Here is a 576,716-nt window from a genome sequence, read left to right as displayed (position 1 = left end):
TACATGGCTCTGAAACTGGTCAGCTCAACCCCTGTGCTATTTCTGTTAATCTATCGCCCACCAAAGCCCTCCTCTGACTTCTTCACAGAACTCTGTGAGATACTCACCTTGGCCAGTTCTGCATGTCCAGCTTTGGTCATGCTAGGGGATTTTAACATCCATGTTGATGCTATCTGTTCACTGACAACTGAATTTGAGTCTCTGTTGGGCTGCTTTAGCTTGACACAACATGTTGATTTTCCCACACACTCACATGGCCACACATTGGATTTAATTTGTTCTTCTGGTCTATCTGTTACCTCTGTCTCTGGCTCTATTGTTGGTGTCTCTGACCACAAGCTTGTTGAAGCATCTGGTAACATCTCTGTTTCACGCCAGTGCAGTAAATCTACCGTCTCCTTCCGTAATATCAAAGCTATCGAACCTCAGTCTTTTTCCGTCCTTCTTCAGTCTTCTGCACTTTCTTCTATTTCCCGGCTGTCCTGTCCCGATGACATTCTGACTCTCTTTAATGACACTGTTTCTGGTGTACTAGACCAATTGGCTCCCTTAAAGACTAGACAGGTCCCTGCTGGTCGCTCCTCCCCTTGGTTCACTCCTGAACTCCGTGCTTTAAAAACCACTGGTAGGCGTCTGGAGCGCCGCTTCAAGAATTCTGGTCTTACTGTGCACTTAATGGCATATGCTGACCACATGATTTCTTATAATACTGCTTTAAAATCTGCCCGTTCTGCACACATTTCATCTCTTATTAATAATTCTGGTAACAAGCCCAAAACACTTTTCGCTACTGTTAGTAAACTCATTCAGCCACAAACAATCAAGAACTTTAACACTGCTGAGCAATGTGAAGTTTTCCATAGATTTTTAATGACAAGATTGCTAAAATCTACCATCAGCTCCTCTCATCTCCTTCTTCACCTGAAAATTGTTTCCATTTGAGCCCAGCTCATAAACCCCTGGCTAATTTCTCTCCCATTGATCCAGAGCTTATATCAGAGCTTATAGTCAATTCCAATGCTTGTACCTGTCTACTCGATGCTGCTCCTACCCCACTTCTTAAAAAATATTCCGCCATTATATCCAGCCCCATTTCCCATCTCGTTAATATGTCTCTTGCCTCAGGTTATGTCCCCATAGGCCTTAAAACATCTGCCATCACACCCATTCTCAAAAAACCTGGTCTGAACACAGACAACCTTGATAATTTCCGACCTATTTCTAACCTCCCCTTTTTAGCTAAGCTGTTAGAAAGGGTGGTGGCCATTCAGTTAGAGTCATTCCTGATGGACAATAATCTTTTTGAGCCTTTTCAGTCTGGCTTCCGCACAAAACACAGTACTGAGACAGCCCTTTTGCGGGTTTTAAACGATATCCTACTCGCTACTGATTCTGGTGCACTCAGTATCCTTCTTCTCTTAGATTTGAGTGCAGCATTCGACACTGTTAATCACAGCATACTCATCTCTCGTCTCTCAGCTATTGGCATAACTGACACAGCACTTTCCTGGTTCATCTCTTACTTTACCAATAGATCTCACTTTGTTGCTCATTCATCATATACATGCTGCCACTTGGTCAGATCATCCACAGCCATGGTCTTAAATATCATTGTTATGCAGACGACACTCAAATATACGTGAGCACCAAAAATACCTCCACTCTGCCCCCCTCTGCCCTTATTTGCTGCGTTCAGGATCTGAGACACTGGTTGCACGCCAACTTTTTGAAACTCAACACAGAAAAAACTGAAGTCCTGCTCACTGGCCCCAAGTACACTCTTTCAAAAATCTCTGATATCACACTTAACTTTGATGGTGTGGCTGTAAAAACCTCTCCAGTTGTTCGCAATTTAGGTGTACTTCTTGACTCCTACCTGTCCTTCAAACCTCATATTAAGGCCCTAACCAAAACATCCTTCTTCCATCAACGTAATATTGCTCGCCTTCGTCCCCTGCTTTCTGTTAAGGATGCTGAAATTCTGGTCCATGCTTTCATTTCCTCCCGTTTCCTCTGCTGCTCGGGTCCTCTCTTATTCTAAAAAATCAGCTCATATCACCCCTGTTCTTCATCAGCTCCACTGGTTACCTGTCTCGCTCCGTATTCAGTTTAAAGTTCTCCTGCTCACATACAAAGCTCTGCATGGTCTGGCGCCAACCTACCTTTCTGAACTTTTACACTCCTACTGTCCTACTAGATCACTGAGGTCCTCTGAGAGCGGTCTTTTGTCAGTACCAAAATTTAAACTGGTTACTGCTGGTGGTAGATCATTCAGCGTGATGGCACCCAAGCTCTGGAATTCATTACCACAAAGTCTTCGTCTCTGCTCTTCATTTTCTGCCTTTAAAACCCAGCTAAAGACCTATCTCTTCTCTCAGTGCTTCTGCACTCTGCAGGCATAAGTGTATTCCTCTATATTTTTATTTTTATTATTATAATTATTATCTTTTTTTTTTTTTTCCCTCCCCCTTCTCTCCCCCTCCTCTTTGTGTAAAGTGACCTTGGGTATTAGAAAGGCGCTATATAAATATAACTTATTATTATTATTATTATTAAAAGCCAGAACTGAGAGGCTAAGGAGGAGGTTTTACCTTCAGGTCATTTGGACATTAAACACTTAATGCACATGGACCATTCTGCTCTAAACACAGACACACATTAGATGTGTCTACAGTTTTTGAACATAGAGATATCCTCCTGTTCATTGGAGTGTGAATGTCCAGAAGCTTTTTCCAAATATTATGAGTGTCTTTCTATCGCTCACTCATCATGTTTACCTTTCCTTCAAGCCATGGACCAATCACAGCACATTTCCCCAGGCCCTGTCTGGTCAGTCCCCATTATGAAGGAAAATGAGAGAAGAGTAAGAGAGGGAGAGGGAGATCTCAGCAAGGCGAGGCTGTCCATTACTTTAGTTTCTGTGCTACAGCAACATTTTTTCCTGATCAAAAACATCACTAATCGAGGGTTAATTGACCAGACAAAATAGAAAAATATTTGGATTCATACTGCAATTTAACTTGCAATTAAATCCATATACAAAGGTCGACTTTGTATTTCGGAGCCTACCCGAAATCATTGGGTGTAAGGCAGGAATACACTTTGGAGGGGTCACCAGTCCTTCACAGGGCAACACACAGACACACACGCACCTACAGGGTTTTGTTGGACTGTGGGAGGAAAACGGAGCATGTGGAGGAAACCCATGCAGACACAGGAAGTACACACCAAACTCCACACAGACAGTCACCCGGAGCGGGACTTGAACACACAACATCCAGGTCCCTAGAGCTGTGAGACTGCGACACCATGCCAACCCACCATCAAATCAAATTTGTTGTCACAAAGTATTCATTCATTCATTATCTGTAAGCGCTTATCCAGTTCAGGGTCACGGTGGGTCCAGAGCCTACCTGGAATCATTGGGCGCAAGGCGGGAATACACCCTGGAGGGGGCACCAGTCCTTCACAGGGCAACACACACACACTCACATATTCACACCTACGGACACTTTTGAGTAGCCAATCCACCTACCAACGTGTGTTTTTGGACCGTGGGAGGAAACCAGAGCACCTGGAGGAAACGCACGCGGACACGGGGAGAACACACCAAACTCCTCACAGACAGTCGCCCAGAGCGGGAATCGAACCCACAACCCCCAGGTCCCTGGAGCTGTGTGACGGCGACACTACCTGCTGTAGAAAAACTCCCTCGAGGCTGGAGGAAGAAACCTTGTGAGGAACCAAGACTCACAAGTGGGACCCATCCTCCTCTGATTAAACTACTGATAGAGTTCTAAATCAAGTGTCATTATGCTACTGTATAATAATAATAATTATTAGAAAACAGTAAAAAGAAGCAGTTAGTTTGGTTGAGTGCAGTAGAAAAGCACATGTGAATATTTTCATTAGTGTAGTGACAGATCTGACTGTAACAGACTGGGAGGAGTGAAACCAGAAGGAACACACACATTAGAGCATCCTCAGACAATGACATCCATCCCTCCACCATCCTCAACAAGAGAAATTGTGAGCACATCATCCGGGTTTACCCTGATTCCCCATGTCCATGAGTTCCTGAAACGACAACCTTAAACTAGAAGAAGAGGTTAGTTGCCAAAAGCTAAATTGAACAAGTGGGTTTTGAGCCTAGACTTAAACATAGTGACTGTGTCTGCATCCCGGACATTAGCTGAGAAGATTGTTCCAGAGCTGAGGGGCTTTGTAGGAGAATGCATTTCCTCCCGCTGAAGTCTTATTAATTCTGGGTACCAGTAAGAGGCCGGTGCCCTGAGATCTGAGTAATCTTTTTGGTTCATAGTGCGTGATGAGGTCTCGCAGGTATTCAGGGGCAAGACCATGTAGGGCTTTCTATGTTTGTAAAAGAATTTCGTAATCAATAAGGATTTTAATTGAAAGCCATAAGACTGGGCTGATATGATCAAATTTTCTCATTTTAGTGAGGACCATGGCTGTAGTATTATGAATTAGCTGGAGGTTACTTAGCTTAGATGTGAGGTTTGGGATGATGCCACGTGCCTCCTCGCTCTTTCTCACACTTTCCCATAGCCTTTGCTGACCTAACTGTTCTAACATCCTCTCTGCTGCTGTTGAAATATGACCAACAACAGTGGTCAGCAACCTTCCTTTTCAACCAAGAAATCAAGATCATCATAAGCAGGGATAAGGCATCTCTTAACTTAGCGATGTTACAAAGATGTCGGGAAGCTTTTTTTATAATGTGACCTATATGCTGATCAAATGATAGATCTGAGTCCATTACATCACCCAGATTTTTAGGCGATGAGCTAGGAGGAACAGGGATGTCAGCAAAATTTTGTATCAAGTCTGATATCTTATTCGTAGCACGTTTTGGAACTAAAAGGAGAACCTCGGTTTTGTCTCTGTTTAGTAGAAAACCATCTAGGTCATGAAAACAATTTCTCTCTCAGTTAAGGACACCCCTTCTCTCTCTGTCAATTCTTGGCTATTTCAACAGACATATTGCTGTGACAGTTGCCAGTTTTTCTCTAGATGTGATGTTTGGGATGATGCCATGTTCCTCCTCTCTCTTTCTCACACTTTCCCATAGCCTTTGCTGACCTAACTGTTCTAACATCCTCTCTGCTGCTGTTGAACTATGACCAACAACAGTGGTCAGCAATCTTCCTTTTCAAACAAGAAATCATATAAAGATCATATATATATATATATATATATATATATATATATATATATATATATATAAGATCATCATAGATATATATAGATTATATATAGATATATAAGATCATCATTTAAACAATATTTCTGTGATGGCATCACCCCTCACAATAAAATAAATATGCATGAATAAAAAAGTGTGAAAGTTTTTGAATTTCTCCATTAACTCTCAGGGTCTAATGAAACAAAGCTTTCATAACATGATTCCCTGTCTTACTTTAGCTTAGCATAGACCTACAATTATATTATGTTACAACCAAATTATTGTAGTACCGCGGTGTCCTTCCAGATCAATAAATGTTTCTCATCTGTTTGTGAAATATAATATCTTGTTTGGGTCCAAGACCACTTTGTTAGGTGTTAGGTGTCTGCTGTCAGCTAGTTAAGTAGCTAATTGTAGCTACTTTAGCTAAAAGTAGCTAAACTGGGATCAATGCAGCTGAAAACCCTCTTATGAGTCTTATTAACAGCTAATCTGAAGGTAAAATAGATTGTGTCACTAAATACGATCTAACTCTACTTTAAGTTTAACTAGTAATTAAAGTGGATTTCCAGGGACTAATTAGGCATCAGCTCTGAAAATGAGATGAGGCTTACAGGGAGTTGTTTCACCAACCGATGGATACAGCAACTCTGTCTCCGTTTAAGCTGGGTATTCAGGCCTTGGCCCTGTCTGACACCACCGTGGATACAGCTTAGGATGGTGCTGTTAAAGAGGGGTTCCCTCCAGGATGAGCAGGCCTCTTCCAGCGTTCTTCGGAGCAGGGTGACGTAATTGGGATTCCTTGTCCAGGCAGACTGATGATGTCGCTGTTCTGGATGGGAGCTCCCTGAAGCGGGAATTCTTGAGATGCTTCATTGAGATGCATCACCTTCTCTGATCAGCCACTGGTAAAACGCTTTACTGAGTAATAAATGGGAAAAAAAAGAAAAACAAAACAAAAAAAACAATGAGTTGCAACTGACACTGACAGAGTTATTTATAAAAAGGCTTAAATATCTGACGCTCGATCCTAGACCTGATCAGAGTGTCCTCTGTCCAGTTGTCAGATGGGCCCGTGTTTTAAGTGTGTCTTTTAGCGTCTTTCCTCAGAGCAAGCAGGAGTCAGCACTCTTTTCTTTCTCCAAGTGAGTTGGAGTCAGCGCCAGTGTTGGAGATTAATTCTAGATCTTGTTCTTGCTCCTTTGCCTTCTTCTGATATTTCATTTCTGGTCTTTTCTGCCTTCTAATTGACCCATTGACACTGCTGACTCTCTGGCGCACAGATTTTTGTGTCGCATGCACTTCTGCCCACTTGGTTGGGGGCTGTTCTCTGATTGGCAGCTGAACCTGGAGGACACATGTGACCGTCGTGTGGTCTGGGTCTCGAGTTCCACATGAATTAAATTTAACTTTGCTTAGGATGATAGTAGTGGATAAAGCCTCTTTTGAGAAAAGAGATAGATAGAGAGAGAGAGAGAGAGAGAGAGAGAGAGAGAGAGAGAGAGAGAGAGAGAGAGAGAGAGGGGCATGGAACAATGAATGAGTTTGTGACATATGATTTCCCAAATGTCTACTTGGAGGCACTGTTGGTCCATGCTGTTTCTTCTGGGGTTAAGTTATGAGTTTTCGATTTAAAATTCCACATTCAACAAAAGACTCCATACCATCGAGTGTCGTATCATTTTGACTGTCTCATAAAGTTCTGTTGACTGAGGTAGGTGCTTGCTGGAGGTTTATCAGTAGGAAAGAATTTTAATATATAATTTCCAATAGTTTTCTTTAAAGGAGACTTGAGAGGGTCAACTTATTCCCCTTTCAGCTATCTGCTGATCTTTTTCCTAGATTAGGTCTGACAGTTAGGGTGACAAATGGCTTTGGGGATGTCCTGGGCTTCATTATGTGACGATTTTACGAGATAGTTATAAGAACCTCATGGCTGATTTAAAAAAAGCTATCTGATGGCCTATGATCACCAGTGATGGTCATAAGCCGTGTGTATAGACCTTTTAGTGTACGTTTTTTTCGTGTTCGTCACAGGGTTAAACGAGAAAGGGGTTTATATGGCCTTCTGGTCTTCAAAACAGACTGTGTGTGTGTGTGGGGTGGTTTTATGGCCGTCATTACGGCCCAAGCTGAGGAACATAGGATACCTCATGATTAGGAAAGTGGAGGGCAGGAGGAGAATTTTAGATTTCTTAATTAAATGATTTGAATAATCCATAATCTTGGGGGTGATTAGCATACCTGATCTACCTTCACTACAACACCCCAAGTGTGCGAGTGTCCCATTCTGTTCTTAACACTCCCACCCCTTGAACACTTGGAACCTTGTGCCCCTTTCACTTACCCTTCAACAACCTCATCAAACCGGACACTTCCAGCAAGGCCTTAGGGCTTAGAGCAAGAATTGGGACTGGGGAACCGTGAATTTTACAGAATGAATTTTCATAAAAATCCTGGAAAGGAAATCCTAAAGTGAAATTAATAAATTGAAATAATATCCACTGAATAATAAATGTAATTCTTTTTAAGTGAATATAGGTTTTACAAAGGTGGGTCGGAGCATGAGCAGTTGCAGCTAAACTGTCATACGAGCCAGCTGTTTTAAAATCCCGATGTGGACCAGAATGAGAGGTTTAGATTTGACATAAATTATTGAGTTCTGTTGTATTTAAAAATATATACAACAGTGCACAAATGTCAGATACCACCATTTCATTCATTTTCATGTTTACAAGTAAAAAAAAGATCATTTAAATAAAAGTTTTTTTTGGTTTTTTTTTTTTTTCAGATTTGAAGAGTTCTGATTTGTCATTTAATATTCATGCCTGTGGGGCTTTACTATCATACAAGCTCTATCAAATGATACTGCTGAAAACTTACCAGGCAGATGTTCAATACTGGTTCACGTTCCCTTTGGTTCAGTGTTAGTGCCCATAGAGATGTATCCTCCTTATATCTGTTGTCTACAAGGTGGAAGAAGATGATATTTTAAGTGCACCAAATACAGAATAACACTCTCTCTGTTTACTGTAGATCAGAAATGTTTACCTCAGATCTCATGAAGACTGGAGCTATATATGCCTGCTGCGGACGTATACGCACATTTAAAACTTTTAATGTATAATGTAGAAATCACATGAACTAGTGAATTAACAGCGCCAGTACAGCCTTAATCACCAGGGTGGCCAGTGTGGACTTACAATTGTTAATGCTTAAAGGTGAAGTAGGACTGTAAATCTACTTGGAGCGTAGTGGGTCTGGGAGGCCAGACTTCACTGTTGAGCCTTCAGGAGGTGTTATGCATTGACGAGGTGCCTACCTGATGACCCCTGTGAAGAGCTAGTGATGCAGTGGGTCGTTTGGGTACTCATATGATGGGCTAAATGAGTAACTGTAAATGTTAAGTGTAGTATATATATTTATATATATATATATATATATATATATATATATATATATATATATATATATATATATAATGATGAGCTCTCGCCCCTTGCTGCCGTTGTATGCTTAGCTGAACCTATGTGCGCTTTTAGGTCCTTTACACCTTTATTTGCTACACATGGGAGAATATGGGAATTTCTTTTTTAATTCTTCTGAGAACTTACATTTACGTTTCGGTATAGCTGCTCGAGATGAGGGTAGGTACACGAGCTTTGCCTGACGTAAACAAGGACTATTTACGTGCAGACTGACCAATTAAATGTTTACAGAGAAGGTTATCGACCAATAACGGTAGCTCTACAGTCAGACCGTGCAATCCAAAGATTTTAGGCTACTTCACCACTCCCCCTTCTCACTCAAGTGAACCAAATGGAGTAGGGGAGGGCGGGACTAGTTTGTGAATGAAACGTTTCTAGAAATTCTATGTAAGCTCTAGAAAAACAAAATCCCGCACGTTAGCGAAATTCCGCCCGCACATATTTTTAAGTCTAAAAAAGAGGACATGTCCGGGTAAAAGCCCAGTAAACAGGGAACGTCCCTGGACATTCAAAATAGGTCTAAAAGTAGTCTGTCCGTCAAGGACATATTTTAAACGTCAATGGACGTCCAAAATCCATCTTAATAAGTTAGTTAAGTGGTGACCAATCGGTAACGTCAGTGGACGTCCAAAACGCGTTTTATACAAGTAATGTATTTCGGGACCAGTTAATAACGTCAATGGACATCCAAAATACGTCTAATAGTCGTCTTTTCACTGTCTGTGTTCGTGTCTTTTCAACTTTCATTTTCAACCTTAAGAGAACGTTGATTAGACGGCAGTCATTATGTTATTTCAACGTTGAATCATCGGCTAATTGTTTACTGGGAGAGGACGTCTGGTCACCCTAATTTTATATATATATATATATATATATATATATATATATATATATATATATATATATATATATATATATATATATATATATATATATTTATTTATTTATTTATATATATATATATATATATATTTATATATATATATGGCGATTGCTCTAAGACTGCAAGGGAAGTTCAGCTTCCCCTAATATGTCAAAAAATAAGTGATCAAATATATACTGTTGTGTGTACATGTCATTGAATAAATATGCACTACAACGCACTCAACTTTTGTTCAGAATCAGCTTCTTATCACTGGTAAAGACGTGGCTTTCTTCTCAATCATTCGCGCAGATTCACAGTGATTTAAACAGTTCAATAGCGAAGCAGCGAAGTGCAGCGAAACGAGACGAGCCATTGGATAAATGCTGGGCTTTGTCCCGCCCATCGGACGCTCAGCGTCTCTGGGGGTCTATGGGGCAGTGGGCTGGCCTCGGCTGGCCCGGATACTCAGCTTCTGCATGATGATTGGATGATCTGTCTGAGGCTGAATCCCTTTTTGATTGACAGCGAAATGAGCGAATCAGCGATCCTTTGGTTTAAAGATCCGTGGGAGAATTACATTTTCATTCTGTTCTGAGTTGAACCAGACTTTCTTAAACCTATCAGCGGCATTTTCTTTGTTAAAAACGACTAGTGACAAATCGAGCTTCTATTTCTGGTGGGTTTTTTTGTGTAGCTGCTTGTGTTTGGAGACTGACTTCTATCACTCATAGATCAATCATATCTCAGTTTCTGTCCAGCGGGTGCAGCTGAGCCCCTCCACTGTCACAAAGCACTCACAGTCGGACACACTTCACATGGGCCAAGGCCGTTTAAGCAGCCTAGCTCTGCTGGCCATTGAGAGGACACTAGTCAAGTCCCTGGAAAAGACGCCTTGTTGGTACTGCAGGGTCACAGATCATTTTCTTGAAAAGGAACTGAGGGTAGAATTTATGTATAAATAAACCGACACATTTTACGATGTAGGCCGAAATTGAGCTTCCCCTCCTTGAAAGACCAGCATCCGCTACTGATATATATATATATATATATATATATATATATATATATATATATATATATATATATATATATATATATATATATGCACAGTGGAACCTCTACATGCGAACTTGATCCATTCCGTGACCCGGTTCGTAAGTGGAAAAGTTCGTTTCTCGAGTCAATTTTCCCCATTTAAAATAATGGAAAAGCAGTTAATGCGTTCAAGCCCATCCTTAAACTCAACCTTTTTGCACTGATATATGTTTACAAAACTCTCAAATTAGTAAAAAAAATACATGTAGCATTACTAAAAATAAAAAAGAAATACAGTGGTAACAGTAATAAAAAATAAATAAAAGTTTTAAGTGGTTACACATCGCTACCTTACAGACGTGACGACTGGCTGGAGGAATAACACAGGCACTGGCTGTATGACGGGAGGTGGGGGTGGGTGGAAATAACGGAGAGTAGGCGGGTGAATGTGGGGAGACAAAGTGTAGATACGGCTTAACTTAGCACGGATTTCGATGTCTGCTATTTACACTAATGCTAAAATGCTAAACTTAAAAGCTCACTCAAGTCTGGGCGCGCTGGGAGACTCGCCTATTGGGGTCAGTGGCCTTTTCCAGCCGCCTTGGCAGAGCCTCGGGTTCGTTTCTAGAGTCATTGTTGGTTGGTGGAGGCAAAAAATATTCAAATGCCCGGTTCATATCTTGGAAAGTTCGTTAGAATAGGCGTTCGTTGGTAGAGGTTCCACTATATATATATATATATATATATATATATATATATTGCGACACTCTAGACGGTGGCGAGGGACCACAGGAGATATGGCACTCAACATAACGTTTTACGGGTTAACAACAAAAGACTGGGCTTCCCAGCTCGTCCTCCCCATCTTGAGGACAGCGGGGTGGGGTTCCAGGGCAGCGCGATGGTCCGCGGTGGCTTGTTCCGGGCGACGAAACCTATCTGCTGCAGAGAAGAGAAACAAAAAAAAAAAAAAAAAAGAGAGGGAGAGAGAGAGAAAGAAAATATTACACGGTTCAGCACAACTCAGTGTGAAGTGTCGGTCAGTAGCCAGTACGTTGCTGCTTTTTAAACAGTTTAAAAAGTTTAAAAATGTTCACCACATTGATATAGAATATTATATTATAGCATATTATTAATATATTAAAATATATTATAAACACACCTGCAAAACAAAACTAAACTAAAATAAACAGTATTCAGATGTGTTTACAAAAAGATACTACACTCACAGATGAACAAGTTGTTAGTCTCAGTGGCAGACTGGAAATAAACAAGCTGGCTTTTATTTAAGCAGAAATACATAGGTACCTCTCCGTGCATATAGCCTATTAGTAGCCAGATTGGATGTTGTTAAACTGTACTCAGAAGAAGCAGTCAAAACAGAATTTCAAGTATTACACTGCAAAAATTCCATGTAAAAAAATAAGAAAAATAAACACAAATCAAGAAAATATTTACATGAATCAAGTAAAATTATCTGCCAATATAGTGAGTAAATGTATCTTTTTAAGATTTCTTAAAATAAGAAAAAATATGTTTCATTGTTACTTATCTTATAATCTAGAAAAAAGTAAAAATGTTATTGATTTGAGGCATTATGGCTAGATTTAAGTAACATTGTAATCATTGGATTCCATCTCATAATAATGATTCAAAATTCACCAAAACTAGCCTAATAATCTTACTTTCAAAAAACCTAATTTGGTAAAAATGTACTTTAAATTAGAAACATTGAGAATACTTTAAACCTTAAAATGGAAAATATTGTAATAAAATAAAAATATCTTTAACATTTTCTTAAATTAAAACTATAATGCTTAAAATTATACACCATTTCTTACATTCTTCTTGAAATGAGAAACAAATTGTGAAATTAAATTATAATAATGAACAGCTATAATATCAGAATATGCATAGCACTTGCTTACAAAACAAATCAATTGCATTGTAAAAACCAAGCAACCAACGGGCACTAGACCAGTGTGTACAACATATTCATTATGCTTTTTTTTTTGTTATTCAGGGTGTAACAATGAGTAATGTAAAAATAAGATAAATGTGCATTGTTTAGAAGGGTTTTATTATTATTATGAAATATAACGCAGTTGTTTTGTTTAATTACCAATGACAACCAACACCCCTCTCCATCATAATATGTTTCGAATATAGTGAGAATGTCAAATAATCTCAATATTGTGAATCAAACTGAATTATATGCTATTATTACACCCCTACTGTAACAATACTGCAACACAGCAACTGCTGAATGGCCAGTGGAATTTCCCTACTCTCCAATGAATTTTTTCCACTCAGATAAGGCTTTTTTGTAGGATGAAGTTGCATCTCGATCATGAATGGCATCCTGTAGGAATTCTGTCTGAAGTACTGAGAGGAGTGTTGCAATGCACTTTGGATTGGTCAGATGAAATGTGTAGTAGAATGCCAGAAGGTAGAGCACACTGTTCTATGTTCTCTTTTGGAAAGGTTGAAGGTGAAGAACTAATGGCCAGCATGCAGTTGCTATCACAAACCATCAAAACAGGACAGAAGATAGGTCTTCTCTGAAGATAGGTGTGGGCTGTAACATAAAAAGAAATATTAGAGTTAGTAACAATTCAACTGAAATTTACTTTCAAAATTTGTAATGGAGAAAAGTTTAAAATCAAACTTAATTTAATGGTCAAATAATTTTAGTTAGACAATGTAGTGTATTAATCTGTCAAGAACGTGGAGTCGGACTGACGGAGACGGACGCACACGCAAATATCACAGACGTTTATTTAAACAAAATAACAAAACAAACCCAAACAGACTTGAGGGTAAACACAAAGCGAGGAACAGATGAGGCAGACTCAGGCACAGGGACGTGGACAGAAACAGGAACCAGGACAGGGACATACACGGGAACCAAGACAACTGGGGGGTGCCCAGGACTGGCAAAATCTGTGGGGAAGTCTGAGGTTCCAGCCTGGGCACAGTTCTAGGAATGGGCCTGGAAGTCCGCTGATGAAGCCGCTTTAATCTGGAGCATGTGCGGCGGATGCCGCCTTTGCTGGAGCAGGTGTGGCTGAGGAAGCCGCCTTCTCAGGGACAGGAACGGCTTGGGTGGCCGCCTTCGCTGGGACAGGAGCAGCAAGGGACACCGCTTTCTCTGGAGCATGTACAGCGGATGCCGCCTTCTCTGGAGCATGTGCGGCGGATGCCGCCTTCGCTGGAGCAGGTGCGGCCTGGGTGGCCGCATTCTCTGGGACAAGAGCGGCCGTGGGAGCCGCATTCTCGGGGACTGGAGCGGCCGAGGGAGCCACCTTCTCAGGGACAGGAGCGGCCGTGGAAGCCGCCTTCTCTGGGACAAGAGCGGCCGTGGGAGCCGCATTCTCTGGGACTGAAGCGGCCGTGGAAGCCGCCTTCTCGGGGACAGGAGCGGCCGTAGAAGCCGCCTTCGCGGTGACTGGAGCAGCTGGGTTCTCTGCCCTCACGAGGACAGGACCGCTCCTGTTGGTGGCCTCAAAAACTTTTTAAAAACCCTAGCGCGTCTTCAGGTCTGAAATTAATTGAGGGTTATATCTGTCAAGGATGCGGCCACGTTCTTCCAGGACCTATCATAAGAAATGGGAAAAAATTCATACACAAAGATTTAATAAAATAAGTACAAATTTAAGCAAGGAACATAGCTAAAATAAATACTTGCATGGTCTAATTCTTTGAAACAGGGGTATGCTTGCAGTATGTTAGCTGGCCTGTCCTTGTCTCTCAAAGTGTCAGAGTTGATGAAGGCTTGACAGACATCAAACTCAAGATCTAGCAGCTGAGAAACTGCTTCCTTATTAGATTTTGGTGTTTTATACAATTCTTGTAGGGTGCGATAATGTCTCGCTTGGCTTTGCTGACTGTCAGTGTTAGAATGGCCTTCCAGTTCTTCAGTATGAATACGTTCTCCACTCTGCTCAACAGCTTCTGCTTTTTAATAAACATAAGACTCTGTATAACACAGCAACTCATCTACCTTATACAAATAGCCAATTAGATCATTTTCTGCTCAAAACCAGATTTTGTTCATTAAATACCCAATACTTCATTTCAATATTCAAACAAAACATTCTCTACATACACAAACTCTATCAAAACATGGCAAATATGCCTCAGTATTGAGTAATTTTTTCAAAACACTGGCACATTTTCTGTCCAAGAGGAACATAGTTAATCACAGCAAAACAACGGTCATAATTCTAAAAGTTGATGGCATTCCAGAAACAGCTTTACTTTCCATGTTTCAGTTCTATCAGCAAACAATAGGTGTTATGACATCTACTAAATTTTTTGCTTTAGGGTTAAATGTGTGCATTTATGGTAACATGCTATCTAGAGGTGAATGCATTATATTTACTGTATGGTAGACAACAAAGTGTTCATAACAGACTTGGTGCAGTAAAAGTATTTATAAATGTACACTCTCAGACAAAAAAGGTAATGTACAGGTACATCATTGTCATTTAAGGTATAAACAGTGTGAATGTACCTTTAAAGGTACAACAGCGGTTTCAGAGTTCAGTTGGGTTCCCTAAAGGTGCATTACATTTTCTTCTCCAGAAGAAGAGGTGAATATATGTAACATTTTATTATAGAACTGTGTAAAATAATAATAATAAAAAAAAAACAAATTTAAGAACAACTGAAATAAACACAATTTTAAAATCTACAATTATAATACAGTGTGATACAATTATGTTCCCTAACAGTTTTTCTGAGAGTGTAGGGTCATGACATCAAACACAGTTATATATATAAAAAAAATAAACACTTTTTCTGTGTAGAGAGATTAGTCTCAAAATACTTTACAAATGCGTAAATGTTAATCCACAAATCAAAAACAAGTCACAAATATATTTGACTGTTCACAAATGAATACATCACACTGTGTCTCAGTCTGCAATTTGTACAAATACAGTTACATTCATAAATACATGTTTTTGGTTTTCATAGATATATCAAAATTTTATGCAAAAATTGTTTAAATTTGTTTAAATTTACATTGCAAATATTTATACAGTTGAAGTATCAAATTTAAAATTTATTTGTAAAATGTAGAATCTGTGTTTGTGGATCAAGTCACTCACATGTTTTTCGTGACGTGCATTTGTCAATTTCCTCTCGCGGGTTTTGGATTTTGAGACTTTCCTCTTGCATTTCACCTGATACAAATACAAATGCAGCCTGATCCACAAATGTGGCCAGCAGGCGAACAAGCCACCGCTGACCACATTTCTGGCCATATAAGTTGCATAATAAGTTTTTGCTAAAAAAATGCATTATGCTATTATTTTTTCATTGTATCATTGGCATAAATTGGTCATAAAATGACAATAATATTGTTTATCACAATTATTTCTGAGACAATATATCAACCATAAGAAAATTGCTATCGTGACAGGCCTAGTCTTGAAATCAAGTCACGTGTTTGTCTTGTGTCTGGTGTTTCACTTGGTCTCTTTTTTTTTTCTTTCGCTTCCCCTCTTCCTTTCTGTATTTTTGTTTTCTTTTTAGCTACAACATAGTTATCTTTGGAGGCATTGATGGTTTTTCCCACAAGGTAAGCTAACATCGGGACTAATTGTGCATCATTTTATAGTTATTAAATTCCTTCATTCATACTTATCTCTAAAAATATTTTATTACAATTGCAAATATTTGCTCATCAGATGTATCAAAATTAAAATGGCTAGTATGAAAATTTTTGTAAATACAATTTGTAATTTGAAAATACAAAAATATGGTATGTTCTAATGAACACTGCATTTTAGGCATTTGGTAGACTCACTTAATCTGACCTTAACTCCCCTATTTTGAAAAGAAGAGTTCTGCTAATTTCCTGCATCACAGATTCAAACTGTATATTTTGCAAGTGGGAGGTTGTGTATTCAAGTGTGCATGCTGGGTTATTTGGGTCAGTCAAAATGAAAATTTGAATTGAACAGCCAATTGGAATGTAACTGATGGAACAAAACAGGCCACAATGATGCTATTGTTATTTCAAATGAGGGCAAGACTGGGCATTTAACAAATGTCATTTCCAAGGGCGAGGAATATAAATGCAATTTGTGGAGTAAATACATTTCTAAGAACTTTAGAATGCATGAAAAGACACAAAACAGTACCATTGCAGCAGTGGTACAATGCAAAACAGTGGGAAAAAACAGTAGAAGAGAAACATTCCCCCTAAGATATCCCCAGTAACAGCAACCTAAAAAAAAAATTGTTCATTAACTAATTTCTCCATCTGTTCAGTTAGAACCACCTTCAAATACAAGCTCTTATAGTTTTTGCTGAAAACTATAATTTTTTATTTATAATTATTTATCTATCCAGCAAAATACTCTATATTATTATTTACGAACTGGATTCCAAAAAAGTTGGGACACTAAACAAATTGTGAATAAGAACTGAATGCAATGATGTGGAGGTGCCAACATCTAATATTTTATTCAGAATAGAACACAAATCACAGATCAATAGTTTAAACTGAGAGAATGTATCATTTTAAGGGAAAAATATGTTGTTTCAAAAAAGTTGGGACAAGGCCATTTTTTACCACTTTGTGGCATCCCCCCCTTCTTCTTACAACACTCAACAGACGTCTGGGCACAGAGGAGACCAGTTTCTTAAGTTTAGAAATAGGAATGCTCTCCCATTCATGTCTAATACAGTCCTCTAACTGTTCAATCGTCTTGGGCCTTCTTTGTCGCACCTTCCTCTTTATGATGCGCCAAATGTTCTCTATAGGTGAAAGATCTGGACTGCAGGCTGCCATTTCAGTACCCGGATCCTTCTCCTACGTAGCCATGATGTTGTGATTGCTACAGAATGTGGTCTGGCATTATCTTGTTGAAAAATGCAGGGTTTTCCCTGAAAGAGATGACATCTAGATGGGAGCATATGTTGTTCTAGAACCTGAACATAGTTCTCTGCATTAATGGTGCCTTTCCAGACATGCAAGCTGCCCATGCCACAAGCACTCATGCAACCCCATACCATCAGTGATGTAGGCTTCTGAACGGAGAGTTGATAACAACTTGGGTTATCCTTGTCCTCTCTGGTCCGGATGACATGGCATCCCAGTGTTCCATAAAGAACTTCAAATCGTCACTCATCTGACCACAGAACAGTCTTCCATTTTGCCACACTCCATTTTAAAATACCCCTGGCCCAGTGCAAACGTCTGAGCTTGTGGAGCTTGCTTAGAAATGGCTTCCTCTTTGCACTGTAGAGTTTCAGCTGGCAACGGCAGATGGCACTGTGGATTGTGTTCTCTGACAATGCTTTCTGGAAGTATTCCTGAGCCCATTCTGTTATTTCCTTGACAGTGGCATTCCTGTTTGAGGTGCAGTGACGTTTAAGGGCCCAGAGATCACGAACATCCAGTAGAGTTTTAAGGCCTTGACCCTTACGCACAGCAATTGTTCCAGATTCTCTGAATCTTTTGATGATGTCATGCACGGTTGATGATGATAACTTAATAAATGAACAATTTTTTTTTAGGTTGCTGTTACTGGGGATATCTTAGGGGGAATGTTTCTCTTCTACTGCATGGGCAGCTTGCATGTCTGGAAAGGCACCATTAATGCAGAGAACTATGTTCAGGTTCTAGAACAACATATGCTCCCATCTAGACGTCATCTCTTTCAGGGAAAACCCTGCATTTTTCAACAAGATAATGCCAGACCACATTCTGCAGCAATCACAACATCATGGCTACGTAGGAGAAGGATCCGGGTACTGAAACGGCCAGCCTGCAGTCCAGATCTTTCACCTATAGAGAACATTTGGCACATCATAAAGAGGAAGGTGTGACAAAGAAGGCCCAAGACAATTGAACTTCATGAATTTCCCCTGGGGATCAATAAAGTATCTATCTATCTATCTGAACAGTTAGAGGGCTGTATTAGACATGAATGGGAGAGCATTCCTATTTCTAAACTTGAGAAACTGGTCTCCTCTGTCCCCAGACGTCTGAGTGTTGTAAGAAAAAGGGGGGATGCTACACAGTGGTAAAAAGTGGCCTTGTCCCAACTTTTTTGAAAAATTTGTTGACACCATGAAATTTTGAAACAACATATTTTCCCTTAAAATGATACATTCTCTCAGTTTAAACTTTTGATCTGTGATTTGTGTTCTGTTCTGAATAAAATATTAGATGTTGGCACCTCCACATCATTGCATTCAGTTTTTATTCACAATTTGTTTAGTGTCCCAACTTTTTTGGAATCCGGTTTGTAAATATAATAACAGCAAATTACTGTGAAACTTAAAAAGCTATTAGTAAATTATTGAAATACAGTGGAACCTCTACCTACGAACATGATCTGTTCCGTGACCCGGTTTGTAAGTGGAACAGTTCGTTTCTCGGGTCAATTTACCCCATTTAAAATAATGGAAAAGCAAGTAATGTGTTCCAGCACACCCCGGAAATCACCCTTTTTGCACTGATATATGTTTACAAAACTCTCAAATTACTAAAAAAACATACATGTAGCATTATTAAAAATAAAAAAGAAATAAAGTTTTAAATGGTTACACATCGCTACCTTGAAGACGTGACGACTGGCTGGAGGAGTAACACAGGCACTGGCTGTATGATGGGAAGTGGGGGGTGGGTGGAATAACCAAGAGTAGGCGGGTGAATGTGGGGAGACGAAGTGTAGATACGGCTTAACTTAGCACGAATTTCGATGTCTGGGCGCGCTTGGAGACTCTCCGATTGGGGTCAGTGGCCATTTACAGCCGCCGGCTCGGTGGAGCCTCGTGTTCGTTTCTAGAGTCATGGTTCATTGGTGGAGGCAAAAAATATTCAAATGCCCGGTTCGTATCTTGGAAAGTTCGTTAGTATAGGCGTTCGTTAGTAGAGGTTCCACTGTATAATGATAATATGACATTAAACATACTAAGCCAGTCAGGATGAGCTTAATGTGTACCTCCTGTTCCTTGTGAAAGAGGTCCCATATGGTCTTTCTTCTAAGAAAATGTTCAGATCCAGGTAAAAGATCACGTATATCTTCAGGAAACAGGGTTGGTAACAGGGCTTCACTGATGTTTGAAGCTATTAATAAGTAAGTTAGTACGTAAGTAATGCCCTAAAATTTCTGGGACTTGTACCCCAACCAAAAATTTATTTTAAAACAGATCTTTCACAGCAGGACTCCCATATTATAACTGTCCAATACCACAGGCAATTCAAGTTTCATAGTAAGATAATTAAATTAAAATCACTAATAACCTTGAGTCCCACATGAAGTACACATTTAGTTATTTTAAAATTTAGTTTCAGTTTTTAACAATCACAAGAATTCATAGGAAAATATTCTATGTAAATATATTAGCAAAACTCAAACGCATCAAACCGCAGATCCAGATTTTAACTAATGTCACCTTGTTGACATGGTCAGGGACAAAGAAGTTACTTTAAGTTATAAAAGCCAAAAAACAAAGCTGCCATTATATAGCTGAAGATGACAGCAATTGTAGACAATTTGCTGACTTACTTTCAGATTCACATGCATCAGGCATACAGACATAAAACTGCCATTTTATAGTTTCCATTTCAGTAGTCCACAAGATAACAGGATAGCCCAAGTCATAAAATCTAATCTAAAAAACTGAGGAGACAACAAAAAACACACATCTGTATCATCCCTTTGTGAACTTAATGGAGAGTCCAAATTTTATGTCTAAAAAGGCTGTCACAGTATTAAGCTATATATGGTTTTTCATTTTTTCTTTATTTTTAACTAACACATACGATGTCTTAAACAACACTGACTAGTCTCGGTGACCTTAATGTTTGAGCAGATTGAGAGAAGGGCAACTTCTCCATTTGCAGAACTTGTTAGAAATATTACCTTTGCAAGTACAGTATTAAATTATAAAACCGCATTAGTTGCACTCCAAATGTGACTTTAACTTCCTGAATTCGTCTGGATTAAGTAAACATTTATATCAATTCCTTTAACTGTGAAACCTTGAACATTTCCTACTCTAGGGAATAAAAATGATTACTAATTTTAATTACTTATTAGGGGAAAGCTTATAGTATACAAAAGTTAGTATACATTTTAGTGTTAAATAATTTAAAATCCATTGAATATCATGCAAAAAATATATATATATATATTTTGTTAAATGTTTTGTATTAGCACTTTAAGGGTATGGGGTTGAAGCCCAGTCCAGATTTGTCCTCTTTTCTGCTCTGTATTAATTATTTCATAGCAAATTATATAAACTCTGTTAATTAAGAAACAAAATAAATAGAAAATGTCAAAACGTTTTTTTTTTTATTATTATAAGACATGACTAAAAACAAATATCATTTGAAAGGGTAATGATTTTAGCAAAATATAAGACAAACCTCCACTTTCAAATATGAAAATGAACAGTCATTAATCACTCATTAGAAGATAAAATAACAAGATAAAATAACAGCACTTAGTATAGCATGGACTACTGAGCTAATAAGCTAGCTATGTTCAGCTAGGCTAGCATGACAGTTAGCTGAATTGGTTTAATCAAACCAAGTTGCCGATTTGAAAATAAAAAGTATAGTTAAACATTACTTAAACTAGTAAAATAAATGTAGACATTTAATTTGTTACTTCATCTGGTTTATCATATCCAGTTTATACAGAGCTAAAATGTATTTTAGCTCTGGGCTTTGGGCTGAGGTATTCCAAGCTCTTCTTAATGAACTTTCCCACTCAGACGAAGAAGGGCGATTCCACTCGATGGATCAGTAGGGTCCAACATGTGCTGTTAACATAGTAAAATACCGAAAATCTTTTCTATTGCCAAAGTTCAAAAGTGAAGACTATGATAAGAATAGATATTATATAGATATTAAGAATAGAACGCTATATATAAAATGAGATTTCAACTGAAAGTGACTTACCACCACCACCTTTCTCAGTAATGTAACCTTCCACTAATGTATTTGTGGCTTTCCGCTCTGTGGTTGAAAATAAAATAAAAATGATTTGTCTGTGTGTTATTTGTTGTCTTTTTGTGGCAATAACATTAACAGCATTGCTGAACCACATAAACACTGTGCATAGCTGTAGCCCGAATGTTCATGTATATTTGCAGTATGGTTGTACTGAGGAATACAGAGTGTACAACTCGTTTTATTATCATATCAAACCGAGCCATTCTTCACACATTCTCAGTCGCAAATGCATCAGGTCGGTTGGTGTCCAAGGGTCTGATAAAGCCACAGAGGACAATGCAGGCCCATGTGCATCTACAACTTTCCGAATTTAACTGAGAGAGAGAGATTTAGAGAATTTTTATATACCTAGCATTCAGTCAGTGTTGTAAGACAGTGGACCAGCAGCATCAGGTCATGCAGTGTGTAATACTGACTGTGTGAATAATGATGAAAATAGCCGAGGTCCCTCAGCTTCAGCCCCCCCGTGATGATAACCCATATCCCTCTATTCCTGGAGCCCAAATCACAACCCAGACTCAACCAGACACTGCTCCAGTCTACACAAGTAGGTTCACAGCCATGTTTATTTGTATAGCACAGCATTAATTCTATGTAACCCTTTTACCAGTACCTTTCAGCTTACAGTTCTTATTAGCTTTATTTAAAAAAAAAAAAAAAAACTTTGACCAACTTTGTATTAGACTGCAGACTGTATCCCAAATTCGGGATTGTCTTCACACAGTGTCATTAAATAACTTATATAGCAAAATAGTAAGTTTGCTATGTGTTTAATAGAAACTCTTCTATTAATAATCACTATTAGCTACATATTTAATGTAATGTTAATTTAATGTAAGGGTACATAAGCCACAGATTTAGAATGCCTGTAGTGCACTATATAGGCCGTAGTTCAGCTTTCAGTCACTTTGTTTATGACAGAGCTATACATAGCACATGTAAGAAAAACATGTGTAATACCAGAATTATGATAGACACAACAGAACATTTTTCATGAGTAATGAGAAATAGATCATTAAGAAAAGCATTTTCCACTGTAAAACTACATTCGGAGCTAAGACATTTCACTCCTAAGAATCGGTTCTTGGACTAGTCAGTATCGACTCTACCAATTTGTTTTTTGTATGTTGCAGGGCAAGTATAATATTGTTCTGAGACCAGGTGCTAGGCCCTTCCCTCTTTCCACCCCTAGATGCATATCTCTCCCTCTCTTACCAAATGTCAAAGAATAATTGAACCATGTGGAGTGACAAGGGTTTATTTCAAAAGTGGAAGAGCCAGCTGAATGGTTTGCCTATGGTGGATGTGCCAATAAAATGTGGAAAGTGAGAATATGCACATAACTAAATAAATCTGTCATGAGATAGAGGCACCTGCTTTCTTCTGTAGCACATACCTTAGGACAGTTGGCAGGAGCCAAAGTGTTTTCCAAGGTAGATTGCAAATATGGGTTCTGGCTGATCCCTGTCTCCAAAGGATCTTCATTACTGACCACATTCATAACACCGTTTGGACAGTATTGCTAAAACCGCTTATGATTCGGAAACTCCTCCGCTCCAGAGCACTTTCAGAAATGTATGAAAGAAATTTTACAAGGTCTGGAGGATGTTTTGTGTCAGGTGAATGACAAACTTATATGGGGAACCACTCAACAGCAACATGATGAGAGGTTACGCACAGCATTTTTATAGCTTCAGAAGGTGAATGTGAATTTTCTTAGATCAAAATGAAGTTCTTAGGCCAGATTATCGGGGCATCTGGAGGTGAGTACAGATCCTGAGAAAGTGAAAGCTATACTGGCCATGAGAGAACCTATAATGACAGTGAAGTGAGAGGTGCCGTCCTACTCCAGAAGCAACCAGATCAGGTGTGAAAGCCGATAGCATATACCTTGTGAGCACTTACTAGTACAGAGCAGAGACATGCTCAAATAGAAAAAGAGGCATTGGCTTTCGCATGGGCCTGTGAGAAGTTTACAGAGTTTCTTATAGGGAAACATTTCCATTTTGAAACAGATCACAAGCCTTTGGTCCCCATTTTGGGCTCAAAAGACACTGGACACAATTCTGCCACGTATACAATGTCTCAGAATGAGAATATTGCAACCATAGACATTCTACAAGAGGAAGAAATTAACCTCTATGTTGATACTGCCATAGCAAGCCTGCTGGCTCTGGAGTTTAGGCTCAGGGAGATCCAAACACAACAGGACAATGACCCTGTACTGTGCCTGGTCAAGACGTATTGTGCAGAATGCTGGCCAGACAAATTCTCTGCTGATCCACCCATATCTGTCATTCTCAGGGGAACTCACTCTACAAGGTGGGTTACTGCTAAAAGGGCTGAGAATAGTAATTCCCACTTCAAGCTCCCATGCTGAATAAGATTCATGAAGGACATCTGGGCAATACGAAATGTGATGTATCAGTGATGTGGCTAGAGCTTAACAAACAATTGCAAAGCCTCATATAGAACTGTGAGATGTGCTTGAGACAGAACATACTTCAAAGAACCAATGCTAGGTGCAGATCTTTTCCCACAAGGGGACTCTGACAAACTCATTATACTTGACTAATTCTCTAGATTGTTTGAAGCTGCCAAAATGTCATCTTCTACTTCAGAAACAACAATTCAGCACTTCAAGTCTATCTTCACCCGTCATGGTATTCCAGAAGTTGTGCATTCGGATAACGAGCTTCAGTTCCCGTCCGCCATTTTGCATGGGCTTTAGACATGTTTCAACCAGTCCTCACTTCCATCCATCTCAACCCAGGTACACATGTATGGATTAGGGATGCTGTGGTACGAGGGACAGTGGTGTCTGCTGCAGATACACCCACATATTACTTTGTAGAGACACCTGGAGGTAATCTATAGAGAAAAAAGGCTCCATCTTTCTCCAACCCATGTGACTCCTGAGACATCAACTGATTTGTCTGAGGGTTTGGGTGAAGCCAGCAATACTCCTGACTCGGTGAGGACACCTCACTTTTCTGATTTATGCGACATACAACTCCAGTCAAGCAAAGCACCAGAACTCCGGTATCCGGCCTGAGAGAGAGATGGTTCCCAGGTAAGCTGAAGGACTTTGTTTGCACTTAAGTTGCTGAGTGAGTAATGTGGCAGAATAATCAATACTATCAGCAGAAGGGATGGGCAGTCTATCACACCCTTCTTTAAGTAAAAAAAAAGTTTGACATTATGTTCCTGTTGTGCTTGTTTATTGCTGCAGTGCCCTTATGGAAAAGAAGGTGGGAAACATTTTCTCATGGACGGGGGGGATGTAGTATCAGGCATTACACAAGTGAGACCCTTTGTAATGTCACAAGGAGTCTGGAGGAGTGAACAATAAATAAATTCCCTCTTTCTAAATAAGCGCACATTTTACAGATGATTAGTACTTACTTATACCATTATTATAGCATGATATGCAGTGTAGCCTTTGTAAAATCATGTTTGATCATATTTATCCCCCCTTCTTTTCTCGTTCGTTTTCATAATTTTTAAACAAGACTTATTAATGTTAGCTGATGCTTACTATTGTCATGTATTTACAATCCCCCCCACCTACTCTTAAATGTATATAAACCTAGTCAAATGGGTATGATAGGGTGGGTGGTTTGTAAGAACGTTATGTTTACTGCATTCTATTCTCTTGAAAAATCTATAAATTAAGCATTAAAATAAACAAGTCCCTTGAAACCAACAGGCTTTTAACAACAACTGGCTGGATTTGTTCACATGTTGATCGAAGAGCTGCAACACCACAACCCTGACAGGAAAGGCAGACTGGGTGTAACCACAGAAATTGTGTTTAGTACAGCAACTTCCACTTACATTCAAATTTTTCCCATTAAACTAGATATTACAAATATTCATTATCAATAAAACAAATAGAGGTTGTAAAGATGATGATGATGAAGTCATATTATATTGTGTATTATCAGGACTTGAAATAATCCTAAATCAGGAACATTTTTCACCCTAAATAAATCTTTTTAAAAAACCTAATTTCTGTACTTTCATTTTATGTATTTATATATGATATTATTTTACAACAGTTTGGAGGACGCTGGAGTTATCCAAAGATTTAAACGGATTTAAAATATTGCTCAGATTTTTCTTGTTTGTGGGAATTATTACTGCAGCCTTTCACACTGTACAATCACATTATTTCACCAGTAAAACGAAACAAATTAAAACAGCAGGTTCAGAGTTGACTTATTACAGAACAGCCATGGCCACAGAAAATCTTCAAAATAGTGGTGAAAACAAAGTTTTTGCTGGTTTTACACTGTCAAAGGCTGATTTAATCAAAATTATATTGAAATTGAAACTGTTTACACCAAATTGGCTCCAAATTAATCCGGTTTCACTGGATGCACATTTAAGGCTTCTCTAAGTAATATACATTTACCCTTCAGAAGTTCAGCCTTGAATTTGAAGTTGGTTTACATATTCTCTACATTTATTCCAAACCTTCCTTTCCTCTATGTGGGTTTTTGACAGCTCCACATCCTGTCAGACCCATGGTTTTACATATGTTTAGAAAAATCCTCTTTGTTCCTTTATGCTTCTCTTTCTTATGCCAGTGGATTTTCGTTTATCTAATCTGCGCATAAATAAACTTAATGGGTGTGTGGAATAGTTCTATGGAATGGTGAGCAAGTATTTGCATTTTAAGCTCCACCCATCCTGTGATGCTCAGTGTTCCTCCAGCTCTTCAGCCCTGCTACTACTCTAGAGACTACAACTTACCAAAGAGCCTCTACTGACTGCTGTGAGTCCTGCATTCATAAATGTTACCATATGTTGCCATAAGTTAGAATATGTAAACCTATTTTTACTATTCTTATACTGAAAATAAATAAACATATGCTGATTAACCCATAACTATCCTACAGGAAAATGAGCAGGAATTCCCTGTCTACCAGCCAGGAACTGCAAAAAGGAGAATACCTGATCTCCAACAATGGAAATTTCAAAGCCATCATGCAGGTATGACTAGAAACCTTTCTGAATAGGAAAAGGTTCACAGAATGAGAAAACTTTGTTAACAATGTTTATAAATGGATCTAGCAAAATATAATTTTACATAATTGTATTTCTTTTTGTCCATTTTTGTGAAGATTTGACGTGATGTTTTTGAAGATTTAAATGAGAGATGATTATTCAAATGATGACAAATGACAAAATTTAAGAAAGTATATATTATCAGACAGCAATAACATTAAGGGTTTTTTTTAACTCTTACAATCATTACATGAGCTATATATGGAATCAGAAATCATATCAAAAACTGAAATCCTCTCCTTTAGTTCTCCATTTCTTCTCAAAATTAATTTAATAGCAGACATTTGGGGTTCCACACAGAAGTATATTTTTAAAGAACCATAAACAAAAGGCATTTCCTCACAGAGAAGAACAAATAAACCTGGTATAACTGACTAAGAAGGTTCTGTGAGTATTCAGGGTTCTACATAGAACTATTGCCTTAAAGAAACCGTCCTTGAAGGCTGCAAAGGCACAGTTTGTGTGGGTCTTCCTCTTTCCTTCTTCAGGTGTCATTTAATCAAGTCATGGTTAAAGGTTCATGCTTGCAGGGCTTGGTAGAAGTTTACATAAAGGCAGTAGAATTGTTTCAAGAATAACAATGTGCAGTAGAGATTTGTTCAACTGTATGAATTTACATGGCCAAATTTGAAGGATTATTACTTGGAATAATTTACTTCTTACTGCTTGGAACAAACTAATAACTTCATTAGGCCTATTTGTTGTCAAAGAAAAAATTAAAGTACAAAAATATGTGGTTTTAACAAATCATAATATTAACTATGCTTCTTATTCACTGAGCCTTTCAGATCTATGAGACACACTGAAATTAAGGAAATAACTTCCTAGGAAAATAGCCACACAAGCAATTTCCCTACACAGTCTAATGCATGCTATTAAAATACAGTCTAATACATGGTGCCATTACAAAAAAAAATCTACAGTAAAATTTGTTCATCTTCAGGATCTGTCTGTAAACAAGTCTCAGTGTGACTTTCAGATTTGAGACACTGACAATAAAGATATTGTCCTAGGAATTAAGCCAAACGTGTAGTTATTCCATGATATGGAAGTTATGTTCATATGTTCCCATCTAGTGGCTACAGAATGCAATTACTGCTATAAAGTTATTATTATATAGGTACATATATCTCACCACAAGCATCATATTTTTTAAAACCTGTTTTATAAACCTAAACATCGCCTTATACCAGATCAATCACACATGTCTCACTGCATAGCCTATGATAGCCACTCCTAATCCAATCCACTCCACAGCTAATACCAGAAATAACTAAAAACCTAAAAAAAACCACAACAAAAAGGCAAGTACATATAAACAGTCAATAGTGCTAATAATGCAGTAAATGAACAGATGTTGACTCACCATTAGAAAAGATGGAGATGATGAGAGTCCCAGCTGAACTTCCTCAGGACCTTATATCTTCTCAATAATTTGTATTTGAAAAGATCTCGTACGAACGCTAGCTGCACCAGCTGTGCCTCTGGATAAATAGCGTAAACTACAAGACCGTACTGAAACGCTTGTCACAGACTCCGTTTTTTTTTCAGACCATTTAAAATGTATATGAAATGCAATATTAAATTAATTTTAAAATTGCTAGGTTTATATATGTGAATGTGTAAATATTTAAGATAAATATATAAAATAATTAATTCAGATTTAGTGCAATTTCTGCTGTTCACACAGCCACATCTGTATCACATGTAAGAAACATTGGATTTGGGCCACTTTTACCTGCTGTGTGAACAATCTCCAAGTTTATTTATTTTTTGGGGGGGATAATAATAAATGCCCAATGCGTGAAAAATTACCTTGAATGAGGTGTTAAATAAATCTTAGGGTATGAGGATTATAAGTCATTTACATGGGCTGAGGCTTCTGTTCATATCAGAGCCCAATTTCTAGGTTTTATTTTACTTATATGTGGTAATTGATAAGTAATCATACACAGGATAAGATGTAAAATATCCTATGGAAATCCATTAGAGCTTCACATAGGTCCCACCCCACTCTCTTCCTACCTGCAGCTAAACATTCCTGGAATATTTGGCTATTTAAATCTTAAACCAAACCAATGGGGTTGCTGTGGCCATTTATGATCCGATCAGCAACCAGCTACCCCTAACACTGCAGCTTACTCACTGGGCCCAGCCCTTGTTTACCCAACTCAGCCACTGAATCGCTAGCTGTCATTAGGTATACACCTCCCCTCGTCAGTGTTTTGCTGAATTAAGCCCATGACACCTCTGGAAGGCTAAACAATGAGGTCTGGCATCCCAGAAACACCCCCATCCAAGCCAGCTTTACAGTCCTACCTTACCGTTAGCATCAACAACCGTGAATCCACACTGGTCTCCCTGGTGACTAAGGCTGTACCTAGCCCCACTAGCACCGTTCATGCATGCTCAGTGCCACCAGTTCCATGTGAATACCACCGGCAGCCACAATAACATAACACAGCACCCGACTCATCTTTCTTGTCCTCCTTGTAACTGGAACATATTTACAGTATGTTTCCCCAAATACTCTGTGATATCCTTATCCACAACCACTGACTAGACCTTTCAACTGTTTCTGATAAGTCCTTCACAGTTGCCCTTAGTTTTTGGCACCTCATGTCTCATTTCACTGTGTACTTAGTATATAGTTGAAATGACAATAAAGAATCTTGAACTTGAACTAACAGACACCGCAGTTTCAGCTTCCCTGGCAAACATAATCAGTGCTATTAATAGCCCTCACCAGTGCTCTGTATCATTTAGTGCTGCACTGTAACATCTATCTAAACTCTTCACTGGTCTCTCCAGTACAGACAGAATCAGGTCTCTTTCAATTACAAAATTTTCCTGCACAAGTTTTCCTTTAACTATCGATGAACTTTAAGACTTGCTTGGTTTACCTTTCAGCCTAAGCTCACATAAGGTTTTTATCTAACATCCCCAGCATCTACCGTGTGCAAGACACAAGTGGTCAGGGTCATCACATCATGTATGTCCTAACTGGGGAGAGCCATCATGCAACCTCTCTCTGCCTACAACCCACTTAGACACCCTAATAATGCCCTACATTGTCACTACAAACACTAGTGGTGAAAGGGTGCATCCAGCCATTATACCCATTTCCAATCACTGCCATGACATAAATTCTCCTATAATAAACAAAACAAAATTGAATATCATCAAAATAAGCTTTGACCAGCTTTGTGGTCTTTTCTTGGACCTGGAAAAATTCAAAGGTTTTCTACATAAGATTATGAGGCACTGAGTCAAGTGCATTAGCTAAGCCTAAGAATATATTGAATATAAATATATAAATATAGTGAATTATGTTTCATAGGAAGATTGTAGACAGACAATGAGGGCTTGTTAGTTCCAAGATAATCTCAGGAATTCAGTGATGCCAGGTTTATACATCATACAAGTAGTATAAACAGAGACATATTCTACAATAAATGAAAAAAAAAAAATATATATATATATAGCTAATATCAAGTTATAAATCACATACATTTCCTATAATAAATAGAAATCTGAACACTGCTTAACCTACTTACCCTGTTTAACACTTATTATATTATTTGAACACATGAATAACCGTCATATGTGCTTTTATATTTCTGCATTTTATTTTTAGGCCCATGGTTTCACTGAGGCAGATTCCTTGTTAAGTTGGCTTAATGTTTAGATAAATTACACCGCTCCAGTGGAAGGACTACAGTTCCAGTTTTATATGGCACCTTTATCTTATACAATATGAAATTTATGAAGTGGAGAATGTGAAAAATGCAAGACTGTAAGCACCGGTGGTTTAAAGGTCTTACTGTATGTGTCTCTGTTGTTTAGGATGATGGGAACTTTGTGCTTTACACCTGGAAACCAGTCTGGGCATCCAACACTTGTGGAAAACCTGGAACTCGACTGGTGATGCAGGCAGACGGAAACCTGGTCATTTATAACGACACTGAAAATCCTTTATGGGCCAGTGACACCTGGCAAAACAAAGCTGCATCAGATATGCGTCTGACCCTCAAAGACGATGGCAGTCTGGTCATTACTGAAGGCACAAGAGTGCTGCGGTCTCTTAAGTAATAAACTTCCTTAACTACAGTCTCCTAACAATCTCTTGATACACACATTAACTTTGCTGAGCTACTAATGTGGAAATGTTTAAGAGACTGTGACTGCTGTTAACATGCATGCTTATATATCTGTACAGCAGAAAGAGCCAAATTAAGATTATAACCTAATTGACACCTCAAACCAATGCTTGTCTTTTTTGTGGAAGAAAAGAGAGAGTAATGAACACACACACACACACACACACACACACACACACACAAAACCTGGTTAACACCAATAGATTTGATTATTCTGATTAATTGATATTCACTAAAACAATGTAGATTTTTTTTGTTAAATTGTTTTGCATCACTAGCTTCATTAGCTCATGTATTTGTTCATTGATTTTATACAGAACAGAAAACAGTTTGATTATTTCTCTCTTTATTATCTGTTAGTGTGAGTATACAGAGTTCAGAAAAAATTAAGCTTCTTTCTCTCTCCCTCTCTCTGTCTGTCTCTCTCTCTGTACACACATGCACACACATTCTCTCCCTCTACTGCCAGAAATCTCCAGTTATGACATTCATGCACATGTAGACAGCAAGTGATTATAGTGATTACAGTGATTATAAGATAAATACAGGAGCTTTCTCTCCAAGAGGACTCCAACAGAACCATTCTAGATAATTTTTGGAAGAATACTTTAGATATTTGCAGTGAATTTAGGTCAGCTCATGCTTCTGTAGTGCGTCAGAAAAAAACAAAGACAAAACTTTACTGTAGGTCTTCATTCAAAAGGCTACTGTTGGAATTATATGGTTATTTTGAATAAGCAGATTGCTTTACTGCCAAAGAATATACATATCATGCTTGCTTGCTTAGGAAAAGTCAATTATTATATCAAAAGGACATGTTCCCAGTCACAAGGTGAAAATAGGAAACTCCCGAAGGGCACTGTTTGACTATAGAGATTATGTCCAAACGGTTGGCTAAAATATAAAACAGGAATAACGTACTGAGTAGAAAATATGCTGACATCATTAACTAAAATATTGAAAATTACAGCTTATCAATAGAGGAAGTCGAGGGAGGATATATGTGTGTGTGTGTGTGTAACAACTGCCTGTCAGATCTCACTCGCACTGCGCTGTGAAGTGACATCTCCAGAGATCTCTGTCCATTAAAGGTTTGAAGAGTGCACCCACTGTCTCCAGTCTTTCTTCCATGCATCAAAAAGAATACGCTGTGACAGTACATAACACCTGTATAAGGTTTTTAAGATACATGACCTAAGCATAAACATCTATAAAGAGATAGTCCAATAAGTTCTCATAAAAGCTGCTTTAGTCAATTTCACTGAAAAATATACACATAAAATTTCATACAAAAATAATACAAAAAGCAAAAGTGCAGTATATTTATCTAACCATTAATCATTGTCTCCCAGTAGTACATTAAAGCCTCAGTAACTGAGCTGAACCTCACTCTGCTGAGTCATGTCTGTGTCTGCTGTATAATGCTGCATAACCCTCAAAGTCACCACTGATACAGAGTCAACCAACGAAAACAGTAGATTTACAGAGTCCCTTCAGAGTAATGTCGATAACTGTGTGTGTGTTTAGAGTTAGAGTGTAGTGTAATTGTGTAAAGTGCGTGTGCATCTGCAGATTTAATTGAGTAAGGTTTCTGTTGTATGTGTTTATAGTGTATTTAGTATTGGTGTAGTGTGTCATTGTGTAGTGTTTGTATGTGAGTGTGTCTGTGTGTAATCACTTTGTATTCTACTGTGTTTGGGCATTGTATGTGTGTGTGTGTGTGTGTGTGTGTGATGGATTTTTATGTAATGCTACTTGTTAGGGTAAAATCTTTGGAAAAAGCTTCTGGATCTACACCAATGAACCAAAACATTAAGACTGTTGCATTATTTAAGGTGGAATTGGAAATTGTGCTAAAGGTGTTTTCACACTCGTAGTTCATTTGCTCTGGTTCGAGTCGGTTAAATTGTTCATAATCTCTTTTCCTCTGGAATTTTTCCTTGGTTTGGTTTGTTTTTGCACAGGGAACAATGCAAGTTCACTAAAACGTATCACTGCAAACCACGTGAGAATGGTCTCACAGACTGCTCAGACCTAACGGAAGTGGGAGTAAGTAAGTAAACATAGAAGAAGGCCCTGTGTTCTGGAATAGTACAGTTTTCTGTTCTGTTTCTCCAATTAGTGACTAAACATTAACCAGTTCTCAGTTTACCTGCTCTGCTGTGTCCAATACACAAATCAGCCCTGGCTGTTTAGCACCAACCTGTGGTGTACAGCTGTTATTAAGATCGGATGACATTCTCACCGGAAACTAACCACTCCAGAATTCGTTTAAGATTGAATCAAAACAACCTCTTCTTGAGGTTCCCAGTAGGTTTTTTGGGCTGCATCCAAGTACATTTATTTATATAGATGAAAGTGTGGACATCAGTTTGATATATGACACTGAATTACATTAGTGTCAAAGTTCACTAGTGTTATAGGTGAGTCCAATCTGCAGATCTGTTATCAGACATCCTTAAGATGTCTAAGTAACTAGCATCAGCGGCATGGAAAGAATTTTAACTATAAATCAAATATGTATAAGAGCTGTAGCGAAATGTAAAGAATGCTGCTCTGGTTTATAATTTGTCCAGAAATCTCAGCTGACCTGTGAAATGTAACACTGCATATGAATACCATGTCTATGAGAATCTATAAACACATTCATAACATGCTGAAGCACATCTATAAGATATTATAGATTTGGTGATAAAAAAATATAAAAATTCACTGCACATTATACTTATGTTTATTCTGCAGTACAGTATTGTAGACAACGCATTAATTCTTATAACATTATGCGTTATGTAGCGTTTGTCACGCATAAGAATCATGTTTAATACATTAAGCCTTAGGAGTCTAGGCCTATTTTGGCCGTTTTTGTATACTTTGGATTTCACCTTAATATCCTGCATCAAATAACCTTTTCATGCCCATGTTTGGTATCTTTATTTTCAGAACAACCTCATCTTTATGATCTGACAGTTATTTTTTCTCTTTGGCCCACTTTTTCAGCATATTTAACCCCAAAGCTGGCAAAACATAAAAACGATTATGTAAAATTATGTTTATTTTAATATAAATTATTACAAACATGCTAAATGTAGTAAATGGAAAAACAAATTAGATTGTATATATAATCATGTAGATATAAAACAGAGATATAATACATTACATATAAATATTTACTTTATAAAGTATTATAGCAATAGTTAGGGAGGAACTTAGTTTGGCAATAGTTGTGGGAGGAAACCGGAGCACCCAGAGGAAACCCACGCGGACACGGGGAGAACACACCAACTCCTCACAGACACTCACCCGGAGCAGGAATCAAACCTACAACCTCCAGGTCTCTGTAAAAAACTGCCGAGTGCGCAGAGCGAGTAAAATATCCACAACAACATGAAGTCCAGGGTATTAAAGCGGGGAATGGCAGCCTCTCACCGCGCATCCATGAGGCTCCCGTTAGCTGGCTGTTACCGGCCTGCGCCAGCCACGTCTCGGAACGCGGAGTAAGTCCGCTAAAAGCGCCGAAGAGGCTTCCCCGAAGCGCACAAGGATTCCAGGCGACTCGGGTCTAGAACAAGACCGGAGCGTCACCGCAGCGCGGCGCATCTTCAAGTCGGAGAAAACAGCGGCCGTCACCTGGAGTTGTCGCCGACCACACGCCTCAACTGAGGGGATTCGGTATTCAGATGCACATTGATCAGAGCATTTTATTAAATACTGCGTATTAGTCGCATGTGTATGTGGCCCACATCTAAAAATAAAAGACAATACTGGTAACTCTCTGAAAAAACGATGTAAAAATGTTAAATAAATAGAATCATTATTTTAACTTGTTAAAGCCAGTAGTTATAGGTAAGCTCTGTATTGAAATATTTTAGAATATTGATGTAATGACAGAAATGATTATGATAAATAGGGTTAATAAGGAGAAAGTGCCGTGATGAAAGGAGGAAATTGTTATTTAAGATTTTGAAGACAACAGCTTTAAAATGAATGAACTCGAATGAATGAGAAAACGGAAGGTGGCAGAAGCGAACCGCTGTAAAAACAGAAGAAGACGATGAAGATTCGCGCTCTTTTCTGTGACCGCGGCGCGCGAGCAGCTCTCATCGGTCTCAGAGAACAACTTCATCCCGTGATTATTTCAATTTAACCTTATATTCTTGGATACTGACGTGTCCCAAGACACGTCATCACACTCTAAATCCTCCAAACATATTTTTGACATGTGTTTAACCTGTGAGAGCGAAAACCTGTCGGGCAGCCAACCAACCAATTTTTTGACAGGAAAAATTCTCCCACTAGCCCCTTCTGCCCCCAGGCGGCCAAAATTTTAACCATGTCAACAGGAGGAAATGACATTATTTCCCTGTATGTTATCCTGTCGGACCCCCTTTTACCATACCAAGCCATCATTAAACAATCAATATGTTTCCCCACTAAGTTTCCTTATACTTAAGAAAATATTATCTAAACTCTTATATGTGTAAGTGTTAAAGTTACAGGGTGCGTTTTTTTTTTGTTTTTTTTTTACAATGTGTTTAGAAAGTTCAGCCTGCAAGGAAGGGAAAAAATTAAGAGTCCAAGCAACCTGTAAAAAAGAAGAGTCCACGACAACCTGTAAAGAAAATAATAATGTGTTCTGGATCTTCAAGAGCTTCAGACAGCTCTCCGGTGACACCTGTCGTTCGCAGAGTGTCCAGCTGGCACTTGTTGCTAATTAGATGCTTGCTTCTGTGTCTGGTGCTCCTCTGGTGGCAGTGCTGGCTTGCACTGAGACAGGTGGTACCATGAGCTGCCTTTACCCTTGAGTCGTACCGCGTGGCTGGTTCTCTCTGTCACCCAAAATGGGCCTGTCCAGCGAGGCTCTGACCACTTTCACTTAATGGCTCTCAGATACACCCATGGGGCCACGGCCACCTCGGGAGGTATCTCATGCTCCTTGTCTCCTCCTTTGTTTCTCCGTACCTGCACAGATAGTTCCTCACACACTGATTTTAGTTTCAAAAACAGTTGACGATACTCATCTGTGTTTGTCCCAGGCGAGCCCACATCAGGACTCAGTCTTGTTTTTGGGCCTGGAAATGCTACGCCTCTGACCAGTTCAAATGGGGAGAAGCCTGTGCTTCTATTAATAGAACTCCGAATACTGATCAGGGCAATTGGGAAGACATCAAGCCAATTTCATGCCCGTGGTCAGTGTAATCTTAGCTAATTTAGATTTCAAATTTTGATTCATCCTCTCCACCTGACCTTGTGAGGCAGGATGATACACCCAACCATAGCTATGGCGCAGCCCCAACGACTGCTCCACCCACTGCAGTGTTTTGCTCGTGAAATGACTCCCGTTATCTGAGAAAAGTTTCCTAGGAAACCCGTGGTTCGGAATCCAACAATTAATCAGAAACTTACAGACTGATTTTGCATCTTCCCTCAGAGTGGGGACTGCCTCTACCCACCCCGAGAATCGATCTACAATGGCCAGGAGATATCTATATCTCCTAATGGGGTCAATCATATCTGTGTAATCCATTTGAATCTCATGTCCATGAGAATCTGGTAATGGAAACCTTCCTGGAGCTAGTTTAAATGCTTTTGCTACGTTCTGACATGCTGACATGTATGGGTGCCACCATTGTTTTAGATTTTCCAGTGTTTTGTTGTTTTCCTACATGTGCCACTTCTAATGCTGAAATTACTGCTAGCAGTTCTGCGTTCCCCCTTTTTCTGAAACAGTACACCATTAATCACAGTGTCTCAGAAACATCCATGTAAAAAGGTAGTGAATAGTCAGGTCTGGCTAAGTCAACTGCAGCAGATAAGGCTTGTTTAACATCTATAAACGCCTGTTCAGACTCCACCGTCCAATTGAGCTTACCAGACAAATTTCTCATCCCTAGAGATTTCACCATGTCCCTAAGAGGTTGTGTATGTTCGACAAAATCAAGAATCTATTATCTGCTGTAACCAGTCAGTCCTAAAAATGCTAACATGTCTTTCACAGTCTCTGGTTTTGTGTTTATATTGGGGAATCCAAATTGGTTGTGTAATATTCATACAAAAAGAGAAAGGTGTTTGATTAGTGTATCGTACATCATCTGGTCCTGTGGACCACAAGTTGTCAGGTAGTGATGCTAATAATGCCTCCGTCTGTGGATGATCAGAGTCCTCACAACCATGGTGTCTAGGCAGCTGGGTCCGGACCCAATCCGTGGCCTCATTTGCTCTTTTTACCATAGGGCCCAACTGCTTGGCCTCATGCCTCGAATGGAGAGCTAGTGAAATGTGTGGTGCCGCCGTGTCAGACAGTTTGTACCAATTACGTTGTTGTGGTGTTAGTGAGACAGGAGATGCCACCCCTTCAGGACCCACATAAATCTCTGTGGTATCAACCGACCACTGTGTGCCCTCTAATTCTGTTTGAAAAGCTTCATAGTAAGTTAAATCTCCCCCTACATCATAGAACAGGGTGACATGGAATGGGTTGGGCGGAGGGACGTAGGGTGCCATGGCTGTAATCCAAGGCGACCACTGTTGGAACAAATCAATTAGTGGTGGTGACGGGTCCGTCTGTCCAGTCACTAAACCCCAGTAAATGTCTACCGACTCATCCTGCTGAGGTCTCATCAGGTACATACCATCAGTGTACCCCACCACCGCCACAGTTTTGTGTCCGTCCAACCACGTAAGTGTAATCCCATCTGGTTGGCATAAAATAGTGACTCCCATTTTCATCAACAAGTCTCTACCACAAATGTTCAAGGGTGCTTATGGTGCAATTAAAAATGAATGTGACACAGTCTGTGTACCAGTGCTGACTGGCAAATGTTTTGTTTTTGGCAGTGATGTAGGTTTCCCCGAGAAGCCCCTTACTTGCACAATGTGTTCGCTCATCAGATGTGCGGGTAATACTGTGTTGATGGCTGACCATGTGGCTCCCGTGTCTACCAGAAAAGGGATTTTGGAGGCCCCCACGGTTAATGACAGCATGGGTTCTGCCCTGGCCCTGCTGTCCTGGTGCTCCTCTGGGCCCCGTCAATGTCCACCCCACGGCTCCATGCTGTAATGGCCAGCAGGAAGATGTGATGGCTCCGGTTTTGGTGCCGCCTGTGGGTGTAGTACCTGGTGTGGATAGCTGGTGTCAGTAAAGAGTGGTGCCCTCCATTGTGCTGCCCAGTGGTCCAAGGCTCCACATCTTAGGCATGCCCCGGTTTGGCGGCGGACCCTGCCCCTCCACCTACCATTACCCTGCCCCCTGAGTAGGGCTGGGAAATGTATGGGAAATATGGAGTTGGTCCATAATTATACGGTGGGTTTTGTGGTGGCCCTGATTGGGTCGGCATGTATGTGTTAGTGTTCATAGTTGTGTATGGAATTGAAATTGACTCGTGGCTTTCGCAATTGAAATGGATCTTCTGTGTGTGCGTTTGTGTGTGTGACTCTGTGGGATGCCTGCTCACAATCAGAGCCCCTCCTTTCGGTGTCCATCTGTAAACTTACTGTGCCCGAGTCTACACTGAAGACAGGCAGGATGGTGTCAGCTGGTGGGACGTGGCCTAAGTTGTATGGCGGAGGCGGGGCTGTAGGCCCCTCCCCCTTGTGTTTTGTATACTCACTTTCCACTTCCGCGTTCTCGGCAGTAGGTGAAGCTGCCGTCTGCTGTGACGGACCTGGTGTTTTCAATGTAACAAGCTGTGGAGTCATGCTTAGAAATGCAATTGTGATAGCTGTAAGCTCCGCTATGTCCTTCTTAGCTGTGTTCAAGCTTTTCTTTGCCTTAGCTCTTTTGAAAAGGCTAGCCCTACTAACCTCTGCTTCAGCCTGACTTAATATTTGCTCCTTTTCTCTCTTCAACTGATTAATGCAGGTTATCAAAGATACAGTGTCCCCTGTCTGTGTTTTAACCCAGTCATCAAATCTCTTGAGCACACTTTTGTGCACAAATTTTTTTTCAAATTTATTACTCCATTTTTCACTCCCTCAGTGATCATTTCAATTTGCTGAACTAACGGTTTCCATTCCCAATTCCCCACGCCATAAATGGCGTTTAATTCATTATGCAAATCTCTAGTAGTAGCCATGTTGTCTGTAAGGAGCTGATTAAAAAAAAATTTGATCTCACCTGAATGGGTCTTCGTTCTAGTCCACTCTTTAATTGCAAATCAATTAACACCTCTAGGTTTTATCACAATTCAGAGTGAATCAAAACAGTTTCCCAGGGTCTCCCCCACACAGCGCCCACGCAACACTTAGCGCTTTCTGGCTCAGTTTATATAAAAAAGAAAAGAAAAGTTTTAAAGTCAAGTTTTCAAGCTCAGCCAAGAAAAGCAGAACCACCTCAGCCCTGTGAAGAATTTCACTGGTGTATAAAAACATAGGCGTGTCTTCAGACACAGTATTGAATTAGAAGCAAGCCAAGCCTAATGTACATTAATTATCAAACCGACCCACGAACCGAAAAAGCTCTTTAGTCAGACGCAAATAACACACCAATATATGAAATAGAATTTGTAATAAACAGAAAAAACCAAAGACTATAGTTTAGATAACCGAACACACTTATCAGTCAACAAGCCACAAACGTACCTATTATGTGGAGTATCCGTTTCCAACCGAACAAAACAAACATCATCAGCACACCACCAATAAGCAGTCAAATTACAAGATATATTATAAAAAGTGAAAACAAAATTTTGAGAACTACTAAAATAGCAAGCAAGTTACAAAATATGTTATGATGAACGAAAAGTTCAAACCGAGGCAGAAAATACATTTTTAACACAAACTACCACAGTCAAAAAAAAAAAAAAAATGCAAACTGAACCGGAAAAATAAGAATCTTAGGACAATAAGCAGTAAACAAAATACCAAATATATTTTTATCCACTACAAGTCTAAATTAACCCCAATAACAAAGTAACCAGATTCAAAATTAGAGCAAGTGTTCAAGTAACAATTTTCCCTTTAATTCCCATGTTTAAACCTTACAGTTTCCCCAATGTACCCTATTAATTCCTCAGCTTTACACCTTGCTCTCCTTTCTCCTATTCTCAACCTCTAAAAACGTCTTTCTGGAGCACATTGTCTATATTTTCTTAATGTATAGTCTCCAAGAAAGCTCATTTATTTTTACTTTATATATTTTTACTTTAAAAACGTCTTCCGTTCAGGCTCATTGTCATAAATAAACAAACCCCTCATTTTATTGAGGTTCATATTCTTTAAATAACTGTCCTTGAACGAAGCTCATAATTTTTACCATTACAAATTTCTTTCCCTATTAATTTCTAAATCTCTCATTCTTTATCACATTTCCCCTTTTTCTTTAAACACACTCTCTCTCTGACACTCTCTAGGCAGAGGTGTCCTTTCCCCCCTTTTCTCTAAACACACCCACAAAAAATTCATGGCTCTTTACAGCACATGGAGAAACTAGTTATCCCCACACACACTCAAAGGCAACCGCAAAAGAAAGGGGGTTGATCAGTCCCCCACTTTCTCCTTTTTCTCCCCAAAAAATTCTTTCAGCTGACACACACACATAGTTACAGACTAAGGGACAAAGTTATAAGATGGGAAAAGGGAGGGGGTGAGACACACACTCAGCTGACAAATACACATACACAGCAAGACACTCCTCTATCGCCCTCTAGCGAGCAGAAACGTACACAACAGTCATGCTAAAAGCCTCTAAGAATGCCACAGCCTCTTAAAACAGATAAAACACAAAATACACAATCAAGTATCATTAAAATACATAACAAACCCCTGGTGGGAACAGCATCCATCAAATTGCGGGAACAACATCCGCTTGCGGGAACAACATCCGCTTCTGATTACACAATAAATTTTCATTTAAATACACAATAACCCCTGGTGGGAACAGCATCCACCTTTATAAAATCTGCGGGAACAGCGTCCGCATATGATTATACTTCAGGGGAGACCACACCCACGGACGGCCATTCCGACCGGGCAATTAATTCGGTACCTCGTCAGGTTCCGAATGGAGCACGCCACCTCTCATTCTCAAAGATGGGAACCAACATCCATCTATTATATTTTAAATTCAATAATTAATTTTTTTAAACAAGCAACCCCAAATGTATAAACTGATAAAAAATTATAAAAACATATTTAAAATAAATTGATTTGCTCAATTCCCAACTCCTGACCGCCGTCGGGTCTCCGCACCACTCCAATTTAAAAAGTCCAATATGCATAATTTGAATAAAACAGGGTCTGCACACCCACCTCAGTATGTTGCGGCCGCGAGTGGAACGGAGTCCGAAGTCGTCCACCGTCTGGACCTCCCGCACGTCCCACAAATGTTCTTTGGACCGTTCTCAAAGTATTTAAAATTTACCAACTCATGAGAAAATAACAAAAAGGTCCAAAATACACCCTCCCTCTTCGGGGGAGGCGTGTCCGTTACGAGAGAGTCGCAGACACCAGTCGAGTGAAGTTCAAAGCAAATCAAAGTATTTATTTAACAATACTGGATCCAGGAGAACTAACACATTGAGAACAGTGTGATACCCCTCCCAAGTGAAGCTTTGACCTCACATGATCTGACTCCAACAGTTATACCCCAGATGACGTATAGCCTGGTGGTGAGGCGTTTCTGGCTGATTAGCGTATATTAATATGCATAATTTCACGTGTTAGTACTCAGCTCTTCACGTGCAATATTCAGGTGCCTGTTGTGACCCTGAAGACATTCTTTATCTGGCCAGGCTGACAATGGGCCTCTCTTCCCAGTCCTCTTTTCCCAAGAGACTAAAATTTAGGGAGTCAGAAATACACTTCAAGGCCACAAACAGAAGCTACAGATCAGCGCCTCCGTGACCAACACTATGATGTCAGTGTGTTACATATATTTTGTGTCACACAGAACCGCATACCTCAGTATAAGAAATAAAACTGCTTAAACACATTAAGGTACTAGCTAAGTAGGTTAAAATACATTCCCAATCTCAGTGCTGGTATTTGGTGTAATGTAATGTTTTAAATATATAATTCCGCATACACTAATCCTTCGTTAGGAAGTAGCAGTGATTTTGGGCTAGTGATTAATGGGTTGAAGGAGGTTATATTGAAAACGATAGAAGGCTATTTACTGAGAGAAAAAAAAATAAAAGCATGTGAAGTAGTTTATTTTTGCAGCTGTGAAGTTAGTTAAATGTTTCAAAATTAATTATGAACATGAACTAATTCATTTTCTTAATGTAATTATGTAAAGATGGACTGCAGTAAGAAAACTAGTGGGGCAGTGAATAATGCAGGTGGGCAGGGAGAAAAGCAGGTAGGAGGTTAATTTAAATTATTTAAATGAGATCTTTAGCATCGGTTGTAGCATAATCGTTTGTAAAACCGTTTGTACTATAACCTGATAATCTTTTACATTTGAAGTTCTGTAGTTAATGAATCTGCATGCATAAGCAGTTTACAGTTTTTCATTGAATATTTTTAAAGAAAATATTTTGAAGAGAACAGAACATGTACATAATCTCTATATGTTTAATTATAGAGCTGGAATTCAACAAGGAGTACAACCGAGGTGACTACATTTGAGTGTTCTTTCACTACACAGCACGTCCTGAAGATCCCTGTTGTCCAGGCTGCCAGAGATGAGGATATGGCTGATATTTCCATTATTGTTGAGGGCAATGAGATATTAACAAAGTGTGACAACACAGCAGAGGCTTGCAAACTGTGTATTGAACTGATGTGTGTCATGAATAAGTGTCAAATGTGTACTTACACACATTTGAGGAAACTCAAACTGTTTTAAAGTACATTTCTGGCTTTTTTTTTTTTTTTTACTTTTCCAAACCTACTGGTGAATTTTAAGCGATTTGTTATATGGCCTTAGCATAGTATATTTTTAAAGAAAAGTCTGAATTTAAATGGCAGTTCTTAGGGTGTAAAAACAATTGTTTTTTTTTTTAAAACAGTATTTGAATGTTAATTGGATTTAGAAAATCATGACACTGCCAATTTCAAATTTCAATGCCAGTTACAAGTGTATTTTCTATTTATTGATTTTATGTTCTATTTGTATACATTGAAATTGCTGTATGTTTCCATTGTTTCAAGGTTGTATGAAAAGCACACTTACTAATATTACATTGTCAGATATGTTGTCATTGTGGTGGTACCCTCAATTGTACATATTTGTACATTTAATTAGGGAACATGATTATATTTTAATTGTAGATTTTAAAATGTGTTGATTTCATACACCCTGTTTCATCTCCAGGACTTTTATTAGGTTTTTTGTTATATGACATTTATATAATGAAATACTACAAACATGTATGTCTCCCTCCGGAGAGGAGAACGCAATGTACCTTTAAGGAACAAAACTGGACTTTTAAACACTTGTACCTTTAGTGACCAATAATGTACCTTTTTTCTTTTTTTCTGAGAGTGTAAGTTATTTAATAAAGCAGTAATTTCACCATGAACCTGATTTTCTGAGGAAAGTGAGGGTGGTGTGTGTGTGTGTGTGTGACCAATAATGAGCCAGATCTGGGCCGAGTCTGGCACTAATGACGTGCTTTTGGCTCAAACTTTGCCGGACTAGGGCCGAGTCATTTGAGCCGCACCTCAGCCACAACACTTGGTCAAGTCTGTGCCAAGAGTTTCCCACACTCGGGCCAAAACTATCAGCCCACTCTACAGCCGAGACAGGGCCAAGTGTTTTTGTTCTGGCGTGCGTGATTTGGCCCGAGTGTTGGCAGAAACAATTTTGCTAGCTGGGATGTGGAGCTTAAAATCTGCACTTTCGACAGAAATTTACCCCAGCATTCAGCCATTTTTATTCAGTGACGATCCAGCCAGGCCAGCAGTTCTCTGTGAAGGGAATCCCCCGACTGACGTCACACCGTCTAAGGCCAAGAGTGACTGACTCCTCCTGGAAGGAATTCCCTCCCTAACGAGCCTACCTTCAGTGACACGGGGAGGACAGGAAGCCAAGACCTGGAGAACGGAGATTGAATCTGCTGGACCCATCGGCTTGGTTATAACAGCGACAAGAGTGAGCAAGCATAAATTACTCCTTTTCAGAAGCTGATGCCTAATTAAGTCTCTTGATAAATTTATACATTAATTAAATCTCATTTAGCAACACATTAGTCACAAGCCTTATTGCCTAGCCTATCTTTAAATTCGAATCGGTTTCACCTGCATTGATGCCGTGAGATTTTGAGATAATGCTATGTTAATTAAATATTCTCTTTTCTCTTAATAAAATATTTCCATTATTTGAAATAACAGTGTGTGGAGTTTGTTCATTAAGAGTCTGAAAATCCTGAAGAACTCACGTAGCGATGACAGTATTCACTCTCCAATTACTTGTTAAGGATTTTGTCATTTAAGTCAATCATAATAATAATTATTATCATTAGTTAAATCACTATTAACTATAATGAGTTTGAATAAGGTCAAGCCGCTAAAATTATAATCAATAGCAAACGTATTTGGGGAAAATATTCAATTGTATTTTATTAATTGATTTTATTTCTATGAAGTCCATATTGTTTGTTTTAAACAAGTTCAATTACATTCATTGTTTAGACTTTTGAGCCTTGAAAGAATATCTGTTCATAAGCTTTCTGTCATTAAACAAATATCTTCAGTGAGAATTTAATGAATGAAGGTATTAATATTGCACTTTGACCAACTAAACATTGCATTCTTTCAAAGTCTAGTCTACTACTGGTGCTTAATGAGATGGTGATCTGTAGAATATATGCACAGGGTGGATACTGTGGTGAGTTAATTCCATGTGAAAGTGGCTCATAAACATAATCCCAGTGTGTGGAGCTTGGAGCGAAGGAGTCATCCACAGTACATTCTGAAGGCTCAGAGGCGTGTCTAGAGCTGTCTGCAGCACCCTCTAGCAGCCAGAAGGACATGGTTATTTACATGCTTGTAAAACTTGGCTTAAAGTCCTGTGGCACTGAAAGTGCTGAAACACACCCATGATTTTTTAACTTTACATTTAAAGGTTTAATCTGTCATTTTTTCCACTGATGTTATGAAGTGGCTATGACAGGAATATATATATATATATCATATGATCATAGTGTAAAAAGGGCCCTAGTCTGCCTTTGTTGTTGAATGCACTTGATTTGGTGACATTTCTCACTTAAGTAATAATCAACAGCTTTAAAATACAATAATAATATAGGGCGGCACAGTGGCGCAGCAGTCACACAGTTCCAGGGACCTGGAGGTTGCTGGTCCAAGTCCTGCTCCAGGTGACTGTCTGTGAAGAGTGTGTTCTCCCCGTGTCTGCATGGGTTTCCTCTGGGTGCTCCAGTTTCCTCCCACGGTCCAAAAACACACTTTGGCAGGTGGATTGGAGACTCAAAATGTGTCCATAGGTGTGAGTGAATGTGTGAGCATGTGACGCCCTAGGAAGGAAGTCTTCCCAAGGGATTAATAAAGTTCTGTCTAATCTAACAATTAAATGAGCTTAAAAAGGTTGAAATAACAGATTTAGACTCCAAATTACGGTTAAACAGACTTGAACTTAGGCATACTTTCAACCTCAGAGTAAATATTTGTAAATATAAATCTACAAAATTTCTTTTAATGTAACACTAATTTCCATTAGAACAAATCTACAATTTCCTTTTGCATTAATTATTATCTTACTTAAAAACTTTTATCATATATCAAATCATATACTAAATCAGACCTTTAGGAGAATATGATCTGGGCGACAAGACAGACGACTTTATTGGCTGAGGTGGGGTCAAGGAAGCAGAGCCATCAGTAACATTCAAACTGTCCAGAGCAACTTCATCACCTGCAACATTCATTTATAAATTCACCTACATTCACTTTATTGATTTATTCACCTACATTCACTCAATAAATTCATTATCACAGATTATTTTAAACAGCAGAATAAATTATATATCAACAATACTAGACACTGAATACACATTCAAAAATTAATTGAATGTATCAAGTGCAAACTTAAAGAAGCAGTCAGTAACTTTTACCATCAAGTAGTTTTAAACAATATTTATAAAATTAGGTATTTATTATTTCTACTATTTTTTCTGTAAAGTGCAGCTTTTTTTTTACAGAAATAAAGAATCATACTTCTTCATGGTCCACGAGCAAAGCAGTATACCACCCCCCCTTATAGTTACTCTTATAGTTGTCAGTATAAAAGTTTTATAACATGAGTAAGAATCATTGGAGAAAATGAATAATTTATCAATAAATTATCTGGCAAAGGAATATAGGACCTTTCAGTGCAGTAGTGATGGCGTTAAACAGAACATTCTCCACATTCCTGAAGAATGCTCTCTTCCACTTCTGCCCCCACCTTCACCAATATCTTCTGTTTCTCTCCGAACTATTTCTCCAGCTTGGGCCAAGCATTTTGAAAAGCAGCCTGTGATGGACAAATGCAGATGAGTAATGGTTAATAATAACTAATGATTGATTCATCTTGACTCTGTTCTTATTGCATTATGTAGGCCTTAGTGAGTTTGTGTGTCCTGAACGAACATTGTGTTGTGTTACTGTGACCCTGGACATAGCGGAGACTGTGGGAAAGGGCTGAAAAGAGCAATTCTGAGGGAGTAGGGGAGACAAAATAGAGTGGAAGAAGGGAGTCAACAAACTGAAAGACACCCCTCACCTGCAACTTTTTTTTCCCCTGACAGTAATAAACTAGGATCTACCAATAAGGGAATGTTTGGGTTGATGTATTAACGCATGATGCTGTACGTGACTGGGGTCATATATATACTGTATGTTTTTGTTCAATAAATGAGAGATAAGAGAGAATATTTGACTGCGAGTCTTATTCCTCTGTTCTCTCTAAAGAATTCTTTGAGCATTGATCTTCCTTCCTGGTTATACTTAGAGATTAATTTTAGATATTGCCATAACAATTTGGGGGCTTGTCCGGGATATCTTCTGTGTTTTGTGTCTTCCGAGGGGAGGAAAAAGGCGGATTGAAAAAGCAAGTCCAGCCATCCACCAAAAGCCTCCAGAGTGGGGAGGTGACTCCGTTTCGGGTCCACCGGCACCGCTGATATTGAACTTGGAACGGGACACCAGGATGGAACACCAATTGAACCGCGGTAAGGTGTTGATAATTTTATGTTTCCAGAGCTGACGAGCTCCTAGGGCAGGACATTCTATTGAGTAAGATGCCTTTAGAAAGAGAGGAACATACAGGTGACGTCAGGTTTGTTTCTATAGGAGAAAAAAAGAGCAGTTTCTATGAGAGAAACAGAAAAAAAAAAGTTTTATCAACCTGGGGTTGGTATAATAAAAAACGGGGTTTTTCTTACAACTTCAATTAATTAATTAGTTAATTTTATCAACTTGGGATTTTTGTTTAAATACAAGTATGGGGTCTTGTTACAGCAAAACAGCACGGACGCAGATTCTTGAAAAGAAGTAGGTTAAAAAGGGGTTTCCGATGGGAGGAAACCTCAGTGCTAAACAATTAGAATGGTTAAGAGAAAATTATTACGGAATTTAGAAACAAAAAAAACAATGAATATAAAAGAAAAAAACTGATGTGTCTCTTATGTTTGCTTTACTTCTCCATGTGCTCCAGTTCCTGCTCTGGCTCTGAACCGGCTTCCTCCGAATGCGCCTCCTGAGTATGGTCATCATCCGAAGATTGACTGGGACCTGGACACGTGTCCTCAACTGATTTCACCTGCACCACCTCCACCACCACCTGCACCTATGTCCATTGTAGCGCAGTTGACAGCACAGCCAGTGCTACTGACGCAGCTGCAGCAGCCAACGCTGAACACATAGCCACAACAACAGTTGAAGCATGCAGACGGGGCTATCGGGGAGACAGTTAAGACCCGAGAGACAACACAGTTTCTTCGACTACATTTCCAAAGATGACTACAACAGACACTGAAAAAGGAAAGGAACCACACTGTTGAGCATGAAGCGCCGTGATAAAGTTCTACATGAACAAGTCTACATGAACTTTGGGAAGTGCTGGCAGTTCGAATGGGAGACTTGGTGTTGCTTGGTCATGTGGAAATGCATTGCTTATGTGGAGAACTTTGCCGCACACTGTTGTGAAAAATAATTTTATTACTTTGTATTAGTGGACAAATATCCTTAAATGATGATTAGTTAAAATTAGAAAGTATAATTACATATTCATTGTATGAAACCTTGTATTCATATGAATGATTAACCGGTATTTTGACCATGCATTTAAACAGTTTAGAATCTGCACACTAACTGACATGCTGACTCAGTGTTTACACCTTTCTAATTTCTTAGATCTTTAACAGATCTGCACTTAGGCTTGTAGTATAAATTCCAAGTGTTAGTTAGGACAGTTGAACTTTAGGGCATCTCAGTGACCTTAAGTTCATTAGTGACCCCTCTGAATCTTGGTGACAGAAAAGGAATGTGGGTAATAAAACCTACAGAGTCAGAAGGGCATGATGAGTGTTTTGGGGTCATAGGTGCATGTGAAACTTGCACGCAGAAACCTGAGTACTAACATGTCTAATTATGCATATTAATATATGTTAATCAGCCAGAAACGCCTTGCCAGCAGGGTATACGTCATTTGGGGTATAAAAACTTTGGAGTCAGATGGGAAGGTCAGAACTCTGCGTGGAAGGGCACTAGGTTGCGTTTCTTATGTATTAGTTCTCCTGGTACCAGTATTAAAATAAATACTTTGATTTGCTTCGAACTTCACTTGACTGGTCTTTGTGAAACTTCCGGAACGAGCACGCCTCCCTCAGGAGAGAGGGTGTATTTTGGATCTTTTGGAGATCTTCTAAATTTTAATTACTTTGGGAACGGTCCAAAAAGAACATTTAATTCTTCAATTGGTGACCCCGGACGTTCGGAAGTGTGAGAACAAGACCGACTTCGGACTCCTTTCCACTCGCGGCCGCAATTTATTGAGGTGGGTGAGCAGACCCTGTTTTATTCAAATTCTGCATATTGGAATTTCTAAATCAGAGTGGTGCGGAGGTCTGAAGGCGGTCTGGAGTGAGGTAATGAGCAAATCAATTTATTTTAAATATGTTTTTATAATTTTTTATTGGTTTATATATTTGGGGTTGCTTGGTTATGGTTTAGATGGATGTTGTGCCCATCATGGTATTTAAAATGGTATTTAAAAATGGAATAGATGGATGATTGGTTCCCATCTTGAGACAGAGTGGTGGCGTCCTCAGCTCGGAACCTGACGAGGTTTCGTGTTAATTGCCTGGTCTAGGGGTAGGCCGTGAGAGTTCGTCTCCTCAGAAGTATATTCATATGCGGCGAAATAATTTAAATAAAAGAGCGGAAGTTGTTCCCGCCACAGTTTGTAGTGTATTTTAATGCAACCTGATTGTGTATTAGTGTGTTCTATGTTCTAAGAGGCTGTGTTGTTTTTTGGGGCTGTTTGCATGACTGTTGTGTACGTCTCTGCTCGCTGGAGGGCGATAGAGGAGTGTCTTGCTGTGTATGTGTATGTGTGTGTGTCAGCTGAAAGATTTTTTTTGGGAGAAAAAGGAGAAAGTGGGGGACTGATCAACCCCATTTTCTTCTGCGGTTGCCATTGAGAGTGTGTTTGGGGAGAAATACTCTTTTGATGTGCCGTAAAGAGCCATAAATTTGTTGTGGGTGTGTTTAGAAAAAAGGGGTAATGTGATAAAAGAATGAGAAATTTATAAATTAATAGGGAAAGAAATTTGTAATGGTATAAATTATGAGCTTCGTTCAAGGAAAGTTATTTAAAGAATATGAAAGATGTCATATCTATGACAATGAGCCTGAACGGAAGACGTTTTAAAGTAAAATATATAAAGTTAATTAAATGAGCTTTCTTGGAGACTATACATTAAGAAAATATAGACAATGAGCTCCAGAAAGACGTTTTTAGAGGTTGAGAATAGGAGAAAGGTGAGCAAGGTGATTAATGAATATGGGGATTAAAGGGAAAATTGTTAATTGAACACTTGCTCTAATTTTGAATGTGGTTTCTTTGATATTGTTAATTTAGATTTGTGGTAGATAAAATATATTTGGTATTTTGTTTACTGCTTATTGTCTTACGAATATTATTTTTCCGGTTTAGTTAGTATTTTTTAACTATGGTAATTAGTCTAAAAAAATTTATTTTCTGCCACGGTTTCAATTTTTCGTTCATCATAACATATTTTGTAACTTGCTTGCTAAATTCAGTAGTTTATAAATTTTGTTTTGCTTGATAGAATATATCTTGTGATTGCACTGTGGCTTGTTCACTGTTGAGTGTGTCTGGAAATTTGTTTTCGTACCTTAAAAATAGTCTTTTGTTTAATTATGTGTTGTGAGCTCACTGTCCTGTCTTCCTAGCTTTTTTGTTGAGTACAAATTTTATTTTATATATTGGCGTGTTATTTGCTTTTGACTAATAAGCTTTTTCGGTCCGTGGGTCGGTTTCATACTTAATGTAAATTAGGCTTGACTTGCTTTTAAATTCAATGCTGTGTTTGAAGACGAACTTATGTTTTCTATCCACCTGTGAAATTCTTCACAGGGTTGAGGAGGTTCTGCTTTTATTGGCTGAGTTTGTAAACTTGACTGTAAAACTTTGGACTTTTTCTTTTATATAAACTAAGGCGGACTGTGCTGAGAGCAGCGGCGGCTGCGTGGGCGATTTGCGTGGGTGTTGGGAAACTGTTTTGGTTCACTCTGAATTGCAATGAAACCTAGCGGTGATAATTGATTTGCAATTAAAGGGTGAACTAGAACGAAGACCATTTCAGGTAAGGTCCAATTTTTTAATCAGCTTCTTACAGACACTATGGCTACTCCTAGAGACTTGCATAATGAATTAAACGCCATTTACGGCGTGGGGAATTGGGAATGGAAACCGTTTGTGCAACAAATTAACATAATAACTGAGGGATTAAAACTGGGACAAATACATTTGAAAAAGCGGGATGTTGTGCACAAAAGTGTGCTACAGAGATTTGAAATATGGGCCAAATTACACACGGGGGAAAAAACTTCTTTAATCACCGGTATTAATCAGTTAAAAAGAGAGTTGGAGGAAATATTATGTCAGGCTGAAGCAGAGGTTAGTAAGGCTAGCCTTTTCCAGAGACCTAAGGCAAACGCAAGTTTAAATATAGCCAAAACGGACATTGCGGAGCTTCAAATTTTTAAAATGGCGTTCCTCAGTCTCATTCCGCAGCTCGTGGTATTGAAAACACCAGGTCCGTCACCTTCGAGCGCTCTATCACTCACTGCCGAGATGCCGGAAGTGGAAATCGCCTATACGAACCACAAGGGGGAGGAGCCTACAGCTCCTACAGCTCCGCCTCCCCCATATAACATAGGTCACGTCACACCAGTTGATAATGTCCCACCAGTTGATAATATCCTCCCTGTTTTCAGTGTTGATTCCGGCAAAGTGAGTGTACAGACAGACACAAGAGGTCGGGATTTTGCTTGTGAGCAGCCAGCTCAAAGTGACAAACACACAAACGCACACACTGACGACCCATTCCAATTGCGAAAGCCACATGAGTCAATTTTAAATACACATACGGATATTAATACCGACCGTTATGACATTATTGATGACACGGGAAAGCATGTAGAACAGGATAATCTGCGCCTTGTCGATAAACAAACACTAACAACATCATTTAAGAACTCGATGCCACGTAAAAATAAACAAAACATCAGGATTAAAGCAGATTTAGAGGGCCATGTCACAACGGCTGACTATGATCAGGATGACGGACTTATAGCAGATGATGAGGACAGTGTGAATGGACGACGTGGTGGTAGACGGATTTCTGATTTGAACAAAACATTGCGTGCCATGGAAAAACTCATATTAGAAGAACAGAGACAATTGGACTTAAAACAACAGTCTTTAGAATGCGACATGCAAACTTCAGACAAAACGGACGTTTTGAGACGAAGCACCAGACCCCGACACCCGCCTGAGAGGTATATGTCTGACACTAACGTTGACACTTTGCTTCCATTAGTGGCCACTAGTACTGGAACATATAAATATGTACCATTATCATTAACTGATGACTTTGGTCGATCAGCTTCCGCCTTTCTGTAGTGGAGCGGCTGCTTGGATTAGAAAGCTGGACACTCTGACAGGTGGCGTGACTTTAGCACTTGGGGATTTTAGAAATATTATTAAAAGATCAACTACTTCCATGGAAGCAGCTGAAATAGAGAAACAGGCTCAGACATTTACTAAACCTAACTATGATCTTTTCTATATGAACAATCATAAGGAAAAATTAGATAATAAAGACAAGGAGATATTTAAGTTACAAAGAGACCTACTAACTGTTATACTAGCAGAAGCCAGGAAATATATAAATGATAATAAAAAGCAAACAAAGTCTGACACCATGATGCCTATGACTGCACTGCCACATATGCAATCACCACAAATATTTATGAACAAAAACAAATACATGCTTACTCAATCTGGGCCACCACAAAACCCACCATATAATTACATATTTCTAATATCAGCCCTACTCATGGGGCAGGGGGCGGGGTAATGGTAGGTGGAGGGGCAGGGTCCACCACCAGACCGGGGCGTGTCTAAGATGTGGAGCTTTGGACCACTGGGTAGCACAATGTGAGACACCACAACCATAGGCGGCACCAAAACCGGAGCCATCACATCTTCCTGAGGCCAATACAGCATGGAGCCGTGGGGTGGACATTGACGGGGCCAGGAGGAGCACCAGGACAGCAGGGCCAGGGCAGAACCCATGCTGTCATTAACTGTGGGGGCCTCCGAAATTGTTTTTCTGGTAGACACGGGAGCCACATGGTCAGCCATCAATAAAGTATTACCTGCACATCTGATGAGCCAACAAACTGTGCAAGTAAGGGGCTTCTCGGGGACATCTACATCACTGCCAAAAACAAGACATTTGCCAGTCAGTACTGGTACACAGACTGTGTCACATTCATTTTTAATTGCACCACAAGCACCCTTGAACATTTGTGGTAGAGACTTGTTGATGAAAATGGGAGTTACTATTTTATGCCAACCAGATGGGATCACATTTACGTGGTTGGACGGACTCAAAACTGTGGCAGTGGTGGGGTACACTGACGGTATGTACCTGATGAGACCTCAACAGGATGAGTCAATAGACATTTCCTGGGCTTTAGTGACTGGACAGACGGACCCGTCACCACGACTCATTGCCTTGTTCCACCACTGGTCGACTTGGATTACAGCCATGGCACCCTACGTTCCTCCGCCCGACACATTCCATGTCACCCTGTTCTATGATGTAGGGGGAGATTTAACTTATTATGAATATTTTCAAACAGAATTAGAGGGTAGACAGTGGTCGGTTGACACCACAGGGATTTGTGTGGGTCCTGAAAGGGGTGGCATCTCCTGTTTCACTAACACCACAACAACATTGTTGGTACAAACTGTTTGACACGGCGGCATCACACATTTCACTAGCTATCCATCAGAGACAAGAGGCCAAGCAGTTGGGCCCTATGGTAAAAAGAGCAAATGAGGCCACGGATTGGGTCTGGACCCAGCTGCCTGGTGTCATGTTTTCAAAGTCAGCACAGACATATCCTATCACTGATAATTCACCCATCTTAGTCACATTGCACCATCAATTGCTGCCTAGACACCATGGTTGTGAGGACTGTGATTATCTACAGATGGAGGTATTATTAGCATCACTACCTGACATATTGTGGTCAACAGGACCAGATGATGTATGATAGACTAATCAGACACTTGTCTATTTTTGTATGAATATTACACAACCAATTTGGATTGCCCAATATAAACATAAAACTAGAGACTGTGTAAGAACATGTTAGCATTTTTAGAACTGACTGGTTACAGCAGACAATACATTACTTACTTTGTCGGACGAACATAACCTTTTAGGGACATGGTGAAATCTATAGGGATGAGAAATTTGTCTGGTAAGCTGAATTGGACGGTGGAGTCTGAACAGGTGTTTATAGATGTTAAAGAAGCCTTATCCGTTGCAGTTGACTTAGCCAGACCTGATTATTAATTACCTTTTTACATGGATGTTTCTGAAACAGACACTGTGATTAATGGTGTACTGTTTCAGAAAAAGGGGGAAGGTAGAGCAGTACTAATGTATTTAAGTGTCCCATTGGACCATATAGAGAGGAGACAACCACAGTGCACAAGACATGTAGCAGGACTGACTAAATTAGTTCAGAAAACAGCACATTTGGTAGCAGGATATCCATTGCGCATAGCGTACATAAACTCACAGATGTTCACACTCACTCCATTGAGACAGAGACGCATTCACAAAGCATTGACTGCACCCAACATCACCTACACACACGAAGGAGTTAATATGGCAGATGGGATGTTGGAAGGTCCACCACATGAATGCGAGGAACAGGTGGAAAGGCAAGGAAAAGTAAGACCAGACTTACAAGCCACACCCATTCCAGGGTCATGGAATTTATGGACGGATGGGTGTGGGTACAGGGCAGATACAGGTGAAGTCAGAGCAGGATACGCAGTAGTTCAGGAAGCGAAGGGGGAAACACATGAGTTTCAGACAGTTATTGCAGACGAAGTGAAACAAAACCCATCGGCGCAGAAGGCAGAACTGCTAGCAGTAATTTCAGCATTAGAAGTGGCACATATAGGAAAACAACAAAACACTGGAAAATCTAAAACAATGGTGGCACCCACACATGTCAGCATTAGTAGTTGATTACATCACTAAATGTCAGATTTGTAACACTCAGAACATAACAAAAGCATTTAAACTAGCTCCAGGAAGGTTTCCATTGTCAGATTCTCATGGATATGAGATTCAAATGGATTACACAGATATGATTGACCCCATTAGGAGATATAGATATCTCCTGGTCGTAGTAGATAGATTCTCGGGGTGGGTAGAGGCATTCCCCACTCTGAGGGAAGATATAAAATCAGTCTGTAAGTTTCTGATTAATTGTTGGATTACGAACCATGAGTTTCCTAGAAAATTTTTTTTTTTTTTTTAATATTTTTTCAGATAGCGGGAGTCATTTTACGAGTAAAACACTGCAGTGGGTGGAGCAGTCGTTGGGGCTGCGCCATAGCTATGGTTGTGTGTATCATCCTGCCTCACATGGTCAGGTGGAGAGGATGAATCAAAATTTGAAATCTAAATTAGCAAAGATCAAACTGGCCACGGGCATGAATTGGCTTGATGCCCTTCCAATTGTTTTAATTAGTGTCCGTAGTTAAGTGAACAGAAATACAGGGTTAAATCCTTTTGAATTAGGGAGGGGCATCCCTTTTCCAGGCCCCTCCAGCGCGCTTGCGTCCCCCCAGAAACTACCTCAAGCAGAGTACCGACAGCTATATGAAGAACTAAAAGCTGTTTTTAAAGATTTCTCTATACAGGTGCAGGAAAGGAGAGAAGGAGAAGAAACGGAGGAGAAGGATCCAGAAGTGACAGTCTCACCCTGGGTCCTCCTGAAGGTCATCAAGCGGAAGTGGTATGAACCTCGCTGGACAGGACCCTACCAGGTGACAGAGAGAACCAGTTGTGCAGTCCGGCTGGAGGGTAAAGGCTTATAGTGGTACCACCTCACACAGTGCAGAGCCGCACCGACACCTAACATCAAACATTCACTGAAGGAAAACAACACCTCAGAAGAGGCTGATCAAGCAGCCTCAACCAACATAGGGGCAGAATAATCCCCTGAGGCAGGGGCACGACAAGGAAAGTCTATCCTTGCCCCCAGCGCAGATCCCTACCAACGGATGAAGAATACACTTTAACACATACACATATAGGGCTCATTGTAATCTCTTAGTCCAGAGAGTGAGTGGTAGGACAGAGGTGTCCACTCCTAACAGGAGTGGTGTAATTGCCCGCTACCACCACAATCTGCCATCACGCTCTACCTAAGTCACTCGCCAACCCGGGGGTGACCTAGGCAGACCAATTTAACATTAATTGCTTACCATTTATCTAAATGTATTGACCTGTCAGTTGGACAGGTCAAAAGGGGGAATTGTTGTGAAAAATAATTTTATTACTTTGTATTAGTGGACAAATATCCTTAAATGATGATTAGTTAAAATTAGAAAGTATAATTACATATTCATTGTATGAAACCTTGTATTCATATGAATGATTAACCGGTATTTTGACCATGCATTTAAACAGTTTAGAATCTGCACACTAACTGACATGCTGACTCAGTGTTTACACCTTTCTAATTTCTTAGATCTTTAACAGATCTGCACTTAGGCTTGTAGTATAAATTCCAAGTGTTAGTTAGGACAGTTGAACTTTAGGGCATCTCAGTGACTTTAAGTCCATTAGTGACCCCTCTGAATCTTGGTGACAGAAAAGGAATGTGGGTAATAAAACCTACAGAGTCAGAAGGGCATGATGAGTGTTTTGGGGTCATAGGTGCATGTGAAACTTGCACGCAGAAACCTGAGTACTAACATGTCTAATTATGCATATTAATATATGTTAATCAGCCAGAAACGCCTTGCCAGCAGGGTATTCGTCATTTGGGGTATAAAAACTTTGGAGTCAGATGGGAAGGTCAGAACTCTGCGTGGAAGGGCACTAGGTTGCGTTTCTTATGTATTAGTTCTCCTGGTACCAGTATTAAAATAAATACTTTGATTTGCTTCGAACTTCACTTGACTGGTCTTTGTGAAACTTCCGGAACGGGCACGCCTCCCTCAGGAGAGAGGGTGTATTTTGGATCTTTTGGAGATCTTCTAAATTTTAATTACTTTAGGAACGGTCCAAAAAGAACATTTAATTCTTCAACACACAGAAAAGACTGATCAGCAAGAAGAAGGAAGAGTGTAAACAAGCAGAGGCTCAGCTGGCTCTGTGGAAAAAAGTAGCTGGTAAAGATCCACGAAGGGGTTTTCACCATGGTCATGGACATGGGCGAGGACAAGGAACAGCAAGACGAAACTCAGGTTGTTTCTCCTGTGGACTGCATGACCACTTCATAAGAAACTGAACCTGACAACAATGGAGGCAGCAGACCGAGATGAGGGGATCGGGACAGAGGAGCCAGAGGGGAATGGAGCATCTGGACAAGACAATGAGCAGATAAGTGAACAATTTTTATTATTAACACAAACTGATTCTTATGTTGTCATGCTTAGAATAAAGATGACAGTAGCAAGGATAGAATTTAGCTTTTAGTAGATTCATGAGCAACCACTTTTGAGCTTCATGTTTTTCAATTAGACCTCAGCATAAGGGGTGATATAAACTATGTCTTTCTTTGATTATCACCCCTCACACCTACTCGTCTAGCCCATCTGCCTCTTCCTCCAACCATCACCCTTACCACACCTACACCTCCCCTCACTCCTAATTGACTATCACCCCTCACACCTACTCGTCTAGCCCATCTGCTTCTTCCTCCGACCATCACCCTTACCACACCTACACTTCCCCTCACTCCTAATTGACCATCACCCCTCACACCTACCCGTCTAGCCATCTCCCCCTTCCTTCACACTTACCCCACCTCTCACTCCTCTCCCGATTATTATATTCTTCATCCCCCTCATTCTATGTACCCCTCCTCTCACTCCTCGTCTTCCTCCTGCTCCTCCCCCCAAATCTCAAAGTATATATGAACCTCCTAAAATGTATTTGGGCAGACTGAGATCATCCTGCTGTACTCATACATGGTCCTGTGTATGTGTAAATAAACTCCAGTCAACACCGAACTCCAGTCTCCTGACTCTTCAATGCCGAATTTCTAACAGTTGGTGCCGTGACCCGGATGGCATACTGAATCCTTCTTGGTGAGTAACGCCATCACGAACTAAAGATAAATTCTGGCAGAACCTTCTCCTATGCAGACTAGGTTATAAGGAATAAGAGTCAGTAAAATTATCCTGAAATTATAACTGTGCTGTTACTGTTATCCCCTCAGGTGAGGGAAGACTGGTATTTTATAAGTATTTAGATTTTCTGATCAAAAGAGGCCTGTTTGTGTTTGTTGAAACACTGGCGTGTCACTGGTAGAAACCTAGCGTTTTGTGGCTGTTTTATATTCTTTGATCAAGAGAGGCCTGTTTGTGTTTGTTGAAACACTGGCGTGTCACTGGTAGAAACCTAGCGTTTTGTGGCTGTTTTATATTCTTTGATCAAGAAAGATCTGTTTGTGTTTGTTGAAACACTGGCGTGTCACTGGTAGAAACCTAGCGTTTTGTGGCTGTTTTATATTCTTTGATCAAGAAAGATCTGTTTGTGTTTGAAAAAAAAAACAGTACTTAAAGTTACTATTAGCTGTTAAGGGAAACTTTTTGTTTAATTTGCTTGTTTGCTTGTTTTGTTGTGTTACCTCACCATGGCTTCAAATGACCAAAATGTTCAAGTGTGTAAAACAACCTGGAAACCTACTAACTATAAAAACAGCACACTAGTCAAGGGTGGAACTGAAATGCCTCAATGGACAGAGCCAGATTTTGAAAGGGTTATTGACAACATTGTAAAAAAACACATCAATGAGCAAAAGAGAACTCAGTACTTTTCATCTAAAGGTTTTTCCTCTGATACTGAATGTGCTTTTGAAGAATGTAAATCAGCCTTAGGCTATGGCATTAAACATGGTTCATTTAAAGAGTGTCTCTATGTAATTCAGCGGTACTGGAAGTCAAAGCTAAAATGCATGGAAAGTAAACTAGAAGAAGCTGAGAGGAAAGTTTTAGATCTTACTGATGAAGGTAAAAAGCATAAAATAGCTGCTATGAATGCCCAAAGAACGTGCAAAAACTTCAGCAGTCACTGACTGAGGTTGAACAGCTACATGCTAACTGCAAACCTGTAAAACGTCAATGTCGACCCCCACCTGTAGCTCCTCCTCCGGGTCAGCCATGTTATACAGAGGATGAAGAACCTCCACTGTTGGCAGGACTGTATCCAGATTTAGATAAAATCCACTGTGATGGATCAGAACTCTCATTCTCTAATGAGAATTCTGATCAAACTAGTGGTAAAGCAACGTTTACAAGACAAGTTCAGATGAGACCTGTTACCATAATATCTTCTGAGGTCCTTAATAAAGGAGGTGAAATAAAGGAAACTAGAGTACAAATTGGGTACATTCCATTAGATGCCGTAACACTTAACAGATTGTCCAAAGAATTCAAGCACCCGAGGGAAATTGGACTCGACTTCATTGATCTCATTGAAAAAAAGAGAAGCCTATATTCATTACATCCTAATGATGCTGTGGCTATAGCTAGCCAAGTTTTGAACCTAACTGATAGTAGACAGCTTACTAGTAAGGTTTTGGATGGTTTGGGTGACAGTGGACAAGATATTGATAGAGGATGGAAAGTCTTCAGGGAATGGATCAGTCTTAAATGTCGAAAGACCACTGACTGGGGGCAGATAACTGGTTGCAGACAAAGGAAAGGAGAATCAGCTGCCGAATACTGTGAACGGTTTGAAAGAATTTTTTTGCGCCACTGTGGAATTGAGAATTATAACAGTGAAAACATTGATGATACTACTGATGGTCCTCATTTTACACAGCTTGTTGAATCTTTGCGACCAGATATTAGACAAGCCCTGATAACTTCTGTCCCAAACTGGCGTAATGTTAAATGGGGTAAAATTAAAACTGAACTTGACAGGCTGGATCTTGATTTAGAATTAGGCCATGTGACAGCCTCCATACATGTGCTAACAGATAACAGTTCCAATTCAGGTTCCAACCAGAAGTTCCCTAGCCATAAGATAGAGTGCCACTATTGTCATAAAAATGGTCATTTTGCACGAGATTGCCGTAAGAAGCAAGCAGATAATCGTAAAAGATACACAAAAGTGAGGGACGATATGGTGGGTTCATCTTCTGAGGAGTTGTCACAGGGGAAAATGGAACAGGGAATAGGAAAACCCTTGCAGGGTATTTCACAAGACCAGTTGTCTATGCTTATCAAAGCAGTGCAAGGCGTCTCACAGGGGTCAACAACTCCATCTGCTCCGTCTTTAAACTAATTTGCCCAGCCGCTTCTGCCCATCTGTGTGCTATCAGTAAAATCATTGAGAACCGTCTTTTTGTTGATATTCAAATCAAGGAACATGATTATTCATTTCTTGTAGACACAGGGGCTCAAGTTACCACCCTTTCAGAAACAGTATGTTTATCTTTAGGAGTGTCTTTAACAGACAGACACATTACAGCTGAGGGGCTGGGTAATGCCGGTATTTCTTTAACTCTATCCGAAATCATAGATGTTAATCTAGGACCTAAAACAGTTTCTTGGCAATTTTGGGTTGGTAAAGTTGAAAATATACTTGGGATGGATTTTCTGAGAAAACTGAACTGCTCATTGTCTATTAATGCTGACGCTTGCGTTTGGAACATTGCTTCTTTAAAACAAACTGATTTGAATGATCACAGCATTTGGTCACATGATAAAGATGACTGTGGTCTTCTAGATTTGGAACCAGTTGTTCTTACAGGTCATCAACCACCTTGCACCAGGCAATATCCTATTAATAAAGAAGCCTTGATGGGTATAATGCCTATCATAGACCAACTTGAGAAAAGAGGTATCTTGGTCAAAACACATAGCGTATCCAACAGAATGAAGAAACACATAGGAAAGATGTGAGGTCACTTCTAGATTTTCTAGCTAACAAAGGACACAAGGCCAGTCGTGACAAAGCCCAGTTATGCTGTTCTGGTGTGCAATATTTGGGACAATGGGTTACTCAAGGCTCTAGAGGAATCTTGCCTGCTAGAAGTTCCACAATTAATGCAATGCCATTGCCAACTACAGTACACAATTTGCGAGCTTTCTTAGGCTTATGTAACTACTGTAGACCTTGGATAGATTCTTATGCTGCAATTTCACAACCACTATACAATCTGCTTAAAGGTAACCCTGGTCAACATGACCCTGTTGTTCACACAGATGATACCACTTCTGCTTTCGTAAAGCTAAAATCAGCTTTGACATCTGCACCAGCTCTTGGCCTTTGTGATCCAAACAAGCCTTTCACTATCTTTGTACATGAAGACTGTGGTTTTATGACATCCTGTCTGACCCAGGAACATGGGGGTATGCAGCGTCCAGTAGCCTATCATTCCACTAAATTAGATGCCGTAGCATGTGGAATGGGTCCATGTCTGAGAGCAGTACAAGCTACATATCTTGCACTGTTAGCATTTGCACCACGGACGCTAGAACAAACTGTTGCAGTCAAATGTCCACATTCTGTTTCAGCACTGCTCAATAATGGCCGTGTACTATCAGTGACAGCCTCCAGATGGGGTAACTGGCTTGCAGTGTTGACAGCTCCAAATGTTCTGATTCAGAGTGCACCTATGAACAACCCTTCCTCCTTTATGATGTCTTCACTGACTGATGCTAACAACGAAGGGAATGATCATGATTGTGTTGAGCTATCTGAACCTCATCCTGTTTTTAAAGATGTTCCTCTTGATAATCCCAATTTGATTCTTTTAACTGACGGTTCCTCAACACACACTGATGGTCAGCGAAGATCTGGTTGGGCAGTAACTAACAGCTTTCAGACTTTAGCTAGTGGTAGTCTCCCTCCATCTTATTCAGCCCAACAAGCTGAGTTAGTAGCTTTAACTGAGGCATGTAAACTTGCATCAGGCAAGAGTGCTAACATCTACACAGATTCTCGCTATGCATTTGGGGTGGCTCATGACTTTGGACACTTGTGGAGTCATAGGGGCTTTCTGACAGCTGCAGGTACCCCAGTTAAAAATGCTGATTTAGTACATGATCTGTTAGATGCAGTTAAACTACCCACGGATCTAGCAATTATCAAAGTCAAAGCACACACTGGAACCTTTTCTTTTGAAGCCCAAGGCAACAAAACTGCAGATGAAGCGGCTAAAAGGGCAAGCTTGTTACCTCCAGCAAGTATTGCTTCACTCACCAACACAGAATGTCAAAGCAATTGACATTCTTCAATGCCGAATTTCTAACAGGGGTGTCTGGCCAAAGTTACAGATGTAGTAACAGAGTCTTTGGGATGCTCCGTGCAGAGAGAGAGAAAAAAAATGCATTTTTGTTTTCTAAGTCTTGCCCAATAAATCTCCTGGGCAGGGATTCAGGGATTTAGGGATTTAATGTGTAAATTGAGTATTTAATATATACTGAGTCTATATGGGCATCAAGGTCTGTGTGGAGGATACAGTGGTGTATGCCATGGTAAAGCAGGCACGTGGCTTGCTGTTATACATATGAGTGGAAGCTGGGAAAGCTTGGCTTTATCAGCAGATTTACTGTCCACTGTTAAGTCTAAATTTCTGCAATCCACTGACCTCCTTACAGACTGGGTCGATGTCCTGTCAATAGAGGACCTTCATCGCACTGTGCACATGCATGAAGGGCCTGATGAAGATATTTTGATAAATGAGTTTGATGGGTTTTAAGTGAAAAGCTAAAGCTTGTTTATCTCTAGTGAGGAAAATTGTCACTCCGTGGCTCAGATCATCCTGTCACCCTCACAAAAGCAATTGTTTAAACTGTTTGTTCAAAAGAGAAGTATATTTTTGCATTCTGAGCCTCATATATCTAAACTTCTTGAGGATGGGTGGAGAGAACTGGGTCCATGGCAGTGCAAGTGAACCTCCTTGAATGATTGGCATGATCATGGAGGAGGTGTGAAAAAAAAGGGTGAAAAATTCTGAAGTGTTCTAATACACAACTGTGGTTTCTGTTTTCTCTATTGACATGAACACACACACACAAACCAGAGCTGTGTATGGGTTTCAGTTCCTCCTGAGGATCTGGCTGCAGTCCCAGAGTGCTTATATGCAAATATAAATGATGATGATATGCGCCCAACCTGTAGTAGTTAATCCTAAAAGGGACTATCAACCAAAAAAGCCGCTCAAGCGCGTCACTATTGAGGGCATCACATAGTCCAATAGTCCACAGTGTCCAATTCGCTCGTCTCTGCTGGTGTGATTGTTCTCCACCCATTCAGCAGTTCATACTCTAATTTGTTTGTATCTCTCTAGTCTTGTAGTGGAGGAAGGCCCAGGTATGCTGAACCTTTTTAAGACTCTGGATCTAGAACAAGAAATGAAAAATTTTAAGATTCAGACTTTGATTTTCTTTCATCAAAACCTCACATTCCATAGCAGTGAGCTGCACACACACACACACACGCACACACATAGCATGTTTGATGGCCAGAAGGCCAAGCAGAACACTTTTCACTGTCTCTGAGACTGACACAGAAGGGTCCACAATGACACTGAGTGGTTTTCTTCAAGCTTTATGATGACAAGAAACGCCATTAGACCCAAAGATAACGAAACAGAACCCTGGGAACCCTGGGAGTCATAAAACTGACCATGTGAGGAGACTTTCGGCCTCGACCTTATCACAAAATCGCCATATGGCCCCACAGTTGGACTCTTCGACCAGAGGTCAATCCAGCCGGAACAGCATGGACCAACAGTGCCCCCAATTGGACATTTGCGAAATCATATGCCACCAGGAACATTCTCCCTCTCTCTCTCTCCCTCTCGCCAGCTCTCTCTCTCTCTCTCTCTCTCCCAAAGAGAATTGTCTTGGACACGTATGCTTTCCTGGACCCAGTTATGTATTATGTATTATTATATTTTTATTCTGTTTTTTATTATTATGTATTATGTATTATTATATTGTTTATCATGTATTATTTGCAGGTGAAGGTATACTGTCATGAATTGATTTAATGTGAACTGTATGTAATTTTTATTTCTCTGGAAACTGGAGACAGTCACATGTATTTATAGCCAATCAGAGAACGGCTACCTCCCAAGTGGGCATAACGGCACCTCATAGAAGAACAGGAGTCGCTCTGAAATTCGTTCTCTTGCATTTTGCTTTTTTTTGCTTCGCGCTTGTTTTTTTTCGAATCCCTATTTTTCCTCTCTGAAGCTAACGGAGCCGACTCTCATATTTGACTCTGAAAGAGACCAATCTTCATGCGAACGAACAAGCCCAAGACTCATTGGCCCAGTCAGCATTGCTTAAAACAGTGATTGAGTCAGATACTTGTAGGACTAGCTCCGTCAGGTGAACCCTATTTTTGGCCAGAATAAGGGCCACCGCTGAGATTAGTTGATAGCTAGTATATTAACATTATACTCTGACTTCAAGACGTCACTTCTGAAAATTCGAGAGAACAGAGAGCTTTCCTTTCAACACCCCCTCATTTCGGTGACTCTCCAGCCAGGCCAGCAGTTCTCTCTGAAGGGAGTCCCCAACTGACGTCACACCGTCCAAGGATGCCGAAAGTGGCCTACTCACCCTGGAGGGGATCTCCTCCATAGCAAGCCTACCTTCAGCGGGGAGGACAGAACAGCCAAGAACCGGAGAACTGAGATTAAATCTGTTGGACCCATCGGCTTGGTTATAACAGCGTCACGTAAGCTGAAAGATCTCATTTTCAGGAACTGATTTCTAATGAAATCTCTTGATAAATTTACATATTAATTAAATTTCATTTAGCAACATATATTAGTCACAAGTCATATAGCCTAGCCAATTATTAAAATCATAAGGGTTTCCTCTGCGTTGATCCCGTTGAGATTTTGATAATTATGCTATGTTTATCAACATTATTATTCCTTTTAATAAAGTATTCCTTGATTTGAAATAATACTGTGTATGGAGTCTATTCATAAAAGTCTGAAAATCCTGAAACTCACTCCCTAGCATGAACAGCATCCTAATTTCTGATAAATTATTAGTATTGTTGTTATCTAAATTCAGTAATAATAATAATAATAATAATGATTTATAATCGATAATCACCATTAAGCAGAAGTAATTCTAATACTGTTACCACACTACAGTCTCATAGTTACTGGCCCCAGCGGACCGTTCCCATAGCAATGCAATACGCCCAAAACCTTAGGTCCAACCATCTCTCTCACAGCACGGAAATCACTGGATAAAACGCAACATCCTCTGACAAAATTATGGAATTCCTACTTAGCTATGCTCACAGATTATACGTCTTAGCAAATAAACAAATCATATATAAGACACAGAATAATTGTTGTTGATGAGTATTACAAAAATCAAACAATGAAAACAATGTAATCACCTTGTAGTTACATCATCACATGCTCTTCTAAAAAAAAAAAAAAAAAATAAAAAAAAAATAAAAAAAAAAAGCAACCAACCAACAAACAAAAGCTGTACAAGTCATGAAATCCAATTTAATGTGCAGTTAAAATGATGAGGTTGCAGCTGGACTTGGCTAAATGAAAAGAAACATGACCCAAAGTATGGAGTTGTCAACTAAAATCAATCAATCAAATTTTAGCACTTTTCACAACAGAAAGTCATCACAAAGCAGCTTTACAGAGATTGAACTCCAAGCCTCCTGAGCAACCCAAGGACAACCGTGTCAAAGAGAAAAATTCCCTCAGCACCGGAAGGAACCTTGAGAAGAAACAAGACAAACCCATCCTCCTCTGTTCAACACTAGAGAACACAAATAACAGACAGCAATCAAAATAAACTGATAGAGATAGTAAATTATAGGTAATGTGAAGGTAAATATCAGCATCTCAAATTTTTGTTAGTACAGTTTAACAAAATGGGAATGTTATGAGAGGTTAATATGGGCAGAATATGATATGTACCAATCATTACCACATCTGTCAGTGCTCAGGTGTACACAGAGATTTTTGACACTCAATCAGAAAATATGTTTGGTGATAAAATCATTTTTCAGTATGATAAACTTTTCAAAAAGCAACAGCCTTTCTTCAGGTATAGCATGTCAGCTCATAGCTGGCTCTCAATCCAGCGAGTGGAAATATATGGTGGAACTTAAGACAGGTCCATGATAAGCCTCTGTTTTTGTTGGTGATTCAACACATATTTTCCTCTGCTTTACATGCAAAAGTAAGTGTTGCTGTCACACAGGGTTCTGGGATTGTTGGTTCAGTCCCCAGGTCACTGACTGTGTGTAGTTTGATGCATTAAGGTCTTCCACAAGGCCAAAATGTTCAGCTCTTAAAAACAATTGTTGGTTTCACATTGTGATTTGTTTATATGCTGCAAAGCAAAAAGAAACTGTGCGAACCTCCCTTATATGAGGTGAATCCATACTATTGTTCCCCCTGCACAGAATTTACTGTAATAGATGCTGATATCAAACAAGATTACATAGTGCAGAATATTTTTTAAGACCATTTAATACTTAATTGTACATTTATTATTAGTATGCAAATCTCTGTTAAAACATTTAAGCATTTTAGAGTATGAAAAAACAAAATTCAAACTTCATAACATAAGCCATCAAACTTTATATAAAAATTGATGAGAGAGAGAGACTTTTCATTTCTTTCAATCACCTCCAGTGTTGCTAAGGATCCCAAACTTGGCTTTCATCTGCAAATATTATTCTTATATTATTCTATTCTTTTTTCTCTGTTAAACATATGATACAGAGTGATCTGTCTGAGCTGAAAGAGGAAGAATGTTATATATTGTTTATGTTTTATTAGGTTACAAGGTACCTTCCTTGTTTAATGAGTAAAAGTAAACTCATTTATCAAACATAAACTCAGATAGAGATTGATCAGAGGAGCTCATTTCAATGTCTAGCGGCTGTCTAGTGTCACATTGAATTTGACTATAAAATATGTTCTGTTTTATTAGTCAAAGCAGACTAAAGCAATGTTTGTTCATTTTCTATTAACATCATTAGATTAAAACCTTTAAGAGGATTTATCACAGAGAGCTTTGAAATCATTATTCATTAGAGCAGATAAAGAAAAACAGATGGAAATGAAATGTGTGGTTTGTCCAATATTATGAACTGTTTACCTATCATATGCACCAATCAGAAATAACGTTATGACCAACTCCTTGTTTCTACACTGATGGTCCATTCTCTCAGCTCCACTGAACACTGCTGTATCACTCATACCAGCACAACAGATATTAAGCCTGTGTCCAAAATAGCTTCCTATTTATATTTTAGGGCACTATTGAGTACGTCAGCCATTTTTCTCTGAGTTTCTTGATTGTACAGACTCAAACACACATATAACATTTTGAAAAGTATCTATCATTACTACTTGCACTCTCAGAAAAAAAAAGCAATGGTAGAGGTACATTATTTGTCACTAAAAATGCAAACAGAGTAAATGTTCCTTTAAAGGTACAATAGGGGTCCAAAGGATTGGCTGCTCAAAAGCGTCTGTATATGTGAGTGTGTGAGTTAGTGTGTGTGTGTGTGTGGCCTTGTGAAGTACTGGTGGCCCCTCAAGGGTGCGTACCCTCCATGAACCAGTGATTCTGGGAATGCTCTGGACCCAGTGCGACCCTTAACTGAATATGCGGTTACAGACAATAAATGAAAATAATTAATTAATTAATCTTTAGCTACGTCACATTTGTAAACAGTGTCTTCTCTCTTTCTCTCTCTCTCTCTTTTTTTCATTCTGGATGTTTGTAAAACTGCTTTGCCATACCATTAGTTTGTAAGTAGTGTTTTACAAATAAATTTGACTTCACTTCTAGTTTCTCTTCTCTTTATTCACACCTCTAAAGTTCTGTCTTAAAAATTGGTTTATATTTTCTTCAAGTGAACCCAAAACCCATGCTGTTCTGTTGAGATTGGGTCATTTGTGTGATACACAAATATTGATTGTGTTTATATCCTTTCCTCTGGGTTTTACTACATGCTAGCTTGGGAAATATATAGCTTGGAAAAATAATAGAAAGCTATTGGTTTATTGCCTTAAGTCAAATACAGCCACACAAAATCAAATCTAGAGGGTATGACAGATTTTTAGGGCCACGGCGTTGAAAAAAAAAAACAAGATTCAGAGAATAAAGTCAGAATTCGGAGAATATTCTCGGAATAACAGCTCAAATATTCTGAGAATTCTGACTTTATTCTCTGAATCTTTTTTTTTTTTCCAACGCCGTGGCCCTAAAAATCTGTCGTAAGAGGGCATGAATACACAAGAGAAAAATATTCAAATTATCCCATATATAGGTGCAAATGTAAAAACACTCGAGCACAGAAACAAATACCGCATGTGTATTTATAATAATCACACACTCAGAATGTCTGTATTCATTCTCAAAAGTGTTTTTCTTCTCAATTTGATAATACTTCAGCAACTTGAGATATAACATGGTATAACAAGGGCTCTTGGCTGAGTGACAGTAGGGCAGCAGCTGGATCCTACAGACCTGGCAAAGATGATGGATAAAGAGTTACATAAAGGGAAAAAGGAAAAAGCCATGTATTTGCACTGCTTACACACACACATTTAAAAATGATGGTTCTACAAGGGTTATTTATCAAAGGATATTTTTTATTATATAATTTTTTTTAGCGGCGGTGGCATATCGAATGAATTTAGTGTCAAAAATTTTATGAAATCAAAAATAAATCTGCAAGCAAAAATCCTAGAATCAAGAGCAGAAAGTATATATTGTGAATGAAAAAGAGGAAAAATACATCAAAACTATATTTTTAAATGATGCTTTTTAAATTTAAATTACCCTTTTACTCTGCAGTTATTTGATACTGATTTTTGTTTGTATTTTGCCAGTCTTTGCTTTCATATTTTTTTTTCATAGTTTTCTTTTGCTTCTGGCTTCTGCCTCATTTTATTTTGCTTCTGAGTTCTGAGACAATTTCACTTGTGGGAGGATCTTAGAGGAAGGTGTTCACCTTGAATCTCCATTGGTCACTGATGGGAGCTCTGAAATCATCTCTGGGACCTAGCCACTCCCTCCCCGCTAGCTTTCATGCCTTTTCAAACATTATTCAGGGCAGGGAACCTCCAGTGGCTGCCAGAGGTCACCTTGGCTCGCTCTGGGGCCCTGGGCTTTGGGACACTGGAAATTCAAATAACCCCAGCACCATCCACACTGGGAGAAAGAGGCAGGTGGGCTGACTTGCAAACTGAATAAGATACAGTGCCGTATAAAATGACTAGGGTTCTCAATCATGGTGAATAAAGAAAAAAAAATTCTAGCACTATAGAGAAAACTAGTTCCACTGATTAAGTATCAGCAGAGAACCAAGGAAAATCAAAGATTTTCCAAAAGATGAGCTTATCAGTCTTCCTGAAGGCTGGAGTAGTGTTCCCACTTTTTCCCTCTGGCCTGGAGTGGAAGGTAGATTTTTGGGTGTGTCTGAATGGGTGATGTGATACTGCTGAGGTTTTATTTATTTATTTTTCAATTCACCATGAATGAGGAGACTAGAGCGCTGAGCTAAGCTTCTATTTAAGAAACTGAATCTGAATGTTGGCGGCACGAAAGAAGTGTCCACGTGTGTGTGTCTGTGTTGCCCTGTGAAGGACTAGCGCCCCCTCCAGGGTGTATTCCCGCCTTGCGCCCAATGATTCCAGGTAGGCTCTGGACCCCCCGCGACCCTAAATTGGATAAGCGGTTACAGATAATGGATGGATGGATGAATGGGTGATGTGATACTGCTGAGGTTTTATTTATTTATTTTTCAATTCACCATGAATGAGGAGACTAGAGCGCTGAGCTAAGCTTCTATTTAAGAAACTGAATCTGAATGTTGGCGGCACGAAAGAAGTGTCCACGTGTGTGTGTCTGTGTTTCCCTGTGAAGGACCGGCGCCCCCTCCAGGGTGTATTCCTGCCTTGCACTCAATGATTCCAGGTTGGCTAAGGACCCACTGCGACCCTGAAATGGATAAGCGGTTACAGATAATGAATGAATCTGGATGTTGTGTTCATTTTTCAAATTAAAAAAATATATATATATATATTTCTACCAGGTTGGGGAACCCCCAGTGGCTGCTAGAGATCACCACAGCACCACTCCAGGATGCCAGAGGTTGCCTCAGCTCGCTCAGGGGATCGTGAGCTTCGGGGAACCAACTAGGGTTCTCAGTGATGGTGAATAAAATCATCAGTCTGACCCTACTCTTCCTCCAGGGGATTGGTGCAGTGTTCTCTATGAACAATTCATACTGCTTGAGGTCATACTCCCCAAACAAGAGAATCACTCAGACAAAGAAGCAAATTGTCTTTCATCCCAGTGTAATAAGATACCGTTTCCTATCAAATGACAAAGGTTCTCTAACTGATGGTGAAGAAAAAAAAAATCAGCTATTTAAGAAAATTCTATCATAATAGATAAAACTATTTCCACAGATTAAGTATCAGCAGAGAACACAGACTCCTTTTTTCAGCCATTTTCCTACAGCTGTGTTTGACCTATGGCCGAGTTGACCTATGGCAGTGTTTCTCAATCTTATTCCTAACAGCACTATAGTTTTAAGTGTTCCTTAATTCAACTTTCCTGAACTATCTCACCAAATGTTTATCAGTCAATCAATAAATAAACTGATGTCACAAAGCAGCTTTACAGAATTGGTATCAGAACATTGTTATTTATTAAATACTATGCAACAATTACCATAAAATCAAATAGAGCCTTAGAGAGTCTGAAATTAAAAGAATTACAAATTATATATTACACAAAAAAGCTTGCCTTGCGCCCAATGATTCCAGGTAGGCTCTGGACCCACCGCGACCCTGAATTGGATAAGCGGTTACAGATAATGAATGAATGAACAAAAAAGCTTTAAAACATATTGGTATAATAATAAATGTGCTCATTATTTTAAGTTATTCAGTACACTTGGGTCATAATAAAGAAATCTTATTTATGCAATTTAACATAGAAAGTGTCTCAGAAATTTATTCTCAATTTAAGGTTGGGGGGGACTAAAAAAAATTATAGCGACATTTAAGGTGGAACAGAGCATGGCATCATTTAATGTGGAATGGGCAGCGAGTGTGTAATTCTGGCTACATAAAGAAAATTCTTTTACATAAAGAAAGTTAAAGTGATGCGTTAATGCTCACACTATACAGTTATTTAAAATTATTTTAACACAAAATAGGCTAATTCTGAATTTTATTACTACTGTGAAAGGAGGTTAAGACTGACCAGAGTTTCAAAGCTATAAAACCCAAGTAATACACAGTTTATATTTAAAGTGCTGCTTAATTAACACAATAGAAAAATAAACTGTAATTATTTATCTGTAAAGTTTCCTTCATAAGACATTTGCCCAAGATTTGGTCAGCAATTCTAATATGTAAGGCATTTTGTATATTAAAATTTAATGTAATTTAGTTTTCTACTAGTTTTGTCCTCTTCCCAATCTCTATGACGAGTTGGCTACCTATTTGCCAGTTTTTTATTCTGATTTTCTGTTCCACCTTAAATTATGCAGTAGTTGCATTCTGTTGCTGTTAGATGGAAAAATAAGAACTTATTTTCCATACCGTGGAAAAAATATGTTTGGTTTTTTCTGTGGATATTATCTCTATATTTTTAAAATGTCTCAAAAATCTGCAAGTCTCACTGAAAATACAATATAACAGACTATTAATATCCTGAAGATGTAAAAACTTTACAATGGAGTTTTTATATAATAGTCCTATAAACATAGCATTGGACATAATAGAATATGGAGAAACTGCATTTGGCTTAATTCATTGGACATTATCTCTAGATTTTCAAAATGTCTCAAAAATCTGACAGGCTCCTGAATATGAAGAAAATTTACAGTGGAATTTTTATATAATTGCCTGTTATCAAACTAAAAAAAATGCTGATATAGAACTATTTGCAAATAGAACTATTTAAAAGTTTGGCATAGACCTAACTGTGTTCAAGCTTTTAACTTATCTGTAGTAAACAGTTATTATTATGCATTTTATATGTCTACAATGATTAAAGGATTTGCAAATGATTTAGAAAAATTACAGAAAACTTAATTATATTAAAATTTAATATACAAAATGCCTTAAATATTAGGGCTGGGCAAATGTCTTACACACATATAATTACATTTCATATTTCTATATAAATATATGTTAATTAAGATGCACTTTAATTATGAACTGTGTATTACTTGGGTTTTATAGAATCAATCAGTTTTCAATCAGTTCAGAATGGTCATGTTGAAGGTGGAGTTTGTGGTGATGTTCACATTAGTACTGTTAGAAATGTAGTAACATAGTGGTGTTACCAAAGTTTTTACATACATCAATATCACTGCTGGGTTGAGATTGTTCCTCCAATCAACAACATCTGGACAGAGGCAGCTGTGTGATCAGAAACTGATTCTAGAGGACAAGAAGAAGGCAATCAAATTTCACACATCAAGTGATGAGCTATAGTCTCTGTACACCAGAAAAGTGGAGTTAAAGAAGGGTTTCTCATATAAAGTGTTGGCAATGTATACTGTGTCAAAACTGTACTGAGAGTTCTTTTACAAACATTAACATGTTTTTTTCAGAGTTCCTTGCTTTACTGGAAGAAGAGTCTGAAACATCTTCAAGGTTTGTTGCACTATAAAATCACAATAACTGACATTTCTCTAAATATACATGCAGACACTATCAAGACTATGATGATAAATAAACGCAAGTGGACACAGACAGTAAGTTAACTAAGGAACAAGGCAAGGCATTGTGATCTGAAATGCTGGTGTGTAGATTCACATTACATTACATTACTATTATTATTTTTCTTATGATTATGATTCACAGTCAAGCCAACATTACTCGTGTGTATAGTCATAAACTATCAAAAGAACACAAAAAGAGCTACCAGGTTGTGTACTTGCTAAATTCTTCAGTAATGTCATTTGCATTGCCCTTTAAATGTATGCTGTGCATTACAACCTTACCCCAAGCGAGTAATGTAGTCATGAATAAAAAAGGAATAAGAAGACACAGACACCCCTTGCACACTGACTACTTGTAGGTCAAAAACTGCAATATAACTTTGAGAAACCTTTGTGTTTTAACTGCCCCGAATGGCTTGGGTAGACTGGAACAATGCTTTATATGAACTGATAAATGCTTGAAGAAATACTTAATAAACCTGTTTGTTTACTTGCAGGTGGAGCATACAGAGACCCTCTAAAAAGTTTGGATTTTTGACTTCATTTAAACTTGATGATGATTATGAAGATAATAATAAACATTTTTAAATTCATTAAGCTTGCACTGATGTTTGCCTTAGTATGTCATTATAATAGCAGTTGAGTTTTATCATTATAATAGTCCACCACTACAATAGAACCACTGCGGTGCACAAAATATGTTATAGTGTATACATTCTACTAACTTGCTACGAGTGAATAAGAAAGAACAAGACAACTGGAACTATAAACCTTCAAAGAACATAAAATTTTCAGTGTAAACAATGTTGAGGTAACATTCAGGGGAAAGATGTTCTGGAAACTTTAAAGGAAAATTGTCTTTTTTCACTTTCAGGGAACATTTCCAAAGCAGACTTAAGAAAAACTTAGTATGTTAGAAAAAACTGGACAAATTCACCTTGACAGAACATTCCAGTGCAATGCTCCCAACAACCAAAATGGAATATTATGGGAACATTCAAAGAACATAATATAACAACATTCTAAGGACATTCCAAGACAGCATTCCTAGAATGTTAAATTATTTGTAATGTTCTCGGAATGTTTTTGTAACTTAAAAAAATATTCTTTACCTGGGCATTCCATTAGCAAATAGGTTTAGAGATGAAATAATATTTCAGGGTGATAAAATAAGAAAATCAAATAAATCTTCTCCATCCTTTGCACATCCTGAGGTCTTATAACTTGATTTCTCATTTTTTTCCAAACACATTCACTGTTGTTGAGGACTGGGTTTTGGGACAATCAGTCCACTGTTCTAAAACAAACCCCAGTAACTTCTCTGTTTGATCTGCAACTGTTCTTATATTATTCTAGTCTTTTTTTGTTTTTTAAGGCCTAAGATACACTGTGAGCTCTCTGAGCTGAGAGAGGAAGAGTGTTATTCATTTTAATTTTACACTGCTGTCTCAGATTAAATTGTATTAAAATGTAATATAGTAAAATGTCCTTGTGTAATGAAAAAATGTAAATACATTTATCAAACATAAACTCAGGTAGAAATTCATCAGATGAACTCTGTTTGTCTAGTGTCCCATTGAATGTGACTATAGAATGTTCTGTTTTATTAGTCAAAGAAGAGTAAAGAAAAGTTTGTTCATTTCCTATTAATACTATTATATTAAAACATTTAAGAGTATTTATGACACAGAGAGCTGTCACACTATTATTTATTAGGGCAGATAAAGAAATATATATGGAAATGTGTGGTCTGTACAATATCAAAAACTGTTTAATTACGTACCTACCATATGCACCAAACAACAATAACGTTATAACCAACACTGTTTCTACACTGACTGTCCTTTCTCTCAGCTCCACTGACCACTGCGGTGTCACTTAATACCAGCACACTATTGAGTATGTCAGCAATTTTTCTTTGAGTTGTCGAATTGTATAGATTCAAACACACAAGCAAAATCAGAAAAATTAATAATTTTCTGTCTATATATTTAAATATGAACTATGATTTTTAATAGGTTTAAAAACATTTATAGCTTATTTAAACATTAAAATTAAAGAAATGTTAGTGTGGACATCTATGTCACATATGTAAACACAGCTCTGTTCATCTGTGTCAGTCAAGGCTTGAGACTCCCTACATAGTTCACCTCACAGATAATAAATCTAAAATAGTGCACTGTCTGAGTCAACAGGGAAACATGTACCCTACATCTGACTTACAGCACAGTACATGAGTGCAGAAACTGTTATTTTGTGACCTGCGCTCGGCTGTACAGAGAGACATTTGGGATTTGGCCCTTAGCTTCACGCAAAGTGGAAAAATCTCTCACAGATCACTCTTGTTTTCAGACAAGGAAAACTACTTTAATTGTAATGATGAATAAAAAATAAATGAATTAAGATTGCAAAATGAATTAAGATTGAAAGAGCAAGACCCTGCAAAATGTAGTCAGTGATGTCGCAAAACTCAGGCTTTGAAAATCACAATGATGGCAGCGCTAAACTTGTGTGTGGGTTCTTAGTTGATGTTTTTTAGATTTAACACGGCATCTGCACACCAGTTCTCACACATAAGTAGTGCTTTTCCATTCCTTGCTGCAGGTCCACCTCTCACTGGACTTTTTTGTTGACCATCAATATAGGAAGCATTTAAACTTCTTCAAGCCACAAGCTTTACAAGCTGCCATTGTAAGTCGAATTATCACAAATATGGTTGCTGTTCTATCTTGGAGATTTTACAAATGGCTAGTTTGTGCTGGAGTTTGCATTTTGTGGTGACTGACAAATCTCTCTGACCATCCAGCTCTCTGCATGGTTTTTCCATCCTGTTTAGTCCCTACTGAGCTGCTTGAAACTGCACGTAAGGTTCCAGGGACCAGATTTACCCAGCAGAAAAGCCAACCTGAGTACCATGTACTGGAAAAGTGCCATAAATAGTGCCTCATATAGCACAATACTAATGAGGGATTAGGGAGCCATTTTGTTCACAGCCATGTCATCACCACCATGTCAGTGTCACTGCAGTACTGAGAATGAGGCACCACTCAAAACATGCCTGCTCTGCAGTTCTCCTGATCATTGAAGAACAAAGTGCAAGGGGGCAAAAAACTTAAAATACTCACAGACAGTGACCTGAGGTAATGCTCAAACTTGACAGCAACACTACGTAGTGCCCCGCCATACTGCCCTCATATATATCATTTATATAAAACATCATTTATATAAAAGCATTAATTCCCCACATGACTGAGGCTCTATTGTCTCTTCTCCCTCTCTCTTTGTGTGTTTATGTGTTAATTATGTTACATCTGAACATTTTCAGCACTTACTGTGTCCACATTTACTTTTTTTAACATTTATTTTTTTTATTCAAGAGACTCTCTTTCAAAAATGTAATTTTGTTTTGTATTAATTTTGTAATTTTTATTTTTTATTTTTAAGCTGCTTTGTTACACCTTTAGTTTTGCTTTTCAAATAAACTGGACTTGACTTTCAGTTTCTCTGGTAAATCTGTAGTCACACCTTATTCCAAGTGCATCTCAAACCCATGCAGTCCAAGTTTGGGTCTTTCTTCTTTGTGTCACATACAAATATTTATTCAAGTTTAATTCCTGTCCTCTCTGTGGCCTTTTTGACAGCCCCACATATTTTCAGACCTTTTCTAATGGGTCAAGCTTTTGGTGAGATGCTCTTGTGTGGTTGTTATTGGTTCAACATTTTCCTGTTCGCTTTCATTTCACTCTTTCTTTGTGTAAGTGGTTGTATAATATCTAATCTGCTCAGGAATAACACATATTTAATAACTGTGTGGCCTGTTGGGAAAAGTGAGCAGGTATTTGCATATCATGCTCTGCCAGTCCTGTGCTACTCAATGCTTGTCCAGCGCTATAAATTATCCCGAGTTCTGTAGAGGCTTCAGCACTGGTGTTAATCAAGAACATACAACATCCCACAGAGAATCTTCTGACTGCTGTGAGTACTGCATTCATAAACTATATGTATGTGTGTGTGCTGTAGAAAAATTAGCTGTTTGTTCAGTAGAAAACATAAACCTGTTTTTATGTTGAAAATAAACAAATATGTGTTAATGGCATTGACATTTAACATTTAACCCATAAATATCAGGCAGGAAAATGAGCAGGAATTCCCTGTCCACCAATCAGGAGCTACACAGAGGAGACTACCTGATCTCCAATGACGGAAACTTCAAAGCCATCTTTCAGGTACCAGACACATTCTAAAGCCTTAATAATTAAAAAAAAGATTTTTCCCCAGAAAGGCAATTTCATAAAAGGGGAAAACCTAGATCATGATAATTATAATAGTTTCATATTAGGTCACCTTGTTATATTTAAGTGTGGTTGTTTTTAAGATTTGACACATTGTAAACAAGGATTTTCAAAGTACCTCAAATAATATGGAGCAGAAAGTTTTCTTCAGACATTGAATATTGAGTTTTTAATTGTTATGATCAACTCTACTTTTCAGCTGAAGTGATTAAAGGGAACTTCTATAATTGTGGGCAATTCTAAACTAAATATCTTTAAGGTGGAAAAGTGTGTTTGAGGGGGGAAAAATCTGTTGTTTATACATTTCTGAAGTTTAACTGTCTGTAAGTTTTGAGTCACTGTTTGATTTACAACAGAAACTCATTTCTAGCTCGAGTTGATTAGTTTTGTAGCATTTTCTGTAATGCAGTTAGCTGTCTCTCGAATTTGGAGACATTTCCACCTTAAGTTATCAGAAACAGCAAAAATTAGTCTAAGAGAGAGCGAGAGAAAGCCTAGCATACTGGTCAGAGACTGACAGTTTGTCTTTTCACTAATTTACACTCATTTCCTGCATGCAAACAGATAGCACATGTTGAGGAAATGTGTTTTCTGGAACTGAATTTTCTAAAAAGTGGTTTTTGATTACAGTTGTGAACTAGGACTTTAACTTTGTTCACAACTTTAATTTGCCAGCTCTCCAGTCTGTTTGCATGCTCAAAACCAGTCTAATGTGTCTTGGTCCATCTCTCTCTCTCTCTCTCTCTGCTCATGGCAGAGGTATCTGGATATTTTTGACAACAGAGAGAGCTCCAAGCTTTGAAAAGCATGAACCAAGATGAAGATATTACTAAATTCTTGCTCCATAAGTGGGTAATATAGACTTAGTTTTGCTGTTTCTGATTATTTATTATGGAAATGTCTCCAAACTCATGTGACAGCCCTCTGCATTACTGAAAGTACTACAAAACTAAACAACTCGAGTTACAAATGAGTTTTTGTGGTCATTCAAACAGTGAATAAACACTTCCAGACAAGTTCAACTTCAGCCACATACAAACAGTCTTTTTTGTTTATGGTTAATAGAATTGATACAAATTTTTAATGATTGTACAAATTTCCAATAAATTAACCTTGCATTGGTCTTTTTTTAAATGACTTTGTGTTTGTTTCTCTTGTCTAGGATGATGGAAACTTTGTGGTTTACACCTGGAAACCAGTCTGGGCATCCAACACTGATGGAAAACCTGGAACCAGGCTGGTGATGCAGGCAGATGGAAACCTGGTCATATATGATGTCAGTGGGCATCCTTTTTGGGCCAGTAACAGCTATCAGAACAGCAACGGGCAGGATTTTCGTCTGACCCTCAGCAATGATGGTAGTCTGGTCATTAATAAATCTGGCGCAGTGCTGTGGTCCTCCAAAAAATAATCTACAAAAGAAATCTATTAAAAAAAACTACACTCTAATACTTCACTTCTTCAAACATTCATTTAAACAGCTGAGCTACTGCTGTAGAAGTGTTTAAGAGAGTGTGACTGCTATTACCATGTGCTTCTATATATCTGATTAAGATTAAAACCTGAGAAAAACCTCATGCCAAGGCTTGTCTCTTTTGATCTCTCTCTCTCTCTCTCTCTCTCTCTCTCTCTCTCTCTCTCTCTTTCTCATATATACATATATATATATATATATATATATATATATATATATATATATATATATATATATATATATATATATATATATATATGTGTGTGTGTGTGTGTGTGTGTGTGTGTACAAACTTTCTCTCCCATGCACAAGATAATAGAACCAATCTAGATCATTTTGGCAAGAATACTGTAGATGTTTACATTGAAGCAAGTTCAGCTCATGCTTCTGTAGTGCATCATAAAAAACAAAGACAAAACTTTACTGTATGTCTTCATTCATAAGGCCTGCATAACACCTGCATAGAGCTTTTTGATCTAAGTCTCCATAAACATCTCTAAAGACATATTAAAGCAAGTTCTCATTAGTCAGGTTCACTAATGGGTTGCAATAACGTCTGCTTCCCTGTAGATGTTTCTGTTAGTTTTCATTCAGTTTATAGATTCTGCACCTCTGTTTTTATATTAAAAATGGTATCCTTTTGCTGTCTTTCTCGCTTACTGACCCCAACACCTACTTTCTTCTTCCTTCTCTCTCTCTCTCTCTCTCTCTCTCTTTCCTGCTCACTCTTGCGCAGAGCACAGAAAGTACATGGTGCGAGAACAGGAGCCTCCCCCATCGTGGCCTGCTCATTTTGAGTGGAATTGCATTTGACAAACAAAAACATTGCATACTGAATTTTTATTTGGAAAAATTAAGTTGTTATTGTATGGTTTTCTCACAAGTTTTAAAAATAATTCCAACATTAAAACTTCAGCAGCCTATCATTAAGACAGCAGGCACATAATATTCTCACTGGACTCATTGCACAAACAAAAACAGAACAGTATTCCCCAGTATAAGTAGAGCATTATTATATTATAATTTATAGTAAATATATTTATATGAAATATTCTTTAAAATATTTTATGTCACAAGGTATCAAACAATTATAGTACCGGTATTTGGATTAAAGTTGTTCAAACAATACCCAACACTACTGGGAAAGCTCCACAGAGTAATGCTTTATCTCCTGCATGTGATGCACAGCCCAACCTAAAGTATGCAGAATATTTCCAGCTGTGAGAACATGCCTGACACACACATGAAAAAAATCCTGCTGTGCACTGCGTGTGAAAGAAAATATCTAGATCTAATAAATTGGATCTAATAAACTAATAAATCCCTCTGATTGTCTCAAAAACTACTTCAACCCTGTTTTAGTTGCTGAACGTCAGGTCTGTGAACCTGAATGGAGTTACAGGCGCATCGTATCTTGTGATCCACTGTCTTTCATATCTGCGATGCCATTAATGCAGAGTTACACATGGCTATCCCCAAGGATTTCTACAAAGCATTGTACTTGTAGCATCTGAACCTATTTTTGAAGAGTTCAAGCAAATCTTCTGACTCTGTTTCATCAAAATAGTTCCATTCTACTTTAGATAAATATGTTTCAAACAAGGATATTAGAAGATCTCCATTGATTGATATTCTCTTTACACCATACAGAACTGATTCTATATTTGTACTGTATTCCCAGTTATTGACTGCTCTCATGCCCAGTGCAACCCTGATGGATGACTTCTCACCTGCTTTGAGACCAGGTATCTGCCCTCCATTCCTGGCATCTGCTACACTCTGCACCTCCGCTCCACTCTACATTTAGAACTTTGTATCTGTGGCCTTTTTCATCCCAATGCACAACCACTTGTTTTTATGATGGCGCTGATTCAGCAAAGGCCTCTACTAAATACTTCCATTCACACAGACTCTAAGGCTGCTTCTACCTGCTGTTGTAAATTTAAACACTGTTGGTTATAATTTATTTGACCAGAGGAGGATGCGTTCCCATTGTGAGTCTAAGTTCCTTCAATGGTTTCTTCCTCCAGTTTCGAGGGACTGTTTCCTTGCTACTATCGCCTTTGGCTTGCTCCCCTGGGGTAATTAATTTAGATTTTTGTTATAATTCTCAACATCTGTTAAACTGCTTTGTATCACAATCAGGTTGCAAATACAAATACATTTCACTTGACTAGTAGACTTTATCTTGCTAATTTTATAACACTGGATTAAACAGGATTTTGGAAGAGCTTGAATTATTTGTATATTTTTGAAATTGTGGTGGCCCTGGACTGGTGGAATTGGGCCACTATTTTGTGTATTTTGGTGTTACTATGGGGCTTTAAAAGGGAATCTACAATTGTGGGGAAACACAGCTCTAAGCTCCCCGTCTTTTAAGGCGGAATGGGTTGAGGGGAAAATAAAAACCGTTGCTTGTATGTGGCTGAAATTAAACTTGTCTGTAAGTTTTAATTCACTGTTTGAATTACCACATAAACTTATTTGCAACTCTGCTGCAAATTTTTAAGTTAAGTCCCGGCTGTTAAGTTTTGTAACACTTTCGGTAATGCAGTTAATCATCTCCCAAGTTTGGAGAAACTTCCACTTTAAGTGATCTGAACACAGAAGGCCGGGAATAGGACAATCCTCAATAGATAGAATAGAATGAGGAAGAGGTGTGCCTATTTTGAATGACGTTATGATATCATGCTACCGTATTATATACATGGGTGGAGCACGAGCATCACTCCTGTCAGCCAGCCCAGAGGCTGGTGTAGTATAATAGAGCTTCTGAGGTATATGCAGAGGGGGGCGTATCCCATAGTGAGACACCTCACTCATGCTATCAGAGAACTGGGGTTACATTAGTAACCTAATGTTTGTTCCGTATTTTGGAGGTCACACTTTTGTGGTGATAGACAGAAACACACAGCTCTCTCTCAGCCATAGGGGCATATAATAAGAATAACATAGTTATTCTTGTAGCACAGAGTCCTAAATAAGCAATTCATTCTATGACATTTTAAGTGGACATCTCATAATATAGACACTTTACTTCAGATCTAATTGTAGTTAATGAACAATTTAAAATAATAGTTGTTTTAAACTGGTAATACAGTATTTGCAAATTACATGGACCGATTCTGCTTTGCCATTGTTCAAAAAGGCTTCTGACAGGCACTGAGAGTCCTGATGGCAGTTGGCTTAATGTACATAAAATATAGAAATTCTGGAAGTTATAATAAGTCGTGACAGTAATTATAATGTGGCTATGATAATTTTACTTCCCCATCCCAGAACACCCCCACTTTTGAAAAGCTCGATACACCACTGACCAGTACACATATGTACTGAGACCCTCTTTTGGTTGTCACCAGTTTGCCAATTAGGTCCATACCAAGCAGTTCAAAAGGCTCTGCTACCTTGAATAACAGATTGAAGGATTTCACTTCAAATAGTGTGTGAATTCTCATCGTTGGTTGTTAACAGAAACATACAAAAGTCTGTAAGCACTTATCCAAATCAGGGTCATGGTGAAGATGTGAGCAAGTTGTTGTTAGGGCTTCAGTTAGTTCATCTTCAGTTAGGGCTTAAGCCACTTTCTGATATTCTGACAACTCAGAAGCTGCATAGAGATGTATATTTTGAAAATGTTAGAACAGTTTGACTTTCTGTTGTGAAAAGCTCTATATAAATAATATTTGATTGATTGATCGATTGATTAATTCAACAATATATAAATAGCAAAGTTTTTATCTTTGCCCACCATGCAAAATTTCAACAATACTTGCACAGAAGGACCTGAACTAACAAACCATAATTACCTTAATGGGAGTATTTTCCACCACATATTTTGTTATGATTGGCCTGGTACACCAAACATTCTGACACCTGTATAACACATTTGTATATATTTTATAAAATTATATTAACATCCACTTATATTTTTACTATATGCAGTACTGGGCTAAAGTTGTCATGAAAAGAGTGCAAATCTATCATTTTCCATTTTTTCATTATTAATTTGTCTACCTTTTATTTGGTAAACTTTCTATTAATTTCTTTCAAACAGTTCCAAACCTTGAACTTCCAAAAAAGCTCTCGTTATATTCCCCTTAAAACAGACACTAGCATTTATACAACAACTACACAAACACATCTTCGCATTTGCATGTAAAATGTCTACTAAGTTTCAACTGAGATTAGATAGAAAATGAATATCAATTGAATATATTAATTTTCACATGTCACTCAATTTAAATATTTAATATAAAACATTACAATATACTATACCAATACCAAGTAAATGCAGTGGGCTACCTTTGATCAAATCAAATGCGTAAGATGATTGCTCCTGACAGGGGATGCCTCTCACAGCAGGGTGCTGAATTTTGCACAACAATGCATAGGTGAAACTAAAATTTCTGAGAACTCAACGTAGCACTTGTAAGTCATTTTTAAAAGTTGAATGGATTCATAAGGAACTTTTATAGTGTACTGGTGTGTTTGGGGAAGTTTAACCGATTACTAGACGATATTAAAACATCAGTATCATCACATCAGTAAAACATCAGTATATATGTTAACTTTTCTGCTTCACGTTTCCTGATAATGTGTAATGATGTTTCTAAAGCTGATTTATGGTAATGCTAGTTTGTAAAAAGTGTTATATAAATAAATTGTACTTCACTTTATGTTTCTCTGCTAAAATTTTAGTCACACCTTCAATGTTCAGTCTTTAAAAATGGGTTAATATTTTCTACAAGTTAATCCAAAACCCATGCTGTACTGTTGAGTTTGGATCCAGTTCTTCTGTAATATACAAAAGTTGGATTGTGTTTATTTCCATTCCTCTGGGTGGGCTTTTTTTGACAGACCCACGTTCTTTTTTTATATATGGAGATTAATGGTCTTTTTTTCTGGTGTTGGGCTCTTGCTTTGTTGTTATATGTTCCACTTTTTTCTTTTTCCTAGTGTCACTTTTCCTTTCATTCTTTCCTACCTTGTGTGCGTGGTTTATATAATCGGCTCATGATTAAACTAGTATCTGATGACTGTGTAGACTGTTATGACAAGTGAGCAGGTATTTGCATATTAAGTTCCACACATGTTAAGTTACTTAATGCTTATCCAGCTCTATAATTATCCACTAACTGCTGTAGAGGCTTTAGGACTGCTATTAATCCAGAAACTACGACATGTCTCACAGAGCATCTATTGACTGCTGTGAGTGCTGCATTTTTAAACTCTCTGTGTGTATGTGAGGGAAAATTGGCTGTTGCTCTTTAGAAAATTTGAATCAGTTTTTATGAAGAAAATAAATAATATTAATGACGTTTAACCCATATATCCTGCAGGAAAAGTAAGAAGTAAGAATTAGAATTCCCTGTATATAAACAGCTAGCTAATATCACCAACCATTCCTATTTTATTAAGGTTTATCCATATAAATGGCCCACCCTGTATGTATATATATATATATATATATATATATATATATATATATTTTTTTTTTTTCAGCAGAAACTGCTAAATAAAGATTAAAACCTGAGAATAATGCCAACAGATTATAAGTTTTCCATTGAATAAAAACAAGAAAGACCATTGAATACAGAGAAAAAAGATAACGGGAAGGTTCATTCCAACTTAAGTACAATATATTCTACACCTTCTGTGAATTATTTATGACCCCCTGATTTAACACCGTAGGTGACAGGTCAGTTTGTTTGCCTCCTTCCGGGGGAAGTCTTTGCATATCCTCTCAGCTTCTACTCCCCAACCCCATACCCCCAACACATAGGGTTTGCATATGGTATTTAAATTGATGCAGGTGGTTTTCTATGGCTAAATGCTTCAAAATGGTACAGTGTGTGTAAATCGGTCTCTTTTTAGAGATTCAACAGTTACACCAACCGTTAGTTCTAGTGCTAGTGAAACCAATTTGGTTGTTGCACCAAGGAACAAACTGTATGGCAAAGAATTTTGTAGCAGGCCTTGTGAGTACTTTAGGGATGTTAAAATTAATCTATTTTATTCTCTGGCTTATGACGTTTGTGGGATGGGCAGAAGAGAATCATCGCCTTCCAGCGATGTCTGTTAAAAGAAACACAAAGTCCACATAAAGCACACACGACGTCAAGACACACAAGCAATCATGTTTGAGGATTTTCTTCCAGCAGACCATCCTGACACCAATGCGCCTATCTCGTATGGAAATTATTGACTACTGGACCTTGAATATGCCAACCGACACGGTCGTGGATTTGTGAATTACAGCTATGGTGAATCGGTTGCGGTCAACACAGTATGAGACAAACAATTTGCAGGATCATTCCGTTTCTTCCTTGGCGAAAATAAATACATTTTTTTATTAGCACTAGATCAAACGGTTGGTGTAACTAAAATCTCTTAAAAGGGTCTGATTTACACACGCTGTAGACATTTTAAAGCGTGTAGCCATAGAAAACAACCAGTGTCAATTTTAATACCACATGCAAACCCAATATGTTCGGGGTGTGGTTTTGGGGTGGGGTGGAGGACATGCCTGGACTTCCTGTCAATCAAATCCTGTCAATCAAACTGACCTGTCACTTAGGGTCATAAATCAGGGGTCATAAATTAAGGGTCAGAAATCACTCACAGAAGGTGTTTGACAGAAAATGTAGGATATATACTACTAGCACCTGCTTTATTATTATTATCATACTTCATTATTATTCACTTCTACTGAATATATTCTTATGTTAAAAGTCATGTTTCGTATCTCTTGACTGCCAGGGCGGTACTTACTGGGTGGATGTTCCTCATACGTGTGCACTCTAGACCAAAAATATATACCAAGTTAGTCACATGTTACATCACCTAAACTTTATCGACCTGTGACTCATTGCAAACGGACTCTTTTCTCATCTCACATCAGCCAATATCAGCTCAGTAACACGTCATCTTAGCTTCAATTTTCACAGTCCTCCATGAGGTGTTACATTCTATCCTGTGTGTTGTGGCTTAGCATCAGATTTTTTAGTTCGCCAGCAGGATAGTTACATTTATGTAAGTAGTTCCTTTAAGCTTGCTGAAGAAAACACTGCTACTGTGATTATCACCTACAGTTTTTTACTCTGTATTCAGCTCATACACTCTAATGTGAAACTCGTGTTTCACATGAGTATATTTTTTGTTTACTTGGAGTTTACTCAGTGTTTGGGTTTAATATCACTCTATGATAAAGCTCACCCCTCATCAAAGTGCGATGGACAGAGATGTTCTTTATGAGTAGAGTCAGGCGAGGGATCTGTAGCACTGTAAGGATGACTACATGGAACACAGGATGTTGATTTTGTATCCCTTTCACCTTTATTTATACAGCTTTATTTATAACTATTTACATTAGCACTCCATTATAACATGAAATTAACAAAACAAAAGTCTATGAGCATAGAGAAAAGAAAAAACAATGACTGCTAAGTTGGTCATTGAGTTGCTGTTTCACGGTCTCATGATATGGACTATCAGTGTTCCCTCCCCCTGGAATATATAATTTCTAACACCGGTAAAAGCAATAATGTAATACCTAGGCTTTATAAACAATGAATAATCAATATTCACAATATGCAGTTCTAACGGTGACATGATTAACACTCTTCCAAAACTTGTTTCCAAAACATTATTTATTTGCTAATACGCTTTTTTTCCATTCAGGTTCTAATTTCCTTTCCTTCTAATGGCAGATGGACTCAACCAGTTAAGTAAAACTCTTAACTGTCTGAGACTAATACTCTTTTCCCTCTCACATTAAGTATAATGGTCTCCTTAATGCCAGAGCAACCTCTACCCAAACTTTGTATAAAGGACAGTGGCCATCCTTTATGTGCTGTTGCACAGAGCATTAAGAGGACCTGCTCTCATGCTCAGTGGTCTCTGTGCTTTCATTCCTACAAATGTTATTGGATGCTGGATGCTCTTTTGAGCCATCTGACCTTGAGTGGGGGCGTGTCCCTGGTATCACTTAAGTTAATTATGGCCTTCTTGAAGGGTGCAAGGAGGCTCAGACCTCATAGGATTTGTCCTTTCCCTTAGTATTTGCCTTTAGTACACAAGTACATACATGGTAACTTATTAAAACCTCTGGATAGGGTTGGTATCAAGTGGTTGTCTCTGAAGACTGTGTTCTTTTTGGGTGTGGCCACTACAGAGTGTGTTTGTGAGCTCTAAAGCATTTTCTGTCATCTCTGAATGTCTGTGGGACAATGAGGACTGTATGATGCGTCAATTGTCTTGAAACCAAATCTGTATTTTTTTCTAAGGTGTTTAGACCTGAACATGTAAATCAGTCCATCATTCTGGCAGCTTACACTGACCAGTTGGACCCCAGGTGTATTCTTTTGTGGCCGGTCTGGGCACTGAAGCATTATGTGCTGGCTACAGCATCAATACGCAAGACAATACGCAAGCCAATTTTTTTTATCTTATTATCACAAAGTGTTTTTTTCCCCTGCTGTTCATTTACTGTGTAGTGTAGTTTGTAGACAGTCCCTAAGCTCTTGCAGAGATGGCGGCAGCCCATAGAAAACAACATATTTTGTGGTTTTCAAAGGGCAAACATTTCTGACATAGTTGTAGGTGCTTGTCTTCAAACAGTACTTTGCAAGTATTAACCCATTTGTGTTCACTGTTTGAGAGCTATTGAAGAGAGTAATCTGAATATGAATACAACTTTACTGGTGTCAAAAATGTTTACTACAGACATTTATTCATTTTCTGTAACCGCTTATCCAGTTCAAGGGTCATGGTGATTCCAGAGCCTACATGGAATCATTGGGTGCAAAGCAGGAACATACCCTGGAGGGGGCACCAGCCCTTCACAGGGCAACACACATTCACTCACACCTACCGGACACTTTTTGAGTCACCAATCCACCTACCAACGTGTGTTGGTCTACAAAGCATTGTACTTGTAGCATCTGAACCTATTTTTGAAGAGTTCAAGCAAATCTTCTGACTCTGTTTCATCAAAATAGTTCCATTCTACTTTAGATAAATATGTTTCAAACAAGGATATTAGAAGATCTCCATTGATTGATATTCTCTTTACACCATACAGAACTGATTCTATATTTGTACTGTATTCCCAGTTATTGACTGCTCTCATGCCCAGTGCAACCCTGATGGATGACTTCTCACCTGCTTTGAGACCAGGTATCTGCCCTCCCTTCCTGGCATCTGCTACACTCTGCACCTCCGCTCCACTCTACATTTAGAACTTTGTATCTGTGGCCTTTTTCATCCCAATGCACAACCACTTGTTTTTATGATGGCGCTGATTCAGCAAAGGCCTCTACTAAATACTTCCATTCACACAGACTCTAAGGCTGCTTCTACCTGCTGTTGTAAATTTAAACACTGTTGGTTATAATTTATTTGACCAGAGGAGGATGCGTTCCCATTGTGAGTCTAAGTTCCTTCAATGGTTTCTTCCTCCAGTTTCGAGGGACTGTTTCCTTGCTACTATCGCCTTTGGCTTGCTCCCCTGGGGTAATTAATTTAGATTTTTGTTATAATTCTCAACATCTGTTAAACTGCTTTGTATCACAATCAGGTTGCAAATACAAATACATTTCACTTGACTAGTAGACTTTATCTTGCTAATTTTATAACACTGGATTAAACAGGATTTTGGAAGAGCTTGAATTATTTGTATATTTTTGAAATTGTGGTGGCCCTGGACTGGTGGAATTGGGCCACTATTTTGTGTATTTTGGTGTTACTATGGGGCTTTAAAAGGGAATCTACAATTGTGGGGAAACACAGCTCTAAGCTCCCCGTCTTTTAAGGCGGAATGGGTTGAGGGGAAAATAAAAACCGTTGCTTGTATGTGGCTGAAATTAAACTTGTCTGTAAGTTTTAATTCACTGTTTGAATTACCACATAAACTTATTTGCAACTCTGCTGCAAATTTTTAAGTTAAGTCCCGGCTGTTAAGTTTTGTAACACTTTCGGTAATGCAGTTAATCATCTCCCAAGTTTGGAGAAACTTCCACTTTAAGTGATCTGAACACAGAAGGCCGGGAATAGGACAATCCTCAATAGATAGAATAGAATGAGGAAGAGGTGTGCCTATTTTGAATGACGTTATGATATCATGCTACCGTATTATATACATGGGTGGAGCACGAGCATCACTCCTGTCAGCCAGCCCAGAGGCTGGTGTAGTATAATAGAGCTTCTGAGGTATATGCAGAGGGGGGCGTATCCCATAGTGAGACACCTCACTCATGCTATCAGAGAACTGGGGTTACATTAGTAACCTAATGTTTGTTCCGTATTTTGGAGGTCACACTTTTGTGGTGATAGACAGAAACACACAGCTCTCTCTCAGCCATAGGGGCATATAATAAGAATAACATAGTTATTCTTGTAGCACAGAGTCCTAAATAAGCAATTCATTCTATGACATTTTAAGTGGACATCTCATAATATAGACACTTTACTTCAGATCTAATTGTAGTTAATGAACAATTTAAAATAATAGTTGTTTTAAACTGGTAATACAGTATTTGCAAATTACATGGACCGATTCTGCTTTGCCATTGTTCAAAAAGGCTTCTGACAGGCACTGAGAGTCCTGATGGCAGTTGGCTTAATGTACATAAAATATAGAAATTCTGGAAGTTATAATAAGTCGTGACAGTAATTATAATGTGGCTATGATAATTTTACTTCCCCATCCCAGAACACCCCCACTTTTGAAAAGCTCGATACACCACTGACCAGTACACATATGTACTGAGACCCTCTTTTGGTTGTCACCAGTTTGCCAATTAGGTCCATACCAAGCAGTTCAAAAGGCTCTGCTACCTTGAATAACAGATTGAAGGATTTCACTTCAAATAGTGTGTGAATTCTCATCGTTGGTTGTTAACAGAAACATACAAAAGTCTGTAAGCACTTATCCAAATCAGGGTCATGGTGAAGATGTGAGCAAGTTGTTGTTAGGGCTTCAGTTAGTTCATCTTCAGTTAGGGCTTAAGCCACTTTCTGATATTCTGACAACTCAGAAGCTGCATAGAGATGTATATTTTGAAAATGATAGAACAGTTTGACTTTCTGTTGTGAAAAGCTCTATATAAATAATATTTGATTGATTGATCGATTGATTAATTCAACAATATATAAATAGCAAAGTTTTTATCTTTGCCCACCATGCAAAATTTCAACAATACTTGCACAGAAGGACCTGAACTAACAAACCATAATTACCTTAATGGGAGTATTTTCCACCACATATTTTGTTATGATTGGCCTGGTACACCAAACATTCTGACACCTGTATAACACATTTGTATATATTTTATAAAATTATATTAACATCCACTTATATTTTTACTATATGCAGTACTGGGCTAAAGTTGTCATGAAAAGAGTGCAAATCTATCATTTTCCATTTTTTCATTATTAATTTGTCTACCTTTTATTTGGTAAACTTTCTATTAATTTCTTTCAAACAGTTCCAAACCTTGAACTTCCAAAAAAGCTCTCGTTATATTCCCCTTAAAACAGACACTAGCATTTATACAACAACTACACAAACACATCTTCGCATTTGCATGTAAAATGTCTACTAAGTTTCAACTGAGATTAGATAGAAAATGAATATCAATTGAATATATTAATTTTCACATGTCACTCAATTTAAATATTTAATATAAAACATTACAATATACTATACCAATACCAAGTAAATGCAGTGGGCTACCTTTGATCAAATCAAATGCGTAAGATGATTGCTCCTGACAGGGGATGCCTCTCACAGCAGGGTGCTGAATTTTGCACAACAATGCATAGGTGAAACTAAAATTTCTGAGAACTCAACGTAGCACTTGTAAGTCATTTTTAAAAGTTGAATGGATTCATAAGGAACTTTTATAGTGTACTGGTGTGTTTGGGGAAGTTTAACCGATTACTAGACGATATTAAAACATCAGTATCATCACATCAGTAAAACATCAGTATATATGTTAACTTTTCTGCTTCACGTTTCCTGATAATGTGTAATGATGTTTCTAAAGCTGATTTATGGTAATGCTAGTTTGTAAAAAGTGTTATATAAATAAATTGTACTTCACTTTATGTTTCTCTGCTAAAATTTTAGTCACACCTTCAATGTTCAGTCTTTAAAAATGGGTTAATATTTTCTACAAGTTAATCCAAAACCCATGCTGTACTGTTGAGTTTGGATCCAGTTCTTCTGTAATATACAAAAGTTGGATTGTGTTTATTTCCATTCCTCTGGGTGGGCTTTTTTTGACAGACCCACGTTCTTTTTTTATATATGGAGATTAATGGTCTTTTTTTCTGGTGTTGGGCTCTTGCTTTGTTGTTATATGTTCCACTTTTTTCTTTTTCCTAGTGTCACTTTTCCTTTCATTCTTTCCTACCTTGTGTGCGTGGTTTATATAATCGGCTCATGATTAAACTAGTATCTGATGACTGTGTAGACTGTTATGACAAGTGAGCAGGTATTTGCATATTAAGTTCCACACATGTTAAGTTACTTAATGCTTATCCAGCTCTATAATTATCCACTAACTGCTGTAGAGGCTTTAGGACTGCTATTAATCCAGAAACTACGACATGTCTCACAGAGCATCTATTGACTGCTGTGAGTGCTGCATTTTTAAACTCTCTGTGTGTATGTGAGGGAAAATTGGCTGTTGCTCTTTAGAAAATTTGAATCAGTTTTTATGAAGAAAATAAATAATATTAATGACGTTTAACCCATATATCCTGCAGGAAAAGTAAGAAGTAAGAATTAGAATTCCCTGTATATAAACAGCTAGCTAATATCACCAACCATTCCTATTTTATTAAGGTTTATCCATATAAATGGCCCACCCTGTATGTATATATATATATATATATATATATATATATATTTTTTTTTTTTTTTTTTTCAGCAGAAACTGCTAAATAAAGATTAAAACCTGAGAATAATGCCAACAGATTATAAGTTTTCCATTGAATAAAAACAAGAAAGACCATTGAATACAGAGAAAAAAGATAACGGGAAGGTTCATTCCAACTTAAGTACAATATATTCTACACCTTCTGTGAATTATTTATGACCCCCTGATTTAACACCGTAGGTGACAGGTCAGTTTGTTTGCCTCCTTCCGGGGGAAGTCTTTGCATATCCTCTCAGCTTCTACTCCCCAACCCCATACCCCCAACACATAGGGTTTGCATATGGTATTTAAATTGATGCAGGTGGTTTTCTATGGCTAAATGCTTCAAAATGGTACAGTGTGTGTAAATCGGTCTCTTTTTAGAGATTCAACAGTTACACCAACCGTTAGTTCTAGTGCTAGTGAAACCAATTTGGTTGTTGCACCAAGGAACAAACTGTATGGCAAAGAATTTTGTAGCAGGCCTTGTGAGTACTTTAGGGATGTTAAAATTAATCTATTTTATTCTCTGGCTTATGACGTTTGTGGGATGGGCAGAAGAGAATCATCGCCTTCCAGCGATGTCTGTTAAAAGAAACACAAAGTCCACATAAAGCACACACGACGTCAAGACACACAAGCAATCATGTTTGAGGATTTTCTTCCAGCAGACCATCCTGACACCAATGCGCCTATCTCGTATGGAAATTATTGACTACTGGACCTTGAATATGCCAACCGACACGGTCGTGGATTTGTGAATTACAGCTATGGTGAATCGGTTGCGGTCAACACAGTATGAGACAAACAATTTGCAGGATCATTCCGTTTCTTCCTTGGCGAAAATAAATACATTTTTTTATTAGCACTAGATCAAACGGTTGGTGTAACTAAAATCTCTTAAAAGGGTCTGATTTACACACGCTGTAGACATTTTAAAGCGTGTAGCCATAGAAAACAACCAGTGTCAATTTTAATACCACATGCAAACCCAATATGTTCGGGGTGTGGTTTTGGGGTGGGGTGGAGGACATGCCTGGACTTCCTGTCAATCAAATCCTGTCAATCAAACTGACCTGTCACTTAGGGTCATAAATCAGGGGTCATAAATTAAGGGTCAGAAATCACTCACAGAAGGTGTTTGACAGAAAATGTAGGATATATACTACTAGCACCTGCTTTATTATTATTATCATACTTCATTATTATTCACTTCTACTGAATATATTCTTATGTTAAAAGTCATGTTTCGTATCTCTTGACTGCCAGGGCGGTACTTACTGGGTGGATGTTCCTCATACGTGTGCACTCTAGACCAAAAATATATACCAAGTTAGTCACATGTTACATCACCTAAACTTTATCGACCTGTGACTCATTGCAAACGGACTCTTTTCTCATCTCACATCAGCCAATATCAGCTCAGTAACACGTCATCTTAGCTTCAATTTTCACAGTCCTCCATGAGGTGTTACATTCTATCCTGTGTGTTGTGGCTTAGCATCAGATTTTTTAGTTCGCCAGCAGGATAGTTACATTTATGTAAGTAGTTCCTTTAAGCTTGCTGAAGAAAACACTGCTACTGTGATTATCACCTACAGTTTTTTACTCTGTATTCAGCTCATACACTCTAATGTGAAACTCGTGTTTCACATGAGTATATTTTTTGTTTACTTGGAGTTTACTCAGTGTTTGGGTTTAATATCACTCTATGATAAAGCTCACCCCTCATCAAAGTGCGATGGACAGAGATGTTCTTTATGAGTAGAGTCAGGCGAGGGATCTGTAGCACTGTAAGGATGACTACATGGAACACAGGATGTTGATTTTGTATCCCTTTCACCTTTATTTATACAGCTTTATTTATAACTATTTACATTAGCACTCCATTATAACATGAAATTAACAAAACAAAAGTCTATGAGCATAGAGAAAAGAAAAAACAATGACTGCTAAGTTGGTCATTGAGTTGCTGTTTCACGGTCTCATGATATGGACTATCAGTGTTCCCTCCCCCTGGAATATATAATTTCTAACACCGGTAAAAGCAATAATGTAATACCTAGGCTTTATAAACAATGAATAATCAATATTCACAATATGCAGTTCTAACGGTGACATGATTAACACTCTTCCAAAACTTGTTTCCAAAACATTATTTATTTGCTAATACGCTTTTTTTCCATTCAGGTTCTAATTTCCTTTCCTTCTAATGGCAGATGGACTCAACCAGTTAAGTAAAACTCTTAACTGTCTGAGACTAATACTCTTTTCCCTCTCACATTAAGTATAATGGTCTCCTTAATGCCAGAGCAACCTCTACCCAAACTTTGTATAAAGGATAGTGGCCATCCTTTATGTGCTGTTGCACAGAGCATTAAGAGGACCTGCTCTCATGCTCAGTGGTCTCTGTGCTTTCATTCCTACAAATGTTATTGGATGCTGGATGCTCTTTTGAGCCATCTGACCTTGAGTGGGGGCGTGTCCCTGGTATCACTTAAGTTAATTATGGCCTTCTTGAAGGGTGCAAGGAGGCTCAGACCTCATAGGATTTGTCCTTTCCCTTAGTATTTGCCTTTAGTACACAAGTACATACATGGTAACTTATTAAAACCTCTGGATAGGGTTGGTATCAAGTGGTTGTCTCTGAAGACTGTGTTCTTTTTGGGTGTGGCCACTACAGAGTGTGTTTGTGAGCTCTAAAGCATTTTCTGTCATCTCTGAATGTCTGTGGGACAATGAGGACTGTATGATGCGTCAATTGTCTTGAAACCAAATCTGTATTTTTTTCTAAGGTGTTTAGACCTGAACATGTAAATCAGTCCATCATTCTGGCAGCTTACACTGACCAGTTGGACCCCAGGTGTATTCTTTTGTGGCCGGTCTGGGCACTGAAGCATTATGTGCTGGTTACAGCATCAATACGCAAGACAATACGCAAGCCAATTTTTTTTATCTTATTATCACAAAGTGTTTTTTTCCCCTGCTGTTCATTTACTGTGTAGTGTAGTTTGTAGACAGTCCCTAAGCTCTTGCAGAGATGGCGGCAGCCCATAGAAAACAACATATTTTGTGGTTTTCAAAGGGCAAACATTTCTGACATAGTTGTAGGTGCTTGTCTTCAAACAGTACTTTGCAAGTATTAACCCATTTGTGTTCACTGTTTGAGAGCTATTGAAGAGAGTAATCTGAATATGAATACAACTTTACTGGTGTCAAAAATGCTTACTACAGACATTTATTCATTTTCTGTAACCGCTTATCCAGTTCAAGGGTCATGGTGATTCCAGAGCCTACATGGAATCATTGGGTGCAAAGCAGGAACATACCCTGGAGGGGGCACCAGCCCTTCACAGGGCAACACACATTCACTCACACCTACCGGACACTTTTTGAGTCACCAATCCACCTACCAACGTGTGTTGGTACATGGGTACATGAGCTTTGCCTGACGTAAACAAGGACTACTGACGTGCAGACTGACCAATTAAATGTTTACAAAGAAGGTTATCGACCAATAACGATAGATCTACAGTCAGACAGTCCAATCCGAAGATTGTAGGCTACTTCACCACGCCCCCTTCTCACTCAAGTGAACCAAACGGAGTAGGGGAGGGCGGGACTAGTTTGTGAATGAAACGCTTCTCGAAATTCTATGTAAGCTCTACAAAAACAAAATTCCAGACGTTTTTGAATTCTGCCCAGACTTTTTTTTAAGTCGAAAAAAGAGGACATGTCCGGGTAAAAGAGGACGTCTGGTCACCCTAATAATATATTAACGATAAAGACCCAAATGAAGAGACTTTATTGCGTTATACTGCAGAAAAACAGACTGGACAACGAGTTGCGAGCGTGTCTTGTTGTAGGCCTGTCTTGTAGTGGGCGTGCCTTGTAGTATTGCGTGATGCAATATGATACTGTTGGGGGTTGTTTTTTTGTGGTGGCACTGAGAGCAGCAGGTCAATGATGAAAAACTGGAAACTACAGTTCTGCTTTCAGATAGAATTAATGTTAGCACCGTGTCCTGGAGAAATTGCATTTCAAACTCCCTCAACATATCACAAATACATTTTTTTATCAAAGTAATTCTTTATACATAATAATTACATTAGATAAATTCATATAAATTAAGAAAAAAAAATATTATATTATTTATTATATATTTATTATAGAGATTAATACTAGGACTAAGCTTTAACAAGTGAGTTCTAGGGGTAATTGCCTCATAGAAGCAAATATTTTTGACTAGGTACAGATTAAGCAAAGCTACAAGAAACTGTTGCCTTTACCAGAAAAAAATGGAATATTCATCTATAGGTAGTTGTGAGCAACTATTAACTCATTAAATATATCTGTAAAATATACAGCAATATCGTCAAGAAATAACATTAACTTCAATTCAGTCTGCCCTAATTACTGCCGTGTTTAATGCATTAACCTTTTAAATGATTTTTTCAGCAGCCGTATGTTACATTCATCAATAATCAGGTTTCCTCTTCTAGCATAATGATATTTTAGCTAGTACATCAGTGGCTTTTTTAATTTTGATAATTATTGAAACAGGCATTCAATTAAGTATTTTTCCTTATTTTTGTCTTGAAATGACACTCGCCATAAGGAAACTCAATACACCTTCTCCCTGCATACACAATGTGTGTTGGGTTGCCAACTTTCTGAAATGAGGCCAGGGGATCAGTATGCACTTGTGAATCCTTTTCAACTGTAGTCATTCAGATAAAAAAAAAATGTTATGACATTTATTACACAACTGCCATAAGGACTGTCAGTGCCTGTCAGTAGTGATGGGTCTAAATTGTTTAAAAATATATAATTATATATATTAAATATAAATATATATATATATAATACATTTCCACTGAAGAGTTAGAAAACACCCAGGTGTTTGTTAGGTGATGATCTCATGCTATGTGAATGTGAAAAACAAAACATAATTAGTGAGAATGAAATAGGAGCATGGGAAAGAGTCAGCTGATGTTGGGAAATGACTTAAAAAAAAACATGAACTTTGAAGAACCCAACAGAAACAGAAGTCCTTATATGTACATGGGGAATAGGGTGCTTTCTGGATATAATGGAATTCAACTTAGCCTATGAAATGTATAAAAAATGAGGGGTAATATTCATATAATCCCTGAAAACTATAAAAATGTGAGTGCCATGAATACTTTTTGAATTTTTTCCTAGACCTAAGCAAGGCTATACATTAACCTGCTTAAATAAAGAATGAAACATGTTCTCTAACCTGAAACCTGTAAAGTTTTTACAGAAGAATGTTATTTTTAATAAGGAATAGACAAATGTACATTTAGGACAGCCCGACCTAAAACAGGTCTACTGATGTCCATGACATTAACTATTATTAGAGTGTAAGACAAATATGAGTCCTAAATAAGCAATTAATTCTATGACATTTTGACTGGACATTCGATAATGTAATGTTTTTTAGGGGTCCAAGCACTGCAAGTGCTGGAGCCCTATTGTTTTTGTTCTGTTTTTTCCGCTTTTTTTTTTTTCTTCTTTTTCTCCGATGAAACGCGATGGGCAGCCCAAACCGTAGGTCCTACAGACTTGTCGTTTGGTTAACTGGTAGTAAACCCTCCCGCTACTCAGGCGCAAAAAATCAGCCCGATCAGCCTGATGGTGGCGCTATAGCGACGCGGAACGCGTCGCTCCCTATATCTCCTACCCCGTGTGGCGTAGAAATGAAATTCTTTTTTTCCCAGATTCCTCAGGTCAGACCCTACAAAAATGCCTCAAGAACCCATAAGCTCCGCCTACTTAGATTTTGAGCTAATTTGCATAATATGCAAAATCGCACAAATTTTTGAGCGCGAACTAGTCTCTGGAAATGTACCCAATATGGACATATGTGGTATCAGCAGAATCCTAAGAACCTGAACTTTAATAATTATCCAAAAAAAGTTGGAATTTCATCACTGCTTGGCTTCCAGACTCCGCCCAAATACAGGGGTACAGCTCGTGTTCCAAAAATCAGACAAATACAGCTATAACTCGCAAACGCTTTCTCCAAATGTTACGATACTTCACATGCTTGATCCCTATAAGGGCCGGAAGACATGAGTACTTGGTTGTGCAACTGCAAGCCTAGGGGGCGCTATAACAGCAAAGAATTTGTTACGCTTCACAGGATTGTCCCATTGGCATGCCGCTTGGTATGCATGTAGTGTGTGATGAGCTGACACAGATTATATGACGATGATGTCATATTCAAAAAAACATGTCCGCCATCGGCCAATCAAATTTCAGCAGCTGTTTCATGACCTTAACAAGGTCCTATCATCATGACACTTGCATGGTATGTCCATGGCCCCACTTCCTGAGCACATAAAATGTTTCATAACGATAGCCACTAGGGGGCGCAATTAAATTTATCAACATGCAAATATGGAATATCTCAGCGAAATATAAACATATTAACAAGCAGTTTGCTTTGTTTCATACTCTGCAAATTTCCTTACAACTTTGTAATTACAACTATTGTCAAAAAATGCATACTTTATCCACAATAGTCAGGTATGTGAAAATAGAGCTTTTCGCACTCCTCCCTGGAAATTTGTCTTATCAATAAACAACTGGTATTTTTGAAGTCTGTATAGCCTGTAGGTAAATAATTATCAAAAAAATCTAGAACTTTTGACACGCTGTTGTGGCAGTTATTTAACAAATATGCATGGGCGGGCCTCGATGCACTCTTTGAGCTATAACTACAACAAACTTCACCCAAATCAAACACAACTTGGTACACATATGTACGTCATTACTCTGAAGTAGTGTGCCAAATGTGACCACATTGCACAGAAAGGGGGCGCTACAATTAGACAGCAACTGGTTGCACAGGTTATTAATTGATTACACCACCACCTAGAGATGCAGTACCAGCAAGATGAGATAGATATATTCTGAACATCATGGAAAAGGACCTTGTGCATTTTCATAACATATGCCTAAAGCATTTTTGAGTTACAGCTGTTTTTTATGTGATGTTTCAACGGCAAGCTGTACATCTCTATTTAAGCAGAGGCTGCAATCACACAGTAATGAAAGTTCCACATTTTTTTGATAATTACTAAAGTTCAGGTTCTTACGATTCTCATGATACCACATATGTCTATATTGGGTTTTGATCCAAGGACTAGTTCTTGATCAAATATATGTCCGTTATATCTCATTTATACCCACACCTGCAGACTAGCTATGCAGATTCCCCCCTCAGCCCCTCCCTCTCCTTCTCACACACAGACTGTCACCTCTCCCACTCCCCTCCCCCCTGCCAGTCAGAGAGGGCCAGAGGACAGAGACAATTGAAAACATATCTAAACAAATCAACAATAACATCATGATTGGTTCCTTATTTTTGTTTCAGTGTCCAAGTTTTCAGCTCCACTGTCCGAAGGAGCACTTTACAGAAAGGGGTGCACCTCTTGCTCTGCATACTTTCATTGCTCCCTTTCACATGTTCTTCAATGGTCAGGACACACACACAGCAGATATGCTGCAAATGTATGACCTACTGTCTCTGCCTATTTTATCTATAATGTGGACCAACAGAGTATGTGTGTGTAACTGTGTAGGCAGTGAGTGGAAACAGGTTTTAAAATTATCCAGCAGCACTGTTCTGTCTGATCCACTCATGAGAGCACAATAAACACTGACATAGCATCACAATGTCAATATCACTACAGTGCTGAGAATGTATGAGCAACTGTGTCTGAATTTATGTCTATAAGTTTGACCAATAACATATATGTATCTCAGTGTGGACAGTGAGTTGACACAGGTGTTAAAATGTCTAGCAGCACTGCTGTGTCTTATCCACTCATAAGAGCGCTACACACACTGACCTATCACCACAATGTCAGTGTCACTGCAGTGCTGAGAATTATCCACCACCCATATTAAATATACTTTGTGGATGTCCTGAACATTGGGTCAGAATCCAGGGTGAAATTCCAGAGTCAGTTCTGTGCTCTGTGCTGTCTCTGTAACCCAAGCCCCATGTTCACCTGCCTGCAGAACAGAAATTCACCCACTCATCTACTACCCCTTCTTCTCACAATCCAGAGCACCAAGGATCACATTTTAAAGCACTACAAAATCTATATTAAAGTGTGGCTCCTGTATCAGGAAATGTCATATGCTACGCTCCTGCTCTGCAAAGACTGCTCGCTTTCACCCTGCTCTTCAATGGTCTGGACACCCATACCTCCATACAGCAGGTATGACTCAGGTGTTGGCATTTTAAATCCCTCAGCATCACTGCTGGACAGAGAATAGTCCACAACCAAACACTGCCAGCATAGATTGTCTTCTGTCCACTGATAACAGACTCGAGTAGCCACTCCACATCATATCTGCTGTTTGGGGCTCCTGAACATTAGGGTGAGAAACCAGAGTGCAACTCCAGAGTGACTTCTGTGCTCTATACTGTGTCTGTCATCCGCTACTCATCCATCTCACGCTACACTTCCAAAGAGATGCCAGAACAGCATGGAACACCTTACAAACACTACACAAACTTCCCCAAAAGCCCCTACTATCTCAGGACAGCTCATATGAATAAAACACCTTACAAACACTACACAAACTTCCCCAAAAGCCCCTACTATCTCAGGACAGCTCATATGCTAGCACATTGTTCTCCTACCAGCGAATACCAGCTTGGACCCCGGGAATTGTCGCTTGCGGCTATATTTTTTTTGTTGTTGTTGTTTTTACTCTGAGACCAGTAAGATGCTTTCACTTCAGATCTTATTGTACGTAATGAACAATTTAAAATAATACTGTTATTTTAAACTGGTAATAAAGTATAATTATTGCCCTGTGAAGGACATTGTTAGTGTAGCAGTCACACACTTCCAGGGACCTAGAGGTTGTGGGTTCAAGTCCTGCTGTGAGGAGTTTGGTGTGAACAATTCTCATAGAACAATCCTTTGACATAAGACTTTTTTCTTTTAACATTAGTCTATCCTTTACATAAGGTTAACCAAATTTGTGGGAAAGTTCCCTGTTAGCTGGGTAAGGAACTTGACCTTTTGAGACATGCTTGGGCATGATGTTGAAGAATATAAATGTCAAGATGTTTTATTAAATCTGGGGTGTGTTCTTGACCACAAAAATCTTAGGAATGTGCTGTTTTGCTAAAATGGAAAGGTTAACGATGAGTGGGGTTGTACCTTTTGGGCTACGGTGGCTATTGTGTTTTATATTCTGTGACTAGATTGCAGAATCAAGGTGATTACCACCAGAATTAATGTATTAATATCATGCAATATATCAAAATCTCAACCTATATTTAACAAATATATTTTAATAAATTAATCCTCATTATTAGTATATAAAGTGAAAGTATGAATATACAATGTTGCTGTAGGCCTATGTGTGTCAACATAAGAATTATTGTTGCGCAATCCACTGTTGTGCAACTATAGGCCGGGAGGTTGTCTAATTCTCTTGTACACTTACTTATTGCTCTGCAGACAATTCTGCTCAGTACAGATGGTACATTTACATTTACATTTATGCATTTGGCAGACGCTTTTATCCAAAGCGACTTACAAAAGAGGATTTAACATTCGAACTACAGCACAAATTATGCAAAATACCTTACATTAAGTGCAGTATGCCAGGAAGTAATAAGTGCATTAAAGAAAGACTTTCAGTGCAAAAGATACTCTCGGAAGAGCTGGGTTTTCAATGATTTCTTGAATGCAGAGAGGGTTTCTGTTGCTCTGATAGTGCTTGGAAGCTCGTTCCACGAGCGTGGTACCAGAGATGAGAATAGCCTCGACTGACCTGTACGGGGGGTTGGTCGTGTTAGTTGGCGCTCCTTTGAGGAACGGAGAGGGCGGGCGCTAACGTATGGTTTTAAGAGTCTATTGAAGTAGATGGGAGCAGAACCAGTGAATACTCTGAAGGTCATAATTAGTGATTTAAATTTGATGCGAGCAGCTAAGGGTAGCTCAACTAATAGGGGCGTGACATGTGCTCTTTTTGGTTGGTTGAAGACCAGGCGTGCTGCCGCATTCGGGATCATCTGTAGCGGTCTCACAGCACAGGCCGGAAGACCTGGCAGGAGGGCGTTGCAATAGTCTAGACGGGAGATTACTAACGTCTGAACGAGGAGCTGTGTTGTATGTTGAGTTAGGTATGGCCTAATCTTCCTCCAATCGAATGGAGTCAGTAAGCCACGGGTGGGGCTGCATGGGTCTTGCGGGTCTGGTAGTCAGAGGGCACAGCCGATCTAAGCAGAAGCTCAGTGTTGTGCAGAGTGACTCTGTGGCGTCATTGACCTCAAGAGATGAGAAGGTGCTGGGGGGTGGGAGAGCAGAAGTCACAAGGGCAGAGAAGTGGGTGGGAGATAGGTTGCGGAGATTGCGCCGGAAGGGGACAGAGGGAGCGGACACAGTGGGTTGCTGAGGGAGACGTGCATTGAGTTGAATAAAGTAATGGTCCGAGAGATGTAGAGGAGTAACATTTACAGAGTTGGCGGGTGCTGCATTGCAGGTGCTTGGTTATGTCACTAGGCATTTGGGCCAAGCCACAGGCAGTCTGGTTCACTGTCGTCGTCAGATATGGCTTGCCCAGTCCACACTCCTAGAAGCCTTTAGAGCAACTATTCAAGACCTGTCACTGGTGTCTGGCTATGTCTTTGAGCCGGCAGTGAAGGAGGCCATGTATTGTTGCTCAGACAAAGATGAAACCCAAGTTGAGCATAGGAGACCCATTTGCCATTTTCTGCGTTCTCTGCTTTTCAAAAGTACTGTGTCCCCCATACAGAGCCCCGAAGTGTTCATAGACATCAGGGCTATGATGATGTTGAGTGACCAACCATACGACAGTGGATCTGAAAGATGCTTACTTTCAGGTGCCCTTTGCTACAGAGCACAAGAGGTTCCTGCACTTTGCTTTTCAGGGTGCAATCTATCAGTTCAGGGTCCTTCCGTTCGGCCTTTCCTTGGCCCCAAGAACATTCACACGCTGTATGCAGGCAGTTTTCTCACCCCTGAGGCCCAGAGGTTAAAAATATTGCCTTACCTGGATGACTGGCAAGTGTGTGTCCCATCCAAGGACCAAGCCCTCAGGGATACGCATGCCCTGTTGTACCATGATCAGGATCTCGGCCTGAAGATCAATGTTCAAAAAAAGTCGACTGTATCCTGCTCTGACAACTGGCTTTATAGGTGTAGTTCTAGATTCCAGAAAGATGAGGGCATCGCTTCCTGCAGAGAGAGCTCTAGATGTCCTGCGTTTTCGATTAGGGCACAGGATTACATTTCTTTCCCTACTATGCATTCAAGGGATGTTAACAGCAGCAAAATAAATGGAGTTTCCTAGTACTATCGGGACTCCATGTCCTAGTACGTTCAGAGCTTTGGGAATGAGCTCATCCCTAGTTTCTATCTCTGAGGGTGTCACATATGCCAGGAATGTCCAATGTTACAATAGATGCTCTTTCTCACAAAGCTGTGGACCCAGGACAATGGCATCTTCACTCAGAAGTGGTCTTGACCATCTTGAGGATGTTCAGAAAGGCACAGGTGGACCTGTTTGCCTCAGAAGACATGACTCTTTGTCGCCTGTGGTTTGCAGAACTGAAGAAGAGCAGCCCGCTAGACCAGGATGCCTTCGCTCACTGCTGGCCGAAGACCGTTACATGTGTTCCCACTATTTCCACTAATACTAGCCCTCTTAGACAGAGTTCCGAGGGAGCATTACAGGGTCCTGTTAGTAGCTCCTCGATGGGCATATTGATCCTGGTTTTCATTATTGAGGTCTCTGGTTCAAAGGCGCCCTTGGGAACTTCCCCAAAAAAGTTCTTCTATCTCATTTGGGAGGCTAAATATAGCACCCCGAACCAGAGACTTTGCAGCTGTGGCTGTGGCCTCTGCTCTGGGCCACTGCCGGAGCTACTCAGGTGATCGCAAGCTGTTCAGTCCACAATCCTGAATACTTGAGCTCTGTCCACTAGAGTGTTATATATTAGGAGGTAGAAGGATTTTGAGCTGTGGTGCAGGGAACAATGGATTTCTTTATTCAGTCACTCTTGGAAGCAGGGAAGTCCCTCTTCACAATTAAGGTTTGTGTGTCAGCCTTGACCAGTTTCATGCCCCCATTTTGGGGTGACGCCTTGATTTCTCATAAACTACTTGTGGCCTTTATGCAGAGAACAAGGAGATCGTTTCCACCTCAAACCCCTCAAACCCTCTCTGTGGCCTGCCTTTCAAGCCCTTGAGTAAAGCCACCCTGAAGTGGGCATCCTTGAAAACAGCGTTCTTTCTCGCAGTGACTACTGCTAAGTGTGTTTGCGAGCTACATGCCTTGTCTGTCATTCCACATTGTCTTCAGTGGGGGATGGATAATTCGTCTGTCACCTTACAGCTTAATCCAACTTTCTGGCCCAAAGTATTGTCTCCTGAGTTTCTTAATCAGTCAATTGACTTACTGGCCTATACAAAGAAAAAAAAAGCTTTCCATCATTATGTGGCTATCACAAAGACCATTTGGCACACTGATCAGCTGATTGTGTGCTTTGCTGAGTCTAATCTGGAGGTTTTATTATCCAAAAAGAGATTTTCTCATTGGGTCATGGGGACATTATTCGTCTGACATAACAGAGAGTTAATGCTCCTGCACCTCTCAGCACAGCATCTCACTCTGTCAGACATGTAGCAGCATCCTGGGCTGCCTTGAAAGGGATTTTCTTAGCAGATATTTGTGCAGCGGCTACATGGTCTTCTTCCTGCACCTTTTCTAAGTTCTATTAAGTTAATGTAGCAGAGTGTTTAAGATTGGCACCTGCTGTTCTGTCAACCACACGTAAGGCAGCTAGCCACTCCTCATGACTCTGTGGGATTTGTCATCCACTATGTAGCTCCGCCCCTGGCAGGCAGGAGATACAAACACATAATGCTAGTTACGCATTTAACTGTGGTTATGTGAGTAGTTGATGACCGCCAGGGTTCCTGGTCATTCATCATGTATGGAAGGTGATCAGGTCCTGGAGTGAATTCAGACACTCTGCATGTGTTGAAATGCTATTCACATCATGCGTCAGGTCACCTAAGAATGATTGGTATTCAAATTCTCAGTCTGCACTTGGCACAGCAGGGATCATTCAATATGGAGCTGCACCTCTGGTGGTCATATACTACTCACGTAACCACAGTTACATGCGTAACTAGCATTTTGATGGACAGATCTAGCAGCCAATGGAGATACTAGTTAAAAAAACTGTTTTTTTTTCAGCTTTTTATTGATCATTTTGATAAAAGCTGCTATGAACAGATTATTGCCCACATTTAACACATGTAAATAAAAAGTGAAAACTACTAAAAATTGACATACATGTTTTTAAGTGACAAGACACAGTAAATTCACCAGTGTTAAATCAACTTACTTTTACTTTTAGTGTATTCATTTAACACTCTCAGTGTTAGGTTAACACTAATAGTGTTGATTTAACACTGGAAAATTTGCTGTGTATGCTAATGAGGTGATTCACACTCCTACATGACAATGAGCAGGAATTTCTTGTCCACCAATCAGAAGCTGCACAGAGGAGACTACCTGGTGTCCATCAATGAACATTTTAGAGCCATCTTCAAGGTACGATTGTAAACATTTCTGAATAAATCCTCGTTTCTCCAGAACAGCAATTTCACAAACAACTTTTTTTTTGTGGTTTATAGCTGGTTTACAGTCTGGGCATCCAAAACCTATGGAAAATCAGGCACTAGGCTGATAATGCAGGGTGATTGAAACCTGGTTTAAGACAATGCTGACCATATTATATGGGCCACTGACAGCAGCGAATGGTTTGAGACTCCCAGCATAGTGTACATCGCAGATAATAATACTAAAAATACTGTACCCAGGGCATTAATTCAACTGGGAAATGTGAATCTTATAGCTGACTTCTAACACAATACATGAGTGCAGAAACTATTATTTTATGAAATACACTGTGCTCTATGGAGGGTGTAGGGAGACATTTGGGATTCATCTTCAGCTTCACTGCAATGTGGAAACAACCCTTACTAATCACTCACTTTCAGAGAAGGCAAACTTTATTAAACTTGAAACTAAATGAAAGAAACAATTTATGCAGATATTCATGATAAAACATTATCCTGTTCTTCTTTCATAATACAGGGACAGCAGGATCAGATTACTTACCCTGTAAATGTAGGGAAATAATGAAACAAAAGATAATATGTCTCCTGTCTGCAATCTCTTACACCCTAAAAATTAAGAAAAACTTGAATGTAAAAGATCTGTATATGATGAAGAATAGAGTGAAAGGGGGCAAGAAATATATGCGGAGCATCTGATTGCCAACACTCTGTAATTGTAGAACAACAAAGTACTCCTGTGGAGAGTAAATATATGATATATGCTCCATATTCAAAAACATTAACTTCCCCATAATGACTTTATCGCTCCATTGTGTGCATGCGTGCGTGTGTGTGTGTGTGTGTGTGTTCGTTTTAGCTGTTTGTAAAGCTGATTTGTGGTAATATTAGTTTGTAAAAAACTGTTATACCAAGTGTGTAAATATTGTATATATCATTTGGCTTTTTTTTTTTTTTTGTATTTGGTTGTTGTGTTTTGGTTGTGCTCTCACAATATACATTTAAATTGGAGATTCGCCTGCCTTTCAAGCCTCTTTACATCTCTACAACCTCTCAAACCCTCTCACGTAACCTTTTGAACACTCCTCCCCACATTATCACACACATGTAAAGTTCAGTCTTAAAAATGGGTTTATATTTTCTACAAGTGAATCCAAAACCCATGCTGTCCTGTTGAGATTGGTCCAATTCTACTTTGTGTGATACACAAATGTTGACTGTGTTTATATCCTTTCTTCTAGATGGGCTCTTACACAGTTGTAATATTTTTCACTTTTTTCTTTTTTCTTTTTTCTATTGTCCTCTTTCCTTTCACTATTTCCTTCCTTGTGGACGTGGTCTGTTTATCTGATCTACTCAAGAATAAACCTGTATTTGATAACTTTTTAAACTATTATGACAAGTGAGCAGGTATTTGCATATTAAGGTCCACCCATCTTAAGTTACACAATGCTTATCCAGCTCTATAAATTATCCACCAACTGCTGTAGAGGCTTTAGCACTGCTATTAATCCAGAACCTACGACATCCCACAGAGCATCTACTGACTGCTGTGAGTGCTGCATTTTTAAACTCTGTGTGTGTGTGTGTGTGTATGTGAGGGAAAATTGGCTGTTTGTTCTTTAGGAAATTTGAATCAGTTTTTATGAAGGAAATAAATTATATTAATGACATGGTTAACCCATATATATCCTGCAGGAAAATGAGTAAGAATTCCTTGTCTACCAGTCAGGAACTGCACAAAGGAGAATGCCTTATCTCCAACAATGGAAACTTCAAAGCCATCTTTCAGGTACCAGACATATTCTGAGACCTTTCATAATAAATCTTTGCATCTCCAGAACAGTAATTTCACAGGAGAAAGAGAAAGCCTAGTTAATGTTAATTATAAAATAATCTAGTTACATTTCTGTTGGTGGGGTTGTTCTGAGGGTTTGACACTGTGTAAATGATGGAGATATAAGAGATATGAAGTTTTGTTCAACATTGACCCTTCTACATTAACTCTGATTTTTGGCTGAATTGTTTAATAGCAGGTGTTCTTTTGGTTCCACATAGAACCTTTTTAAAGTGCCATAAACAAAGGTTTTGCCTCATGGGGAGAGTAAACCCAGTTTAAATGGATTCATTCATATGAGTGTTCAGGGTTCTTCACAGAACCATTACTTTGAAGAAATTACCTTTTAAGATTACAGATCAATGGTTTATGTTATGTTTCTCTACCCTTTATCAGGAGTCTATTAGTGGGTCATGGTTAAAGTTTCATATTTTACAAATTTGGTAGAGATCTATAGAAGTTTAGAATTGGTCCACACTTTTATTAGATCTTTATGTAATAGCATTCAGCTCATATGCATTCATATCAATTTAAAGGATATTTGGTTTTTGATTCTTTTGTTTAGGATGACTCAAACTTTGTGGTTTACACCTGGAAACCAATCTGGGCATCCAACACTGATGGAAAACCTGGAAACAGGCTGGTGATGCAGGGGGACGGAAACCTGGTCATTTACGACAACAGTGGGCATCCCTTATGGGCCAGTAACAGCTGCAATAACAGCACCGGGCAAGACCTCCGTCTGACCCTCAACAATGATGGCAAACTGGTCATTAATAAGGCTGCCACAGTGCTGTGGTCTTCCTAAAAAACCTCCTTAGCTACACCCTAATACTCTCACTTCATACAAATGAATTTAGCTGAGCTATAAATGTTTATGGGAGTGTAACTGCTCAAATGCTCATATATGTTTAGCAGAAACTGCCTAATAAAGATTAAAACCTGAGAATAACTTCAAACCAAGGCTTGTTTCTTTTGTGAAATAAAAGAGAGAATAATGAAAGGCACTCAAGACAATAACCTGAAAAATGCCAACAGATTTTAAATTTTCTAATTGATACTTACTTAAACAATAGTCTAGCCGAATTTTTAAATGTTACTTATGAAGTGATATAATAAAGGATTTCACAGCTACAGGTTTAATACTACTTTAAATGCATACTTTCTTGGTATCAGAAAGTATCTACTACACCATTTACGTTGGAGATCCGTTATAAAGATTAATAGTCAAAATGAGTTCTATGTGTCTTTTTAGCTGAATTTTCTTCGTGAATTTTGGTGTATAATTTTTCAATATACACAAATTTCTCTCTTATTCATCTCTTTCCCTCCCTCTCTCTTTTCCCTTTTTTGACTCTCTCTCTTTCCCTCAACTGCTAGAAATCTCAATTTATGGTGTTGTAATGCAAATATAGACAGCAATACAAGTGTGTGATTAAAAGATAAATACAGGAAATTCCTCTCCCATGCACACGAGAACCAAGGCTAACAGAACCATTGTAGATCATTTTGGGAAGAGTACTGTAGGCAAAACTTTACTTTAGGTCTTCATTGATAAAGCTGCATTACACAAGCATAGGCCTTTAAGCATAGCTTGATGTCTATGCCCAATTGTATTTATTTGCAAGCATAGAAAATACCTCAAACTGGGTGAATGTTTTTTTTTAAAAAAGTGGTAAAATATTAATAATGAAACTCTCATATTTGAGCCCTAATAATAGCAATAAACACACAGAAAATAGGGACCTATTAAAAAAGTAATAATCATAAATGGTGTGAACCACCAAAATATTTTTACAATACCACAAAATGTGATCCCCATCCTTGTGAGGACATATGGTCCTTATAAATATATAAAAACACACAACCCCCCCCAACACACACGTGTACAGAGAGCTTTTGGAGAATTTCTACTGGCCCATCCATCATGAAATTCTCATACAATATGAAGAACAGCTTTTTGTGTTTAACTGATGTAACAAATTAAAAAGCCACAAAAATAGAGATATTTTTCATTGTTTTCATCGGACAAAAATTATGTACTGGGATGACTGAAAATATGGCACAAGCAGCATTTAGAATATATCTACATATCTTCATAAATAGACTGGAATAGTATAGCACAGCATTTTAAATGATCATCCTTTTCTCCATGGAAATGTCATAAATAATTATTCATTCATTCATCCATGTAATAACAGTCCAATTATTGACATATTAATTTAGTGCACTTTAAACAAATATAAGTGTATCGTTTTTTAATGTTTTACTCTATTGCACAAGTATAGATACAAATACATTATATCAACTTCATTATTTTTATTTAATCCATATAATTTAATTTAATTTTTTTTTATTTGATTGCTTTTATTAGTTTCATGAGAACACCTATCTGTTTATTGACTGAAATCAGGTACTTCAGCTGCTGGAGTTTAACATTTTTTTTTTTTTTTTTTTTTTTTTTTTTACAGTATGAGTGTGAACTCAAGGTCATTTGTTTGTGAGTGCTACTGGCCAAAGGGCTCCTGTTTGATTGACAGTAAGGTGGCAGCTGGATCCTACAGTCCTGGCAAAGATAGATGAATTTTGAAAAAGAAAACATATACCATAACGATTGAATAGTCAAGATCCACTCATTCTGGTTGACACTTGCCTATAGCATTAAATATGGTCCTGCCACAGCCCTGCAGGCTACCGCTCAACCAAGAGCTCATCAACCATATTTTTGCATTGCTTACACACATACACTTCACATAACGTGTGCCCTGGACTGAACTGTGCTAAACCATGTGTTGTGGAGAAAATAAATACAAGTGTTAAGAATTGAAATCTAACAGAGCATTTGCAAACAGAAAGTAGTTTATTAACCTTAAGGTGGTCAACACACAATAGCACAGAGCACTATGTGAATGTGGATAAAAAAGATGTTTTCACAGAGAGTTTATAAAGGTAGTTTATACGTCATAGGCATAAGATAATCACTCTAAGTTTCTGCAAGCTTAGTTTCCTTAGAGACATCCCAGGTTGATATACAAGATGAAGGACAGAATGTTTTGTTCTTATAAAGCACTAACCTCGAACTGACCTGATATACACTTTTTCTGAGTTCTGTTGATGATTAGAAATGAATATACAGACAAAACAAGCAGACAGGGTCTTTAACAGAGACAGATAAAAATTTCCATTACACCATGGATTTTGGTTTTGGTTTTCACTGGAGTTTTCTTACATGTGTAATTATCTAGTAATTATCTTGTGCAATTATATGTAATAATGTAGTAATTGTTATTTCAAGTTATTACTTGTAATTATGTAGTGTCAAGACACAAATTTGTAATAACAAAACTGAAGCTGACGTATGTATACTTAAATAAACTGTACTACTGTACTATTGAATAAAAGAAAAAAATCACTATTCTGTTAAGTAATGTTGTTCTTTGGGTAAGTTGTATTTGTGGGAGAGGAAAAAAATCTACAGGTTTGCAACTCCTGAAGAGTAATCTGTGACTTTATATTTATTGATACACATGTGTGACTATTTTCTACAAGTACAAATTTCACTGTAACAGGTGCTCAGGGGTTTTGCACCATATATACCTCCATAGTAAAATTAGCATTAGGACGGAAGTGACGTGTTCCTACCAATATCCAGCAATTATTGAATTGTTCCCTCCAATAATTTGATCCCCTCCAAAAGAAATAAAAAACGATCTGTCAACATCGCATTAACCTATAGGTGAGGAAAGCATTAAAGCACATTCTCTACTCAAGTCCTACCTCCCAGTATTACATATGGCCAGTGTGATTGGCTGTGCCTTTCCCTGCTGTCACGTGAGACTCTGTAGCTACGTTTTTAGCAGCTTTTTAGCAGCTTGTTAGCTGGAAGGAAACTGGAAGGAAAGCTCTAGTCATATGCAAGCCCATATATCTAGCCCAAATCTGTCTAAAATTTTATTTATTATTTTTAGAAAAATTATAAAATTTAAATTTTATATATTATTTTATACCTTTTGTACCAATGGTACTGATACTGGTATTATCAGTATATTAATAATACTGTATTTTTTAAATAATAATTTCAGATGCCATTCAAGAACATTTAATAGCAACACAACACTAAAATGATTAAATTTGATTTGTACCTTTTTCTGTTCTTTCCTCTTCTGTGCTCTCTTCTCCAATCCTCATTGTCATTTTGTCTTTTCATTGCCTTAAGAGTTCTGTTTAAAAGTTGGACAGTCATCTCCATCTGCTTCCCATATTGTTACTTGAGCTCAAGTATGCATACAGTTTTGACTGTTTGCTTTTTCTGTTCTGTCATTCTTCTGTCATGACTTTTCCCGATGCTTTTTTTTCAAACTGATGGCTTTACTGCCTTGCCATGCAGCTTCCTTTAAATTTCAGTTTTTATAAAGAACTATTTACAGTATTAGACCCTTTTTCCTTTTATGTATTTGGCTCTCTTCCTTTTCTTCCCCAGTACCTGCTGAGTAGATATCTGCACTGAAGAGAGCAAGAGAGCATCCGTGTTGATGGCTTGAATTGATGGCAGCAGATTTTGTTCCATTGCATGTAAGCTTGGATCCTCATCTGGTTTATCAGAGATTTCTGCTCCAACCTGTTTTGTAGCTTATTCTTTATGAGGGTTTTTTGGAAAAAATTACCTTTCAACAGCAGCACTGCTAAATGGTAAAGCAGGAAGGGACAAGGCAAAGCTGCCCAGCTTTTCAAAATCTTTGTCTTCTGCAGCATCTGTGTGAACTGCAATTTCTATCCAGAAATTCTCAATTTCACTGTCTGCTTAGTTTTTCCAGTCTAGCGTATGCAAGATTCTCCCCTGTTGCTCTGCTTTTCCTATGTCTCCTTTTGAGAGAAAAGAAGGGAAGATCATCTAGCTTTGGCATATTTGTATGCAGAACACTGCTTGGCGAGAAAGATTAAACAGTCTCTATTTGTTTCATATTATCTGGAAGTCTCTTTTTCATCTCCTTTGCCAACTCTAGCATGTAGTCTCTGCATCTGGTCATGTACAGTGTGATGGAATTTGTTTATTGAAATGATTCATAATGAATAGAGATATTTTTTTGTCAGCAATGACCACGCATGCTTGTGTAACTGAAATTGTTTTATTCCTTATTCTCTGTGTGAAACAGCAGACTTATGTGTGTGTGTTTCAAAAAAGCATATCGACACCTTCCATTCAGTCAACTCCTTTTGTCTCCAGACCAGAGAGGGGAGACAACCCAGACCAACAAAACGTCTGGAAAGGTGTTAGAAATACAAAAGAGAGTAAAAACAAATGGTAAAACACTTGGAGTCATACTGGGAGCAGGATACACTGAAAGGTGATTGAAATGTAAAAGAGCAAACAGATGGTAACTTCAAAAGGAGTTCCAGGTATAAGAGACGCTAGTTGAGAAACGGTCAGACAGAGAGGTAACAGTGTTGCGCGCAGCATTCTCTCTCCGTTAATAAATTGTTCTTTTACTTGAAGCCGACTCAGAGACTCAGCTTTCTTATTTCTGTCATAATTTTCCACCACAATTTGGCATAGTCGGCAGGATGAGCAACGGATTGTGGCAGAGAGAGTAGCAGTGAACACGGACCGAGGACACTCTCCGGCAGAGACTGGAACCAAAGGCAGGGAAGAAAAAAATAGTACCCTGGGGGTACGTGTGACTGATCATCTCTCCGCTAACAATCCAAGCATCATCTACAAACATTGATGGTGAGTGACAGACTAATTATTTGAGAATAATTAAAGTTTAATATCTTTCCCTCCACCTACCTTTAAGCACTCCATTCTGAATAAAGTGTAGTTACATAACAGTGTATGTAGTGTGTGTACTGCTCAACGGTGCAGTAGTGAAAGAGTAGCCTGCTTATAGCGAGGCCTCAATTGATAGACGTATCTTTAGAGCAATAGGTCCAGACCGTGGGAAGGAGTGCTAGTGTTAGGTACAGGTTACCAAAAGTGAATAAGTAGATAAAGGGAGGTGAGACATTGTTGTTGGGGCTAAATTTCTCTGAGTCACTAAATCAAGTAAGAGAACAAGATGGGATCCCAGTTCACAAAAAAAAAAAAATGATATTTTAACCCAAAGATTCACACTGCGGCTCTTTTAGTCAGATGAGGCAGGATTCGGGCACTGATAGTGTAACATATATCCCATTTTGGATAAAATATTTCAGATTCCCGACTACTGGGAACCTCAGTGTGAAATATTAAAATAAGTTCTAGGACAGGGTGAGACAACCACCCATGAGGTGCCCACGGGCGGTGATTAAACACTGTGTAAAAGAAAAGAAAATAGTACCTGTGGGGTGCCCACAAGCAGTGATTAAACTTTGTGTAAAAGGAAAAAAAGTGAGGGGGCAAAACTAAACCAATGTCTCAGTGTGTCCCTTTTCCAGCCAATCCTGACATCGATGCCTCCCCGCCGAAAAGAACCGCACCAGAGAACAACCAAGCCGCAGCAGCATCGGAGCAAGTGGCAGTACAACCACCTCCACCCACTGGAGCACCAGGCCTCAGTGGACCCGCATCCAGCACTCGGCCCCTATGTCAATCTGCAGCGGAAAATCGAAGTAGTGGACAGAGAGCAGTGGGGAGCCAGCTTTCACTCTCCACACGTCTCCACCCGAACCCGAACAAAGACTTCAGGTGGAACTGAAGAGGGAGAACGATTCCAGAACCCAAGCAGCTCCTTCCCCATGGTAGAGGTGGCTGGCCCAGAAGAACCCCTGTTAGTTCATTGATACTGAACTGAAAAGGACATGATAGAAGTTACCTCTGATCTGTCTGACCCCCTACAAGTAGGAGGACAGAAGTTCAGAGAGGAATTTGAGGATTTTTGCAAATCATGTCGCCCGACTGAGAACGAGATAAGGCAAAAAAAAAGAAAGACGAAAAAAAAAAAGAAAAGCGGGCAGACAGTTTGGGTCAAGTTGATGATGGTAAAAGCAAGTTGACGACGGAAAACGGCAAGTTGACGATGGTACAAGCAAGTTGCGACCCTCCTCACCAACGTTTCACGTGAAGGAGGCAGAGGAAGAGGACAAGGGAGGGGTCGAGGGCAAAGCAGAGGAAGAGGATTTGCAGGCAATGGGCCAGCTTTCCAGCCAAACACGTTTCAGAGAGATATATGGGTGAATCGATGCTACAATTGTGGCAAACAGGGTCATTTTGTCAGAGACTGCCCGGAGCAATATGCTCAGGAGGAAGAAAAGCCAGAAACAGCACACTGCGAGAAGTGATGGGTGGCGGAGGCAGGACGCGGTGAGATGGGACCCACTGACACAGCGAAAAGGGAAGTCTCTCTTCTTCTCCTTATTTTTCATTTGTGCAACAACTCACAACATGCCAATTGAGTATGCCTGAAATAACCTTTACAGTAGAAGGTATTAATAGCACAAACTCTTCCAAATGTGATATATTGATTTCTCAGTTATCACATGTTCTAAAACATGTTAAATCAGATCTTATACTAAGCAAATTGGTTGGCTCAAATCAATAATGACTCAATTCATATCAATAACCGGTAACCATTATTCAAACTGGAGATAAAATTAATCTAATTGTCAATATTAATTTTAAAATCTCAAGTATTTAGAATAAAACTCAATCAAACCATCACCAAACTCAACAAATTCGATGATAATTAATGAAGTTGAAATTTGAAATAAAACCCCCTTTATTTATTCTTTTTTTATTATTAGTTTCAATAACATTATCTGATCTGCAGATTTATAGCAATTATCTAGTCAGGCAGTTAACTTTTTTAAAGTTTTGAGTTCATGGAAATCCTAATAACTATTGTTTTTGGTAATAAATTTATCACTAAGAAATTTCAGCTTGTCCTACTGAGTAGCCCGCCCCACTCTGATAGAAAATCCAAAGTTTTACATTTATATCAACTTTATTAGATACGAATATGTGTAAAACCCCATGAAACCTGACATGGCATGGGATAATTATAAACTCATGTATATGCACACAGTTTGCACAGCCCCGGTCACCGCCACAAAACTTCCTGTAACAGATCAAGAGAAACCCACCCTGCAGGCTATTCAATCCACTGCCACTGGAGCAGAGCGAGCTCAGTGGTCCAAAACAGGGTGCATTAAGCAAAATAATGTATAGGTACACACTGCAACGAACAGACCATGTCTCCCAAAAACATACATGAAAGGGTTAATTGCTATTGCTCATGGGAGATGTCACATGAGCAAAAGGAGGGAATAATGGATATGATAGCTAGACATTGGTATGCACCAGGACTCTCTACAAAATTTTAGTTCAGTAGTTTGTGCCTCACGTGTGCACAAAACACACACAGGCACACACAACCCCTGTCGCAACCACCTGTAGGTCACCTCCCAGCAACAGAGCCATTCCAACATTGGCAGATTGATTTTGTGGAGCTGCCACCAGCAGAAGGGAAGTGGTTTCTCCTGGTCTGTGTATGCATGTTCAGTAAATGGGTTAAGTGCCTCCCTCCGGTCCTCTGGCAAACAGAACCAGACCACAGAAAATAACTGGTCTTAGTGCCTTTGAGATTAGGTCCACCTCCACTTGATAATCAGTTGCTTGACCCACTCTCTCACAGCGTATTGCGTCTCGAGACATTTCTGCCCGTATCTAAGTAGGTGAAAGGAGTGCTGCCGCAACCAGCCGACCAGCCCTTCCACAAGCACAAGCTGATACGGGACCTCCGCAGACGAAGGTGGAAACAACCCAAGTGGACTGGACCACACCAGGTGCTCCTAGTGACCCACACGGCCGTGAAAGTGAAAGGACGAGGGATGTGGGTACACCATACTCACTGCAAGAAGGCTCCAACCTCACCTGAAGAAACAACAACTTGTTTGTGATAATATTGTGCAACCCCAAAGGACTAGTAATGATGGCAATAGGACTGGGCTGTCTGCTGGCCATCATAGGGACACTGTGTGTTTTAACCACTAAACATTACTTTAGTGGCTCTGATGAGGTGTACTTCAGACATCCAGGGAAGAATGTTTTTGGCAGGTGTAAAAAATACTTTTTATGATTGTGAACAAAACTTGGCTCAATGGTGTTCATAAGAATGCTGATGCTTTTCTTAGAGGGAAGTGAGGACAACCAGAAGCTGATGTTCAGCTTAGAATAACTGACACCAGGGTTTTCCCAATTTGTTTCAGACGCTTCAACAGAAAAAAAAAACACTGACACAGATTCGGAAATGCAAAATGAGTGCATTGAATTGGAGGGTGGGGATGAAAACTGTACCAGACTAAACGGTAATCAGACTAGTAGCTGGCAAAGGGGTTTAGAGCCTAGTCAATGCAACAGCACAGTGAATCTGGTAAAAGATTCTGGGGGATTAACCACTTTTATATGGGCCAGACCCATTTGGATACCTGATTGGTATTGGTATTGTGGCCATAGATTATTGTTATATCTGCCCAAGTTGCAGTGGGGTCACTGCGCTTTAGTACATCTGAATGCACACATAACACTGTATTCTATACACCCCCGCCTCCGCACCCGACGTGACTCATTACATGACTTAATTGTGCTATATGAACACAAACTAACTACTGAAGGTGAACGATTTGCTGAAATATTATTCCCAGTGTATGGAGTGGGAGTCTTATGCAGGGATCTTAACAGGGTCTACTATAAGCTGGCTACATTCGTGAACCAAACCATTAAAGGAATAGAAGGAGTAAGATCTGAACTAAACAGCATTAAGGTTATTGACAACACAGGACCGTATGGCACTCAATTTACTCTTGGCAAAGGAAGGAGGAGTCTGTAGCATGATTGGTGAACATTGTTGTATTTATATTCCTCCTAACAATGCCCTGGAAGGTAACATCAGCACAGTTCTGTGCCAAATGCATACTGTGGCTGCTCAACTCAGGGATGAAGAGCAGGGGATTAATTCATGGCCTTGGGTTTGGGGCTCTATGTTCGCTAGTTTACGTAGTATTTTCTTCATGATTTTGCCTATTCTCATACTGCTGGTGTTTTTGCTTTGCTGTGGACCATCACTGTGTAATTGTATTGTCAAAACTTTGTCTCATCATGTTCAAGCGAGATACCAGCTCCTGCAGATCACAAAAGGACTCTAAATCTGATGAAGCAGATAAAGACCTGGGGCTGGAACATTTGTTTGATGAAGATAATCTGTAAAAATGATTAAGAATCAAAGGGGGGAAATGTGATGGAATTTGTTTATTGAAATGATTCATAATCAATAGAGATATTTTTAATCAGCAATGACCACGCATGCTTGTGTAACTGAAATTGTTTTATTCTTTATTCTCTGTGTGAAACAGCAGACTTATGTGTGTGTGTTTCAAATAACAGCATATCGACACCTTCCGTTCAATCAACTCCTGTTGTCTCCAGACCAGAGAGGGGAGACAACCCAGACCAACTAAACGTCTGGAAAGGTGTTAGAAATACAATAGAGAGTTAAAACAAATGGTAAAACACTTGGAGTCATACTGGGAACATACATTGAAATGTGATTGAAATGTAAAAGAGCAAACAGATGGTAACTTCAAAAGGAGTTCCAGATATAAGAGACGCTAGTTGAGAAACGGTCTGGCAGAGAGGTAACAGTGTTGCGCGCATTCTCTCTCCGTTAATAAATTGTTCTTTTACTTGAAGCCGACTCAGAGACTCGTTTTTCTTATTTCTGTCATAATCTTCCACCACAACAGTCTGGTCACTTATTCCTGCTGATTCATGCAAAGCAAGACAGAACTGTACCCCAAAGCCTACAGCATCTATGGGCAAAAGATGATCATCATAATTCCATGATGTCATGCCAGCTCTTGAATGTTTCCGGTAAACCTATATGCTCAATGTCAGGCTCGCGGGGGCGGACTGAAAGAGACGGACGCACACGCTAATAACACAGACTTTTATTTAAACAAAATATAACTAAACAGACAGACTTGGATAATGCAAAAACAACAACAGAAAACGGAGGTGGAAAGCAAAACCGAAACGAGGAACAGAAGAGAAAAACAAGCAAACGTGGAGCAAGGAACAGACGAGACAAACGGACTAGGGAGCAACACGACAATGGTGGAGATTAAGTCGGTGAAACAGCGGAGACAGACAGACTAGACTGAGTAACATGACATAGGAAACGAATGACCGACAAACAGGAAGTGACACATGGGAACTTAAATACATATCACAGACAAAGGACACCTGGAAAAGATAATGAGAGGGCCGGAGTACAAATGAGACTGACAAGGTCACTGACAAGGAGGAGGAACAAAGGCAGGACAAGGGCAGAGACACGAACAATAACAAACAGAGCCATGTGCTAAGAGAGCACATAGCGGGTAACAACAGACAAGACAGGACAAGGGCGTGACACTCAAGAGATTGCTAGAATGTTATGAGTTCTCCTAGAAGTTTTGCAGGATTGCCTGTGTCAAGCTGAAATATTGACCCCTTCCCTCAATCATCCCAACCCCTTCCCCTCTCTTCCAGGTCCTCCTGCCGCCATGCCTCCTGCTCCACCCCGGACTGCTTCCGCAGATACTACATTCACCCTCTCCACTGTTCCTCCAGCTGTGACACCGCATATTCAACCCACCTCTCGTCTCACCTTCATTATGGCAACGCATTATCTATGGTGCAGATGTTGCTCTCCCCTCCTTGTTGCTCCCATCTTCCACCCCTTCTGCTCTCTGCACCATAGATGCCAGTGATGTTTCCTTCACTTTACGGCCCTCCGAACCACGAGTTTCCCAATCCCTCCCAAAGAAAATTTGCTCTTGCCTTCTCCATCTACCGTGACATCTTGTGCTCCGTCTTCCCTTCTCATCGCCAGGAGTTGAATGATTACCTGGCTATAATTCTGGATCTGGCTGTTCACTTCGTTGGAACCGGGTTTTATGACTACCACAGCCTTTTCTCAGCTTAGGCCGCTGGGGTGAGTACTGGGGTGCCTTGGACCTGGAACTCTATTGTCGCGTTTTCGCAGGTCGGACTGGATTCTTGTGTGACGTGTGCTCGCGACAACTGTGGACGACCCGTTTATTTCCTGGATGGTCAAATGGTCTGCAACAATTTGAATTCTGCTGGGTGTTTTGCTTCTTCCTGCAAGCTAGTCCATGTGTGCTCTCACTGTGTCCAAGCCCATTCCCACTCCTCCTGCCCCCAGCGACCTCCTAAATTTGGCAGTAGCTGACTTCTTCGGTTTCTCTCTACCTCAGTTAACCCCTTTAATGTGCCCGCCTTAGCCTCTGATCTAGCCATGCATGTCGATTCCACTTTTGTCTGTTACCTCCTGGATGGTCTACTTTTTGGTTTTTCTGGGCCTTGTAACACTGCCTACTTCCTCCTTCACCTGCCGAAACCTTCTCTCCGCTTTGTCTGAACCTGACGTTGTTTAATCCCTTCTGGCTAAAGAAGTTTCTGATGGTTTCATGATCAGGCCTTTCTCTTCTCAACGTACAGGATCAACCCCATCGGCATCGCTACCCGCAAATATTCAGGCAAGAAGCGGATCATCATCGACCTTTCAGCTCCACATGGCGCCTCCGAACCTTCTATAAACCTTCTATAACCATCTCATTCCCAGTTCTTTTTTTTTTAAGTATATTTTTTATTCAAGAGAAGACAAAAAAGGATACAATTATATACATATAATATCTTCAATTGGATTTTTTCCCTTTTTTCCTCCCTTCTCTTTTTCCTTCCTTTTTTAAACAAACAAACCCCACCTACCCATAATATCCATATACTGCCAAAAAAAAAAAAAGCATAGATAGCCAAGTTGAATAGATAAACCATACAATAATTTAAAATATATATACACACACATATACATATAAAATAATAATAATAAATAAATAAATAGATTGAAAACCATAATAATGATAATAGTGATGCTAGGAAAAATTAGTGTCCACAAAGTATTAAAGCTGAAAGTAACAATAATAATAATAATAATAATAATAATAATAATAATAATAATAATAACAACAACAACAATAATAATGACAGACAACGGGGGCAAAAACATATTCAAGTATGTCAATAATTAGACAAAATCAAATATATATCTCAGGGCTCCATAGGCTTATGGAAGGGTCTTGAGATTTTTAAAGTACTCAATCAGAGAGTCCCACCTCCTGTGAAATTGTCTTGTTGAGCATCTAGTAAAGTATTTAATTTTCTCTAATTTCAAGAAAATCGTTAATTCAGTGAGCCAGACAGACACTTTGGGTGGAACAGGGGATTTCCAATGTAAAACTATATTTCTACGGGCTATCAAAGATGCAAAGGAAAGTGTTCATCTTGTCAGTGGGTAGCATGTGCTCGTCAGTCAACACTCTCATTCCCAGTTCTGAGTTCTCCCTCCACTATGCAACTGTGGACCATGCCAACACCTTAATCAAACTTGCTGGTCGTGGCACCTGGCTCACTATAGCTGACATTGTTTCTGCCTTCAAGATTCTGCCTCTCCACCCAGATTTTGGCATCTTTTGAGAATCTGCTGGAACAATAAATATCACTTTGCTGTCCGTCTTACATTTGACTGCAAAAGCAGTCCAAAAATATTCTATACCATCGCAGAAGCCCTCTGTTGGATTCTGCTCAATGTACAAAAACTGCCTTTCGTTCTCCACCTTCTCGATCATTTTCTCATTATTGATCCCCCTTCTTCACCTCTAGCTCGAGGCCTCACTGCCCTATCCAGCACCTTTCACCGTCTCGAGATTCCTCTCTCCAGGGAAAAGACTGCGGGCCCTTCAACCTCTCTTGAGTTTCTCGGCATCACTTTAAATTCTGTCTCATTCCAAGCTTCCCTTCCCGGGGATAAACTCGACCATATCACCCATGCTCTCTCTACATGCTGCCCTATCTGTACAAAACAGCAACTCCTCTCTCTTTTGGGCCACCTCAACTATGCCATTCGAATCATCCCTCAGGGACGCTAATTTATCTCCCATCTCCTTCATCTTGGCTCTTCAGTCTGCTCACTGCACCATTCAGTCACCTTAGACGACTCTTGCCTCTCTGAGCTGAAATTCTGGCTCACCCTTCTTCGCCACTGGAATGGCATCTCCTTTTTTTACAATGATACTATTTCCAACCCCTTGGATGACTAGCTTTTTACAGACGCTGCTCCTTTGATCGGCTTTGGTGGTTACTACGGAGGCGCTTGGTTCGCTTCTCCTTGGCCCGCACAATTCATCAGCTTCGCTGCCAAAAACAACAACTCTCCTTCTCTTTGGGAACTTTACCCCATTGTCATTGCAGCACTTGTTTGGGGCCATGAGTGGACAAGAAACACAATTCTAGTTCACTCAGACAATTCCGCAACTGTTCAAATAATCAACAAAAGCCATTCCACATCCCTATCACTCATGCCTTTCATACGTCGCCTCACCTGGCACTCCATACTCCACCAATTCATTTGTAAGGCAGTTCATATTCCAGGCCATTCAAATGCAATAGCTGACTCACTTTCTCATTTTCATTTTCAGAAATTCAGAACCTTAGCACCTCAAGCGGAACATCAACCCACACCAGTGCCACCATTTTCGGAAACCATACACTACCTAACTCCCATCTGCAACAACTGATATCTCAAGCCCAGGAAACAATACTTTCAGCTATCTCATCACAAACACTCTCCACCTACTGGTCAGGATGGAAACTCTTCCAGAATTTCCATACCATGCCTAACATCGTCTTTCCTTCTGACAACCTCTCCATAACTGCAGTCTTCCTTACCTCAGCTAACACTCAACACTCCATCCGTTCCTCCACCTTAAGAGTATATTTAGCGGCAATAAACTTCTTTACCAAACTTATAACCAGTACACCTCACTCTTCCTCCAGTCACCCTCAGATTACCCTTCTCCTCAAAGGAATCCGAAAAGCTGAACCCCATCTTCCATCTCAGGGATCACTAATCACTTCAGATATTCTATTACGCTGCCTGACCACGCTCCGCTCAGGATGCTACTCCCCTACTATCACCCCTACACTCGAAGCCATGATTCTCCTAGCTTTCTTCAGCTTTCTGAGAATTTCAGAATTCATGACTCTCTCAGTCACATCCAATTCATATATTTACCCCCTCATATCTGATCTCACCATCCTCGACTCTAATACATTAATATTTAACATCAAATGCAGCAAAACTGATCAACTCTGCAAAACTACCGACCTACATCTTTTTAAATTAAATTCTCCACTCAGTCCCTATGAACCCCTCATACGGTACATCAATCTTAGAAATTCCCAGAATGCCCAACCATCAGAACCACTCTTCATCACAGAATCCAGGTCCGCCGTATCAAGACACTGGTTCCATAGTCATCTCCGTCACATTCTCTTCCTCAGCGGTTACTCTCCACACTATTTCTCAGGCCATGCATTCAGAATTGACGCAGTTTCTAGTGCTTCCCGTCAGGGACTACCAGATCACACTATTCAACTCCTTGGGCGCTGGTCCTCTCAAGCATACCACAGCTACATCCTTTCCCAAATAAATGATTTTAGACTAGCACATGAGAAACTTGCTTCTCTCTGAACTGGAGCTTTTGGGGTCCGGCTTCATTCTCCAATACCAGAAGCCACCCAGAACTTCAGCCCAAGTCCTTCTGAGTTCCCCTTCCTTGCCCTGCTTACATCAGGCGTGGTCCTCACCTCGCAAAATGGAATTATGAAATAACTAAGTTTGGGAGAGGGACCATGCCCAGACTTTTCCTCTTCACTATTACGTACCCTATAAAAACCACTCCACTCTCGTCACCTTCTCGTGACAAAATTCGCACCCCACCCACACCCCTACTCCTCCTATTTCACCAATGAATTTGTCAGGCAAGGGGGGTCCGGCTTCACTCTCCACTAGCAGAAGCCGCCCAGAACTCCAGCCCAAGTCCTTCTGAGTTCCCCTTCCTTGCCCTGCTTACATCAGGCGTGGTCCTCACCTCGCAAAATTCTTTCTTGAAAATTAATGTCAAATGTTGTAGCCTTTGAGAAAGGAGCAGCACTCCTTTTGTGTTTTTCTGTGGCAGCATGGGCTACTGGGTCTTATTCCACATTTGCAATATTTGCAAAATGCCTTTTTACAAAAACTTCACATTCTCAGGACATTGTCATCACTAATGACGTTATCAACCGTACCTCCCACTTTCTCTTTCCCCTCCCACCCTCCCTTTCTCAGCTGTTGCCTAATGAATATTTCACATCTGCATCAGTACACACAAGACAATTAATTTTCGTGTTGTTATATTTATTCTGAAAGCTTCTTGGCAGCTGCAGTAAATTTTGGAAGTAGCCCAAAAACCTGCATCCCGCGATCATAAAATTTTCAGCTGCATTTTCAAAATATCGTGGGTGTAATATATGGGTGTCAAAATCGAATGAGGATGGCAGCAAACAAGAAGAAGAAGGTGGAAATAAAGAGCCAACTTTCAAAGAAACTTGTAAGTCACTTAATGAAATGAGTCCATCATTCATTCATTCATTATCTGTAACTGCTTATCCAGTTCAGGGTCGCAGTGGGTCCAGAGCCTACCAGGAATCATTGGTCACAAGGCAGGAATACACCCTGGAGGGGGCACCAGTCCTTCACAGGGCAACACACACACTCACACATTCACACCTACGGACACTTTTGAGTCACCAATCCACCTACCAATGTGTGTTTTGGACTGTGGGAGGAAACCGGAGCACACAGAGGAAACCCACGCGGAGAGAACACACCAAACTCCTTACAGACAGACACCCGGAGCCTGACTCAAACTACCTGCTGCTCCACCGTGCCGCCCTGAGTCCATCATAATAACGTTAATGGCAAATATAAATATCATGTTTTGGAAATTAACTACACCACAAACTGCCACTTGTCAGATCTCTTACAGTCTACCATATATAATATATAATTCATGAATTATATTACAAATTGTTATTGAGAATAGTTTAAAAGCACATAGAATAGCACATGTAGTAGATTCGTAGGTCCCCACCAATGTCAAGATCAAATCTACGCCCTTGATCTAGTGCATGAGTTCTCCTGGAGGTTCTGGTATTGGTTTTCATCAGCATTCCCAAATGCTGGTTCTTGGGCCTGTATCCACATGGGGGGCACCAGAGACCTGTGTAGGTGCAACAGGTTCTCTCTATATATATTTATTTATATTTATTAGGGGTAGACAAAATGGCCCTAAAATAATATCATGAGTTTTCTTTGCGGTATGAAAAAAACACTAATAAATACTTTTATTAATTTCCAGAAAACACTATTGCAACAAGATAAATAACATTAATTAATTCATTCATTATCCAGTTCCGTATCCACCACTTATCCAGTTCGGGGTTACAGTGGGTCCAGAGCCCACACCCTGGAGGAGGTGGCAGTCCTTCACAGGGCAACATACACACACACGCACACGCACACACACACACACACACACACACACGTACACTTTGAGTAGCCAGTCCACATACCAAAGTGTGTTTTTGGACTGTGGAAGGAAACCGGAGCACCCAGAGGAAACCCATATGGACACGGGGTCACAGACAGTCACCCGGAGTGGGACTTTAACCCACAACCTTGGGGGAAATTCTTTGAACGCAGGGCAAACTTCCACCGTACCGTAAAGTTTGAGGGTCATATCTCCTTGACCTTTGGGCCTAAGGTCACAAAATTTTAGAAGCAAGGTCAGGAGGTCGCCACATGCAACATACTTGAACCTTGTTTCATACGTGCTTAGGGGAAAAAAATTCACCAACGTGGTACTATATTACTGAGTTGCTCTTTGACCATATCTCCTTGATCTCTTGGCCTAGGATCACCTAATTTAAATATGTTGTTTGCGAGTGTAAGACCATTGTGTGAGGCTATTTTGGTGACTCTCCGACCTTCCTGATCGAACGTACTCCGACATATAAGCTCTGGGTCAATGGTCAACCTATTTGGTCAGAACTCCTTGACCGTAGGGTCTGCGGTCACCTGGACAACGTATGTCACTCGTGATGCTGGGCTGAACCGCATTTTCAAATTCCGGCTTCCTGCGATTTTGCGTTCCGTCGCTCTGTCCGAATGTTCACTTTTTCCAAACAGATGCTCTTGCATCTTGGGTGCAAGGCGGGAATACACCCTGGAGGGGGTGCCAATCCTTCACAGAGCAACGCACACACACATTCACTCACACCCTCACACCTACGGACACTTTTGAGTCGCCAATCCACCTACCAACATATGTTTTTTGGAGTGTGGGAAACCGGAGCACTCAGAGGAAACCCATGCGGACACAGGGAGAACACACCAAACTCCTCACAGACAGTCACCCGGAGCGGGACTCACACAGCTCCAGGGACTCGAACCCACAACCTCCAGGTCCCTGGAGCTGTGTGACTGCAACACTACCTGCTGCACCACTGTGCTGCCCCAGTATTATTTACTGTACTCAAATGCACGTTAACACATAACTGCTAGTTCTAGGCGGTATGCTAAAAAGTGTTACAAACTGCTGTGGACTCTGGCTCTCGATCATTTTCCCACCTGTTTTAAGCACAGTTACTTTACGAGGCGGATCAGATTTGTGTCACACTCACGTCCCGTTTAGTCTGTTTTCCTTCCTCCGCACATGGCTTTGTTTTGTTTATGTTCATGCCCCGCCTTTGTTCCGCCTCCTCGTCTTTTCCCTTGTTATCCGTTTCAGCTGTTTCTCGTTTGTTATTGTATTTAAGCCCTCTCGTCTCACTTCCTCTTGTCGTTCATTGTACCTTGTTCCATGTTTCGTTCGCGGTGTACATTGTTACTTGTTTCGTGTTCATAGTTCTATAGATTGCTCTTTGTATGTTCGCCGTGTTCTTCGTGTCTCTTGCTCGTCTCTCGTGTTCGTTTCTCCTGCTCGTTCCTCTTGTTTCGTCTCACGCCCGTTTCATGCTCGTTTCCTGTTCTAGTTCGTTTGTGTTTGTTATTGTCAATAAAGTCTGTGTTCTTAGCGTTTGCGTCCGCCCTCCGTCTGTCCGCACCCCTCATCCCTCAGCAACCCTAACAGAATGAACGACCCTAAAAAGGACGCAGCTAGCACGGACTACTTTTTCGAAGAGACGTTCAGGAATGTCCAGGAGTCGCTAGCGGTAAGGGTGGGGGATCAACCTGCTGCCCTGCCGTCCTTTATGGGAGTTCCCTCCGAGTTTGAGGGGACTTCAAACGTTGAGGGTTTCCTGCTCCAGTGCCACCTGTATTTTAACTACCTGACTGTCCCTGCACCACATGAATTCGTTAAGGTAATGTTCATGAGATCCCTTCTTAAAGGGATAGCACTGCAGTGGGCTGATCGTGTGCTGGGAGAGAGAACCCTGCACATTACAGTGGAGAGTTTCAGCGAACTATTGAGAGCCAGATTCTCCCGACCAACTCTCGAGGACATCTCCGCAGGTCCCTCTGCTCCCGAGGACCGCCCCCTCAAGTCCGGGGAGATTTTTGGGGGGGGGTTAAGGGTAGGGGCTGTTAGCCTTCAGCCTCAGGTCGACAGAGGAGAGGCTAACAGGGGCGCACTTCTAGGGGATCTCGTGAGTGCGCCCGTTAAACCCCCTAAACCCTTTAAAGCTCCAGCGCGAGCCCGGCGAGCAGCACAAACTCCCCTCAGCGTGAACGCGGCGCAGCCAGCCGCTCCCCTCAGCGTGAACGCGGCGCAGCCAGCCGCTCCCCTCTTCGTGAAAGCGGCGCAGCCAGCCGCTCCCCTCTTCGTGAACCCACTGTCTTCGTAAGGGCACGTGGACGTCCGTGGACGACGTCCGTGGACGACGTCGCAGATTCATCTGCTTCCGTGGACGACGTCGCAGATTCATCTGCTTCCGTGGACGACGTCGCAGATTCATCTGCCTCCGTGGACGTCGTCGCACGTTCTCCAGTCTCCGTGGACGACGTCACAGATTCATCCGCCTCCGTGGACGTCGTCGCACGTTCTCCAATCTCCGTGGACGACGTCGCAGATTCATTCGCCTCCGTGGACGTCGTCGCACGTTCTCCAATCTCCGTGGACGTCGTCGCACTGTCTCCAGCCTCCGTGGACGACGTCGCAGATTCATCTGCCTCCGTGGACGTCGTCGCACTTTCTCCAGTCTCCGTGGACGACGTCGCAGATTCATCTGCCTCCGTGGACGTCGTCGCACGTGCTCCAGTCTCCGTGGACGACGTCGCAGATTCATCTGCCTCCATGGACGTCGTCGCACTGTCTCCAGCCTCCGTGGACGACGTCGCAGATTCATCTGCCTCCGTGGACATCGTCGCACTGTCTCCAGTCTCCGTGGACGACGTCGCAGATTCATCTGCCTTCGTGGACGTCGTTGCAGGTCTCCCTGCCTCAGTGGACGTCACGGCAAGCTCCCCTGTCTCCTTGGACGTCGTCGCAGGTCCCTCTGTCTCCTTGGACGTCGTCGCAGGTCCCCCTGTCTCCTTGGAAGTCGTCGTAGGTCCCCCTGCTTCCGTGGACGACGTCGCAGGTTCCCCTGCTTCCGTGGACGACGTTGCAGGTTCCCCTGCCTCCGTGGACGTCGTCGCAGGTTCCCCTGCCTCCGTGGACGTCGCTGCAGGGCCTCCTGTCTCCGTGATGGCGGCACCCGCCGCTTCTGTCTTCGTAAAGGCGGCTCCCTCAGCCGCTCCTGTCTCCGTGATGGCGGCACCCGCCGCTCCTGTCCCCGTGACTGTGGCTACGGCCGCTCCTGTCCATGTCCGTAGGTCGGCCCGAAGGACTTCGGGGCCGATCCCCAGAACTGTGCCCAGGCTGGTTCCTCAGACTGCCCCACAGACATTAGCCAGTCCTGGGCACCCACCTGTTATATTGGTTCCCCTGTCCGTCCCTGTCTTGGTTCCTGTTTCTGTCCTTGTTCCAGTGCCTGTGTCTGTCTTTGTCTCTGTCCCTGTCCCGGTCACTGTGTTTGTGTCAGTCCCTATGAATGTCTTGGTCCCTGTTCCCCTGTCAAGTCATGTCCAGTCCCCTGTTAGTCCTTTCCAGTCCCTGTTTCAACCCTCTGTCTTGTCTCACGTCCAGTTCCCGTATCCGTCCAATGTCCAGTCACCTGTCTTGTCTCCGGTCCAGTTTCCCTTTCAATCTCCTGTCCAGTCTCCAGTCCCGTCTCCGTTTCAGTCTAGTGTTGTGTCACCTGTCCTGTCTTCTGTCCAGTCACGTACCCCTGTCCAGTCTAGCGTTCCTATCCTGTCCAGTGTCTTGTCACCAGTCTCTGCTCCCGTCCAATCCCAGCACCAAGTCCTGTCACCTGTCCCGTCTTCTGTCCAGTCCCTGTTTCCATCCAGTGTCATGTCCAATGTCAAAAACCCTGTTAAGTCACATTTGTCCACTCCTGTCCAGTCCCATGTAAACACTCCCGTTCTGTGTCGTCCTTTCTAGTCCCAGGTCCCATCCCCTGTGAATTCAGTCTTCTGTTTTGCCCAAATTCTAGTTTCTTGTTTTCCTTGCCCTCTCTTGGGCCAGCTCCTGGGGGGTTTAGGAGTACGCGCCCCGGGAGTTGCGCGTTCATGGGGGGGGGCATCTGTCACACTCACGTCCCGTTTAGTCTGTTTTCCTTCCTCCGCACATGGCTTGGTTTTGTTTATGTTCATGCCCCGCCTTTGTTCCGCCTCCTCGTCTTTTCCCTTGTTACCCGTTTCAGCTGTTTCTCGTTTGTTATTGTATTTAAGCCCTCTCGTCTCACTTCCTCTTGTCGTTCATTGTACCTTGTTCCATGTTTCGTTCGCGGTGTAAATTGTTACTTGTTTCGTGTTCATAATTCTATAGATTGCTCTTTGTATGTTCGCCGTGTTCTTCGTGTCTCTTGCTCGTCTCTCGTGTTCGTTTCTCCTGCTCGTTCCTCTTGTTTCGTCTCACGCCCATTTCATGCTCGTTTCCTGTTCTAGTTCGTTTGTGTTTGTTATTGTCAATAAAGTCTGTGTTCTTAGCGTTTGCGTCCGCCCTCCGTCTGTCCGCACCCCTCATCCCTCAGCAACCCTAACTATTTGCTGCAAGATAATCAGTGTTTTACCTCACCATTAGTGGTTTTAATGTTATGGTCAGTCAGGTTATAATGTACTAGCTGCAAAATAAATAAACCCTTGCTTTGTTGCTCACTCGCTTACACACACATAACACACAATATTCATCATCTGTGACTTCTTCCTCCACTACGTCTCTTGATATATCTCTGGGGTAAATCATGAATTTCCTTGAAAACATAATAACTAATAACAGCATTTTTAATTGCCAGGCTTTATATTGTATGATATTGTATGTTATTTTATATTATACATTTTGGTCTTAACAGAAGAGTCAAAAGGAAGAGTCTACCCAGCATGACTGGGCACAAGGCACGAACGCACAAGGCGGCAGTACCTCAAAGGGCAACATACTCTCACACATTCACGCTCACACCTATTGACACTTTTTGAATTGCCAATCCACCTACACATCTCACATGTTTTTAGACTGTGGGAGGAAACCATAACACCTGGGAGCTGTATGGTAAAAACTACTGCGATACTACCTGCTGCGCCACCATGCCGTCCCACCTTTACATATTACATTAGCCAAATTTGTGGGAAAGTTCCCTGTTAGCTGGGTAAATAACTTGACCTTTGGAGACATGCTTGGGCATGATGTCGAAGTATATAAATGTCAAGATGTTTAATTAAATCTGGGGTGTGTTCTTGATCACAACAACCTTAGGAATGTGCTGTTTTGCTGAAGTGGAAAAGTTAACAATGTGTGGGGCTGTGTCATTGTAATTTTTGGGCTATCTTGGGTATTTCTGCACAGAGCTCACTCTCATCTGGAAAAGGGGAGAGGCGCTGTGAGGGTGATGTTCTTTGACTTCTCCAGTGCCTTCAACACCATCCATCAGCGAGAGAAGCTGATGGAGATGGTGGTGGGTACACATCTGGTTGCCTGGATCACCAACTACACTGTCAGAAATGTTGTCACTGTGGTAATTATACCTTTAATTAGGGAATATAATTGTACCTTATTCTATTATAATTGTAGATTATAAAACTGTGTTGATTTCATGTGCCCCGTTCCATCTCCGGAACTATGTGGCACATAGTAGCCAGTGTCCTCTTCTGTGCAGTAGTATGTTGGGGAAGCAGCAATAAGAAGAGGGATCCTGGGCGACTGGACACATTGATGAGGAAAGCTGGTTCTGTGCTGGGAACAGAGGTGGAATCCCTAATATCAGTGGCAGAGAGAAGGGCCCTCAGTAAACTGCTGATCATCATGGACAATGTTGACCACCCTCTGCACAGGGACTTTCCCAGTCCTGCTCCACGGACAGATTCAAGAAGTCTTTTGTCCCTCAGGCCATATTTAATTTTATACCCAGTTCAGAATTCTACATTCAGTTCTGTATTCAATATTTGTTGCCAGTATCTTATATTTACATATATTCAGTATATAGTTCTATATTTCTATTTTTGTTATCTTAGTTTTATATCTTACTCTTGCATGTGGAACAGCTACTGGATGCCTTGAATTTCCCTCTGTCACCAATAAAGTATCTATACGTAACAAATCAAAATAGTCTAACTAATTATTAACAAATATTGTTTCATAAATGAATCCTCATTATTAAAAAAAAGAAAAAAAAACAGGCAAAAATAGAAAACGTTCATTTGGTGCCCACAATCACAGTTCTCAGGGCTGCCACAGTGCAACCCGCAAGATAGCCGAATTTGACAAGATCCAGTTCACCACAAAACAGCCGCATTATTTTCTCCATCCATAACAGAGTCATCATGGATTGTATTCCCAATAAACCTAGCTTAGTACGTCTGATTTGGGATCATATACATTTGAGACACAGTGTTTCACATCACGTTGTAATGTTTAGAGGAATGCTAGGGGTGTGTGTGTGTATATATCAACACATTAAACTTCATAACTATAGTTAGGGTGACCAGACATCCTCTTTTACCCGGACATGTCCTCTTTTTTAGACTTTCACAAACGTCTGGGATTTTGTTTTTCTAGAGCTTACATAGAATTTCGAGAAGCGTTTTGTTCACAAACTAGTCCCGCCCTCCCCTACTCTGATTGGTTCACTTGAGTGAGAAGGGGGCGTGGTGAAGTAGCCTAAAATATTCGGATTGGACGGTCTGAATGTAGAGCTACTGTTATTGGTCGATAACCTTCTCTGTAAACATTTAATTGGCCCTCTTTTTCACATTCTCAGACCTGGTCACCCTACTATAGTAGAATCAGGTACAGCTCATGTACTGTATATAGTTTTTAAAAATACCAGAAACCACAGTTTGACGATTTCTCTCTTTATTATCTGTTAGTGTATTAGAGTATACAGAGCTCAGAAAACATTAAGCTTCTCTTTTGCTTTCTCGCCAGAAATTAATCTCCAGTTATGACATTCATGCACATATAGACAGCAATATAAGTGTGTGATTATAAGATAAATACAGGAACTTTATCTCCAAGAGGACTAAAGCTAACAGAACCATTCTAGATAATTTTGGAAGAATACTCTAGATATTTACAGTGAATATAGCTCAGCTCATGCTTCTGTAGTGCGTCAGAAAAACCAAAGACAAAACTTTACTGTAGGTCTTCATTCATAAGGCTACATAACACCTGTATAAGGCTTTTAAGATACATGACCTAAGCATAAACATCGATAAAGTCATAGCCCAATAAGTTCTCAAAAGCTGCTTTAGTCAGTTTCACCCCAGAATGAAAGTTAGTACAAGTTCAGTGTGTTATGGAGCCATCATTTCTGAAAGACCTCAGGGCAGAAATGATTTGGTTGAAGATTGAAAATCCTCCTTTTTCTGAGAATAGATCCTAATCCAAATGGTAAATGAGTCAGAAAATGCAGAGAATTTCACCATTCAATTCACAGCATAATGCCCAGGGGACAGACAGACACAAACACATATATAAACACATGCACACACACACAAGAAAAATATACACATAAAATTTCATACAAAAATAATACAATAAGCAAAAGTGCAGTATATTTACCTAACCATTAAAACATCATCTCCCAGTAGTACATTAAAGCTTCAGTAACTGAGCTGAACCTCACTCTGCTGAGTCACATCTGTGTCTGCTGTATAATGCTGCATAACCCTCATAGTCACCACTGACAGAGTCAACCTACAAAAACAGTAGATTTATAGAGTCCCTTCACAGTAATGTCAATAACTGTGTGTGTGTGTGTGTGTGTTTAGCGTGTAGTGTATTTGTGTAAAGTGTGTGCGCAAGTGCACATTTGTGTAGTGTTTCTGTTGTATGTATTTTGTTTATAGTGTATATAGTGTTATGTACGTGTGTGTACTGTGTTTGTATTGGTGTGTGTGTGTGTGTGTGTGTGTGTGCGATGCATTTTTTTGTAATGCCATTTGTTAGGTTTAAATCTTTGGAAAAAGCTCCTGGATCTACACAAATGAACCAAAACTTTAAGACGGTTGCATTGTTTTTAAGGTGGAACTGGAAATTGTGCTAAAGGTTTTCACACCTGAAGTTTTTAGCTCTGGTTCGAGACAGTTAAGTTGTTCATAATATTGGAGAATTTTCCCACGGGTTAGTTTGTTTTTGCACAGGAAGCAATGCAAGTTCACCAAAATGTGTCACTGCAAACCACGTGAAAATGGTCTCACAGACTGCTCAGACCTAACGGAAGCGGGAGCAAAAGCAAAAATAGAAGAAGGCCCTATGTTCTGGAGTAGTACAGTTTTCGTTCTGTTTCTAAAATTAGTGACTAATAATTAACCAGTTCTCAGTTTACCTGCTCTGTTTACCTGCTATGACCAATACACAAATTAGCCCTGGCTAGGGGAGACGTTTAGCCCAGACAGCTGATATCTGGATAGAATCAGGGTTGATCATGTTCTCGCCTTTATTAATTAACCACTCCAGAATTTGTTTAAGCTACGTACGGTATGGTGGTTTTGGTCTGTATTCAAATGCGATTACTTATCCAGACGCCTGTGTGGACATCAGTTTGATATGTGACACTGATTTACACATCACATCAGACAGGCAATCTTAATGTTTTGGTTCATCAGGGTAAAAGACTGCTCAGTTACACCAGGGTTTGTTTTTACAAATAAGCTGGAAGAGTTTGAATTATGAAGTGACATAATTCCTGTAACTTGTGGCACAGTGATTGCATCTAAACAGAACAAATATACAATATATCATAATACATCAAATTCAAAAAAGAAACTAGTTCAAAGTTGCGTAGTATTATAGGTGAGTTCAATCTGCAGATCTGTTATCAAACATCCTTAAGATGTGTAAGTAGCTAGCATCAGCGGCATGGGAAGAATACGGATTTGAACTATAAATCAAATATATTTAAAAATAAAATAGATATGAGCTGTAGCGAAATGTAAAGAATGCTGCTCTGGTTTATAATTTGTCCAGAAATCTCAGCTGACCTATGAAATGTAACACTGCATATGAATACCATGTCTATGAGAATCTATAAACACATTCATAACATGCTGAAGCACATCTATAAGATATTATAGATGTGGTGATAAAAAAATATGAAAATTTACTGCACATTATACTTATGTTTGTTCTGTAGTAGTATTGTAAACAACGCATTAATGCTTATAATGTAATGTCATGTAGTGTTCATAACACATAGTAATCATGTATAATGCATTTTTGTAAACAGTTTTAGCTGTGTTTGAATGCATTATAACATTTTATGAAAGTGTCAAATTGTTTGTTTAATCTAGATGCTAATAATGCCATAAAAACCAATGTGATCAATACTGTTAGTGATCAATAAGCTTATACTCATTTCTAACAGTTCCACAGAGAAAAGGCTAATACTGCGGAATGCTACTCTAAGCTTTGCCAGGCTAAAGTCACTCAGCAGTGAAGAACAACAGTTCAGCTTTGTAACAAGGGTCCCACTTTGCAACAACTGTGTAACTACACATTAACAACACCTGTAATGACAATGTAATTACTGACAGATTACAGTAGTACAGTTTTCATGAATACATTTTTCTCCAATACACATGTCTTGTTAGGCACTGTATATTAGCTTCAGTTTTTTTTCCTTCTTTTTTTTATATTCAAAATCTCAGTTTAGTAGCTATGAAGAGACGTGTGCAATTACATGTAATCATGTAGTATCGAAGCAAATGTGTAATTACATAACTGAAGCTGATACATGTATATTTAAATAAGCTGTACTACTGTACCATTGAGTACCTCAACAGTAATTTCATTTAATATGTAAATACACAGTGATTACAGACACATTATAAAGTAGACCAAGAACAGCGCCCCCTGACTATTATAGTTAAAAATGTCACTGTTCTGTTCAGTAGTGTTTCAACTCCCTCTGTTTTTCCAGGACACGGATTCAGCCTCATTCCAAACCAAGGCTTCTGGCCAAAACAAAGGTGAGTCTTAAAGACAGTCCCAGAGTGAGTCTTAAAATGAGTCCTAAAGCAAGTCCTGGAGCGAGTGTTAATCGAGTCTTTAAGCGTGTCCTAAAGCTAGTCCCAGAGCGAGTGTTAAAGGCAGCCTCAGGGTGACTCTTAAAGCGAGTCGTAAAGCAAGTCCTAAAAATAATCAGAGTGAGTCTTTAAGCAAGTTTTAAAGCAAGCTCTGAACGTGGCTGACTGAGTACTAAAGATAGTCTTTAAGCACATCATCGGAAAGGCGGTTTGGTCATAATTTGCCTGAGAGAAGGTTGTGGAACCAAGTTCCAGGAGGGTCTGGTTGATCCTCTGCATTTTCAGGGAGGAGGAACTGGGAGGACGTTACAGAGGTTGGGCTTCCCAGAGATCCGCTGAGGTTATCTGAGCCTGGGGAGTCCGGTTGCCAGGTACACTGAGGTCTGTATCCAGTGCTTGGGTTCTCTTGGAGGTCCTGGTGTTGGTTTTCGTCAGCAACACCTGGTGGCTGGTTTTGAGGCCTGTATCCGGGAGTGGGGCTCTGGAGGCCTGTGTAAGTCACCTGGGTCTGGGCAGAGTCTTCAGAGCCACTGGAGGAGCCAGATGTATCTGAGGTGTTGTTACAGTCATCGCTGACCAACTGGTTGTAATACCTGAGGAGGGCAGGATCGTCCGAGTCTGTGTCCACTTCCACGTTTTCATCATTCTCTACTTCCTCCTCCTCTGGCACAGAAAAGATCTTACCCGAATCCCATTCCGGACTCTCCACGATGTGCACCAAGCTGTGTGGGGGTGGCTTCACATCCAGAGGAGCCTTGACACACACACACACACACACACACACCAAATCCAGTTAAACTGGACTAATTCATCTCTAAAGTCAGTTTAAAAAGACTAATTCAGCAGTATATCCAGAAGAACAGGGCCCATTGTAATCTATATTCAGGTATACAACAACAATTCTGTTCTAAATCCAATTAAGCAGGTCAAATACAGCTCTTAATGTAGTTAAAATGACCGGTTCAGCCCTATGTCCATTTAAACAGGACTAAATAAGCTCTGAATCCAGTTAAACAGGACAAATCTATCATAAATTAATCAGTTTTGTTGAATCAGACAAATGATAAGCTACTGATACTTTAATCATATTTCTACTCCTGCGTTGTAATGTTTAAAATGACAGCTCCTGTTACCAGAAAAGACATGATGGCCAAAATCACCAAAAGTGAAGGAAAGAAAGCATGAGAAAAATAAACAATAATAAAGGTTTTACTGGAGGAGCTGTCCAGTCTCCTGCAAGTTTGGGTCCAGGAATCTCAGGGTAGAATGCCTTCTTCACCCTAAAATAAACAAAATTATTATTATTATTATTATTATATATTATAATAATTATAATTATTAACAATTATTATCAGCACTATTACCATTACTACCATTATTTCTGCTGGATAAAACACATCATAAAAAGTGAAATATCTTGAAACTTAATTTAGTAAACATATCTAATATTCCTCATGAGATTATAGTAAGAATATTAACAGATTATACAAAATATTTCTAGACTATTTTACCTGTTCTAAGTGTTTTTTATATAAAAAGAAAGTGTCTGTGGAAAGTTCTGTTTCATGCCTCCTGACCACCAGAGGCAGCAAAGTGTATGGGTCCACCTCCTCTGCCAGTATCACGGATCAAGACAAGTGTCACGTGAGCAGAGCTAGTGCCTAACGAATGCAGCCTCTCTTAGCACACTATTACTCTCAATCTCCCTTCTCTCCATGTGAGTGCTTAAATTTGTGAGTTCTGTTGCCCATCTTAGCGCGCCTCATTCACCATGGCTTGTAAATTGTGCTTAACCCCGCTCCAGCCGTACACTGGCCACAGTCAATACCCATCTTGCTGAGGCCTGGTGCATCTCCTCAAGGCTCTTATTGAGTCATTCTGACAATAACTCCTTCCAACAAGTGTTTCACAATCCTCCATCTAATGGATGCTTTCTTTCTCAGCACCACTGCCCCAGCTCACCACTGAGGTGCTTTGATATGGCATCAATGGATTTCTTCAGCAGTGCACTGCCCCCTGTGGTTCTCCCATACACTAACCAGATAAGCCTTCAGTTGTGGGCCTAGCCCCTAAAACCACAGATCTCCAAGCAGAATGTGGCCTAGGTTTGAAATTCACCATCAGGAATGTGAGAGCCCCATCCATATGTCAATGGTTGACAAAGGAGGGACTTATAGAAGGAGGAGTGCAGTAAGTCAAATGAAGGAATGTGTAATTCACGAGATTTCGAATAACTCCAAAAGAGACTTGTCACTTTATTTTTTTTGTTTGTTTTGTTCAGTAAGAAGTTCCAGGTTTGTATAAATTAAAATGTTAAGAATAGAGTAGAAGTTGGAAGCTAAAAACCATGTAGGTTTGTAAATATCCTCATCTACAAATCGGTTGCACTGCAGAAAATTTTTTGTGAACACCTGGCTATTAAATGCCAATAGGTGACAGCTTTTCTCCAATTAGTACACTACTCCTGGTGAGTTGCCAAGGTACTGTCCCCTCCCTGTGGTACTGAAATTCCTCCTTCAGCTACTGGAAAAGGCAAAATCCTTATTCAGAGTGAAAGTCTGTGTGGCTTCTATTTCTGGCACACATGATGGAGTGTATGAATCATACTTGGGCTCTCACGGGCTTTCTCAAGGGCACACGTCATCTCTGGCCATTTAGGAACTCACACAGCCCGCAGAAGAATCTGCACCAGGTATTTGTTTACTAGTGCAGAGCACCATGCTAATGCATGTCGGCTGAACTCAAGTGGGTAAGAAGGATGGCCTTCTTACTTGCCTTTGTCACTGAGAAAGATGTTAACGAATTATCAACACATGTGCCAGCTCTGACTGCTTAAGGTGCAAACCCAATTTCTCTGGTGTCACCTTGTGGCCTGTTCCAGCATTTTGTCTAAAGTTTGCCTTTATTAACCAGTCTCTGGAAGAGTCTGTGTACACTGATTTTTCAGAAGCATTCTTCAGCATTCTCCTGATTCTACATAGTCAGCATGACTTCAGTGGCCTTTAACTCCTCTGTTCTATCAGCATCATTCAGCCTTGACAATGTACTTCTGTACTCCGGACTTTGCCCGCAGACGTCATCCATAGGCTTCGCCACCTCAGACGGTCAGGAGGCATGACACAGAACACTAGTTATGAATGAAACTATGGCTCTATTGATGCTGGATGACTGCCAGAATGCCGTCACACAGATAATGTGTGTTGACTAGCAGAGTGTGCACGCCCACTCTTATATGGTGGGTAGTGTCACACGTAAGCTTGTTTGTATAGTTTCTCTGTCCAAGGTACAAGCAGAGGAGGTGGATGCATAGTGTTCACTCCCTCTGGAGGTCATCCAATAATCATACAACCACAAACATGCACAACATTTTGATCCAAAAAATCCTCATGTTTAAATCAAGGTTCTCAGAGGAAATTACCTACAATTAGTCAAAATTTAATAATCTACAAAACCTTTTCAATAATCCTCATTTCTCACATCAATCTCATAATAGTAAACATAAGATGAACTGAAAAGATTGAATATAATTTAACATAAGATTATCTTACAGTATAACTAGTAAAATGTATTAATAAAACAATACTGTATATATTTTAGAGCATAGATAAAGAGAGAAGGGATACCATTCTCTTTTTGTGAAACAGAAAACACTGATGATAATGAGGCAGAAAGACATCAACCCCAACGCCACCAAGATTTCAACCAATAGATCACCTACAAAAATAAGCACACATTACACATAAATACATTCAAATAACTTGGTAAAATCACCAGATGACAGGGTTAATGTTTGGAATGCAGTCTAAGTTTATCGTTATTGAAGAAACAGGCCTGGACAAACCTTTCTGTCCAAATTTGGCATTTTTCATTTCTTGACAAAATCTCAAAACACTAGCAGCTGAGGTAACATTCCAGAGTGACAGAAATGTCTGGTTCTAGTGACTTACTATGTAGCAGATAAGATATTTTTCTGGAAGTGATGATTTATTCACAACAGCTTTGTACATATATTTATATATGTATTTGTACTGTATCCCACAAAAGCATTGTTTGAGTCATTTAATCATTTACATCAATTAAAACAATTCGGTCCATTATGAAATCACACATTTCATAACATTCATTCATTCATTGTCTGTAACCGCTTATCCAGATCAGGGTCACGGTGGGTCCGGAGCCTACCCGGAATCCAGTCCAGTCCTTCGCAGGGTGACACACAGTCACATTCACTCACACACTCATCTATGGACACTTTTGAGTCGCCAATCCACCTACCAACATGTGTTTTTGGACCGTGGGAGGACACCGGAGCACATTTCATAACAATTCAATCCAATCAGTTGTATTATTTATTTATTCACTATTTATTTAAACTGCATGAATATATATTAAAATGCATGAATATACAGATGTGACCTCAGGAATGGTTTATACAGTAGTGGACCATAGACAAAAATATATTTCTTTTTAATTTACATAAGAAACTAACTAAGAAAATGATTTTGGCAAAAATGAACAAGCAATACTATACCAAATATTAACATAACCAATTATACAATTCTAGAATTATTGCTATTCAAATGGGGAATGACCAGCATCAACCTCATAAAAGATTGTTATATCTCATGCTGTATTATACTGACTCCTACTGGCCTAGATGTGTAAGAAAATCTGTATTAAACATGGCTGCTCCAATACAGGCTGACACAACAGGGCATTAACTGAGTCATTCAGGGAGCACAGAGCCACTAGGTTCTTCATCATTTGTTTGTGCAACTACATAGAAAACATTTAGACTTATGATATGTCCTGCTGGCAAAAATGACTGACTGTGCATTTAAAATTGAGTGATCATGTCTCTTACTGTCAGACGACACCTTAATGGCCACAGTGTCTCCGCCCCCTTCTCCAGCAGAAGTGTACCCCTTCACAGTGAATTTATAGAAACCCAAATTCAGACCTTTCACTGTGTACGAGTTCAGCTCTGGATCAGGAACTTTACCTGAGGACAGATCAGACATATTAGTGAGAAGTTTGATATACATTACGTAAAACAGAGATTATAAGATCCAGAGATTGACCTAAGGGCTGTAGAGACTCCTGAGACTGATCTATAACCTACAAGGTTTAGAGACTTCTATAATCTATGAGCCTGAGAGACCGACCTATGACTTAAAAGCTCTAGAAAGTGACATATGAACTATGAGCTCTAGAGACTGACCTATTAGCTCCAGATGTGAACCGTTGACCAAGTAGATGATGTAGCCCTTGATGAATCCTCTCTGGTTGGCAATGGTCTCAGGTTTCCATGTCAAAAGCACATCCTTACCTGACTGCTTGGCGGAAAGGGACTTGACAGAACGAACAGGAACTGCAGAAATACATATGAAGTCAATCTTAAGTGTAATTTTTTTTTTGTTTTTCCGAAAGTCTCCTGTTGATTTGAGACATTTTCTTTTGCTTTGTAGGGCTTTTTAATTATTTCAATTTAATTGTTTTTGTCATTTGGATTTAATTTTTTAATTCAATGTATTATTTGCACTGAATGTATATCAAGCTCTAAAATACTTTAAAGCAGTGTTTCTCAAACCTGCCCTGCATATTGCTTTTCTTTCTCCCAAGACACTTGAACCAACTCGTCAATTGACTCGCAAGTAATTAACACTAAAATATGCAGGGAACCAGGAGAAAAACAGGGAGAAACATTGCTTTAAATTATAGTTTATTTTGCACACATCAACACATTAATCTCCACTAGTTAGCTGTTAACTGAGTGAATGGCTAGACTTCCTTTCTCTCCTAAAATACACAGGAAGGCACATCACATTTAGCTCAGGTAAACTTTTAAAGATGTCTTACCTAGTTCCTCTCCGTAAACACGATGTCTCTGTATCAGGACTGTGGCTTCATCATTCAGAGCAAACACAGAGAGTGTGTACTGCACTCCCACCTCCAGAGAACCTACACACACACACGTTATTATACTATGTGGTTAACAAAAAAATTAAATGTATGAAACTTTGAATGTTAAAGTTCAAACATAAAATATATTAAAATGACAGCATTACAAATATCTCTAGCTGTTTTTATCCATCTATACAAAAAATGCAGATAGTGGAACCTAAAACCCTCTTTTAAAGACCCATATTCTACAGTTTTTGTTTTGATTTAAATAAAGGACACTACCATGGTGGGGAAACACTGTACTCTTTGGTTTGTTTACATTCAGAAGCTCCTAGTTGTTTAAGGAGAAAGAGCATGTTTGAGAGAGAAAAAAAGGCTTGTTTGTACGAATTTGGAGACATTTCCAACTTAAGTGACACAAAACAACAAAAATAAGTCAATATTACCAACATATGGAGGAGGAATTAAGAAATATCCTTATTTTGGTTCATAGTTTCAACGTTTTGTAAATACGCAAATGGTGAGGAAACATTTTATAAAACTGTGTGGTTTTTATTTTTAATTCATGAATGTCACATTTAAATTTTTGCTTTTGCATTGTGGCTGTGGACTGAATGGGAGGTGCTAGAATGCTGTAGGTTGAATGGGCAAGGTTACAGTGCTGTAGGATGGATGGGAGGAGCTAGACTAAAAATTCAGTCCAGACCCCGTCCTCTCACCTGACTGGATGGTGGCACTTGTGTTTGCCTCTGGAATCTTCAGCCATTGAACAGTGCAGTTGTCCACGCAGCCAGTAGGAACCCACTCAACAACATAGCCGAGGCTAGCATTGGTCCAGGGTTGCCAGGTCAGTTCTAAATCCCCACCGTTGCCTAACAGCCGCGATTTGATCTGAGAGTCTGCAGGAGTAAATATAAACTGTACACACTGACAGACCACCAAAAATTCCCTGCTGCTGGTGAGCTTCTATAAAGAAGTCATTCAAAGCAATAAAATGTATCAAACTTTTGTTATGAATTATGATCATTTATTACTAGCACAATAAATTTACTTATTGACTTCATGAAGCAGAAACTGGATCATTAAGAAATAGCCTCCCCATGTTTCATACACGCTTAGAAAAGAGTCTCAGATACATTTGTGTCACTACATTTGTATAAAAATGTAAACAATCAGTGGAGAGACTGACAGATTGTTCCTGTAGTAATAACAACCATATTATCAACCTCTTATTGAAAGGGGATTTTACCTGCTTGGAATTCTGGAACAGGCATGGCAGTGAGACGGGAACGACCAGCTAGGTTACGTGCAGCCACAGCAACAATCACATCATCAATGCTATTGCCAAAAGTGATAGGAAAATGGAATGTAGTCGGCAGGACAGGCAGAATCTTCCAATCATCCTCCACTCTGTCCCTCTGATGAACTTCATACATCGTCAAAGCACCATGAGTGTCACTGGGAGAGAGCTGCTGGTGAAAGTGAGAGAGAAAGAAACTATGATTTCTGAATGCAACATCGCTGAGACATAAATATAAAAATTATGAGGTAACATGACAAAGTAAATCTTACAAAATGATAACAAAAGAAAAATGTAGTTATTTTAAACATTTTTACTTTAGACCAAACACTACAATCATTTTCATTGTTTAAAAAAAAGCCAAATGAAACGATTTCATTGGCTATATTTTTGGTGGATACCTGACAGAAAATTATTATTATAAATGTATTTTCATACTTTCCACAGAATCTGCCCAGATTTCTCACTGTCCCTCCAAACCCAAACATCTGGAGATTCAGGACCTAAACCAATGCAAATATTATTACACATTTTATACACATTATTATATTGTGTCCAGTAATAAAGTAATTTGAAATTCAAAATTTTCATAAACTAGCCACTATTTAACATCAAAAAAGTATTTGACCCAAAGAAATCTATGTGACGGACAGGTATACATTCTGATTTAATTGAATTTGAATTACAATATTGCATTAATTGTTTAGAAATTACAGTAATTGACATTGTACATTTTCATAAGATCAAATTGTATCTGAAAAACTAACAATTGTAAATAAAAAGGAATATTATTTATATGTAGATTAAAAATTGTTTATAGACTTGAGCTATACTTTCTGCACAGATAAGAGATATTTAAAGTGCGTGTGATGTGTAAAACAGACAAACTAACAGTCTATTTTGGTGCGAAATTGGTAGGGGGCGCTCCAATCGCCCCATTTCCAAAATCGAAGCCGAGAACCACATCGAATGTACAAAGAATATTCCTGATCAGGCCTTAGTCCATCTAACATGATGGTGGACAATCCCACTCCCTCGTAGGAACGCTATAAACACAAACACACACACGCATATACACATTATAACCCTCTTCTAAAGGAGAAATTTTTTGGCTCATATTTGGTAGTAAATATGACTCGTAGCACTTCTAATGTAAAAGGAGTATAAAGTAATGACTTACACTACTAGGCGGCCCCCCAGTGGTGAAGTTAACCTCACATTTCATGTCCAAAGATTTATACTCTGGGACAGTCCAGATCCAATTAATGTTAGAAGTCCATGCCTTAGGATCCGCAGAAAAATTCACTGGAGCAAACAAACGCACTACACACACACACACACACACACACACACACATCAATATATACATTGTGCTTTGTACATATACACTAAACAAATATCAATATTACAGGTATTGAGGGTTTTTGAACATTTGCTTTATAAGGTAATATATCTGTAATTAAATATTAATATCAATTATACAGGGTTATATGAGTGTGTGTGTTTATATGAGTGTGTCAAACTATAGAATAATAGTTTATATTATTATTAATAGCTCTCTATGTGACATTTACCGCGATTAATGATGTGGGCGAAGTCATGAAGCTGGACTTTTCCCAGAGCATTTTCAGCAATCAAAGTCCAGTTGTTTTCCCAGCGTTCGAAATGGCAGACTTTCTCGTCTTTTTCTCTTTTGGCCTCACGACAGGGTCTAAATAACACATAAACACAACCACTGCATGTGGGGGACCATTCCATGTAACATAAACTGGTTCATTCAGAGACCAAAATGTACTATGTATACTATGTGTGTGTGTGTGTTTGCCTACGTCTGTGTGTTACCTGCCGTTGACTGTGTAGCGTGTAAGTAAAGATTTCTTAATGAATCCAGTGTCTCGCCCTTTTCTCCAGTGGCACACAGCTCCCTGCAGATCTCTTGTTTCACACACCAAATTTTCATCTCCTGGTGGGTCTGAAACACACAGATATACACACACAGCATATAAAAACACACATCCATACATATCTTCAACATACATTCTCCTTTATTTTTATTAGAAAAATCTAGGTATAAGTTAAAAGGATAAAATTATGACTTCTTCAGTCTTCCAGGTGTTTCTTGCTAACGCTATTAAAAACATTCCTAAAAAAGGTTTTAGATGTAGGACAAATACAAATATTTCTCTTTTAAAACAACCTTCTGTAGGCATCCCTGAATCACTTATTTTAAGGTGTATCCACTGTAAAAACATCATTAATGATGAAAAAAGTTGGGGATTTGACAGATCATCACTGTTCCACTCACAGCCCACGAAAACCACAGCTCCACTGATGACAGCGTAGGAGGAGGTACATATGATGTTGGTTCCAGTTGCTCTGGACTGGGGCAGGTTTGTTGCTGTGGCAATGAAGGTCCGGCTGTCCAGCGCGGTCACTTCCAGTTTCTTATTCTGTGTCTCAATGCTCCCAAATAGCTCTTTTCCCATGATACAGCAGAAGGACACATTACTGCCTACTGGGACCACTTTGTCCTGGGGGAACATCTGGGCCTTATCCCGAACATCAGAACCTGAAAAAGAACATTTGTCATCACTGTTTAGCTCCTTATGTTAACAAAATTTGCAAGCGGCACAAAGTTATGAGCCTCAGTCATGACACAATCTGGGTGTGACCTCAATTTTGCTTTGTGTGTTTCTTTTTTTGTTTGTTGCAGACTGTGGGTCTGTGATTGATCACATAACTGTGCTCTACAGTTTTAAAAAAAAGACGGTCAAAAACCACCTGACCAGACGTTCTAGGCTCTCGCCTAACACCTGGGACCTAGACGAACAAAAGTTTAGACCACGGTTTAGAAACTTAAAATTTAAGTAGAGCCAATTTTCTTCTATTCCAAAAAATAATCAAACCACTTTGGAAGCCACAACATTTCATGTCCATTCAACTGATGTAACATTTTAACAAATTGGCTAAAAATGTCTCAGTATATATTAATAGACTAGTATAGGCAAAAAGAACACAGTTACAATTAGGTCTTAAAATTAGGGGGAGTACATTTATATTTAGACTAATCCATAGCTCATTAATCATAAACACACAACTCATTTAAATAAAACTTGTTTAAAGAGTTTTATTTGTTATTTTTTTCATTTAGACATTGAAATTAACGAAAGATAACTGAGGAAACCTTATCCATTTACCGGCTTCACTTTTGTAAACAGAGGTCAACTGTATCAGTCAGTACAGAGGAGCTCAGGCTATGTTCCAAATATAGCTCCCTTCTCGCTACACAGTGCCCTTCACAGATTATGAAACTAAGACTACCACAGCAACTGCTCTAATTGTTTTATAGGAAGACATGAAGTGTACAGCTGAATATAAATGGCTTAAATATCAGTATACAATACATTAAATTATTTTGGTGCAGAGACAGTTATTGTATGACCTGAGACTTGAGATCCAGCCTGTTTTGCAGCACTACTTTGTTCAAATTAAAGCCAAAACTGAGAACAAATGTATTTAAAATAAAGAATAAATTATATACTCCAAGAATGTTAAACACGCCGGTCCAGCATTTAGGACCATTTATTGTTATAAGGGAGTTGTTTGTGTTTAAGGGAGTTAGTTAGTTGTGTTCAATATTTGTATTTGGCATTTAAATGTGAATCTGATGTTGTGTAGGTACCTGGTACAGTCTGCAGGGGGCTCCACTCGCTGACAGACTTGTCAACTCGAGCTCGAATCTGAACTGAGTGAGAAGTGCACTGCAGGGGAATCTTGGATTTCCAGGTCCAACCAAACTGCCCTGACACAGGATCAGCCTCAGGGCTAACTGTCTCCTGCACGTACACACACACACACACACACACACACACACACACAAAGTTAAACTAATTAAACCAACCAAACTCCCCTCAAATAAGGCCAATCACACACACAGTAAAACCAGGTCCAATCAAACTGTCAAATAAGTCAGTGAGATACTGAGTATGGTGAGTAGACAGGAGTGTGTGGTGCTTGATTTTCTGGAGCTGGAAAGACAGCTGTGCTTCTCTGGGTGTGTTCAGTTTAACTGCACTGTTTGTTTTGACTGCAGATCCTGAGAACCTCTCATAAAGAAATAAACCCTTATAAATCCAGCTTTATACACCTCAAACACGCCCTGAAACTGAACTGCCCTGAACACTCCTCTTCCTAACCTCTGTTGTTAGCTGTTCCTAAAGCAAAACCACTCACACTCATAAAAAGTGCAGAAAGACACACACACACACATTTTCTATTTCCTTACATTCAGCACAATATTTTTCAAATCCGTGCGGAAGATTTCAATGTCAAAAAGAGTTGAGTCGCTCATCCACGTCACAGAAAGTGTCTGAGATGAAAAATCCTGTGTCACTGATACATTCCGGGGAACAGAGGGACCTACACACACACAAACAAATTAATATATACACTTAGTCAACAAACAGCATACACTCTACATACACAATATATTGTGAGACAGCCATTATACTAACACCAAGTAGCCGTATCTGAGATTCTGTCCTGAATCTTTAAAACATGATTACCCCATGTTGTAGGGGAACCTGCTCCATGGAGCATAAACTGGTTCATTCAGTGTGAATGTAATCTGCACTTTATAATAAAAAAGTACAAAATAATCATTTCCATGAAAACTATTTGCTACTTTTTAGTGTTAAATATGACTAACTGTATCTTTGTATAATTGTATTTTTTAATCACTCTTCTCTGTGTGTGTGTGTGTGTGTGTACTCACCTCTGTGTGTAAGTGTGTATGTTATTTGAAGAGTTAGTAGTAGCAGTGCTTTAGTCAGCTGCATGATGAAAACTGTCAGCATGCAATCCTGTAAAACACAAACATTATTATTATTTGCAACGCCAACAATCTACCAGAAAGAGCAGTGTACTCTGGAGAGTTGGAGCGCCATCAAACACCTCTGGATGAGCTAAAATACAGGATGGAGGGAGGGAGGGGGAGAGATAGAGAGAGAGATAGAGAGAGAGAGATAGAGAGAGAGATACTCTTATGAATTCCGTCAGCTGCTGCTGGTTTAAGAAGATGTAGTTCATTTGAGAGAACTGACACGAATCTAAGAACGGCTTATTTATCTCCTTTATTTATTTGGGCAGTTCAGTGGCGTAACAGAGAGTGTCACTGTCACACAGCTCCAGGGTGCAGGGGTTATGGATACAAATGCCTCTGGACCCAATACTACCCTGAACAGAATGAAGTGGTTACAGAAAATGAATGAATTAATAAACAATTAGTATCCCTTTAGAAGAAGACTACACATTTAAAAGTTTATTGTTTACAATCTATTTATTAATGGTTATTAACGAGCTTGCAGTTTGCCAAATAATGAGCCTACATCCATCTACACCGGTAAACCTCAGATCTCTGGATACTTACCTTATTTTGTCTTCTCTGTCAGTCATCATTACCTCTGTCAGCTTACTCACCAAGATTATTCAATTAACCACATATAGAATGTCTTTTAAACACCGATGATAAGGTGATGTTTACCTTAACATGTGAAATCAATTCATTCACATTCTAAAGTTACAGATATTGCTTTACCTCGATTTAACATCTTTGTGTTAAAAATGATTAATGATGTTTAAGGTGTTAACAACCTAATTAATAATCACGTAATAAACAAATTTTTAAAGGATTAATAAATCTTTATAGGTTTAGTCTTTAATTTAGAGTGGCACAAAATATTTCTTTGTTTTCTATATAGACCACAGTCCTGGGAAAATGTATGCATGCTCCTGAAAGGTAAAAGGGGAAAAAGAAATCAGACCCGACCAAATTACTGCACGAATAAAAGAACAGTACAGACACTATTGGGAAACTCAAACTAAATCACAGAGTAAAATGCAATGTTATCTGGCCCTAAAGCGGCAGTACACTGTGGCACAGTACCTCAGCACAGTGACTGACCGAGACCTGAGAACCACCCTGACCAGGTACAGACTCAGTCAGCACGGTCTGGCCATAGAGACGGGCAGACAGAGACAGACCTGGCTGCCTCAGGAGCAGAGACTCTGCCAGCAGTGCGGCTTCAGTCGACCCGAGACAGAGCTGCACTTCCTCACAGAATGCCCAAAGTACACTGAGATCCGCAAAGAGTTCTACATTAAATTTAGTAAAATACACCCGTGCTTCAAAGCCCTGACCCCCACAGACAGACTCCCGTATCTCCTGGGAGAACAGAGAGAGAGCTGCACTCTCGCAGCCCGATACGTCCTCGCCTGCCATCGCAAAAGGGACAGTGAGTGACCCTGTCAAACACCCAAACACACACACACACACACACACACCATATATAACCTTTTCCCCCAGTTCCAGTCACTGTGGTGAATGTTGCCGGGTGTTTCCAAGTTCTAAAAAGTTACCCCCTGTATTTATTTAATTCAACATTTTATTGTTTAATTCAATGTTTATGTTCTTCTTAAATTTTAAATTGTAACCCAGGCTTTGACAATACAAATGTAACTAACTTGTCATGTCAATAAAGCACCTTGAATTGAAATTGAATTGAAAGGAAAATGTGCTGGAGAGTGCAGAAAAACAAACTGATTTACAATTCACACAGACATGAGAAACAGAAAGAGATAGAACACTGAGAAAGATAGAACAGAGAGAGAGAGAGAGAGAGAGAAACAGACAGAAAAGAGAGAGAGAGAGAGAAAGAGAAACAGACAGAAAAGAGAGAGAGAGAGAGAGAGAGAGAGAGAGAGAGAGAGAGAGAGAGAGAAACTGCAACCAAACTCCAGTGTTTTTTTCCCCTCTGGAAATGTTTTGCCAGACATACTGCATTTTCCAGTAAATGAAGGAGTGTTTTTACTTTCTCTCTCCCTCTCCATTCTCTCACTGACACCCACTCACCCTTGTTTCTCTCTCATCTCTCTTTCAAACTATCAGTTTTTACTGTTGTTCTGATAGAACAACAAACAAGTTCACACATGTTCATGAGGACAACTGTACACCTGAGACAGAGAAAGAATGAGACTTACAGAAACACCAACAAACACAGAGGGTAGCTGACAGAACTCACAAGAACACATATTGAGAAACAGCTTTAGTCTGTTAATCCTAGGTTAGTCTAAAAACTTAGTCAACTGACTAGAAATCCACCAAATTCCACCAACAGAAGAATAGACAGGATGAAATTCCAATAACAGAGTTCTTTGACTGTTCATGGTCCTATATAAAGCCTGGGTCATTACTGAAAGACCCTTGGAGAACCATCGCCTTAAAAACAAGAGCAAAGAGAAACTAGGAAAGCCTAGTTTAGCCGGACCGCCATTAGCCATTAGCCATTGTCACAGAGATGTTTATGGCATTTCAAAAACAGGAAAGCCCATAATACATACCCTTGTCATTGGAAGGTCTGGAGACGATTTTGTGCTTTATATCAATGTCTTTGTTTACAATAATAACAAACTACAAAAATAGTCTATCTTATCATGTGCCGACAGTGTATGTACATTGAGATGGCATTAAAGCAACGTGTCTACCAGAAAGCAATAAGATAACATTTAAGTTTTTGAACATTTCTTAAACCAAGCACCTTACACACTGAACACTAACGTTCATTCTGTCTTTCTGCTCCGGGGCCTAACCTCAGTGACACCTTCCAGCTGTGACATCACATGCACACTAGAGATGGGCGATATGGCCCTAAAATAATATCATGATATTTCAGGGCGTTTTTTACGATAACGATATTCTTGGAAAAATAATTTCCAGAACACATTTGCAAGAAGATAAATGATATATTATTATTAATTAGATTCAATTCAATTTATTTTTTATAATTTAATAATTTAATATAATATAATATATATATATATAATATATAATAATAATTTAATATAATATAATTTTGTAATTTAATTTAATTATTATATATAAATAGTTTTGTACAAATCTAACAATTTCAAATATTCAGAAGGAACAACAAATAAATGTGTAAGCATTTACTTATTTTGTAAACAACAAATCACAAAGAATCACAAAGATTCTGACATTGTATAAAACATATTATAGAATATGTATATTTTATATCCAAACCACCTCCACATGACTGAAATAACTAGGCTTTTGGAGCAAATTCTTTGAACGCAGGGCAAATTTCCACCGTCGTTGCTGTGCTTAAATGATTCACATAATGCCATGTTACGTGTAACTGCATGACGGCATTATGCAAACAAGTCAGAATATCATTATAATCACGATCATTGGAAAAAGTTTTGCGATATTACTGAGTACGATACAATGTGGTACAGCCCTAATGCACACCCTGTGTATGAGAATGTCACACCTAAAAATCCACCAATACGAGAACACATTGTCTAAAGATCCACCAACAGGAGAACACATGAACCTATTAGTCTTAAAATGTAATAGGGGAAAAATGTATCTAACTGGCACTGCCTCAGTTAGCTGGCTGATTAAGTTTGAAAGGCTAACACATTGCGAAACACTGGATGGATGAACAGCAGTTGAATACTGGATGATTAACAGATTGCAGAAAATTGGACAGTTAGCTGACCAATGACTGTGAACGACTGATAACTGACATTATAAACTGTCAACAGTCAAAATGATTACTTACCATTTATGTACAAATGACTGCTGGACATTTTGACTAGTATCGAGATCAGACTACACAAATTTAGGCAGATTTTGACACCACTTTGTTGTATATGACAAATTTCTGGCATCTGACAAATATGAGCGACGGGAGCAAGGAATGAGCCGTGTAGTGTGACATAATCAAAGAACAGAGGTGTGGCATCTGGGATGCCCAAAGACACCTCTTCTCCTTTACAGACCCTAGTCGCTAGCTACATCCATGTACATTTTTAGACATTTTCTTCTCAGAACACAGAACCACCTTCATCACAAATAGCGCTTATTTTTATTCATCCCTGATATTAAATTGCTGCTGTCTGCAGTCTCTAGTGTGGAAGATAGAAGTTCATGTTCCTGCACTACTTCTGTTCAACATAAACAATGTCTGTCCAACTACTGACCAATCACAGTCATTGTGGTCTGCGTCAAACGCAATGCGTAGTTACATTTCTGGAGAGGTGCGCATCAAGTGTATGTTCAGTGCAGAAGTATAAATTGAGCATTACAAACTCACACAAGAACATGAACGATGACAGATCTGTGTCAAATGTGTAATGTTGCCAGGCCCCTGATCAAACTACAGCATGAATTTATGGCTCTATTACTACAAAATCTGACATAGCGAACGTTATTAAAGACAAAAATATTGTGTAGTCTGATCCAGGCATAACTTACCACTGAACAGTTTATAGACAAACTAACCACTGAACATTGGACATCGAACAGACCACTGGATATTGGACAGCTAACAGGCCACTGGACGGTTAACTAACCAAACACAGTAAAAACAGAGGCATTGCTCCACTACAAACCACAGCAGGGTTCTTAAAAACATAGCTAAATTTACTCTAGAATGTCTCTCTCCCTCCCTTCCTCTCTCCTTTCTCCTCCCTCTCTCTCTTTCTGCTCCACAATAAAATCAGCTTAGTGAGTCAACACCAAAAGAACTCGGGCACAACTGGAACATGGGGCTAATTAATCAAACAGGATCCCCCTCTCCGGACATGACTCAGCACACACTGCTGGAATCACCATTCAGACAACTTAAAGAACACACTCTCAACAGGAAATAGATATGTGTGGGAAGTGTGGGGTGAGAGAGTTAGAAGACACCTGTCATCTATTACACTTCAAAACTCAAACCAGACAGTTTTCAGCTTCAGAAAACACCAATAACTAAGTATATTTTACCATGTCCAGTCTTTGCCTTTTTTCTAGCTCTGTTTCAATATGTTTACTGTCCATTGAATATATATCTACCTATCTATCTCTATCCATCAATCCAATCATCTGAAGCTCTGCAGCCAACCCTACTCAGTTCAGTCCTAGATGATGGTTGCATTTTTTCTAATAGCTTTGTATATTCTTCTTTAGTGTCTATCTCATTTTCTTAGTGCAGGCTTTACTCCAGCTCTTGATTTCAGTGGCAGGATGGAAACTACTATAGATTTCTTCAGATTCAAAGTGAGAGTGGAGCTGGATTTAATGTATCTGTTTATCAGGGAGAGGGCTGGTGAGACTCCAGAGGAGTATATGAAGAAGCAGGATCTTCTCTCAATTTAGCCAGATAACTAACCAAAATCAATCCTTTCTAATAAAAAGAGAACTGAGGGACATTCCAGTGGGACAGTTCTCAACTTTGATCTTAAGTTAGCTGTTTAAGTGAGAAATGCTGTTTTGTAGAACAGTGCCCAGGTCTTGCATGTTTGTTATGGATCACATAACTTTGTTTATCTTTTAATCCATTTTTAACTCTGGTCTTGGATCTTCCGCTGACCACTGATGTGAGAGGCCTTAAAACAAATCAATGTCCAACCACAAAGTTAACACTGGCAGTTGACCAACGTTCATCATTAACCTCCTCCAGTCACTGGCTTGGTAAACAGTACGCTGAAGCTAACGAAGCCTTCTCTCAGTATTAACACTAGGATGAAAACACATACATTTGAAGGTTTTTGGGCCTTAAAGCTGAACTGTAAAACATGACTTGTGTTTTAAAGGGTAAAAACTGTTTGACATATACTTCCTATTTACAAAGGCATTTGTTTATGAAAAATCACTCTTCTAAAACGCAGAGGCAATAGAAAGTAACTGTTGCGCCATTAAAGGCAAAAATCCATTTTTTAAAAATTCCTCACAATTTGCTCGCTCTAGAGTATGGTATGTCTACATGCTCAAAACCAATTAAATATCTTTATGAAGCCTCAAACAAAAATAAAATGAATATATAAATAAACAAAAGGGAAAGTGCTAACAACATGAAAGTAAACACAGAGCTACAAAAGTGGTAAAAAACTAAACAACTTGAGTTATAATTGAGCTTCTGTGGTAATTCAAACCGAGAATAAAACCTTACAGACAAGTTATATTTCAGCCACATACAAACAAAAGTTGGTTCCACCTTAAAAAAAACTCTGAATAAACAAACCAGAGAACAGTGTTTCCCCACAATTGTAGGCGCTGCTTTTAAGCTGGTAAATCTGAATAAGAAACACAGGTGTGAGAAAATAACTGGAGCATGATTTAAAGCAAAGGTCTCAAACCACCCTGGCCTGCGGGCCACATCCATCCCATAAGGCCAAGTCATATGGCCCTCAAGCTTTCAAAATGTAGGTTTAAATCTGGCCCAGATCTCAACTGCTATTGCACAACTAAACAAACATGACTGTGCACTATGTAAGAGGAGAGGGATCTCACTATGTGCACTATGTAAGAGGATTGAGGAGTCACCCATCTTCGCAAAGATCAGCGAGGTGTCTCAGTTTTAAGCAGCTCAAATCAGAAGGATTCAGCTCCAATTCACTTGACGAGTGTACAGAAACGTCCGGCAATGCTCAACTTGCTACATGATTTAGAAGAATAAAAGACTGATCTGAGGCAACTGAAGGACCACTGTCTTTGTGCCCCGGCAGTGTTCATTTTGTTAAATATGACAAAATATTAGTTGACAACCTATTTTTCAAAATCAATACTAGATGACATCTAAATTGAAATAATCTTCTGAAGACGAGGACTATGACCAAATGCTCTGCAGTTTTTGTCAACAAATAAAAATAAAACTATGAAAACTGACACCACTAACTGATATGATAATGACGAGTTATTTCTGATTTGAAAACAGCCACTTACATTTTTTTTTTTTTTGGCACCAGGCTTTCGTAAACACATTAGTCCATTTTTAGTGAACAAACAGATTGGAGAGCTAGAAAAGTTTATTACTTGTTTTGGGGTTGTTGTTGTTTTTTTTTTTTTTTTTTTTGGGGTTAAATTTTTGTTTCTCTTAAATTTTTCTTTTTAACGTTTTAATTTTAGCCCAAAACTTTCATTTCCCTTCTGTGCAGCACTAATTTTCACCCCAAATCATGGAGACATCTGTGAACAGGATCAGTGTTGGAAACTGCTTCTTTTTACTGTATGAGTGTTCTGGGCTCAATGCCAATGTACTTTACCCAGCACACACACACACACACACACATACACACACACACACACACACAGTCTCTCATTATGCCCAACAGTGAAATGAAAGCCTCCCTCTGCAGAACCCTGTAATCTCTAGAGCTATGAAAAGAAACATAAGGTAAACACCAACAGAAGACAGGCAGGGTGTAGAGTCCTGAGCTGAACTTTAAAAATGCATCCTTCATTCAACACTCAAGTCGATAATAATAATAACAAACAAGAGCCTGAGTCTGACAGGCAAAAAATTCTATTCTTACCCTGTTTATAAAGACTGAAATAGTCATTTACATTTTATTTTTACTGCATAAAGCATCTATTTTTTTTAAATAATCCACTTCTTGCTTCAAATCTCCACCAGTCATTAGTAGCAAATCAGCACTACAAATATATTGAATAACGTATTTAAAATTGATTTGAGATTCATTTAGAATTCCACAGTAAAACAGTCAATTAGAGTGTGTAGGGAGATTCGGGACACTGCCAGCTAAATGCCTAAACACTTCCGGAGACTTGTGACATGACATCAGCGTTGTGAGGGTCAGAACCTAAATCTTCTCTCAGAGTCCAGAACAATAGAAGTGTTCATAAGAGTTTAGGAACCAATCCAAAAATGTCACTCAGTCTTACACACATTCTTACGGTGAAGTATAACCAGTTCAATTTCTCAAGTACATGTATCGTACCAAGTAAAATATTACTAATATTTCCAAACATTATGAGTACTTTCTAATCTGTTCCACTTACTTTCTTATTACAGAGCTCATAATTCCCATCTCATCTAAGTCTCTGTTGTTTTGTAACCGGATCACACCAATGATTTTAGCCTTAGATTTTTTTATTTTAGACCAAAATATTGATCCAGAAACAGAAGAACAGAGAGTGTCACCTTGCAGTTCCAGTATTTCCTGAAAAGATCCACTTTATCAATACTTTTACTGCAGTCATATTTTTACTACAGTTAAAACATATTGTGTTGTTCATGCAAAGTAGCAAAGGCACAGTCCTATGTCAGGTTTTGGACAAATTATTTTAGGAAACACCTGTGCTTACTGTAGTATGTAATATATAAGTCTTTATTAAAGAGTTCATTTTCAGTGTCACTGTATTTGACAGTGATTTCCTGTTGAGTTGCTTTCAGTGGAAAAATGTTTGTCCAGTCCTTTATGTTCTGTACTGCTCTCTAAAGTGCTTCCTGGAACCCACGCCATACACATAACAGTCATGGCCAAACAACATTCTCTCAACTGAGTAGGATGTGTAAACACAGAAAACACACACACACACACATCATAGGACTGCAACAGTAAAATCAGCCATCACCTAATAGCATAATTTCAGTCTCAAAATAAAATGTGAGCCATTACAACTGCTCCAATTCTACAGAGCTCAGATTCAGCTCAGACATCATTTTATTGCATTTAAAGCAAGTTTTCTGAGGTTATTAAATAAGATTTTAATAACTATTCAACGTACATTTCTGAAAAACAAACATACATATACACAGTACTGTGCAGATGTCCTAGGCATCTAAGATAATTTATATATTTAAACTAATGCCTTCTCAGTAAGCGTGGGGCTTTTAAAAAGTTATATATAATCACAGTAAATACAAAATAATAATAATAATAATATAAAACAAATATGATACATTTTTTTCTATAAAGTAGTAGGTGTGAGTGAGTTTGAAGAGCAATGTTTTGTTCAGATTCTGCTTGATTGCATGAATTTGTTAAATCAACAACACACATTAAAATCGTTATTTATTAACCGCTAAAATTAGGTATTGGACGATAAAAAGTTAAACCAACACGTTCACACACAGAATATCACACTTACTGGAATAATGTTATTTGGTTTTATTCTAAAAAATTACATTCTATTTGGGTTTTAATTGTGATTTGTTTGTTTTTACACACACACACACATATATATATATATATATATATATATATATATATATATATATATATATATATATATATTTATATTTATATTTTATATTTTTTTCCCAGTACTCATAGGTGTTCAATACCCATTCAATACCCATCAATTACCCAACCTTGTTGAGACAGAAAGGATTTATCTCTCCACTTTTCTTTATCACAATGGATAATATGTAGAGGGGTTTACTGCCTGCCAGATCAGTGTAAATTGATTGAACACTTGGAAATGGTCAAAACAAGTAAACATCACCTGAGCACAGATATTACCTGTGGCAATCACCAGCTTAGTTAGTGGCAGTATTTAGTTATTTACATGTAAAAAATATCATTAGGCTTTTCAGCTTGTTCCTATATTCATAAGTCAAACCTTTCTTGATATGCACTGTGGAAATTGATAATTCTTCATAAATGTCAAGAAGCCAATTTAATGAACAGTGATATCATCAATTTTTAATATCTAATATTGCCCCATGGTACATATTCAGGGTTCATTCTGTTCTCAATCTTTCCTCGGTGCTCATATAATATTCATAAACATGCCTAAGTTTCTTCAGTACTCATTTTTCTTCAGAAAACAATGAAATATTCCGTTAGAAAACTTACACAGGAGACATTACAGATGGGGCTATAACTCATTATACAAATAAATGTATTAAGGTTATAATAACAAAAAGTATTGTTTTTAAAGTGTTTTAAAATATTTCAGTATAAATATATTATTCCTTAACATAGCATAAACACACAATCAGCACAGCAGCACATATAACCCTAAATATGACTTAACTACGGTTAACTACTCAACATTTCAAAGCAGATACTCAGTATTTGATCAAATCCCAGATTAAATGCTGAAGTTATTTCGGTAAACTTTTCGTAAATTAAGAATGTAAAAGATCAGGTATGAACACAGTATCAAACCAATTAAACCACAAAAGCAGGTTCAATATTCTGTAATGAAATGTAGTTACTATTAGTTTGTTGTTTCTAAGGCCTTCCACACAAACACGACTTTTTTTATATCGTAGATTACTTAAGCTATTTATTTCACTTTTTAAGAAAATATTAACAGCTTAATTCTATGGGATGCTTTGACAGTAACTTGTATTTTCATACAAAAATCACTCGCTGAAAATAACTACGTGTTGTGTTCTTTTCTCCTCCCGTTTCAGACAAGCCCCGCCCCCGCCGTGCAGCAATTGGCTCACGGTTTCTGTTCAGCGCGCTGTCCGTCACTCGGAGTGCAGCTTACTTAAAGTGAATGTTGACAGTGGCCAATCCCCTGCCCTCAAAGGCGGGCCGTGCCGGATAACGGGCGGGAGAAAAACTACGCAGAGAAAAAGAAGCTGTAATCGCGGATAAAATACTGAAACGTTTACCTATAACGGCGTTGTTCCAGCTCTTCGTATATCCACAGAACCGTTTAAGAGCCCCTTACAGTCCCAGACAGCGCCGATTTAAAGCGCTGAATTCACATTACTGCGTCATTAATGTCGCTAAAACCGTTTAACAACGAAGAGAGAGCCTCAGCGCGTACACGAGTCCCAGATTTCCCAGAATCCATAAAGGACAAGGGAGGGGATGGAGGGGCGGGATTTTCTAAACGTGACGTCATACCTCTCGGTAACCTGATGTTGCGTCTTCTTCCACGATAATGACAAAACGGGGCACACTCCGACTTTGTTTTAATTTTTTTTTGTATTCTCGGATCATAGTATCATTTTATTAAAAAAAAGAAAAATCAGCTGTTGTGTTGACATATTTTCACAAAAATTAGATCCACCAAATGTGTATTTTGACATTTTTATGTTTTAAGTGAAGCGTTATAAAGATACATAAATAAGTAGACACACAATACATTTCAAATTTTAAATGTATTTTTACTGTATCTTTAAATAAACGAAAAAAAAAACGATTTTTCATGATGCATTTGGTATTGAATTGTAATTATTTTTAAAATACTTGCATTGTGGGGATCTGATTCTAAATCTAATTTTATGAATAAGATATTGTGACTGTGTAATAAAATATAATGTCAAAACTTTCTATAATATAGATAATTTTTCATTTTTTGTCAACATCCATGTTTACTTTAGAGGTGGGCGATACCAGGAGTTTATATAGGGCCAGTATCGACGATATTGAAAAGCACACTTGGTTCATCCTATGACACACCCCCCACCCCCACCCACAGACGTGTCCTCTTTTTCACCATCTCAGATCTGGTCACCCTAGTTATGAGGCGGTGGCAGTTGTCAAGGTGTACAATTTAGTTGGTGTTGGTGTGTTCTCCCCGTGTCCACGTGGGTTTCCTCCGGTTGCTCCGGTTTCCTCCCACAGTCCAAAAACACACGTTGGTAGGTGGATTGGCGACTCAAAAGTGTCCGTAGGTGTGAGTGAATGTGTGTGTGTCTGTGTTGCCCTGTGAAGGACTGGCGCCCCCTCCAGGGTGTATTCCCGCCTTGCGCCCAATGATTCTAGGTAGGCTCTGGACCCACCGTGACCCTGAATTGGATAAGCGGTTACAGATAATGAATGAATGAATGTTATGTTAACAGAGCAACAAGCAAACATTTTTGTATCTATGCAAATATTTATAAGTTGAAAAATTAACAATTTCAGAGTTATTTAACATTAAGGAGTACTTAGATTTATTCTACATTACACTTGGTTACGTAGCGATCAAGCCAACCAATCAGAAATTACCTTTGTCATTTGACGTTTCTTATTGGCTGAAACAGATGTACATTGTAATGGCTGTCAGAGACATCGCGCGCAGGACAGGAGAGCAAGATATGTAGGTTGTAGTGTGCGTTCAAGAAACCTTGCCTATGGTGTTATTTTTGTGCCACAATTCTGCACGCGAGCACGCGGATATTTCGAACGAGCAAGAAGGTTTCTGCGCGCGCGTGGATATTTTTGAGTGAACAAGAAGGTTTCTGCGCAGAAACCTTCTTGCTCACTCAAAAATATCCGCGCGCGCAGAATTGTGGCAAAAAATATATATAAATAATAAAAAACTTTAGCAGAAGAGAAAAAAGCTAGAGAATCGATCTTTTTCCATGAATATTGATCTGTACCAATACCAGCGTTGCTATCGATATTATCGATATTTGGATCGATCCACCCACCTCTAGTTTACTTCATTCCAAAAGTTAGTAGAAATGATACAACTATATATATGTTCAATACTTTTACTATTTTCACCAGTCCTTTTTTTATTTTAAAAATTATTTTATGTGTGGTTTTTTCCTACGTTGTTTTTCAGTACATCATCATTAGAGAGATTTTATACCTTGTATATACATATAAATAAAGCTCATTGAAGTAGCGCTGTAGGAATACATCCTGGAACATATTTCATTGATGATATTTCCACTAATTGATATTATCTATATCCTAAAAGAGTTGCATTAGAAACAGATTCTGTTATTGTAACATATTTTCTGTTGCTTTTCCAATTTTTTCTTATTTCTGTAGATCTCATTCATTCATGATCTTTATCTGCTTCTCCATTTCAGCGTCACAGTGGGTCCGGAGCCTATCACTTGGCGCAAGGCGGGAACAGGGCGACACACACTCACACATTCACACATAGAGACACTATTGAGTCACAAATCCACCTATCAACAAGTGACTGTGGAAGCTTGTAGACCGGCAATATATGGCCTGGTTTGTAAGGACTTTGCAGCAGACATGTTCTTTTTAAAGACATTTAAAGAAACATACCTAAATCTACCTAAATTTACTATAGCATGTCATCTACCTGAAACAACCCAATGTCTGACACAGTACTTATATAAGCCAGAAAGTATTCTTCATTTTTAGACTATTTTGTGCATTATACCTTCTTAGTGATGAAGAAAAGTTTATCAACGGCTTTATCAGAAAAATTCAAATCATTTTTACCTTTAGCATCATGAGATTTACTGCAGTTTTTGCACACAATTATACTATTTCACCAGTAAAAGGAAGTGAATGAAAATAAAATGTTTTGAGTTGACTACAGAAAGGCTCATAGGTGCTCAGGGCTGAAACCAATCGAGGAGAGTCAACTCTGTGGGCCCATCCTTCCTCAGTGTGGCTCAGGGCTTGATCTTCAAAATCGAATCTTCAAACTCCATCTAATTGCTCTGGCAGAGCAATTTTATTACACGGCTCTAAGCTCTGCCTTCTTCCCTGGTGAGAAAATCTGGAGGTACAAAGCCAATGATGAGATTTTACTGAGATCATTATTTTGTTTTGATAATATATTTTTTTAATTCTTCAGAATAATAAAAAAAAAGATGCACACGAAAGGCCCTTTGCTTAGATTAGAACTGAGCTCCTTTGCCATCAATGAGCTGATTTTATTTCCCAGTAGAATCTATATCTGGTTGTAAGATTTAGGCTACAAAATTTGTTGAGTGTTCTTTTTAATTTTGAAGCAGATATAAGTAATGTTTTTTTTACAGGAACTTTACAGCTTTTGGTCATATAGGTTATAAACTGAAAATTTACACTGATTTACATTTAACTTTATATCAGAAACTCTAGCGAATTTAAGTCTTACATTTAAAGCCTTAGCAATTTCATTTACAATTTCTAGACAGACAGCAGTGTCATCTGCCAGTTGTGATATTTTTAACTTATTTTCATTAGCTTTTATTCTGAAATGACTTTGATTTACCATCTTACTGGCGGGAGACACAGCGGCACAGCAGATAGTATCACAGTCACACAGCTCCAGGGACCTGGAGGTTGTGGGTTCAAGTCCCACTCCAGGTGACTGTCTGTAAGGAGTTTAGTGTGTTCTCCCTGTGCCTACATGGGTTTCCTCCCAAGGTCCAAAAACATGTTGGTAGGCTATTCAAAGGTGTTAGTATGTGTTGCCCTGTGAAGGACTGGCACCCCCTCCTGGGTGTATTCCTGCCTTGCGCCCAATGATTCTAGGTAGGCTCCCGACCCACCAGGACCCTGAACTAGATAAGCAGTTACAGACAATGAATGAATCTTACTGGTGAATAACAGGAATATTAGTGGTGATAGCATGTGACCTTGATGAATGCCTTTCAAAATATCTGTTACCTATCAAATCTTTGTGCAGTTCCCTCTAAATGATTTCAGGTCATTAATTCATTCATTCATTCATTTTCTGAGATAGCTGTATCCTGTTCAGCTTTGCAATGGGTCCAGAGCCTGCTTGGAATCACTGGACACAAGGCAGTAACACCACCTGAACAAGTCACCAGTCCATCACTGGGCACCATGCATTCACAAACTCACAGTCACTCACGCAGTCACACTTATGGACACTTTTGAATAATCAGCCCACCTACGTTTGTGGTCAGAGCGTCACCCAGTCACTCACACAATCACTCACACTCAGAATAAAGGAGCTAAAGAAAATAAATAAATCATTGAAGGTAATCATTGATGTGAGTGAATTATAAGCTTAACAGAAATGTATATTGAGCTGATGGGAGATTTTTGATGAGACCAATTGAAACATGTTGTTTGACATCTTGAAACAACACTTATTTGTTGAAACAAGGAAAGGTAAAAAAAAAAAAAAAATCAGCATTTATTCAAATATTCAGACCCAATTCAATAAACTTGACCATACACCAGGGGGCGGCCTTACCACTTTTCTTCACTTCATCTCTCTGAATATCGTCTAAGGGTCAATAGCTGAAGGAACAATGCAACTTTGTTAACGAATACGTTATTCCAATTTAAAGTGGAATTACACCCATTTTTATAAAATAAAGAGTAGGGAGTGTGTGTGCGTGTGAACTATACATAAGTGTGTGTGTGTGTGTGTGTGTGTGTGTGTGTGTGTGTGTGTGTGTGTGTGTGTGAGAGAGAGAGAGAGAGAGAGAGAGAGATGATAATGATGAAAAGTAGTGGAAGTGAATGTTTGTTTTTGGCATAACTTTTTCTAAGCATCTCTTCTCACTTAGAGCTGTTTTGTTTGATCTACTCTTATGTTTATTACTTCCTTTGTGCAGGCCTTGTTTTTTTTGTTTTTTTTTTTTTGTTCTTGTTTACTTCTTTTGTGCAGTGTTAAGATGTTCTCTTGATGGTGAAAGAATGGACACAAAACAGCTGTGGGTTTGTTCAGATCTGAAGTGAAAGTGGAGGTTGATTTTCTCCACTCTGTGAAAAATAAGTGCTTTTTTAATGTGATGGGGTCAGTTACTGTGGGACATTTTTGTGATTGTTATGGGTTGCAGATTCTCTGGAGCTTTTTGTCCGTTTTTGAAAACTCACTTCCTTCTATCCACCTTGCCTTTCCTCCGTCTCTCTCTCTCTCTCTCTCTCTCTCTCTCTCTCTCTCTTACACACTCACGCACACACACACACACACACACACACACACACACATATATACACCCACCCACACACACACACACACACACACACACACAGAGAGAGAGAGACAGCATCTCGCAGCTTTGAGGATGCATGTCCTCTGCGCACTGTGTTTTCTACTGTCCACGCTCTCGTGGCCGTGCTGTGCACAGATGGTAGATGTGCGTGCGCTCGATACGTGGACTCTGGAGGTGCAGTGGAATTCAAGCAGCACAGAGGAGACACATGAGGTGCAGGTGATGCTCACAAGCCGCTCCCAGTTGCTTTTCCAGGTAAGGACTGTACTTCTCAGAGACATTTTATCTAGTTTAGATTTTGTTTAGAATCTTTCTTTCTTTTCTTATATTTCTCTCTCTCTCTGTGTCTCCATATCCTTGTGTCTCCATATACTTGTGTGTGTGTGTGTGTGTGTGTGTGTGTGTGTGTGTGTGTGTGTGTGTGTAGAGTAACATTACTGGAGGTCCATTCTTTTCGTGGATCTGGACGTCGTCGTTTCCACTGCAGTGTGCAGATCACTCAGTGCGCGTGAGGCGCATATTTAATCAAACTGTTGTCAGCCCTTGGAGCCAGTGGACCACGAGCTACGGTGAGTTATTCTAATACAGTAGAAAGCTAGGTTTTTCTACAAACCGGATTCCAAAAAAGTTGGGACAATAAACAAATTGTGAATAAAAACTGAATGCAATGATGTGGAGATGGCAAATGTCAATATTTTATTCGTAATAGAACATAGATGACAGATCAAAAGTTTAATCTGAGTAAATGTAACTTAAGTCTAAGTAACATTTTAAATGGAAAAATATGTTGATTCAAAATTTCACAGTATCATCAAATCCCAAAAAAGTTGGGACAAGTAGCAATAAGTGGCTAGAAAAAGGAAATTGAGCATATAACGAACAGCTGGAAGACCAATTAACACTAATTAGGTCAACTGACAACATGATTGGGTAAAAAAAGAGCTTCTCAGAGTGTCAGTGTCCCTCTGAAGCCAAGATGGTAAGAGGATCACCAATTCCACCATTGTTGTGCAGAAAGATAGTGCAGCGATACCAGAATGGTGTTACCCAGCGTAAAATAGCAAAGACTTTTAAGTTATCATCATCAACCGTGCATAACATCATCAAAAGATTCAGAGAATCTGGAACAATTGCTGTGCGTAAGGGTCAAGGCCATAAAACTCTACTGGATGCTCGTGATCTCCGGGCCCTTAAACGTCACTGCACCTCAAACAGGAATGCCACTGTCAAGGGAATAACAGAATGGGCTCAAGAATACTTCCAGAAAGCATTGTCAGTGAGCTCAATCCACCGTGCCATCCGCCGTTACCAGCTGAAACTCTACAGTGCAAAGAGGAAGCCATTTCTAAGCAAGCTCTACAAGCTCAGACGTTTACACTGGGCCAGGGATCTTTTAAAATGGAGTGTGGCAAAATGGAAGACTGTTCTGTGGTCAGATGAGTCACGATTTGAAGTTCTTTATGGAACACTGGGACGCCATGTCATCAGGACCAGAGAGGACAAGGATAACCCAAGTTGTTATCAACGCTCCGTTCAGAAGCCTGCATCACTGATGGTATGGGGTTGCATGAGTGCTTGTGGCATGGGCAGCTTGCATGTCTGGAAAGGCACCATTAATGCAGAGAACTATGTTCAGGTTCTAGAACAACATATGCTCCCATCTAGACGTCATCTCTTTCAGAGAAGACCCTGCATTTTTCAACAAGATAATGCCAGACCACATTCTGCAGCAATCACAACATCATGGCTACGTAGGAGAAGGATCCGGGGGCTGAAATGGCAGCCTGCAGTCCAGATCTTTCACCTTTAGAGAACATTTGGCGCATCATAAAGAGGAAGGTGCGACAAAGAAGGCCCAAGACGATTGAACAGTTAGAGGCCTGTATTAGACATGAATGGGAGAGCATTCCTATTTCTAAACTTGAGAAACTGGTCTCCTCTGTCCCCAAACGTCTGTTGAGTGTTGTAAGAAGAAGGGGAGATGCCACACAGTGGTAAAAAAATGGCCTTGTCCCAACATTTTGGGATTTATTGACGCCATGAAATTTTGAAACAACATATTTTTCCCTTAAAATGATACATTCTCTCATTTTAAACTTTTGATCTGTGATTTTTGTTCTATTCTGAATAAAATATTAGATGTTGGGACCTCCACATCATTGCATTCAGTTTTTATTCACAATTTGTTTAGTGTCCCAACATTTTTGGAATCCGGTTTGTAATAATTCATTCAGATCCATTTATTATTTGTAAATGCTTGTCCAGTTGAGGGTCACGGTGTGTCCGGGGCCTACCCGGAAATCACTGGCCACAAGGTGGGAACACAACCTGGAGGAGGCGCCAGTCCTTCACAGGTTGACACACACTCACACATTCACTCACACACTCACATCCATGGACACTTTTCAGTTGCCAATCCACCTACCAAAGTGTGTTTTTGAACCATGGGAGGAAACCCACGCGGACACGGGGAGAACACACCAAACTCCTTACAGACAATCACCTGGAGTCTGGCTCAAAAGCACAACCCCAGGATCCTGGAGCTGTGTGACAGCGACACTAGCTATTGTGCCACTGTGTAAATGGATGTAGAAGGGGAATGTTTCTGACAAAATGAGCAGTGAATGAAAGTATAAGAGGGTGTTTCTAATAATGTGGCTGTGTTTGTTCTAGGTCTGCAGAGTATTTCCTCTACTGAAATCAGACTGTTCCCCAAGGAAAAAGTTTTAAAGGAGGGAAGCTCCGCCCACTTCTGCTGCATCCCACCAGACAGTGCTCAGGTGACAGAAATCCTCTTTAGAAACAGGGCATATGAGCTCATTAGGATTGATCCCCAGGTTAGAGCTATTGAGGTCCACTCTCTGAATGCCACTTATTTCGGAGTGAATCTGATCTGTCGGGTCAGCACCGGATCTGAACGCTTTACCCTCAACTACGTCACTTGTGAGTGCAACTGTCCTTTTCCAAAAATTCAAATATAACACTCAGTAGGAGGCCACCCTCACTTACACATTTACATCCGTTCACCATTAAAAAGTATTTGTTGAATGCTTTAATAGAACTCATAAAGCTTTAAGCAAACACTATCAATGGATTAATGGAGCCACACAAATCCTGTATCCATAATGCTTTTTATATGCATTTGTAAGGTGTTATATGACACACACAGTGTCATACTGTCAGAAAAACCTTCACTCATACATATTCACACCTTTAGTTACGGAACATAATTGTACCTTATTCTGTTACAAAGGTAAATTTTAAAATTGTGTTGATTTCATAAGCACACAGTTCTATAATGAAATCTTACAAAATTTAATGTGCCTTTAGGGAACAACATTGGACTTTAAAACTACTTTTCTGAGAATGTATGATATCTGCCATATTTCTCAACATTTTCATAACACTTTATAAAACAAGTGTGCATTACTTCCAAAAGTCAGATACCATAATATGTTACATAATTTTGTATGTGTTCAGACCCAAATTTTGTTATCATCCTCAATTTTTACATTGTTTTTTAAAAAGATGTTATAATGCATGTAATGTATGTAATGTATAAAACATGTATGTAATTAATAAAACATGTTTAGACTGATTATGCCAGGTTTAATAATGCATTATAATATAATATAATATAATATAATAATAAATACAGTATTTCTTGTATACAGTGTTCTTATGAACACAATCAGGTTCTGAACCCTGATGTTATGAAGTCATACGCCCTTGTTCCATGAAGTGCACTTAAAAAGAACTTATAAACTGTTAGAGCACAGGCTTATGTCAGACGTTACCTTAAACTTGTTACCTTATACCTGCATTTAAGGAGCATCACACGTACAGGTTTGAACTGATTCTGACTCTGAACTTTTTATACTGGACTCTCACTCTCATTTTATCTGGTTCTGATTTGGTTCTACAGTTCCTCCAGAGAAGCCTCAGAACATATACTGTTGGACAAAGGACCTAAGGAAAATTATTTGCTCATGGTCTGCCAGCCAGCGTCCTGACCTAAGTGACCTTCGCTACTGCCGTCGCTATTCACTTCACATTCAGTGAGTCTAACCTCATTACAAAACATCACTGTATAGTCTGATCTCATTACAACACTTTACTGTACAGCCTGATCTCATTTCAACACCTCATTCTACAGTCTAATCTCATTACAATGCTTTTTCTGGACAATCTGATCTCATAACGACACTTCACTGTACAGTCTGACCTCATTGAAACACCTCACTGTACAGTCTGATCTCATTAAAACAGCTCACTGGACAGTCTGATCTCATTACAACACCTCACTGTACAGTCTGATCTCATTACAACAGCTCACTGTACAGTCTGATCTCATTACAACAGCTCACTGTACGGTCTGATCTCATTACAACACCTCACTGTACGGTCTGATCTCATCACAACACCTCGCTGTAGAATCTGATCTCATTACAACACATCACTGGACAGTCTGATCTCATTTCAACACCTCACTGGACAGTGTAATCTCATTACAACACCTCACTGTACAGTCTGATCTCATTACAACAGCTCACTGTACGGTCTGATCTCATCACAACACCTCGCTGTAGAATCTGATCTCATTACAACACATCACTGGACAGTCTGATCTCATTTCAACACCTCACTGGACAGTCTGATCTTATTACAAAACCTCACTGGACAGTGTAATCTCATTACAACACCTCACTGTACAGTCTGATCTCATTACAACAGCTCACTGTACGGTCTGATCTCATTACAACACCTCACTGTACGGTCTGATCTCATTTCAACACCTCACTGGACAGTCTGATCTTATTACAAAACCTCACTGGACAGTGTAATCTCATTACAACACCTCACTGTACAGTCAGATTTAATTACAATACCTCACTGGACAGTGTGATCTCATTACAATGACTCGTGGTACAGTCTCATCTTATGTGTATGTGTGTGTGTGTGTGTGTGTGTGTGTGTGTGTGTGTGTGTGTGTGTGGTAGAGATGCACAAACTGAAGTAAAGTGTGATGGGAAAACTCCATCCTGTGATTTTGCGGCACTGTCCAATCACGACTTCTACAACATCAGCATTCGAGTGAATAACAGCCTTGGAGAACAAAGTCAGACCTACACCTTTAACATCACTCAAAGAGGTAAACTTCATAACACTTTGAAACCCCTGTAACACTCTACAAGCTCTATATCGCTGTACAGTGTCCTTTGTTCTGAAATATTCCATCTGTGTGTGTTTCCCAGTGTTCCCCATTCCTAGATCATCCTGGCTGTTTCCAAAATGGCTCTCTATTTATGTTTTAGGGCAGTACTGAGTGTGTCGTCATTTTTACCTGAGGGTCCAAGTCCTAAAGTGTTATTAAACCATGATTTTGAGGGCACTACAATCTTCCACAGTACACTTGTAATATATAATGAACATCGTAATTCACTACTTGAGCTGAATGTGGACAAGGATGGATTGCAAGTGTTTATTTTACTAAGCAACAGACAATGGGGAAATTGTCCGAAATCACTTGTGTTTCTTAGCACTACTTATAATGCCTGAGTAAATAGCACAATACTAATGAGGGACTAGGGAGCCATTTCTATCACATCTCCTCTCTGTCTGTGTTCTGCAGTGTTTCCGGATATACATTACCTGTCTGTGTTGCCGGGGGTAACAGATGTGACAGTGTCCTGGGTTTTAAGCGGACATTTTACCGGCCTCTGTTTTTCCTGTGAAATCACACTGGAGCCAACAGCAAAGACAAGTGTGAGCCAACTCTCTCTTAGATCTGCTTTCTAAGATCCAAATGATGAATTATAACATACACTTTTCATATTTGCATTATTCATATATTTTGAAAAATTTGATTTGTAAAGGACGAACAATAACTGACACTACGCTCCTGTTGGTGCGTGCTGTTGTGAGTGAATGGCTAGACCTTTTCTTTCTAATCCTGAGAGCTTTCGGAACATAATTGTTAAGCTATTATAATTTTAAATTTAAAAGTTGTGTTTTTTCATATGCCCCATTTCATCTCCTGGACTTTTATATTACACAGTTCTATAATTTAAGTTCACAAACATGCACCTCTCCTTCTGGAGGAGAGTGTGTGTGTGTGTGGTAGAGATGCACAAACTGAAGTAAAGTGTGATGTGTTTTTTTAGGAAACACAGCTTGACTTCAACACCACTGTTGTACCTTTAAAGGTACATTTACACTGTTTGTACCAAAGCTTTTTTTTGGAGCGTGGACTGAATAAGCAAAGGTTAAGAAATCAAGCTTTTACTGAGAAAACAGGAACCATATCACAGTTTTAGAAAAACATCTGCATCATATGTTAGTGATGTGTTGTGTCACATTTGTGTCTGTTCAGGAGCAGCAGTTTATTATATCTGATCCAGAGCAGCGTCTCAGTACCAGTCTCCAGGAGCTAAAGCCAAGCTCATACTACTCCACAAGGGTACGCTGTGCTCTGCAAGGAAACAGCTGGGGGCCATGGAGTTCCACCCTCAACTTCACCACAGGTCTGAAGACATAGATGTTATTTACGTTTTATTACACAATAATTATGATTAATTAACCTACCTAAATTATTAAGACTAATTTCCCCTATGTGGCAGTAAAGTGGAGAGAAAATATCAACATATTTATTATAATATTTTTATGAGTCTCCATAACATGTGATTTTACCTAGAAGAAATGTACATGTGAACGCAAATATTTGTAACATTTTCTTGGATATTGCCAAGATTTGATCCTGCTTGCCCCCTAGTACAAAGTCTTAATAAATTCAGAGTGAGCACGTGTTAACAGAGACACTAATATTCTGGAGAATCCTGCTGTATCTCCTGCACAGCTGCCTCCCCATGCCTAAAACATGTGGAATATTTTCAGCTGTCAAAAACACGTCTGACACAGAAAATATCCTGCTGTTTGGACGTATGGAAGTACAGCACCGGAAAATGTCAGTAGCTAATTCTTCTGATGTTTTCCAGACGTTCATGATGTTGATTTCTCTCTGAGGGGTCTGCTAAGGAGTGAGGAAGGGGTGAGAACCCCTTGTTTTGAAAAACCTGTTAGAAAAACAGTCCACTTCGTTATAAATAAAACTATCTATTATCTGTTGTAATGGCCATTACATCAATAAAATATGTTTTATTTAATAAAACATCTAATTTCATCTTGTGAAGGCTGACATGTGCAGTACACGTTTTCAGTACAATATTTTAGGCTTATGGAAATCTTATGTACACCCTATGTAAATAACCTTTGAATAAAATGTCATCTGTATTTGAAAGTGATCTTAGAGCATTTTGTTTGAGACATTTTATATGAGATGTGTACGTGATGTAAAAAAATGTGATGATATGTGGATTATTAGGGCAAAACAACAAATATCGTAGGTCCATATGTAGAGACGTGTGATATTTGTGTAGGAGTTCCTTGCTTAATAAAGATTATTTTGTGAATAATAAGTTATATTAATAATAATATGTTATAATAATAATTCTCTCTCTGTTTCTCAGAGCCTCTAGTGACGGTAGATATCTGGACAAAGATCAGACACCACTTTCATAATCGCACTGTCACTCTTTTGTGGAAAAGTGTAAGAACTGCTTCTCTTTTTCTCATGAATACAAAAAAAATAATAATAAACTTAGAGAAAATAGTCCTTTAAAGTGAAAAGAAAACAGTTTTTCACTCTACCATAAAAATGAGACAATTGTTTACCACTACAATGTAGCAAATTGTGACATAGAGGCTTGGAAGCCAGGAGTGGGACAAGTGGTTTGTTTGGGTTTTTTTTATATCAACTGTAAAAAAAAAAAAAAAAAACACAAGGAAACAAAAAAAAAAGACAAGGTTAAAACAAAACAGATTAGGCGCTAGATCCAATATTAGGCTAAAAAACAAAGACCTAACTGTGTGTGTATTTCTCAGTTTAACAGTGGTACGGACTCTAATGTGGAGGCTTATGAGGTGTGTTTGTGTGTGGAACCGAATGGCACTCAGAGCAAAAAGTGTGTAAATGTGACAGAGCTAATGCTGGAGTTTTCTCTGGGACAAGGAGTGTGTTCTGTTTCAGTCAGAGCTCTTACTCTTAGAGGATCATCTATAACTTCATACTTCACTATTCCTGCTTTAGGCTCAGGTACGTACATCCATACAAACACACACATGCACATACACATACACACTATATATATATAATATAAATAATGTGTGTGTGTGTGTGTGTGTGTTACAGTGTTCCTGCTGAAAGAGAAGAGGATTGTAGGTAATTTGGAGGGTTTCTTGTTGTCCTGGACCCCGCTCTCCTCTGCCACATGTGGCTATGCTGTAGAATGGAATACAATGTGGAGGAAGGTCTCAGCCAATCAGACCTCCCTATTACTCAGCACAGGTAAGCAAACAGTCCACAGCTACAACCTACTATAGGTCAATATGTGTAAGACTGCACAGTACCTACATAAGCCTATCATTACAACTAACACCAACCTATACAAACCTCTATAAAGACTAGGGCTGTGTCTGAAACAAGCCGAAAGCTGTCTACTAAGGCAGTATTCTGAGGAAGGAAAGCGCAACTTTGCATCTGAAATTATCGCTTGTTTAATCGCTGCCTGCTTTGGTTCAATATCTTCAAAGTTGTAATAATTTTGGCGAGCACTCTAGGTGTACTGGTGTCCTGGTAAGATGTAAATATTGCTCTTTTTAAAGTCTATCTCTAACGCAATTCAGTTACAAACATTGTAACTTCAAAACACCACCTTCTAAGGCACTGACTTGTGAGACACCAAGGCAGCAGTGCATCAAGGCTGCTGCCTTCTGTTTCAGACACAGCATAAATTCCAAGATTTGATTCTAAAAGTGTTACAACAGATGCTTGTTGGAATAAGTGGAATGTTTTACTGAATTCGTTATAAGGTCATTAAAGTTTTAATCTATTAAGCCTATAAATATGTCTGAAAATCCCAAATACATACTTTTATAATCATAGTTATACTTTTTGTATAAGAATGTATAATCACTTATAAAACACAAAGCATTCTAAAGGTTAATTTCATCAGGTCTAATTTTATAAGATGCTAATAAGATTCTGATTAGAGTTCATTGAAATGTGCTCCTTTGGTCCTCACTTTGTTTCTTTTCTGAACTGTGTGAGTAAAGGTTTAAGTGAAATTTTGTTTTTGCAGAAATGTTCAGAAAAGGCGTGAGATACACCTTTCTGATCTACAGCTGTGTCTGGGAAGAATATAGAGTTCATGAGAAGCATACAGGATACTTACAGGAACAGAGTGAGAACACACACACACACACAGCATACAGGAACAGAGAGCACACACACACATACACAGCACACAGGAATAGAGGACACACACATGAACACACACACCCACATACACACACACACACAAACCTACACGCACACATATACACACCCAAACCTGCACACACACGTGGCATACTTACAGGAACAGTGCGATAAAATTACACACACGCACACACATATATACACACACAAACACACACACACACACTAACTGATTTTCTTGTGTCGCAATGTTGCGAAACATGGTATGTGTTATTTCGCAATGTATTCTCTTAGAAACATTTCATCACTTATTTATTTACTTAATTGTACTGTGTTCATTTTGGGTAATTTCCAGTTGACCTTGTTTAGATAGGTTCAAATATTGTCTTATAAATATATCAGTAATACAGAGTTCATAATGTATTATATGCATGTTTAATGTGTTATATGATAGACATAATACCTTTAAACACCTAGTATAAGATGGGATATGTGTATGTGTTGTGTAACTGTATATTTGTTGTGTGTTTAGAGCCGGACAAAGTCCCAGATTTGATTCTTCCTCTGAGTCTGAGCTGGTCATCTGTTGAACTTAAATGGAAGTTTAATGAATATAATGCATCACATCCAGGATTCATCACTGGATACAAACTCACCATCCACTACTGGAGGCACAGTCACAGTTAGTGCATTAAACTTCATAGTGCTAAAATACAACACGTACCGAGAGTGAAAAAAAGAACCCAAATACACAAGTCCTGAATAACTAAGCTAGAGTAACTTCTTAAATGAGCAGTCAGTCATTCTCTAATGATTCTTGCATTAGTAGTCCATGTAGTTATTTCTAGTGAGCTTTAATAAGAATTAGAATTTAGAGAGTAATTATTGTTTCTGTTTATGTGTTGATGATGTGCAGGTTTTTTAAACATCTCGGTGGAAGACCCTCACAGTAAATCACTTCCTGTGATTGGTTTGAATGAAGGACAAAAATACACCCTGCGACTGTCCGCCTGCACTCAAGTCGGCTGTGGCCCAGAATTTGTCTACACCTTCACCACACCATCCAACAGTTAGTGTAAATCTTTAGGATTTAAACACACAATAGAACTATTAACAAAATTAATTTTATACAGAGAATAAAGTCAGTATTTTTAGAATAAAATCATAATATTCCAAGTCCTTTCAAATTACAGTCACTGTGGTCATACCCCCAAAGGCCCATATTTAGTACCTTTAATTAGAGAACATAATTGAACCATTTTCTATATTAACTGTAGATTTTTAAGTTGTGTTGATTTCATATGCCCCATTTCATCTCCAGGACTTGTATTATGTTTTTATTTTACACGGTTTCTATAATGAAAGTTGACAAATATTCACCTCTCCTTCTGGAGAAGAGAATGGAATGTACGTTTAAGGAATACAACTAAACTTTAACATCACTGTTGTACCTTTAAAGGTACATTTACACAGTTTGTACGTTGATGAATAATAATGTACCTGTATAGTACCATTTTTCTGAAAGTGTTCCATAGGTTGCTGCAGAACACACCACAGAAAAGCATCTGTAACCCTAACCCAGACCCTAAATAAAAGAAATATATATATATATATATATATATATATATATATATATATATATATATATATATATAGTAAAATATTTTTAAGGAAAAAAATGAATAGCACTGAAAAAGAACATGTTATCACAATTCTGAAAGGAAGCTCAAATGTGAACCCCTGGGAGAGAATGGAAGCTTTTATGTTTAGATTTAAATAAAAATTTCATGAAATAGTTAAGTATTAATACAAACCGGATTCCAAAAAAGTTGGGACACTAAACAAATTGTGAATAAAAACTGAATGCAATGATGTGGAGGCGCCAACATCTAATATTTTATTCAGAATAGAACACAAATCACAGATCAAAAGTTTAAACTGAGAGAATGTATCATTTTAAGGGAAAAATATGTTGTTTCAAAATTTCATGGCGTCAACAAATCCCAAAAAAGTTGGGACAAGGCCACTTTTTACCACTGTGTGACATCCTCCCTTCTTACAACACTCAACAGACGTTTGGGGACAGAGGAGACCAGTTTCTCAAGTTTAGAAATAGGAATGCTCTCCCATTCATGTCTAATACAGGCCTCTAACTGTTCAATCGTCTTGGGCCTTCTTTGTCGCACCTTCCTCTTTATGATGCGCCAAATGTTCTCTATAGGTGAAAGATCTGGACTGCAGGCTGGACATTTCAGTACCTGGATCCTTCTCCTACGTAGCCATGATGTTGTGATTGCTGCAGAATGTGGTCTGGCATTATCTTGTTGAAAAATGCAGGGTCTTCCCTGAAAGAGATGATGTCTAGATGTGAGCATATGTTGTTCTAGAACCTGAACATAGTTCTCTGCATAAATGGTGCCTTTCCAGACATGCAAGCTGCCCATGCCACAAGCACAGGAAGTAATCCTGAGCCCATTCTGTTATTTTCTTGACAGTGGCATACCTGTTTGAGGTGCAGTGATGTTTAAGGGCCCGGAGATCACGAGCATCCAGTGGAGTTTTATGGCCTTGACCCTTACGCACAGCAATTGTTGCAGATTCTCTGAATCTTTTGATGATGTTATGCATGGTTGATGATGATAACTTAAAAGTCTTTGCTATTTTACGCTGGGTAACACCATTCTGGTATCGCTGCACTATCTTTCTGCGCAACAATGGTGGAATTGGTGATCCTCTTACCATCTTGGCTTCAGAGAGACACTGACACTCTGAGAAGCTCTTTTTATACCCAATCATGTTGTCAATTGACCTAATTAGTGTTAATTGGTCTTCCAGCTGTTCGTTATATGCTCAATTTCCTTTTTCCAGCCACTTATTGCTACTTGTCCCAATTCATTTGTTGACACTGAAATTGTGAATCCACATATTTTTCCTTTAAAATGTTACATTTTCTCAGATTAAACTTTTGATCTGTCATCTATGTTCTATTACGAATAAAATATTGATATTTGCCATCTCCACATCATTGCATTCAGTTTTTATTCACAATTTGTTTAGTGTCCCAACTTTTTTGGAATCCAGTTTGTATAATAATAATAATATATTTTTTTGTAACTGTCAGATTACCTGCTGATTGTGAAGATTGTAACACCCCTCTTTGTTTTGACTGGCTGCTGTATTTGCCTGTGGCTTTGCAAAGAAACGTGAGTATTTTAAAATAACATTTTAAAATTGAGCAGAGAGACCTTAGACTTATGTAGAGCTTCTCAAAACCATTTCGCTCTATTGAACGTTAGTGCCTCAAAGTGCATTTAACTGAGTTTGATGTATAGTTATTTGTTATTATGTCTTATCTCTAGACTGAGGGGAGTGGTGGAAGATGTGTCAAGTTTCCCCTCTGAGCGGTGCCTGAAGATTTTGGAGCTAGATGCCTCTCTGTATGAAGTAGGTGTATGAAAGAATTCACTGAATTCTTTCAATAATAAAAGCGTTCACTGCATCCACAGTCTTGCCAAAAAGAACAATAGCAGTACATTTTAAATGTAAAGAAGCCATCAGTAATTTTTTCCAGATACCTGCTGTCCTGGATATATCAGAGATTCTGAACTACATCTGTGTTGAACATGGTTGGCTTATGTGTTGGTTCCTCTCTAGGGAGAAATCTAGATAATTTCTGGACAGCAATGTATCTTTGTATAAAAAGGACAATAGTAAATAACATAACTGATCGTTTCTTTAATAATCAGAACTATGAATAATATTAGCTAACTCTGCAATTTTAAGATAGCTAAGTGTAACCGACTCTGCTAATTAAAACACAAACTCACTCTTCTTGATTGGAATGGATTAGTTTTACGTGGGGAGCTGGGGTAATGTTATTTTACCACAGGTCCTCACAGGTCATTGACAAGATGTCAATAATATGTTCATATTGGACTCACTAGATAAGAAACCTTGGTGTAAAAACACAGATTGGAGTAGCTACTGGATTGGCTCAGTATAGAAATGTAATCAGTAGAATATACACTGATCACGTCTGTAGGCTGCTGCTGTGTGCAAAACGTCCCTCTAGCTGCCAGATGTTTCACTCCTCTGAGTAATTCATCTTGTGGAACTGTGGTGTGTGGTTCAACACCTGAGGCTAGCCAACTCATCTGATCTATGCCATGTATTTAATCACTAAAAACCTCCTCCATTTCTTCCATTCTTGAGAAACCTGTAAAAAAATCTCCATTGTGCACTCAGTACAAATGATTGAAATTGTTTATATGTACAGGACTAAAATCACAGAGATGATCAAGCAATAAATAAATGACCTAATTTCCACCAGTAAAACTAGTCCAATCTGAATAGGGATTACCTTAAAACAGTTAAAGGTAGCTAACTCTCCTAACTCACCTGCTTGTGTTTGATGTTCTGAGTGAATGGCTAGACTTATTCCCCCCTCTCTGTGTAGAGTGTAAGTACACAGTGCCAGTTTTATATATATTATAACATAAGAATTAAACAAAACTTGTCCATTTCTCTGGTAATGGTCATCTGTCCCCACTCCCCAGGTGAGTGAGAAGCTGAGGATTCTGCAAGTGGAAGATTGCAGGTGCTGTGACCTGGATTTTGAGGAGAATTCTGCGCTAATCTTTACTAAAAGCTACGCTAAATGTTCTCATCCAGTCAGAGACAAAGAAGAGTTTGCTAAATGTCCTGAACCAGTCAGACATGACAATGATTCAGGAGTTTGGGGCGGGAGTGGGATGAGCGCCATTAACCTCACTTACATGTCCTCACCTGTACACCCTTCCCCCTTTCTTGTATCACCATCACCTGTCTCACCCTCTAACTTGCCTGTATCCCCCTCACATTCACCAGCAAATACCAGTGACTACGTCACCTCCATACCGACAGTGACTATGTGATTCAACTCAGTGTCCTTTAAAATGGAACACTGTGAAGATGGAGACAAAGATAGAGATAAATACCATTGATGCTTAAGAATATCCTATAAAATTAATAACTGATCAAAAATCATGCTGACCATGTAATTTGGCACAGCATTCATAGTCATTTAAGATGAATATATGGACAAAGGTCATCAGAGCTCCAGAAAAGCCTGTAAAATCAGCGATTGTATCACCTCTGTAACTCATTTATCAGCACAGCTTTCAGTCATTGAAGTTTGAACAATGTAAAGAAGGAAATGATGACGATTAAGTACAGGTGCTGGTCAAGTTGATTTATTTCAGAAATTTCATTCAAAAGTGAAACTTGTATATTATACTCATTCATTAAACACAGACTGATATATTTCAAGTGTTTATTCTTTTAATTTGATGATTATAACTGACAGCTAATGAAAACCCCAAATTAAGTATCAGTCATTAATGTTGGAAATGTGTGAACAAAGTTGATACTGTGTCTCAGATTAAACTGAAAATGTTTTAATTTGTTCATTTTCAAATTATTTTTCACAAAATGATTTGTTAACATTTGTAAATATGAACACACACCTTGGAAATGACATGAACTGTCATTTAGAAACATTTGTCAATATTCAAATTCTGGTGAATAAATGATTGGTTCACAGATAATACTAGTTAATAGTATAATAATGAAAGTTATTATTGTGTTACCAAATTCTCTTTATGCATTATTTATTCAGACCTTCATTAGACATGCTTGCTTTGATTTGGACAGTTTAACACAGCCAGTTCACCTATGACTGTGTGTTTTGAACTATGGAAAGAAACCAGAGCACCCGGAGAAAACCCATGCAGACACATCCTTAGACTCCTTACAGACAGTGACCCGAGGCAAAAAAGTAACATTCTTCTAATATTTTGCCATATATATTTTGTAATGATATTGCTACATACTTTGATTATATAACTATTCACAGTGAATATACATACAATCTCACAAAATGACAGTTCTACTTATGAACATTACAAAGCATTTTTAAAGTTCAAAAACAGAATCTAAATCCACTTCCTGTAAGTGTAGAACTGTAATTTCTTGGTTCTGTTTTGATTTGATTCCTTGTTGTGTTCCCGTTGTCATGTGACCTTCCTGCCCTCCCATTGATCATGTCATCACCCTTCTCTCCTGTTTCTAGTGTCAGGTGTTTTGATTAACTCCCAGGTGTATCTAGTCCATGACTGTGGTTCCTGTTTGTCCACCGTTTGTTATCTCTTCAGCCTGTTCTTTGTGTTTCTGTTTTGGTCTCCAGGTCTCCCTGCGTTTTTCAGTGCATAACTCTATCTGTATATTTAGTTCTAGCTCTATGTGTTTAGCTCTAGACTTATTTAGTTATTCTTGCTCTATCTGTGTTTTAGTTTATCTATAATAATAATAATAAGAATAATCATCATCATCAATTTTATTTATAAAGCACTTTTCAATTATCGAAAGCGCCAAAAAATATATTTCTTGTTCTCATCTCTAACTAATCTCTAAACTTTGTATTGTTTCCTTTCGTTGTTGTATTACTCTACATTTAGTTATAGTCATGTTGGGTGACATTACCTATAATATAGTGGAATTAGCTATAATCAATTATTATTAATTAATTATTATGCTCATCTGCTGAAGGGTTCTTGGCTCTGAAATTGAATCTGACCAGAAATTGAGGATTCTGTACAAGAATAGGTGCACACACAAATAAATAACCAATGACTGGTTTTATCACACAACTGGTTCATTAAATGTAATATCAAGTAATGAATATTGATTATACATTCATATAATGAAATGGACTACAGCGATACGTGAGGGAGGAGGGAGATTAATACATGAGGGAATTTCTCTATGATAACTACCTTCAGTTCTAAAAGGACTATAATTTTTCCCAGCAAAGCATGAAGCACCAACCTCTAAGACATGAAATGAAATGAACTGTGACCTTGGAGATGAGTGGAGACAATGCAAGCAGAAGACTTCAAAGATGCCAGTCTTTTAGGAGCTCCACTTGTCCTTCATTTCATTTCTGCCTTTCACTCCTTTATAATCCCCACCTCTTTTTTTACTCTATTTTTTACATTTTCCTTCTGTTTTCGGGTCTCTGAGTAACTGCACCTATACTCCCATCCTCGCTGCACTTCTGTTCTTTTAGTAGGTGCTCCTGTCTTCCTTCTCAGCTCTCAGACCTTCTCAGACATCACATATAATTTACAACATTTGATAAGGCAAAGACTAGAAGAATGACACCTTACTGTTGAATGAGTATCCAAGGTTTCTGATTCATGCTTTTTCATTTTTTATTAAACAATATTGCTTACACAATCTTCTTTAGTGCCACATAAACTTATGAAAATGATTTTTTCCAGTTGCCAGATAAGGGTACTAGGCTGGTTAAAGCATACTTTGAGGATATTCAGTTTTGCTTTAGTACAGGGGAATTTGTTACATCATGGCCACAGGTAATAATAGGTATAATGGCTGGATGTGAGATTTCACCATGAGCATTTACAATGGCAATGGAGGTAGTAATTAGGACCTCTAAGGTTCTAGATGGCTAAAGGTTTCATGATAGTACTCGGCTCCCCCCAATTAGGGCTTACATGAATGATATGACGACGCTAATGACTGCTATGCCTTGCACACGGCGGTTGCTGGAGAGGTTAAATGATTGGATCATAAACAGTCACAGCAACCTTAGTGTTGAGGTGTAGGATTCAACAGGAATTTTGTGACTGCAGGTAGGAAGAGAGTGTGGTGGGCCCTATATGAAGTTCTAATGCATTGGCATAGGATATTTTACATCTTATCTTGTGTATGATTATAATTAAACATAAGTCTCTCACATGAGCATAGATGTTTCAAGATACCCTGGAGCAGTGGTTCTCAAACTGTGAGTTCTCAAACTAGTGGTACGTGAAGCAGCCATAGGTAGAACGCCAAATAGCCTTGAAAAATGTATTACTACCTAATTAAGGAAATTATTCATGACTGAAAATCTAAAGTCTTTATGTGTAAATTCCATAATGTTTCACAGTTTTCATAATTATGCCTCAATGAAATTCATTTGTGTTGTAGAAAAATACAACGTGCTACGCATTCACTGTAGTTGATTACGTCTGTAAGGGAATGGCATGTTGGGGGAAATCCATGTAAAGAAAGCTCAATTTCAGTTGCTTATTGGACGTGAGCAAAGGCTAGAGACAGACATGAGCAATTTGGATTTTATTATAAAAGGGGCAAAGCAAAAGTGAGAAAAACAAGCTGAGACCAAGCATGAGAAATACTCTGAAGCCAAGAAAGACTAAATCTATAAAGAATTCTGTACTCGTGAAGACAAAATTGACCTCTTCTAGTATTTTATTTATTTTAAAATGCTTACTGCTCATACATTTTGTATGTTCTTATAAATGTATAATTGTATTTAAAAGATTCTGTAAAGGCCTAGTTATTTGTATTCTCTCCATAATTTTTAGTAATTATTTTGGATAATTTTAGTCAAGGAAGCAAAATTCAAGTAAATAAAAAGCAACAAAAACATGCAAAAATTCAAGCAAAATTTTGCTTCATGCCCCCGGACCAGAGGAAGAACCAGAGGCGCACATGTTTCTGTGATGAAATTCATAGGTGGCACTTGGAGGTTTTGGTTTGATGATGGGTGGTACTTAGTCTAAAGAGTTTGAGAACCACTGGCCTAGAATAAGTTGATTACATTTGAGAGAGATTCTTTAAAATGCAATTTAAAATAAATGTTAACACAAAATAATATCATTCAGACAAAACCATGTTTTACAAAGTTCTTAACAAAATAACGCACATATAGTGTCTTAGCAGATACAGATAGCTGCTATGTGAAGATGCTGATGATTCATGATTAAAAGTTCATTTTAAACATTCAATCTTTGTGTTTTACGGCTTATCCAGTTCAGGGTCGCGGTGGGTCCGGAGCCTACCCGGAATCACTGGGTGCAAGGTGGGAACACACCCTGGAGTGGGTGACACACACTCACACTTTCACTCACACACTCACACCTATAGACACCTTAGAGTTGCCAATCCACCTACCAAGGTGTGTTTTTGGACCGTGGGAGGAAACTGGAGCACCTGGAGGAAACCCACGTGGACACAGGGGGAACACACCTCTCACAGACAGTCACCCAGAGCAGGACTTGAACCCACAACTTCCAGGTCCCTGGATCTGAGTAACTGCGACACTACCTGCTGCACCACTGTGTCGCCCTTCAGATTTGTAGTTATTAATTAATTCTTTAACTAAGTGGTACCACATCTGGCGTACCACAACTTGTTGCTTCATGAGGTACACGTACCACAATTTGACAACCTCTGGCCTAGAGTGTTCATTATACGACCCTCTGTTCCAGATGTAGGTGTTTTCTCCAACTTCAATCTGGGCAGGGGAAAGTGGAGATGTCCCTGACAGTGACCAGTCTAAATTCTGCATGGTAAAGTCCCAAAAAGTTTATTAGAAATTAAAGCACATTTATTTCATTACAATATACTATTGATAACTAAGTGTCTGATCAGTTTCACCGTAGGACGGGTTAATACCAAAGTTGTTTGCTGCAGTAAGCCTTTATTGATCTTTTATGTCACAAAGCATAATGAACAAACACCTAAAGTGAAGTGTTACCCACCTTGGGGTGTAACAGACTATGTTTAAATTACAAATCCTGTTTCTGGAAAAGCTGTGAGATTTTTGTAAATGTCATAAATACATTATATTTGTTCATTTTCCTGATCTTTTTTCCACTAACAAATGTACAAAGCTGTCTCTTGTATTCACTGAGCACCTTGACTGCGTTTTGTAAATATAAACACAATTCGTATTTGATCTTCAATACACTCAAAAAAGAAACAAACAAAAAAATAAATAAATAAATAAAGGGACATGGCAACAGTACACATTTCGAAACATTACACAATAATAGGTGTGTACATAAAAGGTTTTTGTCTGTGAGATCAAAGAGGGGACATGGCTCATTATAGTTTTAAAAAGTATATTCCTCATCACAACACAACAAAGGATTCAGGTGTTTCACCATCTACAATATATACTCTGTCATGGCGTGGGGGACATTCGTGTGTGAGAAGTTTCCATTATGTGGAGATGTATATTGTGACCATGGATTGTTCCACAGCAAAATCTTGTACCAAGCCAAACCGGGCAAAAATTAAACTCAAAACATTTTGTACATATTTGTAATACAATGGTAAACATGCATTGATCCTGACATATTTGGAGCTTGTTCAAAATTAGGACTGGGATTTGTCTTTTCATTTGAATCAGCTTTCTGCTCTAATTACATTTTACATAAACATACTTTTTCCTGGGAAACAGGCTTTGTATATGCTGTTGTGTTATTGTTTATTATAAGCACTTTTTTATTTGAAGCAAAACTCATCTCTGTGTGAAAGCATTTCTGACTTTTTGAGTTTTATCTAATGCTTGCAGCTCTGAGATTTTGAAAGTAGGTTTGAGCAACTTTGTTTTTTTCTCTGCCTATCTGTCGTTCTTATCTCATGACACACACAAGCTCTCACTTCCACAATTCATTACACAAACACAAACACACACACACTTTGCCTTCTCAGTGACTCAGTGCTTCCACAGAATGTCAAGCAATAATAATTAAAAAAATATTAACATATTAAAAACATATACTATACAGTGCAGTATGAGCATATAACGTGCATCATTTGAATGACTCAAACACATTTAACATTGAGAAGAATCAGACAATAGCTAACGAACTGTTCAGCAGCTGAAGTCTTGTTAGAACTCTGTGGTGGTCATGACCATTAAAATAGGGGCAAACAAGTACAACAGAAGACTACAGTCTGTAATTGTAGAACTACAAAATGCTCCTGTGGATGGGGGAGCTGAGAGAATGGACAGGGAGTGTAGAAACAAGTCATAATGTTATGATTGATATTTTTACACACACACACACACACACACACACACACAAGCAGAGAGACAATATTCAGACTGCTTTCCTTTGTAAACAAATTTATTAATAATAATAATAATAATAATAATAATCTTTGACAGGGTTTGAACACTGCACACCATCTGTACACTTTATAAACAAATCATATAAACCATCTGCCAAAACGCTTTTAAACTGCAGTCATTTATCAATATTATCTTTAGGAAAAATAGAACTCTCTCATTTAAAAAAAAAAAAAAAAAATCATAATAATAATCCAACTGAAGCTCATTTAGAAAATGAAGTATATTTCAGTCTTTCTCCGCTCAATACCCCTGTAGACTGCAGCGCTCCCTGGTGGAAGAGTTCAGAATACAACTAATCAGGTTAAACCTACTGCTTCTAGGAATGGGACAATATTAAATTGAAGATTTTCTTATATATGTATACATAAGGCGTTATGTATTACTTTTAAATGCCTTATAATACCTGCCTTAAATCTGTATAATTACATTTAAATGACTGTAAGGATTTTTCAAGTTTCCATAAAGCATTCTAGTACCTGTTCATTAAAACACTACAGAACTGCTACAGTGTATTACAATGAAACCTGACGTTACAAAGTCTTAAAACATATTATCAAGATCATTGCAAAAATTGTTACTAGTTAAAAGCATCTGCACTAGCTTATGTCTGGCATTCTAAGGTGTTATGTGTGCCATATACCCATGAGCATGCAGAACTCCGCCTGAATTCTGGAAAAAGGTTTTAACTACTGCTTTGAATCAGAGCACACTTTTTAGATTGTGTATAGATCCCTTTCTGGCTGATTTTGGGGAGTCGATCCATTTTATATCACGGTATATCATTAAATCTGATGTTTGTCCCATCCCTAGAACATTCAGGACAGAGGATAACGTTCTGTACCAAAATCCTCCGGCTTAATCTAACATACAAAAATACACTAAGTCTCAAAAGCTTCAGGACACCTTGAAATTGTAAACTTAGATTTTCCTCAGGAACAACAATATTCATATATTTTCAATAATTATAATGAATAATTAAAAGAATCTACTGTATACCCGTACAATTCTGTGCCATTTTAAACACAATCTTATTCGATATGTTTCACAAATTTAACAAGACACCTAGTGACCTCGTCTCATAAATGTGCTTGAGTGAGTACATATGAGAGTTAGTTACAAGTCTGTTCCATGAGGTGCTTCTCTTATTAAAAAGCTGTGTCCTAAAACTTTTGACAGTACGACATGTATGATAAAGCCAAACCACAGCAGCAGCAGCAGAAGTGCAGTCAGTAATTTTTAAGAAAAAGCTTTTAGTTAACATTCATATCTTCCTAAAGCTTTTATTACATATATAAAATTAAATTTCCTTCACAGCCGACGCAGCCTGTGGGACCTTGACTCAGTCAGTCTCAGACACTCACTGACTAATTCAGAGACTAGTATCTAGTGTTCCATATGAATCCTTAAAAATCCTTATGGACATGAGATTCAAAGGAATTATTCACTGTTTTGCATGCGGTAACTCAAGTCTAAAGTGGGATGAAAGTTACATGGACTTTTTGTGCAATAAAACACATTCACACACGATTGTCTAGACTGAAGAACACACAGACAGACAAAATGAGGAAAAATAAATAGTTGAAACATCAATGCTAATCTCATGTCAGTTCTTTGATCAAAGGCTTGAGATCCTACCCCTAGCCTTTTCCTTCAGTTTTAGTGTTTTTTCAGAGCTTCATTTTCGAGGTAAAGTGCGACAGTTATTTCACCGCAGAACTCCAGCAATTTATCTTTGTTGGTTCTGGTTTGGTTATACTTTGGTGATCCATTTCACCTTGTTCTGGTCAGTGCACGTCCAGCAGATGGAGATCTTTTCAATGAGAAAGTCTGCCTATTTTTTGCCCATCTCTTGTTTTTCTCTTCCCAGATGGATGGAGAGATTTGGCGATGGAAGGAAAGATAAGGGATTAAAAAATGTCTCTTAGGACTCAAAGGGACATTTGATTGCTTTGGATAAAACCGCTTCGGCTTCGTCAAACAGCTGCAGAGAAACACACAGGTAGAAGGGACAAGATTAGATTAGTGAAGAACACTTTATGTTAGGGTGTGGGCCTGCACCAGACTAAAAAGTGTATGCGAGTTTCAGAGAAGAGTGTGTGTGTCTGTGTAGTTCTAAAAGACTAAAGTGTGTGTGTGTGTGTGTGTGTGTGTGTGTGTGTGTGTGCATGCACGCATACCGGCAAAAAGTGTGTATCCTGGAACAATTCCTGAATGAATCTTCTGGATGAGAGGCGAAACTTGCAGTTTGCCAAAAGAAATGAAACCTCAGAATACAGACACACATCATCAAACGCAGAGGGGAACTTCTCCTTTATACTGGAACACACACACACACACACACACACACACACTTTACTACACTAATATAATTTGCTCCTCTAAAAATGCTTTACACTAGATGTTAGAGCATTGCTGTGAAGATGCGATTGTAATCAATCACAAGAGCATTACTGAGGTCTTTAAACTGCTCTTACGTTAAGAGGCCCTTCTCATTTCCTTTGGTTCCAACAGACGAGCTAAGGTTAATGACAAGACGCAGAACTTCCTTCCTCAGTAGAACCCTACATGCCGGTCCATCCTCTGAGAACACTTTACAACCTACACACACACACACACAGAGAGAGAAAGTGACATTACAGTTTGTAAATAAGGTCTTTCTACACTGAACATTAAACCCAACAGAACTAATATCACTAGGAGTCTAAGCTTGTATAAGCACAAAGCTCATACCGCCTTACAACCGCTACATCCTGGCTGTTACACAGAAAAAACACAGCAGCCAAAAATGCTGAGACATAGTTGCCTTTACATCTGGCCCCTTTAGATGTTAATGTTCTTTTTCACCTTAAGATGGTGCTACCTAGGCATCAGAATGTAACTCTTGAGCTGAATGTAAAGGAGGTACAGATAATTCTATAAACAACACTTGATGACAGAATGTAAGTGCCACATTCAACAGGTGCTCACCAAACACATGTTGACATTGTTAACAATAAATTTGTTAACGATATTATGTACAGCATACTGTAAAAGATGTAAATTCCCTGTAAGGCCACACCATTTTATGTGGAATGGAAATTTTCAGTATGACGTTTTTTGAAGCACATAAGTACTGCATGATTTAAAGTGGTAAAGTGGAATGTTTAGATAACGGTTTAGGTTCTTGAATCTAACTGCTGCACTAGTTTGTGTTTGTCAGCTTCTTTTAGGGTTTTTTATTTATTTCATGAACACACACACACTGACCGAGCAGCATCTCAGAGCCGGGCGTAGAACTGTTCGAGTTGTTGCTGACTGCTGCGTCACTACACCCTGAGACTCCAGAAAATTTGGACTGGGGCACCACCTCTAGACGAGAAAGAGATGGTTTGGGCCAGAGACCGTCGGACAAATCTAAACAGACGGACAGAAAGAGACCTTATTTTAGTATCAGGACATTATACAAAATGATTCAAATCAAATTGGGACACTATATGAAATTAAAATAAAACAGTACTCAGCCTGAAAAGCGGGCTTTAACAACACAGTGCACGTATATTTTGGTAAACATCATTTGGTAAACTGTAATGATTAAACCTGCTTTAAAACTGAACCCTAATGAAACCCTGTGGCCCTAAATATGTAGATTTTAAATAACACTGGGTGTGCTCTTGACAAGAAATTATACTGGTTTGAATTTTGCTTCACCATTCAAATGCCGGCGTGTTCACTTTGCAGATGTGTGTGTTTCTGAGAGATGTCTGAGTGCTCACCTGGGCGGATGTGTGTGTTGTTGAGAGGTGTAATTGTGTGTTCCCCCAAAACTGTGAGGGCGCTGCAGTAAAGACAGTTCTGATCAGTGTGCTCCTTTAATCCTGTGCTCTCCTCTCCATCAACAAGATGGCGTTGTTCTGGTCGACTGCTGCTCAACAGCTCTGTAATACTGACCCTCTGTTTCAGAGCAGCTCGACAGTTGTCCATCAACCCTTTATACACATACACACACACATAAACAAGAATATACATGTAAACAAGCCTTATTTATATTCAATTAATCTATACTGCTGAAATGAATAAGCAACCATGTAGTTGTCCTAGGAGCAGTCAGTCAATGGATTCTGAATGAGTCGGAGTGGCCTAGAAGTATTAGAGATTCTGTACTGATCCTTAACATTTTAAACATGGCCACCCCCATGTGGTAAACACCTGCCCTGTTGAGTACTCGCCACTGGCTCACACAGGGATATATACACATCATACATACTGGTTATTTTTTTCCAATTTCATAAATATTTTCTGTCAATTCAACTTGCTAAAATGACTGATTGCTTCTTTAAAAGTATTATGACATTTTAAAGCCTCACTTTCTGAGTCTCCGAAGAAAAATAATTTTTCTACAGCTGGAGGACTCATTTTCTCCTGGAAATATGAGCTCTCATTAATCTGTAAAACACAGGATCGTTCATTAAAACATACATATATAAATTTCAATTTCAGTCAATACATCTAATAATTCTAATAATTTTCTGAACATTATCTGGAAAAGAATTAAGGTACTTTAAGTTACCTTACATAGGAACATGGACGAAGATAACAAGTTTAAGACACAAACTCAAAAAAAATGTATATTAGACAATCTAATTAGATTTGGTATAAAAAGTATTATAAATTATTTATTAATTCATCTTCTGCAACCACCTAATCTGGTTCAGTTGATTTCAGTTAATAAGAGATCACATTTGGCAGCATTTTATTTGAGTATAAAATATAATTACATGGAAGAAGTCAGTAATATCTGTGGGCAGCGCAAGTCCCATGTAATCCTCATTGTAGCTGATCGCAGCACTAGAGACAACTGAGCGCAGTGAGGTGGAGCGTTGTAGAGAGCCGTGGTTTACGGGACTCAGGAGCTCCTCTTTATCCAGAGAGACAAAGCTCAGGGCCTTCAGAAACCTGTTGAACAACAACAATGATTCTACAAGTCTAATTTACTCAAAATGTATTGGGACTAATCTGATCTACAACCTAACCAACATACACCTGGAGTAGGTCTGATCTACCAAAGATCGAGCCAGCCCAAGTGTCTTCTACTAAAGATCTACTTTGGACAAATCTGTTATAACCTCTAACGCAGAGAAGCATGATCTACCAAATATCTACTTTGGATTGGTCTGAGCTACACAGGACAGGAATAACCTCCCCTAAATCTAACTGGACTAGTTTGACCTACCCAGGATCTACCCATGGCAAGTTTAATATACCCAGGGATAGGGTTGGGCGGTATAATGATTATACCCTATACCACGGTATTGGCTTGGTTTTGAGTCTCAGTCCGATGGAAAATGATGTGCTGTGGTGTGCTAAATCAAGAGCCTGTTAGCTGCCGACCTCTGCTTCTAAACAGTGCAGAACCGTCTTAGTTCACTTATTTTCAAAACCGGTCACTGAAATTTGTTCTCTAAGAAAGTTTTTTTTTTTTTAAATTGAATATGTCTGTATGAAAAATGTGGATACCGCTCATCCCTACCCAGGGAGCATCTGACCTGTTCAGGGAAATCTAATCTACACAGGTCTAGTCAACGCAGCACAGGAGATGATCCTGTGCTGATAGATCCCACGCACCGCATTTGTAGGGTTCTGGAGACTCGGCGGTGGATTGGACCAAAGTAGCTGTGTCTCTTTATTGAGTGGCTAAAAAACCAGCAGAAAAACAACAATCTTTTAAACACCATCAAAAGATTTAATTAAATCAGAACTACAGGCTTAAAAAAATTTTGTGTTTGATGTGATTTAAAGTGGGATTTTATCCACCCATACTGTTTTGTCTGTTTGTTTGTTTTTTTCTGTTTGATGGGGTTTAAAATGGAATTGGGCAGGTACTTGCCCATGATTTAATAAGGACTGCTATTTGACAGAATGTATGGTGGTGTGAAATGTGAAATACCAACCTATATCATATAAATATAACAGTGGTTAACAACCTTAAAGTCCATGTTCACCATTTTAATCCAGTATCCATTTTATAAAATTGACCATTTCCTCACCATTTGCTAATTCTCCTGTCTAGGATTTGTACACACCACTGGCTCTGTAAACTGCAAAGAAACTAAATGTTTTGGTCCGAACTGGCTACAGAGCTCTCACCCTCCATTGAAAGTTATTACAAGGCCAATAAATAGCATCTGGAGTTGTCTGGACAGTGGAGAGACCTTTGAACTAAACGGCTTGAGTTAAAATTAGTTTCAAATTAATTCAAACATTTAAAAAAAAAAATTTTTTTAAATAATAAAGCAAGCAAGTTTAACTTCAACCATGTCTACTGTACAGTCTGTTTCTTACTCAAACATACCATTTCACCTTAAAAAGATGCTGAGCTTCTGAATGAACACAAAGGATGTGGGGAGTTGTTTTGTTATGAGAACAGGAGTTCTCCAAAATCATCTATGTTGCCTTTAATATTGGAGGGAATTTCAGAGGCCGTTATACATGCCAATATCTTTCTTTTTATCTGTAGTTCCATGTGGTGGGATTTAAGTAGGAATTGTTTCTGCCCACAAATTTTTTATAAACTGGATTTATGTGTGGTAGGATTTAAAAAAGGTGAATTTGATCATGTGATACCTGCGTGGGGCATGGAGGCGCAGGTCCAGGCTCCGGGTTTTCATGGTAATAGCATCCGTGAACAGTATATCTTTAGTAGGGGAGGTTAGCGCTTGGTTGTGAGAGAGTGAAAGAGATGGGTGGATCCTCTGCTGCTGCAGACGCCTCAGCGTAGCATAGCCCATAGCGTCCCGCCAGGTAAAGCTGCTGCAGTCCATCAGACTCCTCACTGCAGAGGAAGAGGAGGAGCAGGAAGGAGAGGAGCGAAGAGAGACAGCCCGGCGAGGAAGAGTGTGAGCAGAACCTGGAGGTGCCAGACACCCACTTACACTCTGAGAGAGAGAGAGAGAGAGAGAGAGAGAGAGAAGAGAGAGAGAGAGAGAGATTCAGTTTTTGACTAGTAAGACAAGTGCTGTTAAAATTTCCTTGTCTGTCCTGTAGTATTTAGCATGAACTCATCCAAATTAATCATGTCAATCAGGATGTGATAAATCACCCATCAACTGCCCAACTTAGGTTTAATATCACATTCACATTCACATTAAAAACAACAAATCCACCCTCAAAATCCCAGAAAGACAAGCCTCTGTTAGCACTAAATACTCACTGTGTGGGTTCTGGGCGTGCAGCCACTGACAATGGTGCTAATGCTGACCCTGTCTGTTTCTGTGGTAACAGCAGATGTGGTATCCCTGGAGGGGGATGAGCTCATGGAGCTGATGCCACTGGTTGTAGTGTCAGTGTTGAAGCTCTGGCTGCGGCTTTTCAGTGTGATGGGCCCCCCTGGGGGTCCAGAGGGTGACAAGCCATCATTGCCCTTCTGTTCCACCATCAGCGTTTGACCTCCAGCTCTGTGTGTGTGAGAGGTTTGGAGGTCTTGCTCTTCAGCGTGTGTTGTCTGGAGGTCTTTCTCTTCTTTAAGTGGTGTGTGAAGGTCTTGTTCTTCTGTATTCAAAATGTGTAGCTCTCCCTCACCTGCATGAGGTGTGTCTAGAGCTTTGTCTCCTGTGTGTTTGGAGAGTCTGATGTGCATGGAGGGTTTGGGTTGTTTGTTTATGCTCGGCAGTGTAAGAGAAGTGAGGAAACGATTTCTAACGACACGTGATGACGAGAGCAGGCTGATTGGAGAATTCTGGTCTTTTGCTGTAATTGAATCCAAACACACAGACGTTTCCTCAGCACAGTGTGCTACACTCTCACTCTCAGCATCCACACAATACACACCTGAGGAAAAAAAACCAAAATATACTGTAATCATTTTTAATCAACTTGTTCTTATTCTGCACTAAAAATGCAAATCTTCTACTACATTTGATAACATAAAACCATGAAAGTTCATGAAACCATGAAATAGCAGTGGTGTCATTAGACCTGTTTTAGGGGTTGCTTTAGCCACCCCAAATAAGTTGTCCCGTAAAATAAAGAATTGCCCCCTGTATTTGGAGATTAAAAGACATTATTTGTATTGAACCGATACGGTATACAGGATCTGTTTTGTATTTTTGAGGTTATACTATAAAGACAGATGATTTGTTTCTGACAGAAAAAAAACACCCCTGGTGTAGTGACTGCCCTAGGCATGTTGGACAGAAGGTAGTAGGGGACATTGCCTGCCCAGAGCCTCTAACTGCCTCAGAAATATATTTTTCATTACTAATATGCATTGTCTGTATTTTTATAGAAATAAATACCACCACACTGCGTCATTCAAGATACGTTCTGTTTCTCTGCATGTTGTGTTCTTTAATTTCTCTACCTTCCACTTTTAGTATTACTAGTATAGTACAATTAAAATCCACACACTATATTGAAAACCAATTAAAACATACACTATAGACAACCGCAAAACAAACATGATTAATTGATTTTTTTTATATCACTTGAACATTTGAACTGACTAAAATACAAAGAAAAGATTTCCCATGAACATGATTGTGTTTTGTAAATACATATATATATAAAAAAAAGGGACGGGGTAAGAGTGTAAAGTTTAAAAAAACAAAAACAAAAAAAACCTTAATGTCACAATGATCTAATGTTTTTCGTATTCTAATGTGCTAAATTTTTATTATTACATGTTTATCTCTGTGATCTCCCTGTGTCCGCATGGGTTTCCTCCGGGTGCTCAGGTTTCCTTCCACAGTCAAAAAGCACACGTTGGTAGGTGTATTGGCAACTCAAAAGTGTCCGTAGGGGGGTGTGTGTGTGTGTGTTGCCCTGTGAAGGACTGGCATCCCCCCAGGGTGTGTTCCTGCCTTGCGTCCAATGATTCTGGGTAGGCTCTGGACCCACCGTGACCCTGAACTGAGTAAGTGGTTACAGACAATGAATGAATGAACGGTTATCTCTTGATTTTAATTTGGTTACATTTATATTCCCCATGGCACTCAGCTGCACTGAATATGAAGATTACTCTAAATGTAAACCAGAGCTTAAATACATGATTTTTAGATGATAGCAGTCAAGTCAGAATCAGATCGCCTCAGATCAAATAGTGTCCTGACTACAGAAAAACGTGATGGAGCAACAGATGGACTACACTCTGTAACTAGAACTATTAAGGGCATATTGTACACTCACTGGGTTGGTTTTCACCCTCGCTGTCTTTCTGAGAGCTGTTGGACTCAGAATTCAAACTGAGCGTGCTTGGGATGGAGGACAATTCCCACGGAAGCCGCATCTCTGTCTCTTCAACAACAGGCCAACGCTGCATCCGACCATGACGTACAGAATCCCAGCCCAAAACTTTCAGAATATCACAGCCCTGAGTAGTCCGGCTTATAATACCCAGCACATATACACAAACTCTGGAGTGAGAGACAGAGAGAAAGGCAGAGACAGAGACAGAGAGAATGAAATCAGAATCTCCACTACATGTTCAAATATATTGGACGAAGTTCCATTATTCCAGAGAACACTTCTGTGTCTGAGAACACTGTGCGTGTGTGTGTTTGTGTGAGTGTGTGTGAGTTACCCTCTTATAGACAGCACTTCACAATTTTGGGCAAGATTAATAACATCTGGAATTATATTTTCTTCTTGGAGTAGATTCACTCCCCAGGTAGAGCTGCCGATATTTCCCTACAACACACACACACACACACACACACACACACACACACACACAGACATCAAATAAATTAATCATATAATTTAAACGTGTACATTCTATTTTTGTGTTGTTCATTTACTTCAGTTTACAGAACAAACCTCTATACACAATGTGGAGCGCTTCTAGTATGAGAAAGTTGAGTAGAGCAAGGAAACTGAGTAAATATTGCATAAAAGTACAAAAGCAGCAGCTCAAAAAACAAACCATCACAATAAACACAAAAAATGGATTGTGAATGTTTTTGAATAATTACATTTTAGATCATATAAGTATGACTCACCAGAGCCCACAGAGCTGCCTTCAAGTGTTTAATTCCCTCCCAATTATCCAGAACAGGAAAACGCACAGTGTAGCTTAGATCAGGAACAACATTCTGAAACACACACACACACACACACACTTAGTTTTTAGTTACGTTTTCTGATTAGACCTCCCAGTGCTACCACCAGGAAACAAATATTAGAGCAAACTAAGTTTGTGTTTCTATGCTGAACTGAACAACTGCTCATCCTGTCTTACCTGATGCTGGAAATGGCATGGAGCCACCTGCATCTACAAGAGCATCTTATCTTTAAGTCCACTGACTGTCTAATAAGACTGGGCATTTACTTAACACTAAACAGAAATGCTCATTGTTCACACACTTCAAACTAAGCTTTCCTATGGCATTAACATACGCAGAATGTGGTGTTACTGTAAAGTCATTCTACAATCATAAGTCATTTCTACAATCATATGTAGTGTTACCAGTGTAGTGTAAAAAAATCCACTTGGAACTAGAGGCATAGGACATGCATTAACAGTACCAGTGAGGCTAGATACAGCCTTAGTCCACAGGGAAGTAAATATGGATTTACAGTTAAGAAGTTAGTTAATGTGTAAACACTAGTGAATTGGTGCAGGATATATTATCAGCTTATCCTGTAAAATTATTTCTGCTCTTTGTTTATTGTTTTGCTCCAGTGTTGAGCAGAGGAGGATGACTTTTGAGCCTTTGATCCTCTCAAGATTTCTTCTTAAATTTTCTGAGTGAGTTTTCCTGCCACATTATAAGGAGAACTGAATGGAATATAAATTATTCAATATCATATAAAAACTGATATACACAAACATAACAGAAATAAATATCATACCAGCCATTATATGCAAATAATAAAATGTACTTGGTTAATAGAGCTGGTTATTAAGACTTTTTCCAACTTAAAGATGTTATACAGTTAAAAAATTTTTTTACCTGAGACTCGAGGAGAAGGCAGCCGGTTTTATCATGTACCAGCTCACCATACAGATGAATAGGGAGATACACACTTGGCCTCTGGAACCTACAGACACACAAACACATTCTGTCAGAGTAAAGTCAAGTGAAAAATCTAATAAATACCCCAATCCTGTTCATGTGACCCCTGACCTCTGATTGCTACGGCGGACATAATTATCTCCATCCACAGGTTTACGGTACGTGGTCAAAGCTTCATTCATCAGCTCTTCCACCATGTCCACATACTTCAGGTTATATTCCTGCACAGACACAGTAACTTTTCTGTAGAATACTAACCAATTCAAAGCAAAGTAAGTTATTGTCTTATAATTCTCCTGAAAATGGACAGAAATGAAAGAAAATGTAGTCTCTGACTTTTCCTTGGTTCTGTATAAAGAAGTGTGGGTCTTACTCTGTGCCATTTCTCGAGCTGAGCAGTGATGTATCCTCTCTCATTCAGGTATGAAAAACCTTTAGGAATGGACAGGAATCTACAAACACAAACAACACCCACACAAAGTATAGCTACTGGAGTAAATAAAAAAAATATCAGTCATTTTCTCCAGTGTATGTCCTTCATGCTATCAAACAGTTATTTACTAAAACATTGCTCTTTTGTCCCATTTGCAATACACTTTACAGTTAAAAGTGTAAATGATCACTTTGTAATAAACAAATAAAAGGGTTGTAAAATAACTGATTGCTCCTTTTAAGGTTGGGAATGTTGTACCAGAACTTTACTGTGCACCTACCTAAGCAGTAGCAACAATCCTGTATCCCCCAAGTGAGTGAGAGCAGGTTTCATCTGAATAAGTGCATGAAGATTGGCCTGAGGGGGCGGGGAGGAAAGAAAAGAAAATCATACACAAAGGCCAAGAATTCAACAGGGTACTATGCACATGTATTACCAGATCCCAGTGGTCTTCCTAGTTGACATCAAAAACCTCAGTGGGTACATTACTGCTCTGTTCTGAGAGTTGTGTGTTAGTTACCCGGTCCTCGCAGGCCTCCTGGAGAATGTCCAGAGCTTCAGTGGACACAGCTTTGCTTTGGTCCGGGAGCTGAGTGAGGAGAAGCTCTAAGCCCCAGTTACTGAAGAACTCCACATTTGCTCTCAGCAAAACTCTCAGGTGCTTTGTGGCATACAGACGACAACTCTGAAACAAACAACAACCATCAAACTGTTATTTTCAGCTCTAGTAAGTTATAAGAGCAACAAAAAGGAGCTCATTACATAGATGCCATCCCTAGATCTCTCAGGTCCCTAGGAACATACAGACCTGTTTGACCATTGTGCCCATTTCTCAGTGTAACACTAGTAACAAGTTTTCATTACTATTAGATTGGAGAAAGTTCTTTTTACAATTACATTAGAGTTGCACTTAAAAAAGCTGTCAAGAAATGCCTCATTACTGCTCCACTGGGAAAGGCATCTGTAAAGGTAATTAGTTCTTACGTCTGAGCCAGCAGTTAGTATTTTGGAAAGAATGATCCGTGCAAGTCCATCTCTGCTGTAGTCCAATGTCGTCACGGTTAGCTTCAACAGAAAATCCTGATTCTTCAATGAACAAAGGTTCAACAGACTGCGCAACATACACACAAACAAAAATGGAAACAGTGTGGTCATTCTGTTGTGAGTGTCATTGCCATATTAGGAGTTCAGTGCTCAAGTCTTTGATGATATCTGTTGCATTGTTGTGTGATCCTTGTGGTATTTGACCAGAGAATTTCAGAGATGTTTCAAAATGCTAGAGAACCGTGTAAAGTTTGGGAAAAGGGTACAATATATCCCCTTTAACTTTCTGTGGCTAACAAAGTTAATGGTTGCTAGAAGTGAGGTTAGCTAATGGTCACTTAATGATGGAAAGCTATGGAAAGCTATTATTCAGAATTTGGCAATTTAAGCCGTGTCCACTCAACAGGTTCTTAATTTAACTCAGACTTTGGCAGGAGGGTGTCAAACTTCTTTTGTTTTTGTTTTTTGAACCCCTGATAAAAGATAACTTTGGCTTATGTATAGTTTAGATATAGTGGGTAAAATCTACTGGAAATGTTATTTTTTAGTATTTGATACAGATTTCCATTGTGGATTTGGAACCAAAGAATTAAATCATAACCTGTCCTAACAGTCCTGAAGTAAGTGTGTGTGTGTGTGTGTGTGTGGTTCTCACCACTGAAACACCCCACATTTCTCCATGGTTTTGACTCCAAGAGGGTGACTTGACATTGTACCCAGAAACAGAAAGTAGTGCTGACTCAGTGTGTTCAGTAAACCGTTGCTATGAAAACCGTGCTCAGACTTCAGTCCAGAACAAAGAATTAACCAATGAACAATATCTTTTACCAAATCCTCCAAATATACTTGACCATCCTTCAGAAACACAAAGAGAGAGAGAATTAAACGAATTTCACAAGGAAAAAAGTAACACCATTAAAATAAATAAATAACCGACTCTAGTTGTAAGTAATTTTAACTGTCTGTTTCTGTGTTCTTTAAACCACCTCCACCCCAAAAAAATATAAAAATCTCTTTTCCACTTTCACTATTTCTTACCTCTTCGCTCTCCAGAAGAAAGGAGATAAGCAGACAGCCAACAGTTGTGAGCTGACTGGCTTTCGGATGATCCAACTCCAGAACACAGTACAGCTTACTGCTGGGCTTAAAAAAATACAGCAACCTTCGCACAAACCTGCACACACAGAGTAAAAGTTATTGCTAAACTTAAAGAACCCAAGCAGTTTATTGTTGGTTTGAAAGAAATACAGCAACTTATGCACAAACATATAAACACAAACACATGCAGTTCTGTACACTTTTGTATATTAGGTACAGTACTTAGATGAAAAATCATATAAAATGATCGTCTTCTCACCTGTGTATTTGCTCATCCCTGTAATTCCTGAGGTTTGTATTTGGCCACTGCATAGACAAAACACCAAACCAAAATTTTAAGACTTTATGATTTCAATGCAAACTTAAAATAAAGAAAAAAATACTAATATATGGATATACATCATTAAAAAGATGGAAAAACAGGGTTTAATAATTCCAGTATAAAACCTTTAATACAGTAGAGATGAGGAGCCAGTTCCACTCCAGGTTTTGTTTATGGTTAAGGATTTGACTGTCCCTCAGATTCATCATCAGTGCATCTTCAGTGTCCTACAACACACACATTTCTTAAGTTCTGTATACTGCCTTAAATATTTTAACAGTCATAATCTGTTCCCTGAGGCCAACTGTAATTATACACAGAATAAAATGTAAAATATCCTATGCCAGTCCATTAGAGTTTTCCACAGGGCCCACCTCACTCTTTTCCTACCTGCAACATTTCTATCAGTGAACATTAAAGCCTACACCTAACAACTAAGTTTGCTGTGGCCATTTAAGATCCAATCAGCAACCAGCTACACCTAACACTCATGGAATACTCAAAACACCCACTACATCACTAGCTCTTTACAGGTGTCATTATGCAGGCATCTCCTATCAAGAGTTGTTTAGTCAAATTAAGCCCATGATTGGTGTCCCAGTCCTAGACATACACCCCATTCTCTTATTTCATTTTGTCCCATGTGCCAGAATATTAACTACCACAGTATTATTGTGGAACCAAATAAAAAAATCATAATAAAAGGCTGGTGAAACCAGCCTCAAATGCCAGAATATAACAGGAAAGTAAAATGTGAACAAAGACCTTCACAAAAGGGAAGTGCATTTCAGTTCGCGTTCTGCACAATTACATTTAAGGCATTATATGTCAATTTAGTGTCTGTGCTAGTGTCACCATTACCTTAATAATGAATGTGTCTCTGTGCGAGCGATGCGCGTTTCTGTGGGAGCTCTGCTGCATGATTAGCTGGAGATAAAGGCTATGAGGCTTAATGCTGTTGTTCTTCAGCTCATGTAGATGCTTCAACTTTGTCACCGCAGCACTGGCTCGCCTACAACACAACAAAAACCTAATTTTCATCAATGATTTACTCAAATATGTTAAAACAAACAAAGCACACTTGGACTTACTTACAGCATGGAAAATCAAAATTTGCTAACTTGTATTTAGAGTAGGATTTTTTTTAAACACAGAATACAAACCATGCACTTTTGTACTACAGTACATGTCTGTTAAACTCACAGGCGTTTTTCAGGGGAGATGTCAAATGAGGCAGCCATGTTGATGAGGGTCGGTAGACAATGAAGGTGGTGACTGTGGGAATGAGGAAGGAGAGAGCTAGCCTACAGAGAGAGACACAGATATTTACCTTGATACAGAGTCATGCCAACATGCATGCGTTAATAAATTGATGTTTATTGTACCACCTGAGATTGCTTATCCTTTTTCCCTCTGAATATTGTAATTATAGGAAATTAATTAAAAGGAAACACTGTCAGCAATGCAAAGCTCCCAAAGCCATTTGAGTGCTAAAATCACCCCCTTATGGAGAATCTTCAGCCTGCTAAACATGAATGAGATAGTTACACACCAGGGAGCGTCTCATCTACTTGTAATGTGCACTTAATGCACTTGTAAATTAAGATACGATAAAACCTTATTAACCCTGAAAGAAATCATACATATCAGTACTTCATCAGTAGGGATTTCTGTAGTATAAGTTCATTCAAGGAAACAAATTAATGAACTACATGTGTGTACCATGTGCAAAAGCTCTCCCAATAGTATTGTAGCTCTCACAGAGAGATGATCATCGCTGCTTGTCACCACTTCCACCAAACCCTGAACACACACAAACACACACATTTAAAATATAGAAAACCTCAGCAATCACTTTCTCTATTTACTACTGCTTTTAAGCACCCATTTATTTCTCTTCCCTTGTGTGTACACAGCTGAAGTTCAACTTGTCTGAAGTTTTACTCACTGTTTGAATTTCTACAAATACTTATTTGTAACTCAAACTGTTACCGCAACCCTGAACTGTATAAGCGGTTACAGATAATGAATGAATGAATGAATGAACTCAAACTGTTTAGTTTTGTAGTACCTTTGGTCTGTTTACCTTCATGCACTCAACCATTTCCTGAATTTAGAGATATTTCCACGAAGTATTCAGAAACAGCAAAAATACTGTAAGCCTATATCACCCACCTTCAGAGAAGGAATAGAGCAATATCCTCATCTCGGTTTCATGATTTTAAAAGTCTGGAGTTCTCTCTGTCTAAAAAGCTCCAGATGCCTTTTCACTTCACTAAGCAAAAAGAGAGGAAGCCTAGCTACCGGGCCGAGACACACTGTTTGTTAATCCATTACCTGACATCAGGGATTCGTCAACAAATTAGACTTGTTTTGAGGATGCAAAGAGACCCAACAGCTAGCAAATGGCGAGGAAACATCTGAATTTTATTAAAAAGTTTCATTTTTTTATTGCAATCATGAATGTCGCCTTTATATTTTATAATCTGGGTATAATTACTATGAAGTCCTAAATCTACATTGAAAAGTCACTTATTTGTGAGAAAAATAGGAAATAAACAGATTACATCCAGGAAAAAATACAGAATATCGCTTCAAGCAACAGTTAGTTTATTAAAATGTATTCGGTATATTTTTGTCCAGAGAAACTAAGCTGTATGTGTGAATAAAGGTAAGTTTAATACTAGGTAGGAGATGTGTTCCTTCACTGATAATGCAGGTTAAACGGTTACTATTTTTCTCAACCATAATGTTGTGAAATAAAGGTGTCTATCAGCTACAAGTAACTGGATATGTCCTGGATTTTGAGAATGAGAATTTGAGAGAATACAGGAATGAGAGTTTGTGTGTGTGTGTGTGTGTGTGTGTGTGTGTGTGCACATGTACCTCCAGTAAGCCATTGTTGATCAGAATGGACAATATCAGGGCCAAGTAGTTATCTATGAGGTCTGGCCTGAGAGAGATAACATACAAAGAATATACATTAACCATAGTAGTTATATTAGCATCCAAAGCAGGATAATGATAATAATAATAATAATAATAATAATAATAATAATAATAATAAATTATTAATCATATCACCTTGATCTAGCTCTGTGAGGGAGGATGACTTTGGCTTCAGCAGCAACAAATCCATCACCCAACCTCCAACTGTCTTGAAGCCTGCTAGGACCTAACCAATGCCAAACACACGAAATGAAGATGCAACATTTCTAAAAATTAAGTTATTATGAATACATTTTTATGCAAAAAAGCCAAGCAGAGTGATGCACCCTAAAGGCTCCAGTGTGCAATGCTGACATTTCATACCGATGCTCTGAAGAGCTTCCTCAAAATCAGCTGTAGCCATAGGAACAGGTAGACGAAAGATCTCATAAAGCACCTCCAAAAGGGCTTTCTGTTAAAAGAAAAAACACAATTTAAACTCAAACTTTGGCCTATTTCTCTTAAGTATTTTTAACATTTGTCATAGTAAGTATGCAAATAAATAAATAAATTGAAATTAATTCATATAATGTATTTGATTTTTTACGTATTTGAACTTCATGCCTGCAAATTATTTTAAAATTAGCGTCTGGTGCATATTTACCACTATGTTGAATCACTTCTTCTTTTAACCACACTTTGTAAGCTTGAGGAGACCAACTTCTGTAGTTTTGAAAGTAAACTGTTTTCCCTTTCTTGCCTGATGTAGGATTTCAGCTGAAGAACTGTATCAAGCCTCCATTGCACTATTTTTTGGGGGGTTATTTTTTTGTTACTCTAATGCATCTGATGTTTTTAAGTGACAGGTCTGGACTACAAGTAGCTCATTTTAGCCCCCTGACTCTCTTACTATGGAGACAAGCTAAAGTAATACTTTCAGAATGCTGTCTGACATTGTCTTGCTGAAATAAATCTTCCCTGAAAAAACTTCACCTGGATGGCAGCATATGTTCCACAAGGAGTATTGTTATTACACAGCATTACATACAGTTGTACTGTCCTTAAACCCTTTTCTATTACTTTTATCTACATTAGGTGATAAGGCAATATTCAGGGACCAAACATTTCTAGGCCAAATTAAAACTTTGGGAATATTTTCTTTGAATGCTAATAGTCAGAGCAGACAGAAAAAGAGAGAGAGAGCAGAGCAACAGAACAGAAAGAAACAGGACAACCCACACAATAAATGTCTTGGGATGTAACAAGATTAAGGAGGACAAATTGTTACCCTTATTTCCATATTTGGTATAGAGAGCAGACCAATCAGAGACTGGATTCCTGAGTTACCAACTTTACACAGGTTTATAATTCCTGAAAATGATAGAGTGATAAAGAGAGCGAGAGAAAGAGAAGTAAACAGAGAGAATAATACAAAGAAAATTTGTAAATCAATAAAATTAATTTTAAATATCCGTAGTAACTGAGTTACTTTAGTGTATAGTACCTGACCATGAGCGGAAGGCAGCTACAATGGCCATTTTACTAGCCAAGAACCGAGCCTCTCGATCTTTCCTACAGAATAGAATTAACAATTAGCATTAACTAAGGAGTAATAAGTCACTTATATGTTAAGAAAAGAAGAGGAAGCTGTGTATGTGGATGCTCATGGTACAATGATTGTGGTAATGGGCAGAGTGAAGGTCCAAACACCATTCCCCTTCTGACCCAAGATTAAACTGCTTTACAATGCTAAATTTACACAGAGTGAAACAAATAAAGTGTGAAATGAACCCAGTGATAAAGAGGACCTAAACCTTATTATAATTGGTGACACAAAAAATGTGTTATTTAACACAATTTACAGTGTAGATATCTGACAGTAAATGATAAAAACTCACTTCAGCTGATCCTCTGTCATATCTGGGTTGTGTCTATAGTGGAAGTCTGTATAAGGGGCCAAGATTTGCTGAAAGTTGTAGAAAAAAAAAAAAGAATACATAACACTCATGCAGATTACTGGATACTTCAACAGAAAATAAAATCAACAACTCATGAGCCAATATTTGTAATATAGGCTGAGGATAAAAAATGTTTTTTATTTCTATATTTGTGTGTGTGTGTGTGTTTGTACCTCTAACTCCACGTTAGTCCGTACATATCTCCTTGTTTGTGGGTGGTTGAGCAGATGCAGTACAGTAGTGATGAGAGCCTCATTGATGCGGTTCTGTGGAGAATCTAATATATTCTTTAACAGAGTACTCAAACCCCCTCGATCAGCCACAGTCTCAGGGTTCTTCAATGCTATATACACACACACACACACACACACACACACACACACACACACACACACACACACACACACACACAAAAAACTTTAAAGCCATAGTTCACATTAAACTACATTAAAGCCATAGTACACACAAACATTATATTAACCAGAATAAATATCTTCAGCTTAACTGAAAATTACAATTCCCATAAGATGAAATAAGTAATCCTTTAGTTTAATTAATTAACCCTTAATTAGTAAACCTTGAATGAACCAGTTTATGAACCAGCCACACAGGGAGGGCCATATGTAAAATACATCTAGCACAGAAACTCTGATAAGTCCAAGCAACTAAGTATCAGTATAACAGGTGTTTCAGAAGGTGAAGAATGTGTGTAGAAAATGACTGATTGCTCCTTTAAATTGTGACTCAGGAAAAGAGAATAAATCTTTCCCAAATAGACTTGAAATTTTAATCCAATGTTTCTGGATGAGGGACATTGTGTGTGTGTGTGTGTGTGTGTGTGTATTTTACCTAGTTCACAAATGATCGCGTTGCAGGCCAGAACCATGTGGTCTTTCTCGTGAAATCCATCATTACCAACAGCAACCAGAGCATTAGTAACAGAAATGGGGAACAATGCAGCATCCACCGCTATTATCTACAGAGAGACATTTAATTTTCATACATCAATGCTGCTGTGGTGACTGTGTGTACCAGTAAATGTGTGTGTGTGTGTGTGTGTGTGTGTGTGTGTGTGTGTGTGTGTGTGTGTGTGTGTGTGTGTGTGTGTGTGTGTGTGTGTTCACCTTTCTGAGTAGCCTGAGTGCCTGAGTCCTCTCCACCTCGTTGCTCTGCTGGATATCTATACACCTACAATAAGTTACACACACATACACACAGGTGTAAAAGCGCAGCTGGAGAACAAATGTGACAGCTCTCCAGGAGATCAGGAGTGAAGGCTTACCTGGAGATGAGGTAATCCACCTGTAGCTGCAGAAACTTCTGCAGGATGCTGCTGTCCCTAATTAAATAACGAAATGCTCTCAAACCTGCAGCCCGAACCTCCTTCACCTCATTTAACAAAGCCAGCCTCAGACTGAGAGAGAGAGAGAGAGAGAGCTCATATTTGTGTTGTTTTGAACTTACATGTGGTGCTAACAGAGAATTTTATTTTATTGCCATCATATAAGATATCCACTGGTAAATTCATGTTTGTGTGTGTCTCTTTACCACACGATTATTTCCTCATAAGTAAATCCCAACTTCTTCTCATTAAGACCAACACTGTTCAACAGCTGAGAGAAAAAGAGAGAGAGAGAGAGAGAGATATTTAGTAATAACTTAAAACAAATTTCATCTTGGTCAACAAGTGTCAGCTAGCACACTTATGGGATTTCTTGTAGTGTGGAAGTGCTAAAGAAACGTTTGTGCACATTTTTTGGAACACAGACATATTAAGCTTGTAAAAGTTATTAGAGTAGATCAATAAGTAGATCTCAATTTCAACATCTGATATATGTTTTATGTTCTATTGTTAAAATATGGATCTATAAGATTTGTAAATCATTGCATTCTAATTTTAGTTAAATGTATTTACATTTTACACACACACACACACACACACACACACACACACAAAGGGAAAGTGAAACACCTACAAAAACAGAGTAGATAACACAGAGGTTCTTCTTTCTTTCTGTAACATATTACCACCTTATTCTCACATGGATATTAAACAACATCGCCAAAGGTTTGTGGACACCTGAACTGGGCATTTTAATCAGGAGATAGTCCCTCTTTTCTAGAGTAACAGTCTATATTCTTCTGGCAAGGCTTTACATGTTAGAAGACTGTTCTGAGGATTTAACAGCAGCCTTGAGAGCATTAGTGAGTTTGAATAATGATATTGGATGATTACACAAAGCACACTCCGACTCATCCCAAAGGTACTGGATGGAGCGCCATCAGACCAGAGAACACACTTCCACAGCTCCACAGCCCAATTATGAAGGGACCAGACACTCAGTTTGGATATGTTGACTTTGGGCTAATGAGCAACTGCTCCAGGACATTTCATTTCATTTCAGGCTTATCCTCAGGAGATATGACAACAGAGGGTTTAATATAAAAAAAAAAGGTTAAATTGCTTATGATGTCCAGATTTAAGACATACTTTCTTTCTTTCCCTTGCACTCTCTCACTTTCTCTAAAAACAAACTGCACACTATTTCTCACTCCCTCTGTAAGACATTAGAAGTGTATTATCAGACTGAGCTATTATACACCAGTCTCTCTCAAGCCCTCCATTAGAGAGCATTTTTCCCCTCCCTCCCCCTCTCTCTGTGTATTCAGAGATTAAAGAAGTCTCGCTCTCGCTCTCTCTCTTCCCCATTAGCGAGCACTAAAGGGAAATGTTTCAGCAGCTGAGGCATAAAGTCATTTAGAGCATTTTCAACTCAGATTACCTTACAGTGGTGGAGAATGTAACCAGGCGTCTCCATGTCTAGAATAAAAACAGAGCATTTTATTTCCTCACCACTGTCACCAGTGGACTCCACCAGTCCAAAGAGCTTCATACGAAAAGAGGATGATGATAATGAAGATAACAGTGGAAATCTCAACTCAATAACTTTACCTCACAGCATCCTGTATGACCCTCTCCACTAGGAATATACTTAAAAAATACAACACCTTCTCAGAACTATGGTCAGTGTTTTCAGAACAAATTCATACATAGTGAGGAACATTTAAAAGGGAACATCAACACCATTATAAGCAATTCCAACTTTTCTCTACAACCAAAGCACTCTAAATATCTTTGTTTACATCTCAAGCAGAGAATTAAAAAGGGGGTTATAAAGTCATTAGGATCACCAGTTGAAATTTGTCTTTGCTGATCTGTACAACGCCAGATGTCTGCCAGAGGAAAACACAGCTGCCCACCATTGGGCTGTGGATCAGTGGTACTGTGTTCTCTGCAGCGATGGATTTTAAGCAATATCTTTCAGATGGTTTACAGTGGCCCGACCTCACGAATGCTCTCATAGCTGGGTGCAATCAAATCACCTCAGCATAAAAACACCCCCAGAGAGATCTGACACAGATAAGGAAAACTAACAAGTGTACCTTAATGAAGTTGTTCAGATGGCCAAGCTTCCTCATGTTGGACACTCCGTGAGGTTTGGCAATGTTCTGGAGAATTTCCCTCATGGTTTCAGAGGGCTCTGGATAAGAAAGAAGGGTCACACTGTACAGAATATTAGAGCGCATGGAAAGAGGCAATAATAGTTCCAAAGAGCAGAAAATAATACCTCCTGCTAATGACCTCTATTCTGAAAACATCACAGAATTAACTTTATTTAAAAGCAGATTTCATCCTATTAAATATAAATGATAACAAAAAAGAGAATATATAATATGGGTCCTGAAAGTGTGTAGTAGTCAGTAATGATATTTTTGTGTTGACATCACTAGCTGGAGGATGCTAATGCCTGAACAGGGGTCTGTGACTAAATCTAGACACATTTAATGCTTTTCTTGTCTGATATGAAACTGTTCTGTAGAAACATGTGGTCTCTAATGGCAACTCTGAACAATATTTCTCTTAGAAAAATAAAATAAAATTAACCACTGATCATATTAAACAGACAACAAGCTAAGACCAGAGAGTTCATTTACAACACACACACAAATCTGTTTCTGTGAATTGCACTTACTCCCTGTGCGTGTTTACACAGAAATCCAAACCGCCACGTTAAAGACCGAGGAACATCTCAAATCCCCAGGTTTGTTTTGCTAGCACTGTTAGCAAAACAAACGTTAGCCCTGCTAACCGTCTCCACAGGACACTTTAACGTCTTTGCTGATAATAGGGCACAAGCTTGTAGTTTCGCATTTCTTCACCGTTAGAGTGTCAGATGCTGCTCTATATTCATTTTCTTTAGAGAGGTGCTGGCAGACAGCTAACTACCTCCGTTAGAATTTGTGCATAATCATTTGTAATAAAAGTGGTTGCTAAAGCTGTCATTCCCTCTGACCTCGTTGACAGCTCAGATAAGAGCCCTCAGTCAGGAGAAAAGGCTCTAAATCCTAAGATACTTTCCATAACTCAGGTAATGCTAACTCAGGTAGCTTAGCTTCCCTCAGTTAGCCCTAGCACAGTTTGTGTAAGTTTAAATGTCTCGGCAGGCGTTAGCATCAACTCTGGTGGTTTATACAGAGCACTACTAGCAGAAACTCAGTTGACTCTAATGGCTCTGTTAGCGTTAGCATTAATAGTGTTAGCCCCAATCTCACTTGTCCCACTGGCGTTGCCTTTAGCCCCACTTAAGCGGTACACACCTGCGTTGAGGTCCAGCGGTACGTTCTCCTCGCCGCTGTCATTGCGCCCTGCGTTACAGAGAGACACAAACACATAGCGCTGAGTTAAAGCCCGGGTCCAGAGCTCCTGGGTTGTGTTAATGTCCCGATTCCGGAGCGGCAGGTGCAGTGTTAATGCCCCGGGTCCGGAGCTCTAGAGCGGCGTTAAAGCCCCGGGTCCGGAGCTCCATAGCACGGTTAGGAGCGCACAATGCAGCCGAAGATACTCACCTCTGAGTCGGACACTGCGGCCCCAGCGCCCGCGGACACTCAGCGCCATCGCCCGCACACAGCACCGGGCAAGATAACACTAACACACACACATACACGCTCATATACTGAACACGCACACGCTCCCACTCAGACTGCAGAGAGCGACCCGCCCCCACACACATCCACCGATCAGCCAAAACATTAAAATAACTTATTTTAAACTCCACTTACCATAAATGTGCAGTTATTGGTGTTTCTACAATGACATAGTTTAGTCCACGTTTTGCTCGGCATAGTCTGTTTGCCCCCTTTCACCCTGTTTAGGACCTTTAAGGGACCAGGTTTGATTTGGGTGGGGGGTCATTCTCAGCGCCGCAGTGACACTGACGTGGTTGTGGTACGAGCGGATCAGACACAGCAGTGCTGCTAGAGTTAAAAATTGGTGTCCATTCACTGTCCACACCTATTGGCCCATCTTGTAGATGTAAATGTCAGAGACATCTGCTGCTGCACAATTTATGTTGGTCATCCTCTAATCCTCCATCAGTGGAAACAGGATGCTGTTGGCTGGATATTTTTGGTTGATGGACTATTCTCAGTCCAGCAGAGACACTGAGGATTTTAAAGACTCTAGCAGCACTGCTGTGTCTGATCAGCTCATAACAGCATAACACACACTAACACACCATCACCATGTCAGTGTCACTGCAGCGCTGAGAATGATCCCCAACCCAAATCACACTTTCTCTGTGGTGGTCCTGATCGCTGAAGAACAGGGTGAAATTTGGGATAAGAAAGTATACAGAGCTACAGTCTGTAATTGTCGAAGATACAAAGCGCTCCTGTCTTGTCAGTGGAGCTGAGAGATGGGACAGTAAGATCATTTTAATGTTTTGGCTGATCTGTGTATATAACACATATATACCCTAAACACGCAGAGTAATAACACAATAATGTAGTTTACATATAAGGCCGGATTATTTTCCTCATTTCACTTTCTCATTTGAGCCGGATATAACCCAGATTTAGCCCTGTCCAGTAGTATGAGAGCTGAGGCAGTTTCCTTTTAGATTGTCATGACTGCGCTTATATGTCTGTTCTATCTGTGTTTATGACCAAGTTTGTGTGTGTATGTTGTAATGACTGTACGGGAACAGGCATGAGGGAGTGGCACAGGCAGTGTAGCAGTCACACAGTTCCAGGGTTCTCCACCCTCAGAGGACTGTGTGGATTTCCTCAGAGTGCTCCGGTTTTATCCCACAGTCTAAAACACACATTGGTAGGCGGAGTGGCTGTCCATATGTGTGAGGGTGTAAGTGACTGAGTGAGTGCCTGAAGCCCAGTGATGGACTAAACGTGTATGACATGAGTACATGAATGTAGTTAAATGCAATTTTCAGAACTGAAAAAAACATATTCATGAAATAAAATATAAAGAACCCTACTCAATTTTATATTGGAGACAGTATATGACATTATAGACTTTATAAATTAATACATTTCTTACAGACAGAAGGAAGAGAGAAAATACTAAACTTACACACTGACAAACAAGCTTTATTTAAAGGCCCAAAAAATGGAATATAAAAGGACAGTAACAATAAAATAAAACATAGCATATATATATATAAATATAAATATATACTGAATAAAAATATAAATGCAACATTTGTTTTTGCTCCCATTTTTAATGAGCTGACCTCAGAGCTCTAAGACATCTTCTATGTGCACAAAAGGCCCTTTTCTCTCAAATATTGTTCACAAATTGATCTAAATCTGTGTTAGTGAGCGCTTCTCTTTTGCCGAGATAATCCATCCACCTCACAGGTGTGGCATATCAAGGCGCTGATTAGACAGCATGATTATTGCACACGTGCCTTAGGCTGGCCACAATAAAAGGCCACACTAAAATGTGTAGTTTACTTTTATAGTATTGTGGGGGGTGGGGGGATCCTCTTCAATATCTGTGCGAAGACCATGCTGCAATATGAGGTGATGTTCGTGAATGAATGGCACAACAATGGGCCTCAGGATCTCGTCACCATGTCTCTGTGCATTCAAAATGCCATCAATAAAATGCACCTCTGTTCATTGTCTAAACATCTGCCTGCCCATACCATAACACCAACACCACCATGGGCCACTTGATTCACAGTGTTGACACCAGCAAACCGCTCACCCACACAACGCCATACAAGCAGTCTGCCATCTGCCCTGTACAGTGAAAACTCATCTGTGAAGAGAACACCTCTGCAATGTGCAATACACCATCAAATGTGAGAATTTGCGAGACCCCAATGAGGATGACGAGCATGCAGATGAGTTTCCCTGAGACGGTTTGTGCAGATATTCTTTTGTTATGCAAACCAATTGTTGTAGCAGGTGTGTGGGTGTCTGGCGACCTTGGAGGTGAACATGCTGGATGTGGAGGTCCAGGGCTGGTGTAGTTACACATGGACTGCAGTGGTGAGGCTGGTTGGTGGTACTGCCAAATTTTCTGAAAAGCCTGGAGATGGCTAATGGTAGAGTAATGAATATTCAATTCATCGGCAAAAGCTGTGGTGGACATTCCTGCAATCAGCATGCCAGCTGCACACTCCCTCAAAACTTGCAACATCTGTGGCACTGTGCTGTGTAATAAAACTGCACATTTTAGAGTAGCATTTTATTGTGGCCAGCCTAAGGCACACCTGTGCAATAATCATGCTGTCTAATCAGCCTGGAAGGTTGAAGGGAGAAGTAACACAGATTTAGACACTAACACAGATTTGTAAATAATATTTGAGAGAAAATGGTCTTTGGTGTACAAAAGTGTTGCATTTATATTATTGTCCAGCATATAAAAATGATATTAAATAAACTTAAACATTCTCAGGCTGTGCAAAGATTTTGCTTTAAACATCTCATCAGAAATACATCACGATCATCATCTCAGTCGTTGTCATAGACACAGTCTAAAACAAACAAATAAACATGGGATGAATAAATCACACAACAGTACATGCAGTATATAGTATAAATGCTTATAATGTAATACATACCTTCTCCCACATCATCATATATATCAGAATCCCTGAGAGAGAGAAAGAGAAGAAAGGGATAGGGAGAGAGGAGAGAGGCAGAGAGAGATAGGAGGTAGGAAAGATAGCAAGAGGAAGAGGGATAGAGGAATAGATGAAGGGGAGAGAAATAGGGAAAGAAAGCATGAGTGAGGGTGTGTGAATAAAAAGTAAACTAATAAAAGAATTTGTTCATTTGAACTAATAACAAGACACTCACTGCTCAATGTTACTGACGGATACATAACCAACTGTGAAAAAAAAATGAGAGAGAGAGATACTTATTACACCAGGGTTTATAACTCTTATAATATGCCTGTGTTTATAACTTTGTCTGTATGATTTTGTAACTGAGTTTACAACTACAAATAAATGTGTATAGGTTTATGACTGTATTTAGAACAATGAGTATATTCATATTTATATGAAGCTATAAACTCCTTTTTTGGACATTCATTCAGCCTGGAGGGGGCACCAGTCCTTCACAGGGCAACAACACACACATTCACTCACACACCTACGGACACTTTTGAGTCGCCAATCCACATAGCAACATGTGTTTTTGGACCATGGGAGGAAACCAGAGCACCCGGAGGAAACCCACGTGGTCACGGGGAGAACACATCAAGCTCCTCACATACAGTCACAGTCTTGGAGATAGGAATTGTTGCAGTTTTGCAAGGCGATGTTTAGACCCATCTTGTATACAAGTCTTGAGAAGCTCAACAGTCTGTGTTTGCTCTTTGGTGGATTCTCTTTTTATTTTCATTTGATATCAGTTAAAGTGCTAACTGTGGAACCTTCCAGAACAGTGTTACTCTTAGAACTTTTTCAGTCTTCCAGGTTTTTTTTTTGTGTGTGTTGCAAGTGCCACATTCTATTGTTTTTTTTTCATAGTGTTGACAAAATACAATTACGTTTGTTCATGAAAACAGAGGAATTGTTTTCTTTGTACTTTTATCAGTTAAATAAAACTTCATGTGATTTAACAAAGTACTGTTTTTAGTCTTACTGCATTTTTAGAAAGTGTCCCATCATTTCTGGAAATGGGGTTTGCTCAAAGGAATGTTCTTTTATGTTTTGGCTGAACTACTTAATTGTATTTTGTAAATATAAAAAGACACTCCAAAAACATTGGGACAGAAGCAATATAAGAGTAAAAAAATATATATAGAATATTTATTTTAAACCTTTCTGAAACATTCCACTATGAGCAGGTGAATATAAGGATTAAAAAAAGGCCATCTACCAAGGGCTTAGTCTCTGCAAACACAGTGGGCTCATGGCTACTTTGTGCCAAACTTTTGACAGGGGACTCAAAAAAAGAACATTTCTCAATGCAACACCATTTACCATTCACATTACTGTGGAAAATATTCCTGGAATTTGAAGAAATCCCAATCCATATAAGGCAATGCCAGAAACTATGCTGAATGTGCTTGACCTCCGTTTTACGTTGTTCTGTTTTATCTCTTTTATGCTCATTGTTTTTTCCTAGAGAAGAGGATTTTGGAAAGAATGGTCATTGATTCAATTCCCTCGACTTGCAAGAAAATTGGGAGAGAAGTCTTCCTCCCTTAGTCCACAGCTGAGGTGCCCTTAAGCAAGGTACCAAACCCACAACTGCTTCCTGGGAGCCGGGGATGGCTACCGGTCGATATACAATGACAAATAATTTTATTTAATTTCTCTAAGTATTAACTTACATTGTGTTCCTGTTTATTCTGTTTTCTCTGTTAATGTGTCTGTCCATTTACTTTGTTTTCTTTAGGATTGTCTTTGTGGTCTTCAGGATATGTTTAGTTGTGTTTCCTTCCCTTTTCACATTTAGTTACCGTTTGCGTCTATATTTAGTCTGTGATTTCCTTTAATAAAAGTTCTGTTTCTCCGAACTTAACCCATGCCCTGTTGCTTCTTTCCACTGTGACAATACAACGTGAAACGGCTCAAAAGTATTTTCTTTGCCCAAACCCATTTCAGATGGTCTAAAAACAGTGGAAGTATGTTCTGTGATCAGAAAAGTCATAGTGTCTGCTTGATATCTACAGATGTCAGATTCTCTGCACCAAAGACAAAACAGACCATCCGACAGGTGCAAAAGGAACAATCTGTCATGGTAAGTGGCACCAGTGTCCATGGTGACTTGAATATTAGTGAAGGTACCATTAATGTGCAGGAGTATACTGTAATCTTCAAGAGGAATAAATTGGAATTTTTCTTTGAAAGTCCATAGCTATTTCAGCAGGAAAATTCTAGGCCTCTTTTTGCATGGGCTATAATAGTGTGACTTTTTATACACAGAGTGTGAGATTCAACAACATCCATGAACTGTTGATCCGTGGGTTTCCTCCCACGGTCCAAAAACACACATTGGTGGGTGGATTGGTGACTCAAAAAAGTGTCCATAGGTGTGAATGTGTGAGTGTGTGTCTCACTGTGAAGGCATGGCACCCCCTCCAGTGTGTGTTCCTGCCTTGTGCCCAGTGTGGTTACAATGAATGAATGAATTAACAGTCAAGCTGGTCAGTTAAACATAGGAAATCTTATTTAAATTTGTATTTTCATCATACTTTTGTAAGTAAAAAAAATGTGTTGCATTTCATAAAAAGAACACTGTTGGCTTGTTTAAATCATATATGTTTTATTATATGTGTTTATGAATATATGTAATAGTGTTGTCTATTGTCTGCTTTTATAAAAGTGTGATTATGACAATGTATGCAGCGTTGTGTGTGATTTGTTTATAGTAGTGTTAAGACTAGTTATAGCAGTATTTTTACTGTGGTGTTAATTTTTGAGCATAATAATGTTATGACTGTTTTGTGTGTGAGACTGACATTTTCCGTCGCTGTTTCTGCCGATGACTTTTCCATCTTTTGGACTGGATATTACACTGATGGCATCACCAGGTTTCACAACCAGATCTTTATTGCCAAACTTCTTGCAGACCAGAACCGGAAGAACATTTGTCACAAAGAGAACACGTATCTCCTGATCATACTGTAGGAAGAGAACATGATCATCATCTTCATCATCAGCTATATATGCATCATTATCTTCATCACCAATAAACAGATCAGATCATCATCTGATCATATTGCAGGAGGAAAACATCATCATCATCAAGATAATGAGTTACCGTTAACATCAATATCATCATCATTATTGAATACCATCATCATCATCCTCCCCATCATCACCATTATAATCAATCACATCATCAACATCATCAGTATATACATAATTGCTATCATTGTCATCATCAGCTTGACCCTCACTAGCAGTACCTAGTGTCTCAGTCATGTCTGTTGCTCATACTCTCTCTGCTTATGTCTCACCTTGAACTTTTTGCGAAACTCCTTCTCCTCTTTCTCAAACCTCTTCTTTTTCTTTGGGTCCATTTCATCAGTCTTCACCTGTGGAACACTGAACGCAGAGAGAAATGAAATGATCCACTATAAGAAATCAAGACATAGAAAAGACATAGGAGACCCTCCGTATTGAGAGTAGGATGTTGTAGAAGATCATAAAATATTACATCCATTTCTGAGCTCATAAAAAATGTAAAACGTACTCATATCAACTGTTAAATACTTATACAGTGCCTGGCCAAAGAAAAATGTCACTCACTGACTTTGATTACTGTACAAATTTATGATGACATTGTTTTAAAAGTCTAATGCAACAGGACAACTTTTATCTCTGCCCAGAGTTGAATTTATTGCTCTTTTTTTAATGATGAGAAAGTTGAACCGCTCCATCAAATCTCCCCCAGTGCATTACAAAGACTTTCAGTGGGACTGACTAAGGTAAGAACTCTGTAGTGATGGTTTATGTATGAAAATAATATGATCCCAGAGCCATACCTTCACAACTTGAGCATTTTGTAAGTAAAAAGCCATTGAGGGGATAAACAGGTCATTCAGTACATTCAGGTCCTCAGCGGACAACTTTTTCCTGCTACAGTGGGCTGCTGAGATCTGACAAACTGGAATGACCCCAGATCATAACAGAGTCTTGTACAGTGGACACTGTGTATGATGGATGCATTGTCACATGCAGTTCACTTCTGATCAAATTCATCAGATAAGCCAGTCTATAAGGCCCTAGCAAGCTACAGCCTTTTGTCCTGATTAACCTCACTAACATGTTGCTTTCTTGCTGCCAAAGCCCTAATTGTGCGAGTTTTTGTTACATCTCATCACACATTTACTTTCACTATTAAACATAGCTGTGAGTTCTCCTACTGATTTTTTGAGGATCTGACTTCACAAAGTACTAAAGAGAAGGAAGAAAAGTAGAAACACAGAGGCGTATGTTACTGACATGGTTAAACTCATTCATTTAATTTTTAAATAATGGGAATGGATGGGACTGGATGACAATTTAAACATCACCATCAGCGATAACTTGTTAATTTCTCTTGTTTATGTCTGACTCATGTGCCTTAATTATCTCATTCTTTCCAGTTTTCCTTTTGCACTGGACTATTATTAAACCAAGTTCCCAGTAATTTCAACACTCTCCTTAATTGCTTTCTTTGCTTGATGCAAGCCAATAATTTAACCTTGTGTGATTAAGTAGTAATATATTTTACATGACCATAGGACCACCCTCAGCTCCCAGGAAGGATTAGGTGCCTTGCTCAAGGGCACTTCAGCCATGGATGTTCCGGTCGGTTGTGGGGATCAAACCGCCAACCCTTCAGTCCCAAGTCCACTTCCCTAATAATTAGGCCACAGCTGATCCCACAGAGGAGGTGCATTGTTCCAAGAATTGCTGCAATACATTATAGTGGATGGTGCAAGCCCTTCTTCCATGTCCCTGCATTACAGATGTATGTAATATAGTCCTTTTATAGAGGAAGTATCACATAATAAACTGATAAGAACAAATACTGCCCTTGATCTTAGACAAAAGCAGATAAATATTAAATGGCAGCTCTGACTTGTTTTTTTTTTTGGCCAGGCAGTGTATGAGTTAATAATGTAGGCTTCATCAGAATGTATTTACTACTGTCAATAATTTAACAACATTATGCTGATAGGTATGATCTACAAAAATATAACGAGACCATTTTTATTATTATTTATTATTATTATCATTTCTGATAATAACTGACCTGGGTACACCAGTCGAAATGGCCTCATCATAGGTTTCTTCATCGATAGCTGAGAGAGAGAAAGAGAGAGAGAGAGAGAGAGAGAGAGAGAGAGGGGATGACATGTTTAGGATAAACAAGGAAGCAGGTAGTTTCGCAATCACACAGCTCCAGGATTCTGGGGTTGTGGGTTTGAGTGCCTGGTTCTGTGAGGAGTTGGTGTTTTCTCCCCGTGTCCACGTGGGTTACCTCCGGGTGCTCCGGTTTCCTCCCACGGTCCAAAAACACATTGTACATGTTGGCTTGGCAACTCAAAAGTGTCCATAGGTGTGAGTGCATGTGTGAGTGTGTGTGTGTTGCCCTCTGAAGGACTGGCGCCCCCTCCAGTGTGTGTTTCCACCTTGCGCCCAATGATTCCAGGTAGGCTCTGGGCCCACCGCGACCCTGAACTGGATAAGCGGTTACAGATAATGAATGAATGAATGAATGAAATAGGAACTCTCACCTCCATTGGCATCAGGAGGAGGAGGAGGAAAAAGTGAAGGAGGAGGGGGAGGAAAACTGTAAACACAAACAAACTATTGGTCAGGGTTGGTGTCAGGAGTCCTCAATTATGTATATTGTTATATTATGTGTAATACACTATAAATCTTAAATTCAGTGAAATAGAATTTAATTGAAATGAGGGAAGTAATGCTACAGAAAACTTCAATAAAATGAAAAATATTTTAGTTTTAGGTTCTATATAGTTCTATATATTAATATAGAACTATATCTATATAATATCTATATTAAGTTCTATATAGAACTTACTGATGATTTATCACCAAACTCAGTTAATTTAATGTAAACAATTTAAACAATTCAAATAAATCAATGTTTACTAAAAGTGTGAAGTGTTTATAAAATTTTACAAAGTGTCAGAAGTTCCATCTTCCACACAGTCATAAATATCGTCACCCTCCTCAATCTCTGGAACTAAGAGGAAATTAGAGATCAGAGGCAAAAATCCTTAATACACACAAAAACATTAACAGCTGAAAGCTGAACAAAGACACACTGCATCTAGACAATCTAATCTAATCTAACATTGAGTATTATTAAAGTAGAACAACATGCTAATTGCTTCAAGAAAATAAAGAAATGGTGATCTTACCTTTATTTAAACTGAAACGAGAAACACAATAAATTTTCATTAGTTTAACTGTGAATAAACAAGCTTATTGCACATTAGTTTAAATGTAGTGTATTTGGATATGAGCTGCATTTATACTGTTTCTCTTCTGTACATGAGTAAGATTATTAGTGGGTGGAGTCTGTAATAGGTAATTGGCATTGTTAATGGATTATACAAGAAGCTATAGTGATGGAGTGTTTTTACCTGCTGGACTGCTCTGATGCTCCAACATCATCATAAACATCCAGTGTAATTGGCTCCTGTCCATTACCCTCAGTGTCCACCACATCAGATTTTACATAGCCATCTGCACACACACACACACACACACACACACAGTAATGAATAACACTGAAAAGATGTGGGATTTATTAAAGCAACGTGAGAAGACAAAAGGCAGGGCTTGGACATCTAGTTGCATCCTATATATATTTAGACGTAGTGAAGCGTCTGGCACTGGATTCACAAAAAAAATCTTCTTGGTGTGCTTTTTCTTAACTTCTGGAAAAACCTTAATATAACAAATAATTCTTTACAAAAATGTTCCCAGTTTTATTTCCAACTTTTCTCTAGTGCTGGGCGATACGAGTGCAAATCAATATCTTAATTAACTGTATATTTTACCATGATTACGATCAATGAACGATTATTTTGTTCTTGTATTTTTGATCCTCATAGTTCAGTGACGAGGCTTGTACTGTAAATATTCTCCAGTATTAAATATGGGATATTTTTTTCTAATGTTGCTGGGAGCTTGTTTCTCCCTTGTTTTAGAGCACTGGATATATTTGGTGTGTGCTTTGGTCACTGAAAGTATTTTATTCTCAGCATTTACTTTTGACTTCTTTTTTTTCAGTGTCTTCTTAATTATAGTCAAAACACAGCATGTCAAAACCACAGACACTGTGCTTTTTTTTGGTACTAGCTGCTCGAGTCACTTCGTCGTTCTCTAGGTTGCTTCCACGTGGCAGATAGGGGCAGAATCATGTGACTACAGCTTGGTGGTGTGGTTTTAAAAGGGACAGTACATGAACACACAGTGCGGACATAACAGAATAAAATAAATTAAAAATAAATAAATAAACAGTAAAAAGCCACCAATATAGACAAGATGAAGTCGATTAAAATTGTGAATGTCGATTTCGATTAATTGCCCAGCCCTACTTTTCTTATAAGAACATTTCCAAGAAAAAAATATATATATATATTTTCTAGCAACTGTTACAAACTTGTCTTAGACTGTAAAAGATCAGTAGTTTATCCTCTAAATATATCCGTTTAAATAGCTGAACTACAATTAATGTCTATTTTTGATTTTGCATTGCAATCAAATTACAAAAATATGAAATTATTATAAATAACTAAGTGCATATTAACTCAATGCACACAAGTTCGCATTTTTACATTTTAAAAATAATCTAGTATTTGCACAACAGAACAGCTCTAAAGCAGATTTTAAATTAATTTCATTATAAATAAGCTTTCATACACTAAGCAATGTATCTGAAGCAGTTTAATGTTAATCCACAATAATATTTCACTCAGGTTTAGTGTGGTAACACTTGTTTCTGTGCTAACCAGCTAACATCAAAGATAAACTGCATTGAATCTTTTTTCTTGCTGATTAATTTCCTAGTACTTATTAAATACAATTTATTGTGCCATTTCATATAAAATACAAAAAGTCTTGCTTCTTCATAACCTTGACTAAAATTGTAGTGAAATTTTCTACATGTTAAAAGCTCAATGACGCATGATGATACACAAAATAGATTGTGGGTGTGAAAACCAACATTAACCAATTATATTACATCATATTTTCCCACCGCAGCTGACACTCTTATCAATCAGCAAAAACACTGAACTAATCTGTGGTCAGTTCAGGTGATGTACAACTCGAGAGCAAACTTCTCTTTACAGTGTAAAAACAAGGGCAGAAAACCCTTTCCTTAAAATGTCATGCTATGAGTCAGCCAGCTCAGATTAATCCATTTTTTTTAAGAGTGTGAGATAAATGTGCAAATAATTTCTCACCGGAGATATTCTCGAATCACTCTGAAAATAAAACAGGATACACCCACAGAGTATTTAAGATACAAGACAGTGGTCATTGTTTGGAGCCTTGTCGAGATTGAGGGCAATAATAGACAACTATGCTTAACCTAAGGCCTTAGGTAAAACCTATTCGCAAAAATGTAAATAATTTAAACTGAATCAGTTCAATCAAATGTCAAAGACATTTAAAGGAACACTTCAAAAGATCTGGCTCAGGAATATGAGTCACATATTTTTGACTCCAGATAAATAGTCATATTTCACAGAAATGCATATGTTAAAGAAATTCAAATGTGTTTGTGTTGCATGTGGACCAAAATATCATGTCTTCCAGCTGGTGCAAATAAAGTATAATACAACTGGTGAAGTCATATTAGAGCAACAGCTTGGAGAATTAAAATAGAATATGAGACAAAAGTAAGCAGGTCTTGGTTAAGTGCGGTAATTACTTCACCTGAAAATTTTTATATCACATCACATCACAACACCCCCCCCCACCCCCCAGCTGTGTCTGCAGTCTTTATAAAATCCACAGAAGTCCACAAAAGTCTTCATATCAAAAACAGATTGTTTGAAATACTCTATTATCTACTGTAAAATTCCACATTTTTATTACAGTGTAGTGTATAATAAGCTGTAAAATGCAGAATAAAAGACGATATTCCAAACGCTCTACATAGAAATCAGTGAAGTGTCCTAAGAAAACGTAAGAACATGATTGATACTATTTACCTAAGTATTTTTCCCCCAAGAATTGCATTTAAGATGAACCCAATATTTTCATGACCTTCTAAGCTTTTATTTCAAGACTTTTATTGTGCATGTGTTATTGGTTTCCATGGTAACTCACAGTATCCTCGGCTGTTTCTGGCAAGCCATAGTCCAGCAGGGTTTGCAGTCGTGCGAACAATCTCCACTTTCTCTCCCCTCTCCAACTCCAGATCAGTTTTACTGCCTTTACAATCCACTCTCACTGTCCCCTTTAATAACACCTCCACTGAACCCTTGAGCTATACAACCACACAAACACACACACAGTGAGCAGAAAAATATTAAATCATTTAATGTTGTTTAAAGAACGAGCTTTATAGAAAACTCTAAGTATAGACCTTTACAGACAAGTACACCTCACCTTAAACTTTTTCCTGGCCTCTTGTTCCCTCTTCTCCATCTCCTTCTTCTCTTTCTTTTCTCTCTCTGCTTTCTCCTTCTCCATCTTTTTCTTCAGCTTTTTTGAGTCTTTGTTCTTTGTCTTGTTGGTGTCTTTTATTTCGTTCGATTTCTCATTTTCCACATCTGGCCTGGTAAGGAAAGGTCAGGAGAGTTTAAAAAGGTGGATTAACACATTCTTCACTTGTCAGCTTTCAATGAGCAAAATAAAATATGCTGTCATTCAAATCAGGTTTGTTTAAAAAAAAACTCAGGAGAAAAGGTGTAGTTATATCTTATATATCTGAGGTTTTTGGCCTCAGAAGATTTTTTTTTCTATGAAAATAACCTAGATATGCTATCTCAATGAAGAGGTTAATCAATGAAAGGGCAACTATATTTTACCTCAGCCAACCTCTCCATGCAATTGTGGGTGTGTGTAATTGTCTCTAATTACTTGGATAATTATATCTATATCTTTTTTATCTACTGTATATTTATACTCATTTTATTATATCACACTGGCTTGGAGGTATTTCTTTGTGCTGATTGTGCAGATTTGTTTCCATGCAGTGGGTGTATGGAGTGTGTTTTGAATGTTTAGTGATGTGAACATATGGCTACAATTTTATTTTTAAAGGGTTTTTTCATGGTATGAGCTATTTCATTTATGTTTTTTTCTAGGCAAACTCTCACCATTTATTGTCAATATCATCATATGTCTCCGAGTCGTTATTAAACTCATCCTAATAAATCAGAAACACATACACACACAATATTGTAAAGTTCAACATCAACACTGTGTACAGATATCAGACTGGAATATGTAGATGTCTTTATTTTTACCTCAAACTCACTGTTTTGGCCTGAAGGAAAAAGGGAAATAAAAAAAAAACATTTAAATGTTTCTGCAATCACAATGCATTTAAATGTGTTATATCACATTATACAAAACCATGCATTTTTGATTGCATGTCATAGTAATAGCATATTAATAAAGTATTTCTAAGCAGAACACTAATTGCTAATTATTTACCCAACCAGACACCCCCATTGGCTAGAATCATTCTGTATGTGTGTGTGTGTGTGTGTGTGTGTGTGTAAAGCATGCCTTGTTCAGTGATTATTAAGACTGATATACACCTGTTTTAGACTGCGCTATGTTCACATCATCATAACTCTCCTCTTCAACCTCCCTCCTGTAAACAATCAACACAAACACAAACAAACAAAAAACACAGCATATGAACGATAAATTGTAAAGAGGTTTATAAAAATTTTACTGCTCTTTATAGTGAGTGTGACTGGTTCTCCATGGTTCACTCACAGTGGGAGTGGTCGAACCTCTGGGACGTCTGGAGGAGGAGGAGGAGGAAACCCATTATCAGAACTGAAACCAGGAAAACCTGAAGGATCTTACACACAGAACAACAGATTTAGAGAGAACAGTGGCTAGGCACAGGTTTAAGACTGATGTAGTACTTGGGTTAGGGTTGACTAAGGATGGTTTAAGGTGTCAGGTTTAGGTTTAGGAGACATTTATGAGGTTTATAAGCTTTAGAGTTTTATAAATCAGGATTAAGATTGTGAGTGTTTTATGAGTTTTAGTGCTGGATCAAGAGTGTATTAGAGGAGAATCAGGACTGGGATTAAAGTTGTTTAAGGGTTTAGGAGTTGTGTAAAGTCAGGATAGGCTTTTTTTAACACTAGGTTCAGGGATCAGTAGAGAGTCAGGATGAAGTTTAAAGGCTTTAAAGATATTTGATTTAAGGTTTTGACCTCACCTTGACAGAATATTTGTAGGTCAATGTAAGGTGGTCTCCTGGGCTTTGCTGGACACATCCCCAAAGACACCATGCTGGGCAAAGGCTTCTGCTTTGGCTGTGATGGGTCTGTTTCATTGTGGGTGGTGCTTAAAGCAGTGTGACCTAAAATTTTGGGGTTGGATACTTCTCTTAGCAGCTTCTTCTGGAATGGAAACTGGCCTGCAGCATTGTGGGTGGGGCTTGTGTTGCTGTGAGCGGAGTTTTGGTTGAAGGCAAATTTCAGAGGTTCTGAATTGTTCTGCCTGTCCAGTAATGGTTTCTTATGCAGCAGGCCTGGAGTAATTTGGATGGGGTTTGTTTTGTTGTTGGCATGGCCTACCTCATTGTTGAAGGGGCTTTGGGTAGGGGCTTCAATTGACGGCTCTGATTCATTTAGACCAGTTGGCGGTTTTTTCCAGATGGGTGGGGGTTTTGGAGAAAGTGTGCTGGTAAACTTTGGCTGTTTATCTCCATCTGGGAGGATCTTGCCCACTGGAGGTTTTGGGGTGAGGGACAGTGAAGGCCGTGGTACTTTAACCTCATCTTGCCCACCCTTCTCTAGTGCCTCCTTCAGAGCAGCCACAGAAGTGACAGCTGGTTTATTGGCAAGAGGAACAGGACCAGGTAACATTCCCACTGGGGCAGGAGGTCTAAACCTCTTCTCCATGGAAACGGCAGCGATGCTTGGCTTTGGAGGGTGTGCCCTGGGCTTGGGCCGATGACAGGAGTACAAAGGAGATTGAAGGGAGGGGTTCTGGGAGGAGGGAAAGGGTTTTCTCGCCACCTGGGGTTTGTCTGGAAGAGGGGGTGCCAATGAGTTGGCAATAAATCCACGCTTCACTTTTTGGGAATTACAGTGAGTGCCCTCTAGAGCCTGAAAAACACACACACAGGGTTTGGTTTAGGGGTCAGTTAGAGGAACACTAAGTAAGATATGGTACTTTTGATCCTGGGCTCCCCTACAGTCACCGAGTGTAATTCACTTTTACAGCACTGTCCTTAAATTAAGGAGGAATTGGGAGGCAAAAATATATATTAGGACAAGGTTTATAGGTTGAATAAGAATTAAAACTAAACTCAGAACAAAAAGTGAGACTTTACAGAGTGAATATAAATGCGAGCACCCTCCAGGGTCTGAAATACACACCAACACACATCAGGACTATATAGTTTTATAGGGTGATTAAGGATAAAAAAATGTTTGAGCATAGATTAAGGATCAGAACTTGGTTTAGAGGTTGATTCAAAATTGTGACATAGTTAAGGGGTTAATTAAACGTCGAGAACAAAGAATAAATTCAGACCTAAAAGACAAACCCTGTGTGTGGAAAATACTGTTATTTTTTTACAAATAAAAAACACAAAAAGTGAGTAGCATTTATTTAGTGAAGCCTCGTCTGAAAACGCTGCTGCCGTTAAATAAAAACTAAAATATTCCTTTAGTAACAGGAAGAATAAATGCATCTTTATCATAGATTAATATAAGTCTTTATTACACAGCATTCTGGACCATTTCTACTGGTTCAGTCATCGTGCAATAATCATACACTAACACTTTTAGCTAGTTTATATTAGAATGGAAAAAGATGAAGTGTATATAATGTTGGAAAATGGTGGGTTTACAGATTGTGTGCGTGTGGGCTTGTGTGTGAGAGGGAGATCGTGTGCATTTTCAACCGCTGACTGAAACCACATGTCAGTATTTACACTTTAACAAACTTATCACCTCTTTGGGCGTGAAAAAACTTAACACTTAACCCGTAAAACTCTTTAGATCTTCTTTTAACACGCAGTGCTCAACACTAAACATATTCATTCATTTTACAGCCATGTAATAGTTAATCCTTTCTTTATTAGAGCATGAGATAGTAAGAAGAACTAGCTGCACATGATCCTAAAATCACCATGCATAAGGTCAACAGTCTGCCAGAGGGGTGCATACTTCCCTATCCTTAGGGTGCAAAACAGTGGACACATGTTCTCTGGGGTTTTATATATATATATATATATATATATATATATATATATATATACCCAGTATTTATGTATTCTCAGAAAAATAGAGACAGATACTGCCATAAAGAGTATCAAGTTCAAAGTCATGTATTACGGTAATGTAACTGTAGCCACTTTTTGGAATGAAAATAAAAGTAACACATTACAGTTACTCACTTAAAAAGAAAATAAACTTCTTCATTATTCCTGTCTCTAACAGGACAATGATGATGGTGCACAAGACATTTCAAATGAAATATAAAGGTCTTCTGTATTATCCACTCTATCTAACATCTTTGGACAGCTGTGTACAGCCCTAGACCCTTATTGTGTGTACAAATAAATTTTAAAGCATTTTTGTGTAACATATAATGTGAATAATGTTCTCTGTTTCGTTTATGCTCAGAAGCTCAGCATCTTTTACAATGAAAGGGTATGTTTGAGGGATAAACTGTAAGTTTTTATTTTCTGTTTGAGTTACCACAGAAAAACACTTGTAACTCAAGTTGTTTCATGTTGTAGCACTCTCAGTCTGTGTTTAATTTCATGCTGTAAGCCCTCTCATATCTTTTCATGATTTTCAAAATTTGGAGGGCTCGCCATTCTGTCTACACACTACCAAGTGCTGTTTCTCTGCTGTGAACAGAAAGAGAATCCTAGCATTTTGGACTGAGTCCCATTGTCTATTTTTTAACAGTTTACTGGCTGTTTATTGGCTTCTTAAACACATTAGATCTGTTTCCAGCACACAAACAGACTGGAGATCTTTGCAAATTTTATAATGCTTTTGATTAATTCTGTTCACAATTGCTAACATTGAAATTACCAACTTAGAATCATCTATGCCAAAATTCACAGGTATATATGGGCACAATATTATCCTCAATAACATATGATCATTCCACTTCATTAAACTAGCTGAGCAGTGTTGGGGTTTTCTTTGGCTTGTCTTTTAAATTATTTGTCTCAGAGAATACATCATGTAAAACTGAATCATTATCCCTCTCACATCCTTCCTGTTATTGAAGGCATTCCTCAGAACTCACAGTGTTATATATACACATCAGTGACATCACCTATGCAGCTGGTTATTCTTTTACTCATTTGCACTACTGTTCAACAGGCCTTCATCTACCATCATCTTTCATTAAATCCCACAAAGATTTTGTGGTTTGGCAGGGAAGGGAACACACCCTCATTCCCTACCTTTGAGAGCATCACATGAGGGTATGGTCTGGGAGCTGTGTACTGTTTACAAATACATTTTTTGTATGTTTGTGATTATACTATTGTTCATTTATTGTACTCTCCCTATTGTCTCTCTACAATAGAGCCAACAATACACTCCAAAAATGTAAGCCATGTTTACCAGTGTTATATCACCTTTCCTTTTAGCAATGTTTTAAAATTTTAATAGTCCAAGAAATGATACTTGCTTGATGCAAAACTTGCTTGTGTTCACCATTATCTGATGCATCACAGGAGACATTTGATGAAATCACTTTGTTCATGAACAATAAGGTCTAATATTTGTATGCTGAAATATCCAGAAAAGATTTTACCTTGATAACAGCATGTGTCTTGCTATAATTCCAAAATATGTTTTTACATCAGTGGTAACTTGGGCGGCACGGTGGCGCAGCAGGTAGTGTCGCAGTCACACAGCTGGAGGTTTCCTCCCACAGTCCAAAAACACACGTTGCAGGTGGACTGGCGACTCGAAAGTGTCCGTAGGTGTGAATGTGTGTGTGTCTGTGTTGCCCTGTGAAGGACTGGCGTCCCCTCCAGGGTGTATTCCCGCCTTGCGCCCGATGATTCCAGGTAGGCTCTGGACCCCCCGCGACCCTAAATTGGATAAGCGGTTACAGATAATGGATGGATGGATCAGTGGTAACTTCCCACAAATACAAGATTCTGTTTCCCTGGGCACTGATGTACTTGCTCTTGTACATATCGCCAATAACAGCCAGGAAGGGTCTTTTCCTCTTTGGCACAGAGAACTGGAGGTCTGTTTTTATCAAAAAGCAAGCTGAAATTTAATTAATTTCATTACAGCATTTTCCGCTGTCTGTTGTGTTGTATCCAGAGAACCTAGCAGTATTTCTCTGTAAAATTCACATCAGGCTTTATCTTTTGTGTAATAGAATTTCAGGTTTCATTTCTAGCAGCAGACTTCATTCTTAGACTACTCTTGAGTAAAATTCCAGTTGTCTTATGTGGACTGAGAGTTTTGAAATTTCCTGAATCGTTTTACAATGTTGTGGATGATATGTTGTGAAATGGCTAAATTCTCTACAATCTTAGTTCAGATATGTTCTGACAATATCTGACCATTTTCAGAGAACGTTTCACACACTTTTAAAAATAAAGGTGCTAAGAAGGGTTTTTTTGAGTGATGTCAAAGAAGAACCAAGTTTGGTTCCATAAAGAATCATTTTGGCACATATGTTTAAACCTTTAAAAGTTCCTTCATATATCTCTTTAACAAACATGGTTCTTTATCAAACCAAAAGTGGTTCATCCATGTCATGCTCAAAAAACCTTTGGAAGCACCTATTTATTTTTTATGAGTGCAAAGTTTTTATGAGTTTGCAAAGCCTAAGCATTTGCTAGATGGTCTTTTTATATTCATTTTTGACTATATTTTGCATCTGTTCCAACTTGTTCCAAATTCTAAATGTGTTTATATTAACAAAATACAATCAAGTTGGTCACTGAAAACACTGAAAATCTTTCTATATATTTGTCTTTTTAATTAAAACAGGTGTCATTTTATAAAATATCTCAAATATTCTAGAAACATGGATGTATTTGCAAAAAAATAGTTAGAAATATAAAATATGGTAGTACTGTGAAAGGTTTATATATTTCCCCTCTATATGTTAAAGGGGATATATTTTGCAAAGCTCACTTTTTGAGTGCTTTTGTATTTCCACTTGTGTCTCTACTGCTCCTCGAAAAAGCTTGGGAAAAAAAAAACCCATCCATCCTTATTCTGTGAGTCAGTTGAAAGATTTTGGTGTCAGGAATCATATGCTTCTACGAGCTGTTTGGATGGCTCCTTTATTGTAACGTCACACTAGGGATATTTGCATAGATCCACCCTGGCATTTGTGAAGGTGTTTGTGCAGGCAGAGCCCTATATGCTCCCTATGCACGTTGCGTACATTCCCACAAATTAACAAAGGCCCCCCTCGTCTCAAGTTAGGGAGAGTATGTGTATAATCAGAAGATGAAGAGAAACTATCCTTCAGGAAATGAAAAGAGGAAAAAAAAAACGCGCACACACACATATATATATATATATATATATATATATATCCCAGACAACATATTTCTAGGGAAGTGTGCACCCGCTCTGGCAGACTGTTGAGATGTGGGAACAGCAGTGACAGAAACCTGTGACAGTTCTTCTCAAGGTTGGATTGTTATTAAATAATAGTCTACGTACATAGCCCCTGGAATATAAGCTGGAGAATAAACAGCTATGTTTGCATCTTTTCTTCTACTCCTCCTTAAGGACTGCAGCAGGTACTGAGTCAGACAAATGCATGGAATGGGTGGGGCGTGGTCAGCAACAGTTTATGCATAAAAGTGACACAATCCTTAAACGGCTCATTCTGAAAGGGACTGAAAGTGTCAAGAATAGAGCTGTGAGTGATTTTGTGCAAAGAACCTTATGAACATGTTCTAACTTGTTTAAAAAAAGGTATAATATGTCCCATTAAATCTAGTAAATAGTTACTGTTCATAAATGTGCAGAAGTCACTCATTTTTACTCAGAAACTAAAAAACTACAACATATTGTATCTTTGACTAGAGTTGAACAAACCTGACGACAGCACTGTAATATACAGTGCATGCTGTATTTTAAAAGCTGACTGGGTTATGAAGATTAAATTAAATGGATTTAAAAACTATGTATATGAGCATAGCCGGTTTTTAAATAAAGCTCTGTACTATTTACATTTTTTTTGCTAAATGGTTGTAGCTAGTTTCTGCTTGTATATTAAAATAGCTACATATATTTGAAATGTCATTGGTCAGACAGTGACTGGCCTTTTATAGACCCTTCTATTTTCCATTAAATTTTTTTTTTGAGAATTAATTAGTATTTGTAATGGAGTATCTCTTCTGAGTAGAAACACTCAGATCATGCTCTACTTAGCATTGTATGCTGGAGGAAATGCACAAGAAAAGCAGCAGCACCACAGGAAATGAACAAAAAAAGAATACAAAACAGAAGCATCTACAAGGTGCACTAGGGGTGAGGGGAAACTAGTTAGAAGAGGGAGGCCAAAACCAGCTTTTGTTGTAAAATAAAATACTAACAAAACAACAGAAATACTGTTTAAAACTGATCTATAGATGAGCTAGATGTACTGTGCAAACCTGAAACTGAAGAACTGACCCTCCAGTCTCTATCAACAAATGTGTTCTTCCCTAACAGCAGCTGCTTTGTTTGGGGACGTTTTACAGAACATTGCCCTCATTAATTCTCTCACTGACCTGACACAATCTACTAACATTGAATACATAGCTGAGAACAACTTGTTACATTTTTGCTGTTGAATTGCACAGGTATAGTACAGAATCTCTAATACATAGGGATGCACAGATTCTGAAATTTTGGGCTATGATTACCGATAATTAGCACCTTGGAGTAGCCGAAACCGATCTTTATAACTGATTATAAATGTGGATTATAGCAAAACAAATTTCTTTTTTAATCATAGGTTCATTTAATCAGGTTAGTTATATTAGTTGTAGTATTATATATTTGTATAAGATCTAGAGGGGTGCTAATTAGTGCAGCACCAGATTTGTTTTGGAGAGCGAGGGAAAGAGCAACATAAAGTGACTCAGAGCAAGCGATGGAGAGTGTGTTTGAGCGAGTGTTTGTAATCGTTCATTGTCATGTTTCATCAATAAATTCAGACGCTGAATGACTCTACATCTATTTTCATGTATTTTATATAAGAAGGGCTCGTGCACTGTGGTGGTCGAGAGTCTTTCTGTAATTTAACCTGCTGCGTGTGTGTGCGTGTGTCCTGAGTGTGGTTGATATATTAAATTAGTTTTTACCACAGGGAAATTTAATCCCAGAAACTGTTCTCTGCAGAAACTGTGAAAAACGTCCACATGACAGACATAGCTGTGTATTTATAGACATCGGTGTATATGCACAAGCACAAAAAAGGCACCAATTTATCAGTTGTAATATCTGCTAAAATTCCAATATCGGGCCAATAACAATAAATAAAAAATCCACACATCGGAAAATAATATATCAGCCGCAGATATATCGTGCATCAATACTAATACATCCAGGGTACTAGATATCAGAATTTTGGCTGATAGATCACATGAAGAAGAATCAGTGCAGAAGTTATTTAAATGCCTAAAAACTCTGCAACACAAAGAAACATACAGAGCTTCTTCCTAAATGCAAATGAAATTAAACTAAACAAACCCATAAGATGATATACAAGGCAAGGTTTTGAAACTCAAAAGACCAAAAGACATAGGCATAATCCAAACTAATGCAGTGAATATTTATTTTATCTAGATTCACTGCTTCGTCCTGCATGAAACTTATTAGTCTAAACTGCATGTGTCTTTGAATGTACACATGGGCAATTTAGTTTCCAAAAGTGTGGCTCCCAGAGAGTGGATGGAGGGGCCTTGCTAAACTTTTGCCACAGGCTGTACCCTGCCTCAAAGTCTGTTACCTTAACTAGGACTAAGCAACAGATTTGACCCAGAATGCGGAGCTCAGAGCCGAGCCATGAGCCACACACAGATTTTCTCCTCAGTTTTAGCCAATTAAGCTCTCAATAACTGGCAAACAACTGGTGTTAAGGTCTGGAGTGAGTTGAGGAAAGTCAGAGAAAGAGACAGATGCGCAGGGACTGGATGATTAAATGCCAAAATACTGGTTATTTTGATAATGTTTCTTTTTGTTAATAAAAAGCTAGAGGCTCCTGCCTCCAGTGACCTCCTGCCGGGGGTCCCAAACATCTAGTCACTTTAAAACAATGAAGGCTTATACCACAACAATTAGAACAAAACAAACAAAAGCTCTGTTTGGAGAGGGTCATTTTCTAATAGACTCTTATAAAAATCTCTGAGAGCATTGATTAGGACACGGAATCACAGTTATAAACATGGACTAAATGTTTTAAATATTTTTGGACTAACACATTATAAGACAGTTAAAAGAGCAATAGTAGCCACCATTGAGAATACCTTTGTCCATTTTTGTGCTTTTATTGTCAAACACTAACACAAAACTGAATTGAGTTAATGCTAAATCAAGTAATGCTAATTGGTGGCTACACACTTCCATTACCAACATTAGCCTCATAAGTAAAGCACAGAACAGATGTGTCCAGAAGCGTGTTACCTGACTCCTGAAGCTGGTGAGTCTCAAGATTGGGTTGAGTGTGTGGAGTCCTCAGACAGAAAATGTCTGAGCAGTGAGTCTGCTGAGACACACTGAGCTGGAGAGGAAGTACTCTCTCATCACTCTAATAACAGAGGTGTGAACAGATCATTTAATTCATACACAGCAGCTCAGAGCCCACTCTTCCATTCTGACCAAAAGTCAACTCTCTGCTCACTCAACAGAAACGCACTGACTATTAGAATATAACAAGACAAGTTTCATGATCCAAAAATAACCTCGCCATGACAGCAGTCCACCAGAGCAGGCCTGCAACAATAACCATTTATATGAGGTTGATTTATTGTCTGAGAAATAACTGTGCTAATATTATATTATCCTCATCTTATGCTACTGTTTTAATGATAACAGCATAATAATGCAATTACACTCATTTAAAGAGTAATGGATATTTAGCAAAATAAAAAAAAACACAGTTAAGAATACTCAGATATTGGAATAGAAATACATAAAAATCTCCAAATATCTTAAATAAATTAAACTTAAATAAAATGAAACCATTGTTTACAAACAAATCCACAATTGCCCCAGAAGAGAGACCAGAGAAAAGCAGGGAACAGAACAGAGGGTGCAGCTAAAATATTGGTGACATTAATTATGTAACCAAACACAGTTTTCGATATATGATAATATACCATGCTATGATAATACCACACTATTGACCACTCAACTGCAGGGAAGGGCAAGCGATTGTCACTAAAAATTGCAATATTTTCCCATGTTTTCCCTTTATTTGAAAGGTCTTTCTTGTTTAGACTTTAGTGTGTGTTAATATTAAGTAGATTTGTTTAAAGAATCATAAAAACTAAAGACTTTCCCAACTGTTAGCATCTAAACTGCTGCTGAACCACTGAGTGCCTTCTTTTATAAAATGGAAACAATGGCAGCTAACCTAGATGCAAAACCAAATGCAGTTTGGCCTGTTTGGGAGCATTTCGGATTTCAACCAAATGAAAAGAAAGAGCCAGTCATTTAAGATGAAGCAATATACAAAATCTGTGCCAGAAAGGCTGCTGTGAAACTGAGAAATACATCAAATTTGATGTCATCTAGTTATCAAAGTCCAACTGACTTCACCAAGCGCAAGTCCTGGACCATCCTCAAAACGAACACTTCATGCCAGTTCCAGCCGACGAAAACCGTGATAAGTAAAGTAATTTTTTGGGGGGGTGGGTATTATTGCCTATTGCAGTGTTGAGCCCCGTTTAATCTGTGGAAGCAAATCTGTCTCATCAGACTTTGAAATATTGCAACCTTTGAATTTGTAGCACTGAATTTTGTTGCTTTTGAACTTAAGTCTTCAGATTTCCACCTCTGAATATTTTGCTTCGCAATTATTCATCTGAATATAGTTACTCTTGAATTGAATTCATGAATTTTTAAGAACACATTTTCACTGTTATTATTCAAGGTTAATAAATTCAGATTTTTAAAATAAATCAAGCTTAAAAAAATTCAAACAATATATTTTGAAGTTGCTCAAATTCGACAGGCCAAATTCAGATGCCAAAATACGAGTTAAAAAAATTCAGAGTGCACATCCGCGATACAAAGGATGAGGAATCGATTTATTTGGATTTTCTCTTTCCCCTTAAATGCTGCACTAGTTGTATTCTGTCACCGCTAGATGGCAAAATACAAACACAACTTCCATACCGTGGAAAAACTACACGTTCAGCTTCTTTCCGCAGATATTATCTCTTTATTTTCAAAGTGTCTCAAACATCTGAAAGTCTCACTGAAGACACAATATAACAGACTATTGATATCCTGAAGATTTTACTGTGGACATTTTTTGTAACGGCCCTGTGAACGTAGCATGTGATATGACAGAATATGTGGAAACATGAACTGTGGGTATATAGTCGTGAAAATTAGAACACCCCATGAAAGCTTTTGTCTTTTTGAACATATTTAAACATATGACCTTTGACTTTCATTTGAACAGCACTGAGAGATGGAACTTATACAAATAAAACTGAAGAAATTACTTATAAGCATAGGTTGTACAATGTAATTGGCTTTGGCAGAGAGGATTTGACAATTTTTCATGGGTGCAACCCACATACTCAGCTCTACTGCTCATCCAACTTTGAAAATAAAGCCCAATGAATTAAGCCAAATGCACTCCCCACACATTCTATCATGTCCAATGCTATGTTTATAGGGCAATTATATAAAAATTTCCACAGTAAATTTTCTTCATCTTCAGGATATAGACAGTCTGTTATATTGTGTCTTTAGTGAGCCTTTCAGATTTTAGAGACACATTGAAAATAAAGAAATACATCCAAGGAAAGAAGGTAAATGTGTAGTTAAACTAAACCAGGGGGGTACAAAGCACACCCAGAATGTGGAGCAGTGGAACCGAGTGATGGAGACCCAACAAAACACATTTGGGTGAATGTGATGTGTATGATCCAGATGTAATTGTCAAACACCAGTACCTGCCTTCACTAAAGTTCAATTAGATGTTTATCTATGTAATCAAATCCTCAAAGTAATGTTCCAACAATTAGGGTAAAGCTTTCACAGGAGAGTGGATACTGTTACTGCAGCAAAGAAGAAAACACTCAATCAGCAGGTGCCCGGATACGTTTGGAAATACAGTGTGAAAAACTAGTACCAATTCATACCAAAGGTTTTGAATGGAGTTCCTTCACTGTAGAAAACACAGCTCCACTGTTCCAGATCCCATTGCCGGGGGTCTCTATACCCCCTTTAAAAAAATACAGACTGAGTGTGCAGAGTTAAACACCTGTTACAACAGTGAGCTTCAAATAACTGCAGCTTAAGATTAATGTTTAGAACTTATTTGACACTGTTGCAATGAGCACTGAATTAAAACCAATATTCTTCTGGTAATGCATTTTAAAATCATTTTCATGTGTTGAGGTTGAGGTTATTATTAATATACAAGCATTGTAATATTATTATCCAATTCCAAGAAGCTTATTGAAGTTGATAGCATCACAGAACAAAGAGAAAACACATACCATAATGAGGAGTTCTGACAAATGTAGGACAGTCGAGATATATTTGTCCTCTATCTCCTTTGTTCTCCTCCCTGTCACTTTTCTGCAGGTCCTAAGAGACAGCTATTGATGGTGAGGTTAAAGACTTCCTCCCTCCCTCCCTCCCTCCATTTCTCCTTCTCTCACTTTCTCTCTAGAAATGATGAGCACACAACTTTACCCAACACTTTCTTTCTCACTGGACACTGTATACACTTACTGTCCCTTTTTCTTCCAATGTACTATCTACCACAGTATTATTCAAACCCAGTGAAAGAAATTCAAATGCAAATAATTCAACATTTAATAAAAATTTGACATTAACATATAAAAAAGACACAAAATGATAATGATAAACAAAAATGATATTTCCAATCTGCAAATACATTAGAGAGTGTTTATGACCTGATGATTTTAGTGGTTTAGGGCAAATAGAGCCTTTATATCATGATGGTTTAAGCGGATTTAACAGAATATTAATATCTTAGAGCGTAATGAGATTTTGCCAGTAGATCATTTATGTATATGGTTTATAGTTTTTTGGGGGGGGAAACAGGGTGTTAATATATTAAATGGTGCTGGTGGTTATGGCAAGTAGAGTGTTTACGTAGTGGATGGTGTCCGTGGCTTTTGTGTCAAAAGAGCATTTATATCCTGGATGGTTTTGGTGGTTTTCTGCAGGGCCTCAGTGACAGTACTGTTGGTGATGGTGAGGACAGAGAGGTTAGAGGTCTGTGTGAGTCTTTGTAATTGGTCACTGTGAGAGGTCAGAACTGGGTTGTTGTCCAGAAGAACTGAACACAGTGGAGTTAAGGGAAAAAAAAGGCACAGTGCTGTTTTTTTCTGTATTTATACACATAATCTTTGAAGGATACAGTGAAATCTCCTGATCTTCTGGAGCTCAGCCAATACACACCTGAAAACAGAAAAACATTTTTTTCAGTTAAATTCAAACTTGATTTCATAGCATTTATTTAAATGGGTGCTGTCAGAATACCAGCTTTGCACAAATAAGTACAAGCCCAAATAGCAAGAAAAACTCCATCAGAACATCCACTGAGAGCAAAACCACTGTTATGTAGAAATAACTAAAAATAATACATTTTACTATTTAACAGTTTAACAAATTATATTAATTAACAGCTAAATGCTAGTAAATGCTAAAGGCAAAGAAAGAAAGAAATGAAATTATTACTTATAAATACAGAAAGCTAAAATATACAGTGTTTAAATAGTTTAAATAAAGAGGCGACTATAAAGGTGAAAATTATTATGAAGTACAGTATAATGATGTTTAAGAAGCTGAAGATAAATAAGTTCAAACATAAATAAGTTTATAGAATACCTGCTGTCTACTGGCTGATCACTGCATGGTTGAGCAGGTGCTGATAAATCTCCAGTGGTCAAAACATTCTTCTTTACCCAGTTACACCACTCCCTTACTACTGTCACATATCTGCCATATGAAAATTTGATAATAACATTACATTATGAACAAAACCAAAAACAAAACTCTCCTGCACGTTTTTCTGATCTTGTGAAGGCCACATCCTAGTTGTTCATCACTGTATTGACCACAAAATAATTTAGTGTTTTTGCTTGTTGGACATTAACCAACAAGATAAAAATGTTCAATTTCAATTTCAGCTTTGACTTAGACTTGAGTTAGATCTCTTTCTACCTGTGATAAACTCCGTCCCTTTCTTCCTGCAGCAGGTGCTTCTGGCCATTAGGAAGTGTGAGCTGATAAAGCCCAGCCCCCTTACTAAGGGGCTCTGTCCCCACACTGACATGCTCCTGCAAATAAAAAAAAATTACAATCCTCATTTCTAGAAAAGTTGGGATTTAGCAAAATGCAATAAAAACAAGAACTTGTCATTGGTTAATTTTCTTGAAAGTTTATTTAACTGACAAAAGATAAAAGAAACTCCACTACATTTCAAAATCAAGTATCCTACTGTTTTACTCCACCACATTATTAAAATCTATTTAACCATAAACCATGTCATCACTTCTCCCCACTGCAATTCTGAGAGATGTACAGCGGCACTGCTACTAAGAGACAGATGAACGCTGTTGGAGCTCTAAGGCAAGCAATACTTAATGTTTCTCCTCATAAAACCAAGTAATACCAAAAGGCACCCATGTTATTTTATCAACTGTTATTAGTAATCACACATTCAGTTCTTAGAACCATTATGAGTAAACAAAATGATTTAGTATGCGTCTGTATTATCCAAAGCAGTAACATGCATTTACATTTTAGAACATTTCTCTGTGTATTGTAATTTCCTATTGTATTACATGTATTTAATGTAGGTTACTTACTGACAAAACTAGTAACATATAGAACATATTATACTGCATGGCAATGCAATGTTTCTCCATTTTTTTTAATTACTCGATTTGTCTACGGTCCCCATTATTTCTGGAATAAATCGTAACTTAAAGGAGACTCAAACTTCATTATTCCAGACAGAATCAGGCCAGACTGTGCACACCAGTAACTCACAAGAACAAAATCTTTAACAACGTCAAAGCAAAAGAAGCAGGAAGCAAGCACACAAGATTAAATTAGTACTTTTTCAGGTTTTTGTAGTGAATATTAACATAGACCTGTACATGTGTGTACTGTGTGTTAGGTGTGTGCCTGCCCAGATGTATATAGGGAGTGTTTGTGTGTACCTCAGCAGATGTGTCTGTGTTCCACTGTGTCTGCACCTGAACACCGTTGAGAAAAGTGATATGCGCAGAGCCGTCTGAAAAAGCAAAGAAGTGACCCGTACCAGTCACCTGCACTTCTGATATCACATTCACACACTCCCTCACCTCCACCTGCCCAAGACACAAAAACAGTGCCAATATCTCAAATTATAGCACAAAACCTAAAGGTATTATTGTGACTGTACCACAGTTATTTACCACAATTATTTAACATATTCATGTGGTACTTGGAGAGCATCGTTTGAGCAATACACTCCTAGAACGGATCTCACCTAATCACATTGGAAATAACTGTTGTATAACCATTTTTATCAAACTCTATATAACAGTAAAGCATTTATTTGCCAGTAAATGGCTCTAAATTAAACAAGTTAACCGGAGTTCCCTGTAAGCTAATTTGAACCAAATAAACTAACGTGGAATGAGTGTGTAATATTCCAATGACGTTATGTGGTCATTCTGAAGCAGTGTCATGTCCACATAAAAATTCAGGGTCAAAGCTGGATTTCTCTTCAACAGAAATAAATTAAAAATACATGAAAATATCTGCCATTGGGTCTTGTTGTAAACTACACATTTCCCAAAGACATGTTTTGTTCCGTGACAATTTTTCAACTGAATGTAACTGTTCTAATTTACAAAATAATTAAGGTGTTAAATAATGCTACATTCTGCAAATAAGCCAGCACTCCTGAGCACTGAAATGGAAGTAAATCTACTATTAATTAAACTGTGTTAAACCTACAGCTGATCCTCAAACTGCAAACATCTTTCTGGACAAAGCCTGCTGATGTGTGCAGAGGACAGTGGGGATGTTTCCTGTCACACGAAATCAGTTGAGAGTTCAACAGTGTTTGCTTGTTGTTAAAGAGCAAATTTCATAAGATCAACTGTGTATTTGAATGCAGACAGAGCATTATTTCTTGGCTCCAAACACATGTCTGTGTGCATTAAGTTGGTGCTCAGAGCTGTTAAGTTGCTGTGCTCACCCTCCTCCAGCAGCACTGTAGCATGTTGGGAGTTGTGCAGCTGCGGGCCTCTTTATAGCACTGCAGGATTCTGAAATTAAATCAACAAATTAATAAAATAACAAATAAATCAATCAATATAGTCAGTGTCAGGAAATATCCAAATATGGAAGCTGTATATTTCTTTACATTTTCATATAAACCAGACTGTTTTCTCTTTTTTAATCTTTAAATTAATTATTGATATTATTATGTTTATTTATACTAACTAAAATAATGTAAAACTATATTTAAAAAATACAATTATTACTGGTAATTGTAGTAACAATAACAACAACAATAACCTGCTAGCTCTGGTCACTACATTTCTGATAGAGTATGGCTGTCCAGGAAGGTCAGGAGGAAGTCCATTTAGGTAGTAAACACTCTCCAGAGTCTGTAAATAAATAAATGTTTACTGTAAACATCAATACAGTGTAACCATAGTTTTCAAACCCTTTGTTGTTACTGTAAATGTCTCCCCTTGGCTCAGAATAATAGGTGATAATAATAAACAATACCGAGTACACTAATATTACACAAATTGTGTGTGTGCGTGCGCATGTGTGTGTGTAATCCAGAAATATATCATTTTGTGGAGATTAAATTAAGTTAACAGTAACATTAGGGGCAGGACTGGCTAAGTCTATGCTGAATAAATAGAAATCTATATAATGTCTCCAGAAACCACAGTGTGCTAAGTGTGTATTCATGTAAGTTTGTGTGTGTTTGTGTGTGTGTCTTACAGTAGATGAGGTGGTTTTGTAGTGTGTGTAGTATTCAGCTAAAACTCCATTCGACCTGATCACTGTTCCATCAGCAGGGGAAACCTCCACCACTGGCACAGTGCCCCCTAGCACACTGACACACAATTACAGGTAAACACGTCTTAACTCACATACATATCAATTATTAATAGATGTGTTGATAATGATGTAACTCATTGAGAAGCTTATAATTTACCGATAAATGATGCCCTGGCACCACACAACTTTCACCAGTTCAGAGAACACACCGAGTTCTGACCAATCAGATGCTCCGCTGCCATAGCGCCAGCTGGGCAGGGCAAAACTATACATTACTATCACCACCATCATAATCATCAATCTGAGAATTATCATCAACATCAACATCATATGTAAAATCATTAATATCAACACCATCATCATCTTCACCACAATTAAAATTAAGATAAAACAAGATAAGACAAGATAGTCCCGCAGCAGGGAAATTTAGTGTTACAGCAGCAGAGTTAGAGCAAGGCACACAACAATAAAAAAGAGGTAGCGGAAAAAAATAGAAGCTAAAAATGTGAACATTATATTAAATAAATATAAACAAAACATATTCTGAAGAATATCTCCATTCAAATATTACACATACTTAGGATAAGTATATTGAACATGAAATGGTATGAAATGACATGGAGCCCCAGGAACAAAAAAACACAAATATTTCTTTAGCGTCCATACAAAATAACATTTCATATATAAACACAGTAATACAGTAGTTGAGAATCTGTACTCACCTGTGGAGGTGAGGATGGGGGCAGGTTAGAGGGAGAGGAAGAGGAAGAACAGATTTCGCTCTAGTCAGAGGTTTCAGGGTCTGGTCTGATTCTCGTTCTTTTTCAGCCTCATTCTTCTGTCCAATAGCATTGCTGTGCTGAGTTATCCGGGCTTCCCTCTGGCTGAGAGCTAGAGAGAGAGGGTGTGTCCACATGTGAGGGGTTTCGAGGCAAGAGTGGTGTTGGATCACACGAGAGTAAGTCTTTACAATCCTCCCTGTTCCCTTGTTTTCATCTTTTACATTTTCTGATGGCTGTAAATGCTCAGCTGCTTTAGATGGAGAATATTTTTGCTTCTCTAGTTCTGTTTTTTTGTTTTGGAAAGGTCCTTTGCTCCTACTGCAGCTGCTCAAGAACTCCACCTCAAAGTCCTCTCCACAGCTGGAGAGCCGCAGGCATGCGTTTCCATCCACAGAAGACACAGTTTCACCGTCCACAGATCTTTGGAGAACACTGTAGGAGTCTGTTGCGGGCCACTCAACTTCCAACAATTCAGTTACACGCTTCTGAAAGAGAAAACACACAAACATTTATCCTTTAGTACCACTCTAATTCTCACAGGACTAGTTTTAATCCCTGTCTGGGTGGGACACTACCCTTTTAAGTTTTTTGAAAAGAAAATGCATAGTTTTTAATCTTGATGTTCTCCCCAAATATGTGTTGTTACCAATTCCAACAATTAGTTATGACTTCCTCTATCACACAGTACCACCTGCCTGAGAGGCTGAGGACTACATGTTTCCTGCGAGACATGTGAAGGTCCATTGCCACTTCATTAAATGCTGCCACTGGACAACACAACACTCAACCACCCAGATTCACCATATCAGCCAACATCTGCCCACACAATGGCTAGTGCTGTGCTTGTGGGATGGGTGAGAAAGTTACTACAGACATAAACTGTTGCTTTACTGGATATATATAGCTATTCAGAAACATCATCGATTGTGGGTTAAAGTGGTTCTGTCCACAGGTGTGATTGTGTGTGTATGACCAGTTGCTGTCAGCATGACCTATACATGACTCCTGGTCCCCAGGGGTCTGTTTTACAAAATGTATCCAACAATATTATAACAATCGAGTTGGATTAAACTTGAAAAATGGGTTTTTCAAAACAAGTTTTTTGATAATGAAGATTTGGATCTGGATTTTGTAATTCAATCTAATGTTTAATCAGGATTAAATGCTACAATTGGGTTTTTCTAAGCTTCTAGCAGAAATCTTGAATATTTTTTGATCCTAAATAACTGGATTATCATTATCCCACCATGAGAGGTGGATTCTAACAGGATTAACCATTTCGAGGACACACCTGGTACAAAAATGACTTGGAAATAAACCGGTGTTCTGTAAAACTGATTTTAAAGCACTCACACTCAAACATATTTACAATTAAAAACATGAACTCTTTTTAAAATTTTGATGATGTAGATTAAAAAACAATAATGAATGAGGAAAGCTGTGTTAAATCTTTATTTCTCTTATGATAATTGACATTTTAGTAATTTGTTTCATATATATATATATATATATATATATATATATATATATATATATATATATATATATATATATATATATATATATATATATATATATATATATATATATATCAAAGTGTTTTTCAGACAAAATTGTGACTATAAAAGATAGACAATTGAAATAAGGAAGAAAAATATAAATAAGCTATTAAAATCATAATTAAATTGTGGAGATGGAGAATATAGGGAACAATTTGCTCTCTTAAAATTCTTGATTTAACCATTTTATTTTTCATTAAAAAAAGGTAAAATTATATATCCAACAGATGGCAATATTGAGGAGCATTAAATCACAGAAAATCCAGATCTAGAAATCCTTATCCTGAGATATCTGAACCAGCTAAATCCAATCTGAAAAGGTTTTGAAAAACTAGGGCAAAATCTCTGAGATAATTTTGAATCTAGTTATGAAAAAAGGGATTTGATGATCAAGACAATTTGGATCAAGATTAAAAGTTTTGAAAAACTGGCCCCAGAAATTTAGGGGCAAAAAATGTAAGCTTTCCTAAAAAGGTTCTTGCAGTGTGTGTGTGTGTCGTTTAACATCAACTCGAGAGAAGACTCACCTCCTTCTGCTCATCAGGAAGAATCTCCTCAGGTAAGTAAGGCTGTGTGGCATATTTATTCCTGAAGTTCAGGGCAACAGCCACTAAAGTCTAAACACAAGACATGGGAAATTAAGGATTATAAAACATATCGTCATGTTCAAAATCTCTAAACCTTATGAAATGAGTTTTAAATTATGTTTGTAGTTAAACATGCATTTGATTTACAGCATTGCTGATAGTAACACCTGTTCTCTCTAGAGCAGATTACCCTGCATGGGCTCCTAGAGAACCTGTCATCACTGGTATGCATTACCCTGTACTGACTGATGGTGAACCTAGTCCTGTGGCGTTCTCTCTCTCTTTTCTGCAAGGGGTGAGCTGGAGGTCTCTCCAGGATGTACTCTGAGCCACAGGGAGACAACTGGAGACGAGAACCATCCACGAATGAAACGTCCACCGACTCATCATCATACATCACCATAAACCGCACACAGGCCATCGCTGTTAAAATCAGCAAAAATCTGGAAAATCAGTGGAATCGACAGGTGTAAAATACTCGATTAGTCAACAATTCTAGATTGTGAATGGCTGAGAATGGGGGTGAATGGAACTAGAAGTCCTCCTCTAAAAGCTCCTCTAGGAAAGTTATTACACAAAATAGTTCTAAACACGCTGCTGATGTTTAACAATAGGTTTGAGAGTTATTTGTTTTTTAAATCTTTTCTTTAGCCTGGTGAGGAAATAAAAAATGCTGTATCTGCGTTGTATACATGGAGACGTCTGGTTCCATACACCACCACTGTGCAAATATATGTCTCTACAGTCAGCCACTTCACATCAGAACACTCTCCATCACTGTGTACAGCAGAACACACCGTTGTGTGGGAATTTGTACATATTTAAGAGAACTGAATACAATAATCTGCTCTATTTCATGTATAGTTTTGACAGACGTATACTCAGCGTATTCTCTAATACTTTTACATCTATTTAGTTACTAAAAGCAGTAATACTACTTTAAAGTAAATGTGAATTAACACCACACATTTTTATGTGAACTCCACACGACATTTAGACACTATTTTACCCAGAGCCCTGTACACAAGTCTATATTATCAAAAATACAAACTGTGAACAAACCCGCCGTCTGTTTGCCTTTCTTCCTCAGCGTCTGAGCGCTGGGGCGTTGTCTGTCACAGCGCCCCCAATCAGAGTGGAGGTGGGAGGGGGAACAGCACCCTCAACGTTTGTTAGGTCTGTGTGAAAATAACTGAACACATCTACAGAAAATATATGTTGAGCATTTCTACCTTTTACTGTTTTTTTGACAAGATTTTACTAATAGCAGTGCATGTATACTAAGCCACAATATTAAAACCACTGACAGATTAAGAAAATAATAATTATCTGATTTAAATGGCATATTTCAAGGTTTGAGATACATTAGGCCACAAGTGAGTGGTGTCAGGAGCAGGAAAATGAGCAAAAGCATGGAACTAAGTCACTTTAACTAAGGCCATATGTGATGGTCATAAGGTTTTGGTCATTTCCAAAAGGACAGGTCTTATAGTCAGAGGAGGGACAACCTGTGAACTAGCAACAGGGTCATGCTGCCCAAGTCAGACTGTAGCTCATCTATTGCTGTAGTTGGTGTTGGACTTCCTGTTGATTCTTCATCAGTGGTTACAGGATGCTGTTGGTTGATGGACTAAAAACATGAGCAGCAGTACAAGGTCTGATCCAGTGCTACCACCACAATGCACACTAACGCACCACCATCACATTTGTGTCACTGCAGCACTAAGAATGCTTACCTGCTTTGTGATGGTCCTGACAATTGAAGAGCAGGGTGAAATGGGGATAAGAAAGTATGCAGTGCAACAGATGAACTAGTCTGTAACTGTAGAAGTTCAAAGTGCTCCTGTATTGTCAGGGGAGATGATAAAGTGGACAATGAGTGGAGATACATGTTCCTAATCCAGTTATTATTCAGTGTATATATTGAACCTGAATTCTTCAGAATGAGTCTTAATTTCAACATCTCTTTATCCTTTCCTCAACATGTAAAATCTATTTTCAGATTAAATTGCAACACGAACGGAATTTCACCTTTATTCATCTATATAAATGTATATAATTAATATACAATATCTTTTGATTTCTATTTGAACTTTTCTTTCTAAACTGCATTTTGGTCACTAACACAAACTGCAAATATTATCAGAAAGGATAATCTATAAATGTAATGTCACATATGGAGTATTAAAGCTTCAAAGCAGAGACAGCAGTCATGTTATAAAGATTTATTGCAGGCAAACAATGCTGAAAATAACAATATTTACAATACTATAATAAAATAAATGTTTACTCTGGATGGAGACAGTGTGAACAGTGCTAAATGTCTCACTGGTCCTGAATCTCAGATTAAAACAAAAGAATTTTATTCTGGATCCAGAAACCAAGCCGGAGTCAGAGGCTTCGGGAAGCGCATTAAATCCGTAAAACTCTTAAAAAGGTTCAAAGTGAACCTGAAGAAGGAAGCTCCTCCTCCTTCGACAAAACAGAAAAAAAAACTTAAAAGTTCTTCATAACGTTTTGGTGCACTCTGATATTTAAAGAGATACTTTTTCTCGATTTTACTTTGTATGATTATTCCTCTGGTCTTCACCTCATGCTCAGACTTATTTATAACTTGGTAAGTGATTAGTTTACAATCTATTGGCAAGTTGCTCTGCTCCTCAGGCTGAAGAAATAAGAACCACAGCAAACCTTCTGATCAGTAAACAAAATGAGAAAAGGGAGACAAATAAAACAAACCAGAGATTAATAAAATCAAACCAGGAACTGTGCAGCTCTCCAGAGGTCGATAAACATCGAGCATCCTAAGAGTGAACAACAAAAAACTCCAGCCTGAAAATCTCTGTAGCATGATGGCTGCAGTTCACATACTGCAACAATCTAAAGTAAAATCAATAATATCTGCGTTTCTCTCTCTGTGTGCAGTCTGGAGAGTTCAGTGTCTCTGTATTTATGGTTTCTGTCTGATCTCAGACTCCAGACAGAACTTCTCAAAAGCCTCTTCAATCTCTGGATCCATTTCATCCTCTTCAGCATACAGCCTGCACACACACAGATAATCAACATTTTAGCACATATTTAAGAAAGAAGATTATAAAAATCAACCATCTGACCACTAGTCTGTAAAGAAATTAAAATAAAGCATAAAACATACTGAATCTTAATCTGGAATCATTGGGTGCAAGGCGGGAATACACCCTGCAGGGGGCGCCAGTCTTTCACAGGGCAACACACATATTCACACTTTTGAGTCACCAATCCACCTACCAACGTGTTTTTTGACCATGGGAGGAAACCGGAGGAAACCCACATAGACACGGGGAGAACACACCAAACTCCTCACAGACAGTTACCTGGAGCAGGACTCAAATCCACAACCTCCAGGTCCCTGGAGCTGTGTGACTGCAACACTACCTGTGCTACCACCCATATAAATTCACAAATTTAAAGCTATGGTGCAACATTTCTTGTTAAAATCAATAAAAATGTACTATGTTGCATTTTCTTGTTTATTTACAGTAATGTTGCTCGTTATTGTGCTTTTATCATGTAGATGTTGAAGGGTATCTCTGCAGGCCAGACCTCCAAGTGGGACCTACAGCCTAATACTAAACCTATCCCTAATACTAACTCTTTCACTTTTTGATATCTGCCTATTTTTTGCATACATCTGTTCCACTTGCTGAGTCTTCAGCTTGCAGAGATATGTAGTTGTTGATAATGGGGAACTGAGAGTGAATTTAAGCTACAACCCCAACGAGCAGCCGCCCCCTGCTGGTCGCTATTCTGTTCACTGGAGAGCGCCCCCTGCTGTTCACTGCTCATTTCAGAACAGGCCTGTGTTTTATGAATAGATTTGTTTTATTGAATCCACCCTAAACCCCAGGCTTTTTCCCCCCAACAGCTGACTCAACACAAACACACTCACGTACAGGCCCCACTGTGAAGAGAACAATCAGAGAGAGAGGGAGAGAAAAAAAAGAGAACAAGAGAAAAGATAAGGAGAATAGGGAGAGGAGTAAAAGACCAGCCAGGTCAAAGAGTTCACAGTTTAATCGTGTGGCGATGAGCTGAAAATGAAATGTTTGGGAAATTTAGGACACATTCAGCCAAACAACTAAAGTTAATTAAAAATAATAATAATAAAAATCAGATTTCTAAGCTTCCTAACGTTGTCTGCAGAATTTTAATAAAAAAAAAAAACACTTTAAAAACATTTCAGGGAACGATTTTTTTCTTCTTTACCATTTGCTAGCTCTCCATTCAGTTTGTGTGTATGAAAATGGTCTAATGTGTTTACTAACTGCAAATGCGTAAAACAAAGTGTCTCGGTCCAGGATGCTAGGCATTCTCTCTCTGCTCACAGCAGAAAAACACCATCTCAAGGGTTTTAGACAACAAATAGACCTCCAAACGTTGAAAAGCATGAACTGGGATAAGGATAGTCCTAACTGTGTGAAAGTAAACAGATGGTAAGAGCTACAAAACTAAACAACTCTAGCTACTGTGATAATTAAACGTACAGTTCACATTCAGCCACAAATAAGCGTTGCACGAGACATGGAGCTTCTGAATGCAAACAAGAGAGAGAACAGCATTTCCCCACAATTGTATGCATTGCCTTTAAGATTCAATAAAGATTACTTTTATGTCTTTTAGCGAACTGGCTAAAAAAGTCTTTTGCTGTTCGCATCTCATTGCTGGCCATTTGGATTCTCAGCAGGCTCTGAAACCTGAATATTGCTCTGTAGACAGGATAAAAAAGGTGCTGTGATGTTTGATCCTAGTGGTATTCTGATGAAAGTGTCACAGACATTTCATTAAGACTCCAGACTCTAGCCTGTGCTATATTATGTCCCATTTAAGTCATACTAATATTTAGAGCCAAGTGTATGATAGTGTCAGAAAACATATTATGTTGTTATGAACTTACTCTTCATTTCCGTTTTCCTCGTACAAATCAGGAAAATAATCCTCACGCTCCAAAATCTCCTGATATTTCTCTGAGTAATCTGAAGAATAACAGAAATGAGTTAAAATAAAAAACACAAAAGACATGGAAGCACACAAAAGACCAACACACACCTGGATCTGCAGCTGTGAAAGGAGTGCCATCTGCAGTGTAGAAGGTGGGCTCATTCTGTCAGAGAGAGAGAAAAAGAGATCAAATAAATAAAACAGAGCACAGTATTTTTTACATTTGTCCTTGGAAAGGGATAAGTGATGACTAGTTGGAGGTGGTTGTTGTTGTTTTAAGGTCAGTAGTGATCCAGAAATGTTTCAGACTTTACCCAGAGGAGCTGTATGTGTGAACCCGACCACTTGCAACATTCGTCCTAGTCATTATCCTCCTAGCACCTTAGGAAAAACTGTGTGTAAAGTCAGATTCAGGGCATGTAAAAAAGGATCAGGAATTGTTATGGAGTTTCTCCTGCAGCTGCACAGGTGTTGCTCTACGCCTAAATCACATTTCATTTCCAACCATCATTTTAGTCCGATTTTAAACCCCAAATTCCAGCTGGGCTGAGTCTGAGCTAGTTGGCTCTAGACTGCAGACTCATATATAGACAGCAGTCATATATTGTGCAAGGCGCTCCAACTCTGATTTATTGCCTCCAAATCAGGTTCCTGTCACAGCATATAAAAGATTTTTAATTTTTTCGATCCAACTTTGGACATAAACACAGTGTAAACTCTTCACCGACTAAAATTTGCCATTGAAAACAGCACAGAATGTATTCACAGACACGTGCAGTGGGGCTCTTACAGTGCAGGATGGAGTAAACGTTAAAACTATGGAAAACTACAAAACATTACATAGTGCCAAATGCACATGTCCCCCAAATAACCAGTATAACATGTAACAGAAATTAACCATTTAAGGTGGATCATAGCCTCAACTATGTGCTATTCCTCTAATGTCCAGCTCCATCTGCTGTGTGTAGAGACCATGCTGACCCAGTCCTATCACCCACAACCCAAAATTTTTTTTCCCTTTTAGGATCCAGACAAATAGCAGTGTAAACTATATCCGTAGCAAGCTGTTGTAGGTATTTGTTTATCTCTGCGTCCTAGGAAACACAACTCATGTGCTTGTGGTCAAATAGTGTATTAATTCCAGTCATGTAGCATTTTTCCAGTTTCTGGTGTAACACTACAATATTGATACTGTGTGTTTTTATTATCAGCCCTGACTTTAAAAGTTTGTAGTTTACGCAAGGTTTAAGGAGCAGTCAGTCGTTTTTCTCCAGTGAGCGGTTATTTTTTCATATAATACAACAGTCATTATACTGACACCTAGTGTTCTGAATGTGTACTAAACATGGCCATCTCCACACTACGGAGCATAAACTGGTTCATTCAGTGATTACAAAGAATTGAGTCTTCATCTCACGTGAGCTAACAAAAACTAAATAATTCCTTAAAAAATCATTTATAATTATTGGTTTGCTACATAGTAGTACAAATGACAGCTCCTTTAACTGTACCATGTAGTAGTTGGGGTCACTGTCTGGTGTAGCATCGGTGAACTGAGCTGCAGCATGAACTCGGCCCCAGTTACTAGATCTCAGCTCCACCAAACGCATCAGCATCTGCTTCACATCCCTGACGCACACAAAACAAAGACTCAGCAAAACATAGTCCTGTATCAGCAACATACAGTACTAGAATTTGTTAGGCATGATGCTTTCACAGTGTTGCTTTAGGTCAGCATAGTTAATATCATTACTTTAAATTATGATTATAAACTTAGCATTGTTTGGGTCAGAGTAAGGGCACACCATTTAAACTGGATCATGCAGTTTGGATCATTAATCTTTTCTCAAATAAAAAAAAAATGTTTTTACTTATAGCTGATCAATCTTTCCATCACTGTTCAAGAACATCGCATTACTTGTTAGCTACATCTCGTAAATGAAGTGTAACATTTAAACAACTAATTCGACAAATCTCAGCTGATGGATTATATTTAGAATAAGTTAGGGGCCTGAATTATCCTTGTATATCCTTTCTAATGGTAATAAACTAAGATGAAATATAGGAGAATAAAGTAAATAAAGCTGTAAATGAATAAACTAGTGGAAAACCTGCTGCACTGAGCATCCAGCACAATGTTCTCAATTCTCTGGATGATCTCATCCATGTGGGACTTTCCACTCTTCTTCCATGTGTCCTCCACAATAGAACCTGTTAACTAAGTACACACACAGACATAACTATGATTTATACAGGTGTGAAGAAATCTTGTTTCTCAAGATGGAGAACATTGGGTAGGGAAAAAAAATAATACACATACAGATACAACATATTTCCCCCAACTCATTCAAACCTACCATTTAATTATTATATTATAAAGAGTAAATAAAATTATATAATCATTATAAACGTAGCTGTTTACCTTAAGCAATTTGACAGCACAGATAAGGTTTGAGTCTGTTGGGAGGGAGAACAGAGTGTCCAACAAGTCCTTCAGTGCCCCCAACAGGACCTCCGCTCGACTTGGGGGACCTTTCGCACTCTTCACCTGAATAAAACACTTCAGTTCAACATCACATCTAAAACCAATAATCAGAACAATAATATAAGATTTAAAACCAACAAAAAAAATCCAATGCTTTAACTACATTTGTTACTTTCAGTGTAAATTGTGTTAAAATTTTATGCCAGGATATTGTACACTAATTTCTTCACCCTGAAATTATTCTATAATGTAAACATTACAATATGCAAAGAAACAAATGACAAAACAGGAAACAATCTTTTGAGAGCAATGATACATGTCTGTCATGTGCATGATGTCTGCGTGTGTGTAAGAGTGTGTGTACCTCCAGGTTGAGATAGAGTTCTCCCAGGAACAGAATATAGGAATGAAACTTCCGCTGAGTTTCATCATCACCAAGGACAGCCTGCTGTCTTTGTGCAAATACGGTATGACACCTAAACACACACACATTTAATTTACATGTACATACTTACACACACAGATGTAGTAAGAATTAACAGATGATCCATGTAATGAAAGGGAAAAAAAAAAGAATTTTAAGTATATTCATGTATAGCATATGTGAATATGATTATAAACATTATTTGTATAACTCTACACAGGTTTCAGATCGTCTGTGGAAAGCTGTGAATAAACAATATAATGAAAGGGCAATTTTAGAGCAGTGGAATACGAAACCCTGAGATTACAAGCTTTTAGAACTTCGCCCTTCTTATCGCAACCTTTATTTTAAACCTCTGACCAAAGTAATGACCTGCAACCTGAACACAGACCCGGAGCCTTTAGATAACACCTAATGATGTTATTGATGAAATATGTTATTTATATTTTTATAAATGGACATACAATACTGATGTGTTGACACTTAAACGTCTGATTATTTTCTGCTGACATGAGATGTGTAACAGCAAGTGGGTAACACTGCTGCTTTCCAAGAGAAAACACTGGGCTTCAATTCACTTCTTGGGCAACCACTCTACTCTGCTCACTTGAGCAACACCCCTAACAACATTAACCTACATCTGTAACAGGATTAAAAACTGTAAGGTGCAATAGATAAAGGTTTTGTTTAAGCAGCAGATGGTTATTTAAGAGAATCTGTTATTTTAAATTGTGATTATTAATATTGTTAATATTATTTTTGTTATCATCATTACTATAAAATGTTAAGTGAGGGCGAATGTATCAAGTTGAACCTTTAAAATAATAGTTGAAATTTTAACCGATTATTTAACTGATAACAGTAATAATAATAATTAATATTATTATTATATCTTAGAAGCTCACCGTTGGAGCAGAAGTTGTCTGAAGTTCCCGCTGACTGGGCTCAGGGAGAGATGGTGGGAGAGATGATTACACAGACGCGCTCCAGTGTACGCAAAATTTTGCATCGAAGTGGACTACAGAGCAACAAACAAACAAATAAACAAACAACAGAAGAAAACAGTGTGCTTCCAAAAGATCTTTGAAATACAATCTGTATAAAGCACATGAATATTATATTACTTTTTCTTTTTTTTTTTTGCATTAAAAAATATACAGCCAGGCCTTCTCCTCCAACATGCGTGTCTGACCATCAGTGCAAATACACTTCTGGAAGAATGGTCACATATTCCACTCCTAAACCTTGTGGAATGCCCTCACAGAAGATTTGAAGCTGTTATAGCTGCAAAGGATGGGCTGACATCATTTTAAATGCTATGGATTAAGAATGGAATACCTCTTAAATTCCTATGCTTTCGAAAGCAGAAGAGCAAATACTTTTGTAAATATAGCGTATGATTTGGGTGGTGGATCATTCTCAATGCTGCAGTGACATTGATGTGGTGGTGGTGTGTTGGGGCTGGTACGAGTGGATCAGACAACGGTACTGCTCAAGTTTTTAAACACTGTGTCCACTTACTGTCCACTTTATTAGATGCACCTACCTCGTTGGTCAATCTTGTAAATGTAAAGTCAGAGATAGTAGCTCATCTGTTGCTGCACAGTTTTTGTTGGTCATCTTCTAGTCCTTCATTAGTGGACACAGGATTGACACTGAGGGCTTTAAATAATCTAGTGGCCGTGCTGTGTCTGATCCACTTGTACAACCACAACTCACACTAACACATCACCACCACGTCAATGTCACTGCAGAGTTGAGGTTGATCCACCACCAAATCATTCCTGCTTTGTGATGGTCCTGACAATTAAAGAGCAGGGTGAAACAGGGATAAGGTGGACTACAGTCTGTAATTATATAGCTACAATGTGCTCCTGTATGGTCAGTGAAGCTGAGAGAATGGACAGGGGTGTGTGTGTGTGTGTGTGTGTCTGTGTTACCTGTGTGACAATGAGTTCAACCAGCTCCCGTAGAGTCTCCTCTGTGGTCACCCACTCATTCAGCGTGTCTGTAATCTGCTCAATATCAAACTCAAAGGACCCTGGAGATGAGTTCAGATGACTTAAGAACTCATGAACTAAATCAGCCAGAGAGGCTTCGGCATAATATCCATCAGAGCCATCCTCGTAAACAGCCTCCTTTAAAAAAAAAAAAAAAAAAAAAAAGAGAGAGAGAATTTACATCAAACACAAACAACAGTTCAATATTCAGGTGGGTTAGTACTGTATCAATAAACAGAGAAGTCTTACACTCTACTCTGAAAAAATTCTCATAGGGAGATTACATGGTCTACAAAAGCATTCCTTTACAGGAGAAGGAAAAACTTACTTAATTTTTTATGTAAGTGAATGCAAGAAGTCCAGATTCTAAGTCATGCCATTTTGCAAAATCCTAAAATGCCATGGATTTGCATAATATTTTTTCTAAATATCATCATGATAAAAATGTTATTTATTACAGTGCCAGGACATAAATGTTGCTTTATTACAATAATTAATTCAAAATATTAATGACAAAAAATACTGTTATGTTGTGAATATAATAATATCTTATTATTATAAAGATATTATAAAGATATTTTTTTTGTCATTAAAATGAAAATTTAAAAATGATCTTGATAAAACAATGTTTGTTATTTTGTAATAAAATAAAAATAATTAGTAAAAATGTTACGTTGTGATAATTAAACAAATAATACATGTCATCTTGATAAAGCCAATAAAATTCTCATCATCACAATGAAACAAATATGCAAAACCATTGCTTTGTAGAGCTTAATATTTCTCTCTGACCTATGTCATGAATTTTTGACACAATGTAAACAAGACTTGGATTGTCTTCAGACAGAAACAAAACATATATAATTACATAAAATAATATTAAAATACACACTGAAATCCATCACCTCAAGTAAATGAACACGGGCATTTCTTGGCTCTAAAAACTTAGTTTAAAAAGACCACAATAAATCTTAGTACATTTCTCACCTGGTATGGTGGGTAGGTGGAGGGGAAAAATTCGGGAGCATTGGCAGAAAGCTTGGAGCTCTGCAGCAGAGCTTCAGCAGGTTGTGTTTTTAAGGCGGGTGTGCTGCTTATACTGCTGGTATTCTGAACTGAATTTAAGGGTTTTGAAGAATTGATGTCTGTGAAACACAAACAAACATATCTTTCATCTATTTACAATGTTGCTGTTGTTGTTATTATTATTCTATAAATCTTAAAATCTAAGTAACCTATTTTATTTATAAATGTCTTAGTTAAAGATGTAATTTGAAGCTGGTTGCTTATTCGAATTCTCCATTCCACCTTAAATGTTACATTAACTGCAGTACCACCGCTGTTAAAATAATTAGAATAAACCCAACGGAAACCAAATAAAAGAAGTTTGAACAACGAGTAGTTGATATACGTTATACAGATTACGATGATATATATTTAACTACTATAAATTGACACTAAATGTAGCTACGACAGTCTAAAAACAGTCTGAAATTACTTATAACGGGACCAATTTAACACTGCTGTCTACAGATGGCATGCTAAACTCTACCGAAATATATTAATTTAAACACCTACACAACTACATCATCGAGCTTAAACTAATGCATTCAGCATCGTATTTTAGGCGAAATCATCTTACAGGCCGAACTAACGTCGTTAGCTTCTGTTTACCTGAGTAACTAGCTGTTAGCATTAGCCATGTTATGACAGATAGAGGCCTACTCTACAGTACAAAAAAACTACTCAGAAATGAACAGAATTAAACTTTATTAGCCATTTTATTTAATGGAAATGAGCAAGCAGAAAATGCGTAATAGAGCAAGGAAATATTAAAATAGAATGCCAGCTTTGTATACAGGAGAGATAAGATAACCCGGTGTTACAGGCCCTCGTATGGTAAATTTGGTCATTGAAGATGGGCATATACTTAACTAAATTATCCCTGTTGTTATTGTGTGATACTAGTTGTAATAATGTAAAACATATTCCGTATCATACCAGGAGCATGAAATTTAATGTGGCATGAAGCCAAGCTTAATTGCACATGTACGTTTACCAGTGCGTCCACTTTTACCAAATCCAGCTTAATTCTGTCTCCACTTCGCCTGTCCTTACCCTTTACATGCCTCCAACTTTCCTGAGATTTAACCTGACCCATCTCATGTTTAACTTTGATTTCGTTCTTTTCCCTTTGGCATGTCTCCAATTTAATATCAGCCCCTAGTTTAACTGTGTATCCACTTGACTTATTATTCCGTGGTTCCTTTCTTATGTTCCTCTAAGCAAAACTCTATCTGTTTCACTTGCCTCCAGTTTATGCCTCTACATGGTCTGCCTCAGAGACTAATTGTGCTTAAATTTTCCTACCCTTAGATTATCCGTGCCTCTAACATAACTTTCTTGTATTTTACTTGTTTCCCTTTGTTATGTTCAACCTGTCAGTCTCCAATTTACATGTATAATGATTTCATCTTAAACTGTTTTCAACTCACCTGTTTCTCTACTTAATCTTACCCTCCTCCAGTTTAACCAGCTCCAATATATATTCAAATCTGCCTTGATTTAACTGGTTCCATCTTACCCACGTTACTGATATCTCTCGTGTTAACCTAACTCCAACTTTACGGGTGCCTCCTAAATGTATTGTTTCACAGATTTACCTCCGTATTGACTTTACCTGTGCTAACAGCTAACGTTACTGTCCCTTTTATGAATTTCCCAGTGCCTGAGTGTTAACGTTACCTGTCCCCAGCTCAGCTGAGCTTGTGCTGTTCTCCGTGGTGGGAGGTGAGGTTCTAGGCTGTCTCAGAGGTTCTCTCTGTTTGAAGACAGAAGCCCCGGGGTATGTGTCTGCTTTTGGGCCGCTGTGTGTGTCTCCATGGCCCCGGACCCTCCCCGCTCCGGGAGCGCGGTCAAAGCTCTCCTCCATGGCCGAGCTAAGGGCGAGAACAGACGGACACAACTCACACTGTCATCCGCTGGATTCTCCAGTCCGATTAACCGGTTAGGGTGGTTCCGATCTCAGGGTATGAGTCCTCCACGCCTCCAGCAGTGAAGACTTAACTGTGCCGAGCTCACAGTCAGAGACGTAGGCTCATATTTACTGTGTACTGGTTATTTCTGTTCACTGTAACGTGAATCCGTAGTACACACTAGCTCTGATATACACACTCAATGCTTCCTCTCTCTCCCTGAGAAAGATGGTGGAATAACGCCCTCTAATGAAAGAAATACTGCCAAGCGACACTGTGTCCTCCAACCAATGGATGTCGCTCTAGAGCACCATAAGCCCAGACCAAAAACTAATGTTTCGCAATTACAGCGATCTTCTTCCTCTTTCGTTCTTCTTTGTTTCTATCATTGTGTGTGTGTGTTACCATAATCGTGAAAATGGACATCATTAAAGATAATTTTACATAAAAGTTATAGTTTCCTAGTTGTATAAAGGGAGAATATATATATATATAGTCTAAAAATTTCTGAAAGGCACATACATAGTAGTATAGATGGTAAAGCAGGCAGGTATGATTTGGGACCCAATGCAACAAATTCAGCCATTTGAAGTTGAAACCACTACAGTGAGTTCAGTCTTTTAAGATGGAACTGAAAAAGCAAACAATCTGGTTTGTCTCAATAAATTAGAAAATTATCAAAAATGTAATTTATTTCAGTAATTCAATTAAAAGAGTGAAAGTCATATATTATATAGATTCATTACAAATATTCATTCATAGTCTGTGACCGCTTATCCAGTTCAGGGTCGCAATGGTTCTGGAGCCCACTAGGAATCACCGGGTGCAAGGCGGGAAAACACGCTTGAAGGGGCGCCTATGCAGGGCGGGGGACCTTTGCAGGGCAACACACACATTCACTCACACCTATGAACACATTTGAGTCGCCAATCCACCTACCAACGTGTGGGTATTTGGACCGTGGGAGGAAACCCACACGGACAAATGGAGAACACACCAAACTCCTCATAGATAGTCACCTGGAGCAGGACTTGAACCTACAACCTCAGGATCCTGGAGCTGTGTGACTGCGACACTACCTGCCACTGTCATTATCATGATTATGGCTTACAGCCAATGAAAACCCAAGTATTATCTCAGAATATTAGAATATTATATTAGACCAATATAATATGCCAAGTCCTGCTGGAAAATGAAATCCGCATCTTCATAAAGAGAGAAGCATGAAGTGCTCTAAAATTTCCTGGTAGACGGCTGCACTGACCTTGGACTTGATACAACACAGTGAACCAACTCCTTTTCTCTGTTTGGCCCAGGTAAGACACTTCTGGCATTGTCTCTGGGTCATGAGTGGCTTGACACATGGAATGTGATAGTTGTAACCCATGTCCTGGATGCATCTGTGTGTGGTGGCTCTTGAAGCACTGAATCCAGCAGCAGTCCACTCTTTGTGAATCTCCCTCAAATTTTGAATGGCCTTTTCTTGACAATACTTTTAAGGCTGCAGTTATTCCAATTGCTTGTGCATCTTTTTCTACCACACATTTTCCTTCCACATAACTTTCCATTAATATGCTTAGATACAGCACAAGTGTGTCAGTGACTGCCTTCTGGAAATTTGTCAGGTCTGCTGTCTTCCCCATGATTGTGTATCCTGCTGAACCAGACTAAGGGACCATTTTAAAGGCTTAGGAAACATTTGAAGGTGTTTTGTGTTCATTATTCTAATTTTCTGAGATAATGACTTCTGGGTTTTCATTGGCTATAAGCCTTAATCATCAACATTAAAAGAAATAAATGCTTGAAATAGTTTGTAATGAATATATACGAGCTTCACTTTTTCAATTGAATTATTAAAATAAATTAACTTTTTCATGCACGTGTAAACAAATGTTTAAAAGTTATTATGCACATTCTAAATTGCAGTGTTAAACCAACACTTACTGGACGGCCATGTCCTAATGGTTAGAGAAGAGGGCTTAGGACTGAGAGGTTGTTAGTTCAATTTCCACGACTGGCAGGAAAATTTGGGGTGGTGGGAGTGAAAGGACAGCACAGCACTGTCCTCCCTCCCTCCATGGCTGAGTTGCCCTTGAGCAAGAACCCACACAACTGCTTGCCAGGTGCTGGTGATGGCTGCCCGCTGCCCTGGGGGTGTGTACACAGCCCATAGTGCAGTGTGTGTTCACGGCCATAGATGGGTTAAATGTGGAAGATACATTTTGTTCATTGTAAAATGACAAATAAGTGCACACTTCATTTCAAATGTTAAAAAAAAACATGCTTTTGTTCGTAAAAACTACAAGGTGCTCCTGTGGACTGTGGAGCTGAGGGAATGGGCAGTGAGTGCAGAAGGAGCAAGGTGAACATAATGTTCTGATGCGCCAAAATGTTCCAATTCTACAGTTGTGTTCCATATTTCTGGTTGAGCTGGGTGGAATGGGCATTTAAGTAAGCCTTTATAAGTATTTCGATACATTAGTAATACTGATGTTTCGCTCCTTTAACTCCATTACACCTCCTCAGGGTGTCTGCTTGTCCTATTGGACATAGGCTTTTACTCACTCAGCTCAAAAATATGTTTGGCATAACTGGTACTGCATTAGCTTGGTTTCAATCTTAACTTTCTGGTAGGCAACAGTTTGTTTCAATGGGAGGTTATCGATCTGACACATGCTCCTTGTCACATGGTGTCCCCCAGGGCTCTGTTCTTGGGACCCTGCTTTTTATCTTGTACATCCATCCTTCCTCTTGGTGACATCTTTAGACATTTTGGGTTGCAGTTTCACTGTTTTGCTGATGATATACATTTGTACAAACCCTTCTCATAGCTTGCCACCTAGTGCCTTGCTGAACTGCTTAACTGATGTGAGGGCTTGGATGATGGAGAACTTCCTGAGCCTAAATAATAAAAAAATCTGAGGCCATAATAATTGCTTCTCCTGCAACAGTCAGGAGGCTTAGTGACACTGCTGTTTGTATCCCTGGTTTTGTTGTCTCTACCTCAACACAGGTGAGAAATCTTTCAAGGTGAGAATAATTTTTGATTCTACATTATCATTTGAATAACATATCAACAACACAGCCATCTACCACATTAAAAATATTTCTAGGATTCGCCCTTTTCTCTCTTTTAACTGCTGCTGAGACAATAGTTGATGTGTTTGTACCTTCCAGACTCGACTACTGCAATGCTCTGTTGTATGGCCTCCCTACTCAGGCTTTGAGCAGGCTGCAGTACGTGCAGATTTCTGCTGCTAGTGTGCTGACCCATACAAGATCATGGGAGCATATTATTCCAGTCCTAAATCGTCTTCATTGGCTCCCAGTGCAGTAACATATAAAGTTCAAATCCTTGCATGACCTTGCCCCTTGCTTGAGGTCCCACATTTTAAGTTAAGCACCATCGGAAACAGAGCATTTTGTGTGGCGGATCCAAAGCTGTGGAATAGTTTTCCTGATGAACTGTTGGATGGATGGATGGATGGATGGATGGATGTGTATGTGTTTAAGCCTATGTATGTGTCTATATATGTATGTGTGTGTGTTCCCCTTTTAATTTTTTCTTTTATTACCTATTGTACAGTGTCCTTGGGTCTCTTGAAAGGTGCTTTTTTCGAATAAAAATTTATTATTATTATTATTATGATTATGATTATATTCCTTTCTTCTGTTTAGTTACTACTATTGACATGGGCCTCCGGCACTTACATACACACTGACTCATATTAGCATTCACATGAAGGGAAAGCAAGGTTGAGTCTACTCAATATAACCCACTCATTCATTCATACCAAAGCATTCTGTCCCTGAAGAACCTTCATCAACTCCAGAAGGAAATTATGATCCACTTCCTCCTGCTCTTCCTCCATTGCTTCATCATCGTTGTCATCATCATCAAGTGTCTGATTCCTCTTCATCCTTTAAACACAGATCAGAAAATTTAAAGAGGAATTCCACATGTATTCAAAATAGTGACATAGAGTCACGTTATAAAAGCAGTCAGCATCAGAGTTTACTAATAGCCTAAACAGTCTGAAGCAACAATAACTGGAGTAAACATGTGCTTCAATTGACCCCAACAGGTCAGAAAGTGTAGAAAGAATACATTATAGGTGTGAGATGCTACACTTAATTTAGTCACCTTTAATACATTCGTAAGACCTAAATCCATCAGAAGTATTAATATTTGCACCAAATAACATACACAACAATATTGGAATGCATTCTTATGTAATTTCTTTAAATATACTGTTTATATTTCATTTTTAATTTCATTGTCTGTAACAGATAAATTCAGCTTATCAAATTCAGGGTCGTGGTGGGTCCGGAGCCTACCTGGTTTCAATGGGCGCAAGGTGGGAACACAATCTAGAGGGGGCGCCACTTCTTTGCAGGGCGACACACACACAAACACAGACAGTACTTTTGAAACTCTACTTGCTTTCCCCCTGTTTAATTTTTGTGTTAATGTTATGTATTCTGTGGTATGTGTCATGGCATTATTTTTAGAATTGTTGTGTGTTTACACAATTAACCAGTGAATATTAATATGTAGATAATACAATTTTAATACATTTCAATAAAATCTTTAGGTCAGTTCTGAAATAGCATTATTTCAACCTAATCAACCTAAGCAGATGCTGTCTGATTTCAACGTGTAGCTTCATCACAGTTCTATGTGAAGTTCTTATGAATTCCCAATTATTTTGAACATGTAGGAAAAAGCAAATCTAATTGTTTTTTCTTATTTTTGGATTTCTTGGTCTGTGCTTTTTCCATTGATTGATATGTAAACTGAACCTAGTGATCCAGCTGTTTTCAATGGGATTTTTTTTATTAATCAAAGTCTTTTCCAGAATGGAGATGTTTTTGCTTTGATGAACAGGTATACGTATACACTAAAGTTAGTGAGAGCCTGCTCCAATCAGTTTGGCATTAGTTATCACCATTACTGGAGAAAAGTTCTGTTCTAGTCATAAACTGTCTGTAAGACATACATTCTAAAACTCTATATTTATATGCAATAATGTAAGCTATAGTTTAAATAATAAATAATAATTGTCCTCATATTTTTCGCTTATTCCAGCATGGCATGACTTCCTCATTCTCACTGCATTTAGCAACTTATATTGATTTCTTGAGCCAGACATATACTGTACTCTTTTACATATAAAGAATGGGTATATTCATTTCAGATAGGCATTAAATAAAATATGAAATAAAATTATAAAACAAATTAAGTGAAGAACCAGGAGGATATAAACATTTGAATGTTACACAAAAAGGCAGGATTATAAGTCAAATAAAAATGTATGAGAAATAAGACATCTAACCAGAATTCATAAAATAAACAGCAGCTGACACCATATACTAAAATTTATTGCTTCATGAACAGGTGTGTGTAAAATAAACATACACTTTCACGACGGTTAAGAGATCATTACAATAAATGCACCCAATATACTATTGCATAACTCTATGTATAATGCAAATGACCCTGTTTCAGGTTGTTTTCATAAAGAACAGCAATGTGTTTTCTGTGCTAATGACAAAAATTACCATCCAGACTGTTATCAGCAATAGGTGCAAAAGTCAAAATCACATCAGTGACCAAGGCATGGGTGAATTGCATATGTGAGAAGTTTCCCTTCATGTGGAGTTAAACATTACATTTTTAGAGAGATATACGCTGCTGTCAAGATGATTTAAGATAGACAATGCCAGGCCGCTTTCTATATGGAGTGTGTTGCAGGAATCAAATTCTAAATGAATATTTGTGTTTTAAAAAATACAATCATGTTTTTCAGTGAAAACAAGGGAAAATGTCTAAATATTCTGGATTTGAGGCTTGTTTTTTGCTGTATTTTTACAAATACCAAGATTGCTTAAGTTTGTCAATGAATTCAGTGTTTATTATCATATAATCATGTTTAGATCCTAAAAAAAGGGGAAATGTCACTGTCCATTCATATTTCAAACTTTCCTTTAAACTTGAACCAACATGGTCTGGACTAAAATGCTTCAACATATGTTTGGTCTGACTTGCACAGCTAGAAACTTACAAAAACTCAAATTTTGTAATTTTTGCCAAAATCATTCATATTGTTAACATATACCAACAGCAGCAAAAACAATGTTTCTTGAATTTAAAAAAATCATATTATAAGTAATTATAAATAATAGCCAATGCTTATATACAAATATATATTAAAAAAGGCAAAATAGAATACAATATTTTGGTGAATAAATTCTTGATCACTGAGAGCTTTCATTACTAGTGATTCACCAAAGTATTGCATTCTATTTTTGCATCTTCTGATATATATTTGTAATATATACAATATAATAAGGAAATTTATGTTTGGTAGATTATTTCTTTGTTTTAACAATGCATCTTGGCAATAAATCTTACACCATTGGGAAGCCTGTTAATTTCCCTTTTAAATGGAAATTAAAAATTTTGAAATATGACCACTAATGAACTGAAGGTGAAAGGGAGCTATACTACACAGTGCAACAGATGTCTTTGATTGTGGAAATACAAAATGCATCTATATGGTCAACGGTGCTGATAAAATGGGCATTGATGGACAGTTAAAATATTGTCCATCCATTATCTGTAACCGCTTATCCAATTTAGGGTCGCGGGGGGTCCAGAGCCTACCTGGAATCATCGGGCGCAAGGCGGGAATACACCCTGGAGGGGATGCCAGTCCTTCACAGAGCAACACAGACACACACACATTCACTCACACACTCACACCTACGGACACTTTCGAGTTGCCAATCCACCTGCAACGTGTGTTTTTGGACTGTGGGAGGAAACCCACGCGGACACGGGGAGAACACACCAACTCCTCACAGACAGTCACCCGGAGCTGGAATCGAACCCACAACCTCCAGGCCCCTGGAGCTGTGTGACTGCGACACTACCTGCTGCGCCACCGTGCCGCCCTCTAAAATATTGTTAACAATTTAATTTTGAAACCTGTATAAAATCTGAAAAGCAATATAAACAATGCATAAATTCTTAGAAAGATGCTGGTGAATGGGGCCCACTGTTCTTGGATGTCTAATGGTGCTTTTCCACTTTATGGTGCTTACTGTAACTGTACTGGACTCTGCTTGGCTCTGCCAGCTTTTTGGTCCCTGGTTGGTTGTCCACTACAAAACCCTTGGACCTCTTCAAAAGACCATGGTGTAATTTTTTGAGGTGCCTTTTTTGAGTTGGGTATAAACATATGTGAACCCTACTTTAGTGTGGAGATTTTACAAATGGCTTGTTTATGCTGAACGTATGCATGGATGAAACCAATTGTATGGTCAATCAGTGCTCTGCAAGGTTTACCTGTCATGGTGTAGTCCCTACTCACTACTCATGTTGCGTAATGGAAAAGCAAAAAAGCTGTGTTAAGCCGAGCCAAGTCGAGGAGGTACAATGCAGTGGTAAAGTGCCATAAGGTGTACAAAATTTATTATATACATTATATACATTATATTTACAAAAATAAACACTTTATTATTTACAATGAGAGAGAGAGAGAGAGAGAGAGAGAGGTTCTGCATGACATTTTATAAATTCTGAAGCCCTTATTTACATTTTATAAATTGTGATGCACTGTGAAATTAATTCTTCAGTGGTAGAATTATGACTTCGAAGAATGTTTCATAGACATGGCAAATATATTTTTCAGAAGTTTGAGGATACAGACATCCACTGTGGGCTTCCTTTGCAGTTATTCTGTGGCTTTAATAGTGTTCATATCTATATTGGAATGGTATCAACTAATTAAGAAAGGTATCATGATACATTTCAGCCATTTTGTCCAGCTCTAATGTAAAAAAATAAATAAATAATTTTCTTATCTTTTCCTCAAATGAAAAATCAGTGCAACTAATATCAGAATCACACATGTCATCAGCACCACTGTCAGTATGAACAACCATATTGGTACAGCAGCTTCAGGTTCTTTGCAGGCACATGGTGGATAATCTACAAAACAAACACAAAAAAATACTGTCAAGTTTTAATACAGCATCACAATCGATTGTAATAAATCAGCCCTGTCAAAGACAGCCATTGCACACCACACCAGTTGCACATCTCAGTGGTAAAGTATTCAGTAGTGTCGCAGTCACACAGCTCCAGGGACCTGGAGGTTGTGGGTTCGATTCCCGCTTCGGGTGACAGTCTGTGAGGAGTTGGTGTGTTCTCCCTGTGTCCATGTGGGTTTCCTCCGGGTGCTCCGGTTTCCTCCCACAGTCCAAAAACACACGTTGGTAGGTGGATTGGCGACTCAAAAAGTGTCAGTTGGTGTGAGTGAATGTGTGTGTGTGTGTGTGTGTGTGTGTGTGTAAGCGGTTACAGATAATGAATGAATGAACGAATTCTGTAACCGCTTATCCAGTTCAGGGCTGCGGTGGGACTGGAGCATACACGGAATCACTGGGCCAATAACATCACACCTCTCGGGTTAAAATCAGGCAAGACATTGCTTCCAATTAGTCCTCTCCATGTTTCCCCGTCATCGCCCACCCCCAGCAAAATAAGTCAGTGCATGAATCCTCCCCAGAACTCCAGTTACTATCCTCTAAGAACACCCATCAAGGAGTTTGGTTCCAGAGCCCAGAGAGTATAGAGGTGTGCCCAACTATATCTAGCTGGTATGTCTCAAACTCCTGCACCAGCTCCCACCTTATATTGCATGTGTCAAGAACCAATTTCTATTACCAAGGTCCATGATGCCAGGAGCCCCTTCATTTGTGCCCAATGGCAATTGCACGGCACCCCTACTTTGGATCTTGTGGGTGGTGGGCCCATGTTGCCTTTTTAGGTTGAGCCTGGCTGGGTTATGTGGGCTGCTCTGGCCACAACGCATTCGCTTTTGGACTCTACCCTCATGCCTGGCTCCAGGGGTATGTCCCTGCAACCCTCTCCCAGGCAGGATGCACTCTATTCCTTTTCCATTTGTAATAGAGGCACTTCTTGGATTGTGTTTGTTTGGATCTTCACGCCTGACCTGTTCAACATGGGAGACCCTACTGGGAGCTAACAGCTACAGAGAATATAGACCTGGAGGTCATTAGCTCACACAAGCCCTTCCGCCATGACAACGCCCATATGCCAAAAACGTGTACAGTTAAGCTGTGATGGATACTGAACAAAGATCAGCTTCTCCATTCATTCATTCATTCATTGTCTGATACTGCTTATCCAATTCAGGGTCGCGGTGGGTCTGGAGCCTATCCGTAATCACTGGGCGCAAGGTGGAAACACACACTGGAGGGGGCACCAGTCCTTCACAGGGCAACACACACATTCACAAATTCACTCACATTCACGGCCAATCCACCTACCAACGTGTGTTTGTGGACCATGGGAGGAAACCGGAGCAGGTTCCCAAATTTGAAACGTACAGGTGTAATGACTTTAAAACACAACTACAGTGCAGAATACCAAGAGTTTTGTATGATGTATTGAGAGTGCTGTTTGAACTGCTAAGAATATGGGAGAGGAGGGGATGGAATGGCCTGCCAGCAGTCCTGACCTCAATCCCACTGAACACTTGTGGGATCAGCTTGGGTGTGCTTGAATAGAAAATCACATAAGGAGTAATAATGATCAGTTATGAAATAAGTTGCATCTCTATCCTTTGTGAATAATTGTAATTTTTAATAGGAACTCACAACACAGAGGTTTAAATATATATGCAAGTAGTTTATAATTCATTATTATAGGTAATAAGTACTTGCTCAGTAGCCTATACTTTATAGACATGCATTTGAACACCTTCTGCTGCTTTAATACACCACACTAACCAACCAATACATCAGCCGTTGTGGCTATTGGGGGAACAAGTTAACTGAATGGAGTGAACGAACAAGTGAATGAAAAGTGAATTCATACAATTCATAACAGTATTCTACCAATCATCGACAACTATAACAAAAATCAAGAACCTCAATGGAAAAAAGAAAACAATGTACAGCCTAAAAATGAATAAGAGACATGAAACACCTATCAACAGGTTAAAAGGTAGATTTAACTTTACCGCTATAAAGTGCTTCTTCAATACAGTTCAATAAAAACAGGTATCTCCATTTTTGCCTATTTGTAGTTTACTACATCTTTTGAACACAGTAGATCCACATTGTGTGAAAATTTCATGATGAATGGACAAATAGAGATGCTCCAAAATTACTTGAAATAAACCTTTTACATTGATCTCTATAGAAATTTTAGGTTTTTCCCTTCTTTTGTAAACTTACTAGTTTGGAAGATACATGTTTTTAATTGGACAGCGAAGATATGTGTATTTCAAGTGCTATCCAATGCTTCTTTAGCACATGAGTGTTATATAGGCATAACAAGTACTACACAGTCTTTCTTGAACATGAGTGGGAGGCTGAGCATATGCAAGTTTGGACAAGGCAGATTTTGATATCAGTTTAGTTTGATGTCAACATCCAACTCCTCTTTCCTACAGGCTGCAGCGAGACATGCTTTTTATCAGATAGTGGTGGGTCTGCTGAACTGCAGGGCAAGGGGCCAATACTGTATCTGCATGATGTGTGAGTGTGTGTATTCGATGGCATGGTGCAGGGTGAGGGGCAAATTTTGTGTGTGATGGTAAAACTCATGGGCTTCTGCTGATGTAAAAGTGTGTGTAGAATGTACTCAGGGGTGGGGCTTATCTCCAGCTGCCAATGGTAGACTAGATCCTACCCTCCATTCAAACAGGACCAGAGCTCAGAAATGAGAAGTGTTCTTATTCAGGCAAAGGGTAAATGCAGACTGTGGTGCTGTTAGAAATTGAATGTTGCGAGAAATCGGTAAGTGTTGATGAAGAATGTTTTTGACAGTATGTGAACCATAACTCAAATCAATATTTTTGGACACTATATGCAATGGCTTTATCATACTGAATATTTTTAATGTTCTTATTAAACAAACCAGAAAAAAAATTGCCCCCTCCTTGCCTAGTGATTCAGCCTTGCACCCAGTGATTCCGGTTGGGCTTCGGACCCACCGTGACCCTGAATTGGATAAGTGGTTTCAGACGATGAATGAATGAATTAAAAAAAATGTATACCAGATAAAATACTGCGCTTGGTTCTTGAATCCTTAGAGATATGTTTTTCACCACCTCCTATAAAAAAAAAAAAAAATTAAAACATATCACTATGCAGTGGTGCATGGGGGTGCAGCAGGTAGTGTCCCTGTCACACAGCTCCAGGGACCTGGAAGTTGTGGGCTCAAGCCCCACTCTGAGTGACTGTGTGTGAGGAGTTTTGAGTGCTCTGGTTTCCTCCCACATTCCAAAAACTCATGTTGGTTTGTGAGTGTGTGAGTGAATGTGTAAGAGTGTGTCACCCTGTGAAGGACAGGCCCTGGCAGGACCCACCGCGACCCTAAAATGAATAAGTGGCTACAGATGTTTAGTTTAGTATCTCTATTCTCTAAATATCAGACATTCATGAGATTCACTTTGAAGACTAAAAAGTTATTGCAAAGACATTTCTTTAATAAATATGAATAACTGAAAAAGCTGAGCTATACAGAGGATCTCTCACTAGAGGTCTGGACATCCCACAGTCACTAACACCATTAAACCCCACAGCAGATTCTTGGGGAAAAATAAATAAAATCACAAAGTGGTTTTCATAATTCTATGAAAGTTACTTTTTCTCTTTAAACATACCATTCTGAACATAAATAAACCAAAGATAACTGCAGCTCCCCACAATCATAGACATTGCCTTCAAAAGAAAATAATTAAAATATTTTCATTTAAAATATTTCAGTATTTACAAGCTCATATTTTAGTGACAGTATAGACACTAACTAAAATCACTGGCAATTACAGAGCAATTACAGTGTATTACTGGTGAAGCTGAAAGTCAGCTACTCTAACATGTGATGGACTATGCATCATAGTCCATCACATGTATGTTGCAACAGTCCAACACAGGGCACCACACATTTTCACACACACTCACACCTATAGACACTTTTTGAGTACCCAATCGACCTATAAGTGTGTGTTTTTGGACTCTGGGAGGATTCCAGAGCATGTAGGGTTCAATTTAGTTTAAAAAGGCCTGTTCTAGATATTATATATTTTATGTCTCAGACACTAATAATAAAAGTTTAAAAACAAATTATTGCTTACCTAGACATTTTTTTTTGAAAGCGTTAGTAAATCTGAGATGGTCAGTTGGGAAACAATTCTACACAGGTATGTAAAATTCTTGTTGGAAAATAATATATTAAAACTGACAAAATGCTTACAGTGCTGTTCCTCGAAACTCAGTTCCACATTATCTAAAAATTAATAATTGTTGCTGTCTCGCAACTATTTTAAATAGTAAAATTCCCCACCCCAAATTAAAAAGAAAAATACATACCTTCAATCTTCACTGTATAGATGTGAATGGCCTCTTTATTAACAATGTCCCGTACGGTGTACACTCCACTGTCAGATGGACTCATTCCTCTAAACTCAAGGACAGCTGAAAGTGAAACTCTCTCTTTATACTCAGGTTTACATTGTAGTAAGTGTCCATCCACTGAACAGATCTGAGCTCTGGAAGGTGTAGCTCCATCTGTGCTATTATAAATCACCTCCACTGGCTCTGAAACATCCAACGGCAGCACCAGAGGCTGGGTGGATATTATTTGATGTGAAGTATTCAATGCTGAGAAAAAAGATTACCATCAGAAATTCAGTTGCTTGCAGTTGTTATAAAAAATATACTCACAGTGACAATGAGTTGAGAACACAGGAAAACCTACGCTCAATTTGAAGATGCCAATCACAGAGATCCACATTATCACAATCACAGGTGTACCGGGCTCTCTTGCTGAAATCTGCATTATTGATTCTGAGGGAGAAATCTCCTTTCAAATATTGATCATGGGACATCTGAAAACCCTCTTTTAATGATCTGCATGAAGTCAGATCACACTCAGCCAGAGCATCAGTGGATTGATGAAAAAAGGTCCATCTGACCACACCAGAACATCTCTCATTGCAGGGGAGAGAAACATTGTCATGGAGCTTCACCTTCACTGGAAGAACAGCTGTGTAAGCCACTGAGAGAGTAAAATAAAGGAGACAGAGCATGTGTTAAAGGACATTAACATTGCACCATAAACATGTGAAAACTTCTAATTATAGAGTTTCATTGTATTATTCCCTCTTTGTCAAAACATATTATAACATAATAACAGTATAATTTTTTAGGATATTAAAGGAGCCGTCAGTCATTTTCTCCATTAATCTCCACATGAGAGTGTTGCTCTACTGACACCTAGTTGCCTGTATGTATCAGAGTTTCTGTACTATAGCTACTGACATTCAGGTGCTACAACTTCATTTCCAAAGAAATTGGGACATTAGGTAAAACGTTGAAATAAAATAAAAAAAATAAAAAATGTAAAAAAAAAAATCTGTGATTTGTTCGTTCTCTAGAAAAAGTTCAACTTAAACCAAAATCATAAACCCACTGAGGCTGGATTCAAAATCACTCATTTTTAGGGCTCTGGCTGTTTTTCTCCTGGGAAAAAAAGAGAAAGGAGCAGACGCCAATCCAGCTGCTGCCTTGACTCTTTTCTATGGTCCTGTCCAGCTCTCCTAATGGCCTGTGTCATGGTATCTCCTCCATGCCCTTCAGAGTGTGCTGATAGAGACAGCAAACCTTCAAACAGCACATATGGACATGCACACCTGGAGGAGCTGGATTACCTGTGCAGCTTCAGTGGGCTGAAGGTATCGCTTCATGCTTCCAGTAGTGTCAAAGACATTAGCAAAATACAAAGCTAAACAAAAATCAGTCTGAAGAGAAGAGAGTAATGGTCTGTGGCCACAACCTGCAAAACATTTTTGTGGGTTGTCTTGTTGTTGCCACCCAGTGCAGTTGTCACACTCATTTACACCAAAGCAGGAAAGTGATTCACATCGCTTATAATACTTAATGCCCCTGAAGTTGAACTGAAATTTACAATTAGAATCACTTTATTGGCCACTGTGCATGCACACAAAATCTGTGCAGATAAACACAAGTTTATACGCACACACACACACACACACTAGTGAACAATAAAGGCAGTGAGCACACGTCCAGAGCGGTGGCCAGTGGCCATTTATGATTCATAGGTGTTTCATTAATTTTTTTGTGCAGTGTATAAACTAATTTAAAATGTGATGCCTGCAACTCAAGAAAATAAGTGTGAAAAGTTCAAAGTTCAGAGTTTTGAAAATATTTTAAACATTCCACTATGAGCAAATTAATAAAAAGGGTATGGATTGAGTATCTAGCAAAGAAACATATTTTGGGCTAAAAATCTTTAGAAAATTGTCACACAGTTCAAACAGAACATTTAATTGCAAAGAATTTAGATTTTTCACCGTCCAAAATTGTAATATAGCCAGTGCCTGTCTGGGCAGGGCCAGACACCACTGATGAATGTGTGTGGCCTTCAACCCCCAGAAGACATTGCAAGAGAAACCATCATAATACTGAACTTCATACTTTGTGGTCATGCTCTTGGAACACATTTTAAATATTAAACTTTGGTGTTATGTAAACATTCAGAAAAGATTTCTTGCAGAAACACTACCAAGTTCTTCTGGCCTGAGCAGTCTTGTCCTGCTGTTGGCTGCACTAAAAGAAACTTCTTTTCATGCTTATGTGCATCCCTGGTTCAGACACTGGAAGTGACATTAATTTATTAATTAAATTAATTAACTCTCTTTTCCACTTTAAATTTGGAGCAGTAACTGGCATTTATCAGCTGTCCATTCTAATTTAAAAAGAGCAGCAATGACATCCTGGCATCTGCAAAACTTTCAACTCATCAAATGGTGCAACAGTTAAATTTTGACACCTACTGAACTTTCCTCTCCACCTTAATTGGAGTAAAATTTACTAAGTGATGGTAGGTTTATCCATACCACCTTAAATGACGCAGAGATTATAGATAATGTGGCCCAGGTAAATTATCCATTTCACCTCAAATGCTGCACTGTTTAAGGTGGAATGTAATTTTTTTACTCATGGTTCAGGTGCGGTTTCAGAAAAAGAAAATAATAAAAGATGAATGTTGTTTGCAACATTTAAAAAAATCTCCTTTGCTCCTATGCTGCCTGCATAGCAGGCGGAGACACACTGAGCTCTGTAAGGAGGTGTGTTTCTGCCTCTGGTCCCTGCAGGGCAGACCCTGGAATCAAATTTGACAACATGGTGGAGAGTTTTGGCTTCAATTTATTTTTAGAAACTAAGGGAATGGAAGCACACCATTCATGTTATTGAAAATCATGGGTATCAAAGGTATGGGGAACGTCACAGCTGGCGGATGTCACTACGGTTACACCTACTAAGTTGCATAAAGACTGAGTGAGTGGCAACATTAGTGTTCAATGTGAATGCAGGGAAACACATCTCAAACTCATCTGACATCTCAAATGGACAACAACAGTTTGCGACTGACTTTACAAACAGATTCAGAAAGAATTCAGAGCTGACTGTTTACACATTACCAAAAGCTAATGAAAAGAGAAACAAATCACATGTTAATGAAGTACACAGTATCTCTCCTCACGCCGAACCTAACTAATATCATTAATGTTGCTGCATGCGAATACATCTCTCAGAGTCCTTCCGTACCCAAGCAGTGGGCTGTCAAAACTGTCCCTGTATTCTCTACTCTCCACGTTTTAAATGGGGCTCGTTCTGTCTGTGTGTTTCCGGAACAGATATTTGTTCTTACTGGGCTAGTGATTAGGGAACTGGGCTTATAACCGGAAGGTTGCCTGTTCGATCCCCAGACCCGGCAGGTCATGACTGAAGTGCCCTTGAGCAAGGTACCTAACTCCAACTGCTCCCCGGGCACCGTATCTAGGGCTGCCTACCACTCCTGGCATGTGTGCTCACTGTGTGAGTGTATATTACTTCACTAGTGTGAGTGTAAATGGGTGTTTCACTGCACTAACAGGGCTAAATGCAGAGAACAAATTCCTCAGCATAGTGGCCAGTAAAGTGATTCTGATACTGAGCATCAGTGTGGTGGATCATTGTTGAGTCTAACTGTAACTATTTAATTAGGTCATCACTTGTTTCAGTCCTGATTACACTGTTGCTTTTTATAACTGTTGGCAGCTGTTTTAAAATGTTTGAAAAAATTACTGTCAGTGACCAATAGACCAAACAAACCTGAAGAATCCGACAGCAAAAAGAAAATAGAAAAGGAAAATAATCTTTATTAGATTAATGTAGATTGATTAATATATTGTGACGGATGTGAACGCATGCTCCCACTTCAGCTGGCTTTGCGTGGGCAGGAAAAAAAAAAAAACGCTCATTTTGAACGCGATAATACTGCTTTTATGTTTTGCATTGCGAGTGTGGCCGACGGATCCAACAGCTCCCATTAAAAATGTATGGAACCCTGTGTGACACCACATCGAACCAGTGTAAATGCACAGTAATTCATGGCCAACTACTTGAAATTCAAACACAAATAAACACAAATTCAACATGTCAGATTCAACCAAACATTTCCGGACAAACACAAACAGCTGTGGCACACAGACAAAATATTTGCGTTTGTGTTGATTCATGTTGTTCCTGTCAGTGTGCTCTGGTCTTTAGTGTCACTGAGAATAATGCACCACCCAAAAATATCCAGCCAACAGCGTCCTGTGTCCGCTGATGAAGGACTAGAGGAAAACCAACAAAAATTGTGCAGCAACAGATGAGCTACTGTCTGAAGTAGGTGTGTCTTATAGACTGGACTGTGTTTAAGTTTTATCATCAACCAATTATCATCATATTATTCCAGCTTCTAAAAATGCACTAATAATGTCCAATAAAATGCCCAAAAAAGGTCAGATGTTTAGGGTTAGGCATCTGGGCAGGACTTAAAGCCTATTGTCCAATGAGCATTAATATTATTGGCGGGTAATGAGCAACATTGGAGGTGGGTTTTAAGACTGCACACCCAATCAGAAGTTATTAGAATTAGTGCTGATATTTTTTGTGCCATCTTGCCATTGAATGGAAAATTCTTAATTTTTGATTGGAGAGGCAAGACACATACTTGGGAGGGCTGAGGACACCCCTGCCCATATGTGATCCTGGCTTTCTGATGCAAATGTAGGGCTGTGCTCATGGCACAGTGCTTACAAACTGTAATGGTTTTATCCATAGGATTTGTTCATGTATGTTCAATCTGTATTTTTTTAGAGAATTATTACTGTAAAAAGTAAAAGCAGCACTTAAACCGTATTCTACCCATACTCAGTGGTTCATGTGTGTCCCAAACACAAGGCAATCCAAATGGATTAAGAATAATCTGTGATCTGTTACACTACTGCATAAAGGAAATTTCTGATCTTTTTAAATGGTAAAATTGCCTTTGTGTGACAATTTAAAAAAAAAAAAAGAAAAAAGAAATTAAAAACTATAATATTTTCGTAAATATTTTGCTACATTCTGGTGACAAAAATGTCTGACTGCTCCTTTAATTCTGTGCTTTACTTATCCACAACCACTGATTAGACCTTTCAACTACTTCTGATGAGTCCTTCACAGCTACCTTTATATATTGCAAGCTATTGTGTTGAAGCTATAAAATTCAAAATGATCAAATATTTCTCAGTTTTAACATTTGATATGTTGTCTTTGTACTATGTACATTTAAATGTTGAGTTTCAGTGATCTGCACATCATTGCATTATTTTTTATTTACATGTTGTACTGTCCCAAATTTTTGGAAAAAGGGTTGTCTAGTTATTTGATTATTATTATTATTTTATTTTTCCGTAGTAATTTTTTTATTCTATTTGGATTATTTTAACTTTAATCTTTTTAGCAACACATTAGCATTTATTAGGAAATCAACAGCATCAACCTAGCAATATATTTGCAAAAACTTTAGATATTATAGCAGCAGTCTTGCAACACCTTAGCAACCACATGAGATACCAAAGAATCTGTCTAGCAGATCATCTGGGATGTCACATCAACAGCCTAGCAAAACCATAGCAACCACTTATCAACACATTAGCAACTACTTGGGATGCCATATCAACTGCCTAGCAATCACCTGGTACACTTTAGCAACTGTCCACCAACAACTCAGCAATCTCCAGAATACCACAGCAACAGTCAAGTGACATTATAACAACCATCTAGCAATACCATCATTTTGTCACTGATTTTGTTTGTGGTGTCATAATAAACACTAAAAAAAAAAAGATTCGCCTGCCTTCTGAGACTTTTTTGCTTCTCAACAACAAAGGTAACCTCTTTGTCACTCCTCCCCATATTACCACAACATCTGAATTAAACTAGGTAAATCAAAATAAAATACAACAAAACAAAATGTTTTTCTTGTTTGGTAATGGTAAAGAGCCACTTGGAGAGGTGCATGAGACTCTAAGGAAATCACTGTAAGATATTGGCATTAGGAGTAGATAAGACATATACACTGTATTTCTGCAGTAAATAAAGTCTCCAAATAGACACTTGGAGAGGCCACCTGCTCACTGTATTCTCCAGCTTTAAAATCAGTAGGAGGTATCAACTCCAAATTTTGCATGATGAAAATGGCAAATAGTCTTGGGGCCCATATTTGTTGTCACTAACATCTAGATTATAAAATACAAAATTCAGATTTTTTTTTTTTTATAAATAATTTTTTTCCCTTTTTTTGTGGTTTTCATCACATTTTGACCACGTTCAATACTTCTAAATGGTTTCTTTTACAAGTTTCAACATTACTTTATGAAACTGTCTCCAATTTATTCACTCACTGAGAAGAAAGCCTCAAGATTTGTGTATGTAATTTCAGGCGAAAAAACTAAAAAAAGGCCTGGACTGTTAAGAAACACAAGCAGGCTAAGCAATGCACCCAGTTGTACATACTTTCATATTGGTGTCAAATTCTGTGAAACTGACAGCAATAAATACATAACTCCTGGTATTAGCTTTTTCTGAGTATGTTATCCTCTTTGTTTAAACAGATGCTATTGTATTGTATCGTGGTGTATCGTAGAGAATTATCTTGCAATATATAGAGTATTGCAGAATCACAGTATTGTTATATCATAGTTATTGTGGGCAAAGTATCAGGACAATATAGTATCATGAGATGTCCTGTGATGATCATCCCTAAGAGCAACTGCCTAGCAACCACCTGAGATACCACAGCAACAGAGTGACACCATAACAACCATCTACCTAGTATTTATCAAAAGCCACCTTGGATACCTTAGAAACTGTCTAGCAACGCTTAGCAAACATCTGGATGTGCCATAGCAATCACCTAGCAACCACATATGTCCCACCTATCAACCAATTGTGTGGAGGTGGTTTGTTTACAAAATACCAGATGTATACCGAACCATAATATATAAAAGATGCAGGAAGCCTGTAACAACAAACAGTAAAACACAGGTAGATTTGATAGCTAGATTATTTACCTTATACAAATTCAGAATCTTGGTAATCTGCTGTTGTGTACAAAAAAACACATTTTTTTACAGATTTTTGTTTGTTTCTACAGAATATTTGAAACTGTTTTATTTATCAATTAAATCAATCAATTAAACACTAACATTTTTTGTTGTATTTTTTTCTTCTAATTAATTAAAAAATGAATGTTCTGTTATATCACCAAGAATATAACTGTCGCAACAATACCCTGAAAAATTGTGACATTATTTAAGACCATATCTCCCACCCTATTAGCAACCACCTAAGCTACCATAGCAACCACTTTGTAACCAAATGGGATACCACAGTAACTGCCTAGCTACACTTTAGAAACCACCTGAAGAACTGTAGGAATTGCCTAGCAACACATTAGCAAACACCTGTAATGCCACAAATTAGTAACACCATAGCAACCACTTGGGCTACCTCTGCCTAGGAACCACAATCAACCAGTAGCAATCACTTTTATTATTTGCTTCAGGAAATTGATATGTATTATTATATTACTACTTTTAATACTGATTATAAGTGAATACTTGTTGAAAGCATGTTGTTTCAGCACCACAGGAAGTTATCAGATTGTGTATATATTTAACAACCTTTGGCACCTATTGCATTAAAAGAGCTATGTATAAACTCAGAATAAAGAGTTCCCCAGCACTTTGCTGGCGATGGCGTCCACTCCATCAGGACAAAACTGCAGCGAGCCTGTAACGAATCTGAATAAGCTCCTTATTCCCCAGGTTCTTAGTCTGTTCTGTTCCACCTTAAATCGTGCTTTAATTTAAACTGTTTATATTGCTGTGCATTTTCCTTTATATTTTGTACATTTACACCGTGTTTTATTTACATGTGCTTTTCTCAGTGCTAAAACACAGAAAGCAGCTGATGGTAACATTTAAGGTGGAACAGGAAATGTAATTAAGGAGCTGGGGGTGAAAGAAGTTAATTTCACCATTGTTAACATTACTTATCTGCACACTGGAGCCAGCAGCTTGTCCTGATGGAGCAGACACCATCGCCAGCAAAGTGCATAGCAGTAAATGAGCTATAAGTTATAAACATTGTGTAGTTCCACAGCCACACTTTAGTTTCCCAGCACTTTGCTGGCGTTCGCTCCATCAGGATAAAGCTGCCGGCACAGCAACAGAACCAGTTTAATCATCTTAGTATTTGGTTGTGTTGAGTCATGAGTAACTATTCATATAATTAATATACACAGTTTACGGATCGATAGATGCCACTAATCTTTTTTTAGTCAAGTTGTAGGTTTATTAAACACAATGTATGAAGTGAGGTAAAAACCAGAAATATTCCAAAACCCAAAAATCAGTAGAGAGAGATAAACAAGTCCAAAAGACAGAAACAAACATCAGACAAGAAGTCAGGAAAACAAAACCGCAGCCTGTTTGAAAAACAGGTGTCTCAGAAATTTTGAAGAAATTGAAGAAATCGCTCAATCTATGTTCTGTAACTATGTAGACAAAACAGAGAGCTTAAAGGAACTCTATGTAATATTTTTACCTTAAAATTACAGTTTCAAAATCATGGTGATTCTTCACTGACCTGTAATAGAAAGAACAGAGCCTCTGTTCTTGCTACTCTGGGCTCAGCACTGCAGAAACTGCACTATGTAACTTTTGGAGGAGGGCAGGAAACCACCCCTTTCCTTCCTCTCCCTACCAATTTCAGTACAGTGCTGTAAAAATTAATTGCACTGGGGGGAGCTCTAGGAGCAGAAAACAAAATCTCAAATCTTGTCGCTCTGCAATTACACCACCAAACAACAAGGACTGAATTTTAAACATCTTCAGCCCTAGGTAGTGCACAATGTAGTGGGGTAGTGGTATTAGTATTTAGTCTTTAAAGAGCACTATTTAGGGAGTGTAATGTAGAAAATTTAGTATGTCTGGACATTTGATTTGAACAACTTGAACCATGTTCCTCTGACAACAGACCAATCACAGTTGTTGTGGTCTGCATAAAAGCGAGTTACATTTCTGGAGAGGTGCTCATCAGGCCATGCTGCCTACAGCATAGGTTCAACACAGAAGCTTAAATTGTGCTTAATTCTCAGGAGACTGCGACCTCTGTTTATGTAATAGTTGATACCTACCTACCTACTGGTAATACCTACTGGTAATATCTACCCTCTCTACATGATGGTGCCTGAGGATTGCAACTCATTTTAAATATTTGGCAGTGCTTTTCACATAATTGATTATATTTTTTCCTGGTTGACTTGGCTATTTTTTCTTGACATAAGCACCACTGTACACTAAATCTTAAACAGCTCTTTGAAAAACACCATGTAATCATGTTGTACAGCCAATAAAACTACACTGCCTAATAATGCCAATAAATAAAGCACTGACACTCTCTTTGGTTTATGTGTAAGACAGACACTGAAAATTGTTCATTATCTCAGGACAGTTACAAACAAAGGAAAGGTTATTACAGAAACAATGATATCATATCAGTGCATGATTAAATAAAATAAACCAACAGGAATGTTAAAAAGAAAAGGCACTTGTTTAAGCGCTGTGCAAACTACGGTAGGATCTCTATCAATCTGAAGGGGCTACAATATATGGAGAGAGATGTGTCTCAGAATACTTGACAAATGTTTAAATCATATTTCACCAGTTAGACACAAATCAAAAATATGTTTCACTATTCACAAACATATATATCCCATTCTGTGTCTCATGGTTTCCAATTTGTATAAATACAGTGAAATTTATAAATACATGTTTTTGATTTTCATACTATGTGAAAATGAATATATCTTTCATTGCATAGTTTTTTAAAGCCTCTGTCTCAAATTAAAAATTTAACAACAAGCTACCACTATAGGTGACTCAAGGGGCAGGAAAACACTTGTAAACAGGGGGTAGGGGTAAAACTAAAAAATGGTATTCACACTTAGGTCCCAGGGACCCTCGTACAGATTACAAAGGTCTCATCAGGATGGGTAAATCAGACGGGGCCCTACTCTTCCAAAAACAACAGTGCCATCTAGCGGAAGCTCGTTCACCTGCTGACCACATTTGTGGATTTACTGCTGCATTTGTGTGTTGATTGGGTAAAAAAAAATTAAATCTAAAAACACAAAAGAGGAAATGAACAAGAAAGGTCACAGAAAAGTGGCGAGTTGCATGATACACAAATGCAGATTCAGCACTTATCAATAAATACATCAAATTTACTAAAAATAAAAGAGCAATGAAAATGTAAAGAGGTGCATTAATTTTTACATAAATGTGATACATCTATGAAAACATCTATAAAAAAAAATATATATATATATATATATTTTTTTTTTTTCTCAATTCTCCAACTATTTTAACGGTTTTCTGTCTTAAAAGCTGTTTGGATAGCAGTGTTAGTGTCTCGTGGCTCTACAATCTCCAAGTAAATCCCTTATTTTGCTATTCATACTGGCCTGCAGCCTCTCATTCCCTTTTCTGTTTCTTAAGCATTAGAACTGCCCTCAGCCTCCTTGTCTCACTTTTCACTTGATCTTCTTCCAAACTTTTGAATTCTTCTTTTTTAAGGTCAGTTTCCATTTTTCAGTATGCTCAGAAAATAATGCTTTATGCTCCCTAAAATAATCATCACATTTTTGTTCAGTACAGCAGCAAAGTCCTATTTCATTCATGGCTTTAGTGTCAACTTTGAATAGTTTTGGTGTTTCTTTTAAAGTTATAAAGGTTTTTAATGCATTTTGGTGGCTGACATGGTCACAACCTGACACAATTTGGCAAAAATGTTTTTAAAAATGCTACCAAGTAAAAAGGCTTTTAAAAGTCACCCTTATATCCATAGGGGGGGGGGGCTATTTTTGAGTGCATTAGCTTATTAATTTTGGGACCTGCAGCTTATTCAACCCACAAATTGTGAGTCCTACTAATTTTTTGCTGCATCAAATGTAGATTATAGGCACTTCAGTGTTGTCCTGTTTCTTCATCCGAGTCTCTCATATCAGAGCATTGAACCCCACTAAGCCTCTGCAATTACTGTACTGTACTGTGTGGTAAAGCACAAAGACAAGGTTAAACGGAGCAAAACCAAACATACTGAGCACGGGGGGAAATAAAAGTATTAATTATATATAGCAAAAATGAAAAATGAGAATTAAGCCAAAGCAAAAACAGCTTTTTTTAGGTAATATTCAGCAGTGATCAAGGTGTTGATAGAGCTAGAAAACTGCTTTGTTTCATCCTTGAATTTTAAGCAAAGCATGTCAGAGATGTTTTATGATTCCAGAGAACTAGAGGAAATAGGCATAAATTTGTCCCTTTTCATTGCTGTAAAAAAATCCTTAACATCTGTGTATTAATATTTGTCTTCTTCATTAATATTCATTTCTGGATGAAGCACTTTCATGTCCTTGGCCTCAGTTTGATTCACATATGATGATCCCTTTTTTCTGAGAATTTTGAAACATCTGATGGGACAAAGCAGTCGTGGCAAAACAACCAGAAATGCACCAAGAACTAGCCCTCCTATTCCAAATACCATGGCTGCAATATTAAATCCATTCTGATATCCATTCTTCCATATCCAGCTCTGCCACACATCTGAAAATAGATAAAACAAATTAAATTAAATGCAATGAATACTGTATATAAAATTCCTCAGGTCCTACGTGAGAATTTCATATAGATAAAAAAAATGTGAAATTTATCATCTCTCCAGTATTAATGCATAATAAATAAACCTAAAAACAGCAATATGGGGAATAATAATCAAAAGGTTTTGTTTGCTATACCGTTTTTTGCGCTGTTGAAGATATGTGTGTATTCAGGATTCTTTGTCTCTGCTGAAGGCAAAACTAGTGTGTTTGAAAGCTTCTCTCCTTTAAAAGAGAGAAAATACCATAAAATATCACTCATTAGATTTCTGTCATTTAGCCTAATGGTAATGTACCATATTTTGTTTTTCCAAAAAAGGGACACTTGTGGAAGGATGGTGGCACTTAAACCTGCGGGGTGTAACTGTTAATTCATTTAGTGGCATGATGGCAACATGTGTAGGACTGGAGGGTAATTAGGTGATAAATGCTATGTAATTGAACTTTAAATTAGTAATTTTTAATAAGACAACCAATAAAGGCCTTTATGGAGAGATGTTATTACACACACACACACCCAACAACTATAACAAATAAACTATACAAATACTTTAGCTTGTCAGTTTCTGACACTTTATGAACATAGAAACTGTTTTCTATGTTATACCAAGCTACAAAACTGAATCACTATGTTGAAATGATTTTACATACATGATTATCCCTTTGAACATTTCAGCCCTCACGCCCCATTTCTCTCAGCTTTCAACATCATCAAGTGTCATCAAAGTGCACACTTCAACGAAGGCCTTAAGCTCTTAACTGGAGCTTGATTCTCCTCTTCCTGATGCAGCATACATTTTCAATAGCAGACAGAGACCAGCAAATGCAGACCTACAAAGCCACACTGTTGTACTTCATACTGAATGAGGCGTGGCATTATCCTGCTGAAATAGACATGTTGACAATAGACTCTATTAGAGTTCTCTATAGAACTCACCAGCATTTCTGTGTAAAATTAATGTAGTGGGCAGCCGTGGCCTAAAGGCCTATTGGTTAGAGAATAAAGCTTAGGACTGAAAGGTTTTGGCTCGATTCCCACGACCAGCAGGAAAATTGAGGGTGGTGGGAGTGAAGGAACAACCCACAACGGCTCTCTGGGCGCCAGGGATAGTCACACTGCCCACTTCTGTCTCCATTACTGTGTGGCTATACACAGATTATTACCCAATCAAATTAACAATAACCATGGTTTCAGTGTCCATTGTATTGGAGACCAGTTTCCTTATTTTAGGAATTGCAATTTAAGAAAAGTAATTTTGCTCAGGAAGCACATGTTGTTTATCTAAAACCTAAAACATAGCTTTGAATGTTGGCTTCCTAAGATTAACAAATGGCATCACTTCATTAACAACACGACGACTCCATCACTTTGAGCTCACCACTGGTTGCCGTTACAATGTTCATTTGATACTTTGCAAATGCTCCATAAACTCCCAGATATCACAGTTTTTAATCATTTTATGTCTGTGTATTGTGTATATATTCAACCAAACATTATTTAAAGATTTCACATGACCTCATAACTAGAAATAATTAAAAATATATAGAAACAAATTAAAACCCAGTCAGCCTTAGCAAGTTCACCAAGTTAGAGTTTAGGCAAGCAGATACACTCTCCTTTCTGGCAATTCTGTGCACATTTCTCTGGGGCTTGAGCATTAGAGGAGAGGTGAGTGTTAGGCATAGAGACACTTCCACTTTTTTATGTGGAAGCATAACACCCCAAGCCAGACTGGCAAAGCAAAACCACCCCAAACACACCCAACCCCAGTTCACAAATAATTGTGCCCACTCACTTCTGCGAGAGGTGGGTGGGAGTAATCAACCAATGATGATAATTAAATGATGTTTAATGTCTTTATATTTCACAAACACAAACACACCATATATGCATTTCTGAACCTCAAAAAATCTGTCATGATGGTCATGAACACATCACCATGGTGCTACAGTTATGTGGCCATCATCACTGCCATATGTGTATCTACTAAGAGTCACAAGTGGCAAAGTGAAATGTTTTTAAAGTTTTGTAAAACAAATGAGTGAAATCGAGCAAGATACTGAACGTCTAATCAAGGTAAGTAATATGTGAACGTTTAATGCTCCTACACTTGAAACACAGAGACAAAGTAAACAAAGATATCAGAGGATGATATTTTAATGTCTGTGAGGAGTTGGTGTGTTCTCCCCGTGTCCGCGTGGGTTTCCTCCGGGTGCTCCGGTTTCCTCCCACAGTCCAAAAACACACGTTGCAGGTGGATTGGCGACTCGAAAGTGTCCGTGTGTGTGTGTGTGTGTGTGTGAGTGTGTGTGAGTGTGTGTGTGTGTGTGTGTCTGTGTTACCCTGTGAAGGACTGGCGTCCCCTCCAGGGTGTATTCCTGCCTTGCGCCCGATGATTCCAGGTAGGCTCTGGACCCCCCGCGACCCTAAAATTGGATAAGCGGTTACAGATAATGGATGGATGGATGGATGGATATTTTAATGTGGAATCCTACCCACCTGAGACTGTCACCTGAGAAATGCTGACCACTGTGCCATCCTCTTCTTGTATAGTGTAATTACCAGTGTCTGAGGGCATCAGTTCCTTCAGAAAAAAAGTGTTCATCACAAGAAGGACTCTCTGCTGATACTCAGAAAGACACTGTGGATGACGTCCGTTCACACTGCACAGTTGCACTGGAGAGCTGTTTCCAGGCTTCGTCAACATTATTCTCACAGGTTCAGGAATGTACATATCCAATTCCAGATTTTCACCAGCATTCTTTTCATAATTCAACTGTGGAGCTTTAATATGTAATATGTAAAAAAAACACACAAAACACAACAAATCAACTCACATACACAAAAACATAAAAAAATAATAATAATTAAAATAAATAAATAAATAAATAAATTTCAATTTTCTTATTTAAGCTATACAAAATTAAGTGAAAACAAAGGAAAATATAACGTTTATATTTTTTATTAAAATATAAACACTGCAGTATATTGTGTATAATGCAATACAGTGTTAACATTTAGGAATTTCTCACTGCACAATGTACTATTTATGACATCAGTAGTCTTGTGTTCTTCTAGATTTTACTATTTACATAACAATCTGTACAGAATATGATGAACTCTAGAAAGGCACACAATGAATTATATTTTTATTGTATGGTATTCTGTTGTGTGGGCAAGTGAAGTGAGTATCTATTATTAATTCTTGTAAAACAAAAAAGGAATGATATAAAACTAATTAAGCAATCTCTTTTCCAGTGACTTTAACAAGCCTGCCATCTACTGAGCACAGAGCTACACTAATAGGAACCAGTAATATTCAGAGACAGGTCTGAGTTTTAATATTACTGAACACATCAACAGCCAAACTGTAACTATGTTCACCACCTTTATTTTGGGCTAAAATATCAAAGAAAATCCCTTTAGATAATATTATCATTTTCTTACCTCTGTGAAACCAGTGAGCAAACGTAACTTGCAAAGAAAATGATAATATGTCTACATTACCTTTGCATATCTGTGAATGGAGCCTGGAATGGACAGATGTTATACTTGTTTACTGAATATAGGAACTTACCCAGAAGCTGAAGGAATTGTAGGCAGTGAAGTACTGGAATGCCCATACAGTAGGTAGAGTATAGGCCTCTGGTTGAGAAGTTGACAATAGGAATGATGAGGACACTTTTCCCTTAAATTACTGAACAGGTCAACCTGAGACCTGTTTTAGACTCTGGACCACACTCGGCTACCACCTCTTCCTTCTTCTTCCACTGTACCACGCCTGAGCATTGGATGTCGCAGCTAAGAGATGCTGAGTCGTTCAAACTCTTCTGTGTTTTTGGGAGTGAATCGGAGGTGGCCAGAGGTGTCACTGCAGCAGAAAAAATAATATCACAACAAATACATCACTCAATTCAACAACAGAAATAATACGTTACATATTTGTTTGATGGCACATTGCTCAACACATGGCAGGTAAATATCTTGGGGTTGTGGTCACAGTCTGTGAAGAGTTTTTTTTTCCCTCTGTGTGTGCAGATTCTGTGTGTTACATGTATTGACTATTCATGCTTCACAGTAGCTTTAATAATTAATGGCAACAAATGACAATAATCTAGTTCTGGCTTCTGGTGATATAAGAATACGTCACACTTACCAAAAAGAAGTCCCATAGCCAGTCCCAGAAAACACACACACAGCCAATTAATGGGATTCATCTGTAGATCTAAATAAAAGAAAAAAGTTTCAGTTGAAACATTGCAATTGTTGATTTTTTTTTTATACAGAATTATCCTGCAACCTAATCTCATCACACAGTGGCCAGAAGTGAAACATAATGGCAACATATATATTTACATGTACAATTATCAGCCATAACATAAAATCAACCTTGTTTCTAATCTCATTTTCAATTTTATCAACTACACTTACCATAGAAGTGCACTTTGTTGTTCTAAAATCTTTTTGAGGTACTTTGTACACGGGTCGCGGTGTGTTCTGAGCCTACCCAGAATCACTAGGCGCAAGGCAGGAACACAACCTGGCTGAGGCACCAGTCCTTCACAGGGCAACACACCCCTACAGGCACTTTTTGAGTCATCAGTCCACCTATCAACATGAGTATTTAGACTGTGGGGGAAAACCTGAGCACTCTGAGAAAACCAACACAGGCACGGGGTGAACATACCAAGCTCCTCACAGACAGTCACTCCGAGCAGGACTTGGTCCCTGGAGCTGTGTGCTGTGTGACTGCGGCACTACCTGCTGCGCCACCGTGCTGCCCCCAAAGCTGTAAATGTATTTATTTATCTATAATAATTATATAAATTATATACAGTATATATCAAGGGCGTAGAATTAGCATGGGCGGAAGTGACGCATCCCCACCAATATCCAATAATTTGATCCCCTCCAAAAAAATAAAAAAAACGGATCTGTCAACGCCTCATTGACCTAGAGTAGTGATGGGAATTTCGGCTCTTTTTGGGGAGCCGGCTCTTTTGGCTCGGTTCTTCATAAAGAGCCGGCTCTTTCGGCTCCTAAATGGCTCTTTGTTTTACCTTTTGTTTTCCACTGGTACAGAACAATATTACCTACATTGTACATGACTATATGGACAATATATTATTATTCAATATTAAAAATAATGTGTTGCAATGGCCAATTGTTTTTATGACTGTCTTGTAATAACTCACTGATTGCACTCACACATTCAATTGTATAAATAACTGGATTTTTGTTTAATCACCTTAATAAAAATCACTTGTAAACTCTGAAATATAGCCAATGGAACCCAAAAGGTAGGTATTACAAAATAGCTTATTAAATTAAATAATCATCCATTTCTGATTAATAAAATAAACAAATACAATGGAACCTTTACTAACGGACTTTCCAAGATACGAACCAGGCATTTGAATATTTTGTTTGCCTCCACCAACGAACCACGACTCTATAAACGAACCCGAGCCTCCGCCGAGCCGGCGGCTGGAAATGGCCACTGACCCCAATAGGCGAATCTCTCAGCGCGCCCAGACTTGTGTCATTGACCCATTTTCTCTCGTTTTCTTGACCCTCGAGCTTTTAAGATTAGCGAATTGTAGTTTTAGCAATTTAGCATTAGTGTAAATAGCAGACATCGATATTCGTGCTAAGTTAAGCCGTATCTACGCTTCGTCTCCCCACATTCACCCGCCTACTCTCCGTTATTCCACCCCCCCACCTCCCGTCATACAGCCAGTTACACCTCCAGCCAGTCGTTTATTATTGTTTCCAATAAATTTTAATAATTAATTGTATTTCTTTTTTATTTTTAGTACTGCTACATGTATGTTTTTACTCATTTGAGAGTGTTGTAAACATATATCAGTGCAAAAACGGTGACTTTCGGGGTGGGGGCTGGAACGCATTAATTGCTTTTCCATTATTTTAAATGGGGGAAATTGACTCGAGAAATGAACTTTTCCACTTACGGAAACGGTCACGGAACGGATCAAGTTCGTAAGTAGAGGTTCCACTGTACTCTGCAAAGTGCAAAACATTTAACCGATTTAACATTTTCTTCAACTATTTTTTGGAAGGCAGATTGGCATTCAGGAAAACCAAGTGTCTCAGCTTTGATTGTTGTTCTCTGATTGGTTGAATGACAAGCCTTAGAAAAAAATGGCTCGGTCGTAGACGGGAACCGGCTCTCATCGTTCACTTACAAGAGCCGGCTCTTTGAACCGGTTCGTTCGCGACCGACACATCACTAAAACCTAGATGTGCAGAAAGGGTTCAATCACGTTCTCTGCTCGAGTCCTACCTCCCCATAATACATGTGACCTTTCCCTGTTCTCACATGAGTCTCTTTGGTTTGGTTGTGAGCAGTGTCAGAACTGAAAGGAAAACTTTCCATCCATCAGCGTGTATTACTGTGGAAGACTCAGGTGGATCGTGGGTGTCAAAAGCGAGTGAGGATGGCAGCAAAAAAAGAAGAAGGTGGACATGAGGTGCTATTTTTCAAAGACAAGTGTAAGTCACTTAAAGTCAGTTTCGCTAATGAAATGAGTCCATCATAATAACAGCAGGCTAAAATCGTCTGTAGCTATGAATAACACGGTTTGGAAATGAACTGCACAACAAACTGCCAGAGGCCGCCCAGAACTCCAGCTCAAGTCCTTCTGAGTTCCCGCCTGCCCTGAGACGTATTGGCTCTTCTCGGCTGCCGTACTACGAAACGTTTTAGGTGTCGAATAAGGCTGCGCGGTGTGTTTCGTTCAAATGACGGCGCGGAGCTCCAGGTCAAACAGAGTTTTACGCGGAGCTCGGAGTTGAAATGGACAGTAATATTTGTACGCGCGGAAAAGACCGAATCCTGGACATCAGCACGGATCACTGACAGGAATACAGCTCGGACCTAATAATGTTCGATGGAGTTTAAACGGCTTCTGTCAACGACAGCGACAGATTTTACGACCATGAATTACTTATGCATTTTATCTAATTAAATGTAAACCTGAAATCAACATATTGCCGATAATAAAAGGTATATTTTTAAATTCATTTAAATGTTGTTTGTTTTAGCTACATATTTGTAATTTAGGAATAGGGAGACCATATTCCGGGATTCCCCTGTCCACGTGCCGACAGCTAATTTTGACTAGCGTTTTTTGACATGTTTATATTCAAGTGCTTTTATTTATTTTGTACAACGATTCTGACTTTTATACCAAGGATGATAAATAAACATAACTCAACCCAGATTATTGTTGTTATATTTAATATTATTCATGTTACCTCGCGACATGGGGCTAAAGCCGGCGATGCAAGTCTACAAACCCTTTTCCCTTCTGGACTTAAATAATGTATCCAACTTACAATTCTCTGTGAAATTATATTTTCTTTAATATCAAGAAAAAGCGACGACAAATAACTAAATGCTGGAATCGGGTTCTCCGAAAATTAATATTAATCTGGACCATAAAGTCTTTTTTGGACTGCTTAAAAAAAACTGCGTCACAACCATAAAGAGTGAGCTCAAACTGAACAACAGACATAAATAATCCCATTCTAGCCTCTGTTTACGGGAGACAGCACGTGCGGATCTAATTCATCAACGAATAAAGATTATTGAGACAAGTATTTTGTACACATACCGATACGTACACACAAAGGCACGAGAAGTCAATATGAGTCAAGAGTACACACATTTTTTGTAACCGCTTATATTACTTGTTAAACTAAAGTTACTCACATTCAGAATAAGGTCAAGAACGACGTTGGAGAGCTTTAATATTAACCAGTAGTTAGTTTTCGCTGAAGCCTTTTTCAAAGGAGTTCAAAGGTGTTGTGCAATTCCTTAAACATCTTGCGTATTCCCTTCGCATTGACTCGACACCATTAGGTCTAAGTAACCAGCAGCAGTAAGAGCAGAACTGTTACCGTCGTCCAGCGGCGCTCGTATACTGTCCCGCGGCACTCGCCTTTGGGTTATTTTCATTTTGTTGAGTCAGGTAAACTTATCAGGTCGTAACGGCATGTAATTAGCAAGAGCTAAATTATGTCAGGTAAACCAACAATTTCTATATTACATTACATAAACTGCTTACATTGACTAGAAATTTTAAAATTATAAGGCATTATGTAGGCAAGCCTGACTAGAACCTAATACTAAAGTACTGTTATTATTAGTAGCAGTAGTAGTACAACATAGTGTTAGTGTAGCATTACTATAGACTTGTATGTGTAATCCTGACTGATTTATTCAGGATTTCAGGAATATACTTGTAGATAAAGAGTACAGGTACTGCAGCACAAGCGGCTTCACTGAAGCATCTTAATCAGCGGCACTTTAAGTATACAATTCATTTTCTTGAGAATGGAAAAGGTAAACCTTTAATTTGCATCATCTTAGAAATTTGATTTAGTAAAGTGGTCATATTCAGAAATATGGGTTGTGGTGTAGGCCAATTGTAAGATGTGCATTTTTATACCACGTTACTACTTTTTTATGTAATTAAGCATGCACAATATTTTATTTCCTTTTTTGTTTTATTTCATATATTTTCTAAATCACAGCATCAAATAATTGCTGTCAAAATGTTTACTGGCAACCTTACACAGACTCCATTCATTCATTCATTGTCTGTAAGTTTATCCAGTTCAGGGCGGTTGTGGGTCCAGAGCCTAATGCCTGAAGTAAGCAAATGTGAAGCCTTTACATATATAATTCCCTTTTTTAAATTATTTACAACTGGTTCAGTAATGCTGTTATGAACTATAATATTTTTTATTGCTATTCTTGCTATTTTATAATTTATTTTTTCATTTCATAAGGTCACTATCAGCATCCTTGTGAAGTATGAACAGTCAAGGTACACAGCTGAATTGTTCCTTGCCACAGGACCTACACTAGACTGATTGGTTTTTTGCGTTAAATGTTAGTAAAAATTTTCGTTCATTATTTTAACAAACTATTACAGAAATTCAAAGTGTATTTATTTGTTTTATATTACTTACCTTCCTTCACTTATTAAAAGATTGTTTACTATTTCTATTATTTTGTTTACTACATTTAATCATTTAGCACTCTCTTATCCAGAGCGGCATATAATAAAGGTTTTGTTTGTATTGTTCCTTTATACACTTACTTTAAGATGTGTCTCTGAATGTATGCCGATAAACGAATGCTAAGTGATGTGCATAGTGTGCCGTTACTTGTGCATGTCTGACGCAAAGGCTATTTAACACCTTTATCATATCACAACTCTGGAGACCGAAGACCGTTGTCAGCAGGTTTAATGACACTCAAAAGGGTGAAACTGAAAACGAGAGAAACGATACAATAAATCATGAATATGTGCAGCACATAATGCACTTTATACCCAATTTCCACCGAGTTACATCATTAGATACTTCCATATGTATAAACTAACGCTACCGACAACATCTTGGCCAACACCGCAAATCGCGGGTAATTTGCACAAAAAAAATACTCATTTTACAGTAAAATAATACATAAGTAAGCTATATCTAACACAAATAAATAATTTCTTTGGTACATACCGGCAATGCAACATTAAACAAAGATGTGTGCAGTACTTTATTCCAACCGGACTTCATGAACTGAGAGGCGAAGCCATTACTGTTTTGCTGGACTGCTACTGCTGGTCAATAAAGTTTTTTTTTTTCAATTAATTAAATTGATAATTGCAATACTTGAAAACAACACCTGAGGGCGGGCTTTCTGCCTTTAATCCAATATTGATAAATCAGCTTCTCACAGCATATTAGAAACCTCTTAACAGAACACATAGCTTAACATAACTGTTAACACTTTGAAAAAATATTTGTTGCTGTGACTGTTTACTATATCTACAGTGATTTTAGATGAAGAGCCTTTGCTCTTTATCACGTCTGGTAATATAAACAAGTAAACGCCGCGAGCCACTGCTATCTGCGCAGGCCCGCGAGGCAAGCAAGGCGCCCATTAAAAGCCAAGGATGTGGAGTATGACGTGTTTTTGTGGGTGTTTTTTTTTTTGGGTGGGTATTTTTGGCAGTGAGGAGCATTGTAAGGGTCAACACTCGTGCGCATTTGAAGAAAAGAGACTGAGAGGAGTATGTGGTTCATTGCAACGGGCAACTCGACTACGAACAATAAAGGTTAAAATGTCATTTTCTGAGTTCACATGGGTTTTAGGGTTTGTACTTTTGTTTAATGCTGCGATATTGCCGCTTAAACACATTCAGTATTGAAACACCTGGATAGTCCGTCTCGTGTTTCCTGTCAGTAGTTTACAGTGGTTCCATGCCACATTCAGTGCCCAAACACCTGGATAGTCTGGTGTTTTTGGACATTGGACACCTCTGTTTATAGTTATTTCGGTATACTGCACATGTATGTAAATCCTTATACTATTTGTACACAAAACATTGTAAATTTGTTCAGTCTTGTAAGATTCTCAATGATGTTATTTGGTCTATTTTCTTTAATTAAATTATAAGACTCATACAGGTTTAATCATTCTGGTCCAATAATCCTTGTGTAACATTACATACTGTTCAGTCAGAGTCTTCAGTCTGACATCTGTACAAAAAATTTTTGGGTAGTCTGTAGGCTCAGAATGCATATGTATTTTTTTTTGCCTACATAACAGAACATTCTAAGACTTGGTAGAATACTACTGTCTAAAACCTATTAGCGTGACCCAGCTTAATCTGCAGTTTAAACACAGGTCATCTACAAAGGGAGTTATTTGGTTGTTTTATCTGGGACTGTGCATACCATAGACTGTGATACGCATTGATGAACAATGTAGACCAATTTTTCTTTTTTACTTACTTGTGTACTTTGATTTTTGACATTATCAATGTGTCAAATGTATCAATCTGTTTTGTCTTTGTACTTCTTTTTAGTGATCCAGCCATGATTTTTACTATTTATGAACATTTACAAAACTCTTTCTTGCTAGATGAATTCTTTGAATAAACTCTTGCCTAAACAACATTGGACATTTGAGTTATCTGTAATGTGTTTTGTCATTAATACACCCACAGTTTTTTCTTCACTTTGCATATTTTAATTGTTTTTGCTAGACAGGTTGCATGTTTTTCCTATAATTGAGTACAAACAAAAGTGACTTCAATTTTTTTGATTTGCATATATATATATATATATATATATATAGCTTTGTTAGCTTAAATATGTTTAGCTTTGTTTTCCTGCCATCAATATGGTGTGTATTGCACAGGTAGATATGGGCAGAGAAGATGGGAACTGATAAAAATGCAGCCACAAATGGGTTACAGTCAGTATCTGTAAGGGAGGTGTACCTGGTAAAAAGGTTCATAAATACAAAATAAACTGGACATTAAGTATAGATTTAGAATGATGATATTCACTTTAAATATACTGGGTTTTGCAGAGTGGACATACATAATCTCTTCTTGGTCTTTTAGAGAGACCCCCAAATTTGAAGTGACTCCATGTTCCACAGACATCACAGGCCAACCACCAAGTCTGTCCTGTAGGATTGTTGCACCATGGAAGGTCACATACTGACTGTGAAGGAGGCCCCTTGTCATTCCGCAGTAGTTTGTGAGTCACATATGCTTTCAATGCAAGTGCATGAGCCTGAGTAAGGCTGGCAGGATTTATGTTTCTTGTGAGGGCAAGTGCATTCTATAGACATAAATAAAGAATCATCATCATCATCATCATTTTCTTCTCCGCTTCTCCATTTCAGGGTCGCGGTATAAATAAAGAATGAGATTGTTATTTCTTGTGTACAAAATTTTCAAACCTAATCAATATATATTTCTCATTTTGAGATTATTGTAGGAGTATTATAAAAACATGTTATGTAAAATTCTCACCGTATTAGCAGTGTTGCTTATTTCAAGCATTTTCCATATAGTTAGTCTTGAAATTCCTGTAAAAATTATACTATCCCAAAGTTAAACAGTATTATTATAAGCTTACAAGAATATAAAAAAAATGAGAAATATTAGATACACTGGTTGCAAAAACCTGTGCAAAATGTAAATTAAAGCAATGCAATGATGTCCTGTGGTCTGACAAATCAAAATTTTGAAGTTTTTTTAAATCATGAATGCCATGTGTTGCCCTGTGAAGGACTGGGTGTATTCCTGCCTTGCGCCCAATGATTCCAGGTAGACTCTGGACCCACAGCGACCCTGAACTGGATAAGCGCTTACAGATAATGAATGAATGACTGCCATGTCCTCCAAGTTCCAAGCATGACAGTTCAAAAGTGAGAATCCTTTATAGTATGGGGGTGCATTAGAGCACATAGCATGGATAACATGTACATCTGTGAAGGCAGCATTACTGCCTTCAAATTATACATGTTTCGGAGAAACATGCTGCCATCCAGATCTTTTCCAGAGAAGGCCTAGCTCATGTCACCAAGACAATGCCTAGACCAGGGGTCAGCAACTTGTGGCTCTTTGATCTCTCTGATGCGGCTCAGCTTTTGAAAATAATTAATGAGTATTTATACATTCATTATCTGTAAGCGCTTATCCAGTTCAGGGTCGCGGTGGGTCCAGAGCCTACCTGGAATCATTGGGCGCAAGGCGGGAATACACCCTGGAGGGGGCGCCAGTCCTTCACAGGGCAACACAGACACACACACACATTCACACCTACAGACACATTTTGAGTCGCCAATCCACCTACCAACATGTTTTTGGACTGTGGGAGGAAACCGGAGCACCCGGAGGAAACTCGCCGTACACGGGGAGAACACACCAACTCCTCACAGACAGTCACCCGGAGCGGGAATCGAACCCACAACCTCCAGGTCCCTGGAGCTGTGTGACTGCGACACTACCTGCTGTGCCGCCCTTAATGAGTATTTAATTAAAAGGTATTTTATTTTAGTGCATTCATTTTCAAAATGTAATTCTATGAAGATTATGGCGATCTTGTAACATCTAATATATTTTAATATTTAAAATATTTTTGTCGCTCTTAATACACGTCACAACTTCCAATGTGCGACACCCGCCAGTGTGCGGTTTCTTGAACTTTTTGACAGCTGACTGCACGATGCCAGTAAAATAATGACGGCACGCAAAGAGAGGACAGCATTTTTTGTTTGCTGCCAGTGGATAATTTAAGTTCGACGTTTTTTCCATTACTACAAGGACTCAAATAGACATTGAGTATTTTACTTAACCACTCTTTGAGTGGTAAAGGTTGCCGACCCCTGACCTAGACATTCTGCATGGACTAAAAAAAAGTAAGAGTCCAGGTGCTAAACTGGACTGCCTGCAGTTTTTAACCAGTCACTCACTTGCACAGCATTCCAATTTTTTGGGAAACCGAGTTAAATAATTGACTAGATTTACGATTTAACATTTTTTGTAGTGTTGTCTCATTTGACAGTTTTGCTGTTGGTGAAGGTACTTTGAGATGCCCATCAAAATAAATATATTAAATGGTTGCCCATCACTGCATTGTCTTACCAGCATTACAAAAGCGCCACAGCTGCTACCATCTTCTTGTCTTGCTGACACGAGGTTACAGACTCTCCAGTCCCCTGAAAGCTCATTTGTGACTTTGCTCCGTGCATTCATGTAACTTCTGTGTGAACACAAAATCCAATGAATAATAGAGGTTAACATCAGTATCAAACAACAAAAACATTACCAATTTAAACAATAGGCCAACATTAATCTCAATTAATATTTTAGCAGAATTATCACATTATATCCCAAAGATAATAAAACATACATCCACAGGGTCAGGTATTTGTCATTTCTCACACAACTGCCTCCAGAGTCCAGAATGGATACTTCCATTCTGGTAACATCTGCTGCCAGAAGTAACCAGTGATTTGAGTTGATGTTGATGGGGAAAAAAATCCACCTCAGCTGGGAGAACTGAACCTGGTGTACACAGAGGAAATATCAGCATAAATATCAATATAAACTACAATTTAATAAAATTAACTGTTCATAACTAACAGACAACAATATTTATTTTACCTTTTTAAACATCCAAGAGTCACATCTATCTGTTTCCCACAAAACGGCCATGTATGAGGGAATATTAAAAATGTGGTTTTGTTGAGTGGGCTCACTGTTGACTTCATTTTTCAGGACAGCCAAATAGCTATTTATTACTTGTAAAAAGTAAAAAGAAAAGAGAAAATGAATGTTTCGGTAGGGTTATCTAAAAGTGCCTCACATCTGACAATCTTGCCCTAACTCTACCTTGTCATTAACCACTCCGGATGCTCCAGCGTCTTGAAATCAGCTCTCAAGTACCTCCCCATAGACATGGTACCTAACATGACTGCCTCTGACTGACTCAACAACTTGATGCTTGTTCAACTCTGTCAACAGCCTAACAGAGTTTTTTTGCAATGTTAATATCAGTATTTTTAATTAACTACTGCACTTGGTATACAATAAAAAAAAAACATAGGATCTAATTACAATACAATCACAATACAAAGATATATTCATTACACGCATAAAAAATGTATACTGTAACACGATATGCATCACAATATTTTGATACACAGACAATGCACTAATAGTGGCTCTTTTAAAATGATGAAAAAACTCAACATTTCTCATACTGCACTGCACAAATGTAGTCTTTGAGTGTTCTTTTAGTACAGACAATGCTATTTGTTTAAATATGCCAACAAAACTGTAATCACTAAAAATAAAATATAATTTTCTGTCCTCTATTTTCCTTTGTAATTTAACTTTCATTACCACTTATTTGTAATCCTGTTCATAAAGTTACTGGTCATAAACATTTACAATTCACTGTACATGTATTTATTTTTCTCCTACATGAAATATCCTGAAATTCAGATGAATAAAAAGAGTATACCCTACCAGTTTCAATGATCACACAGCAGTGTGAACATGACTTCACAGAAATTTGCTGATCAGGCTGAATGTAACCTGGAAATAAAAATAAATAAATAATTAACTGTAAATCTACATTTATTTGATAAAGCTAACAACTTTACCAAGACAGTCTTCAAGCTTTACTTTGCTAGCGTGGCATTTTTTGTGTCGTTTCAGTAATTGGTGCAAGTTTCCGCTTTGCAGCATCTTTTGAATTACTGACAAGTGGCAGACAGTTTTCTTTTGGCAGAGACCTTCTGAGTTTTTCTGCAAGACAGTGTACAACTGAAGCTTCATTCTTCAACAATTCCTTATTCATGCAGAGGTATGATGCATCTTGAAGAATCTTCAGTTTTTCTCACAATACTTGCTGAGCACTTGGTTTATTTTGTTTACATCTTGTGCTATCTTCTGAAAATGAAATGAAGATACCCACATTGGAAAAAAGAGAGACATAGTCTGTGTCATCATCTGTTGTGTGTTTCTTTTCTTCTAACGTTTTCTGAGTTTCATTCAATAGAGCAGGGGTGTCAAACCAAATCCACGGAGGGCCATGTGGGTGCAGGTGTTCTTTTCAACCACGCAAAAGCCCCACACTACTGAAAGTCAAGATCTATTGATTAGATCCAATGATTAAAAACAGGTGGAATGAGGTGTGGCTTCTGTGTGGTTGGAAAGAAAACCTGCACCCACACGGCCCTCCGTGGATCTGATTTGACACCCCTGCAATAGAGCATCCCGGTCTAAGATCACATATGGACTATTGGTGTACTTGGAGCTCAACATTTCCCATGAAATTTCAGAATTGTTAAAAATGACAAAAATGTGTTTGCAAGGGAGAAATGTAGACTTGAAGGAGACACACTAACAAACTGGACATCTATCCACAGATCCACAGAATACCACTGAGCTGACTGTTCACTCTTAACCTGAAAGCATCCTTTCCCCAGGTCATGCACTTTTTCTGCACCATAAAAAGAGGCAGCCTCAATAGCTTTAAGAACTCTGGGATAAGTCCACTGTATAATTTGTACTCACTGCTATAGCAATAATTTAGTTTAGCATAAGACAGGAGATGTTTGGGTAAAAATTCACATACATTTCGGCCAACGAAGAAACTGTACTGGACCCTGAAAGCTTCAGATAAAAATTCTTCAGCGAGTTGTTCATTGCCTCAATGCCATTATTTGTTGTCACAGACACACTGAATCCATAAGGTGCAAATGCTCTGCACCATCTCTGTGAAAAGAAAAGAGGGGAAAAAAATAAAAACACACACATACTAAAAATATTTAGTACATATAACAAAATAGATTGTTATACATAAAGTATGTCCCAAAAAATTAAAGTGCAAGTTTTCAAATTGGAATACAGAAGAGTTAATCTGCTCAGTTAAAGTAACCCCTTTATGTTGTTTTGAGTCCAGTCACCATTTAGTGTCTTTTTCTTTTCATTTTATAAAATTCTAAAAGAAAAATCACTTTTTACAATTATTGTACCAGACAATGCATAACAAAAACATACAAAGACATGCAACTGCAATTTAAAATTTCTTATTCTTATTGTTCTTGAATTACATTTACATTTATATGGAGTTTAATTATTCACTTCTCTAAACAAAAAATAAAAATAAAAGCACTTCAGATGAACACCAAAAATGAGAATTGGCCATCATCTAGCAAACATTGACATATTAGTCCTGCAGACAAAATTTAAAACACTCTTAATAGCCCAGAAGAAAACTGTGTTGATCAAATGTTGCTTTCTGGTGGTTTAGAAGACATATCCTAAAGATATCCTAAAAATCCTTAGGAGCAATGACATGCCAAAAATGAAACATGAGATACAAAAGAGACAAAAAAGTAAAAAAGACACTTCACTGGGATTTTCTACTAAACCTCAGAAGTGTCTTTTTCTCAGTAGAAATAGCTGAGCAGCAGGACAATTGGCTAAAATCTCTTCATCTGATCTCAGTTATCTAGGAGAAACTAGCAAGATCACACGGACATTCAAACTCTTAATGTACATTAGGTCTAGTAACTCGAACAATGACATTGTTTGGTCAACACTCCATAAAATATATGACATTAAGGGAAGTTACTGAACTAATTCTCTTTGAAAAAACATTACCTCCTTTATGCCAAGCCAGCTTCTCTCTACGTAGTGTCTCACTGCAGCATTAGTCTTATACAGATAACTGTCCTTCAACTTCTGAATCTCCCTAGCACATGCTTCTTCATTACAAGCAGTCACCACACTACGGAGGTGGCTGAGCAGTTCACTTCTTTCATGAGCTGACATATTGTTCTTGCCTGGAGTAATAAAATTCCAAATCACCAACACTGTCAATATGCTAACTGAATATTTATTCTATAAAAAGATAAACTTACAAAATAACAAAAAGGTCTCACTTTCTCTCGTCCACCGAATCCAGGCCTGCTCCCGATGGAAAGCACAAAGATATTTTTTTGCATTAGGAAAAACTAATTGGAGTGCCTGGTATTCTTGCTCAGAATAATCCAGCATTAAGTATTTGGGGTTCCATTCCATATTCCGCTGGTGCAAAATGCAGAGTGACTCAGAGATGGCTTCAGTCGTTTCACTTTCACAAATAAATTCTGCTACAGGTTTATAGCCAACATTTGTTCTCACAACCACCAAAAAAAAGGGGTAAGGCTTATTTGCTTGTTTTGTAGGTTGCATCCAGAAGGATCGTTTCCCCATATCGCTGCAGAAGTCTCTACTGTTCTGTAGTCTGATGCACAAATAAGAATGTATTTCGTACAGTTTTTGCAGGAACAGGTTCTTTACTTAAGTTGTAAGTCTCATCTGTGGATTCTGGTGTGCTTGGAAAACTCTCCTCTGGGAGCCTGGGGTCCTGCTCAAAGGATTTCACTAGGCAACCATTATCCAGCTGTCCTATCCAGCATTATCCAGTAGGACTGGTCATGTGCATGAGGTTGAATAAAGTGCAGAGCTCAGTTTTTACAAATTGTTTCAGGACTTTTATGAGATGCTCATAAACAAGGTACTGTTGTTATTCTTAGTGAAACATATTCATATATTTTGTCACGCACTAAGGGGTGTATATTCCTTGAGAAACCACTTTCAAATGAGATATGATGGGTCTTGGGTGCTTTGCTCAGAGGCAGGCTCAAGTGGATAATCTCAGATGTACTGAGTTTTTCTTGTTTTTTGAGAGATTCTAAAAGTTTGTCCAAAGCCATTTGTTTCCTGGCTCTGCTGGCTCCCTCTGGCACAGCAAAGTCATCATATCTATAACACACCAAAGCAATTTATTTTTGCATTCCATTATAACACTACCATCCTAGCAAATTAAAAAAATAAATGAATAAATTTAGCATCCTCACTTTACAATTAAAACAGCATCCTACAAATGAAAGCAAATTTATACCTTGTAATTTAGCGAATAAAAAGCTTTGCTGGACAATTAACTTTTTTGGTTGTCTGAATGTGGACTCTTTTCCTCTTGCCAGTATAGGCATGTTCGACACCTGCACAAAGCTGATCCAACACACAAACACAAAACACACAATGTTATCTTTGCTGAGGATGGTGCTTGAAATGCTCACCAGAGTTCATAGATCATCAGGCATCCCACTAGGTATTACTAACCAAAATTATGCAATTTGTCAGTTATCAGCTTGACCTTATCCTCAACTTATTAAAAAATAATAATTAATCTTCAAGACAAAACAAAAATAGGAAAAGAAAGATGAATGACATTTGGCTAACTCAACGCAGGCAAATACAGAAAAGTACAATAACTTACTTCTTTTGATTTCATTCAGTTACTTCCTTTACAACAATGACAGCAGTAAATCAATCAATTCGTCTCTATTAATGGGATGTTCTCAGAAATATCTTCCACCTTCCAAAGAACTTTATGTGTACGTTTTTCTTTTTTTTCTTGTCATTAGACCTGTGATGAATTGTAATGTACTTAATTAACTTTTTAAACTGATTATCCTGGGTTTAGAGTGAAGGTTCAAATACTTTTGCTCACAAAGACATTTGATGTTGGATACATTTGTATAATAAATTATTGAATTACTATATAATTGTATTCTTTCTTTTATTGGGTTCCCTTCATATATTGTTACAACTTCAATGAAGATCTCATAATATTTTGGGTCACATTTACATATAAATTCATATAATGTTAAAGGGTTAACAAAATGTTTAGCATTATTGTACCAGATTGCTCCTACCAGATATTGAAGTCATTGTTGCTCGTTTATGGCACTCCAAAACTGTATCCAGTTCATGTTTTGTTGTTACAAAACCAGAAATGCGGTTGTCAGACTTTGAGAACTTTAAACATGCTGGAAGCCAATCTGTGAAATCATAAACATTTGTCATTTTTTGTGAGAAAAAAAATGGTGAAAATAATTGTACAGTTCCTGTCTCATAAGAAGTTTGTTGCCTTGGCCAAAGACAGCAATACTGAATCTTACCCACCAAAAAGTTGACTGCATTAAAATGTTACTGTCTGCAGAATTTCTGAAAAATAGGGCTATATAATGAAGCATTAGTTTTTTCCCACCATTATGGTTATGAGATGCCAATGGTTAGGAAAAAAACTTTTCCAAAGTCTCTTGAATTTTTAAAGACATCATTTAGCATTTGACATGCCACAGAGCACTGACAAGCATTAACCCATGTGAAAAGCTGGCAGTGTCAGAGCTGAAATTTGGCACGCATGTGAAACTGGGTTCATTTTCGGGGGGTGATACAAATCATGAAAGACTCTGTAATCAATCAATAAGCTGGGCCAGGTATGGTGCACAAAAGACATGAAATATTGAAGGGCTGTGGGGCACTAGGAGGAGAGTTAAGAGAAACTGTACTAGACTTACATAGACAAGATAGACAACTCACCTAAATTAACAATGGTTTCCTCTGCCATGACACCACTGTTAATAAAATACAAAAGCAGAGAAATAAAGAATAAAAGAAAAAAGAAATATGTATGCATATATAAATATTTCCTGAAATAACAGGAAGACTATCCAGGTGTTTGGATATACTGAATATAGTATATAGCCACTATAAACTGTACTAATATGAAACACGAGACGGACTATCCAGGTGTTTCAATACTGAATGTGTTTAAGCGGCAATATCGCAGCATTAAACAAAAGTACAAACCCTAAAACCCACGTGAACTCAGAAAATGACATTTTAACCTTTATTGTTCGTAATCGAGTTGCCCGTTGTAATGAACCACACACTCCTCTCAGTCTCTTCTCTTCAAATGCGCGGGTTCTAACTGCATATGAGTGTTGACCCTTACAATGCTCCTTCCTGCCAAAAAGCCCCGCTCAAAAGCACACCCACAAAAACACGTCATACTCTAGTAATGCACATTATGTCCTAGTCGCGTTCATATGTCGTCACCTAGCGCTATCACTGGCTGTGTCTGAAATGATCACTCGTTCACTGATCCCTATATAGATTGTGCTATGTATAATACTAAATAGGGAAGCAGCGAGCGACAAAAAGGGGGTTTCCAGCCCAAAGGTTCATTACCCGAAGCCTCATTGAATCGTTCTCACTAGTGACCCCTGTTGTGCAAAGCGTTATATGACAGAATAAAATTAATCCTGAGCCAGAATATCATGGAACACTCATTTCGCTGTACCACAAGACAGACAAACTGGAAAGGTTTTTATCATTAAACCGATATGTATTGTCGGATATTAGTCCGTAAGAAGTATACACCGGTTGTTCACTTGATTTACGGTGCATTGTGGGTAATAATCTAGTGTAATAGCATATATAGGGAATCAAATCGCTCACTGAGAATTCAAACAACACTACAAAATGGCCAACAGTACACTAAATAGTACACTAACCAGTGAATGGGTCAGCAACCATAATCAACAATATGTCACCGGAAATAGCTTTTTTTTGCATTTCTACCGTATTTCCATTTCAAAATTAAAATGATTAAAAATGATTTAATGATTTTTTTTTTACCTGAAATCCTTTACCAAGTATACATACTATAGTGTATATATGTATGTGTGTGTGTATATATATATATATATATATATATATATATATATATATACATAAAAGTACATTAAAGCAGTTCACGTGGTGCAAAAATATAATTATTTATAATACACACACACACACACACACACACACACACACACACACACACACACATATCTATCTTGTTTGCAATCCGTGCGGATGTGGGAAATGGATTAATAAAATCAATTCAGAAATTTTTCTGCATGTTTCTATTACTTATTTTATTATTATATTATTATTATTATTTTTATTCTTAATTCAGGAAGGTTTTTTTTTACACTTAGGACAAGGGGGAGTATACAGAAAGATAAAAATACAGAAGGGATAATATACATGGATTTAAATATTTATATTATAAAATGTTCTAAGTATCTTCATAGTTTTATGCCAAACATATATTCATATATACGATAGTATGGGCACCACACACATTGCGGCCAATTACATTCACATCAATGAAGAATGGACAAAGTTTTACTGTAATACTGCCTAAACAATGCCTTTATATACATTTATACACCTTAAATACATTTATACATTGTGTCAACACAAACCCATAGTGAAATGAACTCTCCAGACCCTCCTCTTTTTGAAAACATGCAGTTTTATATCAAACAAGTGTCACTGCACATGTAGGAGTTTCTCACACTATATGTGTGACACACCATATGGTGTAATTCATTCACAATGAAAAAGGATGGACATAGTTTGTGTGAGAGACTCCTATACGTGTAATCTCACATTTATACGGTGTGAGATTCTTACATAGTAGCTTGTTTCATACAAAATTATGAAATGCTTTAGAACAGTTTATGAAGTTAAATATTTATTTGAATAATTACACATTTAAAAGTATTAAACCCCAGAGTCTTTTATTTTGAAAAATTTACTTCCGGTTGCCGTGGGAATCCGATCGCTAGTGTTGCTGTCTTCAGGTTGCTACTTTACTGTCGCACAAAAACAGACTTGACTTGACTCTTGATAATAAAATCAGGTATATACTTTCAAACCAGGTTCAGAAAGAGGAGCGAAGCGGGAAAAGAGGTTAAACCACACTGAAGCTGGATTCTATAGACGCTTAAACGACTGGAAAACGTTTAAGGTATGTTTAAACTTTCAGCTTGTTTGGGCATGGCATTTAACCAGGTGCAAACTTTAAATGCGAGTGCGAAAAATAGCACCTTGTCTCTTCCAGATTTGTGGTTCTAGGATGAAGTTAGCTTTTTATATTAATCGGAATTCCCGTTCCTACGTTAAACTTCCTACTTTACATTCTGTCTCATGTCAGTGCCCCAAACGCACTGACATGAGACTTGAGACATGAGACAGTCAGTCGGGTAAAAAAGCTTTGGTATCAGTGATTTTGCACTGTTTGTAAAATTTCTGAGTTGAGTCTGTTTTTGGCATATTGATAGAGCTTATAAATCGTTATCTAGTAACGTTAAAGTCTCATCCTCAGGTCTCTGTGTATGCCCCAGAGTTTGCTATTCACTAAATGTTTATGACAAAAACGGTTATAGCTTGCTGATGTTCTGTGAATTTCGCCCAGTTTACTTGGTGTTGTTGTGTACATCTATCGCCTCCTTATTTTCTATTATCAGGAACATGCTGGTACCTGAAATGTTGCTAAGTCAAAGTAAAAATTTTAGAAAAAGATGCACTCTGACTTTTGCTGCCTTTGGGACAAAGGCCTTCCTACTTACTTCTTGTACTGGGCAACATACAGAAATGAAAGGGGCACATCTGCACACCTCTGTTTGCCAGTCAGTGGTAGGGGCACAGTTGTGCATCTAGTAAAAAGCCTGTTAAACACCAAATATATTACTTTAACACTAAAGTGGGCAATACACTGCCAAGGATGGGAAATGAAGTACAAATTAACATGTAATTTTTATTAATCACATTAATATAGATTATGTGCAATTTCATGCATAAATTAAAACAAACTCTAGAGCCATGTGAAGTCTCCTCCTATTTTAAACACCCCATCATCATCATCTTGGCCCCAAGAAACCCTCCACCAGAGTACTGAATGACTATTTGCTGATGGCACCAGCATCTGTGGTCATGTAGTCCATTGAGTGACTTGTGTTCGCCCCCAGCAGTCCCCTTTTGGCCCATCACACTAATGCTGGAAGTATGGCACAACGGCTCCTGTGACGGTACACACTGCAGAACACCAGTACAAACTGCAGAACAGTGGTACACACTGCAGAACCGCGATGCACAGTGCAGAACATTATTACATACTGTAGAACTGCAGAACAGCGGTACACACTGCAGAGCAGCAGCTCCTGTGCCAGTACACAATATAACAGCATTTTGTTTGTGTTTTTTACCTTAATTAAACCTTGGAGATGTGTTTGTGTGTTAAAGTGTTGTGATTTTTATGTTACTCAGCATTGGGAATGTGTAAAATGTTTGGGAGCTAAATTTACAAAATATTGATTACAGTAAAAATAGCAGGCCTATATGGAGACTGAAGAACGTCTGGGGAAAATACATGAATCTACATTAATGCTCTGTGCCAAAACCTTTATATGTTTATAATCTATCATACTCAAGTATACTTTGCTGCAAGCTGAAGGGCAGGAGTACTGAGTTTATAAGAAATCTGGAAAAACTTCAAAGATTTATCTTCTGAAAGACTAAATTATCTTACATAAACAAATGTTATTCTGAATGGGAAAATTGTGAGTCTGGAAATCTGGTTATACATGTAGACATTTGTTGGTTATAAATATATTTTAAAAAAGCAGTTTTATACAAAATATATTTATAGTAGATTTTTTTATATTTTAGATTATTGATTTATTTATTTTTGGTAAATCGATATCACATTGCAGCACAGTACCTGATCTGATTAATATTAAAACACAGTGTCAGCCAGAGCTGCTTCAATTACATCTATATACTACACAGTCATATCATAATATTATGACCATATTTATGTCCATTCTCTCAGCTTCACCGACCATAGTGCAGCACTATTTTCTACAATTACAGACTGCAGTCTATATGTTGCTCTGCATACTGTTTGCCCCTTTTCATCCTGTTCTTCAATGGACAGGTCCCTCCCAAATGTTACTGCATGACATAATCATTCATTATTAAAGATCCTCTAATAGTAAAATAGCATCACAATGATTTTGAAGGTGTAATTTTAAGGAAAATACTTAGTTTGCTTTAATTTGGTTTAAAATGGTTTAATTAACTGCAGAGTGTACCGTCACAGGAGCCACTGTTCTGCTGTGTATTCCGCAGCAGGAGCCACGGTCCTGCAGTGTTTACCAACACAGGAGCCACTGTTCTGCTGTGTGTACCACGGTTCTGCTGTGTGTACCGTGGTTCTATTGTGTGTACCGGAACAGGAGCCACTGTTCTGCTGTGTGTACCACTGTTCTACTGTGTGTACTTGCACAGGAGCTACTGGCCTGCTGTGTGAACCACGGTTCTACTGTATGTACCACGGTTCTGCTATTTGTACCACTGTTCTGCTATTTGTACCACTGTTCTGCTATTTGTACCACTGTTCTGCTGTGCGTACCACTGTTCTGCTGTGCGTACCACTGTTCTGCTGTGCGTACTGGCACATGAGCCACTGTCCTGCTGTTTGTACCACTGTTCTGATGTGTGTACCACGGTTCTACTGTGTGTACCGGAACAGGAGCCACTGTCCTGCTGTTTGTACCACTGTTCTACTGTATGTACCACGGTTCTGCTATTTGTACCACTGTTCTGATGTGTGTACCACGGTTCTACTGTGTGTACTGGCACATGAGCCACTGTCCTGCTGTTTGTACCACTGTTCTACTGTATGTACCACGGTTCTGCTATTTGTACCACTGTTCTGATGTGTGTACCACGGCTCTACTGTGTGTACTGGCACATGAGCCACTGTCCTGCTGTTTGTACCACTGTTCTGATGTGCGTACCACGGTTCTACTGTGTGTACCGGAACAGGAACCACTGTTCTGCTGTTTACCGCAGTTCTACTGTGTGAACTTGCACAGGAGCCACTGTCCTGCTTTGTGTACCGCTGTTCTGCTATGTGTACTGCACTTCTACAGTGTGTGCCAGCACAAAACTTAATTTCTCACCATTTTGCTTTTCTGAAACCGCATCTGCTCTCTGTAAGAATTTCTGGATCCACTTTATATTAAGTGTCTCTAATAACTGTATAGTTTCACATGAATAACATATGCAACAACAATGTAACTACTGATGAATTAGTACCTGTTACAGATGGATTACAGTAGTACAGCTTATGTAGTTACATATGTGTATCAACTTAGTTTTTGCCTTTTGTAATTACACAAGTGGATCTTCATAGTTGGCGAACACAAAGCATTAAATATGCTTCATACATTTTCAAGCTGGAAAGATACATTTGAATTAATTTGTTCTGTTATATATAGTGCTTTGCCGATTGATTCATAATTCCTGTCTAAATAAGTATAATTCACTGATAAAATGATGAATGTGTTGAAAATTTCCTATCACTATTAGGATACATGTACTAAATAACTCTCATTGTGTTGTGCATTTCTGCAGTAATAGTATATCTGTTACAATGAGATAATTAATGATTAAGATAGTTAATGATTCATTATTACAGAGTAATTGTGTAAAACTTACACTGAATTAGTGAACAGTTCATGTGTAGTTGATAATGTAAGTACTGTGTATTTACAGAAAGATATAATATATGATTAGGTTACCATGTTACAACAGTTATTCATCAGTAATTATGTAAAAGTTACACTTTAAAAAAAGTGGACAATTCCTGTGTAGTTGTGTAGGTACTGTGTAATAATTTCATAAAGGTTACAGAATGGTATAAAGCTGAACCTGCTTACAATGTCTCAACAATTATATAAATATTAGCTAAATGTTAAACTATGGCAAATCCAGTTGAATGTCTTAATGTAAGTTAATACATACCTGCCAGAAAAGGCTTCTGTAACAAAAAAAACCTTGTTCCAGTGTGATTACAAATGTAATTACACATGTTATTACATGTGTGTAATTACATAGAGAATATGCTGTTACAATTATGAAGATCCCCAATCTTGAAGTAATGAAGAAATTACAAAAGGCAAAACTGAAGTTCATACACTTGTAATTACACAAGCTTTACTACTGTAATCCCTCTGTAACAGGTACTAACTCATTAGTAGTTACTTTGTTGTTGCATATGTTGTTCATGAGTAATTACACAGTTATTTAGACTAATTAATATAAAGTGGGACTGAAAATTCTCACCAGCTTCCTCACATGGTGGCCTCCAGTGTTCACTTGAGCAGTTTGCAGCCGAGTGTGAAGCGGTCGCGGATACAATCAGCCAAAATCAGCATTTTCTGACGGGTTCCAGGGCATACTCTCTGTGATTGGGTGAGGAGCTCAGTGATTAGGGAGGATGTTGGAGTCGCTGCTTCTTCACGTTGAGAGGAATCATTTGACGTGGTTTGGGCATCTGATAAGGATGCCTCCTGGATGCCTCCCACTGGAGGTATACCAGGCACATCCAACTGGAAAGAGGCCCTGGGGTAGACCCAGGACACGCTGGAGGGATTATATCTCCTGGCTGGCCTGGGAACGCCTTGGTATCCCCCAAGAGGAGCTGGTGGAGGTTGCGAGGGACAGAGATGTCTGGGCTTTTTTACTCGCCCTGTTGCCACCACGACCCTGAAATGGATTAAGCAGCAAAGAAGATGATGATGATGATGATGATGATGATGATATATCCCAATCTATGTCTCACGGTCTGCAATTTGTACAAATACAATTACATTCATAAATACATGTGTTATGCGAAAATATATTTACATTGCAAATATTTGTAAAGTCGAAGTCTCAAATTTAAAATTTATTTGTAAATTGTAGAGTCTACATTTGTGGATCAAGTCTCTCACGTGAGGTGCATTTGTTCATTTCCTCTTGCGGGTTTTTGGATTTTGAGACTTTCCTCTCGCATTTCACCCGATCCAAATACAAATGCAGCCTGATCCACAAACGTGGCCTCAGGCGAACGAGCCACCGCTAAAAATAGTATAAATTGACACAAAATTAGGAAGTGAGATGTTACTGTAGGAGGACAATAAAGGGGTTTGAAAGAAAACTTACCAAAATTACAGACAAAAGTGAGTGTGTCACGGATCACTTGGCGGACTGACGGAGGCGGGCGCACTCGCTAAAACACAGGGTTTAATATAGGAGTATAACAAAACAACGAGACTTAAACAGAACGAAAACAAACAGGGAGCCAAGCAGGCTAAATTAAACAAGGGTAACTAGACAGGGTAAACGGGACAGACGGACGAAAAGCGAAACAACGACAAAGGAAAAGAAACGGGGAAACTGTGGAGACAGACGGACAGACTATATAACACGACCAACTAGAGAAAGGAGAAATGTGAAATGTACGACAAACAGGACGTGAGACAAGAGGGCTTAAATGCTGACACCAACGAGACACACCTGGACAGATAACGAGGAGGCGGAACAAAGGCGGGACAAGGGCGGAGACAAGGACATAAACAAAACATAGCCATGTGCTAAAAAGAGCACATAACTGGGGAAAACAGAGGTGACGAGACGAGGGCGTGACAGAGTGTTAGAATATTAAATTTTTCCTGTTATTATTTGGCTCATAAAAAAATAATTGGTGTCTGATATTTATTTATTTATTCATTCATTTTTTAGAAGCTTTCTGCTCCTTTTTTTGTCCTTAATCATTACTTTTAAGCTCATTTTCACAATAGTGTTAATACTGATAACATAACACTGATAACATCTACATTTTTCCTTAATTTTGTTATAAATTTGCCTTTGCATTTAATGAATGAATGAATAAATAAATAAATAAATAAACAAACAAACAATCAACAAATTAGTCAATTATAAAAATGATCATTTGTTGCAGTCCTAGAAGAAAGTTACCTGTTGAAAATTTTACCTTTTGACCTTCTTTCGTTTATTTGACTCATCTTTGTTTTTGTTTCCCTTCCTAATATTTTTCCCTCTGTAGTTGAATGATGAAATCCTGCAGCAGTTATCAGAATTTCCTGTTCTTACTCTTCACCGCACTAATCACTGGTAAGTCATGCACATTAATGTCTTTATGCTCTTCTTAACCTAACCCCCAAAACTCACCCAGGCGCAGAGTACGGCTGCCCCCTGTTTTCACTGCCTCTGATCACTAGTGTGTGTGTGTGAGTGTGGTTGTTCTCTGCTATGGATGAGTTAAACGCAGAGGTCAAATTTCATTGCATTGCATTCAATGCATTGTACAATGATCATAAAGCATATCACTAGTTTACTAATTCATTGTTTACCTGTCTAAACTTTGGGGTTTGTTGACCTGCTGGGACTTATTTAATGTAGCAGTTAGTATTTTCTACCACCAAAATGTAGCAAACACTCTTCATGCAAGTAACTAGTTATTAATTTGACCTTTTCTATGATGTGCCACTTAAATGTAATGAAGAATCAAATTGCCTTATAGTGCTAAATTAAAAATTAAAAAGTTATAATATTGCCAGGAGACGTTTAGGAGACATTGCCGATGTCTCACAATACCTTCTGTCTCAATCTCTATTTCAGTGGCTGAATCGGCTGTTCCCTCGGTAAAAGTGAAGCTCCATGACAACGCAACTCTCCCTTGCTCTGAGAGATGTTCAGGTGTGGTCAGATGGACTGTGTACCATAAACCAGATGATGTTCTGGCTGAGTGTAGTCAGACAACATGCAGATCTCTAAAAGAAGGATACCATATGTCACATGATCAGTATTTAGGAAGAGATCTCTCTCTCAACATCTTTAAAGCTGATTTCAATAAGAGAGGCCTTTACACATGTGTCTGTGACAGTAAAGACCTCTGTGATGTGAACCTTCAGATTGAGCGTAAGTGTTACGTTATTAACTCACTGTCACCGACTGATTTACCAATACTTGTTTTATCATTTATTTACAATCAAACAAGATTCTCACTGTGACTTTTTTTCTGCAGCACTGCATACCTCAGTTCAGATAAAGACCAATGAGTCTCTGATGTTGAAATTGGACATTCCTGAGGCAGTGGAGGTGATTTATAATGGCACGGATGAAGTTGGACCATCCATGGGACAAATCTGTTCGATAGATGGTCGCACATTGCAGTGCAAACCCAATTATAGAGAGAGAGCTTTACTAACATCTGCATTTGAACTCAGAGAAATGTCTATCTCTGATAGTGGAATTTACACCATAATGGACACCCACAACAATGAGATCATTCACATTTACAGTGTGACCGTCCAAGGTAAGATATAATAATCTTTATATAATACATTCTTATTCAGGCTCTGTAAAGTATTACTAAACACATTCCTTTCACATTCATCGTCTTTATTCCTGTTTGTTAGACGTACAAGTTGGTTTTATAGTTTTTTAAATGCAGAAGAGTATCTCAGAAACTGGCAAAAATAAAAAAAGAAATTTAGTAAACTTCTTGTGCTCCTCATACTAATCGTTTAGGAGGCACTATAGTCTGGGGTACTGTGGTAAAAGAAACTATTTAGGCTCTGAAATTCCAATAGTTGCTGCAGTAAATAATACTTTTTTTCAGTCTTGGATCTTGTAATTTATTGTATTTGTGATGTCTTTTTTAGGTGAATTCTCTAAAATTTGCACCAGTACTCAACATGGTATGTGATACAGTTTACTGAGATACTCATCTACTGATTTACAAATCCATTAAAAAAACTGCGCTTTCAAAATATTTCCTACATATTCCTGGAACTAAGTGTTACATGATTGTGTGTTTCTTTTTTGTGTGTTTGTGTACAGAAAAACAACAGTGTGTATGCGGTTCTGATGTGGCTCTGCCAGTGTTGTTGGTGGTTTTAGTTATATTGCCGCTCATAGCTGTGGTGGTGTGGCAGAATATAAAAATTAAAAAGCTCAAGATGACATATGAAACAGATAAGAAACCAAATGGTTTCCTGAAGAATGGACATGGAATTTCAGAGGACAAAGAAAAGATCCATGAACAGGTTTAACCAAGGATCACATCTTTTCTTATTCTATACTTTCTTTCTCTTAAGTGTTAACTTTTGTGTGTGTGTGTGTGTGTGTAAATGTATGTGTGTGTGTTGCCACAGATGTATGAGTGTGTGTGTGTGTGTGTGTGTGAGTGAGAAAATGTGTATATATGTGTAAATATATGTATGAGTGTGCGTGTGTGTATATGTGTAAGGGTGTAAATATGTGTGTGTGTTGCCACAGATGTATGAGTGTGAATATATGTGTTTGTGTGAGATGATGTGTGTATATATGTGTAAATATATGTATGAGTGTGTGTGTGTGTATGTGAATATGTGTAAGGGTGTAAAGGGGTGTGTGTAAATGTATGTAAGTGTGTGTGTTGCCACAGATGTATGAGTGTGAATATATGTGTGTGTGTGAGTGAGAAAATGTGTATATATGTGTAAATATATGTATGCGTGTGTGTGTGTATGTGTAAGGGTGTAAATGTATGTGTTTTGAGAGTGTGTATGTGTTTGTAAATATATGTATGAGTGTGTGTGTATATGTGAATATGTGTAAGGGTGTAAAGGGGCGTGTGTTGTAAATATGCATTAGTGTGTGTGTGTGTACCCTGTGTAAATGTGCGTGAAATTATTTCCAAGATTTTCTAACCACTTTTGTTTTTTTATAGGATCATGTATTTTATACATCCGTTTGAATAAAAACATATGTCATACTTTTACTTGTAGTCTTTGACTAAATTATTAGTGCTTCTAGTATGTAAGAGACTTGTGTACTTCTGCCACTTCTGCCTATACATAAATCTGTAATGGCAAATCTGTTGCCATCCAAAGGATTTTACTGCCTGGGAAATCAGTAGTGATGCAACTCCAGGATTTCTGGAGTCGACAGGGAATCTCATATCCTGTAGCAAATATCAATGAAATCAAATCATTGACTTCATTTCATTTTAAAGTCAAGCTGAAAATAAGAGAGAACATTTTCAGCCAGAACCTTCTCAAGTAGCACTAAATAGCTCAATACCACATAACAAACCTCATTATATAAACCCTGATCATTATATAATCTAAATAATCAAAATGAATGGAATCCAATTTACGTCTTTATTTAAACCAAGAAAAGGATTTATGTTGAATAAACCTTTTATTAAAATATCTTCTGCTCAGTAAATGATTAAAAGAGCAATTGCACAAAGAAACATTTCTCTGTTGAGTCAAATAAATTAAGCCTGACCATGTCCAATAAGAAAAGAACTGAGGGACCTTGCTGGCCCTAGGTATTTAACCTATTATTTTATTCATATATTTTACTCCTGCATTGTATCACCATATTCTCCTCGAAAACAATGATTTAATATTGTTGTTAGTAATAACAATAAGTATTATTATTAATTTTCTCATATGCAGCAGTGAGATAATACTTACTGCTGGCAATCCTCTTATTTATGACCATTATATATATTACTGATATCTGTGCTTTGATGTAACAGCATCTTTCACTGGAAAATAAAATAAAATCACCCTTTTTTGGTGTTTAAAAACTACTAAATATGTCTGATAGCATGTCATGGATTACTGAGTAAATATCCAGTGCCTGAGCTCCCTGTCTGTTGTACAGTCATATTAGTCATGTTCTGTAAATCCAGTATTAAAGCTGGGATATTTTTTTGTCTAATGTTGCTGGGAGCTTGTTCCTCTCTTGCTTTTTGAGTGCTGTTAATATTTGTTGTGTGTGATTGTGCTTTGGTCACTGAAACTATTTTTTCTCAGCATTTACATTTCACTTCTTTTTGTTCCGTGTCATCTTAATTATAGTCAAAACACAGCACGTCCAAACCACAGACACTGGTTTTCTTTGGTACTAACTGCTCAAGTCGCTTGGTTGTCCTTTGCATTTGGCATGTGGCAGATAGGGGCAGAATCATGTGACTACAGTTTGGTAGCCTGGTTTTAAAGGGACAGTACATGAACACACTGTGAGGACATAACAGAATAAAAATAATCGATATAATCGATACAGACAAGTTCTATTGGTCTTTTAGCCTGAGATCCCTCCATCTGGCCAATCATATTGCAGTTCAAAACCACCGCATTGCCAGGTAAACACACACTAATTAAACAGACATGGTGTCCTTCAGTCATTAAGTGACCAGGCAAACAGAGATGATAGCTTTTACTGGACCTAAAAAGCCCCAGTGCCTTTCTAAAAATCTCTTTGACCAAATACATTAAAACGAGAGAAAATTGGCTTTTGAAAGATGGAGGCAGCTTAGAAAGAGTAACACTACAAAACACATCCAGACCGGGCTAATTTTCTCCTGAAAAGGTAAGCAAGACATTTCCAAAACATTTATAGAAGATGCCTAAGCATAAATTAAAGGTGTAAACTACATTTTGTATTTTATATAAATTAAGGGATAGAGATGACTGAAAGGTGTAAGGACTGACAGTGTACGATGTAGAGTAAAATCTTACAAGTAAAAAATTTAAAATGGACTTAAGATACCAGTAAACTTAAGCCAATGAAAGATATTATTGAATATTGCGATAAATTCATCCAGTGACTGTAATAAATTGATTATTATATACTATTTGTGTGATTTTATTTCATTATTGTACAAGCATTCCAATCTGTGGTAGGCAATATTGGAAATTAAGGACTATATAAAAAGATGGTATTTAGTGATCAATCACAACATGCACATTTATCAATTGTACCTCATTTAAATAATGTAAATCAACATTTTTCTCATGTGAAAATGATTAGTCCCAATATCTGACCACATTCACAGATGCTTACTCGAAAGCCCACTTAATTGGTCCAATACATAGTCATCATGGAGAGATAAGAGCAATTATAATATATGTTAAATACCAAGCAAAAGGGACTTAAAATAACATTTCTGCACATTATGCTTCACTGCTGGGCACCTTGAGATCAAAGTACACAGAAGCTCATTCTTAAATCCAGGCTGTTACAGATACACAATGCAGAGCTGTTTTGACAGGGAAAGAAATCAGCTGTTGTTTCATCCTTGTGGTATTTTGACCAAAGCATCTGTGTAAACTTGTGGAAATAGGTGTAAAACATGCCCCTTAATATGTTTAATACTAAAAGGATGAATTGGATTTGGGCAGGCGATAGATGAGGAGTGCAGTAATAGAGCCAGGTGTTTTGACTGCAAGATACTCAAAAGATGATGGTGATGAGAAAACAAGTTCAGTAATTCAGAGATTGTTTTTAAAGATCACTGCCAGACCGCCCCCACGGCCTGAGGAACGTGGTTTTTGCACATAATTAAAGTTGGGTGGGGTTGCTTGGTTGAGAGAATAGTAATCACCTGGTTGTTGCCATGTTTCTGTTAGGAAAAGGACATCAAGTGAATTGTCCAATATTAATTCTTGCAACAGATAAGATTTGTTAGTGAGTGAGTGGACATTAAGGAGGGCAAACGAGGAACTAGAGGGAACAGGGGTAAGAGGGCGTAAATTAGACAGATTAGAAAAACATTTTGTAGAATAAGAAGGTGAGCGAGACAGAGTCCAGAAAGAGCAAATGTTACTTCCATTGGTATAGTGTACAGATTTATTGCGATTCAGCCTTGAGCCACGGTGAAGATAGCGTCGCTGGTTGAGTATACCAGCTCTGCAGGCAGCAACAGCAGAATGTTTGGAAAGACAGTGAGAATACCTATATTTACGTAGTTCATCAGCCGTATAACTAACACACAGTGAGTTGAACAGGGGATCTGGTTTCATGTGGGGGCAATCAAGGACGGGAAAAGTGGAATAGCCAGCAATAGAGTCATAGCAGATAGCAGGTGCATTGTCAGTGGGTTTTAACAAAGTAATTGCATAGCCGCCAAAACTAGTGTGTTCTTTATAAGAGAGAAAATATAGTCAAACCACTCACAAATTTTCAAGCTTTTTAACCCCAGTGGTATACTATGTATAGTTTATAATATAAAGTCTGATTGACATTTATTTTCAGCAGAAATATATTTTTTGTCTTTCACCGGTCAATCTAGTTTCTGGCCATTTCTGTTCTACTGATCAATTTAAAAGTAGATCAGTAGAACAGAAATTACATACCCATAGCAATTCTAAAATACTATCATCATTTCTAAGTATGTGAGATCTAAGAGAGTGATATTATTATGATTGTGTCCAAATTTGTGCTATTGTAGTCAAAGCAGCAATTTATGTCCTTTGAATGCTGACCTTAAAAACTCACTGATACGCTGTAACAAATTCACAAATGCAAAAATTGTTGTATTACATTTACATTAAAATAAACGTCGTTCCTGTTTGCAGGTTTAGACAAACCTCATATTCAGAATAGTTAGGACACTTGCATAAAATGCAGTTAAAATCTCATTAATTTGTTGATTAATCTAACATTTATTTAACAACCAAAGGACAAATATTTTCAGTGTTTTCAATGACATATTTATTTGTATTTGTTAAATATAAACACATTTTTTAAATTGATGCCTGCTTCACACTGGGTCAAACAAATTTTCTTTAACTACAACAGTCTGTGGTCACCATTGCCTGATTCTCCTCTTTATGATGTGCCATACATTTTCAATAGGAGACAGATCTGGATGCAGGCAGGTCAGTCAAGCACATACACTGTGTCTACAAAGCCACACTTTTGCAGAATGAGGCCCGGCTGAAAATATACAAGTTTCACTTTTTGAATGGAATTACTGAAATAAATCAACTTTTTCATGATATTTCATGACACAAAAATGTTCACCCCATCTGAGTTGAGTAAATCATGAAGTGCTAAATTTGAGAGATCTAAATTCTTTAATAATTTATTAAAATTCTGAAATTATTTTTAATCAAACCAAAAGTTGTAGTCTGCTTGCCAGATATGTTGCTGTACACAACAATAGATTTTGGATCTGTATGCTATACCGATGTCTCACAATAGCAATTTCTTACATTAAGAACTTTCATTAAAATGCATTTCAGTATTTTAACAAACCGAAGGTTGTGCTGTTTCTTCAGATGTGTCTCTGTATTTTACAAGTGATTTCAGATCTGCATATCATATGAATCTATTACATTATTGATTCATTTAAATAAAAAATGTATTAAAATTTAACAGAAATATATTTTACTAAAGTAAAGGTTGTAGTATGTTGGTCAGATGTATCTCTGTTGACTACAACTGATTTTAGATATGTATATCATACGGAGGGAGGTTACACAACAATCACAAGCAATCACTGGGTGCAAGGCGGGAACACACTGGAGGGGGCACCAGTGCAGGGCAACACACACATTCACTCACTCCTACGGACACTTTTGAGTCGCCAATCCACCTACCCACATGTGTTTTTGGACCGTGGGAGGAAACTGGAGCACCCGGAGGAAACCCATTCAGACTTGAGGAGAACACACCTGGAGCAGGACTTGAACCACAACCTCAGGATCCTGGAGCTGTGTGACTGCGATACTACCTGCCACTGTCATTATCATGATTATGATGAAAACCCAAAAGTAATTTTCTCAGAAAATTAGAATATTATATTAGACCAATAAAAAACGATTTAAAATACAGAAATGTTGGCCTACTGAAATGCATGTACAGTATACATACTCAGTACTTGGTTGGGGCCCCATGTACGTGAATTACTGCATCAATGTGTCGTGGCATGGAAGTGATCACTCGGTGGCGCTCTTGAGGTGTTATAGAAGCCCAGGTTGCTTTGAAAGCCACACTCAGCTCAGCACTCAGTCTCGTCACATTCTAAATTGCAGTGTGAAATCAACACTTACTGGGCAGCCATAGCTTAATAGTTAAAGAAGAGTGCTTAGGACTGAGAAGTCATTGGTTTGATTCCCAAAACTGGCAGGAAAATTTAGGGCAGTGGGAGTGAAGGAACAACACTGTCCTCCCTCCCTCCACGGCTGAGGTGCCCTTAAGCAAGGCGCCAAACCCACAACTGCTCCCTGGGCACCAGGGATGACTGCCCGCTGCTCTGGGTGCGTGTACACAGTCCCTAGTGCAGTGTGTGTTCACTGCCACAGATGGGTTAAATGCGGAAGACACATTTGTACGTTGTACAATGACAAATAATTGCACATTTCATTTAATTTCAAATAAAAAAAAAAACACAAGCTTTGGTTTGGAAACGAATTTTCAGGTGTGAAAATGCTCTAATGTTCTCCATCAGTGTGTAAAAACTATAAGGTGCTCCTGTGGACTGTGGAGCTGAGGGAGGGGACAGTGAGTGAAGGAGCAAGGTATTCATAATGTTCTGATGAGCCAAAATCTTCAAATTCTCCAACTGTGTCTCGTATATCTGGTTGAGCTGGGTAAAAGGGGCATTTAAAACTTTAAGTATTGAGATGAAGTATTAATATTTGGGTGAAATAAGCCTTTAGAAGTATTCAGATATGTTAGTAATGGTTGGGTGGAATATGGTTTTAACTCTATAAGAACTGCAGTCAGAACGGCGAGCTGTCCCCTGGAGTTGAGGCCGTTAACGGCTGCTAACTGACTGACTAACTAACGAACTAATTAATTATATTTCTTTAAATATGGCTCTTCTGAGGTCACGCTTCACACTCCAGCTCAGTAGGTGGTGATAATTCACATTCACACACATGTCATTCCAAAGAAAAAGACGCACAACACAACACAAGGCTTGAAGCTTCCTGGTTTCTGCTCTCTCCATAGCTAGACACAGTCAAACCAGGTAAACGGGGTTTAAACAACACCGAAACTGGGTTCAGAGGACGTTTAAGCGCGAGGAAAGCTTTTAAGGTATGTTTAAACTTCCAGCTTATGTTTGGGCTTGATATTTAACCATGCGCTAACTTTAAATGCGTGTACATGTGTGAAAAATAACACCATGTCGCTCCCCGATTTTCGAGGTTCTAGGATGAATTTCCTTTCCTACGTTACAGTTTTATATTTTACAACTTTACATACTGTCATTCTGTCTCCTGTCAATGACATTACAGCGTACGCGTTAAGTCTCATCCTCAGGTCTCTGTGTATGCCCCAGAGTTTGTTATTCACTAAATGTTTATGACAAAAACGGTTATAGCTTGCTGATGTTCTGTGAATTTCGCCCAGTTTACTTGGTGTTGTTGTGTACATCTATCGCCTCCTTATTTTCTATTATCAGGAACATGCTGGTACCTGAAATGTTGCTAAGTCAAAGTAAAAATTTTAGAAAAAGATGCACTCTGACTTTTGCTGCCTTTGGGATAAAGGCCTTCCTACTTACTTCTTGTACTGGGCAACATGCAGAAATGAAAGGGGCACATCTGCACACCTCTGTTTGCCAGTCAGTGGTAGGGGCACAGTTGTGTGTGTTTTCTTTTTTATTATTATTATTATTGTTATTATTATTATTTAATTATGTTTTTTATTATTATTTATATATTTTTGTCTAGTAATAAGCCTGTTAAACACCAAATCTATTACTTTAACACTAAAGTGGGCAATACACTGCCAAAGATGGGGACATGAAGGACAAATTAATATGTCATTTCTATTCATCACATTAATATAGTTTATGTTCACTTTCATGAATAAATAAAAACAAACTGTAGAGCCATGTGAAGTATCCTGCTATTTTAAACACTCCATCATCATCTTCGCCCCAAGAAAACCTCCACTAGAGTACTGAATGACTATAGGCTGATGGTACCAACAGACCCCTTTTGTACACTAATGCTGGAAGTATGGCCCAGCGGCTCCTGGGACGGTACACACTGCAGAGCATAGGTACACACTGCAGAACACCGGTACAGAACATCATTACATAGAGCTGCGGAACAGCAGTGCACATAGCAGAACATCGGCACACACTGCAGAACAGCAGGAACAGCAGTGCACACAGCAGAACATCGGCACACACTGCATAACATCGGCACACACTGCAGAACAGCAGGAACAGCAGTGCACATAGCAGAACATCGGCACACACTGCAGAACAGCAGGAACAGCAGTGCACATAGCAGAACATCGGCACACGCTGCAGAACATCGGCACACACTGCAGAACAGCAGGAACAGCAGTGCACACAGCAGAACATTGGCACACGCTGCAGAACATCGGCACACACTGCAGAACAGCAGGAACAGCAGTGCACACAGCAGAACATTGGCACACGCTACAGAACATCGGCACACGCTGCAGAACAGCAGGAACAGCAGTGCACACAGCAGAACATCGGCACACGCTGCAGAACATCGGCACACACTGCAGAACAGCAGGAACAGCAGTGCACACAGCAGAACATCGGCACACGCTGCAGAACATCGGCACACACTGCAGAACAGCAGGAACAGCAGTGCACACAGCAGAACATTGGCAGGGGAAATTTGGGGAAATTGTGAGTCTGGAATTCAGGTTGTACATGTAGATATGTGTTGGTTTATTTTAAAGAAGCCATTTTTATACTGAATATATGCATAGACGTTTTTTTTTTTTGGTAAATCGATATCACATTGCAGCGCAGTACCTGATCTGAATAATGTTGAAACACACTGTCAGCCAGAGCTGTTTCAATTACATTTATATACTACACAGTCATATCATAATATTATGACCATACTTCTGTCCATTCTCTCAGCTTCACTGAGCATACAGCAGCACTTTGTTTTACAATTACAGACTGCAGTCCATATGTTGTTCTGCATACCTTTTGCCCCTTTTCATCCTGTTCTTCAATGGGCAGGTCCCTAACAAATGTTGCTACACGACATCATCATTCATTATTACAGAGCCTCTAGTAATAACATAGCATCACAATGATTTTGAAGGTGTCATATTAAGGAAAATACATAGTTTGCTTTAATTTAGTTTATTGTTTAATTATCATTTGTGGTATTTTTCTCGAAACCGTATGATAGGCACAGTCACAAAGACAACCCTGAGACTCCACAAGTCACTGGATCATTCAACTTTAAAGGGGACATATGAAAAACGCATGTTTTACCTGCTTTTGTATTTCCACTTGGGTCTCTACTGCTCTGAAAAACAAAAACATCCATCCATTTTCTGTGAGTCAGTTGAAAGATTTTGGTGTCAGGAATCATATGCTTCTACAAGCCATTTGGATGGTTCCCTTATTGTGACATCACAATAAGCAAATTTGCATAGAACCACTGCACAGGAGCCACTGTCCTGCTGTGTTTACCGCTCTTATGCTGTGTGTACCAGCACAGGAGCCACTGTTCTGTTGTGTGTACCACTGATCTGCTGTGTGTACCGATACAGGAGCCACCGTTCTGCTGTGTGTACCACTCTTCTGCTGTGTTTACCGGCACAAGAGACATTGTTCTGCTGTGTTTACCAGCACAGGAGACACTGTTCTGCTGTTTGTCCTGCTGTGTGTACCGGCACAGGAGACACTGTCCTGCTGTGTGTACCGCTCTTCTGCGTTGTGTGCCGGCACAGGAGCCACTGTTCTGCCGTTTGTACTGCTGTTCTGCTGTGTGTACCAGCACAGGAGCCACTGTCCTGCTGTGTGTACGGCTGTTCTGCTGTGTGTATTGGCACAGGAGACACTATCCCGCTGTGTGTACAGCTGTTCTGCTGTGTGTACCAGCACAGGAGCCACTGTGCTGCTATGTGTATGGCTGTTCTGCTGTGTGTACCGGCACAGGAGCTACTGTCCTGCTGTGTGTATCGGCACAGGAGCCACTGTCCTGCTGTGTGTACTGCAGTTCTACAGTGTGTACTGGCAAGAAACCTTAATTTCTCACTATTTTGCATTTCTGAAACTGCATCTGCTCTGTGTGAGAATTTTCGGTCCCACTTTTATAAATAAGTGTCTCTAATAACTGTGTAGTTACACATGAACAACATATGCACCAACAATGTAACTACTGATGAATTAGTACCTGTTACAGATGGATTACAATAGTAAAGCTTATGTAATTACAAGTGTGTATCAACTTCAGTTTTGTGTAGCGTATGTTGGTCATACGTCGATAAATATAAATATATTTTTATATTTATATTTATAGTTTGTGTTTATAGCGTTGACCTTATCCAAACTCTTATGATCTCTGATATTGACTTAATGATATTAATTAAAATTTATAATTAGCTTAAGCAATTAAAACGTTAATAGTTAGTTTGAGAATGGGTAATAATCAAGCTAAGTGAGTACTTCAGGATTTTCAGGAAAATTAATGAACAAACTGTATACACTGTGATTTCAAACAATGAAAGTTTTATTTAACAAAGGAAGGATGTTTAATTAACATAGCATAACCTTGTAATCTCACGGCATCACCGCAGGGGAAACCGATTTGACCTTAAGGTGAGCTAGGCACTTCTGGCTTGTGACTAAAATGTTGCTAACTGAGGTTTAATTAATTGTAAATTATAAAGGGACTTAATCAGGCATCAGCTCCTGGAAAAATGTGAGAGTTGCTAGCTTACTCGTTTGCCGTTTCATCGAGCCGTCGCGTCCTGCTGTTTAACCTCCGTGTTCTGGGGTTGTTTCTCGTCGTTTCCACGTCGTGAGAGACAGGCCCGCTTGTGAAGGAGATTCCCTTCGGTTGAGTTAGAAGCTCTCGGCCTCAGGCGGCGCGGCGTCGATCGAGAGTTCCCCTTTTCGGAGAATTGCAGGCGTGGCTGGTTTCTCACCGGAGTGGAGTGGCTTCTTCAGAGTGTTAGCTCGTCTCGTTGTTCGGTTTTCTAGAAGTAATGCCCTCAGAAGTCAGCTTATAACGTTAATATATCTGCTATCAACTAATCAAAAAGGTTGATATCTTATTCTGGCCACGAATAAGCTTCGCCTACTTTGATCACTCGTGAGATCACACTTCGATGGGCAATAAAACAAAACACAATTAAAAGAAAAGAATATATTCAAATCACTCGACGTATTAGTAAGGCTTCATACTCTAGCTAATTCAAGACGTCTCTTGTGAGCTTTGATGAAGTCTTTTTTAAGGTTCTTCTTTGTTTCGTTCGTCGGCTTGAAGAAGAGATAGGCGTCTCGCTGGGAGAGGTTGAACTTGAAGGAGAACAAAGAGAACGCGTGCAGGCGTTCAAAGCGGAAGCGAAATTGAGAGTCAGAGAGAGACAAAGAGTTGAGATGAGTTGAGCTCCCGATCTTCTGAGCTGAACCGCTGAACTGAATTGTGTTGTTCTCTCTCCTGCTGTCCCAACTCGACTCTCCTTTTTTTTTCCAACTCACTTCTGTGTGCCGAGCTGAACTGTTTTTCAAAGCCAGCGCGGTCACGCCCTAATGGGAGGCGTCCTTTTCCGATTGGATGCGAGTTCGAGGCTCACGTGACTCTCACGAGAGAGAGAGAGAGGAGGGGGAGTTTGAATCAGCGATTCACAGAAACGAAATATAAATTTCACGTATTGAAATTCCTTATACATGTTAGTAATATACAACAATGAGCGTACTGGATTATTAATATCAAACATTTACATAAGATTTCATCTTGGGTACGTTGTTTTTACATCCCATTTACAATGATACGTTAGAAGTATTAATTCTGGTGTTAATTCACTTTTCTAATCAGAGACAGAACTTCTTTTCATGGTTGACAACAGTAATACACATCATCTCATTAGAAGGTGGGCGTTCATCTGAGGACACAGAAAGTGACATTAATACATATTGTTTATGCACATTAATCAGAATTTGATTTCATTTCCGTTATTTGTTTAGGCGACCCCGAGCGAGGCACAGTTTCTCCAGTGTCCATTTGGGGTCGCTGTTGGTCCATGCCGTTGGTTGTCGTGTAGATGAGTCAACGGGGGTTCAACCAAAGTCACTTTTGTTAACCATTTGTTGATCCTGTAAGCGATAATGACGAGACCCTGAGGCGCCCCTGTCGTAAAAGGGGGCAGTAAAACTCCCCTCTTTGTTCTATGTCCTTTTTCTTGAAAGCATTATAAACTTGTTATCTTTAGTTCCTGAAGAGAGAAAGGGGGTCGGGGCCATGTGGCCTGGGAAGTGTCTTTGATGTAGATTTTATGCGTGTGCGTAAGGTTCTGTGTTTGTGGGGGGGCTGCAGGATCTTTGCATCCCTGTGGTTTGTGGAATGTTGGCTTCAGGACCAGACGAAGGTCCTGGTCAGAGTGAGAAAGATTTAATTCAAAACTTTTCATTTCTTTATTTCTTCATTTTGATTTTTCATCCTTTATCTATATTCGGTCCATACTCCACTACATTCCCCCCTTTCTTTTGAGTTTTATGATTCGGCAGGGAGCATGGAGCTGAAAAGAACTTTTGCTGTGGAGGAAGGTGAGATCAGCAAGCATATTCAAACACATTTCCAAAGCTGATGTATTCCTATTAGTGTATGGGTGCATATGGAGTGTGTGTATGTTTGCATGCTGAAGGGATTCTAATTATTTAGGGGTAGGTCTTGTTCAAACGCAACCTCGAGAGCTGATTCTTCGACATGGCCTTCGGCTTCATATCTAAAACTTGGGGGTTCACCTCTCTGGGCTCTTTTATGTCTAACGAATTTGACCATTTTATTAGACCAAGTTTCTAACCTGCTCTGGAGGGCTCGAGTGCGTTTGAAATAGAACCAAGCTATACCAAAAGTCAAAAGATATCCTAATCCTACCAGGGTAACTAGTAAGGTGTCCGGAGTGGACCATGCATAGGTGACAGGCTGAACTGGCCATAGGGGTTGAGATGACAGCTCTCTAAGAGTGTTATCTATGGGGGTTAGATCAATGACTTGGGTTCCCTCATATTCTAGGCGAGTTAGTGTTTTAGTATCTAGCTCGATGGTGTGTTTGGAGAAGAACTCTGAGATTTCTATGTCGCTCTCATATTGGTCAGGGTTTAGGTGATACAGGGCCAGGTCTCCTACATGTAAGATTGCATTTACGGGGATGTCTACCCAGAAGGTTTGGCTAGGAAGGAGTACCCTTTCTGAGGTGTCATGTTGATCATAGGTTAGTAGAGCCTCTCTAAAGGGGGTGTTAACCAACCAACGATTTCCAACAATTTCAGCTTGAGTACTGGTTACCAAACGTCGGGGTGTGACGACTACCGGGCATTGAGTAATACTCATCATAGGCTTGAGGCCACAGATCCCATTTGCGCTGTCACGAATGAAAGGTTTGCTAGGGCACAAGTAGTGAATGTCTTTAGTGAGTGTGCACATAAGCAAATTGGGTACCAGATATAGGTCAGGGTTATCGTCTTGGTATGCTACAAGAGATGTTGTCTTTACACGAACGTGGGCAGAATCTTGCCAGAAGCCAACGTTGACAACATCTTTCAAACGGTATATGTTTTCAGGCGCCATTATGGGAAGGTTAACGATGAATGCTAATTCTCGGTCTTGAGGATTAACGTAAATTGGGATGGCGCTACCTAAGGTATAGGCTAGGTGGGCCTGGAGATCAGTAACTACGTCTCGAGTTGCTGTAGACAAAATCTCCTGTACTAAGGATAGAGGCACCAGGTAGGGAAGAATTTTCCCCATGGCTAGGCTATCCACAGAGGAGCTGATTTCTTGTAGCATATCAGACAATAACATATTCACAAGCTGGATGTGGGCAAGGTCAAGTTGCACTACTGAAAGTATAGAGTTAACCGTCTGGAGCGTTTTGTTCAAAGCGACACTGTGAGCGTTGAGCACTACGACGGTGCCACGTAGGGTTTGCCCAATTGTTTGCAGGTGCTGCTGCTGTTTGTCTAATTGGGTTTTAATGTTTGGAATTTCAGCTTGTAATTCCCCTACTTGACGTTTAACAGTGGCTACATTGACGGCATTGACGGCGGACGTTCCGAGACTCAGTAGTGATCCCACAGTTGCAGCTGCCATTAGCAATCCGCCTATGAAGCGTTTAGGTCGTTTGTTAAAACCATTTAGTTCTGATTGCGTTACGGTAAACTTTTGTAGCTGGCGGAGCATGTGAGTTACGTCGGCTTCAGCATGGCTGATAGCTTCCTCAGTCCATCTAACTCCATTCCGGCCAGTCTGCAGAGTGGTTATCGGTAGGTTTTTGCTACACGCTTCGGCGGGATTCAACCGTACGAATACTCTCTGGGTATGGAGGCGGCAATTAGTGATTAGCAGTCCCGGCTGGTCTTTCAGTATTATTCCTGAGTCAGGACCCGGTTCAATCACTTCAGGGAGCACGGCGGTTCCTAGGGAGCCGACGATCAGGAGAATGAGCAGCGGGGCCATCCTACCAGAAGAGATGCTCATGGTTAGACTTAGGGTATTTACGGCGAGTCGTTTAGACAAATTATTAAAATTTTCACGATACCCCCCTTTTGATAAAAGTTTCCTAGGGTAAACACTCTACAATAATTGACGATGAGGGACTAGGGTCTTGCACCCTGAGTGTCCTCAGTCTGGTTAGAAGCTTGTTGCCTGCTAAAGAGTGAGGGAAGAAGGGAAAGGGATAGGAGAACTAAGGTGTGAGTAGAAGGTTGTAGTTGTTCGTTAACCAACACCCTTCCTGCCTTTGGTTCTGTCGTTTATGATCTAACACAAGCGTTAGTATCCCCTACAAGTCCCATGGGGGTTGTGTGTGGTCGGATTTGGTTGCGGTGGACCCATTTGAGTTCAGTACTGCCCCGAGCTTTGTTTATTTTGATCCTGTAAACAACGGGGGGACAGTTTGTCTGTTATCTTATAGGGACCGGACCATCGGGGTAGGAATTTGCGGGCCAAATTCCCCCCTGTTTTTCGCGACCTTCCAACAGGTTGGACAAAGATGTAGTACCATACCTTGTCCCCTATTTGGAGTTCGTCGTGGGATGCTTTGTGGTCATAGTACGCTTTGCGACCTTCTGCACTTTTTTCCAGTTTCTGCTGGGCAAAGGCGAAAGTGGCTTTGAGGTGTTTCTGCAGATCCTCCATATACTGATGAGTGGTGTAGGCTACGGCTATGCTAGCTTCACCTGGCTGATATAACAGATGTAGAGGCAGAGTCATCTGTCTCCCTGTCATCAATTCAAAGGGTGAGACCCCGACCGCATCGTGTGGGGTCAACCGTATGGCCATCAGTACAAGGGGTAGTTTGACATCCCAGTCTCGTTGGTTTGCTGCTACGTACTTTTTCAGTATGCTAACAACAGTTCGGTTGGCTTGCTCTACCTGACCTGAGCTTTGAGGATGGTAGCTAATGTGAAGGCTGGCTTTTACTCCTAAGAGTTGCCAGAGCTGCTGCATGACCTCAGCTGTGAAATGTGTCCCTCTGTCGGAGTCGACACGGTTGGGTAGGCCAAACCGTGAGAAGACATGGTTCATCAGTAAGTATGCAGTGGTTAGTGCTGTGTCATTCGGTGCGGGGAGGCATTCTACCCATTTAGTGAATGCACACGTGACTGTGAGGAAGTACTTGTTACCTCTTACTGTTCGAGTGAGTGGTCCAACCCAGTCTATCTGGAGGTTTGACCAAGGGAAGGATAATCCTTTCTTTTGCAAGGGGGCTCTATGAAGAGGATTCGAGGGTTGAAATTGGCAACATACCAGACAGCCTTTAATGTAATCAGCCACATCTTTTACCATGTGGGGCCAATATGCCACCTGCCTGAGCGCATGGTGTGTTGCTTTGACCCCTTTGTGTCCCGCAGATGGGGAGTCATGGGCGTGCATCAGCATCACCCCCCTGTGACACTGAGGAACCACGCACGTAGGTGAAGTGTGCGAGTCAGTGGCATGAACTAGCAAGCCTTTGACGACTTGGAGGGACGCTCTGGCGCCGTATAGGTCTTTAAGGCCTGGTATGGTGTCAATATCTTGGGCTGTGATGGGATATGTAGATGGGTCAGAGACATGGCTAAGCATTTTAGAAATGGTTGGGTCTCGAGCTTGGAGAGTAACTAAGTCAGCGTCCGAAAAAGCAGGGTTAATAGAGACAATGGTAGGTTTAGCATTGTCAGGCGATGCCTTCGTTACAGTTCGAGACCGTGTGACAGCTAGGACTTTGATGTCGGGCGGGTTTGGATAAAGGGAGGGACCGAATGTCCACGATGTGCCTTCGCGGGCCCCTTGTTTGGCTAAGCTGTCTGCTTGGTCATTGAATTCTTTGTCACACCTGCATGGCGTGTTCCTGGGCTTCGCCCCATGTGAACGGAGTATCCTTTTTCAGGAGGTCATAAAGTGGACGAGCTAGGTCCGCATAGTTTTCTATGAATTGTCGTGAGTAGTTGCATACTCCTAAGAAACTGCGGAGTTCCTTAAGATTGGTGGGTGCTGCGAGGTTTGTTACCCCTTGCGGTTCAACACCATCAGTGCTTACGAGCAGACCGACGTAATTCACTTTTGTTCTGCACCACTGACATTTGGAGAGTGATATTTTCGCACCTGCTGTTGTAAGTTGGTCAAGAACATGATCAATCTCGTCAATGTGTGCCTGTAGGGAGTGGTTACGCATGAGTATGTTGTCCACATATATGAGTGTGCCTCGCTCGCGGGCATCAGGGCATGCTTTGTTTAAGAAAATGTTGAACTCCGTGGGTGAGTTGGCATATCCAAAAGGGCACCGAGTGAATGTGTACTGTCGGTTTGCAAAGGTGAAAGCGAGCTTGTGTTGGTCTTCTGCTTGCACCGGGATGGTCCAGAAGCCAGAGGCTACATCGATGGTGGAAAAGTATTTAGCGTTTCGGACCGAGGGAAGTTCTTGCTCCAATTGTGTCATCGGCCACCGAGACAAGGGAACCTGTTGATTTAGTTTCCGATAGTCGATGGTTAGGCGCCATTTACCATTTGGTTTTATGACGGGCCATAATGGTGCCGAGTACGTGCTGTTACAGGGTCGAATTATGCCCTTTTCCAGCAAGTCATCAATGATTTCTTGTACCAGTTCATAGGATGCCAACGGAATTTTGTATTGGCGGACAAACGTGGGTGGTGCTCCTGGACGAGTGGGAATGCGCACTGAATGAATATCAGTGAGACCACAGTCCATTGAATCTTTGGCAAAAGATTTCTGATATTTAAGAAGCACTTCACGGAGTTTCTCACGTTCTTCTTTGCTTTGGAGGGTGTCGGCCTCCTTTAGAACTTGTTCGACTTGGATACGGAATTCGGAGTCAGATAGTTCTTTTGAAGTACGTGAATTTGAAGTGTCTTCCCCCGCTTCGGGAAGAAGAGATGGTTCCCGGGAGGATTCCGGGGATGAATCTAAAGAAAGAACCGTGACCGTCATTTGATTGTCCTCAGCGAGATCTATCCTGCAAATGGTGTCGTTACTCATGTCCAGAGCTGAGAAGAGAGCAACAGCTCGTGTTGGATGAGTATAGAACACCTTTGATTCTGGATGATCAAGAAGCAGGGATTCAGGCATTGGTCCTATGATCGGGATTCGCAACTCGAAGTCATGGAATTTCGTACTAACTAACCAACCCAGAGGAGATGAGTGAGGGATCGTCAAGGGTTGAGTGGTTTCGTTCGGTATGAACAGATAGGTGGATCTTGCTCGTGTTTCCACCAAAGGTGTGGCTTCGAGGTTGAGGCCTAGTTCGAAGAACTGAGGTGACGGTTGGAAAAGTGCATGCGCGTGGCTTAAGTGTTGGCTAGGTCGCATGACTAAGCGGATGGGTACATTTGCGGTGTTTGCAGGTACCACAAGTGAACCTTGGTTAGTGACCTGACATACCTCGGGAATAGTTTGTCCTGAGCCTAGGTTGCTGAGATCCGAGGACCAGGTTTCCGTTGAAACATCAGTCAAAGACCACAGCACACTATTGAGGGTGTCTACGTGGACGTTGAGGCGCACCAAGAAGTCACTTCCAATGTAGGCGTCGTGCGGCAAGTTAGGGACGACCAAGAAATAATGGGTGATTACCCTTTTGTTCCACTGGACAGTTAAAGCGCAAATTCCATCAGTGGGTGACATTACTTTTGATGTCGGGTTAAGAGGAAAGCGACAAGGACTGCTCACCAAAGGAATATTTGGTTGAGTGAGGCGCAGAGTGTTAAAGAGGATTTGGCTTATGGCGGACTTGTCAGTCCACAGAGCCAGAACTGCATTGTCCACATGATAGTCCTGCATTGTGAGACCATTCACGATGGGAAGGCCGGGAGCGTCTGTTGTGGACGGTTTAGTGAAAGTACACAGGAATGTGTTCCGTTGTTCTAACATGGCACTAGGGGGCCAGGAAGAGACTGCAGTCTCTGGCGTGGCCGCCATGGGCTCAGTTTCCTCTTCCTCAAAGTGAGGGATTTGACTTGGTGGATCTCCTATTGATTCAGGCCGGATTTCGAGACGGCAACACTGAGCTTCCCGGTGGTGTGGGATGCAGATGGGCAAAGGCTCACGCACTTGTGCCCAGATATTTGACCTTTTGAAGTCAATCAGTGGTTTGAAGCGATTAAGGAGATCTTTGCCGATGAGGAAGGGAATTGTTTCGAGAGGAGACACATGAACTGGATGCACTAAAGTCATTGGTCCAATGGCTAAGTGTATTAGTGCCATAGATTGGATAGTGAGGCCTGCATGTGAATACGGCTGAATTTTAAGAGAACAGTTTTGGAGCTGTATCTTGCGATTTTCACGCCGCGCAATGGCTCGAACCTGGTGGAACAAGGCGGAAGACATGAGCGTGACATCTGATGCAGTGTCCAACAGGGCCTCATGTACTAGCCTTCTCTCCACAATGGTGGACAAATAGAATTTGCGTGCAACCCCTTTCTCAGTTAAGTGTCCCATGAATTGTTGGACGGGGGTGTCACCTTCAATGACTGAAGGGTCATTTGGCGTTAAACCTTCTTTACCGTCTAACTGAACAACCAAAACAGCACTGGAGGGTGGTTGCGAGTCACCCCCCTGTATCATTGGGTCTTCAGTGTTTGTTTGGGTCACGAGGAGATTGCACGGTGCGCTAGAAGACGGAGCTTCGCTTGTCACTTCTCCTACATAACTCTCTAACATTTCTAGGGTGTTAGAGGGTGGCTTTGGGTTAGACCGCAAAGAGGTGATAGAAAGAACGTCAGGTTTTTTCTTTTTCTCTTTACAAATCATTGCAAGCATTCGGCGGATGTCCTCTATCTCCTTAGAGCTGAATTCCATGCCTTTAAGCTTGTCTTTGGTGTGATTTTCTTTATTTTGATACCAGTATCTCTCTTTCTTTTCTCTATTAGAATCAGAAAGCTGGTTCTGAGCTGTTCGCTCATATCCCTTATGGGGATGTGATGGTTTTCCACGGCCCGCACCGCGGTTTTCTGCAGGGTAATAGTCATGACCATACCCAGCCCTGTCCCGAGGGTTCCAGAAATCTTTGTCGCGATTTCTGTCTGGCCTGTGAGGAGGGTAGCGCTTGTATTGATGTGAGGGCAGATGAGGCTTCGGGCCCTCACTGGTCCACGGAGTGGAGGAAGGGTCCAGGGCGGATCTTGGTGGATCGGCCTGGGTGACACCTTCCAACTCTAAGTGTGGGGAGCTGGAGTCGACATTAAAGACTTGGGGTGTTTCGGACCGCCTGTTGGGAATTTGTTGGGATTTTAGGAAACCTCTGAGTGCTAAATCACGCAGCTGCCTGCTAGACAGGGTGCGAGGGCAAGCTGAGACTCCCAGCTGATGACTGGTGTGGGGATGGAGGTTTTGGATAAATAATGATTTGAAATTTAACTCTTCCTCCATTCCAGAGTCATTTCTAGGTCCGAAATACGCCTGTCTGAGTCGGTTATAATATTGCTGAGGGGATTCCTGGCGTTGCTGTTTTATGTTCAAAGCAGCAGCCAGTCCGGTCTGTGACAGGTGATTGGAGAATTCCTCCTCCAATGCTTGGCACAGCACATCATATCGCGCTTTTACATAGTCTGGCTGACGTTCAATGAAGTTACTGACGTCTCGGTTGGAGGTCAGTTTAATCACATATAGTCTGTCATCTATGGTGATCCCGGGAAACCTTTGGAGGTAGAAGTCAATATCTTTTAGGTAGGAAAAGATATCATTAGAACCGTCAGGTTTGGGATCAAAGCGGGTTATATTACGTGCGATTTTATCTAGGTCCTTGTATGAGGGACCGTGAGAGGGTAAAGGTTGAGGGGACCAGACACTTGGTTGCAGTGTTCTGGGTCTAGCAGGGCGTTGTAAGGGACAGCTGACAGGAGACGCAGGGGAAGGTGAAATACCCGTTGATACCAGAGGAGGTGCTGCAGCAGCTCTAAAGGTTACGGTCCCTGAGTCTGGTTCCTGATCCTCACTATCTTCCTGCTGGCCTTGTCTTTCTGTAGCAGCACTAGGTGGCACATCAGGATTGACCTGGGGCAGTGTGTTCCCTTCAGCTATTTCGCTTTAAAGTCGACTTAGCTCTGCCTCTACCTTTGCCTGCTGTCGCCGTGATACGTCGAGCTCACGTTCACTGGCCCTGAGCTGTACTACAGCGAGGAGGGCTATTTGACCTAATGCCTCAGTTAGGGGCTTGCCCTTGAGGATGTCGGTTAAGTGGTTCTCTACCCACTTAGCCACCATGTGGTCACGATGGGCCTGTGAGGTTTTCTGCACAGTTTCTGCGAGTCCCGGCCCCACATCACTGGTGATGCTGGTCAGAACAGAGAATGCCTCATCCCACAAACCTTCTACATATACTTCCGAGGAAAAAGTCCCTTCTGCCATGTTAGTTGTGTTTTAACTGCGAGGTGTAACTTACTTCTATTTAGTTAGGATTAATTCCGTTAATCCCTTTTCTAACTAAACCTGAACTAAATTCACCTGTATTGAGTGCTCTAAGAGTAACTGCTAGTCTGTATGGTGTTAGAGTTCACTTGTGAATCTCTAAGGGAAGTCTGTTAGTAGCAGAGGGTGGAGTGAAAATTGCTAGACGCAAGTGAGCAAAAGAAAAAGATTTTTTTTTTTTTTAATAATTAAAATTATGAAAAAATTTTGAATTAAAGAATTGTCGAAAAAATTTGGATTAAAGAATTTTAAAATTAAGTAAGATTTATTACTAGATATAATTTCCAATTAAGCAATTATGAAAAAAAAAATTCTGAAGTAAAGAATTATTAAGAATAGCGAAATTAAAAGACTCTCTCTTTTAACTGCGTTTGTGATCTGGTACCAAGTTAAAGTGTCAATCTCTAATTACTGCACACTGTCTGCTGTAGTTGTATCAACTTATTATGCTTCCAAGCCTTTACTTGTAATTATTCAGATGTGCAGAGTTTAGAGACAGCCACTAGAGCTGTAACACCAGGTCTTATCAGTGTGAACTGGTCGACAATTTCAATTGCGATAGCAAGTTTCTCCACTAGAGGGTACTGAAGGTAAGTCTGAATGGCAACAGCAAGCTTCAGTATTTAAGCTGAACTTAAATTGTAATACCAGACTGGGACACCAGAGGGCGACAAGCAAGTTGTAATGCAATAGCAGCAATGGACACCAGTCGGCGCTGGTGGAAATCCCAATAAACACGGCACGAGCAGACACAATATAACACAAATGGGAATTTCCACTGTAGCGGGAAGTTTCAACACTAGAGGGCGTTATCAAGTTAAAATCTAAAATGGGATAAAGATTTTAAACGCTCAGATACTTTATCAAAAATAAAAATTAAAATTTAAAAGGGGAACAGAGATTTTACACTAAGGTATTTTAAAAGAATTTCATCTGTAATGACAACTTTTAAATACCAGAGGGCTGCTAAACACTTAGGTTGCCTCGGCGGGCAACCTCCCAACCACTAGAGGGTGTACGGGAATCAAACGTCAAGGGTAGCACCACACTTCATCACAAGGAGGAGCACGGGAGGACACGCTTCAAAAGACGCTAGTTATGAAGTAGTTGTCCCTGCAATTACGCACTTATACCACAAGAGGGAATTAGTCTTCCTCTGTTTTGGGGGAGTTTTGAATTTCCCTCCTTAGTTTCAGCTCCGCCCCTTCAGAGGGGGTCGTTCCTTTCCTGAATTCGCGTTCAGTTTAACAGGAAGAGCTGATGAGAGCAGACCTCTCATAACACAAGCCGTATCTTCGGCTGATTCTTTTAATAACCTCCCAATCGCCTAGCGCGCAATCTCGTTATTAACGCTGGTAGCAACCCAGTTTAAAACGAATGGAGGTGTTCGGTTTGGTGGTCTCACTTCGCCGGAATTTCGCGGCGGGAGGTCGAATCCGACGGTACTTATCCCAGAACGGAGTTCCGCGTAATGGGGGTGTACCCAGGCCTCAATTTAATGCATGCAAAATGGCGCAGAGCTGCGCTCTTTAAAACAACCAAGCTTATTTTCTCAACGGTATATACCACAGAACAGTTTTTCAAAAGTAATAAACACAACACGAAATTGCCCACATCAAGCTTTGAATCTCAATTGTTATTCAGCAACACAAACCGCGGAAAGTATTTCATAAACCCAAGCTGAGATTGTTTCAGTGTTTTACAGTTTGTACACTAAAAAGCCTTTTTCCTGGCCTCGCGTGGGCGCCAAAAATAATAAAAATGTAATATGTAGCGTATGTTGGTCATACGCCAATAAATATAAATATATTTTTATATTTATATTTATAGTTTGTGTTTATAGCGTTGACCTTATCCAAACTCTTATGATCTCTGATATTGACTTAATGATATTAATTAAAGTTTATAATTAGCTTAAGCAATTAAAACGTTAATAATTAGTTTGAGAATGGGTAATAATCAAGCTAAGTGAGTACTTCAGGATTTTCAGGAAAATTAATGAACAAACTGTATACACTGTGATTTCAAACAATGAAAGTTTTATTTAACAAAGGAAGGATATTTAATTAACATAGCTTAACCTTGTAATCTCACGGCATCACCGCAGGGGAAACCGATTTGACCTTAAGCTTAAGCTAGGCACTTCTGGCTTGTGACTAAAATGTTGCTAACTGAGGTTTAATTAATTGTAAATTATAAAGGGACTTAATCAGGCATCAGCTCCTGGAAAAATGTGAGAGTTGCTAGCTTACTCGTTTGCCGTTTCACCGAGCCGTCGCGTCCTGCTGTTTAACCTCCGTGTTCTGGGGTTGTTTCTCGTCGTTTCCACGTCGTGAAAGACAGACCCGCTTGTGAAGGAGATTCCCTTCGGTTGAGTTAGAAGCTCTCGGCCTCAGGCGGAGCGGCGTCGATCGAGAGTTCCCCTTTTCGGAGAATTGCAGGCGTGGCTGGTTTCTCACCGGAGTGGAGTGGCTTCTTCAGAGTGTTAGCTCGTCTCGTTGTTCGGTTTTCTAGAAGTAATGCCCTCAGAAGTCAGCTTATAACGTTAATATATCTGCTATCAACTAATCAAAAAGGTTGATATCTTATTCTGGCCACGAATAAGCTTCGCCTACTTTGATCACTCGTGAGATCACACTTCGATGGGCAATAAAACAAAACACAATTAAAAGAAAAGAATATATTCAAATCACTCGACGTATTAGTAAGGCTTCATACTCTAGCTAATTCAAGACGTCTCTTGTGAGCTTTGATGAAGTCTTTTTTAAGGTTCTTCTTTGTTTCGTTCGTCGGCTTGAAGAATAGATAGGCGTCTCGCTGGGAGAGGTTGAACTTGAAGGAGAACAAAGAGAACGCGTGCAGGCGTTCAAAGCGGAAGCGAAATTGAGAGTCAGAGAGAGACAAAGAGTTGAGATGAGTTGAGCTCCCGATCTTCTGAGCTGAACCGCTGAATTGAATTGTGTTGTTCTCTCTCCTGCTGTCCCAACTCGACTCTCCTTTTTTTTTCCAACTCACTTCTGTGTGCCGAGCTGAACTGTTTTTCAAAGCCAGCGCAGTCACGCCCTAATGGGAGGCGTCCTTTTCCGATTGGATGCGAGTTCGAGGCTCACGTGACTCTCACGAGAGAGAGAGAGAGGAGGGGGAGTTTGAATCAGCGATTCACAGAAACGAAATATAAATTTCACGTATTGAAATTCCTTATACATGTTAGTAATATACAACAATGAGCGTACTGGATTATTAATATCAAACATTTACATAAGATTTCATCTTGGGTACGTTGTTTTTACATCCCATTTACAATGATACGTTAGAAGTATTAATTCTGGTGTTAATTCACTTTTCTAATCAGAGACAGAACTTCTTTTCATGGTTGACAACAGTAATACACATCATCTCATTAGAAGGTGGGCGTTCATCTGAGGACACAGAAAGTGACATTAATACATATTGTTTATGCACATTAATCAGAATTTGATTTCATTTCCGTTATTTGTTTAGGCGACCCCGAGCGAGGCGTAGTTTCGCCAGTGTCCATTTGGGGTCACTGTTGGTCCATGCCATTGGTTGTCGTGTAGATGAGTCAACGGGGGTTCAACCGAAGTCACTTTTGTTAACCATTTGTTGATCCTGTAAGCGATAATGACGAGACCCTGAGGCGCCCCTGTCGTAAAAGGGGGCAGTAAAACTCCCCTCTTTGTTCTATGTCCTTTTTCTTGAAAGCATTATAAACTTGTTATCTTTAGTTCCTGAAGAGAGAAAGGGGGTCGGGGCCATGTGGCCTGGGAAGTGTCTTTGATGTAAATTTTATGCGTGTGCGTAAGGTTCTGTGTGTGTGGGGGGGCTGCAGGATCTTTGCATCCCTGTGGTTTGTGGAATGTTGGCTTCGGGACCAGACAAAGGTCCTGGTCAGAGTGAGAAAGATTTAATTCAAAACTTTTCATTTCTTTATTTCTTCATTTCGATTTTTCATCCTTTATCTATATTCAGTCCATACTCCACTACATTTGCTTTTTGTAATTACACAAGTGGATCTTAGTTTTTTTTTCCACAGAAAGCAGTAAATATGCTTCATACGTATTTGAATTAATTTGTGCTGTCACACACACACACACACACACACACACACACACACACACACACACATATATATATATATATATATATATATATATATATATATATATATATATATGTGTGTGTGTGTGTGTGTGTGTGTGTGTGTATTAGTGCTTTGCTGATTGATAAGACAAAGATCCATAATTCCTGTCTAAATTGATAAAATGATGAACGTGTTGAAAATTTCCCATCACTATTAGGATACTATTAGTACTGAATAACTCTTAATATGCAATTCTGCAGTAATATTATATATGTTACAATAAGATAAGTAGTAGTTTCATTTTAATTTTTAATGGTTAACTATTCCAGAGTAATTTTGTAAAACTTTAAAATAAGTGGACAGTTCTTATGTAGTTGGTGTGTAAGTACTGTGTAATAACAGAAAGGTATAATGATATGATTAGGTTACCATGATACAACGCATTTATTCCTCAGTAATTATATAAAAGTTACACTTTAAAATAAGTGGACAGTTCCTGTATATTTATGTAGGTACTATGTATTAATTGAGTGGTAATTATAGACATTGTTTATGGCTAATAATAATGCAATACATTTAAATAATTTCATAAATGTTACATTGTGAAATAACGGACATCTGCTGTACTATCACATTACAGAACGGTTTAAAGCTGAAACAATGTCTCAACAATAACATAAATATTAGCTAAACGTTAGAAACTATGGCAAATCCAGTTGAATGTCTTAATGTAAGTTAATACATACCTGCCAGAAAAGGCTTCTGGAACAAAAAAAAATTGTTCCAGTGTGATTACTAATGTATTCAAATTAGTTAATTATTACATGTTTGTAATTACATTAATTACATGAGAGAATATGCTGTTACAACTATGAAGATTCACTTGTGTAATTACAAAAGGCAAAACTGAAGTTGATACACATGTAATTACATAAGCTTTACTACTGTAATCCATCTGTAACAGGTATTTCATCAGTAGTTACATAGTTGTTGTTCATGAGTAACTACACGGTTATTAGAAGCACTTAATATAAAGTGGGACTGAAAATTCTCACCAGCTTCCTTGCATGGAGTCCTCCAGCGTTCACTTGAGCAGTTTGCATGCAAGTGTGAAGCGGTCGGTATGCGGATCAGCACCTCCAAGTCTGAGGCCATGGTTATCTCCCGAAAACAGATGGCATGCTCCCTTCAGGTAGTGGGGGAGAACCTACCCCAAGTGAAGGAGTTCAAGTATCTTGGGTTCTTGTTCATGAGTGATGGGAAGAGCAATTCTGAGATTGACTGTAGGTTAGGTGCAGTGTCTGCAGTAATGCGATCATTGTACCGGACCTTCGTGGTGAAGAGAGAACTGAGCCATAAAGCAAAGCTCTCAATTTACCGGTCAGTCTACGTCCCCACTCTCATCTATGGTCATGAGATCTGGGTAATGAGATTGTGGATACAAGTGGCCTAAATGGGCTTTCTCCGATGGGTTGCTGGGCGTACTCTCCATGATCGGGTGAGGAGCTCAGTGATTAGGGAGGAGTAGAGTCGCTGCTCCTTCGCGTTGAGAGGAATCAGTTGAGGTGGTTCGGGCATCTGATGAGGATGCCTCCTGGACGCCTCCCACTGGAGGTATACCAGGCACGTCCAACTGGAAGGAGGCCCTAGGGTAGACCCAGCACACGCTGGAGGGATTATATCTCCCGGCTGGCCTGGAAATGACTTGGGATCCCCTAAGAGGAGCTGGTGGAGGTTGCGCGGGACAGAGACGTCTGGGCTTCTTTACTCACCCCATTGCCACAACGACCCTGAAATGGATTGAGCAGCAAAGAGGAAGATGATGATGATGATGATGATATATCCCAGTCTGTGACTCACAGTCTGCAATTTGTACAAATAGTTAAATTAATTAATATATATTTTTGGTATTTATAAATATATCATAATTTTATGTGAAAATAAATACATTTGTTTAAACTCACATCGCATATATTTGTAGAATAACAGTCTCTCACGTCAGGTGCATTTGTTCATTTCCTCTTGCGGGTTTTTGGATTTTGAGACTCTCTTTTCACATTTCACCCGATCCAAATACAAATGCAGCCTGTTCCATAAAAGTGGCCAGCAGGCGAACAAGCCACCGCTAATAATAATAATATAAATGGACACAAAATTAGGAAGCGGGATGTTACTGTAGGAGGACAATGAAGGGGTTTGAAAGAAAACTTACTAAAATTACAGACAAAAGTGAGCGTTAGAATATTTAATTTTGCCTGTTGTTATTTGGCTCATAAAAAAAACAATTGGTGCCTGATATTTATTTATTTATTCATTCATTTTTTTAGAAGCTTTCTGCTCCTTGTTTTTTTTTTTTTTTTGTCCTTCATTATGTCACGGATCACGAGGCGGACTGACAGAGGCGGACACACTTGCTAAAACACAAATACTTTTATTTACAAAACAAGACAGACTAAGATAACTAGTGAGAAGACATAAACAAAGAAATACTGAGACTGAGAAACATGGAAACAATGACTTGGACAGAGAAAGGGAACTGGACATAGAAACCTAGAAAGAGAGAGCTAAACACACAAAGAGAGAAACAGACTAATTTTAGACAGAACTAAACAGACACAAAGCAACACAGACTAAACTTGAACATAGACATAAACCGAGTAAACTCACCAACAGACAAAGAGACAAAAGAGATACAAAGACTGACTTAGAGGGTAAAAGAAAATAGTAAGACAGACAGACCAGAGAGTACAACACATAGGTGAAATGTTCAACAAACAGGAGAGACACAAGGGAACTTAAATACAGGACACAAATGAGACACACCTGGACAGATAACGAGGACGGGTTAACAAATGACAGATGAGGAGGCGGAACAAAGGCGGAGACTAGAGCATAAACAAACATAGCCATGTGCTAAAAAGAGCACATGACCGGGGAAAACAGAGGTGACGAGACGAGGGCGTGACACATTACTTTTCAGCTCATTTTAGCAATAGTGTTAATACTGATAACATAACACTTGATTTCTTTGAATTGATGTATACATTTTACCTTAATTTTGTTATAAATTTGCCTTTATATTTAATTAATCAATCAATAAATAAATAAACAATCAACAAATTAGTCAATTATAAAAAATAATCCTTTTTTGCAGTCGTAGAAAAAGGTTATCTGATGTAAATTTTACCTTTTAACCTTCTTTTGTTTATTTGACTCATCTTTTTTACTGTCTCCCTTTCTAATATTTTTCCCTCTGTAGTTGAATGATGAAATCCTGCAGCAGTTATCAGAGTTCCCTGTTCTTACTCTTCACCACAATGATCATTGGTAAGTCATGCACATTAACGTCTTTATGCTCTTCTTAACCTAACCACCAAAACTCACCTGGGCACAGAGTACGGCTGCCCCCTGTTTTCACTGCCTCTAATCACTAGTGTGTGTGTGAGAGTGTGGTTGTTCTCTGCTACGGATGGGTTAAACGCAGAGGTCAAATTTCATTGTACGGTTGTACAGTGATCATAAAGCATATCACTAATTCATTGTTTACCTGTCTAAACTTTGGGGTTTCTTGACCTGCTGGAGCTTATTTAATGTAGCACTTAGTAATTTCTACCACCAAAATGTAGCAAACACTGTTCCTGCAAGTAACTAGTTATTAATTTGACCTTTTCTATGATGTGCCACTTAAATGTAATGAAGAGTCAAATTGCCTTATAGTCCTAAATTAAAAATTAAAAAGTGATAATGTTGCCAGGAGGGTTTTAGGAGACATTGTTTCAACGCATACTATATACCTTCTGTCTCAATCTCTATTTCAGTGGCTGAATCGGCTGTTCCCTCGGTAAAAGTGAAGCTCCATGACAACGCAACTCTCCCTTGCTCTGAGAGTTGTTCAGGTGTGGTCAGATGGACTGTGTACCATAAACCAGATGATGTTCTGGCTGAGTGTAGTCAGACAACATGCAGATCTCTAAAAGAAGGATACCATATGTCACATGATCAGTATTTAAGAAGAGATCTCTCTCTCAACATCGTTAAAGCTGATTTCAATAAGAGAGCCCTTTACACATGTGTCTGTGACAGTAAAGACCTCTGTGATGTGAGCCTTCAGATTGAGCGTAAGTGTTCTTATGTGTTATTAACTCACTGTCACTGACTGATTTACGAATACATGTTTTATTATTTATTTACAATCAAACAAGATTGTGACTTTTTTTCTGCAGCACTGCATACCCCAGTTCAGATAAAGACCAATGAGTCTCTGATGTTGAAATTGGACATTTCTGAGGCGGTGGAGGTGATCTATAATGGCACGGATGAAACTGGACCGTCCAAGGGTCAGATCTGTACGATTGAGGGGCGCACTTTACAGTGTAAACCTAATTACAGAGATAGAGCTTTACTAACATCTGCCCTTGAACTCAGAGAAATGGCTATCTCTGATAGTGGAGTTTATACTGTAATGGACACCCACAACAAAGAGATCATTCACATCTACAGCGTGACTGTTAAAGGTATGAAAGTAATACCATTTGCACCACAAATTCTTACTCAGGCGCTTTAAAGCATTACTAAACATATTCCTTCCACATTAATTGTCTTCTTCCTGTCTATTAAACCTACAAGTTTGATTTATAGTGTATTAAAAGCAGAAGATTATCTCAGGAACTGGCAAAAATAAATAAATGGAAAAAAGTAGATTATGCACTGCTTTAGCTGTAAGAGCACATGCAACATAAAGCTCAAAATGCAGCTAGGAATGCAGAATAATTTAATATTATTTATACTAAATTTTGTACTAATGTTTTAGGATGCATTATATTCTGGGGCAGTGGGGTAAAGTAATCTTGGGATTCACTGCTGGGGTGCTTAGACCCGAAGTTTTGTTTAGTGGGTAGAACTGTTGTACACTAATGAGGTGGTGAACTCCTTGCTGTTTCTGGTCAGAGTAGCAGTCCTAGTCTAAAAGTTCATGTGGTGATTGGTGTCTGACTGGCCCTTTTCACCTGGTCCAATGCAATTAACCAACTCACCTGGCTCGCACAGACATGTGTGACTAAGAGGGAACTGTTTGTATGGTTTAGCCTCTCAGATACCAATAGTTGCTGCTGTAAATAATATGGGTTTTCAGTCTGAGATCCTTCATTTATTGTTTTATGCCTTTTTTTTATAGATGACCACTGTGTAGTCCCCACCCCTGCCTCACAGGGTATGTGTTACAGCTTACTCAGATACTCATCTACTGATTTAAACATCCATTCAGAAAACTCTTTTGGAAAATTATTTTGAAATATTTCCTACAAAATGTTGAAACTAACCATTGCATTTCAAAGGTCAATCACCACATTAACTTTTAGACTAAGACTGCTCCTCTCAACAGAAACAGCAAGAAGGAATTGACCACCTCATACTGAATTTGGGGTTTATATTGGTTATCAGTTATAATCATCAAATTAAAAGAAATAAACACTTGAAATATGTGTGTAATCTGTGTGTAATGAATGAGTATAATTTACAAGTTTCACTTTTTGAATGGAATTACTGAAATAATCAACTTTTTCATGATATTCTAATTTTATGACCAACACCTGTATATTTTGGGGCAGTGGGGTAAAGGATGCTTGGGATCCCCTGCTGATGTGCTTCCATCTGAGGCTGTGGCCATTGGGGCCGACCTCGGAGCTGAAGTTGTGTTTAGTGGATAGAACTGTTGTACACTAATGAGGTGGTGAATTCTTTCTTGCTGTTTCTGGTGAGAGTAGCAGTCCTAGTCTAAAAGTTCATGTGGTGATTGGTGTGTGACTGGCCCTTTTCACCTGGTCCAGTGCAATTAACCAACTCACCTGGCTCGCACAGACATGTGTGACTAAGAGGGACCTGTTTGTACCCTGTTTAGCCTCTCAAATACCAATAGTTGCTGCTGTAAATAATATGGGTTTTCAGTCTGGGATCTTTCATTTATTGTTTTATGCCTTTTTTTTTTTATATAGATGACCGCTGTGCAGTTTGCCCCACTGACTCACTGGGTATGTGTTACAGCTTACTCAGATACTCATTTACTGATTTAAACATCCATTCAGAAAACTCTTTTGGATAATTATTTTGAAATATTTCCTACATAATGCTGGAACTAAACATCACATGATGTGTACTTTTTTGTTTCTTTGTGTGCAGTTGCTGTTTCAGTGTTGGCACTCTTTGTGGTGATATTTTTTGTTTTTATGGTGATACTTTTCGTTTTTGTGGTGCTCGGGCGGGTGGAAATTTCGAAGCTGAAGAGAAAAAATCAGGAGCTCCAGATGAATTTGATGAAACATGAACCAGATAAAAATCCTAATAGTTTGAACGGACATGGAATTTCAGTAGATGAAGAGAATCTACCATTGTCATCTTCCAGGAATGAGGTCCAGGTTTAACATGTTTAACCAGTGCTTCACAGCCTTTTTTATTCTGCACCTATCTAAGTGTTAACTGTGTGTGTGTGTGTGTGTGTGTACAGGGACACTGTTAGGGATTTTGGACCCGATGAAAAGATATCACTCTGGGTCCAACCACCCAAAAAAAAATGTAGCATTTGATCAAAGACTTATACCCTCTATATTGAAAAATTCTGAAAAACATTTTACAGTTTGTAATTTTAATAGTTCAGTTATTGAATGTAAAATTAACATTAAGCAATAACATCCGAATTTTAATATAATATCACATTATCATATATAGAACTGGATAATCAATTAACTAGTTGGCTATTTTAATCAATAATGGCACAGACCAGCTTGGCTTGTCATTAGAAAAATCAACATATACTGTGTTTATGTCCTAAAGAATGTTATGCTGGACAACCAGCACTAGCATCCTGTTAGTAACCAGCACCAGACTAGCAAAAACCAACATACACCAGCAGGCATGATTTTCTGTACTTTTGTTTACCAGCAGGGTGTGGAAAAGTAAATACAGGGTAAATCTTTTTTTTATATTCGGCTTATATTCTGTTTAATAGCTATGAGTTTAAATTTGTAGAAAAATTTCTTCAACACTACATTTTAAAATACCACCAGCTTAAAAAAACTGCCAATATATTTTGACCGCCAAATAATGACCACCTTAAAAAAATTGCCATTTTATTTAGACTTACAAATCAAATAAATGACCATTTCAAATAATCCTTAAAACCTTAAGCCTGCCAATATATTTTGACTGCCACATAAAAAAAACTCCACTTTTTTTAATGTAGACATCCACCTTAAAACTTCAAATAACCCTTAAAAGACTTTCAATATATTGAACGCCACATTAAAAAAATCCATCAATGATTTGAATGGGGGAGTGAATACCTTTGGCAATATAGTGTATGTGTGTTTGAGTGTGCAAATGTGTATAAAGGTGTGTCAATTTGTGTGTATTGTCATGAAATTGTGCCAGAGAATGAGATTGTAAATACAGATGATTATATTGTACATGAGATTATATTTATTATTGTTGCTCTTATTACATTTTTACTTTTATTTTTTATTTTTTTACAAGTAAATTTGTACTATGTGCTTGTTTGAGTAAAAAACATCATATTTCAACTTTTTACTTGAGTATTCTTTGACTAAATTATTAGTAATTCTGCCACCTCTGCCTACTCATTAATCTGTAGGGGCAACTCTGTTGCTACCTACAAGATTTGACTACCTTGGAAATCAATAGTTAACAGATAAGAAACCTACTTGCAGGAAAATGCACTCGCATGCAGGGAATTAACTCTGGCTGACTGGGTGGGTCCAATTTGGCTATGCCCCTGGGGAACAGACAGGCAAACATTTTTAAGGGGGTTCAGGACTCACTTATTTAAACTTTTGGACCCCTGAAAGCCACAAAATAATTTTTTGGGTGTCAAATATGTTATAAAACTACGGTGTCCATCAATCTTACTGAGACAAAAATAAATGCCTTAATGTGAATTCAGAATAAAAAATATTTTAGCTGGTTTTGCTGGAAAAGGCCGGCTTTTAACTAACCAGTGCTAAACTCTGCTTTACTGGAGATACCTGCAGCACTTTTTTCACTCCAAACTGCTCTAGCTCTGCTCCAATAGTTGGGATAGCACAGCACTGTTTTAAATAGTGCTGTCAATATTAATTCTTTAATGCATGTGATTACTTTAATGCGAGAAGTATAGCACATTTTATTTTTCGTGGCTTAACCCACATTTATCTCTTATAAAGTTGTTGAAGCTGAATATGCAGATGATTATTGTCTGAGCTGTGTGCTGCTCACTGAGATTTTCTCAATTTAAGCTTGTGTCTACACTCTACACATTTACCTCCCTTCCAAAAAAAAAAATTCTAGCATTTTAACTTGCAATTAATCACAGAATATTGTGAATTTGAATATAAGTGCACAACTATATAATAAACATTTTTAATTAAAACATAAACAGCATTTTAAATACTGCAATACAAAGTGTAAAACATAAATAAGGATATAAAAAATGTAAGATTGTAATGGAATGTTTTAAGCCTGGATTTAAAGTATCCAAATTTGTGGCTCTTTTAATATTGTTTTCATCTTAGGTAGCAATAACTAACTAGTTCTGATCTGAGAGATCTGCTCAGCAGTGATGTTGTAAATGATTATAAATGATTTTAACACAATATTATAATCTATCTTGATAATTCTGGAGATGATAATAGTTTGTCTAAATTAACATGAGAGTTGTCCTGCCTTATCTTCTGACTGTAGACAGAAGCTCATTCTCAAAAGAAGCAGAATCCAGGCACATTCTGAACAGAGTTCTTTGGCAGGGAAAGAAAACCGTCGTGTCGTTTCATCCTTGTGGTCCTTTGACTAAAGCAAGTCACAGATGTTTTATTAAGATGTCAGAGACCTGTATTAACTTCTGGAAATGGGCACAAAATATGTCCCTTAAAATGCTCAATCATTTTAAAAAAGTCCTTAACAACAACATAGTCATTGTTTTTTCTTCTTCATTAACATTAATGTTCTGGATAAGCTCTTTCATTTCCTTCTCCTCAGTTTGATTCACAGGCGATGGTTTTCTTCTCCTGAGAACCTGGACCCACTTGTTGACCTGATATAGCAGTAGTGGCCAAACACACATTGCCAGAATCAAACCAAGAATTAGCCCTCCAATCCCAAATCCCACAGCTCCGACCCAAAGTCCTTTCTGATATCCATCATTGTTTCCTTTCTCATATCCATCATTGTTTCCTTTCTCATATCCATTCTTCCATATCCAGCTCTGCTCCACATCTAAAAACAGACAAAATAAATGTGACCTACGTGAAAATGTCATATATATCAGAAACACATGATAAGTATCTACACTCCAGTATTACTCTATTAGAAATAAAGCTAATAAGAGCAATATGGGAAATAATAATTAAAAGCTCTTGTTTGCAATACCGTTTACTGTGCTGATGAAGAAATGTGTGAAGTCAGGATTCTTTGTCTCTGTTGAAGCCAAAACTAGTGTGTTTGAAATTTTCTCTCCTTTAAAAGAGAGAAAATTTAATAAAGTATCACTCACAAATTTTCAGGCTTTTTAACCCCAGTGGTATACTATGTATAGTTTATAATATGAAGTCTGATTGACATTTATTTTCAGCAGAAATATATTTTTTGTCTTTCACCGTCAATCTAGTTTCTGGCCATTTCTGTTCTACTGATCAATTTAAAAGTAGATCAGTAGAACAGAAATTACATACCCATAGCAATTCTAAAATACTATCATCATTTCTGTGAGATCTAAGAGAGTGATATTATCATGATTGTGTCCAAATTTGTGCTATTGTAGTCAAAACAGGGATTTATGTCCTTTGAATGCTGACTTTAAAAACTCACTGATACGCTGTAACAAATTCACAAATGCAAAAATTGTTGTATTACATTTACATTAAAATAAAAGTCCTGCAAACCTCATATTCAGAATAGTTAGGACGCTTGCAAAAAATGCAGTTAAAATCTCATTAATTTGTTGATTAATGTAACATTTATTTAACAACCAAAGGACAAATATTTTCAGTGTTTTCAATGACATATTTATTTGTATTTGTTAAATATAAACAAATTTTTTTAAATTGATGCCTGCTTCACACTAGGTCAAACAAACTTCTCTTTAATTACAACAGTCTGTGGTCACCATTGCCTGATTCTCCTCTTTATGATGTGCCATACATTTTCAATAGGAGACAGATCTGGATGCAGGCAGGTCAGTCAAGCACATACACTGTGTCTACAAAGCCACACTTTTGCAGAATGAGGCCTGGCTGAAAATATACAAGCTTCACTTTTTGAATGGAATTACTGAAATAAATCAACTTTTTATGATATTCTAATTTTATGACCAGCACCTGTAAACAAACAAACAATAAAAGACTGATGAAATAGTCTGGTATTCAGAAAGGATGGTTTGCAAGTTTTGGGAAGTAACTTTTATAATTGAGCACAATTCCAAACATCTAATCAAGTAAAAGGTGATGGTTTAATCCTCCTACACTTCAAACACAGAGACCAAGTAAACAGAGTCGACTACAGAGGATCAGGCAGATAATTTTGTGCCATGGAATCTTACTCACCTGAGACTTTCAGGTAAGAAGTGCTGACCAGTGTGCCGTCCTCCTCTTCTATTGTGTAATTTCCACAATCAGAAGGCATCAGATTCATCAAATAAAAAGTGTTCTTAATGATGCGGACTCTATGCTGATGTTCATGAAGACACTGATATTGACGGCCATTCACACTGCACAGTAGCACCGGGGAGGTGTTTCCAGGCTTCATCAACATTATTCTCACAGATTCATAAATGTACAGATCCAGTTCAAGATATTCACCAGCATCCCTCTCAAAACTGAACTTGGGAGCTTAAATATTTTAAAATAACACAAAAAATAGACATCTTCAACCATGTAGACAGATAAAAGCATACAAATGCTTTTTTTCTCTAGTTGAGAAGTTGACCAGAGGAATGGTGATGAAACTTATCCCCTCGTTTACTGAACAGATTGATCTGAGACCTATTTCAGACCCAGGACCACACTCGGCTAACACGCCTTCCTTCTTCTTCCACTGTACCAGATCTGAGCACTGGACATCGCAGCTCAGAGATGCAGAGTCATTCAAATTCTTCTGTGTTTTTGGGAGTGAATTAAAGTTGGCCAGAGTTGGCACTGCAGCAGGAATAATATAATTAGCAAAAATATATCACTCAATTCATCATTCCATTCAGCAAACGAAATAATGGTTTTTTTTTACGTATTTTAATTTATGGGTGACTCCAGTGTTCTCCTGTTGTGGGTTCAAACTCAGGTCTCTGGTCACTGTCTGTGAGGAGCTTGGTGCATTCTACCCATGTCTCTGTGGGTCTCTTCCAGGTGCAAAACCCACAGTCCAAAAACATGTTGGTATGTGGACTGGCAATTCAAAAGTGTACATGAGCGTGTGTGATTGAGTAAGTGTGTAATGCCCTGTGATGGACTGGTGCCCTTATGGAGAGAGATTAGTCTCAAAATTCTTTACAAATGTGTAAATGTTAATCCACAAATAAAACACAAGTCACAAATATGCTTCACTGTTCACAAATGAATAAATCCCAATCAGTGTCTCACAGTCTGCAATTTGTAAAAATACAGTTACAATTATTCATTCATTATCTGTAACCGCTTATCCAGTTCAGGGTAAACAAACCAAAAACATGTATTTATAATTGTAACTGTATTTGTACTAATTGCAGACTGTGAGACACAGGGATGTATTCATTTGTGAATAGTGAAGCATATTTGTGACTTGTGTTTTATTTGTGGATTAACATTTACGCATTTATAAAGTATTTTGAGACTAATCTCTCTCCGTACAGTATAAATGAGTCTTCAGTGGGAAAGCATTCATGCTGCAAAATAGCTACAGGCACCAAGTGACTTAGTGCTGATATAAATATATGTCACACTTACCAAGGAGAAATCCACTAACTAGCACCAGTAAACCCACACACAGCCCATTAGGGGAAATCATCTGTGGAGGAAACTTTAACATCAGAAACAAAAGATAAAGAGAACAGAACAGCTTAAAATCTCTTGAAGTGTGATATAGAGCATTTATTAAACATTTTTGTTTCAATCAACATTACCCAGTTATCTAATTTAATCACACAATTGCCTATAGTGAATAATAGCAGTAACATTTACATGAACATTACAGCTATAACATCAAATATAGCATCCTCCTTTTTTCACGTTGTGACCATTTTAATCATCTTCACTTAGCCTACAATGTCAGAAAAAAAGGTCCTGTACAGGTACATTATTATTCACTAAAGGCTAATGGCTTCACCTGACCCTGACCTACAAATTTCAGATTTCAGAACATCTCTTTTGCATTGTATCCCCATATTCTCCTCAAATACAATGATTTAGTGTTTGTTATTATTATTAAGTAGAACATTGCCATCCTCTTCTATATGCAGCAGTGTGCTAATACTTATAATTCTGTTATAATTTGATGATTAGCATTGTGTAAATGGTACTTGTAAAGGTTGAAGCTTAAAGTACTGTATTACATTTAGATAGATAGATAGATACTTTATTGATCCCCAGGGGAAATTCAAGGTCTCAGTAGCTTACAGACTTACAGACATCACATACAACAATCACTAAACAGCAATGGACTAATAAAGTAAAAAAAAAAAAAATATATATATATATATCAAAATCAAATACCCAAGAAGTTGACATAGTGTGCTTAAGAATAATCAATCAATCATCAGAATAATCAAACATAGCCTGGCAAGAGTCTGTGATACTGTGAGCAGCTGAGGATGATCTCTTGAGTGCAGCATATGGTTTAAAAGTTGAAAAAGTGTGGATAGTGCAAAGGGTATGGAATGTGCAATATAAGTACAGTGCAATAACAGTGCAGTTTCAGAATTAGAAATAAATATATTAAATAAAATAGTGCAAGGCAAGGCAATTCAGTGCAATGAACCTGTATTAAGTATAAACCTACTATTGTAGCTGTCAGATTAAGGAACACATGAGGTAGATGAGTTGGTTGACTTGTCCAGTGGTTGACCTGTCTATTGTCCAGTTAGGTACACATGTGCAAATATGGAGGAGGTGGAGGTGGTGGTGGTGTTGGATGGGCAGACAGACTATGCAGAGAAGTCCATCTCTCCTCTCCCCTTTAGTGAAGCATCGAACAGCTCAATAGCCCTGGGGACGAATGACTTCCTCAGTCTGTCAGTTGAGCCTGGCAGTGAGCGAAGTCTCCAGCTGATAAAGCTCTTAGTTCTTAGTTATGATACTGTGGAGTGGATGGCACTCATTGTCCAAGATGCGAATCAGTTTGTTCAGGGTCCTCTTGTTTGATATGGAAGTGATGCACTCCAGTTCAGCCCCCACCACAGAGCCAGCTTTCTTAACCAGCCTGTCTAGTCGCCCAGCGTCCCTCTTCTTTATGCTTCCTCCCCAGCATACCACAGCATAAAAGAGGACACTGGCAACAACAGTCTGGTAAAACATCCTGAGGAGCTTGCTGCAGACATTGAAGGACCCCAACCTCCTCAGGAAGTACAGCCTGTGATTGTCTCGGGGGGTAGTTGGATGGCTGGAGACTGATGGCTGTTGACTGCAGCCGTTGACACCATGTGAGGGAGGGGTGTGATAGCTTGTGATGGGGGTCGCCTAGAATGTGATGGAGGTGTTGGTTGGTCGGGCAAGCACACAAGAGCAGTGTCCGAGTCAGTAAGGGGTGGCTGGCATACCACTGCCATCGGAGCTGGGTCCGGATCAGGGCGGTCAAACCTGCAGTAGAACTGGTTCAGCTGATTCGCCATGTCCAGATCCCCCTCCACAGAACTGCTGCTCTTTTTGAGGCCAGTGATGGTCTTCATACCATCCCAAACCTCCCTCATGTTGTTCTCCTGCAGCTTCTGTTCCACCTTCCTTCTGTAGTCCTCCTTAGCCTCTTTCAGCTCAACTTTGAGTTCCCCTTGTACGCGCCTCAGCTCTGCCATGTCTCCCTCTCTAAACGCCATTTTCTTCCTATTGAGAAGGGCCTTGACATTGCTGGTTATCCAAGGCTTGCTGTTGGGAAAGCAGCATACAGTTCTCGTGGGAACAACAATGTCCATACAGAAGTTCAGGTAGTCAGTAGTGCAATGTGTGACCTCCTTTAAGTCCTCCCCACTCTGCAGCACACTCCAGTCTGTGGATCCGAAGCAGTCTCTCAGAGCCTCACCTGCTTCAGGTGTCCATTTCCTGAAGGTGCGTGTGGTGGCTGGTAGCCTCTGTAGCTTTGGGCTTGTACATTGGCTGTAGATGAATGAGGTTGTGGTCTGACTTCCCCAGCGGGGGGAGTGGCGTGGCACTGTATGCATCCCTCAAATTTGCGTACATGAGGTCTATTGTTCTGTTTTTTCGAGTAGAGCCGTTGACAAACTGGTAGAAATTCGTGAGAGTGGAGTCCAATGTTATGTGATTGAAGTCGCCCGAGATCGCAAAAAATGCATCAGTGTGTTGAGTTTGCAGCCTAGCGATTATTGAGTGGATGACGTCACACGCTCTGTCCGAAAGAGCACGCGGCGGAACATAAACAATGGCGTGGGACAATTCTCTCGGCATGTAGTACGGTCGAAGACTGACCGCCAGTAACTCCACATCCTCACAGCATACAGTCTCCTTCACTGTAACATGTCTGGGATTGCACCATCTGTTGTTAATGTACATCACCAGTCCACCTCCCTTCTTCTTGCCAGAAAGTTTACAGTCTCTGTCCAAGCGAGCCACACTGAAGCCGGGCAGCTCAACTTAGAAAAAACACGCAGAGACGGAGCTACCTCGAGATGCTGCCACTATCGTCAGCGCCATTTTATGATTATGAATGTGCATCCAGTAATGCACATTATGTCCTAGTCGCGTTCATATGTCGTCACCTAGCGCTAATACTGGCTGTGTCTGAAATGATCACTCGTTCACGGATTCCTATATAGATTGTGCTATGTATAATACTAAATAGGGAAGCAGCGAGCGACAAAAATGGGGTTTCCAGCCCAAAGGTTCATTACCCGAAGCCTCATTGAATCGTTCTCACTAGTGACCCCTGTTGTGCAAAGCGTTATATGACAGAATAAAATTAATCCTGAGCCAGAGTATCATGGAAAACTCATTTCGCTGTACCACAAGACAGACAAACTGGAAAGGTTTTTATCATTAAACCGATATGTATTGTCGGATATTAGTCCGTAAGAAGTATACACCGGTTGTTCGCTTGATTTACGGTGCATTGTGGGTAATAATCTAGTGTACTAGCATATATAGGGAATCAAATCGCTCACTGAGAATTCAAACAACACTACAAAATGGCCAACAGTACACTAAATAGTACACTAACCAGTGAATGGGTCAGCAACCATAATCAACAATATGTCACCGGAAATAGCTTTTTTTTGCATTTCTACCGTATTTCCATTTCAAAATAAAAATGATTAAAAATGATTTAATGATTTTTTTTTTTTACCTGAAATCCTTTACCAAGTATACATACTATAGTGTATATATGTATGTGTGTGTGTATATATATATATATATATATATATATATATATATATATATATATATATATATATATATATATATATATATACATAAAAGTACATTAAAGCAGTTCACTTGGTACAAAAATATAATTATTTATAATACACACACACACACACACACACACACACACACACACACACATATCTATCTTGTTTGCAATCCGTGCGGATGTGGGAAATGGATTAATAAAATCAATTCAGAAATTTTTCTGCATGTTTCTATTACTTATTTTATTATTATATTATTATTATTATTTTTATTCTTAATTCAGGAAGGTTTTTTTTACACTTAGGACAAGGGGGAGTATACAGAAAGATAAAACTACAGAAGGGATAATATACATGGATTTAAATATTTATATTATAAAATGTTCTAAGTATCTTCATAGTTTTATGCCAAACATATATTCATATATACGATAGTATGGGCACCACACACATTGCGGCCAATTACATTCACATCAATGAAGAATGGACAAAGTTTTACTGTAATACTGTCTAAACAATGCCTTTATATACATTTATTCACCTTAAATACATTTATACATTGTGTCAACACAAACCCATAGTGAAATGAACTCTCCAGACCCTCCTCTTTTTGAAAACATGCAGTTTTATATCAAACAAGTGTCACTGCACATGTAGGAGTCTCACACTATAGGTGTGACACACCATATGGTGTAATTCATTCACATTGAAAAAGGATGGACATAGTTTGTGTGAGAGACTCCTATACGTGTAATCTCACATGTATACGGTGTGAGATTCTTACATAGTGATGCTTGTTTCATACAAAATTATGAAATGCTTTAGAACAATTTATGAAATTAAATATTTATTTGAATAATTACACATTTAAAAGTATTAATCCCCAGAGTCTTTTATTTTGAAAAATTCACTTCCATGGGAATCCGATCGCTAGTGTTGCTGTCTTCAGGTTGCTACTTTACTGTCGCACAAAAACAGACTTGACTTGACTCTTGATAATAAAATCAGGTATATACTTTCAAACCAGGTTCAGAAAGAGGAGCGAAGCGGGAAAAGAGGTTAAACCACACTGAAGCTGGATTCTATAGACGCTTAAACGACTGGAAAACGTTTAAGGTATGTTTAAACTTTCAGCTTGTTTGGGCATGGCATTTAACCAGGTGCAAACTTTAAATGCGAGTGCGAAAAATAGCACCTTGTCTCTTCCAGATTTGCGGTTCTAGGATGAAGTTAGCTTTTTATATTAATCGGAATTCCCGTTCCTACGTTAAACTTCCTACTTTACATTCTGTCTCATGTCAGTGCGTTTGGGGTTTAACAACATTACAGCGTGCGCGCACAGTCAGTCGGGTAAAAAAGCTTTGGTATCAGTGATTTTGCACTGTTTGTAAAATTTCTGAGTTGAGTCTGTTTTTCACGGCGTATTGATAGAGCTTATAAGTCGTTATCTAGTAACGTTAAAGTCTCATCCTCAGGTCTCTGTGTATGCCCCAGAGTTTGCTATTCACTAAATGTTTATGACAAAAACGGTTATAGCTTGCTGATGTTCTGTGAATTTCGCCCAGTTTACTTGGTGTTGTGTACATCTATCGCCTCCGTATTTTCTATTATCAGGAACATGCTGGTACCTGAAATGTTGCTAAGTCAAAGTAAAAATTTTAGAAAAAGATGCACTCTTGACTTTTGCTGCCTTTGGGATAAAGGCCTTCCTACTTACTTCTTGTACTGGGCAACATGCAGAAATGAAAGGGGCACATCTGCACACCTCTGTTTGCCAGTCAGTGGTAGGGGCACAGTTGTGCATCTAGTAAAAAGCATGTTAAACACCAAATATATTACTTTAACACTAAAGTGGGCAATACACTGCCAAGGATGGGAAATGAAGTACAAATTAACATGTAATTTTTATTAATCACATTAATATAGATTATGTGCAGTTTCATGCATAAATTAAAACAAACTCTAGAGCCATGTGAAGTCTCCTCCTATTTTAAACACCCCATCATCATCATCTTGGCCCCAAGAAACCCTCCACCAGAGTACTGAATGACTATTTGCTGATGGCACCAGCATCTGTGGTCATGTAGTCCATTGAGTGACTTGTGTTCGCCCCCAGCAGTCCCCTTTTGGCCCATCACACTAATGCTGGAAGTATGGCACAGCGGCTCCTGTGACGGTACACACTGCAGGACACCGGTACACACTACAGAACATAGGTACACACTGCAGAACAGTGGTACACACTGCAGAACCGCGATGCACAGTGCAGAACATTATTACATACTGTAGAACTGCAGAACAGCGGTACACACTGCAGAGCAGCAGCTCCTGTGCCAGTACACAATATAACAGCATTTTGTTTGTGTTTTTTACCTTAATTAAACCTTGGAGATGTGTTTGTGTGTTAAAGTGTTGTGATTTTTATGTTACTCAGCATTGGGAATGTGTAAAATGTTTGGGAGCTAAATTTACAAAATATTGATTACAGTAAAAATAGCAGGCCTATATGGAGACTGAAGAACGTCTGGGGAAAATACATGAATCTACATTAATGCTCTGTGCCAAAACCTTTATATGTTTATAATCTATCATACTCAAGTATACTTTGCTGCAAGCTGAAGGGCAGGAGTACTGAGTTTATAAGAAATCTGGAAAAACTTCAAAGATTTATCTTCTGAAAGACTAAATTATCTTACATAAACAAATGTTATTCTGAATGGGAAAATTGTGAGTCTGGAAATCTGGTTATACATGTAGACATTTGTTGGTTATAAATATATTTTAAAAAAGCAGTTTTATACAAAATATATTTATAGTAGATTTTTTTATATTTTAGATTATTGATTTATTTATTTTTGGTAAATCGATATCACATTGCAGCACAGTACCTGATCTGATTAATATTAAAACACAGTGTCAGCCAGAGCTGCTTCAATTACATCTATATACTACACAGTCATATCATAATATTATGACCATATTTATGTCCATTCTCTCAGCTTCACCGACCATAGTGCAGCACTATTTTCTACAATTACAGACTGCAGTCTATATGTTGCTCTGCATACTGTTTGCCCCTTTTCATCCTGTTCTTCAATGGACAGGTCCCTCCCAAATGTTACTGCATGACATAATCATTCATTATTAAAGAGCCTCTAGTAGTAAAATAGCATCACAATGATTTTGAAGGTGTAATTTTAAGGAAAATACTTAGTTTGCTTTAATTTGGTTTAAAATGGTTTAATTAATTGCAGAGTGTACCGTCACAGGAGCCACTGTTCTGCTGTGTATTCCGCAGCAGGAGCCATGGTCCTGCAGTGTGTACCAACACAGGAGCCACTGTTCTGCTGTGTGTACCACGGTTCTGCTGTGTGTACCGTGGTTCTATTGTGTGTACCGGAACAGGAGCCACTGTTCTGCTGTGTGTACCGCGGTTCGGCTGTGTGTACCGTGGTTCTATTGTGTGTACCGGAACAGGAGCCACTGTTCTGCTGTGTGTACCACGGTTCTACTGTGTGTACTGGCACATGAGCCACTGTCCTGCTGTTTGTACCACTGTTCTACTGTATGTACCACGGTTCTGCTATTTTTACCACTGTTCTGCTGTTTGTACCACTGTTCTGCTGTTTGTACCACTGTTCTGCTGTGCGTACCACGGTTCTACTGTGTGTACTGGCACATGAGCCACTGTCCTGCTGTTTGTACCACTGTTCTGATGTGTGTACCACGGTTCTACTGTGTGTACCGGAACAGGAGCCACTGTCCTGCTGTTTGTACCACGGTTCTACTGTATGTACCACGGTTCTGCTGTTTGTACCACTGTTCTGCTGTTTGTACCACTGTTCTGCTGTGCGTACCACAGTTCTACTGTGTGTACCGGAACAGGAGCCGCTGTTCTGCTGTTTGTACCACTGTTCTGCTGTGTGAACCACGGCTCTACTGTGTGAACCATGGCTCTACTGTGTGTACTGGCACATGAGCCACTGTCCTGCTGTTTGTACCACTGTTCTGATGGGTGTACCACGGTTCTACTGTGTGTACCGGAACAGGAGCCACTGTTCTGCTGTTTACCGCAGTTCTACTGTGTGTACTTGCACAGGAGCCACTGTCCAGCTTTGTGTACCGCTGTTCTGCTATGTGTACTGCACTTGTGTGTGCCAGCACAAAACTTAATTTCTCACCATTTTGCTTTTCTGAAACCGCATCTGCTCTCTGTAAGAATTTCTGGATCCACTTTATATTAAGTGTCTCTAATAACTGTGTAGTTTCACATGAATAACATATGCAACAACAATGTAACTACTGATGAATTAGTACCTGTTACAGATGGATTACAGTAGTACAGCTTATGTAATTACATATGTGTATCAACTTAGTTTTTGCCTTTTGTAATTACACAAGTGGATATTCATAGTTGGCTAACACAAAGCATTAAATATGCTTCATACATTTTCAAGCTGGAAAGATTCATTTGTGCTGTTATATATAGTGCTTTGCTGATTGATAAGACAGAGATCCATAATTCCTGTCTAAATAAGTATAACTCACTGATAAAATGATGAATGTGTTGAAAATTTCCTGTCACTATTAGGATACATGTACTAAATAACTCTCAGTGTTGTGCATTTTTGCAGTAATAGTATATCTGTTACAATGAGATAATTAATGATTAAGATAGTTAATGATTCATTATTACAGAGTAATTATGTAAAACTTACACTGAATTAGTGAACAGTTCATGTGTAGTTGATAATGTAAGTACTGTGTATTTACAGAAAGATATAATATATGATTAGGTTACCATGTTACAACACAGTTATTCATCAGTAATTATGTAAAAGTTAAACTTTAAAAAAAGTGGACAATTCCTGTGTAGTTGTGTAGGTACTGTGTAATAATTTCATAAAGGTTACAGAATGGTATAAAGCTGAAACTGCTTACAATGTCTCAACAATTACATAAATATTAGCTAAATGTTAAACTATGGCAAATCCAGTTGAATGTCTTAATGTAAGTTAATACATACCTGCCAGAAAAGGCTTCTGTAACAAAAAAAACTTGTTCCAGTGTTATTACATGTGTGTAATTACATAGAGAATATGCTGTTACAATTATGAAGATCCCCAATCTTGAAGTAATGAAGAAATTACAAAAGGCAAAACTGAAGATCATACACTTGTAATTACATAAGCTTTACTACTGTAATCCCTCTGTAACAGGTACTAACTCATTAGTAGTTACATGGTTGTTGCATATGTTGTTCATGAGTAATTACACAGTTATTTATAGACTAATTAATATAAAGTGGGACTGAAAATTCTCACCAGCTTCCTCGCATGGTGGCCTCCAGCGTTCACTTGAGCAGTTTGCAGCCGAGTGTGAAGCGGTCGCGGATACAATCAGCCAAAATCAGGGCATACTCTCTGTGATTGGGTGAGGAGCTCAGTGATTAGGGAGGATGTTGGAGTCCTGATAAGGATGCCTCCTGGACACCTCCCACTGGAGGTATACCAGGCACGTCCAACTGGAAAGAGGCCCTGGGGTAGACCCAGGACACGCTGGAGGGATTATATCTCCCGGCTGGCCTGGGAACGCCTTGGTATCCCCCAAGAGGAACTGGTGGAGGTTGCGAGGGACATAGACGTCTGGGCTTTTTTACTCGCCCTGTTGCCACCACGACCCTGAAATGGATTAAGCAGCAAAGAAGATGATGATGATGATGATGATATATCCCAATCTATGTCTCACGGTCTACAATTTGTAGAAATACAATTACATTCATAAATACATGTTTTTGGTTTTCATAGATGTATCACAATTTTATGCGAAAATAAATTTACATTGCAAATATTTGTAAAGTCGAAGTCTCAAATTTAAAATTTATTTGTAAATTGTAGAGTCTACATTTGTGGATCAAGTCTCTCACGTGAGGTGCATTTGTTCATTTCTTATTGCGGGTTTTTGGATTTTGAGACTTTCCTCTCGCATTTCACCCGATCCAAATACAAATGCACCCTGATCCACAAACGTGGCCATCAGCCGAACGAGCCACTGCTAAAAATAGTATAAATTGACACAAAATTAGGAAGTGAGATGTTACTGTAGGAGGACAATAAAGGGGTTTGAAAGAAAACTTACTAAAATTACAGACAGAAGTGAGTGTTAGAATATTTAATTTTTCCTGTTATTATTTGGCTCATAAAAAATAATTGGTGTCTGATATTTATTTATTTATTCATTCATTTTTTAGAAGCTTTCTGCTCCTTTTTTTTGTCCTTCATTACTTTTAAGCTCATTTTAACAATAGTGTTAATACTGATAACATAACACTTGATCTGGTCTGCCTGGTCTTCCTGGAGAGGTGTTCCGGGCATGTCCAACGGGAAGGAGGCCCCGGGGCAGACCAAGAACACGCTGGAGAGACTATATGTCTCGACTGGCCTGGGAACGCCTCGGTATACCCCCGGAGGAGCTAGAGTCGGTGGCTGGGGAGAGGGAGGTCTGGGTTTCTTTGCTCCGACTGCTTCCCCCGCGACCCGGACCCGGATAAGCGGTGGATAATGGATGGATAACACTTGATTTCTTTGAAATTGATATCTACATTTTTCCTTAATTTTGTTATAAATTTGCCTTTGTATTTAATGAATGAATGAATAAATAAATAAATAAACAAACAATCAACATATTAGTCAATAATAAAAATGATCATTAGTTGCAGTCCTAGAAGAAAGTTACCTGTTGAAAATTTTACCTTTTGACCTTCTTTCATTTATTTGACTCATCTTTGTTTTTGTTTCCCTTCCTAATATTTTTCCCTCTGTAGTTGAATGATGAAATCCTGCAGCAGTTATCAGAATTTCCTGTTCTCACTCTTCACCGCACTAATCACTGGTAAGTCATGCACATTAATGTCTTTATGCTCTTCTTAACCTAACCCCCAAAACTCACCCAGGCGCAGAGTACGGCTGCCCCCTGTTTTCACTGCCTCTAATCACTAGTGTGTGTGTGTGAGTGTGGTTGTTCTCTGCTATGGATGGGTTAAACGCAGAGGTCAAAATTCATTGTACATTGTACAATGATCATAAAGCATATCACTAGTTTACTAATTCATTGTTTACCTGTCTAAACTTTGGGGTTTGTTGACCTGCTGGAGCTAATTTAATGTAGCAGTTAGTATTTTCTACCACCAAAATGTAGCAAACACTCTTCATGCAAGTAACTAGTTATTAATTTGACCTTTTCTATGATGTGCCACTTAAATGTAATGAAGAATCAAATTGCCTTATAGTCCTAAATTAAAAATTAAAAAGTTATAATATTGCCAGGAGGGTTTTAGGAAACATTGCCGATGTTTCAACACAATACCTTCTGTCTCATTCTCTATTTCAGTGGCTGAATCGGCTGTTCCCTCGGTAAAAGTGAAGCTCAATGACAACGCAACTCTCCCTTGCTCTGAGAGTTGTTCAGGTGTGGTCAGATGGACTGTGTACCATAAACCAGATGATGTTCTGGCTGAGTGTAATCAGACAACATGCAGATCTCTAAAAGAAGGATACCTAATGTCATATGATCAGTATTTAAGAAGAGATCTCTCTCTCAACATCGTTAAAGCTGATTTCAGTAAGAGAGCCCTTTACACATGTGACTGTGACAGTAAAAACCTCTGTGATGTGAACCTTCAGATTGAGCGTAAGTGTTCTTATGTGTTATTAACTCACTGTCACTGACTGATTTACGAATACTTGTTTTATTATTTATTTACAATCAAACAAGATTCTCACTGTGACTTTTTTTCTGCAGCACTGCATACCCCAGTTCAGATAAAGACCAATGGGTCTCTGATGTTGAAATTTAACATTTCTGAGGCAGTGGAGGTGATTTATAATGGCACGGATGAAGCTGGACAGATCTGTACGATTGAGGGGCGCAATTTACAGTGTAAACCTAATTACAGACAGAGAGCTTCACTAACATCTGCTGTTGAACTCAGAGAAATGGCTATCTCTGATAGTGGAGTTTATACTGTAATGGACACCCACAACAAAGAGATCATTCACATCTACAGCGTGACTGTTAAAGGTATGAAAGTAATACACTTTGCACCACAAATTCTTACTCAGGCGCTGTAAAGCATTACTAAAAATATTCCTTCCACCTTCATTGTCTTCTTCCTGTCTATTAAACCTACAAGTTGGGTTTATAGTGTATTTAAAGCAGAAGATTATCTCAGGAACTGGCAAAAATAAATGAATTGGAAAAAAGTAGATTATGCACCACTTTAGCTGTGAGAGCATATGCTCAAAATGCAGCTAGAAATGCAGAATCATTTAGTATTACTTATGCTCCTTGTACTAATCTTTTAGGAGGCATTATATTCTGGGGCTGTGGGGTAAAGTAATCTTGGGATTCACTGCTGGTGTACTTAGTGGATAGACTCGAAGTTGTGTTTAGTGGGTAGACCTGTTGTACACTAATGAGGTGGTGAATTCCTTCTTGCTGTTTCTACTGAGAGGAGCAGTCCTAGTCTAAAAGTTCATGTGGTAATTGGTGTGTGACTGGCCATTTTCATCTGGTCCAATGCAATTAACCATCTCACCTGGCTTGCACAGACATGTGTGACTAAGAGGGAACTGTTTGTATGGTGTAGCCTCTCAGATACCAATAGTTCCTGCTGTAAATAATATGGGTTTTCAGTCTGAGATCTTTCATTTATTGTTTTATGCCTTTTTTATAGATGACCACTGTGTAGTCCCCACCCCTGCCTCACAGGGTATGTGTTACAACTTACTCAGATACTCATCTACTGATTTAAACATCCATTCAGAAAACTCTTTTGGATAACTATTTTGAAATATTTCCTACATAATGCTGGAACTAAGCATTGCATTTCAAAGGCCAATCACACACCAATCACTACATGAACTTTTAGACTAGGACTGCTCCTCTCACCAGAAACAGCAAGAAGGAATTCACCACCTCATACTGAATTTAGGGTTTATATTAGTTATCAGTTATAATCATCAAATTAAAAGAAATAAACACTTGAAATATGTGTGTAATCTGTGTGTAATGAATGAGTATAATATACAAGTTTCCCTTTTTGAATGGAATTACTGAAATAATCAACTTTTTCATGATATTCTAATTTTATGACCAGCACCTGTATATTTTGGGGCAGTGGGGTAAAGGAAGCTTGGGATCCCCCGCTGGTGTGCTTCCATCTGAGGCTGTGGCCATTGGGGCCGACCTCGGAGCTGAAGTTGTGTTTAGTGGATAGAACTGTTGTACACTAATGAGGTGGTGAATTCTTTCTTGCTGTTTCTGGTTTCTGAGAGCAGCAGTCCTAGTCTAAAAGTTCATGTGGTGATTGGTCCTTTTCACCTGGTCCAGTGCAATTAACCAACTCACCTGGCTCGCAGAGACATGTGTGACTAAGAGGGAACTGTTTGTATGGTTTAGCCTCTCAAATACCAATAGTTGCTGCTGTAAATAATATGGGTTTTCAGTCTGAGAACTTTCATTTATTGTTTTATGCCTTTTTTATAGATGACCACTGTCCAGTTTGCCCCACCCCTGCCTCACAGGGTATGTGTTACAACTTACTCAGATACTCATTTACTGATTTAAACATCCATTCAGAAAACTCTTTTGGATAACTATTTTGAAATATTTCCTACATAATGCTGGAACTAATTATTGCATGATTTGTGTTTTATTTCTGTGCAGGTGAACAAAATAGTGTTGTTGTGCCAGTGTTGATATTTATTATGGTGACATTTTTTGTGCTCGGAGGCATAGTAATTGTGAAGCAGAAGAGAGAAATTCAGGAGCTTCAGATGAAACTGATGACACATTAAACTATTCAGGATAAAAATCCTAATAGTTCCCTGAACGGACATGGAATTTCAGTGCCTGAAGAGGATCTACCATTGTCGTCTTACAGGAATGAGGTCCAGGAACATGCCTAACCAGTGTTTCACAGCCTTTCTTTATTCTGCACCTATCCAAGTTTTAACTTTGTGTAAGTGTGTGTGTATATATATATATATATATATATATATATATATATATATATATATATATATATATATATATATATTTATTTGTGTGTGTGAGTGTAAATGTGTGTGTAAACATGGGCACTGCTAGGGATTTTGGACCCCATAAAAAATATCACTCTGGGCCCCACCACCAGTTTATTTGCCAGTGCTAAAAAAAATGTAGTATTTGATGAAAGACCATATTTTAGAGTTTGTAATTTTAATGGTTCAGTTATTGAATGTAAAATTAACAATACGTAATAATAACAGAATTTTAATATAAAATCACATTATAATCTATAGAAATGGATAATCAATTAACCAGTTGGCTATTTTAATCAATAACTGCACAGACCAGCATGGCATGTCATTAGGAAAACCAACACACTGTGTTTATGTCCTAAAGAATGTTATGCTGGACAACCAGCACTAGCATCCTGTTAGTAACCCAGCACCAGACTAGCAAAAACCAACATACACCAGCAGGCATGATGGTCTGTACTTGTGTTTACCAGCAGGGTGTGGAAAAGTAAATACAGGGTAAAGATTTTTTTAAATAAGTAGGGGGAAATTTCATGAACTAACTTCTAAATTTGGCTTGTCACATATTACTAACATCATTGCAACATAAGCGTATATACTGTTTAATAGCTATGAGATTAAATTTGTAGAAAAATCAATCCAATACTACCTTTAAAACACCATAAGCTTAAAAAGACTCCCAATATATTTTGACTGCCAAATAATGACCACAGTAAAAATTCCACATAAATAAATTGTCATTTTATTTAGAATTTCACCTCAAATAAATGACCACTTGAAATAAATCTTAAAATAAAAGGCTGCCAGTATATTTTAAACATCACATTTTAAAATCCCACCTTAAAAATGCTTTTATTTAGACTTCCACATGAAATAAATGACCATTTCAAATAATCCTTAAAACCTTAAGCCTGCCAATTTACTTTGACTGCCACATAAAAATTCCACGTTGTTTAATTTAGATATCCACATTAAATAAATGAAAACTTCAAATAACCCTTAAAACCTTAAAAGACTTTCAATATATTTTGACCGCCACATGTAAGGGGCTGCCTGCGCCGTGGTCCCACCTTGTCCTATTTAAAAAAAAAACAAAAAAAACACTTCCTATTTTTCTCTCTTCTCTCCTTCTCCTTTACATATGTTATCATCTGCTTTTGGTCCCCTGGTAGTCACAAGCACTTTCACTTCCTGATAGCTCTTTGTGAAAAGATTCACCTCTCGCCACATCAAACATGGTTAAGCCCCAATGCGTAAAGGTGTGTCAGTTTGTTTGTGTGTATGTATAAGTTGTGAAAATGCAGGAGAATGAGTTTGTAAATATGTATAAATGTGTATATGAGCTGTAAATATGTTTGATATTAAAGGACCACTTTTTTTTTTTACTTATGTAAATTTGCCATTATTCACTTTTATATGTCTGTTTGAGTAAAAAAACCCATCATATTTCAGCTTTTACTTGAGTATTCTTTGACTCTGTTGCTACCTACAAGATTTGACTGCCTTGGAAATCAATAGTGAATGTACCTCCAGGTTTTCTGGAGTCAACAGGGAGTCTCAAGTCATGTAGAAAATATCAGTGGAATCAAATCATTGACTTAATTTTATGTTAAAGTCGAGCTGAAATTAAGAGGAATTGAGTGGCACTCAAGTGGCTCTATACCCAACCACATTAAACAAACCTCATTCAACTCATCATCATATAATCTACATAGGCCTAAATTAATGTAGCACACCATAAGTCTTTATTTAAACCAAGAAAATGATCTATGTTGAATAAAATATTATTAAAATAATCTGCTTAGTAAACTATTGAAGGTGCAAGGGGGAATTGCACATTTCTCTGCTGAGCTATATAATTTAAGCCTGAAGTCAAACATGTCCAATAGAAAAAGAACTGAGGACCATACTGGCCTTGCATTTTCTAGATAAAAAAAATACAATTCTGCTCACTTTTACAACCCCTAGAAATTTGAAGCATTTAGCCTGTTACTGTATGCATCTCTATTGCATTGTATCCCCATATTCTCCTCAAAAACAATGATTTAGTGTTTGTTATTCATATTAAGTAGATCATTGCCATTCTCTTCTATATGCAGCAGTGTGCCAATACTTATTACTGGCAAACATGTTATAATTTGATGATTACCATGGTAATCGTAAATGTAAATAGTACTTGTATCTCTGCTTTTATAAATATATGTATTTATGTATATGATAAATGTAATACAGTACTTCAAGCTGCAAGTACTTAGTATGCTTTCTATGTCATTTATGTTAAGCATGGTGAGAATCATCTACTCTGGAGCATCTCGGTTGCTCATTGATTTTTTGAAAGATATACTGTGTGCATAGGTGAATATTAATGTAAGGCAAATCATTAATTATAAGGATTGTCCACTAAATACTGGACATGTAGTTCACCTTTTCAAGTCAGCTTCTGTCAATATACAAACAAACTGGGTGACTTTTCTTGTTCCTGTACATAAAAAAGAATAATGTAATGTTAATAATTACACTTGAACGAATTAATGTGCTGGAAAAGTAAAAAAAAAAAAAAACCTTTTAGAGAAGGAATGAATAAAACAGGAAATGGGGGTGGGGGTGAAAAGAGGAAGACGAAAAAATTGAGAAAGCAACAAGTAGGGCCAGAGTAAACACTCAATAAACAGAATGACATAGGTTTAATTTTATCAAATGAACTGCCATCATATTTTCAGCATTAAACGCTCAACAGCAGCATGGAGTGTAAAACTAGTAAACTAGTATAGCTCTCTGATGATAGTCTGCTGTATCAGCACTTTTCACTGCAAAAATAAATAAATAAAAATAAAACCAATTATACTTGGTGTTTAAAAACTACTAAATACTTCTGATAGCATGTCATGGATTCCTGAGTAATATCCAGTGCCTGAGGTGCTCCCTGTCTATGGTACAGTAATATATGCGGGGTTATAACTCTTTGTTTGTGAAAATTGTTTGTGATATTAACATTGCTGATTATCACTGTTTTTCTGATGGACCTGGCATAGTTTCCTGGGAAACGTTAACAGTACTTAAGGAAGTATTAAGTAATAAGCATTACTAAACCATTAAGTAAAATTAGTCATTAATTCATTAAACAAGATCTAGTATTATTTTTGAATTTGAAAAAATCTCAAAAGAATGTTTTTTGTTTATTATCATAAATGGTTAATTGTGACATTACCTAAACATTTATTAAGGTTTCTTATAGTCTTAAGTACCATGAATTAATGTACCCTTATTGTAATGAATTACTGTTTCCGATGTAAGCCCCTGCCTTTTGCACACTGATGTATCGATAAATTTATTCACTTTCCAGTATGCAGCCAGTCTCTGCGCTATCACACAAAAGAAAATCATACCCTCCACATTATGACTTATAAGCTGAAACTGTTCTATACCCACAGCATCCTTCTCTTTTGATATAAATATACTCCCTGTCCTTCTTTACTCTTATGGAATTATCCCTTTCTTCCAAACTACCACCATCAACCTCCAGAAAAAGTTTGTGACCTGCATACTTGTACAAACAATATGGCACACCGCACCCTGGAGGAGGACCAGATTTACATGACGCACCACGTCTTGAACCTCAGTCCATTTTGGTGGCCTAATGTCCACTTGGCACTCACCCACTGGTGGAAAATCTCGTGGCAGCTTCAGCTCTTTTGCCTAATCCTCATCATAATTAATGAATGACGACAAGTGTGTTCTTGGGGTTGAGTATCTGTCTCTCGCTCTGGCTGAGGGGGAACAGTGAATCTTTTGTATGTCTCAAACAGATAATCTGTTTTACCAATCTAACCTCAAAAATGTGGGATAAAACGCTTCCCATATTGGGCCAAAATACAACACTGCTTTTAGAGTCCAAACATGGGACAGTTGGCAATTCTAAACACATCCCCTCGCGCTCCAGCTCTGAAACCTACTTGCAGGAAAATGCACTCGCATGCAGGGAATTAACTCTGGCTGACTGGGTGGGTCCAATTTGGCTATGCCCCTGGGGAACAGACAGGCAAACATTTTTAAGGGGGTTCAGGACTCACTTATTTAAACTTTTGGACCCCTGAAAGTCACAAAATATTTTTTTGTGTGTCAAATATGTTATAAAGCTATGGTGTCCATCAATCTTACTGAGACAAAAATAAATGCCTAAACGTGAATTCAGAATAAAAAACATTTTAGCCGGTTTTGCTGGAAAAGACCGTCTTTTAACTAACCAGTGCTAAACTCTGCTTTACTGGAGATACCTGCAGCACTTTTTTTCACTCCAAGCTGCTCTAGCTCCGCTCCAATAGTTGGGATAGCACAGCTATTAACTTCTGTTTTAAATAGTGCTGTCAACATTAATTCGTTAATGCATGTGATTACTTTGGAAAAGCATTAATGCGAGAAGTATATATTTTTCGTGGCTTAACCCACATTTATCTCTTATAAAGTTGTTGAAGCTGAATATGCAGATGATTATTGTCTGAGCTGTGTGCTGCTCACTGAGATTTTCTCAATTTAAGCTTGTGTCTACACTCTACACATTTACCTCCCTTCCAAAAAAAAAAATCTAGCATTTTAACTTGCAATTAATCACAGAATATTGTGAATTTGAATATAAGTGCACAACTACATAATAAACATTTTTAATTAAAACATAAACAGCATTTTAAATACTGCAATACAAAGTGTAAAACATAAATAAGGATATAATAAATGTAAGATTGTAATGGAATGTTTTAAGCCTGGATTTAAAGTATCCAAATTTGAGGCTCTTTTAATATTGTTTTCATCTTAGGTAGCAAAAACTAACTAGTTCTGATCTGAGAGATCTGCTCAGCAGTGACGTTGTAAATGATTGTAAATGATTTTACCACAATATTATAATCTATCTTGATAATTCTGGAGATGATAATAGTTTGTCTAAATTAACATGAGAGTTGTCCTGCCTTATCTTCTGACTGTAGACAGAAGCTCATTCTCAAAAGAAGCAGAATCCAGGCACATTCTGAACAGAGTTCTTTGGCAGGGAAAGAAAACCGTCGTGTCGTTTCATCCTTGTGGTCCTTTGACTAAAGCAAGTCACAGATGTTTTATTAAGATGTCAGAGACCTGTATTAACTTCTGGAAATGGGCATAAAATATGTCCCTTAAAATGCTTAATCATTTAAAAAAAAGTCCTTAACAACAACATATTCATTGTTTTTTCTTCTTCATTAACATTAATGTTCTGGATAAGGCTCTTTCATTTCCTTCTCCTCAGTTTGATTCACAGGTGATGATTTTCTTCTCCTGAGAACCTGGACCCACTTGTTGACCTGATATAGCAGTAGTGGCCAAACATACATTGCCAGAATACCAAGAATTACCCCTCCAGTCCCAAATCCCAGAGCTCCGACCCAAAATCCTTTCTGATATCCATCATTGTTTCCTTTCTCATATCCATCATTGTTTCCTTTCTCATATCCATTCTTCCATATCCAGCTCTGCTCCACATCTAAAAACAGACAAAATAAATGTGACCTACGTGAAAATGTCATATATATCAGAAACACATGATAAGTATCTACACTCCAGTATTACTCTATTAGAAATAAAACTAATAAGAGCAATATGGGAAATAATAATTAAAAGCTCTTGTTTGCAATACCGTTTACTGTGCTGATGAAGAAATGTGTGAAGTCAGGATTCTTTGTCTCTGTTGAAGCCAAAACTAGTGTGTTTGAAATTTTCTCTCCTTTAAAAGAGAGAAAATATAATAAAGTATCACTCACAAATTTTCAGGCTTTTTAACCCCAGTGGTATACTATATATAGTTTATAATATGAAGTCTGATTGACATTTATTTTCAGCAGAAATATATTTTTTGTCTTTCACCGGTCAATCTAGTTTCTGGCCATTTCTGTTCTACTGATCAATTTAAAAGTAGATCAGTAGAACAGAAATTACATACCCATAGCAATTCTAAAATACTATCATCATTTCTAAGTATGTGAGATCTAAGAGAGTGATATTATTATGATTGTGCCCAAATTTGTGCTATTGTAGTCAAAACAGGGATTTATGTCCTTTGAATGCTGACTTTAAAAACTCACTGATACGCTGTAACAAATTCACAAATGCAAAAATTGTTGTATTACATTTACATTAAAATAAACATCGTTCCTGTTTGCAGGTTTAGACAAACCTCATATTCAGAATAGTTAGGACACTTGCAAAAAATGCAGTTAAAATCTCATTAATTTGTTGATTAATGTAACATTTATTTAACAACCAAAGGACAAATATTTTCAGTGTTTTCAATGACATATTTGTTTGTATTTGTTAAATATAAACACATTTTTTAAATTGATGCCTGCTTCACACTAGGTCAAACAAACTTCTCTTTAATTACAACAGTCTGTGGTCACCATTGCCTGATTCTCCTCTTTATGATGTGCCATACATTTTCAATAGGAGACAGATCTGGATGCAGGCAGGTCAGTCAAGCACATACACTGTGTCTACAAAGCCACACTTTTGCAGAATGAGGCCTGGCTGAAAATATACAAGCTTCACTTTTTGAATGGAATTACTGAAATAAATCAACTTTTTATGATATTCTAATTTTATGACCAGCACCTGTAAACAAACAAACAATAAAAGACTGATGAAATAGTCTGGTATTCAGAAAGGATGGTTTGCAAGTTTTGGGAAGTAACTTTTATAATTGAGCACAATTCCAAACATCTAATCAAGTAAAAGGTGATGGTTTAATCCTCCTACACTTCAAACACAGAGACCAAGTAAACAGAGTCGACTACAGAGGAACAGGCAGATAATTTTGTGCCATGGAATCTTACTCACCTGAGACTTTCAGGTAAGAAGTGCTGACCAGTGTGCCGTCCTCCTCTTCTATTGTGTAATTTCCACAATCAGAAGGCATCAGATTCATCAAATAAAAAGTGTTCTTAATGATGCGGACTCTATGCTGATGTTCATGAAGACACTGATATTGACGGCCATTCACACTGCACAGTAGCACCGGGGAGGTGTTTCCAGGCTTCATCAACATTATTCTCACAGATTCATAAATGTACAGATCCAGTTCAAGATATTCACCAGCATCCCTCTCAAAACTGAACTTGGGAGCTTAAATATTTTAAAATAACACAAAAAAGAGACATCTTCAACCATGTAGACAGATAAAAGCATACAAATGTTCAAAAGGTTTACTGAATTGGAACTTACGAAGAAGCTGAAGGAACTGTAGACAGCGAGGTGCTGTATTGCCCATACAGTAGGTAGAGTACAGGCCTCTAGTTGAGAAGTTGACCAGAGGAATGGTGATGAAACTTATCCCCTCGTTTACTGAACAGATTGATCTGAGACCTATTTCAGACCCAGGACCACACTCGGCTACCACGTCTTCCTTCTTCTTCCACTGTACCAGACCTGAGCACTGGACATCGCAGCTCAGAGATGCAGAGTCATTCAAATTCTTCTGTGTTTTTGGGAGTGAATTAAAGTTGGCCAGAGTTGGCACTGCAGCAGGAATAATATAATTAGCAAAAATATATCACTCAATTCATCATTCCATTCAGCAAATGAAATAATGTTTTTTTTTTTACGTATTTTAATTTATGGATGACTCCAGTGTTCTCCTGTTGTGGGTTCAAACTCAGGTCTCTGGTCTGTCTGTGAGGAGCTTGGTGCATTCTACCCATGTCTCTGTGGGTTTCTTCCAGGTGCAAAACCCACAGTCCAAAAACATGTTGGTATGTGGACTGGCAATTCAAAAGTGTACATGAGCGTGTGTGATTGAGTAAGTGTGTAATGCCCTGTGATGGACTGGTGCCCTTATGGAGAGAGATTAGTCTCAAAATTCTTTACAAATGTGTAAATGTTAATCCACAAATAAAACACAAGTCACAAATATGCTTCACTGTTCACAAATGAATAAATCCCAATCAGTGTCTCACAGTCTGCAATTTGTAAAAATACAGTTACAATTATTCATTCATTATCTGTAACCGCTTATCCAGTTGAGGGTCCCGCGAGGGTCCAGAGCCTACCTGGAATCATTGAGTGCAAGGCAGGAATACACCCTGGAGGGGGCGCCAGTCCTTCACAGGGCAACACACACACACACACACATTCACTCACACCTACGGACACTTTTAAGTCGCCAATCCACCTACCAACGTGTGTTTTTGGACCGTGGGAGGAAACCGGAGCACCCGGAGGAAACCCACGCGGACACAGGGAGAACACACCAAACTCCTCACAGACAGTCACCCGGAGTGGGAATCGAACCCACAACCTCCAGGCCCCTGGAGCTGTGTGACTGCAACACTACCTGCTGCACCACCGTGCCGCCCAATGTAAATTTAAAAAAATGTATTTATTTTCGCATAAAATTGTGATATATGAAAACCAAACCAAAAACATGTATTTATAATTGTAACTGTATTTGTACTAATTGCAGACTGTGAGACACAGGGATGTATTCATTTGTGAACAGTGAAGCATATTTGTGACTTGTGTTTTATTTGTGGATTAACATTTACGCATTTATAAAGTATTTTGAGACTAATCTCTCTCCGTACAGTATAAATGAGTCTTCAGTGGGAAAGCATTCATGCTGCAAAATAGCTACAGGCACCAAGTGACTTAGTGCTGATATAAATATATGTCACACTTACCAAGGAGAAATCCACTAACTAGCACCAGTAAACCCACACACAGCCCATTAGGGGAAATCATCTGTGGAGGAAACTTTAACATCAGAAACAACAGATAAAGAGAACAGAACAGCTTAAAATCTCTTGAAGTGTGATATAGAGCATTTATTAAACATTTTTGTTTCAGTCAACATTACCCAGTTATCTAATTTAATCACACAATTGCCTGTAGTGAATAATAGCAGTAACATTTACATGAACATTACAGCTATAACATCAAATATAGCATCCTCCTTTTTTCACGTTGTGACCATTTTAATCATCTTCACTTAGCCTACAATGTCAGAAAAAAAGGTCCTGTACAGGTACATTATTATTCACTAAAGGCTAATGGCTTCACCTGACCCTGACCTACAAATTTCCCATGGTAAGAAACAACCTCTGTTGCAAATTCACATTTTTCAAAATTCAAAACAAGAGATGCATCATGTAAACGAGAGAAAGCTGATTCTAAAATTTCCTATGTGTTGGTATATAACACAACATCTAGGTAAGCTTCACGATCTTTGAAAGGATTCAGTTGTATTCCGGACTAAAACTAAGTGGGGGCTGGCTTGACCAAGCTTTTCGAAATGGAGGCTGGCTTGACTCCAGTAAAGGACTGGATTGTGCATTGCATGAAAGTATCTTGAGTGACGAAGGCAGAGATCTCTGAAGCATTAGACTGGGATGAACTAACAGACAGATTGGTAACCTTTTGTTCATTGAGGTATACCACAAGTTTATCCGGAAGATTGTTTTTAAAATCTTCCAAGAGCTGTAACACTAGCCGCACACAATTTCTCTCTGGTCACAAACGTCTGGCTGGGGGTTTTAGTAAGATGCTTCAGCGACAGAAACGAACAAACTTCTTGAGCCTTGCCCACTAACGTACACTGAAGCAGCAGTGACCGCGAGTCTTTAGGCTAAATTAAAATGGTAGCGATCAGTTCAGAAATCGAAAGATAAGCGTCGACCTTTTCCCCTAAAAGTAGGAATCAGACCGATCTGCCTACTCACATCAAAGTCTCGCGCTGTACGTACGTGTAAGTTCCACAAAATAGCAAATATTTGTTGTTTATCCATTTATTATTTGTTTAGAAAATTATTTATTTATTACATACATTTCCTGTCATTGACTTTTGGCTTTTATTTTGAAATTTGTTCCTCTGCACGCTCTTACCGTAATGTTCAGAATACGAAGTTCCACCAAAACTAAGTGGGGGCTTGCTTGGCCCAGCTTTTCCAAGTGGAGGCTGGCTTGACTCCAGTAATAAACCTGGAGGGAATTAGGTTTCCCTGTGATTAAAATTAAATATCAAACTCTTATAACGCTTATAATACCACGTCATACTCGATATCCCTGGCTTTTAGTGAGAGCCAACCCTACTCCGTGTACGTATTTACAAGAGTTTAAAACAACTTACTGTTTTGACAAAACAAAGTCGTAGTCGAAGTAGGAACAGCACAAAGTCAAACCACAGAATTCAATACACACACCGAAGTCACAGAAAAATAACAAAGCACGGCTGGCAACAGCGTTCATATGGCTGTTGTTATTCCCGAGGAGATGTCATACAGTAGTGATGTGACGTTTGGAGGCTTCTGAGCATGTGTTGAACAAAATCAAGTATGTCTCGCTGCAGCCTGTAGGAAAGCGGAGTTGGATGTGGGAGGAGTTGGATGTCCAACTCGGCCTTCCTACAGGCTACTTGCTTTTGTTCCAGCCACGCCTTCTAAGCGTTGGTTAAATGTCAGAGTTAGTGGGTAAAGTTCATTTACTATATCGAAGATTATATCAGCTGTTATTATACTGCATTAGATTATATTATTAGGTTAGTGTTTAGTAGGCTATTTGACTTTAGTGTTATTTAGTATATATATATATATATATATATATACGCCATTAGTGCCAGACTCGGCCCAGATCTGGCTCATTATCGGTTGTAATAGTTTATTTCTATATATCCTCCGCATTCACGCCGAGCCTCAGCTAGCCGACAGTGACAACGTGCAGCCAGAATTGGGCCAGACGCGGCGTGCCGCATTTACGCTGAGACGGCAGCCAGCCGACAGTGCCGAGCCTGAGCCAGAATCGGCCCAGATCTACCCTGCTAGCTGGGAAGTATCAGATTGGGACAGTATTTCTTAGACATACAGTTTGGTAATGGCATGCTCTTTTTGGTGTTAAAAGTAAACACTAATACTTTGACATTATATTTTATGATTTTCATAATATTGTATCATATCTCGCCATTTTTGTAGGCATATTGAGATATGAGTATTTTGGTCATATTGCCCTGAGTTCATGACTAAATATTAAAAAATAATAATGAACACATTTTAGTTTGTATATTGTTTTTATATTAATTACACACTGAAAGGCTCTAAAGCTGTTAAAATAGTTTCTATTTTTTCTGGATCAAACCATGCAGTAATCTTGCAACTTTGTGTAATTTTCTTTCTCTTTAATATCATAAAAAAACAATAAGTACAAAGTCAGGTTCTCAGAAAAATTTTACAAAACATTTGGGATTGAAATTATGTAAAACACCTTTAAACATTGCACAATACAGAAAACTGCTGTGGACCTGCTGTGTTTTGGGTCACTGGCTGATCTGTTTCTCAGGCAGAGATGTTGCTGTGCATAGTTTTTTTATCCTCATTTTTCCTTGCTCTTCAATGGTCAGGACTCCCACAGAACAGGGTTGATGAGGGTGGTGGATTTTTCTCAGGGCTGCAGTGACAGTGATAATGGTGGTGTGTTAGTGTATGACACAGTGCTGCTCATGTCCACTCACTGTCCTTTTTTCTGACATGCCCGCCATGTTCACTCATGTTGTAGATGTAAAATCAGAGATAGTAGCTCAACTGTTGTGGCACAGTTTGGTTGGTGGACAATTCTTAGTCCAGCAGTGACACAGAGGGCTATAAAATTCCAGCAGTACTGCTGTATCTGATCCACTCTTACCAACACCTGACACTTAACACACCACCTCCACGTCAAAGTCACTGCAGAGCAGAGAATCTACAACCCAAACCATACTTGTTCTGTAAGTGTCCTGACCGTTGAAGATCAGGGTGAAATGGGAATAAGAAGTATGCAGAGCAACATGTGAACTAGAGTCTCCTGTGTGGTCAGTCGAGCTGAGAGAACGGACAGTGAATGTAGAAATAAGGAGGTGGTCATGATGTAATGGTTAATCGCTTGTTTATATGGGTTTATACAGCTGAGCCTTTGAAAAGTTTAACATTTGTAAAACAGTAGTACTAAAAAAAGTGCAGTTGTGTTTTTTAATGCTCAGGTACAACACTACAATCAAATTTGACCCATCTGTCATACTGAACACACATTTTAGTGATTAGAGGCAGTGGGCAGCCACCCTCGAAGCCCAGGCAGTGTTTTGGGGATTAGGTGCTTTGTTCAACGGCACCTCAGCTGTGAATTTTACAGTTGTTTTATTTGTATTTGGCTTGATCCAATCACACTCAAACATAACATTCCACCTTAAAAGACGCAGACCTTCTGAACATAAACTCCCACAGTGGTAGATGTCCCCTTTAAAGTGTGTAGAGGTGTTAAAACAATACTTTTGTTTCAGAATGACGTGGTATACAGCAGGGGTGTTTCGAGAGTAGATTCTAGACTGCATTTATTAAAACAGTTAAATAGATTCATTTATTTAAAACTTACATGGGTGCAAAATGAATACCAAATTAACAATAATTATATTGATTGCATTAAACGTCAAATTAATTACATTTTCTTGTAACAATTACTTTACAATAAAAACCAGTGCTTGAGCTTGTGTTATCAATGCCCCTTTTATAGGCTAGCATAAATAAAGCATGTAAATATGCCTTTTCAATGACTGCCTTTGCTTTAACTGTGTAATATGTATTTAATAGATTATAATAAGTATAAAATAAGTAAAACATATCTATGAGCTGTCATTACCTTGTCTGATGCATGACAGCCTTTCTTTTAAATATTTAAGAACAATGTCCCCTACCAAAAAAGCTGTAAACTGTCTTTAACTGACAGCGTTAACATTTAGAAAGATACTAACTGTATGTCCTAGTAACTTTGAGAAGGTGTTTCCCCACATTCACATGACTCACATCTCACGCATATTGAGATCAGCCCAACAACAGTCAAATAGACTAGATTACCTTTTTGCAATTAAGAAACAAGCAGCTTTCACTTATTGTCTTCATTCCTGGATTTTTTTTTGAGGTAGCTGGTTTGTAAAAAATTATTAAAGAAAAGCAGGCCTATTATTCATTTCTATGGCGTCAGATTGGCAATGAGAATGAGTCTTCTCTCTGTCAGGGGCCTCCAATGGGTTAAATCAGTTTGAATGCATTATTGGAAATGGATAATTTTGTTCAGTTTGTGAAATAATGCACATAAAAATGGTCAGTTAAGTTCTCTGTGTGCTCTTTGGTAAAACAATAATACATTAAAAAGGGATGCACTCAGTATTCATATTACTCTAAGATGACTTATGAGATGAATGTCAATGAAATGTATTTTTATCTACAGTGCGCTGCACCAACTGTAAGTTCACTTCAGTATGTTACAGATTCTTTCTCAGATTTTATGGTCCTGTTTTTGTATTTGCTGCAAAGGAAAAATTTATTTATGAATGTAGAGGGTCCAGAAATTGCAGTGTAGTGTGTCTTATATTAAAGGAAAAATGTTTATATATATTTTTGTGCGGCACGGTGGCTTAGTTGTTAGCACGTTCACCCCTCAGCGCTGGGATCTTGGGTTCAAGTCCCATCTGGGTGGAGTTGCAATGTTCTCCCCGTGTCTGCGTGGGTTTCCTGTTTCCTCCCACAGTCCAATAACTCTCTAATAACTGTCCTGGTGTTTATGTCAATGAATGTCTGCATGAGTGAGTGAATGTGTGTGTGCCCAGATATGGATTGGTGCTCTATCCTGGGTGAAACCCTGGTGCCCGATGCAGTCCTCCAGGTGATCGTTCCTAGTTGAGGGTACGCTGTGCGCGTTTGACTGCCACTTCTCGCCAGTGTGTGTGTAGCTGAGCGTTATGTGCAGTGTTGATTGTAACGCGTCCTTTGGTATCTAGAAAGGTACTATATAAGTGTAACGATAGATAGATTTTAAAAACACATTCACATAACGTGTGTCCAAAGAATAAAGAACTTTAATGTAACATTTTACATTACAAAAAGACTCTCTCTCATATCAGACGTTCAGTTAAACTCCCAGCCTCGGTTTTCTATCATAGTAATGGAGTAAAATTTGTTTCTGCAAAATAAATGTTGTTGGATGCTTTGTTTTTTTCTACATTCTGACCAGCTGAGGTTTAAATAACACAAGTCACTTAACATAATACAAATATGAACATGTATGCAACCGCTTGTTTGTCCAGTAGTAAAAGAGGAGATCGCCAGTGCTGTAAGATTTTAAAAGGTGAATTCCAATTTTTAAAGGCTGTACATTTAAATCGTTACAATTTGCAAATATAAATCTCCAGGGGAAGAAGAACATGGAGAATGTCATGAGGTGGAAAAAAATTAGTTGGGATTTCCTCCATTTTCATCATCAATATTCTATATGAATCTATTCGGACTGTTCACTGGAGATCACGGTGTATGTGGACTGCGGTACTATAATCACACAAGGACCCTCTCCATCAGATTTTCTTACAACTCAACACAATTATTTAGAAATAGAAAACATCTGTGGAATTCCCCTTTAAAACCTGGTGTGTACCCTCTGTCCACAGGGCAGTGTTGGTGATCAGTCTTCAAGGTGATACACCTTTAGTCCTCAACACCATTACTCTGCATTTGTCTCACCTCCCACATTCTTCTTCTTTTTCTGTTTCTTCTTGCTCTGTGAGGACTGAATTTTGGCCATTTTTGCTGGAGGCTGAGGCTGAACCTCATCTCCAACCGACATCTTTCTTTTCTTGTTCTTTTTTCTCTTTTTCTTCTTCCCTCCTTCCACACCTCCTTCTACGGCTGCTGTTTCTGTGGCACCTGCAGCCTCTTTGCCCTCCAGTACTTGTGGTTTCTTGCGATTTTTGCGTTTCTTGCTCTCCGGGAGAAAACCTTTCTTTTTTTTCTTCGGTGCCTCCTGCTCCTCCACTATTTTCTTTACCTTCTCCACTTTGGGTTTCCTAATAAAAAGGAGATCAACTAAAGGTAAGATAAGGCAAGATAAAAATCTTATTTATCATATTTAGACTTTGTCAAACAGCCTTGAGGTCAGCTCTAAAACAAAGAGCACATTTCTTTACAAAAGACTATGGTAAAATCGTATCCTCCATGCAAGGTCGCTTACTTGAAATTCTTTTTGATTGTACTCATGTTTAAGCTGATGTTCATGTAGCAGCCATGCAAGACTCGGCATGTTTGGTCAAAATTAATTAATTAAAATGTCTCAACAGTTTTAAAATGAACAGACATAACAGGGCTCTCCCATGGTGTATTCTGAGTTTTTATAGAGGTCTGAATTTAAAGGTGTGCACAGCTGTAATCTGGAAAACACCACTGCCAACTCAGGTACTGTTCACACCTGGAATTAACATGACAACTGTGTGACCAGACAACAAGGGACATCCAAAAAAAACCATCCTGAGTGAGTGTATGAATGGATTCATTTATCATAAATTATGCTGAAGGACGTGCCAAATTCATTGATGCAAATAACATGTTAAAACAGCATTTCTCCCCTGAGATAAACCACTTAAAAGCTTGTATCAACATATCATCTTAGCAAGGGGAAAAATACATGTCGACAAAGGACCACAAGGAACATATTTGCAATTAGGTTTCACTATACCAGAAATATTCAGTTAAATAAAACTTAGTGAGGTCAAGTTGCTAATATTTCCTCCCAGCTTTGTCTCAAAGTGAAACTTGACATTGCTTCTTTAGTTAATAGCCACATTTTTTGGAACAAGTAAGCCACACTACAGAACAGACATAACCTGTTCTGTCCATCATTAAAAGGTTGGTTTCTATAATCAACTTTTATATTATTATTATTTTTAAGCAAGCTGTGTTCTCTTTCCATCACTTCCCTCTTATTTGCTGTAGTGAATTGCCAAAATAATAATAATGCCTGATCAATGTTATTTATTCTCATTAATATATTACAAACTGGTCACAGATCTGGATAGAATTTACAAACAGTCCAGGTGTGCAAAGAGGTCCCGAATGTGATCATGTTAGGTTTATAACTTTGTTGTTGAAGTGGTGTTGTGATCAAGAAGCTATAATCCACCATCAGAACCTGACCTGACTACTTTCTCACAGGAGTAGAGGTTGTTACTGCACTAAAGTGGAACAAACTCCTTATTAAGGCTCATAATTTCACAAGAAATCAAGCTCGTTGATTGTGTGGTTTCAACTTTGAGACCATTTTCAGAAGTGGTCTGGGACATATCAGGCCATATCACACCTGTAGTTATTCGATCACCCAGGACCCAGGTAAATGCCTGGTGTGAAAAGGGCATCAGACTGTTAAGCATCAGTTAATTATTTACTTTTAATTTATTTATTTGGTTTGGTTGCTTTCTTGCTTGTTTTTTTTTTTATTTGTTTGAAACTCACTGAATGCCGAAGAGTTTCATAACGCTCCAGTATGTATCCTCCCGCTTCCCAGACTTCTGCAAACTCTCGTCAGTGTTCATGGACGTCAGTACATTTTGGAGAGGGTCTAAATTCACCTCCATATTCTGCAGAGGACAAAACATTTAGCTTCATTACTATGAAAAAATATTATTAAATTACCATCACACAGGATTTTTTTAGTAAAGCATGTAAGTACAGTACCCCTAAATAAATAAATAGGCCTGAGCAGTGTTTGAGTTTTGATGTGCAGGGAGAGTAATGCTTCTGTTCTGTACCTGTGTGTGAATGGTCTTAACCAGGAAATGGCAGAGCTCCAAAGCTTTAACGGTTTTCTCAAGCACAGCTTTGTTCTTGCACTCCACATGTTGGAGGCACTAGGAGAGAAATGAGGGGGAAAAAAAATGACTCATTCATCAAACCCACAAGCAATGCAGTTATGTTTGTCGACTCATAGCTGACAAAGAAATGTGACCAGAGACACATTAACTTGGCTGAGAAATTCCTTGATTTCCCTCTTTCTAGGATGTGAGAAATTCAAACGAAATCATCAAAACACACGGCCACGTTCTCTGTCAGTGAAAGTTGATTTCAAAAATGGACTTGCACACACTAAGCTGTGGTTTGAATAGCACTGAATACATTTCATTGTTTGCCACTCTCCGTCTACGTGTGTCAGATTCTATCTATATATACACTACGTTTTTACCTGCAAGAGTTGTTGTGTTGTTTTCCGGCACAGTTCCGTCAACTGAGATGGAGGTATCAGCTCCTTCACTTCTTTAGACTGCAGGGCTCTTAGCACCATAACACATGCCTGGCCCTAAAATATAAATCAAAACAAACAGGGTTTATCACAATTGCCTTTACTTCCTCACTAGTGGGGGTCTCTGATATATGTTTAGAAAATAAATTATACTGAATAATATTAAAATTCAAACAATGCAATGAGATTTAATATTTCAGACCCTCTTTGGCCCTGTTGTGCTCTCCAGGCACTGAGGCTGTTTATCCAATGCTCTAGGAATGTGTATGGTGGTGGGGGTGATTTTTGGGTGTGCCATAACAATCTGCATATCATTTTTAATAGAGATTATGCAGAAAAAAGGCTATTCTCATATACACAAGTAATCAAAAGAACACAAGATGAAGTATGGTGCTGATTCTTTTTTAAATCTCCCATGTGTTTTAATTACACGTGGCTCTGGGAGTCCTGACAGGACACTCCATTTTCCATGAAACATCACTTAATTTTGCAGTAAATATACCACCTCATGCTTTTGGCATTTTCCCCACACATTATTAAGAAGCTAATCAAAGGTTTAGCAATTATAAAAAGCAAAAAATCAGAAATAAAAAAAACAGCTGGTACAAAACATAATAAAGAATGAAAAAAACCCTTATAAACATGTCAAGACACAAGACTTTGGGTGAGATTTACCTGCTGGTGTTCCCTCACTCCGGCTGTGATGTTCTCCACGGCAGTGTCCAGCAGGTTCACACACACAACCTGTAAAACAGCACAGCAGCATTTAAAGAGGAGACAGTGGTTTACAAGATGATTCGATACATACAACTCAAAACTCCTACACAATATAAACACTCATACCTCAAACACAGGAGCAGTCGTGATAAGTATAATTAATGTTATGGCAATTTCAAGTATTTATGCTGTTGGTTTTAAAGTTTAAAGTTACTGTATTTAAATAGACGCAGTAACCTTGCCCACATTACCTCCAAACTTGACAATATCACTATTTCAGAACTTGATAAATTCATACTTTCTGCACAAGTCTGATGTTTAGTACTTGTCAAGAAACTGTTGAGAAAAGCAAATAAACACAACAGAAGAGCATCTGCAGCTCAAGCTAAATCCGTGGTTACATTAGGACTGGCCATAAATATTCAGCTATTCATTCTTTGGGTAGGTTTTTAATTTAGAGATTTGCATTAAGTTTTTTGCATAAATGTGACTATTGAGAAAGGCAATGCTCCACTCCACCTGTATTCAGGCTCATAGACTTAAAAGTCCTGAATCAAGCCTAACACATTACAACCTACTTAAAACAACACATGGCTACAGTTTATTTCCTCAGCTTTATACCTCTTAATTAGAGCACCTCAACAAAGCTCTGTTTAACTGTGCCCTTAGTGGCACAGCATATGCATGAGTTAGCAAACAGAGCTGCAGTGCTGCCTTGGGACTTTAAAGCGCCCATCGGACGTGGATTTTCTGATTGATGTGCGTGTTCTTACAGGGAATTTGTTGAAGAGATCGATGAACATGTCTCCAGTCAGGGGGCTTTTTCTCCGTGTCATGAAAGACGTCAGTGCATCTTTGAAACACAGAGTCACTCTCTCTACATCTGCTTTTCCCATTTTCATCACCTGAAAAATCACACAGTCACACGTCGGGCATTTGCCAGAAACACTAATCTTCAATATCAGTGTGTGGGTGCTGCAATTTACCTCAGCTGCAGGTGTCTGGGTTGAGTCTGATTCCTTCATCGCACCCCGTAACACTTTAAGCACATAGAGTGCAGCACTGAGACATACACAGAAACACAATTTTAAATCACACCCATCTAAATGCAGAGCAACTTTCAGACAAATAAAGTGTATAAGTAAAGTTCTGAAAGTTGTATGCACCGACGTGCATACCTGTTGTCTGTAGGGCATGTGCCAAATAGTTTTCACAGAAAAATCTTGCACCAGGGGTGCTCAAATATTTGAATACATATCTGTAGCACCTTTAACCTTCTAAAAAAAAACATTGTCTGTGCTATTAGTGACTGCAAAGTGACTAAAACCATGTGACTTGACCTATGAGCTCACCTGAAGTAATATAGTGACACTGAGGAATCCTGCATCTTCTGTGCTCGACCAATCAGACGCTCCATCATCTCATGAAGCTCCGCCTCCCGCCCCTCCACTTCTCTGCAATACTGCTTCCCACGACACAGCTGATTCCTGACATGTGGGCACACACACACACACACACACACACACACACACACACACACACACACACACACACACACACACACACACAAACACAAACACAACGTTTACTCAAACTTTGACAACACCAAAAAAAAGTCAATATTTTAACACCTATGGAGCAGGAATTGACCAATAACCTAATCTTGGTTTGTGTTATTGAATATATGGAGTTCTCTCTCGTCAAAAAAACAACAGATGCCTTTTCTCTCCCATGAGCACAGAGAGACAGAGACAGAGAGAGAGAGAGAGAGAGAAGCTTACAGGACTGAGAGAGTTTATATGTTTTCACACTTATTTACAGACACTAGGTCACCATACATACATTACTAATACATTAGACTGGTTTCGAGCAAGCAAACAGACTGGAGAGCTAGCAAATGGGGAGGAAACATTATCTGATTTTCATAAAAAGTGTATTTAGATTACAATCATGAATGTCACCTTTAACAAAAGTTAAAAAAGCATTTTTAACATGGGGTCCATTATCGCACTGTGTGAGAGAGACTTTAGTGTTATTTAATAAATATGTGTGTGTGTGTGTGTGTGTGTGATGTCACGTGAGTGACGTTTATATGAGCTAAAGATGTGTGTCTTCAGCTATGAATTCTTCTTTATGCCAACATTTGCAGTTAAAAGTTTCAGAAGCACTATTTAGTTTGAGTTGAGGATTAAAACACTTAGCACTAATACATAAATCTAACATCATCTAATGGGAAGCTACAGTAGCATGTGGCTATTTTTAGAATTATTACTTCACATTTACATTCACAAAATTTAGCCGAAGTTCTTATCCAGAGCAACTTTCAGATTGAATGATGTTACAGATGAAGGCTACTGCAGTGTTATGAGTTCAAACGAACAGACCTGAAGATGTCTGCGGCTCTTCGCAGAAAGTCCGCTTCTTGTTGACCGCTCTCAGAGCTCATGCCCTTCTCAATAACGCTGAGCAGGGGTTCCACCATCTGCAGAACCAGTGTACTGTTGCCCTGCTTAGACAAAAACACTTCCACCAAGTCCAACACCTACACACACACACACAGGAAAAGGTAAAGGTTGGTAAATAATTATACATGATTTAAGTGACAAAGTAGACAGTTAAGTAAAAAACATCAAAGCTTTTTCAAATACATGTTTAGTGTGTTTTTGTGTGTGGCACTGGAGCTACATGACTAATGTAGCTATCAAGCAACACAGCGTTCAATTCTAAGGATCACTGGGAGGCAAATCAATAAATCATTGACAGGAGATTTTGAAACTCTGAACGATACACTTTAGTGTCTCCATTCACTTTTCTCCCACTCTGTGGAAAAGTAATCTGATTCAGTTGAATCTCCTGGGCTAAAGGACTAATGTTTATTCACAAAATAGATGCTGAATGATACATTTTTGAGATAAGAGGAGAACATTACTCGTATTATTCACTCAATAGCTCATTCACATAGCACAATGACCCACTTTAATCTTAAAGTCCCGAACAAGTGTTTTCTCTTTGCGCAGTCGCTCTTTCTCATCCTTTTTGGCCTGCAGCTTCTTCTTCTGCTCCCCAAAGAGAGTGGCTAGGTTTTCGTCCAGTTTCATCATGGCTTCATCATCCATCTCCTCGTCATCACTGCCGTCTTCCTCAGTGGCCTACGCAGAAGAATGGACACAGGCTCACATCACTCTCATTCTTTACTGTTTATCAGACTTCTACTATCATTCATCTGCTTTAGCTTTCACTGTGAACAGATGCATGCGTGTACACACACACACACAGACACACATATCAAGTACCTGGAGTCACAATTTTTCCTAAAAAAAAGGAAAAGGTTTTTTTTTCTTCTGTAGGCAATTTGTAATGAAACATTTAAAGGCAATATTTACAATTGTAATCAAAAAAGGCTTTTTAGAAGATTCAGATGTTTCCTCACCATATACTAGCTTTTCAGTTTGTTTATGTGCTGGAAACCGGTCTAATGTGTTTACGAAGCCTGAATGTCAATAAATGTAAAGGGAAAAAAAAAATGTCTAGGTCCGGTATGCTAGGCTTTCTCTCTCTCTTTGCTTATTGCAGAGGCATCTGGATTTAAAAAATAACATACCAGGATAAGGATATTGAAGCCATTTAAATTGATCATTTTAGAGGCTTAACTGGACTATACTCAAGTAAGACAAATGTGTGGCTTTCGTAAGATTAAGAAAACAGTTAAGAAAATGCATGGTTAAAGAATAACAGTTGTTCTTAGACAATTGTAAGAAAGAAAAAAAAAAAAGAGAATTCTTAATATTTTTAAATAAATTTGTCTTAACTGTTATCTTGAAGTTGAAGAAATGAAATATACCTGAAAATTTAACCCCTCATAATTTAAGCTTGAAATATTCAGGTGAGTGCTAATTTGAAATATAACCCTGATTATATACTTTGTTACACAGCAAATAATGTATATCAGTTCTTTATCATTTTTATTCCCAAAATGAAACATATATAATCAATATAACATTACAACATGCTTTTACTTGTGTTGGCAATTACTGACTTCTCAGTACTATTCCCCAGGTTTGAGGTACAAACCTAATTATGGAAAACTCAATTATAGAATACCAGCTGTGTCCCAGAGGGTACCAATACTGTCCCCCAAACTACTGATAAACTCATCACTACTGATCTAAACAATGGCTCAACACCAGACACAAAACCTATGCTTTACAGAAAGTGTTCCACTATAAACAGCAACTTTGTTAAAGCTGACAAATGAGAAAGGTTCAGCCCTCACACACAGAGGAAGAGCAAGGTTGAGTCTACTCATCATAACCCACTCATTCATTCATACCAGAACATTCTGTCCCTGAAGAACCTTCATCAGCTCCAGGCGGAAATTTTGATCCACTTCCTCCTGCTCTTCCTCCATTGCTTCATCATCATCGCCATCATCATCATCATCAGTGTCTGATTCCTCTTCATCCTTTAAACAAAGATCAGAAAATTCAAAGAGAAATTCCATATTTATTCAAAATAGGTCACGCTAAAGAAGCACAGTAAGCATTAGAGTTTACTAATACAGAATAAATGGGAAGTGGGAAGCAACAATAACTGGAGTAAAAGTGCATCAATAGTCCCCAACAGGGCAGGAAGTGTAGAGAAAAAAAAAAAAAAAAAAACAACATTATAGGAGGTGTCAGATACAATTTAATACATTTGTAAGATCTAAATATGTCAGAAGTATTAGGATTTGCACCACATAACACACACACACACACACACAGGAATGCATCATGTAATTTATTTAAATATACAGAATAAATGTAGTTTAAGAAAAACAAGACCTCATTTTATTCAGAGGTGTACAAAATTATCTCCTGTTTAATTTTTGTTTATTTTATGAATTTTATGAATTATGTGGTGTATTCCATAGCATTATTTTTAGAAATGTTGTGCTTACACAATAAAAACCACTGACTTTTCATATGTAGGTAATAAAGCTGAACTTGTAGATGTAGTGATAAAAACCACTCACCTCTCCTTCCTCCTTTTCAGCATCTTCTTCTTCTTCATCCTCCTCAGCTGCTTGCTTTTGCTTCGTCCTTTCCCCTTCTTTCTCATCCATCACCACCAGGCCACTTTCCTCTTCATCATTACTAGGATCCAAAACCTGAAGGTGATTTTAAAACTTTCTTTATATCCTCACTCTCCAAGAGCCAATATTAAACTTTTACACAGCTTGAGTACAAGTGCTCCTTTGGTGAAACGATATAGTGATTGTAATTTATTTCTTTTATCTTTTTTAATGATTATGTATTTATATATTTAGTGACTGTCTTCATAGTTACAGCTGAACTCAGGGCTGGAAGAAAAGGATACTTCTAAACAATATATAAATACAAACTTTTTAATCAATATAGACATAATAGACTTTTTAAAATCATCTTGACCTGTATAACACCATAGCTATCTCTAGTTTGGAGCTGAAGGGAGCATATTAGGTGTGGTTTTTGTATATTGTATATATGTGTCTCACATTCAGTATAGCGCTGAGAGCTGGTTGTGTGAGGTGAGGGCAGATGCGGCCGAAGGCTGTTTTACACACACTCCGGATCAGGCGACTGGGCTGAGAGAGCAGAGAGAGCAGGATCTCCACAACAACCTCCACCCAGTGTGGCTCCTGCTCACTTTCTGTAGCATACAAACAAACACACTCCATGAATCCACACTATTGTCCAACTACGCTAAATTAAATTAATAAATTTAATCTACAGATCAGTTCTGAAATGAAATTCTCTCAGGGACAGAGAGAAATGGATTAGTAAATTCATTTAGAGAAGTCAATGAAGCATCGTATCTATAATCAACCAAACAGACAGTGTCTGATTTTAGTGAGCACCTTCATCATAGTCCTGATGAATTCCCAGTTATTCAGAACACACAGAAAAATGCAAACCTGTTTGTTTCTTCTTCTTTTTGGATTTCTTGGCCTGTGCTTTTTCCATACAGCTCTGCAGATCTTTCAGCAACTCAACACTGTCCTCTGGAGCCTAAACATGGTATTACATAAAAAAAACACTGTCATTTGTGGGTGTGTTAAGGCACAGGGTTAACAGCAATTCTGAAGTTATTCTTTCTTCCCTTCTGTAAAATTAAAGCAGGATTTCGACCAAAGAGACTGGGTGACACTTAGTGTGCCTGTTTACTTACCTTAAATATCTGAATACCGACAATAAGTAGGAGATGTTGGAATGCTGTGTGTTCTGGAGCTGGAGACTTCTTCATTTTCTTCATCAGTGTCTCCACTGACTCCAGCATGCTAAACACACACACACAAACATTTTACCAACAGTAAAGAGGAAAAAATACATATTGCTCTTTTTTTAATGAAAAAAAAAGAAAATCTTACGAAACAATAACTCAACCCAGAAACCTTAACATAACATTTTTGTTATTCTGTAGATCAGGGGTCTACAAACTACGGCCCACTGCTTTCATTAGACCGTCCCTTATGACTAAAGCAGCAAAGCATGCAGCAAAGAGCATAGATTTGGTTAGAACCAGAATAGACATGTCTCTAAACCAATGGCTTTGTCATTTGTCCCTGACGTGTGAGAGGCTGTGGCTGTAAGGAGAAAGCTATCAGCTAGAAAACAATTCAGGTCTTTTAGGAGATTTTCCCTGTGCGCTTACACACTTAATGTAGATGCACAAGCTGAAATAACTGCTGTCCTGTACTCCACAGTGATTTTACGTTTTCCAAATATTAATACTTTAGTCTCAAAATATAAACAACTTTAAATTCTAAATATTTATGACATGGCATATAGTGTTTTTTCTAGATGTCTTCTCCTCTGGTTGCAGTCCGGCCCCCTGAAAGACTGAAAAACTGTGAGCTGGCCCTTTGATTAAAATGTATGAGGGCCCCTGCTCTAGATGGGACAATGCAAATGACATCATAGCTCTCACCTGTTCCAGGCCTGTGTCTGCTCTGCTGTGAGTGTTTGAGTGCTCTGTACATGTGTTTTGTGTTTCAGCAGTGTGTCTGCATATTCCACCAGTCGAAACACCCACATGGAGCCATCGGCCATCACTCCCAGCACACGGCGCTTACTCGCAGTTTCAGACTCTGCACAGTCTCCCAGGACAGGCAACACACTCAGATACTGCAGCAGACTAACAAAACCAAACACACACACACAGAGAGAGAGAGAGAGAGAGAGAGAGAGAGAGAGAGAGAGAGAGATGAACTGGAGTCTAAATTAATTTGATACATTTTGGTTCAATTAGTAGTTATTAAGAATAATAAAATACAAAGAATAAAAAATAAGCTCTTCTAAAAGAAATCAGGCCATACCTGTAGAACGCAAAGGTAGTTACAGAGCGTGTGTTTTGGTCGAGCGGGTCAGAGAGAGAGAGACGAGTCTCTGGAATTACTGATGTGGCTTTTTTTGTCTCAAAAAATGCTTGGAAGAAGATAAACCTGAAATAAAACTACAAATTAAACACAAACAGACACAATGAAAATGTTGTATTAGACACAAAATTAGGGCATGTGTGTTACCTGGATATGTCCATAACTAGTTCCTCGTCTTTTTTAATCTGATGGTTCTCCACAATTGAGATTAACCGTGGAATGATCCACTTCCGGAAACGGAACACACATGTTTCATTTCTGAAGAAGAAAGAGAAAAAGAGCTGCGAACTGACAGACGAGTATCCCCGAAGTTCTCAACAATCTGCATCTTATCCTCAACTACTGATTTTTTTTTCTCTTTTGTAAAAGCTTAAGATGAACAGGCTCGTGTCATTTGTGTAGTTGAATCTGCTAAAGTTAATCAATCTGATATTCAACTTCTCTAAAGCAAACTACTCTTTTTTACAGCACAACAGCTTTATTCATTTGTTGTTGCATTACGTGGTTGTTTTGATAACTGAACAATTTTAAACAATCTCACAACATAAGATCATAGATAATGACGAAGCCAAAGCATTTGGAAAAGCACTCATCTAAGTTATTAATCGACCTGTTGACAGTAGTTTGTAACTTAGTGTAAAAGGTAATTAAGTCTGTGGTGGACGCTTACTGCACAGTGGCATCCGGGCCTCCTCGCTGTTTGCGTGTGCTGAACTCCAGACAATTTTCAAGCTGTGGCTGACAAAAAGCTTCCTTAAGCCAGCCTACGTACTGCTTCAATGCCATGGGCTCCATGTGCTCCACAACCTTCCAAAAAGACGGGACAGCTGGAGAACCTTGGTGTGTGAGTCGAGTGAAGGCCAGAATGACAGCCAGCTGCTTATCTGGATCCCTGCAACTCTGTAGGAAGGAGCTCACATAAACGTCCATCTCTGGAGAGAATTTAAACCTCTCTGGGAGCTGTCAGGACACACACACACACAAACAAACACAGAAACAAACAGAACCTTTAATACATCATTTAAAGCAAAATCTCAGAACAACTGAGCTTCAGTGCACAGAGAGAGATTCAAACTGATTTTCTCTCTAACACATCACAGCAAAGTTATGATATCATAAGGCTTAGATTTAGAAATGTGGGCTCTGATTCAACAGTGGGCAGAGAGGTGTTGGATTGGACTCACCTGAGCAGACACCACATGCTCCCCATAGCGTTTCATCACTTCTCCAGAGAGAACAAACTGCAGCTGAGAAAGAGACAGCAATGGAAGTGCTGCACCAAGGAGACGAAATGCTAGATAACTGAGAAAGCATAAGAGACCAGATAAAAGCAGAAAAAAAAAGAGTGAGACTGGTTAGTTTTTGACAGTCTTTCTAAGGCCATGTGAAGAGTAACACCAGAGACATTATAAAGAAGGAAGAGACAGTTCACTGGCAAATAAATGATATCATTATATTTTAATTAAAAAGTTATATGAGCCAAAAGCCACACACTGTTGTTTCCACCAGATGATTTTAAAGAGTCTTTAAAATTTGGGTGTAAACATGTCTCCCTTCCAAGGAGACATGACCCTGGTCTTGTATGGGTCCAGTGGCATAACCGGGATGGTCATTGAGAGTGGACAGACTGTACTATAAATAAGAACTTTGTTAGTACTCACTGGCAGGGTCCTGGGGTGTCTGAGAGCAAGCCGCTGATTACAGCCTCCTTCCAGAAAACCTCAAAGCTGTCCTCTCTCAGAGAAACTTGCAGCAGATCCAGTGCTACTGAGGGCAAGATACTCTCCTTCTTTACAGAGCGAGCAGCCGTCTTTAAAACCTCCACCAACCTGACAACACACACACACACAGTCAGACAAAAAGCGTGCATCTGTATATCCAATATACATCATACAACTGTCCAGATCTATGCCTTATTCACTGTTTAGCAGAATTCTATATATTCTAAGGGTCACACTATGTCTTTCAATAGCATTAAAATGGTACCCAAGGAAACACAGAACACCCACAATACACAGTGCACATGCATCAACTGAATGTTTCAATCATAAATCCAGTGTTATTGATAAAAATAGCTGAAAGTATTAAATCCAAACGATTAAAATAACTGGCAGTCCATACCTCAATGTTGAGGGTGGGGCAGTTATATGTTCATTATCAGTTTATTGTGAATTTTATCTTTGATGAATTCATGTTCTAATGATGGCTTGTGTTCCGTAAATAAAGTTTTTATTTTGACCATTTCACCCCTTGTTCTGAAACATATCCTGAGTAGAGGCCTTGTGCATGAAAGCATATGTTTGATCAGTTCCACAGTATGAGGAGTTTACTGATGTTGTTTTCTGTATGATGCGGTGTATGTCTCACCGAGGCAGGGTATGTTTGCAGATGATGCTTGCAGTCCCTAGCAGTTTCTTCAGTTTTGCCGGTTTAATGACAGAGGGAAACTTCTGCATGGCCACCAGCAGCAGCTCTAACTGCTCAGGGCTGCTCAGGGCAGAGGTCAAATCAGTTTGCAGAGCATTTAACAGCACCTCCTCAAACACATCCTCCGATGTCTGCAAGAGAGCACAAAGACATTTGTGATCGATGATGACACAAAAGCACAACACAGAACAGCATGCATCAACAGTTTAATAAAACAACAACACATACAGCAATGCTCAGAACAATGTGTTAATTCAGCTTTGTGACGGGGTGACAGCAGCATATTTGGACAAATAACTAACAAACGTGCACCATACAATAAGTCATGGTTAAATCGAACAAGCCTACAAGTCCTAAAAAGGTGATTCTTCTACATACCTACAAATTAATCATTTTAAAAAATGTTTATATATGGATTCGGTACCCACACATACATACATACATATATATAAAATAATTAATTAAATTTATCAGTTGCTTTCGTCAACACAGTTAAACATGCAAAACAATAACAATAATAATAATAATAATAAAATTGAAGAATGGAATAGCTTTATTATTCGATTCAAAATGATCTAATTTTCAGCATCACAGTGAGACAATCAGAAATGTCACACACCTCACTCAGAATGTCCACCATGGTTTTCCTGGGCAGCTCCCTCAGGTGATCTTTGTACTGAGCAAGAGTCTGAAGCAACTTAATACACTCCAACAGAACCTCCGGCTCCTAAACAGCAAGAGGCAGTGACAGAGAAGAAGCCGAGAAGATATAAACAAAAAATTTAGAGGGGAAAAAAAATCTAGCAAAAGCAAATGTATTTAATTATTTACCTAATTAAAATCAACCAGGCAAGACATGTTTTTATTTAATGTAGCTAAAAACTAATGGAAGATTATACACTAAATTATCACACACTTGTCTCAGACTGTGTAGCACTGTTCAGTCTCTAATAGAATGTGGTTCCTAACACTGTATTACACACTGCACCCTATAAATTACACAATACAGTACAGATAAAATTCAGGCTGCTAATTTTACTTTGTTTTTTTTTCCAAATGACTATATTTAAGAACAGGGGAAGTTGTGTAAACAAGATTTTTACTAAATTATGTTTAAAAACACCAGATAATAACATATTAATATATGTATAATACATATATTGGAGGTGTACATACTTTGTGCAAGCGAGTGGACTGAGAAAGTGCAAGCACTCCAAAAAAATTCCCAAATGCCACATTTCTGATTTGTTTCTGTCACAAGAAAAAGAGAGGGAAAAAAGAAAGAAAGAGAGAACATTTAGGTTGTAATATTGAACATTTGACTTCAATAGTGCATTAGACTGCCATGTTAAACATCCACCTATTTTAAACAGAAAATATAAAACAGACACAATTATAAACCACTCCCTAAACCAGACCCTTCTAGGAACCATTCTGGACGTGCTCTTAAAAACTCCTTTCTTTGAAAATTAGTGTGTTTACCTTGTTATCATTTCCCTGATCTTATACACTTGGAGATATATCTGTGGGTGGGTGACCCATGTCAATTGTGTGATTAGTCAGGGAAAAGTGACCTGAAGTGTTAGTCAGTATTAAAGAAATTCTGATGCAATACAGCAGATATTTATTAAAATAAGCAATAAGAATTTATTTGGAAAAAAACCCACATTATTACAGTAAGCAGTGATATTCTTTTATGTGAACGAGTTGGTTTACCCCTTACTAAACCTCTCCTAGTAGCAATACTGCATTATTTGAGGTTATTATCCAATGCTTAGTGTTACCGGTTAATGAAACGGTAATGAAACCTATACAATCAAAGAGAAGGCCTGGAAACAAACTTTATTCATCACACTAACTTACATCTACTACATTTTAGAAACAAATATAATTTATTGTATTTATGTTTTTGCATTTGCTGTAAACATGTATGTTATTTTATACAAGCACCACACTTATTCATTCATTCATTATCTGTGACCGCTTATCCACTTCAGGGTGGGTCCAGAGTCTACCTGGAATCATCGGGCTTCACAGGGCAACACACACACAGTCACTCACAAAGTCACCCCTACGGACACTTTTGAGTCGCCAATCTACCTACCAACGTGTGTTTTTGGACCGTGGGAGGAAACCAGAGCACCCAGAGGAAAGCCACGCGGACACAGGGAGAACACCCCAAACTCCTCATAGACAGTCACCAGGAGCGGGACTTGAACCCACAACCTCCAGGTCCTTGGAGCTGTGCGACTGGGACACTACCTGCTGCGCCACTGTGTCGCCACCACACTTATTGAACATTTAAATTATTTTAAATAATAATAATTATAATAATCTTAGGTGCCAAAAGTAACAAACTTATTCGAATTAAAAAGGAGCTTTAAGAAAACTGCTACATCACAAATCAATGTATTTTCCTTGAAGCTCCATGTATTCAGTGTGTCTCTCACCTTATTAACTGCTTGTAGGTCATGTTTTTCTTTGATCTGTTCCAAAGTGCTCTTAAGGGAGAGCTCTTCGAACATACTCAGCACCTAAAACCACAAAAGGAGCATACATTAACAGGCGTAAATATTTTTATTTAACTTCAATTAAATCATAACTGCAGTAAACAATTGAAGGATAATAAAAATAAAAATTCTGAGGTCCAAAATGGAGTGGAGAAAAATGCAAGGGCAGAATGCATGCACTAAACCAATTATGAGCTGAGGGAAGTAAATGCCAATACGTAATTGGGACACACCTAGTGCGTATCTAATCAACATAATAAATGGAATCATTAAGAGAACTACAAGTAGAAAAAACCCAACCCTAACACAGAGTGCTTCTGAGAATATAAAAGGAGTATTTTCTTTACTTTGACCTAAAAACAGATCAATATTAACATTTCATTAGAGTTGAAATGTCCAAGGTTTTGCACACGAATAAAAACTCTGTTTTCCTCCAGTCAGAAAGTACCTGCGCAAGAGTGGCACTGTAGCCGGTGCGAGCATGCTCTCGCCCATGAGAAAGTCCATTCACTAGCCTCTTCACCACATACTGCAACTCATCTGTCTGGAAATCACACACAAAGCAAAATATTAATTGACAAACAATAAAAGAATTTTAAATTAGCTGTATTTTTCATTTAAGAACAATCTTTTCTTTACTATTAGTGATTGGAATATACCTGTACTGCTGACCTTTACATTGTTCTTCATTATCTGCTGCAGTTTTTGTGTGTGATGTTCAGTAGTGTGCTGTAGTTATAATCTTCAGAAGTGTGTGGTACTGACCTGTCCGCTGTTCTTCAGTACGTGCAGTAGTTTATTTGTGTAATGTCCAGTAGTGTGATGTAGATAAATTGTTCACTAATGTGTGGTTCAGACCTGGACACTTTTCTTCAGTAGCTGCATTAGTTTGTGGGTGTAATATTCAGCAGTTTGTGTGTGATGTTCAGTAGTGTGGTGTAGTTATAATGTTCACTAATGTGTGGTTCAGACTTGTACACTGTTCTTTGGTAGCTGCAGTATTATGGTGTAGTTATAATGTTCAGTAGTGTGTGTTGTGACCTGTCCGCTGTTCACCAGTAGCTGCAGTAGTGTTATGTAGAATCGACCTTCAGTAGTGTGATGTAGTTACAACGTTCCGTTGTGTGGTGTAGTTACAACGTTCAGTAATATTGTGTAGTTACAACATTCAGTAGTGTTTTGTAGTTACAACGTTCAGTAGTGTTTTGTAGTTACAACGTTCAGTAGTGTTTTGTAGTTACAACGTTCAGTAGTGTTTTGTAGTTACAACGTTCAATAGTGTTTTGTAGTTACAACGTTCAGTAGTGTTTTGTAGTTACAACTTTGTGTGGTGTAGTTATAACGTTCAGTTGTGGTTGGTTGTGACCTATCCACTGTTCTTCAGTAGCTGCAGTAATTTGTGGGCGTAATATTCAGTAGTTTGTGTGTGTAACGTTCAGTAGTGTGATGAGTTAGTTATACTGTCCAGTAACCTGTGTGTTCAGTAGTTTGTGGTTCTGTCCTGTCAGCCAATTTCCGTATTAGCAGTAGTTTTTGTGTAATGTTCAGTAGTGTGATGAGTTAGTCACACTGTCCATTAATCTGTGTGTTCAGTAGTTTGTGGTTCTGTCCTGTCAGCCAATTTCCGTATTAGCAGTAGTTTTTGTGTAATGTTCAGTAGTGTGATGAGTTAGTCACACTGTCCATTAATCTGTGTGTTCAGTAGTTTGTGGTTCTGACCTGTCCGCTGTTCTTCAGTATCTGCAGTAGTTTGTCCGCTGCCCGAAGCCTTGTGTCTCTCTCGGGTTTAGAGATCTCCCAGAACAGGTCCAGCAGCTCGCGGCTCCGCTTCAGTAAACCTTCAGGGTCATTCACCGTGGGACGAACCGAACCGCTATCCGGATCCTCCATAGTCTCCAGACCTCGCGTTGTTGAAAGGAACACGAGAGTAACACGTGTGAGCAGAACAGGAGGGCTGGAGGAAGAGGTTGGTGGAGTCTACTACAGAATTACTTTCTTTTTCAAAACAAAAGTCCCCCAACCCATTTATGTATGTATGTATGTATGAATGTATTTATTTATTTATTTATTTATTTATTTATTTATTTATTTATTTATTTATTGTCATAACGAAGAGTCATTTTGAATACAAAAATAAAAATAAATAAAAAATAATTTAAAATCCCCGCGAAATATTGATCAGATATATACACATATCTATGCAGAACCACTATACTAGATTAAATAAGTATATGTATATTAATTCAGAGAAAATAATAAATATTATTAATTTTTAATTAATTAAGGGGGTGTTATAACAATCTTAAATATATTTTTTCATATATGACAACATTGAAAATATGAGATTGACCTATGGTAGCAACACTACAGAAGATTCATTCATTCATTGTCTTTAACCACTTATACAGTTCAGGGTCTCTGTGTGTCCAGATCCTACACAGAATTAATGGGCGCAAGGCCGGAACACAACCTAGAGGGGGTGCCAGTCCTTCGCAAGGCAACACACACACACACACACACACACACACACACACACACACACACACACACACAAAGCACTGAATATGAACCACTGAGGGTCCCACCACAGCAGTGTTTCTGAGAGTGTGGTAATTGTAGCCACAAAATGGTCCCTTTGGTCAGACCCTTACTGCACATTTGCTCTTGATGTTGTGAAAAGTAAAGTACCGACTTACCCTCGCTCGCTCTCTCTGTTCTCACTGAAGACAGATTCAGTTCTCTGTGTCTCTGCAGCTGAGGAGAGGGGATATTACACAGTGTGAAATCTTTAAACACCAATCAGAATAATCCAGTAATCACCAGAGGTCTGTTTACATTCATCTGGTCTTTCACTGGATTCGTTTAAACACGACTCATTTTACATTAACATTTACATTTATGCATTTGGCTTTTATCCAAAGTGACTTACAAAAGAGGATCTAACATTCAAACTACAGCACAATTTATACAAATTACCTTACATTGAGTGCAATATGCCGGGAAGTAATAAGTGCATTAAAGAAAGACTTTCAGTGCAAGAGATACTCTCGGAAGAGCTGGGTTTTCAAGGATTTCTTGAATGCAGAGAGGGTTTCTGTTGCTCTGATAGTGCTTGGAAGCTCGTTCCACCAGCGTGGTACCAGAGATGAGAATAGCCTTGACTGACCTGGGGGTTGGCCGTGTTAGTTGGCGCTCCTTTGAGGAATGGAGAGGGCGGGCTCTATTGAGGTAGATGGGAGCAGAGCCAGTGAATACTCTGAAGGCCATCATTAGTGATTTAAATTTGATGCGAGGGAGAAGCGGCACGATCGAGCTACAGCGGTAACGTGATCGGCGAAGGTCAGCTGGTCATCAACCATGACACCCAGGTTTCTTACAAACTTGGTGGGAGCCACTGATAGGGACTCTAGCTTGATGCTGATGTTGCGGAGAATAGCTTGTTTGGCTGGGAGGACCAGCAGTTCAGTTTTGTATAAATTCAATTGGCGGTGATGTTCCTTCATCCATGTAGATATGTCAGAGAGACAGTCAGAGATTTGAGTTGCCACTGAAGTGTCTCCTGGAGGAAAGGATAAATAGAGCTGTGTTTCTTCTGCATAGCAGTGATAGGAAAAGCCGTGTGAATGTATGATTGGGCCTAGAGAGGTGGTGTACAAGGCAAAGTGGAGGGGTCCCAGCACTGAGCCTTGGGGCACACCTGTGGTGAGGTGTTGTCGCGCTGATGTTTGTCCAAGCCATGACACATTGAAGGATCGTCCAGTGAGATAAGACTCAAACCAGGAGAGTGCATTGTTCTTGAAGCCCATGTCAGTAGGTTTGTTTAGTAAGATGTGGTGGTTGACCAGATCAAATGCTGCTGATAGGTCAAGCAGGATGAGAACTGAGGACTGACCTGTCGCTTTGGCATCTTTAAGAGCTTCCATTACTGACAGAAGCGCAGTTTCCGTCGAGTGGCCGCTCTTGAAGCCGGATTGGTTAGAGTCAAGGAGGTTATGTTGGGAGAGGAATTTTGTTGCCTGCTTAAAGACAACTCTTTCAATGATTTTAGACAGGAAGGGGAGGAGAGAGACAGGTCGGTAGTTCTCTACTATAGAAGGAGCAAGAGAAGGTTTTTTGAGTAGAGGTCTTACCTGAGCTTGCTTGAAGGTGTTTGGAAATGCTCCAGAGGTTAGTGAAGAATTGATTACATGAGTGGCTGCGGACACAATGGACGGAGATTTGATACCTCGTCTTCTGTGAGAGGAGTGAAAGAAAGGAAGGAAGCAATAGGTTTAGGAGGATTCGAGGGGAGAGCTGTGCAGAAGGGTCAGAAAACTGGCTGCTAATGGCAGCAACTTTGCTGGTGAAGAAGTCAGCAAATGCGTCAGCAATGATATTGGTTGCAGGGGGCGGAGGTGGAGGGTTCAGTAGAGACTTGAAGGTTGAAAAGAGCTTCCGGGTGTCAGTAGCGTTATTGATTTTGTCTTGGTAGAATTTCTTTTTTGCAGAGGTGGTGTTTGATGAGAAGGCTGAGAGCAGAGATTGCAGTTGTTTCAGGTGTGATGGGTGTTTTGTTTTTCGCCATTTCCTCTCAGCAGCTCTGAGGTTAGTGCGCATTGATTGAAGGGAGTCAGTAAGCCACGGGTGGGGCTGCATGGGTCTTGCGGGTCTGGTTGTCAGAGGGCACAGGCGATCCAAGCAGGAGCTCAGTGTTGTGCAGAGTGACTCTGTGGCATCATTGACCTCAAGAGATGAGAAGGTGCTGGGGGGTGGGAGAGCAAAAGTCACAAGGGCAGAGAAGTGGGTGGGAGATAGGTTGCGAAGATTGCGCCGGAAGGGGACAGAGGGAGCGGACACAGTGGGTTGCTGAGGGAGACAAGCATTGAGCTGAATAAAGTAATGGTCAGAGCTGATACCTGCTGTAGCTCAAAGGAGTGGGTCAGAGAGAAGAAATCATCTGAGTGTCTAGGTGGATGTTCATATCACCGAGAATGAGCATGGGACAGTCATGTTCAGGGATGCAAGAAAGCAGGGTGTCTAGCTCTCCTAGGAAATCGCCCAGTTGCCCTGGGGGACGATATACAACAACCACATACATTTTTACAGGTGCAGTCATCAGGATGGCATGGTATTCAAAGGAGTTGTACGAGACTGATGATTTGAACTGGGTATATTTCCATGTGTTGGAAATCAACAGCCCTGTACCACCACCTCATTTACCAGGCTGTGGGGTATGGGAGAATCTGTAGTTGATGGAGAGAGCAATGGGGGTAGCGCTGTTTTCCGGTTTGATCCAAGTCTCAGTGAGGGCTAGGATGTCTAGCGAAAGATGATTTGCATAGGCGGAGATGAAGTCTGCTTTGTTTACCGCAGACTGACAGTTCCATAGACCTATTGAGAAGGAATTGGTTATGGGTGTGGATGTGTGATATAGAGAGCGAAGGTTATTGATGTTGCTTTTCCGTCTGTGGAAGTAAAAGCGCCTGCGAGTTCCAGAGAGAGCAGAGATGGGGTAGAGACACATTGTGGAAAGAGAAAAATTAGGCTTTGTTTGTTTGTTTGGTGGCCTCGCTTGGGGGACACGATTGGGAGACACGTTATGTCTTTACCCCAGAATGCCTTCACACCAGAAAGGCTGAACACAAATGCTGACACTTCGCTCTTTGCATTTTCAGGATTTGTTCACACTCCTGTTACAACTCAACACGTGTCTTACCAAACTCTGTGGAGTTGTTTAGATCATTTAATCTGCTGTGGAGAATCACTGGAACATTAACACCACTTCCATCTGGAACTGAAATGTTGATATTCACACTGGCGGAGGAGGAGGAGGAGGAGGAGGAGGATGAAGGCGCTGAACGCTGTCGTCCTGAAAAAATCACAGGAGATACATTCAACAATAAATGATTTTATGGAAATGTAAAATTCTAAAGCGAGTTTGTGTTAAATTCTCCAGCCACAAGATTAAAACCACTGTCAAGGGGTGGGACATATTCAGCCATGAGGGAAGGGTCAGTGTAAGAGTCTGAGGGCCACACTGTGATAGTTGTAATGAATAAACAACTGAGCAACTGGGTTTCACTGCTGATAAACTGATTGCTGAGACACTTCTGACTTTTAAGACAAAAGAAGAGTTACAATAGGCCTCTTCACTGTGTTTGTTTACATTCAGAAGCACCACCAAAATATTATAGCTCTGTTTAATGTGATAACCAAGGGTTAATAACATAACCTGGTCAAATGAGAGCATAAAGACAAGGTTAAACCCACTACTTAAGAAACCGAACTATATTCATCTGTGGAAAAGAAGAGGATGTCTCTTCCTTAAAGACAGCTCAACACTTCCTGTGGAAAGTCAAGACTCTAAAGATGAACAGGAGCTGTGATACATATGTAGAAGGCACTGGGGAAAGTGGAGTTGTACATTGGAGTTGTAAATGGTTTGTGATTTTCATTGTTTTAGTCCAAGGATTTAAATGAAATTTGGAATTAAATCAGTCAGAAAGAACTGGAGGAAGAGCAGTGTGAACACACCCATATCTCACAGTATGTGTTTGTGTTCTTAGGTTAAAATGTCAAACATTTCACCATAGTTATACTGTGAAATACATTGCAGATTAAAGCTCTTACTACAAACAATCAGGAATAATCTGCATATAATTTTCACTTTTTTAACCTCAATATTCATTCATTCATTCATTCATTCATTCATTGTCTGTAGCCTTGATCCAGTTCAGGGTCGCGGTGGGTCCAGAGCCTACCTGGAATCACTGGGAGCAAGGCAGGAACATACCCTGGAGGGGGCAGCAGTCCTTCACAGGGCAAGACACACTCACACATTCACTCACACACTCATACCTACGGACATTTTTGAGTCTCCAATTCACCTGCCAACGTGTGTTTTTGGAGCGTGGGAGGAAACCAGAGCACCCGGAGGAAACCCACACAGACACAGAGAGAATACACCACACTCCTCACAGACAGTCACCCAGAGGGAACCCACAGAGACACAGGGAGAACACACCACACTCCTCACAGACAGTCACCCGGAGGAAACCCACACAGACACAGAGAGAATACACCACACTCCTCACAGACAGTCACCCGCAGGAAACCCACGGAGACACATGGAGAACACACCATACTCCTCACAGACAGTCACCCGGAGGAAACCCACACAGACACAGAGAGAATACACCACACTCCTCACAGACAGTCACCCGCAGGAAACCCATGGAGACACATGGAGAACACACCATACTCCTCACAGACAGTCACCCGGAGGAAATCCACGCAGAAACAGGGAGAACACACCACACTTCTCACAGACAGTCACCCGGAGGAAACCCACGCAGAAACAGGGAGAACACACCACACTTCTCACAGACGGTCACCCGGAGGAAACCCACGCAGAAACAGGGAGAACACACCACACTCCTCACAGACGGTCACCCGGAGGAAACCCACGCAGAAACAGGGAGAACACACCACACTCCTCACAAACAGTCACCCGGAGGAAACCCACGTAGAAACAGGGAGAACACACCACACTCCTCACAGACGGTCACCCACAGGAAACCCACGCAGACACAGAGAAAACACACCACACTCCTCACAGACAGTCACCCGGAGGAAACCCACGCAGACACAGGGAGAACACACCACACTCCTCACAGACAGTCACCCGGAGCGGGACTCGAACCCACAAACCTCAAGGACCCTGGAGCTGTGACAGAGACACCACTTGCTGCTCCATTGTGCTGCCCAACCTCACTGTCATATAACAAAAATATAACTGCAGCTGAAATTTGCACAGCCAACTGTGAGCAATTCACCCACACACAGAAACACACATTCACACATTTCTCTAAGTCTTGGGTAATGCAGCCTGGCCCATTCTTTTGGGAGGGTGTGAAACCACTGCTTTGTAGCACAGTCAGCTGGTGGTACACTACACACAAAGTTATTATAGAATAGACTTTCACACCTTTTATGAAATTTTAATAATAAACATTTAATTATTTAGTCTCCAACTTATTGTCTCTACTTATTGTTATTAGCATTTTATTGTAATGATTTATTTTAATTATTGCTTCACTCCATTTGTTAAAAACAGAAAACAACTACAATAATTATCACTAGAAATATATTATATTATATTATAATCACTAGAAAATAAATTTTAAAATAAAACTTGCCAAGGACAAATCAACACAGAATGTGGACAAACACAGTATAAATAATAATTCAAACTGTCTGCTGTAAGAGTCTCAGAGATTCCCTGCAGTCTGCGATGTGCATTTTCACCAACTCAGAATGTAAGATTCTTCACAAGCTTCACAATCCAGACTCTGCAGAACTCCACATGGTTTCAGTGAGAGCTGAGCTCTGCTTAAGGCTTAAGAATTTTCTACCTCTCATCTATCCTTAATTCCACTCCTTTATTTCTTTATCTTCAATCCATCTTTAACTAAATACAGTGAAGACCCCCCCAGAACTGCTCTGTACTTTGGACAGTGTTTCATAAATGAATTTACAAAGTTCCAGAATGTAAACAGAACTAGTGTGTTCCCTGGTAAACTCACCTGTAAATCTCTAGCTGTGCTCCCAAAACACAGCTGTAAATCTCTTCAGGCGCAGGGCAGCTTTCTTTCTAACTGTGTGTGTCTCCACCTTTAAACTGATGTAAAGTGGTTTAGTGCAGCTAATGCATCTTTCGGCCCTACAGAAACCCTCCTCACATTTAAAAGCAGTTGCTTACAGACACAGTCTCTGAAAACATAGGCAACAAACCCACATTTTTTCTTTTTCCTGGGGTTTTCATTAGGTTACCTCTTACACTTTTTCAATGTGTGAGCTGCCATGGCCCACCGTAGGCCTCAGTGGTAGTTCAAGGAGGACATAAAATCCCTTTTTACACCTCAACAAACATATTAGGGTTGAGCTGGCTGACTGGATTTACACAGTACACTCACACAGCAGACAAAGCTAGTAACGTTAATTAGTGGGAATCAGTGTCATATTTTGTGACTTTATGAGATAAATGGTTAAAAACATGGTCTTTCACCCTGAGAGATCCTGAGGCTGGACCGTCTACAAGTGAAGGGGCCACTCTTTCTCTGACCGAGAAAAAAGAAGATACAGCAGTGAGCACCTGGCACTGAAAGAAAAAAGAGAAAGCTGTGGCTCAAAGGTCTTGGGATGAAGCTCTGAAGCTGGAGCTGGAGTTATGTTGCCACTTGGAGACTGAATAGTGAGTATAGAAATGAGGAGGTGTTTATAATATTGTGGCTGATTGGTGTGAACAAAGAACATTACATTTCAGACTATGATTCAGTAAAGTTTAATGAATATGATTTACATTTACTGCAAATGTACAGCAGCACATTCTCTCAACATTCAACATTATAAACATTTTATAAATAATATAACATTATACATTTACAAAGCCCCTCTCTTTCCCTGTCTGTCTGTCCATTTATCTGTCTGTCTATCTATCTATCTATCTTCACTTACATTTGTAAATTACATAATACATACGAGACATTTTATTATTATTAAATTATGGGTGCTGTCTGTGTGTGTGTGTGTGTGTGTGTCTGTCTGTCTGTGCGTGTGTGGGTGTGTTGCTCTAACCACTCGACCACGGCGTCCTCTAGAGGAACGTTGGACATCCAGACCGCTGTGCGTAAGGCTCCTGTAGCGCTGCAGTTCCCTCAGGATCAGTGAAGTCTCCTGTTTACAGACGGTGTGTTGTTTATTTATTACTTTATCAAATTTAAACCGTGCTTTTATGGAGAGAGTCCTTTTCTCTCGGGGACAGTCTCCTCCTCTGTGTCTGAGCTCAGTGTCAGAGAAGTGTGCAGCGCTACGAAGCCTGAAGTGGAGGGTTTACTTCGTCTGTTTGGACTTTGTGTCGAGTCACTGATCCAGGAATCAGAGCCGCTCCTGTTGACTTCTTCAGATTTCTGAACACGGGCTTTCAGAAATATTACAGACTTCTACAGAGGATTACAAGCTTCCAGACTTTATACCGGACCTTAGTTACAAATGTGGACGTAGTGCTCAGAGAGGACAATAACACACCGTCACTATTGGGTTTGAATGTTTCTTTTTAATTTTTATATACTTTTTTTTAAAACAGAAAAACTCAATAGATGTTTACATTTTAATTTTTATTCATTTGTTTTTTAAAACAGAGGAAAAAGCAATAGATAGTTTTAGAAATTACACACACACACACACTGTTTACAGCAAAGGAAAATGAGGAATGCATATTCGAGAGCAATATGCAAATTCAGAGAGAAATATTTTTTCCTCGTGTCCTGTGTGACTCTCGTCCTGGGAACAGCAGAAAGACAGGAGACTGAACCGAACGATGGAAAGGGCACTGGACACTGGACAGAGCACAGGACGAGACTAGACAGGCACTGGGATGAAGACAGGGACAGGGACTGGAACAGAGAAGATAACAGAGTGAGGAACAAAGAGAACGACAGGCACACTGACAGAGGGCACTGAAGGCACTGAGGGCAGTCTGGCTGAGAACTGAGGGGCAGGCCAAGCTAGGAACTGGGAGACCGGACTGGCAAGGACAGGACCAGCTGGAACCACAGGAGACGATGGGACCTCAGGACCAGAGCCAGAAGAGGACTGAACTGTGAAGAGGTGGAATATTACACAGCAGTGTGAGAGCGAGTCTTGTTCCTGCACACATTGTTATTAGAATAAAAAAGAACAATCCACAACTCTTTCAACTTACCAGAGTAGCTACAGATGTTCAGAGTTCTGATTGTATTCTGGGAGAACACTGGAGCAATAACTTTACTTCCATCTGAAGCTGAAATGTTCGTATTCAGGGAGGAGGAGGACGAGGCTGAGTGTTGGTTTCGTGAAGAAAATGAATAAATTAATCATAAAACGTTCAAAAATGTCTTTAATGACGGGGTAAAGCACTAAAAATGGCACAAGATTAAAACAAGTCACAGCTGAAGTGAAGGACACTGATAAAGCCCTGGTGGAGGACTGAGGTAAATCACAGTGTGTTACTTCCTTCAGCTGTCAGTGGTTTTAATGTTGTGGCTGGTGTATGTGGCGCTCCAGTGAGTGTTGATGGTGTGTGCTGTGTGAAGTAGTGTCAGGTTACACCCGTCCACACTCCTCTCAGCGGTAGTAACGAGCCCTAGTGCGGATTTCTCCTGTTAGTGATGGGAATTTCTGGCCCGGCTCTTCTTTCGGCTCCTAAATGGCTCTTTGTTTTACCACTTATTTCCACTGGTACAGAACAATATTACCTACATTTTACATGACTATATGGACAAAATATTATTGTTCAATATTAAAAATAGTAAACAGTGTTGCAATGGCCAATTGTTTTTATGACTGTCTTGTAATAACTCACTGACTGCACTCACACATTCAATTGTATAAATAACTGGATTTTTATTTAAACACCTTAATAAAAAATCACTTGTAAACTCTGAAATATAGCCAATGGAGCCCAAAAGGTAGATATTACAAAATCGCTTATTAAAATAAATAATCATACATCTGAGTAACATTTAAATCCCCTCTCCTCTACAATTGAAAAGGGTTGGAAATCTTGTGCAATCATTATGGCCAACTTTTCATCAATTTTGTCTCGTCTTGCTGGCATCAATGTCACAAAATGTTTTATGGAGCTCCGTGTTGCTGTTCCTTGACATGTACCTGATGGTGCAGGTGTTGGAACAGGTGTTGGCATGCTAGCCTGCTTTCTTCCAGATGAACTGCTGGATGTATCGTTGTCAAATGTCTATGAAGATTGTTAGTGGAGCCTGCTCGAAAAGATATTTTGGTCTTGCAAATGAGACATTCTGCCGTTGCGTTATCATGATTTTTAAAGTGCAGCCGAATATTGCTTCCCTTCGCTGATCGGTACCTTTGCTTGTTGTTCTCTGATTGGTTGAATGACAAGCCTTTAGAAAAAAATGGCTCTGTCTTAGACGGGAACCGGCTCTCATCGTTCACTTACAAGAGCCGGCTCTTTGAACGGAAAAAGTCTCTTAGACGGAGCACCCGGAGGAAACCCATGTGGACACGGGGAGAACACACCAACTCCTCACAGGTAACTGCAGATGTGGCATATTTAATGCAATGACTATTCTTAGCCCTGAATGTTGTGAATAAAGTAGCCCTGATGACAAGTATGTGTTGTCCAGTGGATCTTTCTGAGCACATGTCAGTTCAAACTAACCTGTATGTCACTCAAGCAGAGAATAATTTCCAGCTTGTCACTGTTTAACTGATGAAAGTTTTTATGGCAACCATCATACTCATGTGCTCTAAAAAATATCCTCATGTTGAGGTCAATGGTCCTCTTGTGCACAAATGAGACACTCAAACATTTGGTCTCAAATGACTGTCAATGACTGGACTGGTCAGCCAACACTGAAGCACTCTACAAGAAAGGGCAGAGCAGGCTGTACTTCTTGAGGAGGTTGGGGTCCTTCAATGTCTGCAGTAAGCTCCTCAGGATGTTTTACCAGACTGTTGTTGCCAGTGTCCTCTTTTATGCTGTGGTATGCTGGGGAGGAAGCATAAAGAAGAGGGATGCTGGGCGACTAGACAGGCTGGTTAAGAAAGCTGGCTCTGTGGTGGGGGCTGAACTGGAGTGCATCACTTCCATATCAAACAAGAGGACCCTGAACAAACTGATTAGCATCTTGGACAATGAGTGCCATCCACTCCACAGTATCATAACCAAGCAGAAGAGCTTGATCAGCTGGAGACTTCGCTCACTGCCAGGCTCAACTGACAGACTGAGGAAGTCATTTGTCCCCAGGGCTATTGAGCTGTTCAATGCTTCACTAAAGGGGAGAGGAGAGTTGGACTTCTCTGCATAGTCTGTCTGTCCATCCAACACCACCACCACCTCCACCTCCTCCATATTGCACATGTGTACCTAACTGGACAATAGACAGGTCAACCACTGGACAAGTCAACCAACTCATCTACCTCATGTGTACCTTAATCTGACAGCTACAATAGTAGGTGTATACTTAATACAGGTACATTGCACTAAATTGCCTTGCACTATTTTATTTAATATATTTATTTCTAATTCTGAAACTGCACTGTTATTGCACTGTACTTATATTGCACATTCCATACCCATTGCATTATCCACACCTTTTCAACTTTTAAATCATATGCTGCACAAAAGAGATCATCCCCAGCTGCTCACAGTATCACAGATTCTTGCCAGGCTATGTTTGATTACTCTGACGATTGATTATTCTTAAGCACACTGTCAGCTTCTTGGGTATTTGGTTTTTTTTTTTTTTTTTTTTTTTTTTTTTTTTTAAACTCTATTAGTCCATTGCTGTTTAGTGATTCGTGTACGTGATGTCTAAGTCTGTAAGCTACTGAGACCTTTAATTTCCCCTGGGGATCAATAAAGTATCTATCTATCTATCTATCTAACAAATTCAGCTGGATTCTGGCCAAACTGCATCAGAGTAACAACATGCTCATGCAAGAAATAAAACGTCCAGTATAACCATAAGCACCATAGTTCATTTTGTCTAAACATATATTAAGCCATGATTAAAAATAAACAGTGCCTTTCAAAAGTATTTACCCCCTTGGTATTTTTCATGTTTTGCTACCTCACAACCTGTAATTAAAATAGATGATTTGAGGGATTGCCTCGTTTCATTTACAGGACATGCCTATAACATTGAACATTACATTTTCTTTTTATTGTGAAGCAAACAACAAATAGGACAAAATTAACATTTACAGGTTTCCCCTTAAACCACTCGAGAGTTGCTTTAGCAGAATGCTTTGGGTCATTGTCCTCTTGGAAGGACCTCCATCTCAGTCTCAAATCACTGACAAACATATTCCACATATTCTGTCATATCACATGCTATGTTCACAGGGCCATTACAAAAAATTTCCACAGTAAAATTTCTTCATATTAAGGATATCAATAGTTATATTGTGTCTTTAGTGAGCCTTTCAGACTTTTGAGACACTTTGAAAATAAAGAGATAATATCCGCGGAAGGAAGCTAAACGTGTATTTTTTCCACGGTATGGAAGTTGTGTTCCTATTTTGCCATCTAGCGGCGACGGAATGCAACGAGTGCAGCATTTAAGGTGAAAGAGAAAATCCAAATGAATCGATTGCTCATCCTTGGTGTCCCGGATGTTTACTCTGAACTTTTTGTAACTCGTATTTTGGTAACTGAATTTCGTCTACTAAATTTGAGCAACTTCAAAATATATTGTTTGAATTTTTTTTAGCTTGAAATTTTTTATATGAATTTATTAACTTTGAATAATGACGGTGAAATTGTGTTCTTGAAAATTTATTCATTCATTATCTGTAACCGCTTATCCAGTGCAGGGTCACGGTGGGTCCAGAGCCTACCTGGAATCATTGGGCGCAAGGTGGGAATACACCCTGGAGGGGGCGCCAGTCCTTCACAGGGCAAAACACACACATTCACTCACACACTCACACCTACGGACACTTTTGAGTCACCAATCCACCTACCAACGTGTGTTTTTGGACTGTGGGAGGAAACCGGAGCACCCGGAGGAAACCCACGCAGACACAGGGAAAACACGACAGCTCCTCACACACAGTCACCCGGGAGCAGGCATCGAACCCACAACCTCCAGGTCCCTGGCCTGTGTGACTGCGATACTACCTGCTGATGATGGAAAAATGATGGATTTGACGGTGCTCTGGGGGATCATCAAAGGTTTTGATATTTTTTATAACTCAATTCTGACTTGTACTTCTCAACAACTTTGACCCTGACATGTCTGGGGTGGAAACATTAGTGATGGAAATGGTGTGTGTGTGTATACTGACACATCATGTGACACTTAGATTGCACACAGGTGGACTTCATTTCACTAAGCATGTGACCTTTGAAGGTAATAGGTTGCACCAGAACTTTTTAGGGGCTTCATACAGATGCACATGCCAATGTTCAGTTTTTTATTTCCCCAAAAAAATTTTCCTCATTTTACTTCACCAACTTAAGACAATTTTGTATAGCTGCATCAAATACAATTCATTCATTCATTCATTCATTATCTGTAACCGCTTATCCAATTCAGGGTCGCGGTGGGTCCAGAGACTACCTGGAATCATTGGGCGCAAGGTGGGAATACACCCTGGAGGGGGCGCCAGTCCTTCACAGGGCAACACAGACACACACACACACACATTCACTCACTCCTACGGACACTTTTGAGTCGCCAATCCACCTACCAACGTGTGTTTTTGGACTGTGGGAGGAAACCGGGGCACCCGGAGGAAACCCACGCAGACACGGGGAGAACACACCAACTCCTCACAGACAGTCACCCGGAGCGGGAATCGAATCCACAACCTCCAGGCCCCTGGAGCTGTGTGACTGTGACACTACCTGCTGTGCCGCCCAAATACAATTCAGATTAAAGAATTTAAATACAGGTTGTAATGTAACAAAATAGGTAAAAAGCCAAGGGGGTGAATGCTTTCGCAAGGCACTGTAGGAAGATATTGTTTTTAAACAGGATCAGTCAATGAATCCAGAGAAGAAAAGTTATAAAACATGGACACTGGCAAATTTGGCTGGGTGTGTGTGTGACTTTGAGGTGTACTGAGAAAGATGATGTTAGGACAGAATTGACCGTGGATGTAAAGTGATGAAATCACTGGAAGAAAAGCACTTCTGACCTTATTTGATAGCCTCCTTACATCTGTGCCATGGTATAAAATCATGTAATGCTGTTGCAGCATAAAACCCAGAGAGAGCAATATCCAGCACCAAGGACTGAGGCTGAGCTCCAGTGCAGACAGTCTGGCTTCATTGTGACTTGTGGTGGAAATTTAAACGAGCTGTCACTGTCCTGTTAAACATCCACAGTCCCACATCCTTCACTGAGATCACATGAAAAGAGAAGGATGAGACTTAAAACTCCATGCGCAAAGGCTGTTGTTGTCTATTATAAGCATATGGGCTATGTGGACAAGGCAGACTTGCTCAAGTTACTGTGTACTAAAGGCTGCAAGACCAGGAGGTGTTGGTATCAGCTTTTTTGGCACTTAATAGATGTCACAGACATAAATGCACACGTTCTGTACCGCAAGCAGTTTCGGAAAGACACAATAACTTTGAAGGACATTGTTCTGTAGTTACAGGTTCAGTGAAGGCCAAGACTAGTTCTACCTGTCAGGCTGAGATACCATTTTAAAAACCATACATTCTAAGTGAGCAGTGCAATGTACAACAAAACCCTTTGCCAAGTGCATATGCCAAATGCAAAATGAAAGTGCACAGGAAGCAAAATTGAGCTGTGCCTCAGATACACGAGAAAAGACAATGAATCAAAGAGTACTACATGAAAAATTGAAATGACACAGTCAGTTACAAAATGCTCAGCAGTTTCTCAGAGAAACCACCTCAGAAATTACCTAAGCCCATAAGCCTAAAACAGTCTCAACGCAATTCTGTTTAATTAATGGTTTTTAACTTATTCATATCAATAAATCTGCCAGTTTGCAAGGAATTCATTGTGTGTGAGAGAAGGACCACTTCATGGTTACCAGCATATGTTGTAATTTGGATGCTTACTACTCAATATCAGACCAACACAAACAGGCAGAAACCAGCTTTGGCTGACATGAATCATATGAAATTTTCAGCATTGAATATATTAAATACAACATTAAGCCTCAATCAAAAAAAAGTATATTACATTTTAAATTTATTTATATAGTCCAAAAATCCCAATGTTCAACAAAGTTCTTTACAATAAAACAAATAAAGAAACACGTTGGTTTTGAAATATGTGCAAAGCCCAACCCCACCATTTTATAGATGAATACAAGATAAAGTGTTGGTGGGAGCGAGTTTGTCCAACAAGGAAATTATGTGAGATTGTGGGGTACATAAGAAGTTTGGGTGTGGTCCTACTTCCAAAATGATGCTACTTGAATATCCACAAAAATCCACAAAACAGACTATGAAAGGAGTCACATATTAGTCCACACAAAATAAATAAATACAATTATTTTTAGCTACCTCCATATTCCACATTTTTATTCCAGAAAAATATGTTTGAAAATACATTTTTCAATTTGGATTTACAAGAATAGATCTTGTAGATTCTACGGTAGATAGAGATAAAGCATACCAATACAGCAGGGAGCCATATCGAGCTAAATCAATGACATAAGTATATGAATCTGATTTTTAAATATCTTTATTATATTTGTCTGAATATTTTATATTTGAATAATTTTTGGATGGAATGATAAACTTGTAAATTTGAAGTGGTGAAATAGTAAGATACACATTAAAAAAATCAGATTCCAAAAATTCAGAGTAAAAAAAATATATAGATTTTAAAAATACAGACCCATTAATTAAAGTCTAAAAAATTCAGTTCACATAAAAAAATAAAAAGTGATGAATGGGTCTGAGAGTAGAACTAGGACACACTTCGCCTCGTCTCTTTGTGTACATAATTACGAATCTAACACTATTCACGCCATGTTTAGCCAAGCTCTGCTCAATATTACTGTGTTTTACTGGACTCTCAGACAGAAATGTTTTAAAAGTTATTGAGCTTTTATCATAATCTCTTATTTATGTGTGGAGGTGTTTCTGTGAAACATAAAACAGAAAGTCAGCTCATTTGTCCGTATACAGCACTGGACACAGACTGTTACAGCTTTTCTGATCTGTTCACCACGGCTTTTCTCTTTAAATTTACACAAAAACAGTCGAGATCTCCAAGCAATTAAAGCCACCAGAGAGTGAGTGGGTTGATCAATATTTTAATGAGACTATGAATCTCCGTTACAAACAGCACTGCTTTTCAATCAGACTTTATAGCAATTTAAACAAATTGTCTACAAATGCCCTGTTCATTTATCAAGTTATTTTGGTTAATTAAATGTAAAGGTGCTTGCGTTTAATGACGCGTCACCATTTCAGCTCCTGACATGATCATGAGGTTTCTTGTGTAAACTGACTGAGTGTCATATGGTATCTTCAGTTTTGTTGTTTAGAACACAGGCATTTCATGATCATTTTATGATTTCATGGTGGCGCAGCAGGTAGTGTTGCAGTTACACAACTCCAGGGACCTGCAGGTTGTGGGTTAAAGTCCTGCTCCGGTTGACTGTCTGTGAGGAGTTCTCCTCATGTCCGAATGGGTTTTCTCCCACGGTTCAAAACAACACACGTTGGTAGGTGGATTGGCAACTCAAAAAAGTGTCCATAGGAGAGTGTGTGAGTGTGTGTCACCCTGTGAAGGACTGGCACCCCCTCCAGGGTGCATTCCTGCCTTGCACCCAGTGATTCTGGGTAGGTTCCGGACCACCGTGACCCTGAACTGGATAAACAGTTACAGACAATGAATGAATATGTTACAGGGCTTAGGTAACCTGCCATTTATGTAGAAATATGAAAAAATATATTTTTCAAATAGGAAATTATCTGTTTTTTTTAAATACCCTAGTATATGTGGACTAGGCTGTGGCCTTTAACAATTAATATAAAATACAGTACAATCCAGTTCCATAATTAAAGGTAAGGAACATATACCTTGAGGATACCACCACAGTCTCAGTAAAAATTATTAGCACAGTGACAGTAAAATGTACTATACCAGCCCACGCTAAAGTAGTCCTGCTTTGACAGGAGAAAAACTATATAAAAAAAAATAATTATGATTTGCTTTTTCACAATTCTACATCAAAAAACAACAGATTGGCCTGATGACTGAGAGATCAATGGTATCTTAGACAAAGTCTGTGCCATCTGAGGCCGGGAGTCCAAGAAATCAAAATTCACCTCACTTTATGTGAGTGGAGAAAATGGCCCTTTGTATACTCACCCTAGTGCTATCCAGCTGTGTTGTCTGTTACCTGGCATAACAGATTGGAATTTTCAGTGTTCTTCAGGCATGGTTGGCTGTCCAAGTAACTGATTTTGCCCTCAGTCTCCAGCTTAGCGATTGTCCTTACATAAAGTATTCTTAAAGATAAGTTTATTAAATACATTTGTAAAAATTCTCATTTAGTATCATTGTACCAGTATTATTTCCATTATGTTTGGGACTAAATTGGCCTACTTTTTAGTTGTTAAAAGTATACTTTGTGTATATTTTAAGTGTAATAGCATTAAACTTTGAATAAACAACTGTTTTACATGCAACTCTTTTGTTCTGTGTGTATATACTTACAGTAAACTAGTATGTATGGAGAGAGATTAGTCTCAAAATACTTTATCTACAAGGTGGGCCAACTAGGTACTTGTGTCTAATAAAGTGGACAGTAAATAGACAGTGTTTAAAAACTCCAGCGGCACTGCTGTGTCTGATCCACTTGTACCAGCACAACACACATTAACACATCAATAACACGTCAGTGTCACTGTATCACTGAGAATGATCCACCACCTAAATCATATCTACACTGTGGGGATCCTGACCATTGCCAAACAGGGTCAAAGGGAGCAAACATGCAGAGCAAGAGATGGAATATATATTTATATATATATATATATATATATGTATGTATCTCATGCCACACACACAGCTCACCATCTGATGAAAAAATACAGCCTGAAAATATATGACATTTGATGAGTGGAAAAAGCAAACATCTGGAAAAAACTACAGTGCTGTAGCCAATGCTGGATGGAACCGCATCATTAAAATGTTCACTCATACAAAATGAAGTGGCTATAAATGCTGGAATGCTATAAGCTAAAACCATAAATACATGGAGCACCTTATCAGTAAAAAAAGACGCTTTACACAACATGAAATACAGGTACTGTAGAGTTCCATCCTTTATGTTCAGACCTTTTTCTTTTTCAATAACCTTTAATTTTGCACACACAACTTGTAGTTAAGTCTTTGTAGATACGCAGGAAATGACATAGGATGTTTTTGAAGTGGCTGCACAGGATCCTAAGGTCACCATGCCCAATGCCGAGCTGTTTGATATCTTAATCCTTACTGGCACAGAATGGATGTCATCATATCATCCAAGTGGATGCAGCATATTGGTTGTGTTTGAGGCGACTCCTTGATGTCCCAAAAAAAGGTAACGTGCTTTGAGCTCTATTGAAAAGCTCCATATAACTAGCTTTCATTTAAAAGGAATGTACATACACCTACTCCTACTGAACAGGCTCAAGTTATCTAACTCAGAAAGCCTGATTTATGAAACACCACAAGAAAACTCAAGAGCGGGAGTGCACTCCAACCTTAGTTACTCTAGGTTTTCTCTGTGCAGTTATGTTCCGTGTATTTTAGCCAGTGGAATCTGGTCTGCATATTGAACCTACTGGTCTACACAACTCCTACATGAAACCAGACCTTTGGAGCAAACTGGGGACTTGGGTGAAAAAATATCAGGGACATCTAAAAGTGTTATCATAGGATAAAGGAACTGTGCCACATTTTCACAATTACTGATATTATTATCTAGCCTTAGTAATCAGTTTCTGTAGTTATAAAACCTACTCAAAACAGTAGAGCAAGCTAAATTTTCAATAATCTTTATTATCAGAATTACATGATTAAAAAGCCTGGAAACCTTTGCAAATGAACCCAACATATGAATTCTTCATTGCAGTTTCTCTGGTAAAGCTGGTTCAGCCTAATATTGTGAATGGAACTCAAAGTAAGCAATGTTTATGAAAGTTAACTTTATTAATTTTGTTGTATATATTATTATTATTATTATTAATATTGTACACTTGTTCTATAAAGGGTCATGTTCATGAGATGCCTTGTCAATTTTTTGTAGTCCCTGAATGAACCAGTAAATTCTCCATAGAACAGGTTCCCTATGTACATGGTGTTGACACAAGGTAGGTTTAATACAGAGTCTCTGCTGCATTTAGGCCACTAGGTGTCAGTATATTGGATGCTTCATAACATGGAAAAAAAAATAATTCGAGAAAATTACTGATTGCTCATTTAATCTCCTAACACCTTGAGCAGCACCTGCCTGCTTCTGGCATTCTAAGAGCACCTCTTTAATTCTGTCCAATACCTCAGTTACCTGAATGTCATCTTCTTGTTGAATGTGGAATAGTAATTAGACTATACACATGCCATTGCCTACAAATGAAATAACTGAAAGACTGAGTATTGTTCTGCATAAGAAAATTAATAGTTATTCATTTATTCCCTTATTTATTCCTCATTTATTCACTTATTTATGTATACATATTCTTTAACTTCATCCTTATCCGGGGTCCAAAGAGCCTACCCCTTAATCTCTGAATGCAAAGCAGGAACACACACCCAGGACGAGGTGCTGGTCCATCTAAAGGTATCACACACTGTAAATCTCACACACACACACACACACTCACACCTATTGACAAGTACACACAGCCAATCTAGCTAGCATTGTGTTTTTGGACTGTGGGAGGAAGCTGGAGAACCCTGAACAAGCCCAGTGACTCAAGGAGAGGACTGAAGCCTGGAGCCCAATCAGAAAATAATACAATAAATACAGAGGAGAAGAGAAGGCCCAACAGAGGAGAGGAGAAGAACATCTTTCACAAAATTATCGTTATTTTACAGATATTACCTATTTCAGGAGATAGGATGCATGACTTTTTTTGCATGATTACATGACCTTTGATTACAATAATTAGATTTTTAATAAATCTGTTTTTAAAGTCATGTTTTGAAAGTCATATTATAATACTCTGTCACCCCAGCCACAAAGTTAAGCAGCACAAACTGAGTGTGTGTGTGTGTGTGTGTATGATAGTGTGTGTGTGTGTTGCAGGTGATTTTAATGAAGAGTGGATATAGACCAGTGTGTGCTGGACAAAGTTACACCATCGACTGGATGTATCATACAGTGTGTGTTAAACTGGTCTGGTAATGCCAGTTTCTGATGGTCTGGTGGTGGTTTAGTCAGTCACCCAGCTTGGTCAAACATCACTCTTTAGATTTTTTAAATGCAGTTATTAATTTATTTAGCTCAGAGGACAGATGTATGATGTACAGTGTGTCTGCTCTGCCCTTCCCTCTCCCACCGTCTCTCTCTCTTCTGTCTGTTGATGATCTCCAGGAGGCAGACGGCATACCTCTCTTCCTTAATTGTTGGAAGGTGTGGTCTCCACCTGGTCCTCCTGTGCAGCCTACAGGGTATTTGAGGTGGACTCTCTGTCACCTCACTTGGCAGTGCTGTAGCTTCTTTCAACTTTGTTGTCCCAGAGTGCACTCTCTGGTTTCCTCTGGATAATTTACCCTCGTTCCTTTCCTTTTCTTTGTCTTTTTCTTGGTGTGGCCAGGGGTCGGACCATCGGCCATTTCATACTTTTCATCTGTCAAAATGAGAAGAGGCAGATTCAGTATCTTGTCATTGATTTCCAGGGATTTCACTGTTGATCATTTTACACAGAGATTCATCAGCTGTTTTCACAACTGAAAATCCTCCCTGGAGCTCTGGATCTACTTCTATTGAAGAGATGATAAATGCTGACGGTGGGTGGAGCTATGAAAAGATGCAGAAGACATGGCTCTGCAGATCTGTGCTGTGTGTTTCTACTACTCACCCAGGGGCTGGTCATTGTTGCTGACCTCACTCTGCTCTGGCCTGGCAAGGTCTTCGTCTGCAATAAGAAGAACCATGGGTTAAATGGGGGTCTGATTTAAATTGGTGCACTGAAGAATGTGTAGGTTGTGTTTGTGTCCAGGATCAGAAATTTTAATCTGTTACTCACCCAGTCGGGAAGTGCTGGGTTCGGTGTCAATGAAGTGAAGGTGCTCCTCAGAGACCTCAATCTCAGCTGGAGCACTCTCCAACTTCAGATTATGTCCTGCTGACAGAGAAATAAACACCAACATTTACCAAATGACCAAATCATCTTCATTCCTGCACTGTCCCATGAACTGACAACTCTGAAATAACCTTAAACTCATCATTAGTTCATACCCCCAATACCTGCATGCACTAACTGTCTCCCCTAAAACATTTCTACTGATCAGGGGTTAGCATTATTTTACTCACCTAGAGACTGCACTTCTACATCCAGCAGCAGTGTGTCCATAACCTCTTGGATGGTGTCCGCCTGAGCTCCAGTGGAAGATGTGTTAAGTGTCTCCTCTTCTTTCAACTCATCACCTGCTTCAACAAAGGAGACACTGAATTACTGTTCTTCTCATGATCCTCTCATCCACTCACTGGGACGGTGGTCTTGCTTTTGCCAAAAATGTCCTAGATACTAGATAGGTTATCTAGATAGTTTATTACTCACCCTGTCCCTGGTCAGTGTCCTGATGTCCCAGGATGGCTTCAGCCTCCGATTCAGCCATCCCTGTCTCAGACACATTCCCTGCATTTTGGAGAGATAAACGTCAGATTTACAGAGTCATTATTCTTGTTGTAGCATTCTCTGTGTGAAAGTTGATTTACTGACCCAGAGCTGTGTCTAGTGAGCCTTCAGTCTGGTCCAGGTGTGTGTCCAAATGGTCTTCAGCGACCATTGTCTCTATCTCTGTCACATCAGAAAAAAAAGTGTCAGTTTTACTGAGTTATTATTTTCTGACCACAGTTCTTCATGTCATGTCCTCACCGATTCGTTTGAAGCTGAGGCAGGCACCCCCCAGCTCCTGAGCTCCCATCAATTTGGACACCAATGTCCGGATCAGATGGTGTTTGGCTTTGGATCTGGCCTTGGACACAGCTCTCCTCCTCATTAATCCTGCAGGAAAAATAAACATTGATTTCATGGATACCATATAGCACATGCCCAGCAACACCTTAACACCTGTAAAGTACATCAGGAGAGCCTGGTACCTGCCACTTAACAATGTGGCAGAGCTCTTAAAATACTCATTCTGAAAGGGACTGAAACTAGCAAGAATAGAGCTGGTGAGGTCTCTTTATGTGTGAGTGATTTTGCGCAAAGAACTTCATGAATATGTTTTGTACAGCCCATAGACCTTTTCTAACTTGTTTAAAAAGGGGTATAATATGTCCCCTTTAACAACTTCAGGTAGTGTCACAATACCATATCAACAACCTTTGATCCCATCATTAGCTTTTAACAGCACCTTTGCCACAGCTTTGTATTCCATATTATAATATAAAAAATTCTCTTTGTTAGCCTTTGTAGATGGATATTCAACTTTTTCTTGTAAAGGCAGCAGCTCCTTGTGGCTTTGCTTAATTTTACCTCGTCAAAGAAATTTGCTGCTGAGGTAAATACCCCAGACCCCCCTAGTCATTAATCTGTAGTGATAGGCTTGCTTGGAAACATTTCAAACACCATGACATGAATTTAGCAACAACTATGAAACAACATATCAACAATACAACAGTTACCATAGTAGCCATGTAGATGTCCAGTTCTTACCCCAAGCTTTGTTGACAGTGTCTTCTAGCTCCAGGTAAATGTCCAGGAACCCTTTGATGGTCATGTCCTCTGTCTCGGGTTGTAGAGTTACCTCCAGAGCTTGGGGTCCTGTTTAAGACATGAATAAATGCACGACATGGCCAAAAGGTTGTGGACACTTGCATTTGGCCAATGTTTCCTCTGAACTAAAGGACTCTTATGAGGAGTGTGTCCCTCTTTGCTGCCGTAAAACTAACTTTAATCTTCTGAGAACATGTTACACTAGATGCTGGGACATTGCTGTGAGGATTTGATGATAAATCCTAACAAGAATTAGTAGTCACATAGCTGGGTCATTACATGATTTCCACTGATTCACTCACTGAGACCCTTTTGGCTGGTGCTCTCTGTCTTAGCGATGACATCTTCAGTGATGACCTTGTGTCCACTACACTCTGGTGTCTCTGAGGTGAGGGACACACACTCCACTTCCAGTTCTCCAGCTGCGGCCTGCAGACTCTCACTGATAACTCCTTTTTTTTCTTCACGACAGCCTCTGTGCTCCTTCTTCCACCATTTTATCATCCTCTTCTTCTTAATTCTGTTTCTCAACTTGTTCTTCTCTTCATTGTTGTTCAGTGTGTCCAACTCTGGACTATCTGTATCTGAGGTGTCCCCTCTGAAGCAGAATCTCAGAAGGAAAGCCATGTTTGTGTTGATCCTCCTCTCTCTTGACACAGAATGGTTCACAGCAGCAGAGAACACTGAACTTCACCCGTGTCCTTACCTGGTGATGTCACACTGTGGAGTCTGTGATGTCAGTAATGTTCCGCTTGTTGCATACCATCATGGTCCCTTTGGGAAGGGAATGGGAAAATAGCTGTAGTAATCATGTTCTAATATATGTAGGACCCCTCTTACATTAAGGATATTCTGCTTAAAGAGGGTTACTCTTCATTCACACAGAGGTTTGAGGTTTGTTTAACTCTTTGTGGCTGCTCCTGGACATGTTCATTTTACAGTAACTTTTCTGGCAGAGCAGAAATATGAAACATGATTAGTTCCTCATGGTGGCATCATACGATAGCACCATTTTATATATTATGGCCCATTCAACTGCCAATATTTGTCTTCGATGGCATGGCTGTTGGGGAAATAATATTACGACACAAAATATTTTATTTTTCCAACATGTCATGTTTCTGCCCTACCTATCGTTATTTTGGTCTTTTTTCCTGCCCAATGCCTCTTCTCTGCCTAGTGATTCTTTGCTTGCATTATCCATATGATTGTCTCCTCCATGTTCACTTAGCCACAACCCCACACATTTTTGCTTTGCCTCTTTTTCTTCTGCGTTCTCATTTTGTCCACAGTTTAATCAGTTCTCCTGTAGTGTCTGATTTACTCTGTTTAATGTCCAGCGCTGTGATTGGAGAAGCACAGATGGGTCGAGTGCTGTGATTGAAGATACTCAAAGAAGCAGGCAGGACAATTCTGAAGTGCCTACTTTCTATGTAAGACACAGGACAAAATCAGAATGACTTGTTGTAAAAAATTGATCCAAACTGACAAAAAACCTCAGACGTGATCTCCCCTAAGTTACCCTCTATCCTCAGTTGCCAGATTGATCCAGGGAAGTCTAGAGACACTGAAACTAGAGTAGTGAATCAAGATTTTATCCCATGTCCTCAGAATCACCAAATCTGATCACCAGAAACTGACAGGGTTGTTTTATTCACAGTTTGTGGGATGGTAGGAGGTCTAGATCCAAACATTAATGTGCTAAAGCTTTCAAAATATGATTCTTTTTTCACAGCATGACTGCTTTAATATTTTCTTGTGGTTTAAAATATGACTTAGAAGTACTTTAAGAAATGTCAGCTTGTCTGGCTTCTGGTAAGTGATGTGTGTTTTTTTTCCAACATGTAATTCACATGTGCAATGCTGAGTCTGTTTCTTTGGGGATTAGATGAAGGCCTTTTTTGTTGTTGCTGCTAATTATACACTGCTGCTAAATAAAACATCATAGAATTGTTACTGCTTTGGGTAACATTCTTGTAAGTTCAAAATTCAAATAGATTTTGGTAACCTACTAATACAAGTTAGTTTGCTCGTCCCATCACCAATTAAAAATAGCAAAAAATTACTATTTGGTAAGCACCAAGTCAAACACATAAAGGATCACACCACATTATACATAAACACCTAATATTGATATATTTGTCGATGGTCTGATTAAACCGTAAATTATACTGTGTGTCAAAGTGTCATTTCTTACCTAGAAATAAACCTGAAATTTGTCTGTAAAAGACAGAAATGACTGTAATTAGTTTTCTGGTTACTTGTTTTTTTATAATAATAATAATAAATTACACTTATATAGCGCCATTCGTAAACCCAATAATGCTTTACAATCAATGGAAAAAACACTTAAAAGAGAGTATAAGAAAATACTTAGATTTAAACACAGAAAGTGAGGGAGATTATCTAATAGAGAGAGGCAGGGGCAGCAACAAAGAAAGACCTGCCACACATAGTGGACAGCTTGAACCTTGGATCGGCCAGAAGAGCAAAAGAGGACCTAAGTAAGCGTGGAGGAGCATAGGGGTATAAGAGAGCACAAAGATTGGATGGAGCTTATCCATGCAAGGCCCTATGAGTCAGCAGAAGTATTTTGTAATGGATGCATTCAGAAACATGTAACCAGTGAAGCTGGTGGGGTACAGGTGTGATATGAGCAGATGTTTTTAGATCTGGCAGAAGATTTCTGTAAACACTGAAGAGGGTTAAAAGTTTTAGCAGGTAAGTCGTGAAAAAGCACATTACAATAATCCCATTGTGCGGTAACAAATGCATGCACCAGGATCTCAGAGTCTTTAGAAGAGACTTTAGGACTTGGTCAGAGATTTAATGTGTAAAACAAAGCTAAAACTGTAGTCAAATATAACTCCCAGATTTAGAACAGTAGAAGATGAGGTGATAGTTTGTTAACCCCTGAACACACGGCAGCAGTAAAAATGGAGGGAAAGACTGAATGGGTGACTGAATATCATCAGCATAGCAGTGGAAATAGAGACCGTAAGAATGGATAATGCCACCAATAGGTAGAGTCCTCAGGAATCCCTGCGTGAATGGAACAGTGCTTGATTGTTCTTTCTAATAGACACAAACAGATCTATCTGTCAAGTAGGATGTGAACTAAGAGCACAACACCATAGGGGCCAAGAGAGGAGAGATGAGAAATAAGCACATTATGACTGACTGTATCAAATGCAGCAGTAAGATCTAGCAGAAGGAGAACAGAAGCACAGCATAGGTCAAAGGACAGGACTGTCTTTGAGCTATGAGCACAATCAAGACCTGGTTTCAGACAGAAGCCATTTTCAAATCACTAGAATAGCATCATCATCATGATCATCATCATCATTTTCTTTGCCACTTAATCCATTTCAGGGTAAAAGTACTAGGAATATTTGCTAAAAATTGTAATTTCTAGATTAATAACTATTACTTGTTAAATATTATCTGTAAAATACACCTTCAGACTGTTGAACAGATCATACCCTGAGCAGTTATTGCAGTTATGCAATGGTAACATTGTATAAATTATCTAGAGATTATTTAAAGTGTATTAAAAAAGTGTAAATATTATATGTAAGCATCCATTGGATTTGGTATCCACAGGGTTTGTGTAACCAATTTCCTGCAGATACAGAGGGCTGGCTTTATCTAATTATTGATACTGAAAATGGTTGCGTAAATGACCTCACACACTGTTTAACTTCATTATCAAGCAGCTCTAAGGCAAGATATATTTCTATTATATATTATTATAATAATAATTGTATTTCATTGTATTACTTTTAATTTGTTAAATTGTTCTCACTGTAGCATGTACTAGTATATATATATTTATAAAATGTTTAAATGTTTATAAAATATGTATGAATATAAATAATACTGTTACTCATCCTACATAGAATAAAAAAAATAAAGATACTAAAGATACTTACTTATACTATAGTATATAAAAGAGTCCTTGCTATAAATAATGCATAATGTTTTAATATTCCCTTAAAATATTTAACTGTAAATGACTTATTTTTTTATATATATTAGGGAATTTTTTTTTAATACATTTTATGCATCCCACATCTTGAGACATCTTTGGATGTTATTATAGTCAAGACATCTTAAGATCCATGTCTATAGACATATCTTAAAGACATTATACTTAGATCTTAAGACATGCCACAAGATGACTTAAGACATCTTCATAATGTGTCTTTAGACATGTCTTAAGACATCCCAAGAAAGGGTAATGGCTGGGTATGAATGCAAACAAATTCTAATAAAAAACTTTCTACAGCACCAGAGTAACACAAGCATTGCATCCTCTCCCAAACAGCACTAGTCTAGTGAACACCACAAGTTCAAATTTGCATTTAACAATAGTTAAATTCTCATGGTGGAATCTAATGGAAGTGAAGTGCAACACAACACAGACAACACAGTAGAATTGGTGCAGCAAGGTCACTCTCATCAATTTGATGAGAGTGACCTTGAATTTGAATGGTGAGATCCACCATATTTTCAACATTCTGTGACAATTTCATTCTCATCAAATATCTTTTTGCTCTGCTCTGTTTGTTCCCACCAAATACATTTTTAATACTGGTAAAAGCTAATGTTACTTAACTAATTGATCATAGCTGTTCTACCTAGTCACTTATAACAGACATTAACATACAATAATAGTAATAATAAATACATAATAAATAAAAAAATAATAATGTGGTCTGTGTGGCACTGTGTTGACAGAGTGGATCTAGTGAATATGGGCATTCTCTACTGGCATCTAGACAGAGTAGCAACGGTGCATGAGCATTCTTCATTGGTATGAAGGCGATAAGGCAGATATTCTCCATTTATTGGCTGGGTAGAATAACCTGGCTCTTCCCAGTCGCAAAGCACACGAGAAAACAGCAATGGAATGAGGCAGTTGGCCAGCAAGCAGAGCAGAGTAGTTATCTATAATAACTGCCCTTGTTATCTATAGTTAGCACAATATTCTAATGTTATTTACTTTTATTGTACTTTTCAAATGCTGAAGAGCTGAAATGGTTTAGCCCCATATAAAAGGTATTGAATTTTGCTAGACATAGCTTTTCTTGATGTTTCTGTGTTGTCATCATCTGTATAGAGCTATGCTACCTCCTGCAGCCACTTTTCTGCTAAATTTTTAATTAAAAAAATATTATTGCATTTTAAGTGCAATTTGTGATAATTTAAGTGCAATTGAAGTGATGTTCATAAATCAGTTAAGGTTCGTTTTCTAACACATCATGGTAGTTTCTGTAATAATTTTATATATGAACCTAATCTTAATGACTAATGTAAAACATATGATATCAGATTGGACAGAAGGAAGAGACAAACCTGGTTTGCATGTGTAAAAATATGCTATTAAATACAGTACATTAAAATATCAGATCCAGGCAGGACACATTAAATCACAATATAACATAAAAATGTCTCTTTAAATTCAGTAGTGGGAAGCACCGTTACATTGCTAAAGATTACAGAATCAAGTTAAATATATGGTGTAACGTTCAAACACATTTCATGCAAAGAACACGATACTGGGAAGCTTAATGTTCGCTTTATTAAAAATGAACAAAGGCAAAACCCAAGGTGTTGAGACAAGAGGATGAAGGTAATCTTTTTTTTACTGTTTAAAGTAACACTGTGTAGTATGTTTACCTTCAAAATGATTGTGATGCTCCTCCGACCTGTAATAGGGAGAACAGCGCCGCTATCACTGCTCTCCGTAGATGACTCCTCAAAGAATTGACGAGGCAACGTGGAAACCATGGGGCAGAAAACTCTCACAAGGACTGTGTAACCTTTAACGGCTCACGAGTGTTTAGATTGCTACAAAAAAGAATCTAGCTCAGTTTTCCAATAAAGAAATAAAGACATTATGGCATAGGCTGGAGCAAAAAAGAGAGACAGACAAGTCATACAAGAGCTAACACTGGTGTGACTTTATTCAATGAACTGAGCTGAGAGACATGACATAAGACAGACGTTTTCTTCTGTGCTGTATTAGTAACATGTTGATCTTTCCTGATGTGTTTCAGTGTTAGCTAGTGATAGGTTTTGTTGACGAAAGTGTTATAACCAAGGTTTTGAGAGTTACTGAGCAGTGAAACTGAGTTTGTAACTGTTAAATTTACCCAGATTACAACAGCTAAACTTTGTGGCGGTGGAACCCAGGCTTTGTTGATAATGGTGTTATAATAATGTTTTTAAGAGTTAATGATGAATGAGGGTGAGTGCTAGCATCTGCTAACTTTAGCCAGATTGGCTCACTATTTAGTGATGGATATCGATTCTGGTGTGTGTGTGAGTGCCCTGGGTGTGTTTATTACTAAAAGCCCAAAAGGCATTCATGATCGATGTGAATATCCCTTGGCTCAAAGAGCAAGGAATAGAGAGGTGTACACATGTTTTTCTGTGATGGGGAGAGAGAGAGAGAGAGAGAAAGAGAGATATGGAGAGGTGTGTGTGTGTGTGTGTGTCTCAGCAACTGGTAGTGGGAGCTTAGGAAACAAAACAAAAAAATAGCCAATTCATACATAGTATTTCTTCAAAAGTCTCAGATATGCATTGCTTCCTATTCTACATATTCACAAAGACAATTCTGCTCCTTACTGTGGTGTTATTTTTCTAAGCTTTGCTAAATAAATCCTCATTTCACCTTCTCCACTCACAACTCTACAATCACTCACCCAGTTACATTTACCAAATACTCCCCCAGCAAAACTTCATGCTAGCAAAGAAAGAAAATGTTTGTGAAAGAGGTACAAGAGAAGGTCATTTCCAGGCTGTTCGTTGTTAATTATATGCTGCTTACTTTACTCCAAGTCTTACAGCCTAATTAACTGTTAACAGTCCCCAGATATACTAATTTAGTATGGAAATCTGCTAACATGTGTTTACATACTTGTTAATTGGATCTAGACCTTCTAACAATATAAAACCTCATTATTTTAATGTCTTCAACTTAAAACAAGTATCACACTCATGTCTGTATTGTTGTAATTTTACAGTGCTACTGGTGTCTGCAACTAACTTCTGGGAAGAATTGAAAGGCTCTATGATCCACCATTGCTGTACAAATATGTTCCATTGGAGTGAACAGTGTTGATGCAACTCTCTCTCTACACGGTTCTGAATGTGCATCTCAAATAATTGCTGTATCAAATAATGAATAACTAACCAACCAGATCTCATAAGAGGCAGCTGGGTGGCAGGGGTACATTGAGTATATTAAGAGAGAGCCATCTAGACAACTGGCACATTGCACTGTACAAATTAATCAGTAAACTAATTTGGCACTGTTATCTAACATTGAGTTTTATTTCTGTGGTCACCTCAATGCCACCAGTAACCCTTACATATATAATTTTTAAAAAACATAAAGCTTTCTCTTTATCTACATACTGTACAGTAATGTCCATGCAAATATTTTTTTTGTATTTTTATCAATATTTCTTAATAATTCAGTGTAATTCCATAATATTAGGCACATTGTCTTTTAACACAATGTATTTAGTGTACATACATGTGATACATAGGCAGATTTCATTCCGAATCCAGGGTCTCACTTCTGCTGCAATCATAGCTTCTACTCTGTTGTTGGAATGTTGGAACATTGCAGAGCATTTGCTTCATTTCAACCACTAAAGTTTCACAGAGGTCAGCTGCTGATTGTGGGTGATGAAGCCTGGCACACAGGTTGGGGTTGAGGTCAGGGCTTTACAGGCCAGTCACATTGTTCCACACAACAACAAGCTCACCAGCAACAATTGAACTTAGAGGCTTAACCTATAAAAGCAACCCTAGCTCATTATTCCCCCTAAACCAAATTTTACAGTTGATGATGATTGTTTCGTGTTGAATTTGGGCAAAAAAGGATTTTTCTTGGCATCTGATAAAACCCAGGTTCCTATAGATTACGAAGTGTGATTCCTCATTCCACAGTACTGCTCTAATGGCAATGTAATCTATACAGTTGTGATTTTAATATTCAAAGAAAAGCATGACATGAAATGGGACATTCTGAAGCATCCTGTTTTAATCAGTAGTAAGTAAGACATGAAACATGATTGTCACGTCTTGGTCCTGTCATCTGTCTGTTTTTCCCACCATGTGCTCTAGCACATGGCTCTGTTTGTTATTGTTCCTGTCTCCGCCCAAGTCCCGTCTTAGCTCCACCCTCTCACTGTGCCTCCTTTGTAGTCCTGCCATCTCGTTATCTGTCCCAGGTGTTCCTTGTCTGTGGTGTGTATTTAAGTTCCCTTGTCTTACTGCCTCTTTGTTGGACATTCCACTTTAGCTTGTCTGTCACTAGTCAGTTTTTCTTGTCTGTTCCTTGCTCCTCTTCGCCTTGTGTGTCTGTCTGGTCGGTCTGTTCCTTCCCTGTGCTTGTGTGCTTGGTTTGTTTGTTTCTCTCTAGTCTGTTAGCATTTCTCTCCCTTTCTCTAGTCTGATAGCATTTTCTCGTCTCTAGTCCGTCAGTATTTCCCTCTCTTTGGTTAGTTTGTAATTCCCTTTCTCTCTCTCTCTAAGTATCTGTCTCTCAGTCTAGATCTCTCTATATCCGTCCTCTGTCCAAGTCTTATTTTAAGTATCCTGTCATTGGTTTGTTATCTTTTGTGCAAATAAAATTATCCTGTGTTATAGCGTGTGCGTCCACCTCCATCAGTCTGCCCGGTCCTCACATGATTACCATAAATTAAATATAGATTAAGGACTGGCGCCCATTCCAGGGTGTATTTCCACCTTGCGCCCAATGATTCCAGGTAGGCTCTGGACCCACCGTGACCCTGAACTGGATAAATGGTTACAGATAATGAATGAATGAATGAATAAATATAGATTTACATATTAACACTGTTTTATATTTTATGTGATATTATATGCATTTTTCACAGTTCTGGGGTCTTCATGTAAAATCTGTTTTCACAGTTTGTGGGTTGATTGGCTCTCAAATTAATGTGCTAATGTACTTAAATATGTCCTCTTTAATGTTCCTTTAATGAGTAATGGGCAAGAACTGAAGCTATGATTGTGGAATATAGCATTCAAATAATGTTGGTTTGTTATTATATTTATATTCCTTGAGGTTACTGCATAGTATTTAATTAAACAGAGGAGGTTTATGTTTAAGTGCTGCTTATTTAAAACAGCGATAATTACTAAGATGTGCAGAATATTATTGCTATTCCCTTTTGACTTAAGTGACTCTGACAATACTGTGTCCTTTGTGTGTGTGTGTGTGTGTGTGTGTATGTGTGTGACGTCCCGTCTCAGTTATTTAGAGGGGGTTGATATGTTGTTTACAGTTGGTTGAGTATATAGTGTTGTATTTGATTTGAGCTAGTAATGTGGATTTTTCTCTTTGTGTTAATCAGCGTAATGCTGCTTAGTGCCTGTGGCTTTGTTTCTGATTCAATGTCTGAGCTCAGTAGCTTTTCTTAAAATGCCTGTAATCAGTAATATGCAAGCCATGAAGCTACGTAGGTAGATTAACATTAATAATATTGGTTACTGATTATTCTTATATACCTCAAGGACATAATACCACAATGGCATTTAATTAAACCCTGAATCTGCAAAATTGTACAGAAGAATTTTCTGGGTAACACATGCTCACACATTCACTCACACACTTCCACCTATGACACTTCTGAGATGTCAATCCACCTACCAATGTGTGCTTTGGTACCATAGGAGGAAACTGGAGCAGATGAACAATATATTTTAAATTCATATATTTTCCAACATATGTCCTAATCTGAGATTTTACAAAGTTGCATTTTTTTTGTTTTTAAATCCCTAAGTTTTGTAACCCATATTAATCATGTTTCATTTTCATCATAGTAGGAGGGAAGCCATGGGTTAATTGAGGATCAGGAGAGGGAGGAGCCATGAAGTTGTAAAAGCTGCAGGAGAATTATGCACATGCAACATGTAGTAAGTAAACCTGTGTGTATTATTCATTATGCTTATTTAAGAGGTATGTAAATGTGAGACCCTAATCGCTGTTAGCCACAAATGTGTGCTCCGTTATTTTATCATGCTGTAGGTGTAGGTTCCCTACTGATAAAGTTACAAGTCAGTTGTGCTGCGTTCAGGTGCTCATTGGAAATTTGTACCAGGTGGTTATATGGTAAATACAACTTCACTCCGTTCAAGTGCTTAGCTGAAGAGCCGCCCACAGTATACAAAAAGTGATTGACAAATCTGATCATGATATTTGACTTTTATCTACAGAAAACTTACATAATGAGACACCTCAAATGCATATTTGCCATTTTCTCCAGGGGAAGAGGTAAAATCATAGAATCCCAAGTGTACCCGTGGTAAATATGACTTTGTCCACCGTTTGGATGCAACATGTTCCGTCATCAGTCGAACGCAGCATTTAAATCAAGTCAGCTTTATTGAGGTGAGTTATAATATTGTCCCTCATAGTATAGAAGCATAGTATATACATGTATATACATAAACATACACAATATAACATATCATGACCTTTGTCTTGTTACTAAATTATAAGCATTCTATGTCATTAAGTTCATGCCTGTCATCGAAATAAACACAATTGGTTGATTATTTAGTGATTTTATGACTTTTCAATTGTGGACTGAACTCCTGATAGACATAAGCCTTTATCAGGATGTGCAGCATGTCCTGACCAGCATACGTTTACTCATCACTCCACACAGAAATGAACAACGTAGTGTCTACACTTTTATATCTGTTGTTGCTATGTATTAAACTTGGTAGCTAATTAAAAGCTTTAAATAAACTTGTGATGAAAACTAACTTTACAACTTTCATTCATTCATTGTCTGAAACCGCTTATCCAGTTCAGGGCCTCAGTGGGTCCACAGCCTACCCGGAATCACACAGTGCGCAAGGCGGGAACACACTCTGGAGGGTGTGCCAGTCCTTCACAGGGTGACACACACTCACATATTCACACCTATGGACATTTTTTTTTGAGTAGCCAATCCACCTACCGTGTTTTTTTGGACCATGGGAGGAAACCGGAGCACTGGGAGGAAACCCACGCCGACACGGCCGAAACTCCTCACAGACAGTCACCTGGAGCATAGTAAAAAAAATAAATAAATAAAAAATTCAGTCACATATTCCTCTGGGCAGCGTCCTGTGCCCACTGATGCTGGAGTAGAGGACAACCAACACAAATCATGCAGCAACAGATGGGCTACTGTCTCTGACTTTACATCTACAAAGTGGACCAATAAGGTAGGTGTGTCTAATAGAGTGGAGAGTGTGTGGACACAGTGTTTGAAAACTCCAGTAGCACAGATGTGTCTGAGCCACCCGTACGCACTAACACACTACCACATCAGTGTCACTGCAATAATGAGAATGATCCAAATCATACCTGCTCTGTGAGGGTCCTGACCATTGAAGAACAGCATGAAAGTGACAACATAAAGTATACAGAGCAACAAATGGACTATAGTAAGTGATTATAAAACTACCAAGTGCTCCTGTCTCGTCAGTGGAACTAAGAGAATGGACTGTGAGTGTAGAAACAAGGAGGTGGTCATAATGATGAGGGAAGCTCCTCTCTTTCTATTTCGCATTGGATTGTCCGATTGACTGATTCTAAGTATGCATTCTGGATTTTTTTAGTAAGCTCAGTTTTGACACTAATTTTGACTATACTATATACTTAACACCTGCTAGATTTAGTATTTAGTTTGCAAAGGGGATGCAGTTTGTTTTTCCTTGTTCAAATCCTCATGGCTCCCCCTGCTTGTGACATTGGCATGCGTATATTCCTTTGTATTTGTTATTAAAGGGCTAAAAATTAACCAAAAGATAAACATCTTACATTTCATGTTTTACATGAACCCATACTTGTACTGAAGATTTTTGTCTATCCACATTTTGATTCCAAAGTGAAGATAATGAATCATTGTAATTAGTTCAGTTTAGATAGCAGAAGATCTTGAGTGTTCCTGTAGTTGGGAGACATTTTGTAGAGTCTTTTTGCTATAGAAAGGAAAGATCTCACACAGCACTCTTTAGCATAGCACAGCTGTATTGGTGTACCACTGCTACATGCCAGGGATGTGATGTATTGTCTGTGGTGACTATCTGTTTATTGAGAGCCCTGCTTTCTGCCACAACCTCCAGAGAGTACAGCTGGGACACCTCTAACAGGAGCCAGGCTTCCTGATTATTTTGTTGATACTGATGTCCCAGCACACACTGGTCTGGAGTTTTAACAACTGTGTTAAGAGTCCAAGTGAGTCCCAGAATGCCCAGAGCTGTCTTTACCTATCCAAGTGCACAAGAAGTATTTGCAAGAACCAATGTCTTCATTTACATTTCTGATTATACGTTATTTATTTGGCAGACATGGTTAGCCTGTTTGTGCAGGGAACTCTAGTCCTCTATATGAAGGGCAGATTTATTACACACAGCACGGTACCAACTTCTACACCAATGGTGATCAATGACACCATTCAACAAAGCCCTGTATTTATCCACCTGTCCTCTCCTGATACATCCCACCAATGTGAGAAATTTAGGACATGATACAAATCTGTGTTTTTCTTGAAACTGGAGTTGTACATGGAGTCCCCCTGAGGAGCCCAGATGCTGCAAATGAAAATGTCTGACACACAAGGCTACTTAAGTGGTCAGAGAAACAGTAGAGCAACATGTATGACAGCTAACTATTTTTGGCAACTCAAACCAAGATTTCAACCTAACTGGAGTTCTTTCTTATCTTCATCTTAGTTTAAAGACACATTAAAAGATTCCATCCAGTTTCAGAACCTTATGATGTATATCTGGACTTTCACTTTTTGAGACTCTTTAACTCATTCTCCTGCTCAGCAGGAAATTTAGGTACATTGTTGCTGGACAGCCTAAGTGGGGAGCATGGAACATGTTATTGATCACAGTTTGGAATGGAGGAGTTAAGCACTGTGGAAAAAAAATTAAATAAGATTCAGAGAATAAAGTCAGAATTCTGAGAATAATCTTGGAATAATTCACTGCATGTATAATGGGGCAGACACAACCACAGTGTAATTGAGGAATGCAGTGTGTTGCTGAAGACATACACTGGTAAAGATTTCAGGAATAAATACTTAGTCCCCTGCCACATCAGGACCAGATTGTGATTAGTATTTAAACCCTGAATTGGTGCAAGAACCTGTTTATTCAGGAGAGGGCATGTAGTTTCACAGGATACACAGCAAATTCACCAGTGTTAAATCAACACCATTAGTGTAAAAACTTAAACTTTTCAACACTCGCAGTGCTGATTTAACACTAATAGTGTTGGTTTAACATTGGTGAATTTGCTGTGTACAATTAATGATCACGAAAACGATCGATCCAGAGCACGTGGAACTCCAGCGTGTCCACAATGTCACCGCTCATGGACCTGTACAATAAACAAAATCCATATGCATCGCAGTCAAGGGCTGCACCAAAGGGGTTTTGTTGTGTGGATGCATTTAATAAATAATTCTGTTCACTTCACTGACTGCTTCTTTCACAACTCACTCTATGCCGTGGTCCTAAATTTCCAGCTAAACACACTCACTCACAAACTCACACCTAGGGACACTTTAGAGTTGCCAGTCAGTCCCCCTACCGATATGTGTTTTTGGACCGTGGAAGGAAACCGGAGCACCCAGAGGAAACCCACACGCACACAGAGAACACCAAACACCTCCCAGACAGTCACTTGGACTCAAACCCACAACCCCAGGACACTGGAGCTGTGTGGCAGCAACACTACTTGTTGCGCCTCCATGCGGCCCCTCTAAATACATGGGCTAACCCATGTTTATGATATTAGGGTAAATAATTATTGATAACTATTTATTTTAATTATTATCATTTGATCATTTGAATGGATCCTTGTGGATACAACACAAATGTTATTGTTGTCAGTGTGATGAACTCCTGGATGTGTCTTGGTTATGCAGTTCATAAAGAATAATCCACAGCCATTTGCTTAGCCTCAAAGGAAATTAAACTATCCACACAATAAATTCACAGACATTTCTGGCCATACTTTAACTCACTGCTCTAGGTCTGAAAGATTTCAAAGTTGTTAAGGAGCAGTTACTGAGAAAGTGTGCTGCTGTTGTCCCCAGATCAATTACCTGGCTGCCCCAAACCCCATACTTTAGTATCAATGAATGTGTTTGCGATTACCTGGAATGTGAAAAACAGAAAATGCAGCCTATTTGAAAACGTTAGAGTAAAATATCTAAGAGCATGTCTCCTGAAAAGAGACGGAAATAAAGGAAAGTAGTGGTCCCACAATGCACATATATGTTATCTGTTTTGTTCCTGATGCTGAAAAATGTGCTAAAAATATAAATATATAGATTAAAATATATTTTCTCCTATATATGTATTACTGTGCTTGTGTACTTATCTGGTCTGATTGTTACATGTCATTCATATGTTTCCTAATCATTTTTATATCTGTGTATAACATATGGCAAGATTCTGATTCCTCTTAAACCCTGATATGTTCTACAGATTACCCTTTTATTGGAAAGGAAATCAACCCACTGTCAATATAAATCACACACTATTTAAAGCCATGAAGGGGACAAAGTTATTTTCATCATAACTTTGCGGTCTGTTGTTATTAGTGAGACTAGAATGTGCAAAAAAGTGTGTAAACACTCACACACAAAAACAAACAGCACATTTTTACAAAATAAACAAGTAGTTGTCAAAAGAAACCTACTTCAGTTATATAAAAGAACCACAAGTATCTACAGTTTATTCAGGTTGAGGGACATTATCCAATGCGAATCACTGTCTGTCACTGAATAGCATCACACTGCATGCATTATTATACATATGTAAACCAAACTGACCTTACTTTCTCTACTTAATGTCTTCCATAATTCAGGAATTTGGAAAAATTATGGAATTCCATTGAATCAACTTAATGAAAACATATATGTATAGGTGAAGGTTTCTTATAATTATGATATTGTATGTAATAATAATAAGATACTTTTTAATAAAGTCTCATGAAACACTATGATGATACAAACATGATGATACAAACATGGTTGACGCCATGAAATTTTGAATCAACATATTTTTCCTTTAAAATCTTACATGTACTCAGATTAAACTTTTCATCTGTCATCTATGTTCTATTACGAATAAAATATTGGCATTTGCCATCTCAACATCATTGCATTCAGTTTTTATTCACAATTTGTTTAGTGTCCCAACTTTTTTGGAATCCGGTTTGTAAAATATAGCTGTGTCTCAGTCTTCCTTGGCATTAAAACCCAAATTTATGCTAGTGGAGACATCTGATTTATGCTATCCATTCTTCTTCTCTGGAACAATGGTCATCAACTTCCACATCTACTGTGCTATGATCTTTATCAGTTGATTCACTTCAGAGTGATTTAATTAAATGGATCAAATGGTGTTAGATCTGGACTGAATTTGATCTCTGTAGCTGATATCCAAGAACTTGGCAGGTAACCTTAAGTGAATTTGGAAAGATAATAAAAAAGCCACATTCTGAAGGGCTTATTTAGTTCTGTAAAGGCTTTAAATTAGTTTAATATACTGTAGTACATCACTGGGAAGATCTGATGTTGTTCAGTTACGACGAGAACATGTAAAGTATATCTTGCCTTAGAGCTGCTTGATAATGAAGTTAAACAGTGTGTGAGGTCATTTACGCAGATTTATTTAAACCTTTTTCAGTATCCATAATTAGATAAAGCCAGCCCTCTGTATCTGCAGGAAATTGGTTACACAAACCCTGTGGATACCAAATCCAATGGATGCTCACATATAATATTTACACTTTTTTTATACACTTTAAATCATCTCTAGATAATTTATACAATGTTACCATTGCATAACTGCAATAACTGCTCAGGGTATTGTTGTTAACTTTGCTGTGTTGTGAAGACAGGTGATGGAAAAGAATCTCCGCAGACACGGTTAAAGGTGTAAATACATCTTTATTTACCAAAACAGTGTCTTACGGGTTCTTAAGGATCCCGTGAGAGGAGTGTTCAATTCAGCGCTCAAAATCTCTCTCCCTCTCCTGGCTAGGACAATCTATATGGTTCTCTAACCTTTCCAAATAAGGTAAATATAGAGGATGGTCTACATTTGCATGTTTAAGGGACTATGGGAGGGGTAAAATTTATAGTCTCCTACCCTCACTGACAGCTTATCCTAAACATTTCTCTCTGTGGAACACAGACACAGAGCATATGGCTGAACATATAAAACAGTGAACATTCCTTAATACTGTGCTTAAGGCCTTATGATTAAATATACCTCATAATTTCCTCCCTTCGAGACTGTTGAAGTCTCGTTAATTTTAAGCAACCCATACATGTTAATGTCATAACAAATAAGTGATGCCTTCCTACACACAATTTTAACATCACTTGCATTATGATGTAACAAAATTTCATGGAGTGTGAGGGCGAAAAAACCTGCCAGGCAGCCATCTTTCTTGAAAATCTTTCAAACACTTTAGACAGGAAAAATTCCCACACTATCCCTCTGCCTAGGCGATCACATACTGTACTCCAGTCCAATTAAATTTATTCTATATGTGTAGGGAGTTGACTTAAGTGAATGTGTATAGAAATCTCAGAAAATAAAATCAAACCAATGTCCAAATTCAGGCTGGTCGACCTATCTGACCTTCCAATGGACCTGTCCCTACCTGACACACCCCTTGGCCCTAACATCGATAAAAATAAAACATCTGAGATTTCAATACACTTACACAGATTACATTTCATGAGTCTATAAGTCTTCATAATAAACAGTTGTTACAATTTTTAATATCACTCGTATAATGATTTATCACTATCAAAGATTACTAATAATAAACAATTCAATAGGAACATATGACATAATATTGTCTTTTCAGCAATTTTGTCTTCTGATGTGATGTTGATGACATATTGAGCTTCAGCAAGTCTTCACCATTCTGTTTCAAAGTCCTTCTGTTTTATTGTCCTCTTTTGAGTTTTTGGATCCCTGTAGCACTTCAGGAACCTCGAATAACCATCCTCCCTTACAGTGATCTTCCCCCCTTTTTTCTTTCTGGAAGAAAGAAACAACAGCCAGTATCTTTTGCAAAAATGACAGATGCAAATAAACATCAAATACAACTTAATAATAGTAATACTAATAGATTAATACTTTTTATAAGCTACAGTTAATACTTCATCCTACAATCTTTATAATTGATTACTAAATAATAAACCTAACAAAATAAAAGAATAATATCATAATTGAATAGTAAATATATAATAGTGGATATTCAAAATGGATATCTTTCCACCAGGTTGTTTTCCAAAATTTCCTCCTCATGTTGGTCTGAGTCGGTTCTACTTAATAATGACATCTGTACTTGATCTCCAGGCATTACAACTCCAACCCATTTCAAAATCATAGCTTTTGCACAAGTTAACAACAGTGTACAAAAACAAAACATTATACACACTGCTAAAAGAGCTGCTCCAAAAACTTGAGCCAACATTGCTCCAAGTGGTCCTAATTTCTCCAATAACCAAGCATTCACAGACCATCCAGCTCCTTTCGATGGACGCCTCCCTTATATGCTTCAATGCTTCTATAACACTAGTCATATTATCAGAATTATCCGGAATCAAAGTATAACAGGCATCCCCTGTTAGATTCAAAGCCACACATAAACCTCCTTGCTTAGCTAAAATGTAATCCAGAGCCATGTCATGTTTTAACAATGTTAATCTGTGACTTTTTTGAGTATTTGACAAATACTGAAACCCTCTTATTGTTTCATTAGCAAACCCTTGTAAAGTGTACATAATATTATCTATATGATCTGCTAAAAATGTATCACCATACCATGGGAATTATCCTATACCCCATTTTTCTCCTATACTGATTCTCCAATGGTAGGCTTCCAAACTATGAAACTGAGCCATTTCCCTTTTCTTTGTTCTCCCAGAAATACCTTCAGAATTCCCTTCATCAGTTGCTTCAACTTTTTGGAGAGTATAAACCTCATAAGGAAGCTTTAATGTTGCCATATAACAACAGCCTGTCCACCCATATGGTAGAAATATGTATGCTTTATCTCCACAAACCCACCAAATATCCTTAAAATTTCCTATAGTCACATTTACAGGGAAATGTCATACTGCACCATTAATGTTCTACTCTGCTTGCTATCTGGTGTATAAAAATTCACTTTAAACAAAGCATCCTTAGGTTTAGGCTCTTTAAAATTCATCATATAACGAGCACAATCAGATATTCCCATAAACATTCCCTGTCCATTGTGAGTGTCATTGGAACAAAAACAGTCTTTAGTCTCCACAGATTTTACTTCCATCGCATCAGGCCGTGCTGTCAATATATTTTTATGCTGATCAAGGAAATTCACATATGGCAGCTTCATCAATCAAGTACAATTTAATCTAGGTCTAAACAAATGCACTGATAAAGCCATTATTCTATCTTCTTCAGAGTTTTGCTGATATAATAACCATGATAAAGCATAAGATTGACACATAGAATGCAGTGGTTCTGGTACTGTCTCTAAAATTGATGGCCATGTGCTTGGTGTTGGAACTTTCATCTTACTCATTCTTACGGAATGGGTTATATGCTGAAACCATAAATTTCTAGCTGCCAATGGGTCTGTGATTTCTAACACTGAAGAATCAAATCCATATGCTTTCCATTTTGCTTCTCTTTTCTGTAATGCATGGTAATGGTCAGTCATTTCTTCAGATGTCCAGTCAAAATCAAAAAACTCTCTCTGCCCTTCTAAAGTGATTTTCTGAGTGGTTACTAAACCATTTGAATCCATGTCTTCCATTGGGTTTCTAGATTCAAAAGCCACTTGACTAATATTCACTTCATGCTCTATATTTAACTCTGGTCCCTGTGTTATGTTTATTTCCTTCTGCAATGGAAAGGACATTACCTCTGGAGTTTGTGTTACTTTTACAACATTATGTGATCTTGTTATTTTTCCATTTTCAACAGTTGTGATAGATTCAGATGTACCCAAAGCAGAAGTTATCATTGGCAGTGTAGTACTATTCATCTCCTTTAATGGCATATCTAAAGTAGTAATCTGATTTGTTACATTATTTCCTTTACTTATTTTTGGAGCTAAAGTAATTGGCTTAACTTGTTCTTTAGTAACCTTCAGAGTCATTGCTATAGTGGTTTGGTGCTGAACTCTTTTAGTAGATGTAAAAATTTCAATACGACTCGGGTCCTTTATCATCACTATCACTGTACGAGTTATATACCCTTCTCTCCACACATTTTGAAATGGCACAAATTTGAGCTCTGGCTCCAAATAAGTACAAGTGTATTCCCCTTGATCTTCCCATGTAACATTACGTAAAAGAATTGAACAATCGTCTCTAACTTTGAACCACCTAAAGGCATTAAACAAAAGATACTTTCTCTGGTCACGAGGCAAATGATCAACTTCAGGTCCTGTTAACACCACTTTTTCACCACGACTATTTTTCCACTTAGGAGGACTATTACTCCCTGTATTAAATCTTCCACATTTACAGGGAAGATGAACTGTTTTACCTAATTTAACTTTAATCACAGTCTTCAAAGGGGATGGCGTTGTTGAAATTATCAAAGGCACTAGTGTAGTTAGATGTGATCCATTTACCCCCTCACTAACTTTCGACACTGGAAAAGTAAAATTCTCTAAAGTTTCATTCTCTTTAGTTCTCATACCGTTTAGGTCTAACCTTTTTTCGAACTGGTCTTGGACTCTTTTCTTGATCCAAGTCTCTGAACTGTTTTGAAATGGAATTACTGCTTTCTGGAATGGGACCTACTGTTTCTGGGACATATTGGATTTACAATCTGCTGTATCATGTCTGGCATCATCAGAAATATACACAGAGTCATCAGCATCATCCAAACCAGGGACAATCTCCTCTTCAGGAGATTTACTCTGGTTTGTTTCTTGCATGTTATTTTCAACCTGTTCTCCCTCATGTTCTTTTGGTTCTCCTGAACCTGTAACCTCTCCTCCCTTTGAGAAAGGCTCCTCTTCACTTGGTGCTTTAACACAGTGAGATAAATGATACCACGTTGGAGACCCCTTAACTTGAACCGCCGTTCCAGTACTGTGAACAACTTCAAAAGGTCCTTCTCTGCGTTCATTATACCATTTTCTCCTAAATACTTTTACAAACACCTTGTCTCCAGGCTGCACTGTATTCTTCCTTTGCTCATCCAGCCTCTCCTGCTCCTCCTCTTTTCTTTGCTTTTCTGAAACGTATGTGGATATTCTTTTATTTAAATTAGCCAAGTATGAAACATATGCTCTCATGTCATCTTCTAAAAGGGCTAAACTTGGACCTTTCCCACTTGTACGCAAACATGGCATTGGCATTCGTCTGTCTGTCATGAACTCATGAGGAGTCATGTGTAAATCACGCAGCTCACTTGAGCGACACACCATTAATGCTAATGGAAGTGCTGCTATCCAATTTAAACCAGTGTGCTCCCAGACGCTCCCAGTACACAGCTCCCAGACGCTGTTTAATTCCCAATTTTTGTAAAATTAATTTCACCGTTTTATCCACAAACTCTTTCCCATTATCTGAGGATATTCGATCTGGAAGTCCCCACCTGCTTATGACTTCTCTACACAAAAACTTGACAACTGTTTATGAAACAGTAAAAATAGGGCCCTGTTTACCCAAACTTGCATGTCATCATAAGCTCACCTCATCGTTACTAATTAAGCTACTCTACACTTATACTTCAACTTTTCCTTTCCTTTTCTTTTTCTTTTTCTTCAATTACATCTGTTCCTTTTTACTCTTTTCTTCATTATTCCCTTTTATTTCCTTCCTTTCTATTTTTCTATTACTATAGTTAAAAATTTAGAACAGAGAAACTTTATCCAACAGCATCATCAACACAACACTGATGCACTAATGAGTCTATCTCGGTGCAATCTTTCTGCATCAGACAGCCCAAACATCCGACCAGCGCTCAAATTTGTGAAAATCTCACCTTCTATTTGCCGGCTTTAAGCGGGAGTTCGAATGCAGGAGCCATCTGAAGCAGGAAGACCACAACTCAGCATCCCATCCTCGTCGCCATTTTTGTTGTTAACTTTGCTGTGTTGTGAAGACAGGTGATGGAAAAGAATCTCCACAGACAAGGTTAAAGGTGTAAATAAATCTTTATTTACCAAAACAGTGTCTTGCGGGTTCTTAAGGATCCCGTGAGAGGAGTGTTCAATTCAGCGCTCAAAATCTCTCTCCCTCTCCTGGCTAGGACTCCGATCTATATGGTTCTCTAACCTTTCCAAATAAGGTAAACATAGAGGGTGGTCTACATTTGCATGTTTAAGGGACTAAGGGAGGGGTAAAATGTATAGTTTCCAACCCTCACTGACAGCTTATCCTAAACATTTCTCTCTGTGGAACACAGACACAGAGCATATGGCTGAACATATAAAATAGTTCCTTAAAAAACATTCCTTAATACTGTGCTTAAGGCCTTATGATTAAATATACCTCAGTATGATCTGTTCAACAGTCTGAAGGTGTATTTTGCAGATAATATTTAACAAGTAATAGTTATTAATCTAGAAATTACAATTTTTAGCAAATATTCCTAGTAACTTGACCCTGAAATGGATTAAGTGGCAAAGAAAATGATGATGATGATGCTATTCTAGTGCTTTGAAAATGGCTTCTGTCTGAAACCAGGTCTTGATTGTGCTCATAGCACAAAGACAGTCCTGTCCTTTGACCTATGCTGTGCTTCTGTTCTCCTTCTGCTAGATCTTACTGCTGCATTTGATACAGTCAGTCATAATGTGCTTATTTCTCATCTCTCCTCTCTTGGCCCCTCTGGTGTTGTGCTCTTAGTTCACATCCTACTTGACAGATAGATCTGTTTGTGTCTATTAGAAAGAACAAATCAAGCACTGTTCCATTCACTCAGGGATTCCTCAGGACTATGCTGATCATATTCAGTCACCCATTCAGTCTTTCCCTCCATTTTTACTGCTGTCGTGTGTTCAGGAGTTAACAAACTATCACCTCATCTTCTACTGTTCTAAATCTGGGAGTTATATTTAACTACAGTCTTAGCTTTGTTTTACACATTAAATCTCTGACCAAGTCCTAAAGTCTCTTCTAAAGACTCTGAGATCCTGGTGCATGCATTTGTTACCGCACAATGGGATTATTTGTAATGTGCTTTTTCACGGCTTACCTGCTAAAACTTTTAACCCTCTTCAGTGTTTACAGAAATCTGCTGCCAGATCTAAAAACATCTGCTCATATCACACCTGTACCCCACCAGCTTCACTGGTTACATGTTTCTGAATGCATCCATTACAAAATACTTCTGCTGACTTATAGGGCCTTGCATGGATAAGCTCCATCCAATCTTTGTGCTCTCTTATACCCCTATGCTCCTCCACGCTTACTTAGGTCCACTTTTGCTCTTCTGGCTGTTCCAAGGTTCAAGCTGTCCACTATGTGTGGCAGGTCTTTCTTTGTTGCTGCCCCTGCCTCTCTCTATTAGATAATCTCCCTCACTTTCTGTGTTTAAATCTAAGTATTTTCTTATACTCTCTTTTAAGTGTTTTTTCCATTGATTGTAAAGCATTATTGGGTTTACGAATGGCGCTATATAAGTGTAATTATTATTATTATTATAAAAAAACAAGTAACCAGAAAACTAATTACAGTCATTTCTGTCTTTTACAGACAAATTTCAGGTTTATTTCTAGGTAAGAAATGACACTTTGACACACAGTATAATTTACAGTTTAATCAGACCATCGACAAATATATCAATATTAGGTGTTTATGTATAATGTGGTGTGATCCTTTATGTGTTTGACTTGGTGCTTACCAAATAGTAATTTTTTGCTATTTTTAATTGGTGATGGGACGAGCAAACTAACTTGTATTAGTAGGTTACCAAAATTTATTTGAATTTTGAACTTGCAAGAATGTTACCCAAAGCAGTAACAATTCTATGATGTTTTATTTAGCAGCAGTGTATAATTAGCAGCAACAACAAAAAATGCCTTCATACAATCCCCAAAGAAACAGACTCAGCATTGCACATGTGAATTACACGTTGGAAAAAAAAAACACACATCACTTACCGGAAGCCAGACAAGCTGACATTTCTTAAAGTACTTCTAAGTCATAATTTAAACCACAAGAAAATATTAAAGCAGTCATGCTGTGAAAAAACAATCATATTTTGAAAGCTTTAGCACATTAATGTTTGGATCTAGACCTCCTACCATCCCACAAACTGTGAATAAAACAACCCTGTCAGTTTTTGGTGATCAGATTTGGTGATTCTGAGGACATGGGATAAAATCTTGATTCACTACTCTAGTTTCAGTGTCTCTAGACTTCCCTGGATCAATCTGGCAACTGAGGACAGAGGGTAACTTAGGGGAGATCACGTCTGAGGTTTTTTGTCAGTTTGGATCAATTTTTTACAACAAGTCTTTCTGATTTTGTCCTGTGTCTTACATAGAAAGTAGGCACTTCAGAATTGTCCTGCCTGCTTCTTTGAGTGTCTTCAATCACAGCACTCGACCCATCTGTGCTTCTCCAATCACAGCGCTGGACATTAAACAGAGTAAATCAGACACAACAAGAGAACTGATTAAACTGTGGACAAAATGAGAACGCAGAAGAAAAAAAGGCAAAGCAAAAATGTGTGGGGTTGTGGCTAAGTGAACATGGAGGAGACAATCATATGGATAATGCAAGCAAAGAATCACTAGGCAGAGAAGAGGCATTGGGCAGGAAAAAAGACCAAAATAACGATAGGTAGGGCAGAAACATGACATGTTGGAAAAATAAAATATTTTGTGTCGTAATATTATTTCCCCAACAGCCATGCCATCGTAGACAAATATTGGCAGTTGAATGGGCCATAATATATAAAATGGTGCTATCGTATGATGCCACCATGAGGAACTAATCATGTTTCATATTTCTGCTCTGCCAGAATTGTTACTGTAAAACCAACATGTCCAGGAGCAGCCACAAAGAGTTAAACAAACCTCAAACCTCTGTGTGAGTGAAGAGTAACCCTCTTTAAGCAGAATATCCTTAATGTAAGAGGGGTCCTACATATATTAGAACATGATTACTACAGCTATTTTCCCATTCACTGCCCAAAGTGACCATGATGATATGCAACAAGCGGAACATTACTGACATCACAGACTCCACAGTGTGACATCACCAGGTAAAGACACGGGTGAAGTTCAGTGTTCTCTGCTGCTGTGAATCATTCTGTGTCAAGAGAGAGGAGGATCAACACAAACATGGCTTTCCTTCTGAGATTCTGCTTCAGAGGGGACACCTCAGACACAGATAGTCCAGAGTTGGACACACTGAACAACAATGAAGAGAAGAACAAGTTGAGAAACAGAATTAAGAAGAAGAGGATGATAAAATGGTGGAAGAAGGAGCACAGAGGCTGTCGTGAAGAAAAAAAAGGAGTTATCAGTGAGAGTCTGCAGGCCGCAGCTGGAGAACTGGAAGTGGAGTGTGTGTCCCTCACCTCAGAGACACCAGAGTGTAGTGGACACAAGGTCATCACTGAAGATGTCATCGCTAAGACAGAGAGCACCAGCCAAAAGGGTCTCAGTGAGTGAATCAGTGGAAATCATGTAATGACCCAGCTATGTGACTACTAATTCTTGTTAGGATTTATCATCAAATCCTCACAGCAATGTCCCAGCATCTAGTGTAACATGTTCTCAGAAGATTAAAGTTAGTTTTACGGCAGCAAAGAGGGACACACTCCTCATAAGAGTCCTTTAGTTCAGAGGAAACATTGGCCAAATGCAAGTGTCCACAACCTTTTGGCCATGTCGTGCATTTATTCATGTCTTAAACAGGACCCCAAGCTCTGGAGGTAACTCTACAACCCGAGACAGAGGACATGACCATCAAAGGGTTCCTGGACATTTACCTGGAGCTAGAAGACACTGTCAACAAAGCTTGGGGTAAGAACTGGACATCTACATGGCTACTATGGTAACTGTTGTATTGTTGATATGTTGTTTCATAGTTGTTGCTAAATTCATGTCATGGTGTTTGAAATGTTTCCAAGCAAGCCTATCACTACAGATTAATGACTAGGGGGGTCTGGGGTATTTACCTCAGCAGCAAATTTCTTTGACGAGGTAAAATTAAGCAAAGCCACAAGGAGCTGCTGCCTTTACAAGAAAAAGTTGAATATTCATCTACAAAGGCTAACAAAGGGAATTTTTTATATTATAATATGGAATACAAAGCTGTGGCAAAGGTGCTGTTAAAAGCTAATGATGGGATCAAAGGTTGTTGATATGGTATTGTGACACTACCTGAAGTTGTTAAAGGGGACATATTATACCCCTTTTTAAACAAGTTAGAAAAGGTCTATGGGCTGTACAAAACATATTCATGAAGTTCTTTGCGCAAAATCACTCACACATAAAGAGACCTCACCAGCTCTATTCTTGCTAGTTTCAGTCCCTTTCAGAATGAGTATTTTAAGAGCTCTGCCACATTGTTAAGTGGCAGGTACCAGGCTCTCCTGATGTACTTTACAGGTGTTAAGGTGTTGCTGGGCATGTGCTATATGGTATCCATGAAATCAATGTTTATTTTTCCTGCAGGATTAATGAGGAGGAGAGCTGTGTCCAAGGCCAGATCCAAAGCCAAACACCATCTGATCCGGACATTGGTGTCCAAATTGATGGGAGCTCAGGAGCTGGGGGGTGCCTGCCTCAGCTTCAAACGAATCGGTGAGGACATGACATGAAGAACTGTGGTCAGAAAATAATAACTCAGTAAAACTGACACTTTTTTTTCTGATGTGACAGAGATAGAGACAATGGTCGCTGAAGACCATTTGGACACACACCTGGACCAGACTGAAGGCTCACTAGACACAGCTCTGGGTCAGTAAATCAACTTTCACACAGAGAATGCTACAACAAGAATAATGACTCTGTAAATCTGACGTTTATCTCTCCAAAATGCAGGGAATGTGTCTGAGACAGGGATGGCTGAATCGGAGGCTGAAGCCATCCTGGGACATCAGGACACTGACCAGGGACAGGGTGAGTAATAAACTATCTAGATAACCTATCTAGTATCTAGGACATTTTTGGCAAAAGCAAGACCACCGTCCCAGTGAGTGGATGAGAGGATCATGAGAAGAACAGTAATTCAGTGTCTCCTTTGTTGAAGCAGGTGATGAGTTGAAAGAAGAGGAGACACTTAACACATCTTCCACTGGAGCTCAGGCGGACACCATCCAAGAGGTTATGGACACACTGCTGCTGGATGTAGAAGTGCAGTCTCTAGGTGAGTAAAATAATGCTAACCCCTGATCAGTAGAAATGTTTTAGGGGAGACAGTTAGTGCATGCAGGTATTGGGGGTATGAACTAATGATGAGTTTAAGGTTATTTCAGAGTTGTCAGTTCATGGGACAGTGCAGGAATGAAGATGATTTGGTCATTTGGTAAATGTTGGTGTTTATTTCTCTGTCAGCAGGACATAATCTGAAGTTGGAGAGTGCTCCAGCTGAGATTGAGGTCTCTGAGGAGCACCTTCACTTCATTGACACCGAACCCAGCACTTCCCGACTGGGTGAGTAACAGATTAAAATTTCTGATCCTGGACACAAACACAACCTACACATTCTTCAGTGCACCAATTTAAATCAGACCCCCATTTAACCCATGGTTCTTCTTATTGCAGACGAAGACCTTGCCAGGCCAGAGCAGAGTGAGGTCAGCAACAATGACCAGCCCCTGGGTGAGTAGTAGAAACACACAGCACAGATCTGCAGAGCCATGTCTTCTGCATCTTTTCATAGCTCCACCCACCGTCAGCATTTATCATCTCTTCAATAGAAGTAGATCCAGAGCTCCAGGGAGGATTTTCAGTTGTGAAAACAGCTGATGAATCTCTGTGTAAAATGATCAACAGTGAAATCCCTGGAAATCAATGACAAGATACTGAATCTGCCTCTTCTCATTTTGACAGATGAAAAGTATGAAATGGCCGATGGTCCGACCCCTGGCCACACCAAGAAAAAGACAAAGAAAAGGAAAGGAACGAGGGTAAATTATCCAGAGGAAACCAGAGAGTGCACTCTGGGACAACAAAGTTGAAAGAAGCTACAGCACTGCCAAGTGAGGTGACAGAGAGTCCACCTCAAATACCCTGTAGGCTGCACAGGAGGACCAGGTGGAGACCACACCTTCCAACAATTAAGGAAGAGAGGTATGCCGTCTGCCTCCTGGAGATCATCAACAGACAGAAGAGAGAGAGACGGTGGGAGAGGGAAGGGCAGAGCAGACACACTGTACATCATACATCTGTCCTCTGAGCTAAATAAATTAATAACTGCATTTAAAAAATCTAAAGAGTGATGTTTGACCAAGCTGGGTGACTGACTAAACCACCACCAGACCATCAGAAACTGGCATTACCAGACCAGTTTAACACACACTGTATGATACATCCAGTCGATGGTGTAACTTTGTCCAGCACACACTGGTCTATATCCACTCTTCATTAAAATCACCTGCAACACACACACACACTATCATACACACACACACACACACTCAGTTTGTGCTGCTTAACTTTGTGGCTGGGGTGACAGAGTATTATAATATGACTTTCAAAACATGACTTTAAAAACAGATTTATTAAAAATCTAATTATTGTAATCAAAGGTCATGTAATCATGCAAAAAAAGTCATGCATCCTATCTCCTGAAATAGGTAATATCTGTAAAATAACGATAATTTTGTGAAAGATGTTCTTCTCCTCTCCTCTGTTGGGCCTTCTCTTCTCCTCTGTATTTATTGTATTATTTTCTGATTGGGCTCCAGGGTTCAGTCCTCTCCTTGAGTCACTGGGCTTGTTCAGGGTTCTCCAGCTTCCTCCCACAGTCCAAAAACACAATGCTAGCTAGATTGGCTGTGTGTACTTGTCAATAGGTGTGAGTGTGTGTGTGTGTGTGTGAGATTTACAGTGTGTGATACCTTTAGATGGACCAGCACCTCGTCCTGGGTGTGTGTTCCTGCTTTGCATTCAGAGATTAAGGGGTAGGCTCTTTGGACCCCGGATAAGGATGAAGTTAAAGAATATGTATACATAAATAAGTGAATAAATGAGGAATAAATAAGGGAATAAATGAATAACTATTAATTTTCTTATGCAGAACAATACTCAGTCTTTCAGTTATTTCATTTGTAGGCAATGGCATGTGTATAGTCTAATTACTATTCCACATTCAACAAGAAGATGACATTCAGGTAACTGAGGTATTGGACAGAATTAAAGAGGTGCTCTTAGAATGCCAGAAGCAGGCAGGTGCTGCTCAAGGTGTTAGGAGATTAAATGAGCAATCAGTAATTTTCTCGAATTATTTTTTTTTCCATGTTATGAAGCATCCAATATACTGACACCTAGTGGCCTAAATGCAGCAGAGACTCTGTATTAAACCTACCTTGTGTCAACACCATGTACATAGGGAACCTGTTCTATGGAGAATTTACTGGTTCATTCAGGGACTACAAAAAATTGACAAGGCATCTCATGAACATGACCCTTTATAGAACAAGTGTACAATATTAATAATAATAATAATAATATATACAACAAAATTAATAAAGTTAACTTTCATAAACATTGCTTACTTTGAGTTCCATTCACAATATTAGGCTGAACCAGCTTTACCAGAGAAACTGCAATGAAGAATTCATATGTTGGGTTCATTTGCAAAGGTTTCCAGGCTTTTTAATCATGTAATTCTGATAATAAAGATTATTGAAAATTTAGCTTGCTCTACTGTTTTGAGTAGGTTTTATAACTACAGAAACTGATTACTAAGGCTAGATAATAATATCAGTAATTGTGAAAATGTGGCACAGTTCCTTTATCCTATGATAACACTTTTAGATGTCCCTGATATTTTTTCACCCAAGTCCCCAGTTTGCTCCAAAGGTCTGGTTTCATGTAGGAGTTGTGTAGACCAGTAGGTTCAATATGCAGACCAGATTCCACTGGCTAAAATACACGGAACATAACTGCACAGAGAAAACCTAGAGTAACTAAGGTTGGAGTGCACTCCCGCTCTTGAGTTTTCTTGTGGTGTTTCATAAATCAGGCTTTCTGAGTTAGATAACTTGAGCCTGTTCAGTAGGAGTAGGTGTATGTACATTCCTTTTAAATGAAAGCTAGTTATATGGAGCTTTTCAATAGAGCTCAAAGCACGTTACCTTTTTTTGGGACATCAAGGAGTCGCCTCAAACACAACCAATATGCTGCATCCACTTGGATGATATGATGACATCCATTCTGTGCCAGTAAGGATTAAGATATCAAACAGCTCGGCATTGGGCATGGTGACCTTAGGATCCTGTGCAGCCACTTCAAAAACATCCTATGTCATTTCCTGCGTATCTACAAAGACTTAACTACAAGTTGTGTGTGCAAAATTAAAGGTTATTGAAAAAGAAAAAGGTCTGAACATAAAGGATGGAACTCTACAGTACCTGTATTTCATGTTGTGTAAAGCGTCTTTTTTTACTGATAAGGTGCTCCATGTATTTATGGTTTTAGCTTATAGCATTCCAGCATTTATAGCCACTTCATTTTGTATGAGTGAACATTTTAATGATGCGGTTCCATCCAGCATTGGCTACAGCACTGTAGTTTTTTCCAGATGTTTGCTTTTTCCACTCATCAAATGTCATATATTTTCAGGCTGTATTTTTTCATCAGATGGTGAGCTGTGTGTGTGGCATGAGATACATACATATATATATATATATATATATAAATATATATTCCATCTCTTGCTCTGCATGTTTGCTCCCTTTGACCCTGTTTGGCAATGGTCAGGATCCCCACAGTGTAGATATGATTTAGGTGGTGGATCATTCTCAGTGATACAGTGACACTGACGTGTTATTGATGTGTTAATGTGTGTTGTGCTGGTACAAGTGGATCAGACACAGCAGTGCCGCTGGAGTTTTTAAACACTGTCTATTTACTGTCCACTTTATTAGACACAAGTACCTAGTTGGCCCACCTTGTAGATAAAGTATTTTGAGACTAATCTCTCTCCATACATACTAGTTTACTGTAAGTATATACACACAGAACAAAAGAGTTGCATGTAAAACAGTTGTTTATTCAAAGTTTAATGCTATTACACTTAAAATATACACAAAGTATACTTTTAACAACTAAAAAGTAGGCCAATTTAGTCCCAAACATAATGGAAATAATACTGGTACAATGATACTAAATGAGAATTTTTACAAATGTATTTAATAAACTTATCTTTAAGAATACTTTATGTAAGGACAATCGCTAAGCTGGAGACTGAGGGCAAAATCAGTTACTTGGACAGCCAACCATGCCTGAAGAACACTGAAAATTCCAATCTGTTATGCCAGGTAACAGACAACACAGCTGGATAGCACTAGGGTGAGTATACAAAGGGCCATTTTCTCCACTCACATAAAGTGAGGTGAATTTTGATTTCTTGGACTCCCGGCCTCAGATGGCACAGACTTTGTCTAAGATACCATTGATCTCTCAGTCATCAGGCCAATCTGTTGTTTTTTGATGTAGAATTGTGAAAAAGCAAATCATAATTATTTTTTTTTATATAGTTTTTCTCCTGTCAAAGCAGGACTACTTTAGCGTGGGCTGGTATAGTACATTTTACTGTCACTGTGCTAATAATTTTTACTGAGACTGTGGTGGTATCCTCAAGGTATATGTTCCTTACCTTTAATTATGGAACTGGATTGTACTGTATTTTATATTAATTGTTAAAGGCCACAGCCTAGTCCACATATACTAGGGTATTTAAAAAAAACAGATAATTTCCTATTTGAAAAATATATTTTTTCATATTTCTACATAAATGGCAGGTTACCTAAGCCCTGTAACATATTCATTCATTGTCTGTAACTGTTTATCCAGTTCAGGGTCACGGTGGTCCGGAACCTACCCAGAATCACTGGGTGCAAGGCAGGAATGCACCCTGGAGGGGGTGCCAGTCCTTCACAGGGTGACACACACTCACACACTCTCCTATGGACACTTTTTTGAGTTGCCAATCCACCTACCAACGTGTGTTGTTTTGAACCGTGGGAGAAAACCCATTCGGACATGAGGAGAACTCCTCACAGACAGTCAACCGGAGCAGGACTTTAACCCACAACCTGCAGGTCCCTGGAGTTGTGTAACTGCAACACTACCTGCTGCGCCACCATGAAATCATAAAATGATCATGAAATGCCTGTGTTCTAAACAACAAAACTGAAGATACCATATGACACTCAGTCAGTTTACACAAGAAACCTCATGATCATGTCAGGAGCTGAAATGGTGACGCGTCATTAAACGCAAGCACCTTTACATTTAATTAACCAAAATAACTTGATAAATGAACAGGGCATTTGTAGACAATTTGTTTAAATTGCTATAAAGTCTGATTGAAAAGCAGTGCTGTTTGTAACGGAGATTCATAGTCTCATTAAAATATTGATCAACCCACTCACTCTCTGGTGGCTTTAATTGCTTGGAGATCTCGACTGTTTTTGTGTAAATTTAAAGAGAAAAGCCGTGGTGAACAGATCAGAAAAGCTGTAACAGTCTGTGTCCAGTGCTGTATACGGACAAATGAGCTGACTTTCTGTTTTATGTTTCACAGAAACACCTCCACACATAAATAAGAGATTATGATAAAAGCTCAATAACTTTTAAAACATTTCTGTCTGAGAGTCCAGTAAAACACAGTAATATTGAGCAGAGCTTGGCTAAACATGGCGTGAATAGTGTTAGATTCGTAATTATGTACACAAAGAGACGAGGCGAAGTGTGTCCTAGTTCTACTCTCAGACCCATTCATCACTTTTTATTTTTTTATGTGAACTGAATTTTTTAGACTTTAATTAATGGGTCTGTATTTTTAAAATCTATATATTTTTTTTACTCTGAATTTTTGGAATCTGATTTTTTTAATGTGTATCTTACTATTTCACCACTTCAAATTTACAAGTTTATCATTCCATACAAAAATTATTCAAATATAAAATATTCAGACAAATATAATAAAGATATTTAAAAATCAGATTCATATACTTATGTCATTGATTTAGCTCGATATGGCTCCCTGCTGTATTGGTATGCTTTATCTCTATCTACCGTAGAATCTACAAGATCTATTCTTGTAAATCCAAATTGAAAAATGTATTTTCAAACATATTTTTCTGGAATAAAAATGTGGAATATGGAGGTAGCTAAAAATAATTGTATTTATTTATTTTGTGTGGACTAATATGTGACTCCTTTCATAGTCTGTTTTGTGGATTTTTGTGGATATTCAAGTAGCATCATTTTGGAAGTAGGACCACACCCAAACTTCTTATGTACCCCACAATCTCACATAATTTCCTTGTTGGACAAACTCGCTCCCACCAACACTTTATCTTGTATTCATCTATAAAATGGTGGGGTTGGGCTTTGCACATATTTCAAAACCAACGTGTTTCTTTATTTGTTTTATTGTAAAGAACTTTGTTGAACATTGGGATTTTTGGACTATATAAATAAATTTAAAATGTAATATACTTTTTTTTGATTGAGGCTTAATGTTGTATTTAATATATTCAATGCTGAAAATTTCATATGATTCATGTCAGCCAAAGCTGGTTTCTGCCTGTTTGTGTTGGTCTGATATTGAGTAGTAAGCATCCAAATTACAACATATGCTGGTAACCATGAAGTGGTCCTTCTCACACACACAATGAATTCCTTGCAAACTGGCAGATTTATTGATATGAATAAGTTATAAACCATTAATTAAACAGAATTGCGTTGAGACTGTTTTAGGCTTATGGGCTTAGGTAATTTCTGAGGTGGTTTCTCTGAGAAACTGCTGAGCCTTTTGTAACTGACTGTGTCATTTCAATTTTTCATGTAGTACTCTTTGATTCATTGTCTTTTCTCGTGTATCTGAGGCACAGCTCAATTTTGCTTCCTGTGCACTTTTATTTTGCATTTGGCATATGCACTTGGCAAAGGGTTTTGTTGTACATTGCACTGCTCACTTAGAATGTATGGTTTTTAAAATGGTATCTCAGCCTGACAGGTAGAACTAGTCTTGGCCTTCACTGAACCTGTAACTACAGAACAATGTAAGCCCTTCAAAGTTATTGTGTCTTTCCGAAACTGCTTGCGGTACAGAACGTGTGCATTTATGTCTGTGACATCTATTAAGTCTCATCCTTCTCTTTTCATGTGATCTCAGTGAAGGATGTGGGAGTGTGGATGTTTAACAGAACAGTGACCGCTCGTTTAAATTTCCACCACAAGTCACAATGAAGCCAGACTGTCTGCACTGGAGCTCAGCCTCAGTCCTTGGTGCTGGATATTGCTCTCTCTGGATTTTATGCTGCAACAGCATTACATGATTTTATACCATGGCACAGATGTAAGGAGGCTATCAAATAAGGTCAGAAGTGCTTTTCTTCCAGTGATTTCATCACTTTACATCCACGGTCAATTCTGTCCTAACATCATCTTTCTCAGTACACCTCAAAGTCACACACACACCCAGCCAAATTTGCCAGTGTCCATGTTTTATAACTTTTCTTCTCTGGATTCATTGACTGATCCTGTTTAAAAACAATATCTTCCTACAGTGCCTTGCGAAAGCATTCACCCCCTTGGCTTTTTACCTATTTTGTTACATTACAACCTGTATTTAAATTCTTTAATCTGAATTGTATTTGGGCGGCACAGCAGGTAGTGTCACAGTCACACAGCTCCAGGGACCTGGAGGTTGTGGATTCGATTCCCGCTCCGGGTGACTGTCTGTGAGGAGTTGGTGTGTTCTCCCCGTGTCTGCGTGGGTTTCCTCCAGGTGCTCCGGTTTCCTCCCACAGTCCAAAAACACACGTTGGTAGGTGGATTGGCGACTCAAAAGTGTCCGTAGGTGTGAGTGAATGGGTGTGTGTCTGTGTTGCCCTGTGAAGGACTGGCGCCCCCTCCAGGGTGTATTCCCACCTTACGCACAATGATTCCAGGTAGGCTCTGGACCCACCGCGACCCTGAATTGGATAAGCGGTTACAGATAATGAATGAATGAATTGTATTTGATGCAGCTATACAAAATTGTCTTAAGTTGGTGAAGTAAAATGAGGAAAACATTTTTTGGGGGAATAAAAAACTGAACATTGGCATGTGCATATGTATGAAGCCCCTAAAAAGTTCTGGTGCAACCTATTACCTTCAAAGGTCACATGCTTAGTGAAATGAAGTCCACCTGTGTGCAATCTAAGTGTCACATGATGTGTCAGTATACACACACACACCATTTCCACCACTAATGTTTCCACCCCAGACATGTCAGGGTCAAAGTTGTTGAGAAGTACAAGTCAGGATTGGGTTATAAAAAATATCAAAACCTTTGATGATCCCCCAGAGCACCGTCAAATCCATTATCATCAAATGGAAAGAATACTGTACCACAACAAACCTGTCAAGAGAGGGCTACCCACCAATCCTCTCAGACTAGCAAGAAGGGCATTAATCAGAGGCAGCACAGAGAACAAAGGTAACCCTAAAGGAGCTGCAGAGTTCCCAAGAAGTGTGGAGTATCTATGGAAGCAAATCTGTCTCATCAGACTTTGAAATATTTCCACCTTTGAATTTGTTTGTCACGGTTCGCGGGGCGGACTGACGGAGGCGGACGCACTTGCTAAAACACAGTATTTTATTTAAACAAAAGATATAACAAAACAAAGACTGGCAACTACGGAAACAACAAGACATATGAAATGAAACGAGGAAAACAACAGAGACAGACAGACCGAAGTAAGGAACATGACTAGGAAACAAAAAGACATGACATGGAAAGAGAAGGAAACAAAACGACTTGACTAGGAGAGGGGAAAGAAACAACACGACATGACTAGGAACATAGCAAAACCAATGATCGATAAACGGAAGTGACACAAGGGAGCTTAAATACAACATACAAACGAGACACACCTGAAACAGATAATGAGGTTTAAGGACAAGGAGGCGGAACAAAGACGGGACATGGGAGGAGACAATGGGAGGACCACAACAGACAGAGCCATGTGCCGATAGAGCACATGATAGATAGGGAAAACAGGAAGAGGGCGTGACATTGTTGCACTGAATTGTTTTTGCACTGAAATGATGCATCTGAATATGATTGCTCTTGAATAAAACTTGTGAATTTTCAAGAGGGTGGCACAGCAGGTAGTATCGCAGTCACACAGCTCCAGGGACCTGGAGGTTGTGGGTTCGATGTCTGCTCCCGGGTGACTGTCTGTGAGGAGCTGTTGTGTTTTCCCTGTGTCTGCGTGGGTTTCCTCCGGGTGCTCCGGTTTCCTCCCACAGTCCAAAAACACACGTTGGTAGGTGGATTGGTGACTCAAAAGTGTCCGTAGGTGTGAGTGAGTGAATGTGTGTGTGTTGCCCTGTGAAGGACTGGCGCCCCCTCCAGGGTGTATTCCCACCTTGCGCCCAATGATTCCAGGTAGGCTCTGGACCCACCGTGACCCTGCACTGGATAAGCGGTTACCGATAATGAATGAATACATTTTCAAGAACACATTTTCACCGTCATTATTCAAAGTTAATAAATTCATATAAAAAATTTCAAGCTCAAAAAAATTCAAACAATATATTTTGAAGTTGCTCAAATTCAGTAGACGAAATTCAGTTACCAAAATACGAGTTACAAAAAGTTCAGAGTAAACATCCGGGACACCAAGGATGAGCAATCGATTCATTTGGATTTTCTCTTTCACCTTAAATGCTGCACTCGTTGCATTCCGTCGCCGCTAGATGGCAAAATAGGAACACAACTTCCATACCGTGGAAAAAATACACGTTTAGCTTCCTTCCGCGGATATTATCTCTTTATTTTCAAAGTGTCTCAAAAGTCTGAAAGGCTCACTAAAGACACAATATAACTATTGATTTCCTTAATATGAAGAAATTTTACTGTGGAATTTTTTTGTAATGGCCCTGTGAACATAGCATGTGATATGACAGAATATGTGGAATATGTTTGTCAGTGATTTGAGACTGAGATGGAGGTCCTTCCAAGAGGACAATGACCCAAAGCATTCTGCTAAAGCAACTCTCGAGTGGTTTAAAGGGGAAACCTGTAAATGTAAATATTGTCCTATTTGTTGTTTGCTTCACAATAAAAAGAAAATGTAATGTTCAATGTTATAGGCATGTCCTGTAAATGAAATGATGGAATCCCTCAAATCATCTATTTTAATTACAGGTTGTGAGGTAGCAAAACATGAAAAATACCAAGGGGGTAAATACTTTTGAAAGGCACTGTTTATTTTTAATCATGGTGTAACGCTCTTACACCAGGTAATAATAAACTTCCTCACTTTCTAACATCACCTGATAGAGCGCCCTGGGTTAACTAAGTTTAGGTTAGACGGCTATTAATATTTTACCACTTGGAACTTTTAAATATACTCTGACGGTGCCTCCAAATAGAAAGCGGGCTGTATTTGCACTAGTCCCCTTTCTCTGAATAACATAGAAGACAAACTCAAAGACAACAGGATGCAAATAGTTTCGATTCAATACACTCCAAACTAAGAGATATGAATCAAGGATGAGAACAAAATATGGATTTTACATAAAACAGGTAAATGCATATATTTTACAAAATTTTAAATCACCTTTTTTTTCTTGAGAAAAATCAAATACTTAAATTAAATTACCATGTCTCTATCTTTATAATAAACCGAAATCTCTGATTATTATAGAAACAAATAGTAAGAAATCCAAACTTTTAATCTTAAACCATGTGATGGGCCCACACACACACACACACACCCTAAGCCGGCGTTAAACTAGTTCTCGTTGCAGGCCCGAGTCGTTGCTAGTGTGCGTTGTGGCCCAAAAAATATAAAACACTGGCCTCTTCACTCTTACGAGCAAACAAATTTAACAGAAAATTGTACCTCAACATGTACTGAGCCTCACGCTGTCAGCTGTTCTCTCTCTCTCCCTTCCTCTCCCTCTCGGCGGCGGTGATAGCTCGGCACGGAGCAGTGGGGTCGGTAGCTTGGAGCGGCTTAGCTAACAGTTCAGGCTTCCACGAAGACTGTGGAAGTGTGATACGAACTACTTCCACAGTAGTTCTAATAAACAAAAAGTAACTACTAAAACTACTAGATAGCTGGTTGTTGTGGAGTGTTGGACAGGATACGGCTTGGTTTTACTGACCAAACAAATCCGAACTTCGCTAGTCCCTAGACTTAGTGCTATCCTGGTTTAGGTTAGCAAGCACCTAAATGAGAGTCGCTTATAAACCTTCGGAAATAAAGAGCATGAGATAAAATATTACCGTCACTCCACAGCTTTTACAACAGCACAGTTACAGTTTAGTGTGATATTGAGCTGACAACACAACTGCAAAATCTAGTTGTCCAGTAGACCACTGGAACAACTGAGACATTTTTTCCCGCACTCTCTCGTCTCCCTTTCTGACCCCGCCCCCACTTTCCTTGGCCAACCACTAGAGAGTTCCAATCATGAGACTCAATAAAATGAAATAAAAACAGGTAAAATATATAATCAGAGACCAGAACTTATCAAATATGTAAAAACACAGGAGACATTCAAATAAACAAACTTATTAATATTATTAATGCTAATTAGTTAGAAGGGTTACATCGGCTTAATATATGTTTAGACAAAATGGACTATGGTGCTTATGGTTATACTGGATATTTTATTTCTTGCATGAGCATGTTGTTACTCTGATGCAGTTTGGCCAGAATCCAGCTGAATTTGTTGACACTCATTTTAGACAAAAAGTTTGAGTGTCTCATTTGTGCACAATGGACCATTGACCTCAACATGAGGATATTTTTTAGAGCACATGAGTATGATGGTTGCCATAAAAACTTTCATCAGTTAAACAGTGACAAGCTGGAAATTATTCTCTGCTTGAGTGGCATACAGGTTAGTTTGAACTGACATGTGCTCAGAAAGATCCACTGGACAACACATACTTGTCATCAGGGCTACTTTATTCACAACATTCAGGGCTAAGAATAGTCACTGCATTAAATATGCCACATCTGCAGTTACCTGTGAGGAGTTGGTGTGTTCTCCCCGTGTCCGCATGGGTTTCCTCCGGGTGCTCCGTCTAAGAGACTTTTTCCGTTCAAAGAGCCGGCTCTTGTAAGTGAACGATGAGAGCCGGTTCCCGTCTAAGACAGAGCCATTTTTTTCTAAAGGCTTGTCATTCAACCAATCAGAGAACAACAAGCAAAGGTACCGATCAGCGAAGGGAAGCAATATTCGGCTGCACTTTAAAAATCATGATAACGCAACGGCAGAATGTCTCATTTGCAAGACCAAAATATCTTTTCGAGCAGGCTCCACTAACAATCTTCATAGACATTTGACAACGATACATCCAGCAGTTCATCTGGAAGAAAGCAGGCTAGCATGCCAACACCTGTTCCAACACCTGCACCATCAGGTACATGTCAAGGAACAGCAACACGGAGCTCCATAAAACATTTTGTGACATTGACGCCAGCAAGACGAGACAAAATTGATGAAAAGTTGGCCATAATGATTGCACAAGATTTCCAACCCTTTTCAATTGTAGAGGAGAGGGGATTTAAATGTTACTCAGATGTATGATTATTTAATTTAATAAGCTATTTTGTAATACCTACCTTTTGTGCTCCATTGGCTATATTTCAGAGTTTACAAGTGATTTATTAAGGTGTTTAAATAAAAATCCAGTTATTTATACAATTGAGTGCAGTCAGTGAGTTATTACAAGACAGTCATAAAAACAATTGGCCATTGCAACACTGTTTATTATTTTTAATATTGAACAATAATATTTTGTCCATATAGTCATGTAAAATGTAGGTAATATTGTTCTGTACCAGTGGAAATAAGTGGTAAAACAAAGAGCCATTTAGGAGCCGAAAGAAGAGCCGAGCCAAAAGAGCCGAAATTCCCATCACTGCAAAGAAGTGTGCAGCGCTACGAAGCCTGAAGTGGAGGGTTTACTTCGTCTGTTTGGACTTTGTGTCGAGTCACTGATCCAGGAATCAGAGCCGCTCCTGTTGACTTCTTCAGATTTCTGAACACGGGCTTTCAGAAATATTACAGACTTCTACAGAGGATTACAAGCTTCCAGACTTTATACCGGACCTTAGTTACAAATGTGGACGTAGTGCTCAGAGAGGACAATAACACACCGTCACTATTGGGTTTGAATGTTTCTTTTTAATTTTTATATAATTTTATTAAAACAGAAAAACTCAATAGATGTTTACATTTGATTTTTTATTCATTTGTTAGCAATAGATAGTTTTAGAAATTACACACACACACACACACTGTTTACAGCAAAGGAAAATGAGGAACGCATATTCGAGAGCAATATGCAAATTCAGAGAGAAATATTTTTCCTTGTGTCTTGTGTGACTCTCGTCCTGGGAACAGCAGAAAGACAGGAGAGTGAACCGAACGATGGAAAGGGCACTGGACACTGGACAGAGCACAGGACGAGACTAGACAGGGACTGGGATGAAGACAGGGACAGGGACTGGAACAGAGAAGATAACAGAGTGAGGAACAAAGAGAACGACAGGCACACTGACAGAGGGCACTGAAGGCACTGAGGGCAGTCTGGCTGAGAACTAAGGGGCAGGCCAAGCTAGGAACTGGGAGACCGGACTGGCAAGGACAGGACCAGCTGGAACCACAGGAGACGATGGGACCTCAGGACCAGAGCCAGAAGAGGACTGAACTGTGAAGAGGTGGAATATTACACAGCAGTGTGAGAGCGAGTCTTGTTCCTGCACACATTGTTATTAGAATAAAAAAGAACAATCCACAACTCTTTCAACTTACCAGAGTAGCTACAGATGTTCAGAGTTCTGATTGTATTCTGGGAGAACACTGGAGCAATAACTTTACTTCCATCTGAAGCTGAAATGTTCGTATTCAGGGAGGAGGAGGAGGAGGAGGCTGAGTGTTGGTTTCGTGAAGAAAATGAATAAATTAATCATAAAACGTTCAAAAATGTCTTTAATGACGGGGTAAAGCACTAAAAATGGCACAAGATTAAAACAAGTCACAGCTGAAGTGAAGGACACTGATAAAGCCCTGGTGGAGGACTGAGGTAAATCACAGTGTGTTACTTCCTTCAGCTGTCAGTAGTTTTAATGTTGTGGCTGGTGTATGTGGCGCTCCAGTGAGTGTTGATGGTGTGTGCTGTGTGAAGTAGTGTCAGGTTACACCCGTCCACACTCCTCTCAGCGGTAGTAATGAGCCCTAGTGCGAATTCCTCCTGTAGTACCTCAGAGCGGCTGTAGGAGGCAGTGGGTGCAGTAGTAGCACTTACCTGTGTTAGGATCCATGTTGCTCCAAAGAGTTGGCTTTGTGCGCCTCTGACAGAGTCCTCCATTTTATGGACCATTTTCAAATGGAAATTTCAAACAGAATTGAACCATTCCAAATGGAAGGGAACCATTTTTTGTTGTGCTTTGGAAGACAACCGTGTTGCGGTTATTAACCTTCTGGAGCTTTGACATCTATTCCTCACTACACCACTACCGTGACACAAAGCCCGTGTTGTGGCGGTGAATGCTCCCCAGCAGGGCTCGAGCTGGCGACCTTCCAGTTCATGGCGCGTTGCTCTAACCACTCAGCCACTTCGCCTTGTGTTTCACTGAATAAGGAGTTCTTCATTTTTTGTCTCTGAATTTGTCTGAGGCCCGTAGGCCACACCCATAGCTTTGGAATGAGCCATCGTTATGCAACTTGTGCTTATGTGCCTCTCAGGTTAGTCTCCTGCCGCTGAGACTCCAGTCCATTTCCCTGCTCTAACCACTTGGCCATGGATCAGTGAAGTCTCCTGTTTACAGACGGTGTGTTGTTTATTTATTACTTTATCAGATTTAAACCGTGCTTTTATGGAGAGAGTCCTTTTCTCTCGGGGACAGTCTCCTCCTCTGTGTCTGAGCTCAGTGTCAGAGAAGTGTGCAGCGCTACGAAGCCTGAAGTGGAGGGTTTACTTCGTCTGTTTGGACTTTGTGTCGAGTCACTGATCCAGGAATCAGAGCCGCTCCTGTTGACTTCTTCAGATTTCTGAACACGGGCTTTCAGAAATATTACAGACTTCTACAGAGGATTACAAGCTTCCAGACTTTATACCGGACCTTAGTTACAAATGTGGACGTAGTGCTCAGAGAGGACAATAACACACCGTCACTATTGGGTTTGAATGTTTCTTTTTAATTATATTTTTATATAGATTTATGAAAACAGAAATCATCAATAGATTTTTACATTTTATTTGTTTTATACACAGAGGAAAAAGCAGTCTATAGTTTTAAAAGTGGTAATTTAAATAAATAAAAGAGTAGATTAGAGAGACGTGTTGTAAAAATGACTCTGGTCCAGTTCTGTTTTCTTGGTTCCTTCTCAGACACAATGCTGCATTTAAACCAGCACCGACCCGTTTACACAGTCCAGAGATTACTCCTGAGAAAATGAGGCCTGTTTGGCACAGTGTTCTCAACACACACACACACACACACACACACACACAGAGAAACACACACACACACACACAGAGAAACACACACTTTACAGAAAAGGAAAATGAGGAACGCATATTCGAGAGTGTGCAAATTCAGAGAAATATTTTGCCTTGTGTCTTGTGTGACTCTTGTCCTGGGAACAGCAGAAAGACAGGAGACTGAACAGAAGGATGCAAAGGGCACTGGACACTGGACAGAGCACAGGACGAGACTAGACAGGGACTGGGATGAAGACAGGGACTGGAACAAAGATAACAGAGTGAGGAACAAAGAGAACAACAGGCACATTGACAGAATGAGGCACTGAGGGCAGTCTGGCTGAGAACTGAGGGGCAGACCCAGAGACAGACAGGTCCTTACTGATGTTCTCAGAGACAGACAGGTCTTTACTGATGTTCTCAGAGACAGACAGGTCCTTACTGATGTCCTCAGGGACAGACAGGTCTTTACTGATGTCCTCAGGGACAGACGGGTCTTTACTGATGTCCTCAGGGACAGACGGGTCTTTACTGATGTCCTCAGAGACAGACGGGTCTTTACTGATGTCCTCAGGGACAGACGGGTCTTTACTGATGTCCTCAGAGACAGACGGGTCTTTACTGATGTCATCAGGGACAGACGGGTCTTTACTGATGTCCTCAGGGACAGACGGGTCTTTACTGATGTCCTCAGAGACAAGGGACAAATCCAGAGAGACACTGTGCTCCCCAACAGACTGCATCAAAGCCTTCTTCCCCGGGGAGATGCGTCCTCGACTGCGCCGGTTCCTCCGTCTCCTTCTCTTCCCTTTCACTGGACAAGCTTTTCTAATTACGCTGGCCACCACAGAGAGGACACGCCACACCAGGTCAAACCAGTGCACCGTGTCCTTGTTCTGATTCTCTTTCTGCTTCCTCTTGGTGCTTTGTGAAGCAGACGGTCTGACCTCAGGTCTCTGTGCCTCTGAACCTGAAGAGGTGGAATATTACACAGCAGTGTGAGAGCGAGTCTTGTTCCTGCACACATTGTTATTAGAATAAAAAAGAACAATCCACAACTCTTTCAACTTACCAAAGTAGTTACAGATGTTCAGAGTTCTGATTGTATTCTGGGAGAACACTGGAGCAATAACTTTACTTCCATCTGAAGCTGAAATGTTCGTATTCAGGGAGGAGGAGGAGGAGGAGGCTGAATGTTGGTTTCCTGAACAACAATAAAAATGTAAATAAATGAACATAAAAAACACAAGAGAAAGAGAAAGCCACCAAATCAATTTTAAATGACTGGGGACAAGCACTAAAAAGGCCACAAGGTTGTGTGTGAGGTTTATCAGGCAGTGGTTTTAATGTTGTGGCTGATATATGTAATCCAGTGAAAACATTTCTCCATGCTGATGTCATCGTGTGCAGTGTCAGGTAACACACACCCTCAGCGTAGCAATGATCCCTAATGCAGGTGTGATCCTGTTGTAGTACCCAAGAGCGTCTATAGGAGGCAGTAGAGTAGCACTTCAAACGATGTAATTCAAACGAACTATTTCTTTACGTTTAAGGATCCCGTGTTGAATGAAACCGTGGAGAACCGTACACTGAACGGTAATGGACGGATACCCCCACCCCCTAGAAGCCGTGTTGTGGCGCCGTGTTGTTGCCGTGAAGGCTCCCCAGCAGGACTCGAGCCGGCAACCTTCCGGTTCACGGCGCGTTGCTCTAACCACTCAGCCATCGCGCCGCCTAGAGGAATGTTGGACAGGTGTGTAGATGCAGAGTAGCACTTACCTGTGTTTGGTCCCATGATGCTCCAATACGTGGCTCTGGGTTTCCCTCCATTTTGATGGGGGAATTCAAACGAATTATTTCTTTACGTTTAAGGATCCCGTGTTGAATGAACCGTAATGAACGGATACCCCCAGCCACCCCCAACGCAGGGGGCCTCCTGCCGATCGTGGCGCGAACCAGCGACCTTCCAGTTCACATGGCGCTGCTGTAAATACTCCCACTCGGCCACTGTGTGGCAGTGACTGTGGCACTGTGTTCGTGTGTCTTTATCCTGACAGGAGTGTGCAGGTGTGTATGGCGCCCTCTAGCGGAATTTTGTCCATGTGTCTTTATCCAAACCACTGTGTGCAAGGCTCCTGTAACATTTCAGTTCCCTCAGGATCAGTGAAGTCTCCTGTTTACAGACGGTGTGTTGTTTATTTATTACTTTATCAGATTTAAACCGTGCTTTTATGGAGAGAGTCCTTTTCTCTCGGGGACAGTCTCCTTCTCTGTGTCTGAGCTCAGTGTCAGAGAAGTGTGCAGCGCTACGAAGCCTGAAGTGGAGGGTTTACTCTCACCGCGGGTCACTGCTGGGATTCAGGGTCTTTTTGAAAATTAAACACTGTTTTTTATTTTTTATTATTATTATTATTTTTCAAATAACATCGTAAACTGCTTCCTACTTTCTCCTGCTTCCAACATCGTCAGTAACTGACCGGTCACTCTTTGCCGGGTGTAATTGCTGAAGCTGACGGTAGGGAGCAGTAGTGTGTAACTTATACAGCTCGATCTTGTCTTAGTGTGACGCAATTCTGTCCATTTTTTCCTCTGAGGTAAATACTCCATGCTCTCCTTATGAACACAGATGAATTAATAAATTCTGTACTATTCAGTGGACTGTGTGTGTGTTGTGAGGGAAATGATAGTTTAAATCCAATTACATTTGAGATTTTATTTAAGTGTGGTGTGTTCTCCCTGTATCTGGGTTTCCTCTGAGTTTTCCTCTATCCTCCCACAGTCAGAACTCACACACTGGTAGGTGTAGTAGCTGTGTGAGTCTGCGCACAAATGTGTGTGTGTGAGTGACTGGCTGAGTCAGACACTAGCAGAGTTTCACTGTGGTTTGTGCTCATTAGGTTCAGGACGTGATTTACCACAGTCATCATCATCACACACTTCAGATATATTTTACACTGTTATCTATATGTATTGGGGCATTATCTGAACACAGCGGACTAATGAAGAAATGTGTGTTTCTTTTCTGCTCTTCTTCCTCATTTATAAAGTGTTTATAAGAGACTCAGTAAAAATCAGATATTTCTGTATCATACCCTTTACTTACTCAGTACTTATTTTATCTTACGGCTTACTGAACAGGTACATAATCTGTACCCAGTAATTATCGGGCTGTAATTTAAAGTGTTACCCATAACAATCTTAATGCTGGTGATACACTTTACACTGAAGAGAAAGCAATCACAGTGTGAGGCAGACTCTGTGTAAAAGTGCAATATGAATAAAGCACAGCAGAGCCTCAGACACTGGACACAGGACAGGAGACTAGGCAAAGAAAAGGACAGGGATTGGGCCAGTGACGGCAACATAAACAGAGACAGGAATGAGGATGGAGATGGGGACACTGACATAATGAGGCACTGAGCCCAGTCTGGGTGAAATTTGAGGGACAGGTCTAACCAGGAACCAGGAGGACGGACGTTCAGGGGCAGGACCAGCCGGGTCCACGGGAGCAGATGGGACCAGAGACAGAAGTGGACGGAACCACAGGAGCAGTGGAGGCTGCAGATACTGGGACAGAATTAGACGAGACGAGAGAAGCAGCTGCACTGGAATTAGACACAGGTGAGTTGGAGCAGCGAGGGCCGACACTGGAGGTGCTGCTCTGGGTCTTGTCCCTCTGTGACACAGAAATCAGTTCAATAAACAGAGATGTCTTTCACACAAACACACACACACTTTTTGAGGCTCCAATACACCGTGTGTTTTTGGAACAAGGTAGGAAGCCGGAGCACTTCCTACCTTTAATACTTAGTTAAAAGTATTTTTTTCAGTATGAAACTTCTTCTGCTTGCCTTAATTAGTGTAATCATAATATGAAAATGGTTCATCTCACATATTTGCAACCACCCCCTGCATATTTATATTACATAGATACTGTTTGGGTCAATTTGACCCGTCAGTCAAACTGGAGGTAAAAGGGTGTCAGAAATGTCAGATTTCAGCATTTCTTTGTTTGCAACTGTGAGACATATTTCACCCCAATCACACACACACACACACACACACACACACAGGTGCAGATGTTATAACTTTTGACATAAACTATTCATGTTCTCGCGGGAAAACTCCACCCCCATACAGTGGAGGGGGGGGGGGGGGGGGGGGGGCAAAATGATGACAGTCAAGGAGGCTCTGGAAGTCATCGCTGATCATGACAGTGAAATAGAGGATTTTGTCTGAAGACAAAAACTATCTTGAGCTAAATTCTGATTCTAATGTTTCTGATATTGGGGCAGCACTGTGGTGCAGCAGGTCATGTCTCTGTCACAGCTCTAGGAACCTGGATGTTGTGTGTTCGAATCCCACTCCAGGTGACGAGGTGTGAGGAGTGTGGTGTGCTCTCCCTGTGTCTGGGTGGGTTTCCTCCGGGTGACTGTTTGTGAGGAGTGTGGTGTGCTCTCCCTGTGTCTGGGTGGGTTTCCTCCGGGTGAATGTCTGTGAGGAGTGTGGTGTGTTTTCTCTGTGTCTGCGTGGGTTTCCTCTGGGTGACTGTCTGTGAGGAGTGTGGTGTGTTTTCTCTGTGTCTGCATGGGTTTCCTCTGGGTGAACGTCTGTGAGGAGTGTGGTGTGTTCTCCCAGTGTCTGTGTGGGTTTCCTCCGGGTGACTGTCTGTGAGTAGTGTGGTGTGTTCTCCATGTGTCTGCGTGGGTTTCCTCCGTGTGACTGTCTGTGAGTAGTGTGGTGTGTTCTCCCTGTGTCTGCGTGGGTTTCCTCCGGGTGACTGTCTGTGAGTAGTGTGGTGTGTTCTCCCTGTGTCTGCGTGGGTTTCCTCCGGGTGACTGTCTGTGAGGAGTGTGGTGTGTTCTCCCAGTGTCTGTGTGGGTTTCCTCCGGGTGACTGTCTGTGAGTAGTGTGGTGTGTTCTCCATGTGTCTGCGTGGGTTTCCTCCGTGTGACTGTCTGTGAGTAGTGTGGTGTGTTCTCCCAGTGTCTGGGTGGGTTTCCTCCGGGTGACTGTTTGTGAGGAGTGTGGTGTGCTCTCCCTGTGTCTGGGTGGGTTTCCTCCGGGTGAATGTCTGTGAGGAGTGTGGTGTGTTTTCTCTGTGTCTGCGTGGGTTTCCTCTGGGTGACTGTCTGTGAGGAGTGTGGTGTGTTTTCTCTGTGTCTGCATGGGTTTCCTCTGGGTGAACGTCTGTGAGGAGTGTGGTGTGTTCTCCCAGTGTCTGTGTGGGTTTCCTCCGGGTGACTGTCTGTGAGTAGTGTGGTGTGTTCTCCATGTGTCTGCGTGGGTTTCCTCCGTGTGACTGTCTGTGAGTAGTGTGGTGAGTTCTCCCTGTGTCTGCGTGGGTTTCCTCCGGGTGACTGTCTGTGAGTAGTGTGGTGTGTTCTCCCTGTGTCTGCGTGGGTTTCCTCCGGGTGACTGTCTGTGAGGAGTGTGGTGTGTTCTCCCAGTGTCTGTGTGGGTTTCCTCCGGGTGACTGTCTGTGAGTAGTGTGGTGTGTTCTCCATGTGTCTGCGTGGGTTTCCTCCGTGTGACTGTCTGTGAGTAGTGTGGTGTGTTCTCCCAGTGTCTGTGTGGGTTTCCTCCGGGTGACTGTCTGTGAGTAGTGTGGTGTGTTCTCCCAGTGTCTGTGTGGGTTTCCTCCGTGTGACTGTCTGTGAGTAGTGTGGTGTGTTCTCCCTGTGTCTGCGTGGGTTTCCTCCGTGTGACTGTCTGTGAGTGGTGTGGTGTGTTCTTCCTGTGTCTGCGTGGGTTTCCTCTGGGTGACTGTCTGTGAGGAGTGTGGTGTGTTCTCCCTGTGTCTTCATGGGTTTCCTCCAGGTGTTCCGGTTTCCTCCCATGGTCCAAAAACACACGTTGGTAGGTGGATTGACGACTCAAGTGTGCATAGGTTTGAACATGTGTGTGTGTGTGTGTCGCCTTGTGAAATACTGGCGCTCCCTCCAGGGTTTGTTCCCACCTTGCACCCAGTGATTCCGAGTAGGCTCCGAACCCAACGCAGCCCTGAACTGGATAAGCGGTTACAGACAATGAATGAATGACAAATTCTCCGGGGTCTCTGGTTTCCTCCCACAGTCCAAAAACATGGAGTTTAGGTGAATTGGCTTCTCTCGTAACTGTCCTGGTGTGTGAATGAATGACTGTGTATGTTAAAGAATGTCTGTATGTGTGAGTGAATGTGTGTGTGCCCAGATATGGATTGGCGCTCTATCCTAGGTGAAACCCTAGTGCCCGATGCAGTCCTCCAAGTAGACGGTTGTTCCTGGTTGAGAGTACGCTGCACGTTTGGCTGCTGCTTCTCACCAGAGTGTGTGTGGATTGAATGTTGGGTGTTGATTGTTAAGCGTCCTTGGGTTTCTAGAAAAGCACTATATGAGTGTAACGTTAAATAAAACACATTTAGATGCATATTTGGGGCTCCTCATCCTGGCTGGGGTCTATAAGCCAAAGGATGAATCGACAGTCAGTCTTTCAAAAGTAATAAAGGGGTGAAAATTTAAAATGTTGTATTTTTTATGTAAAAAGAGTGAATTATCCTAATTGAACCATTACTTTGAACCATTACCTGTTTGAGGTAAGGAACACCACCGCACTAAATATTGATTGAATAATTAGTAACGGAGTTAGTAATTAAATATTCACACTGCTTGTTAGGATTTTTTTGGTTTCAGACATGTTGCTGTGCTAGATTAAAATTATTTGCTAATCTTATTTATAAAGAATAACAAAAAGAACCTAATGAAGGAAAAAAATGTAAATTGGACTCTGAGTGGAAAAGTGCTGAATGGTGGCATTTTGTCTAAAATTCTGTTTAATTACCAGTGGTCCGCCCAGAAAATGCTGTGCAAAACACTAGTGGACCTCCAACTTTGCCCTCAGTGGTCCAACAGTGGTCTGCCGTCTCCTTGCTATCAGGGTACATATATATAATAGATTTAAATTTAACCCAGTGGATACAATAGCAAAACTGCTCCTCAATCCCAGAAACATGGCACATTACACACTGAAGGGCTATTGAGACCACACCCCCTGCACTGTTCATTCCTCCATCACATGTACAGCATATGTCCAGATGATTTCTAGAATCAAGACACTCATCACTACTGAAAGCACACATTTGGACCAAAGGACTACCTAATGTCAGGTAAGTTTCTACAAGGTTCTTATTTTTATTGACAGTAATAGCATTGAAATATTTAAGCAACTATTAAATCAAGGTGTAATCTCACAGTTGCTTACTGCTCACACTTAATGAGAAAATACATTTAAGAGACTAGTTTACCAAGGCTAGCAAGATGTTAGCTTATCAAGGCTAGCATAGGCTATCTATCTAGAGAATTAATAAATCAAGAATTAATACTTATTATTTATTTGAACATGGAGGATACAGAGGTTCAGGAAGAAGCCAACTACAGCACCCTCCATAATTATTGGCACACCTGGTTAAGTGTTAAGTGTTCTAATAATTTTTTAAAATAAAATAATATAGGACAACAATGCAAAAGAAGAGAAAAATCTAAGCTTTAATTCAAGTGCCTTTATTTGGTTGGAAAAAAAAGTCACATATCACAAATCACAGAAATACAAACTGGATTCCAAAAAAGTTAGGACACTATCTAATATTTTATTCAGAATAGAAGACAAATCAGTTTAAAATGAGAGAATGTATCATTTTAAGGGAAAAATATGTTGTTTCAAAATTTCATGGTGTCAACATATCCCAAAAAAGTTGGGACAAGGTCATTTTTTACCACTGTGTGGCATCCCCCCTTCTTCTTACAACACTTAACAGACATCTGGGGACAGAGGAGACCAGTTTCTCAAGTTTAGAAATAGGAATGCTCCCCCATTCATGTCTAATACAGGCCTCTAACTTTTCAATCGTCTTGGGCTTTTTTTGTCGCACCTTCCTCTTTATGATGCGCCAAATGTTCTCTATAGGTGAAAGATCTGGACTGCAGGCTGTCATTTCAGTACCCGGATCCTTCTCCTACGTAGTCATGATGTTGTGATTGCTGCAGAATGTGGTCAGGCATTATCTTGTTGAAAAATGCAGGGTCTTCTCTGAAAGAGATGACGTCTAGATGGGAGCATATGTTGTTCTAGAACCTGAACATAGTTCTCTGCATTAATGGTGCCTTTCCAGACATGCAAGCTGCCCATGCCACAAGCACTCATGCAACCCCATACCATCAGTGATGCAGGCTTCTGAACGGAGCGTTGATAACAACTTGGGTTATCCTTGTCCTCATAAAGAACTTCAAATCGTGACTCATCTGACCACAGAACAGTCTTCCATTTTGCCACACTCCATTTTAAAAGACCCCTGGCCCAGTGCAAACGTTTGAGCTTGTGGAGCTTGCTTAGAAATGGCTTCCTCTTTGCACTGTAGAGTTTCAGCTGGCAACGGTGGATGGCACGGTGGATTGTGTTCACTGACAATGCTTTCTGGAAGTATTCCTGAGCCCATTCTGTTATTTCCTTGACAGTGGCATTCCTGTTTGAAGTGCAGTGACGTTTAAGGGCCCGGAGATCACGAGCATCCAGTAGAGTTTTACGACCTTGACCCTTACGCACAGCAATTGTTCCAGATTCTCTGAATCGTTTGATGATGTTATACACGGTTGATGATGATAACTTAAAAGTCTTTGCTATTTTACGCTGGGTAACACCATTCTGGTTCACCTTTCTGCGCAACAATGGTGGAATTGGTGATCCTCTTACCATCTTGGCTTCAGACTCTCTGAGACACTCTGAGAAGCTCTTTTTATACCCAATCATGTTGTCAATTGACCTAATTAGTGTTAATTTGTCTTCCAGCTGTTCGTTATATGCTCAATTTCCTTTTTCCAGCCACTTATTGCTTTTTTGTGATTTGTTGACACTTGTTGTGACACAACATTTGTTGTGAAATTTTGAATGAACATATTTTTCCTTTAAAATGTTACATTTACTCAGATTAAACATTTGATCTGTCATCTATGTTCTATTACGAATAAAATATTGACATTTGCCATCTCCATATTATTGCAGTCAGTTTTTATTCACAATTTGTGACACAATGTGTCCCAATTTTTTTGGAATCCGGTTTGTAAATCTTTTGAATGAAATCATGTGTGCCACAATTATTGGCACCCCTGGTGTTAGCATTTTGTACAAACTCCTTTTGCCAAAAAAGACAGCACTTAGTCTTCTCCTACAACTCTTCACAAGATGGGAGAATACAGAAAGAGGGATCTTCAACCATTCCTCTTTGCACAACCTCTCTAACGTCCAGACGTCCAGAGTCCTGGGTCTTCTCCTATGCATTCTCCTCTGATGGCCATGAGAGGAGCTTGATTTTATGCCTTGTGAACCATTTTTTAGTAGATTTGGCCACATTTTTAGGATTGTTATATTGCTGAAAGACCCAGTGACAACTCATCTTCAGCTTTCGGGCAGAGGCCACCAGATACTGATTCAAAATGTCCTGATATTTCAGAATTCATGATTACATGTATCCTTACAATGTTCCCAGGTCTTTTGGAGGAGAAACAGGCCCACAGCAGCACCAAACCTCCCCCATACTTAACAGTGGGCATGAGGTGTTTTTCTGCGTACTCATCCTTGGGGTTACCCCAGACCCACTTAGAGTGTTTGTTGCCAAAAAAATTGGTCTCATCTGACCAAAGCACACAGTCCCAGTTAAAATCCCAGTACTGCTTGGCAAACTCCACCCGTTCACGCTTATAACTCCAAAAAGGCTATCTCCGTGCAGCCTCCCAAACAGCTTGTCGGCATGTAGATAGCGCCTGATGATTGTTTGGGAGACCTCGTAACCCCAAGATGCTACCATTTGCTTCAATTCCCTTACAGTGAGCTTTGGAGAACTTTTTACTTCTCTTACCATCTTTTTCACTGTGCGTGGTGCAAGATACACTTGCGTCTTCTTCCAGGCTTGTTCGTCACAGTTCCATCTGTTTTGAACCTTTTGATGATTGCTGTAGATAAGTGCATCTGCAGGTGAGTGGCTATTTTTTGTGGGGAAACCCGAGGGAAACAGGAAGTAATTAAAGGTTCCTAGATACTTTGATACACTTTATGCACTACAGTAGAAATTACATAAATGGTTCAAATACATTTATTTGCAAGAAATAGTTAAGGGTGCCAATGATTGTGGAACAGGTCATTTTATGGGAAATAATTATTTCTTAGTCAGGATTTTTTCTTTCTTTTTTTTTTCACTTGAGCTGAAGATTGCTTTTTTTTCCTAATGTTGTCCTGAGTGAGATTATGTTTCTGCAATAAAAAAAATATATATTTTAATGATTTTAACACATTTTAACTAGGGGTGCCAATAATTATGGAGGGCGCTGTATGTATCATAATTGTTATTTGTATTGTTATGCTTTCTTGTCATTGAGTACATTGATGATAGTGTATCACATAGTTCCTTTAAATTATCCAATATTTCCCATTAAATCCAATAAATTCCCAAAGTTCCCAAAATTTCCATGGAAAGTTTATATTTTGGAATATTTCCAAAGTTCCCAAGTTAAAGTTCCCATGGAAAGTTACTGGCAAGTTATCGAAATTTTCCACCCCTTTGCAACTCTAGTAGCTATAGACAGACGCCTAACCATTTTTTATAACATCTGAATAGTTTTGTTCACTTTGTTCACAACAATACTTAAATATGAAATATGTTTCTTAGCAGGAACATCAGCAATTGAATTTATGTAATTATCCTTTAAAGATAAAACCTCACATTTGTTTAAATTGAGACATAAACCTGAAAAATTGAAGAAACTATGGACAACGAAAGCAATTTCATATTTATTACCTAAAATTTCATATTTATTACCTAACTTTTTTCATGTAGTTGAGGGATTTTAATCTCCATCACCAATACTAATTCCCTTAAAGGAGCTTTGTTCAATGCAAGAACGTAGACCGAATAATCATTAATGGGGCTATTGGGTAACCTTGATGAATACCTCTTACAAAATCTCTGAGACATCCCATTGCAGCTTAATTGAACTGTTGATATTATAGACACTTCCGCTCCTAAAATGAGAAATTTCATTCATTCATTCATTCATTCATTGTCTGTAACCGCTTATCCAGTTCAGGGTCACGGTGGGTCCAGAGCCTACCTGGAATCATTGGGCGCAAGGCAGGAATACACCCTGAAGGGGGCGCAAGTCCTTCACAGGGCAACACACACGCATTCACTCACACACTCACACCTACAGACACTTTTGAGTCGCCAATCCACCTGCAACGTCAACGTGTGTTTTTGGACTGTGGGAGGAAACCGGAGCACCCGGAGGAAACCCACGCGAACACGGGGAGAACACACCAACTCCTCACAGACAGTCACCCGGAGTGGGAATCGAACCCACAACCTCCAGACCCCTGGAGCTGTGTTGAGAAATTTCAATATATCAGAAATAAAGCTGTGGTTTATAGTGTCAAAACTTTATGAAAATCTATAAACAATGGGTCATTAACTTAAAATCTTGATAGTCAATAAGGTCCAAGATTAACAGGATATTTTATATGTGCAGCTTGAGGAGAGAACCTGCATTGTCTGAAACCTGCAGCTGACTCGCACTCACTCCGCTAATGGTGCCACAAGTCTATTAGTTGTTGAAGAGTGTGAGTTGCTAAAGCACCTTTGAAAGGATGTGCTACTTTTCTGACAGGAAACAAAAGCATTTTCTTCTACTTATTTATTAAATTTTTTAAATAAATTAGTTTGTTGGTTTTATTCATTCTTTTATATAATTTGCCGTATGTAAAGATAAACTGATTTGCTTTTAATAAAAAAAAATATTCCTTATTGAGTTAATCTAAGGTGGTTTTATTTCTCATTAGCCCTTTTTCCACTGTTTTTCCCAAAGCTGATTGTAAGCGGGGAAACAGCAGATAACAGATCACTCAGTGTTTAGCAGTTTGTATGGGTGTTTAGCACTGTGTGGTTTTTTCCGTTTGTGTGTGTTCCTGTAAATTTGTGTGTAATGGAAAGTAGAGGAATGTTTCCGTCTAAGACGAGAGAGGGAGAGAGATTTAAAGTAATAAGGAATAGGAATAGACTGGAAAATATTTTGCTGAATGTGTGGTTAGCAACATTAGCTTCATAGGCCTTGTGTTAAACCCTAATTTATTATATATATATATATATATATATATATATATATATATATATATATATATATATATATATATATATATATATATATGCACACACACACTCACTCAGTTAAACAACAACATGTAAAATATATGAAATATGACCCCTTAAAGAGTGAGAAAAATAGCTTTTATTTGTTATAAAGTAGAGAAAGGCTGCTCTTCATACATTTCATTAGTTTTTGCATTTAAATATTATACAAATAAATAATCTCTCTGAAAGCAGTAAAGGACAGTGTCCATCAGTAAACCATCATCTGAATCCCAGTCCACAATATATAATCCACTTTCCAAGTTCCGGTACCATGTGCCTATTCCCGGATCTAGTAAAAAGATCCAGATCTGAATTCCAGTTCTAGAATGTAGTAATAGATTTAGTTCCATGCTCTAGTGCCATTGCTATTGTTGCAGGTCTATCTGGTTCCATTTTAGTATCTGGTTCCTTTTGGCTCCCAAATTCGGTTCCATATCTTAGTTTCAGGATCCAGTTCCATGATCTGGTTCCAGGATCCATTTCCATGTTTTAGGCCCAGTATTCAGTTCCATGCTTTGGTTTCAGGATCTAGTTCCATTCTCCAATCTCTGGATCCTGATTCTTGCTTTAATTCCAGGACCCATTTATCTGTTCAGATTCCAGGTTCTGATTCTGTGTGTCAGTTCCAGGTCCAGCTTTTTAATCATAATCTCAGACAAACAATAAAAACCCTGATGTGGAATCCCCAGAAACACACACAAGGTACCCAGTATACTCCAGAGATGGCCATGCATTACTTATTACTGAAATTCACAGCCCTTTGGAATGATATTTAACTATGTAAACACCAGTATGAACATTTATTTTTTCCACACACAGGCAATGATTTAATAGACTTCACAGTAAATATGCAGTTTCACCATCTTGTCCCAGATGTAGTCAATCAAGCAAAAAATGTTTGATGTCCGAAATCTGTTTTTTGAGTTTTACACTGGAGTTACAAGTCTGTGTTGAATTTCTGTGGTCTCAGATAGATGTCATAATGTGGTATCACTCTATCACACACTTATGAACATGGATTAAGGTTTCAGAATACAGAATTCAGTATTTACATTTATTACGTTGAAGGATTTTATAACAGTTTGCCAACACACAATATATATATATATATATATATATATATATATATATATATATATATATATATAAAACTGTGCCTTGAAGACGACCACACCTCTACACCTCTGCTGTTTCTGTCAAACACTTTGAACAGATATGGCAAAATTGGGTACTTATATGTTATTACGCCACAGGAAGAACAACAAATGTAATGCACACACACACACACACACACACACAAACAGAATTGATTTCTTGTAGGTCCAGCTGCATTAGCTTGAAGAAATGTTTGTGTATGTTTCATATTTGAGCATCATAGGGTGTGTCCACTCAGACCACAATGGGCAGGAATTGGGTGGCCACACTCCTCCTACGTGTTTTTCTGCCCTTCATTGGCTGCCCATTAGCATTCAGACCCACAAACATGGCCCTGCGTCGATTCTTCCACTGCGCAGATGAGTATGTGTTGTAGCCAGTCTCTTCAATACGTTCTTTCAGCCGACAGTTCATGCTATATTCCCTCTGGAAATCAACCAATAAACACAGGTTACAAGTTATGAATACATTACATGGTTTTAATTTATTCAGGGTGTTGTACTCAAGGGCCTGTGTTTCCTGGGTCATACAAATCCAGTGCCCTACATTCGCAATGTCCTATTTTCCCAGGTGCCTACATTCTCTGGGGCCTATATGTGTTCAAGGTTCCTATAAGGTGTGTGTGTGTTTTATGTGTGTGTTTGTGTAATACTCACTGCTCCATACACCCTTCCTTTCCTGCTGATGGCAAGATAATAATTACTGGTGAGACCACGAATGGCCACCACCCCCACATCCACAGAAGTAATCTCCAGAATACCTGCAACACAAACACACACACACACACACATGCATGCATAAGTTCTGTAATTCATACTTTATAAGCAGTGAGTTAGCAGCTGTTTAAAAACAGAAGAGTGTGTTGAGCAGTCCAATATTGACCTAATGTACCAGGTACCATGTGTTTTCATTTTAATATTAATTTAAAACAATTACACAGAAATTTCACATTCATCCTGGGAGCATTTACACAACTGCATGCATCATTGGCATTGTAATGTAGCAGTTTTAGAATAACTCTGAATTGAATTATGCTTTTGTTTTCAGACATCCCCCTGCTTGAAGATCAGTGCTTCTATACTTCTACCTCAGTATACAAAAACAGAGACAAGGGGATGTGGCCATTTCACATCCATTAATTGTGTGAGTGTCTGTGGGTATGTGTATGAGAGAGAGGGAGGGAGAGAGAGTGACTGAGTGAGACAGAGAGTGTGTAATTGTGTGTGTGTGTTTGTGTGTGTGTGTGTGTGTGTGTGCATGCGTTGGGTTGGGTTGCAGGTATCGGATGAAACAGTAAATCTACCTGCCCTTCAGTAAACAGTGGCAGGATGAAAGGATGAAGAATGGAAGGAAAGAAGAAACGTAGGATGACAGAGAATCAGATTAGAAGAACATCAGTGAGCAATGATCAAAGAGAAAGAGAGAGAGAGAGAGAGAGAGAGAGAGAGAGAGAGAGAGAGAGAGGGAATTGAATAAAGAGCTTCCACACCACATGAATCACACCCACATAGTTTTTGTACAATATTAATAATATTTAGAATGGTTTTAATTGTTTCTTTCTACAAGGTTACGGGTTTGAACCAGACATGTTTCTTATGTGATTTTTATGCTTCTACTTTCCCAATCACTAGGCTGTGAACTGGGTGGTTTGGTACAGGGCTGTGACAACTGCCATCTACCACATGGGAAAGTAGCAGCATAAACACTCAAGATATTTCTTAATTTAAATGATTGTAGCCTGTGTGTGTGGGTGAGTTCACTGCACTCTTGTTAACCAAGCACAATGAAGAGAAGAGAAACAGTAACTGCATTGGTCAAAATTCCTAACCTGTTCTGATTGGCTATTGGACTTTTGGTAGCAGTTATTTTGAAAATACATGTGCATGCACAGACTGCTTTATGAGCACACAGGACATATATAAGTGCAATCCCTTTAAAGATCTGATCATTGTCTATTGCATGACAGCAACAAAACTGTGAGTGTTCTAATAGTGCTTTCACATTTTAAAATGATTCACCTTTTGGCATTACATTGACGCCATACAATTTCAGCTTTGATGGGAAACCTTTATTGACACTTTCTCTCACCACATTTCACCAAGGCACTGCTCACCAAGTGGAGTCATGGAAACAAAGAAAATGATATTGCCTCTAACTGGCTAAATGCAACGCGGCCGCTTCATTTCTTTGCATAAAGTGTAACTTGGCTGAAATTTTCTTGCTGTGTGGCACTGCTTTGCAGACCATAATGCAGTGCATGAAGCAGTGAAACTCCCCATAACACCACACTATAACTACCTTTTATTAATGGTGAATTAACCATTGTTGTGCGCTGTGGCTGTAATGTGCCATATAATTGACTGGGACAAAAGCAAATGGTTTGGCAGTCCCACCTTTCTTGTTTTTACATGATTTGGTCCTGCATATGTACAAAACGCAACACTAAGGCAGACAGACATACATAAACATACACACGTGCACACACACACTCACACACCCACCCACCCACCCACACACACACACACCCACCCACCCACCCACACACACACACACACACACAAGTGCAGTGCTGTGATTGCAGGATTAGAGCTGACACGCATGTTTGACCACACATAGAGCCATTTCAGCATTATCCACACCCAAAATACCAAAACACACACACACTTAGAAGCATGTGTGCGATCTCAGGTCAAGGCTTTGAAGTACTTTCTGACTGAAAATTACCCCACACTGCAGAGAACACCAGCCTTTTACAGTAAAGTCCCGAATAATAGGACATATATTTAAAAAAAAAGTTTGGTATTGCATGTCCATAGTTAACATGATTTTAGTTCATTAATAACATGATGATTGTATTTTATCTCAGAATGTAATTTAAAATTAATAGGCTTAATCTGGAACCACTTTAAGGAAAAATGATGCATTCAGGATTTTCACTGTGTTATCCAAGAATATTCAGCCGAGGCCCTCTCCCATTGGTTGTGACTTCAGGTTCTGGACTGAAGACCCGACATGTTGTCTTATTTGTGAGCTTTCATTAGTGACAAATTAATAAAGGATAATAAAGGATTGATTCACAATGGGTAAGTCACTCTATTTACAAAAAAGTCACTCTAGAATATTGTGTATGTTCTAGAGAGTTTGAATAGGAGCCAAATGTAACCAGGTTTCTGTCATTTAAGTTCTAAATGGAAAACAGCTGCTGCTCTATGTCAGGATCTTTACTGAAAGGGTCACTATGAAGAAGGAAATCTTGGTTGTAATATGGTCTGGCACATGGCGTAAATGTATTTAAACATTTATTGTCTCTTAATAAGGTTTATATATATATATATATATATATATATATATATATATATATATATATATATATATATATATATATATATATATTCACCACTGGAATTGCATAGGAATGTTATGGAAATTACATTCTGTTTTATTTACTTGATTTTGACATTTATGAAGGCCTAGCACTAACAGTCATGGTTCAGAAATGTACAGCACTAAACACCAACACCTGTTTGTGTGTGTATGTGTGTATTTGTGTGAAAGACAGTGAGAGGTCAGTAGTGTTTGTTGTGTTTATTTTGGTGGCTAATGCTGAATTCCCGAAAATGTTAACACTCTCTGTTGGGAGGGGAAATTAACTTATTTCTCTGTTTGCTGTCAATTGTTTGTGTGTGTGTGTGTCACTTGCTATGCTCTGTTAGCTGTGAGTAAATGTTGCATGTAGTGAACTCAAATTTCACCTTGCTGTGTGCTTGTGTGTGTGTGTGTGTGTGTGTGTATAAAGCACACTTTTTCCATAAAGCACTGCCAACACTTTACCAGATTTTACAGCCAAGACTCTGCTTTGGTGTTTTGAGGGGGGAAACAAAAAAGTCATAGTTTACAGAGCAGTGTGATGGGTCTCTGTGGTTTCAGATGTGTCACGATAAGCGAGAAGTGCTTTGTGCTAACTATCGCATGTGATTGAGTGCTAATTATACTATGTTCATTCAGCCAGGACTCATAAACACCACAAATCCTGCTCTGGTGCTCTCCTACAATGCCATTTATTCATCCAAATCTAACAATGTCTAACGCTTTTTATAATTTATTTCTGTTGTGAACCCCTTCACATACAATCTGATCCACCAATCAATGGTTTCAATCTATACCCCTTCCACCTGACCTAAAACCTTTAATATCCATCCTAAACTCACTAAAGGGTCATTTAGATTCACATTAAGCTCTGCCCTTTATATATACCTTACAACCCCTGCATCTGTATTTAAGCCATTTAAATTCACCATAAACCATTATACCTGGCCTAAATGCCTACCCTAAACATCTAAACCACCTAAACTATACCTAATGCTATTTATAACCATCATAAAAGTCCTGTGCAAGGTCTAAATATCTTGTAACCTAAACACACTATACTTGGCCTAAAGCCCTTTATACCCGTCTTAAACCATTTACACTCAACCTCATGTCCTTTATATCCGTCATTAACCCCTAGATTTGGCCTAAAGCTGTTTAATATCCCTCCTTAAATGGGATAAAAGCATTAATATCCAAATTAAACTCCCTGTATCTAGCCTAAATTCCCTTATATCCAGACTTCACCCATCCCAAATCTCTTTATATCCAGCATAAAAGCCCATGCACTCCACCTAAATACCTTTATTCAACCTGTGTGCCAGAGTCACATCTTTAATGTCTTAAAATGCAGCCACTGTAGACAGGGCAGTTGTTACTAAGAAACAGCTGCTATCATACTTTTGAAACCAGCCTTGCTGGCTCTATCAGAAATATTCAGCAGAACAAGTCAAATCACAGTTAAGAATTTAACACTACTCACTTCTGCAGAAACCATGCTCTGAAAACCATGCCAATTGAAATTACCCAGTTTGGCTTAGTGGTACAGGCACGTGGGACAGTTTTGCATTGGAATCCCCATAAATTTGTGGGTGTCTGCAGCTGTGGGGTCTGACGCCATATCAGACCAAACGCTGTGTTAGACGATTCAGCTGCAAACACCCAACAGGATAAACACTTTCAGATCCCTGAGGAAAAACTCCCTACAAGATTCCACACCATCATCACACACAGCACAGCAACATTACACTTCTGCCTCTCCCAGGAGCTTTGTAAAACAATAGCCACCTTTCTTTTTAGATTTGGTCAGAAATAAAAGCTTCAAAATGCCTGATAGGATAAAATCCAATCAGCATTTTTATTTTTACAGGTGATATCTGATTAGATTTAACCACTCTCCTTTTAATAGGGGTTCAGGAACCAGCTTGACACATTAGATTAACTACTTATATCACTAGGAAAAAATGGTTTATATTAGGGCCAATTTCATATTTAAAAAGTCACAGGAAGTTATCAGAGTTTCATGACGACTGTGAATACACTACTGGTTCATCAAAAGGGAAAACAGCCATCGCTCTTTACTGAAAGAATCAATGTAAAACTGATACAAGGTTCAAATTATATATCTGTGTTTAATCTACACTGGCTGAACAATGTCCCTGTCAATCAATACTAGCTTAGTGATACCACACTACTAAAGTCCCATGTGGGTGCTTGCAGAAACTAGCATTACCTTACTTTTTTTCCCATTTTCTTTGTTTTGATATTTCTGAACCAAACTAGAGGCCTATAGTTATTATAAATTGTGTTAGTGTTTTTAGTTGAACATTCATTTGGCTGTGTTTATTTTTCTTTTTGCTTCATTCAGAATTTCATCCAGGTGTGTTGTCAGATGTTCTGTCACTCTCTAAGGACACCTGTTGCTGCCTTAAAATCCAAAGTCTTTTTCAAATGCAGAATAGTACGTTTTTCAGAGCTGCTTCAAAGTCTACAGCAGCTAACCCCATTTTTAGCCTGAGGACAGAAGCATTAGCACTGTTCTTGTCTCTCTGTTCCTGTCCCGCAAGGCTTAGCCCTTTTGTCCCTCAGTGTCTTCACCTGCCTTTGATGTGCCAGCACAGTTATTCAACAGCAGCATTCAGGAAACAGCAGTTACATCAAAGCTAACCATTTTAGTCTTGGATGTAAGCATGCTAACATATATGAATTGCATTCCAAAATTTGCAAATGTGGTCAAACTTGTGATTAAAAGAAATGTGATTTAAATCTGTATATTCACTTACTGTATATAACTGAATGTACATGTTTTAGCACTTGAGCTACATGTTTAATATTAGATCATGTACAATAAAATGTATTCCTTAACAATTAGCATGGTCCTAATTATGTTAGCACACAGGCCTCATTCCGTTCTAATGATTTACAATGTCCTGTATATACTTTAGGACACTATATTCTGCTAAACAAACTAGATACTGTTTAATAAGCTAGCAGCACTCCTTTACACTGTGTTGAGATGCTACGTAATCTCCTATGACTTCTAATGGCTTTATGACAAATAGTAGCTTCTATGTGGAGACACACTTTCAGTTTCTCAAATAAATCTGCTGCCACACAAAATTCAGTTAGAAGAGTTGGTTACATTTTTGGCAAGTTTGTCCCAACCACATTCAGTGATGTTGAGGTCGAGGCTCTGGGGTCATCAGCCCAGTGTTCTGGGACACACCAGACTTTTTTCTGCTTTACCTTTGGTTGTTTTTTAAGCTTTTACATGACTTACTTAGCTTTGTTTTTAGCTTATTAGCTTTGTGTAACATATTGTGTGCTAACTCAGCACTGTTATCAGAGCCAGGTTGAGTTTATCTGAGCAATTGAAATCAGCAGAAACAGACACTTCCTCTCTCCACTGTGACTGTGACTGATTATACTTTTATTGACTGAGACAGAACAATAACGTCTAGACCCCCCATCACCAACACCCTCCAGGGGATCATGTCTATAGGAAAAGAGCAGTTAAGGCCACTTATGCATATGTCATCATTTAGAAGCGATTATTCCTTCAAGTGATTCTTTAACACTGCACCATTTCTTATATATAACACTGAAAAATTAGAGAGCATTCTATATATTTAACCGAAAATGAAACAGACAACACTGATTATTTTCAGCATATTACCTGTCCACCCAGCTTCCTTTTATTACAGGAAATACACATTTATCTTCCTGACATCCAGTCCTTTTCTTCACAGTATTTCCCAACCCGTTCATTGATACTCCGGGCTCTGGAGCAATTAGTCCACTGTTCTGAGATGTTTCTTTTGTTTGTTTATAAATATATTTTATTTTTACTTTTTCTCCAGTTTCTCCACATTCTTCCACACCCATAGGTTTGAGTTGTTCTTCTCACAGTGGAGTTAAGAACACGAACAATGGTGGATGTGTTCAGATTTGAAGAGGAAAAAGAAAATTTCTCTTTTTATCTGATTTTATCTGATGGGGGCAGATTTGGTGAATACACCAGGTCTGGGTTTGTTATGGGCTACAGGTTGACTGTATATTTATAATTTTTGAGTTTTTCTATAACTTCCATTTACTTAGTAACATTTCAAATATTACTCACTTCATTTGAGAAACATTCCATACATTACTCACTTCATGTACTGTCTCTTGCACAGAGTATAAACAGGACAAAAATAGGGCAAACAAAAGTGTTTTAGTCACAGTTTCTTCCAAATGGAATGACCTTAGACCTTCCCCAGAGAAATATATTACACACACACACACACACACACAAGGAAACAGGCAAGCTCTTATCTACACATGGACACCATATGAGAAATTATTAAAATTCTTCATTGTTAAACTTATTACAGCAACACAATGCCTTGGATCTTGGTGCTTTGCTTTCACTCTGTAACACACACACACACAGAGAGAGAGAGAGAGAGAGAGAGAAGAGAGAAACCCCACAGGCCATCTATAAGCTCGTATTCTTCTGGAGTTTGTTTACAAAAGCAATTGATCTTCCTAAAGTCTTCACACCGAGGACACATTCTCCTTCTGGCCAGTGAGGAAATGTGTGGGCTAATTGCTCTCAGATTTGAGAAATATATATATAGAGAGAACTTGTATTCCACACATTAAAAATATTATCATCCTCTCTACAGACTAAACAGTGCTCAAGAAAACACATTGTGACTTGAGGGATTTAACAATAAGGCGAATTGTTGTTCTGGAGATCACAAGTTCAATGATGTTACAGCCATTAATTTCCTGAATCTTACTGACTCTGAGTGGGTAATAATGGCCCTTCCTCTTCCCCTCAGTATGATAGGCAACAGGGTCCTGCAATAAATATTTCAGAACATGCCAGAGTTGCTAAGAAATAATTTTAAAGGTCTATCTATAATGAAAACACACACACACACACAACAAAAATCAAACAAGCAAAAAAAAAAAAAAACTAGGAATGTTAGTTAACTTTGATAGAACCCTAAAGTGGGTTAAATACGTGAGCAGGAGTCTTTTTTCCCTTTTTAAGTCTGAATTTTTTATGGGCTCTTCAGCTGTATTCTTGTAGTAATCCTTAATAATAATCAGATTTGTATAACTATTAGCTTTGGGGGGTATTATATAAATTTACTGTGGATTTATAGTGAAGACTGGATTTATTACTGTGCATTTACTGTAATACTGCTCATTGTGAGTTTATTGCTGTACTACAAAGTTCCGTATGAGTTTATTAATAAAGACCCCTACAGATTCATAAATGTGCAATAAATAACTGTAAGTTGGGGGTTCGTAACTCACTGTGAGGGTCGTCTCTGCTCTTCGTGCCGTTCACTTTGCCATTTGTGTCTATCCTCAGGAACATTCTCTGGTAGTTGAACAGTTTTCTTTGGCGCGTGTCTCCCTGAAGGTGCTGATAACTGCGCGCGTGCCTGCGGTGCGCGCCCGCCGCCACGCTCCCGAGCAGCAGCAGCAGCAGCACGACCGCCGGGAGCGCGCGCAGGACGAGACTACACCGCGCGCATGCGGCCATGGCCGCGCGCTGAAGGGCGCACGAGCATCGCCGCCTCACAGCGCACGAGCTTCGGCAACCGGCAGCGAGAGCTGCGGCCCTACGACACGGAACGAAAATCAGGAAAATCTCCACAGAATCTCAACTACACAAAAGCCAAACAAGGTACAGCCCAGCTTATGCCGCTTTGAAACCCCCCACAACCAACGAACACTCTCTACCCGGTTCTTCCTTCTTTCTCCTCTTCCAGTCAGACTCTATATCCCCCCCTCCCTCTCTCTCTCTCTCTGTTTCTCTCCTATCTGTCTCTAACTTTTTCTGTTCCCCTACCTCTGTATCTCCCTGGGTCCCCACTCTCTCTTTTTTTTCAAACTTTTGCCTCTCCCCTGCCTCTTTCTGTTCCCCCACCCATTCTCTCTCTCTCTCTCTCTCTCTCTCTCTCTCTCTCACTGGTTATGGTTAAGTTACCTGAGTAGGGTGAATGTAGGTTTGAGCCAGAACCAGAGTGATGATCACTAGGGCTCATAGTCTCTCTCTCTCTCTCTCTCTCTCTCTCTCTCTCTCTCTCTCTCTCTCTCTCTCTCTCTCTCTCTCTCTCTCTCTCGCACATTCATTACAATTCAGCCCTGGATAATATAAAGCAGAGGAGTGTACACAAAAACAGACTCACCAGAAATACTGACTCACCTCTGATGTATATAGATCAAATATAGAGATACTGTACAGAGACATCTTAGATCATAGTAGGAGGTATTTGGCAATCCATATAGTCTCACATCTCAAATAGCAGCAAAGGATCACTCTGGCCTACCACTGTGGTAGAGTGTTAACTGGAAGTGTTTCCGCAAATATTTGCCCCCATAAAAATCTTCTAATACGTGCAGTGTGTTAAAGGAAAACCACTCCACTGGATAATCGATAAATTTCCTTACAAAAAGTAAGAATGTTTGTTTTTGGTAGATTATTTCTTTGTTGTAACAATGCTTCTTGGCAATAAATCTTATTCCATTGGAAGCCTGTTCATTTCCCTTTTAAATGGTGCCACATTTGTAGGGAATATGCATTTGTGGGATTAGCAGTAGAGTTGAGTATGTGGGTTGCACCCATGATGTGCCAAAACAACTCTGCCAAAGCCAAACAGCTTATTTTGCTGTTGCTATTGAGACTTGTTTTGAGCTTCTGGTACCCTGATTGGCAGCACCTGTGAGCATGGGCCCTGCTACAGTGGTCAGTAGGTATCTGCTCCAAGAATCGGCATACCACGTTTGATTGATCTGAATAGGGCCCATGCAATAGGGCAACTTCAAGCTGGTGTTCTGCAATGCCAAGTTGTTGTGAGCCAATTATTTGGAGTGAGCCCTAGTAACATCTTCAAATTGAAAGCCAAGCTCATATAACAGAGGATGTCAAAGACAGGCTGCGAAGTGGGTGTCCCAAGAAGACGACGCCCCAAGAAGATTGCTTCCTCACCCTGTCAGCACTTAGGTACCTTAGGCTGTCTTCTGCAGATTTGCAGGACGATATGACCACAAGCTCTTTGCCCAGACAATCTGGAACAGACTGCACACAGCCAATCTCCTGTCTCATCTGGCTGCCAGGAGGCCTGCCATGACTGCCTTCATCGTCAGGCCTGTTTGCGCTGGTGTCGGCAACATGTGCACTGGAACCTGAACATGTGGAGGAATGATATGTTCATTGATGAGTCCAGATTCTGCCTAAGGCAGTTGGATCGTAGGGTCAAAATGTGGAGAAGACACAGAGACACTATGTTGATTGATGCACCAAAAGAGTAACATCTCACTCTTCTTGGTGGAGGCAGTGTGATGGTGTGGGGCAGCATCTCCCTCACTGGAAAAACGAGGCTGGTCATCATTGGAGGCAATCTCAATGCATAGAGATATTAAGATGGAATTCTGCAACCAGTGGCAATCTCCAGAGACTGGGACCAAACTCTATTCTCCAAGGTGACAAGGCTCACCCCACAGAGCGGGGTTTATCAGAGACTCCTTCCAGAATTTGGGAGTGGAGAGGATGGAATGGCCTGACAGCGTCCTGACCTCAACCCCATTGAACACTTGTGGGATCAGCTTCGGCGTGCTGTTCGTGCCAGAGTGACCAACACAACCACGTTGGCTGACTTGCGACAAATGCTGGTTGAAGAATGGGATGCCATCCCACAGCAGTGTGTGAACAGGCTGGTGACCAGCATGAGGAGGAGGTGCCAGGCTGTTGTGGCTGTTTATGGTTCTTCCACACGCTACTGAGGCTCATGTTTGGTAAATACATTTTTAAATTGCCAATACGTCTTGTTTCTGCAAACTTCAATCATCCAGTCCATCAAACACCAAATGAGTCAATGGCAGAATAAGCAGTTTGGCTTTGGCAGAGGGGATTTGGCAAATTTTTCATGGGCGCAACCCAAATACTCATCTCTACTGCTCATCCCACAAATGCATGTCCTTTACAAATGTAGCACCATTTAAAAGGGAACTTAACAGGCTTTCCAGTGGTATAAGATTTATTGCCAAGAAGCATTGTTACAACAAAGAAATAACCTACCACATAGAACTAGTCGTGCTAAGTTTAGAAGCCAAGGGACAGTGCCATGTGTCAAAACAGTTGCAAATAAGCCACAAAGTACAATCAGTAACTCTACTGTGCAGTGCAAAAGCACCTTTATTCAAAATGAAAGCCACCACCTGATGCTTGATTGGGCCCTGAACATTAAACACAGTATCAACACAGACCAGCAGGGGAGTGGGAAAGGGAACACTGTTCTTTGGCATTGTACCACAACCGAGCCTAGTGTGAGTACACCCTTATTTACTTCTTGGACACTGGGGGAACATAGGATGACTAATAATGTCATGTGTAAAGAAATTCTAACCTCGCAGCTGTATAAATATACCCCTGTTTTATGAAGACACCCTGGGTATACTGGGTAAAACATGGGTTTATTCTGTTTAGATATTCTCTGACACACTACACAGCAAATTCATCAGGATTAAAAATCAGGTGACATCCTGATCTGTGTCACTGTGGATCCTGATCCTACCTGGAACCAGTGGGCACAAGGCAGAAACACATCCTTGAAGGGAGTGCCAGTCCATCACACACTCATCCATTCAGTCACACACTCGTTCTTTTTGATAATCTTGCACAGTCAGTCGACTTAAAATTATGTGTTACTGGAGAGTGGGAGGAAATCCTTGCAGACCTGGGGTGAAAACACCAAAATCCTCACAAGCAGTGAACAAAGGGAGGACTGAACTCAGGACCCTAGGACACTGGAACTGTGGACCAGCAACACAATCTGCAGCAGCACTGTACCTCATCTATAACAGAGAATATACAAGCTCTTCAGTTATATAAATAGACTCTGGGCTTATATAGTTTCACTACTTCACTCTTTCCTTTCCTTTCCTTCCTAGATTGTAGACATGTAATGTTTAAAGCACTGCCAACAATTAATGACTTTAAGTGGTCCAGACAGTAGTAATCAATCTGTACAGCTACAGAAACATTGCTGTTCTCTCTCTCTCTCTCTCTCCACTAAGATTATAGCCTTTTTACACACAACACATCACATCCAGGAGGATACAGGACACACTCTTTTACTCACCCCCACCCCGTGCCCCCACAACTACCACACACACCCCACATTTCCTCTGTTTGTCTTTATCCTGAAGCTTGGCAGACTTCATGCGTTCCTCTTTATCTTATCTATAGATTCCTTTGTAGTTCAGTCTTCTCCCACAAAATCACCAGAACACAAACCTCTTCTGAAAAAAAGAGAGAGAAAACACCCAAACCACAAACTACTTTTTTCTGAAATAAACACAGATTTGAACTCACACATTTAAAACTTGTAATATATTTTATGTTGGGTTCAACAATAAAGAAGCCATACATTACAAGAAAATGCAATATTTCAATAAGAAACATAAATAAAAAAAAGTGGTGAACACCTCTCCATCTTTTTTCTGAAATACTTAACCCCATGACATGTTTTAAATGTAATCATGTCACTGACCTTTTTCAAATTAAGTTCTCTTTTCACTTTTATAAAACTTTTTTCCTTGTCCCAATAGTTTTTAAACGTGTTGGTGGCACCAAATTCAAAATGGGTAAATATTTTTATAAACACCAATTAATTTCTCAGTTTCAAGTTTTGCTACAAAGTTTTTGTTCTGTTTCCAGTTGAACGATTTGCACACCACTGCATGGTTATCAAAATGTTGCCACACTTTTGGTAAATGACAATGATCTGAATAATTATATTCTCAAACATTTATGACTTTATTCTCCAAACAAATGTAGAATTAAGGTATATTTGTAGATAAAGAGTGAGGCCTACAGTAACGTTCTCTGAAAACCAGGTGAAGTGGGGTAACCATTAATAAACTGAATGTGAGATTCTCGTCTCCCTGGTTTTGTGATACTTTTGGAGAAGAAATATCTTGTAGATTCACAAAAGTGCATGATACTGAAAAAAAAACTCTCCTCTCTGTTGAGTGCAAAAGTAATATAAGTGAGATTTAGCTGAGATCTAGCGGATATTGATCAGAATCCACGTCTTCCAGAAAAACACAGATACTACAGCATGTCATGTAATTCTCCATCTACAGCTCCAGTATAAAAAGCTCCTTCTGTTTTTTTTTCTATTTCAAGAAGTTGTTATCCTGAAGTGCAGCCCATTCTTCTTCATTTCATGGGAATGACCTCAGTGTCTGACCTAAGTGACTTTGTGGAAGGCAGTGATTTCAGGAAAAATGTCAATGAGTGAAAAATGTTTGGTTAAACTACTCAGAGGAAGCCAGTTGGAGATTGCAGTGGAAAAGAAAAGGCCTGTACACACAAACTGAATCAGATCTCAGTATACAACTACTATAAAATGGAAAGCAGCAGCTAAACAACAGCACTGAAGCGCAACATGCTTGGAGGAGAACATTAATTATTTAGTCTGTCAAATCAGCTTCAGACACCTGTGAGAAAACACTGACTTCTTATTCTGTTACATGGATGCATAGTGATGAGTGATGAGGGGAGAGATGGAAGACCCTGTAGAGAGAGGACAAGCACACACACACTAGAGAGGCTATTTATGACATCTGGGAAACTGGTAGATAGCTGTCGCATCGGTAGGGATCAAACAAAATAAATGTATACATGTTTATATATGTACAATTTTGAAATTAATAAATGCGTGTGTATATATTTGTATTGCATTCAGCTTGTGACAACTTTGGTAACCAGAGTTTTTATTATTAAGACTGTTAATGTGACATACTATGGTGTATAAAAGACTGAGCATCCCCCAGCTTTGTGTTGTGTTTTCTGTTGTTTTGGCCTCTCTGTGTTTCTGCCAGTCATTAAATGTAAATATTTGATGAGCTGGGTGTCAGGTAAGTGTGTGAGGTGTGTATTTCCACAGCCTGAGGAACAAACCCCTGACACAGGATTTTATTTACAGGTCACAGATTGTTTCACTAATGCTGTAACGGAGCACCTTGTTCAGCACATAGGTCACTTACTGCAAATCAAAAGCCATAGTTTGGCTATAGTTTGCCTCTTTAACCCCAATTGTTTTGGATCTAATGCTTAATGTTGCATGTAGTGGAAGTTTACACATCAATGTTAATTAGCATAAATTCTGTAAAACGGGGGAGTTGTTCAAACATATGTAACAATTACATTTAAATGTATCAAACATTCTTCCAGTCATTTCCTTTCAGAAACCATATTTTATTTAAACCAATGCGCTATAAAAAAACATGCCCGGAATCACTGAGAAATATCGAAGCACAGTATTTAGCATCTACAGTCCTGCAAAATTTGGTAAGTCTAGATAAAAAGCTGAAGAAGAAGGTAATATTCAATTCTCAAAATGAATAGGAAAAGCCTCACTAAAAAGAAACCCTCAAACCTGAGAAAATAATTTCACAAATCACTATATTCAGATCAAGCGATTGTCTATTTGATCACAATAGACAATTCTTAAGCAAGAATTGTTTGTTTTATAGCAGTTAAAATACACAAGGATATTTTGCAAATGCCATCGCTCATAAACAAAAACATAACATTAAACTCTATTGAGCAGTATAACCTCCCTATTAGAGAATAAATGCTCGTAATCCAAAAATATCTATTGTGAAACAATTTTCAAATTACAGGTCTTGAAAAAATTGAATTCTTGTGCTACACTAAACCTGAATAAGTAAGCATAAAAAAGGAATCAATTGTCTTAATAACTTAATGACTTCATAAATTCAAATGTCAGAAGTATACATACGTTTATTTGTGTACGTCTGTTATTTCATTTTATGTTTGATACAACTAACAAAATATGCATTTTTGGTACTTAATACTATAAAGTGCTATTAACTAATCTAACCAAAAATTAGTTAGTTAATTAATTAATTGTGTGTAACCCACACACTCACACCTATGGGAACTTTTGCACGGCCGGTCCACCTACCAGTTTTTGAACACCAACCTCCTCAAGGCAGTGATCCGATGTGAGCATCAATCCCATGACCCCAGGACTCTAGAGCTGTATGACAGCGATTTTAATGGTTGTGCCACTGTCCCTCGCATTGAAATAAACACACGAACTTGTCCAAATTCAATAAAAGAAGTGAACCCCAGACCAACCACCATCTTAGCTGAAAATTGTGGCACGCCGGTTCTGTGTTTGTGACTTCAGACATTGTGCTGCATAAACTAATATTTCAGTTCAGTTAAACCTATAATATCCAGCTATTTTTACTTACAACCACAAACATGACAAAAAAAACTTCACATTTTCACAAACTCAAAAAGAAGAAACTGTTGTAGATATTTGAATTGTTAAATTGAGTGCAACTTTTCAATATATTTTACGTTAGAATCACTCAATCCAGCTAATTACTTTGAACAATAGGATTTACAGTGTATTGAAGTTTAACTTTCTATCTGAAAATATAAGGCTTTTAGAAGCATTTTGTGAGGAAATGGGCATTTCAGACATTTTAGTTGAGAGCTAAAGTGGTGATGACATCACCCATCTAGGACCCCTCATTAAGTCAGAATATTGGATTAAATGTTTTGAAGACGGGGTGGGGGAGGGGGTATCACTGTGGAAACGACAAATAAAACAACAAATCCGATTGACTCCAAAAGTACACAGTACACCTGTCACTGCTGACCCCCAAAACATGGTTTGAATATTTTTTGTTCTTTGGTCTGAATAATAATAATAATAATAATAATATTAATAATAATAATAGTCTTTATTGTGTATTGTCTGACTGTTTGAACATGTTATCTATAGGTGTTCTCCTTATTTTCACTCATTTGTATTCTCCTTCAAGCATGTGGAGCTGCGCAGTGTTCTACTTTGTGTGTTGAGCTGATGTTGAACTTTATTTTTTTTGCCCTAGTTTGTGAATGTGATTCTAGTGTTGGATGCATTATTCATCGCCACTCAGCAGAAGGAGGTGGTCTTTGTGTCCGGACTGTTGTCCTTCTGACACGGTATGTGGGTTTCTGGTTGCTGAAATGCAGTAACCGTGATTATATAACGCCACTCAGTGGAAATGGGACTGAGTTATTGGCTCTGCATCAAACCCTGAGTGTGTGGATGTAGGACAGTGCTGATTTACGGCTGAATTTCAGCTCAAACTTACCCTCATTCACTAAAGTGACCTGACAACCTAAGAGAACACAAAACTCAATCACTTTATCAGCTACCTTACTAAAGTACCACACAACCATGTCAGGTTTTGTTTTTAACAGAATTTGAGAAAGCATGGTATACTTTTCAATGTTATAATCGAATGCTCCAAAATATTAGTGCAATATAATAAAAAAAATTAGAATTTGCAACACCTTTCAGCCCTCAGATGGCATGGCATGAGAAACTGTGCTTTGGAAAAAGTATTGTCACATAAAACTATCCCCCACTACATTAAGAATTAAACATTTTTAATATGTTCTCTGGGCCTTAGCTGATCTCAGATGGTCTAAAATGTTTTTAGAGAGGTTTTATGCTGCTATTAAGATGTCATTTTGGGAAGTTGATGGTTATTTCATTAAGACAATGCTGGGCCTCATTCTGTATGTCTGTCGCTGTCCAATTAAAATATGTATTGCTGTTTTTGCTGGTTGTTCATTTACTACATAACTTGAACACAGCAACTGTCCTTCATACTGTGTTACAATTTCATGATGAATGGACCAATAGAAATGCTTCATTTGGAATAATATCTTTTTAATTGATATCCATTGAAAGTTAAGTTTTTTTCCTACTCCTGTACAGTAACTATTTTGGGAGATACATGTTTTTATTAGACAGTGACAATGTGGTACAACAAAATGGCTTCATCAACACAGAATTCATGTGCTTCACTGGTCTGTCTGCATCTCCTGTGCATCATGAAGGAGACTCAAGCAACAGTGGCCATGGGCTGTTGAGCAGCTGAAGTCTTGTATCTAGCGTAAATGTGCAAATTTCCAATTGCGGTACATTACCAATTAGTATTGCAATTCCAAAATTTATAAACAGTGTAATTAAAAGGAAAAGTGATGAAACAAAGTGGTAAACATTCCACTGTTCCAACTTTTCTAGAGTGTGTTTCATCAATTTCTAAATTTATTTCACTTTAAAAGTACAATTGAAAATGCTGAAAAGCCAGCTGGCCTCAGTGACCACATAACAGTGCAGAGACCACAGAGTACAGTGTAAAAGCACCTGAACATATTTATTGTGTCTAAATCAGAATGAAATAAGATTCTGTGAGATGAGTTACATTAGTGAGTATTTGGTAATGGTACATAACCAACTCAACACAAAATACTGTGTAAAATATGTCATATAAACTTGAGGGTGGTACACACCTTTACACTGTTGTTTAAAGGGTGCTATTGATAAGGTATATTAATAATGTACATTACATTGTGGGCTGCTCAACTAGACTAATGGCCGGTTATAGTGTCCACACTTCACTCTTTTCTGCTTATTTCCTATTTTATTTTTTGGTGATTTCACAGTTATTGATCAAAGGGGCAGTCCTGTGTATTACAATAAATAAAAATACAACATTCCAGAGTTTCATCTTCTCATCACAGCATTTAATAACATATTTATCAGCATTACAGAAACAGAGTGGAGTGGAGCTCTGTATATAAGATTTCATCCTTGTTTTAGGTGAGTGAGGGGATGACCGGCACCTCAACCTCAGTATTAAACACACACACACACGCACACACACACACACACACAGACCTCACTGATTAAACACAACAATTTGTAAAATAAGAACTATGAGTAGAATAATACATATTACAACAATATATAACAGTGTAATGAGCTCCAGACATTAGAGCCATAACAGCACCACATGCTTAGAATTAAACACACACGCACACAAACATAAAACAGTTCATTTAAGCCATTTAAGTGTCGTGGATGGAATAATTGATTATATTGATCTTATATGAGATGTGAGGTTTTGAAGAAAAGCTGATTGTGCTTAGAGTATTTTTCAGATCAACAAACCTAAATATACACGTATCACACTATCAATACACGCTCATTACTATTTGGTCTTTTTTTTTTTCTTAAAGCACCTAAACGTAAACATATGACATCATTAAAGCACCTTGGTGTTTACCCTGGGTTTAGATGGAATATTTAAATTCACAGTTACAGCCCTGTGCTCGCAGTATTCAGTCCCAACAGATTCACATGCAGTAAAACACAATCATTAGACATGTTTACCTCATCGTCTCATTAACTGTGTCAGTACAGGGCAGTTTTATTTGATATTTTTTGACTGATGTTTCTGTAATGTGTCCTGGGATTCCTGATGAGTACTGCACATCAGGGCAGGATTATTGGACATCTGGAAGGGTGTTAATGACGTGCTTTCTCCATGGGCCCAGAGAGTAAAACACACTAAGCTAAAGACAAGGGTCAAAACACCATTAAGACTGATATTCACATTAACATTTTGTCCTTTAATATATTTGTGTTCTCTTTCTTTCCCTTTAATTGCTTTGTGTTTCAAAACTCAAAATTACAGCTTCAGAAGCATTGTGATGCTTTACTGACCTGTAATAGGGAGAATAGAGCCTCTGTCTCTACTACTCCAGGGTCAGCACTGCAGAAACTACACTATGTAATGTTTGGAGGACGATAAGAAACTAGTCCCCCCGCCCCCACTCCCCTCCCTACTGATTTCAGTATATTGCTGTATGATGATTACACCAGGGAAAGCCCCAGGAGGAAAACAAAAAACAAAACGTACCTAGTTTTCATTTAAATTTTATAGGATGTTGTCAAACATATTTGGGATACACTTGGTATTACTGTGTTCTCCTTTGTTCCTCCTTGGTTCTTTTAGTTATGTGGTGTCCTTAAGGATATTAGGTTCTACCTTAATGTATTTGTGCTCTCCTTAATGTCTTTTTTCTTTGGCTATTGTGTTTTGAATCTCTGGGCCATGAGCCGATATAAACCAGAATATCAAAAATTTAAAGATTCAAGATGAGTGGTTAAATGGAAACAGAAGCACTGAAGCATTTCACCACTTTCTGATTCACCATGGTTTAAAATATACTTAAATCCTACAACATCCTTGTTCTTAATATGTTTTTTTTTTGTGTGTACTTGATTGCAGCCCAGTATCCTAGCTCTGGGTGTAGACAGTGACCTTTGACTCTGGCAGATTATGTCCTGCAGGTGACGCAGCACTGTGTTTGGATCGAGCGAAGAACACACCGTCCCAATAGTTTCAGCTTTGCACAAAAACGACTGGACATACTGTTCCTCTTACACACACCAAAACCTGTGTGCATAAATACACATTAGCCATGACTGTTAGCAATAAAATTATTATAAAAAAATTATTAAAATCTAGGATGCAAGCAATACCAAAATCATGCTGTTGTGTTATATGAATTAGGCAATATGCCACATCTTTTGTGAACATGAGTAAATTCAGCTAATTTACGCTGCAGATATTCTGGGAAGAGTATGTAAAATCTATATAGAAAATTTTGACCCAATAGAATGGGAGGCAGTGGAGCAGTTGCACATGAGCCTAAATTCACCATTCCTAAGGCCAAGAGCGGTCTTGAGGGATTGAAAGCCCCTGGGAACCCATTTCGAAATTTTGTGGTTTTTTGTATAATTCCAAACTTGGGCATTATGTGAAATGTTCAGCAAATTTTAAATGAAAAACACAAAACAGAAATATGATACATCTTTTAAAAAATACCTCAAAAATGCCTAAAATTTTCTCCTGAGAGCTCTTTGAGAATGGTGTTGGCGTGGCCCAATACTAATGACTAATGTCTATAATGTGTCTGGGGCTTTTATCCCCGCTGCTACTTTGTTGTATATGCCGGCCCAGTGTGGCCGCTATCTCCGCCTGTACTGCCGAGCGCATGGGCCTTCCTTACCTGCTGCTATTCTGCTTTGCACCCTGGCCAAGTGCAACTGCAATGCCGATACGCCATTAAACATGCCAACCGAGTGTTGGTACTATCTGCTGTACTCAGACTTAATCCATTCATGCTCATTCGTTCTGTATTGTTTTGTGTTCTGTTTGCTCTGTTTATGCCTTTCCCTCCCTCCCCATAGTCCCTATGGCTCCTAATGTTTAGCTCACCAGGCTCTTCGACTCGAGAGAGGAGGTATGGCTATGGTAGCCTTGTGATTGGTCAGGGTAATAAATACTGCTTGGGTTGCAAAATTCTGGGAATTTTCAAAGTGGTGAATTTTACCATGGGAATTATGGGTAATTATGGGAATTAATCTGAATGAAATGGGAATATTCTAAACTAAAAAACTGACTTATTGTTGGTAAAAAATATACTGAAGCATAATCTTGGCTAAAATAATAATATATGATACCAAAACAGCTGAATAGCAAAGTATAGTAAAGAATAGCAAAGCAGGCTAGCAAGAGGTTAGCTTACCAAGGCTAGCACAGGCTAGATACGTATATTTTTTGCCTCAATGTTGTTTCTGTAACCAAGAATTTATACTTTTCAATTATTTATTTGAACATGCAGGATACCGAGGTTTACGGAGAAGCCTGAAACTATTAAAGCAAAAATGCAGAGAATGCAGAGGCCAGGCTTGAGAAGCTTGTGGGAAAATACCTTTATTTGATTTGATGTTAAATTAGATTTTTTCAGTTGAGGCAGTTGCTTTTTTTGATTGAACTTTGAATGAAAGAATAAAAGAATTAAGCATCTATGAAGTTCTGCTCGCAACTAACTATGCATCATAGTTATTATTTGTATTATTATGCCTTCATGCCTGCTGTTGACAAAAAAAAAAGCATTACCCACTTTTAGGACTGCCCATTCTACATCGAGGGGAGAGCAGTGCTGGTGATTTTTAAGGAGAGATTATTCATATTTCTTTTTTGTGTTTTTTATTTAAACTTTTCATGTGACACACAAGTTTAGAATTATACCAAAAAACACTAAATAAGTGTGTTCTTTAGAGTGATGGAGCTCCAACCAATACCATTTGATTGTAACTAATAACAAGAATATATTCATTTGTTCAATCATAGTCTGTAACTGCTTATACAGTGCAGGGTCTCTGTGGGTCTGGAGCCTACCCAGAATCACTGGGCGCAAGGCAGAAACACACCCTGGAGGGGCTGCCAGTCCATTGCAAGGCAACACACACTCCCACCTATGGACACTTTTGAGTCACCAATCCACCTACCAACGGGACCATAGGAGGCAACCAAAGCACCCAGAGGAAACCACACGGATATGAGTAGAACACACCAAACTCCTCATAAACAGTCACCCAGAGCAGACTCAAGCCCACAACCCCAGGACCCCTTTGTGACAACAACACTACCTGTTGCGCCACTGTGCTGCCCACACTCATAATGATTTCATAATATATAAATGATTTTGAAAGTTATATACCATTCAGTGTGTAGAGTTAAAAAATAAGCTTGATTTTTCTAAGCAAAGTACATACATACATACATACATACATACATTTTCTTTTCCGCTTCTCCATTTCAGGGTCGTGGTGCTAAGCAAAGTAGCCCTATGAATTTCCGCTGAATTTAGGAAACTACTTCCGGTAAAGAGTAGGCCTTTACTGACCTTTATTTACCAGAAAGGGGAATTGTCTGCTCTGTGGAATGCAGTAGTGTTATCCCCCACATTACGCAGCTGCGAACACTACACTTCAGCCGTCCCCATGTTTGGGCAATCCTCACATCCCAACCCCACTCTACAGTGTATAACTGTGAGAACAATACACACTCAGAGCTTGCGCTAAATGGAACTAAAATTAGAGTTCATAAAGCTTTATACAGCTGTACCTGGATCAGTCCTGCACTCCTCCACACCACACTTTTGGACGCTCTCTGGTTTTTTGTTCTTTGGACACAAGTTGCTGTTCTCCTCTTCACCTGAATCTTTATTCACACACTTCACAACTCGCTTCTGTACACCTCCACCACAGCTCACAGAGCACTGATACACAAACACACACAAGCAGGTATGGACAAGGACATTTCATGAGTGAGTCAGTCAGTGAATGAGTGAGAAAACCCCAGTTCCATGAGTGGCTTGACATAAAAAAATGCTTTAAAAAATTCAAGCTAATAATCCTAACTCTGTGTGAGGGGTAGTAGCCACCAGTTAGCGTAATGCTACCTGCTAGCCTTCACAAACTATTACTACGCTACTACACACTACACTAATATGAAGGTTACTGCTAAAAAAAAGGGCACTATTGGCCATATTTGCCTGATTTGATTGGTCTGTTTACACTCATTTAACTCATTGTAATAAAAGTTTGTGATCCTGACCTTGAGCCAGGTTTCAGTGTCCCAGGTCACACACGGTTGAAGATTACACTGAGCACTACTCTTGGGTTGGAGTGTAGCATTACAATGTCCGTCCTGTGGGCAGAAGACCAACCTTTGCATCACTCCCTCACCACAGCTTTTAGAGCACTGGTAGGTAGAGAGAGAGAGAGAGAGAGAGAGAGAGAGAGAGAGCAAAATATATTAATTAAATATACAGTAAATACATTTCTAGCAGGTAAATAACAGTTTTGAAGAATGCAAGTGAGAGATCCTCTTTTAGATTGAGTTGTTTGTGAATATTTTGTTCTGGAGCTCTTCTGAAACCCACGGTGAATTTAAGTCACCAGAATTAAAACTATAATTGAACAGTACAAGTTTGCATTATGATTAAGTTGCTACTTAAACATTAGATGAGCATGTAATTGTATGTACTCTATCACCATTTTTTAAACTTGGTGCTAGGTGCCAGTCTGGAGTTACTTTTGCATTAGTAAAGTGAGGTGTGTTTTACTGGGATGAGTAAGCAGTGCTCAATACCGATCCCCAGGGTAAGGTCTCCCATTGCAGACAGGGCAGGGTACGGCAGGCCAGGGTTTGTGGGGGTCGGGGAGACACGCCCTGGCAGTGAAACGGCCTCAGAGCACGTCCACTCTGAGGGTCAACACACTGGACATCACGCTGTTTCATACCTTTAACACAACCCTCTGGACACTGAACATATGCATACACACACACACGCACACACACACACACATCTGGTTAAGCGAAGGCAAACGTGAATTTTGATGTTGATACTGAATAACAATTCTTATAATTCTATTCTGCATTCATTATTCAGTCACTATACACTGATTCTTGAGAATTTGGATAAAACAGGTTTTAATTTTGAAAATAAAAAGTTAGTTAAATTAGTTAAAAAATGTATATCATTATAGAATAAGGTCCTGGCTGTTCAGCTATGTACTGGTGCAACCTCCTCATTTTGTATTTTTATCATAAAATAGGCGTATTTACTTTATTTTTGTCAACACCGTCAAGAAGCTAATTATTTTTTATTTATTGGATCTAATATGTATTTAGAGTTTTTAAACCATTATCTGGCATTCTTAGTACACATGCTGTTAAATGTTGAATATTCACTTTTGTTCATTATTTATACTGTTTGACGTGTACTCCTTTAAACGATCTAATATCATACAATGTTTACTTTAAGCCTGGTGACGTCTGATGGTGGTAACAAAAAAACTACTCTTTCACATGATATGCATGAGCTGTTCACATTAGCCATCTTGTTTCCCCTCTGTTGCTAGCTACTTCAGACATCTTCTTAAAAAGTATACATTTATGTCATAATCTAATCAAATATTTTTTATACAAAAGAAACGGTGTTGACATTTTATGGTTGTGACAGTAGCAGTGTCCTAAAATATAAACAAGTTTAAGAGAAAATAACAAACTTACGGGAGCTTAAGTCATCTTGAAACATGCATTAGGGCTGACGATTTGAAAATGGGGTGCTCAGTGATGTAGTTGACCTTGTAGTTAGAAGATTTTATTGCTTTTTATAAATATCTGACGGTGGTGACGAATATGTGGGACACATTTTGAGCAACCACAAAATAATAGTAAATATTGTTCAAAACTCACTGTTTGTAGTTTTAAATACATATTACAACGCACTCTTTCATGTGGTAAAGATATTATTCCATTTAATTATTACTTTTTGTTTTTTAATAAAGTTGAAATGATTGTCTCCTATCCGAGGATAACTGATTCAGTAGGCAATAGTTCAGCATATAATCCTTAAATTAATAAAAACCTACAAAAGAACCTTATTCGCCAAGGACCCCCATTATTCTTTTTTTTTCATAAAAATGTTATTAAATTCCAACAGAATTAGCCATTTTCTTAGTGGGACATGTTTTTAGCCAAATTTTAAAGAATCACTGTATAATTTATACATATATAAATTAAAACGGTTAGATTAGTGTTTTGGGCATTTATGGTTGGTCTGAGTTCCTTGTTCTTATATATGTGTTGCGAGATTGTGTGAAAAGCACATAGTCAAGTCACTTTTCCCAGAACAGTATGGTATTTTTCCTTAATATTTGGAAGAAGCCTTTAAAAATAGCACAATAACTTCACAATGAACCTAATTAGAAAAGAAACAGAAGTTTAGGTTTGATTTAAACCAGATGTTGGAAAATGTGCAGTTCTGTGGCGCCCTCTAACGTCTAACTAGTGTATCTACTGCATTTTTGCAGTTCAGCTGTGACCTGGTTAGTGTGTGTCCTCACTTTGCTCCAATTGGACGTTTGCCAGATAGCACAGGGTTTTATATTACAGTGCTGTGCGGGATCAGGCTTCTTCACACTGCTGCAGTCAGAGTCCAGCCCAGAACTACAGGAAACACTCCGCCAAACTGCCCCTAAACCACAGGTCACTGAGCACTAAAACACACACACAGCCAAAAACACAAATATCAACCCCAACAATCCTGAAGAATCATATAGTGTAGTATACTCTATTCTGGTGAAACTACAAAAATAAATAAATAAATAAATAAAACGCTTGAGTGTTTTATCCTGACTACACATCCTGAATCTCTGTAAAGTATTACAATCAAAATTCAAAAATTCTCTTCATGTCCAAGATTGTTGAGAAAGCTATGGCACAAAAGTTAAGCTCATATTTGCTATGAATCATAGATCTGTCATGATTTAGGCCTTATTAAAATACAGAGATTATTATTATTCTTAGACAAATAGATAATACTCTACTAAGAATCATAAACACCAAAACCCACCGGTTTGTTAAGATTAATCCATCTGGTTACATTTTGGTAAAATATTAATACACTGTAAACAAATTTACCTCACTCCAGTTGCCCACTACCCAGAAGGCTGCAGCGCTGGGACCTGGAGTGTTTTTGATGTTGCTGGGGCTCCGGAGAGTGTGAGTCTTCTTTAGGATCTTCCGTGGGTGTGAATGTGTGTGTGAGTGTAAGTCAGGTGTGGTTTTAGGGACTGTTGAAGTCTTATGTCTATGGCTGTTGTGAGGATGGTCTACATGTGTCGCTATGGTAACCTTGGTGTGTGTGTCTGGTGGCGTTTCTGTGCTCAGAAGAGTGTGTGTATTTGCAGCAGTGCTGTGCGACCGAGTGGTGGTCTTCAGTGTGGGTGTGAATGGTGGTATTTTTGCTGGTTTTGTTGTGGTCAGAGAAGTGTACATGTGTGTTTTTGAAGTAAACACAATCTTTCGGTTGTCTTCCTCCATGATATAGTCGTAACCCGGAGTATATCGAGAGCCTTCATCAGCTGACTGTGTGCCAGCACTGCCCTCCTCTTCCTCACTGACTGGGAGAGGTGTCTGGAACATAAAATAAGAGTATTTATAGAAATTAAACATTGTGTACTAGTGATAAATCTAGTCTAAATCTAGTTATATTCATAATAATGATGTGTTGGTCTGTAACAATAATTAAATTATTAATTTATCATACAATATCTGTTTCCTCAGTCATTTTAGCTGACTTCAATATTGGCCCTTGTGTTTACCTGCAATTTTGTTTACACAAGAATGAATGTCACCAATATTTTAGCCAGCCGATGTCTCTCTAGGGCTGTTATGACGTTTTGTTTGAAAATAGCAGATTTATTTTATGTTTTAATAATTTTTTGTTTATTTTTAAACAGATCCAAAATGTCTGAATATTTTGAATAACTATGTTTTTGTTAAATGTTCATTGCTCTTTAAAGGGTTGAAATTGCATTATCATGCTATTATATTATCATTATATCATTTTATATAATAAAATACTTGTCTTAAAATGACAATAATAGTGTTTGCAATTAATTCTGTGACAATATATCAACCACAAAATGGCTACTGTGGCTAGCCCACACTTACTAACCCTAACCCAAACTTTAGACTCATGTGCAGCTGCTCCAGAGATAAGATGTTACAAACTGAGCAAATCTTATAATAGCATTTACCAGAACTCGCCAATTGCAAGGGATGTCTAATGAACTACTCCAGTGATGAGATTTACCGTGGTGTGTTGGGGGTCCTCTGTACCACTGTTCTTCACCAGAATGAAATCCTTATCGTCTTCATGGAACAAGTCTGGTGCTGTTGTGTGTGTCTGAGCCTGTGGAATAGTATTGGTGTTGGTGGGACCATTAGAGGTGGGCCTTGGAATGTCGGGGCGGGGCTTGTGGCTGCTGTTGGGCCTTGGGATGCTAGGTATGGGGCTTTGGGGGTGGGGGCGTCGTTTGGGTCTGCTAGTGGGTGTTATGATTGTGGGGGTGGGGCTTTGAGGCTGGGGGCGTGGCCTGTGGATGGACGAGCAGCTCTGGAGGTTACAGAAGGTAGTGGAGCGAGGTCGGGTCACAGGGTCACAAGCCACCTGGGGTTCAGTCAAACATCTCACCGCCCGGGACTTTACACCACCACCACAGCTCAGAGAACACTGCAGGTAAACAACAACAAGACAAATCAGAATTAAAAAAAAAAGTCTTGCAGATCTTGCATATGGAGGGGAACAAATGATTTTTACAGTGGGAGCTCTATGAGATGCTTTATATTTCAGCTGATTAACCATAAGGAGCTTGTATCAAATACCAAAAAGTTCTTCATGAGGGATAAAATGCAAGACATTTACTGAAAATTAGCAATTAGAGTGAGCTGTGCTACACTCATGATGAGACTGCGGCAGCTTTAGAAGCCTCTTGTTAGAATTTAGTTGTGTTTCTTGTGTTAAATCTTTTACCAGTGCACAGCCACCACACCAACAGAGCTGTAACAAACACTGTTCAATTCTCACAACCACAGGACACAGAAGTCAGTTTAGTATTAACCAGTGTCCCATTCCCATCATAAACAGTGCAGCAGATTTATACCGGCACTTGCACAGTTTAAGGTAATGGAAAGATTGACAGTGTATGCAATGAGTATTACATTTTAGTATTATTGAATTATAAATTGTTTTGATTTCATACACACATTTCTTCTCCAGGACTTATATTATGTTTTTTTATTTTACACTATTTCTATAATGAAAGTTTACAAATATTCACCTTTCCTTCTGGAAAAGAGAATGTACTTTACCTTTAGGGAAGACAACTGGGCTTTAACACCACTGCTTTACCTTAAAAGGTACATTTACCTTTACATTTACATTATCCACTGATGCCCCCTTATGTAGAATTTTGTGGAGGTGGTGAGCGGGAGTGAGTTACATAAATAATAGGTAAATAAAATGTACAACCAAATGATTATAGACACTCATCTAAATTCTCTTCATTTTCTTAATAATCTGGAGTTCCTTCCTGATTGCTTTCCTGCAATAACTCTCTCTAATTTTCTAAGAAGGAATATGTTGTATATATGTATGTATATATATGTTGGAATATTGCTGTGAACATTTGATGGCTTTTAGTAAAAAAACCTTTAATGAAGATAGATACTGTTGGTACCGAGGTTGTTGGAGCCTCACTCATCCCAAAGGCGAACCAGAGCTCTGGAGGTTTTAGACCCCTCTAGTGCTTGCACAGACAATGCTAATTAAGCAAATGTGGTACTTAAAGCTTCCATTACTTGCTAGATGCATTTGCAGTGTGATAAAAGATACAAGATGCTAGAAATCAAGGTCACATATAATCTGGTCAGGTTTTATAGTGCCAGCTTTCTAAATCTTGTAATTTGTCTCTCCCCATTACCCATAAACCCCATGGCCTTACCTCGGTCCAGTTCCCTACAGCCCACGCTGAGCCACAGGAGATGTCCCTGTTGCAGGGCAGAGTTGCTTTGGGTTTGGGAAGATGTTTACAGTCTCCTGGGTGGAGCACCCGCTCCTCTCCACCCACGGTCCTCACACAGAGGACTGCACGCCTCCGCAAACCCTCTGGCCCACAGGACACTGAGCAGGGCTGCCATCCCCCCACCCACCACCTGGAGGTGAAAGACAGACACACATACACAGTTTTCAGAAGCTCAGTCACATGACCAGCAATATACAAGAGGGAAGTTCTTAACACTGAGAAATGGTGTTTGTGAAAAGTAAAGCCAATGAGCTCGCTGGTGAGCCAAACGCTACAAACAATGTATGCAATGATTTCAACTGTAACAGAGGCTTTTTAAAAGTTTTTGAGAGTCAATGCAAAAAGATACACAGCAAATTCTCCAGTGTTAAATCAACACGATTAGTGTTAACAGAAAGTGTTAAATTATTACACTAACAGTGTTAATTTAACACTAATGGTGTTGATTTAACACTGATGAATTTACTGTGTACCAGCCTGATGTATGGAGGAAATAACTACACAGCAGCATTGCTTTATTAAGGTGAAACCCTTTCTTTGTCCATATAGAAGACTCTGTGTATTGCTGTTTAAAACCAGACCTGGCTGGACAGTCCCTTTGTTTACAGCGGCGCTGACGGTCGTCAGGCCGAGTGGCTGGGTCACACATATCTTCATCCACCACACCCACATCCTCCTCAAAACACCGCACTAGCTGCTGCTGATTACCTGCATCATACAAACAATGGATTAAATTAGTGTAACCTGTCCCAGGGAAACCATAGGCACCCAGATGACAGGGTAATTAAACATCACAACTATAGTTAAGGCATCATTGACTCTATCGCACTACGAGTATTTATAGCATATGCAACTGTAATTTTGACATAAACACTGATTATGACAAGAATCAGCACTGGGGTGGCTTTTCCAAGATGGTGAACATTAAGAGCGTTTTCACACTTGAAAGTCTGGACCAGGTACTGGACAAAAGTTCGCGTTTTTGTTACATAGTGAACATTTGATTGGGCATATTTTGGTTTTACTCTTCAATTTAGTGAGTGGGCAAAAGAGCTTTGAGATTAAATGTTTGTTTATTTACTAGATTCTTATCTGCATTTTCAGTTTCAACTTAAAATTAAACTCGTTGTGCTGGCTGATTAATGATGTGTCACACAGTGCGCTCCTGCTAATACAGCAGAATTTTTTACACTATGTCAGTGGTTCCCAACTTTTTCTGTAGTGCCCCTCTTTTGTAAATAACAGTAATGTTTTCTCACTGCACAAAAACCAAACCAAACCTCCAGGCCACCAACATCATTCTGAAATGGTGTTCCTTCTCAGTGTGTGGTAATTTGGTAAACTAATGTTCCAGGTCTGTATACATGAGTGACTGACTGGAGTAGGAATGACTTGTTGTGTATATTATAAGCTCTGTGGTGCTCACCTGCTTGACACAAGGTAGGAGACCTGGCTGAAGGGCAGCATTGTTTTGGTCTGAAATGAATGATATATCACCTTTAAGGCATGTGTGTAATGAGGTGTAACTCAGCACCTTGCCCACAAGTGGCGCTGCAGTGGCTCCAGGCTCCATATCTCCAACTGAACTGTGGCTCCAGCAGCTTGTTTCCTGCCAAGCGATTCTTCTTCACTGTGAATTCAAAATGGACTCCTGGGTTCGGCTCCTGGAACAACAGCTGCACACACCAGTATTGTTATAGAACACGTGTGTATGTGTGTGTGTGACAGTATATTTGTGCACCATGACTATATTTGTTTGTCTGTACACAAGTGTGTGTGTGTGTGTGTGTTTCAAGAAAATATCACACTGTGGGGACCAAAATCTGCTTCCGCTGATACGGTGTATGTGTGTGTTTACATTACCTGTACCATTACTGGCTCTGTGGTGGGTCCAGATGATGTGATGTTCTCCAGGTTGCTGTGGCGCTCATAAAAGAATTTGACTCCATGCATATTGTACTCCCCATTCCACTGGATGATGTAATTCCCATTGAGGAAATATTCCTCAGAATCTGCTGCTCGAACAGCCAGGAAACTCCCGGCGTCCTCCACCTCCTGGATGACGATATCCCGAGCCCCCTGAGGAATCAGGACCATGTCTACATAACCTGACACACATACATACACACAAACATTAATGATATATTAAACACTATGTGTAGTGTGAGGTAAATAAGGTTTGTAGTGAGCTGTGTCTGTGGTGTGTGTTGTAGTAGTTATGGAAACATTCATTCTGTGAAAGGGTGCATGGTGCAAGGTGTATAAAAGTAGTGTATATTTTGTGTGGTGTTTCTGTTGCAGTATTTCTCTTTGCATAAGAGTGAATGAAGTGCTGGTGTGTGTGCTGTGTGGTGTGTAGAGTGTAATATGTCTGGCGTGTGTGTTGTAGCAATTACCTTGTCCTTCTCTCACAGTGTAAGATTCTTTAACTGTTTCACAGCTGGAGCCGTCGCCCAAACACACACCACATCGGTCCTCCTCTGCTGTAGAATCTATCCCATAATCACAGCCTACTGCCTACAGGCACACACACACAAATTATCCTTTTACAACTTTACTTGTATTCAAGAGACTCTTGCAGATTCTACAAGACGTTTGCAGCCACACCCCAAAGATCAGTTTCAGAATTTGGTTACATTTACTGTCACTTAGGATTCACATCCTTTCAGACGCATAGTGTTGAGCTATAGTTCTCACAGTGTAATTTGTGGATTTGTTCAAATCTAAAGCAAAAATGTAGCTAGATTTTCCCCTGGTAATAAATATTTTCTGCATCTCTTTCCCATGAAGGAGGTCCCAGCTGAGTAACATTACCTTGCACACACCATTGATGCAAACATCCCGGCTACCATTATTGAAGCATGGTGTACCATCATTTACAGCATCCAGCATCTTCTCTGAAAAATTCTCACCAACTGGCCGGCAGTTCAGCTCACATGGGTGACCTGAGGATAAACATGTATAAAAAAATAAATAAATAAAATTTAAATTACTTTAAAAGCCACAGTTATGACCCATGCTCTATTTTTTTCATAATTATTCCTGATTTTGAAATGTATTTGTGGAAAGTGAGAGGCTGTGGAAAGATAAAAGGAATAGTTATTTTTACTCCTGGACTCCCCCTACGGTTGTAGAAATCGTGAAATCAAGTCAAAGGTTAGCTCACAACAAGTAAAATTCAGTCCAATAATGAATAATAATAATAATAATAATATGTATGATAATAATATACTAATTACTAATACTAATTTATATAGTGCTTTTAAAGAACACAAATTGCTTATAAAATAGTGCAAAGAACAAAGATCTCCAAAAGACAAACAAAATGCAGTGATACAGAGAGTACCAAACAGCACAGGTACAAAGGGTTGAGAACAGGGCACAGGGCAACACTAAACTTACAGTCATTTTAACACTCACATGGCAGTGGAGAAAAGTTCCCTCAGTCAATATTATTGGCCAATAACCACTAGTCACAGTCTCTTGGTGGATACTACCTTACCACAGTGTTATGGGCCACTAAATGGACACAAGAGTCCCTCGGTCAATGTCAGTGTCAGCTGACAATAAGTTTACACTTCTCTACTCATTCTTTAGATCTGTCACATCCAGTTTCCTTTTCTTCCCTTCTTCCTTAGCTGTTTGTGCATTATGTTTAATGTAAAGCATTACACAGTTCTCACGAGAGGTGTCCGACATGGCTCCAAAAGTTACATAGTGCAGAGTCTGAGGCAGCAAAGAAAAAGGCTTTACTGTCCTTTTTACAGCTAAGTGGACCATCACAATTATTTTGAATTTGTCATTTTATTTCTCATTTGAAAACACTACCTGGTGTTCCTTTAAATGATCAAACCATCATTTTTGCCACAAGAAATAGCAAATATCATTTATTGTTTTAAAATATGTTCTAAAAATGAAACTCGTATGATACACTTTCCAACAGCTTATGGCTCATTACTCATTATGTAGTGAGCTGTAAAGGGTCGTAAAATAATGATTTTACAGCCAAATACAATGGGGGGAGGTCTCTGTTATCTGCTGAGAACATTGCTAAGCCAATGAAACACCATCTGTGTTTATATGCATTTTAAAAAGAAAGTATAATTGAATCAGAGTTCCTTTGTGAACTGATCTATTTGTAGCTACTATGGTTTTGTAGACTGCTTACATTCTGTAAACACCAACCCAGTCATTTACAGAGTCACACACACTTATGTATAAACACAGATTCCTGAAAACTCAAATAATAATACCCTCTGAGAACTGTTCATGGAACTTTATGGTAACACAGAACTCTGCAGTGTGACATTAAATGCTATATTCAGACCGAGAGCCTCAAAAATATCTGTGCCCATAAAAACATCTAAAAACATTTTTCCAAGAGCCAGAAGGAATTCAGCCATGTCAAGTTTCTGCTGTTTGCAGAACCAATATAGTATTTAAATATATATATAAAAAAATAGATTAGGTAATGGGTAATGGGATTAGGCTGGGTAATGTAACGAATACTAATATAGGGATTTGATCAATAACAGGTTTAGTGATGGGTTATGAGATGAATGATGTGCAATTCAATGAATGATGAACTATATGGTAATTGATGTTTCATGTAATTTGATTGTGATGATATTAACCCTCGTAACCATCTCTTTTCAACCTTTTCTAAATTATTTAAGCCTCCTGCAATCACTGTGGTACTTTCCTCTGACCTCTGTAAGTCCTTCTTACAATTCTTTGATGAAAAAAAATCTAAAATTAATAACACTCTTATGATCATCACAGCCCCTTCCAGGGTATTATCCCGCCTTGCACCCAGTGATTCCGGGTAAGGTCCAGACCCACCGCAACCCTGAATTGGAGAAATGGTTACAGATAATGAATGAATGAATGCATGAATGATCATCACATCACAATCTACCTTTCCATCTTCACTGATTTTACAGCCTGTCATGCCCTCGTCCTGTTGTGTCTGTTTTCCCCGCCATGTGCTCTCTTAGCACATGGCTCTGTTTGTTATTGTCCATGTCTCCGCCCTCGTCCTTGTCAGTCTCGTTGGTAATCCGTCCCCCCGTTATCTGTTCCAGGTGTGTCTTGTCTGTGTCATGTTTTTACGTTCCCTTGTGTCACTTCCTGTTTGTCGGTCATTTGTATTGTTGCGTTTCATGGTTTCCAAATCTGTCTGTCTTCGATTCGTTTCATGTCGTTTCCCAGGTTTTGTTGCTACCCAGTCTGTCTGTCTGTCTCCGGCGTTCACCTTTGTATTGTTTCGTTTCCAGTTGTCGTTACTTATGTAATATTATCAAGTCTGTCTATCTCCGCTGTTTCTGTCATTGTTTCCCACGTCATTGTTTCCCACGTCATCGTTTCGTTTCCAAGTCTAGTCTGTCTCTGCTGTTCCTCGTTTTGTTTCCTCTGTCGTGATTTGTTTCTCTGTCATCGTGTTTCATTTCTTTTGAAGTCTATCTATTTTGTATGGTTCTGTCTTTTTAAATAAAGTTTGCTGTGTTTTTAGAAAGTGCGTCCGCCTCCGTCAGTCTGCCCCCGATCCTGACTGTTCTGTATCCTTCCTTTATTTTTTTTAGATTTCAATCCAGTTACTCCGTCTCTCATCAGTGATATCATTATTCATTCAAAATATACAATCTGCTCTCTTGATCCCCTCCCCAGCCCACTAACTTAAGCTTGTATATCTGCTTTGGTCCCTTATCTCACTTCTATCATTAACCAGTAATTTCTTCATGGTTATATCCCCTCATATTACGAAATAGCTGCAGTCACCCCATCCTTAAAAAACCTGGCCTCGACCCAGCAAATCTAAATAACTACTATTCAATTTCAAATCTTCCGTTCTTTTCTACAATCCTTGAGCATGTAGTAGCCACCCAGCTAACAGCATACCTTGACTCTATTCAGTCCAGCTTTCGCCCACAACACAGTACTGAAACTGCATTCGTTAAGGTTATCAATGACCTGCTGGTGGCAGCTGACAAGGATGCCTTAAGAATTCCTGTCCTACTTGACTTAAGTGCTGCCTTTGACACAGTAAATCATTCCATCCTCCTTTCAAGACTGCATGAGCTTGGTGTCACTGGTTCTGCCCTTGACTGGTTTGTGTTTTACAACAGATTGGAAACAATATGTCACACTTTCTGCCCATAATTCCATCATTTCCACCATCACACAAGGGGTCCCTCAAGGTTCTGTGCTCAGCCTCTTACTATTCATTGTTTACAGATTATTCATAACTTTAATCTTGATTTTCACTGTTATGCTGATGACAAATAGATTTACCTCCAGACCAATTCCATTAATAACCCACCACTCTGCAATTTTGAACTCTGTCTCTCAGTAATCAGGCTGTGAATGACACACAATTCGCTGATGTTTAACAGTAATAAAACTGTTAGGATCTCATCATCACTGGCTCTAAAACACCACTGTAGCTGGTGGAACTGTCCCAATTCGAGACCCTATGTGAACGGGGTCTCTCACGCAGCTATGTGTGTACAACGCTTTGTCTCCTTACGGCACAGCCTCTCACACTTTAGGGAGAAACTGCGTGGGTTCGGGAGGTGGGAATCAAGGCGAGATTTGTACCAAAACATTGACTAGATGCTGACGGATGTGTACTGTGAGCTTGTGGGTTGTCTATTGTGATATAGTAATGTATACAGTGATGTGTTATCTGTATTGTGATAGTGTGGTGTGTATTGTGACCTTGTGTGATGTGATGTGTGATGAAGAGTGATTACTGAGGCTGGAGACAGGGATCCACTGATAGAGCTGGTTGTGATAGGGAACTGTATCAAACTCGCTGCACTGCATTTCCCGAAATGAAGGCTTTGTCTGAACACACTTCAGAGTGTTACATATCCTATAACGCTTTCTCTCTCCTGTACAATACCTCCCTCCAAACTCAGGCCTGGAGAGAGAGAGAGAGAGAGAGAGAGAGAGAGAGAGAGAGAGAGAGAGAGAGAGAGAGAGCGAGAGAGAAAGAGAGAGAGAGAGAGAGAGAGAGAGAGAGAGAGAGAGAGCATGAGAGAGAAAGAGAGAGTGATATGTTTCCATACTGCATGTTACAACACATTGGGCATATGGAAGAAAGAGAGAAGCAGGAAAAGGATATATGAAGGAGTCATACTTGGGCTGGTCACACTCTCTCTCTGCTGACTGGACCCCAGAGCCACAGGTGCGAGAGCAGTGAGACCAGGTGCTCCACTGGCCCCACCCCCCATTCACTGTCTCAGGTAACTTCCCGACGATCACACACTCACCTGAAATACACCACTGAAACATACACACACACAAAAATACATATGCTATTTGTCTAATATTCACTTCACTTTTGTGAAAAATGTTTAAAAAAAAAATCAGGTAAACCTTACCAAGGACATAATTCATGACGATTTAGACAGTTATAAACCTTACAAAATGATATGTAATGTCACAATTAATCATTAAGTAATGATAATAAAAAATAACTGGCATTAACTATTTTATAAAATCCTATAATAATGTTTGTTTAATGATTGTGACTTAACCTTTACTTAATGCTTATCACTGTCTTATTACTTGAAACTGTCTTATTGTTTAACCATTTTATTTCTTCTACAGAAAGTTAATATAAAGAGGTTTTATTCCAGGTTGTTTTGGAAGTTTTCTTTATTAATTTGTTGCTTATTATCCTTTCAATCAAAAGAAACATATATTTATTCAACTACTGCGTTCCTCCAATTATATCTATGTACTGTATTTTTGTAGACAATTATTCTAAGTTGCACCAGATAAATCAAATTGGATTATTTTTTAAGGAATTGTAATGTCTTTTTTGAGGAGATATATTTATAAAAGTGCTGTCATTGGGTTAGCAGCACATTCTTAGATTAACCCAGATATTTTGTGTTTAAATAAATGACCACACCTTTCCTGGACCACACCTGGTTCCATCTATTGGAGCATCCAGTTTTGAGCGACATGATCCATTCACTGAACACCACAGGATCTGACACACATTCTACAAACAACACACACACACACATTTTTTGTCATGCATTAATGGGCCATCACATGAACATATCTAGACTTATCCATAAGAACTACTAGCCTAACCCTAAATGTTACCCTAATCTTATCCTAGCCTTCCCCAGTAGTTTACGATACAAAGATAAAATATTTTATTGGTTCCATTTTGGACAAGATGCTGGTCATAAAAGATGCTGGTCATAAAATTAGAATATCATGAAAAAATGTATTTACTTCAGTAATTCCATTCCAAAAGTGAAACTTGTATATTATACTCATTCATTACACACAGACTTATTTATTTCAAGTGCTTATTCATTTTAATTTGATGATTATAACTGACAACTAATGAAAACCCCAAATTCAGTACCTCAGAAAATTAGAATATTACTTAAGACCAATGCAAAAAAAGGATTTTTAGAAATGCAGGCCCACTGAAAAGTATGAACATGAAAAGTATGAGCATGTACAGCACTCAATACTTAGTTGGGGCTCTTTTGCCTGAATTACTGCAGAAATGTGGCGTGGCATGGAGTCAATCAGTCTGTGGCACTGCTCAGGGGTTATAAGAGCCCAGGTTGCTCTGATAGTGGCCTTCACCTCTGCACTGTTGGGTGTATTGTATCGTCCTCCATACCATGGAGGATACCATGCTCCTTAAACCAGATATTGGTAGTTTTGTCACTGTGTGCAGGTGCTGCACACAGTGTAATGAAATCTGCATCTCCATAAAGTTGGTCAGCAGCAGGAAGCCTGAAGTGCTCTAAATCTACCTGGTAGATGGCTGCGTTGACCTTGGACCTCAGAAAACACAGTGGAACAAAACCAGCAGATGACATGGCACCCCAAACCATCACTGACTGTGGAAACTTAACTCCGGACCTCAAGCAACATGGATTCTGTGCCTCTCCTCTCTTCCTCCAGACTCTGGGACCTTGATTTCCAAAGGAAATGCAAAATTTACTTTCATCAGAGAACATAACTTTGGACCACTGAGTAGCAGTCCAGTCCATTTTGTCTTTAGCCAGACGAGGCCCTTCTGACACTGTCTCTTGTTCAAGAGTGGCTTGACACAAGGAATGCCACAGCTGAAACCCATGTCTTGCATACGCCTGTGTGTGGTGGTTCTTGAAGCACTGGCTCCAGCTGCAATCCAGTCTTTGTGAATCTCCCCCACATTTTTGAATGGGTTTTGTTTCACAATCCTCTCCAGTGTGATTATCCCTATTGCTTGTACACTTTTTTCTACCACATCTTTTCCTTCCCTTCACCTCTCTATTAATGTGTTTGGACACAGAGCTCTGTGAACAGCCACCCTTTTTACAATGACCCGTTGTGTCTTGCACTGCTTGTCTAAGGTGTCAATGGTCGTCTTTTGGACAACTGTCAAGTCAGCAGTCTTCCCCATGATTGTGTATCCTACAGAACTAGACTGAGAGACCATTTAAAGGCCTTTAGCTGATTAAAGTGTGGCACCAGGTGTCTTCAATATTGAAACTTTTCACAATATTCTAATTTTCTGAGGAACTGAATTTGGGGTTTTCATTAGTTGTCAGTTATAATCATCAAATAAAAAAAATAAACATTTGAAATATATATATTGTCTGTGCGTAATGAATGAGTATAATATACAGGTTTCACTTTTTGGATGGAATAACTGAAATAAATAAACTTTTTCATGAGATTCTAATTTTATGACCAGCACCTGTACAGTGATGTCCGGGGACACCAACTTAAACCTGGAATTCTTTAAATGGGCATGACACTCACTAGAAATAAATATCTCTATGTTTGCAGTGACTCTGAAAACGAATGTTTTAATGCCTTACATCGATTTCAGTGCAGAAAGTGGCATTGGGGCCATACTGCATCTGACACTGATGCTGCCGAGAGTAGCGGACCCCCGGAGCAACCAGAGACGTGGTCAGATCCTTTTTGGATGGACGATCATCAAGACAGAAACCCCAGCCACGACTTAAGAGAGAGAGAGAGAGTGAGACAGAAAAAGTGTTTGTTAGCTTGTATATATATATATATATATATATATATATATATATATATATATATATATATATATATATATATATGTGTGTGTGTGTGTGTGTGTGTTTTGTGTGTGTGTGTGTGTGTTTGTGTGTGTGTTTGCTCACTCAAGGAAGCGGGTAATGTATTCTTTGCTGCAAGAGGACCAAGTGAGGGGTGAGGAATCATATTGAAGTTGTCGCGACATGACAAAGGAGTTTCTACCATCCAGCTCACAGTCATTTCCCTGACCATCATGCTGAATACCAAAACTATAAAAAGACACCACACACACACACACAAATACACCCAAAGACACAAACACACAGACATAGACACAAAAGTTGTTTTTATGTAACATAAAAAAGATGAAGACTATTAATAACATTGATAAGATTTTTCTGACAGATAAATTAAAACCCTGGCGTCTACACTTTGTCTTGCTTCCATGGCAAAAGTAGACACTGATGGTTAATGAAGTTCTGATTACAGTGATATTCACTAGATTATGAATAAGTAAATGCCTAGTAGTACCACATTGTCTGAGTAGCAGTTTTGTGGAGAGTCATTTTGACCTACCTCTAACAAGCATAGCTTTTAGAGGAATTTAAATGTTTTAAGGCAGGTTGTAAAGTGATGTGGTGAGGGTCAAAAGATGGGCTTTTGACGAAAATGATAGTTAGTGCATTTAGCTAAGAGAATATTACAGCACAGAGATGTGGTAGGGCAGGTGGAAAGGGAAGGGCAGGGCGAAGGTCATGTGATCTGTGGAAAACTTTTAGTAAGGCCACATCATAAAAGAAATGGTAAATGATTACTAGTTTTATTCAAGAGCAAGAAGAGGAAATAACAACAGCAGCAACTCCAAAAAAGGGCCAGTGGCTTACATGAGAGAGAGTAGAAAATGGACAGTTACCTGGTAAGAGTTATGGGTGATGGATGCAGGTCAGATTACATTTATTCTCAGAGTTACTCATGATGTTCTTCCAAGTCTGCAAAACCTTAGGCAGTGGGTAGGTGAAGACTCCAGTTGTAAATTATGTGCAGGGAATGAATTTGAAACATTATATGTCAGCATATGAGGTTAGTTTGTTGCAGGGACACTACACGTGGAGATACAATCAGGTGCTTAGCTCTTTGACAGTTTTAGTTGATAAGAAGTGCTTAGAGGTTAATAGTGTGCCCACTGATATTAGTAGTAAGGCAATCAAGTTTGTACATGAAGTGCAGGGTATTGAAGAGCAAGAGTTTTACTATTGGGAAATGCTTTAAAACACGAGATAGGAAGCCGATAGCAAACATAGATAATAACCTACACGTGCCACAGAGGTTACTACGCTGAGGCAGGATATGTTGTTTGTACTCAGAGAACAAACAGATAGATTATTTTGTTGACTTAACAGTCCCATTTGAAGATGAAGTTGATGAAGCTTATGAAAGCAGATTGCAGATTTGGTGTCTGATGTGAGAGAGCTAGAGTAGCAGGCATTTATTAGGCCAACAGAGATATGAGTTAGGGGATCTGTAGCAAAGTCTGCCACATCTTGTTGATGACTACATGACAATCCATTTAAACTTGCAAGGTATGTGGTGCTTAGGGATGTGGAAGAGTTGAAACCTGTGTGTAACTGTGTCATCAACTGAAACTAACAACTTAATTACTGATACATGACTAAAACTAACAAATTTAGACCAGAATTAAATGAAAATCAGCTGCCAGAATTACAACTGCACACAACAATCCAACTCATCCCAAATATACTGGAAAATGCTTCATTCCTCCAGGGAAAACAGTTCCACTGGTAGATAGCCAAATATAGGGGGCTTTATACTACACTCTGAAAAAAAAGACAACTATTTTTGTTTTTTCTGATTTTACAAAATTTTCACTATAAACAAACACACACCTGTGCCCAAGTTCATGAGCGATTGTGAAGGCAACTGGGAGACCAGAGTCCTCGTTAATGTTACAGGATCGATGTGGCTGACACATCCCAGACAGGTGAGAGAGACCCAGAGTTTCACATGGCTCATTTTTACCAGCACACAGGTCCTTCCTGAACAAGCACATACACACAAAGACATACATATGCGGTCAAAAAATACCAAAACAAATCTTTCAGAAAACATACATACCTAGAGTTATGGAAGAGAGTGTTTGAGTGACTGTGTGTGTGTATGTGTGTGTGTGTGTGTGTGTGTGTTTGAGAGAGAGCAAGAGAGACCTTGTTATAAGCACTGCAACGTCATGGTGTGCAGGGTGTGTGTCGCTCTGTGGGTTCAGTGTTTTCTGCCAGCTACAGAAACTGGAGAGAGTGGAGTCTGCATGATGAACAATCTTCAGTGCTTTCTGATTCAAACACACACACACACAAACATTATAAACTAGATATTCATTTCACCTGCACCTTAAATCAAACAGCCACTCTGCATCAAAAACTCAAGCACACTCTACTAATAGACAAAGTCTGTTTCAATCATGCATTCTCAATCATGACTCAAACAGAGCCACCAGGGACATGCACTGTGAATCAGAGCCAAGTGGAATAATAAAAATTACTCTGGGGTGCTACATTATTTATCTGGGGCCATGCTTTTCCATTTTTCCTAGAAAAAAAATACAGCTGCACACACAAACACACTTAATGATGCTGCTGGGATAGGGTGGGGATAATTTGGTGTTTAATGTGAAAAGAAATATTTAAAAAATAGTGACAAAAAACGTTCAATATTTACATGATTTTGTCATTTTTTATATTAAAAATTAAAGTGCAGCGTGTCCAGCTCGTGTAACTAAAATGTAAATAAAATGCGATTAAACTCATATCACATATACATTTTATTACATCTGAAGTTACTAGGAATCCTCTCATTTCCTGAATCATTTAGTAATTCATAAATCGTGACTATTCTGTTAATACCTCCTCTCCTTGCAGCAGTATGAGTCGAACAAGGACGATGTGGATGGCATTACCGATACTGGCATCATGAAAAATACCTGCCACCTGCAATACACATACACATGATCACAGGTTTATTAATATCTTGTTCAGGATATGTAGCCTACCTATTTAAATAATAATGTGTTAATAAGTTAGTCTATTAACAATGATAAAAACATATGTATATAGAAAGTAATAATATGCATACACTACTGAAGTACAATTATCAGACTTAACCTGAATCACAGGCTCTGAATCAGATCAAAGCTGAATCATACACTCAGAATCAAACAGCCAAACCAATTCTTAACAGCAACTCAAACAGAACCACGAGTCAAGAATCATCAAAAACGTGTGATTCATGAGTCATTCAAAACCGGAAGTGTATCACAGACCTTAAATTACATATCAATTAAACTGTCTATATAATACAATATGAACCACAGACTCAGAAACATGAATTAGTCTACGTGACCCTTAATAATTAAAAATGAATCATGAATCAATCAGTGATTCTGAATCATGATTCATTCTCAGTCTCTCACCATGTTCATGACGGTGAAGATGTAGCTCTCCACATTTTTGCTGCCATGATAATGCTGCAGTTTAGAGTCTGCCACCACCATGGTTTCCACCCATCGCTCCATACTGACCGATCGAGGGGAGATCCGCCTTCGTCCTGTTTGTCCCAGATCTGTTGGATTCTGCTGCTCTCGCTCCCAGATCTCTCGTTCACCCTCCAACTTTTTATAATTTTCATCTCCATCTGTAACACATACACACGCATACACACACGCTTATGAGTATGCTTTAATTTACACTCTAAAAAGAGAAGAGTTGATCCAACTTAATTGAATTGCTTCAATTGGTAACAAGTAATTCAATTAAGTTTATCCAACTTAATTTTTTAAGTTCAACCTTCAAAAACTTAAAAAATTAAGTTGGATAAACTTAATTGAATTACTTGTTACCAATTGAAGCAATTCAATTAAGTTGGTTCTTTTTAGAGTGTACTTCCAACATACAACACCATAGCACCAACACAGACATGCCATTTTATTGGTTAGCAACCACGTGGAATATCATTGTGGAAACACTCTGCATTTTCTTCAGGAATAATATATATATATATATATATATATATATATATATTTTTTTTTTTTACCTTTATGTCCTCCCACCAACATGTGTATTTTCATGCCTTAATCACTGTTTTTGCCTCATTGAAATTTATTTTGTGATGGGTCCTCAGGTTGTGGGTGAAGACAAGAACATCAATTTGAATAAGTCAAAGGTCCAAGCTGGTGCAAGCATGCTAACACACATGTTCAACAGTACATAAATATAATATTCTGTATTAGTGAGGGTGAGATAGCTAATGACCTGAGACTCCACAGGCAGAGTGTGTGTGGGTGTTTGTGCTGCGGCGTGCTCGGGGGACTCTCCAGCTGTGGTTTCTGTAGATGACGTGTGGTTGGTGCGGCTGTGTGAGCGTCGGTGTGTGTCCACGGACAGGCTCAATCAGATACACTCCACTGGCTAGGGTCAGCAGGCCTGTCTAAAACACACATACACAAACACACACACAAACACACTATTGTTATTATATACTAAAAGATGAAAGCGGCTAATTGCACTCATGTCATGAAAAAGAGGTATTTACTATCTATGTAGTTCTCTCTCTTTCTCTCTGGCCTGGAGCACATTCCCGCTATAGCCAATGTGTGTGTGTGTGTGTGTGTGTGTGTGCATGTGCGTGTGTGTGCGTGTGTGTGTGTGTGTGTGTGTGTGTGTGCAAGTCCTAACACTTCTCCAAGGCTCATCAGACCAAATTACCATCCTCTCCATCACTGTGTCTTAACAAGCTCAACATAGACAGACAGACACACACACACACACACACATTCTCTACGCTGCAGGGAAAACAACGTTTCTGATGTGTGTTATAGAAAATGTCTGTCTTAGTGGAGTTGGGATTTACCTTGTTTTATTATTCTCAGAAATCACAGAAACACTACATCTGAGTATGTGTGTGTGTGTGTGCGTGTGTGTGTGTGTGTGTGTGAGACTCATTGAGTAGACTCAATGTTCACAAATATCTCTAATCTCTGTAGTCATTCCACACTTATCAAACTGTATGTCTCTGTGTGTATGTTTGTTCATGAGGAAATCCAGCTGCATTTGAGCCTAAATCCCATAAATCATTGCATGTCCTCGCTCACTGCTGCTGAACACATCAACACTGGAACAGCCATTTGTTTATTTATTGGGGCTATGTAGCTACGTTAGTTTAGTCCCACCCTTTCCACCTACATTAATTTAGCCCCTCCCACCGAAAGGATTGTAATGATTTATTAATATCATAAACCTTATACCTTATTACTGTTATAGTGTGCTTGTGTGTGTGTGTGTGAAAACACTTCAGTTCCCAACCAGTTCTTAGTCCAATAAAGAGGAATCTCTCTCTCTCTCACACACACACACACACATAAACACAGAATCTGTTGAAGTCTAATCTGGTAAAAAATTCACATCCTGAAGAACAGTTCTAACTAGCAAAAGCAAAATCATCCTGTAATTTGATATGAATTGGTTCTGACACGTCACTGAAAAACTTGAGAGCCTGAGACGTGGTTCCGTCTAATCTGTATGTTTCACTCTGTAGTTTGCCTCTAAAATTAGTTTTAATTATGTGCAACTAAAACTGTAATAAATGAATACTTGTGACATGTCAAACATAATAAATGCATAAAAAATGATTATTTAGAATTGACATATTTAGGTCAGTGGGGTCTTAATGAAATGTCTGTGACAAGCCTTGGTCAAAATACTATAAGTTTCTAGCATCACAGCACCATTCTCACCCTGTCTAAAAGGCCCTGGTCACCCTGGTTCCTGCTTCTTTAAATGATCAAGAGCCAATTCTCAACACAAACCAAGCATGCAGGGGTTTTCATTTTCAAAATTGTTGCTCAATTATTTCATTTCTCTGCTCTAGATTTTTTTTTTTTTTTTTGCTTTGGGTTTTTTTGTGGATTAACCCTGTCTGTGCCTTGTCACATAAAAGCTTGTGCTATGTAACAATATATTGTGCTGTGAGTATAGATAGAGGGATAGAGGGAGCAGTATAATTATGACTTCCCATCTGATGTCAAAAGGAGATGCAAATCTAATTGAATCTCATTCTTTCTAAAACGCACACACACGCACACACACACATACACACACAGACTGACTGGGATGTTTTAATTCACATTGAATAATCTAACACTCTACAGTTCTCCTACACTACACAGTTATTTGCTTTGTCCTAATTATTTAATTATGATGATTACAGAGGAATAGGACGCATAGAAATCAGATTTAAGAGATTATAATTGTTATTGTTCAGTGTGAAACAAACCCCACACTGTTAGAGTGAACTGAACATCTGATCGACTAACCCAAATACAGTACACATGGGGGTGGGGTGGGGTGAACTAAGGTTATTTGACCCCATTAACAACCAAAATCTTGTAAATTCTCCAACTCCTGGCTCCACCCACTAAACAGAGGGAGGTGTTTATGCACTGTGAATGTCTTATGCCTACTGACACTATGTTTAGGGATCTTTCCAGCATGTCATGGGTTAAACAGTAAAGGTTAATGAGGCAGAGAGAGAGAGAGAGAGAGAGAGAGAGAGAGAGAGAGAGTGTGTGTGTGTGTGAGAGAGAGAGAGAGAGAGAGAGAGAGAGAGAGAATGGTGAGGAGAATAGGGCAAGAATAAGTAGATAGAGGGTTGTTGGAAGATGAGTGGGTAGGAGCTGCTGTTGATTGACAGGTGGGTGGATCCCCAGGGAAACACACATTCCTACTCTCACTGACCCACAGCATGCACACACACACACATACACACAAACACACACACACACACACAAACACAAAGTTTCCTGGTTACACCAGAACATGTTACACATGCTGCCCTGTTTAAAACTAACTCTCTTTTCCTCCCTCTCTCTCTCTCTCTCTCCTCTCTCTCTCTCTCTCTCTCTCATGTTTTCCACACTGACTCATGCTGGTCGATGACACACTGATACACTAAACTTTGTCTTCCACAGCAGCAGTATCCTTCTGTTTATTTTACTCTCTCCTCTCTACTTTCTCCTGCAATCTTCTTTCTCACTTTCCCCCTGTATTCCTGCTCTCTCTCTCTCTCTCTCTCTCTCTCTCTCTCTCTCTCTCTGTCTGTCTTTCATTACAAGCTGTTTTTGTTATATCTGCTGACCCTGCAGTAACTGAACCTCATGTGTGTCAGCATATGAGTTTATGTGTGTATACCCCCTGTGTGAAAGGAGGAAAGGAGACTGAGAGACAGGTCACACACACACACACACACACACAGAGCTGTGTGTCAGTTTGGTGTGTTTGCTCTGAAGCCCTTCACTCCTGCAGGATCAGACACACGTGTGCAATGAGACGTGTTCTCTATGTCTATGTTAATCGGTGCTATGCTATTTACACAACCCTATATTCACACATGCACGTTAGTTTTGTAATATCAATAAGAGGCCTGTAATTAGGCAATAATTATAGCCCTGCTTCTGTACTGTCCAACTGTAAATGACCAATGCTGAACATACTAAGATCTATAGTTGCCTATATTAAAGACATAAGTGCTAATGATGTCTATGTTAATTACTGTACCTGTGCTAATGAATTTCACACTAACCCGCACTATGTATATTTGTTAACTATGTTAAATTTACAGTACTACCACCCAGCTGTTGTTTTTGTTGTTGTTGTAACTGATTATGTCTGTGAATTAAGCTCTGCTACGTTGTGATACCTTTATGCTTATAACGTATAAGCTACTGATATAAATGCTAGTTGTACTTGAACAACAGTACTTTAAACTATTTATGCGAGACATTTTAACCAGGGATTATCCCCTGCATTATTAATCAACCGTTAAAATGAAGCCTAGTCAATTGTTTTATTAACATTGGCAACCTCATGTGGGTGCCCCTCTCTATGTAGTATATATGGGACAAAAACAAGTCAGTTTGATGTGTTGCCCTTTGTAGAGAAGGTTTTAAAATTATTATAACATTTTATAAAGATGAATATATGTATTACTTATAAGTGAAATAAATATAGTTTGGTGGTGACTCAATTAACGGTAGCTTTACTCACCAGTCCACGGCAGGTGCTCACAGCGGCGGTTCCCTGGGTGTTTCCGTCCGTTACAGTTCCGAGGAGATGGCAGAGGTTTTCCGCACGCCGTTCGGTTCCATTACTGTTCCGGGTCTCCACCACGTGATCCGGAGCGAGAAGATGTGGGTTCAGTGTGAGATTCAGGATGAGATCACGCTGGCCCAGATGCAGCCGGTAAAACACGCGGGAACCCATGGCCGGACGGTGAGACAGATCATGAGACAAAAACTTCCTGGAACTGTCCACTCGCTCTGGTCTCACCACAGAAAACTCAGAGTGAGACCTGATGAACACATCTGAGAAATATTCACATAATGCGGTCAGGAGCTTCGAAAAACACGGAACTGTCGGAAATATACAATTCTTAAAAAAAAAAAAAAGTATGAAAAAATGTCGAAACTGTAATATTTGCAACAACAAATTTTGCAAAAGCTTAGAAACTTGCAATGCATTCCAAGTTTGCAAATCTTTATTTGGCACTCTTTAAAAAGTTTTTACATTATTTTCTGTGCAAATGTTTGAAAATGTGGAACATTTGTGTTTTAAAAATGGCTAAACATTCAAAACATGCAACAACCTCAATTGTAGTAATAGTGACTTCTGTTTCACAACTTGCAATTAAAAAAAATAAAACTTTGCGAAAGCATGCCAACGGTGCATATTTTGCAGAATCCTGCAGACGTGCTGTGTGCAGGGCTGCAGACAACGCAAACGCGCGAGCGCGCACACATACAAACACACAAGCCGGTTTCCCCGCGCCTGCAGTGAGTTTGTTGGTGATTTAAGCGTGTGAATGTGTTGTTCTGCGTGTGAGAGAGTGTGTAAATGTAAAGACACCCACCCTGCTCCGGGTCTGGGAATGAGCTGCCTGCGACGTGGCTCAAGACCAGCACGAGCAGCAAGCGAGCAGGAGACATAACGGAGAAAGACAGAGAAAGAGAACTGAGCTACACCACGGCGAGAGAGAGAGAGAGGGTGTGTGTGTGTGTGTGTATGTGTGAGAGAGAGAGAGAGAGAGAGAGAGAGAGAGAGAAGAAACGGCAAGAATGAGGGGAGGAGGGAATCCAAAACATTAGAAAGAAGAAAAGATAAGTAAAGAACAAAGAAAAGGAGAGAAGCTTATGAACTAAAACAAAAGTGTAAAATATTAGTATGCTAGGTTCATTTTAGAAACGTTTTAACCTTTTTATTTGATCAGATTCTACAAAGAAAGTTGCATTATTAAGCTTTTATCTAGGAATCTTATTGGTTTTATAAAAGAGACATCAGTCTTTTACTCCACTCATTTTTTTCCTCACAGATATTATACTGAAACCTAGTGGACAGAGATTGCGTATTTAACCTATTTTAAACATGGCCACCGGCCACCCCTTAGGCCAACTCGCTCTGTAGAGTACACATCCATTCAGTGACTACAGATCGGCTTAATTTATCATTTTATGTGAGTTGCAGTTAACAGAGAAAAATCACTTTTAAAAATATCTTCTGCCAGTTTTTGAGGTGAGCTAAACGCTCATTTAAAAGATAAAATAACAGTTAAAAATCAGGATACAATGAGTTCCACTGTCCAAATGTGTAAAACACCCCTCCATCCCATTCGTGTTCGTTCAGAAGCTCAGTGACATGGAATGTTTGAAGATTAACCTAACTGTAAGTTTGAATTAACACAGAGACTCATTTGTAAATTGAGCTGATTAGGTTTCAAGCACTTTTGGTATGTTTTTACTCTCATGCGGTTTGCCATGTCCTGAATTAGGTGTCAGTTTCTCCTTTAGTAATGTAACTGTAACAGCAAAAATAAGTCATCATTAGCCATAGAGAATGAATACAGCAACATCTATTTTCATGCTTTTTAACATTCAGAGGTCTCTCCACTGTCCTAACACCTCCAGATGCCTTTTCGTGGCCGTGCCTGGGTGGGCAACAGTGGGAGAGGGCTCCTTTGCACGTTCAGATTGAAACACTTCTCCAGTTTGTTTCCAACTTACAGAGCCTGAGGCTGTATACAAACGACGGACATTTCCCCACCACGCAAACAAGCCAGAGAGCTAGCAAATGGTGAAGAAACATACTCTGAATTTTATTTTAAAAAAATCTATTGGATTAAAATCGTGAACATCACCTTTAAGTCCCAGGAAATCAGAGGCCTCAGGAAAATGCGGTAGAACCCTCTCTACTCTGTGATTAACTAAAGCTGAAAATTAGCCCCTTGCCAAACTTTGATCTGAGAAATTTATCAAAACACACTCCCACATTAACCCTTAGATATCAGTGTTGCCTCTTGACGCAAAGCTATTGTCTGTATATGAATTAAACTCCATGTAATTCACATTTAATCATTATGGACAATTACTCCATCTTCTGAAATCAAGGGTATGTTTTGGCCCGCCTTCCTACAGTAAGAGCTTCTGCTCTTCGGGAATGATTTTAACAAGATTTTTTACTCTGAGGATTTGATTGAATTCTACCATATGAACCCTGATTTTGGAGGATTAGTTCTGGATCAATGAACACAAATCCAGCTGGGTTCCACTGTTTTGTAGCCCAAAACCCAGTGGGTTGTGGGTTTGAGCCCTGCTTACTGTCTGTGAAGAGTTTAGGACATTCTCCCTGTGTCCGCATGGGTTTCCTCCATTGTCCAAAAACACAGATTAGTTGCTGGATTAGCAACTCAAATGTTGTGCATAGGTGTGAGTGTGTGTTGCCCTGTGAAGGACTGGCGCCCCCTTCAGGCTGTGTTCCTGCCTAGCACCCTGTGATTCCAGGTAGGCTCCGAACCCACTGTGAACTGGATAAGCATTTACAGACAATGAATGAATATTATATACCCCTTTCCTCAAGTTTACATGGTAATCTATGGTTTTAATATATGTAAGATGCTTTGGTAAAAAAAAAAAAACTTCTGTTAAATCAGAACTCAAGATAGCTGGCAGTGAGGAGGAGAAACACTGGATTTATTCATGTTTGCTTGATTCTTTTCGTTGTCCATTCACTTATTTCATGATGTTTAATCAGTACAGGACTCAAGCAGATCATAAAAGTTGCGTGGGGTTTTTTTTTTCATTAGACTTGATAAAAGAGAAGAGGGGGAGATGAGAGAAGAGAAGTTAAAAGAGAAGATGAAACAAATCAACAGAGGGGAGGAGAGGAGAAAATAGGGAAGTGAGGAAACATGTCCCTGGGATTCGCTGATCATTTCCATATTTCCACCCGTACCCTCCACACACACACATACACAGAGAGAGAGAGAGAGAGCGGGTGAGTAAAATGAATGTCCTGCCAACTGTATTGCTTTATATTGTTATAGTCATTTCATCACTCTCTGAACACTGACCTGGAATGATCCATCAAATCTGAATATGGAGCACAGCACATACACTTGCACATACACTTTTCCCATCTTCTTGTTTCCTTGTTGCATTTTCTGTTCTCAAATTATTCACTTAATTCTCTGAAATATGCTCTCATTTTTCTTTCTTTCACTTATTCATTCATCCATATTTGTTTCTACTCACACATGTCTGACTAAATTTCATTAATTTATTCATACATTCACTCACTCATCCTTTGTTTCCTTACTTCTTTATTACACTGTCATCCATCTGCATACTAGTGGTGTCAGGAGGGATGCAATTCCTGTGTTTTTCCGCGTGGTGTCAGGGTTTTATTTCCGACCTTTGCTCTACATCGCAGTCATTGGGGCACTCTCTCTCTCTCTCTCTCTCTCTCTCTCTCTCACACACACACACACACGCCCCTCTCATGGCGTAAGAAGCGCAGAGTTTAACGCAAACAGACCAGAAGTGATGAGACATATTCAGCTGTACTTCACACGGGTGAGTTTCCTGCCTTTTGTCCATTCACACACAGAGGGCGAAAGTATTTGGACACCCTTGTTCGAGTGACATCTGTTGGTTTTCCAAAAGTGTGTGAACTTGTTGTCTACAGGAAACACACTTTAAAAATATGCTTTTGTTCTTATGATAATTTTAGTGATTTACATGTTTCACTGCTGTATGTACTGTGTGTTCAGTTTAACCTCATTATGGACACAATTGTACTTTGATCAGTTTCAGATATTTGTCTCCCAATGTGTCAAAAGAATAGTGATTGTGTTTGTATTTAGTTGGATAATTGTAAACTATGATTAAAATTCTAATAGGTCACATATTTAAATATATTTTTTAAAAAGGAATATATTGAGATTTAGTCATGATTTAATTAACTAATTAATTTGTTCATTCATTTACTCACACACTCACTCACTCATTAAATAATTAGTCTGCCGGTTCGTTCATTCATTCATTTATTCATTCCAACTCAAAAACTTTCCTAGTGCTAGTAATGTACCATAATCACATATTTATTCAATATTTGTCTCTTGTGTTTGTGTAGGTGTGTGTGTGTGTGTGAGAGAGAGAGAGAGAGAGAGAGAGAGAGAGAGAGAGAGAATGCATGTGTGTGATTGTGTGTAGTATTTGAATCATGGAAATCCTGTAGCTTTATTTAGAACATAGTATGCGATGAAGAGGTTTCTGTGTTAGGTGTGTGTTTATTTACAAGTGAGTGAATCAATACTAATGCATTTAATTAGGTGTACATGTTCGTGCATAGGTGTCTAGGTGAGTGTGTGACAGGTGAGTGTTTAGGATTGTGTGGATGCAGCTGAGTGTGTGACAGAGGCATATTTTTCAAGGTTTACATGTGTAAATGTAAAAGTATATACAGGTGAGTGTGTAGATATACAGATGAATGTATAACTGTATGAGTGTAAGTATACAGCTATGTATAAACAAAGTGTGTGTGTGTATATAGGAGTGCAGATGTATCTTAATTTATCTAGGGCTATGTGAGTAATATATACATTGGTGAGTGTACTCTTGTAGAGGAGGTCAGGTGTCCAGGTTAGTGTGCAGGTAGTCTGGTAAGTGTGTAGGTGACGGTGTGTGTGTGTGTGTGTGTGTGTGTGTGTGTGTGTGTGTGTGTGTGTGTGTGTGCGTACATATACCAGTATGGGAACTCTGTGGGCCACAGTGTTCCCAGTGCTGCAAGTGTTCTTCCTGTCACTGCTGCTGCTCATCATGCTTCCTGCAATGTTTGGACTTTCACTGGGAATCACTGAGACTTACATGAAGATCCTCATCAAAACACTTGAGGTAAACACTGAGGGGGGCTTCCACATGTGTGCGGCCATGTTTAAAATAGGTTAAATACAGAATCTCTGGTACATCCAGGCCTTTAGGTGTCAGTATAATGACTAGTTCATGAGAAAATGTGTGATTGTCCTTTTGATTGTATTCACCACTGCGCCCATGAAGGTTTTGTACAGTGTTCAGTAATAATAAAGCAATATTCCTGTGCTTCATTTTTCCTTTACCTGACAAGTGTATTTGGCAAATACAGTAGATATAGAATGTCTACACAGCTGTGAGATGTTAAATAATGAGGATGAGATTTATAATTTTCAGAAATATTTGCAGATATAATGTGAATTATTATCTGTACACTTTAACTGAAAATGAAAGTGAAGCCTTTTAGGTGAAAAATAAAAATAAACCCATACAAAACTGTGGTTGTACACACACACACACCTTTAAACTAATAGTTTGTTAAAACACATTTTGATTTTATGACAGTATTCTATCATTTTGGGTACACATTTGTGTGAAAATCTTTTCCCAATATTCTTTGAAAAAGCACTTCAAATCTGATTGTGAGGGCATCTCCTGTGCATGGCCTTCTTCAACTATGATTTATAACAGCTTCAAACACGTCTATTTAAATCCCGCCAGATTACTGACACTATTTGCCTATTCGTACCTGCATCTTAATCATCCCATTGGGCAAAATGCATTTTGTTTTTACCACTCCTTAACTGTGTGTGTCTATGTTTGTTACAGTGGGCAACACTGAAGATTCAGAAGGACATTAAACTGAAGGAGACATTAAAACCCTCAGCGTCTAATGGTAAAAATAAACATACAATATCATTACATTCCCATTCCGAATCATTTGTTCAAGATAAAACTTATTCATAGCAAATGCTAATTCATTCACAGTAGATACTGTTTTATTCAGTAGATCCAATATATTAGATATTGAGTGGAACATAGCATCCACTTGCCCTTTTTGTCGTGCATTACACCAAACTGCATTGGCCTCCTTACTAAGTGGACATACTGTACATCTATTATTATGTTGCTACAAACATTATGGCAGAGTCCCACACCGATCTATAGCACTCCTCAAATAAACAACTGTAAGTGAACCAAAGATTCAGTTAGCAGATGCCAGGAGGTGTAGTTACCCATTTCTAACCAAAGTAGTTTATATAAGTTAAATAACATACACATGTTAAACTAGGTTAAAGAACAAAATTTAATTACAAAATTACAAAATAAAATCATAATATTAAAAAAAAAAAAGTATTCGCTGATTATCCAGCTAGCTAAACTTCAGGTTTGAAATGAGACTTTTGTGGATTTGCGATTTAAAATGAAAAACATAAACAGTTCTGCAAGAAACTTTATTTAAAACAAATACATATAAGGGAACAAAATATATTTTGTATATGTGTAAATGTATCGATTTCTACTCAGGTACAAAGTAACTTTAAATATGTACATTATATAAGTATCATTAAATATGTACTGTTTTCTTTCCATATTCTAGAATTTTCTACACAGAAACATAATACAATTAAGGATTTCAAAATCACACATGCACACACACAAACACACACCCTTAGTGGACTTTGTAACTTTGTTATCAGAAACATCCTCACTCTTTGTCTGTGACTCTAACTATTAATTGTTCCATTTATTTTTGATGTTATTCAGAAATAGTTTGCATGGATAATTAATATTAACAATAACACACAAATTAATATAAAAATTTAATGCATAATATTGTTTTCTTAATGGATTAGGTGGTGATGTTAGTGTTTACGCTTTCATTGATTTTATTATCAGTATTTTTCTGTGACATTTCGCCACAAAGCCTCAGCTTGTGGAAGCTAGTTAGCTAAGTTAGCTGTACTGAAATGGGATCTGAGATCTGTCTTAAAAGATAGGTTTCAAAAAAGATTTTAGTCTTATAGTTTGTAACATTTGGCTTACATAAAAATATTTTTTCATCTTGTTCTAAGCTGCAGCAAGTGGTCAGCAACACAAGGCCTCACAAGGTTATTTTAAGTCTAACTGATATAGCTGGCTGAAAAAAATAGCAATTTGAATATATATATTATTATTGCTGCAGAATAATGCAATTATTACAAAAATGCAAAACGCATAAACTTATGACAGCAAAAGGTAAAACCTTTATATAATGTTTACAATTATTAAGAAAGAGAGATTTCTGCCTGTTTTAACATCTATCTCAAGTATAAAAACATATCCAGAAATGTTGTACATTTTGTAAAAATTAATTATAATCAATCTGTGATTTAATTTTGTTCAAATGTATTTAACTGACAAACAGCTGATCAACGTTTTGAAACAAATTTAGAATTTAATTTCTATAATACAATCAAATTTGGTACAGGTTAAAAAAAATAATTGTGAAGAGTTAAAGGAAATTTCAAGGTTTGAAACATTCCACAATAAGCAAGATGAATAAAGAAGGTAAAAGGGTTTGGTTGTGGCTCACCACCGCCAGACGTCACAAGAGAATTGTCAAACAAAAAGATTTTTCTTAACCCAAGGTTTAAACTGAGGTCTTTCAGAATACACTGCACATATTGTGAAAAGGTTCAGGGAATCTGGAGAAATCAGTCTGTGTAGGGCAAGGCTGAAAACCACTGCTGAATGTGCATGATCTTTGATCCTTCAAGTGGCATTGCATGAGAAACCATCGTGCTAGAGTGATATGCTCTTGAGTTGAGTTCTGTTGAGTGCTGTTGAGTTCTAGTGGAAAATTGTGCTGTGGTCAGGGGAGCCCATGTTTCAGCTTGTTTTCAGTAAAGAAGTTGTTAAGTTCTCCATGCCAAAGACAAAAGGAACCATCCAGATTATAATCAGTGATAGGTTCAAAAGCCAACATCTGTCATGGTATGGGGTTGTGTCAATGCCGGTGGCATGGTTGACTTGAATATGTGTGAAGGTACCTCGGACGCAGAAGCATATATGATTTTAGACTTATGCTGCCAATTAAGGCAGCATTGAAGATTCTGGAGAACTAATGTTCTCAGAGCAAAACAAAATTTCCTCTTATTTGTTTACGTTCAGAAAGTCCTTTAAGGTGGAACAGATTAATGTGCAAAACTATTTCAGCATATTTTCACATATCTTCAGTTCCTAAATGATTAAAATGTACAATTACATACTACATTAACATGATACACTAACATCAGCATTTAACTAAAAAAGTGGGTTTTTAAGGCAAAATCCATGCATTACATCACACTGGATTAATCACTGGAATAATGTGTAGAAGGACCCCCTTAAAGTTAAATCTAAGAACAAAATTCTGCCACAAAGTGTGTAAAAACTGTGTGTGTGTGTGTGTGTGTGTGTGTGCAGATGGGAGATCTGCTTTCAGATCTTCATTCCCGCAGGTGTGTTAGTGCAGTTTAGACCTGTCAGAAATATCTGGACCTACCGGTGCAGTAGCTTTATTTCAGGCAAGATGAGGCTAAATTGTTTATATTCCACCTTATCTAAGCTGCATGTCTTTTCCTGTTCATCTGGCACGGTTCATCTGGCAAAATTATTTATTTCATTTGCAACTGGTTTCGAACTGACTGAAACTTTCTACAAAATGAAACACTGAAAAAGCGGTCACATGAAACACCCATCCTCAGAACATTTGTTATGATAAATTTCAGTTAGATGGACCTACTGAACACTCATCTCCATTTAATTGAATATGCTTTACGGGCGGCACGGTGGCGCAGCAGGTAGTGTCGCAGTCACACAGCTCCAGGGACCTGGAGGTTGTGGGTTCGATTCCCGCTCCGGGTGACTGTCTGTGAGGAGTTGGTGTGTTCTCCCCATGTCCGCGTGGGTTTCCTCCGGGTGCTCCGGTTTCCTCCCACAGTCCAAAAACACACGTTGCAGGTGGATTGGCGACTCGAAGGTGTGAGTGAATGTGTGTGTGTCTGTGAAACACCTCCAGGGTGTTTTCCCGCCTTGCGCCCAATGATTCCAGGTAGGCTCTGGACCCCCCGCGACCCTAAATTGGATAAGCGGTTACAGATAATGGATGGATATTATTTATTGAAGTTTCAGCATAGTATTGTTTTGCCCTCAGGTCTCATTCAGAGAGACGATTCCTCTCTGGAGAAGGAGATAGCAGAGAGGCGGAAGAGTCGACGGGGAGATTTTGCTCTCAGCGACGTGTTTTTTTTCAGTCGTAAAGGCATTGAAAGTATCGTGGAGGACGAGGTGACACAGAGGTTCACCTCTGAGGAGCTGGTCTCCTGGAACCTGCTCACTCGAACTAACAATAACTTCCAGTACATTTCCCTCAGACTCAGTGTACTGTGGGGCATTGGTGTTATTGTTCGATATGGCATCCTCCTGCCTCTCAGGTAACACATACACACAGTTTAATACACACATATGCTCAACATACACACAACAATAATCTGCAATATTGATTAATTATTTTAACATGTTCACTGGATTCATGAAATGAGAATAGCTTTAATACAAGGAAGTATTGTGTTTACATGACAACTGGAATAATCAGAAAAAGTCTAATACCTAAAATGATCTTATAATTGGTTTTGGTCAGGATCATGTTGGCCTCTATCGGACTCACCTGGCTGGTCATTGGAACCACTGTAGTGGGATTCCTTCCAAATAGCTGGTAATCACACAGTACACCAGCATGCTTATGTCTAGAATTCTATATCATTTTAAAATAAAGCTTTTTCTTAGGATATATTATTTTGTATTTATATTTTGTATACATTGCCAAGCTCTCCAAAGTCACACTTGTTTCTTAGGTTAAAGGACTGGCTGAGTGAACTGGTCCATGTGATGTGTTATCGGATCTGTGCCCGAGGCCTTTCGGCCACCATCCATTACCACAACAGGTAATAAGCACAATTACAGGTATTTAATACCAAAACAGGCACTTAATAACATTACAGGTACTACATACCACAACAGGGATTATATACCGATATAGGTTCTAAATACAATTACAGATACTGAATACCATAACATGTACTATATACTCTTACAGATACTAAAGACCTCAACCAGTATTCCCACATCACAACAGATACTAAATCCAGTTACAGTATATTAGGTACCATGCTATAAATTTTATATTGCAATAGCTGCTTAGTCATGGACGTTGTTAGACCTGTTTCCTTTCCTGGGTTCTTTAGGCCCCCTTAGCCTCCCTTGTGGATTTGCTTAATCTGTACCTCGTCAAAGAAATTTGCTGCTATGTGGCAATTACCCCTAGACCCCCCCTGGTTAAAACTTAGCCCTCCTAATCATTCATCTCTAGTGATGGCCCTGTGTTCAGTAATACAGAAGGCATTATTTGCCACTCCAGGTTTTCTGTACTGCTGGAACTCACCCCACAAAATGCTGTTTAGTAACTGTTTCTGTTTTCTCAAGAGAGAACAAGCCAAAGAAAGGTGGAATCTGTGTGGCCAACCATACTTCTCCAATTGATGTTGTAATTCTGGCTAACGATGGTGGCTATGCTATGGTGAGAGAGACCAAACAAAAACACTGCAAAAATGAGAATCACAGAAAACAATGCCATACACAAAATGAATGATATATATTCATGGCACAATGATTAGTTAACAAAGTTCAATTCATTATCTAATAACAATAACAATTTTCTGGCTAATTATAATAGTATAGGGGAGATGTAACTTTCAATTATGAATATATTTTAAACTTTGAAAAAAGCAGAATGATTTGTTAGGTATATTTTGCAACTGCTTTATTGTTAGGAAATAATAACAATTTTATGATGCATGTAGTCAGTAGCTGTAGACCTAGTGCCCGGTGAAAATAATACAGGAACACATTTTGAGGTGGGGATGTGATTAACAGGTTGGGCAGGTCCATGGTGGGTTGATGGGCGTGGTCCAGAGAGCAATGGTGCGAGCGTGTCCTCACATCTGGTTTGAGAGAGCTGAGATGAAAGATCGCCACCTGGTTACACAAAGGTGCAATTTTGTTAAATCTGTACTTGTGTTTGTTAAATCTGTTGTCAACAAAATATGTGCAAATGTACAGCCATAAACAAATATTTAATTTACTTTATATAAAATAAAACAAATGCAGCAGGAAATCCATAGTTAATCTCCTTTAGAGTAAATCCAGATTCACAGCTAAAAAACTGTTGAATATATCACTTCATTCATTTAAGTGAAAATGATCCAGTATTCTGGGAGTTCCTGTGATTTTTTTTTCTTTTTCTAACCATTTGTGTTAGTAATACATTCGGACAGAAATCTCAATTCCTGAAGTTGCTAAGCTTTTCCTTTAAGAACTAGCTGAACTTTTCCCGTCATTTATTTAACAACACACACATACACACACACACACACACACAGTGCTCAGGCATGCACAGACTTGGTATTTAGGTCAGCAATCACACATACACGCAAACACACACACACACACACACACACACACATTTGCGTGCACACAAAGTCCATTAAATTACAATACACACCCCGGCTGCACTTCACATTCTCACTGAGAATACATTGGGTTACATTTAAACTTGAAGACAGCAGTAATTATGTTATTGTTGTCTAGTGTATTTAATGCAAATTTTTTAAACCCAGCCAATTAAAAAAACTGAAAGAGTTTCCGGTCCTTTGGTATTATCACATTTACTTATACATTTAATTGTGCACTTAGCACCTAACAATGATTACTGGTGTTGTTCTGTTACTTTTAACATGTATTTATATAGTTAATAAAATAGTTATGTACAGATTAGACATTTATCTGCTTGTTTCAATGTTACAATATGCCAGAAATTGTTCAAATGAAAAGTGTTTTCCTTTTGTGTGTGTGTGTTCTCTGAAATGTTCTCTGTATTTCCTGTCCTCTACAGATTGAGGGATCATATAAATGACAAGAAAAAGCTGCCCATCCTCATATTCCCAGAGGGTAAGTGTTTAATGATTAAAACAGTGGTTCCCAAAGTTGGGGCATGCCCCCTTGAGGAGAGTGGAGCTATTTGTTGCAAGGAGGGGGGCGAACATGCAAATAAATGAGATACAAAATTCATATTACTTATAATAATTACACTGTAAAATGATTAAGCACTTTGACTATTCAATAACACGTTGTAGTTTTGTATTAATTACAATTTTATAATAAATTCAAGTGGAGAAAGCAAAGTGTCAGTGCGGGTTCATTTATATTCTCATTTTAAAAAGTGAGCCATGGCAGAAACTTATTGAAAAACACTGGATTAAAACACTTCGAAAGTTCAAGGGGAAACTGTGAGCCAAACATACTAAAAATTAAGAAACAAAAATGATACAGTTCTTGTTTTTTGGTTCCTACAGTATATTTGTTTTCTGTTCTGTGTTTATATTAGATAACAGCTATTAAAAACATACCAGCTGAGGATGTAATCAAATTTTCATTATCATTAAAAGCACCAGCATGTGAAATAAACTATATGCAATAAGGTCATATAAGATAAGATAAGATAAGATAACACTATATTGATCCCAAAGTAAATTGAATATAAAGAAAACTGAATTGAACCAATTGATCTGAATTGTTGGTAGGTGGATTGGTGACTCAAAAGTGTCCGTAGGTGTGAGTGTGTGAGTGAATGTGTGTGTGTGTCTGTGTTGCCCTGTGAAGGACTGGCGCCCCCTCCAGGGTGTATTCCCGCCTTGCGCCCAATGATTCCAGGTAGGCTCTGGACCCACTGTGACCCTGAATTGGATAAGCGGTTACAGATAATGAATGAATGAATGAATTGAACCAGAGACATTACAAATAAGTCTGTAACTAGTCATTCTGATTAGCTTCTATTTGTGAACATAGGAACCTGCATCAACAATACTTCTGTGATGATGTTTAAAAAGGGAAGCTTTGAAGTTGGAGGCACCATTTACCCTGTCGCTATAAAGGTATAAATCCTGCTCACACTGCAGCACTAACATTACACAACATGGCTATAAACATTATACCACTCAGTACATTCAACACTGTACACGCCTGGCATTTTTTCATGCTAATATTGACCAGAAATATCATCACTGTCCAAAAAGACATGCTATCCTGACAGGAGAAGGCAAAATAATTGTTACATTTTAATGCAAGTTAATGTGAAAAGATTTTATTTCAAATTGATTTGGAGCTGTTATTTTGGTCCGTTTATTGTGAACGTTTTACACAGTGTAAAGAGCAGCATTTATGTTCAAATGATGCAGAAAAGGAAATGCATAATTTGTTTTGGACAACAATGATGTACCAATACTGAGGCTGACAGTTTTTTTTACGGTTATTCTTATGCTTCTAAATGACCTGTTTTTAGGGAAGATAACACACTTCTGCACAAACTTCTGTGTGTCTGTGTGTGTGTTTTGCTACAGTATGACCCACAGTTTGGCGATGCATTCTGGAACAGTGCAAAATACAGCATGGTGAGTTATCTGCTGCGGATGATGACCAGTTGGGCCATAGTCTGTAATGTCTGGTACCTGCCCTCCATGACTCAATGGGTAAGGAAATAATATAAATATATCTTAAATATTAAAGAAAGCATTAAGCAACTTGTGCCTTTGTTAACTGGATAACAGATTTTCCTTATCATGTAAGCAATATCATGTACATATGTGTATACACTGATTAATCATAACGTTTACCACATCCTTATTTCTCATTCTCTCAAATCCACTGATCATAGAGGAGCCCTTTGTAGTTTTAAAATTACAGCCAATAGTCTATTTTTAGCTCTGTTTATATTATTTTACCCCTTTCATACTGTTCCTTAATGGTCAGGAACCACACAAAGCAGGTATGATTTGGTTGGTGACACTGACATCGTGGTGTTCTGTTTGTGTTGCGTTGCGTGTTGCGCTGGTACAGTGTGTGTTGCGCTGGTACGAATGGATCAGACACAGCAACACCACCGAAGTTTTAAACACTGTGTCCCCTTACTGTCCACTCTATTAATAACACCTTGTAGATGTAAAGTCAGAGACAGCAGCTGGTCTGTTGCTACACAGTTTGTGGTGGTCATCCTCCAGTCCTTCATCAGTGGGCACTGGACATTGTTGGTTGGATATTTTTGGTTGGTGGACTATTCAGTCCAGCAGTGACACTGAGGGCTTTAAAAACACAAGCAGCACCGCTGTGTCTGATCCAATCATACCAGCACAACACATAAAAACACAGTGTCAGTGTCTATTACCAAAACCATACCTTCTCTGTGCTGATCCTGACCACTGAGAGACAAGGTAAAAAGTGGCATACAATGTATGGAGAGCAACAGATTTACTCCATTGTGTAAATGTAAAATTACAAAGTGCTCCTATGTGATCAATGGAAGTGAGAGAATGAAAAGTGAGTGTAGAAACAAGGAGGTCTAAATGTTATGGTTGATTGGTGTATATGTGTATATCTGTATACAATGTTAGAAACACTGACAGGTAAAATGAATAATTATTGTAATGTTACAATGGCACCTTTTAAGGGAGCAAGTGAACTGTCAGTTCATGAAGTGTGTGTTGGAAGCAAAAAAATATTGTCATGATAATGTATTGAGTATCTCCAAAATGGCAGTTCTTGTAAACAATGTAATGTAGCACAAATTGTGATGCCCTGTGTGTTCTAACATGTTCCTATTATAGTCAGGATTAACTGTCTGTTCTTAGCTACCCTCTTGCATCAGGGCTGATAAATACGTATACTGTTGTAACTTGAACTATTTAAAGTAAGACTTTATTTTCTTCTCTTTTTTCACTAATATATAAATAACTCATATCCAGTATTTTTTTTATTATTACTATTACTCTGCAGTTTCCTATTTTACATAATGGCTTTGATCATTAGGTGTCAAAAGTTTACTTTTTTCCATTTATGCTGGAGATATGAGGCTATAAAAGTGTTGTGGATAACACCTAGCAACTATCCACACTATTCCAATATGAGTCTTTGGGTAAGACTCTGAACACTGAAGGGAATGCAAACTGCAGGTCTAAGTCATCGCACACTTGCCTCAAAAGTCTACTCCCCAATGTCTTACTCAAATCGAATAATTTTCTTTATTTTTTCTGTACTGTGTTTATAGACAACAGTTCGTCTTTTGGTTTCATGGCTTCAAATATTTCTATTACGTTTCATGTTAGTTACATTAGGCTTGTGGTTCCAGTCTAAACTTAAAGAAACAAATTTCAAACTCCAAACATGGCTGATCAACAAACATGGAAGCGTGTAATTCTGATTTTTGTGGAACTATTAATTTAACCAGGTTGTTTGAATGACATTTCTTTGGGATGCCATTGTGAAATTCAGTGGTTTGCAGTGCTGTAGTTTTTACCCAGTGTGGATGACTAATTTCCTGTGTACAGGAAGGGGAGGACGCAGTGCAGTTTGCCAACAGAGTGAAGTCTGCTATTGCACAGCAGGGGGGTCTGGTGGACTTGTCTTGGTGAGCAGCATTATTCCTCAAATCATATTAAAGTAGATTATTTTAAAGTAGATAAATAGATATTTTCAGTGTTTTCACTGACAAACCTAATTGCATTTTGTAAAAATAACATCAGTTTAATTTGACACCTGCAACACAGTCAACTCAACTCAACTCAACTTTATTTATAGAGCACTTTTAAAACGCCAACAGCTAAAACAAAGTGCTGTACAAAATATGTTTATAAAACAAAATAAAACAAAATAAAATAAAAATTACCAATAAGGAAAAATAAGGAAAAATAAATAACTTAAATAAAACAAAACTAATAAAAGAAAAAAAAAAGGTATCATGCTGTGATTAAGATTGAGAATAAAAGAAAAATCCACCGAATGTTAATACTTTAAATGCAAGAATTGGTCATGTTTCACCATTTTGTGAGTGAATTGTCATTTAGGTCAAAGACAATGTTCCTCAGTGCAAGGCCGGATAGAATTGAGGTCTTTCATCATTTTAGTTGATAATATCCTAAAAAGTTTCAGGCAGTCAGGGGAAATCTTGGTGAATAACAGCCAGTGTTGGAAACCGCTGCTGAATGTGCATGAGCAAGTTTTCAAGTGGTACTGTTAAAGAAATCAACATACAACCATGGTGGACATAGTCACATGGAATCAGGAGCAGCTCAAGCCTTGTATACAGCAACATTTAGCAAAAAATCCACTTGCAAAACTGCAATGATTTGTATATTTACTTCTCAAATTATTTAAAAAATACAATAAAATTAAAAAGGTTGATTTGACCCAGAGGCAGCCTTTTTTTAAATGTGTTGCAGCCATCAAATTATACATTTATTTACAAATGGAATTATGTTGTCACTGAAAACAATGAAAACCTTTTTTTTTGTCCTTTTGTCTGTTAAGTAAATATTCAAGTGATTTACAAATTACATATTCCAGATTTTAACTGCATTTTTAGATTGCCCCAACTTTTCAGATAATGGGGTTTGTATATAATGTTTTCATATATATATATATATATATATATATATATATATATATATATATATATATATCTTTATTTTTTTTAATGTGTGTGTGTGTGTGTGTCTGTGTGTGTGAATGTAGGGATGGAGGACTGAAAAGGGCAAAGGTCAAGGACACTTTCAAACAAGAGCAACAGAAGATGTACAGCAGCATGGTTGTTGGAGATGAGAGCAACGAATAAACCAGATAAAAGCAAATAATCACTTACAAACCAACCAATCATATGTCTTTGAGAATCCAAACCAACAAATCACAAACCTATACAACACCAAAACAACCAAATACAGACCTCCAAGATTCCAAACTTTGTTGCATCTGGTTTTTGGGGGTTACTTTCTGCTGTCTTTAGTGCCTTCAGAAGAACACACTCTGAGCTACACCCGTCTTAGGTCTCGGCTTTGGAAAAAACTAAATAACGTATTTATGGTTGAATTAAACTGATTTGAATGTCTTTATTTTATAGTTCAGTAGGTTCAGTTCTAGTATGTTATAAAGTGCACTGTTCACTTTTCAGATGATAGAAAAAAATATGATGTTCTACATTTCACCCTTTAAATATGCTCTAATTTGTTCTTAAATAAATTAATTTCTAACAAAACAAAATTGGCTTTTTTCCCTAGATTTCTCATTTTCCATCAGTTCCATATAAAACTGAATCTGTTCACCAAGACTGTAAACCAATTTAAGTCCAGAAGTTTCTCTACAGTCAGTGTTCGCAGTGTTCATCTCAAATACTGGAATTATGAATTGATTTGGGAAAGTAAGTGGAATTTATCTTTAAAATTATAAAACAGATTCCCTTGTTTAAATCTCAACCATTGAAATGAGGATGTATTTTTTTCTTTGTGGAAAACCAGAATATGCTGTTGAGGATTGTTTCCATTTGTTAAACTCAGTAATGGTTAACTGGTTCTCAGGTAGTGTTCAGCAGGTCTAGGGACATCACACACAGAGTAAAATGTTCTAAATACTGAATGTAGTAAACACTGGGCTGTGTTTGAATCTGTGACACAAAAGCAAGTATGGGAGGTTGTCCGTCGGTTTATTTGGGCATTTGTTGACATCCTTTATCACCCACTTTCTCTGGGTAGAAAAGAGACACAATCTTAATTTATCATGATATAAATGTATTGCCCACAAAGTAGTATTATACCATTTGTTTGAATGAATAAATGAGGCAAGAGAGAACTCAATTTTACTTCAGACAAAACTCAACAGCGTCATCTTGTGGGAGATGTTGGTACAAAATTTGGGCAACGACAGTGGTATGAGCGCCCCCTGTAATTGGCTTTTGGAACGTACAGAATGATTGCATTCTGTTTTATTTTTATTCACTTTTTGGTAAGTCAAGGGCGGTTAGTATGCCATTGTGAGCATATTCTAAATTATTAAAAGCATAAATTAGAAAGTTCAAGGGATTAACAGCATCTCAATTATTTAATCACTCCTGACCTGCAATGTCATCACCACCTTCAGTTATATTTCATACTAGTTATTAAATATTTACGTGACAAAAAAGATAATAATAATAATAATAATAATGTTTGCATATTCTCTTGAAAGGGACTACAAAATTGGTTATGTGGATGATGTCACTATCAGATCACAAAGAAGCGATTCTGGGAGGCTGATATGTGGGAAATGGACAATTCTGGTTTACCCTCCAGTATAAATATTCTGCTATTCACGTATTTTGCAAAAAAAAAACTATTACTCTGTTTGACTGTGTTTTAAGTGATTTAATCTATATTATAAGCCAAATAAACACTATTTAAGTATAATTTCTCAGGAAGCACAGGATTGTATGAGAAAAATACTCATAAAACCAATGTTAATACATTATGACACTGCACTTTTATAAATAAATACAATTAACCACTGCTGAATACCAGAGGGTGATGTTTGCCAAAAAGAAGAAATGTCAAGATTTGGCCAACATAATCAGAACACACTGACTGAGATATAGGGAGGGAATAAAAGAATGCATGTGAAATAAATCTGGAATGAATTTGTCTTTAACAAAATGGTACCACTGTGGGTGATGCAAAGCCGTTAAAATAAATTTCTGAATTCTGCATTTAGTATTTATATATTTTAATCTCAAATCATAGTATCATGCATTTATTTTGCTTAAAACCACTTATGACATCAGTGTCCAAAATCTGGTTTCAAATTGACATGCCTCTCTTTATCTCTTGGAGTTTGCCTTTCAGACTGGTGTTAGTGAGCTCTGGTCTGATTGGCTGTGCTTGATTTAAGAAGCAGTCTAAGAAGAAACACTCCTTATAAAAACAACATGAGTAGGTAGTGCCTAACTGCTGTAAGCTGAATCTGCATATACATGCAAACATGTCTAGGATTTAGTGACAACATGAAAAAAGCTGTGAGAAAATAGCAGATTTTGCAGCTTAATTCAGCCCTGTATGATTGATAAGGGAACTTTAAAAATGAGTAATTTTAGTAGATTTTTTAGAAGAATTTTGGCCAGTACCCAAGGAAATAGGAAATTAATACTGGTATCGGTGGGTGGGTGTGTGGGTGTTAAAACAAAGTGCATGTTGATGACTTTTTGGAGGGAGTTGGTTTAAGTTTATCTCCTTCATCACTCTGTGGTCTCTGCACTGAGTCTTGATCCTCCTGTATGCCTAAAACACACATATTTAAAACAAAATAAATTTAAGTTCCAGTCTAACTTTTCTCCAAATTACCCAAACCATGTTTTGTGTCTGAAGTTTGTATCTTTACACTGGAGATACAAATGTATTATAAGCCACAACATCATCACACACTTATCTCAAGCTGTGAAACCCTTGAGTAATCTTTGACATATTTTATTATATGTTTTCATTTTCATAGTTCATACTTGATATAAAAATAAAACACTAATTAATTAATAAATATATAACCTTACATTTGAAGGGAATGCTTTAGAGTAACTGTAGGGCTCAATAAATTGAGGGTACCATACATTAAGGTTTTATCTGTACATCAATCAGTATTTATGCTTAACCTTGTGTAATACAGTGTCAAAAATTAATAATACATCTATTGTAGAAAATATTATATTTATTGGTATTTATTAGAGATTACTGAACAACTCCAAAAGAAACTGTGAACTGTGAGTTATAACTGAACCTCTTTATCTACCTCTTAAAGGAACAGCATTTTTCTCTCCAGCTGTAGCCGAAATACATTCCGCCTGAAGGATAAGACAGATATCATAAAACCACATTTAATAACCGTTATTCTGTATAGGAATGCACAGAGCTGCCATTCTGTCCTATAATTATGACGTATAAGAAATGTTATAAGACCTCCAAAGTGTTCTCAAGGATCATCCGCTTCTCCTGAGGAAGGGTTCCCAAGTACCTATGAATAAACATCAGTTCATAATCTTTCCAGTTTCCACAGTTTCCCCACTTATTTAACAAATATTAAGTCTAAGCCTGGATTAAACAGATTTCTTTAAATGGTAAAAGACAATATAGTTCAAATCAAGGTTTAATCTATGTCCCCCTGAAAAACAATGTTACCTGTTAGTTCAGTTAAGTCACTCAAACAAAGTTCTTCATACAGTTAAGATATATAAAAAAAAATCAAATAATCCAATAGCTCCAACAAATTAATATCTTTTACAATTTAAATTAACCCAGTTAATGAATATTATCCTTTTTGTTAAGATTTTCCTGAAAATACTAATTCAGCTAAATATGAAACTAAATGTTTTGTGTGTTAAGCTAGTTTAGTTAATCAACACTACAATGACTCTGATTAGCTGTATCTATGCCAGAACTAACTTTATATTAATCTCTTATATTAATCTCAGCAGCTCTCTAGAACAAAAGACCACAGTTAGCACTGTACCATATTCCTATAAAAGTTATAGAAGGAAAATAAATGTAACTGCTCTGGCATTCAGTGTAAAATACACAGTAAAATCCATACTTCAATTAATTTGCTAAATGATGATGCATTATTTTGAGGAAAATTGTAGATACTCACGTCTTTAAATAAGAGCCATATGTGTTGTGCTCAGCTCCTGATCTTCCAGCTGCTCCAGAGGAAATAGGCATCTCTCAAACTACATCTCAACATGAATAAACAGAAAATATACTTTCAGTTCATATCCATCTGTGCCCCTTGTGCCCAAAATACCACAGACATATAGTAAATACCATCAACAGGCAAGTGTGGTCTGGAGCTCAGTGCCTGCAACTATTTGTTGATGTCTCCAAGGCAACACAGGCCCTATTGTGGACATCCATCTGGTTCCATCTATATACTTTTTAAAAATGTAACACCAATTTGTACCTTTAAAAATACAATGTCTTGTAATTTAAATAAAACATTTGTTACGCTACTGGCATTAAGTTTCACAATGATAGATAACTGTTTTATAGTGTCTCAGAACAAGAAATACTGTATATAAAAACATCTTACCATGTCAAATTAAAATATATCATATTTGGCTGTTCAGTTATTTAGTTGCAGTCTTCAGTTCCTCTGCTGACAGATGCTAGATGCTTGGAGTCCCACTGACTGCAGCACAGCTTACTGAGCTTTATATGACACAAATAAAACCCACTTAGATTTATTTTACTGGAAGATGGGCTTAGGACATTAAATACACACACACATATATATATATATATATATATATATATATATATATATATATATATATATATACACACACTCTCTCTCTCTCTCTCACACACACACACACACACACTCTGTCTGTGTGAGTGAGTGAAAGAGAGAGAGAGAGAGAGAGAGAGAGATCCACTGTACTGACTGTATTGTAGTGTACCGTGTGTATGAAAAAGGACTGTAAGCGGAAGCCCGCCTCTCTCTAAACGGATGTGTGTGTGTTTTGTGTTGTTGAAGGTGTGTGTATGATTGTATTGGTTGTGTGTATGTAGGGGTTAGAAGTGTAAAGCTGTAAGAGGGTGTATGTAAGTGTGTATGTGAGTTTACGTGTGTCTGTGTGTAATGGCGGTGTCGCGGCGCTCCTCTCAGCAGCACTGCGGCGGAGGGCTCCAGTCTCCTCCGCGGCTTTGCGCCGTGTCTTCGCCGCCTCCGGATGCTGCCGAGGCGTCCGCGGTAGCGCTAAGCCCCACCGAGGCTTCTCCGGAACGCCCGGGCTCCAATTCAGGCAGTGGGGCTGCGGGTGGCAGCAGCCCTTCCTCCGCAGCCCCGAGCCCGGCAGCGCTCAGCGGCGAGCTCCGGGATCTGTTCGAGGCCTGCAGGAACGGAGACGTTTCACGGGTCAAACGGCTCGTAGACACCGCTAACGTGAACGCCAAGGACCTGGCGGGGAGGAAATCAACTCCGCTGCACTTCGCTGCGGGTAAAACACACTCACGGTTCAGTTATCGATTAAAAAATACGATCGATCATCGCGGAGCTTTAAGTAAACAACACGGACACGGAGCTAACGCAAGCTACTCAGCTAAACACGACGGCACTAATGTTCACAAACAAATACCACTGTTAAACATCTATGAATATTTAAAACTCATTAGTACATGGGTAAACTTATGAGTGATTAATGTAAACAGCCCTGATTTATTACAAATTTTAATAGCTAAAGATCAGTGATCAATGCCTGTTATCACTGTTATGGTTGGTAAACAGATGTGATTTGTAACAGAAAATAGTTACAGTAACAGATGTTAAATATTCATAAACAAATATCTAATATTGATCATTAAATATCTTATTGATCAATGAGTGATCGTTTATTAAAAACATTTGCGATATATAAAAATTAAGAGAATTATAGATAAAGCTGTATTCAAAAAAGTAACGGCCATAAATATGTGAATTTTCTTGTTAGGGTCTGTAAGACATGTTCTTGTTTGATTTTTGGCTGTGAGTGAAACTCAGATGATTGTTGCTGTTTATTTGTATGTCCTCAGGTTATTTTAGGCAGATATTTGCTGAATCAGAATGCATAATTGATTGTTGTTAATGAATCTGTGTGTGTCTATTTTCTCACCCTGTTTTGGGAGTAATAATTATATTTATATGTATGTATGTATATATGTGTGTGTGTGTGTGTGTGTGTGTATATATATATATATATATATATCTTAATATTTTCATTATCTGAACAGATCATTATTACTCTAAGTATTTGTGTGTATTTTCTCTTTAGATTAATTTAGACTGAAAATCTCAGTGTTTCCGAATGTACTTTTCTGAGTGTAATTACTTCTGATGTGTGTGTATGTGCAATATCTGTAGAGATATGGTTGATCAATAATTATGGTAGGTAAACTGCTGTGGTTGATCAAAACTGATAGCAAGTCAGATATTAATGATCAATAACATTGACAGCTATATAGATGGTACTGTTAAAGGAAACCAGCTGAGACAGATCTAAAATTATGATAGACTGGGTATTACATTTGAATAATTGTTAGTTTAACATCTATGATTTTTCAAGAATTGAGAGATGTGATTTATTAAGAAAAATGGCTGTGATTGATCAAAGTAAACACGATTGTTTTAAAAAAAACAGGTCAGTACCTGTGATTAATCAGTAACTGTTATATGTTATTTTTCCTCAGGTTTTAGAAGGAGGATTTTTTTCTTTGTTAATTCATGCACGCTTAATAAAGTATGCATATCATTATTTTTGATATGGGTGTGTTTTATTGTCAGAGTTTAAGAGGAACATTTGTTCTTAGTTAAATGACACTTATACAATATTGCTGATGTATGTGTACTTCTGTCTACAATTTTGTCAGGTTTTGGTGGAAGATTGTTCTTGGGTCTCTGTATTTCAGTGTAAAGATCAATAATGTATGTGTTTGTGTATGTATTCTTCTCAGGTTTTGAGAGGAAGACTTGTGCTTGGTTACTTAAGCTGTCATTTTGCATGTGTTTACAAATGTTTTCAGATCGTTAGTGGTGATGTGTTTTATTGCCTCAGGTTTTGGGAGGGAGATTTGTCTCAACGTGAGTAGGTCATTGTGATTGATTTGTGTATTTGTATGTGTTTTCTCCTTGTCAGGTTTTGGGAGGAAGGATGTTGTGGAACACCTGCTGCAGACTGGAGCGAGTGTCCACTCTCGGGATGATGGGGGTCTCATCCCTCTGCATAACGCCTGTTCTTTTGGCCATGCTGAGGTGGTTAGTTTGCTCTTGTGTCAGGGAGCAGATCCCAATGCTCGTGACAACTGGAACTACACCCCACTACATGAGGCAGCAATCAAGGGCAAGATTGACGTCTGTATCGGTGAGGAACGCAGCAATTTTAATGAGTTATTGTATCACATTTCTCCAACCTTATATATTTACAGCATTATTACAGGATTACTTTAAAAACAGTATTTATTTTAGGTCCAGCGTATACACCGGTCATCCACAAAATTAAGATATTAACACTTGGTATCTCATTATACTGGCTCTGTCAAAAGATGGGATTTATTAGTCAGCAAATGAACAGTCAGATATTTAAGTAGGCATGTGTGAAGCAGAAAACATAGGCAAATCTAAGGATCTGAGAGACTTTGACCTACGTTACATTGTGAAAATCATCTGTTGGTCTGAGCATCTTCATCTTCTGCCAGGTCTTCTGGAATGTTGCTGATATGTAGTGGTTAGTGGTTACCTACTGTTTTGGAGATGCTCTGACCAAAAGGTTTTGACTATCACGTTTGGCTGTTGTCAGTGTCATTCAGCCTGATATCCTGATATCTAGCACCCAACACAAGCTTTAAGGAATGAATTTTCACTTGTTTTCTAATAAATATCCCACTCCAAAATACTATGTCTTTACAGCTATGTTTTTAATTTTATTTGTTCTGCTGCTTTATCCTGACAAAACCTCAAGCCACACAGTCTTCGAAAACACTCTGAACTCCTATTTATAATATGTTTTGTTGACTTTCTAAATGAAGATACAAAAAACTCTCTTCTGTGAGTCACATTTTTGCAAATATTAATGTGATACCAATGTGCAAAAACATTTAATACTTCAGTTTTACTTAAAGTTAATAACACGTGGAACAGATGTCGCATTATATGTTTATGCATTTTTAAACTATGCAATGAATAGAAAACATGAATTTCAATTTTCCATAAAAAAAGGCCACATATAAGTGTACCATCTGCAGAGGAGGTATTCAGTTCTTGTCAGTCAGACGACCAATAAAACATCTACATTTGACCATGAATTTGTATACTACTGTATAGGCTTTTGTGGAATATTAAATTTGCATTTTAAGGCAGAAAGGTTGGAAGTAAATATGTCAGAGATGTGTTTAATGCCTCTGTGCTCACACTCTGCTGATACAGCACACAAGCACACACACAGAACAAAGAAAAAGAGAGAGAGAACACTCCCATTTACACAAGCACTTTTAGTCAGGACACAGTGACTACATGTGGATGGGTCTACTGTGAAGGTGAAATTTACTGTTAAAATTAAAATATTTGAAATAAAATTGGGATGTTGATGAAAATTAAAAACAAAACACAATGATACGTATGAAACATATAGTATGAAGACAATATTTCAAATGTGAAAGCCAGTAAAAACATTTTAAAAAAGTGTTTTAACAACACTCTAAATGTTTGAGAATTGAGGAGACCAATTGCTATAAGTTTGAAAATGAAATATTTTCAGATTTTAGCTTGTTATAGGATTTCAGCTGCTCCAAAGTATTTGTGTTTGAGTGATTTTGATTTTATAATGCATCAGTTGTTTTCAGTGGGTGATAGGTCTGCACTGTTCTAGCACCTGGAGTATTTTACTAAGGATCCATGCTATTCTAATCCATGCAGAATGTGTACTGGTGTTTTATTACTACAAGATTCCTGCAAGACAGGGAACAATGTTTTCTGAATGGGAGCTTGTCGCTCAGCGTATATTGTTCATCATTGACGGTGCCGTCACAGATTTGAAAGACCATGTCTTTCATGTGCACTAATGCACCCCCATACCATTGCAGATGCTGGCTTTTGAACTGTGTGCATATAACAACCTGGTTGGTCCCCTGTCTTTAACTCAGAGGTTCTAAAGAAGAGAAGATAAATATCTAAATAGAATTTCTGATTTTGATTGGTCAGACTTTTGGTTAAGACCTGCCTCATCACTAAACCAGCATTGGTATTTCTGTTAGTATTTTAAGTGTAAATATATTCAGGTATTTACATACATACAGTAAGGAAAAAATTAAAATTGGTATGCTTAACTATTCTGTTTCTCAGGTAGGGTTAGGTAGTACTGGTAGACAGAAAAAGTGGATTAAAAAAATTGAAAATAATTGGCCTGATGAATGCAGATGCTTTTCTGGATTATGTTTATTAATGTTTTATTCTTTGCATTTCAGAGTTTTAGCTTGCATTTGTGGATGCAGTGACAAACTTTGTTGTCTGTGATACTCTCTTTAAATTTAATCAGGTCTCTAACCTGTTGCCAATGAACCTGATTTGTTTTATATTTGTTTGACCTTTATCTGTCAAAGCTTGTTTGGAATGAGTTACTGGCATCAAATTAACAATCGGCAAGTGTTTTTTCAACATTTGAAGGATTGTCTTTGTATTATTTGCAATTAAATATAGGGTTTAATTGATGATTGTACATCATTGAGTTTTTTTTTTTTTACATTTTGCACAGCTTACCAAGTTTTCTGGAAATGGGCTTGTAAAAGTCGCAGTTAATTAAATGTAATTGTCCACATGTGTTTCAGTGCTGCTCCAGCATGGTGCTGACCCCAACATTAGAAACACAGATGGGAAGTCTGCTCTGGACCTTGCAGACCCCTCTGCCAAAAGCGTGCTCACCGGTACACACACACATACAAATATTACATTACTCACATTACTCAAAATTACATTTTCTTATTCACTGTTGATTTGTGTATTTCTGTCTGCAGGTGAATATAAGAAGGATGAGCTCCTTGAAGCAGCTAGGTGAGTGTATCCTGTACATGTTACATGGAAAATTTCCACCCAAAATGTTACTACTATTAAAAATATGTCTTACAATAGTGTTTATACTATTGTAAATATTGTTAAAATTACATCACCCTACACACAGGAGAAATTTCCCTTTTTACCCAGAACATCTATTAGCTTGACCCCCTGCACAGTTTTAATAAGAGATTACATGATACCACTTGTTTTCCATAATGATTTTGATGGGTATTTTAAAGCCTTGAGTTTTGGCCAATCATTAAATGCCCCTAAGTTTTAAAGTAGCATCTAAAACAATCTAAAAAGCATGTGTGATGCTGCCACTACTGAAATCACAGGAAGAAATACACAGCTACCAACATCACATGACACAGTGTGTGTGCTATTTCAGAGAATATTAGTTATAGTATAAATCACATTCGTTGTTTTATTTATCACATTTTCTCATATGAACTTCTTACCTGTACCTGACCTTCAGGTTTAGGGTTTATTGAGATCTTGTAATACTTTTGATATTGTATTATAAGTTTTGTATTTTAAATGCCTTTGGCTCCTAAATGCCTTAAATATGTTATATTTTATGTCAGAAATAGAAGATTTTAAGGAATGACACCTACAACCTGCAACTAAGGCTTAGATTCATCATTGTCACATTTTGAATAAATGTGTTGCTGTATCCAATGGTGTCTATGTGTGTGTTGTGTCAGGAGTGGGAATGAGGACAAGCTGATGGCTCTGCTAACACCACTCAATGTTAATTGTCACGCCAGTGATGGACGCAAGGTAAATATATGTATTGTTATGGTTATTATTGAAATGTTTTGTTATGGTTATTATTATCTGTACCAGACTGCCACATATGATTAGAGCTAATTGACTACGATTGCTGTTTTAAAGGTGAATTTGTCCTGAAAGAATTCCCCCCATAATTCAGCGTTAAACTATAAACAATGTGATGGAGAGTGTTTAGTGGTTAAATGGCTGATTGTAGGGAAACTAAAGTTTTTACCTTACAAATTTTTTGAATCTCCTAATTCCACATGAATATAGTTAATCAAAATCTTCTCAAAAACTTCTCTGTGAGAATGACATCTGATGGTATTTATTATGTGTTAGTATTTTATATAGTTATTGCCTGTTGTTTACATAAATGTTAGTTCCCTCGGCAGATATTTAGTGCAGTCTGATTCTCTAATGTTTCCCAGACCAAGCACTGGTCAATCCCCAGGTGCCCTGCTTTTACGTATTTATTTGTTTATTAATTTCTATTTAAATTGCTGTTTTGTTTTTTGTGGTGACCCAGTTCTGATGTAATGAGCTCAGCCTGGAGGGATGCTTAAAGCTTGCTTTGTTATTTAGGTTTTAGGCCGTCTCCTCTGTTCCCCTGCAGTAAATTTGTCCTCTTCTGGTTTCTTCACATTCTTTGCACTTTAGACACGGGATAATTTTTCCCTTAGTCTGTGTGTATTATTGTTATTTTGCTGTGCATTCAGTATGCTTTGCTAGTATGTTTAAATATCGTTACATAATTGCATTATTTATATACTTACTTGACACATCAATTATAAACAATATGTTTGTGGCATCTTTCAATCCTTCTCATGCTCCGCACATCAGCTGCAGTCTGCACTCTGGGGAGAATTTGGTTTTAAAAAATGATACACTCAGCAGTACTACAGGGAGCTCTGGGGATAAATCAAAGAGCAGCAAACTGACCAAACCTGTGTGTGAGGGCTCTGTTTCTCTCTGAGTTTGTATGTCTTTGTGTTTGTGATGACTGTTTCGCTTAGAGTGGGTCTGTGAGGGCTTTTATTTCTCTTTGGATATGTGTGTGTTGGGGCTCTTCGTGTGTGTGTGTGTGTGTGAGGGCTCTTTTAGTCTCTCAGTGTGTATGTGTGTATAAGAAGTCCTCCTCTCAGAGTATGCATTAGGGCTCTTTTCCTGTGTGTGTGTGTGTGTGTGTGTGTGTGTGTGTGTGTGTGTGTGTGTGAGTGAGAGGGCTCTTTTCCTGTCCGAGGTTGTGTATGAGTGCTCTTTTCCTGTCAGAGCTTGTGTGAGAGGACTCTTGCTGCCTGAGTGTGTGTGAGTGCTCTGTTCCACTGTGTGTGTGTAGTGTAAGCATTCCTCCTCTCTGAGTGTACGTGTTAAGGTTATTTTCCTGTGTGTGATGCCTTTTTCCTCTCTGAAAATTTATGTGAAAGCTCTCTCCAAGTGCCTGTTAGGACTCTTACACTCTCTCTCTGTGTCTCTCTGAAGGAATGTGTATCTGTATGTATGTGGGCTGATATTTTCCGACAGCCTTCACTTTCTGTGACCTTCTAGACTCTGACTGCCACTCTCCTGATGCATGATGGGAATGTGTTTGTGTTAATAGAGAATACACAATCTCTATTGTAGAGTGGTAGACTGGTATTTCAGACTGAATGACTATTTTAAAATAGAGAGTTTAAGGTGAATATAGAGGGTTTAAGGTGAATATAGAGGGTTTAAGGTGAATATAGAGGGTTTAAGGTGAATATAGAGGGTTTAAGGTGAAACAGTGAGTTACTATGAGTTAGTACCTCATGACTGTTTTTTTAATCCTCTAAAAGATGAGCATGTTAGATTTTAGGCCTAATTTTTTATGTTTTGCTTTTTTTTATATATTTGTTTCTGGCGTCTTTCAGTCTACTTCACAAAAAATGCTGGTAAGTTTTGTTTTGAAGTTACAAACAATATGTTTAATTTGCATATAATTTCTGTCCCTAAAATCCATTCATAAACATGCACATTAATTGCACTGGAATTGTTATGGGGTATTTTTTTGGGGTGTATTTGTTTGTTTTTTGTTTGTGCTGTGCACAATCCATCTCCACCCACACAGCTGCTCAAGTCTGAATGACATGCAATGAGGCTTATCCATAAGTTTTCATTTTGTTTTTGGTTTGTTTGTCTGTTTATTGTTGTTTATGCAAATCACCTGCTGTTTGCTAGAGCCCATCCTGCTGCACGCTCTTCACCTAAGCCCTGCCCACAACTAAGATCAATATTTCTCTCCTTTTACTGGATCAGTTTGGTTAGTTGAAATAAAGCATGACATCCTGCACTGGATTGTTTATAATTATTCACAACCTCACACACCTGGATCTGTGTGTTTTTGTTGTTTTTTTTGTAAGTTTTGTGTTTGTGTTATGTGTTATTGCACTGAAGACTCTAAGTAGTGGATGTTTTCTAACACTTATTTTAAGTTTGTAGTATACTGTAATGTAATAGGTTATTCTGAGCAATACAGCATGTATCCCTATATAGGATTCACAGTAGACGTCTGAAATGTATGGTGTCCTGCCTATAAAAATAAATTTGTTTTAAGCTGACTGTGTTAATTAGAGAACTGATCAGAAATGTATTTGTAGTTTGGTTCCCTTGGTCTGGACCAAACAAAAATGTATACTTTTTAGTCCTAGTTTGATTAGCTTTCATATTTACAAAATATACAAAAAGAAAATTAAAAAAAGAAAAAGTGACGCATCACGCACGTGTCAGGCAACGTTTTAGAGTTTAGAGTAACTTTTTTGTCATCAGATCAATGCACCATACTGGGTTTATTGGGGTTGTGTGTATCCTGTTTGTTTTCAAAGCACTCTTTGGTTTGTTTAGATGGCTTTGAATTGAATTGTGTTCATACATGAAAAAAAAAGTACTGATGTTTGTTTAGAAAAAGACTGCTCAGGTGGTCGTAGTTCATTAGTTTGGCACGTTCAAGACTTCGAAAGACGTGTTCACACACACTCAAAAAACTGAATTAGCAGAGCAGTCAGATCAGGGTTCATTTAAATCAAACAAAAACTGACAAGTATGAACACACATTAACTGGACATTGTCTCACATATTGACATGCTGTATGAGGCCCGTTATAATATAGCGCTTCAATTGGGATCTATGTAAATATATCTTGACTTGGTGTAAGTATCCATGTAGGCTGGATGTCATCTCATATATTTCTCTAATCTGACTGTAACACTCCTGGCTCTAATCTCACTCTAATCAAACACGCTCAGATTAAATTTGACTCTAATACACCTGACTGTAATCTGGCTCTAATCTAACACACCTGGCTCTGACTCTAACATACCTGACTGTAATCTGGCTCTGAGTCTAACACACCTGGCTCTGATTCTAACACACCTGACTGTAATTTGGCTTTGACTCTAACACACCTGGCTCTGATTCTAACACACGTGACTGTAATCTGGCTCTAATCTAACACACCTGGCTCTGATTCTAACACACCTGACAGTAATCTGGCTCTAATCTAACACACCTGGCTCTGACTCGAACACACCTGACTGTAATCTGGCTCTAATCTAACACACCTGGCTCTGACTCGAACACACCTGACTGTAATCTGGCTCTGATTCTAACACACCTGACTGTAATCTGGCTCTGATTCTAACACACCTGGCTCTGACTTGAACACACCTCACTGTAACCTGGCTCTGACTCTAACACACCTGACTGTAATCTGGCTCTGATTCTAACACACCTGACTGTAATCTGGCCCTAATCTAACACACCTCACTGTAATCTGGCCCTAATCTAACACACCTGACTCTGACTTGAACACACCTCACTGTGACCTGGCTCTGACTGTAACACACCTGATTGTAATCTGGCTCGAATCTAATGCACCTTGCTCTAACTCTAACACACCTGACTGTACTTTGGCTTTAATCTAACACAACTTGCTCTAATCTAACACCACCTGGCTCTCATGTAACACACCTGACTCAAATGGGGCTTTAATCTAATATGTCTTAAACAAAGCTGGGGCTAATCTAACATACATGCCAACAATCTAAATTACCCAGCTCAAAGAGGCTTTAATCTAACACACCTTGCACCAAGCTGACACTAATCTCACACCCACAACTCTGATCTAATGCACCTGACTGTAATCTGTCTTTAAGAGAACACACAATGAGCTTAATCTGACTCCTCTGTGGTGGGTGATGTCCAGGTGTATGAGGTGTGCTGGATAAAGACAGTAACAGTGAATAGATTCAGGATCTGATGATGGTGATCTTAATGAGAGTTTTGATTTGAAAGTAATTTTTGAGTTTGGAATAAAATTGAATCTGCACTGAGCATTCTTATCATCCACCAATTTTCCAATTTACTGCTGTATCACTGATTTATTTTTCCCTTTTTTGATATGAAGGAGCATGATTCATCATTCAGTCATTGCATGGCAGTTGTATTGTCTAATAGTGATTAACTCTGCTATATGCATTGGTTTTGGGGTATGTTTGTGATAAGAATATAATGTATAAATTTAGAAGATATTAATGTAGATTGGGATGTATATTGAGCCGCTGAAAACTGTGACTCTAAAATTCATGACTCTAAATTGTTTTATATAAGTAAATTAATTTTAATTTTTTCATTTTTATGTTGAAGACTTTTCAGTACCACTTTAAAATATGACTATAGTTATAAAGGTTTTTAAAGTGTTTTAAAACCTTGTTTATTACGTCATTAATTAGGTTGTAAACATCTTAGAAGTCATTAGTAATCATATGTAACACAGAGACAGCAAGTGCAACAGTGACCTCTGATAGTGTCAGAGAAGTTACTGAAAATTTGTATGACAAAGAATAAGCTCAGACCTGAGAATATGAATTTAGTTATTTCTTGTTAGGGTACGCACCACATTATCAATAATGTATAAAAAGACACTCTGTTGGTGCGTAATTTATTGATTGGTTAAACTTATTAACAAATATGTACTGAAGCTGACAGGGTTAAAGCCGAATGATGGAGAAAACAAAGTAAGGTTTAATAGTGTAAATCTATCTGTTATAGCTGATGATAAATGACTATTAATGTATTACAGCATAATTAATAACGTCTTACCTTTTTTATAAACTTATCATTTATAACCTTTTTATAAGTGTGGTCTAATTCTAAAGTGGTACTGAATTTTCTTACCTGTTTTTCTTTTGTCAATTCATTAGATTTTCAAATTAAAGTTTAGGCTCGGTTCTAGGAGTTAAGTGGCAGGGCTACTCCAGTGATTTTAATTACATTACAGTGTTATGTGTATTGCATTGGTTGTATATTCAGCATATGTGTTTGTCTGTGTTTTTCAGTCAACTCCCCTGCACCTGGCAGCTGGTTATAACCGAGTTCGTATCGTCCAGCTGCTGCTGCAGTATGGAGCGGACGTCCATGCCAAAGACAAAGGGTAAACCATTCATTCTCTCTCTCTCAAAAAAACCTAAGCCAAATACCATGTCTGCATAATGTTGTTATATTTAAGTACCTTGAGATTTATTATTCCCAGAGATTTTTACTTTTAAAAACTGACCCTATGACTGTTAACATTAAACCTTTTTTTTTTCTGTCTCTCAGTGGTCTGGTCCCTCTTCATAACGCTTGTTCTTACGGTCACTATGAGGTCACTGAACTCCTGCTAAAGGTCAGAAAATTTTATTAGTGCAATATTTGTTTGAATATGATTCTGTAGGAAACTATTCAGTACAACAATAAGTTGATTCTAATCATTATTGTATTGAAGTTCAGACTTGCTTTTAATAATCCTTTGGACAGAGTAATGTAACTGGAATAAATGTACAACTAGACATAACAGAAATAACAAAGCAAAATATGGCATATATTTTTATGGATTGATTGTAAATATAGTATTTTAACTAAGATTCAGGGCATGGCACATGAAACGTTATTAGCATTCTGAAATGGATTCTTCAACAGTCTGATTGTAATTAACTTTTTATTTTTGTACACCTCTGCTGATGTTTGTGTGTGTGTTCTCAGCATGGAGCCTGTGTGAATGCAATGGACCTGTGGCAGTTCACTCCTCTTCATGAAGCAGCAAGTAAGAACAGAGTGGAGGTGTGTTCTTTATTACTGAGTCACGGAGCTGATCCCAACCTCCTGAACTGCCACAGCAAGAGCTCCATAGATCTTGCCCCTACGCCCGAACTCAGAGAAAAGCTCACCTGTGAGTTAAATACACACACACACACACACACACACACACCTGTTAAAGCAAGAGATTCATATACCTCACTCCTACACCTGAACTCAGAGACAAACTCAACTGTAAGTTTTTCATTCACACACTTGTCACACCAAGAGATCCATAGACCTCACCCCTACTTCTGAACTGGAGGGAATCCAGTTCACACCCACACACGCACGTAATATATGTATGACATCTGTTTATCTTTCTCTTTCTCTTCCATTCTCTGTTTTCTCTCTCTCTCTCTCTTTTGTTCTTTCTTTTAGATGAGTTTAAGGGTCACTCATTGCTGCAGGCAGCGAGGGAGGGTGACGTGGCTAAAGTGAAGAAAACTCAACAGGAGATCATTAGCTTCAAACACCCACATTCTCACGACAGTGCTCTGGTACACACACACACACACACACACACACACACATGTAACTGGATCGTCTAAGCCTGACACAGTCTGACATAGCCATCAATATTTGTGTGTTTACAGCACTGCGCAGTGGCGTCTCCCCACCCCAAACGCAAACAGGTCACTGAACTGCTTCTAAGAAAAGGAGCAAACATCCATGACAAAAACAAAGAGTGAGTCTCTCTCTCTCTCTCTCTCTCTCGTGCACACACATAAAAACTTTTCAAGAACCTGATGCATCACCAGAACACAAATAAAAAGCTACAAAATGTTTATTATAGTGTTTTATCATTTGGTTATCATAAGGAGAAAAAGCTTAAATGTGTGGGTCCCTTTGGTCGCTTGCTTAACCATTCTGCTTATGATTTAAAGGCATTAATGAAATTAGTTTGAAGTGTGCCTCAGAAAAATTGAGCATTTTGCCCTATCCATTTATCCCAACAAGAATGGAGACATCCTAACCTTATGGCAAAGCAAAGGGTTAGGGCTATGTGGTAGGGGCAAGGGCTAAAACGGGTTGTGCATTAGACTCTGGTTTCATCACTTTTTCTTTTTCCTACAATTCTGTTTTTTTTTTTCTCCCCCTCTGCAGTTTTATGACTCCATTTCATGTTGCTGCTGAACGAGCTCATAATGATGTTCTGGAGGTTCTGCAGAAACACGGAGCAAAGGTGTGGATACACATACAAACATACAGCATTCATTTATTCATTCATTCATTGTCTGTAACTGTTTATCCAGTCCAAGGTCCAGAGCCTACTCTGAATATCACACATACATTCACAGCCCTAAAAACAAGAAATTACATTGTTGGAATATATTCATATAATCATTTTTAACACACTCTTTTGGAACAAATGCTTACAGAAGTGAAACATCACTTCAGAATTATTTTTATTTAAATAAAACTCTAATCAAAACTCTCCTTTTGCAGGTCAATGCAGTGGACACTCTGGGTCAGACAGCCCTCCATAGAGCCGCTCTCTCCGGACACATTCAGACCTGTCGCTTGCTGCTGAGTTATGGTGCAGACCCGTCAATTGTCTCCCTGCAGGGTTTCACAGCCGCTCAGATGGGCAACGAGGCTGTCCAGCAAATACTCAGTGGTCAGACTAATATAAAATTATAAATACTTTAATACTGCCACAGATACTCCGTGTTTAGAATAACACACTGTTAAATACAGATTTTGTGCTCTGTGATGTTTGAAGTGTTTATGTGGTTTCTGTTGTGTTCCTTCAGAGAACGTTCCGACTCGGAACTCAGACGTGGATTACCGCTTCTTGGAGGCAGCCAAAGCTGGAGATCTGGACACAGTCAAGGTGAGAGACATGTGGGACATGACGTGTGTGTACCAGGAATATTTCACATTGTGGAGACCAAAACATGTTTACATACATTTTTAACTAAATCGGTTAAAAGTCCCTAAAAAGGACTGCTACAAATTTGTACCGAACAAATACCCATTAACAACCTGTGCCCTCATTGGCAATTACTGTGTGTTTGATTTATGTTAAAATTACAAAACCTCTGTGTGTTTCCTGCAGCAACTGTGTTCTCCTCAGAACGTCAACTGCAGGGATTTAGAGGGACGCCATTCCACGCCGCTGCACTTCGCAGCAGGTTATAACAGAGTTGCAGTGGTGGAATATCTACTGCATCATGGAGCTGACGTCCACGCCAAGGACAAGGGGTATATTTTTCATCATCAGTGTCATCATTATCATCATCATAGTGATGTTGGTCTCTCAATAAAATCATTTATTAGTTAATAGATCAGTGATTGAAATTTTTTAACGTAGTGTTCTGTGCAGCCACTTGCAATATTTCTCACTGTAAATTATCAATAGCAGAATGGACAGTATATTTAACATTCAGTATTGTTACTTCTGTATTATTTTGATTTAAATCATGTAGATTATTTAATAGGCAAATAATAACAATAAAATATATATTGTAATAAATGCAAGAATTTCTGCCTAGCACTAACTCTTCTACTAATGTACTCCACTCAAGAATAGAACAAACTGTGAACTTGAGTAGAAAAATTAATAATAATGCTCATTCAGGAACTGAATAGCAAAATCATTGCATCAAAATTGCCTTGATGTTATGGATGTCAGCTATATTTAAGAAATGATTACACCAGTAGGTGTTCATTTAATGGCTGGGGTTATATCTTAACATTTTTTGGTTCCTACTGACTAATCTTTCTCTCTCTCTCTCTCTCTCTCAGGGGTCTCGTTCCTCTCCATAATGCCTGTTCATATGGTCATTACGAAGTTGCTGAGTTGTTGGTGAGACATGGAGCATCAGTGAACGTCGCTGATCTGTGGAAATTCACTCCTCTCCATGAGGCAGCAGCTAAAGGCAAATATGAGATCTGCAAACTCCTGCTAAAGGTACTTGGAACTAATCTAATCTACAAACTTTTTTTTTACCTTTCTCTTTCAAATTCATCATTTAAAGATCCATCTGGTTTTATACAACAGTTAAACAGCACAAGTCATATCTCCCCCTGCTCTTTCTGGGGCATACACTATGTTTATACTTGTCATGACAAATGCTGAATTTCTCAAGCATGCTCAGCATATGGTGGATATGCTTAGTGCTGGAGAAACATTGACCAGCTGCTTGCTTGCTTGTTTGTTTATTTATTTATTACAAAGGCAAGAATTAGTCCTGTTTGAAAAAATATGTTTAGATATTTTGTGCATCATGAAACTCTTTGTATCTTTTGATAATTTATAATTTGATGACATACTGCCACCTGTACCCCCCCTTAGTGTTTTACAATCTTTCAGATTGAGAGTGTGGATAATGTGAACATTACAGAGTGCATATAAATGCTGACTATTAATTAACTAATAATTATATCTCTAACATGTGCCTTAGAGTGTGGGTAGCCTGGGACAGATGCTAATGCCTGCTGTGTGTGTGTGTGCTTGTTTGTGCAGCATGGCGCTGACCCATCTAAGAAAAACCGAGATGGAAACATGGCCTTGGACATGGTGAAGGATGGAGACACAGACATTCAGGACCTTCTCAGAGGAGATGCAGCTCTGCTGGATGCTGCTAAGAAGGGTTGCCTTGCTCGAGTTCAGAAACTCTGCAGCTCAGACAACATCAACTGCCGGGACACACAGGGCAGGAACTCCACACCTTTACACCTCGCAGGTATATGCACACATACACCAGATAGCCCAGACTATACACACACACGCACATGTATACTTTAGTAATTTCTCCTCTGGGCTTGTTGTTTGAGCTGCAGTAGTCTTGTTAACTGCAGTTTAAAAACATGTGGTTGATCTTGTGCTGCCTTCTCTCTCCCAGCTTCATCATTGTGGGAAACCTAGATAACTTGGACATAGCCAATTACTAAATTCTAAAAAATAAAAATATATTAGCTTTATTCACAAATAATTGTGTGTGTGTGTGTGTCACAGCTGGCTACAATAACCTGGAGGTGGCTGAGTATCTTCTGGAGCACGGGGCGGATGTAAATGCTCAGGATAAAGGAGGATTGATCCCTCTGCATAATGCTGCATCCTATGGGGTGAGAATCACCAGAGAACTGTAGTGAAATCTAGAAAACTAGACTTATATTTAAACATATGAGCTGTATATAAAACTTACCCATTAATATTTCACTCAGAAAATAATGTCTCCCTCTTTCTGTCTGCAGCATGTGGATATTGCAGCTCTGCTGATAAAGTATAACACGTGTGTGAATGCAACGGATAAGTGGGCATTCACTCCGCTGCATGAGGCCGCTCAGAAAGGCCGGACGCAGCTATGTGCACTGCTGCTAGCACACGGCGCTGACCCTACCATGAAGAATCAGGAAGGACAGACTGCTCTTGACCTGGCCACGGTATAGTCACACATTAATACTATGCTAACTCTGAACCATGTTATGTTAACATGATCATGCAAGTATATTATCCTTATATTATCCTTATATTCTACTCTAATAGAGGTAACAATTTGCCTGTACTATTGCATGTATGTAGTATGCTGTTCATTGACACACACACCTATTTTAAATATGGTTGCCTCCAATATAGAGGATCTGTAGTGAAAACATTGGTCCATTGCTTACAGAGTAATTTGATTCTTATTTTTATGTAGGATGCACTTCATAGAAAAAACAATGTAATCATTAATGTTTTTGTAAATGTTGTAATTCAGTTCTGTTTGTAAATAATGGGTAGATAGGGATAAGTGGAATAGTCCCCAGGTTTACTAGTACTGTACTGTGTTAACGTTTGCCTATTCTGTACTACAACTTAACCCTGCAGTCCTAGGGAGTATTGTTATGTTTATCTCTATCCTGTCCCACGCTGGTCTTCAGGCTGATGATATCCGAGCTTTGCTGATGGATGCCATGCCACCAGATGCTCTTCCCAGCTGCTTTAAACCACAGGCCACAGTCCTGAGCTCCACACTGATCTCTCCAGCTTCCACGCCTTCCTGCCTCTCCGCAGCATCCAGTATCGACAACCTGTCAGCCCCCAGTGACTCTGGGGCCAGCTCAGGGGCTACAGGACCTGCAGATGGGGCGACAGGATCAGAGAGGAAAGAGGGAGAAGGTGAGAGACCTAAACAGAGACATTCAGAGAAAGAGAGAGGGAGGATTCAGTGGCCAGTTCAGGAGCCATAGGACCTGCAGACAGGGAAACTGAATTAGAGAGGAAGACGTTTGAGAGACTGAAAGGAAGTGGGTTAGCGAGAAGGAGGAAAAAGAGAGAAGGTGAGGGTCAGATAAGGGGCAGCAAAAAGAAAGTGTGTGTGTGAGAGAGAGAGAGAGAGAGAGAGGGAAAAGATGGTGAGATATGTAGGGATGTTTGTGTTTTATATGTGTGTGTGTTTTTTTTCTTCTCTGCAGTAGCTGGCTTAGATATGAACATCACTCAGTTCTTGAAGAGTCTGGGTCTGGAACATCTCAGAGACATCTTTGAGCGAGAGCAGGTGAAACTTGTCTCCTCCATTTGATTTATTTATTTATTTTTTAGAACATAAATAATTTCAGTTTAGCTGTTTAAAAATAGCATGATACGATGTACAGATACCACAGTTGCAGCAACGATGTATAATTAACATGCACCATGCACTTAACTGTTGTTTTAAAGCAAAAAAAAAAGAGCAGTGTTATAACAGGCCACGATTATCTTTTTTTTTTTTTCCTCTAATTCTTTCAAAGTAGGTCAGTTTAGCTGCTCCCAACATGTTTACTATCATCCTTCCCAAAGCAGTTGGTTCCAGATTATTCCATTGTGTCCCAGACATCTTACTTTGTCATGTTACTGTCAATAATATTCTTTCTTTGGTCTCATTTTGTTTATTTATTGCTATTATATTTTATTCGTTTAATTTTATTTTATTATATTATCTATTCTTCCAGTGAAATTCCTTTATCTACACTTTTTTATTTATTTATTTATTTTTTTTTTCTTATTCAAATTACTCCCTGATTTTAGTAATTTGTTTTGTCTTTCATTATGTTCTGATCTTGTATTTTTAAATTCTTTTTTTAATCAGTTATATTTGCTTGCTAGATTTTGCATGTCCGTTGTGTGTTTTGTTTTCTCTTTCTCTTTTAATTCTGTATTGTAAAGCATTTTGGGCTGTATTTTTAATGTATGAAAGGTGCTAAATAAAAAATATATATATATATTATTAGTATTATATTTAATGTACTCTTAACATTCTCTCTCTGTAGATCACTCTGGATGTGTTGGCAGATATGGGACATGAGGAATTAAAAGAAATTGGTATAAATGCTTACGGACACAGACACAAACTCATTAAAGGAATCGAGAGGCTGCTGGGGGGACAGCAAGGTGAGGCTAATATTAGCATTCTTTCTGATTATTAATGATGTAATTGTGTCTGTGTTTATTCTCACCTGGAAAATAAAGAATTCACTAAACTGTATTTCTGTAAAGCTAAGTTTTACCTTCACGTTCAACCCCTCACATTGTCCATCAGTCTCCAATGTTACTGGTGACAGATGTGGTGGAGTTTCACATGTCTTGTGCTCACTCTCTCTAACTCTTATGTGTGTTTTAGGAGGGAACCCTTACCTTGCGTTCCACTGCACAGCTCAGGGCACCGTTCTTATTGATCTGCCACCTGACGACAAGGAGTTCCAGTCTGTTGAGGAGGAGGTAAACTGTCAAACAAACAATTTCAAAATAGTCACTGAAATACTGTTTCTGCTTCTGTCCTATTCGGGTTGGAGAGGTTAAATAAAATGAAAATCAGTAAAAATCCATGTAAATTTTCTTAATTCCTAGACAGCGCTATGAAGTTTTTCTAAAAGGAACTGATTGTTTTTGTTTTTTTTTCAGTGAAAAAGTCTTAAGTTGGGTTAGTGTCTGTGGATGATACATATTTCATGTGTTTGTATATGTATGTGTGTGTGTGTTCCAGATGCAAAGTACAATTCGTGAGCACAGAGATGGTGGGAACGCAGGAGGAGTGTTCAACAGATACAACGTAATCAAGGTGAACACAATTTCGTTAGCTTTAGAATTAAAGCACAATTGATAGATCAGTCTGTCAGTAATACAAGCTGCTAATGTGGGGATAATTACTGACCCTTTTGGTTGAAGCGTCACCAGGATTTTAGCCATCCGTCTTTCAAAGACAGGGTGAAACATGGAGCTGTGACATCATGGAATAGCCTAAAATAAATCCCAATGTATAACTACAAGCATTTATACAGAAGAACTTATCTGTGTGTGTTTTTGTGTGCACACAGATTCAGAAGGTGGTGAATAAGAAGCTACGGGAGCGATACACACACCGTCAGAAGGAGATAGCTGACGAGAACCACAATCATCACAATGAACGCATGCTCTTTCATGGTAAAGATCCATCATAATAATTTATCTTTATTAATATAACATTCTTAGAGTGGTTTAGAGAGGAATATCAGTAGACACCTGCAAAGATTAAAGGGCAATGAACCCTGAGCAGTGTCCAAATGGCTCTGGTTAGATATAATCTTAACTTGTTATTTGAATTTTCTGTTCCAGTATAAATATGGGAGTATGAGATGCTAACGATTTGAAAAACAACACTTAATCTTCATTCTCTTCATTTAATGCACACAATCCACAGAGTACATTTATCCTTTTTGCATAAATGAAAAACTGTTCAGGAGAAAATTAGCCAACTCTGGGTCTGCCTTGTAGTCTTGCTGGGCTCTAGGCTGCCTCCATCTTGCAAATACATCACCAGTATTTCCTCTCATTTTATTCTGTCTTTGGTAATAGAGCTTCTTTTTTTTTTTTTTTTTTTTTTTTTAGATGAATTATGAGTTGTTTTTTTTATATCCAGTAGAATCTACTGTTATCTCAGTTCACTTACTCTTTTCCTTGGCTGTAGCAGACTGCGTTTGTGTCTGCTACTGTGTTTCATACCTCACAACCTGGACTGTGGAAACAGTACTATGGATTGGGTGGCGGGTGGGATCATCGGCCAAAATATTCCAAAATGGCACTCCTCAAAGAACAATATACCAGTTGCAGCACTACTGTCACAGATGCCAGTGCTTCAAATTAACATTTTTCCTAAATTCCTAAATGTTCTCAAATTTAGAAAAAATAAATTTACTACATGTTGCTTGTTTAATTATTAATTCTTCTTTCCATATAATTAAAATTGCTGTTCTGCTGTAATGTAATTGTTTGATGGTGTGTGTTGTTTAGGTTCACCATTTATAAACGCCATCATTCACAAAGGCTTTGATGAGCGTCATGCGTATATCGGAGGGATGTTTGGGGCAGGAATATATTTTGCTGAAAATTCCTCCAAAAGTAATCAGTATGTTTATGGAATCGGGGGAGGAACCGGGTGCCCAGCCCATAAAGACCGCTCCTGCTACCTCTGCCACAGGTGAGTGTGCCCCCTCTGTTCAGCTGTGAACAACTGTTTTTAATGACGCTGATGATTGTATTTGAGAATGGAACTTTGTGTGTGTTGCCAAACTGGACTGTGAAGTTGGTTTTAGTCTTAGTAGATGTACAACTGTTATAGAATATTGTACAGTTATATTCCTTAAATAAAGGGACTGAATGTGTAGCCTTGAGGTTTTCACCACGGTGACAGTTTTTCTGAGAGCTCAGAGAAGAGTGACCACTAGGGCACTGGAGAAAAAGGTGTATGTAATCGAAAAATACTATTAATACTATTTTAATAATTTTGTTCCATTTAAAAATGACCTGTGAAGCCAAACTTTTGAACAGTAATATGTGATGTAAACCTGTGCTCTGGATGGTAATTGTGTGATTTTGTGTGTGTGTATGTAGGCAGATGCTATTCTGCAGGGTAACCCTGGGAAAGTCCTTCCTCCAGTTCAGTGCAATGAAAATGGCTCATGCTCCCCCGGGTCATCACTCTGTTATCGGGAGACCCAGCGTTAATGGCCTTGCATATGCTGAATATGTCATCTACAGAGGAGAACAGGTACATACACACACACACACATGCTGAAAGACACATACTACACACTAGTCAGTACAGAGTACTACAGAAATTATTAAGTCCAGAATTTTGAACCGAGCATTGTACTACAAGTAACAACACAGTTAGATATTGTGTAATAGATATTACAATGGGCCCCACCATCCCAGACCACTCAGTCCCTGAAAACGTTGCTAATAATGTTTGACAGCAACAGTGTAAAAACAAGCTAAATTTGCTGCTTAATTGGCTCTTTAAACAATAGCCATTCACTTCATTATTAGCTTCAGTTAGCTAATGCTAATATAGTTGTAAACATTTGAGTGTATCAGATGTAAACATACTGAAAGGTGAAAACTGAACAAATTCCTGTTTACTTCCTTTTATTTCAGAGGAAATGGGTGAGCTGCTGTGCACAAGTCTTTATTTGTATAATAATTGTTTTTCATGTTTTTCAGGCCTATCCAGAGTATCTCATCACGTATCAGATCGCAAAGCCAGAAAGTACCCCCCAGACAGCCCAAGGAGCTGAGCAGAAATCATAGTGAATCTGTGTCTCTCCTCTTTCTCACACTCTACTACTTCTATCCCCCCCTTCCTCTTTCATTGTCTCCCTCTGAATCGTATTGCCCTCTCTCTCTTTCTCTCTTCCTCTCTCTCCTATCTCCCCCCTTCCTTTTCTTTTTGCCTGTATTTTTCTCTCTGTCTGACACTTATCCCCTTCTCCATCCCTCTCTCTCTCTCTCACTAAAACATTCTTGTGACTATTGCACAAAAGGAAATGTGAACTGTACGTTGACTGTTGTCTTACCCATGGATTTGCCCATGTCTATATTATGACTTTGCACTTTTTAAAGTGAGTTATTTAAGTTATTTGAGGAGCAGTTGGATTGTGAGGTGTGTTGTACAGGCCACGAAGAGGAACCATGTAAAACACATTATGATTAACCAAGCTATTGGAGTTTATTTTAAAATGAGAAGTCTTTTGTTTTTGACTCGATTCATTTATTTTAAATAAACCTGGTAAGAACATAAACTTTGCTCCAATCCACAACTTATTTATTCACTGCTTTAAAGAACACATTTATTAATGTAATTTGGTATTTATTCAGCCTTTTATTAATGTCTGCAATTAAGCATTTGGTGTATATTTACTGGCATCTGTAACAGTTTTGTTGTTTAAAAAAATAACTTGATTAATCCATGATGTGTGGTTTTGTTTTGTTTTTTTGTTTTTTTTGGTTTTGTTTGTTTTTTTGTTTTGTTTTTTTTTTTGAAAGAAAGACTTGTTCAATTTTAAGGGGGCCTCTGAATGATTAGAACTGAAAAATAAAAGTGTGATGTGCACTACAGCAGTATAGCTCTGCCCATTTAGCCTACCTCTGTTTAGTCCCATCCATATTAACACAGCTTTAAGCAATTTACCAAGTGATTTTAGTGCCACCATATCAACCTACAACAGTTTAGCCTTGTCCAATCATATTTAAGTGGCAGCAGTGTTGTTTTTGGTGTTTTTCGTTTTGTAGCTGTGTTACTGGAGTGTGGGAAGATGTGGGTAACTTGTGGTTAAGCGATTAGACATTGTGCTGTTCTTGGCTGTAGTGAAGCAAATGGTTCACTTCAGCTATTCAAAAAATCAGATCCACACAAAGTGTGAAGTAGTGCCTTAAGTTAGGGCTTGCAATTAATTGAAATAGACATTCCAAACTTCTACTCCACATAATCTTGTCTATATTGATTATATCAATTATGTGTGTTCATGTACTGTACCTTAAAACCCCTATCTGCCGCATGGAAGCAACCTAAATGTAGAGGCTACAGCAGCTAGTACCAAAGAAAAACAGTGTCTCTGCTTTGGATGTGCTGTGTTTTGACTATAATTAAGATGACACTGAACAAAAAGAGGTCCAATGTAAACGCTGAAAAAAAAACAGTTTCAGTGACCAAAGCACAATCACACACAAAGCAAGAGAGGAACAAGCTCCCAGCGACATTAGAAAAAATATCCCAGATTTAATACTGGAGCATATTTGCAGTACAAGCCTCGTCACTTAAATATGAGGGTCAAAAATACAAGAACAAAATAATCGTTCATTAATGTAATCGGGTAAAATGTACAATTAATTGTGATATTGATTTGTGATCATATCGTCCAGGACTAGCTTAAGTTTATTTATTATTATTTTTTACTCATTTACACTCATTTCTAGACCAGACAGCAACCACAGCAACAAAAATATCAAAGGCTGAAGCAATGTTGGAAAATGCTCATTTAGAATTATTAGACTTTGGTATATAAACAAAATAAAATAATGCGATAAAAAATATGGTACAATAAGACTATACTGGAGACAAGTTGTCCAGGCAGGTTGGAGAGTTTGGTTGAGTCCTGCTCTACGATGATGATTATTGATGGCTGGATAAGTGAGGTTAGGGAAAACAGAGGACTGTCAGTAAGGGTTTGACAACATTACACAGGGTAGTAGCTGTAGGCTGTGTGTGGCAGTAAAAAGGGGAGCCGAGTTCTTGTGGAACAAAACTGGGAATGCCCAAGCATGTCCTGTTATAAACAAACAACTTTTGTAAAGTCTCTATTAACAGTTTTATATTCTGTATTAAGAAATGTGAAATGAAATAAGATGGTGTGGAGATGAACCTGAGGTCATCATACCCAGTGCAGAGAGACAGACAGAGTGGTGTAAATCCCCCTATAAACTGCGGAGCAGTGGAACTGCGTTCTCTGGAGTGATGGAGCTTAGGTTAGAAACATTAAAACAGAAACATTAAGTACGTAATTAAAACTTTTGTGTAATTCACAGTACATTACATAGTACACACAGCAGCAATATTCTCATCCTTGAACTTTTGACTTATTAACATCCACAAACCACACACTTCACATAAATATCTGGAGATAGCCGTGGTTTAATCATGTCACCTGTATATGAATATAAAACGCACAATAAGTGAATGAGGGTGCATAAGTACCTGAGATGCTTATTATTTTGCACAATACCGGCCTTAAGATTCTTACCATTCTGACGGGCAAACCATGAGCTCACATGTTCCACCAATAGAACATAGTGCTAAATTATACATCAATGACACATCAAGTTCAAATCTAAACATTTCATAGAATTTGCTAAATTTAAAAATATATTTGTGAATTGTTGAGTGAAGACCATACATATTGAGATAGTGGATGTTTTTGATCTCAGGTCAGACTGAGCTCCCTGGAACTGTGCAGTGAAATCTGGTAAACTGTATTAATCTGGTTTGGTCTGATCTCTTCTGGAAATGAAACATTCTGTGACTGATCTCAGCCTTGAGTTTAAAGGGAGTTTGGTAATTTGGTAAACTTGCAGACACCAATAATGTGGGAATTCAGAACTTCAAAGTTGCCCTACAGAAAAACATTAAATGAGATTTAAAGCTTGCCAATGCTCCATTGGTAAAACGGCCCAAAGGAGAGCATTGAGTAAGCCCCTTAGTTTGTGTGTTCTCTGGAGTGAAGGAAGAAATATGGACTAATTGTTTGTGTACCCTTGGGCAGTTGTGTATTGCAGCAGGAAAATGCTGAAGGCAGTTGTGGGAGCAACATTCGATTTGATTAAGTTCTGAGGGTTGAGCATCAGCTGACACATTTATCTTCATATTTGGGCCATAGATACATTTCACTGTAATATTGGATTTATCTCGAGCTTAATATCGATCAAGTTCAATAACTCAATGTAGTGTTTATCATAAATGTTTTCATGGTTAACTTAATAATGTATAAGTGTTATTTATTTATTTCAGTAGTTATATATTTTGTAAATGCGGAGGAGAGCCAGTGTCTGACTGGATGTTTCATTGGCTGATCTGCCCTTTAAGTCAGTCGTCTATGAAATGGGCAGAGTTTCAGGAAACACTTTCAGACCTTGATGAAGTCAAGACCAGCCTTGATTTACACCACAGTAACATTTCATAATATTTATTATTTCAATTTGCAAATGTTACCCCCGCAACCCTTATAACAACTACTGCAACTACAGGCTCCCCACTGCTGCCTTCACGCCTCTGATCATCTTCAGAGAGCATGGCCCAGCTGCTAATATTCCACCACAGAGTCCATGACAAACATGCAACTTTTAACATGCAAGTTTTGTTAATATTGAGATATGATTTTGCTTTTGTTACCCTAAGGCCCAAGTATGTTTATTCTTCCTCTGTATTTCTGCTAATGCTGGGTATAACAGAATTTGAAAGTCTTCACTGTTTGGAAAGGTGGTGTAAACTAGTACCTCATGACAGTTTCTGTCTTTTTTTGTTGCAGTTTTATAAAGATTTCTATTAGAGATTTTGGCTTTATTCCTTTAGTTGTTGTTTTTAAAGAACAATATATTGATGATGGTTATGAAGTAATACTTTTTCTGTTATTTGTAATATCAACTATATATATAATCTGTTTCCGTTCTGAATATGTTTAGCCTTTTATGTGGTTTCAGCCACATAAAAATGAGTGAAGATGAGGATTAGCTCTGGCTCACAAACACCACTCCAGATCAGGCCAAAGGTTTTGGATGGCGTTATCGGTCCAGAGAGCACAGGGCCCGGCCATGAGCAGCATTGTTTCAGCCAGTGCTTACCACTTGGCTTGGGGACCTTAAACCCATGCTTCTGTTCTAGTTAAGATTAAACACTCTTTGCGTGCCCACAATGAGTGTATATTAAATGATCTAATCTCAACCTTTGTAAGAGGTGTACGAACGCTTTAGGACACTGTAGTGTCAGTGGGTCGCTCCTGCCTCCGCTCAGCAGGCGGCGCTCTTTCACACGAATACTTCCTCAAAGCTTTGAAAACAGAAGTTGAACTGCAGCAGTAAACTTAATAAAAACGTTTTCAGAGGGGGAAAGTATTATTTTAATTACTGGTTTTCTGCAATCTAGTATTATGTCTGGAAATTCTATTCCTTAGAAGACAGCTTTATCGGCGGGTTTTATATCAGGAATTTAGCAGAAATATGAAGAAAATGTGGAACATAAAGATAAACCGCGCCGTTTCCACACAGAACCTGCTTCTAATCCTGAGTTTAATAAACCCGAGCTCGTCTCTGGAGATTTTAGTTAACGCTGATAAACAAATCAGAAACATCTCTCACTTCTGGAGGAGCACTGGATTCTGGTCAGAACCCTTATTTTATGTGAACGCAAAGAAAAACCTCACAAAAATGGCATTTTAATTTAAATAAATCCAGTTTGAACCACTAAAAACTGAAAAACATTACCATCACACCATCACATGCGATAATACACTTTCTCGTTACATGGTAGTATATGGTTGTCCTATGAACAGTCTTTGTAATTAAAATGAGTAATATTAAAATAATATTAATAATACCATGTATCACATTTCATGTTTTAATGCATGAATGTATATGAGTAATTTTATGAATGTGTTACTATCTAGTGTCATTTCTTTAATTGTGATATTTGATGTATCTAGAGGTGAGGTTGAATATTATATGTTTTGATATATTTTTGTCCCTCTGTAGCCCCCCAGAGCTGCACACAGACGCCCACATTTATGACTTGAGCAAAGACCAGCAGCTGAACTTGGCTCTGATAGGCTCCACTCCTCACAGTGGACTACAGCAAGTTCGGATTCACTGGATGCTAGAGCTCATATCAGCACAGTAAGAAACAGCAAAGTCAAAGCAGAATCTATAACAGCCGTGCAAGACCTCATAAAGCTTTCAGCACTTAAGGCTTTCAGCTCGGACTGAAAGGAGACAATTTCAGTTTATATCTGAACAATCCAACTATTTGTGTCCATCATATCACTGTAAGATGAACCACACAACTCGGAGGCAACTTCCTCTTTGAGGAATTCTGTGGTGTGTTCTCCCCATGTCTGCGTGGGTGTTCTCCAGGCATGTTTACCCTCCCCAGTCCAAAAACACACATTGGTAGGTGGATTGGCGACTCCAAAGTGACCATAGGTGTGAATGTATGAGTGTGTGTTGTCCTGCGAAGGACTGGAGCCTCCTCCAAAGTGTTCCCACCTTGCGCCCAGTAATTCGAACCAACTGTGACCCTGAACTGGATAAGATGTTACAGACAATGAGTGACATTTAACTTTTGAAAAGTTGTATTTATTATATTATTACAGGATTATTAATGGAGAGTACCACTATAACTTCACCTACCTGGATCAGCTGATTGACCTGCTTCATCAGAATGGACTCAAACCTGGTGAGAATCCTGCACATCAAGTAACAGATTGATTGATTGATTCATGGTTTGAATTACGTGGGGGATTGGGGATTTGTCCCTACTAATTATTCTATAAATATCTTAAAAATATTGCTATATATTTCCCATATTCATGGATGCAAGAATACTGTAATACTGTAATTTAGACACTCCTAAGCCATACCATATTTCGTCTTGTCTGTCTGCCTCAATCATTGTAAGGAGCTAAATATCTTGCTTGTTTAAAACATTTTACTTTATTGCGTTTTGAATTTCTGAATTGGATTCTGTCAACTGCATTTGAATGAATGCTATAATTACATAGATTCTAACTGCCTTTAGTTGCAGTTTCTCTAACTGACTTTAGCTGATTGTCTGCTCGTGCATTTACAGTGTTGCCTGGAATTTCATTAGTAATATAAACAAAAATTTGGGTGGTTTAGTGAACAATATTCATCCATGTGTGTTCAACGCTTAGTAAATGTATTAGTTAAAATGTGTGACTACTTTCTTGAGCTCCAATTATATTTAATCACAGAGTCAGTAAAGTCAGAGTCACTGTACTGGTTTTTGCTTTACCTCCTGAAGAATATTTGATTATTGATTGTTTGATTAAGGAATTAAGGAAAAAAATAAATCTATTTTAAGTATTACTTAATAAATTAAAACATTTAATCAGTAGAAATATAACATACATAATGTAAATGTATGCAAATAGTTTCTTCTTGTGAAAGCAGTTAATAGCAGTAAATAGCAGTTAATGATGGTTCATTTTGAGTGTGTTTTTTAGGGTTTGAGCTGATGGGAAGTGTTAATAATGCATTCAATGATTTTGAGAATAAGAGTCAAGTGCTGGAGTGGAGGCGGCTCGTTTATCTCATCGCCAAGAGGTACACAGGTGAGTTTAACTCTCTGAGATAACTTTGAGATGATGATAATGATAACGATCGTGAGATTTTGAAGATTAGATAATGAAGGAGATGACTGACATATCGGAAATTATTCTGAGATGACGGATAAATCTGACATCATTCTGGGAGGTGAGAAGTGATTGATTAAAAATAATTTGTGTGTGTGTGTGTGTGTGTGTGTGTGTGTGTGTGTGTGTGTGTGTGTGTGAGTTTAGAAAAGTATGGTCTTGGTGTTGTCTCACAGTGGAACTTTGAGACATGGAATGAACCAAACAATCATGACTTTGACAATGTCTCCATGACGATACAAGGTAAAATCATTGTATATATATATATATATATATATATTAATTTATCACAACACAGAGTTATAATTACACATACACAAAGTATACATTTCATTATTATGACTTTTATTAAGGAATGTGTATTTTGTGTGTTCCTGCAGGTTTTCTGAACTACTATGATGCATGTTCAGAGGGTCTGAGAGCAGTCAGCAGTGAGTTAAAGTTTGGGGGCCCGGGTGATGCCTGTAGAGACCCCCCCCATTCTCCGTATTGCTGGGCTTTACTACAGCACTGCTATAATGGAACAAACTTCTTCACCTCTGAGACAGGGGTCAGACTCGACTACATAGCCCTGCACAAGAAGGTACTGCTCCAAAATGTTCTGTTTGTGCAGTCCTTTCTACCTCTGTAGAGTAACTAAAATATTTATGTTTGTGATTATTTATTATTTGCACATTATCTCTCTAAACATGCACCACATATGATATAAATCAAATTGCTTTGACATCTGAAATGAACCAATGTAAATTCCATAGTGCAGGTCCTCTACACGGTCTCAGGCATGATTAAATACATTTATCACATATTTCTAGGCAAAAATTTTAAAATGTGAAAAGTTGGGAAAATGACTGATTGTTGCTTTAGTGAGGACGGCTGATTTTTTGGCTGATTTCTGCTTTTATTTATTTGATGTTTTGTAAAGTAGCCTGGTGTTCATTTAAAGATTCAGATTGTATAGGACATGTTATAATGTCTGTTTTGCAGGGAGTAAACAGCACATTGCTGATCCTGCAGGAGGAAGTAGGTACGATGCTGGAGATCCAGCGGCTTTTTCCTAGTTATCTCTCTCTCCCTGTTTATAACGATGAGGCAGACCCTCTGGTCGGCTGGAACAGACCACTCACCTGGAGGGCACAGGTTACCTACGCTGCCATGGTGGTTAAGGTGAGAAAATACATACACACACACACACACACCACACACACACACACACCACAACCCCCCCCCCCCCTGCTTTTTTATCTTACTAGGGCCTGAGTATTTATATTTTCCAGGCAGATCAGTGAAGGTTTGAAAAATATTTTCATGATGCAATTTTCTAATACACACATAGAGAAACAAACTCACACACATACAGACATTTACGCACACATTATGTGGAGGAGGGAGGAAAACAGACATGGCCAGTCAGAATGGAAGTAAAATCATTGAGAAGCACCCTGTGTACATTTGTTCCTCTCTGAACAATTGTTTATATAATACCCTATGTGTATTTTATTTGGGCAACTTATTAAATGGTTTATGTTTCCTGCAGGTAATCTCTCAGCATCAGGACCTGCTCATCGGCAACGAGAACAACACAATTAATTACACCCTGCTTAGCAATGACAATGCCTTCATTAGTTACTACCCGCACCAGTTTACCCAGCGCACACTAACTGCCCGCTTCCAGATCAACAACACACACCCACCTTATGTCCAGCTTCTGCGCAAACCCGTCCTAACAGTGATGGGCCTGCTTTCCTTGTTAGGTACACCACTTTCACTCTAATCATTAGAAGTTGAGTATTAGTAAAAATTGAGTGTGGACCCAAAATATAAGCAACAAATCAAAGCTTCTATCCTACTCTTTAAAATGTATATTTTTTTCATTCATAATTAGTATTTTGGTTATACTTTCCATAAAATAAAGTTGGAAAGTGTCAGTTTTGTTCATTCTGTGGTATCCAGGTATAATCAGTCACGCTTCTTCTGGTTAATTGGTCTTCAGGAGTTCATTATAGACAATAATTTAGGCTTCAGGTTGCTGCTATTACTGTTTTATAGCTCAATTGTGTGGACAGTGCTTGATTTAGACAAGTTAGTCAATGTGAACTGGAAAATGATACACATTTGACTCAACTAAGTTCCACTTTGATTAAAAAATGTTTTTTTTGCAGAGATTCTTACACATCCAGATCAATAGTATATATAGTGTTTATACAATTAGTATCTATAAAAGCATGTTGTGTGTGTGTGTGTGTGTGCATGCAGGTGAAAAGCAGGTGGAGACTCAGGTGTTTGGAGGTTCTCATGTGAACAATACTGTGGGTATTTTGTCCAGTGTCCATTTCCCCCAGAGTTCACACACAGCGGACAGCTGGCAGAACACCATTCTGATTTATAACAGCAGAGACAACCTCACCTCCAACTACTCAGACATCATTACCCTGCACATCACTGGAGTTCCTAAACACCCTGGTCAGTAACTAAACACTCTCCAGTCGGTAACAACACACACACTCAACACAGATAAATTACTAACACACGCTGGTCTGTCAGTATATATACAAACACATGCACACACATACACATACCTCAGTCACTAACATGGGTCAACCATTTAAAAAATAAATTGTTCAACTTTAACAAAATTGTGACTATAGTACAGAAATAGTCTTCTTGTAAATAGTTCAAATATTCCTTATAAGTACTGTCCATTTTAAAATATTTAATAGAAACTACTGTCAGTTGGACATCTGGATATATCTTATCATAGTAAAGTCGGCTAGCATATAAAGCCCCCTAGCATTGGGCTGTGGAGCAGTATCACTGCATTCTCTTTTAAAAATGTGTGTATATATATATATATATAAACATCACCTTCTTTGTTCTGTAGATCTGATGTATGTAACCCACTATATGGACAATAATGTGAGTAATCCGTATGAACTGTGGAGGCAGATGGGCAGCCCAGATTACCCAACATTACAGCAGTTTACACAGCTTAGGAGCCAAGAGGTAATTCAAACTCAGCCTCACATACAAACGCAAATAAATCAAATATTAAAATAATTTATAAAAAGTGCTTGTTCCTAAAAATAATTTTCATGCATCAAATTAAAAATATTTTGTTTGTTTTGTTTGGGTGGGGTGCCACTAATGCTAATCTTCTTTTTGTTCATTCTGATATTGCCCTAAGTGATGCGTTCACAGAGAACATAGTGAATATCTTTTTTTTTTTTGATCAAGGTTTATTTATTGTGTTTTCATATTGTATCATATTCCCCATCCCTCACCATATCAGACAAATATTTTTTGGAATTATTCTGTTTACATTTCATTTTGTTGTTTGTATATTGCCTTATTGGTAACAAATAAATTCAAAGGATTAAAAAAATGTGACCCAACACTAGCAGTCTGTGGAAGAGCAGTAATCCTCATTTAAACATTACACTAATCCACCTATGATTTACGGAGTGTTTTGTGTTCAGGATGCACAAAGGGAAGGTCCTCTACCATTTCCAGCTCAGAGTGTTTTAACTCTAAAAGTAAAACTCCCCATTCCCTCCATCTTCCTCATCCATCTGTGTGCTCGAGCTACACTTTCACCTGGCCAGGTAAGCTTACACACACACACCCATATGTAAAGGTCAAAATTGTAGAAGCAAACATTATAGTGATGTATTATAATACAGACACATGTTTTAGTAGCCATCAAAAGTTAGTAGTTAAAGTTTTTTTAAATCCAATGGAATTAAAAAAATTAAAAAACCCACTAAATTTAAATGTGTGTGTGTAGGTGAATGGCCTCCGTTTCATCTCCATCACCAAAGGGCAGGTCCTTGTTCTATGGAAGGATCACTGCATCGGCACAAAGTAAGAACTCTCTCTCTCTCTCTCTCTCTCTATATATATATATATATATATATGTATATATATATATATATATATAAAATCCTACAATAACCTACAATAAAGAGTCCATCTCTTGCTGTGCCTGTCCTGTCGTTTGCCTTTCACCCTGTTATTTAGTGGTCAGGACACCCCAAGAACCACACAGAGCAGGTATGATTTGGATGGTGGATCATTTTCAGAGCTGCAGTAACACAGATGTGGTGGAGTTGTGTTAAGTGTGCGTTGCACTGAAACGAGTGGATCACACAGCAGTGCTGCTCGAGTTTTCAAAGCCCTCATTCTCACCACTGGTCTAAGAATAGTCCAACAACCAAAAATACCCAACTAGCATCTTCCTGTGTCCACTGTTGAAGGACTACAAGATGACACACACAATGTTTGGAGCAACAGATAAGCTTGTGTCTCTGACTTTACTACAAAGTGGACAGAGGTAGGACAGAGTGAACAGCGTTTAAAAATTCGAGCAACACTGTTGTGTCTGATCCACTCATACTAGCACAGTACACACTAACACACCAAGGCAATGTCAGTGTCAGTGCAGTGCTGAGGATGATACACCACCCAAATCATTCCTGAAGAATGGGAAAAAGGGAGGAAATAAAGTAAACAGAGTGAAAGATGGATGACAGTTTGTTATTATAGAAATTCAGCATGCCTCTGTCTGGTTAGAGAATGGAGCATGAGTGTAAAAACAAGGAAGTGGTCATAATATTATGGCTGACCGGTTTTATGTGTGTGTGTGTGTGTGTGTGTGTATATATATATATATATATATATATATATATATACACACACACACATACAAAAATATATTGAATGATTGAATGTGATTTTATTCTTAGGTGTATAAAGACATATGAAGTGGAGTTTTCTAAAGATGAAACCAGCTTTCACAGGATCAACTTAAGAGACACCGTTTTCACTTCATACACCTTTTCACCAGGTAAAAATAATTATACACATGCATTTGCATTAGTGTTTTGAAACAAATTATACATATAATTTTAGCAAATATATGAAGCAGCTATTATCTTGTGGTCTATGTGTCAGAGATTCTCTATTATTATTAATTTACCCATGCTAAAATGGCCAACCCATTGTTGGGAGCGAGCTCTATGCAGCATGGGGTTCATTCAGATATAGCAAAGCAGTTTTTATTTTTCATCTCTCCTCAGATTCTAATTTGTAGAAAAATTATTTTTAAAAAAATCACTTGTGAGGAGGGGGATGACACACTGCTACCATAAAGAAACAATCGAGTTTGTCCTGCAGTGTGAAGTATTGACCTGTTCTGTTCGTTTTCTTTAGAGAATGGAGAGGTGTGTGGATACTACAGAGTAAGGGCAGTGGATTACTGGAACAGAGTAGGAGAATATTCTTTAATGGAGAAATACTCAGAGCCCTGCTGACACCCCTCCATACAAGGCAAGGTACAGGGCAAGGAGGATTTTTAAAATGTTCAGCACACCCCCACACATATACAAAGAGGTTCTGGGATCTAACAAACAAACGTAATTTAATTCAGTTTCAATAAAACATAACTAAAACTCAAGAGTATGAACATTTATTTATAAATACTTTGTCAAACAAACAGTGCCAGTACTCAACACCTCAGGTTTGGATAAGTGAACAAACAGTGAACTGGTATCTGCTGGACAAGAATTATTTACCTTCATTTTTGGGCAGAATTTACTTGTGGATACTAGTGGTTCTCAAATGTCTTAAATGTTCAAATGTCTGATCTACACTGGGAATGACTACAGAGAGTCTTGTGTGAGGGTAATCATCAGGAGTGAGATTTGGAATGAGTGTAGTTGAAAAACTGAATGGCTTGTTCATTTCAATTCAGGAACTGATACATTCTACAGAAAATGGCCATTTTAGATAAGTTCAGTTTTATTGTCTTTGTAGGTATTACAACGTATACACAGTAATTGGACTGAACTGAGAGATAACCTCTTTTCCATTAGATGACTTAGAATGGATAAATGCTACAAAAACTGGCCATTTTCCATCACTGAACTGAGTTCCAGTGAAATGTGGTTTGTCCAGTGCTGCTGGTGGTGCAGGGAAGGCAGAGGATTAATGAAATTGGCAGAAACCTCCCAGAGATTAGAGAGACCCCCATAACGGGTCCATTACAGAATCTGTACACAGCTCACTTCAGGATGGTATCCTCGCTCGCTGAAAACAGAGAGAAACAAGAGTTCAATTGAGGAAGACAGTTACATACCCATTTTATATCAGATCATACTTAAATTACATTTAACAAATCTGCATAGGATATTTTTAGGCATTAATTTGACCTAAAATCAAATCTAAAGTAACCCAAGACTTAAGAAATGTGCTTTATTACATACTCAGAGCTAAAAATTATAATATATGTAAATGTAACTAAACAAATTTAAGCACAATGTCTTGCTACTTAATGTTTCTACCCATGTGCATTTAAAACTATACAGTACTGTGCACAAGTCTTAGGCACCAGTAAGCATGGTGCTTGTATAAAGTCATAATTACAGTAAATACAAAAAAATAATAATAATACAAACCAAATTTTTTCTATAAAGTAGTAGGTGTGAGTGAGTTTGAAGAACAATGTTTTGTTCAGATTCTCCTTGACTGCATGAATTTATTAAATCAAAAGCACGCAATGATTTTAACTAATTTATTAAACGCTAAAACTAGGTGTTGGACGATAACCTCAAATAATACGGACTGCCACAAGGAGAGATTTGACGGTTTAAACAGGTTGAGGTTTGATCCAAATCTAAATCTACAGTGGAATAAGACCCTGATGCAAAACAAATACAATTTCAGTGGTTAACAATCTCTCACCCTCTGCCAGCTGCTTTGCAATTCGTTCTTTTTCCTCCCTCACTTTCCTCTCCTCCTCCTCAATCCTCTTCTCCTCCTCAGCGATAGGTTTCAGGTAATCTGTAAAATAATATGATTTTTTTTTTTTTTTATTCACAAAGCAATCTCAGACATAACCAATAAATGACTATATGACATAAAATACCAAAATACTGTCTATGTTCAATTTAAAAAAAAAAAAACCTCCCAAAAGAGCAAATTTACAGAAGGAAAAAACCTTTTAAAAAAACTCGTAAAAAGATTAAGCAGCATCAATAAATATTTGAATCTTTCACCCTGAAATATTTTCACAGCTGTAAGTGTAATAATAAACTTTATAATAATAATAATAATTTACTGAGCAGGTTCTTTTACAGTTACATAGTAATACTGAGAAATAAAAGAATAATAAACAAAAAATATTAACTAATTACTATAGTTTTTAAATAACATTCATTTATATTTTTCATTTAAAATTTAAATCTTTCTCAAAACAATGAAATGGTAGAATTTTATCAGAAATTCACCATATCTCTTTTTGCCATAGATGATCCCTACGATCAGTGCAGAATATCTGGCAGTCTGTAAAGATAAGAATGCTTCAATTATTCGCTGAAAAACAAGCCTTCATACATAATTACACTTAAACCATAAGCTACAGCCTAAATACTTATAGAAAAATAACTTTTATTCATCTTTATACTCTTTCCTTCATTGACTGTAAAATTAGATTACAGGAAAGAGGACCGTGACCTTAACTTATCTGATTAACCTTCTCTTAATTTTAGCCAAAAACTAAAAACGTAATTAAAACAAACTAGTCCAATTTCCTTTATATAATAAAGGACATCCAATTAGTTTATTTTTTCATGTAGGAACTTTAATAAGCTGTTTCAACTAGTAGAGTTTTACGACCTTTTCTTTTAAAATCTGTGTAAATTCCCAGTGTAAATCTCTTGACAGAGTTTATTAATGACCTAATAAATGTGGAGATGAACTAATGTCTAATGTGACTGTGATTTACTTTAAAAAATTATTTCAGTAGTTAGCTTTAGCCGTTAGCATCTAGCTATCACTGAGAAGACAACTGGAAAGAAAAGTGTTTATCAGAATAACTCAGTTCCCTACAAATACTCTGATATAATCAGAGACAGACACAGAAGGACAAGCACCTTGATAAGAGGAGAAACCTGCACCGGAGGAACCATTTTATCCGCTTTAACTCCACAGCGCGCAGAAGGTCAAACAGAACCGCCGCAGACACACAGCGCCTCGGCCACAGAGAGCAGAACACACCGCGCCACCTACAGCTCCGGAGGGTTTAATAAACAGACATTTTAAACGTCTTCTACCTTCAGTATTAAAGGACAGATACATTACGACCCCGAAAGATGTAATAAACACAGCGGTGTTAAAAAGTAATCATATTTACACAGAGGTTTAATTATGGATTCTAATGATAGTGTTTTTCTTAGATAACAAAACTGTGTTATTATAATAAACTACTTAAACATTGTTTTTTTTTTCTGTCCAAGACCCTAAAAACGCCATGGACCTAAATCAGTGGGCCATGCCTAAATTCATGACAACATACTGAGGTTTTTACCAGCCATCATGTTAAACATGGGAACTGCAATTTTAATTGTAAATACCTCTTTAAAGCACATTCTGTAGAACTTGTTTCAGTCTCTTACGTTACTTTTAAGCATCTCTCCAGTGCTCACTGTCTGCAGTCGAAACCAGGGTCCCATGGCTCTCCATGTCTGGCACGGGAGAAGGAGGAGCAGGATGTGATGCTACACTGAACTTTCTCAGATCAGCTCCCCAGGTTTTCATCTGCCTTGCTCAGATGCAGCTGTCCATGTTCAGCATAAGGCTAATAAGTGATGGCTAATATTTAAAGGGGATGTGTTAATGAAAGGTCTGTGTCATGCTTTGGTCAATATACCACAGACCACAGGGATAAAAAAAAAATACAACACTTCTTATCCTTCGTTAACAGCCCTGGTCAGAACTGCTGGTACCAGAGCATTTTAAGAACATGTCGTGTTTACGTTCAAGTACGAGGAGTGAGGTATGAGAAAGTGAAAAACTGCTTTTAGTTTCCTTTTTGTTTTGCTCTATTTCTTTTCCTTTTTTGTTTTGCTCTATTTCTTTTCCTTTTTTGTTCACCATATTTTGTCAGAACACATTTATCTGCAGTCGTGCTCATTGTTAGTGTGCTCTTACACAAACATGGGTCCAGCTCTGTGATTGGAGAACTGAGATTGAAATCTGAATGCCTGCTTATAATGAACGAATGGCTCAATTTATCCCAGGTTTTCAGGTTTAGGCAGATCAAAAATTCTTTGTGGGTTGTTATGTTTCACACTTTGTCAGTTGGCAGGCGCTTAAAATGTAATTTAATGTAATTTAAAATCTGTTCTCTCACTCGGTTCCATTCAACCCCTAAATATGCATCATTCAGACACTCAGGTAAAGCCCCAGTCCACTCAAATCAGATTTACAAGCTTCTTAAAGGGACAACACTCACAATATTAAAGGGCAAAGAAAGACAGGCAAATTTAAGAAAAAGAACCATTTTTAATGTTAAGTACCACTGTACATAGGACACTGAGTGTATTAGGATGAAGTATGGCATATATAATATTTTAAGTAGCAATACAAAAGAGAATGGTTTAAAAAATGCCAGCTCAGGTATGTTTCCCATCATTCACTACATTGAATGTGCTTTCAAAATATGGTTAATAAATTTCAAGTGGGTTCCTGGTTAATGCTGATCTGGTGTCAAAACTGAGCTTCATATTTCTCTGAATGGGATTTTTTACCAGTATTTTTAGTAAAGCTTTTCTAAACTAAGAACAGTAGCTATGGAAGGACACATTTGTGGGTGGAGCCTGCAGAGTAGTTTTGACTTCAACCTGAAGTGTTTACTGTTAGTATGAGTTTGTAACATTATTCTTTATGCAGATTATGACCCATCCACACAGCAGACCTCAGCCAGTCGTCTCTTAGCTCTCCTTTTCAGGTGGAGATTTCTCTGGAAGCCAAGCCCAGATGAGCCTTCGTGAGCTTTCAGCTTACTATAATAGTCTGAAAACTTGTTGAAGAGAACAGAAATGGGCAGGCCATTGAGGATGATGCCAAAGGAGATGCAGCCAAAGGCAAATATTCGGCCAAGGAGAGTCTCAGGGTACATGTCCCCATAGCCCACTGTAGATATACTCACCTGCAGGAACACAGAAGTGTCAAATACATTTACTCACACATCAGTGGTTAGACAATTGTGAGCAAAGTTTGAAACACACACACACACACAGTCAGTTTGCATGTTTGGAGCCTTACACGGTGGAGCAATCAGTCATTTTCTCAAATGATTATTCTTCACATTATGAAACAGCAATTATACTGACACTTAGTGGCCTGGATGTATCAGAGACCCTGTACAAAGTCTGTTTTAAACATGGTCAAGCAGGGGACCTGCTCTGTGGAGGCTAAACTGGAGACTCTGGACCTACAAAAAAAATCTTTATTTAATGTTTCTCAATTTTCACCAATATGTTTAATTCAGCAATGGAAAAGAGTTCTCACTAATAATATACAGTTGGTAGCTACATTAGACAAACCTATTTTATACTTCTATTCATTACACTCACAATTGAGTTCCCATTGAAACCTTGTGTCAATGATGTATAATGGTACACAATTTATGTAACGCTATTTTAAATGTAATCTCACTCTCAGAAAAACTGTCCCTGTGGTGGTTCCTTTAGCTTCCACTATGGTGGTACCCTCGGTAGTACATATTCAGTACTTTTAGATAGGGAACATAATTGTACCATATTTTATATTAATTACAGATATTAATATTGCTTTCATTTCCTATGCCCCATGATTTCTCCAGGATTCATATTGTGTTATTTTATTTGACACAGTTCTATAATGAATATTTACAAATATTTACCCCTCAATTATAGACTAACTGCCTGAAGAATCAGACTGAAATCAGAAGCCTGGAGAAAACCAACTCAACAAGCTCAACCCTGAGACCAACCACAGTGTGTTTCATAATGTGGTTCTTTGTAGATGAGTTTAGATCAGACCAGATTAATGTATTTATCCACATTGCACAATCATAGATGTCTCGCCTCAGTTTAACCTCAAAGTAGCACAAATAACTGTGACGTGTTAGTAGTAATTCAAACAGTGAATGAAACCCATACATTGTTTAGTTTAAAATCTCAGATGAATTGTCATTTTAACACATTTGAAACATCCATTATTCAAGAAAGTGTATAGATATTCTGTTCTTGTTTATACTCTCACACATAACGTTCGCCTCAATAGTCTCAATCCTCTTTTAACCTCGTCCTCCTCCTAAGTCTTCACCACTTCATCTAGAGTGGACAAAGTGGATTAAAATCAATTAGCTGTCAACTGAACTGAACTGACCTGGTCCTTGTGCTTCAGTGATGAAATATCTAATCTGCTCTAATATCTGGATAATGAGTCAAAATGGCCATTAAGAAATTTATGTCAAGTTCTTCCAATTTCAGCTTCAAGATACGGATTTAGCAGAAAGAAAATGTAAACTAAAAAGTAGAAACTAAATATAAATCTGGCTTTTCAGTTTTTACTGTGTCCACTTGCTACCTTTAAGTTTCCCAAATCATTTTGCAACCATACCTCTGAGGTTTAGTCTTAGAATTTTTTGTATTTACTGAGGTAAACCCAAACCTATTCCTTGATGTTGGGCTCTGGCGCGGTCTGCCCTTTGTTCTGATAAACGTTAACATTTTTAACTTGTTTTTTTTTTTTGGTGTATAATTTCTTTTCTCAGTGCAGGCTTCTTGACAGCTTGACAGTGCTGCTTATCTGTTAGGAGCAGGTTTGGTGAGACACCATGTCTTACGAAGCTGTTACAGGTCCCTGATTTTGTAATCTGAAGCTTGTACATTTTTCTCACTTTTCTAGACAGCCTAAACCCTGCACTGCAACATTTTGTTCCTCCAACACTGTGTTTACTTAACAGAATGGCACACCTACAGAATGAACAGGTCAAGCACGGCAACTGTGCCTCAACCTATTTAAATACACCTGATCCAGATAATCAAGGCCCTCTATTTAGAGCCAGACATTTCCATCACAAAACCTGTCTATGTTTATCCTGTCGGTAAAAAAACAAACAAACTTGGATTTATCCAGTTTTCACCTCCCGCTAGGATATGTTTATAGTCTGGATTGTGCATATTTAGTTTTAGGTTAATGTAGCTTACAAACAATGAAAGTTTACACCTCAGTAGTTTAGATAGGGATAAATACATTTTGCTCATGTGCTTTCTTACAAACTTTGACCCATTTTACATAACTTGAAACCTGAATTCTCACTGTACTATTATATATTACCATGCAGTGAACACCATAGGAATTGATTGGGTGTAAGCCTGCAGTATTTCCAGCCACAGTAACATTCAGGCACCAAATATACTGTTGATGGTTGACATCAATCAAGGTTAGGGCTTAAACTTTTATCTTTCAGATGTATTCAATTGAAATGTACTTACTGCTGCCCACCACCAGGCATGAGGAATGCTAGTGAAGTTGGTGTTGGGCACATCATGTTCCACAGAGTAAACCATTGCAGAGAATATAAAGATGCCCAAGGCAATGAAGAGGAGCAGACATCCGACCTGTTGGTAGCACTGTCTCAGAGTGAAGCCAAAGGCTCTGAGTCCTGTGGAGTGTCTTGCTAGCTTCAGGATACGAAAGATCCTGAGTAGTCTCATAACTCGCAGCACCTGACCCACACGGCCCACTGTGTTCATATCTGCAGCATGCTTCCCATTTTCGCCACTCTCAAACTGCTCCAGTGCTGCCTGCATGTACTGCGGCAGAATGGCAAACAGGTCCACTATATTTAGTGCACTTTTAGCAAAGTTACACAAGTGAGGTGTTGAGATCAGGCGCAGCAGGTATTCCACTGTGAAAAAGAAGACACAAATGGTCTCTATATGTACTAGGTGAGTCTTCCCACTCAACCTGCCATTGGGTGAAAGATACTCCATCTCTTCTACTGTGTCTAGACTCATGGACACTAGGGATGCTAGTACAAAAATGCTAGAGAACACAGCCATTAGCTTGGCTGGGATAGAGGACATGGGGTTCTCCATCAAGTTCCAGATTTTTCTTCTTGTCTTGCCCAAAACCATCCCTTCAAAATTCTCATCATAATCCTCAGTCTCCAGCTCAGCCTCCAGTTCCTGCTGGACCTTGAGTTGTTCCTCCAGTTCATCATACCGTTCTTCAAAGGCCATGCAGCAGCAGGGGTGTGCTGTTCTGATTTTAACTCCCCAGTATCCAATCTCCTCCAGGAAGCTCCTGGGGCAGAATTCATCTCTAATCCACAACACACCTGTCCTGTAGAAGTTAAACACACTGTTGAAAATGTTCGGGTCCCGGTCGAAGAAATATTCATCGTCCTTTACCACATAGTCATCACAGAGGTCCAGCTTCCCTCCAGGATCTGTGCAGGCAGCTAGACGGCCAATGCGGCTCTTGGGGAACCTTGATGCCATCTTATAGCTGATCTGATATGACTTACCTCCAACGTTGATGTTGAGGATACTATTTCTCTGGGGCGAGGGCAGGTGAGGCTGAGGATCTGGAGTTTTTGCTTCCACCTCATCTTCAACATAAATTACATAAATATCACCCTGTGAGTTCCAGTGCTTTACCACATGGTCCTGGGCAAACGGGAACTGGCTGTCCTTAGACTCTGGTTCTGATGGAATCTTGCAGCTGGGGAAGAGGCTTAGTCTTCGGAACATCCTGCAAACCTGCTTAGGTCAGGACCTCAGGTGATACATCATATGGAGCTACAAAACTAGCCTCCATGGCTAGCTACATTTAAATTACTTGCACTGTGTCCAGAAAAGTTGCCCCTTTGAGTATGCATACCCTAAAGTGTCCACAAGAGAAGACTTTCTGGAACAGATTCCAAATGGCAAACTCACAATCCCAGAAACATGCAGATAAGCAGTACGTGCAGCCTTAGTGAAAGAGACCTCTCTCAGTTCAGTCACACCAAATTTCTAGAGTCCCAAGGATAGTATATGAAGTTCTGAAAGAGGTAACAAACTGGCCACTTCACTGTCCTATAAATTGATAAACAAACCTATAAATAAATCTAATAAGCGCAACCTCACCAGACATGAATTGCTCAAGGCTTCCAGTCAGAAAGTGACTCCACCGTCTGAGTAACACGTGGGAGGAGTATTACAGCCTTAATGTTACTTTATTTAAAGCAGGAAGACACCAGAAGGAAGCAGGAGTTGCCCGACCAATGGCACCAATGACAGCAGTCTGTTGAATGTTTTAAATGTTAATGCTAATTATCCTCTGGTAAGCCTCTGCCCCTCTGTGTTGTAATTCAGGATTCTTGGCTCCCTTTGACTGATCCATGAGTCTCTAAAATTATATTTAAAAAAACAAACAAACAAACAAACAAACACATTTTATGACTAAAACAACATATAGGCCTATGTCAGAAAAAAATCTTACTGTACTCTAATGTTTGGCTTGTCATGAATGTTTTGAGTACTGTTTGTTAGATCCCAAATAATGAATGAATTTCCAAAATGTCAAGGTTTTCTGGTAAAATAATTTATCCATTGGAGATTTCGGACCA

At 38.7% G+C, this 576,716-nt stretch overlaps 22 protein-coding genes, 1 long non-coding RNA gene and 2 pseudogenes across 45 annotated transcripts; 10 read left to right on the top strand and 15 right to left on the bottom strand.

The window, feature by feature from the left end:
- Window positions 1–16,126: 16,126 nt before the first annotated feature.
- On the top strand, window positions 16,127–31,912 carry LOC136676976 (B-type lectin plumieribetin-like). Its single transcript, XM_066654303.1, has 4 exons — window positions 16,127–16,181; window positions 26,266–26,361; window positions 26,486–26,579; window positions 30,501–31,912. The coding sequence occupies exons 3-4, from the start codon at window positions 26,490–26,492 to the stop codon at window positions 30,744–30,746; spliced, it is 336 nt and encodes a 111-aa protein (XP_066510400.1). The 5' UTR covers window positions 16,127–16,181; window positions 26,266–26,361; window positions 26,486–26,489; the 3' UTR covers window positions 30,747–31,912.
- Window positions 31,913–76,158: 44,246 nt separating this feature from the next.
- On the top strand, window positions 76,159–80,465 carry LOC136677043 (B-type lectin plumieribetin-like). Of its 3 annotated transcripts, XM_066654406.1 has the most exons (5): window positions 76,159–76,254; window positions 76,408–76,505; window positions 77,734–77,929; window positions 79,727–79,790; window positions 80,076–80,465. In XM_066654406.1, exons 2-4 carry the CDS (start codon window positions 76,416–76,418, stop codon window positions 79,765–79,767), a joined length of 327 nt encoding a protein of 108 aa, XP_066510503.1. In that variant the 5' UTR covers window positions 76,159–76,254; window positions 76,408–76,415; the 3' UTR covers window positions 79,768–79,790; window positions 80,076–80,465. The 3 variants fall into 3 exon arrangements, with proteins under 3 accessions (XP_066510503.1, XP_066510502.1, XP_066510501.1); XM_066654405.1 differs by having other exon boundaries at window positions 79,727–80,465; XM_066654404.1 differs by lacking the exons at window positions 79,727–79,790; window positions 80,076–80,465 and having other exon boundaries at window positions 77,734–78,168.
- Window positions 80,466–100,680: 20,215 nt separating this feature from the next.
- Window positions 100,681–411,403, bottom strand: LOC136676576 (uncharacterized; annotated as a pseudogene).
- Window positions 105,800–107,418, top strand: LOC136677270 (B-type lectin plumieribetin-like). Its single transcript, XM_066654762.1, has 3 exons — window positions 105,800–106,193; window positions 106,340–106,433; window positions 107,044–107,418. Exons 2-3 carry the CDS (start codon window positions 106,344–106,346, stop codon window positions 107,284–107,286), a joined length of 333 nt encoding a protein of 110 aa, XP_066510859.1. The 5' UTR covers window positions 105,800–106,193; window positions 106,340–106,343; the 3' UTR covers window positions 107,287–107,418.
- On the bottom strand, window positions 130,779–156,771 carry LOC136676323 (leukemia inhibitory factor receptor-like). 2 transcript variants are annotated; one of them, XM_066653221.1, is made up of 18 exons: window positions 156,608–156,771; window positions 145,939–146,026; window positions 145,450–145,583; window positions 144,847–145,000; window positions 143,470–143,733; window positions 143,007–143,136; window positions 142,739–142,875; window positions 142,345–142,487; window positions 142,057–142,210; window positions 141,603–141,667; window positions 141,114–141,336; window positions 140,584–140,763; window positions 139,820–139,921; window positions 139,182–139,331; window positions 138,825–138,962; window positions 137,584–137,674; window positions 135,174–135,240; window positions 130,779–134,714 (listed from the first exon to the last, which is right to left on the bottom strand). In XM_066653221.1, exons 2-18 carry the CDS (start codon window positions 146,018–146,020, stop codon window positions 134,175–134,177), a joined length of 2,754 nt encoding a protein of 917 aa, XP_066509318.1. In that variant the 5' UTR covers window positions 146,021–146,026; window positions 156,608–156,771; the 3' UTR covers window positions 130,779–134,174. The 2 variants fall into 2 exon arrangements, with proteins under 2 accessions (XP_066509318.1, XP_066509319.1); XM_066653222.1 differs by having other exon boundaries at window positions 141,114–141,333.
- On the top strand, window positions 161,735–176,283 carry LOC136676517 (leukemia inhibitory factor receptor-like). Its single transcript, XM_066653606.1, has 16 exons — window positions 161,735–161,854; window positions 162,027–162,168; window positions 164,273–164,542; window positions 165,525–165,657; window positions 166,600–166,751; window positions 167,232–167,365; window positions 167,973–168,123; window positions 169,126–169,205; window positions 169,541–169,751; window positions 169,848–170,003; window positions 170,797–170,898; window positions 171,448–171,597; window positions 171,832–171,984; window positions 174,037–174,118; window positions 174,275–174,359; window positions 175,472–176,283. Exons 1-16 carry the CDS (start codon window positions 161,735–161,737, stop codon window positions 175,826–175,828), a joined length of 2,478 nt encoding a protein of 825 aa, XP_066509703.1. The 3' UTR covers window positions 175,829–176,283.
- On the bottom strand, window positions 181,919–205,679 carry LOC136676617 (rapamycin-insensitive companion of mTOR-like). Of its 2 annotated transcripts, none has more exons than XM_066653726.1 (39): window positions 205,582–205,679; window positions 205,333–205,380; window positions 204,118–204,215; window positions 202,222–202,286; window positions 201,956–202,087; window positions 201,798–201,861; window positions 201,523–201,649; window positions 200,847–201,016; window positions 200,614–200,681; window positions 200,220–200,287; window positions 200,004–200,086; window positions 199,100–199,187; window positions 198,872–198,962; window positions 198,674–198,740; window positions 197,510–197,590; window positions 196,991–197,091; window positions 196,649–196,799; window positions 195,913–196,014; window positions 195,725–195,771; window positions 195,406–195,541; window positions 195,023–195,222; window positions 194,308–194,434; window positions 193,844–194,008; window positions 193,604–193,680; window positions 193,264–193,342; window positions 193,002–193,111; window positions 192,828–192,915; window positions 191,874–191,966; window positions 191,456–191,562; window positions 191,062–191,288; window positions 189,089–189,705; window positions 188,503–188,813; window positions 186,657–186,834; window positions 186,246–186,324; window positions 185,655–185,867; window positions 185,149–185,295; window positions 184,377–184,500; window positions 184,080–184,218; window positions 181,919–183,883 (listed from the first exon to the last, which is right to left on the bottom strand). In XM_066653726.1, exons 1-39 carry the CDS (start codon window positions 205,628–205,630, stop codon window positions 183,824–183,826), a joined length of 4,977 nt encoding a protein of 1,658 aa, XP_066509823.1. In that variant the 5' UTR covers window positions 205,631–205,679; the 3' UTR covers window positions 181,919–183,823. The 2 variants fall into 2 exon arrangements, with proteins under 2 accessions (XP_066509823.1, XP_066509824.1); XM_066653727.1 differs by having other exon boundaries at window positions 189,089–189,624.
- Window positions 208,396–221,440, bottom strand: LOC136676516 (FYN-binding protein 1-like). Its single transcript, XM_066653605.1, has 18 exons — window positions 221,429–221,440; window positions 219,889–220,783; window positions 219,432–219,510; window positions 219,248–219,303; window positions 218,951–218,970; window positions 218,801–218,850; window positions 218,088–218,256; window positions 217,806–217,965; window positions 215,105–215,207; window positions 214,880–214,890; window positions 214,638–214,701; window positions 214,268–214,284; window positions 213,745–213,796; window positions 211,961–212,048; window positions 211,460–211,622; window positions 208,843–208,873; window positions 208,605–208,636; window positions 208,396–208,517 (listed from the first exon to the last, which is right to left on the bottom strand). Exons 1-18 carry the CDS (start codon window positions 221,438–221,440, stop codon window positions 208,495–208,497), a joined length of 2,025 nt encoding a protein of 674 aa, XP_066509702.1. The 3' UTR covers window positions 208,396–208,494.
- Window positions 213,377–213,553, bottom strand: LOC136677568 (U2 spliceosomal RNA; annotated as a pseudogene).
- Window positions 231,709–240,020, bottom strand: LOC136677209 (uncharacterized protein C5orf34 homolog). Of its 4 annotated transcripts, none has more exons than XM_066654676.1 (13): window positions 239,912–240,020; window positions 239,085–239,292; window positions 238,790–238,879; window positions 236,644–237,188; window positions 236,079–236,171; window positions 235,862–235,976; window positions 235,421–235,512; window positions 235,098–235,167; window positions 234,070–234,219; window positions 233,066–233,181; window positions 232,730–232,840; window positions 232,260–232,300; window positions 231,709–232,178 (listed from the first exon to the last, which is right to left on the bottom strand). In XM_066654676.1, exons 2-13 carry the CDS (start codon window positions 239,268–239,270, stop codon window positions 231,988–231,990), a joined length of 1,800 nt encoding a protein of 599 aa, XP_066510773.1. In that variant the 5' UTR covers window positions 239,271–239,292; window positions 239,912–240,020; the 3' UTR covers window positions 231,709–231,987. The 4 variants fall into 4 exon arrangements, with proteins under 4 accessions (XP_066510773.1, XP_066510772.1, XP_066510775.1 ...); XM_066654675.1 differs by lacking the exon at window positions 239,912–240,020 and adding an exon at window positions 239,817–239,892; XM_066654678.1 differs by lacking the exon at window positions 239,912–240,020 and adding an exon at window positions 239,859–239,871 and having other exon boundaries at window positions 239,085–239,272.
- LOC136676741 (polyadenylate-binding protein-interacting protein 1-like) lies at window positions 241,075–251,947 on the bottom strand. Of its 2 annotated transcripts, none has more exons than XM_066653944.1 (11): window positions 251,481–251,947; window positions 249,723–249,880; window positions 248,676–248,873; window positions 247,641–247,753; window positions 246,676–246,787; window positions 246,249–246,374; window positions 245,938–246,044; window positions 245,338–245,455; window positions 243,935–243,989; window positions 243,783–243,861; window positions 241,075–241,890 (listed from the first exon to the last, which is right to left on the bottom strand). In XM_066653944.1, exons 1-11 carry the CDS (start codon window positions 251,665–251,667, stop codon window positions 241,800–241,802), a joined length of 1,344 nt encoding a protein of 447 aa, XP_066510041.1. In that variant the 5' UTR covers window positions 251,668–251,947; the 3' UTR covers window positions 241,075–241,799. The 2 variants fall into 2 exon arrangements, with proteins under 2 accessions (XP_066510041.1, XP_066510042.1); XM_066653945.1 differs by lacking the exon at window positions 251,481–251,947 and adding an exon at window positions 250,854–250,911.
- Window positions 264,671–296,073, bottom strand: LOC136676763 (uncharacterized). 2 transcript variants are annotated; one of them, XM_066653977.1, is made up of 19 exons: window positions 295,940–296,073; window positions 295,632–295,666; window positions 294,962–295,087; window positions 294,145–294,254; window positions 292,860–294,005; window positions 291,829–291,968; window positions 290,715–290,783; window positions 289,848–289,984; window positions 289,594–289,748; window positions 289,326–289,443; window positions 287,709–287,778; window positions 285,397–287,514; window positions 280,007–280,075; window positions 279,428–279,721; window positions 278,350–278,634; window positions 278,193–278,276; window positions 275,988–276,074; window positions 275,735–275,796; window positions 264,671–264,809 (listed from the first exon to the last, which is right to left on the bottom strand). In XM_066653977.1, the coding sequence occupies exons 14-19, from the start codon at window positions 279,471–279,473 to the stop codon at window positions 264,783–264,785; spliced, it is 591 nt and encodes a 196-aa protein (XP_066510074.1). In that variant the 5' UTR covers window positions 279,474–279,721; window positions 280,007–280,075; window positions 285,397–287,514; window positions 287,709–287,778; window positions 289,326–289,443; window positions 289,594–289,748; window positions 289,848–289,984; window positions 290,715–290,783; window positions 291,829–291,968; window positions 292,860–294,005; window positions 294,145–294,254; window positions 294,962–295,087; window positions 295,632–295,666; window positions 295,940–296,073; the 3' UTR covers window positions 264,671–264,782. The 2 variants fall into 2 exon arrangements, with proteins under 2 accessions (XP_066510074.1, XP_066510073.1); XM_066653976.1 differs by lacking the exons at window positions 264,671–264,809; window positions 285,397–287,514; window positions 287,709–287,778; ... (8 more) ...; window positions 295,632–295,666; window positions 295,940–296,073 and adding an exon at window positions 280,282–280,410 and having other exon boundaries at window positions 275,518–275,796.
- On the top strand, window positions 297,743–306,391 carry LOC136677485 (uncharacterized). Of its 2 annotated transcripts, XM_066655044.1 has the most exons (6): window positions 297,743–297,897; window positions 303,826–303,893; window positions 304,401–304,700; window positions 304,807–305,097; window positions 305,447–305,482; window positions 305,625–306,391. In XM_066655044.1, the coding sequence occupies exons 2-6, from the start codon at window positions 303,830–303,832 to the stop codon at window positions 305,834–305,836; spliced, it is 903 nt and encodes a 300-aa protein (XP_066511141.1). In that variant the 5' UTR covers window positions 297,743–297,897; window positions 303,826–303,829; the 3' UTR covers window positions 305,837–306,391. The 2 variants fall into 2 exon arrangements, with proteins under 2 accessions (XP_066511141.1, XP_066511142.1); XM_066655045.1 differs by lacking the exon at window positions 305,447–305,482.
- LOC136677297 (uncharacterized) lies at window positions 312,488–338,090 on the top strand. Of its 2 annotated transcripts, XM_066654800.1 has the most exons (7): window positions 312,488–312,608; window positions 333,797–333,864; window positions 334,356–334,655; window positions 334,761–335,051; window positions 335,711–335,746; window positions 336,528–336,563; window positions 336,712–338,090. In XM_066654800.1, the coding sequence occupies exons 2-7, from the start codon at window positions 333,801–333,803 to the stop codon at window positions 336,951–336,953; spliced, it is 969 nt and encodes a 322-aa protein (XP_066510897.1). In that variant the 5' UTR covers window positions 312,488–312,608; window positions 333,797–333,800; the 3' UTR covers window positions 336,954–338,090. The 2 variants fall into 2 exon arrangements, with proteins under 2 accessions (XP_066510897.1, XP_066510898.1); XM_066654801.1 differs by lacking the exon at window positions 335,711–335,746.
- LOC136677514 (uncharacterized) lies at window positions 347,082–356,114 on the top strand. Of its 2 annotated transcripts, XM_066655080.1 has the most exons (7): window positions 347,082–347,236; window positions 352,944–353,011; window positions 353,510–353,809; window positions 353,921–354,199; window positions 354,855–354,890; window positions 355,667–355,705; window positions 355,847–356,114. In XM_066655080.1, the coding sequence occupies exons 2-7, from the start codon at window positions 352,948–352,950 to the stop codon at window positions 355,975–355,977; spliced, it is 849 nt and encodes a 282-aa protein (XP_066511177.1). In that variant the 5' UTR covers window positions 347,082–347,236; window positions 352,944–352,947; the 3' UTR covers window positions 355,978–356,114. The 2 variants fall into 2 exon arrangements, with proteins under 2 accessions (XP_066511177.1, XP_066511179.1); XM_066655082.1 differs by lacking the exon at window positions 354,855–354,890.
- Window positions 360,908–366,509, bottom strand: LOC136677085 (uncharacterized). Of its 6 annotated transcripts, none has more exons than XM_066654488.1 (6): window positions 366,344–366,509; window positions 364,899–364,971; window positions 363,445–363,738; window positions 363,061–363,345; window positions 361,865–361,951; window positions 360,908–361,711 (listed from the first exon to the last, which is right to left on the bottom strand). In XM_066654488.1, the coding sequence occupies exons 2-6, from the start codon at window positions 364,957–364,959 to the stop codon at window positions 361,437–361,439; spliced, it is 1,002 nt and encodes a 333-aa protein (XP_066510585.1). In that variant the 5' UTR covers window positions 364,960–364,971; window positions 366,344–366,509; the 3' UTR covers window positions 360,908–361,436. The 6 variants fall into 6 exon arrangements, with proteins under 6 accessions (XP_066510585.1, XP_066510583.1, XP_066510586.1 ...); XM_066654486.1 differs by having other exon boundaries at window positions 364,899–364,959; XM_066654489.1 differs by lacking the exon at window positions 366,344–366,509 and adding an exon at window positions 366,100–366,299 and having other exon boundaries at window positions 364,899–364,959.
- On the bottom strand, window positions 370,091–388,318 carry LOC136676322 (myb-binding protein 1A-like protein). 2 transcript variants are annotated; one of them, XM_066653219.1, is made up of 27 exons: window positions 388,063–388,318; window positions 386,792–386,887; window positions 386,284–386,367; window positions 385,010–385,084; window positions 384,453–384,560; window positions 383,774–383,964; window positions 383,068–383,235; window positions 382,591–382,708; window positions 382,077–382,366; window positions 381,554–381,664; window positions 381,347–381,472; window positions 380,959–381,165; window positions 380,200–380,308; window positions 379,946–380,039; window positions 379,526–379,680; window positions 379,025–379,159; window positions 378,341–378,472; window positions 376,986–377,159; window positions 376,395–376,552; window positions 375,363–375,497; window positions 374,997–375,072; window positions 374,784–374,915; window positions 373,969–374,037; window positions 373,237–373,350; window positions 372,806–372,904; window positions 372,510–372,634; window positions 370,091–371,071 (listed from the first exon to the last, which is right to left on the bottom strand). In XM_066653219.1, the coding sequence occupies exons 1-27, from the start codon at window positions 388,231–388,233 to the stop codon at window positions 370,729–370,731; spliced, it is 3,795 nt and encodes a 1,264-aa protein (XP_066509316.1). In that variant the 5' UTR covers window positions 388,234–388,318; the 3' UTR covers window positions 370,091–370,728. The 2 variants fall into 2 exon arrangements, with proteins under 2 accessions (XP_066509316.1, XP_066509317.1); XM_066653220.1 differs by having other exon boundaries at window positions 381,064–381,165.
- Window positions 411,404–452,747: 41,344 nt separating the features above from the next.
- On the bottom strand, window positions 452,748–454,393 carry LOC136676574 (variable charge X-linked protein 1-like). Its single transcript, XM_066653672.1, has 3 exons — window positions 454,294–454,393; window positions 453,587–453,718; window positions 452,748–453,484 (listed from the first exon to the last, which is right to left on the bottom strand). Exons 1-3 carry the CDS (start codon window positions 454,307–454,309, stop codon window positions 452,748–452,750), a joined length of 885 nt encoding a protein of 294 aa, XP_066509769.1. The 5' UTR covers window positions 454,310–454,393.
- An 11,490-nt stretch (window positions 454,394–465,883) lies between these two features.
- LOC136677254 (fibroblast growth factor 10-like) lies at window positions 465,884–475,011 on the bottom strand. Its single transcript, XM_066654741.1, has 3 exons — window positions 474,554–475,011; window positions 466,534–466,637; window positions 465,884–466,303 (listed from the first exon to the last, which is right to left on the bottom strand). Exons 1-3 carry the CDS (start codon window positions 474,783–474,785, stop codon window positions 466,112–466,114), a joined length of 528 nt encoding a protein of 175 aa, XP_066510838.1. The 5' UTR covers window positions 474,786–475,011; the 3' UTR covers window positions 465,884–466,111.
- An 8,949-nt stretch (window positions 475,012–483,960) lies between these two features.
- On the bottom strand, window positions 483,961–513,523 carry LOC136676757 (A disintegrin and metalloproteinase with thrombospondin motifs 12-like). Its single transcript, XM_066653965.1, has 27 exons — window positions 513,448–513,523; window positions 512,586–512,902; window positions 508,797–508,971; window positions 507,959–508,179; window positions 507,393–507,476; window positions 506,697–506,821; window positions 506,379–506,528; window positions 504,600–504,743; window positions 504,279–504,423; window positions 502,349–502,441; window positions 501,569–501,714; window positions 501,180–501,349; window positions 497,242–497,372; window positions 496,824–496,944; window positions 496,291–496,535; window positions 495,962–496,103; window positions 495,009–495,135; window positions 494,347–494,557; window positions 492,890–493,076; window positions 492,807–492,828; window positions 492,657–492,747; window positions 491,480–491,974; window positions 490,903–491,055; window positions 489,143–489,316; window positions 488,606–488,752; window positions 488,114–488,267; window positions 483,961–485,593 (listed from the first exon to the last, which is right to left on the bottom strand). The coding sequence occupies exons 1-27, from the start codon at window positions 513,521–513,523 to the stop codon at window positions 485,475–485,477; spliced, it is 4,365 nt and encodes a 1,454-aa protein (XP_066510062.1). The 3' UTR covers window positions 483,961–485,474.
- Window positions 513,524–515,845: 2,322 nt separating this feature from the next.
- LOC136676274 (glycerol-3-phosphate acyltransferase 3-like) lies at window positions 515,846–529,614 on the top strand. Of its 2 annotated transcripts, XM_066653141.1 has the most exons (13): window positions 515,846–515,864; window positions 517,618–517,762; window positions 518,507–518,573; window positions 521,856–522,135; window positions 522,342–522,416; window positions 522,556–522,645; window positions 523,184–523,277; window positions 523,634–523,749; window positions 524,652–524,707; window positions 525,605–525,690; window positions 526,156–526,284; window positions 528,136–528,215; window positions 529,319–529,614. In XM_066653141.1, the coding sequence occupies exons 2-13, from the start codon at window positions 517,619–517,621 to the stop codon at window positions 529,416–529,418; spliced, it is 1,317 nt and encodes a 438-aa protein (XP_066509238.1). In that variant the 5' UTR covers window positions 515,846–515,864; window position 517,618; the 3' UTR covers window positions 529,419–529,614. The 2 variants fall into 2 exon arrangements, with proteins under 2 accessions (XP_066509238.1, XP_066509237.1); XM_066653140.1 differs by lacking the exon at window positions 515,846–515,864 and having other exon boundaries at window positions 517,002–517,762.
- Window positions 529,615–534,108: 4,494 nt separating this feature from the next.
- LOC136676273 (poly [ADP-ribose] polymerase tankyrase-1-like) lies at window positions 534,109–556,773 on the top strand. Of its 4 annotated transcripts, none has more exons than XM_066653137.1 (28): window positions 534,109–534,587; window positions 536,259–536,483; window positions 538,942–539,037; window positions 539,128–539,164; window positions 539,875–539,950; window positions 541,834–541,854; window positions 545,296–545,390; window positions 545,558–545,624; window positions 545,981–546,167; window positions 546,455–546,573; window positions 546,670–546,761; window positions 547,181–547,259; window positions 547,523–547,694; window positions 547,831–547,910; window positions 548,136–548,281; window positions 548,825–548,990; window positions 549,546–549,765; window positions 550,038–550,147; window positions 550,277–550,465; window positions 550,946–551,183; window positions 551,483–551,562; window positions 552,314–552,434; window positions 552,664–552,761; window positions 553,027–553,101; window positions 553,358–553,463; window positions 554,310–554,496; window positions 554,910–555,066; window positions 555,522–556,773. In XM_066653137.1, the coding sequence occupies exons 1-28, from the start codon at window positions 534,230–534,232 to the stop codon at window positions 555,606–555,608; spliced, it is 3,684 nt and encodes a 1,227-aa protein (XP_066509234.1). In that variant the 5' UTR covers window positions 534,109–534,229; the 3' UTR covers window positions 555,609–556,773. The 4 variants fall into 4 exon arrangements, with proteins under 4 accessions (XP_066509234.1, XP_066509233.1, XP_066509236.1 ...); XM_066653136.1 differs by having other exon boundaries at window positions 551,480–551,562; window positions 555,522–556,772; XM_066653139.1 differs by lacking the exon at window positions 541,834–541,854.
- Window positions 556,774–559,909: 3,136 nt separating this feature from the next.
- LOC136676828 (alpha-L-iduronidase-like) lies at window positions 559,910–567,619 on the top strand. The gene is made up of 14 exons (XM_066654076.1): window positions 559,910–560,227; window positions 560,598–560,738; window positions 561,215–561,297; window positions 562,088–562,195; window positions 562,424–562,519; window positions 562,657–562,859; window positions 563,261–563,440; window positions 563,811–564,027; window positions 564,530–564,736; window positions 565,155–565,276; window positions 565,750–565,875; window positions 566,058–566,134; window positions 567,016–567,116; window positions 567,482–567,619. The coding sequence occupies exons 1-14, from the start codon at window positions 560,067–560,069 to the stop codon at window positions 567,580–567,582; spliced, it is 1,923 nt and encodes a 640-aa protein (XP_066510173.1). The 5' UTR covers window positions 559,910–560,066; the 3' UTR covers window positions 567,583–567,619.
- A 102-nt stretch (window positions 567,620–567,721) lies between these two features.
- Window positions 567,722–570,349, bottom strand: LOC136676829 (uncharacterized). The gene is made up of 4 exons (XR_010796323.1): window positions 570,202–570,349; window positions 569,557–569,611; window positions 569,012–569,110; window positions 567,722–568,357 (listed from the first exon to the last, which is right to left on the bottom strand). It is a non-coding gene; the product is annotated as an uncharacterized lncRNA (long non-coding RNA).
- A 1,308-nt stretch (window positions 570,350–571,657) lies between these two features.
- Window positions 571,658–575,856, bottom strand: LOC136677493 (potassium voltage-gated channel subfamily V member 2-like). Its single transcript, XM_066655056.1, has 2 exons — window positions 574,594–575,856; window positions 571,658–572,258 (listed from the first exon to the last, which is right to left on the bottom strand). Exons 1-2 carry the CDS (start codon window positions 575,854–575,856, stop codon window positions 572,001–572,003), a joined length of 1,521 nt encoding a protein of 506 aa, XP_066511153.1. The 3' UTR covers window positions 571,658–572,000.
- Window positions 575,857–576,716: the final 860 nt, after the last annotated feature.

The sequence above is a fragment of the Hoplias malabaricus genome, chromosome X2 (assembly GCF_029633855.1).
Source record: "Hoplias malabaricus isolate fHopMal1 chromosome X2, fHopMal1.hap1, whole genome shotgun sequence".
NCBI classification, from domain to species: Eukaryota; Metazoa; Chordata; class Actinopteri; order Characiformes; family Erythrinidae; genus Hoplias; species Hoplias malabaricus.
Note: the sequence above shows the minus strand (reverse complement) of the source record. Positions and strands in the feature narration are given on the sequence as shown.

Bases quoted from the DNA above. Each gene is read 5' to 3' on its own strand.
- LOC136676976 (XM_066654303.1), top strand. From the start codon at position 26,490: ATGAGCAGGAATTCCCTGTCTACCAGCCAGGAACTGCAAAAAGGAGAA. The intron at 26,580-30,500 runs GTATGACTAGAA...TCTGTTGTTTAG, and splicing joins ATTTCAAAGCCATCATGCAG to GATGATGGGAACTTTGTGCT.
- LOC136677043 (XM_066654404.1), top strand. From the start codon at position 76,416: ATGAGCAGGAATTCCCTGTCCACCAATCAGGAGCTACACAGAGGAGAC. The intron at 76,506-77,733 runs GTACCAGACACA...TCTCTTGTCTAG, and splicing joins ACTTCAAAGCCATCTTTCAG to GATGATGGAAACTTTGTGGT.
- LOC136677270 (XM_066654762.1), top strand. From the start codon at position 106,344: ATGAGTAAGAATTCCTTGTCTACCAGTCAGGAACTGCACAAAGGAGAA. The intron at 106,434-107,043 runs GTACCAGACATA...TCTTTTGTTTAG, and splicing joins ACTTCAAAGCCATCTTTCAG to GATGACTCAAACTTTGTGGT.
- LOC136676323 (XM_066653221.1), bottom strand. From the start codon at position 146,020: ATGCTGACAGTTTTCATCATGCAGCTGACTAAAGCACTGCTACTACTA. The intron at 138,963-139,181 runs GTCAGTCTCTAG...ATCTGTCCTCAG, and splicing joins TTCACATCTGGAGCTAATAG to GTAAAGTTCCTGATCCAGAG. The intron at 134,715-135,173 runs GTAAAACCTTTA...GTGTGTGTCAAG, and splicing joins GAGACTGGACAGCTCCTCCA to GCTCCTCTGGATGTGAAGCC.
- LOC136676517 (XM_066653606.1), top strand. From the start codon at position 161,735: ATGGTAGATGTGCGTGCGCTCGATACGTGGACTCTGGAGGTGCAGTGG. The intron at 170,004-170,796 runs GTAAGCAAACAG...TTGTTTTTGCAG, and splicing joins CTCCCTATTACTCAGCACAG to AAATGTTCAGAAAAGGCGTG. The intron at 171,985-174,036 runs GTTAGTGTAAAT...TGTAACTGTCAG, and splicing joins CTTCACCACACCATCCAACA to ATTACCTGCTGATTGTGAAG.
- LOC136676617 (XM_066653726.1), bottom strand. From the start codon at position 205,630: ATGGCGCTGAGTGTCCGCGGGCGCTGGGGCCGCAGTGTCCGACTCAGA. The intron at 200,087-200,219 runs GTACTATACACT...TATCATTTTCAG, and splicing joins TGCCTTCCGCTCATGGTCAG to GAATTATAAACCTGTGTAAA. The intron at 199,188-200,003 runs GTAACAATTTGT...TTCTTTTAACAG, and splicing joins TACCAAATATGGAAATAAGG to AAAGCCCTTTTGGAGGTGCT.
- LOC136676516 (XM_066653605.1), bottom strand. The intron at 219,304-219,431 runs GTGAGTGAACCA...GATTGTTTACAG, and splicing joins GAGGTTCGACCACTCCCACT to GAGGGAGGTTGAAGAGGAGA. The intron at 208,637-208,842 runs GTGAGTGTCTTG...TCTCTCTCTCAG, and splicing joins TCCGTCAGTAACATTGAGCA to GGATTCTGATATATATGATG.
- LOC136677209 (XM_066654675.1), bottom strand. From the start codon at position 239,842: ATGTCGTGTGGAGTTCACATAAAAAT. The intron at 234,220-235,097 runs GTGAGCACAGCA...TGTCTTGGGCAG, and splicing joins TACAGTGCTGCTGGAGGAGG to GTGGAGGTGAGGGAGTGTGT. The intron at 232,179-232,259 runs GTATCCTTCAAA...CACTGTGTTCAG, and splicing joins GAAGATCAGGAGATTTCACT to TTCTTCTGGACAACAACCCA.
- LOC136676741 (XM_066653944.1), bottom strand. From the start codon at position 251,667: ATGGAGGAGAGCTTTGACCGCGCTCCCGGAGCGGGGAGGGTCCGGGGC. The intron at 247,754-248,675 runs GTAACACAGACA...GTTGCTCTGTAG, and splicing joins TTGAACTCATTGTCACACAG to TCCACTTCGATGCAAAATTT. The intron at 246,045-246,248 runs GTAAACAGCTAC...GTGTGTACTTAG, and splicing joins GTGCTGTCAAATTGCTTAAG to TTAACAGGTTCTATTGTGGA.
- LOC136676763 (XM_066653976.1), bottom strand. From the start codon at position 279,473: ATGGGCATTCCAGTACTTCACTGCCTACAATTCCTTCAGCTTCTGG. The intron at 278,277-278,349 runs GTGGGTAGGATT...ATCCAATTTTAG, and splicing joins TTCTCAGGTGACAGTCTCAG to GGTCGCGGGGGGTCCAGAGC. The intron at 276,075-278,192 runs GTAACACAGACA...TCTCTTTTAAAG, and splicing joins GGACGCCAGTCCTTCACAGG to GAGAGAAGCTTTCAAACACA.
- LOC136677485 (XM_066655044.1), top strand. From the start codon at position 303,830: ATGATGAAATCCTGCAGCAGTTATCAGAATTTCCTGTTCTTACTCTTC. The intron at 303,894-304,400 runs GTAAGTCATGCA...TCTCTATTTCAG, and splicing joins CTTCACCGCACTAATCACTG to TGGCTGAATCGGCTGTTCCC. The intron at 305,098-305,446 runs GTAAGATATAAT...TGTCTTTTTTAG, and splicing joins TTACAGTGTGACCGTCCAAG to GTGAATTCTCTAAAATTTGC.
- LOC136677297 (XM_066654800.1), top strand. From the start codon at position 333,801: ATGATGAAATCCTGCAGCAGTTATCAGAGTTCCCTGTTCTTACTCTTC. The intron at 333,865-334,355 runs GTAAGTCATGCA...TCTCTATTTCAG, and splicing joins CTTCACCACAATGATCATTG to TGGCTGAATCGGCTGTTCCC. The intron at 336,564-336,711 runs GTATGTGTTACA...CTTTGTGTGCAG, and splicing joins TTGCCCCACTGACTCACTGG to TTGCTGTTTCAGTGTTGGCA.
- LOC136677514 (XM_066655080.1), top strand. From the start codon at position 352,948: ATGATGAAATCCTGCAGCAGTTATCAGAATTTCCTGTTCTCACTCTTC. The intron at 353,810-353,920 runs GTAAGTGTTCTT...TTTTTTCTGCAG, and splicing joins TGTGAACCTTCAGATTGAGC to CACTGCATACCCCAGTTCAG. The intron at 355,706-355,846 runs GTATGTGTTACA...ATTTCTGTGCAG, and splicing joins CCCCACCCCTGCCTCACAGG to GTGAACAAAATAGTGTTGTT.
- LOC136677085 (XM_066654485.1), bottom strand. From the start codon at position 364,980: ATGTTAAAGTTTCCTCCACAGATGATTTCCCCTAATGGGCTGTGTGTG. The intron at 361,952-363,060 runs GTGAGTAAGATT...TCTCTTTTAAAG, and splicing joins TTCTTACCTGAAAGTCTCAG to GAGAGAAAATTTCAAACACA. The intron at 361,712-361,864 runs GTATTGCAAACA...GTCTGTTTTTAG, and splicing joins CTTCATCAGCACAGTAAACG to ATGTGGAGCAGAGCTGGATA.
- LOC136676322 (XM_066653219.1), bottom strand. From the start codon at position 388,233: ATGGAGGATCCGGATAGCGGTTCGGTTCGTCCCACGGTGAATGACCCT. The intron at 384,561-385,009 runs GTATGTACACCT...CTTGCTGTTTAG, and splicing joins AGTCCACTCGCTTGCACAAA to GAGCCGGAGGTTCTGTTGGA. The intron at 380,040-380,199 runs GTAAGTAAACAG...TACCATGTTTAG, and splicing joins TCGGTATTCAGATATTTAAG to GCTCCAGAGGACAGTGTTGA.
- LOC136676574 (XM_066653672.1), bottom strand. The intron at 453,485-453,586 runs GTAAGTTGAAAG...CCACCTCTTCAG, and splicing joins GAACATCTGTAACTACTTTG to GTTCAGAGGCACAGAGACCT.
- LOC136677254 (XM_066654741.1), bottom strand. From the start codon at position 474,785: ATGGCCGCATGCGCGCGGTGTAGTCTCGTCCTGCGCGCGCTCCCGGCG. The intron at 466,638-474,553 runs GTGAGTTACGAA...TTTGTGTTGCAG, and splicing joins GAGCAGAGACGACCCTCACA to GTATTCTGGAGATTACTTCT. The intron at 466,304-466,533 runs GTGAGTATTACA...GTTGATTTCCAG, and splicing joins AAGGAAGGGTGTATGGAGCA to AGGGAATATAGCATGAACTG.
- LOC136676757 (XM_066653965.1), bottom strand. From the start codon at position 513,523: ATGTCTCCTGCTCGCTTGCTGCTCGTGCTGGTCTTGAGCCACGTCGCA. The intron at 496,536-496,823 runs GTAATTGCTACA...TATGTGTGTCAG, and splicing joins CACTGTGAGAGAAGGACAAG to GTTATGTAGACATGGTCCTG. The intron at 488,753-489,142 runs GTATTGAGCACT...TCTACCTACCAG, and splicing joins AGACCTTACCCTGGGGATCG to TGCTCTAAAAGCTGTGGTGA.
- LOC136676274 (XM_066653141.1), top strand. From the start codon at position 517,619: ATGGGAACTCTGTGGGCCACAGTGTTCCCAGTGCTGCAAGTGTTCTTC. The intron at 523,750-524,651 runs GTGCAATTTTGT...TGTCCTCTACAG, and splicing joins CGCCACCTGGTTACACAAAG to ATTGAGGGATCATATAAATG. The intron at 528,216-529,318 runs GTGAGCAGCATT...GTGTGAATGTAG, and splicing joins GGTCTGGTGGACTTGTCTTG to GGATGGAGGACTGAAAAGGG.
- LOC136676273 (XM_066653136.1), top strand. From the start codon at position 534,230: ATGGCGGTGTCGCGGCGCTCCTCTCAGCAGCACTGCGGCGGAGGGCTC. The intron at 549,766-550,037 runs GTATATGCACAC...TGTGTGTCACAG, and splicing joins CACACCTTTACACCTCGCAG to CTGGCTACAATAACCTGGAG. The intron at 550,466-550,945 runs GTATAGTCACAC...GCTGGTCTTCAG, and splicing joins CTGCTCTTGACCTGGCCACG to GCTGATGATATCCGAGCTTT.
- LOC136676828 (XM_066654076.1), top strand. From the start codon at position 560,067: ATGAAGAAAATGTGGAACATAAAGATAAACCGCGCCGTTTCCACACAG. The intron at 562,860-563,260 runs GTACTGCTCCAA...TCTGTTTTGCAG, and splicing joins ACATAGCCCTGCACAAGAAG to GGAGTAAACAGCACATTGCT. The intron at 565,876-566,057 runs GTAAGCTTACAC...GTGTGTGTGTAG, and splicing joins CTACACTTTCACCTGGCCAG to GTGAATGGCCTCCGTTTCAT.
- LOC136677493 (XM_066655056.1), bottom strand. From the start codon at position 575,856: ATGTTCCGAAGACTAAGCCTCTTCCCCAGCTGCAAGATTCCATCAGAA. The intron at 572,259-574,593 runs GTAAGTACATTT...GTGTTCCTGCAG, and splicing joins ATGCCTGGTGGTGGGCAGCA to GTGAGTATATCTACAGTGGG.